This window comes from Marmota flaviventris, chromosome 18, assembly GCF_047511675.1.
Source record: "Marmota flaviventris isolate mMarFla1 chromosome 18, mMarFla1.hap1, whole genome shotgun sequence".
Taxonomy (NCBI): Eukaryota; Metazoa; Chordata; class Mammalia; order Rodentia; family Sciuridae; genus Marmota; species Marmota flaviventris.
In genome coordinates, this window is record NC_092515.1 from 45,658,207 (window position 1) to 46,110,648 (window position 452,442).

The following is a 452,442-nucleotide window of genomic DNA, read 5'->3' on the forward strand; positions in this document are numbered from 1 at the left end:
CCTCGTCCTTTGACCTCCTGAGTACCTGAATTGCAATAAGTGTACCATCACGCTTGGCTTTGGCTATTTTACATAAAACTTATGTGGAGCATTTCAAAAATCACTCTTTTGGACATATGCTTTTTTGTTTTATTTTATTTTGTTTTGTTGTTGTTTGTTATTCAGTAAAGCCCTGAGATTAGAATCCTCTGGGCCAAAACACTGAGATTGAATACAATTTGTTTTTTCTTCTTTCTCTCTCTCTTTCTTTCTTTTTTGATGGAGAGGGTACTGAGGATTTATTCCAGAGGTGCTTCACTACTTACCCCAGCCCCAATCCATTTTATATTTATTAATTTTTAAATTTGAGACTGGGTTTGCCCAAGATGCTGAGGGATTTACTAAGTTTCTAAAGCTCACCTTGAACTTGGAATCCTCCTGTGTCTGCCTCCCAAGTTGCTGGGATTATAGGCATGTGCCACTGCTCTCCCAGCTCTGGCTTGAACTTTGAAGGACAATGTCTAGCTATCTCCCAAAATCACGATATCATTTTTTATCTCATCAACCAAATATGAGGGTGATAGATGCTCCATATTCTCACCAAAACTTGCTTTTAGGGGTTCTTAAACCTGATCTCTCTCTCTCTCTCTCTCTCTCTCTCTCTCTCTCTCTCTCTCTCTCTCTCTAGATCATTACATATATGTCAGTTTTCCACCCCACCCCTCATCCCTCATATGCCCTAATTCTCTGAAGACTCTTCTTCATTTCACAGTTTTACTGTTAGTTTGGGGACCTTCACCAAGAGGTAGACAGCAACTTCCAGGTAGGAAGGAGCACTGTGTTGTCCAGTTGACATAAAGGAGCTTATAACACAGCTATGAACTGGGAGGAGCTGGAATATCTCAACTTCCACAGTCCCAGCTATAAATTTGGTCAAGAGAATACAGACAGAGAGAGCATCTGCCTGGACAGGAGCTGGGACAGTGGCTTGGACCTCAGTGTATTAGATGGAAAACTTTGAATCAACAACAGACCTTGTTCTTTAGGTAGAAGTCAAGGAGAAGCTCAGGACACAGCCATCTAGGAATATTTTCACTCCTAGGAAGTAAAGGATACCAGTAAAGACACTTGCTATCCTGGTGTGTAGGAATGAACCCAAGCTAGAGTGAAGAAGCCAAGGCCTGTTAGGAGAAGGTACTGAAGGTCATCTGAGGTGGAGCCCCACACCCCTTCCTCCAGGAAGTCAGGCAGAGCAGGCACTCCTGTCTCCTGCTGTATTCCCTATGTCCTTGCAGGATTCTAGAAGATTTGACAACTCCTGGTTATGGGCCTGTCTCCCCAGAGGCCCCAGAGGCCCAAGAGAGCCCTTCCAGGTCCACAGTGCTAGAACCAGAAAGTCCTCAGAATGTTTATCAGGTGCATAAATAACAGTAAACTCAACCTCAGAGGGAGCTGTCCTCAGGGGAAGCCACAGGGTAGGAGGAGGGACAGTGGAGGAGGGTGGGTTCTTAAGAAGTGTCACAGTTGCAGTCACCAGTGTATTTCAACAGAGCAAGCAGGACCGAATAGGGACAGGTTTACACAGACCCTCAGACCAGGACTACAAGGACCTTGGAGGGAACTCAGGAAACTATGAATGCTGAGAGGAAGAAGGACTTCCCAGTACCACGGGCACAGTCACACTGCCCAGTTTGCTCAGGCAGTCCCCTTCATCCCCCAAGGTCATCATTCTTACCTGTGGGGATCTTCATTTTGTGTCCCCTCAGAGAAGCCCTCCTGGATCCTTCAATTATGCTCACTGCTCCCTCCGCTCTTCCCAACACCCTCATGGGCCAGTGATATGGTTTAGAGAGGAGGTGTCCCCCAAAGCTCATGTGTGAGACAATACCAGAAAGTTTAGGGGTGACATGATTGGGTTATGAGAGCCTTAACCCAATCATTGAATTCATCCCCTGATGAGGATTCACTGGATGGTAACTATAGCCATGGAGGGTGGAGCTGGAGGAGGTGGGTCACTGGGGCGGGCCTTGGGGGTATGTATTTTGTCTTTGTTGAGTGGAGCTGGCTCTCTCTCTGCTTTCTGGTATGATGTCTTGAGCAGCTCTCCTCCACTACACTCTTCCACCATGATATTCAGCCTCTCCTTGAGACCTAAGCAATGGACCTGCTGTCTATGGTCTGAGCCCTCTGAAACCATGAGCCCCAAATGAACTTTTCCTTTTTATGTTTTCTTGTTTGGTCTTTTGGTCACATTGGGGCCCCCAACCTGCATGGACAGCTAAACTTAAGGTCACTTGTGTGAATTTCTTGGGACACCAAAAAAAACACAGACACATAATTTACCTTTAAATTAAGCTTCAGGACTGTTCTTCTGCTCTCAGCCTCAAGCTCCCCAAATGGGAGAGCAAGGAAAATTCACGAGAAGTTGGCAAGAGAGAGTGAGCACATTTGGAAGTGAGCTTTTATTGGGAGACCCATAGTCTTAGAAAGTTCCATCCAAAAAAGGTCAGGAGAGCAGGGTTAGGAGGACAGGTGAGTGTAATTCAACCCAAGGGGCTACAGGATGGCATGCTATGTCTGAAGACACGTCCTTTACCTTCAGGACCAGGGCAGGAAGCCCCATTTTAGCTACAAGAGTGACAGTCAGAGCCCCTCCTCTCACAGGAAGGAGAATGCGAATCATTCAGCAAGACTGCCTCCCATATATTCCCCTTTTTTCTTTGAAAAGGTAGGTAATGGGTTGCTTTTTCAAGTCCCCAAATCCTTGTTTTGAAAGCTTGCCATCTACAATTAAAATATAAGAGAGAATTAGTAGCAAGGGGAACAATACAAGAATATACCATGAAGAATGTTTAAGAATGTTTCCAGGGTTAAAGCCATTCAATTCTTTTAATATTTGATCAGCTAAAGAAGTAGGATCTGAAAAAAATCAATCTTACTCTTTTGTATATCTTGAATATGATGATGGAGCTCCAAAAGATCCAAGCTGTTATTATTATTTTGCCAAATACCCAACAAATGGTTTTTAACCTTCTCCCAATCCCATTGGGAAGCATTGTATTTGGTAGCGGTAACACACACATACTTATAGCTAGCATGATATTTAAGTCTTTCCTTGAATTTCAAAGCCGAAAGTTCATTACCAATATTTATGACAGTAGCCTCTGAGGCATTTAGCTTAGTCTCAATCCTTTTATCAATATTTATTTGATTATGAAGGGCCTTGGAAGTATTCTGAGCCAAATTATTAAGAAAAGTTGCATGTTGAATATTTTGAGATATGGCTACCAAAGCTGTGACCATTGAAGCAATAAAAGAAACCAAGGCAACAACTCCCACTATTATGAGCCCAAGAGCACGTTTAGGTCTTGCTAGCTGGGTGTGTATTTGTTGTAAGACTTGAAAATCAGCATCAGCATACCACGGCTCTGAAATATTACCTGGCAATAAGACAAAAGAGGGCCGATGGAGTATCAACATTCCTTTTCCTCTATTATATCTGGTGATACACATTAGTTAAATTACATTTATTACATGTTATAAGATATCTATCATCTTTTCTTTTGACTTTTACATTTCCAGTAATTGAAACATAAGGAGATTGAACATAGACCTGTAAGCCATAACAAGAACCTTCCTTACAGTTCTTGCTTACAAAGTCTGGTAAAGATTTGTCAGTAAAATGTAAGAATTCTGAGGCAAAAAAAAAAAAAAAGAATTCTGAGGCAGTCAGTAAGCGCCAAACATCTTTTGGAATGCCACCTTTTCTGAAGGTCAAGATATTGCTAACAAATCCTCCAGGAGTCATGGCAGTACTCTTGCACAACTGCCTTTTGTCAATTTTAGGAGACCAGTCCAAAATATACCCTCTATTTCTAGACACCTTATGTTGTATTTGAAAAGTATTTATACAATCCATGCACTTAGGGAAGGTGCTAATTTCTATTTGCAGAACAGTTAGGACAATGAGGTATTTGTGGATATTCTGCTGAGATGACTCGTTTGTTATGAGGAAGTCCCATTTTAATAACTGATCTGATATAAGGTTTTTGAGTCTCCAGTAACAGTGTTATTAGTTGGTCCAGGTCTCCCAATTGCTGTCTTTTCCTCAAATGACACTTTTAGATAGCCAGCATGTTTATCGTGGGACCAACACAAAGGTAATCGGGCACTATAGCCAGAATAATTAAATCCAGTCACATGGTTGGGAGTAATATGAGTGTCTGTAAATCCTCTCATCATATATGAGTCATTAGTAAATAGTGGGATGGATTCTACAGTTCACACTTCTGGGTGTACTACAAGTGGATCTGGAAAATATGTCCAATAAGTTTCTCCCTGATTCCCTTTTACCTGACAGTTCAATAGAGCTATTATTGAAGCAAGCATCATCATTGGAGATTCAACTTTTCCTTGCTGTCAAATCATTCATGCAGCCTGCAGCATCAATTTCTTCAGGTCCTTCCACAAGATTAGCTTCTTCATTCAGTTTCTTGGAGCCATCACTCTTCTTCTCTTCCTTTGAGATTTCTTCTTTTTGAGGGAAGTCTTCTCTGGGTCGATCTTCAGTCGTTTGAATCTTGGTTCTATGTCCTCCATGCCTGATGGCATGTTCAGGTACCCAAGTAGGATGAAAAGAACTTTCTGGAAAAATACAAGCATGTCCTCTGCCCCACATAATCACTGGTTCTGGTCCTTTCCATTGACCTGTCTGTAAGACCTTCCACCAAACTCAGCCTAAAGGGTCTGTTGCTGTGGAAGACATGTCGTTCAGCTATAGTGTGACCTTCTGAGTCACAACTTAGAAAATTTAAAACAAACAGAACATGAATGAGGTTATTTTAGGGAGTCATAGTCCTATTTCCCCCTTTTGGTTTTTGTAATTGTAGCTTAACAGATAAATGAGCTCGTTGTACAATAGCTTGACCTTGAGGGTTATAAGGAATATCTGTTTTATGGTCAATATGAAACTCTTGGCAAAATTGTTGAAAAGAAGAACTTACATAAGCCAGTGCATTATCAGTTTTAATCTGTTAAGGATATCCTAATATTGCAAAAGCAGCTAAACAATGAGAAATAACATGTTGAGTATTTTATTTTGCAAAGATAAATCTAGATAAGTATCTATAATTACATGTACATAACATTGTTTACCAAATTGAGGAATATGAATTACATCAATTTGCCATAATTGATTTGGTTTTAATGCACAGGGATGGTAAAGATGGAGTGTGTATAACACACTGGGAGCAGTGACGTACAATTTGACGAGCTTGTTCTCTAGTAATATTAAATTTTTTACATAAGCTAGAAGCATTTTGATGATGCAAAGAATATGAAGCTTGTTCACAGTCATATAAAGATATTTTCTGACAAACAGCAACTAATTTATCAATCTTATCATTACCTGGTGTTAGAGGCCCTGGAAGTTTAGTGTGGGCCCGTATGTGGCCTATAAAACATAGATGCCTTTGCATTTTTACTGTTCTTTCCAGGATAGGAAACAAACTGAATAACTCTTATGATGATGTATATCCAATAATTAAAGTTTTAATACTTTTGTAACACCAACTGCATATAAGCTGTCAGAATAAATATTGATGGGCTCATTTGTAAAACAACTTAAATCACAAATGAGAGCTTGTAGTTCTGCTCATTGGGCAGAAGCGTATGAGGTTTGTATTACCTCTGTATGAACATGACTATAAAAACCTGCTTTACCTGAACTTGAGCCATCAGTGAATACTGTTAGTGCACCATTTATTATTGGTTGTGTATGTACAATCCTTGGGAAAATGAATGGCTTTATTAATGTAAATTGAATAATTTTATCATGAGGATAATGACTATCTGATCAGGAAAATTAGCAAAGGCTACTTGCCATAAATTAGAAGTTTGAAAGAGCCAATCATTCTGTTGAGCAAAAAATTGAATGATTATAATATAAGGATCCAATCCAACTAGCTGTAAAACTCTTGTTCCGCCCTTTATGACTAATTGAGCAACAAAATCTTGAAAAGGAGTTAATGACTTTTGAGGAGAGTGGGCTAAATGAATCCACTCAATAACTCCCAATGTTTGCCATATTGCCTCCGTAGGAGCATGAGCAGTTGGAAATAACAATAACTATATAGGCTCTTGTGGATTAATTTTAGTAAGATGAGCATTTTTTTTATATAACTTTTTTTTAAGAGAGAGAGAATTTTAATATTTATTTTTAGTTTTTCGGCGGATATAACATCTTTGTCTGTATGTGGTGCTGAGGATCGAACCCGGGCCGCACGCATGCCAGGCGAGCGCGCTACCGCTTGAGCCACATCCCCAGCCCAAGATGAGCATTTTTAATAGCAATTTCAACTTTCCTCAAAGCCATTTTCACCTATGCTGTGAGCTGAGGAGAAGGAGTTGGAAAACGTTTTCTCTGTAATATCTGGAATAAAGGACTTAAATCTGAAGTAGTTAGCTTTAAAGATGGCCTCAGCCAATTAATATCTCCTAATAAGTTTTGAAAATCATTAAGGGTGTGCAGCTCCTTGACTCTAATTTGTAAGTTTTGAGGACGGATTGTATGTCCTTCAATCACACGACCTAGATATTAAAAAGGAGATGTCCTTTGTACCTTCTGAGGTGCTAAGCATAAACCCATTGTTGTGAGTGAAGTCTCTAATTGGGCAAAAATTTTTAAAAGTACATCTGAATTAGCATGAGCTAAGAGTATGTCATCCATAAAATGAATAATATATGCACCAGGGAATTTTTCCTTCACAGGTGTGATTTTTGACATAGGGTAGGACTGTTGCATATTTCCTGAGGCAGTGTTTTCCAGCAATATCTTTTAACTAGTTCTTTAAAAATTAATTGCTGGGACACTAAATGCAAACATTTTACAGTCCTCTGGGTGTAAAGGTTTAGAGAAAAACCAATCCTTTAGATCTACTTCTATCAAATTATAACCTAAAGGAATAGCTGTGGAAGAAGGAAGTCCAGATTGTAATGCTCCCATGGGCTCTATAACAAGGTTAATAGCTCTAAGGTCTTGTAATAATCTCGAATTACCAGATTTTTTTTAATTACAAAGATGGGTGTGCTCCAGGGGCTAAGCATAGACTCTAAATGACCAGTTTGAAGCTGTTCTTCAACTAATATATGAACTATTTTAAGTTTTTCCCCCGGTTAGGGGCTGCTGAATAACCCGGATTGGCTCTTTTGTGAACCAATTAATTTTCTATGTTGTTTTGGGGGTTGGGGAAAAGGTAGCACTCCTGTACCAGGCAGCTAACAGGTCAATCGGGGATTCAAATGCTTCTGAATTAATAGTTAAATGAAAATTCCCATAAAGTTTATTAGGACACCCTCTGATCTCATTGGAAAAAAGAAACAATCTCTGAATTCATTCGCATTTGTGTGGATGTTGGTCCCACACAATTACAAGGTTTCACACTTGCCTGCCGTGTCTTTAAAGTAGGTACTTCAGCCCCAATCCCAGAGATGCCATTCTCATGGGCAGTGTTTTAATTGTGATAGGACTGAGCATTTGGCGTGGGACTGCGAATCTCCGCGCAACAGAGCAGAAACCTTTCCGGGTTCGCGGGGGCAGCATTATGGAATAAAAAGCTGCATGGCTAGGGGGGATAGGAACGGATATGGTGGCGGCCATTCTGACTTCACTTCCACCTCTTTCAGGGCCAAAAAATGAAATACGAGCCTTACCCCAGGCCCGCCAAATAATCTGGGCGGAAGAGGAGTTAGATTCGAAGGCTTTGACAGCCTTCATCACAGCCGACCATGGCAGATTGTCATTATTACCAGTCAGCTCCACCCAAACAGTACTTTTACGACCAGCCATGGTAATAGATTTAACACCTCAAATGGGATCATAGCGAGTTACTACTGGAATCCGTAGGCCATTACCCCTAGGTACTATAGGCTTAATTTTGGGACAAAATAATTTTAAAGAGGGAATACAAGTAATACCACAAGTTGTTGATCCGGATTTTAGAGATGAGCTAACATTCACTGTAAAATCAGAATATGCCATTCGGCTCTTTACTAAAGACATACTGGCGCAATTAGTACTTTTACCTTGTTGCTCCACGGACAGACTGCTTAAAATCTCAACTTCTGGGTTCCCGGACTGAGTGTATTAGGCTCAATTAATCTGGCAGGAGCACCCCCTACTGGAACTTAAAATCAATCATAAAAAATTTTGAGGTCTTCCACTCCCTGTTTTATCTGATTGAAAGCTAAATTTGTTTGATCCCTGGAAGATATTTGGAGCCAGGCTCTTTTGGTACATGCAGTGATCTGATCATAAATGGCTAAATCATAATTTAATTGTCTCTCTAGGTCCAGAAATTATCTAGTTCCTGTTAACATTTATAAGGGAGCTTCAAAACCTTGTCTCCTGTTTCTCTCAGCCTGTTCAATACAATAATCAGCCCAGTGAAATCGCCAAAGGAGATAATCACCCCGAGAGAGGCAAACCTTTGCCACTGAAATCCAATCATTTGGGGGTAAAGGCTCCTGGCATAATGAATCTAGCAGGCTTTGCACAAAAGGTGAGTTAGGGCCATAGGTTCCGCAAGCACTTTTGAGCTCCTTTAGTCTTAAAGGGACCTACAGCGTGCTTGCAGACATGCGGTTTTGTTCGTTAATCTGTTCAAAGACTGGAAAAAGCTGAAAATCTGTAATGTCTTCCCCACTTCCTGCACTCTTCTAAGGCCACCATTGTAGCGGCCTAAGCATGGCGACCATCAGTTCAGAGTAATTACTGAACCCTGTTCTCCCTCCCAGAGGAGAGCAGCCGAATTCAGATGGTGGGTGCCTGCCCAGCTAAATGTAATTTAGCAAAGCCCTCCTCTAGGTCTTCCTCACCTTTGGACTGAGGCCCCTCAGATTGTGACTCTTTTTCATCTGTATATTCCTGTCCGTCTTGCTCCTCTCCATTTTGAATTTGACTCACAGAAATCCAATGGGGACTAGTCTCCTCTCTGGAACACGCCCCTTGATGCTCCTCTAAGCTGCTGAGTTTGTCTGGCTCAGGGGAGACTGAGCTTTTGATTTTAGGTCTTTCCGCAAGGCAGCTTGTCTGTGACTGGCCTTACTGCACATTGAGCGAAATTTGACTCCACTCTCAGTACTGGTGGGGTAAGAGAGAACCGCTTGGAAGCAGCCTCGGGCGGTTTCTCTTGCTTCAGACTCCCTAATTGCTCTCTGAAGCCGTTTCAATAGGTCCTCAGGGGACCAACGGTCCTGATCTAGGTCATCAAAGAGACACATTTCTAAAGCAATCCAGTCCTTTTGAACACTCTCTATTGTACTTTTAGACAGCTTAGCAGAGAGACATCCTTTATATAGTTTTCTATCTAGTCTCTCCCAACTATGTAAATTTGTTACGTCTGTTGACAAAACCATGGGCACACCTCGCTAACCCCTTTCAGGAACTAGGCTAACTGGGTCCTTTTGACTTGCTTTCCTCTCAGGTTGATTATTGTTTCCAGAATTGTTAAATACATTTCTTTATCTAAAGACATGGAATGGCCCAGGATAATTCTTTAACGTACTTGGCTCTAAAACTGTCTGCTTCCTCTTTGACCCCTCAAAAAATTATAGTCCACTAAATTTCTATAGCATGCTCTCTCAATCAACCTGGAAATTCACCACCTAGTGGTCCCTTGTTCAGGGCGCCACCTGCTGCCCGCAACCTGACGAGCATCTGAACTTAAGGTCACTCCTGTGAAGTTTCTGGGACACCAAATAAAACAGACACACATTTTACCTTTAAATCAATCTTCAAGACGGCTCCTCCGCTCTCGGCCTCAAGCTCCCCAAATGGGAGAGCAAGGAAAAGTCACGAGAGGCTGGAGAGAGAGAGAGAGAGAGCTCTTTTGGAGCTGAACTTTTATTAGGGGGAACCCTCATTTTTAGAAAGTTTTATCCAAAAAAGGTCAGGAGGGGCAGGGTTAGCAGGACAGGTAAGTATAATTCGACCCAAGCGGCTGCATAAAGGCACACCTACATCTGAAGACCTGTCCTCTACCTCCAGGACAGGGGCAATGTCCAGGTCACTACAAGAGTAACGGGCAGAGCCTCTCCACTCACAGGAAGGAGAATGAGAATCATTCAGCAAAACTGCCTGCCACATCGTATCACTGAAACAAAATTGAAGAAAAGAGCCAGTGGCTGCTAGGACAGTAAATTAGTGACTCCAGGGATGAGGAGTGTGTTCCTGAGATCTCAGAGCACCTCAGAGGGGCACAGCCCTGTCCTGCCCAGTACCCACTGGCTCTGTGACCTCTGTGGATTCAGCGTAGCTCTCCTGTAGTGCCCAGGTTTCAGGATACCATTTAGTGCTCCACCTCCTCCCTGCAATGTCCAAACTCCAACTGGGCCCAGTTCCTGCTCTGAGCTGACCTTTGAAACAGAGCAACCATAGCAGCACAGAAACAGCCCTAGGAGCCTACCATGTGGCTGCATAAACTTCATGGGTATCTGGGCACCATGGCCTGTGGGGTCCTGCTGCTCCTCCTCCAAGGCCAGGGTGAGGCTCCAGTTTGGGTTTGGGGGGAAAGTTTGAAGTCTCATCAGCCAAAGGGTGCAGAGGTAGAAACCGAGGCTGCAGGAGGGGGCAGCTGGCAAAAATGATAGAGGACAGAGGGTATGTGCAGCCACCCTGGGCTTCCCTAAATGCCCATCATGGCTTCCCTGAAGTGTAGACAGGGTCAGATTGCCTGAGGACACCACCACCAAGGAGAAGGCAGGGGATGAGGGGAGACTGAGGAACCCCAAAGAGCAGGGCCAACTTACCTGTCTCTGGACAGGGCATTCAGGACACTGAGTGCTGGCTGTGCTGGAGCTCCAGCTGCCAATGGGAAAAAACAACATCATCTTAGTGACACCTACCTGCTGCCATTTGGCTCTAGGTCATGCCTTTGGCCAGAGGGGTGACCTGACCTTCTCAAAGGGGCTCCAAGCAAGGTTACTTGTCTTAGGGGAAATACAGAAGGCCCCAGGCACTGTGTCCTAAAGGGGATCTGGGATGTCACTGGATTCCTCTCACCTTACACACCTGAACGAATAAAAGGGTATGGCATGGCCATTAGGGCAAAGGTGAAGGGGCTCTGAGCCTACTGGCAGCATCCAGGCCCTATCAGAAGTTAGGCAAGGTTGGCAGGATGCCTGGGCTGTCCTTGGCCCTTGATCCTCTCCCTAATAGGCTTCTAATGTGTGGTCCCCCTTATCTCCTGCTACTCCTCCCCACTATGCCCAGGAGGAGTCCACACTCACCTCTCCCCCATGGCACATCCACAGAGGGACTTTCCCACTTCCCTGCTGTTGACCAGGCTCCTCTCAAAAGACACTAGGACTTTCTAGACAAGGAAAACTGCCCAACATCACTGATGGCTGCCATTATAAATATTGTCTTGGCTTCACCTATCAGAAATATTCATTAACAAGTCACAGGAGAGCACAGATTTGGGTTCCATTCTCTTCTGTCCCCACCAGTCCTGGCTCCTTCACAGGAACCATCAAGGACTCAGGGTCTTACACACAATGCCCAGGACTTTATATGTGTGTGTGTGTGTGTGTGTGTGAGAGAGAGAGAGAGAGAGATTTTTTTTCTCATGCCTGGTTTCCATCTACATGACCACAACTCACCCTCTGGGGCACCGTGCTTTCCCCTTCCTAACACAGGAGTCACCTCACACTCTTGCATGGTGCAGCTTCCTCCACCATGGAGTGGAAAGGATGATGTGCTGTTGACTTAGCAAGTCTTGATCAGGGACATTTTAGCAGACTTTGTCCATTCTGTCACAACACACACCTGAGGCATCTGGGATGCTGTCTGTGTACATTACATGAAAAAAAAATATCACCCAGTAAGGAATTCTGTGTAGGCAGCATATTTACTGGGAAGTGGAGCATACTGCACTCGTTCCCTACCCACCACTTTATTGGTAATGAATGAAACCAGGGGTTGCTTTACCACTGAACCATATTCCCAGGCCTTTTCATTGTATTTTGAGTTGCTTAGGGTTTTGCTAATTTTCTGAGGCTGGCCTCAGCCTCCTGAGTCGCTGGGATTACAGACATGCAGTGCGTGAGGAGTGTGCCTATTGACTTGGAACATATCTTAGTTCCATTTGGTTTGCTCAAACAATATAATTGACCTGACATTGGATGATGTATAAAGGAAATAGATTTATTTAGCTCTCAGTTTTAGAGCCTGAAAATCTATGATCAGGTGACTCTCTCTGATTCAGGCTTGGTGAGGGATTTTCAGTTGTCATAACATAGCAATGGCATGACATCATAGGACTTCATGGGAAAGAGATCATATGGTGAGAGAGGAACCAATAGACAGGGAAGAAGCAGACTTGCTTTTTAAAAAAAAATTATTAGTTATTGATGGACCTTTATTTATTTGTTTGTTCATACGTGGTGCTGAGAATCGAACTCAGTGCCTCACACATGCTAGGCAAGCACTCTACCACTGAGCCACAACCCCAGCTCCAGACTTGCTCTTTTATAAAAACTCACACTCACCTCAAAGTAATTAATCCATTCCTGTGAGATCTAATCCACTCTGAAAGACTAGCACTAATCCCTTCACAGGGGAGTCTTTTATTATGTTTTTGTCAATTTTTATTTACATATGACAGCAGAATGCATTACAATTTTTATTACACATATCTCTCCTTGTATACATAGTATATTTACATCAATTCATGTCTTTATACCTATACTTTGGATAATAATGATCATCACATTCCATCATCATTAATAACCCCATGCCCCCTCCCCTCCCCTCCAACCCTTCTGCCCTATCTAGAGTTCGTCTATTCCTCTCATGCTCCCACTCCCTATCCCATTATGAATCAGCCTCCTTATATCAAAGAAAACATTCAGCATTTGTTTTTTTTGGGGGGATTGGCTAATTTCACTTAGCATTATCTTCTCTAAATCCATCCATTTACCTGCTAATGCCATGATTTTATTCTCTTTTATTGCTGAGTAATATTCCATTGTGTATATATGCCACTTTTTTTTATCCATTCAACTATTGAAGGGAATCTAGGTTGGTTCCACAGTTGAGCTATTGTGAATTGTGCTGCTATAAACATTGATGTGGCTGTGTCCCTATAGTATGCTGCTTTTAAGTCCCTTGGTATAGACTGAGGAAAGGAATAGCTGGGTCAAATTGTGGTTCCATTCCCAATTTTCCAAGAAATCTCCATATTGCTTTCCATATTGGCTGCACCAATTTGCAGTCCCACTAGCAGTGTATGAGTGTACCTTTTCCCCCACATCCTCACCAACATTTATTGTTGTCTGTCTTCATAATAGCTGCCATTCTGACTGGAGTGAGATGAAATCTTAGAGTGCTTTTAATTTGCATTTATCTAATTACTAGTGATGATGAACATTTTTTCATGTATTTGTTGATTGATTGTACATCATCTTCTGAGAAGTGTCTCTTCAGGTCCTTGGACCACTTATTGATTGGGTTATTTTTTTTGGTGTTTAGCTTTTTGAGTTATTTATATACCCTAGAGATTAGTGCTCTATCTGATGTGTGAGAGGTAAAAATTTGCTCCCAAGATATAGGCTCTCTATTCACCTCACAGATTGTTTCTTTTACTGAGAAGAAACTTTAGTTTGTGTCCATCCTATTTATTGATTCTTGATTTTAATTCTTGCATCACAGGAGTCTTATTAAGGAAGTTGGGGCCTAATCCCACATGATGGAGATTAGGGCCTACTTCTTCTTCTAGTAGACGCAGGGTTGTATTCCTAAGTCCTTGATCCATTTTGAGTTGAGCTTTGTGCATGGTGAGAGATAGGGGTTTAATCTCATTTTGTTGCATATGGATTTCCAGTTTTCCCAGCACCATTTTTTGAAGAGGCTATCTTTTCTCCAATGCATGTTCTTGGCAACTTTGTCTAATATAAGATAATTGTAGTTTTGTGGGTTAGTCTCTGTGTCCTCTTTCTGTACCATGATCTACCAGTCTGTTTTGGTGCCATGCTCTTTTTGTTACTATTGCTCTGTAGTATAGTTTGAGGTCTGGTATAGTGATGCTACCTTACCTGCTTCATTCTTTGTGCTAAGGATTTGCTTTAGCTATTCTGGGTCTCTTATTTTTCCAGATGAATTTCATGATTGCTTTTTCTATTTCTATGAGGAATGTCATTGGAATTTTGATTGGAACTGCATTAAATCTGTATAGTGCTTGTGGAATTATGGTCATTGTGATAATATTAATTCTGCCTATCCAAGAGCAAGATAGATCTTCCTATCTTCTAAGGTCTTCTTTGATTTCTTTCTTTGGGTTCTGTAATTTTCATTATATAGATCTTTCACCTCTTTCATTAAGTTGATTCCCAAGTATTTTTTTCTTTTGAGGCTATTGAAAATGGGGTAGTTTTCCTCATTTCCCTTTCTGAGGATTTGTCACTGATATACAGAAATGCCTGTGATTTATGGGTATTGATTTTATATCCTGATACTTTGGTGAATTCATTTACTAATTCTAAAAGTTTTCTGGTGGAACTTTTAGGGTCTTCCAGGTATAGAATCATATCATCAACAAATAGTGCCAATTTGAGTTCTTCTTTTCCTGTGTGTATCCCTTTAATTTCTTTCATCTGTCTAATTGCTCTGGCCAGTGTTTCAAGAACAATGTTAAGTAGAAGTGGTTAAAGAGGGCTTCCCTGTCTTGTTCCAGTTTTTAGAGGGAATGCCTTCAATTTTTCTTCATTTAGAATGATGTTGGCCTAGAGCTTAGCATAGATGGCCTTTAAGATGTTGAGATATGTTCTTGTTATCCCTAGTTTTTCTAGTGTTTTGAACATGGAGGGGTGCTGTATTTTGTCAAATGCTTTTTCTGTGTCTATTGAGATAATCATATGATTCTTATCTTTAAGTCTATTGATATGATGAATTACATTTATTGATTTCTATATGTTGAACCAAACTTGCATCCCTGGGATGAATCCCCTTGATCAAGGTGCATGATCTTTTGGATGTTTTTGTATTTGATTTGCCAGAATTTTATTAAGAATTTTTGCATCTATGTTCATTAGAGATATTGGTATGAAGTTTTCTTTTTTTGATGTGTCTTTGCCTGGTTTTGGAATCAGAGTGATATTGGCCTCATAGAATGAGTTTGGAAGTGCTGCCTCTTTTTCTATTTCCTGAAATAAATTGAGAGTATTTTTATTAGTTCTTCTTTAAAAGTCTTGTAGAACTTAGCTATGTATCTGTCCAGTCCTGGGCTTTTCTTGGTTGGTAGACTTTTGATGGCATCTGCTATTTCATCACTTTAAATTGATCTGTTGAAATTGTGTATGTCATCCTAATTTAATTTGGGCAAATTATATGACTCTAGAAATTTTTTGATGCGTTCAATATTTTCTATTTTATTGGAATACAAGTTTTTAAAATAATTTCTAATTATCTTCTGAATTTCTGTAGTGTCTATTTTGATATTTCCTTTTTCATCACATATGTTAGTGATTTGAGTTTTCTTTCTCCTTCTCTTTGTTAGCATGGCTAAGGGTCTGTCAATTTTATTTATTTTATACAAAGAACTAACTTTTTGTTCTGTCAACTTTTCAATTGTTTCTTTTGTTTCAGTTTCATTGATTTCAGCTCTGATTTTAATTATTTCCTTCTTCTGCTGCTTTTGGTATTGATTTGTTCTTCTTTTTATAGGGCTTTGAGATGTAATGTTAAGTCATTTATTGGTTGACTTTGTCTTCTTTTAAGGGATGAACTCCATGTGATGAACTTTCCTCTTAGAACTGCTTTCGTAGTGTCCCAGAGATTTTGACATGCTGTATCTGTGTTCTCATGCACCTCTAAAAAATTTTTAATCTCCTCCTTGATATCTTCTGTAACCCATTGTTCATTCAGTAGCATATTATTTAGTCTCCAGGTGTTGGAGTGGATTTTATTTCTTGTTTTATCATTGATTTCTAATTTCATTCCATTATGATCTGATAGAATACAGGGTAGTATTTCTACTTCTTTATATTTGCTAAGAGTTGCTTTGTGGCATAGTATATGATCTATTTTAGAGAAGGATCTATGTGGTGCTGAGAAGAAAGTATATTCTCTCATTGAAGGATGTAATATTCTATATACGTCAGTTAAGTCTAAGTTATTGATTGTATAGTTGTATATAGTTGTATATAGTTATTGATTGTATAGTTTCTTTGTTCAGCTTTTGTGTGGAAGATCTATCTGGTGATGAAAGAGGTGTGTTAAACTCACCCAAAATTATTGTGTTGTGGTCTATCTGAATCTTGAACTTGAGAAGAGTTTTTTTGATGAACATAACTGCTCCATTTTGGGGGGCATATATATTTACAATTGTTAAATCTTGTTAGTATATGGTTCCCTTGAGCAGTATGTAGTGTCCTTCTTTATCCTTTTTGGTTGACTTTAGTTTGAAGTCTACTTTATCTCATATGCTTACTTCTTCAGTCCATGTGAGTGGTATGATTTTTCCCAACCCTTAACCTTCAATCTGATAATGTCTTTTTCTATGAGATGAGTCTCTTGGATGCAGCATATTGTTGGGTCTTTTTTTTAATCCAGTCTGCTAGTCTATGTCTTTTTTTTTTTTAAGAGAGAGCGTGCGAGAGAGAGAGAGAGAGAGAAAGAGAGAGAGAGAGAGAGAATTTTTTAATTTTTATTTTTTAGTTTTCATGGATACAACATCTTTATTTTATTTTTATGTGGTGCTGAGGATTGAACCCAGCGCCCCGCACATGCCAGGCAAGCACGTTACTGCTTGAGCCACCTCCCCAGCCCTAGTCTATGTCTTTTGATTGGTGAGTTTAGGCCATTAATATTCAGGGTTCTTATTGAGACATTATTTGTATTCCCAGCCATTCTTATTTATTTTTGGTATTTAACATGACTTGATTTCTCCTTTGATAAGATTTTCCTTTAGTGTAATCCCTCCCTCTGCTGATTTTCATCATTCTTTTTCATTTCCTCTTCTTGGAAAGTTTTGCTGAGGATATTCAGTAGTGCAAGCTTTTTAGTTGTAAATTTTCTTAACTTTTGTGTATCATGGAAAGTTTTTATTTTATCATCAAATCTAAAGCTTAGTTTTGTTGGATATAAGATTCTTGGTTGGTATCCATTTTCTTTCAGAGCTTGTTATATGTTGTTTCATGATCTCCTGGCTCTGAGGGTCTAGGTTGAAAAATCTGCTGAGATTCAAATTGGTATGTGGTCTGATTCCTCTCTCTTGTGGCTTTTAAGATTCTATCCTTATTCTGAATGCTAAGCATTTTCATTATAATGTGCCTTGTTGTAGATCTGTTGTAATTTTGCACATTTGGTGTCTTGTATTTAGTTTTCCAATTCATTCTTCATGCTTGGGAAATTTTCTGAGAAGAGATTGTGCATTCTTTTGGTTTGAAACTCAGTGCCTTCTTCTATCCCAATAACTATTAGATTTGGGTTTTTGATGCTGTCCCATAATTCTTGGATGTTCTGCTCATGATTTCTTACCATCTTCACTGTGTAATCAACTTTATTTTCCAGGCTCTATACTTTGTCTTCATTATCTGATGTTTTTTCTTCCAAGTGATCTAGTCTATTGGTCATGCTTTCTATTGAGTTTTTATTTGATTTATTGAATCCTTCATTTCAAGGATTTCTGACTGGTTTTTTTCGGAGTCTCTATCTCTCTTTTAAAGTAATCTTTTGCTACTTGTATTTGCTCTCTTATCTCATTATTGGAGTGATTAATTTTTGCCTGTATTTGCTCATTTTGATCATTCTTTAATTCACAGATCATTTTAATTATGAACCTTCTGAACTCCTTCTCTGACATTTCATCAATTTCGCTGTCTATGGGTTCTGTTATTATAGAATCTTGGTTTCTTTGGGGCACTTTCCTCCCTTTTTTTTCATGTTGTCTATGTGTCTTCCTTTCTTGCAGTGTGGATCTGAGGTATTACAGTTTCTACCCTACATTCTTGTAGTACCGGTACAGATTCTCTCTACCTCACCTTGATATTGGGCTTCCAGACCCTGCTGCTATCCCTCAATGAATGCTACTGCATCCTGGGTCTGGGTCCTGTGTAAGTTGGAGTGGGTGGATCTGGGCTGCTGGGATTGACCTCCCATGGTAGTCTACTGGTCGGAAGGGATGGTGCTGCACCAGAGGCTAGGCTCTGTCTGGTGTCTGCCCCAGCAGGGGAGGGGTGAACCAGGCCTACTGAGAGCCTGGTTCCCCCGTGGGCTGGTGTGGAGGTCTGGGCTAGAACTCAGCTCCCAGTAGTCCACTGGTGGGAAGAGTTGGTCCTGCACCAGAGACTAGGCTCTGGAGAGGGTCTGCCCCGCCAGGGGAGGGGTGGATTGGGCTTGCTGTGTACCTGGGCCTGGCAGAGGCTGGTGTGGGTGGATCTGGGCCTCTAGGCTTGACCCCTCCCCAGTAGTCTGCTGGACGGAAGGGGTGGTGTTGCACAAAGACTAGGCTCTGGCGGTGTCTGCCTTGCCAGAGGAAGGGTGAACCAGGCCTGCTGAGAGCCTGGATCCCACGTGGGCTAGTGTGGGTGGTCTGGGCTGAATCTCGGCTTCCGGGGTAGTCCACTGGTCAAAAGGGGAAGCCCGTGCCAGAGGCTAGGCTCTGGCGAATGTCTACTAAACTGAAAATGGTGGACCAGGCCTGCTGTGTGCCTATGCCCCACAGAGGCCAGTATGGGTGAATCTCCAAAGGGAAGTCTTGAGCCAATAACTAGGTACTACTTCTGAAATGGACCACCACGCTGGGGACCATTCATCCATGATAGAAACCTCTGGAAGGTAAATCATATCCAAACTATGCCATTCTGCCCCTGCCCCCCCAAGTTTCATGTCTTTCTTTCAATGCAAAATGCAGTCATTCCATGCCTATAGTCTTCAAAGGCTGAATCCTTGCCAACATGACTCCAAAGTGCAAAGTTCCAAGTCCCATCTGAAACTCAAGGCAAATGACTTCCAAAGTTACACGGTTTCAGGATACAGCCTTGAAACAGGTACAGGGCAGATAGTCCTGTGGCAAAAAGGAGGAATAGCAAGTAGAAAGGGCTCCCAGACCCCCAGCAAGTCTGAAAACAACCAAAGAAGACACTAGATCTCCAGACTCCAAGTCCAGCCTTCTAGACACAGGGCAGGATACTGGTCCCCAGGGTCTTAGGCAGACCTGCCCCAGGGGTGATGCTGGTTGCAACCCACATAGCTGCTCTCTTGGGCTGCATGCCATGGCATGTGGCTTTCCTAAGCTGGCTTTGCACACTGCTAGTGGCTCTAAACTTCTGGGGTCTCAAGAGCAATGTTCCCACTCTCATGGCCTCACTAGGCATTCTGGTGAAGAATCTTTGCTGTGACTCCACTCCAACATCTGGGCCTCCAGAACTTTCCTTTGAAACCCCAGGGGAAGCTGTTGTGACAGCAGAGCCTTGGATTCTCTACACCTGCAAAATAGCTCCACTTGGGCATCACCAAGGTCTGTTGCTTGCTCCCTTTGGAGCAGCATCAGGAGTCATGCCTGGGCTTTCTTGAACCATGGTTGGACAGACCCAGAGCACTTTGCTAGAAAACAAGGAGCAGAATCCTGAAACAATGCTGGGGCCCCTTCCATGGTCTTCAGGGCTCTTGAAGCAAGGGCACCCTGGAAGATTATGTGTAGGCCTCAGGTCTTCTCTCCCGCGGTTTTGAAGCAGAGAGCCTGGCTCCTTCCCACCCATAGTAATCTCTTTCCCATCTCCTTTTATTCTCACCCAAACTCCCATTTTGCTCTTTAGGTGGGCAGATTGTGACATATCCAGTGTTTTATGGTATGCTTTCATTTGCCAAGTATCATTGTAAATCTCACTGAAAATTACCAAAAATAACCACACAACTCTTCTATATTTTGCTTAGAAATGTTGTTCTCTGAATCCTCTAGATCTTCAATCTTATATTTGACCTTCCATGATGTCTTTAGGCATGAATACAGTGCAGACAAGTGTTTGCAGTGATCAAAAGGAGCCTTTCTTCTAATTTCCACAGATGGCTCCCACTTCCTTCTGAAGCCTCCTTAGGATGGCATTTACTAAGCACATTGCTATCAGCATTCTGAATATGACCACTTAACCAGTCCCTAGGAGGCTCTAGCTCCTTCCTAGTCTCTTTGTCATCTCAACCCTCACCAGGATTATTGACAATGCTCTATTTACAACAGTACAAGACTTTTCTTTCTTTTTCATTCTTAAATTTCTTTTGTTGTTGTTATACAGGGGATTTAAACCCAGGGCACTGAAACACTGAGCCACACACCCAATCCTTTTTATTTTTTTTATTTTTTTAATATTTATTTATTTTTTATTCTAATTTGTTATGAATGAGAGCAGAATGCATTACAATTCATATGACACATATAGAGCACAATTTTTCATATCTCTGGTGGTTCCCAAAGTAGAGTCACACATTGCTTTCCTATATCAGGAAATTTTACCCATTCTCAATGCCCCTGCCCACCTGGTCACCTGGCCTGCCCAAATGGGTAAGGGTAACTCTGAGCTTAACAGGGTTCAGAGTGACCCTCACCCAACACTGCTGGAAAGGCATGTGCACAGGAACTCCAATGGTGAGGGCCTGCCTCACTGGCCACTGACCACCTGTATCTGCAGCTGGACATCCAGCCTGCTATGGACCTGGCCCTGAAGGCCTACAGATTGCAGTTTTGGACCAAGACCTTTTCTCAGAAGATCCAGGAGCTAAGGGGCTTAGGACTTTCATACAGAGCTCTAGCTCCCTGTTCAGGGAGGAAGGGATGGGCTATGTGCAGGTGGGGTCAGCCTGTGTTGTCCTTTGTTTCTCACCCAGGACCCAGGGTTGGCTCTCTCATTCACAGAGCCATTCATCTACTCTTCATTTGTCCATTCAGCCAACACTGATGAAGAACTCAGCTCATGATGGTCATTACCCAGGCTGCCATGAGTCCTCTCTCATTAGACACACTCAGTAAATCCCCCAGGAAGCTATGTATGCTAAGCCCAGTAGATGCCCACCATCCTCCACTGGGCCAGAATATACTCCCCCACTGGGCCTTAATATATTCCTTCCTTCCTCCCTTACCCTTTCCAATACTGTCTCTCTCCTTTCCTCCAACCACCTAGACACTCTTCAAAGGAGGGCTATGCTTTGACAATGTTGCCCACACCTGAATATCAAAATCCCACATCTACTTCTAAGCAAGTCCCATGTATTCTCATCTCTGACATTGGCCACTAGACAGACTAGACTAGAAAAAAATATTTACCTAAAGCCCTAGTAGCTTGATACATTCTGACTGCTATAACAAATATCACCACAAAGTGGGTACATTATAAACAACAGAAAATTATCCAGAGTTTGCAAGGTTATTTCCAAGTCAAGATGCCCAGCCTGGCATGGTGGCACACACCAGTAATCCCAGAAACTCAGGAGCTTGAGGAAGGAGGATCTCAAGTACAAGGCCAGCCTCAGCAACTTAGCAAGAAACCTCTCTGAAAGGACATTCACAAAGTCCCAGGATCACACTAAACACCGGAATCCCACATGAGAGATTTATCGTCAGTAGCATGGAGCAAACTGATAAGACTGTTCTTCCTGGGACAGCAGCAACAAGCGTGATTAGGGGTTGCATCATGGGCTGGGGTGGGGTTAACATTTTAGCAGGCACATTCAGAATCAAAGCCTGGGAGTCCCTGAATAAAATGGCTCCTAAATCAAAACTTAGGAGTCCCTAGATAAAAATGGCTCCTGACCTAAAATGGCAGATCTGATGTCAATATCTCATGCCAATAATCCTCCATATTTGTTTTCATAGATAAGGGGAGGGGGGGGTTGCAATGGTCATTCTCCTGTAGCTTCTTCCTCCTGGTTAGGGACCCAGAATCTCATTCCTGTGAAGGGAGTCAGGGAAGTTTAGGTGCCAGGCAGAGTCTCTGGAGTTGGAGCAATCAACCATGAGTCATAGGTCTCCCTCTTGGGAGTCAAGGGCTGGTAGTCTGAAGGAGAAGTAGCTGATTGACTAACTAGTTGATGAATTTGTGTATCTGATCTTGCAGGAATTTCTGTAGTCAATTTAACAGGCATGGTCCTAGTAGGAGAAACAAAAATAAATACTAGGGGTCCCGCAAGGGGGAGAAGCTAAGGCCACACTCGACTGCACATTCCCCAAGGGTACTGTGAGCCTACTTGCTCTTTCCTCTTTTCTAGCTGCTCTGTAGTTGATTGATTTGTTCTTCCTACCCCTGACTGGTGGACATAAAACAACACTCCTCCTGTAGGTATAGGCAGAGGTCTCCTTTTTCTGTTATTAATAGGAACAATCCACGGCAGTTTTGTAGGACCATAGAAGCTAAGGAGTCAAGTTGATTCTGCAGGGTTAGTATAGACTCGCTACCTGCTGGTTATCCCCTATCAACTGATTAGAGAGCTGATGTACGTGGGTAATGGATGTGGTTATTCCTGCTGTTCCTGTGGCTGGGCCTGCCGTAACCCCAGGCTGGCTTGTAGGGAAACAAATTTGTGGAATAGCCCGCTTGTGTCAAGGGCTCATATGAGTAGGGACTTACCAAGGAAATCTTTAGGTCTAAAAGACCTGTATTAAATGAGAGAATCCAATAATCTCTCGCCAGGTTTGTGAGGGCTGAGAAGTTCTTCCCATAACAAGGGTGGAGAGGACAAGGCCTTTATTTGGGAATATAAATCTTTAACATAGCCAGAGTTATCAGGAATGTAAACACAACATTCAGCTTTTTAAATTGTTTTTAACTTGTAGTTGGACACAATACCTTTATTTTATCCATTTATTTATTTTACATGGTGCTGAGGATCTAACCCAGCTCCTCGCAGGTGCTAGGCGAGTGCTCTACCACTGAGTCCCAGCCCCGGCCCAATGTTTAACTATTAATGTCACAGATGTCCATCCTCTCAAGATGTAGTTAAGCTATTTAATGTCATTTGCTTCTGTAAATATCTATTTTTGTTTCTTAGGCTGGATAATCATACTAGCAAACATCAAGCCTACATGTTTAGGTTAGGAATATCTGTAGGCCTTAAAACTAAAAACTTCTGGCTTTGGAAGTTTCTCTTGATCCTTATCAGGCATTCTTGCCTAAGAATCTCTCTTTTGTAGCCTCCAGTCTTACATATTCTTGGAGGCTAACACAAGTGTATATCTTAAGTTACATTTCACTATTATTTTCTTTCTTTTTTAATGCCCAGGAGTGGCTATATTTTAGTTTACCTGTTTTTGTTAGGTGTTTAAGATCAAGCTGGTCAAAATTGACTTTGTTTCTATCTATTGTTGATATTGAGTCAGCTGAGTTCTCAGAGGGGTCACTCCTGGGGAAACTTGAGAGCAGGTCTCAGGTCTGCTAGTGCCCTTTGTGCTAGGATGGGCCCAGGTCTTGTTGACCATGTGGCTTGCCTTAGAAACATCAGGGATGACTGCCTTCTCCAATGACCCTCCTCTTCATAGAGAGTGCACTGATTGGCTTTTCATTCTCCAGTGGTCTCATTAATCTCCCTCATCAGGAGGTTAAGTGGCCCAGAGATGCAGAGCTCTTTAGAGAAGTTCCTGTTCCCTGGATTCAGACTGACTCAGAGGGCAAGAGCCGAATATTGGTTTTCTTGGCCCTTTTAATTTAACTTTAATTTTTAAGCTTTGATCTTAATCATCCAGCAACTCAGTCTCACCAGTCTTAAATTAAGAGTACTGGGCTTTAACTTTAGTGTCTATAACTTTACCGTCATTTACCCCTTTTATTTAACTGGGGATAGTATTATCCTATCTGTCCTATAGGTGATGACTTATTATCTTAAATTAACCCAGGTTGTGTGTTCTTGAAGCAATACCTCTGCAAAACATTAACAGGCAACATTTAGACAGTTTATAGGGAAAATACAAAATAAAATCAACAAGATTAATTTTAAAATTAATTTAGTTTGTGTAATAACTATCTTGAATTTTGGCTGAGTTGTATATTATATCCCCTATTTGAGATCCTAGTAATCTTAACAACAAAAATCAAACTTATAAAAAAAAAAGATGGACACAATATCTTTATTTATTTTTTATGTGGTGCTGAGGATCAAACCCAGGGCCTCACATGTGTGAAGCAAGCTCGCTACTGCTGAGCTATAACCCCAGCCCCCCAAAATCAATCTTTTGAACATAACTTTAAATGAGCTGAAGTTTGGCCTAAATTGAAATAATTCTGATATAAAGTCAGGTGGAAGGCAGAGCCTTATCACAGGTAAGGCAGGACTCCTCATAAATCTTAGGTGCAGTGTTCTAGCTCTGAAACTGATCTTTGCCTCTTTCTTAAATATCATTTGAAAAAGTTTATATATATATGAATGCTAACACAATATGATATTACATTTTAAACACAAAGAAAGGCTAAGACATTTTAAACTTTTGTGGAAAAGTAGCAAAAAAATGCTTTTGTGTTTTACAATATTAACCTTTAAATAGATTAGGCTCTCATTAACTTAAAAATACATTTAAATTGTATCCCAGTGTAAAAAGTAACATAAAACTGTATATATCTTATTGATAACAGGTCCAGTTATAAAACAGTATGATATAAATAAATCCCCAATAAAATTGTTATCCTTATGATTCTAAAATTGCCATACAACTTTTGTTTGGAGAACACCAGCTTTTCTTTTAAACCTTCTACCTTAAAGACATATGTGGCTGGAAGATATGAACACATTTAATAGACAAAGATAGAGGAATAGCACCACAATCACATTGATGTTTTTATGTTAATGAAACAGTTGTTGTTTAACAGCTGTATAAACCTAAATTCCTTCAAGATTATTTGTTCTAAAAAGTAAAACGTTATAAGCACAGTGTTATGGGTAAATTAATATTTTAAGAACTCCTTGTCATTTTAACATGTAGATTAAACTTTGGTTTATTTCAGTACATTAATATTTGGCCTTAGGAAAAACCCTTCAATAGCTTTGACTGATAAATATATATATCTCCAACTTACACAGACCTCTTTATCACTTATTTAAACCTTCTTATTTACTTCATCACATAAAGACTTTCTTACCCAGAAACATTTTCTTTTCCTTCTATTAAATATGGTTCCATACTAGAACCTTCCAATTTCTCTTTCCCATCTGTTAACCCCTTTTTTATTCACTTTTGGAAAAATCCTTCTAAATTTCTGAATTTAGACAAATTATTCCATTTTAATGAAAAGAAATACTTTGTGTTATTTAAAATACTCTAATTGAAACAATTAAAACTTTTGGACCTCTTTGAATAGAGAATAACATTTGTTTACCATTTCATGAAAATACAATGTTCAAGTATATAGAATTTTACCTGTTGGGACCTTAAATTTTTAGTAACCTTGTTTTCAGTGGTGATGAAGCAATTTTAAACCTTTTTTAATTCATCAATTTAAGAAAACAACAATAATGTTAACTAATGGAATTTAAGGAGTTAAGAGTACTTTATGTTATATTTAACAGTTAACATTTTAACCTTATAAATTAATCAGATGTCTAATAAACACATTTGTGAATAATCCCATGTCAAATCTAATTTACTTATTTTTACCAAGATATCAGACAAGCATATTGAACAGTACTAGCCATTTCTCCATTGTTGAAAACTTGAAGAAAAGTCCTACAAACAATGGATATTAGAAATTTTATACACATCAATATTTTATTAGTTCTTTGACCACCTGGAGAGAGGTATGAGGTAAATAATTCTAAAGACATCTTTACTTTCACCTGTTTACCCAATTTAGATTGACCTTCTTAAATCATGTGAATTAAAGGTTCCATTTCTATTAATTTATGAGCACTCATTATATATCTGCCAATTTGGATATCATGTACATGATATACGGACGTACACACATATAGACATATAACACCTAACACAAATGTGCACACATAACACAATAGCAAAGGCCTTGTAGCTTTTTGTAGGCAAATCTTCATTGCAATGTTACAGATGTTTGAAAAGTTCAATAAAAATAGGACTGAGCAGAAAATCATTAACCTGGGTGTTTAGGATCAAAATCATGAGCTCCAAAAATATGGAATTGAAGAAAAAAAAAAGAGTCCTAGAAAAAAAAATGACCAGTTGGTAATTAGTTAAGTACCATACAATTTACTTTTTGGTTTAGTATAGTATGAGTTCAGGTAAAAGACACTTTTACTTTTTCTGTTTTTATTTTTTTATTTTTTCCTAGGGCCTTAGATCAGTCTCTTACTGAGCCTGCAGGATTCTTCCATTTACATTTCAGTGTAAGCCCTGACTTAGGTCTGGAAGGAGCTGGGTAAAACTGCTGTTCCATAACCCTGCTCCTAAACTACCTGCCTTCCTCAGGTAGGAGACAGTTGAATAGGATCATGGACAGTTGGATCCTATGATTGGGTTAGGCATTGGAATTCCTTAATGTACACTGACGGAAGGACCCTAGCCTCTTTTCGATTGGGAAGAGGTCACTGAGAGATAAAGGGACATGTACCTGGATAACTCCTTCAGACTCTGCTACTTCAAGAAGGGAAGCAAAAGTGTGGGCTGGGTAGAGGGGGGTGAGCAAGAACAAGTAGCAGGTGGACAGAAAGTAGGTGAGGGAGGTCCCAGAGGAGTCAGAGCAGAAGGTGGAGAATGGTAGGGAGAAGGTCCCTCAGTAGGTCAAAATCTGGGGTTTCAGGAGGGTCCTGAGGTCGACAAGAGAGGGTTTAAGAGGCAGCAGAACTTGGGCCAGACAGAGAACAGCAAGAACAGAGGGACAATTTGGAAGGAAGGAAACTTAAAGCCTGAGCACAGGGGGATCTCTTTCCATTTCCCAGAGCCCTCACAAAATTTTAAAAAATCCCTCAAAACTGTTGGGATCTAGAGTGCCATTATGTGGCCATTGGAATCATTGTCAAAGGCATAGAGGGGCCAAATTTGGTTCCAGAGACAAATTAGTTTCTGTTCCTTTAAGTCCAATGTAAGGTGGAGTGAGTCTACATTTGCTAAAAGACAACCCAAGGGGTGTCCAGGGGATGGCAGAGGTGGCTGCATCTACAGCAAGAGAGAGTTAATAGAGAGGAACAGAGGCATCCCTCTGTGTCTTCCCATTCTTAATGAGGAAGAGCTAGCCTCAGGGCAGCTGCTGGTGCTAAGGCCCATAGGGGTTCTTGTTGCCTGGCACCAGGGCTTTGAGCCCAAAGAGTAACCAAGAACCAGAGAGAGATCTTTTGCTAGGAGTGAGCCCTTCTGAGCCTATGGGCCCAGTTGATGGTAGGGACCAACCATAGCTCTGAAAGTCATGGTTGGGAGTGCCTCTGACCAAATGGGAACCCTGGGAGCGTGGGACATTACAAGGTCACTTCTCCAGACCCCCAAGTCATTTGAATTGACCAAAGGCAGAGGAATTTACCCAAATCAGCCAGTAGTGGATAAGAAAAAAGTCAAGCACTCAGTGAAATGGAACGTGAGTTCGAGGTGGGAGTGGCCTAGGACCTAGGATGGGATCCCAAGGCAGCTCAGATCCCCAAAGGGAGAGCAAGGTCAATGGGAGAGCCAATCCAAGTCAAGGCACCACTGAGAGGACACTCATGAATTCTACACAGTCCAAGGACCACCTCACACACCAGAATCCCACACCAAAGATTTATTGTCAGTAGCATGGAATAAACTGATAAGGCTGTCCTTCCTGGGACAGCAGCAACAAGCGTGATTAGGGGTTGCATCATGGGCTAGGGTGGGGTTAACCCTTTAGCAGGCACATTCAGAATCAAAGCCTGGGAGTCGCTAGATAAAATGGTTCCTAAATCAAAACTTAGGAGTCCCTAGATAAAAATGGCTCCCGATCTAAAATGGCAGATCTGATACCAATATTGATCTCATGCCCATACAGTCTCAAAATTAAAAATGAACAGAACTAGAGATATAGTTCAATAATAAAGTTTCCCTGGGTTCAATCCTCAGTACTAGGGAAAAACAAAAGAAGAAGAAAGAAAGAAAGTAAGTTGCCACCAGATTGGGAGACTGTGGAGAGCTTGCTTTGGGCTTTTACACTCATGGACGGCACCTTCTCACTGAGTCATTACATGGTATAAGGGGCAAACAATGCCTCCCATGACCTTATTGAAGCAAGAATTAAGGATAGGCAGTCAATATAGACAAGTGATAGGGTCGATGGAGAAAATGGAGGCCAGTTGGAGTCCAGGAAGTTGGAGACCACCCCTGGGAGACTGGAATGGTAATGCCTCCTGAGCACTTGGACTACCAGGATTCCCTGCCTATACTGCCCCTCCTAGAACGTGGTTCATGAAGCACCCCCTGAACAGACAGGGAGCTGCTGATTAAGGTCCCCTGGCTGCAGCTCCCATCATTCCCCATCTCTCCATCTTGGCCCTTCCAGCCCACCTGCTTCTCACCTTTAGGCCATTCCACCAGCATCTCCTGGGCCTCATCAGGAAGAAAGAGATAAGGGGGAACAGAGCAGGAAAACAAAGAAAGTCTGAAATCTCTAAAAGGTGCAGGTTGCTATCACTTCTTGGGATACCAGGATACCACCATCTATGGCCCCCTTCTTTCTCCCAGGAGAAGTCTGTATTACTACTTTTTTAATAAAACCTCCTTTATAGGCTTGCCTTGGCACTTCTCTAGTGTTCAGACTTAAACATTGGAGGAAGAAAATCTCCTCAAGTTAACCCAGTGGTATCCTATTCATCCCCTAAGGACCCTAACTCTTTTTCTTTGGTACCTGAGATTGAACTCAGGGGCACTCAACTACTGAGCCACATCCCAAGTCCTATTTTGTTTTGTTTTGGTTTGGTTTTGTTTTTGTTTTCGTTTTGTTTTTTTACTTAGAGACAGAGTTGCTTAGCACATCAACATTGCTGAGGCTGGCTTTGAATTCCCCATCTTCCATCCCCCTCTCTGAGCATCCAGAGCCACTGGGATTATAGGCATGCACCACAACGCCCAGCTAGGACCCTAACTATTAATACCATCATATTGGAGACTAGGTTTCAATGTGTGAATTGGGTGGACACAAGTTTTCAGATCCTAGCACCTACTGAGAAATGATGTGACTCCATTTTTGAAAATAAATAAATAACAGCAGCTTCTACCTCAAGGCCTGTCTTAAGGAAGGGGGCATGACCCTTGTCCTTGGAGAAACCCACAGAGCACTCCTAAGCACATACCCATCCTGCTGAGTTGTTTGTCTGTAAATAACAGGAGAGATCTGTGGCACCAGGTGTCCCTGACTCAGTTAGGCTAGGTGAGGACCAAGAGCAACCCCCTAGCAACCACCAACCAGCATGAGACAGGGAAAATAACTGGGATGCCAGATGACCCCCAGTAGTTTATGGTGGTTGATAACATGTTGGGAAACCAAGTAGTTTAGCACATACACCCCTTGTGGCTTAAACCAATCAGTTCAAAGGAACCCCCCTCTTGTACTAACCAATCACCCCTGCCCAACTTGTTCCCACCAGTGAATGTGCTAATCAATGTTAAGAGTTGTTGTTTGATTTTCCCACAGTATGGAATGATTTGCTGTGTGATGTTGTGACGCATAGAGTATCCCAAAAAAACCCATAAAATTTCACTGAACAAAAGACCAGGACTCACTCCCTGGGACAGCTGCGTCGGAAACAGTTGTGAGTCCAGGATTGAGCTTGCAATAAAGACTCTTGTGTGATTGCATCGGATTTGGCTCTTGGAGGTCTGTTGGGGTCCCACGAATCTGGCATTACACTACAACCCAAGATCTCAGCAACCAAGATTGCAAACTACTGGAAAATGTCTCTGCCTATTTAAAACAACCCACGCACCCATCTATTTCCATCCCCACCCTTGTGGGAAGCAGGACTGGGTTCTTCCATTGATTCTAAAGCATGGACCAGCTGAGTATGTCCAGGAGAGCCAGGTGGCATCCTCAGGGTCCTGTCACCTGAAGTTGGCTCTTACTCTCTGTGAATCTGCAGACACTTTGAGCCCCACACTGACAAGAGTGTAGCACATCTGAGAAGATGCTTCTCTGTGCGGTGTGTCCTGGAAAAAGCTTTGGAGGCTTAGGAGGTCCAGAGAAGAGATCCTTGTCCCTGGTTCCCTGAAAACCTCTCCATCCAGTAAGGTGTCCCTCTGCCTTGCAGAATTCCCCCTGCAGCCTCCTGACCATCCCCCACTCACTATGGCATCCACATCATTGATTTTCCTTCTCCCCTCATTGCTGTCCCTAAACTTCTCTGGCCCCTCCTATAAAAACTCTCTCATTTTTTTTCTCATTGTACAAAGGTAGCAAATAATGCTCAATGTGCCTCTGGGTTCCCTCAAATATTTTTCTCTCAGACATTAGGAGGAGGTTGGATTTCTCATCCCAAAGACCTTGAGAGCCTCCTACTCCCCAACCTCTAACTGACATGCCCTCTAGGGGCACCAGTTTTTCCAGGGGAAATGCCTCCTTGTTTCCGTTCACTATATTTAAGCCCAATCAAAGACCTTCATGAATTTCAGGCAAAATATGAAAATTCCATTTTGCCATTTGGGCCACGAGAGGACAGACAAGGTTAACATTAAGCCTGTGGGAACCCAGAACAAAAAAAGACTTTCCTTTTGGTGAAGGAAATAGCATTTACTGAGTTCCTGCAAGCATGCCTCTATGTTTCAGTTCTGCAGAAGCACACTGTATTACCCAAGGGGGTTCCCCACAATATTTTGTACATTTTTAATAGATTTTTAAATTGTTGTCATGTGGCATGTGTGTGTGTCTGTGTTTGTGTGTGTCTGTGTTGTGTGTGTGTGTGTGTGTGTGTGTGAGAGAGAGAGAGAGAGAATGGTGTTAGGGACCATACCTACCACCTTGGCCCGCTAGGCAAGCACTATACCACTGAGCTACATCCATTCACAGCCCAGTGTGGAATAACTTATATGCAATTAAATTAATCTCTTGGGTGTACAATTTACTCACTCTGAGGTAATATGTAAGATAAGCAAACACCACCACCACAAGTTTTACCAGTTTCTTTCACTTCCTAAATTTCCTCATGCCCCTTTGTAGTCCTTCCTTGCCCTGAATCCTGCTCTAAGGCAGTCACCTAATTGCTTGAGTTCTTCTACTTGGCCTTGCCCCAAATATGATGCAAATGGACACTTTTAGGAATGGCTCTGTCACTTCTCATACTATTTTTGAGATGCAAGCAGATCTCAGATTCCTTTTATTGGGGAGTGGCATTCCTTGTAGGCAAACACCACACTTTAATCATTGACCAGTTGATATACCTCTGAGGGACTTCCTTTTTTTGACCAATTCTAATATAGCTCTTAAGGACATATTCACAAATTATTTATATGGACCCATGCTGTTATTTCTGTTGAGGAAAGACCTGAGAGTAGAATTGCTGAGTCACATAGCAAGTGTGTGTGGAGCTTTTAAGGGAAATATCAAACTCCTCTCCAAAATGACTCTGTCACTTTGCATCTCTACCAGCCATTTATGAGGGTATCAGTTGCTCCATATCCTCTTCAACACTTGGTCTGATGGTCTTAGATCAAATTGTATTTAAAGGACCTGTTGGGGGATCTCATTGCAGATGTTTGTTTTGACTTTTAGACTCTGCTTCCATCTCCCATTCCCCACCCCTCATCTCTATATATGTATAAGGTATGATACATACAAACACATACACAGATACACTCATGAAACTCTTCTTCATTTCACATTATTACTATTATCTTGGTCATTGTCAAAGCCAAGGCCTGTGTAAGATGGTGCCATAAATGGCAGAGCCCCTGGGGACCTTCACCCTAGCAGACTCCAGATTAGGAAGAAGCACTTGTTGTCCAGTCGACACAAAGGAGTTTATAAAAGGACTGAGCTGGGAGGAGGCCCAAGACCATCTATGAATTAGATCAGGAGACTCAGGGCAGAGAATTGCTGAGTCATATGGCAAGTGTGTGTGGAACCTTTAAGGGAAATATCAAACTCCTCTCCAAAATGACTCTGTCACTTTGCATCTCTACCAGCCATTTATGAGGGTATCAGTTGCTCCATATCCTCTTAAACAGTTGGTCTGATGGTCTTAGATCAAATTGTATTTAAACCACGTGTTGGGGATCTCATTGCAGATGTTTGTTTTGACTTTTAGACTCAGCTTCCATCTTCCATTCTCTCTCTCTCTCTCTCTCTCTCTCTCTCTCTCTCTCTCTCTCACTTCTATAGATGTATAAGGTATAATATATACAAACCCATACATAGAGACTCCTGAGACTCTTATTTATTTCACATTATTACTATTATCTTGGTTATTGTCACAGCCAAGGCCTCTGTAAGATGGTGCCATAAATGGTGGAGCACATGGGTCCCTTTACCCTAGCAGACTCCAGATTAGGAAGGAGCACTATGTTGTCCAGTCCACACAAAGGAACATATAATAGTACTTAACTAGGAGGAGGCCCAAGCTCATCTATGAATTAGATCAGGAGAATAAGAGCAGAGAAAGTATCTGCCCAGGCAGGAGTGGGGCGATGGCTTGGAGCAGAGGACACTGGAAGGGGAACTGAATCCACAACAGCCTTGCTGATTGGGTGGAGGTCAGGGAGAAGCAGTGCTCTCAGAATGCTGGCTACTCACATCTGGATAAAGCTGATTGCTCCCCAAAGTGGCTGAGAAGGACACAACACTGGGCTGTGAGAGCCTATGGTGGGAGGGGGAAGCTAGCCAAGAATGGTTTACAGGGGAAACTCTAGGCTGCCTGAAGTTGAGCCTCACACCCCTTCATCAGGGAATTCAGGTTGAGCAGGTCTCCTAACCCACACTGACTTCCATTCACCCATGAAGGGCTCAGGCTTTTTCAGAATCTCCCAGAGGTACCTATCCCTGGGAGTTCCGTGGACCGGTAGGCACTCATTTCACATCTTTCCAGTGGATTTGTGACTATAAACTGGACCTAGGTCATGTGTTTTGGGGTATCTACAGAAATGTCTTCACAAAGACTGGTCAGAATGAGAAAGGAGAGGCCCTCAGAGGCTCTCAGAACATGGTCTATAAGAGATTAGGAACTACTGAAGGGCACCCAGTCAGCTATGAAGGTCACAGTCACACGTCCCTGCCACTGTGCAAGCAGTTCCCCTCACTCCAGCAAGGTCACCTGTATTTCTCCATCTCTGGAAATCTTCATTCTGCCCCCTCAGAGAAGCCCCCCAGGTTCCTCCAGTTACATCCAGCTCTCTGCTCCCTCCTCTCCTTCCCAACACCCTCATGGGCCTGTGACTGCAAGGACAGGGAATAAGTGACTCCATGTGTGAGGAGATGGGTCCTCGGATCTTAGAAGGCTGCAGAGACTGTGTTACACCTTGGGAGGTGCCCAAGGGAAGAAGAAGGGTAGGGCCCTGCCCGCTGCACACTGGCTCCATGATCTCTGAGATTTCAGAGTGACTCTCCTGCAGCATGCACCTTGCAGGGCACCACCCATTTCCCCCCCTCCTCACTGTCAGGTACAAATTCCCCCTGGGCAGAATGCTGCTCTGCATTTCCAGGTGAAGCCCTGGGAATACAGAAGCAGCCCTGGGAGCCGACCATGTGCCTGCATCGACTTCCTGCCTGGCTCATCCTCGTGGCCTATGGGCTCCTGATGCTCCTCATCCAGGGCCAGGGTGAGGCTGCCATGGGGAGGGTGGTAGAGACCAGGTTGGATCTGCCAAAGTGCACAGAGACAGAGCCTGAGCCTGGAGGGAAGGCACCAGGGCGGGGGAGTTGGTAGAGGAGACAGATGAAGGGGATGAGGGGCTGGAGGGTGAGCCAGAGAGGGTCAGAGCTGCCTGAGGACACCCCCATGGAGGAGTGAGCTAGTGTGAGGGGATTCTGAGGAGAAGAGTATGGGCAAGGGAGAAGCCTCCTGGCAAAGGAACAGGGATAGGGTCCTTTCCCTCCTGTGTGTGTCTGTGGCTATAGCTACTACTCACCCTTGGATAATAATAACAGCGATATAAGAGCTTGCTGGTTACATTTGGCTCTGAGTGTTTTGACCCCTTAGCTAGAGAAGTGTTGGCACCTTTTGTCGAAGTCGACAGACAAGGTTAATGGCCCTGGGGGATACAGAAGCCCCTGGTACCACTTCTCAAAGCTGATCTGAATGACTGGTGAGTTCCCTTCACTCGTGAAGCCGAGCTAGCATGGCTTGGATTGAATTCTAGACAAGGGTGATGTGCTCTGTATGTGCTAGAAGTCTCTAGGCCCTTATCAGAAGGTGTTGGCAGGAGAGTACCATGCCCAGGGAGTGTCAGCAGCCCTGGATCCCTCTCACCCCAAAGGCTCCTAGTGTGAGCATTGGACATAGACCCAACTTTCCCAGTCTAATCTGCACAGAGGAATCCAGGCTGGCCTGTCCCCTTGTACCACCACTGACAGGCTTCCTCCCTTACCAGGGTCTTTCTCAGAACTTTCTCATCAGGAAGATTTTTCTAGCTTCACAAAGATTCTGTTTTCAACAGTCTTTTTTCTTGAACTCACATCCAAAAATTAAAAAAACAAAAAACTCAGTCCTGAGAGGGTATAGAATTGAGTCCCACAGTCTTCTGCGCACCCAGTCCTGGCTCCTCCACAGGCCCATCTAGGTCTTAAATAGGGTCCAGGTCTTACACACTACTCATCTTTGTCTCTCATCTAAATGGTCACAAACCCATCTTTTCTGGTGTAACATTGTCCTCATCTGGACACGAGGACACTTCCCACCACTACATACATACATGGGTGAGATTTCTCCTGCTGTTTCATGCAGGGCTTCTCCTCAAGGAAGCAGCAACATTATGTCATCAGACTGTGAGCAGGAATATTTAGCAGGCTTTGTCCTTTGTAATTACAAATATCAGGCATTAGGGGCCAGTTACCACATGAGTTACATGGACCAAGATCCCTCTGGCATGGCATTGTGTGGAGACAGCATGTTAGTAGGGACAGGAGTGTGTCTTTGGACTTGGAGGGATACTGGCCAATTTCCTTCTCTGGTCCTGTGAGTGGATCCTGCCCTGGCCTGTCCTGTACCAGGTAGCATCAAACATGCAGATCTTAGGGGGATCTAGTGGGAGAGAGGAGGAGGTTTGGAGTTTTTAATGTTTTCTTATGAAAACCAGCTCAGATCTACCAAACTCTAGAGTGAGATCTTGAGCCTGGGGAAGGGAAGGCTCCAGTGATGTGGGAGCTGTGGAGATGTGAACAATAGCGGGAGAACTGTGGACCTGACTGCCAATTCTCTGCACCCTGAAACACAGAGAGGACTGGGACAGCCTGAGGGCTACACAGCACCCAATATAGGCCCATTCTGGGGTAGAGAGAAAGAGTTAGAACCAAGGTGCCCAACATCAATCTTTAACAATTATCGTGTATTGGACAAGGTAGATATATCTAATTGACTTTCCATTGCCTCCTTACTCTGAATCCCAGCCCCAGGCAGGACAAGAGTTTTATGATATGAACTCATAGCTCCCCTCCTACCATCCATTTCTACTTATATGAATGATGCTTCTTTAGTCATTTCTTGTCCCCTCAAGCATGAGATCCTTGAGGATGAGAAACTTAGATCAATTCCCACAGTCCTCCTAGTGCGTGACATGACCTGGCACAGTGAGTGCAATGGACACTCTTGACCCATCAGCCCAAAAGACATTCTGCTGGCATGAATGGAATGAATGGAACCTGGAACTAAGTGGGGAATGACTTGAAAGAAGGATCATGTGAGGCCAGGCATCAGTGAAAGCAGGGAGTGAGATTGTCTGGGATGGAGTCAGGACCTGAGGTCTGAATTGACCACTGCTCAGCCCCTGGAGTAACTGTATTCCATTGTCCCCAGGTGTCTGCAAAATGCAGATGCAATGAATCTAGGGCTGAAAGATCGTGACCTGGTCGAATGATAGTGGTGGTGCGCATAGGGACAGGGATGGGCAGAAAGTTTCTGAAGGGAATGTTGACAGATCAGGGTCCCTCCACAAGGTGGAGCTGATGAGGGCCAACCAGGCCACAGTGCTGTGGGCCAATACCTGATTGAGCAGACCCAAACCGGACATGCATCTCTCTGCCCACAGCTCAAGACTCAGTCAGCCCCATCCGGACCACCCACACCAGGCAGGTGCGGGGCAGTCTCATCCATGTGAAGGGCTTTGATGCAGGGGTCCACACCTTCCTGGAAATTCCCTTTGCCAAGCCACCTCTAGGACCACTGCGCTTTGCAGCCCCTGAGCCCCCTGAAGCTTGGAGTGGTGTGAGGGATGGGACCTCCCACCCGGCCATGTAAGCTTATCTGGGATCTGGGAAACCTCAAGGCTGGGGTGGGGATGGGAATCTGAGCCCTGGGCCAGGCTGCAGTGGCTCCTTCATCTACACTGCACTGCGAGGCCTGAGGCGGTAGGTCAGTGGTCTTTAGCAACCTAATACACCAGCTTTGAAACCCAGGCCCTAAGTAAACAAATATATAGAAATATATCCCTCTGCATTGGGGCAATTCCCACATTCATTTTTCCAATGCAGGAGTAACTTTGCCAGGCTCCTGCCTCAGGGTGTGTAACCCAACAGGCATTAGCCTCAGGTGCTAAACACAAAAGCAGAAACACATGTCCCTGGATTTGGCTTACTCCAGGTGTTCTCTCCCACCAGAGGAGATGTGTCTGGGAGAGGGTTGGCTTGGCTCTCTGAACCTATAAAAGACCTTGACTCTAGCAGTTGATGGTACATTCTCTGAGGAGGGCAACAGTGGTGGCTCCTTGGGGACCCCACCCACAGGGCCAAGGGAAAGGGGCATGTGCTTACAGCTTAAGACTCAGTGGAGGGGTGAGGTTTTCTGAGAGCCTCAAGTTGGACTGTGGGATGCCCCATTACCCTTCTATGAGAACTAACCTCCATCCACTCAGGCACCAGCTGTGTGGGGACACCCATGCTGTTCCAGGCCTGAATGGGGACAGGGATAAGAGGACTGTCAACACAGGCAGCCATTGTTTCCCAGTCAGGGCCCTAGAGTCAAGATTGCCCAGCCTCAGAAGGAGGTGGAATCAAGTGCTCAACAATCTTGAGGCCTTCCTGGAGGTTTGGGCTCCATCCCAGCTTCCCCAGAGCCTGTGGCCTGGAACTAAGTGGGGAATGACTTGAAAGAAGGATCATGTGAGGCAAGGCATCAGTTAAGGCAGGGAGTGAGGTTGTCTGGGATGGAGTCAGGACCTGAGGTCTGAATTGACCACTGCTCAGCCTCTGAAATAACTGTATTCCATTGTCACCAGGTGTCTGCAAAATGCAGATGCAATGAATACAGAGGCTCTCAACCTACAGAGTAAAAACTTGGCTCCCAGCCCCATGTCAGAGGACTGCCTGTACCTCAGCATCTATGCGCCTGTGCATGCCCGTCAGGGATCTAACCTGCCTGTGAGTATTAAGCCATGGTCAGTTGAAGGGTGGGAGAACAATTTTGGGGAAGATGATTAGAAGCGGGATTGGAACATGGTTCAAGGTGGAGAGCTAGCACAATGCTGTGAAGGCCCGAATGAACCCAGGAACTACATAATAAACCACCGACACTGGAAGTCACAGGTTCAGCTGGCCACCACTGTGGTGTGAACTACCATGAAAAGTTTCTCACTATCAGCTCCAAGAAGGCCTCTTATGCAGGCAGGTAGCTGACCCAGCCATGGAGTCAAAGAACCCTGGATGCTCTCAGAGACCAAATATTCTGACCCACTGATGAACTGATCATCTTGTACCCAGGAGATCCATTCAAGTGCCCAAAGGGTGCATTTGAGATCACTAAATTCCATGACCATGGATTATTTTTTGGGCCAGATATTAGATGACACTTTAAACTAATGTTCAAGTGGGGTAATCACAGAAACATCAATTTTCTTTCTTTTTTCAGAGTAGTTCTAAGAGGAATACGTCGAAGTTCTGATTCATAATTAGACCCCAAAGTATGAGAGGCCTGATCTTCCAAATTGAACTTACTCTGTCACCAGTGCCCTAGGTCATGAAGTCCTACTAGGATTCTAAGTGGGTAGCTACACAAGCCAAAGTGGTGTTCAGACTAGGGGTTCAGCCAAGACAGGATTGGGTATGGTAACTACCACATGGTATATCTCCTAATTTCCCAGGTGATGGTCTGGATCCATGGTGGTGCCTTGGTGACGGGCTCAGCTTCCATGTGTGATGGTTCTGTTCTGGCAGCCATTGAAAATGTACTGGTGGTCACTATTCGGTACCGCCTGGGAGTTCTGGGCTTCTTCAGGTGAGCCTGGGTCAGGGATGGTCAATAAGTAGACAGAGGACTACTGTCTGAGTAGACAGAAGACCATCTATTGATCATCATCCTTTCCATTTCTCAGCACTGAAGACGAGCATGCTACTGGCAACTGGGGTTACCTGGACCAAGTGGCTGCCCTACGCTGGGTCCAACAGAATATCGCCCACTTTGGAGGCAACCCTGATTGGGTCACCATTTTTGGCGAGTCTGCAGGTGGCGCTAGTGTGTCCTCACATGTGTTGTCTCCAATGTCCCAAGGACTCTTCCGTGGTGCCATCATGGAGAGTGGGGTAGCCCTGCTGCCTGACCTCATCACCAGCTCATCTAAAGATGTCTCCACAGTGAGTATCCTTTTCTACCCAAGGCCAAATCTGCTGCCTCACCCTTCAACTTCAGAGCCTCTGCCACTCTGTCTGTTCCATGGGAACAAAGACCATGCAGGTGTTTCCAGAACTGGCCACCACTCCAGGGTTTCTGAGGAGCTCAAAGGTCAGAATCCACATACCTCTGGTTGATTTTGTTCTATGTTATGCAAAGCTGCACCCTTGGGGCCTTATCCTCAGAAGACCCATGTAAGCAGGTATGATGGCTCCTCTGGCTGACACATGAGCTTGAGGGAAGGAAGAATTTCACACCTGCAATAATACACACATGGCACCCTTTGAGAATTATGGGTAACCTGCACACAGCTGAGATATTAGGCAGCAACCCCCTCCCTGTCTGGAGAGATGATTCAGCCTCTTTTTGGTGCTTTTACAGATGGTGGCCAACCTGTCTGCCTGTGGGCAAGTAGATTCAGAGGCCCTGGTGAGCTGCCTGCGGGGCAAGAGTGAACAGGAAATGCTGGCTATTACCAAGGTAGGGCTGAATGGACGTTAGTGAGGAGACAGGGGTTATGGTATGAGGGAAATACAGTCCTTTCCACTGTGGAACAACTATTTCATTTCCAAAGCTTGGTCTCCTCATATTCTCATAGCCCTGGATGGGAAATTGAGACAAAAATATGCTACACCAAGTGTAGAATCTTTGAATGTTAGTGTGAGCATCATTGGTTGAGTTAGGATGGGTTGGAGGTAACTCAGGTGTCATTAGAACAGAGACTTTCCTTCCTGTCATCATGTACCTTGAATGCCCACTTAGACTTTCACTGTCATTCCTGCTGTGGTGGATGGGGCCTTCCTACCCAGGCACCCCCAGGAGCTTCTGGCCTCTGCTGATTTTCAACCTGTTCCAAGCATCATTGGTGTCAACAATGATGAGTATGGCTGGCTCCTTCCCATGGTGAGTCCCATCTCCAAACCTTCTGGAATGTGTCAGGTGGGAGCAGCTCAAGTCTTGAGAACTCCTGGTCCATCCCACCCCCAACTCTAGACTCTCCTTTCATCACACAGGTCGCGGGCCCCCCTGAAATCCAAAAAGAAATAGACAGAGAGACCACATGAGCTGTTCTACAGAGAACAGTAGCACAGATGGTAAGATTCCTGGGGTCCTGTGCCAAGCAAGAGTGCAGCCAGACAACTTCCTTTTCAATGATCCCTAGGAACAAAGATTGATCTATGTGCATTTGTGAGTGGGGTCACCCCACAGCTTCACAGCTTTGCCCTATTCCCTGACACATCCCATATCCCATCTCCAACATAAAGTGGCTGCCTCCCCATCCCAGAAACTGCTTAACCTGAGTCTCCCTGATCACCTGGACTAGATGATGTTACCTGCCGAATGTGCTGACCTATTAATGGAGGAGTACATGGGAGACAACGAGGACCCCCACACCCTCCAACTCCAGTTCCAGGAGATGATGGCAGACTTCTTTTTTGTGATGCCTGCACTCCAAGTAGCACATTATCAGAGTGAGTGTATCTGAACCTGAATCCTGGCTTCCTAGGAGACAGCTCAGAGATATGGGTCCCAGGTGAGGTCTGGTGTCAGGTCCTGACACATGTCTTTATCCAGACCCTGGTCCCAGGCACCTAAAGGCCCTCATCTCAGTAAATTCTTATGGCTAGAGTAAGAGATAGACATCACACTCATTTTAGAGAAGAGGGGACTAAGGTAGTGGCACTCAAGGACTTGCCTGTGACCACACAGCCAGGAAGTCCAAGATATGAATTAACAAAGAGCCTTCCAACTGCCCCTGATCCATTCTGGGCTTCCCAGCCACTGTGAAGATTCAAGCCAGAGTTGGACCTAGCAATCTTGTCACCAAGAGTGACACATCGTGTCCACCCTCCAGGTTCCCATGCTCCTGTCTACTTCTATGAGTTCCAGCATCGGCCCAGCATCTTCAAGAATATCAAGCCACCACATGTGAAGGCTGACCATGGTGATGAAATCATGTTTGTGCTTGGATCCTACATCAATGGCATCAGAGGTGAGCACTCCTTGTTCCACAGGAGCATTCTTCTGCGTACATGGTGGCAATTGCTCTCATTGTACACTGAGAAACTGTAACTTAAAGAGAACATGGGATCCAGTGTCTACCATCTTACAACTCAACAGGTTTTCCAGGGTTAGACCTTTCCCACTCCAATCTATGCTCCTTCCCCCTGTTCCCACCCCAACCATGGTGTCTAGTATAGGAAAAGAGGGTGGTGATTAAAGGCATAATCATTTCTTAAATGACTTCACAGTGTCCAAAAAAAAGGAAACTTCTAGGCCAAGGAGGAGCCCAGTGTTAATTCAGTTAAAGGCTGGGAGGAGTAAAGGCAGGTTGGGCAAGCAGAGGGCCTGGCCCTGGGACTGTTGTGATAGGGAAGGGACACAAGACTGGGGAGGGGTGTTGAGTGTAGCACAGGAATGGACAGCTGGATGAGGTTGGCCAGAACCTGGACCCTTGCCTTCCTCCTCCCACAGGTGAGCTCACTAAGGAGGAGGAGCTGCTGAACAGAAGGATGATGAAGTACTGGGCCAACTTTGCTCGAAATGGGTGAGGACACCTGCACATCTCAGCCTCCCAGGGGACACGGGCCCTCTAGCTCCCCTTGTCTGAGGTGACCCCATTAGCAAATGTGTGTCCTTAATCACATCCTAGCTCCCTCCCCAACCAGAAGACCCACACTAAAAGAGGGTGCTTTGTAGGTGCAAGTTACTGGTCTCTTCACATAGTGGTCCAGAGGGTGAGCCATAGTGCTGGGCTACCATGAAAGCCAGCCTCTCACAGGGAAGGGCAACACAGGCCATATTACTCTGCCCTGTGTGGAATGACAGTAGTGAGAGGTCATTGCTTTCCTACATCAGGACACCTCTCCCCAGTCTCAACACCCCAGTCTGCCTGGCTGGCTGCCCTGTCCATAATTGGGCTGGGAGGTCAGGTCTGAGTTCAACAGAGCTCAGACTGACCCTCATCCTTCCCTGCTGGGAGGGCATGTGCACAGGAACCCCAACGGAGAGGGCCTACCCCACTGGCCACTGTTGGACAAGGACCAGCAGTACCTGCAGCTGGACATCCAGCCTGCTGTGGGCCAGGCCCTGAAGGCACACAGACTGCAGTTCTGGACCAAGACCCTGCCTCAGAAGATCCAGGAGCTAAAGGGAGCAGTGGACAAGCACAGAGAGTTCTAGCTCCCTTGTCAGGGAGAGAGGGGTGTGCTAGGTGTGATGAGGTCTTCCTGTGGTGCCCACACATGCCCACCCAAGAACCAGGGTTGACCGAATCATTCACATAGCTATTCGTCCTTACACTCCTCCATGGGTCCTCTCTTGTTAGACACACTCAGTAATTCCCAATGCATGCCCACCTTCCTCCTCACCCCACTTTGCCTGAGTCCCTCGCTTCCTTCCTCCCCTCTCCTTCCCTACAACCCCTTCTATTCCCTCCTCCCAGTTGCCACACCCTCCCATGCTGACAAAGAAGTTTGAGGAAGCAGAGCTGGTACTTTTCTGAACCCCTTGCCCATCTATCTGCAAGTACCCCATGTTCTCATACCGGTGGGACCTCTATAGAAAACCTGGACACCACAAGCCCCACTGTTTTACTCCATCAGGCTGCTGTAACAACAACAACAACAACTACAATAATAATCTAGTGAGGCACGGTGGTACATGGCCATAACCCAAGCCATTCAGGAGGCTGAGGGAGAAGAATTACATATTCAGTCTAGGCTGGCCACTTGAGGAAACCTGAGCTCAAAATAAAACAACAAGTCCTAGCAGAGCAGCTCAGTGGTAGAGTACTTTCCAAGCATGCACAAGGTCCTGCATTTGATCACAGTGCTACCACCAAAATATAAACAAATAAACTCAATAAACTGGGTAGCTCATAAACAATGCAAATGTGTTGTCTTCTGTGTTGAAGGTGACAAGTCCAGAATCAAGTGTTAGCAGATTTGTTGTCTGGGGAGGTCTTGCTTTGGTTTCCAGATGGCACCTTCCCACTATGTCCTCACCTGGCAGAAGGGGCAAACAAGTTCTCTTGAAACCATTTTACAGTCCTAAACCCAGTCCACTCCCAGTGATTCATCACTTTCAGACTGGTTTGCTTTCTTTCTTTTCAATCAAAGCCCAGGTAGTAGTAGACTGATTTTATTAGTTATGCATTGTGTGTGTGTGTGTGTGTGTGTTGTGGATTGAGCTTAGTGCATTAGAACTGAATGCACTAGAGTTTAGAGTGTGCTAGGCAAACTATTCCCAGCCCATGGAGACCCGCTTTCAATGTATGAATGTGCAGCACACAAACTTTCAGGCTAAACACTTAGATTCCCACATCTAACCCACCCAGGCTACAAACAAAACCAAAGTTCCATATCCCTGAGCCCACCTGGAGATTAAATGTCATCCATTATTAACATTTCAATCTATGGACATACTCATCTATTTCTGTCCCAAGGAGGTGACAGGCCCCATACTTATGAAAAGAAGGATTGGGCTTTTCCATTGACTTCTGGAGCCTGGGCCAGCTGGGTGCATCCTGGAGAGCCAGGTGGGGTCCTCAGGGTCCTGTCTCCTGAAGTTGCCTCTTATTCTCTGTGGCTCTGCAGACACTGTGAGCCCCACACTGACACAATCACAACACAGCTGTGAAGATGTTTCTCTGTGGGGTGTGTCCAGGAAGAGGTCTTGACATGTCAGGAGGTCCAGACACAAAGCAGAAGAGATTCTTGTCCCTGGGTCCCTGAGGACCTCTCCATCCAAAATCTTTCAGAATTCCCTCTGCAGCCTCCTGACCATCCCCCACTCACTATGGCATCCATGTGTTGACTTTCCCTCTCACCTCATTGTTGTCCCTAAACTTTTCTGACCCCTCCAATAGAAACCCTCTCATCTTTTATCTCAGTAATCAAAAGTGCCAAATGAAGCTCAATATGCCCTTTTGTTCCTCCAAAGCATTTTCTCTGTGTCATGGAAAGGCTGTGTCCCTCACTCCATGGACCTTGGGACTCCCCCTATATCCTGCCTCTCACCAACTTGCCTCCATGGGGCACCAGTTTTCCCAGGAAAGAAAGTCCCCTCTTTCACCCAGTGCTTTTAAGGCCAACCACAGGGCACCAAGGCCTTTAGGGTGGAAGATGAAAATTGCCATGTTGCCCATCTTGGACACTAGAGGGCAGACGAGGATAGCGGTAAGCCTGGGTGACTGGATCTCTGCAGAGGTGAAAAGACAGGGACTGGTGCATAATCCTTCCACTCTGTGCTGAAAACATTCATTGTGCTCCTGCTGCAAACATGCCCCTGTATGGTTTTCAGTTCTGAGCACGCACAGGATGCTTCCCAGAGTGGGTCCTCAGAGTATCTTTCAGACTTTCAGTAGTTTCAATAGCTCTTTTGAAGAGCTATTTTTGGGTGGCGGGGGGTACTAGGGATTGAACTCAGGGGCACTTGACCACTGAGCCACATTGCTAAGAGCCAAGTATATGATGCATGGCATTTTTGGTCGAAAGGTGATGCCAGCTAGCCATTGAGATGATATGATTATGTTAAGATTTGCATTCATATGGATATTGGACTCCTGCTGTTCACCTAGGCCGGCTACGGGACTCCTGGAGAGTTCCCATTGGTTGGGGAAGTACAGTAGGAGGGAGTTCCGGGGGAGGGGCGCTCTCTGCGGGTCCGGGAGGAGGCCGCGTGGGTGGATCGAAAATCTTCCCGGGCGCATACGGGACATTGGCGGCAGTTTCAAAAAATAAAGTTTGTTCCTGCTTGAGTGGCTTGTGATTTTGTGCCCAGCCAGACTGCGGCACCACATCCCTAGTCCTATTTTGTATTTTATTAGAGACAGGTCTCACTAAGTTGTTTTCCTCGCTAAATCGCTGAGGCTGGCTTTGAACTCGAGATCCTCCTACCTCCCTGAGCCACTGGGATTACAGGCATGCGACACCATGCCCAGCTTTAAGAGCTTTATTGTGGATCATTTCCATGAATTCAATTCACGCATTTGCGCTGCAAAGTTTGGTAAATTTTAGTAAATGTCGGAGATGTGTGACCAACATCACATCAGGTTTAGAATGCTTCTATAGCTTCAAAAAGTTCTCATGTGCCTATTTACAGTCCATCATCACCCTGACCTCTGCTCCCTGGCAACTGCCTAATTGTTTTCCATTGCCAAAGATTGCCTTTTCTAGAATATCATAGCAAAGGAGTCATTTGTGACTGTGTCACTTGCATAATGATTTTGAGATTCAAGTGGCATTTCTTCACTTTTATTGGGGAGTTGCCTTGCATGTACACATCTGCCACACTTTATCCAGTTGCCAGTTGTTGCACATCTGAGTGACTTCCATTTGTCCTCCTCCTCCTCCTTCTTTTTTTTTCCTTTTATTTTTTCCTTTCTTTTTTTCCTTCCTTGTTAGTGGAGACTTAACCCATGGGCACTCTAAAACTGAGGTACTTCTCCATCTCTTTTTATTTTGAGTTGGGTCTCACTAACTTGCCCAGGCTGGCCTCCAATTTCCAATCCTCCTCCTTCTACCTCCTGAGTACCTGAATTGCAATAAGTGTACCTTCAGGCCTGGCTTAGGCTATTTTACATAAAACTTGTGTGGACATTTTCAGAAATCACTTTGTGGACATGTGCTCTTCTCTTTATTTTTTTTTCCCAGTAAAGCCCTGAGATTAGAATCCTCTGGGCCAAAGCACTGAGATTGTATGCAACTTCTTTTTTCTTTTCTTTGTTTTTTTTTTTTTTTTTCCTGGGCAGGGGGGAGCTACTGAGAATTTATCCCTGGGGTGCTTCACTACGGACTACAGACCAAATCCATTTTGTATGTATTTATTTTTTATTTTGGCACTGAGTCTCCCTAAAATGCTGAGGGACTTACTAAGTTTCTAAAGCTCACCTTGAACTTGGAATCCCCCTGTCTCTGCCTCCCAAGTTGCTGGGATTATAGACATGTGCCTCTGCTCCCAGCTCTGGCTTGAACTTTGAAGGACAATGTCTAGCTAACTCCAAAATGACTATATCATTTTTCATCCCATCAAACAAATATGAAGGTGACAGATGGTCCATATTCTCACCAAAATTTGTTTTTATGGGATCTTAAACCTTAAACCTGTAGCAGCGATTTGTCATTACAGATATTTTCCTGGATTTTTACCTTCTACTTTGATCTTCTTTTCTCTCTCTCTCTCTCTCTCTCTCTCTCTCTCTCTCTCTCTCTATATATATATATATATATATATATATATATATATATATATATATATATTATTATATATATATATATATTATTATATATGTATGTAAATTTTCCACCACTACCCCCACATGCCCTAATTCTCTGAAGACTCTTCTTCATTCCACAGTTTTACTGTTAGCTTGGGGACCTTCACCAAGAGGTAGACAGCAACTTCCAGGTTAGGAAGGAGCACTGTTTTGTCCAGTTGACATAAAAGGAGCTTATAACATGACTATGAACCGAGAGGAGCTGGGAATATCTCAACCTCCACAGCACCAGCTATGAACTAGGTCAGGAGAATACAGAGAGAGCATCTGCCTGGATGGGAGCTGGGACCGTGGCTTGGACCACAGTGCATTGGACGGAAAATTTTGAATCAAGACAAGGAAAAGCCCAGGACACAGCTACATGGGAATATTATCACTCCTAGAAAGACACAGTAAAGGATACTTGCTATCCTGGCATGTAGAAATGAACCCAAGCTAGAATGAAGAAGCCAAGGCCTGTTAGGAGAAGGTACTGAAGGTCATCTGAGGTGGAGCCCACACCCCTTCCTCCAGGAAGTCAGGCAGAGCAGGCACTCCTGTCTCCTGCTGTACTCCCTATGTCCTTGCAGGATTCGAGAAGATTTGACAACTACTGGTTATGGGCCTGTCTCCCCAGCGGCCCCAGATGCCCAAGAGAGCCCTACAGGTCCACAGTGCTAGAACCAGAAAGTCCTCAGAGCATTTATCAGGTGCATAAATAACAGTAAACTCAACCTCAGAGGAAGCTGTCCTCAGGGGAAGCCACAGGGTAGGGGGAGACCAAGTGGAAGGGGTGGGTTCTTAAGAAGTGTCACAGTTGCAGTCACCAGTGTATTTCAACAGAGCAGCCAGGACCAATTAGGGACAGGTTTACACAGACCCTCAGACCAGGACTACAAGGACCTTGGAGGGAACTCAGGAAACTATGAATGCTGAGAGGAAGAAGGACTTCCCAGTACCACGGGCACAGTCACACTGCCCAGTTTGCTCAGGCAGTCCCCGTCATCCCCCAAGGTCACCATTCTCACCTGTGGGGATCTTCATTTTGTGTCCCCTCAGAGGAGCCCTCCTGGCACCTCCATTACAGCCCACTGCTCCCTCCTCTCCACCCCAACACCCTCATGGGCCAGTGTTATGGTTTAGAGAGGAGGTGACCCCAAAGCTCATATGTGAGACAATACTAGAAAGTTTAGAGGTGACATGATTGGGTTATGAGACCTTAACCCAATCATTGATTAATCCCCTGATGAGGGTTCACTGGATGGTAACTGTAGCCATGGAGGGTGGAGCTGGAGGAGGTGGGTCACTGGGGCATGCCTTGGGGTATGAATTTTGTCTTTGTTGAGTGGAGCTCACTCTCTCTCTGCTTCCTGGTATGTCTTGATATGTCTTGAGCAGCTCTCCTCCACTACACCCTTCCACCATGATATTCAGCCTCTCCTTGAGACTTAAGCAATGGACCTGCTGTCTATGGACTGAGCCCTCTGAAACCATGAGCCCCAAATGAACTTTTCCTTTTCTATGTTGTTCTTGTCAGGTCTTTGGGGCACAGCAGCAAAAAAAAAAAAAAAAACAGTAGCCTAAAAGAGCCAGTGGCTGCTAGGACCGTAAATTAATAACTCCAGGGGTGAGGAGTGGGTTCCTGGGATCTCAGAGCAGCTGCAGGGGCTGTGCAGCACTTGGAGCTAACAGAGGAGTGCAGCCCTGTCCAGCCTGGTATCCACTGCAGGTTCTGCATGCCTCTCCCACTGTGCCTAGCTTGCAGGACACCACTCATTGCTCTGCCTCCTCCCTGCCGGGTCCAAACTCCATTTGGGCCCAGTTCCTGCTCTGTGCTGACCTCTGAAGCAGAGCAACCACAGCAGCACAGAAACAGCCCTGGGAGCTGACCATGTGGCTGCACAGACTTCATGGGCAGCTGGGCATCATGGCCTGTGGGGTCCTGCTGCTCCTCCTCCAAGGCCAGGGTAAGGCTCACATAGGGGTTTGGGATGTCAGACTTTGTGTTCCCATCAGCCAAATGGTGTAGAGGAAAAGACGGAGGCTGCAGGAGGGTAGGCACCAGAGAGGGGGGAGCTGGTGGAAATGATAGAGGACAGGACAGAGAAAAATGTGCAGCCACCCTGGGCTCCCCCAAATGCCCAGGGTGGCTCCCCTGAAGTGCAGACAGGGTCAGTCAGCCTGATGTCACCAACACCAAGGAGAAGGTAGGGTATGAGGGGAGACTGAGGAACCCAGAAGAGCAGAGCCACCTTCCCTGTCTCTGGACAGGGCATTCAGGACACACTGAGTGCTGGGCTGTGCTGGAGCTCCAGCTGCCAATGGGAAAAACAGCCGCTTAGGAACACCTACCTGCTGCCATTTGGCTCTAGGTCATGCCTTTGGCCAGAGGGGTGAGCTGGCCCTCTCAAAGGGGTTCCAAGAAAGGTTACTTGTCTTAGGGGAAATACAGAAGGCCTCAGGCACTGTGTCCTAAAGGGGATCTGGGATGTCACTGGATTCCCCTCATCTTATGCACCTGATCTAGGGTATGGCTTGGCCATTAGGGCAAAGGTGAAGGGGCTCTGAACCTACAGGCAGCACCCAGGCCCTAATCAGAAGTTAGGCAAGTTTGGCAGGATGCCTGGGCTGTCCTGGGCCCTTGATACCCTCCATTAAAGCCTTCTACTGTGGGGCCCCTCTTATGTCCTGCTACTCCTCCCCACTCTGCCCAGGAGGAGTCCACACTCACCTCTCCCCCATGGCGTACTCTCAAAGGGTCTTTCCCACTTTCCTCTGTTGACCAGGCTCCTCTCAAAAGTCACTAGGACTTTCTAGACAAGGAGAGCTGCCCAATCTCACTGATGGCTGCCATTATAAATATTGTCTTGGCTTCACCCATCAGAAATAATCATTAACAAGTCACAAGCACAGATTTGGGTTCCACCCTCTTCTATCCCCACCAGTCCTGGCTCCTTCACAGGAACCATCAAGGCCTCAGGGTCTTACACACAATGCCCAGGACTTTACGTGTGTGTGTGTGTGTGTGTATGTGTGTGTGTGTGTGAGAGAGAGAGAGAGAGAGAGAGAGAGAGAGAGAAGTAGTGAGAGAGATTTTATTCTTATGCCTGGTTTCCATCTACATGACCACAACTCACCCTCTGGGGCACCATACTTTCCCCTTCCTAACACAGGCGTCACCTCACACTCTTACATGGTGCAGCTTCCTCCACCATCAAGTGGAAAGGATGATGTGCTGCTGGCTTAACAAGTCTCTGATCAGGGACATTTTAGCAGACTTTGTCCATTGCTGTTACAACACCAACCTGAGGCATCTGGGATGCTGTCTGTGTACATTACATGAAAAGAAATTTCCCCCAGTAAGGAATTCTGTGTAGGCAACATGTTACTGGGAAGAGGTGTGTACCACCCATGCCCCCTTTTTGGTACTGAAGGAAACCTAGAGTTGCTTTGCCACTGAGTCATGTCCCCCAGCCCTTTACATTGTATTTTGATACAGCATCTCACTAAGTTGCTTAGGGCCTTGCTAATTTGCTGAGGCTGGCCTCAGCCTCCTGAGTCGCTGGGATTACAGACATGCGGTGCGTGAGGAGTGTGCCTTTTGACTTGGAACATATCTTAGTTAGATTTGGTTTGCTAAAACAATATAATTGACCTGACATTGGATGATGTATAAAGGAAATAGATTTATTTAGCTCACAGTTTTAGAGCCTGAAAATCTCTGATCAGGTGACCCTCTCTGGTAGGTCTTGGTAAGGGACTCTCAGGTATGTCATAACATGGCAATGGCATGACATCATAGGACTTTGTGGGAGAGAGATCACATGATGAGAGCAGAAGCAATACACAGGGAAGAGGCAAACTTGTTCTTTTATTAAAAACTCACAGTCACCTCAAAGGAATTAACCCACTCCTGTGAGATCTAATCCACTGTGAAAAACTAGCTTTAATCCCTCCACAGGGCAGTCCTGAGCCAATCACTAGGTCCTACTTCTGAAAGGTACCACCCCACTGGTGTTCTGTCATCCATGATAGCAACCTTTGGGGGACAAACCATATCCAAACCATACCATTCTGCCCCTGCCCTCCAAGGTTCACATCCTTCTTTCAATGCAAAATGCAGTCATTCCATGCCTATAGTCCTCAAAGGCTGAAACCTTGCCAGCATGACTCCAAAGTGCAAAGTCCCAAGTCCCATCTGAAATTCAAGGGAAATGACTTCCAACAAGTTACATGGTTTCAGGATACAGCCTTGAAACAGGCACAGGGCAGATAGTCTGGTGGCAAAAAAGGAGGAATAGCAAGTAGAAAGGGCTCCCAGACCCCCAGCAAGTCTGAAAACAACCAAAGAAGACACTAGATCTCCAAGTCCAGCTCCTAGACACAGGGCAGGGTACTGGTCCCCAGGGCCTTGGCAGCCCCACCCCTGGGGTAATGCTGGTTGCAGCCCACATGGCTACTCTCCTGGGCTGCATGCCATGGCATGTGGCTTTCTAGGCTGGCACTGACACTGCCAGTGGCTCTACATTCTGAGGTCTCAAGAGCAGTGGTCCCACTCTCATGGCCTCACTAGGCATTCTGGTGAAGAATCTTTGCAGTGACTCCACTCCAACAGCAGGGCCTCCAGAACTTTCCTTTGAAACCCAGGGGAAGCTGTTGTGACAGCAGAGCCCTTGGATTCTCTGCACCTGCAAAATAGCTCCACTTGGGCATCACCAAGGTCTGTTGCTTGCTCCCTTTGGAGCGGCATCAGGAGTCATGCCTGGGCTTTCTTGAACCATGGTTGGACAGATCCAGAGCATTTTGCTAGAAAACAAGGAGCAGAATCCTGAGACAATGCTGGGGCTCCTTCCATGGTCTTTGGGGCTCTTGATGCAAGGGCACCCTGGAAGATTGTGATAGCCTCAGGCCTTCTCTCCCATGATTTTGAAGCAGAGAAAGCCTGGCTCCTTCCCACCCAGTTATCTCTTTTGCATCCTCTATATTCTTACCCAATCTCCCATTTTGCTCTTTAGGTAAGCAGATATGAAATTTCCAATGTTTTAAGGTATGCTTTCCTTTGCCAACTATCATTGCAAATCTCACTTAAAATGACCAAAAATAACCACATAGTTCCTTCAATATTTTGCTTAGAAATGTTGTTCTCTGAGGGGCTGTGGTTGTAGCTCAGTGGTAAAGTGCTTGCCTGGAACGTGTGAGGCCCCAGGTTCAATCCTTAGCACCACATAAAAATAAATAAAATAAAGGTATTGTGTGTGTCTACAACTAAAAAAAATATTTTAAAAAAAGAAAAAAGAAAAGAAATGTTATTCTCTGAATATTCTAGGTCATCAATGTTATATTTGCCCTTCTATAACATCTTTATGCATGAATACAATGTAGCCAAGTGTTTGCAGTGATCAAATGTAGCCTTTCTTCTAATTTCCGACTTGTGGTTCCCACTTCCTTCTGAATCCTCCTTAGGATTGCATTTACTAAGCACATTGCTATCAGCATTCTGAATATGACCACTTAACCAATCTCTATGAGGTTCTAGCTCCTTCCTAGTCTCTTTGTTGACTGAACTCTCACAGGATTACTGATAATTCTCCATTTACAGCAGTATAAGACTTCTCTTTCTCCTCTTCCTCCTCTTCCTCCTTTTTCCTCTTCTCCTTCTTCTTTTTTGTTCAAGGGGTATAACCCCAGGGGCACTTAACCACTGAGCCATATCCCTAGCCCTTTTTATTTTTTATTTTGATATAGCATCTCACTAAGTTGTTTAGGGCTTCACTAAGTTGCTGGTTCTGAAGCTGGCTTTGAACTTGCAATTCTCCTGCCACAGCCTCCTGAACTGCTGATATTACAACTGTGCACTATTGCACCCAGCAACACAAAACTTTTCTTGACTGCTCCTCCAAACTCCTCCAACCTCTGGCTGTTAACTAGTTCCAAAGCCACTTCCACAGTTTCAGGTATTGTTTTAGTAACAATCCCACTCTTGGTAGTAATTTTCTGTCTCAGTCTGCTTTGTGTTGCTATAACAAAATAGCCAACAGAAGGTAATTATAAATAAAATAGTTATTTTGCACACAGTTTTAGATACTGAAAATCAAGATCCGGTGGCCCTCTCTGGTCTGCCTCTGTTTTTGTTTTTGGTCTGTTGTTGTGGTTGACACAACATCACCCAAGGATGATCTGCCACCTAGCAACATCCCTAGCCCTTTTTGCTTTTCACTTTGACACAGGCTCATGCCAAGTTACTGAGCCTGGTCTCAAACGCACAAAACTCCGGTCTCAACCTCCCAAGCCTCTGGTGTTACTGGAGTGCATCACTTTGCCTGGCCCTGATCTACCTCTGGAGAGAGCCTTGAAGCTATGTCATAAAATGGCAAAGACATGATATAGCAGGAGAGTTTATGAGATGATCATATGGCAGGAGCAAAGCAAGAGACTGGAGAATGGCCAGGCTGCTCTGTTAGAACAATCCATTTTCATTTTACAGAGAACTAAAGCACTCCTGTGATATCTAACCCACTCCAAAAACACTTATCATGATCCAATCATCTTCTTTTACACCCCACCTCTTTATAGTCCCACTTCCTCAATGCTGCCACACTGGGAACCAAACTTCCAGCACATGAATCACTGGTGAACAAACCATATCCAAACCATACAAGAAAGACATTACTAGATTGTCCTCTCTGGAGCCTGCCATGCCTAGCCTCAACCACAGCAGTTGACACATACTGATGCATTAGGATCCACCCTGGGCAGGGCAGCAGGAGATCCCTGAGGCTGTTTTTTTCTAATGGAACCTGGCTCAGATCTGTCAGTTTCTGCAGAGGCAAAAGGTGAGACTGTGAAGGGAAGTTGCAAGAGAGGTAGGAGCCACTTCAGGTGGCAACAACATCAGGGGGACAGTGGCCTTACTGAACACCTCCCTGCACCCTAAGGCACAGAGCAAGATGTGGTTGCACAAAAGCTACACAGCACAGAGGGACAAGCCTCATATGAGCCAGAGAGGAAAGTTAATGAACCCAATGTGTCCATCAGCCACTTTCAACAATTATCAGGATTGGCACAACCTAGATTATCTGAAATGCACTCTGTCCTTTGCACCATTGTTTGAAAGCAACCCCAGCTATCACATCATGGGTAAATTTTTCATGAGTTCCTACTGAAAAAAAAAAAAAGAGAGAGAGCGGAAGATTGATACAAATATGTATATGGATATACACAGAGATAGGTAAATAGATAAAGGTATTTCCACAACAGTTTAAGTTTTCATCATAATTAAATATCTACTCAAATGTTCTAATTTATTAGAATGGTAATAAGTTTTATAATTTGCAAAGAGGTAGATTTTAATACCAACTTTGAAAAATAATTACTGCACCATACATTCTATCCATTCAATGACACACATAAGTGGTTTTTAGTTTACACTCAGAGTTCACCTCTTTCCCTCAATGTGAACCTAATCCTACCCTACATACCCTCAGTCTGATCTCTGTGTCTATGGATAAACTAATTCTGGCCATGTCATCAGAATAGAATCAGGAGGCAATTGTGGAGGGTCACAGTGGGACAGGTAGAAGGTTTGTGAAGCCATTGTTTGCAGATCAGAGTCCCTCCACAAGATGGAGCTAAGGAGGGCCAACCAGGTCACAGTACTATAGGCCAGCAGCTAATTAAGCAGACCAAAGTCTAAAGTGCATCTCTCTGCCCACAGGCCAGGACTCAGTCAGCCCCATCCGGACCATCCACACCGGGCAGGTGCGAGGCAGCCTCGTCCATGTGAAGGGCTTCAATGCGGGGGTCCACACCTTCCTGGGAATTCCCTTTGCCAAGCCACCTCTAGGACCACTGCGCTTTGGAGCCCCTGAGCCCCCTGAACCTTGGAGTGGTGTGAGGGATGGAACCTCCCACCCAGCCATGTAAGTTCTCCAGGGGTCTGGGAAACCTCAGGGCTGGGTGGGGGTGGGTACTCCTAGCCCTGGGCTCCTTCATCTACACTGCCCAGGCAATTTTCCTCTGCATTGGGATGATTCTCACATGCATTCTTCCAGTGAGAGTGCTAAGGCTCAGAGGGTTGAAGTTGCTAACTTCCCTAGGCTCCTCTCTTTGGCCTTGGCACCCAGAGAACATTAGTTGCGGAGATAATTTGTCCCAGCTCATGTTATGCCAGATGTTCTCTGCAACCAGGGTACGTACATGTGTCTGGGAGAGGGTCAGATTGGCTCTAAGAACCTATAAAATACCCTGACTCCAGCAGTACATACTCTAGAATCCTGAAGAGGGAAGCAGCAGTGGCTCCTTTGGGATCTGCCCCCTGCATTCTCTATGCCAACCCACAGGGCCAGGTGCCAGTGGCCAAGTAATAGATGCATGTGCTTACACCTGAAGACTCTGTAGTTCCCTGAGAGTCTAGACTTGGTCTGTGGGTTGTCCTACTATGTTCTATGGGAAACTAAACTCCATCCATTCTGGCACCACCCATTTGGGGACATCTATACTGTTCCAGACCTGAATGGGGACAGGGATAAGTGGTGAATGTTAACACAGGTAGCCAGTGTTTCCCAGACAGTCCCCTAGAGTCATGATTGCCCAGCCTCAGGAGTTGGACTCAAGTGCTTAACAACCTTGAAGCCTCCCTGGAGGTCTGGACTCCATCCCGGCTTACCCCGAGCCAGAGGCCTTGAACTCAATGGGAAGGGGCTTTAGAGAAAAAATCAAGTATGAACAGGACATCAGGTGTAACAGGGACCCTGAGGGGGTTTCTTGGAAGAAACCTGAACCCAAGTCTGCTTTTGACCACTGTTCACATGCTGGGTTGACTGTCTACCGTGGTTGATCACCAGGTGTCTGCAGGATGCCAAAGCAATGAACACACAGTCCCTGAAGCTGTTGAATCTGACCCTGCCTTCCATCCCCATGTCAGAAGACTGTCTGTATCTCAACATCTACATGCCTGCTCATGCCCATGAGGGCTCTAACCTTCCTGTGAGTGTCAGGATGTGATTGACAGGGGAGTGGGAGTACATTTGTTCTACAAGGTTAGAAGGAACAAGATCAGCTTGGGTCCTACTGCAGTATGAACAATGAGGAGAAACCTCTTACTGTCAGATCCAAGAAGGCCTCTTATGCCAGTGGGCCTTGACTTAAGCTTGTGTTCAAAGGGCCCTGGCTACTCCCAGAGGTCAGAGACCATGGCCACTGAATGGACACCATTCTCATTCAACCAAGTTGTTCCCAGGATACCCCCTTAGTACAAGGACTACACTAAGGTCACACAAAAAAATGACAGCAATGGATTGTCTTTGAGCTCTTGTGGAGAATAATTTTGATTAATGTTTCTTGGAAATTCTAAGTAGACATCCCTTTTCTTTCCAATTTGCAGAAGATTCAGGATGTAATAGATCCAGGCTTTGGTAAATGGGATGTACCATGTACCAATGGGAGACTCGGTCTTCCTGATTAAACTTGAGTCACTGGCCCATGGCCCAGGTCATGAGGTCTGCTAGAGTTTTGTCTGTGTGGGTAGCTGCACAAGTCAAAGCAGTGTTTAATCTATAAGGCAGCCCAGGAGGGGTTTGAGCTGGGTGGGAGTCATGTGGTATATCTCTTGATTTCCAAGGTGATGGTATGGATCCATGGTGGTGCACTAGTTATAGGCATGGCATCCCTGTACGATGGTTCTATTCTGGCAGCCACTGAGGATGTGGTGGTGGTCATTATCCAGTACCGCCTAGGTGTTCTGGGCTTCTTCAGGTGAGCTTGGGTCTGGATTGGTCAATGGAGGCTGAGTAGATAGAGGACCATCCAGTGATCATCATCTTTGCATTTCTCAGCACTGGAGACCAGCATGCCACTGGCAACTGGGGTTACCTGGACCAAGTGGCTGCCCTACATTGGGTCCAGCAGAACATTGCCCACTTTGGAGGCAACCCTGATAAGGTCACCATTTTTGGCGAGTCTGCAGGTGGCACTAGTGTGTCCTCACATGTGGTGTCTCCAATGTCCCAAGGACTCTTTAATGGTGCCATCATGGAGAGTGGGGTGGCCCTGCTGCCCAGCCTCATTGCCAGCTCATCTGAAGCAGTTTCCACAGTGAGTGCCCTCAACCACCAAAGCCCAGACCCACTGCCTCATCCCTCACCTTCAGAGCCACTGCTCCTCTTTCTTCACTGAAGACAACAACAGTTGAGGAACCTTGGAAAGTGCTACCTATCCAGGGTTTGCAAGGGGTTCAAGGGTCAGAATCCACAGACCTCTACCTCACAGTGGTTGAATACGTTCTATGATCTGTAAAGCTGAACCCTGAACCATGTGAGCAGGTGTGATGGCTCCTCTGGCTGACACCTGAGGTTCAGGGAGGGTAGAATAATTTCACACCTGCACCAATCCACTCTCCCTACCCTTTGAAATATTGGTGGTGCCTGCACCCAGCTGAGACCTTGGGCAACATTCCCACTCCTTGCCTGAAGGGATGATCCAGCCCTTTTTTGGTGCCTTTACAGATGGTGGCCAACCTGTCTGACTGTGGGCAGGTAGAGTCAGAGGCCCTGGTAAGCTGCCTTCGAGGCAAGAGTGAAGAGGAAATGCTGGCTATTACCAAGGTCAGGCTAAATGAGCATGGGTGTGGAAGAAGAAGGGATGATAGCTATGGGGCATAATGATTTGGGTGCCTTTCCAACTCCCTGGAACAGTTACTTCACCCAACAGTTATTTCCAGGTATTCTGGAAATGAGGCCTGGATGTAGTAAACCAGGAATAGGATTTCTGGGGGCAGTTATGAGTATCCTGGCCAGACAGGAGCGAAAAGCACTTAGAAGACATCAGAAGTTTTCTAGGTCCTGACTGTGCTTCATGACTTTGAATGCCCCCTTCAGGCCTTCAAGATCATTCCCGGTATGGTAGATGGGGCCTTCCTGCCCAGGCACCCCCAGGAGCTTCTGACTTCTGCTGATTTTCAACCTGTCCCCAGCATCATTGGGGTCAACAATGATGAATATGGCTGGGTCATTCCCTCGGTGAGACCTAGCTCCAAGTTTCTAGGTGTTTGGGGAACACATCCTAAAGTTCTAAGTCAATCTGAACTATAATGCACACCCTCCCCTTTCCACCCAGAGCATGGGCACCGCTCACCCCCAGAAGAAAATAGACAGAAGGACTGTGCAGGCTGCTCTGCAGAGAAGAGCAGCACAGATGGTGAGACTCCCAGGGTCCTGCAAAAAAAAAAAAAAAATGGAGAGTGCTGATCAAAGTGTAGTATCCCTGTAATCCCAGTGACTCAGGAAACTGAAGCAGGAGGACTCCAAGTTCAAGGCCAGCCTTCAGCAACTTGGCAAGACCCTACCTCAAAATAAAAAAATAAGAAAGGCTGGGGATGTAGTTCAGTGGTAAAGCATTCAATCACCAGTACCAAAAATATTGAGAGGATACCCCCAGATATCCTTCCCATGAGGCAACTTCCGGCAACAAAGGTTGATCTCTGGGTGCATTTGTGAGTGGGATAACCCAACAGCTTGACAGGTTTGCCTTATGCCCTGACCCATCCCAGATCCAATCTCTCCACCCTTAAGCTGCTGTGTCCCTTCCTCAGTGCCTGCCTAACAGGACTCTCCCCGATCCCTCTGGGCTAGATGTTGCCTGCTGAATTTGGTGACCTGTTGATGGAGGAGTATATGGGGGACAATGAAGACCCAGATACTCTTCAAGGCCAGTTCCAGGAAATGATGGAGGACTTAATATTTGTGATCCCTGCACTCCAAGTAGCACATTTTCAGAGTGAGTATATCTTTACCTGACTCCTGATGGCCTAGGGCAGCTCAGAGCTCTGGTGTCTGGGGAACAGGAAGATTGTGATGTCTAGGTCCTGAACTAGTCTTTATCAGGCCCCTGATGCCAAGCACTTGATAGCCCTCATCTCAGTAAATCCTGAGGGATAGTGTGACAGAAAACACCCCTATTTTATAGGCAAGGAACCTGAGTTAGTGACTTGCTCAAAATCACACAGCTAGAAAGTCCAAGGCCATGACTTATTGAAGGCCCTTTGATGGCTTCAACTCCACCTTGGGATTCCCCATTTCACTGTCCAGGTTAAAGTCAGCTTTGGACCTATGTATTTTGTCATCAAGGGTGACTCAGAAGGGAGTTCCAGGTAAGGGATCACCTTATCACCTCCTGACCACCCCCATTCCCCAGGTTCCCATGCCCCTGTCTACTTCTACGAGTTCCAGCATCGGCCTAACTTTTTTAAGGACATCAAGCCACCCCATGTGAAGGCCGACCATGGTGATGAGATTCTCTTTATCTTCAGATCCTTTTTCTGGGGCAAGCAAGGTGAGTCTTTGTTCTCCAGGAAATGTGTACCAGTGGGGTCCACACAAGGAAACTAAGGCTCAGAAAGAGGATCAGGTGTTCACCATCTCACAGCTCAAAAGATGTCCCTAAATTAGAATCTGAGCCCCACCACTCCAGCCTGTGCTCCCTCAACCTGCCCCACCCCAACCATGGTGTCCATAGTGGGTACAGAGGAAGGTACTTAAATGGCATATTTGTTTCTTAGATGACCTCACAGTTTTAGAAGGAAAAAGGGACCCTCTGGATCCAGATGGCCCAGGATCAAGTCAGCTAGAGGCTGAAATGAGTAAGGGCAAGTTGGACAAGGGGAGGGGCTATCCCCCAGGGCTATTGGGGTAGGGAAGATGTATTAGTCAAGCCTTCTATGATGAAATACCTGAGATACTCAACTTAAAGGAGAAAGATTTTATTTTGGCTCACAATTTCAATGGTTTCAGTTCATGGTCACTTGATTCCATTGATTCTGGGTCTGTGGAGAGACAGGACATCATGTCAGGGAGTTAGTAGTAGAACAGAGCTGCCCACATCATGACAGTCAGGAGGAGAAAGAATGAAATACATACAGGCACCAGGAACAAAATATACCTTTAGAGGCATGCCCCCAGTGACCCACCTCTTCAACTAGGTCACATCCATAGCTTTTACAGCACCTCCCAACAGTGCAACCAGCTGGGGGTCAAGCCTTCAACAGATGAGCCTTGGGGGACACTTCAGATCCAACTATAATGGAAGGGATCCAGGCCTTGGATCAATCCAGGCTATGGCTGGGGTTGTAAATGTGGCACAGGAGTGGACAGGGTTGGCCAGGACCTGGACCCTTGCCTTCCTCCTCCCACAGTTGAGCTCACTGAGGAGGAGGAGTTGCTGAGCAGAAGGATGATGAAGTACTGGGCCAACTTTGCTCGAAATGGGTGAGGACACCTGCACACCTCAGCCTCCCAGTGAGGCACGGGTCCTCCACTGTTCCCCTTGTCTGAGGTGACCTCATTAACACACATGTGGCCTTAAGCACATCCTAGCTCCCTCTCCAACATGAAGGCCTGCTCTGAAAGAGGTTGCTTTGTGGGTGCAGGTCACTGTTCTCTTCTCATGGTGACCGGGAGAGGAGCCATAGTGCTGGGTTACCATAAGAGCCAGCCTCTCACAAGGAACGGCCAAACAGACCAGGTTGCCCTGCCCTGTGGAGAACAACACTAGTGAGAGACCATTACTTTCCTACATCAGGAAAACTTTACCCATTCTCAAAGCCCTGGCCTGCCTGGATGCCTGGCCAGTCCTAAACAGGGATGGGAGGTCAGGTCTGAGATCAACAGAGCTCAGACTGACCCTCACCCTTCCCTGCTGGGAGGGCATGTGCACAGGAACCCCAACGGAGAGGGCCTACCCCACTGGCCACTGTTCGACCAGGACCAGCAGTACCTGCAGCTGGACATCCAGCCTGCTGTGGGCAAGGCCCTGAAGGCCCACAGGCTACAGTTCTGGACCAAGACCCTGCCTCAGAAGATCCAGGAGCTACAGGGAGATAAGGTGAAGCACACAGAGCTCTAGCTCCCTGTTCAGGGAGGGAGGGAAGGGCTATGTGCAAATGGGATCTGCCTTTAGTGCCCATACATGCCCACCCAGGAGCCAGGGCTGACCCCCTCATTCATGTAGCCATTCATCCACTCTTCATTCATCCATTCAGCCAACACTAACGAGGAATTCACCTCATGATGTTCATTGCCCAGGCTGCCATGAGTCCTCTCTTGTTAGACACACTCAGTAAATCCCCCCAGGAAGCTGTGGACGGGTAAGCCCAGTGGATGCCCACCTTCCTCCACCCCCACTGAGCTTGAGTTCCTTCCTCCCTACTCCCCTCTCTTTCTTTGTACCCTCTCTGTCCTCTCCTGCAAGTTTCCATACCCTCCCACTTTGAGAGAGATGTTTTACGAAGTGGTGCTGACCTAGGTTTCAGAAACCCTTGCCCACCTCTCAGCAAGTCCCCCATGTTCTCATATCTCAGAAAGCCTAAGAGAAAACCTATATATCAGAAGCTCCAGTGTCTTAGTCCATCAGGCTGCTGTTACAAATATACAATAATCTAGCCAGACACAGTAGCACAAACCCATAGTCCAAGCTACTCAGAAGGCTGAGGAGGAGAATTATCAAGTCCAGACTGGGAAACCTGGGGAGACCCGAGCTCAAAACAAAATAAAAAGGGCCATGGATGTAACTCAGTGGTAGAGTGTTTGCCTAACATGTCAAGGTCTTGGGTTTGATCACTGTACCACTACCAAAATATAAACAAATAAACACAATAAACTGAGTAGCTCATAAACAGTGGAAATTTATTGCTCTCTGTGTTGGAAGCTGTCAAGTTCAAATCCAGGTGTTAGCAGATTTGTTATCTGGGGATGTCTTGCTCTGGTTTTTAGATGGCACCTTCTAACTGTATCCTCACTTAGCAGAAGTGGCGAATAATCTCTCTTGGCCTCTTTTATACAGTTAGTAAGCCCAATTTATCACAATACTAATGATTTATCATATTGGAGATTGTTTTTTCAGCATATAAATTGCAGCACACAAACTTTCAAGGCATACATCTTAGCCACTGAAGTGGGCCCCTCTATTGTCCCTAGAGATTAAATGTCATTCATCATTAACATTTAAATCTACACACACACCCATCTATTTCTGTCCCAAGGAGGTGACAGGCCCCATACTTATGAGAAGCAGGACTGGGCTTTTCCATTGACTTCTGGAGCCTGGGCCAGCTGGGTGCATCCTGGAGAGCCAGGTGGGGTCCTGAAGTTGCCTCTTATTCTCTGTGGATCTGCAGACACTGTGAACCCCACACTGACACAATCACAACACAGCTGTGAAGATGTTTCCCTGTGGGGTATATCCTGGAAGAGGCCTTGACATGCCAGGAGGTCCAGACAGGTAGCAGAAGAGATTCTTGTCACTGGCTCCCTGAGGGCCTGTCCATCCAGAATCTTTCAGAATTTCATCTGCAGCCTCCTGACCATCCCCCACTGACTATGGCATCCACATGATTGACTTTCCCTCTCACCTCACTGATGTCCCTAAACTTTTTTGGCCCCTCCAACAGAAACCCTCTCATCTTTTATCTCAGTAATCAAAAGTGCCAGATGAAGTTCAATATGCCTTTTTGTTCCTCCAAAGCATTTTCTCTCTGTCATGGAAAGGCTGTGTCCCTCACTCCATGGACCCTGGGACTCTCCCTATACCCTCCATATCTCCAACTTGCCTCCATGGGGCACCAGTTTTCCCAAGAAACTAAGTTCCCTCTTTCACCCAGTGCATTTAAGCCCAACCACAGGGCACCATGCCCTTTAGGGCTCAAGATGAAGATTGCCGTGTTTCCCATCCTGGACACCAGGGGGCAGACGAGGATAGCGGTAAGCCTGGGTGACTGGATCTCTGCAGAGGTGAAAAGACCTTTTAGTTCCTTTTAGTGTACAGGGACTGGTGCATAATCCTTCCACTCTGTGCTGAAAACATTCATTGTGCTCCTGCTGCAAACATGCCCCTGTATGGTTTTCAGTTCTGAGCATGCACAGGTTGTTTCCCAGAGTGGGTCCTCAAGAGTATTTTTCAGAATTTCAGTAGTTTCAGTAGCTCTTTTTAAGAGCTTTATTGTGGATCATTTCCATGAATTAAATTCACCCATTTGAACTACAAAGTTTGGTAAATTTGAGTAAATGTAGGAGACTATAACCAACACCACATCAGGTTTAGAATGTTTCTTAAGCTCCAAAATGTTCCCACATGCCCATTCACAGTTCGTCATCACACTGACCTCTGCTCCCTGGCAACTGCCTGATCGATTTCCGTTGCCAAAGATTGCCTTTTCTAGAATATCATAGCACAGGAGTCATTTGTGACTGTGTCACTTGCATAATGACTTTGAGATTCAAGTGGCATTTCTTCCCTTTTATTGGGGAGTGGCCTTGCATGTACACATCTGCACATGTTACCAGTTAATGCACATCTGAGTGACTTCCATTTGGGGCCTCTATTTAATAAAATGATCTGGACATTTTTAGACATGACTATGTGTATACACAGGCTTCCGGGGGTTTTTTTGGGTTTTTTTTTTTTGGGGGGGGGGGTGAAGACCTGAGAGGGCCAGGTGCAGTGGTGCATACCTATAATCCTAGCAACTCAGGAGTCTGAGGCAGGAGGACAGTAAATCTGAAGCCAGTCTAGGCAACTTAGTGAGACTCTGCCTCAAAATAAAAAATAAAAAGGTCTATGGATATAACTCAGAGGTAGAGCATCCCTGGATTTATCTCCAGTACCACAAATAATAATAATAATATTTTTAAAATACCTGAAAGTAATTGCTGAGTCATATGATAAATGTGCGTTTAACTTTTGAAAAATTGTCAAACTGTCTTCCAAAATGACCATATCGTTTTTACCTCCCATCCATCCATATATGAGGGTGCCAATTGCTCCATATCCTCACCGTCAGTTTCTTTATGGGTTTTAAATCTGATTATATTGAATGGGTATATAGCAGTATCTCATTTCCCTAGACTTTTGTTTTGTTTTTTGGTTCTGGTTTGGTTTGGTTTGGTTTGCTAGTAAAGGTTGAACCCAAGGGTGTTTAACCATCAAGCTACATCCCAGTCCTTTTTATTTTTTATTTTGAGACAAGACCTCACTAAGTTGCTGAGGCTGGCTTTGAACATACAATTTTCCTGCCCCAGCCTCCTGAGCCAGTGGGATTACGCATGCACCCCTATGCCTGGCTTCCCTAGACTTTGAGACTCTGTCTCCATTTTCTCTGCCCTCTTTTCGCTCCCTCTTTCACTATATATTTGTATATTGATACACAAGTACACAAAAAAGCACACACACACATATACACAGATATACTCCTGAGATTCTTCTTCATTTCATGTTTTTACTATTATCTTGGCTACCCTCAATACCAGGGTCTCTGTAAGATGTTACCCTAAGTGGCAGAGCACATGGGGACCTTCACCCAGCCGTGGTGTACTGCAGACTCCAGATTAGAAAGAAACATTATGTTGTCTAGTAGACTGGAAGAAGCTTGTAACACACCTCTGAGTGGGAGGAGCCCCACAGCCCAGCTATGAATTAGATCAGGAGAATCAGGGCAGAGAGAGCATCTGCCCAGGCAGGGGCTGGAGTGATGGCTTGGAGCAGAGTGCACTGGAAGGAAAACTAAATCCACAGCAGGCTTGCTGATTGGGTGGGGGTCAAAGAGAAGCAGTGCTCTCAGAATGCTGGCTACTCACATCTGGATAAATGCTGATTGCTCCCCAAAGGTGCTGATAAGGAACCCAGACAGTGCTGGGCTGTGGGAGCCTATGGGAGGCAGGACTGGAATGCAGGAGCGAAAGACAGTTTTCAGGGAACATCTGAGGCTGAGCCCCTAACACTCCTTCCACCAGGAAGTCAGACTTGGCATATGCTCCTGAGCCCAGGCTGGGTTGCCTATATCCTGGCAGGTTTGGGGATAAGCAAGCACTTATTTAATGTTTGTCAAGTGAGTAGCTAAGTGTGCTTTAACTCAGTCTCCCCCATGGATTAGGTCCTCCTTTGTTTTGAGGACATGGTGCACATCTGTAATCACAGCTACTCAGAAGGCTGAGTCAGGAGGATAACAAGTCTGAGACCAGCAAAATCCTGTCTCAAAATAAAATAGAAATGCCTGAAGGTGTGACTCAGTGGCAGACACCTTGCTTAGTCTGCATGAGGCTCTGGGTTCAACTCCCAGTACCGGGGTCGAGTTGGGGGAAAGTACTGGGTTGCTCTCTACAGATTCACTGGGCAAGGCCACCTCAGGATTCCAACTATCTGATAATGTGCTTTACTACCACTGTAGCTGTAGTTTAAGTAGTGAAAGGATAAAAGAAACTGAAGTTAAAGACCAGGCATTGTAAAGCTTCTAAGCTGCAAAGCCTGAGTTAAAATGTAAAAGACCAGGTATTGTTAAGCTCCTATGCTACACTCAAAACCTGAAATTCCTGTAGCTGTTAGGACAATTCACGGGACTGCCCAGTAGATATTCCCCCTGACCGTTTAGTTGTTAAATAACCTGGGCCCTGTGCAGTTTGGCACGTAGGCATTCAGGGCCCAAACCAATCAGTTTGAATGTACCCCCCCTTCTTAGGACTGACCTATCACCCCCGCCCGACCTGTTCCCGCCAATGAATGTACTAATCATGTTCAAGAGTTGTTGTTTGATTTTCCCGAAGGTATATGGTGATTTGTTGAAGGGGACTGTGATGTATGTAAAGTCCCTGCCCTCCCTAAAAAAATGTATATAAACCCTGCTCAAGTTGGGCTCTGGGCTCTGGGCTGCTCTCCCTCCTTGAGTGAGCACAGAGCCCCAGCATGCTGGATCTTCAATAAACCCCCTTTTGCTGTTGCATGAGTCGGTCTCTTGGTGGTCTCTTCCTCCATCGTTCGCCGGTCCCTTACATTTGGTGCGTTGGCCAGGAATCCTGCAGCGCCGGACAAGGAGACCCCAACGGACTCCTCTAGGGGTAAGTAAGGCGCCTTCTTCCTTTATTCTTGTGATCGCTCAGGGCTTTCAGTTCAGTTTCGGTTTAAGGGTTGGCACAGTGGCTGTCGGTGAAGAGCGTGAGCTCTCTCCGGCCGTGGTGGACAGACGTGTCCTGAAGCCACAGGCCACGTCCCCAAGGGACGCCTTGGAGGACTCGGGATATTGGGGGAAGGAAGGGCCCTCAAGTCGGGGAATTGGGGGACGGAGGAGCCCTCAATTCAGGTGTGTTTTTGCCATTGACTCAGATTCAGTGACTCTGCTGCCAACCCATCAGGTTTTGCCGGCCACTCAGTTCTGTTAATTGTCTCGTGTTGAGTTTACTGTCTGTCTTTATTGTCCAGCTCATCAGGTTTTGCCAGTTACTCAGTTCTAATCTTTGTCTTGGACTCGTGTTAGACATTTACTGTGTGTCCTTGTCTGTGTCGCGTTTATATTGTCCCTGTCCCTGTTTGAGTAACTCCCATTATGAGACAAAGCCATTCCACACCTCTGTCCCTGAAGCCTTTCCTGGTCCCTGCCCCCACTCCAACCCCTTCCCCCACGATCCTATCACTCAAACCTTCTGCTCCTCCCCCTCTTCCCTCCATTCTCCCTGAGTCACAAGAAACGGGAGCTGCATGGTGGAACCCAAACTCCCCAGACAGTAACTAATCTCCCAATCTGGGGTCGTCAGACCCAATCTGAAGGGGATGCTCCCCCAATCCATTTGTCTGAAGGGAAGACCCCAGTTGGCTTGGGACCAGCACACACTTTCGGTTTTTTGACAATCTGAAAAGGAAGTCTATGTCTTTGTGTGTCTTTTTGTCTGTGTCTCTGTTAAGTGTGATGGCATTGTTTTACTTTGGACCGATGCAGAGTCCCAAATTCCAATCTGCCTTAGATGTGTGGAGATAACTTTAGCTAAATTTTAGCCTAAATTATCCCTAATATGCTCCTCCTGTGAGGGACCAAAATTCAATAGAACCGCCAGCTTTTCTGTTCTCACCTTTTACACCTCTTTTAGCTGTGTTTTAAAGAACTTTGATAAACTTTACTCCCCTTTGTTAAGCGGGATTAGGGAAGCAGTGTTTTCTTTTCTTCCCATAGTTGGCTTGAGCGCACCCACTGCAGAAGGAAATGCCTGGGGTCTAAGAACTTTGATATCTCGCTTTAACTTTTCTCAAAACCCTGTCCTCATTATTAAATTGGCATTAATCAGCTTTGGGGATGGGAACCAAACTTTCAGTCATAAATTTTGGCACCCCAGAGGGGACTTTAGAGGAGTCCCCACTTTGCCTTCTTGGGGAAGCCTAGCACTCGAAACAACTGCAAGCAGAGGATGAACTTTTTGGGAGCTGACTACTGAAAAGTTAGGAGATGTGGAAAATGCCTGGTGCCTGGGGTCAAACCAAACCAGAGGAACTAATCCTGTAAGTAAAAGGTGGGGCTAAGGGACTCCCAGCAGCTGCCAAAGCCATTTTGCTTTGGGGAACTCCCTCTTCCTTACCTGCACTTCAAGGATTACTCTACCTCTGTCTACTTAAAAAAAAAGGGGGACAATGAATGCAGGAATGTGTTGATATTATGGATTGTTTCTTGGGGATGACCTTGGTTAAATGTGTATCTAAAAGATGATTTTTTATTGTAACAATCTGGTATCTGAATGGGTTTCTAAAGCATTGCACAATCTTGCAGTTAAGAGTTGGGTTTAAGTAATTGTTTAGTTTGAGATTTCAGATAGTTCATGCTAGAAAACTTAAATACTTAGGATAGAAAATTAAAGAACTCTACTTCCAAGTTGGCAAGTAACTCCCAATCATTTAGTTTTATTTTTCATCAATTTTTGAACTGGGTAGACTGAAAAGATTTCACTAGGTGTACCAGTACATTAACTTGGGCAAGGATAATAAATTATGATATGATATCTGTTCCCCTCAGTGTGTAAGATTCAGGAAAAAAAAAAAAAAAAAAAAAAAAAAATATATATATATATATATATATATATATATATATATATATATATAAAATTAAAACGTTGGTCTGGCTTATTGAAATGACATTAATTAGCAACAGTCTTGGGAATTTTCAAAGCTTAATTTTAGGTATACATGGTAGAACTTCGTACTACTTTAGAACAAAGAAAGTGACTTAATGATCCTAAAAAAATTTCTTCTGATGGTAGAGATTCTATTTTCAGTTTTATGTGAGCAAGTTTTTCTAGTGTAGAAAAACGTAAAGGTATGAAATTTTATAAATTATATCTTAAACTTGTATCATAATTTTCAACATCCAAACCTAAAAATTGTGACTTATAGTTAAAATGCCTTAGGCATGAGGTTTCTGCTCAGAATTCCAGTTTTCCCAGTTCCTTCCAGACCTTAGCCAGGACTTAAGTTGATATGCAAATAGAAAAAGCCTGGGGCTCAGTAAAGGACAGATCTGAGATCCAAGGGAAAAAAAAAAAAAGAATAAAAGTGTCTTTTTACCTGAACTCAAACTAGACCAAACCAAAAAGTAAATTATATGGTATTTACTAATTACTGGCCAGTCATCTTTTTTTTTAGGACTCTTGCTTTTTCTTAGATTCTGTATTTTTTTTTTTTTTTTTTTGAGCTCATGATTTTGATCCTGCAGACGGGTTGGTGTTTTCTAATCAGTTCTATTTTTGATCAACTGTGGAGTTTTTAAACATTGCAATGGAGATTTCACCTTAAAAAAAAAAAAAAAAAAACAGCTACAAGGCCTTGTGTATGTGTGCACACTTGTGTTATGTGTTGTGTGTCTGTATGTCTGTATGTATATGTCCATATATCATACAGTGATATGACAATTGACAGATGAAGAGCCCTCATGAAAAACTTTTTTAAAAAAATGGACCCAAATATCTTTGATTCACGTGATTCAAATGGTTCACTTTAAATTTGGTAAATAGATAAAAGTAAAGATGTCTTTAAAATTAAGCTTATAAGTTTTTCTAGATGTTCAAAAAGGCCCTAATAAAATGTTGATGTCTATGAAATAATCTGCTTAAATTCAAAAATTTACAAGTATTGTTTCAAATTGTGAACAGAAGGAGGTTAACAGATGAAAAAGAAACTAGAGTGTTCTAGGTATGGATTTAATGGAGAAAAATGTGTTTCTGGATAAGAGAGTCTATGTGATTAAGTAATTAAGAGGGTTTAAGTAAGTGATAAAAAAGGTCTGTGTAAGTTGGTTATATGTGTAAGTTTTGAACAAGTAATCTTAAAGAAATTAAACAGCTGGTTAAACAAGTACTGTTTTTAGAGAATTGTGCCATGTTATTTCTTTAAAAAGCTAAACTTGGCTAATATAAAAACATCAATGTAATTGTGGTGTTATTAATGTGTTCATATCTTCCAGGTATACAAGTCTGTAAGGTAGAAGCTTCAAAAGAGCTTTATATCAAACTGGTGTTCTAAAGTTGTATGGTAATTTTAGGCTTAAAAGAAAAACATGTTGGAGATTTATTTATATCATTTGTGTTCTATAACTGGACTTGTTATCAATAAGATGTAAAGTTCTATGTTACTTTTTACACTGAGATACAATTTAAATGTATTTTTAAGTTAATGAGAGCCTAATTTGTGTGAAGGTTTTATTGCAAAACACAAAAATACTTTGCTACTTTTCTACAAAAGGTTAAAAGCTTTCAGCCTTTCTTTAATTCATGTTTTAGGTGTGATATTATATTGTGTTAGCTAATATTCATGTGAACTTGGGCAACAATTTATGTAGGCTTTGTAAAATGATGTCTAAAAAGCAAAGATCAGCTTCAGAACTATAGTATTTAAGATTTATAAAGAGCCCCGCCTTACTTGAGATAAAGCTCTATGTCCGGGGCTGGGGATGTGGCTCAAGTGGTAGCGTGCTCGCCTGTCATGCGTGCGGCCCGGGTTCGATCCTCAGCACCACATACAAACAAAGATGTTGTGTCCGCCGATAACTAAAAATAAATAAATATTTAAAAAAAAAAAAAAAAGCTCTATGTCCCCTCTCACTACATGTGAGAATGACTATGAAAGAAGTAGGCCAGATTTCAGTATATTTAAAGTTGTGTCCAAAAGTTGGTTTTTGTCACGATTACCAGGATCTCAAACAGGGGATTATAATGTATAACTCTGCCAAAATTCAAGGTAGCTATTACATAAACTAAATATGATTTTACCCTAGTTAATTTTATTCTGTAGTTTTCTTATAGATGGTCTAAGGATTGCCTGTTAATGTTTTAAAGAGGTACTTCTTTAAGAACACACAACCTGGGTTAATTTAAGATAAGGAGTTATCACCTACAGGATAGAGAGATAGACATTAAAGCCCAGTGCTCTTAATGTAAGGCTGTTAACTTATTTGCTGGATGTTTAAGATTAAGTTTTAAAATTAAAGTTAAATTAAATGGGCCAAGAAAACCAATATTTGACTCTTGCCCTCTGAGTCAGTCTGAATCAGGGAATAGGGGACTTCTCCAAAGAGCTTTGCAACTCTAGGCCACATAACCTCCTGATCAGGGAGATTAATGAGACCAGTAGAGGACAGAAAGCCAATCAGTGCATTTTCTATGAAGAGGAGGGTCATCAGAAAAGGGAGACATCCCTGATGCTTCCAAGGGAAGCCACATGGTCAAGCAAGGCCTGGACCCATCCTAGCGCAAATGGCACTAGCAGAACTGAGAAGCTGCTGTAAGTTCCCCGAGGACTCCCAGGGAAACTCGGCTGACTGTTAACAATAGATAGAAACAAAAGTCAGTTTGACTTGCTTCATCTTAAACACTTAGCAAAGACAGTCAAAGCCAAAGCACAGCTATTCCTGGGCATTTTAAATAATAATAACAGTTAAATGTAACTTCCAAAAATAAGTAAACTGGAGGCTACAAAAGAGATTCTCAGACAGGAATGCCTGATAACTATCAAAAGGAACTGCCAGAGTAGTTTTTAGTTTACGGCCCACAGATATTCCTAACCTACACAGGTAGGCTTGGTGTTTGCTAGTATGGTTATCCAGCCCTAAGTAACAGAATTAAAGATTTCTCTATTAGACACAGAGGTTATACTAGTAAAAAAATTTGCAAGATCAGATGACATTAAATTATTAGACTATATCTTAAGGGAAAGGACATCTGTAAACCTAAATGTTAATTGTTGTGTTCACATCCCTGACATTTCTGGGAATGTGGCAAATGTCCTTAAAGATTTACATGCTCAGATAAAAGCCATGTCCTCAGCAACTTTGTCATGAAAACAATATCTTAGCTCCTGGTTCTTGGTATTTCCTGGTGGAAAACATTGTTAGTCTTTGTCTTTGCCATCATACTCATTGGCATATCCCTGTGCTATGGCATTTATTACTGCATCAATATGGTTCCAGTACTAATGAATTCTTGTTTCTCTTATAGACCACCCATCACTCAAATGGCCCTCCAGCCTATTACTTTTCAATCGGACTTTTATCATGGACCACTTGATAGACCCGATTTTTAAAGGGGGACTCCAAACTGCTTGCCCCACACTGTCCCTTTTCAGCCTGAAGAAGCCAGAAAGATTTTCTTCGCCCCCCTTCCTTACAGCAGTAAGGAGTTCCCAAATTAGAGGGGGGGAATGAAGCCAGATTTAAAGTTAGGTAGTCAGTGTAGTTAGGTAAATCGGGGTCTAATACCGAGTGAAATCTAAAATGGAGGCCATGCTGAAAATGATTCCAGGAAACGCAGGACAACTCATGGTAATCAGACAGTAATATGCTCCACTGACAGAGCTGGAAAATGAGACTCCCCAGTAATTATGATTCATTACTTTTAAGATTAAAAGTAGTCAGAAAAAGAAGTGGGGAATGAAAGGATAAAAGAAACTGAAGTTAAAGACCAGGCATTGTAAAGCTTCTAAGCTGCAAAGCCTGAGTTAAAATGTAAAAGACCAGGTATTGTTAAGCTCCTATGCTACACTCAAAACCTGAAATTCCTGTAGCTGTTAGGACAATTCACGGGACTGCCCAGTAGATATTCCCCCTGACCATTTAGTTGTTAAATAACCTGGGCCCTGTGCAGTTTGGCACGTAGGCATTCAGGGCCCAAACCAATCAGTTTGAATGTACCCCCCCTTCTTAGGACTGACCTATCACCCCCGCCCGACCTGTTCCCGCCAATGAATGTACTAATCATGTTCAAGAGTTGTTGTTTGATTTTCCCGAAGGTATATGGTGATTTGTTGAAGGGGACTGTGATGTATGTAAAGTCCCTGCCCTCCCTAAAAAAATGTATATAAACCCTGCTCAAGTTGGGCTCTGGGCTCTGGGTTGCTCTCCCTCCTTGAGTGAGCACAGAGCCCCAGCATGCTGGATCTTCAATAAACCCCCTTTTGCTGTTGCATGAGTCGGTCTCTTGGTGGTCTCTTCCTCCGTCGTTCGCTGGTCCCTTACAGTAGGCCCCACAGAACTGAAGCCCTTGGCAGATCTCTGTGATGTACACGTTGCAAGTTCTACAGGCATTCAAGGTGCAAAAGTTATAGGGTCATGATAGCTTCCTTCCAGATTTCAAAGAAAAGCCTTTGAAACCAGGCAGAAGTTTGCTGCAGAGTCAGAGTCCCCGCAGGGACTCCCCAGTGGGGAAATGCCTAATGGAGCTGAGAAAGTGAAACCAAAGTGGAGACCCATAAAGGTAGCATGCCACACCAGCCTCGGAAAGCCACCGACATCAGCATGCAACTATAAGAGTAGCCATGTGGACTGGCAAAGCCATTCACTCCTGCTGTGATGAGCACAAGATCCAGACTTGGAGACTTCTTAGAATTTAATGCCTACCCTGCTGGGTTTAAGTCTTCCTATGGGCCATTTACTCCTTTCTCCTTCTCAATTCCTTCCTTTTGCTAAAAGGGACATTACATTTATCCTCTCCCTGTCTTGCCATTACATCTTGGAGGTATGTACTTGTTTTGTTTTTTGACTTTTTTTTTTAACAGGAGCTCAGAACTGAAAGAGTTTGCCTTGAATCTTAGAGGAGATTTTACACTTGGATTTTTTAGTAACAGGAACAAAGTAAGACTTTGGAACTCTTGGGGGTGGAAGGAATGTGTTTGCATTGTGAGGGCATGAACTTTTGGGCCACGGATGGAATGCTTTGGTATGAATTTTGTTTGTCCCCCCACAAAAAAAGAAGTTCACGTACTCAAAGTTTGGTCCTTAGTGTGGCAATGGGAGATGACAGACTTTAAGAGGTAGAGCTGGGTGCTTAAGAGGCTTATTCACATGCCTGTAATCCCAGCTGCTGGGGAGGCTGAAACAGGAGGATCACGAGTTCAAAGCCAGCCTCAGCGATGGCAAGGTGCTAAGCAACTCAATGAGACCCTGTCTCTAAATAAAATACAAAATAGGGCTGGGGATGTGGCTCAGTGGTCGAGTGCCCCTAAGGTCAATCCTGGGTGCCAAAAAAAAGAGAGAAAGAGAGAGCCTGGTATGAGCTCCTTAGGTTCGTTAGGGGCATGTCCTTGGAAGGAATTCCAAGATCCCAGCCTCTCTGAATTTCTGTTTTTCAAGATGTGATCTTTGCCTCTTGCATGTCCTATATATCACTAGGTCCTCATCAGAGCCAAGATAATGTGGGTGTCATGCCTCTAAACTTCCAGAACTTTGAGCCAAATAAATTTCTGTTGTTTATTTGTTTTTTGTGTATTTTTGTTTTCTTGGCAGTACTGGAGATTGAACCCAGGGCCTCATGCATACTAGGCAAGCACTCTACCATTGGGCTACCTCCCAGTGCCAAATCTCTTTTTCTTACAGGGTAAGTCTGACTCAGGGGGTTCATTATCATAACAGAAAATGAACTAAAACACATACAATGAAATTTTATTTGGCTATAACAAATACTAACACATGCTAGAACTTGGATAAACTTCAATATAAAACATTATGCTAAGTGAAAGAAGTCAGACCTAAGAGGTCATGCATCATATGATTCTTTTTATATAATATATCCAGAATAAATAAATCCATTGAAACAGAAGCAGATTAGTGATTACCTGAGGAAATAGAGAATGATTACTTATTAGCTTATAGGATATTTTGCTGGAGTGATGAGATTTTAATAATTAGAGAAGTGTGGTAGTTACATAACATTGGGAATACACTAAACAACACTGAATTGTACCATTGAACTACACCCTCAACCCTTCTTATTTTTTATTTTGAGACAGGGTCCCACTTAATTGCCCAGAACCTGTGATGTGATTCTCCTGCCTCAGCCTCCCGAGTAGCTAGGATCACAGGCATGTTCCACTGCACCCAGCTCAATTGTCAACTTTTAAAATTTCACCTAAATTTTCTAAAAAAATCAAATTAGTTTCCTCCACCTGGCATCAGAGCTCAGGCACACCTCTAGCAGAAAGAATGAATAGCAAACCCCTTACCCAGGGGCCTACTGGCCCATTCAGAGTTGCGCTCCAAATCATTGGCCACCCTTCCTTCAGGGCATCTTGAGGAGCACACAGGGTCTTGTGAGGATCACTGAAGTGGGAGAGCTGAGTTGTTTGTGTTTGTTTGTTTGTTTTTCTTAAGCAAAAAACATTTTACTTTCTCATAGCTTCTGTGGGTCAGGAATTCAGAACTGTTTAGCCTGATGGTTTAGCCTGCTCAGCGTCTCACATGTGCTTGTAGTTAGAAAGAGTTGTGGTTATCTGATGTCTTGACTGGGACTGCAGGATCCACTTGCAAGATGGCTTATTCACATGGTTGTTGGCCAGAGGCTTCGGTTCCCATGTGTATCTTCAGGGCATGACAGCTAAAATCAGTTTGAGAGGTTCTGATGGTCTGTCTACTTCATTGCTCCAGGCCTGAAGTGAGGCAAAGAATATCACGCGGAAGAACCTACAGAGGAAAGCAGCTCAGCCCATGGCAAATAGGAATTAGAGTAAGAGCTGAGATCTGAACATAGCTGGGCTATCATATTTTGTCCTCTGCAAGGGACTTTCCCAGTTCTGCCCCTGACTTAATCAGAGCATGAGACATGAAGCTGGTCACCAGCCAAGTGGGATGGACTATGGAGGTTTAAACAACATCGCCCTTTAAATATCGACGGTGTCAAAGGTCAGGGTTCCAAAGGTTTTATGTTCTGTTGCTTCTGCCCACAATCCATTGTGAGGAGCATGAGGACAGTGGTAAATTCTGGGTCCAGTGCCCTGGTATGGGTTGGCTTTCTGTTTCTGGCATTTACTACCACGGCCACTGGTAAGATACACTGAACAGCACTGGGTTTGAGAGTGAAAATATCTGGGTTGGCAGGAAGACCAAGTGAGGAGGGGAGGGAGGTGAGTAGGGATGGGGAAGAGTGGGTGGCCAGCTCAGGGAAGGGGCACAGCTTTTAGGGATGCCGAGGTGTGTGCATACAATATGGGTAGGGGCTCTGCCTTTGCTGTGTATGTGATCCCCAGAGCAGCCATGTCCAGGGACACACTTGTCCTTTGTTTTAAGGGGACTCAGGATTTATTTTAGTTGGGTATGGTAAGAAAAGCAGATGTGCAAAGGGCTGTCACAAAGAAAGAAGTTTATTCACTGTTGCCTAGAAATAGGAGATGCACCATACCCTGCAGGGCCACCCAAGGTGGCAGAGGGAATGAAAGGAAAATGTGGACATGAACCTTTATTGTTTCCTCAAGCTGGAATAGGTAAGTAGGCTTAGCAGGCTTGAGATAGGCTAGTTTGAATAATTTCAGCAGAGTCTGGAGCATAGAGGCTCTGTCCCAAGTTGTCTGGTCCCTGGCCCTGGAGTGCTCAGGGCTAGTAGATAGTGGCCAGGATTATGAAAGTCCATTGAGGAGGTGGCTGGGGTATGGCTCTGGATAAGCTCCTATTGAATAACTTGCTTCCCAACATGTTGTGTCCTCTTTAGAAACTGGCTGACCCTGGGAGAGGCAGTCCCTCCAAGGTCAACAAGGCTCCAGATGACAAACATAATATAGAAAAAAAGAATAGAATATAGAAAATAAAGACATGATTATTAGAACTTTTTTTTTTAGCAGATGAATAATCTGAGGTTCAAGTGGACAAGTGGGCCCAAGGCCCAAGGCCCCACAGCAAGTCTGGTTTGGTGTGGAGGGAAGCAATAACGATGCCAAGCCAAAAGGAGGAAGTTGGGGGTACTCAAAGGGGTAATCAGAGGGCCCAGCTTGCAGATTGCTGGGAGGTTAACTATGGTGCTGCGTGGCAGTGCTCAGCACAGAGCCTGGAGGAACAGGTGCTCAGAGAGCAAGTGTTTCCTTCACTCTGAGAGATCATCTTTCACCCCATCCTCTCATGGACCCTGCAAACTCACCCCATGGCCTCTGTGTCCTGCCCTCAGGGCCCAAAGTCACTGGTCCTGAAGTGGACACCCCACTGGGCCGTGTGCGAGGCCGGCAGATGGGTGTGAAGGGCACAGATCGCCTCGTGAATGTCTTCCTGGGCATCCCGTTTGCTCAGGCACCCCTGGGCCCTCTCCGGTTCTCAGCCCCGCTCCCAGCCCAGCCCTGGGAGGGTGTGCGGGATGCCAGCACCGATCCCCCCATGTGAGTAGCCCAGGCAGGGGTGGCCAAGCAGACAGGTTGTCAGGGGTCTGTCTTCCAGGAGTTATGGGGCTGACCAACTGGCCCTCGGGCTCATCCTTGGCCACAGGTGCCTGCAGGATGTGAAAAGAATGAACAACAGCAGATTTACACTCAATGGAAAACACCAGCTCTTCTCTGTTTCTGAGGACTGCCTGGTCCTCAACATCTACAGCCCAGCTGAGACCACTTCAGAGACCAGGAGGCCGGTATACAGCCCAGAGATCCATGTCCACCCTGCCCACCTGCCATTCTGCTCCCAGCTATTCCCAAACCACCTTGGAGGTCCTGAGAATGCCTTGGACAGCTGGGTCCCAGAAGCTGGGGGTCACTGCTCCATGGTTATTTCTGCAGGTCATGATATGGATCCATGGAGGCTCTCTGATTGTTGGTTCTGCCACCTCCCAGGATGGATCAGCACTGGCTGCCTATGGGGATGTGGTAGTAGTCACAGTCCAGTACCGCCTTGGGCTCCTTGGCTTCTTCAGGTGAGATGGATAGCCTGGAAGAAGGCATTGACTGCCCTGGAAAAGTCAACCCATGAGAAGAACTAAGGACCTAGAATAGATGTCCAGGGCCTAAATGGAGAGCCTTGCAACCCTGAGTATTGGGGCAGAGGAGGATATCTCCCTAAGGCTTTACTCTGGGGATGGGCCCAGCCAAAGCTGGAATTATACATTGAACTTGGTCCCTAGGACAAATGATATTGGCTTCCTGGGCTAGGGCCACAGTCCCAGAAGGGATTGGGGGCAAAGAGCAACAAGCCCAGGCAGCCACTTGAGAGCCAGTCCTGTCTGGCTGCCCTGCTAAGCTTGTCCACACCACATACTGGGTGTATAGGTGCCAAGCATGGCTCATAGCCAGGTGACTTTGGGAACAGAGGAAGGTTCATGATCCTGGTGGCTAATTCAAAGTAAATCTGCAATGGCCAAGGAAAATATGTCTGGGGAGTCAGTTTGAGCTAACTACTGCCCCATCCTGCCCCCTAGCACTGGGGACAAGCATGTGCCTGGCAACCAGGGCTTCCTAGATGTGGTGGCTGCTCTACAGTGGGTGCAGGAAAACATCACCCCCTTTGGGGGTGATGTCAACTGTGTTACCATCTTTGGTGGATCTGCTGGTGGTGCCATCGTCTCTGCACTCGTGAGTCATCACAGGGAGCTAGCAATTGGGGCCAGGCTGGGAGGGCTACTGTAGCCCCATACCTCTCGGCTCCTGCGCTCTTCTAATAGTCATCAGTCTTCTCCACTGCACCCAGGTCCTGTCTCCGATGGCTACAGGGCTATTCCACAGAGCCATAGCACAAAGTGGGGTCATCACTCTTCCAGGGCTCATGGAACCCAACCCATGGCCCAAAGCTCAGGTCTGCATTTTCTTTACTCTCTTACTCCATGTGTGCTGGTCCTAAGGTCTCAGAGTGAGAGATGGTCACTGATGGGGAGCTTCCTGTTGTCAGAGAGGAACAAACCAGGATGAATAACACACAGTACCTGTGGAGGCTCAAAGGAAATGACTATATTTCAGGGGCTGGGCAGTCAGGCATGGTTTCCTGGAGGAGGCCACCCCTAAATGGATCATCTCTGGCCCCCTCCCCAGGATGAGATCTTGGGGAGCACACCTCTCCCCAAGGGTGCTTGGGGAACTCTCCATTCCCAGTCACCCTGCTGCTTGAGAGATTTCCATTCAGCTTCTAGATCCCCCCCACCCCTAGACTCTCACTGACAGCCTTGCAAGGAGTTGCTAGGGGAAGCCAGAGAGTTCTCGAAGGGGAACGGCATGCACCTGCAAAGGCTGCAGGTGTGAGACAGTGAGAGGTCCTGGAAGTAGGAAGCCATCAGGTAGGGAATAGGACATGTTAGGGAACAGAGCAGGAAGTAAAGGTGCTGGAGAAGTAGGAAGCGTTGCAGAGACCTCACAGGCCGTGCAATGGACCTAGACTTGATCCAGAGGGCAGGAAGAAGCAGGGCAAAGATGAGTCTGAACTACTTGGAGTGGAAGATGGGCTGAAGGGAGCAACTCTGGAGGTCAGGAGGCCTGGGAGATGGTCAAGGAAGATCCCAGGCAAGAGAGACCATGATGAGGCAGGGCAAGGCCAGCAATAGAGACAGGGACAAGGGGAGGCTGGGTCAGTAACCTCGCCTGGCCCCAGCTCCCATCTAAGGTAGAAGAGCAGCTGAATACTTTAACCCCTGGTGCAAGATGATTCAGGAACCTCAGCAGGGCACAGTGCCTCTTAACTGGACAACAGGAGCCTCCTGTCGATGGCCTCACCATGGAGATTTTCTCCACCTCAACTTTAGGTCTTTCCCTGTCTCCCTTGAAGCTGTCCCTAACAGCCTCACTTCCTACCTGACCCCTGGCCTGCTCCAATCGTGGCACCCCCTGCATCCCCAGACTGTGGCCTGATGGAGCTCCTCCCACTCCGCACCCTACCCCGGTCCTTGTTCCCTACCCAAACTGTATTGACACAGAAAAGAACACAGTTCTCAGAGGGGCAAAGGGCACTCATTCCATCCTCCCTCAACAAGGAATGGCATTTTGATGTCACTGGGGGCCACACAGAGCAGGGATGGGCCTCTCAGGGTTGGTGGCAGGTATCTGGCCAGGCTTGGGCCTGATCTGTAACGTAACAGCCCAGTATTCTACAATACGAGAAGGAGTAGACTGGAAGGACGGAGATGGGGGGGCTGAGAGGGAGGCGTGACATGTGTTTCTCCAGAATGTAGCACGCTCCTTGGCTTGCAACTCTGACTCCCCGGCCGAACTGGTACAATGCCTTCAGCAGAAGAAAGGGCAGGAGCTGATCAACAGCCTGTCGGTATGCAGCCTCTTGGGGGATGGTGACAGACAATAGCACAGAAAAGGTCCTGTCCAGCACCTACGGGAGCAGAGGGGAAGTTACCAATCTGAGGTGAGACTTGGGGCAGCTATCATGAGAGGAAGGAGATGAGGGTCCACCCCAGCCCCAAGGGTAGGCCCTGGCTGCTAGGGAAGACATCTGTTTGGAAGCAGTAGTTGCTCCAGGTCTCCTTACTCCCCGCTGGACCCTCCATCTCCTCAAGGGTCAGTCACTCAAACATGCATCTGGGTGGCCCTTAGGATTCCCATCCTTTGAGGCTTGGTCCTGACTCAGGGACCTCCTGCCTTGTTTTCTCCTGCAGAATAATATGATCTCTTCCTACACCATTGATGGCTCCTTCTTTCCCCAAAGTCCCCAGGAGCTCATAAATGAGCGGCAATTCCACTCTGTGCCCTTCCTCCTGGGTGTCAACAATCATGAGTTTGGCTGGATCATTCCCAAGGTGAGTGTCCTCCAGCATCTATGCCCTTCAGGTCCCTTTCCAGCCAATCTGCTTCTACCCCAATGTCCTCATGACAGTCCTGTGCACTGAGCGCTCCTTTCCTCCCATTTGGTAGGTAAGAAAGCTGAGGCTCAAAAGGTTTAAGGGACTCTCTCAAGGTCACTAAGCTTCATTTTCATAAGGCATATATTTCCTTTATGGAGATCAAGCTTTTGCCCAAAGTGGTCTGGGCAATTCCGATCCACAGAACTCTCCTGTTGGGATCTTGTCTCTACATTAGACTCTGTGAGACTAGTTAGTTTGACTCTATGCCTGAGAGACTGACTACCTAAGACTCTGAGATTTCAGACAGCATCAAGTCATGGGACATGTACTTTCCAGTCCATTCTGCACACAGAACTCCCCACAAAATATCAACATTGTGCTTTCCTCCTGAGCGTCTTATTATTATCATTCTCACTTGTCTACTCACCTCTGCAGAACTCTTTTTTGTTTGTTTGTTGTGGTGCTGGAGATGGAATCAAGGGCCTTGAACGTGCTAGATAAAGCACTCTACCATTAAAGCTACACCCCCAGCCCAACAATTATTTTTAATGGCCGCAAACCTCCCACAAAGAAAGGGTCTCATCTTGTTTCTTCACTTCGGCATTTGGGCAGCTTATAGTTTTCGCTTCTGCAGCAAACAGTGCAGTGAACACCTTCATGTCCACAGCTTTTGTCCTCTAACTTATTCCTTTGCAATCAATCCCCAGGAGGGGCACTGCTAACAGCATGAAAGGTTCTTGTTCTCTTGACACTCAAGGACAAAGACTGCACAAGTTTCCAGGTCAATGTCCCAGACTCTGGCAGACAGCTTGCCGTCACACTATTGACAGGCAGCTGTGAGCACAAAAATGACAGAGTGCCAACCTGGTTGACTCCCAAGACCTGTCCAAGCTTGCCTATGCCCAGGATCTAAGCTGAGGTCGTTTCTCAGCTTCAGGGAATCTGAGGGCTGCTCCCTACATCTGGGGCAGGAGCTGATCACCCCCCGCCCCTTAGTCATCCACAGTAGCACAGTTGTAAAATTTTCAGCAAACTCGGTGTTGACTAAATATCCATGGTAAAAGCTTTAGCCATGGAAAGTAATCGATACCTCTCGTGGAAACCCCTCCACTTCTTACATAATGCCATTGGCATAGCACTTTCCAAAATTTCTACACCAATTTACCCTGCCACCAGCAACTTGAATCCACAAGTTTCCTTGCAAACTTACCAGCACTTACAGATCATCATTTTAAAAATATGAGCTTTATTGAGATATCATTTATACACCATGAAAATTCACTCCTATAAAGTCTAGTATTTTAGTATATTCAGTCTAGTTTTTAGTATATTTGCAAAGTTGATGTCACTGCTATCTTCTTTTTTAATATTTTTTAATCGTAGATGGACACAATATCTTCATATTTATTTATTTATTTATTTTATGTGGTGTTGAGGATGGAACCCAGGGCGGCACGCATACAAGGCAAGCGCTCTACCACTGAGCCACAACCCCACCCCCACCCCCACCCCCAGTCACTGTTATCTTATTCCAGAATATTTGCATCACTCTAAAGAGAAGCCCAGTTCCCATTAGCAGTCACTCCTCGTTCCCCCTCCTTCAACCTCTAGCAACCACTAATCTATTTTCTGTCTTTAATCTACTTTCTGTCAAATCTATGGATATGCCTATTCAGGACATTTCATATAAATGCACACATAAAATATGTGGCTTTTTGTGTCTGACTTCTTTCACTAACATGATGTTTTCAAGGTTCATTCATGTGATAGCATGTATCAGTACTTCATTCCTTTTTATGGCTGCAGAGTCAATTATATGGATACCATATACCACATTTTGTTTATCCATTTGTCAGTTGATAGACACTTGGGTTGTTGCCACCTTTTTGGTTATTGTGCATAATTCTGCTACACAAATTTATTCATAAATTTTTGTGCAAATATGTTGTCCATCACTATAAGGAAACACTTGAAGCTGAGTAATTTGTAAAAAGGTTTATTTAGCTCATAGTTTTGGAGGCTGAAAGTCCAAACAACATTGTGCAGATTCTGATGATGGCCCCATGGCTGGATTACTAATATCAGATTACAACACAATGGTAGGAGTGATCACATGCAAGACAGGAGAGGAGGGGCTCTTTAATAACAACTGGTTTTTACAAGAACTCACCAGGAGTCCCATGAGAACTATGTTAATCCTTCCCCACAGCCCCCATGTTCCCAATAACTAGGCCTCACCTCTTAAAGGCCCACTCTTTCCCAATATTGCCATACTGGGGACTGAACTTCCTACACATGAACCTGAGGGGCAGGGTGGAGAGACAGAGACACTCAAACCACATCTACATGATCGCATATATGTTTTAATTTCTCTTGATTATATATGTAGGAGTGGAATTGCTGGGTCATATGGCAAATATATTTGATCATTTGAAGACCTGCAAGACTGTATTCTAAAGTGACTACACCATTTTCCATTTCCTCCAGCAGTATATGAGGGTTCTAATTTGTCTACATTCTTGTCAACGCTTGTTTTGATTCTCTCATTTTTATTCCAACCACCCTAGTGGGTGTGAAGAGGGTGTGCATTTTCCTAAAGATGTTTGAGTATCCTCTCAGGTATTTATTGGCCTTTGTTTTTTAGTGGTGCTAGAGATTGAACTCAGGGCCTTATGCATGCTAGCCAAGTGCTCTACCACTGAATTCTATCCGCAGCCCTATTGGCTATTTTTATACCTTCTCTGGAGAAATATCTATTCAAATCCTTTGCCCATTTTAAAAATTGGATTATTTGTCTTTTGTTGGTGTTGTTGTTGAGTTGTAAGAGTCTTTTTTTATATATATTTTTGTCTAAAGATGGACAGAATTTCTTTATTTTGTTTATTTTTATGTGGTGCTAAGGATCGAACCCAGTGCCTCACACATGCTAAGCAAGCACTCTGCCTCTGAGCTACAGCCCCAGCCCCGAGTTGTAAGAGTCTTTTACATATTCTGGATACAAGTTCCTTATCAGACATTATTTGCAAATGTTTTCTTCCACTCTGTGCATTGTCTTTTTACCTTCTTGGTAGTATCCTTTGAAACACTCAAGTTTTTTATCTTATGAAGTTCATGTATTTTTTATTTTGTTGCTTGTGCTTTTTGTGGCATATCTAAAAAGATGGATTGCTTGATCCAAGATTACAAAGATTTAGCCCTATGTCTTCTCCTGAGAATTTTATAATTTTAGCTCTTACATATAGGTCTATGACTTATTTGAAGTTAATTTTTGAATATGGTTTTAGAGGTTTTGTTGCATATGGTTTTCCAACTGTCCTAATACCATGTTGTTAAAAAACCTTCTTTATCTACTGAATTATCTTGGCATCCCTGCTTAAAAATCAATCGCTGTGAAGGAGAATCTCTCAGGACCTCTCTCCTAGCTTCGGGTGGGTAGCCATGGTCAACCTTGGCTTGCCGTCCACCCTATCTTTACATAGTCTTCCCTCTGTACGTGTCTGCCTCTGTGTACAAATTTTTCTGTATTCAGGGATACCAATTATTTTCAATGAGATCCCACCCTAATGATTACCTCTGTAATCATCTTAATTACCCTTTTTTGGGGGGAAGGGGTGTTTGTTTTGTGGCACTGGGGACTGAACCCAGGGGTGCTCTACCACTGAGCCCCTTTTATTTTTTATTTGGAGATAGGGTCTCTCCAAGTTGACAAGTCTGTCCTCAAACTTGTGATCCTCCTGCCTCAGCCTCCTGAGTAGCTGGGACTACAGGCATGCACCATCACACCCAGCTTAATTTAAGTACTTTTGTTAAGACCCTTTTCTCCAAATAAGATCACCTTCTGATCTAACTGAGGGTTAGAAGACACTGTGTGCTCATCTGTGAATTTTTCATTCTTATTCTTACAAGATTAACAAAGAGCCTAGTAGCAATTAAATGAATTTTAATAACTAACATCTCCATAGTGCTTAATCTCTGTCCGGGCTACTGTGTACACTAACACACTCAGTCTTCATGACAGTCCTGGGAGGCAGGTGTGTTAGTCAGTTTTTTGTCACTGTGACAAAAATACTTGACAAGAACAACTTAGAGGAGAAGTTTATTTGGGGGCTGATAGTTTCAGAGGTCTTAGTCCATAGACAGCTGCTGGCTCCATCGCTCTGAGCCTGAGGTGAGGCTGATCATCATGGCAGAAGGGCATGGAGGAGGAAAGCAGAAGCTGGAAGCAGGAGGAGAGGGGCAGGGGAAAGATAAACCCTCCCAGGACCCACAATGACCTACTTCCTCCTACTAGATCCCACCTGCCAATAATCCATTCAGCTATCAATGAACTAGGAAAGGGGTTGATCCACTGATGAGGTCAGAGCCCTTATGTCCCAGTCATTACCTTAAAGCCTCACCCTAAACCTTGCTGCTTTGGGGATCATGCTTTTGACACATGAGCTTTCAGGAACACATTCTGGATCCAAACCACACTAGTAGGTTATTATGATTCTTTGTTTATGGATTAGGAAACTGAGGCACAAAGAATTTAAGTACCTTGTCCCAGGTTGTGTACCTAGTAAGTGGCAGAGCCGAGACTTGAACCCAGGGAGTCAGTCTTCAGTGTTCTAAATTATAACTTATATAAAGCTAACATTTGACATTTTTAACTTTGCCTGTAGCTCTTGCTATAGCCCCTGGAAGTCTTAATGTTATTCCATAAAAATATTGAAAAACTTTCTCTCATTTTCTGTGGTGCTACCATCAACCACTGCCTGCTGCATGTGATACTACTGTTCCCAGTCACCACTACCCCCCACACCAATTTGAGGTTTATCTTTTGAGGTCTTTGGACTTGTGGGTTTGTCCATAATGAGTGTATGGACACAGGGTTGTGAACACGCTCTTGCCCTGCCCAGAGCTGGGAATGGGGAGGGCTGTGGTCCAGCTATACTGAGAGGGCCTTGGTTGTCCCCGCAGGCCTGGGGTATTCTGGATAAGATGGAACAGATGAGCCAGGAGGACATGCTGGCCATCTTGAGACGCTTCTTGACTGATTCGGTGAGCAAGAAGCAGGGGGAGGAGGCTGGTAGGTATCTGATCCAGCACAGTCTCAGCTCCTATCCTTCGCCCTCACAGATACCCAACCTTCACCAAGCCCCTTGACCCAAATGCTGAATTTTTGTTCCACTGAAGGATCCCCTTAGGCATGAGTCAATGTGGTTCTCAAAGGAAAATCATCATCACCATCATCATCATCGTCGTCGTCACTGTCACTGCTCCTTAATAAGTAGAACATCCCGTGTGCTGGGGACTGTGCTATCCTGAGCACAAGGATAGGCATTCATGTCCTTCATTCATCCCAGCACGTCTGTGAAGTAGGGACTTTTATTATCTCCATTTTACAGATAAGGAAACTGAAACTCGTGGTAGATAAGGGGAAGAGACAGATCTTGAGTCAGCTCTGTCTAACCCCAGAGCCTAAGCTGTTGGATGCCAGATGGAATTATAGTCAGACCCCAGCCCTGGTCACTTTCCCAGTTATCCCAACCACTCCAAGTCCATGTCTACTCTTCTGTTCTGGAAACTTCACAAACCTGCCAGGCAAAGATCACCTTTCAGAGAGGCTCAATCACCCTGTCGAAAGTCACACAGCCAAACAGTGGCCACAGAACTAGGATTTGACTCCAAACCTGAGCTTATCCTACCCAGACACCATCTAGAATTTCCAGAGAAGCAGGGAGACAGGTGGCTGACCCCTGGAATATGAGCTCTGGCATTTGAGGGAACTTATTCTGGAGAGCATAGGGCTTCTTGGGAAGGTCTGTCACAGTTATGGGAACTGAGCAGGCCTGAGCATGACCTCTTGCCCCAGGATGTGCCCCCTGAGATGATGTTCACCATCATAGATGAATACATAGACAATCACTCAGATGCACAAGCCAGACGCCACAGCTTCCATGAATTGATGGGTGACATCCTTATCTACATTCCCACCTTGAATTTCTCAAGAAATCTCCAGGGTAAGCCTATCCCTGACCATCTGCCCCACCCTCCCTACTTGAGCCCAGGAGCTGGTTATCACAGGTAACATTACCCTGATGCCCTTTGTCTTACACCCTTCTGCCACTCCCAAAGCCCTCTTTCTCTGGGATGCAGCATCACAGTAGTGAGAGGTATCTCTGGCAGAATACCTTGCAAAGGAGAAAACAGAAGCTCAGAGAGGTACAGTGATTCATCAAAGGTCACCCAGAAGGGCTCTTCACAATCCTCAGGGGTTAATTCAACGTATGAATAATTTTGTCTTCTTTTCATACTTCTCCTGGGAGACATCTTGCTTCCATCAAGCCCGGCTGCCATTCCCTGACACAGTTCTAGAATAGCTCCAAGTTCTTAACTTGGTGACCTCCAGAAAGATACTGAACTATATTCTGTGCCTGGCTTTCCTCATTTGTAAAATGGGGATAATCTAATTCAAAATTGTTATGAAGATTAAATAACTGATCACACATATAGCTCATGGAGCAGGGACCCAACACCTAGCAGTAGTTCAGTAATGCTTGCTGCTAATCATGTTATCTTCATCATTTGTATGATTAAGATTGATGTTTTCACAAGTTTGTGCAGCCAAGGGCAGGCCCTGATCATGCTGTGGGCACCTAATTCCGATCCTTCCCTTTTTCTACAGATTCTGGAGGCTCCGTCTTTTTCTATGAGTTCCAGCATCCACCCAGTTCTTTTGTGAAGATCAAACCAGCCTGGGTCAAGGCTGACCATGGAGCTGAGAGTGCCTTCATGTTCGGGGGTCCTTTCCTTATGGATGAGCGTTCCCTCCTAGGTACGGGCAGACAGACAGACAGACATGCAATTCCTGGGCTGCCGTGCTCCAAGGTTCCAGAGTGGGTTTGTCGGGACAGAGGTCTCCAGCCAGCTGCAGAGACCCTTGGATTCCTTCCAGGTCCCTTCTGACCCTGATCCAGGTCTAATTCCCCCATCCCCCAGCCTTTCCAGAGGCCACAGAGGAAGAGAAGCAGCTGAGCCTCACCATGATGGCCCAGTGGACCCACTTCGCCAGAACAGGGTGAGTGAATGAGCATGACTGGCTTTGAACCTGAGATTTGGGGACTGAGACACTCAGATCTGCCCCCAAGAGGGTCAGCACAAAAGGCCTTGGTTCTCATTCATTCCTCTCTCCCAGGGACCCCAATGGCAAAGGGCTACCTGTTTGGCCCCGGTTCAGTAAGTCAGAGCAATACCTGGAGATTGGCCTGGTGCCACGAATCAGGCAAAAGCTAAAGGAGGCCCGAATGCAGTTCTGGACAGAGACGCTCCCCAGGAGGATCCAACAGTGGCACCAACAGCAGAAGAGCAGGAAAGTCTCAGAGGAGCTCTGAGGCAGGCCTGGGCCTTCTAGACTAGGACCAACCCAAAGGTTATCAAAGTTCCAGGAAGGCGGCCTCTTTTTCTGCTCCTGCCAAGACACTTTAATCTAACCTAGGCTATTCTAGGCTCATGTCCCTTAAAACAGCCTCTCCAATCAATCAGCCTCTGCAAGACTGGTGTAGCACTCTTTCGAAATGTCACCAGTCTACTTCCTGCCTCCGGGCCTTCGTACAAGTTCCTGCTTCTCCCTAATCTGTCCTGCCACTGGCTTCGTGGCAAGTTCCAGCACATTCTTCAAACTCTCTGGAGAACCACTTTCCCCAGGAAGCCTTTCCAGCCCTCCCCAAGCCATGTGGTCCTGAATAGGTGTTCATTAAACCACAGCCTGCCCTAGGTTCACACTGTCTGTGTCTGGGTCTTTGTCCCCACCAGAGAAGGTCTCTGAAATTGAGGATCAAACTGACCTTACTCTGTCGTCCATAACAGGATGAGGCAGGATCTGGACCCAGGAGATATTTGGAGGGTAAATGGCAGGCAGAGAATTTGTGAATGATGGCTGTTGGACTTGAACTCAGCCCCTCAGGGGCCACAGCCATGGTCAGTCCCCCTCAGGTGTTATCTGCCCTGGCCAGGAAGGTGGTTTTCAAAAGCATTTCAGGAGTATGGAAGTCCTGGGACACCAGGGGGATCCAACCTAGATGAGATTTTAGCCCCAGAAGCCTCCTATTAAGGTTAAGTCCCCTTCTCTCTGCCACCTGGTTTTGGCTCCTACATAACACAGAACAGAATTCAGCAGAGCAACTAGGCAAACTCACTAGATACAGTCTTCTCCAGTTACAGCCTTGACACTCAGGAGCTGGGACACAAGCTCCCAGCCCTAGTGCCTGGGTTCTTCCCTCTCTTCCCTGGGGGAAGATGAGGCTGGGAGGGTAACTCAGTGATAGTGTGTTTGGCATGTGTGAAGCCCTGGGTTCAATCCCCAGAATCATTTAAAAAACAAATCTTGATTTCTATATTCTCCCAATGTCTTCCCTTGCCCTACTACCCTATTTTACCTGTTCCAATCCCACACCTACTGTTTCTCAGCCAGAGTTCCTGGCTATTGATGGTTACATGAAAAGCATTTGCAACTAGGACTATTATGTTCTGGGAAAACCCATTTGGGGCAGGAAGGAGAGACACAATGCCAGTGGGGTTCTGAGTCATGCCACTCCCCTGCCAAAAGCTCCCTGTGACTTCTTGTCTCCCTGAGGACAAGTTCCCATGGCATTGAAGTTCTCCTGTTCTCAACACCTCCCCTCCACCAGAAAAGTTTTCCCCATGAACTGGTAGAGAGCCTGACCAGTAAACAGGCCCCATGTGTGTTTCTGGAACTCAAAAAGCTGTGAAAACACAGACATAGACCAGTCCAGACTTGGGGGACAGGGAGGAAGGAAGGACACCTAAGCAGAAACCTGAAAAATCAGAGGGCACTCAATGTGTTGGCCAGAGTAGTAGACTACAGGGGAGAAGTGTGCCTGGAAGAGGGGACAGCAGGAGCCGGGGACCAGAGGACAAGATGTGCTGAGGGAATGTAGCTCTGAATAGGTGAAAAGATAATCAAAGATCAGACTGCAAGGGGCTCATAAGCTGTGATGGGGTGTGGGCTGAAAGCAACGGGAAGGTTTTAACCAGGGACAAATTATGCAGATTTGTCATCTGGAAGACGGTGCTGGGGTGTAGAGGCTGGGACAAGAAGAGAAGAAAGGGGTCAGTGTGGGCCTGCAGGTAGATGGAGAGGCACTGGTGGCCTCTTGACTTTGAGTCTTCAGACAGTCTTAGTGACTGATGGGTCACGAAGGTAAGAGGAGGAAGATTTCCCAGGATCAACCTCCATGAAAGTCAACAGAAGCGGCACTGGGAACCAAGGATCTGATTTTGTGCAGAGTCGTCATCCTCCAGGCCTGAAGGTACAGGCTGAATGGCAGCCGTGGAGGAACCTCATCAGCTTCCATGTCACCATCACCAGCAGGCCTCTAAGTGTGTGAATCAGCCGGTGAACACTTAGACCCTGACTGCACACAGGGAGAGAGGGGATTGGCTGGCAGCACCCCCAGCATCTGGGAAAAGCACCCCTACAAAGCTGATGCTCTGGGGACTCTAATCCTTTTGTCTCTCTATTCTCTCTTCTCTGGGTCACTGTCCCTGAGGCTCACCTACTGCCCCTCTCCTGCCTCTCAGAGTATCCTTGACCAACTGATGTTCCTAACCCAAGGACCCAGCAGCCACACATAACTGAGGGGAGAAAGTCACAGAGTTAGGGCTGGGGATGTGGCTCAAGCGGTAGCACGCTCTCCTGGCATGCGTGCGGCCTGGGTTCGATCCTCAGCACTACATACAAACAAAGATGTTGTGTCTGCCGAAAACTAAAAAATAAATATTAAAATTCTCTCTCTCTCTCTCTCTCTCTCTCTCTCTCTCTCTCTCTCCCTCTCTCTTTAAAAAAAAAAGAAAGTCACAGAGTTAGACAGACATGGTCCTGCAGGGCATGGACTGGCTGGACCCAGAATGCCTCCATGTGACAGGGCCATAGGAAGGGCCATATGATGGTTGAGCACCAGGGGGCGTTGCAGCATCAGACACATTCACATGAACACAAACAGGGACATGGGCCAAGCAGATGTTCACAGTGAATGTGCACAAGCCTGTACAAACCCAAGGTTAAGCTTAGTACCGCACATCAGCAGTCTCATATATACACGCTCACTGATAGAGTTCCAATCCAGTTTGACCACTTACTGGACGTGAACATTTGGAAAAGTTCTTTATCCTCTCTGTTACTCAGTGCTCCCATCTGTAGAATGGGGATGATAGTGATTCCCTTCACACGTCTGCTGTGAGCATTTGAAAAAACATTGAACATAAAGTATCTAGCATGGTGTCTGACACCCAGAAAATGCTCCCTGGTTTAGGTATGGGCACAGACTCCAATTGCACTCGGAAAAAAAAAAATCATATGGCAACGTCAACTACCACAAAAGGTGAAAAAATGCAAGGATGTTAGGGTGTCATGACTTTCATCTCGGCTTCTTCCACCTAAAAATAACTTTTGGACTTGTGGCTGTCCAGAATAGTCATCAGGTACAGCCCTATGGCATCCTGAATGGCAGGCTGAGTGCTCTATGGGAGCCCCTGACCCTTCCTGGGGTCTCAGGACAGCCGTGGTCTAAGTCCCTCCCCACTCTGCCTATAGCCAGCCACGTTGGACTTGCCACCTCCCACCTGCATACAGGTTCCCAGCCTAGCCTGCCCAGGCTCTGGGAAGGCAGTTGCGATGACAGAAACTTGTTAGAAGATGCCATCTCTGCTGCCCGGAAATAGCAGCACCCAGTCCCACCTCTCCCCCTCTCCCTGCCCTGGACCTCAAACCTCGCTCTGATTAGCTCCAGGTCTCTCATGCCTGGGGGCATTAATGCCCACTAGAGCATATCCTCAGGTTGTGGTTGCCCCTCCCTCAGCTGGACCTCCATGATTCCAAGGGCCTTGACCAGGGCCCTAGGGCACAAAGCAATAGTTGGCTGTAGGAATGGTGTGGGGTCCAGCCACCAGAAGACCTATTGAGCTGTCCTCTGAGCCCAAGCTTACACACATCCATCCCCTAGTTCTGGGCAGTCATCCTTACAGATTATAAAACTGAGACTCAGGAGAGGGGAAGCCTTTTGCCCAAGACCTTGAAGAGAGTCAGACCTCATGCTTATGTTTGTTGACCTCCAAATGGCAAGTCTTTCCCCTTCCAGAATTTGTCCTCCTGTCTAGAGTGGACTTTCCTGGTGCTGGAGTTGGAGTCTTGGAGTTTGTGATTCTAATTAGTAGCAAGGCCAGCAAAGAAGGCCTGGTTGAGGGTGGGAGATGGCATTGTAAGGCAATGGCCTCAGACTACAGCTGCTCAGCCCACAGACTTGCCACAGACTTCTCTCACCAAGACTCTGGGGTTGGCCAGTGTGCACAAGGACCACCCCAAGCTAACTTCATGGCCTCAACCCCACTAACTGGGTGTGCCGATGTGGAAGGTGCTGCGGAATGAAGGGCTAAGTTGAGCCTCCCTCCCCAAGGAGCATCCAGGTGCCCTTCATCCTGATCTCCAGGCCCCATGCCACCCCCAGCACCATCTGAGGCTTCAAGGACTAGAACACTCTGAGCTGACCATGGTTCCACTTGGATGAGGTGAGCACAATGGAAGACAAAGGGCCTCCAGGGCCTCATAGGAGACCAGGCAACCCTCAGAATAGACCAGACCCACTGGATGCGGTGGCACACGCCTATAATCCCAGCAGCTTGAAAGGCTGAGGCAGGAGAATCATGAGTTCGAAGCCAGCCTCAACAACAGTGAGACGCTAAGCAACGCAGTGAGACTCTGTCACTAAATTTAAAAAAAAAAAAAAGAATAAAAAGGGCTGGGGATGTGGTCAATGGTTGAGTGCCCCCAAGTTCAATCCCAGGTACCCATAAAAAAAAAAGAAGAAGAAGGAGAAGGAGAAGAAGAAAGAAAGAAAGAAAGAAAGAAAGAAAGAAAGAAAGAAAGAAAGAAAGAAAGAAAGAGAGAAAAGAATAGACCAGATCCAGGGATCTCAGAGCAACAGGGCTGACTAGGTGGCCCGAGTTCCATCACCCCTGGCCTATTCCCCGAGGGCTAGAGCCCATCCTTTGTCAGGACCATCCACCAGGAAAGGAGTTGCTAGGAGTTGCTGTCCCAAGGGCTGGAAGCAGTGTGACTAGGGAAAGTCCCTATCAGACTTTGTTTCACTGTGACCCTCATAAGATGGCTAGGACCTGGCCCCTCCCAAACTTCCAGATCCTCATGCATGCCTCAATCCCCAGAATCTCCAGTGTACAGGGCTGTGGCCTGGCCTTCATGTGGCTAGCTTGAGGTTCACCTAGGTCTCTGCCTGAGCCTAGGGGGCATTTGAAAAGTGCCAGGTCAGAGTTCTGGGAAACAGACAGCATTGGCTGCAGAGTAGGAGGGCCTTGAAGGTACATGGGACTTCTGAAGCGAGGATTGGGACTACTCCTTGCTGAGATCTCCTGAAAAATACAGACATGTGGTAGAAATTCCTTGGTTATCTCCCAGTCGGACCAGACGCTCCAAAAGGGCAGGCTCAGATCTGAGCCTCTCACTTTGTACCCTTAAGCCCGGGCACCTCCAGGCTGTGGGCTAATCCCCATGTGGGAGTTGCTGGGAGCCAGGCTCTGGGCTGGGGCTCTCCATGAGTTTAGGCAGGTCCCTTCTCTCACAGAGGATTTAGGTTCCCTATTTACATAATAAGGATGGGTAAGTTGGTCTCATGCAAGAAGCTGCAGGGGTCTGGCTCTGTCCTGTAGGGATATGCATCCAGAAGGGTACCCTGGAAGGTGATAAACTTGGTTTTGGAGGATAACTAAAAGTTCACCTGTTTGACAATGTAGGGAAGGGCATTCCAGATAGCAGAAACAGCAGGAACAAAACAGCTTTGCCCCCACCCATTTCTTTGGTGCAGTCAGTGGCAAATATATTTCTGTATATATGCCCAATAGTGTACTACATGCACATTATTTGGTACAATTGCTTTTTGAATCAGTTAAGAGTATAAAAGGGAAAAAACACACTTATACTGTCTTTTGTAACTACAACTTTTCTCTTTAAACAGGAAAATAGCTACAAACTTAGGGGACTAGGGGAACATCAGTGTCTAGGACAGGCAGAATGCCCTGTAGTTCTGTCCACTATACTTAAGGGTAACTTATCTAATCCTCACAGCAACCCTCAGAATTAGCCATTGCTGGCTCCATTTTACAGATGGGACCACTGAAGCTTAGAAATGTACTCTGTGATACGTGGATGGTGAGCAACTAGTTGACTTGAAGTCTCCACCTGTCCCACTCGGAAGTTAATCTCCATTCCACATCTGGGGCTATTTTCCCTCAACTTCTACCCAGAGATTCAGGGAAGTAATATCCTGGCTTTCTTCTGAGAGCTGATTCTTACACTTAAGATAATATTGCATGAGGGACACCTGAACACCATCAAGGTATCCAGCCTATCAGAAGTATTTCCCATATGGGGCAGGTGAAAGGTCACTACTTCTGTGGGGAAGGTGTCAGGAGTGGAGGCAGCTGTTGACTATTGGTCGTTAAGGCCCACACAGAACCAGCCAAGAAACTGCACAGCTGGAACGGGGAGTCATTGTGTGACTGGCCCCCAGGCCTGGCAGGTGGACTCACAATCTTGTCTGCCTTCTCTACTACTCCCTTCCCCTGTCCACTCCATTGTTTGTCCTGTGCTTTGAGTCACATTCTCCATGGGGCTTGGTGCATACAGCTAAGCTAACTTTGTCGAGAGCCTGGGCAACAGAAGAAAGAAACCCCCCTCACCTCCTGTAGCCTGAGTTCCATACTCCTAGTAATGTGGCCACAGCCCACAGGGAACCCAGCAGAATGAGGCAGTCAAGAGAGGAAAGTAGTGAACAGAGTAGGATGTGGTCCAGGCCAGATGGAGCTACTGGTTGGCCCTAATTGCCTGGGCCTACCCTCCCTATCCTCTCATTTCTACCTCTTTACCTCCCACCCTGACTGCGAACCTCCCCACCCATGTTCATTAATGAAAAATTTTTAAATATAGAAATAATGTTTTTCAAGAATAAAAGAATATCAAGGTCACTGTTGTCCCATCAGCAATAGGCCAACCACAGATTCCATTTTGGCACCAATTCTGCTTGTCTATTGTTTTTAGACATCTCTGAAATATTTCGGTAAGTACTTTCCATGGCTAAGCTGGTCCTATCCAACACACAATTTCAGATTCTACTTTTTTCAGATTATTGAACAACATCAGCTTTTTCTCGTGGCCCTCCATATCCTCCAGTTCCAAATCCAGAGAATCAACCGAAGGTACATTAAAAATATTCTTTAAAAAATTATGTCTGTACTACACAGATACATACTTTTTTCTTGTCATTACTCCCTAAACAATACAATCTGACAACTATTTGCATAGCATTTGCATTGTATTAGATATTATAGCTGATCTAGCCATGATTTAAAGAATGTTGGGAGGATTTAAAGTATGTTGGAGTATGTGCATAGGTTTTATGCAAATACTATACCATATTATATAAAACTGGAACATCCTTGGATGTTCTACTATCCTCAGAGGTCCTGAACCCATCCCTCAGGGACAACTGTACAATTGACAACAACTAAGGCAATAGACCTCACAGAATGGGGCTGGGGATGTGGCTCAAGCGGTAGCGCGCTTGCCTGTCGTGTGTGCAGCCCGGGTTCAATCCTCAGCACCACATACAAACAAAGATGTTGTGCCCGCCGAAAACTAAAAAATAAATATTAATATTCTCTCTCTCTCTCTCTCTCTCTCTCTCTCTCTCTCTCTCTTTCTCTTTAAAAAAAAAAAAAAAAAAGACCTCACAGAAGTTTAAAGTGATTTATTTTTGTATACCCACTAAACTCTCATTACAAGCCCAGGAGATCAATACTATTCTTATGCTAATTTTTCAGTTGAGGAAAACAGATTCAGAGAAGTTGAGTGATTGGTTCCCACAGCTAAGTAAGTGAGAACACTGGGATTCAAACTCAGGCAGTCTGGCTCAGAACCACCACACCAAGCTGGCTGCTACTGTAGAAATTTGTGAAGCATGTTATTACCAGCTCTGTATCATGTTATATCCTGTAGCTGTAACACCCCTTCTTCACCTATACCCTCCAGATGTGTTGGAGTAAGACTGCTGTCAACAAGACTTTAAGACACTCATTGTGTAAACACAATTTTTTGTGTATTTTGGACAGTCTCACAGATCAAATTTCTCGGTCAAAGGATACATACCAGTTGCAGGGCTCTTGCTCCATACTGTTCAACAACTTTACGAGAGGTCAATCATTGGTACACTCGCCATGGGAAGAAGACACCTGCTCTGCCAACAGTGAGGGTATAATAAAGAGAACACACTGATGTTCCAAACTAAGACATCCCAGGACAGGACCTAGTGGATATGAAGTCTCCTAGCCTCATCAACATAGGAGATTTTCTAGAAAAAGGTCTGAGAAACATGTTCATTATTCCCAGGCCCCTTGGCCATTCTAGGTTTGAAAAGAGAGTCAGGGCAGGGGAGTACCTGTACAAAGGAGAAGGGAGCAGGGAGGCCCTTAAATTCAGAGAGGAAACATGGAAGCTGAGGGGCCAAGTGATCAGGTATCTGCTCCAATCTTAGAACCTACTGTGTGCTCAAAGTTTAACTCACACTAGCCCAAGCCCAACTTTAAACCTTTGCTTAGATAAGCAAACTGGACAAGGATTGCAGGTGGGTCAGTTTATTGAAGAGCCAAGACCATCTAATGTGACCTGTCACCCCAAGGAAGAGATAATTCTGTAGGCTGGTCAGAAGTTGCTCATAACTCCTCCCTTCCCAGGACCTACAGATGGGGTCTGAGGGAAGATATAAGTGGGACTTCCTGGCATTGGCAGCCTGCAGTCACAGCTGTTATCCTACCATCACTTCAGCCTGAGGCAGGAGCTGGCAGGAGCATGAGGTGGATTCTGGGTTTGAGTCTCACCCTGTGCCTGGTGGTACAGACAGCCCTAGGTAAGACCCTCAACCCTTCCTGAGAGTGTCCGCCAGGACAGGTCCCAGCTCAACCTTTCCTGGACAGTGGGGCGGGGGCACTTAGACAAGGTCTAAGCAGATGGAGGACGGAGTTTCAGGGCACTAATCCACCCACCCAGCAGTTGAAAGTCTAAACAAGTCCTTTGGCTTCTCTGAGCCCTAAGACTGCTCTACAAAATGAGAAGGGCATCTCCTGCCTCCCCCGCCACCTCCTTACCCCTGGACAAGTGAAGGGCCTTCCTTGTTTCCCTCCTTCCCTCCTTCCTACTTCCTTCTTCTAAGCAGGAGGCCTGCTTCTGCCTCCCTCTCCCCTACATGGACCTGCTCAATTCTCCCCAGTGTCTTTCTCTTTAAAATTACTATTGTGCTTTTTACTGTGTAAAAAAATATAGCGCATTTAGGTATATTAGGTAACTTTATTTAGGTATGAGACATATACAGCAAGGTACACATATCTTAGTTATACAATATTATATTACATATAAAATAACCACCATCCAGATCAAGAGCTAGAACATTCCCAACATCCCACGTACCCATTCCCAATCAATACCTTCAAAGTGAACAACAGTTTGACTTCTGTCATAAATTAGTTTTGTCTATATAAATGCATATTTTTTTAATTTGAAGGAAAGTTTGCTAAAACTGCTTTAAGCATTTTGCTGCCTTTTCTTTTGTCTTTTTGTTGCACATTTCTAACATAGCTGTGATATTAGCATGTATATTTTATATGCTGCCCTTTTGTTTTGTTTTGTTTTTTCACTTAAAATCTTATTGAGCTAGGCATGGTGGCACATGCCCATAATCCAAGCTTCTCAGGAAGCTGAGGCAGAAGGATTGCAAGTTCAAGGCTATTCTGGATGACTTAGAGAGATCCTGTCTCAAAACAAAAAATAAAAAGGACAGAGGTGTAGCTCAGTGGTAGAGTGTCCCTTGAGTCAATTCCCAGCAACACACACACAAAAAAAAAAAATTCAGAAGGTAGTTTATACCTTGAGTTTACAGTTATATTTACTTTACTTCATCCCCAGATATAAATGATCCTTCCATTATCCACTGGGTTCAGAGCAGTCTTTGTTATGCAGTTATGGTGTAGCAGCCTGTAATCCCAGCTACTTATGAGACTGAGGTAGGAGGATCTCAAGTTCAAAGTCAGCCTGGGCAATTTAGTGAGAACTTCTTCTCAAAGTAGTTCTCACAAAGGAGGAGGACAGAAGATGAAGCTCATAGGTAGAAAGCTCCTGGATTCAACCCCCAGTATGGTAGGGGTGGGGAACAGAACAGTCTCTGTTTTAATATTTCTGACTATTTTCAAAGCACAGGGGTCCAAAAATGAAATTACTGACTAAAAGTATGTGAACTTTTTATATATTTTACCAAATTATTTTCCCAATGCATTGTATCAATTTATTCTTCACCAACAAACAGTGTAGGTGGATGTCCTTTTCTCTGTATCTTCACCAGAACTAGGTGCCATCATTTTTTTCATTTCTCAGCTGGCAGATGAAACTCCAGGTGTTGGTTAGCACAATTCATGACTTCCAATAAGGTAGATAGTGTTTTCATAAGTGCTTCCATGTCACCTCTGAGTAGCAGAGCTGGGATCAGGGCCACTCCATGGAAGCTCTTATTTGGAGGTTAGAGTACTCAGCCCCATGGTTAGGGGGTGGGAAGTGGACAAACACCACGGGTTAGAGAACAGCTCTGATGTGAAATCTTTCTATGTGACCTTGGGCGAGTTGCTTCACTTCAGCAACTGCTTAGTACAATTTGCCTTTTAAAGCTTTGGGGAAATGAGGTGAGATATATAGTGTTGGGCTATAGGAAGGGATCCATAAAGCATAGCTATTAGCTATTCCATCATGAGTGGCCCCTGAATTCAGGGAAAATCCAGGTCATATGACAAAAACTGACCTCCTGGCTCTGACCCACAAGTCCACAGACTGGTCACTGTCCTTTTCAGGGCTTTCAGACCTCCCCAGGCTCTTCCAGGGCCAATGAGAAGCCTATTTGAAAGAGTGTTGGAAACTGTAAATGGTGGCACACATAGAGAAGAGGTGAGATGGGCCCTTGCCCTGCTGACCTGCCTCCATGTCCAAAGTGCCACCATTACAGTCACTCCCTTGTGTCCAGATATTGCTTATGTAAGATCAGAAATGGGGAGACCTCGAGACGTGGGCAGGGAAGAATATTTTGGCCACCTGCAGCTGGGAGTGTGAGAGTGTGCTCTATCACACCAATCCAAAAATCAATTGCAACAAGATTTCCTGGAGATATTTGCAAATCTAATTTCCTGATGCAATCCTGAGATTCTCATTCAGAGAGTGTGGGGCATGGCCTAGGAATCTGTATTTTTGCAACAATCCCCACATGATTCTGACACACCGTAAGGTTTAGTAATTACTTACATCAGATTTGCAGAATAAGGGATGTGAGGCCTAACCAACCCTTGGCAGTAGGAGTGGGGCAGGATGAGAGATTAGAAGAGAGTAAAGTACCCAAAGGCAGAAAGAGAGTTGGATTCAACTTGGTCTCTCTCCTATCTATTCCAAGAGCTGGCTATGGTGCCAGCATGCTTGTGTGTGTGTGTGTGTGTGTGTGTGTGCGCACGCGCACATGTGTTATATGTATGTATGTTGTGGATTGGATACACTGCAACCTATGTATAACTGTACTTGAATACCTGTGTGCATATGTGCATACAGATGTTGTAATGGAAGCTCGAAAGTATGTGTAACTTGTCCAAGGTCATGGAAAGTGTCTCACATCAGGGCTCTGCTCTAAACCTGCCGTATTGAATTTCTGCATGTTTCTTTGTGAATGAGCTGTGCTCCTGTATACCTAGTATGCACAAATTTGGACATACACATGAGTATTGATTCAAGGTTCCATATGAGTGAGAATATGTATGTTTGTGTGTGTGTATATATGTGTGTGTGTGTGTGTATGTGTGTATATGCATATATATATACATATAAATTTTTCCCTGAAACAAGACGGGCAAATATTAGTAACAAAAAAAGAGACGTTGCCGTGGCTGGGGTTGTGGCTCAGTGGTAGAGCGCTCACCTGGCATGTGCGAGGCCCTGGGTTCAATCCTCAGCACCACATAAAAGTAAATAAAATAAAGGTATTGACAACTACAACTAAAAAATAAATATTTTAAAAAAGAGAGATGTTGCCATATTAATAGCAGATAAGCAGAAATTAAAGTAAATGACATATTTATTGACATCAAATGATTCAAAGAGAAATAGACATATAAAAAAAACATGAAATTTTATGTAACTACCAACATGACTTTGAAATTTTAAATGAGAGGAAAAAAATGCTGAGAGAAGTACAAGAAAGTGAACATTGACACAATTGTTATGAATAGCTTCAAGCTTAGCTGGGTGCAGTAATACATCACTGTAATCCCAGCAATTCAGGAGGCTAAAGTAGAAGGATTACAAATTCAAGGCCAGACCCAACAGTTTAGCAAGACCCTATCAAAGAAAGAAAGTGGGGAGGAAGTAAAGAAACAAGAGAGAGACAGAGACAGAGACAGGGAGGGGGAGGGGGAGGACACAGAAAGGGAAAGGAAAAGAAGGGAAAGTGGGGGCTGGGGATTTGGCTCAGTGGTAGAGCACCCCCGGATTCAATCCTCAGTACCAAAAAGAAAAAAAGAAAAAAAAGCTTCAGACTTTTTTATTGAAATGAAAGGCAGTAGCCGGTTCCCATGGCAGAGGGGCCAGGGTTCCATCTGTGGTTGAGAGTGGCCAAGCTGGGATGACCCTTCTCCCTTCTCTTCCCAGGTGCCTTGTACACCAAGAAGCCTCTAGTGGTCACCAAATATGGGACCCTCCAAGGAAAGCAGATACTTGTGGGGAAGACGTCCCTCCATGTCTTCCTCGGAGTCCCCTTCTCCAGACCTCCTGTGGGTTCCCGTAGGTTTGCTCCTCCACAGCCCCCGAAGCCCTGGAAAGGAATCAAAGATGCCACTAACTACCCACCTGCGTAAGCCCAAGGACTGTCAGCTGGGAGGTGGGCAGAGCCTGAGGAGGGTGGTGGGTCAGGCTTTGAACAATTCACTGAGACCACAGGCAGGCCTGGGCCCATTCTAGGCCTCGGTTTCCAAATCTGTATAATATGTTGACAGGTCCAAATGGGATTTAAGGCACTGATAATTCTATTCTAGGTTTCTCACAGGAGAGCTCCAGGCAAGGGGGAGGTGGTCCCTCACTGTATCCTAGGGCCTGCTGGGAAGCTAGGGTTTTCTAAATATGTCTGAGGAGCTGTGTGCTCACTCACAGCACAGCCCTGAGTTCTCTCCTCTGGAGCTTGATATCCAAGACAAACCCACATGGCACTACCTGTCCTTGCCTGCAGAGGGAGCTTCAAGATGGGGAATGCACAGGCTCAATTTCAGTCCCTGGGTCTTGTGGCCACCTCCTGCAGGGCTCAAGGCCTGAGGAGTCACAAAGCAAGATTGGAACAATAACTGCCCTTTGAAGCAATGGACTTGGAGGTTTATTCAGAACAAGTGTATTTATTGTTTATTGTTTATTCAGAGCATTGAGAAATCTATTGCCCAGAATATTCTATGGCATTCATTAACAATGTTCAGCATCAGCTGGTCAAAGCACAAGTTTAGAAAAATGTCTGTTATGAGAACTTGGATGTCAGTTACTATAAAAAAGCTACAAATCCCATCCTGGGTGACTGGTTGTTAAGAAGAGGTTCCACTGCTAGAACAGGACCAACCAACCAATGTGGGGCAGAGGTTGTAGCATGCAAGAGGCCCTGAGTTCCATTCCCAGCACAACAAAACAAAAACATTATCACTATTACTAGAATACTGGGATATTAATTGTGTCAACACTGGCTGTCAAAGTGTGAACATTGGCATTCTAACAATGTTCACAAACATGTTTTCTAATAAACATTCTGAAACATTTGGAGCCCTGAGCATCAGGGGACAGAACATGGAATGACCATTGCTAGAATCCTGAGGACTGGGGCTTAGAGATTAGGGTGTCTATTGCCTAGATATCTAGGCATCCATTGTTGGAACACTGGCCATAAGCTGTTTGAACAAGGGCTGTTTGAAACAGAGTGTCATATGTAAGAGTCTGTGGATTGCTTAGAAACAACCTGTAGGGTGCGGGTTAAGGAAGAGCAGCCTCTCTAGGAGGCTGTTGCAGACATAGGGGTTTCTACCAGTGTAGTTACAGCCAAGGTGATAGAAAATGGTCAGATTCCACATTCATTTTAAAGGTAAAATTGATGGGATTTACCGGAAAAATTGGTTATGACTCACAAGGAAAGAAGAGAAGCCATGGATAATAACTAGTTTCTAGCCAGAGCAGCCAAGGGAATAGGAGTACCATTTCCCCAAATGGGGAAGAGTGGGGGAAGAGTAGGAGTGGGAAAACACAAGTTCATTTGGGACACGTTAAGTCTGGCATGCAGATAGATGTCCATGTGGAGATATGGAATAGATGGTTGGATGAAGGGGGCCAGAGGCAAACTGATCATCAGCATGAAAATGGCAGGAGTGTTTCAATAGAATAAAGCCCTGAGCCTGGATGAGGACAATTTGGTAAAGAACAGTCAGGAAAAAAAAAAGAGAGAGAGAGAGAGAGAACTGAGGGTTGAGGCCTAGGCACTCTTATGCTGAGACCTGGGAGAAGACGAGGAACCACCAAGGAGGTAGCAGGAAAATCAGGGGAGTGAGGTATTACAAAGATGAAACACTGTTAAAGAATGGGGGGAGGGAGCATGGTCAACCACACTGAAGGCTGCCAGGCCCAGTAAGACAACAGCAGGCATTTAGCAAGATAGAGGTCTTTGGGGACCATGTTGGGAGTGGCTTTGGTGGTAGGATGGGAACAGAAGCCTCTGCTGTTCCTAACCCAGTTCTTGGCTAGAAAGCCCCAACTTTCCTGGTGAGAGGCTGGGTGTGGTCGTTGGACACCGACATTAGCTGCTACCTGAGGAGTCAAGCAAGGAAGAGCAAAGACATTCTAAAGTGATAGAGATACATTACCTGCTGAGGACTTTAGAGAATCTGAGTGGGGCTGGGGTCAAGGGAGAAACCATTGAAAAATTCAACCTGGGGGTGGGGGGTGGGGAAGCTAAAATAGTTGCTGGGGAAGGTGAATGGGAAATGATAGGTTTAGATAAGCCAGGTGGAAGTATTGTTTGGAAGGACAGATGAAAGGGGACAGCAATGCTCTAGGGACAGGATAGGAGGAAGAGAAGGAGTAGGCAGACTGGGTTTCCTGAACTCAATCAAATAGGTCCAGCTCCACCCTAACAAGAATAGAAACCCTAGGGTTTGACCAGAAGGCAGAAAAGTTGAAGCAGCCAGACGTCCACACTCTTCAAATAGCCACACAATGCAGGACATTGGGCTGGGTGTCAGAACTCAGATAAATCCACTACTGTCCCTGCCCTCAGAGAGTACTTGGTCACTTGGGGAGAAAAACAACCAATGGAAATAACTCCAACAAGTACCACAGGGCTGGGACAAGAGCTGGCCTTAAACATGATTAGAGGTTTGGTGGGCAGGGCAGGAGACACTTGGCTGAGGGGGAAGAGGCACCAGGGCTTGAAGTTGGGAGGCAGGCAAGTGGCCATATGTATCTGGAGCCAAGGGTGGCTGGGAAGAAGGTGACTGAATGCGAAGGAGGGCCAGGGTCAGTTTGCTCAAACTTCATCTGAGGGCAGTGGGTAGCCAGGGAAGTTTGAAGAAGGGAAGTGACATGGTCAGACTTGTGGATTTTGTCAACCTTTCTGGCTAGAGTGTAGAGGACAAGGTGGAAAAGCATAAGAGACTGGGGCAATGTCCAGACCAGAGATTTGATAGCCTCGCCAATGCAACTTCCAGGGGATGGAGGGGACAGGGTATCTTCTAAAACTGTTTGGGATGCAGATGGGAAACTGAGGGGGAGTGGGGGTTGAAAAACAGACACCAAGTTTCTCTCTCCACAACACCAGCAATCTCCATCAGGAGCAAGGAGTCACTTCCATCCCAAGATGCAATGGAGAAGGATGGGCCCTGGAGTAACCCACCTATCTCCCAGGCCTGTACCCCAAGACTAGTGGAGGCCTCCAGGGACACACGCAGACACAGACACAAACACACACACACACACAGTAGTTGCCTGGATTCTTGTTTTGGTTCTATCCCCTCACTGCAGACACTGGTTGGAAACATTGTACCCGCAGGTGCCTTCAGGAGTCCTGGGGACAGATAACTTCCATGTACTTAAACACGGGGAAACAATACAAGTGGCTGCGCTTCAGCGAGGATTGCCTGTACCTGAACGTGTACGCCCCAGTTCACGCACATGGGGACCCTCTACTGCCGGTGAGCACTCGGTACTCTGCTACCCACGGTCCCACTCTGCTACCCACAGTCCCACTTTGTTACCCACGGTCCCACTCTGACTTGTTTTGTGGGACAAAACCAAGTCCCACAGAAGGAAGTGTTGAGACTTGAGACACTCAGTGAATCCAGTGCTGATACCCGGCTCAGGCCTTGGCCTTCCTCGCCCAGGTGATGGTCTGGTTCCCGGGAGGCGCCTTCCTTGTTGGATCGGCTTCCACTTACGAGGGCTCTGAATTAGCAGCCCGTGAGAAAGTGATGCTGGTGTTTCTGCAGCACAGGCTGGGCATCCTGGGCTTCCTAAGGTGAGCTGCTCCAGGCAGAGAAGGCAGAGACTAGTGGAAGGGGAAGGGCGTGGCCTGTGGGCGGGACCACCGAAGATGGTGGCGAGGATAGTGCCTAATATTTGCTGAAAGGGGCATAACTCCATACTGTCTCAAAGGGGTGATCCTTCCTCTATGGAAGCAGGTGTGGTTGCAGAATTAGGTCTCAGTGGAGAAAGAAAGCAGGGTGGGGTTCAGGTGGAAGCCCTCTGCATCCTGACCTTCGAAATTTGGGTCCCTGATCGTGAACCCCTGGCGGCCCAGCACCAGTGACAACCAGGCCCGAGGCAACTGGGCGCTGCTGGATCAGATTGAGGCTCTACGCTGGGTTCAGGAGAACATTGAGGCCTTTGGTGGAGACCCAAACAGCGTGACCTTGTTCGGGCAGTCGTCGGGGGCCATGTGCATTTCAGGACTGGTGAGCATGATGTCCTAATGAACCAGCACAAACACAGGCTCCCAGGTTCCATAATTGTAACTTCCACTGGCACGTGCACAGATCTGCATGTACATGAACATACTTGTTTCCAGATCTGCCTTCACTGCTTCCAAGGATACCACTCTTGTCAAAGGTACCACCCCTCTTAGCAAAGGGTGTCTGCTCTGTTCAGGGATAGCACTGATGACAAAACCAAGTCCCACAGAAGGGAATGTTGAGACTTGAGACTCTCAGTGAATCCAGTGCTGATACCCAGCACTTCCTGCCTACCTACTTTCTCCCAGCACTGTATTCCCTGAACAGAGCCCACTATCTGCCCTCTGAGCAGAGCTAGAGTCACAAACCAGGCCTGGAAGTTAGGGCCTGGGTTGGAGAACCAACTTTGACCCTGACTCTGGGGTCTGCTGACCTGGGGTGTGCCTGGAAGCACACAATTCTGTGAAATGAGCAGGGATCATGTAGGGCCTTGCAGGTCACCACTGTAATAATAATACTCAAACACCTGAGCACTTTCTGTGTGCCAGGGACTCTTCTAAGCAGCTTACGTATATTCCTTCATTTGAGTCCATTAATAGTTCCAAAAGAAAAGTATTGTTGTCCTTATTCTACATATAAAGAAACTGAGGCCTAGAGAAATGAAGCAACTTTATGCAAAGTGCACTGGAGAGCAGGGACAGAGTTGGATTTAGATGTGGATTTAGAGGCAGCTCAGTCTGCTGTATGGGACTGAGTTAGAAGTGGGAAAACACTTGGAAGACCAACGAGATAATGGAGGTGGGCGGGAAGGATGGAGAGTAAAGGGTGGTGGCAGAGTGAGGCACACTGTCACATAGACAGGACTTAAATAGGACTTGGGGATAAGCAGAGGAAATAGGGAAGGTCCCTATTGCTGTATGGATAGTGTGGGTGCGATGATAGTCAGCTGGAGTTTGGATGCAGCAGGTGTGGGGCATATGAATTCTGAGGACAGGATAGGAAGCCAGAAATGTGGTTGTTCTCCAGACTGGGGCAATGGAAAGACACTAAGAGCTATCAACACAGGTAACTGGGACTGTAGGAACCATAGGGTCTCTCCTTTACCCTCATTTCTAATCCTATAGCAGAGAAAGACTCTTTACCTACACTAGCAGATCCTTTCCCGCAATCTCAGATTCCTTCTGCACAAACCAGAGGCAGGAAGGCATTGGCTTTAGGTCTGTGACTCCAGCCCAGGATTCCTGGCTCCATCTCAGCTGCTTGTCCTCCTTGAGCCCTTTTGGGCTACTCAGCAAGGGCCAGATAGGCACCCAAAACAGCCTAAGTGGCCTTACTTGTGCATCTCATGGATGCCCTGCTCCTCACCTCTACAGATGTTGTCACCCCTAGCCCAGGGTCTCTTTCATCGGGCCATTTCCCAGAGTGGCACTGTGCTTTTCAAAGTCTTCATCACTCGTGATCCATTGAAGGTGGCCAAGGTGGGTATCTCTCTTCCCTCAGGGCTTGGTAATTGGGCAGAATGGGACATCCCTGAGCACCCATGCTTCTCTCTACAGGAGGTTGCTCACCTGGCTGGCTGCAACCACAACAGCACAAGGATCATAATAGAGTGTCTAAGGTCTCTATCAGGGGCCCAGATGATGCGTGTGTCCAGGAAGATGGTAGGTAAAGCATTCTAGCTGCCTGATCTGGCTGCCTGCAAGTTATAGTCACCAGGGAATCTATTTCAAGAGCACATTGAGGAGATTTCTTTAACTCTGATCCCCTCATCTCCCCCCATAGAATTTTTTCCACATGAACTTCCAGAAACAACCTCAAGAGGTAAGCAGGCCACTTTCTGCAACTTGAGTATTTATTGAGCACCTATGGTGTTCCAGGCACTCAGGATACTCAAGGAACTCTTGAAGTCAAGATCCCTCCCTTAGTGGAACTGATGTTCAGTGGGGAGAGACAATAAACCCTATAAATTAATAAATTATTCACCTCCTTAGAAGGTAATAATCAATTGGCCACAAGTGGAGAGGGCAAGGGGGTCAGGCATGGTGGGAGTGATAGAATTTTAAATACAATAGATAGTGTAGGCCTCATTGCACTTGATCATAGCCAAAAGGCAAAGAAACAATACTGCAGGCCTATGTCAATGAAGTGACATTTTGCAAAGATTTTCAAGAGATGAGGGAGTGAGCAATGTGGACATCTGGGGAAAGCATCACAAGTCTGAGTAGCCTGGTTCTGTCTGTCCTGTTCCCTTCTCACACCCACCTTCCTAGAGGTCACCATGGCCATTCCCAGTTTTTTCCCAAAGAGCCTAGGCTAGAGAAACTCCTGGAGGAGGATCTGCTGAGCTGGGCACCCAAGGTCAGAGCAACCCTGGGAAGACATGTGAGATCACTGGCTGGAAACACCCTGGCTTTGCAGATTATATGGTTCCTGAGCCCTGTGGTGGACGGTGTGGTGTTCCCAGATGACCCTGTGGTGCTTCTGACCCAGCAACAGGTTTCACCTGTACCCTATCTTCTAGGTGTCAACAATCTGGAGTTCAGTTGGCTCTTGCCTTATGTAAGTGAGTGGGGTAGCAGAGGATGCTTCTTGGAAAGTGTTGAGCACCAGGTTAGATCCCAGTAGCCTCTCTGGGGATATACAAGTATTTGGGAACCTCCTGTATTCCCTACACAGGGAGATCTGGCTAGGAATGATGGAGGAGAGGGGAAAGACTTGTGGCCTCTTAGAGGTTTTGAGGGCCCTAAATCCTCACTCAAGTCATAGGTTAGATGGATTATAATGTCCATTCCTAAGCCCCCAGACAACTATAAGTCCTGGGTCTCTCCTTTTCTCCCACATCTGGGTCAATTCCCCGGCTCAGAATGGGCCCTCCTATCCCCACTTCAGCTCTAGATCAGGTAGAAGTGACAGAAAGCAGAGCAGGACAGGATCATGGGCCTTTCCTGGGCTGTGTGCTCTGTCTGAGAATTCTCCATTCAAGATGGGCAAGATCTCAGACGTAACCCACACCTGGGTCCCTGTCTTGGGAGCAGATCATGAAATTCCCACTAAACCGGTATTCATCGAAGAAAGAAGTTCTCACTAGGCTGCTCTGGATTACCAGCACCCTGTTGGTGAGGAGCCCAGCTGGCAGGGGTGCTCAGTTTGAACAGAGCTGACACCCCTCTTTTATTCTTTCTTACCTCGTAGGTGCTCTCTGTTAAGAGCCTTCAGCCTGGGTCAGGGTCTTTCTTGGAGGGCCCAAAGGGGTTTGGAATGGGATTAGATAGTTGCCCATGGACAAGGTCCCTGGGGCATCCTCAGGGTCGTGGGAGGCAGTTCTCATGCAGCAAAAACAGGGGTAAAAACAAGCCAAGATGGAGGCCTTCCTGGGAAGCTCCCCATCCCAAAACTCCTGGGGGGCTGAGGCTGGATCCAAGTCACTGGTATGCCCACTTATGGCCTAGCTGGTACAACAGGCCTCAGGGTGGGTATGGCCTCCCCACCCAGAATGTCACTAAGGAGCAGATACCACTTGTGGTGGAGGAGTACCTGAACGACACCCCTAAGCATGACTGGAAGGTGTTCCGAAACCATGTGATAGACCTAGCTGGAGATGCCACCTTTGTGTACACCACGCTGCAAGCAGCCCGCTACTACCGAGGTATGGGAGGAGGTGTCCCCAATAGTGACCACACTGTTCCCCTCCATTTTCCAACTACACTACTTTCCAATTGAGTTCAACAACTGCTCACCTACCCTCTCTGTACTTCTGGCTGGTGTAGGACTCCAAGATGCCACAGAGAAGGCAGAGAGCCATCAACTGTACGACAGGAAGGGTTGTTCCCTTCCTTGTTCCCAGAGCAAGGACTCACCCAGCCCTAAGTAGAAAGCTAGTGTGTCTAGGAAGTCTTCCTGGCTGAGAGGACAAGCTTAGGAGCAACTTGACAGTCCTGCCTAAGTTGAATGGAGCTTAGGCATATGTGAGCGAGAGGTCAAAGGTAGGGATGGAAGACAGATAGTCACCAAAGATCCTTAAATGCCTGGAAAGAATGGGAAGTTCAGAAAAGGAAAGAGGAAGGCTTCCATGATCTTTGCCATAATCCTGTGAATTCAATTTTATTGTCCCCATTCTGCAGATGAGCAGTTGCAGCTCAGAGAGGTTGAGAGGCTTGCCCAGGGTGTTACAGCTAACAAGTAGTGCAGACAGGATTCAAATATGCTCTCTTGATTCTGAAGCTGAAGCTCTTTCTCCTTCTTGATACAGTGGGTGGGATACATGGGGTGGATGGGAATCCCAGGCTGGGCTTTTCCTGCAGCCCTCTCTGGTGTCCTCATTCACAGATGCTGGCTTCCCTGTTTACCTGTACGAGTTTGAGCACCACGCTCCCTCAGGCATAATTGTCAAACCTCGCAATGATGGGGCAGACCACGGGGACGAGATCCGCTTCATCTTTGGGAGCCCATTCTCCAAAGGTGCTAAATCCCTGCCTCGGTATTTATTCCCCCCATGTGTTTATGCAGATCTGCCCCTCCAACAGCTGGCCACAGGGAGCTAGCCAGTTCCTCGTATGGGATGCTCTCCCAAATGAAAGTCTTGTGCATAGCTGAAGGTTGGCACCCCAGCTCTGTTCCAAATACCACATCCCCTTCTGCCTCCAGGCTCATTCACAGATGGAGAGAAGGCACTCAGCCTCCGGATGATGAAATATTGGGCCAACTTTGCCCGCACTGGGTGAGTAGTTTGATCCCCTGACTCATCTGGGTCGTGCTAGACCTGAAGGCTGGCTGCTTTGGGTATTTGCCCCTGCATGTCCCAAAAGAACTGCACAATCAGCTGGACCAGGGTGCCCCTTCCCCCTCGACGTTTCCCAGTCAGTCACAAGATCCTAAATGTCTACAGGATGTGATCCTCTCTGTCACATGACAGACATTCTACACTCACTCTCTTTGTGTACCCATCCCCTGTACTGGGGAGCTGGAATTCAAGGATGTCACAGATGTGCAACCCATGCTCCTATAGTTCACGATATAAAAACAAAAATCAGGCACAATGACAGCTGTACCAGGTGGAACAGTAGGCACTTTGAGAATATCGAGGAGGTGTCTGATCCAACCTGGGTGGGCAGAGGAGGCTTCAGTTGGAGGTGACAACTATACTGAGCTTTGGCTGCCTCCTGACTATTTTTATATCTCCACATTCTCCAGCGCCTACCATGATACTAGACGGGTCTGCCTGAAATATCATTTGACCTCCTTAAAACCCTTTGTGGCTCCCAGGTGCCCCCAGTATAAAGTCCCATACCCATAGACTGCATGAAAGCCTCTCCATTAATCTTTCCTGTAGCTTGGCTTGGTGGCACACACCTGTAAACTCAGGCACTTGGAAGGCTGAGACAGGAGGATCACAAGTTCAAAGCTAGCCTCAGCAACTTAGCAAGACCCTGTCTCAAGAAAAATTAAAAATTAAAAAAAAATAAGAACTGGGGATGTAGTTTAGTGCCCCTAGGTTCAATCCCAGCACAAAAGAAAAAGAAATGTGATCCCTTTGCACTTTCCTTCACATACACCCTGTTCTCACCTAACCCTGTACTTGTGCTTCTTCTAAAGCCCTGGTCTTTCATATGTTTAATCCCTGAACATGCTATTCCGTCTGCCAGGAAGCCACACCCCTTCCAATTCTTTCTTAAATATCTGTTTAAACATCGTCTCCATAAAGTCCTCCTAATCTCCAATGCCCAAGGAGAAGATAAATGAGGGAAGGGTAAGAGGAGATGGAACAAAGGGAGGGGGAAGAATCCTCTCGCCTTTCTCCTCTGGAATAGGAACCCCAATGATGGGAAGTTGCCCTACTGGCCGCGCTATGACAAAGATGAAAAGTATCTGCAGCTGAACCTTACCACAGGAGTGGGTGTGAAGCTCAAGGACAAGAAGATGGCCTTCTGGAGGAGACTGCGCCAGTCTCAGAGACCCAAGAAGCAGAAGCAATTCTGAGAGTGACCATATGGGAGGAAGCCAAAGGGCTTGTCCTATCACCTAGGCCTCTGGGAAAATGGCCATGGGTACACCTAGGGACAAGAGTCCTGCCCACTCAATCTAGGATCTACCACAGCTCCCTACTGCCTCCAGGCCAGAGTTGGAGACTTAGCCTCTTATTTGGGGCTCTGCACCACCCTGTGCAGCCTAACATCCCATGATGCCATGACGGTGCCCCACAGCCTCAGGACAACCTCTTCTCTCCCTTCTCTAAGTACTCCCACCCTTCAAGATCTACTTGAAGCCACTTATAGGAAGTTCATGCAGACTGCCATAGCCTGTCATTGCATCCCACTTGTCACTTATCATTCATCCTGCTCAACTTCATGTCTGTTCCCACTGGTCTGGAAGCCCTAGGCAGGTTATTTGTGACACACAGCAAAGCTCTGTCGGCTTGAGATCTTCTCCCCTACCCACACTCATTTCTCCCAGGGCCCCTCCAAAACCTGCACACAAGGCTGATTCTCAATAAAGATGGGTTGACTTGAACCTACAATTTTTCCATCAGTAAAATGGTTGGGTAAAGTGCATGGTGTCTCCACTTAAGCCCTTGGAGGAACAGAGCATTACTGCCTACTCCCTCCCTGGCTGTGCCTGCTAGGGTACACTCAATCAAGGGAAGCTGCAGCAAAGTTGCCTGAGCCAAAAAAAAAAAAAAAAATACTTGGCTTGTTTCTTCATTGTCTCAAGCAAATGCCCTCAGGACATGAGGACCAGTCTCACTGTCCATTTGTTCAGGTTTTAGTGCTACAACCACACTCCTCATTCTCTGTTCTCTCCTGTAATCTGACTTGGGCATATCCAAATTTGTCCCACAGTTTTTGTTTCTTTTCTGTGAGTGTTTGTGTGTGTGTGTGTGTTTTCCTAATGGATAGAGGTTCTTGCCCTGTTGCCAAATTTGGCCTTGAATTTCTGGTCTTAAGTTATCCTCCTGCTTCAGTCTCCCCAGTAGCTGGGACTACTGGCTTTTTGTGAGTTTTGATGGTGAAAAAAACATATATATATATATATATATATATATATATATATATATATATTTTTTTTTTTTTTTTTTTTTTTACCTTTTAAAATTTTTCTTGTGGTGTTGGAGCCTGACTCACAGAGCAGGGGACATCCTGACTTTGGAAGTCCTGGAAGACTCACCCTGTGGCCTGCTGGCAGAGCTCCTAGTTTGGTCAAGGTCTTCTTCTTGGGGCTCCTCATTTTTTCCCTGGAAGACTCACCCTGTGGCCTGCTGGCAGAGCTCCTAGTTTGGTCAAGGTCTTCTTCTTGGGGCTCCTCATTTTTTCCCTGCTATGGCTTGAATATGGCTTATCTCCCTGAAACTCAGGCTAGAGTTTAATCCCCACTGTGAGATATTAAGTGGGTGGAGATTTAATCAGACTATATAGTGTTTCAAGGTGAGGCTTTTGTGAGGTGATTAGGATTTGAATCCTGGTGGCTTTTTAAGAGGGAGAATAGTCAGTCTCTCTCTCTCTCTCTCTCTCTCTCTCTCTCTCTCTCTCCCTCTCCCTCTCTCTCTCTCTCCTTCCAGTATCTTGCCCTGTACTGCTTCCGTACTTTGCCAGCAAGAAGGTCATGATCAGATGTGGCCCCTCAACCTTGTACCTCCTGAATCATGAACCAAAATAAACTTTTCTATATAATCTGACCAATCAGTTGTATTGTCATTAGCAACAGAAAACAGATCAATACATCCCCTGAAGAAGATTCACTGATTGACCAAACTCTATTCAGGCTCCCCTGCACTTTTTCAATTAGCCCTTGCTTTGGGGATTCTGTGTTCATCTCTGCATTGTCCAATTTTAGGAAGAACACTGCCAAATCAGTTTAATCAGGGGCCCCTCCCATTCAAGATCTGATCACTTTCCTTATCTAACTGGGTTCCTCATCTCCCAGATGATGTCTGAGCACCCTGGCCTGTCTTCAGCAAGAATCCTGTTAGATAGGTTTAGCCAGAACTCCTACCCCATACCCCTGAGGCTTCCTCATTAATTTTTCATCTACTGACTCTACTCTGTTTCTGACTATAATTTCCCACCTACCTACATATTTGGAGTTGACCCAGTCTCTCTGCCCCACTGCAAACCCCCATTGCAACGGTCCTTATGCCAACTTTGGTGGTCTTGAATAAAATCTGTCTTCCCCAGCTTTAACATGTGTCCTGATTTTCGTAGAGGAAGTACAACTGAGAGGGAGCCAGAGTTCATCCAGGGTCCAGTCTGACTCATAAAGGACTCTGGGAAACCTTGGGACCTTCCTTAGGAAGGAACATGGAAGAACTTCAGCAGACAGCTTGGATAGGGAGGGGGACTACCTCAGCTCCATACCCTCCCTATCCACCCAGGAAGGTACTCACTTCAGGCCAGATCTTCCCAGGGCTACACAGCAGGATGAGGGCCCAGGGAGAGCTACCTGCTGCTCTCCCTCCTCCTTAATTTCCTGTCCCCACTCAGCGCCCCCTAGTCCTGGCCACCCAGAGTCTTTTCTAAAAGCCCCACCTCGAGGTTCTGAGAAATGATTGGATCTTGACGAAGACTCCAAGACACTTCTGCAGCTTCCTATCCCCCTTTGGATTACCTCTGCCTGCCAAGGAGGGAGAGGACCAATGCCCACCCGTGCCAGGCTCGCGCGGGCACAGCGCGCACACGCACTCCAGTCGCCCTGCAGCCCACCTGGGGCTGCCTGGCTCGCAACTCCGGAAGCAGCACCCCCTCTTCTCCCCAGACACTCCCCCACCCTCCACCCACCGAGGCAGCAATTACTGGCCAAGACGGCTGGGGAAGGGCCAATTAGTGCGGGAGACGCGGCCCCTCCGCCTGGCGGGCTGACCGCAGCCCCCGCAGCGCGACAGCCGCCGCCTCCTCCTCCGGCCGCTGGCTCCCGCCGCTCGCCAGCCGCCCTCCGCAGCCCTCCCTGCCTGGCAGACTGCGCAGGCTGCCTGCGAGCCCCGGGGGACGCGCCGTCCGGCCTCCCGCCAACTGTGGTGATGGATCCGGCCGTCTGGCGCCAGGCCAGAGCCCCAGCGGACGCGAGGGCGCCGGCAGCTGAAACTCGCCGCCGTGGTGGTGGGGCGAGCAGGCCGGGCCCCCTGCGAGGACTTCTGAGCCCCGAGCCCCTGTGCCTCTGGCCCTTTCCATCACTCAATGGCAACTGGCGCGGTGGCGCGGGGAGGCCCAATCTCAGGCAGACAACTGAGGCCCTCCCAAGCAGGGTCGGCTTTTCTCAAAAGACTTCTTACCATCCCAGGCCCTCCCTCATTGCTTCTCCAAGACTGGGCAGCAGGATCCAGAGCTGTTACCTGTTAGTGGCCATGACAGGGCCAGGCTTTAGAAACTCTTGGCTGGTGCTGGTTCATGCCTCCAGTGCAGGGAGGTGGGTAGGAGGGTGAGTGGGCAGCACAGAGCCAGAGGCCCTCATTACAGACAAGTAAATGAATGCATGGGCTTCCTCCCCTGGGACGTTTCCCTGCATACCCTGCCTCATCCATAGGCTTTGGGAGACCCAAGAGGGATCAGTCCTACTCTCCAGGAGCCTACAGGCTGCAAGGTCTATGGACTTGTCCAGGATCCTACCACCACCACCACACACACAAAAGCCCAGGGGTTGGGGACGCAGCAAGAAGAAACGAGGGACTGGTAGAGAAAGCAGTGGGAGCCAGGGGCTGTCACTTTAAGTCTTCCTCTTTTCCCAGATAACCCCTTTCCAGATGAAGCTGAGCATGCAAGATCCCCAGAGTGGGAAACAAGGTGGCTCTATGCTCAGGAGGTCTTGCCTACTAAACCCTACTAGGGGAGGGTTTAGTAGGCAAGACCACAAATGGGGTTGGCCAAAGAGATCCTGCTGCACATTGTTTCCCCCATCAGTGCCATGAGGGACTGGGTTGGAGGTGCTGAGGCCCCTGACAAGTCCTAGATGCAGGCCCCTTTTCTGTGCATTTTCTCTCATCCTCCACCCCTCTCTGGTCTGGCTTCTCTGTGGGGGACGGGCTGATAGGGGCCTGCAATGCACTCTGGAAACTGAGCTATGTTGGGGGAGAGAGGATCGCTTCTCTGGAATAAAAACTCTCCTTTCCATGTGCCAAGATCATTAATGGTGTAGAGAAGAGAAAGTGCTTGTGAGAAAATTGGGAGATCGAGACTGAACAATGAAGGGGCGTAGAGATAGTGACACCACCTCAAGTACTTCATGGAATGAAGTGCAAATGCATGAAAGAATGGGGACAGGGACAGAGACAGATGAAAGGAACAAGGGAACGATTGGTCAAGAAAGTCAGGAGGTAGAGGAAAGGAAGGAGGAGGTGGTGGACACACAGGCAGACAGGCAGATGAACAGAGAACAGGGGCAGTGCTTCCCAGATGGCAGGGATGAGGAGCAGGATCTGGACCCTAAGAAGGTGGCACTGAGCAGAGATCAGTTTTTTAATCCATATTATCTGGGGCTGGGGATATCCTGGGGCTGGGGGCGGGTGGTGAGAGAAAGTGAAGGATATGGAAAACAACAACCCCCAGGGAGAAAAGAAGAACAATGGGTCCCAGGGAAAGAAGAAAAACAATGGGCTCTGGACTTTCACAATTTCTCCTTCTACAACTGCTTTCCTGACTGCCCAACTAACACATTCTGCTATGATTAGGTCTCACTGGGCCCTATAAAACTCAGACCCCTATTGTAACCAGTTGCCATTTTCTCTCTTGAAAATGTGCAACATTTTCAAGATCATTGCTGATCCATTAAAGTCTGTTTCTGTTTCTGTTTCTTTTTCTTTCATTTTGCTTTCAGAAAGAGTCAACCGGAGAGTTGTAGGTCACAGGGGAGATGACCTAACTTGGGCTGGACTGGGAGTCATGGAAGGCTTCCTGGAAGAGCATTTGTTAGGATCAGTGGGGAAAAGTGGAGAGACTGGGTCAGGGAGAGGAAGGGGAATCTGTCAGCTAAAAGAACAGCAGGAGCAAAGACCTACAGGTAGGAATTACCTTGTTTGGTTCAGCAGCAAAGTGTAAACATGGCCCACACAGAAAGGTGAAGAGAGGAATCAGGGCCCAGAGCTGGAGCACTAGGCTTATAAGCTTGGAAGGGAGCATATAGTTTACCCTAAGTCCCCAGGGAACTACAGCAGGAGCATGGCCTCATCAGATTTACCTTCCAGATGGATCTTTGAGGTTACATTAAGGAACTGGAGGAGAAGAGAGTTGAAGTGGGGAGATAAGGGAGGTGCATAGAAAGGGACAATAAATCCTTCATGGAATAAAGCAAGCATAAAACCAATGGCCAGGACTTTGGGACTAAGGAGGGAAGAGGTGGTAGGTGTTGAGGAAGTCTGTTAAATATCCTGTTTTCCCAAGAAGCTTTGGGCCAAGGCCAAAAATTACTCTGACCCCAACTTTACCCTCTCCCCACTTATGGTACGGCCCCCGGAGCACTCTGCCCCAAGCTCTGTTGGCCATCCCAGCCTGGGAACTCACATGACCCTCTCTAGACCTAGGGTACACTAGCCCCTTCCCACTGGGCCCAGAAAAATGCCCCAAGAGAAGTCTAGCACAGCGTAGAGACAGGGCCAGGTGCTGCGAGGGAAGCCTTTTTGTCCCCACCCCATGGAACTCTAGACAGCACTCTAACCTCCCACCACTGTCCCTCTATAATGGCAGTGGGGACTCCACAGCCATGAGGGTTGAGGTTTTGGTTGACTTTCCTGGGAAACCAATAGGCAGGGGAGGAGAGCCCATTTGAACCCTGAAATAACTTAGAGGCTGAAATAAGAAGGAGATGGTCACACAGAGCAGGTTTCAGTGTGCTTCCTCTAGGCAGAATTTGGGAGCTCTCTGTTCCTGTCTGGGCCTGTTCCTCTGCACAACCTCAGGTAGGTCTCTTGTTCCTCTAGCCTTCTTCTCTTCTTCTATACATTGGGAGCAGTCCTTGTGGTGGAACAGGACTCTGGCCTCAGCCCTCTTCAGTATGTTCCAGTAGTTCTATTCACTCCCAGACTTCCCAGCCATAGGAACTGATGGAGGAACCTATTGGTGACGTCACCAAAGAGCTACTGGATGATCATTATGGATCTCCACTATTAAGGAGCAAAAAATCATTTCTAGGGGGTGCCTGAAGGTGAAAGAAAAGGCCTTTCAGGAAATTAGCACTAGTGGCAGGAAAATTCATCAACAGCTGGCAGAGGCGCCTGTGGCTGATTCATGTCTCTTGCTTAAATTAAGAAGTGCTCTGTTAGTGTGGGGGAAGGGCTGGTATTGCCTCTAGGGCTCCCAGAGACCCCAGGCCCAAGACTCCAAAACTCTGGCCTGTTGCTGGTACTTTCAGCTCCTGGAAGGGGTACCATCATGGATTTGAGGGGATGCAGTACCAGGAAAGGTTGCTGGTGGGCAGGGGTCTTGGGTTTTAATATAGCTATTGCCTATGCTTTCGATCTTGGGCACTCAGTTGGCTTCTCTGATCCTCACTGCAGTGAGAAATGCTGACTTTACCTGTCCTTTAGGTGACTGACACATCCACAATATTGAGCACATCTGGGAAAAGAATACTTTCCTGAAGGATGCAAGGATGCAACTATAAAAAACAACCACTGGTAGTGGGGAGGCCTAATGTGAGAAACCAGGAGGCAGCCTGGATGTGGAACCATATATTCTAGATTCCATTCCCCATTTCCCCAGCATCCAGGTCTGGCAGACAAAATAGTTTTTACAGCACACATGTCCCAGGGGCCATCCTTACCTGTTTTACAGTCTGGATAAAGCCCTAGATGTGCCTCTTACTTGATTTGCACTCCTGGGGGAACTCACTGCACACACTGCAGAAAAGTTGGGTGATAGCTTGATCAACACCTAACCCAAAGCATGCACCTTGCTTCGACTCTGTGGTCCTGTTCAGTTCCAGCCTAAGTATGGGCTGGAACTAAGTATGGCTGCCTTTACCTCCCAGAGATGGGTCAGCCCTTTGATCAGTTAGATCATTTGATGATCATTTGGATCTAGCCATACCTGAAGGGATCCTTTGTAGTAGCCTCAGAGCCTCAGGAGTGCTGTCCAGGGCCATACCCTGGTTCTGGCACCTCCATTATCCCTGGATCATCTACAGAAGAAGGCAGGCTGCAAGCAGTTGCCCTCTGCTGTGGAAGAACATGAACTCCCCAGCCTTACTCTGTTAAGGTTCCTTTTCTAGGTCGCTGGTCAGCCCATTTTGGGTAGACCTTGTGTGAGTTCAAATTGTTATCCAGTATTTCCCTTGACTGCCAATAAATACAGCGAGTTTTATATCAAAGTATACAGGTGTTAAAATCCTAGAGTTGAAGGGTTAGAAGGAAACTTAAAGAATATCATAGTTACCCTTCATTGAGAGCTTATAATTATGCCAAACACAAACTCAGTACTTCCTGATGTTTTTTGCTGCCCAATATAGCCATTCCCATTCTCGTGACATCACCCACTCCATAGCAATTCACAGTACCCACAGTTCAGGGATGAGCAAGTAACCCAAGCTTGGGTTATTAAAGTCCATCTCAAGATTTTTGTGGGAATATCTGGAAAGGGCAGTTCTTAATGCACTGGTAGAATGGCTACCACATGCAAGTGAGTCAGTGAGTGAATGAATCTAAAAGAGAACAAGAGACTGAGAGAGAGAGAGAGAGAAAGACAAACTTCTGGTGTAGGTGCTTGAATACCTGGATCTAGCCATACACCCTGAAGTCAGTAATACACCCAGAATTTTGTTAAATCAGCTAATGTATTCTCTTTTTTTGTGTAAGTCAGGACTTTGTTTGTTTGTTTGTTTTGTTTTGCAGTACTGGAGATTGAAGCCAAAGCCACACACATGCTAGGCAAGCACTTTACCCACTATATTCAATGTATACTATATTCCCACTCCTCTAAGTTAGTTTTAATTGGGTTTCTGCCACTTGCAACCAAAAGAATCCCCACTGATATAAGTACATGCCTTTGTCCTCAAATTATTGAGGAGAAAACTAAAGAACCAGTTTGCTCTGAAATCCTACACAAGTCACTAAAGTTCTCTGTCATCAAATTGCTCTAATAAATAGTGAAGGACTAGGTTTCTTCAACTTCAAGACTCTAGCTCTCCTGAGATATCTCTCTCTCTCTAGGTCTACCTGGCTATATGTCCTTGAATGAGTCAGTTACCTCTTCTAAGTCTCATTTTCATGAGCTGCAAAAAAGAGCAGTAATTCCATCTCTTTTTACCTTGAAGAAATCTGGTAATTCAATAAAAGAGTGAGGAATTTTTGTTGTTGTTGTTCTAAAGCAAATTTATGTGGAGCTCATATTTTACTAATGAAGAATCTCAGCTCATACCAGGCAACCATTGTTGTCCTCAAATGACTACTTCTTCCAAAAAAATTTTAAAATATTTTAATAATAAAACTTAACAAGATCTTTTCTTTTTAGAACTAGAAACTGAACCCAGGTTCTTGGGCATGCTAGGCAAGTGCTCTACCACTGAACCTCTTAATGAGATCTTAAAGCACATTTATAAGGTGGCTTCCAGCATCTCATTGGAAAGAAACTTGTTCCAGTCAGATTCAGTTAAAGTACAGGAAATGGCACTACATGAGGTTCTCTTAGAAATAACTCCCTTTCACTGTCACAGGCTGAACTCTCTAGGAAGTTTCTTGAAGGATGGGAGAGGAAACAAGCAAGATTGGGTAGAGAGAGAAGTCAAGCCCAACGATAGCCTCAGTTAACACCACAGAAAGCTCTGGGGCCAACATAACCCATCAACATTGCCCTGTCAGACCTTTATAATATGACCTTGATGGGTCATTGGATGAGAACTTCTCCAGGGTAAGAGTGATGTGCAGGTAGTTCTCTGCAGTTCAAGGAATCCTGAGAGAGACTAAGAGTATTCCTGGCTGCTTGGGTGAGAAATCCTTCCCTGAAAGAATCTGGGGGCATATCTCTCTGTGCATCTAAGTTACCAATACTACTTAAGGTTCGCTAGGAGGGGACTTGGGCAGAAAGGAGCAAGATGAAGTTAGCATAAAGTAAGGCTAGGGAAACAATTGAGACTGTGGGATGTCTCTGAGGAGGTTGAGTTCTGTCTCCAGGGCAGGCAATGGTGACGGGATGCTTTGGGGCTGCCATTCTGCCCAGTATAGTTGAGAAAGTCTTCTCTGAGGCCTCTGAATCACACTTAATAAAAGAGTATGAATCTTCCCAGCCAATAAGGGGAAGGGAATCAAGCAAGACAGAGAAAGTTAGCCAGGGCAAGATCAAACCAGAGCTGACCTCCTTGCCCATTTGCTTGAAAGTGTCCTCTTGAGGAAGACAGCTGTTGTCTGCTTTATTAATTGTTCCTCATATGTTCCTAGAAGGGAGGCAGGCTGGTGAGGTGGCCATGGGCTGGTAATTCTTTCTGCTGATTTACAAGGGAATATTATTTATTTTCCCTTATTTATGGGAAACCGTGTCATCCTGGATGGTTTAGAGCCTGGGAAACTTGGGAAAGAATCCAATAACAGGGAAGAGTGTCAAGGTGTTATCATCAGGGGTGCAAAAAGATAGAAGGTAAAAGAGGATGCATTTGGATTCCAGAGTCGATAATGAGCCAGAAGTGAGTGTTAAATTATTCAACCTCCTTTATTGATCAATTGATCTCTATCTGCAGGTCTTGGTTTATTCTTGGTTGGCATTTCCTGTTCTGAGACACTGAGAAGAGAAAATGGAGGAGGGAACAGATTTTTAAGACTCAAAAAGAGAAAAGAACCAGCATCAAAGTGGAATTTGGCAACATACCAGGAAACTTAAAATGCCCATATCTTTTGACCTAGTGGTTCTACTTCTGGAAATTAATACTAAAAACACTATCCAGAACTTTTAAGAAAAAGTATGTGCACCACCATGTTTATAGCAGCTGTATTTGTAACAATGGATAATAGAAAACAACCTAAATGTCCAACAACAGGGGAACTATAAGTCACCATCAGGAATTTTAAGTGATAACATGGGAGAATACTTATGCCATTGGGTTAGAGTTAAAACCCTAATAGAGCATTCAAGTCTGTGTTTTAAAATTCTAAATAGAGGATATCATAACTATGTCAAGTAAGTCCAGGACATGGTCAAAGGAAATATACTAAAATGTTAGCAAAGGATGTTTTTGTTGTTATTTTTCCTTCCCCCCCCCCTTTCATTATTTAATGATGTGGTCTTGCTATGTTGTCCAGCCTGGTCTTGAACTCCTGGGCTTGAGTGATCCTCCTGCCTCAGCCTCCTGAGTAGCTAGAATTACAGATACACATCGACATGCTCAGCTAGCAAAGATAGTTTTAAAGTGGTGGGACTCCTTTATTCTTTCCCTGTATTTCTTTAAAAAAACAACAACAACAACAACAAAAAAAAAAACTCAAGGGTACAGGAAGAGACCTTCAAAGTGAAGGCTTTGCAGTAGCTGAATGAATACAAAGGGGAGGCAAATTCTCCCAGAACCTGAAGAGCGGCTGTGTCATGGGTGGGCTGACCATATCCTTGGCACAGAGCTAAATGCTAGAATGAGTGGGTGCTGGGGGGCAGTCATTCTCTAGAAGACAATTAGAGGCCCCCAAATACATATTTTAAAAGGAAGTATGAATTTTCCCAGCAGAGAAAGGGAAGAAGACATGCCAGATACATGTGGGAAACTTGAGCAGGCCAGTGTGGCTGGACTGAGGGTTCCACGGGAAGAAATGATGAGACCGGATTGGAAAAGGAAAGTAAGGATCCTCTGGGGTTCAGGAATGCTAGGCTAAGGGCCTTTGTCTTTCTGCCTCAGGCAAACGGGAAATGTGAGGGAGGGGTCTTAAGCTGGAGGGGAGTGTGGTTTGAGCTCTCCAGCTGCCATTCCCCAGCCTCCTGTCCAGTCTGATTGCTAACACTTCCCAGAAGTTAAGAGAGTAGGGAGGGGAGGGAGGGGCATCCCAAGTAGCCCTCTAAGACGGTCAGCCAGGCCTCTTGGCCCCAGCCTGGCCTTCTTCCCACCACACCAGGCTTTATCCCCATCCCCAGGCACCCAGACAAACCCCTCTACTCCTCAAGACAAAGAGGCTCATTTGGAGCCTGGGCAAGATTTGCAAACGTCAAACTTGTAATTATAAGGATGAAATCATCTGGTTCCTTTTAAGCAAACGGGTTTATTGATCCCAACATTGAAGAAATGCTATTCTGGGGAAACTTGTTCCTCTCTTCTTTCTTTTCCCTATGGCATGGCTGAGCTAGGTGGGGGAGGATGGCAGGAGAGCTAAAAAGGGGAAGAACCCCCTGAGAGGGAGGGGACATTCTTCAGAGCCCAAGGGTGAATTTTATGGTACACGAATTATATCTCAAAAAGAAAAATTCTTCAGGGCTCAGGAAATGGCCACACTAAGGCAGATGACACCCCCATCCTGGATTTAGGTCCATCTCCTTCCAAAAACTAGAAGTGGGTGGAGCTAGGGCTTTAGGCCTGGTGCCAACCACTAATTCCCCTTCTTTCCCAACCCCCTCAAGTCTCATCTGTGGCTCCAGATCCTATTTCAGCTCTAAGATGGTACAATATTTCTTTAGTAACTGAAGGAAAAAATGACTAGAAGCTCAGAGATCTGGGGGACTCCACTCCCTTTGAAAGGAAAGACAGATGCGGGTGGCTGTTGACACCAGATCTGGATAAAGCCATCCATTCAGCTGACCTGGAAAGGCAGGACATCCAGGCCTTGACCTTCCAAACCAAAGAGGGACAAAGAGTTGGGTTCTGGGGCAGAAATGAACAATCCTCAAAGGAACAGCCATATCCTACCACAACAACTACAGTAGGACCCCTTTATTCAACCTGTTGAAGAGTCTTTTGCAACATAATTGGTGCTTCAGGAGGAAAGACTACAGCCACAGCTCTCCATGTGGTGCCAGTTCAGTGAGGGAGACAGGCAGGACTTTTGGCATCTTCAGCAGCAAAGTAGAATGGTTAAGACTACAACCCTGGGAACACTCAATCCCTCTGAGCCTCAGTTTCCTCATCTGTAGAATAAAGTCAATAATACCAAACCTGCAGGGTTGTGGTGAGGAGTAGATGAAGATGATTTACCCCAATGCTTAGCCAATTTGTTATTTCTGATGAGTCAGGGTCTTGTCACTGTCTTATGCCATTGGGTTAGAGTTAAAACCTACTTACCTTTCCAGAGGTTCTATTTCCTCATCTGTCTGAGGGGAACAGAAAGGCCTGATTTATAAGGTGGCTGAGTGAATCAACTGAGATAGGGACATAAAAGTACCCAGCTTCATAGTCGGGCTAGACAACTGAGGGTTCCCCATCCCCTGTTCAACTTTATTGTGTATTGTCTACTCATCCATTCAAGATCAGCTTGAGAGTCCTGCAGGAGCAGCCACTCATCTAACAAAGTAAGGAGATGGTCCAAGGGGCCCATGGGCTAGACGTACGCTTGGAAAGAAAGGTTCAGGTAGCAAAGCATCAGAGAATTTAGTGAGATTTGGGGGTGGTGGGTGCCGGAGGTTTCTAGGCAGTGAAGAGACATCCCAGGCTTCTATCTGAGGGCCTTAGTAGAGCTGGTTTTTAGTAAGCTCCTCCACAGGGTGGGGTCTGGATCAATCCTTACTCAACTGGTAATCAGCCAGTACTGTTAGGAACATGGCCCTAAGTATGCCTGACATAAGTGAAACTTTCCTTTATAAGTTTCTTTTAATCCTATGTTTAAAATAAATTATAAATTTTTAAATTTTATTTTGAGACAAGGTCTCCCTAAGTTGCCCAGGCTGGCCTTGAATTTGCCATTCTCCTGCCTCAGCCTCCTGAGTATCTGTGGTTTACAGGCCTGCAGGACTGTGCCTGGCCTGAAAAAACATTTAAGCAACAATACAGACATACAGAGGTCAGCTGAGGAGTGTTCCACTCCTTCATCCTGTGGCTTATTTCCTGGCACCCCTGCTGGTTGTATGTCAGACAGTGTTGAGCGTGGCTTACCCTGTGGCCTGGGATTGCCAAAGGTAGCTGCTGATCTGAGTCGGCTTGGCAGGCTTTGCCATTCCTTTCCCTTAGATTTCCCCACCTCCATTCAACTGACAATTAGAGCACCAAGGCCTGCTCTGCACTCCCACCCATCCAGGTCCAGTTCCCCTGATTTTGACCTTTTACTTGTCAAATCTCAGGATAAGTAAAATTCTCTCCCCACCCCATTCTTCCTTTTTCTCTTCTACCATGAGGGACAAATGCAAAAACTCCAGCAGTGAGCCTCTCTGGTTTTCACTGTTGACTGGGAGCAAAGTCATCATCTTCTCATCATCTTCTCATTTACACAATGGTCATGTTGTCCTAATGCCCAAAGATTTTTCTTTTCTTTTCTTTCTTTCTTTCTTTTCTTTTTTAACAAGGATTGAAGCCAGTGGGGCTTCACCACTGATCCACACCTCTGGCCCTTTTTATATTTTATTTTGAGACAGGGTCTTGCTAAGTTGCTTAGAGCCTTGCTGAGTTGCTGAGGCTGGATTTGAACTTTTGATCCTCCTGCCTCAGCTTCCTGAGCCACTGGGCCAAAGCTTTTCTTAACTGGACTAGAAGAGGCAGTTAATGCATGAAAACTTCTATTCCTTGTAAAAGATTTAATTGTGCCTTGGTGTCCTGGGGTAGAGACTGCCTCACTGACCTCCCAACTTAAGTTGCAGATATTCAATTCTGGTTTTGTCTGCATTTTGCCTGTGCTAATTTGGAATTTTCCAACCAATTTGATCAAAACATTTATGTGGCAAGTAAAAATGGCATCCTTTGGGCTGAGGATGTAGCTCAGGGGTAGAGAGCTTGCTTAGCATAGTTGAGGCTCTAGGTTCAATCCCCAGTACCAGAAAAAAAAAAAAAAGAAAGAAAGAAAGAAAAGTCATTCTTTGCTAGATATACCCGAGATAAACTATTCAGTGGCCCTGTAATGCATTCCCACTCACTATTTCCTTTTGGGGAAACAGCTTATCTCCTTTCAATCATCAGATTCTCTTTGAGGCTGCCAACCATAGGCCCCCAATCCTTGATGGGAAGGCATATGATCTAAGCTGCCAGTCATATCACCACATCTTTCTGGACTTAATGATTTGGTAGAGGGGAAAATGAATGACCCTGGATGAGCAATCAAAGTCCTTCCCGATAATTTTATGAGACCCTGGAGGAGTGGCTGTTTCCATCATTTGCCAGGAAATGAATGTGATCCAAGAGAACCTGAGAGAATTAAACAGTGAGGAGAAATGAAGAAATGGAAAAGAAAAGATGGTGTTTACCTGTCTCCTTCCCTCTGATTTACTGAAATAAAATATATCCTTTTAGTTTTACTTTTGTAATTGTAACTGTGCTTCTGTCCCTTGCAGTTGAAAGAGAACTGAGGGAAAATTCTAAGACAGATAAAGATCCATTAGTTGTTGGCATCCATGTCTATACTCTTTCTATTCATGTCCAATCATTTACATAGACTTGGTGTGGGCTGGGAAATACTCCTTAAAAGGAGCTAATTCTTTTTTCTTTTTTCTAGGTTCAATTCCCAGTACCAGGTGTTGGAGGGGTACTGGGGACTGAACCCAGAGATGCTTTACCTAATACTGAGCTACATCTCCAGCCCTATTTATTTATTTATTTATTTATTTATTTGAGGGCGGGTACTGGGAATTGAACTCAGGGGCATTCAATCACTGAGCCACAACCCCAGCCCTATTTTGTATTTTATTTAGAGACAGGATCTCAAGCCTTGTTTTTGCTGACACTGGCTTTGAACTCTTAATGCACCTGTCTCAGCCTCCCAGGCCACTGGGATTACAGGCATGAACCACCATGCCTGGCTTATTTTTATTTTAAAACAGGGTCTAAGTTGCTTAGAGCCTTGTTTAGTTGCCCATGCTGGCCTCATACTTGCAATCCTCATGCTGCAGCATCCTGAGTCATTAAGATTATAGATGTGTGCCACAGTGTCTGTCTATTAAGGAGCTGATTCTGTGTTTGCTATTCAGGAATGTGTCTGTTGAAACAACCAGACTACAGAGTTTTTTGTTTTTTTTCATTTTCCCCGCTTTCATCCCCTTCTTCCTCTTGAGCTCAAGTAATCCTCTTGCCTCAGCCTTCCAAATAGCTGGGGCTACAAGTGCATGCCACCACATCTGACCATCTTACAAATTTGACTTTGCTAAAAGACGTCGACCTTAGGCAATCACTGTTCTTATGGGCAATCACTCTTCAGACCTAAGGGTGAAAAACAATTCTGGTTTATTAGGTGATGAGTGGTTTCCTGGGGAACATAAGACTTTCATTACTAAAACCAGGACAATCCCTGGCAAACCAGGACAGTTGGTTATCCTAGCTGAGTTACATACCTGTAAAAATGAGATTGGACTGGACAAATACAAGAAATTCTGCCATGGGGCTGGGGATGTGGCTCAAGCAGTAGCGCACTCGCCTGGCATGCGTGAGGCCCGGGTTCGATCCTCAGCACCACATACAAACAAAGATGTTGTGTCCGTCGAAAACTAAAAAATAAATATTAAAAATTCTCTCTCTCTCTCTCTCTCTCTCTCTCTCTTTAAAAAAAAAGAAAGAAATTCTGCCAAATCCTGCCCTCAGGCAGATTGCCAATTGACCATGGCACTAATTTCTGTGAGTTTGGGTGCATCCTCACATTCCTTTGAAATCTGGTCAGCTACTGGCCTTCAGAGTTGGCATCTAGTTTCTATATTGGACTTATTTTTTGACAAACTAGAACTTTAAGGATCAGGATTAATTGAGGATCAATTTTGAATCAAGTTATGCCATAAACTTGATGTCAGACTTTCTCCAGCTTGGGTTAAACCACATTCCTAGAACTTGTAGATCTTGTTTCTTGGATCTGATTGCATGTTTGGGTGAATGTATGAATTGGCAATTATATGTATATATATTTATTTATAATGGCTTGTACTTTAGAAACAAATTTATTGAACACGCATCATGTGATCTTATACTAGGCTTACATAAAGGTTCTCATGCTAACACAATGAGCTTATGAGTGTCTGTATTTTGGAAAATAGGAATCTGAGACCTAGCAGTTCAATACTTGTCTAAGGCCCAGCTAGCGGGCAGGAGAGTCATGAAGGATTCCATCTAAGGCACGTCCAGACTCCAAAAACCTGGATCTGTCCACCACGATTCAGTTGGCTTTCTGCTTCCACCTTTATCTTAGATGTGCATAGACTACACTCTTCCCCGTCAGTTTGGGGATGAAAAGTGTCCAGGGACTTAGGTTTCCTAACGTTCAAGTGGCAATCACAGTTTCTTCGCATGACTGGAGACTCCAGAAGTTCCAGATGGTCAAGTAAGGGCATAAAGTAAGGCCCGCGGGAGCCGCTGTCGCTTGCCAAAGGCCAGCTGGGCAGCTACACACCCAGTGGCCTGCGGACAGGCAAGGGGAAGGAGGCCGCCCTGCGGGAGGAGTCCAGGTTCCCTGCAGTCCAGCCGCCGCACAAGCTACAGGGTGGCGCATGCGCGGCGCGGACCGCGGAGTTGTGAATGGTGCGTCTTGTTTGCAGGAGTTTGAGGCGGGCGGGCGCGAGGAGGAGGGGTGGGGCCGGCGGGGGCGGGGGCGGGGCGGCCGAGCGAGCGAGGTGGGCGGCGAGAGGAAGTGGCGGCGGCGGCGACGGCGGCGGCCGGGGGCGGCAGGCAACGGCTGAGGCGACGGCGGCGTGGGTTGGGCTCGAGCGGGCGGTGGCACCTCAGACTCCCCGGAGCGGGAGCCCACACGGGCGGGCGCCTGAAACAAAGGGGAGCGGGAGAAGGGGCGCCGCGGGTGGGCGGTCATTCGGTCAGCGCGGAGCCGGCCAGCGGGTGCCCGCGCTTCCCCGTAGCCCGGCCGGCCGGCACGGCCTCAGGGCGGGAAGATGCCGCGCGTCGTGCCCGACCAGAGAAGCAAGTTCGAGAATGAAGAATTCTTCAGAAAGCTGAGCCGCGAGTGTGAGGTAAGGCGGGCGGGCGGCGCGGAGGCCGCGACGCGCCCCGAGTGGGCCCGGGCAGAGAAAAGTTTGAGCGGCGCGGTCCCCGGGAAGCCCGGGTCGGCGCGCCCGCGGAGGGGCAATCTCGCCCGGGCGGCCGTCTGCCCACAGGCTCTGCTTGCCCTTATCGGCGTTGCGCGGGGCGGGAAGGCGCGCGGGCGGCGCCGCAGATTTCGCTCCTGATTTCGGCCGTCTCTGCCTTACAGATTAAGTACACCGGCTTCAGGGACCGGCCCCACGAGGAGCGCCAGGCGCGCTTCCAGAACGCCTGCCGCGACGGCCGCTCGGAGATCGTAAGTCGGCGGGGCCCCGGCGCGCGCGGGTCACTTGTTGCGCGGGGACCGCGCGGCCCAGGCGGGTTCCGGACGGCGCCGCGGATGCCGCGGCTCCCGGAACTGAGCGGGCGCCTTCTCACTTCCTACTCGGGATTCAGAAGGCGAAACCAGACGCTGCAGGCCCGCTCCTCGCGGGGACACGCTTTCCCCGTAGCCCGCCGCGGTGGCTCGTGTTTCCCAGAGCCGGCCTGGCGCACAGTTCACCGCGAGTGGAGCTCCAGCCCGAGCCAAAGTAAATAAGCAAAGGTCCTTATATAGGCTGTGACACCGATGGGGGTGGGGGGGTCTTCGGGGTATGTGCGGGAAGAAAACACCCACTCGGGAAAAGGACTGGAGCTTCATTCGAGGTCAGCGATAGTTTGTTTCCTAGACGCTGGATTTGTTGGTAGATTTATATGTGAAGCTCTTTCGCTCCCAGAATGAGAATAAATCTTTACTCCAGTTATCTATTGTCCTGATAGAAAAGGGAGGTTTAAAAGAAAAAGGGCCTACAGGACGTTTAATTTTTTTTTCCTGGAATATAATGCTTCAAGAGAATCGGGGGAAAAAAACTATCAGTTGTTCCCCCCCCCCCAAAAACATATCCTGTTTAGTGTTGCAGTACCTAAAGAACCGCATATGGCTCTGCAAAAACCACCGTTGATCTCCTGGAGGCCCGTTTGGGTGTGATAGACTTGATGCCTCACCTCCATCAAACCTAGGGTTGAAAAAAAAAACAAGTGTCCTCCATTCATCGCCTTTTGTCCAATTGGAGGTATAATGAGGCAACGATGGGAAGAAACTATAGAAAAAGAGATTGATTATTTGTTTAAAAAATGTTGAAGCACTGTATAATGGACTCTTTTTATCTTGCATTATGACTTGAGCCCATTGCTTTGGCAGAGACTTGAAGCTAAGGTGCTATTTGAACAGAGGTTAACAGTAGGAAGGCATGTTGGAAAATTTATTCCTCCCCTTTTACAATCAATTATTTGTTTTTATTGAGGTGTAATTCATATACTATAAAATTCTCCTGTTTCTTCACAAAAATCAGATTTATTTTTAAACAGTATTTAATATTTAAACAATGTTTTTGGAATTATATAACTGATAGATGATAAATTTTTGAGGAGCTTTTAAAATATTTGATCATTAATGTATATTATGAGAGAACTCCAGTTTTAAGTCCACCTCCAAGTTTATTGATAATTGTAATATTTGTGTACAAAACAAATACTTGGGGCTGGGGATGTGGCTCAAGTGGTAGCGCGCTTGTCTGGCATGCGTGCGGACCGGGTTCCATCCTCAGCACCACATACAAGCAAAGATGTTGTGTCTGCCAAAAACTAAAAAAATAAATATTAAAATTCTCTCTCTCTCTCTCTCTTAAAAACAAACAAATACTTTTTGATTTTGGCACTGAGTGATAGAAGGAAAGAATCATTCATTAGTTGGTCCAGTGACTGTCATTCTTTGCCTGGGTTTTCTTTTGCAAAAGGTGGATGGATAATAGTTTCCGTAATTAAAGGATTTCCCGGAGGTAAATGATGAGATACAAAATGCTATCACATTTTTAAAGCTGAGATTTTTTTCTGAAAACCAGTGAAGCATAGCCTGTAGGGTGCTTTTAGTTGTATCATACTTTGCTGCATGTAATTGTGAACTGAGGGTATAATTTAGCCTATAGTATATCTGAAGAGTTATATTTTAATATTGTTAAAATATAGCAGTGTTATATAGGTTGTTATATTTGTCATAAATTTCTTTCCAGGGTGAATTAGGCCTTCTCCCCTTCCAAATAACTGATCTTACAAATTTTAATAAGTTTTGTTTAATTTGTTTTCTGAGAAATATTAAAGGTTGAAGGATGTAGATTGATTTCTATAAGATTTGCACTTAAGATGGCACTGGCACATGTTGTTTGTTGAGTAATGTAATATTTGGGGAGGAATTTCACTTTTTTCTTTTTCTTTTTTCCCCTCTCTTCCTTGTTTTTCCCTTTTAAATCATTGTTGCCCAGTTTAAATTACAGGATCCTGCCTGGGCACAGTGACACACATCTGTAATCCCAGCTGCTCTGGAAACTAAAATAGGAGGATTGCAAGTTTGAGGCGATCCTCAGCTACTTAGTGAGGCCCTCAGCACAAGACCTTGTCTCAAAATAAAAAATAAAAAGGGCTGGGTATGTAGCTCAGTGATAAAACTCCCCAGGTTCAATACCCAGTATTTAATTAATTAATTTACAGGATCTTTAGCTCCTAGAGGTTGGAGACTGTACTAAGCCTGAATAAACCCCTCTAAAAACAGGTGCTTTGCAAAAGGCCCTTTGTATTAGAGGTACTGATTATTTGAATTTAGAGGCTACATAATTTAAGGCCTGAAATTTATCTTATGACTTATGAACAGGTTGGTTTCTACCTATTTAGTAGTAGAAAAGGCATTATTTTCTATTTGACAGTGGTCATATATGGTAAAGATAAACATAGTTCTCAATTCCCCAATTATTCCATTTTCCCTGTTGCTGATTTTTTTTCCCCCTCATTTTTAACATCTTGTGTACCAGGGAGATTAGTAAAGAATTTATTTTACATTTAGAGGTGAAAGAAATTAAGGGATGTAATACTTCCCTTTCACTACAAAACTTATCAGACTCTTTTTTTTTTTTTTTAATTTTTTAGTTGTAGATGGACACAGTACCTTTATTTTATTTGTTTGTTTACTTTTTTAAAGTGGTGCCAAGGATCAAGCCCAGTGCCTCACGCATGGTAGGCATACGCTCTACCTCTGAGCCACAACCCCAGCCCCTGTTCAGACTTTTTAGCACATAATGAAATAATAGTGATTGTGGGTGAGAGCTAGAATTTATTTTGGTGAAATTTGATTTATTCCTCTTTTGAATTGTTGTTGTAGTAAGGATATTGGAGATGTCTTCAACACGAATAATTAAAAAAATGCTTACAGGTGTATGTTGACTCTACTATGGGGAAGGTAAAAACTGATATATATTTTTAATCCTGAAGATTCAATGGTTAAAAGTATATTGGATTGGCATAAGGTGTGCCATTTTTTAAATTTGTGAAAACTATAAAATACAGTCAAGACAACTTGGAAGTCTTGCATACTGACATTTTCCCACTGTAATATTTTAATATTTTCAAACAGAATTTCCTGACTCTTATGTGTAGGTATTCTATTTAAAAAGGGATCCCACTGTAGCTCAGTGGTAGAGTGTTTGCCTAACATTGGTAAGGCCCTGGATTCCATCCTCAGCACCTCAAAAAAAAAAAAAAAGTTATTGGGTAAAGTAAATTTGGAAAACACTATTCTAGAATGATTAATTTTTAGTTTTTACCACTTTTTCTCTCAGGGAGGGATCTTGGTGAGAAAGTGGTAAAGCAGGAAATCTCTTCTGAGTTTTGCATTCAAACAGGAGATGAAGTAATAAGATCTTCAGAGTGTCTTAGCACTATGCTGGTTTGGAAGTAGAAGGGTTTGCTGCTGGATAAACTAAGTACTGAAGAAATGTGATTCAGAGGTTTTGACACAGGACATTCATTCATGGGTTTAATCTCTTATCTACTACCATTCTGTTCTGGGAGAATTTCATTATCTGAAGCTAAAAGTTGCCACTTTTATTAATCTCAAAGTTATTTCTCTTAAGCAGGGTGCATTGGGGCACACCTATAGTCCCAGCTACTTGGGGAGGCTGAGGCAGGAGGACGGCTGTGCTCACAAATTGGAAGCCAGCTTGAACAATAACAGACAACCTTCCTCCCCTATCTCAGACAGACAAAGGTTATATTTTTCAGAAAACATTTATATGGTGTTTACTTGGTACTGTTCTAAGCATTGTGCAAATATTAATTTGTGAGGAAACTGAAGTATGCCTCAGGTCATACTGCCTAGGCAGTTTTTCTTCTAGAATCTGCTTTTCATTTGACTAATGGTTGTGCTATTATGGATAAAACTTATTCTGATAGTGCATGGAAAGATTTTTTTAAAAAAAATTACTATTGTAATATTGATGTTAGTTTATTTCAGTTTCTAGTCATAGAAAATAATTACCACAAGAAAAGGGCATCCCAGTTGATGAAAGAAATGCCATCAAAGATGTCTAGAGATTTAGCAGTTGAGTTGACAAAGTACCTACAGTACCAGTAATAGAAATAGGAAGTATAATTTTTACCTTTAAAAACAGAATAAACTGTTAACCAGTAGGGGAACTAGTGGATAGTTATATCAGCTAATGGTTTTAAACAAATGGTTCAAAATGTGAAGCCCTTGCTTTCAGATGAAGACTGTGTTTCAAGTGATGATGCTTCAGAATGTAATCAGTAAAATAAACCAAACAAAACTTTCTGGTTTCAGCAAAGAAGAGTTTACATTTAGACAATGAAAATGTATTTAAAAAAAAAAAAAACCTGCTTGTTATTTCTTTCAGAAAGAAATAGGAGGAATAATGTTATTTCTGTTTTTTACATGGGAGAAATATAGAGTTAAATTGCTCAGGGGCTACATGGAATGACACTTAATGAAATGGTTTTAGACTCTTCTGTCTGAGCTGAACCATCCAAATCTTCTATAAATATTAGATGAACACTCAGTACTTTTAGTTGTAGTTAGAGCTACTTCTTCTATAGTAAAATTTTAGAAAAGTGCATGTTTTTTTAAATCATCTAACGTTTTAGAAAGAAGTACTGTCACATTACATGCTAATGTATGGTTTATAACAAGAAAAGCAATCCCTAGTGCATTTTTTTCTTTCTTTCTTTCTTTTTTTTTTTTTTTTTTGGTACTGGTGATTGAACCCAGGGGTGCTTCGCCACATCCCCAGTCCATTTTTACTTTTTGAGACAGGGTCTCACTAAGTTGCTGAGACTGATTTTGAACTTGTGATCCTCCTACCTCAGAGGCCTCCTGAGCTGTTGGGATTATGGGCATGCACCACTACATCCAGCTCCTAGTACATTTTTTAACATGGGTTTTAAAAATCCATTTAAAAATGCTCTTCTGGTTTTTATTTTTTATTTTTTTAGTACCTGTGATTGAACTCAGGGGCACTCGACCACTGAGCCACACTCCTAGCCCTATTTTGTATTTTATTTAGAGACAGGGTTTCACTGAGTTGCTTAGTGAATCACTTTTGCTGAGTCTGGCTTTGAACTCGCGATCCTCCTGCCTCAGCTTGCGGAGCCACTGGGATTATAGGCCTGTGCTACCACGCCTGGCAAAAATGTACTTACTGCATTTTTTTTTTTTTTGGTATCACACACCATTCAGTGTTTCCTTGAGCGAAGGAAATCAAGAAAGATTAAATGTATCATATAACTTTAAATTGTGATATGCTTTTAAATTCAAAATCTTTAGTTCACTAGTGGTTTTCACATTTAAAAATATTTAAAAGTTTTAAAATGCAAGGACAGTGGTTTCTGGTTAGACATTAGCAATGTAAGATCCTAACGTCAGCAAAAAATGACCTGAAAGAAAGTATTGATTCCATGTCTGATTTTATATTTAAGCAGCCAATGGCAAATGTCCTCAAAATGGAATCAGATGTTTGTAACTTAATACTTAAGAAAAATGATGAGTGCATGTTTTTTACTTTTAAGTATTCTCAGTGCCGCCTGGCTTAAGACATAAACTGATGTAAAAATAAATGACTGCCTGCATAATTTATGTAATGTCCTGCTCCTGATCCTGTTTGTATTGATTTTTCTAAAAGGCTTTTGTGGCCACAGGAACCAATCTGTCTCTCCAGTTTTTTCCGGCCAGCTGGCAGGGAGAACAGCGACAAACACCTAGCCGGGAGTATGTCGACTTAGAAAGAGAAGCAGGCAAGGTAGGAAACATTTCTTTTCAATTGGTGAGTTGTTTTCATTAAAGGTTTTCTGATGATATACATTATTAGCAATCGTGGGTTACCCAGGTATATGATCAGATTTGCTTTCATTCCGTATTATAAAGATGTAATACAGTGTTTTTAAAATCTCTGTTATACTATATCACACATTACTAATTTCACGAATATAATATTCATCGAAGAAAGTTGTAGCCCATAAGGAAAGCAGTGAACTTTCCTACAATAACACTTAAAACCTAATTCTTTTAAAAGTGTTGACAAGAACTTTTTGTGTTTACTAAAATATGTGTGACTACAGTGTTGTAAAAAAAATGAAATTAAGAGAAAAATGGGAAGGCTCTATAGGCTTACAAATTCACAGTATTTAGAAGTAGTTCATGGGTACCTTTCTAATTCTATTGTAGCAAAATTAATTTTGAGAAAAACTTTTAAAACTTCAACTTGGAAAAAATTGTTTTGAAAAAGTTTCTGGGAAAACAGATTTCTTACAATTTTTATTTTAGAAGTTTAGGCAAAAGGAGGTTGGGCTGTGGCTCAGTGATAGAGTGCTTGCCTAGCACAGGGAGGCACCAGGTTTGATCCCTAGCACCACATTTTAAAAAAAAATTAAAATAATTAAATAAACAAAATAAAGGTATTTTTTTAAAAAAAGAAGTAGTTTAGGCTAAAGATTTTTTTAAAGGTAGAAATATTTATACTGAGAGCCCTGTTAAAATCTAAGTAAAAGGTACAGGACTTTGTGGTGAAATTTTAATGAATAATAACTTGGATTGGTTGATCATTAACTAAGAAGTCAAGGAGCTGACTTCTTGAAATAAAAATTTTAAAAAGAATTTTGGGGATCCATATTATCTTCCGTCTTTCTTGTTTCCTTTACAGAGTGTTTCCATACCTATTTCTGTGTGTTTGAAAATTACTTTTCAATGTGTCATCATGAATGGCATAATCTATCATTTTATTTGCCAAATGTAAGAAATATCTAAATATTAATGAAGGTATTTTGTATCAGAAAAGGATTTCTATTTTTTTATATATGCAATTAAGAATTTTTTGTTTTATGAAATTAAGTTTGATCTTGTACATGTAACTAACTAATCTTTGGATTTAGGAGAGGGAAAATAGATGACAGGATTTTAAAAAATGAGTAATATTTGCTTTCCTGTGTATTAGCTTGTTTAATTAGAAAGTTAAAAGCAAATGTTGCATATTTTACTATTTTGTAATTCTTAACATATAAGGGGAAACTTGAAAAATCATTGTAGGATTATTGGTCTTTGTCTGTTTTGGTGCATGTATGTGTGACTAGATGAAGAAAAAAAATTTTCTTGTTTAAGACATTTCCTCAGAACCAGCTGTTGAATCTAGTTCTAGCCCAAGTGTTCTAGCACTTGTTAGGCTGAGGCAGGAGGATCACTTGAGCCAAGGAGTTTGCGGCTAGCCTGGGTAACATAGTGAGGCTTTGTCAAAAAAAGAAAACACTAGATAGATCAGTTTCTTAAAGGCATATATCAAAAAAAAAAAGTTGCCTTCCCCTTAGTTTTAATGCTAAATTACTTAACACTTGAAGATTGGCATGTCAATGCTACTGGGAGGTGGCGTTTTACTTGAATTAGATAATGATATCTGGTCACTAGTTTGAAGACTACATTATTCTTGGATTTAAAGCTTTTGATGTGTTTTCAGTTATAGGACTAACAATATCAAAAATGTCAGATGGGGCCAGGCATGGTGGTGCATGCATGCCTATAATCCCAGTGGCTCTGGAGCTGAGGCAGGAGGATCATGAGTTCAAAGCCAGCCTCAGCAGAAGCAAGGCACTAAGCAACTCAGTGAGACCCTGTCTCTAAATAAAATACAAAACAGGACTGGGGATATGGCTTAGTGGCTGACTGCCCCTGAGTTCAATCCCCACCTCCCCGCAAGCCAAAAAAAAAAAAAAAAAAGTTTGAAGGTTTATTCTAGTATTTAGAAGATTTTCAAATCTATCAGGAATTTATATTTTATAATTGATTTTAGAAATTTCCTTTCTGAGGGCTGGGATATACTCAGTTGGTAGAGTGCTTGCCTTGCATGAATAAAGCCCTGGGTTCAATCCCCAGCACCATAAAACAAAAAAAAAAAAAAAAGAAAGAAAGAGAAAAAGAAATTTTCTTTCTGTAAAGGGAAAAATAGTAAATATTTTCAGTTTTGCAGGCTAATGGTCTCTGTTGCTGCTGTTCACCTGTGCTGTTACAGTGTGAAAGAAGCCAGAGACAATATGTGAACAAATAAGTGTGACTCTGTTCAAGAATGGTTACACTGGCAGAAATCAGTATCTTTCCCTTGGATGGAAATTTGTGTTTATGTATAGATCATGTTTTTCTCAACTATAGCTTTGCCAACATCTGTACTATACCAGCAGGATCTAGAAGAATAAAACGTTTTAAGGAAAAACAAAAACCCTCCTAGTATGCTATGGGATAAATTACTCCAGTGAATTTAGAGAAAAAATTCTGTCTTGGATTTTTTCATACATGGAGCTAAGATTATTTCTCCCTTTCTTTTTATGTTCTCTTTAACCATTATATTTTGATTCTGTACCTATATGACTAGGACTAGAAGCAAAGAAAATTGAAGGAACTTCCTCAAATGTAATAATTTGCCTCTTCTCCTATATCAGATCCCAAATCAGTGTCATCCTCCTTATTCTCTCAACCTCACTTACTGTGTTAGTCAATGTTTCATCACTATGACAAAATACCTGATAAAACTACTTAAAGGAGGAAAGATTTATTTTTGGCTCAGTTTCATGGGTTTCATTGTATGGACAGTTGGTTCCTTTGTTTCTGGACTTGTGGTGAGGCAGTAGTACATCATGGCAAAAGGGTATAGTAAATCAGAACTGCTTATCCTTATGGCTGGCAGAGAGAAAGGAGCCAGGGGCAAGACAAAGTCTTCAGAGGCATGCCCTTGAAAACCTACTCACTTTATCTAGGTCCCACCTTCCAGTTTCTTCCACTTCCCAGTAGTATGTTCAGCTATGAATCTTATCAGTGAATTAATCCATTAATGAGGTTAGAGCCCTTATGATCTAATCACTTCCCCCAAAGCCCTACCTCTAAAAATTGTTGCACTGGGGACCAAGTCTTCAACATATGAGTCTTTATGGGATTTTCTGAATTCAAACCATAATACTTCCTGAAGCAGCTTATTTCTCTTTACTAATCAGCTGGATATTTTTATTCTAAGCAGGATATTTACAGTTTTAAATAGGATAGTCTGGGTAAAGAAGTTCATATCTGAGCAGAGGCCTGAAAGGAGGTTAGGGAATGATGAGCCCTGTAGGTATATGGGGGAAAAGATGTTCCAGATAGAGGAAACAGCCACTATGAAGGCCACAGGGTGTGAGCATGTTATTATGTATATTTGATAAACAAAAACCAATCCAATGTGAGTAGAGTAGGCTAAAAAAGGAGGAGAGAAGATGAGATCAGGGCTTTAACAAGGAGCCAGTTCCCCTGGCTATTGTAACAACATGGATTTTTATTCTGAGTGAAATAGGGAGTGGTTTCATGTTTTTGAGCAGGTAAATGATATGGTCTGGGTTAGGTTTTGACTAACCTAACTTTCGGGTTGATTGATAATAGACCATAGGGGGCAAGATTGAAATAGGGAGACCTGCTTGGCTATTTCAGCAATCTTTGCTAGAGAACAGGGTGATAACAGTGGACAGAATGAGAGACGGATGTGTTTTGAGAAAAAGCCAAGAAGATTTGCTTATGGATTGGATGAGAAAAAAAGGAGTAATGACTTTGTTTTTTTGGCTAGAGCAACTGGAAATATGGGATTGCCATTATCTGAGATGGGAAAGGCTATAGACAGAGCAAGGAGCAGGTTTGGTCAGTTTAGGGCATGTGAGTTTGTAATAATAACTTGTTATTGCAGCTTCTGTTTCCTAACCACCCTTAACTCTTAAAGCCAAGACATTGCTTTTTCATAAATGATTCTGCGTCGCTTATTTTGAGTTCATTTACCTTTTAAAAATAACAATTTTATTGAAGTATATTTTCCATTCAATAAAATACGTCCAGTATAATTATATAATTTTTTTAACATTCTCACTCCATTATTTATTTATTTATTTATTTATTTATTTTCTGTTGTGCTGGATTTTGTACCCAGAGCCTCGTACTTGCTAGGCAAGCCCTCTTACCACTGAGTTACATCCCCAGCACAATTGTATAATTTGAGTTTTAACAAATGTATGGACACATGTAAATGCCATTACAGACAAAGGCAGTGTTTCTGTCATCCCCAAAGTTTTCTTATTTCCCTTTACAAGAATCAGGGAATTGTGTGGCTGGGTGGTCCCGCATGAGGTTGCAGTCCAGATGTTGGCTGGGAATAGACAGTCTCTGAAAACTAGACTAAAGCTAAAGGTTCCTTTTCAAGCTCACTCATGTGACTTCAGTTCCTAGGCATGTGTGCACCTCTTTATAGAAAAAGAATGAAGTCACCATGCTTTTTATGACCTGTTCTTTAAGTCATTGTGTCTTATTTTATTCATTGCAAACTAGTCACTAAGTCTAGTCCACACTAAACAGGAAGGGTGATTCTATATGGGTGTGAATACCAGGAAGCTGGAATCACTGGGGTCATCCTGGAGGCTAGCTATCATTGATATAAATTTAGTGAATTAAAAAAAAAAAAACTTAGAATGCTGAGAAAGAAGACAAAAATCTCCATATCCTTTTATTAAAAATAATGATTTTATGATTTATGGCTCATATAAACCAGTGCCTTTTATTCATTCTTTCGCTTATGTGGTTGCAGGAATATTTTCAAACCAAGAATCTTCAATAAAAAAGGTTTGTTAATTATTAACTACACAAATAGGAACTTTATGTAAGATCAAGTCACCACATAATTTTCTCTTTTTGAATTTTTTTTTGTACCAAGGTGTCTAGTGACCCATCTACATTGGTTCTTTTTTTTTTTTTAATCTATACCTTTATTTTATTTATTTATTTATTTATATATTTATTTATTCATTTTTATATGAGGCTGAGGATTGAACTCAGTTCCTCACATGTGCTAGGCAAGTGCTCTACCACAGAGTCCCAGCCCCTCCCATTGGTTCTTTCTCAGGAAAGATTTAAAATAATCTAGTAGAACTCTAGAGTAAAGTCAAAGGTAATCATAAATATTTTCCTCATCTATAAATGATAATCCGAATATCTGTTCTGTTCATATACTTCATGTGAGGATTAAATGAGGTACTAAAACATGTGAAAATGTATTTTAAATTGTAAACCCCTATCCAAAGTTAGGTTATTTGATGGTTTTCTAAGGTGAGATTATAAGTAACTGAATGTTAGTTAGTACAACTATGTACCTTAGGTAAGCTTCATTTTAGGTGGCTATACAATGTTGGAATACTATGTCTTTCCCAAGTGGTGTGTTAGCTTTTTGTTGCTATGACAAAAATACCTGACAAGAGCAACTCAGAGGAGGAAAAATTTATTTTGGGCTCAGTTTCATAAGTTCATTTCAAGGTCAGCTAACTGTATCACTCTGGGCCTAAGAAGGCAGAAAAGCATCAAGGCAGAAGGATGTGGTGGGGGAAAGCTGTTCAGCTTGTGGCATCCAAGAAGCAGAGAGGAGCCAAGGACAAGATATAGTCTAAGGGTACAACCTCAGTGACCTTTTTCTCCAGCCAGTCCTCATCTGCTTACACTTAACCTGGTTATGTTGACCAGGATGACCCCAGTGATCCCAGCTTCCTGATATTCACATCCCATATGGAAGCCATTCAGATTATTAATCCAACAAATGGATTAGTCCACTAGTTAGTTATTAGTCCATTAGTTATAGCTCCCATAATCCAGTGATTTCATCTGTGAACATTTTTGCATTGCCTAATGCTTGAGTTTTTCAGGGGATATTAAATATCCAAACTATAACAGTTATAAATCTTAGCAGCCAAAATGTTCTTAATTCTTCTTTAAATTGCTTCCCTCTAATTTTGCTGTCAGAAAACAAGGAAAAGCAACTTATCAGTATTTAAATCATTCCTAAGTTAAAATTTTATAGACCTAGCAACTCTTTAATTCCTTTGATCTTTCCTCTTAGGACCTATTTCCAATTCCTTTTTATTTCAAACAAACGCACATGAGTATGGTTAACCAAAAATTTTTAATCTTGGGTGATCAGATTAATGTTTTTATCACATAAACTGTATTTCTTAGAGTTTTGTTGGGATTTTGAATAAAACATTTATGTTTACTTTTGTGATCCCAGTTTATGAGTACAAAGTTGAAGGGTATGGTATGAAAAATATTTCATAAGTTTAAAAAAATGAACTTTTTAAAAGTGCTACTGTTCGACCATTTTTTCTATGGAAATAGAGCATCCTGCTAGTTTTACTACCTTGGCCTCAGAAATAAAGAGGTTAAACTTTGTATGGTTGGTGTATTTCTGTTTATAGTTTATGATTTTAATTTATAGTCAAACAGCATGAATATCAGACATTGAGAAGTAGTTATAAATCATGTCATTAGAGTGAGTGCTCTTTAAATTTTTGGTAAGTTGTGTTTATTTTTTCCTTTTTCCAAGTTCTGAACTTTGCATACTTAAGACAAAAAGACAAATCTTTTTAGCACTCATTTTTATTAGCTAAAATAGCAAAGAAAAAATTCACAGCATTTGGTTTAATGAATGAAAATAGAATCTTATTTTAAATGGCCTTCTCCAACAGTCAGTGGTTCTGCTGCTTCTGCAGCCTTTTGCTTACTTGCCTGCAAGCTCTTTGTCCCAAAATAAATATTGTCTGTTTATATACTATCCAAAATTTGGCAGGGTTTACAGGACTCCTTGATGTTAGTTTTGGGAAATTCTTATTCATGCTCAACAAGTTTCTTCTCTTTTCTACATAGCCTAGTCTTTCCAAATAAAATATTTCTGTGATAAAGCTTTGGAATATAATTTTCCCCCAAGAGAAATTGAGACAATTTTACAACTAGCTTCTCATATCTAGAGTTCAAGTATTTATATTCAACTAAAATTTGAAATGTGTCTTCTAGTACTTAGTTATTGTGTATTAAAATAAGTAATTTGGTGGTTATTATTATTATTTTTTTTTTGGTGGTACTAGGAATTGAACCCAAGACAAGCATTCTACCACTGAGCTATATCTCCAGCCCTTTTGAGAGTCTAAATTGCCCAGTCTGGCCTCAAACTTGAGATCCTCCTGCCTTAGTACCTGGAATTTCAGGCAGGTGCCATCATGCCCAGCAAAGATAACATTTTAAGTATGCTATACTTAAATATATGTTCTAAGAATACTAATACTTATAAGAACTGAATCATAAAATTTAGAATTGGATGTTACCAGTATAAGCTATGGGCTTATATATTTTTTTAAACTTTTTTTTTTAGTTGTAGATGGACACAATAATAATAAATAAAATGAAGTCCACCATCAACTAAAAAAATACTTAACAAAAAAAATGTGCCTCGGGCTGGGGTTGTGGCTCAGTGGTAGGGCACTTGCCTATCATGCATGAGGCACTGGGTTCGATCCCCAGCACCACATAAAAATTAACAAATAAAATAAAGGTATTGTGTCCATCCAAAAAAAATTTTTTTAAAAATGTGCTTCTTAATGTATTGCTGTACTTTCAAGACTCTGAGACAGTGCTGTACTGCGTGTCCTGAGAACAGGCTGAGTCTGGGAATGATTGGCAGGTTATTTTTGTGTATAAAAGCTTTTTTCCCACATATACAATCAGTACAAAAGCCCTTTTGTGTTTTAAAACTTCATATATAAAGGCAGATTAAACTCCAGATTAAAATAAAATGATGATCTAGAAATATGTGATTCCATTTTCATTAGGAGAATTTAGATGTTTCAAACACATATTTTTGCCTGTATTGTAGATATTCAAAATGTGTTCTCGTGTTCTCTATTTAAAAAAAATGATAATTTCTTTTTTTTTTTTTTTTGGTACTGTAGATTGAACTCAGGGGCACTCGACCACTGAGCCACATCCCCAGCCCTTTTTTGAATTTTAATTAGATACAGGGTGTCACTGAGTTGCTTAGTGCCTCGCCATTGCTAAGGCTGGCTTTGAACCCACAATCCTCCTGTCTTAGCCTCCAAGCCGCTGGGATTACAGGCATGCACCACCACGCCTGGCAAAAAAATAATGATTATTTCTAATAAGAGTCTGGCTTTATTTGTAGAATATTATTTGGAATAATGACCCTTTGGAAGAACTAGTTTTTGAGGGTATTGCTTAGTCATGCCAGCTGGATCCCTTTGCTATCTAGAATGTTCCTGGACCCTTTTTCCCTTCTCCCCCATTTGTGTCTTTTGTGTACTAGGTATTGAACTTAGGGCCTTATACATGCTAACTGTAAGCTTTATCAATGAGCTATACCTCTAGCCTTTTTGGACTGTTTTTTAAAATTGAAATAAAATTCACCATCTTTATTCGCCAATTACACAACTGAGTGGTTTTTAATATATCACAGTGTACACCCATTACCATTATCTGATTCTAGAGCATTTGCAGAATTCTGGGCCATTGTGAATCCAGTTTGACAACTATAAGCCAGTTTTTACTATACTAACCACCACCAGGCACTGGTTTACCTCATCACTAATTCTATTAAACCTGAACTATATATAGTGAAGTCTTTGATTTGATTTTAAAACACATCTGGTGTTTGCTTGATTTTACAGCTGAAGAAACTAAGGCCGGAGAGACTAAATTTTCAGAAATCATGAAGTCCCTTTCTTAAAAAGAGCCAGGATTCAGGCCCAGGTCTTTTTTACCCTAGTTTTTGTTCTTTGCGGTGTATCATACTACTGCTAATGTATATTATTAGAGAAAGTGTCACAAACTGTACCATCTTCAAAGCCTTTTATAAAGTTATTTTGGTCCAAATTATTCTTCCCACTTGAATGAGTAACCATTGATATTTTAGTGTGATCTTTTAAACAGACACAAAGAATTTTATAATTTAATTTTTATGCTTTTCTTTTGAAGTTGTATATACTAGGTCAGTGTATTTCAGGACTTCCCTAAACATATATTGTTTGCTTTGCATCTTGAAATAAAGGTAGCCAAACTAGTAAGTCATCTTTTTCGGTAAGGGGATGGAGGGTGGAGTAGTCTGTATACTTTAAAATTATGTAAAGGGCTCAATATACATATTTATTGTTCTAGATGCTATGAATTTAACCATTGAAGTTGACTAACAAGTCTCTCTTTTTTAGGGAGATGCTCTATTTTAGCATTCCCTGACATACTTGGAAATACTAAAAATACTCCTCATAAGTGTATCTGTGGTTGAGGTAAATTTCGAGAGTTAGGAGTTCTGGATGTGGTTTTTACTGCTTACTAGTTGTATGACCTGTAAGTGAATTATTTAATCCCTCACAGTTTTAATTTCTTCATCTTTTATATTTCTTTCTATTGGATGGTTGTAAATGTCAGATGGGACTTGGAGGTTTTTTAAAGCTGAAGAGCTTATATAAACTTAAAAGTGGTAATGCTGTTATACCTGAGAGAAAAAGTGTCAGGAAGAGAAAGTTAAAAAAAAAAAGAGAGAGAGAGAGAGAGCCATTTTGGAGTTGGGTAGGGGCTTCTTTAAGCAAAATGAATTCAAAGTAAAGATATGAGAGGCATGGAGATGGAGACAGACTAAAAATAACATTTGAGAGCACAACAGTGTTCAAGCTTACGATAGATTGTGATGTGTAGGCTAACACCTTTTTATGTAGTGAGAGAAAGCCAGTAGGCATTTTAAATATACCTTCAGGAATAAAAAATTTACAAAAAAATATAAATCATTGCAAATTTTCAGATTAGACTAAAAGTATTTTCAGCTTAAAACCATGTGTAAGTACAGGTATGATTGGTGCAAAAGCATCTTCTCAGGTGGCTCACAAAAGGAATGGCTCTTCAACTAATAAATGGACCAGGAGTGTTTCTAGGTAGAGTACAAATTCCATGGCTATGTATGTAAATAATTTGACATTACAAATATTATTGTAATGTCACTTTCAAATGAAACTCCTGGGAAAGGATAAACTGAACAGAATCTCAGGGTTAAGTCTAGATCCAACTTCCATGGGGAAGAAAAATATATGTGTATATACATACACACACACACACATATATATATATATATGTATGTGTGTGTCGAGGGTGAAGTTGGAGATCAAATCCAGGACCTCAGACATGCTTGGGAGGCATTTTACCGCCAAATTACAAACTCCCAGGCTCTCTGACATATTATTTTGTTTAGTTGTAGATGGACACAATACTGTTGTTTTATTATTTTTTTAATGTGGTGCTGAGGATTGAGCCCAGTGCCTTCCACATGTGAGGCAAGTACTCTACCACTGAGCTACAACCCCACCCCCCCACCCCTGCAAATTTTTAAGAGCCACTTTGGGGAGTTTTGTGAGCAGAATCATGAGTGTGTTATAGGAAAACTGACTTGCTGAGCATGGTGGTACACGCCTTTAATCCTAGTAATTTGGGAAGCTGAGGCGGGAGGATTGCAAATTCAAGATCAGTTTTAGCAATTAGCAAGGCCCTAAGCAACTAAGTGATACCTTGTCTCAAAATAAAAAAGGACTGGGGATGTGGCTCAGTGGTTAGGCACCCCTGGGTTCAATTCCTTGTACACCCCCCCCCCCAAAAAAAAAATTTAAAAAAAAAGGAAAAACAAACTATGGCTTATACTCTCTGGCACAAGTGTGAACCACTGTTCACAGTGTACTGGATATCTAGAGAGGAATTATGGTCAGAGGGAGTGAGCTGCTCTGTATTTTCTGCTAGGTTTACCACAACCTACCAGGCTTATGTGAGCATTCTGCCCTCCGAGGATCTTAGTGATGACCATCCTCAGAAAGTCTGTCTTTTGAATCCAGATTTTTTTTCTACATTAAAAGCTCTGCTGGGGCTGGGGCTAGGATTGGGGCTCAGTGATAGCCCACTTGCCTAGCATGTGTAAGGCACTGGGTTTGATTCTCAGCCCACATATAAATTAAAAAAAAAAAATCAATAGACAAATAAAAAATTAAAATTATTAAAAAAAAACAACTCTGCTATGATATAGGATCTCCATTAATCCTGTGTTGTGATGGGCCTCCCCATTTTTTGTTTCCTTCTTTTGCTTGTGTGGGAGGTTGTGTACTGCGGATTGAACCCAGGGCCTCATGCATATTAGGTAAGCACTCTGCCACTGACCACTGAGCCACATCCCTAGCCCTACTTTTTTTTTTTAATTTCATATCTATTTCTTGGTAATTTTGTGAATAACTTACTTGGGGGCGGTGCATGGAACCAAAAATTTCTGAAATTTTTTGCCTGTTTGAAGTATCTTTATTCTACTTGTATACTTTGCCATAAATATTTGATGTCTTCTAGAGTTTGAGATTGGAGATTGTTTTCATTCAGATGACCTCATTACATTGTCATACTTCCATTATTGCTGTTGAGAATCTGAAATCAGCTAGGCGCGGAGGTACACACCTGTAATCCCAGTGGTTCAGCAGGCTGAGGCAGGAGGATCACAAGTTCAAAGCTGGTTTTAGCAATTTAGCAAGGCCCTAAGCAATTTAGCGAGACCATGTCTAAATAAAATATAAAAATGGGCTAAAGATGTGGCTTAGTAGTTAAGCATCTCAGGTTTCAATCCCTGGTACCAAAAGAGAGAGAGAATTTGAAGTCATTGTTTCTAGTCAATTTTCCCCTCTTCACAAGTTTGTAAAGTTGTCTTTGTCTCTGTTTTAAAAGTCATCTATGATATAACCAAGTGTGGATCCACATTCCTTTGTTGTGTGGGTATTTGGTAGTCCCTCCCTCCCTCCCTTTATTTTATTTAAATGGGCCTTTATTTTGTTCATTTATTTATACGCGGTGCTGAGAATCAAACCCAGTGCCTCACACATGCCAGGCAAGCGCTCTACCACTGAGCCACAACCCCAGCTCCTTGGTGGTCCTTTTCAATATGGCAGCATATGTCCTTCCAGAAGGAAATTTTCTGGTATTTCCTTATGTTTTCTTTGTTCTATTTCTGGAACACCTACTATTTGGATGTTGGACCTCTAGGAATGATCCTGTTGATTATCTTGTTTTCTAATTTCTTAAAGCTCTTTGTGTTCCACATCCTGTTCTTGTTTATTGAATGCATTGTTTTTTATCTGCAGATGAAACTGCTAAGTTTTGCCCCTTATTATAGACCTTCATAGGAAACAAGCAGGCTGTGGCGGAAGCATAAAAGTCTCAATTTATTTGGGCTCAGATTTCCACTTAGGAAAAGAAAAATATAGTGGAACCAAATTAAAATAAATATGTGGAGAGCACATTAGAGGCATGTATGTTAATACATATTTATAAATTTGCAGCAAAGTTTGCATATATTCTTTCTTTTGTTTTTTAATACCAATTTACACTTCCAGTCTTTTATTTTTTATTTTGAGAGAGGGTCTTGCTAAGTTGTTTAGGTCCTTACTAAGTCACTAAAGTGAGGCTGACCTTGAACTTAGAATACTTTTGCCTCAGCCTCCTAAGCTGCTGGGATTACAGGCATGCAGCACCATGCCCTGCTTGATCTCATGTATTCTTGACCAAAGTCTGGTTTGGTTAACATATCCATTTATTGAGTACATGTTTGTTTATCCATTTATTGAATATGTGTGTTTTTTTTAAATTTTTTAGTTAAACACTTGAACACAATATCTTTGTTTATTTTTACATGGTGCTGAGGATTGAACCTAGTGCCTCATATGTGCAAGGCAAGCGCTCTGCCACTGAGCCCTAGCCCCAGCCCTGAATATGTGTTTATATGTATACACACACATTAAGTTTTAGACACATTCTCTAGTTCTCCATTTTAGGGTTTCAATTATAAATAGTATGTTGGTAAGTTACATTAAAACATTATAAAGGAAACTATTTTTACACCTAAGTGCAATCTAATTATGATTTAGAGATAAGTGAGATTGAATGACTGCATTCAGTAATTATCTGGCAGCCATGTAGCTGACTGTGCGTTTATGAACAGGGAGAAGCATGTGGCTAAAGGCAGATGAGTCAAAACCAAGTATCTTCTAAAGGAATCTGTTAAATAGTCTACAGAAATGATTACAACTAAACATTAGGGTACATAACTTCTTCCGTGGAAGATCTTGTTTTCCTGGGTGCATATGTCATCCCTGTATTACTGCTTGTCTGATGATTCATTGTTTGTGGGTAGGAACAACTATTCATCGTCTGGGGAAAAAATTACATCTTTACCTTTGAAAAAAATTCTATTAAAGCGTTGGTGGCAATGTATGTGCAAGTAATCATTGTTTCTCTGTTTCATAAGTTTTTTGTACATTGATTTAATTTTTGCCTTCACTTGTGAAGAAGGTATTCTTAAGCCCTGATTTAAATGTAAGGAATCTGAGGCTTATAAGCAAAAGTAACTATCTGGGCATGGTGGTGCATGCCTATAAGCTCTGTGTCTAGGGAGGCTGAAGCAGGAAGATCGCAAGTTTGAAGTCAGCCTCAGCAACTTAGTAAGGCCCTAAGCAACAAGTGAGGCCCTGTCTCAAAATAAAAAATAAAAAGGGTGAGCACGACTGGGTTGAATCCCTGGGTCCCAGGAGGAAAATAAAAGATAAGAAGTTTGTCACACTTGATACTTGATAGAGACAAGTATCTATCAAGACACACTTGATAGAGCTGGAATTTAAACCCAAGTTTTTCTGATTGCAAAGTTTATTTTGTTTCCACTCTTTCCATGCTCTTGTGTTAAACTTAATGATGATATTCCTTTAAAAAATAATTACATATTTTTGGAATGTTAGTTAATCACTTTGGAAGTATTGATTTTGGAGTTGTAAAGAAATTTTAGTGAGTAGATGTGAATTCACAGATAGGTAATCTGGCCATTTGTGGACCCATGGAGAGTAGCAAAAAATGTCGCTTTCTAAGCATATTCCCAGTTGAAGTCACACAAAGACAATGCTCTGCCTTTTTGTAGCAGCTCTCATGGTGTAAAAGTATTCTTTTTGAGGTTTACTTAGTGCCATGTTTTTCATATTTTGTGTTTTTTGTTGGTGATTTTGCTATTTAAAGTGATGGCCCTGAGGCTGGGCTGGGGCTCAGTAGTAGAGCACTTACTTGCCTAGGAAGTGTGAGGTACTGGGTTCAATTCTCAGTACCACATATAAATAAATGAATAAAATATAGATCTATCAACATCTAAAAATTTTTTAAAAAAATAAAGTGGTGGCCCCAAATGTAGTGTTGAAGTAATGTCTAGGGTTCATAAGCGCAAGATGTGCCCAATTTAGAAAATATGTATATTAGATAAGCTGCCTTCAGGCATGAATTATGTTACAACAAATCCCATCATTATGTACAGCTAAAATGCACTAATGAAAGGGGGAGAAAGTGAACATCTTTCTTTATAACAAATATTTTGTGTACATCTTTGATTAAGTTTTAAGAGGCATTTATAGACATGGCGTTGCTGGATTGGAAAAGTATGCACACTCATTCCCCCAAAATGTCTTCCAAGAATCATTAGTCAGTTTACATTTTATCTGGCAATGTAATATAACCTGCTTTGCCTCCCAATAGACATTATTAAAATGTTTTTCAATTTATTTTTATATGTGTTTAAATATAGTTATCTTGTTTGAATTTAATATGCTTGATTATTATTGTGAATACTTCTGAATAACTTTTGGCTGTTTGTTTATTTTTGTGGTGCTAAGGATTGAACCCAGGGGCACTCTCTCTACCTTTAATCTACTTCCCAGTCCTATTTATTTATTTATTTATTTGTTTATTTATTTATTTATTTTGAGACAGAGTTTTAACTGGCCTGGAACTTGTGATCCTCCTACTCAGCCTCCAGAGTTGCTGGGATTACAGGCATATACCTGTAAGGTAGTCTTAAAAAGAGGTGGCAAGGCTACTAAATTCAGCTTTTTAAAATTTTCCTATCAGTTGTTTTTTCCATAACCTTAAGAGTTAAGTGAGTCCTACTAAAATTTAATAGGTGAATTCAGTTTAATTCTTACAGTTCTTTTTTTAATATATTCAGTTCTTCCTCATTAAAAGCTTTTTAAAGTTAATGATCAGTGCTATGGTGGTACTGGGTGGGTGATATCATATTCCCCACTGCCCTGTAAGCATACCCTTCATGTAGTTGACAGGAGTAGATAGTTGTTGAATAGGTAGATTTTTTCAAAGAGAAATTATTATAGGGAAGATACAAGGAAAAAATTCTAAATCCTACCTGTTTTCTGCTCTTCAAATATATAAATGTTTATTGAGAACCTAAGGGGTAATGATTATTCCTTCTTAGTGTTTTCCCAGTTTCTCAATTTACAGACTAGAGTTGAAAGTGTTTAAACTCTTAACAGTTTATTACAGAGAAGTGAAATATCCTTTCCAATTGAAAGGGATTTTTTGAAAGTGAAATCTTTTCTTCTTGCTTTTGTCAATAGCTTTGACTGTTGGTTTCTGTGCATATTGATTTTGTGATTCAATACTAATGTGTATGAGGGTCTTGTTTCCAGATCTACAGTTATTCTGTATTAATTACCTTTAAATTATGTTCTTTTGAATCACTCAATAGGAACTCTTTCTGCCATCTCTTTGTACCTTCTGATTCTCTCAGATCAGCTACCTAGAAGCCAGAAATCCTGTTCTTTTCTATAAATATATATTTGTAGAGGAAAAGACAGTTGAGGTTGCCACTACTTATTCCATATTTAGATATTCTTTGAACAAGATTTCAAAGAAGGAACTGTTGGGTGAATAAATGAGAAGTTGAGTAGTTTTTCTCATACCCTTCCTTTTCAAAACAGGGTTACTAATTTTTAGCTCTTAAAATAGTTTGGATGGGCTGAGGCTGTAGCTCAGTAGTAGAGTGCTTGCCTAGTATGTGTGAGACTTGAGTTTGATCCTTAACACCACATAAAAATAAATAAAAAGAATAAAGGTGTTGTAAAAAAAATCTTTAAAAAAAAAGTTTGGAGGCTGTAGCCCACTGCTTGGGAGGTTGAGGCAGGAAGATTATAAGTTTGAGGCTAGGTTGGGCAATTTAGCGAGACCCTGCTTCAAAATTAAAAAAAAAATTAAAAGGCTGGTGGTGTAAGTTAGTGATCAGGTGTCCCCTGGGTTCAGTCCCTGAGGTTTGTGTATAAGAGTGGAAGGTGAGTTTGTTCCATTTACTAAATTAAGGTTATTTATCATCCATCAAGCCCTGTACTAGAAAGATCTTTGTGTTTGTCTATGAGGGGAGGGAAAGAATTGAGTTTTTACTATAATGATTGGATTATTTTTGCTTTGCACACCTGTATAAGAATAATGAAACCAGTAGTCTTCCTTAGAAAAATGTACGTAGACTCAACATACATTTTTACACAGAATTTTGAGAGAAGTTGAGTGATCCAAGATCCTGTAACATACTTAAGATATCTGATTCAGCCAACAAAGGGGAAGTTTTTTACTTGGGGATCTATAACTTAACCTTTAGCCACTGGGCTCCTGACCTGTTTTCTTTTAACCCCCCTGTCTGTTCATAGCTCCATCTACAGGATTCTTTTTTTCTACCTAACATCAAAAAGTTGGACTTTTCTGCAGGTTCTTTCTGGGTCCTTCTCTTTGTTTTTTTTTTTTTTTTTTTTTTTTCCCCCATTTACTCCTGGGGGAATCTCTTCTTCCTTCTCTTCAGTTTCAAATATACAATATTGTTGGTGGCTGCTAGATTTATAATATCATCTGAGATTTCTCAAAGTGCTAAAATCCCATATGCTACTGCCTACTTGGAATCTCCTTTTGATATCTCATATGTCACTTACATAACAGATAAAAATTGTTACAAACATTTATTATGACAACTTCATTGAGATATCCACATACCATAAGGTTCAGTCTAAAAGTATACAGCTCAGTGGTTTTTAGTATATTCAGAGATGTGCAGCTATCATAACTAATTCCAGAATATTTTCATCACCCACAAAAGAATTCTCATACACATTAGCAGTCATTCCTAGCTCCCCTCTCTCCTCAGCCCCTAGCAACCACTAATTTCCTTTCTGTCTCTATATCTGCCTGTTCTGGACATTTCATAAAATGTGTCCTTTTCCTGGCCTCTTGAACTTAATATGATGTTTTTAAGGTTTCTTTATGATAGTAAGCATTAATACTTGTTTCCTTTTTTTAACCAAATGTTTCATTATATCAGTACTAGAGTTGATGGTACAAACATGTTTTTGATGACCCTGTACTGCTTGAGTGATAGGGAATTTGAAGATACAAAATATGAAAATCAAATGATAGCATATATAATTTAGGTAGAATATCACAAAACTGATAATTTAGATCTTGAATGTATTAATTTTGTTTAACATTTACCTTTTCTTAAAAAAAATACACAATGTGAAGCTATAATTAGTTTTAACCTGTGAAATCTCACACACATTCTGTGATATTTAACTTTTGGAAAGATAAGCTATTTTGTTATTTTCTTGAGATTAGCTGCATCTATTTACCCATTTTAAAATAGCTTTATAAAATCCATTTTGTAGGAAAAAATATTTAATTGTTCTAGAATAATGGATTTAATTCATGGGTCATATTTAATATTTTTTTCTGAAGTTTTGAATGAAATAAGGCATCATCATTTTAAGTGTAAAATGTCTTTGTGTTTAAATAACATTATTGAATTATGTTACAAAATATCAAACTATTAAGAGTCAGAATTATATGTTCTTCATACTTTGAGGCTTGGTATTCATGAATGTATAAAAGCACCATTTACTTTGAAGATTTACATATAAGACTGTATTTATTTGAATATGAACATCTAAATAAATCACCAGGATCATCTAAATGTTCTTTTTAATTAGGATTTTAGAAACTAGTCTTTATTAAGAAATGTAGCCATTTTCTAAAGCCATTTAGGAATTTCTCAAAACAAATCAGTGGTTTTCTTTGTCATGAGAGAACATTTATAAAGAAGTAATAAATGGGTTTTTAAAAAATTTAGTATTTTTATAAGGAAAATATGTTTGTGAAAATTAATATGAATAAGCTAAGAGATTATGGCATTTTGAGTTCTGAAAGATGTAAACCATTTTTCAAGAATATAAAATCTTGATTAAAGTGGTATTAAAGATGACTTAGCTATTAGATGAATTCTTTTCATGATTCGTATAAAACTTTAAAATAGGTGCTCACTTATAGGTGAGATGTTCTACTCTCCACTATGTGCCATTTAAGGGTAGGAGGAAATCTTCATTTCAGATGTGGTGAGTTGAGTTATATTGATGTGAAGAATAGTAGGATAATTTTGTGAGGTATTAAACATAGGTCAGTCAGCATAGTTACTCATATGACTAGATGCACATAGATGAAGTTTTAAATTCACAGTGTGGAAGGGCATGAACACTTATCAGAACAAGAAGGAAATATGTGGTTAAACGGTTTCAGCTCTTAACTGTAGACTATTTCCCTTCATCCAATTGAGAGGAGAAATGGAACCTTAGGTTTGATGAGGTTTTTTTCCTATTACAAGTTGAAATTGGTTCATCATGGTTTCTTGAAACCCTTAACAAAAATGGTTGTGTTTAGCAGTGTAGGGAAGCGACATAAATGTATATGTAGTAGGAGTCCTATAGATTTTATATTACAGATGTCCCAGGAACAAATTTTCTAGCATATTTGTAATTATTGGAAGTCAGTTCTTATTGAGCATCTTTCAAAACAAGAAGGATGCAAGAATCTTTGTGAAGAAAACTGCTAAGTAATCTCAGTGACTCAGGAGACTGAGGCAGGAAGATCGTGAGTTCAGAGCCAGCCTCAGCAGCTTAGTTTAGGCAATAAGCAACTCAGTGAGACCCTGTCTCTAAAAAAACATAAAAAGGGCTGGGATGTGGTTCATTGGTTAAGTACCCCTGGGTTCAATCCCTAGTACCAAAACAAAACAGAACAAAAACCCTGCTGAATTAAGTAAAGAACAAAATTATGCTTCCAACCTTTTTTTCCCCCCAAAATGAGAAACTGTCTTACCAATTTTCTGTACTCATAGTAGCTTGCAGAGCACTGAAATTATCCAGAGAAAGTACATTTGGATAAGTGAACTTATCCATAGGTAATAAAAAAAACTTTGTTTCTAAAGATGTATTTGATTACCTGGAGTTTTGAGTATCATTTAGGTACTGCTTCTTCTGCATTTAAAATATCTTAGCAAGGCAGTAAATGATTAAAATCTATGCTAATTTTCATTCAGAAGCCCATATTAAATAAGGTAGTGAGGATCTAAAATGATGTTTTTAAAAAAATAACTGTTAAAGTGTATTGTTAGGGTAGAGGAGATTGTAGGAAGTGTAATAATTCTCTTAAAGTTCTTATCTGTATCATAGTAAAATATTCACTTCAAGGTAGCATTAGCACCATCCTAATTACCCTTTTTTTTTTTTTTTTGATATGAGATCTTTTTCTGTTGGCTAGACTGGTCTCCAATTTCTAAGCTTAAGTGATTTTCCTTGCTTTAGTCTCCCAAGTAGCTGAGACTATAGGTGGGGTACCACCATGCCTGACAGGAATGAGTCAGTATGAAAGTTAATTTGGTGATTGAAAATAATATGAATTTGGAAGTCTTAAAGTGAGTTTTACTCTAGGAATGGTGAAGAACTTGGTTATTTTTTGAAGAAGAAAGCTTAAAACTTTAAAACTTCAATTAATTCCAAAGCTTAAGGATATAGGAGTTTTCTGATAAAGTTTAATGTTTATCACAGTATTCCCACTTATTGAGAATTCAGAATGTTTGGTTTTTTATTCTTAAGTTTTTATTATGTTTTAATTTATTGATGGATAGTGCATAATAATTTTAACAGTGAGTTGAAATAACTAGATTTTGGGTTAATTTATTGATTTCTGGGAAAATTATTGATTTTACATTAGTTCACAGCTGTGACCTAATACATTTCCTGGTGTATTTTAATGATTGTTAAACAGTTTAAATTAAATTCCTTTGAAGAGATAATACCTTGCAAGAGAAAAACAGGATTAATTATCAGGAAGCTGTGCAGTAACTTATAAAACTGAAGGAAATATGAAGAGTTGAACCGTGCCTGGCTACAGGTATCGAAGTTGAAGGAAGCAGTACATGCTCTAATCAGAGGATAGTGAGTTCCAGTTGTTTTCCCTCTTTATATCTTTCTATGCAAAATCAGAAGAACATCAGGACAAAGAATCTGGTGTCCTAGCCTTAACTGGAAGAGTAAAGAAACATTCTTCAAGCATCACCTTATTACAAACAGTTTTTACAAATCCTATATAATTTTCTTTTTAAAATAATCTGGAAAATTGTGACTAGAAATAAAATCCTATGTCTGAGGATATAACTTAATGGTAGAGCACTTGCCTATCATTGAGTTTGATCCCCAGCACTATGAAAGGAAGAAAGGGGAAAGAAAAGGAAAAGGAAGAAGTAGGTAGAGAGGGAGGAAGGGGGAAAAGGAAGGAAATAAAATCCTAGTAGGGCAGATTAATTTATAGAATATGTCAGAGACTGTGGTGTGTGTATTTTTTAAAGAAAACTATGGATTGTTATAAATAAGCTTAAACTTTTAATGTTCACACATCTGATAGTTTTTTAGTGGTTTTCATTCTTCTTTTCTATGTCTTAGGTGTATTTGAAGGCTCCCATGATTCTGAATGGAGTCTGTGTTATCTGGAAAGGCTGGATTGATCTTCAGAGACTGGATGGTATGGGATGCCTGGAGTTTGATGAGGAGCGAGCCCAGGTAGGGTGACGTCAGGCCTTTCTGAACATTCATCTTTTATTTAGCCCCTAATCTTGCTCTTGTCTAGGGACCTATTTTACCTAATCTTTAAAAGTAAATATAGAGCCAGGTGCGTTAGTGCATGCCTATGATCCCAGCCACTGTGGAAGCTGAGGCAGGAGCATTGCAAATTCAGAGCCAGCCTCAGCAACTTAGTGAGGCCCTAAGGAATTTAGTAAGCCCATATCTCAAAATCTCAAATGAAAAATGAAAATGGGGATGTGGCTCAGTGGTTAAGCACCCCTGGGTTTAATCCCTGGTACCAAAAAAAAAAAAACATAAAATCTAGACAATAATAAAAAGTAAATCAAGAAAATAATACATTCTAGTAATATTGAGGAATTCTGAAAATGTTGAAGCCCACATCTGGTCTCAATTTGGGTAAAGTGTTTTTTTCAGTGGTTCCAGACTTTCATTGGATTAGTCCTGTCTGCTTGGTGGGAACTTAAAAGTTCAGTAAATGGTTCTATTTAGTATTTGTTAGTGAACCTTAGAACATTATAAGGGGGATAAAATCATTCAAAATAAAATGTAGAAACAGACTAGGTGTAGTGGTGCACTCCTATAATCCCCACAACTCCAGAGATTGAAGCAGGAACGTCATAGATTTGAGACTAGCCTCAGAAACTTCAGGGGACCCTGTCTCAAAATAAATAAAAAAGGGATGGGGATGTAGCTCAATGGTAGAATGTACACAAGGCCCTGGTCAATCCTAGTACTAGAAAGAAGAAAAAAAAGTGGAATCTGTGACATTGTAGTCAGGAGCTGCTGCCATCCCTTTCCCACCTCTGAGGTCCCTCAGGTTCTATCCTGCATAGCAGGGTAAGCCACAAGGACTGGTAGCTCTGTTGTAGGGAGGGAGGAAGGGAAAAAAAGGAAGGAAATAAAATCCTAGTAGGGCAGATTAATTTATATGGTCAGAGAGAACATAGACCAGATCTTGGAGAAGATCCATGTCCAGGATATTGTTGAAAACAATAGATGACTTATTAGCAATCTGGCAGTTATTGTTTTAAGAAGCAATAAGAAGGCCAACCAGCCAGAGCTTTATCAGGGAAATCCAGGGACATATATAGCTAGAGTAGCCCTACTAAGATCACACTTTTGTGGACTGGAAATTTACATGTGTGTGCCAAGCTATACCTGCTTTAGAGAGAAGACAAAGGGGCCTTTGTAAGCTGCTAGACCCTGGCAAAACACATAGTAAACTGGTAAACTCACTAAATTTAGCATTTCCCCAAACCTCACATAGATCTTATGGCAAAGAACAGAAGCCTATTGGCTTAGATAATTTAAGCAAAACCTCTGACCTATAACTGGCTGACAGCTAAGCTATGCTGACCAGTAGGTAGCCTTCCAGAAAACAAGACTTAAAAAGATCACACAAAACAAAAAACTGAGCAGTGGCATCAGTGGCTACACACTGCTAGGCAAAGCAGACTATAGGATTATTCAATTCGAGTCAGTGAACAAACAAAAAGAGCCAACAACAAGCTAGAAGCAGGATCAGAATTCAGAGTTGCTACACCATGTTATCTAAAATTTCAGTTTTCAACCAAAAAATCATGAAATACACAAATAAGCCTGAAAAAAAGAAAAAGAAGAATGCAATAGAAACCTTCAAGGGGTTCCAAAATATTGGTTCTTAGAGGCGTGAATTTCAAAGTAGTTATTTAGTTCAAAGAACTAAAGGAAAATTCTTTTTTTTTTTTTTTAAATTCTTTGCTTTAAAGATTAAAATTTCTGAGCACATGCCTGTAATCCCAGCTACTTAATTTGAAACCAATATGGTAATTTAATGAGACTGCCTCAAAATAAAATAAAAATGGCAGGAAATACAGGCCAGAGGTAGAATGCTCCTGGGTTTGATCCCTAGCATAAAAAATAAATGAATTTTTTTTAAAAGATAAAATTCTGATTACGGTGACTTTCCAAATATATAAAATCAATAAAGAGGTCTAAATTATAAAATAGAATCATGTGGATGTGGTGGCATGCACCAGTAATCCCAGCAGCTCTGACAGCTGAGAAGGGAAGATTGCAAGTTTGAGACCCACAAATAAAAAATAAAGGAAAAGAAAATATTAACAATGTAGCTCAGTGACAAAAGTGCCCCTGGGTTCAAACCCCAGTGGCCCCCCCCCCCAAAAAAAGGCTCACATATAAGGAAGCCACAATAAAATAAATAACTGGCCTATTTTTGTTGTTGTTGTTGTTATTTAAATGTTTTGTTGTTCTGGAGGCTAAAGAGTAGTAAGATGGCATGTGCAAAATGCTGGAAGAAAAGGTAAAGCACATTACCAGATGTTAATGTCACTTAATTTTTTGGTATTAAATTTGTTAGTAGAGTTGAAATGATAATGACAAGAAAAAAAACAAGTTTCATTATTTCTTTGTTCTCTCTTCCCGTATTCTCCATTTATGGAAATGTGAGAATTTCTAATCCAAGAGATCAAAAAATGAAACCTTCCTTGTAAAAAAATATTCAAAGTTTAAATTCTTAAGAAAGAATCCCTGCTACCCTGATTTCCACAGTGGTAGGAGTCCCAGTTCTTTCAGGAAAATGATATTTTCCAGGCCTCAGAGTTCTCTTTCATAAAACAGGGGAAATGCTACCCACAAAATTATTGGTAGCCTACCATAATACCTGGCATACAATAGTTTCTAAATGAAGATTCTTGATTTTTGTTAATTTGCACTTGAGCATTTTATACTTACAGTTTCCACTATTAAGGGATCCTAATCTGTCTCTTATATTAATATGTTATTTTGAAAGGAATGAATTTCAGCCTTCGGTCATTGGATATGTTTATGCTAGAACAGGGAGTAAACCTGGCCAGTAGCCCCACTTCTGTGTCCCAACACAATTTTTGTTTATCTCTGCTGATCCACAGACAGAAGTAACTTTTCTAAATTGACCAAAAAGTTGTTTGAAAATTCACCTCAATTCTTGGTTGGTGTTACATCAGTAATGATATAGTATTCATTTGGCCCTCCACATCCCGGGGTTCTACACCCATCCATTCAACCAACTGGATCAAAAATATATATTTTTAAAAATTATTTGCATTAGATATATTTTTCTTGTGATTCTTCCCTAAACAATTATATTAGGTATGATTAGCAATCTAGAAATGTTTTAAAGAATACAGGAGGATGCATATAGGTTATATTCAAATACTACTTTTTTGATTTGTTTTATTTTGCTTTGTGGTGCTGGACTTTAAACCCAGGGCTTGGTGCATGCTAGGCAAGCATTCCCCACTTAGCTACATCCCTGACTCCCAATTTCATTTTAGCTAAGGATATTGCATGCACTTATTTTGTATGGATACCAAGGGATAACTGTAATTTGATGTAGAATTAAAAGAGTGATCACTTGTCATTTCTGATACATTCCTGAAAATAAAAGATGTCATTTAAAATAACTAAAATCATATAACATTTTGACCCACAAAATATTTTATTGCTACTAGTCTTAGAAAAGTAATGGTTGGGCATGGTGGTACATTCCTGAAGTCCCAGCTACTTGGAAATCTGAGACAGAAGGGTCATAAGCTCAAGGCCAGCCTGGTCAACTTAGGTGAGATTCTATATCAAAGTAAAACTAAAAGGGCTAGAGATGTAGCTCACAGGAAGAAAGAGTTTACCTAGCATGTGTGGGGCCTTAGGTTTAATCCCCAATACCGCAAAAAAAGAAAATTCTACGCAAAACTATTTTCAGAAGCAAGTTTTTCTTAAAAAATTAACTTATCTTTGTACATTATAGCAAAATGAAAAATTTATCTTTATGTTAATTAGTCTATAAGAATAAATATTTTTAAAAATTTTAAGGGTCTCATACATGCTAGCCCAGTGCTCCACTACTGAGCTATCTACACCCAGTCCCTTTTATTTATTGTTTTGAAACAGGGTCTCACTACTTTGCTGAGGCAGCCTTCAAACTTGCAATCTTCCTGCCTCCTACCTCCTAAGTAGTTGAGATTATAAGCACATGTCACCATGTCAACTTAATGTCTTACTTCATTTTTTAAAATAAAGGTGCCTATAATGTTTTAATTAATAAATTTGGACCCTTGACATCTTTGGCTATTCCCTGAGCTGTATAAAAAATTGACAACAAGCTTAGCATAGTGGTACATGCTTGTAATCCTAGCAATTTGGGGTCTGAGGCAGGAGATTGCACATTTGAGGCCAGCTTCAGCAAAAGCACAGTGCAAAGCAACTCAGTGAGACCCTGTCTCTGAATAAAATATTTAAAAAGTGCTAGGGATGTGGCTCAATTGGTCAAGTGCCCCTGAGTTCAATCCCTGGTACCAAAAAAAAAAAAAAGTGCTGTATGAAAAGGTTCTTCCCAAAAAGAATAGATATGAGAATTGAAGAGGAAGACTTAAAGCTTTTATCTTTATTTGCAAAATATACATGTACCTAGTATATCCAAAACAATCTGTAAACCATTAGAAAAATTAATATGGATGTTACAAGGTGTTGGATATAATACAACGTCAGTACACAATCAGTTATATTTCTGTATATTAACAAACAAACAAAAAAAAAGACAAATACAGGGATGGGGTTATAGCTCAGTGATAGAGTGCTTGCCTAACACCTGAGGCACTGGATTTGATCCTTAGCACCACATAAAGATAAATAAAGTATTGTGTCCATCTACAACCAAAAAATATATATATTTCTTTAAAAATAAACAAACATGAAAGTGACTGCAGTGCAACCTCCTGTTCCATTCCAGTTAATTAAAACCACACCTCCTTGCGTGTGCACAGAGTACATAACAGTACTCACTTTTTTTTTTTTTTTTTTTCCCCTTTGTACCATGGATTGAACCCAAGGGCACTTAACCACCATTGAGCCACATCCCCAGCTCTCTTAATTTTTTATTTAGAAATGGTCTCTCTGAGTTGCTTAGGGCCTTGCTAAGTTGGTAAGCCTGATTTTTAAACTCTCAATCCTCCTGCCTCACTCAGCCTCCCGCATACTCATGTTTAACAGCAATTAGTTTTGTCCATTTATATAGATGGCTTCATAAAATATTCACTGTTTTCTAACCCTCAATATATTTGTGAAATTAATCTGTGTTAGTATGTTGTAGTTTTTCATTCTCCTTGTATTTCTTTGTATGATCATGCACTTTACAAATTTTACTGTTAATGGTCATTTGGGCTATTACATTATCAAATATCCTCTCCTCTGGAGAGGTCTGTATATTTATTACTATTGTATACATGCCTGGCATAGAACTGCTAGATCATATGTGCAACCTTTATTTTTCTTTTTTTCCCCATATTTTTTAATTGGTACACTATAGTTCTGCATACTGATGGGATTTGTTGTTACATTTGTACATACACACAATATAACAATAAATTTGGCCAATATCACTCCTCAGCACATCTTCCCTTTCTCCCTACCTCCCCTGGTCCCTTTCCTCTACTAATCTCCTTTTGATTTTCATGAGATCCCCATCCTCCCTCTTAATACCTTTATTTACCTTTTTCCTCTCTAGCTTCCACATGAGAGAAAACATACAACCCTTGGCCTTTTGATTCTGGCTTTTTTCACTTAACATAATGGTCTCTAGTTCCATTTTCCTGCAAATGACATAATTTCATTTTTCTTTATGGTTGAATAAAACTCCATTGTGTATATACCACATTTTTTAATTCATTTATTCATTGAAGGACACTAGCCTGGTGTGAATTGTGCAGCTATAACCATGGGTATGCATGTATCACTGTAGTATGATGACTTTTAATTCTTCAAGATAAATACCAAGTGAGCGGAGTGGTGCATGCTTGTAATCCTAGCAATTTAGGGGCACTGCTACTTTTAATTCTTTAGGATAAATACCCAGCATCTGGGTCATACGGTGGTTCCATGCCTAGTCTTTTGAGGAAACTCCATACCGATTTCCATAGTGGTAACCTTAATATTAACTGCCATTTTTTCTGAACTTTGTGCCAGTGTTACCTAACCAGCACATCTTTTACTGCTCTACATCCTTACCAGCGTTTGGTAATATCGGTCTTTTTCATTTTAATCATTCTGATGGATGTATGCTAGTATCTTCTTATGGTTTCAATAATCATTTCTCTGATGATTTAATAAAGTTGAGTATCCTTCATTTGTATAGCCTCATTTGTAAAGTACTGGCTAAAAGTCTTTTGTCTCTTTTGGTTTGTTGTTATTGTTGTAGTATTGGGGATTAAACCTAGGGGCATTTTACTACTAGCTACAAACCCTGCCCCCGCCCCTTTTTTATTTTATGTTGAGAGGAGATCTTGCTAAGTTACCCAGGCTGGCCATGAACTTGTGATACTCCTGCTTTAGTCTCCCAAGTGGCTGGGATTACAGGCATTTACCATTGTGCCAGCCTTTTGTCTATTTTTATATTGGGTTGTTTTCTACAATAAAAGTATTTTCTCACTGAAATGTGGTTCCTTACATATTTTGAATAGGTCCTTTGTCAGAAAGTTCTCTCACAAATTAAGATGCTTCTGAATATAAGTATAGAAACTCAAAACTGTTTAATGATTGCATTTTGGTATTTTAATTTTAGTTATTTTAATTTTAATTATTTTGTAGATATAAATGTCAGTATGTTTTTTATTTACATGCTTGGTTTCCAATAATGCAATTCTCTAAAAATGTAAAAAACAGAAAATTTTTGTACATCACCAGTAAATATTCCTCCACACATCCCCCCCACAAGAAAAAAATAAAAAATCATTGCCATTGTAGAAACTACATTGGTTTCAGAATGGTTCTTTAAAGACTCAAATTTTCCAGAATAGAATAGACATTATGATTGCTGTATGTATATAAGTGACTCTATGACCAATGGGATTCTGCAATCTGTACAATCAGAAAAATGAGAAATTATACCCCAATTGATTCAAATGTATGAATTGCCAAGATCATTGTAATGTCATGTGTCGCTAAAAAAAAAAAAAAGACTCAAATTTTCTAAAAATCCAAAGATAATGTGTACTGTCATGCAAGTTTTTTTTTTTTTTTTTTTTTTAATGCCAGGGATCTAATCCAGGGCCTTGCACATGCCAAGTGCTCTACCACTGAGTTTACATCCCCAGTGCTCATGATGAGGTCTTTGTTGTTTTTGTTCTTTAGCATCAGCTTTGTTACAACACTTCTGTAGTTCAGTTACTTTTATTACTTGTAAATTCTAAAACTATAAAGTACAAATGTCAGCAGAGTGTCTCATTTCTTTGGATGCAGTGATGAATTACATGTGTATCAAAACAAGTTCCTAGTAAATTTCTATTTTGTGGTTTTTTTTTAATTCACTGAAAATGTTATTTTCCTATAGGTCTACCAACCTTCATATTTATATTATCAACATAGGAGCCAATAATCTCACCTTCATTATTATACTTTTTAAATGGTTTTACTTTCATAATCACAAACTTTGAAAAAATTTTTGTTTTCTCCCCATGATTGGGTTAGAAAAAATAAATCCATTATTGGAATTAACAGACTTTCTGTTTCAAACACCAGATGACACTAATGCAAAACTGGTGTCCTTGAGCTATAAGATTTTCCTATTAAGCCAACATATGAACAGCTTTGCTTTTTTTGTATGTGTACAAGAATGTGGATAAAATTAACTTGGAAGAGTCATTTGATTTAAATGAAGTTATGTTCTGCAGAATGATTGATTAAATGTACCATTTGCAGCTGCATATGTTAAATTGTTGCCTTTAAAGTAGATACTGATGCTTCTTCAGCAGATTTATTTCTTCTGGTTTTCACCTGAGAAGTGATATCATTCTGTCCCCCACAGCATATCACATATATATAGGTTTATCAACTTTCTTGGAAACAAATGTGATTAATTTTTCATTAAATGTGAAATTCCATTTTTTAAGTTCTTTGCTGCAGAAAGGTGTTACCAAATTGTAAATAAATACATTTGTAGATTTAGATAATACAATAAAGGTAAAATCACTGTAGCAAAAGTGGTCAGAATATTCTATATGTGCTCTATAACAGAAAGGCTGAATTTTTACTTCCCATATGAATTTTACAGATACCCAGCTTTATTTTATGTTTACTCCACCTGGCTACTCTGTGCAGGTTGTGGTATAAATCATGGAATAACTGGCTTTAAAACAGGAAGCTGGTGGGGACTTGAATACTGGAAACCCCTCCCAGCATCACCTGAAGCTAGATAAAGTTAGTTGTTCATAGCCATTAGTTTACTTCATAAGGGAGCAGGTAGTTTTATCAGCAAGGGCTATCCTTGAAAGGGAGTTGTTTCTTGTACAAGATCAGGATGACACTGGTAATTGCCTATCTTTCTGATTTTACCATTTGTTAAAATGTGGATTCTGTTCACTTCCCATACATCTCACTTGTCACTAATCAGACCAAAACAGATTAGAACTAGAAAATAGAGGGCTACTAAATCTCTCCTAGCTTTATGTTTGTTATTGTTGTTCTAATTAGTTATACTTGACAGTAGAATGCATTTTGACACATCATACATAAATGGAGTAAAATTTCTCATTTTCTGGTTGTACATGATATAGAGTTACTCAAGTCATGTAATCATATGTGCACATAGGGTAATGATGTCCAATTCGTTCTACTATCCTTCCTTAGCTGGCTTTTTTACTGCAAAAATTAGTAATACTTTTTATTCTTTTAACAACAACAAAAAAAATCCATGACCATTGCTAGAATACATTAATGGCTAATAACTTTTTTAGGGACTCAAATCACATATCATGTTATATACTCATTTTATCCTCTAATTTTCCTCTACTGCACTTATTGCAGTTGATAATTTTATATTGAATTGCTAATTTAATTTTATTTTCCACCTGCCCCACTGGATCAGAAGCTGCATGAAGAGCTTGTTCTCTTACATTATATCCAAAGCACCAAGCATAGTGAGTTGGGCATAATAAAGGCTCAAAAAATATTTGTAGAATAAATGAAAAAATGAACAAGTAAATGCACAGAACAGAAGGATCATCAGCAAATATGTTCAGTTGATGCCTAACTAAATAATAAAAAGCCTTCAGGGAACTGGGACAGCATTCTTTTGCAAGTACCTCTGGCTTGTATAGTACATTCTGAGCGTACAATAGGTATGTGTAATGTTTAATAAAATGTGTGAATTTTACATACATTAATGTTTATAAAATAATTCTAACAATGCTGTCAGATAATTGCTTAGGCACTTATGTGTTATCTAATCTTTACAAAAGCATTGTTGTACAATATTTCTCTGCTCACTTTACATATGAATTTACGGTAGAAAATACCTTGTCCTGGGTCCTAAAGATAGTAAGAGCATCATAACATTTTTTATTCAGTCCTGGAGATATAACCCAGGGCTTCTTGCATGCTAGGCAGTGCTCTACCACTGAGCTGTATTCTCAGTTCCAAGAATGGGAATTTGATCACATTTCTTCAATTCTGTTTAAGTTAATAGGTAGACATTGTGTCATTGAAAATTATAAGTTTTTTTTTTTTTTTTTTTTTTAAAAAAAACCCTGCTAACAATGACAAAGGATGTAGAGAAAGGTATCCAGAAGGGCTCAGTCCAGGTCTGGTATGGCACTTATACTATCAGAGGCCCCAGAGTCTTTTCATCTTCCTTCTCTATTGTGCCCAGCAAGTGACTACATCCTCTTTATTATGTTTGCACAGGTAGCTGCTGCATCTGTGAGAATTACATCAATTCCCAAGAAGGGATGGTGAAATGTCTCCTAAATAACTTGCTTGGAAGCCACATTGGGTGACTTGTGCTTATGATCTCATTGACTAGAAACAAAATACATGGCCACCCCTCGTTGCAAAGATTCTAGGAAAGTCAATATTGATGTCTTTTGATGTTGTTTTGGTTCTTTTAGTTTCTTCAAGTTTACCATTGAAAATCCTAATACATCTTCAAAAGTATATGAGTACAAGGTTGAAAATCCTGTGCTGTATGTACAGTGAGGGATTTTGTTTGTTTGTTAAGTTAGAAGGTATTGTGTGGTTAGGTTGTGCCTTAGAAAACGTGCACTTGTGTCTGTGGTGAGTGGTTGGAGTAACAGAATAGAAACAGAATAGATCATTTAGAATACCTTTGCAGTAATACAGCTAAGGGCTTTTAGTTTCCCAAACTAGGGAAATGTTTGTAAGAATAGAAAGGAGATTCAGGCTGGAGTTGTGGCTCAGTGGTAGAGCACTTGCCTAGTATGTGTGAGACACTGGGTTCGATTCTCAGCACTGCAAATAAATAAATGAATAAAATAAAGGTCCATCAACATTTTTAAAAAATTCTTTTAATAATAGAAAGGAAATTAAAGATTCCAAAAATGTAGGACTCAGTGGTGATGGTTAATTGTCTCTGTGGAAACTAGAAGAGGGTGAAGAATTAAAGATGGCTCAGATTCCTAGTTGAATTGAATGAATGGTACTACCAGCTGAGACTAAAGAAGAATAAAGGAGAAGATTTATAAAGTGCCTTTTTATGACAAAATGAGTTTGAAATATCTGGATTTTTTTTCATGCGTCGATCTTTAGTCACTGGGAAAAAAATTAGGATGCTATATTATATGTTATTTTTTTATTGATAATTTTCCTTAGGAATATATTTGGTTTTTGTTTTCTAGAAGTTTCTGGCATTTTATAGTCAGATTTTATATATATATATATATATATATATATATATATATATATATATATGTTTCTGGCTTTTGTGTCATAGTTAGGGCCTTATTTCAAATGAGAAATATTTATCTCTTTTTTTTTTTTCCTTGTACTTCTATGGTTTAAATATTGACAGGAATTTCATTTTGAAGAGTAAGAAAAATGAAGGGAAAAAAAGGGAAGGGGTTTTCAATTGTTTGAATACAATTAAACATGACTACTATTTCCAGCATGTATTACAAAACATGAAAATATACTATACTGATTTTTTCTCTTAAAAGTACCCCCAAAATTTATTTATTTATTTATTTTGGTGTTGATATCTTGAGAAGTACTTTACTTTTTGTTTCCTTCAAAAAATAAAACATCCCCAAATTTTAAAAATTTATTATAAATTAAAATAGTTATTTCACATATATTCTGACAGCAGGAGGATGCATTAGCACAACAGGCCTTTGAAGAGGCTCGGAGAAGGACACGTGAATTTGAAGATAGAGACAGGTCACATCGGGAGGAAATGGAGGTGAGAGTTTCACAGCTGCTGGCAGTAACTGGTTAGTACTTTCCCCAAAACTCTCAGGCTGTTTGTGATATATGTGCATAATATTTTTTAATGCTTTAATTTTGACTTTCATTTTAAAAATTGTACTTGCTTATTCTATTTGTTAAATGAAATTGCTATAAAGAAACATATTCTAATTTTAAGGTTGTATGTGAATTCCTCATTTATTGTTTTTCATAAAAATTATTTATTACAATAAAGTATATTTTCCTCTTAATTCATCAATCTAAATATTTTTGAGATTATTTGTAAAAATTACCAATGTTAACATAGAACACTATTATTTTGGGGTTACTGGGGATTTAACCCTACAGCACTTTACCATGGAGCTATATTCCCCAGCCCTTTTATTTTTTATATTGAGACGGGGTCTCACTATGTTGCCTAGGGCCTCAATAAGTTGCTGAGGCTGGCCTTGAACTTGTAATTCTCTTGTCTCTACCTCTGAAGTTATTGGGATTATAGGTATATGCCACCATGCCCAGCAAATTTAATAATTTTCAAACTACTCAAAGAATAGAATTAAGAAACTACTTCTCAACATTTGTTTATTACAGAATAAAATACAGGAAAGTGTGTTATGCAGTTTTAAAGTTTGGTATCTTTGTTGGCATGGACATATATATTTTTTCCTATATAAAATTGGAGCCTGCTTTAAGCAGATCTTAATTATAAGAATTAAAAGAATACATAAATGGTTGAGTACTAAAAATTCTTTAAAAATATATTTGAACAAAATAAAAATAAGAACTAGTGTGTTTTAAAAATGTTCTCGGAGGTTAATATTAATATCTGTCATTCTTCCAGTTTATAAACTTAGTATCAACATGAACATTTCCTACAAGAAGAAATAGAGTTAGCATGGACACAATACCTTTATTTTATTTATTTTGTAGTGCTGAGGATCAAACCCAGTGCCCCAGCCCAGCATGTGTTCATTTTTAATTAGGTCTATTAAAGCATTCATTTTATCAAATATGGTAATCTCTTTATTAAAATTTAATTATAGTATATCAACTAAATAGAATAATTTCCAGCCATGAAAAACAAATGTTTTGTACCTAAGGGAATCAAATTTATAATTACAGAAGGTAAATGGTGGTTACCAGGAGAAATGGGGAATGACTATTAAATGGGTATAGAGTTTCAGTTTTGTAAGATCAATCTGTTCTAGAGATGAAACATACTACAGTGTCACTAGTGAACTGAGTGCTCAAAAATGGTTAAGATGGTAAATTTTGTGTTATGCATTTTTACCACAGTTTTTAAAGTTTTAAAATCATTGTTACATAATACAGAAAATTTATAGGTTTTTTTCCCAAGCGCAAAATTATATATACAATATCATTTAATGTAAAAGTGTGTATGTGCGCATGCACACATATGTGCATGTTTACAAAGATAGTGTTAAGAGCCTAGACTGGAGCCAAACTGAGTTCTGAATCTAGTGGTACCACTTACTTTGTCACATTGGACTAATAACTTCACCTTTCTGTGACTGTGTTACTCATATATAAAACAGGGTTATAATGAGCCTGTCTTCTAGGGTCATTGTGAAGATTAAATAAGTAAATACATGGGAAAGCACTTGTAGAGCATGTGGCACTGATTAGATGTCAGCAGCTGTTATTGTTACTATGTCCTTTTGTGTGGTATTACAATATATCCGCTTAGAATAAATTTAAAATAAAACCTATTCAGTGGTTAGTGTATTAAATAGATTCAGCATCTTTTAACGATTGATAGTCCTTTGTAAATGAATTTATTTGTCTAATGAACTGATAACAACTAGGGATGTTCCCAAGAATACCTTTTTTTAGCTCGGAAAAGAAAACAGGAAGGATATATGTGACATACTTGTTTTCTCTTAAGATTTTACAAACTCCCATGCTACCTTTTTTATTTTTTATTTGTAAAATTAAGTTTTTAATGTATGATATGTATTTGTTGTCTTACACTTACCCTTTTTGCTTATGCTATTTGCAACTAGATGTAGAATATACTTGTCTACCATTTATCAAAGCGCAGCTTAAATGTTATATATGACTGTTCTTATTCATCTTCCAGTTTGTAGTTAGTGGAAACCATAGCACTGCTTATTTCTGTTAGTATTCTTATGGATAGTATGTTGAAACAATTATAAATATGTCTGACCTCCACTTAATTGAGATCCCATAGATAGAGCCCCTAATTTTTGTGTTCCTCACATTTATTCACCACAGTGTTTTTACATTGTGTTTAGTTGTTAAATGAACATCTTCAGAAAAGTCCTATCCTGCCTGAGAACTAGAATTGTAGGATAGTTTGTGGGATAAAGTATATGATACATATTAATGATGCAAATATTTTAAATATTTACAATTTGTTGGTTTATATAAATTAGTTAAATAAGTAATAAAGTAATGAGCCCCAACTGTGTTGTGCTGGATTCTGCATTAGGAACTGGAAATACATAGATTAAAAATGCAGGGCTTCTGTCCTTGAGTATCATTCTTGTGGGAAAAATTAGTGTGTAAACAGATAATTGTGTCCTTTAGCAGCCTGCATATATAATGGTGGGTTCAAAGGGGACTGCAACAGTGTAAAGGAAGGAGGAACATTTAAGTTGGCTTTTGCTTGAAAGATTCAACGGAGAATACACTTGCAGGGATTTAAAGGAAGAGTTTGGGTTTGCCAGGTAGACAGACTGGGGAAAGCTTTCCAAACAGGAGGAGCACTAACTGCAAAGGCATGAAGGAATAAGGGAGCTTACTAAGTCAGAGCATGGTCAGTCTTTCTGGAACCAGCTACCATGACCTTAAATTAATGTATTTGAAGAATAACTGTTTGATAATTAAAAAAACAATTATTTTGGAAGTTTTTAACTTGTTTGGTTTTTCTAATTTATAATATTGTTACTTGAAAAAATGTTTGATTCTCTTCTTGGAGCTTATCTGTGTCTGTGAACAAAAACTGTTAACAGAGGAGCCAAGTAATTTGTTGCTGAGATTGTTTTTATTAATTTTTTTTTTTTTTTTTTGGTCAGTGACGGTGAGCATAGGCTTTGTAGTCAGACCTCATTTACATTTCTGCTCCATCACTTGCCAGTCTCTCTTAAGGCCCAGTTTTCTCATAGAAATTGTTGTGAGAATTAAATGAAAAATGCTTGTAAAGCACTTAGTGTGGTTCTTGGTATGTGTATGCCTATAGTAAATAATAGCTCTAAAGTACTTCTTCAGTGCTAAAAGCTCTACCACAGTGCTGGTTCCAGTTAATTGAATTATCTGGCTAGCAAGAACATCCTTTTAGTTCTCTCAAGTGTTTCAGGGCACTTTCTCTGCATTATGACTAGAGCATAGAGAAAACAGTTAAATTTTCATCAATGATTTAGATCTTATAGTTCCTTACAGCAGTAATGTGAAACATCAGTTCTTGTAGAGAGCTGTCATCTAGGAGATTGGGCTGGAATCTGTCTCCAGAGTATGCACTGTAGGGAGGTTTGAGGTTTGCATGCCTTTTGGTACTTTGTATGTATATGTTTTCTTCATTTCTTTCTTTCTTGCTATTTTACCCATAAACTTTTTTTTTTTTTTTTTTTTTTTTTGATGGTGCTGGGGATTGTACTGAGAGCCTCGTACATACTTGGCAAGCATTCCGCCACTGAGCCCCATCCCTAGCCCCTCATAAACACTTTTATTAATTTTTTTTTTAGTCGTTGACAGACCTTTATTTTTATTTATTTACATTTGGTGCTGATAATTGAACCCAGAGCCTCACACATGCCAGGCAAGTGCTCTACCACTGAGCCCCAGCCCCAGTCCCTCATAAACATTTCTTAAGGTCAGCTTATATTCTTGCAGTTTATTTTCTTTTTCCTAAAAGAACAGTGGAGAAAAATGTTTTTCTCCTGTAATTAAACATCTTTAGGGATTGAAGTATCACCTTATCTATAATTTATGAAAGCAAGACTCTCAGAAAAATTAATTGACTTGCTCTCTTTCAAATAGTTGGTTAGTAGAAGAAAATGTGAGGACTTAAACCATAGTTTTCTAACTAGGAGGTCTCCACAAATACAGCCTAGCAGTGGGAAATTAATTTCCACACCACCCATAAAGATGATTAGGCTGAAAAAGCAAAATCTTCCAGGAGAGGTTAAAAACCATTTTGCCTGAAATAGAAAAGGCTGAGGCAGAAAAGAATAATATTGGTTCTAGTGGGTGGTCCTAATGGCTGACTGGAGACAAGGACCAGAGAACACTGGTAACTCCTGGGTGGCAGTAACCCAGTAAATGGTCTTTGGAAGCCTAATATTCTGGCAACACAGAGGTTTAAGGATGTCTGCCATTGTTTGAATAACTTCTGAGACCTACAGCTCTGTCATGTTAAACTTGTAATGGTGCAGCTCATGAGCATAATGTATGTATAAAGTTAAGGTTTTAAGAGTGCGAAGCAGAACTCCAAGTGGTTGGTGGTTCAGGGGTTTGGATTTCCACCAGTGTCTTTTAACCTAAAAATCAGTTATTAAATTCCATTGGCATGTTTCAGAACTTTACAGATGATAAAATGGAAAGTTTTCTAATCACCATTCCTGGTGGAATTAGCATTTTCTTTTTCTAGGTTTTAAGGAAAAGATTATTTCAGTAGTATAGTATCTTCTTCACCTTTCAGAGGGCAGATTATTATTAATTTGGATGATGAAAGACTATAGTGAAATGAAGAAACATATTTTAGTAACCTTGCCTAAATCACAGGTGTGCAATAAAATGATGTGCAAAAGATACAACATACTGCATATAATATCTTACCCTGTGGATATTTTTAAAAGGAATATATTTGTTTGAATATGCATAGTTGTACTGTAGTCGGATACATAAGACAGTGATACTGTAGCCAGGCATGGTGCACACACATAATCCTGCTTCAGGAGGATTATAAGTTCAAAACCATTTAGAAGGTCCTAAACAACTTAGCAAGACCCTGTCTGAAAATCAAAAAAATGCTGAGGATGTGACTCAGTGGTTAAGCCCCCCTGCATTTAATCCCTGGTATAGAAAGAAAGAGACAGACAAACTTGTACACTGTGGAGGGTGGAACCAGGTATCTGAGGGCAAAAGTGTGAGGGTTATCACTTTTCATTATATATTCTTTGTACTTTATAAATTTTATATCATGTGCATCTATTGGCTGTTTACAGAAAAAAAAAAAACATTTGTTCTTAGTATTAACACATAATAATGAAAAACAGAAGATTCTTAAATATTCTGTCTATAAACTGGCATATAGGCTATTTTTTTTAATGTGAAACCATTCTGTTTTGTTGATGTTGTTGTTGTCCTGAACCAGGTATTGAACTCAGAGGCACTCAACCACTGAGCCACATCCCTAGCTCTTTTGCATTTTATTTAGAGATAGGATGTCACTGAGTTGCTTAGGGCCTTACTGAGTTGCTAAGGCTGGGTTTCAACATGTTGTCCTCCTGCCTCGGCCTCTCGAGCTGCTGGGATTACAGGTGTGTGCCACTGTGCCCAGCCTGTGTATATTTTTAAAAGGAATATATGTGAAATTTTATACAGAGTCCCATTTTATTAAATAGATAAAAGGGTCATAACTCTGGATGAAGCAGAGGTAAGGGTTATTCTGATCTTCCTTTGGGGTTCCTGGAGTTTTTTAAGGAACCCTGTAGGTGGCAGAGGTAACTTGAGGGCCTTTGATGTGGTAGAATAAACATAAGGTTTGTAATGGGTTGCTAACTTTACTATTTTGCCATGTGACTGACATTGGGAAAGTTGCTATTCCTTCAGCCTCATTTATGAAACCTACCTCAACAATTGTTGCTAGCTCAGTACCTGGTGCTTAGAATGGAGGCTTAGTGAAAGGTAGTGTCTTCACCCACCTTTCTATCCTTATGTCTGCAAACATATCTTCAGTAGCAGTAAAAGTAGGCATATCCTAACTTCAGACTATGAGACTCAAAGATATCATTTTGCCAAGCTGTTTTGATACTCATGGTTGTTTTGGTTTGGTTTGGTTGGTCAGTGAGTTTGTTTTTTGAAACAACCAAAAATTTTAATTTTTTCTTGGTTCTTTGGGGGACTGAGTTAGCTGTTACTCCAGGGTTGAGCAGTGACTAGGAAAAGATACCTTCTGGAAACATACAGTTCGGGTTTTGTTTGTTTGTTTTATGGTACTAGGGATCAAACCCAAGGCCTTATGCATGCAAGGCAAGCACTCTACCAACTGAGCTATATCCCCAGCACCATAGTTGGGGTTTTAAAAAAAATTTTGTTCTAATTAGTAGAATACATTTGACACATCATACGTAAATGGAGTATAACTTCTCATTGTACATGATGGAGAATCACACCAGTCGTGTAATCATATATGCACATGGGGTGATAATGTCCAATTCATTCTACTGTCCTTACTATCCCCATACCCCCTCCCTTCACTCTCTCCTTCCTAATCCAAAGTAACTATTTTTTCCTAGCCACTACCCCACACCCTATAGTTCTTGATCTGGGTGTTAGTTATGTGGGCCATGTTCACTTTTCAAATTCATTGTTATATACTTAATTTGTCATTTTCTGTACTTTATTAAAGACAATTTAAAAGGAAAAATAACCTTAGACATTACTATTCTTTAGTGTTCCCCATTGGTGTCTATATATAGAAGTAGCCCAGTGCCTTTTCTTTTTTTGGTTTTTGTGAAGGAAGAAAAAGGTTAATAGTACTGTGACAAACCTAGTGCTTTAATCATAGATGAATTAGATGCCTCACTTGTCTGTTTGATGGCAGCTTGTATACTGTTTCGAGAGACTACCTTCAGCTTGATTGAACTCTTGACCTAAAATGTTATGTTGCACTGTTGGCAGTTGATTAGCTCCAAGGTGACAAGGTGCTGAAAGAGATTTTTTTTTATCATTACCTAGAAAATGCTTTCATTGGGTTAAATTATAAAGTGTTAGCAAATAAATGGTTGTTTTTAATGTCAGAGAATGGGTAAATAATTATGTTCTATAAGGAGTTTTAATACAACTCAGCAAATCATTGGATAATTTTATTTGCAGACTATTTGGAAATAGAAAAACGTAAAACACTTTATGTGGGTTTTGTATTTGTGTTTTGCATGTTTTCGAAGCCTTCGATTCTGTGTGGTCCAAGAAAAAAATTTTTCAGCCTTTATTTACTTTAAATTCCCAAGACTTTGCTTTTCAAATCATTTAACTCTACACATACTCACTCTTATGTAAGAAAAACATCAACATTAGAACATATCTATACTGGGCTTTCTTGGGACATGTGTTGGGAAAATGCAAATGAGCGTGAACTGGGAATAAGAAAGACTGAGAATGAGAGGTGGAAGAAGATAATTGAGGTAGGAAGAAGGAAGAGGTGTGTTCTTCTAGTTTCGATTTGCTTTTATCATAGAAAGGATAAATGTTTTCTTTTACAACTTAGTTTATAAAAATTACTCTATCTGCAGGATGTGCTTGTTGTTCTAAGCATTTAGAATGTTATTTTAAAAGTTCACATAGGTAAATTGGGAAGTGATGAGCAATTTTAACAGTGACAGCACAGGTGCATACTGTGTGCTAGGTGCTATACATTTTAATTTTTGCTGTACACTTGATTCTTTTTATTTTTACCCCTCCATACTGGGATTTGAACTTATTGGTGCTTTATGACTGAGCTACATCCCTATCCCTATTTGGTATTTTTTGTTGTTGTTTATATTTTTTTAGTTATACATGGACACAATATCTTTATTTTTTTATTTATTTTTTTGATGTGCTGAGGATTGAATGTAGTGCCTCACAAGCACTGTGCCACTGAGCCCCAACCCCCAGCTACCTATTTTCTTTTTCTTTTTCTTTTATTTTTTTAAAGAGAGAGAGAGAGAATTTTTTACCATTTATTTTTCAGTTTTCGGTGGACACAACATCTTTATTTTATTTTTATGTGGTGCTGAGGATCGAACCCAGCACCCCACGCATGCCAGGCGAGCATGTTACCACTTGAGCCACATCCCCAGCCCCTTTCTTTTTATTTTAAGAAAGGGTCTCACTAAGTTGCTGAGTCTGGCCTTGAACTTGTGAACCTCTTGTCTGGGCCTCCTGAGCTGCTGGGATTACAGGTGTGGTCCATTGCACCTGAGTGAATCTCTGTTTTTGAAGAACTGAGGCTAAGAAATGTGAGAATAGAAATGAAGAGAGGATAAGAAATATGCCTAAGGTCACGTTTTTATAAAAAATATGATAATGTAAATATATATATATATATATATATATATATATATATATATATATGGCTATTTCTGTGTAGCCATGACCAGTAGAGAAACCTCTAACTGCTGGGGACTATTCCTTGTCGCTCGTTTGGAGTCATCCAATTATTATTAATATAATTTGAAAATTACTCTTACCCAAGACAAAAGCTGAACTGTTCTTTTCCCAAAGTATTATTGGTAGGTTAGTAGTGATTTATAAATACGTAATTAGGATTGATTTTTCTCGGTGTTTCTTCATTGCTCAGCCCCTTTCTAACCTTCATTGACTGAAACCAGATGCTTATATCACCGTCTCTGATTCTGCAGAATTGATCTGTCCTTATACATAGCATTGATTCTGTATGGAACATAATTGGTTTTTTTGAGACATATGCATCCATAGCTCTTTTAGTCCGGGATTGTGCTCCATAACTTTAAGTATTTAATTGAAAAGAATGTGCTAATATTTAGTCATTGTGTGTCTGCTAACAAAAAATAGTTAAAATCTGCTAGAGGAATACATCAAATTTTAAGGAAAATCAAAGATGTGAGTGTTGGATTTTGTTCGAAAGTAAATAAGGAGGCTGTCATTTTTGTTTAAATAACAAAACCCTCTTAAAAGATGACACAGCTGGAGCTTCTGACAAAACTTGATCTCAGAGCTGGGGGTATAGCTCAGTGGTAGATGCATGCTCAGCATACACAAGGCTCTGGGTTCAGTTCCCAGTGCCTAAAAATGAAAGCAACAAACTTGATCTTACACAAATGTGATTTGTTGAGATCTTGTTTTGAAGGTCAAAGATGTTTCTTCTCTAATAAAATAACTGTTTTAGATCTTAAGAATTTGATTTCTGGTAGTTTTCAAAAATGACACAGACAATGGAGAATTAGTTGGTATACAGTTCCATTTAGGTAAAGATATTATACAGGTAGTTGCAGATAGCCTCTGCTGCTGGATTAGTTTATAACAGTTGTCTGAGAAAAAAATTATCTGGGTGAAACATGATGGTGGCTTTGACTAGGGTGAGAATGTTAAAGAGAGTCAGAAGTGGTTAGGTTATGGATATTTTTAAAGGTAGAGCCATCACAATACACTTTTGGGGCCTACCATAGTGACACATGCTGAGGCTGAGGCAGGAAGATCACAAATTAAAGGCCAACTTCAGTAGGTTAGTGAGAATCTCTCAAAAAAAATTTATAAAATGACTGAGGATATATGTAGCTCTGTAGTAGAATGCCCCTGGTTTCAGTCCCCAGTATTTAGAAAACAAACAAAAAAGAATTCACTCTTGGGTATGAAAGAAAGACATGTTAGGAGTTTAACAGTAAAATGGTGTTGCCATTATCTACCATAGGAAAACTTGTGTTGGAGGGACCAACTTCTGTATACAAATAGATATTTGTACTTGGCCAGCATTTGGAAGCACTCAAGAAAGCTTGTAGAAAAACTCCCATTAGAATTTGTGAAAGAGACTGAAATAAACTGTTGCATGTAGATAAAAGGAGCACTATGTTATATATTACAGAGTGTGTCATGCATAGTGACATTTATAAATGTTCTCTATTAGGCAGTTTGCCATAGATGGTTTAAATAGGGTGTTCATTCATTCTGCAGTGAACCTTAAAATCCTCAGTGTTTATAATTGTCAAGCCTCTTGATTGTTAAATATTTTATAAAGATACTTCTGGGTATTATAAGCATACCAGATTTTCATTTTTACTTATGAGACAAATTTTATTCATAGTAATTCTGAATTTTATTTCTTAAGGTAGAGATCTCTAAAATTTACTTCAGAGATGGGATTGTTATATTTTACAGTTGTATAATCAATAGACCATTTACTTTACTGTGACTCCATTTCTTTATCTGTGAAATGAGGGAAAATAATAGCACATATATCTTACCATTGACAGGAGGGATTAAATTAGTTCTTTCATGGAGAATACTCAACAGGGCCTCGCATATATAGTTAGTGCTCAATAAATGTCAACTATTGCTAAAAGGAAAAGTTTGTTTCTAAGGTTATTGGCTATGCTGATATGTTAGTTAAACCCTCTAGTTCCTGAACTGAAACAGATTCTTTATTCTTTTATTCATAGTACATATTTATGATAATGCTCTTTGGAAAATAAAATGGTCTTTACTCTTGACTTTTAAAGAAATTTAGCAAAATATGTTGTATGTAATTTTAATTGTTCTTTTGCCAGATACTGATTGAAAAGTTTTTTGGGAAATTATCTTATATGTAACTGGCTTATATTTTATATGTCATATTTTATATATCTGGCATTTTGATTTTAAACCACTTTCTAACCCCAAATTACAATTTTGTCATTTCAGGCAAGAAGACAACAAGACCCTAGTCCTGGTTCCAATTTAGGTGGTGGTGATGATCTCAAACTTCGTTAATAGTAGCACAGCAAATGTGCTGCCCATCTTTACAAACACATTGCTTCTAGTTGGCAGAAATAATTCATTATAAGACCAGAAACTGTGATAACTGGAGGTACTACGGTCTATTTCTCAAACCTAAGGCAGTAAAAGACATCACAAACTGCCATGGTTTTGCACTATGATTATAATACCTACATTTCTAATTTTTAAAGCATGTAGCCAGTAATAATTTCAAATTTTTTTCTATGCAAGCTTACCTTGTTGGCATTATTTTAATTCAGTTGAAACTATCAATTTGTAAAGCTCTTTTTTCCTCCATTCTAATTTAAAGTTCATGTCATTTTAAAACAAATTTAAGTTTTTAATCCAGAGGGCTTTCTTTAATCAGTTGCTTTTTTTTTTATATACTTTTAGATGTGTTGGTTACAGTTTCTTTTTAAATAGGCAGTCTTGGTTTGTTTGTTGTTTTTTTTTTTCCTGCATTTCCTTTTGTTTTTATTGTCTATTGCATTTAAAAATTGTTGATACGTTTGCATTATTTACAAGCTAAAAACCTAGTAGCATAGAACTGTCTGCCACAGCCTTCTACCACAAAGTTTACAGTTGTTAAAGTTGCAGTATCCTTTTAAATGCTAATAATGAGCACCCTTTCTTTCCTTTTTAAACATAAAAAATTTAAATTTTTATTAACTCTGTAATCTGCCCCAGGTGTGTTTTAGATTCTGCTTTGTAATCATGAGTTTGGGTGGAGATATTCTCCATAGATGATAACATTCTACTGAAATGCCTAAAGAAGTCACAGGCTGGCTTCTGTTTTATTCAGGGATTTTTTTTTTAAATCAATCAAAAGGGATACTGGAGCTTCTTTATGTATGTAACAACATATTAAACTGGAGACAGTGATGAATCAGCTACAAAGGTAATATTGTATTAAAATCATGTTTAAGATAGCTGCTTTTATGTGTTTTATAGTGCATGCTTTTATAAAAACAATACTGGGTAATGAAAGATTAGTCTTAGAAAATGTTCATCTGTGCAGAGGATACATTTTCTTTATTCTGGGGGAAAACATTCACAATTATATATGGTATTTTGCAAAAGGACTATTATTAGCACCTTTTGAGATGAATAGTTAAGAATATTTTTTAAATAGGCTTACTGTCAAATTGGGTGCAACTTTTTTTTTTTAATACAAGACTGGAAGAAAGTGCTGAGTCATTTGGCACAAACTTACAAATACTTTTCATGGTCATGTTCATTAAATGTTAATACATTTCTGAATTTTTGCAAAAATGTATTTTATCATAACAAAATGGCATTATTTTGAAGAGTAGAAAAACTGACACACAATTCAGAAAATGAAATCTGAATAAGGTCATTGCATTTAAAAAGCATATAAATATACTTGATTGATGAAGGAGGTGTGATTTTCAATGTATATAGGTCTTTTAATTCATAAACAGATATCCTGTATCAGAATAAAAAATATTTGTTATATATTTGAAGTCATGCATGGTAAGGAGTGTGTTTAAATTGTTATAAACAATAATACATCATAAAAAACCATGCTGATCTTGTGTAACTAAGTACTATGAATGAATTTGGTTGGTATTTGGTGTTGTGCAGCTCACATGTTTACACACTCAGTGCCCTAATTTCCCCTGAGGGAATCGCCTTTTAAGTGATCCTTACAGTGGTGTTTTAAGGTTACTTTATCACAGAGCTCCTTGGTTTTTGACTTCTGCACTTAATATTTTTTTAATAACATGATGATGGTACATTTTTCTCTATTGCTTCCAGCTAAGGGCTTTTAGTCCACCAGTATAAGATCAAATGTTAATAAGTAGATGTTCCTGTTGCCATTCTTCTGTAAATACTGGATTTCCCTGTGTCGTTTAGTACTGTGTTGCTTCTGTCTGTCTTAATGCTGGCATTAAGATTATAAGCCCTTTTTCTCCAGTAGTTCAGGCCTTGAAAACTACTTTTTTTAAGTTATTGATGCAATTTGATATGTTTTCATAATCCATATTTAAGCAAAATTACATCATTGTATCAGCTTTTCTAAATTCATCTCCATCAAAACTTGCCTTAAGCTACCAGATTGCTTATGCCACCATTAGCCATTCTGTGTGTTACATGTTTTACTTTCACAATAAACTTATGTGTAGTGAAAAATAGGTCTTGGCTCTTTATTGACATAATCTGATCATTTCTATCCCAGAGTTAGTTATGACATGAAAATTGATTCTATTGTTTGATCCTGCTTTTTGACTTATTAATTAAAAAAAAGCAACAGTGACATCTAGTGGTCATTTCTTCTAATTCCAAAGAATATTTCCCCACCAACTCCCTTTTTCCCCTCTGTGCCAGAAATAACAGCTTTTAAATTGTAGAGGTAAGGCTGGGTGTGGTGGCACACACCTGTAAACCCAGCACCTTGGGAGACTGAGGCAGGAGGATCTCAAGTACAAGACCAGCCTGGGCAACCAACCATACTGTCTCAAAATAAATAAAAAGTGCTGGGATGTAGCTCAACACTAGAGCACTCCTGGGTTCATTCTTCAATATTGCAAAACATAAAATAAAAATAAATGAAGTGATTTCAAATGAAATGTATATCATGGTTTTGCCCTTCCTATGAGGTATAACTATAAAGCAGTGACCCTTGAGGGGAATATTAAAAATAATACACACAGGGGCTGGGGTTGTGGCTCAAGCAGTAGCGGGCTCGCCTGGCATGTGTGCAGCCTGGGTTCGATCCTCAGCACCACATACAAAAACAAAAGATGTTGTGTCCGCCAATAACTAAAAAATAAATATTAAAATAATAGTAATAATACACACAGATTAGTACTATCTTGCTAGTTTTAGGAATGTACGCTAATTTTTATTGTGTTGGCATTATATCATACATTCTTAGGACTTGTATTTTCTTAAACTATAAAAATAAGCCTTTTGCTTTAGAAATGTGACTTCCACTTGATCAATAATAAACACATTTACTTATTTATCAGATTTACTGCAAATAACCAAAGTACCTTTAAATGCTGAATCAAAACATTAAGGAAATTCCAACAAATAGGATTCATATTCTGAGGCTTAATTAAAAAACTGAGTAGTAACACCATGATTTTAGTTAGTATATCACTTGTAGAAACAGATATTAGGATATGCTTATTTTGGGTTGCTTTGTGACAAATACCTTACTTAATTTATGCTTCATTTGGCAATGGGGAGCTTTTCAAACTATAAGCTTTAATCCATTGCTGCATGTGAATATGAATAACACATTACCCCAAAATTTGGCAGATGAAAGCAAATATTGATTATCTCAGTTTTGCAGGTCAGCGATCTAGAAGTAGCTAAGTTCAGTAATTCTGGTTTTGGGTCTCAGGTTAGAGTTAACCCAGGCCACAGTCATCTGAATACTTAACTAGTTAAAAAATCCTCTTCCATCCCTACTGATGTGGTAATTGATTGCCCTCAGTTTCTGGCAGTCTGTTAGACAAATAATTTGGTTCCTTACTAAGAGTTAAGACAGAAACCTTCAATTCCTTGCCATGTGAGTCTCTCCATGGCGCAGCTCATATATGGCAATAGACTTCCCCTAGGGCAAATGAACCAAGACATCATTTGTCCAATATGAAAAACACAGTCTTCTAAATAACTTAATCTTAGACTTCCCTAGGTTCTCATTAAAATTGAGTCACTATATCTGGCCCACACTCAAAGGGGAGGAGCATTAAGCATCTCCTGAAGGGAGAGATGTCAAAGAATTTGTGGACATGTTTTTTAAACCACCATAGCCATATTACCATACACATATATATACACACACACACACAAGTATTTACAAGTATTTAATCTTCAAAACATTTTTTAAATGTAATGTTATAATCTTTTAGAGGTAGATTTCAGAGAATGATTTCCCTTAGATACCATCAGCTCCTATTCTTGCATCACCACCATCATTCATGGCATTTCAAAAATGTTCCAAAGTTCAAATGTTGGATGGGATCAATGATGGGAATTGCAGCTTTGTATGTTTACATATAGGATACTTCAAAACAAGTGACTCAGTTATTATTGTCCTTAGCAATCCCAGTGGTTCAGGATACTGAGGCAGGAGAATGGCGAGTTCAAAGTCAGCTTCAGCAACTTAGTGAGGTCCTGTCTCAAAATATAAAATGGCCTGGGGATGTGGCTCAGTGGTTAAGTACGCCAGGGTTCAATTCCCAGTTAAAAAATATATATATGCGCCTTATTCGGGTTTCAGAAAGTTTAGGGAAATATGAGTAATATAAAGAGGAAAAATTTTGATTATAGGAGATAATATATATCCACACTTCTGGTATGGTACTGTGGCTATTGAGCACATGAAATATATCTAATACAATTGAAGAACTGAATTTATTGTTTGTTAAACTTTAATGTAAAAATTGAGGTGGTGGGCTGGGGTTCTTGGCTCAGTGGTAGAGCACTTGCCTATCACATGCAAGGCACTGGGTTTGATCCTTAGTACCACATAAAAATAAATAAATAAAAGTATTGTGTCCAATTATAACTAAAAATATATTAAAAAATAATAAAGATGTCCATCTATAATTAATAAGAAAGTATTTTTCTGTTAAAACTTATTGTTTTAGGGAAACTACATTTCACTTCAACCTTTGCAAATTTAGTGCCCAAGTTGTGATGTACTGTTAGTATAAAATATCAGATATCAAAGACTTAGTATATAGAAGAGAAAATAATCTCACTAGTTTTTTCACTAGTTTTTAATTTTGACTACATATTAAAATTATTTTTAATGTACTGGGTAATATTGGTATTTGATACATTGAGTTAAATACATTATTTAAATTTTTTTCATTTTAATGTGACTACTAGATAATCCTAAAGAAAATCTTATAAGTGGGTAAGTACATGGATCATTAAAATGGAAGGAAAAATTTATAATGGAAAATGTTGAGGCTCAATTGTTGTTAAAAAAAAATTAAAACAAAATATGAATTTTTATCTCCTAGGATCATTTAAGGGAATTAATACATATCCATTGCCCAAAATAAACACGATTGATGCTCCTCAGAGAAGCTACAGTCTGGCCCCAAAATTGATCCAAAGCAGTAGGAACCTTTTAAGTTATATTGGAAGTGTCGCCTGTTAGAGTATATCTATGATGGTCTGGGTGGGGGTGGGTGGGGAGGGAATGCTTTCCTGAGGAAATATGTGAGATCTGAAGGGTGGCAGACACAACAGCTGGGAAAGTTGACACAAGAATTATAGGAAACCAGCCAGTTTGAGAAACAGCATCAGAATATGATCACAACATGGAATTTGAAGGGGTTGCAGTAGTGAAATGAATCCAAAAAGGTTAGCAGAGACCAGGGTAGAAGTCACAAGTAGTGCTGAACTGGCTTTGCTAGCCATATGAAAACATTGGGATCATCGCTAAGGGTGAACCAGAAGCCACAGAGGGGTTGTAAGCTTGATGGAATGGGCAATTGAGAAAATCCATTTTGGTTGATTAAAGAGAAGGCTAGAAGCAGTAACTTTGTTGCACCTGACCATAAGGTGACCTGGTAGGGAGATTTAAGGTTAGCCTAGTGGTCTTGGAGACATTTCAGAGCTGAGAGGAAAAGTATAGGGAACAGAATTTTTAGATTTCTTCATTTCTCTTATAGTCAGAACAGGCTGGTTGTATTGCCTTAAAACACAAAAAATATTTTTAATTGATTTAAAAGATTTATCCTTTATGTGCTGGGCTCAGTGGCACACATCTGTAATCCCAGCAGCTTGGGAGACTGAATCAGGAGGATTGCAAATTCAAAGCCAGCCTTGACAACTTATCGAGTTCCTAAGCTACCCTGTCTCAAAAATAAGTGCTGGGGATGTGGCTCAAAGGTTAAGTACCCCTGGGTTCAATCCCTAGTACCAAAAAAAAAAAAAAAAAGAAAAGAATTATCCTTTATGTGATGAATTAAATCAGTCGTTCACCTAGGCTGACAGCAGTACTGGAACATGGACAGCCATTGTGAGAGAACCAAGAAAATAGTGTCATGAAAGAGGTACTGGTTTTGGAAACTCACCTGAAATTGACACATGTCCTCTGTTTTCAATGGACCAAGCTAGACACAACCACACCCAGCTTAAGCTCTGCATGGAACTGCAGGCCTACTTTTTGCCCAGAAGGGAGTCAATATTTATGAATAACTAATAGTTACCATGAATTCCTATTTCAATGATTAAGTATTTGGGGCTGGGGATGTAGTTCAATAGTAGAGTACTTGCCCAGCACGTTCAAGAGTCTAGATTCAATCCCTAGCAGTGACAGGGTTGAAGGAACACAGGACCTTACTCTTTTCAAGAAAAATATATTTATGAGAGACAAGTCCCCAGTAGTCACACATTGAATAGAATTCTAGAATCTCATTATATGCCTTCTACCAAGCTAATATACAGGAGCTAATATATAGCGGGAGAATAAGGACAGGAAAAATGCAGGATACACTTCAAAAAGAGAAAAAAGTGGGGCAAGGTATTGTGTCCAACTACAACTAAAAAAAAAAAAATTAAAAAGAAAAAAGTGACTGGTCTGTTAACTATGAAACATCATGGGGAGACCATTCAAGGATCCTGTACCCTGAGAGGGGTGTGTTCTTGGTAAGGCTTTCAAGCTTGTTACATTTTTTTAAAAAGTTTTTTTAGTTGTTGATGGACCTTTATTTCATTTATTTACTTATATTTGGTGCTGAGAATTGAACCCAGTGCCTCACACATGCTAGGCAAGTACTCTACCACTGAGCCACAACCCCGGCTCACGCTTGCTACATTTCTTGCCTTCAAATTATCACATTTGACTGTTGTACTATGTACTAAAAGGAGTGGCATCCTTGCAGCCTCTCCCCCAGCCACTTTTCCCCAGCTCCCCCAAGCCACTTTTCTGAGCAACACCACTACCCATCTCGCTACTCAAACTGGAAAACTATATCTTGACTCTTGACTCACATTCTCCCTCATCTTCCATACCCAATCTGTAAAATTCTGCCAATAGATTCCATCAAGTCTTTTTTTTTTAATTTTCAGTTACACACAAAGCATTTACCTGTAAGCACTTTTATAAGAGCAGATCTAACAAATCTCTGAGGGTAGGTATGATAATTTTACAGATAACGAAACCTAAGGCATGGAGAAGTAATTTGGCTAAGACACAGAATTATTAAGTGACAGAACTGGGATTCCGTTTTTCAGTCCATGAGCTGTTAATTACTGTGCTGTGTCCTGAGGCTGTCCCTGTAAGTCTGGTTTGAACTGCTGCTATGATCACCTGTCTTCCTGAATACATTCTTCATCAGCCACTTCAATATTTCTGAACATCCCCACCCTTAGTTTGAGAGAATAGCCATTAGAAACATTCTGAGTTGGCCTACTTACCTGAAGCATCTGCTTCTACTTGATGTATTGGGCTCTGGATTATGGCTTCCTGGTACCATCATCCCAAAGCTGTCAGACTCACCTTACAAAAACCTGGTGCATCCCACTTAAATAAGCAAAGATAAACTTGTTATTGGCTAATGTTCACATAAACCTACCTCCCTATTATCCCAACAGGGGATTTCTTAGGGGCTTCCTCTACTTTGTTTTTCCTGTTATTTGGTTTACCAAACTGAAAAATAATTCTCATTTTGTTATGTAGAGGCTTGTGACTTTCTCTTTGTCTTGTATATATAAGGCTACCTGGCCTACCCCATCCCAATTCAGAACCTACTCCCCCCCCCTTTTTTTTTTCACTAGAAATAAGACCTTTTAAGTGTTTTTAAATTTATTTTAAAACTTTTGCAGTACCAGGGACTAAACCCAGTGGTACTCTACCACTGAGCTACATCCCCAGCTCTTTTTATCTTTTACTTTGAGGTGGTATTGCTAAGTTGCCCAGGCTGACCCCAAACTTGCAATCCTCCTGCCTCAGCCTCCTAAGTAGTTAGGATTACAGACTTGTGGCACTGCACCTAGCCCTCCTAGAGTTTTAAATAGATCTACTATTTCCAATCTGGTTGGATTTAAGTTCAATTCAGATACTTTTTTAATTGACTAAGACTATTCTTTGCCATTGTTTTTCCAGGTCCTCTTCTCAAGCTATTTAGCCCAGCTGCCCAACTAACCTTTCCTAGACATGTGTTATTAAAACTTGCCGTGGTGAGTGTAAATAAGGATCCCCTGATCCCCGTTTCCTGTTCTCATATTGGCATTGACAATTTTTTGAAATGTTTGTTTGAAAACAATTTCCAGAAATGTTCTTCCTTATTGACATAGCTAATGTTTCTTTTGTTTTTACAGAGAAAATATGTTTTTTTTTTCTCTTGGAATTCCTTCCACATCAATTAATAGAGTATTTCACTTTTTAAAAGTATCTTATTGTACTCATCTGGGTTTATTTAGCCAATTCCCTCCTGGACATCCCAGTGATCCAGTTCTGTTGTTATGGCATATGATGCTGCATTGGACATTCTACTCTGTTTTAATGCCAGTACCAGTGACTTCAAGTATTTATGGGATCTCCCCTGTTACACTTTGCTGCCAATGTTTAATGGTCTTGATCAAATCCTTGGCATTCTCTGTGCCTCAGTTTCCTCAACTATGAATGAGGAAGGAATTCCTCCAGCAGGTTCAGCCTGAACTTTTGGGCTGCATACACTTGAGCATCCTAAAATGAAAACATAGCCAAGGCTGTTTCTGAGGTCAGTCCTTTGCTGCCACTTTGTAATCGCACATCCACCCTGGGATGAGAGATTATACCCTATTTTACAGCTAAATGAATGAGGTGCAAAGCCTTATTCAAGGCTCTTTGTTCCGTAGCCACCAGAACCCAAGTTCTTTCCATTACATCTGCCCCTCAAGGAAGAAGGTTTTTAAACAGGGGAGACAGTGACATGTGGCCTCCTTTGGATCCCGCCCAGGGGTGACTCTGTACTTCTGGATGTGGTTCTAAAGGAGGCTTGGCCCAGGGCCCCTTCTTTTCTACCTAGTCGTCTTCACCAGCCAACCGGCCCCCACTTCCCACGCATTCTAGCATACTCTAAACTTCTTCAGGTTGACGCTAGCTCAGGGGTGACTGGATGGGGGAATCCATCCCCCGACCAACAGCAGCAGCCCCCGTCAGTCCTGGCCCAACGAGAGATGGGGCACTCGCGGGCCGTGGGGCTCTGGGACTCGACGTCCTTTCTCCTGTTGGGTCTCAGACCGTGTGACCTTATGCGCCCAGTGAATGCTAGCGAGACGCGTGTAGACGGAAGATGAATGTTGTGTAGCTATGTGACGTGTGTATTGCGTGGTGTACTCTCCCTAGTGCAGACATGTGAAACGTGTGTGAGGTGGTGTGCAGATGTGGGGGCTCACGACCTCTGGGGCTCTTGGCTTTTAGAATTCCCAGTAGTAAAGTCCTGCCTTAACCTTCCCGGGGACTGTCAGGGCCACTTGATCCGGAGCTTGCGCATGCGCGACCCCGCCTCAGGTTCTTCCCCTGTTGCTGGAACTCCGCCTTTGCCCCGCCCCCGCCGCACTTTACGGCTGGGCACTCTGCTTTTGCTGCAGTTGCTCCAGCCGTCGCTGCCGCCGCTGCCGCTACCGTGCTTGTGCTACTGTGGCTGCTGCCAGTGAAGTGAAGTGAGGTGAGGTGTGGTGTTGGGCCGGTGCCGCTGCTGCCGCCCCGGAACGGGATGGAAAGCTGGGCTGTCACGGGCTGGCGAGGGTAGCGAGTCAGTCGCGGCGTTGTCTCCTTAGGTCCGGACCTGTCTGCGCTACTGCAGGGAGGCCGCCCGGGCCCGGGGAGCCGAACCAATGCTGGATCTAGAGGTGGTCCCTGAACGCTCTCTGGGGAACGAGCAATGGGAATTCACGCTGGGTAAGTGTGGGACCTTCTGTCAGGACCCACTCTCTTTGGGCCCTTGAGCTTCTAGTCTCTGCCTCTGAGTCGGTGGCTGCTCGCCTTTTTGTCCCCTCCGTTCTTTGGGCTCCAGGCATTAGATTCCCACTCGGACCCGACAGATCAGTCTGTCAGTCGCCTTACAGGGTAATGACGCCCTCTCCTTGGGCCTCAGCAGGATCCCTCCTGAGGCAGTGGGACTCTAGCTGTAGTAATAATAATAACAACCGAGTCTGTGAATCGGTACTATTGTCATTTCCTTTCCTATTTTTACTCACTAAATAATAACTAAGAGGTGGCTGACACCCCTAATCACCACTATGATCTCTCTCCCTTTGCTTTGGGGGTTATGTGTTTCCTTTTTCAGAAGGGAGAATCTGAGCTCCGATGTTTGCATTCCTTCACCCTAGTGTGTTTACTTTGATGTCCCAGTACTATGAAAAGGGGGTGGTGGAAGTAGGTGTTCCTGCTGCTTGTTTGTGCAGGCCTGAACTTTTGTCACTCTAATGTGGGCTACTGAGGTGAGTCAGCTGCTCATTAGATTATGGCTTATCCTTGATACACAGCATATTGGAGAAACCAGTAGAATTTTGATATATCCCATTTGATGATGCTCAATTGCTCTATACCTCCTGTCAGTAGTAGGAGCCAGTTTTGTTGAAGGGTCCTAGCCAATATCTCTCTTAATTTAAACCACTCCTCAAAATTTTGCCAGTATGAAATGCTGCCTTGGGAGGCTAGTGTTATCATGTAATTCTGTTTGACTTGTAGTTTATGTCTTTCCTCACCTTGACAGCTTCTACCCACACCAAGACCTTCAGGACTGGGTAAAGAACTACACCATAACTTCAAACTGACTAGTTTGTGGATCTCTTTGTGGTACAGCATTTAGAGTCCCTTGGTCAAATGTAGTGCAGGCTAGACTTGGTGGCGCATGCCTCTAATCCCAGCAACTCAGGAGACTAAGACAAGAATTGTAAATTCCAGGCCAGCCTCCCAGCAACTTAGAGAGACCCTGTCTCAAAGAAAAAAGTTAAAAAGAGGCTAAGGGTGTAGCTTGGTGGTATAGTGCCCCTGTGATCAATCCCCAGTATGGCAAAAAAGAAAAGAAAATACTGACTTTGATATTGAAATTTTTAGAAAACTGAGTGGGAGAGCAACACTTCCTCTGGCAACTGGTGTTTTGACTACCTAAGCCCAAGTCCTAATTGCCAGTTTCCAAGAATCAAGTGTTTGGGTAGTTCTTTCAAACTCTCTTAAGCTATCAAAAATAGAAGAACATTTGCAATACGTTGGGTCCAGAATTGAACTTTGGGGGAAGCTCAGAAAGACCTAAGCCTTGATGATTCCTAAGCCTTAATGATTCTTAAAGTCTGCATTTTTAAATAGTTTAAGTTATTTTTACCTTCTCGATCTTCTCCCTCAACCCTAAGGTGATGATAGGTATGGGAAATGAATCTGTGCTCTAGAATTATATTCCTAGAATAGAGAACTAGAGCAGTGTTTACCTCATGACACCACAACACTAAGTTAGATATTGTTCTGTCCTTTTGCCAGGTAAGAAATAGGTCAAAGAAGTAGGTAGAAATGAGAAACAAGTACCTGAACAGGGATTTCCTGCTTCCTACTGCTTTGCTCTTTTGAGGATGAACTAGGCCTTGTCACCAAGTTTCTTAGTAGAATTTGTGCAAATGCAGATGTATCTGGTCCTGTCAGTCATCTGCCTGGCATCACAATGTGGAACTGCATCCAGCATATTGGCAGCCTTCCTAGCCTTTGTATAATTTTCAGAGATTAGAGAAATTTAACAGCATAGAGATAAGAAAACCTAAGCCAAGAGGAATCTAAATGCTATTGATGGTTTAACCATGGTGGAATAAAGGTAGTACAAATTTGAAATATTTTCAGTCAGACTTGCAGAATGTATTGATTTGGAGGCATGTCTCTGAATTTATTTTTGAAATTAGTCTTTAAAATGCCTAAGAAGCAGGGCATGATGGCACATGCTTGTAATCCCAGTGGCTCACCTGTAATCCCCAGCAGCTCTGGAGACTGAGGCAGGAAGATCACAAGTTCAAATCCAGCCTTAGCAACTTAGCAAGACTCTGTCTCAAAATAAAAAATAAAAAGAATTGGGAATGTGGTTTAGTGATTAAGAACTTCTGGGTTCAGTCTCTGGTACCAGAATAAAATAAAATAAAATGCCCAAAGAAGACATTTGAAAGGTCACTGGATAAACTAGCATTCTGAGATGACCTTGTTACACAGAGATTGAGGACTTACTTCGTTGACAGTAGCATGTACCTCTGTGGGCTCTACTCAAACATTGGAAATTGAATAAGAAGAGAAATAATCTTATGCTAGGGGTAGGGAAGGATTATAGAAATAATTTGTTTTATTATAATGTGGTAGAAGATGTGTAATTTGCTGTGGAGAGGGAGAAGGGAATTGACCTGACCTGGGGATTTAGGAAAGGCTTCTTATTGGCCCACAGGAGTTGTAACCCTTTCAGTCAAGTTGGGAGGAAAACAAATAGATGGTGTATGCAGGGAAATATATAAACAATTTGGCATTATAATTAGAGCATGATGAGTAGGTGAGGTGGCACATGCCCATAATCCCAGCTACTCAGGAGTCTGAGGCAGAAAGATCATAAGTTCAAGGCCAACCTGGGCAGCTTTATGAGACCCTGTCTCAAAAAAAAAAAAAAAAAAGGTCTATAGATGTGTGAGGTCTTGGATTCAATCTCCAGTACTACAGTAATAGCATGATATGCTGGTAAATGAAAAAAATTTCCCAAAGTCCTGGTTCTGTTGTGTTGTAGCTGCTCAGGATACTATGGAGGAGACTGTGGGTTTAGTAGAAAAAAAAATGACTCTGTTAATAAAGTCTGTAATAGGCCTTGGTTTAGAAAGAACATTTTGGAAACTGGATTCAGAAAGATAGGAAAGAAAGGAATTTAGAAGTTTCTGATGTGAGACACTGGGTAGATGTTGGAAAAATTAAGTGAGATATAGGATACAGAGATTTATTTTATTTTTTTAATGTAATGCTGAGGATCAAATCCAGTGCCTCATATATTCTAAGCAAGTGCTCTACCACTGATCTACAACTATAGTTAGTCATTGTTGGGCCAATACCTTTTATTTTATCTATTTGTTTTTATGTGGTGCTGAGGATTGAACCCAGTGCCTCACATGTGCTAGGCAAGCACTCTGCCTATGAGCTACAACCCCAGCCCCCTAGCCCAAGATTTTTAAAAAGTCATTTTTATTCTGTTGACTTTTATTTGCCTTTAGTTGTATACAAAAAACAGTTTGAGATGTGGGTCAGAAACTGGGTGGTTGGTTAAATGAGAAAATGAGACATAGGCAGAAGAATTTATAACCTATCTATAGAGACCTGGAAAAGTTAGAGGAATATCAGGAAAAAATGGTATTGGTAGAGAGATTATGAAAATTTTCAAAGGGAAACAGTCATTACCAGAACCCATGGTTTAGGACCTGTGTGTTCTACCTCATTTGTTTTGTTCTACAGATGTGTATGACCACTTACAGTTATGCCAGTGATTGGGTGCCAGAGATATGGTGATAAACAAGACAAACAAGGTACCTACCCTTTAGAAGGATATAGGGGAGAATAAAAGATAAAATAGTTGGGTGGAGATCTTGCCAAATAAGAGTTGTGGACTAAGGTGTGAGCCAAAACCTGAAATGTGAGAAAACAACTGTTGAAAGAACATTTTAGCAGCATTAAGAGTCTAGTACAAAGGCCTAAGGCAGAAAAGCTTAACATGTGTTAGTAACAAGGGGGAGTCATCGTGAACAACGGAAAGAAAGATGGAGATGGGCAATGTCCAGATATTCAAAGTCTTTAGGTGACAACATGAAAAGCAGTTTTCCCTGTAATGGGAAGCCATTAAAAGGTTATAAACAGGTAAGTGATGAGATCTACAGGATAGATTTATACAGTTTAGAAAGTTAACCATTTTGTTAGAGCTAAGACATGCCCCCCCACCTTTTCTTTGCCATTCATATAGTTAGTTCCCATTAAAAGTGTTTTGTAGCTCTTCTTACCAGTAGCTGTGTGATGACTGATCATCATGGCTGCTGCATCTTCCTGATGGGTTTCTCTCTAAGTACTCAAGATCCTAAGATATTGAGACCAGGACTTTTAATAAAAGATAAAATAGTCCCCTGAAGAAACTGGCATTTGCACATGAATTTGAGAAGACGTGTGGCTTTTCCTTTTTTGGCAACTGAGCTTACCTGTCTACTTCACACAGTTGTTTGTCCATTCTCTCTGGAAGTAGCATAGGTGCTCCTCCATTTGAGGAATGGTAAGGCTGAATGATGCATCCAGCCTGTTCATATTCCCACCCAATATTTATTAAGCTTATATTGTGTGCCAGGCCCTATGCTATAGAAGGCTAAAAAATACTTGAATTCAACTCAGCTTTCTAATTCCATTCAGCTTTCTTCAAACTGCATGCTCTCAAATAAGAATGTTTAAATACATATGGACCACAAGCTTTGACTTGTTTTAAATATTTTTTTAGTTGTAAATGGACACAGTACCTTTATTTATTTGTTTGTTTGTTTGTTTATTATGTGGTGCTGAGGATCAAACCCAGGGCCTCATACAACACCAGGCCAGTGTGCTACCACTGAGCCACAACTCCAGCCCTAAGCTTTGACTTTTCAATTCTTCATTTGTATGCTCTTTTCTGCACATCACATCCTCTTGATCAGGCAGTCAACCCAGCTTGAATGTAATCCCCCCATGCTGCCCTAGGATTATATGATGATTCCTGCCCTTTCTCTGTTATTCACTCTATAATCCTACTCCCACTGATAAATACTCTACAACTATTATGTAGGTGATCAGCTTTGAGCAAGGAGCTATCCTTGCACTATCCTTGCATTCATGAAATTATATATGTCTTTGTTTTTAGATTATTCCAGGTCTATTTCTTCTATTTCAGAGTCCTATAATGGGCTCTGAAAACAAATTTTAGTGATTTCTGTGAGTCCCTGGAATGTTTTGAGACATCATTGGGATTTGGATTACTTAAACTGGATGTATATGTAAATTTCCTTTTAATAAGCCATGAGGTTTTTGTTTTGTTTTGCTTTTTATGTATTAAGAGATGTTTGTGAGGGCTGGGGGTGTAGCTCAGTGGTAGAGCACCCCCCTCTCACGTGTGTGAGGCACTGGATTCGATCCTCAGCACCACATAAAAATAAATAAAGATATAGTATCTAACTACAACTAAAAGAAAAAAGGTTTTTTTTTTTTTTTAAGAGGTGTTAGTGAGTTTTTTGTTTTTTTGTTTTGGCACTGGGCATTGAACTTAAGGGAGCTTTACCACTGAGCTACATCCCTAGCCCTTTTTATTTTTTATTTTGAGACAGGGTCTCGCTAAGTTGCTGAGGCTGGCCTTAAACTTGTGATCCTCTGCCTCGGCCTCCCAAGTTGCTTGGATTACAGGGTTTGTGGGGGTTTAAGGAAGAGTCCAGTGAAATGCTTGATAATTTGATTTTTTTTCTTTAATATATTTTTTAGTCATTAATAGACCTTTATTTTATTTATTTACATGTAGTGTTGAGAATCTAACACAGTGCCTCACTCGCGCCAGGCAAATGTGCTACATACAGCTGAGCCATAGCCCCAGTCCCGATAAGTTGATTCTGATACATGTATGATTTTAAAATTTTTTAAATGAGCCCTTATAAATTAATGTTTTTGTTTCTGTTTTGTGATGATGCTGGGTTTTTTTGTTTGTTTGTTTTGTTTTTTGCTACTGAGATTGAATCTCAGGGTACTTAACCACTGAGCCACATCCATAGCCCTTTTTATTTTTTATTTTGAAACAGAGTCTCTCTAAGTTGCTTAGGGACTCACTAAGTTGCTAAGACTGGTTTTTGTTTTTGTTTTTGGTTTTTTTCAAACTTGTTATTTATGCATCTTTATTGTGTTTCATTTTAAATTTATTTTATTTTTTCTGAACACTTTTATTTGTTCTTTTTAGTTATACATGAAAGTAGAATGTATTTGACATCATACATACATGGAGTATAACTTCTTATTTTTGTGATTGTACATGATGTGGAGTTGCACTGCAAAGTTATGTCTGATTCATTCTATTGTCTTTCCCATTCCCATCCCTTCTCCCTCACCCCCAGATAGGATACCCTGTCCCATCTGGTGAACTCCCCCGCCCCACCCTTCTGCCTGTTGTGAGTCAGCATCCGCATATCAGAGATATCATTCTGCCTTTGGTTTTTTGGGATTGGCTTATTTTACTTAACCTGATAGCTGAGACTGGCTTTGAACTTGTCATTCTCCTGCGTCAACCTCCTGAGCTGCTGCGATTACAGGTGTGCACCACTGCACCTGACTACTAAACCAGTGTGTTTTAACAGACCTTCATTTGAGAGATTCTGAGACAGATGCTAAAGAGGAGAAGGGACCTGCCCTTGGTCATAGGTGACAGTCCACAGCAGTGAGGACTAGAACTTTAGTTTCCAGAGACATGAAATCAGTGCTTTTCTCACTATGGCCTTTTGTTCATGTTGACTTCTCTGAGCCCTTTGCCTGCTTCAGATCAGAGAGGAAGCCCCTATTACCAGGAAGGATTTTTTGTTTTGTTTTGGTGAGTCCAGGGTCTCTTAACCACTGAGCCACATCCCTAGCCCCGCCCCCTTTGAGACAGGGTCTCACTAAGTTTCTTAGAGCTTCACAAAATTGCTGAGGCTGACTTTGAACTTGCGATCCTCCTGCCTCAGCCTCCCAAGCGACTGGGATTGCAGGTGTGCAGCACTACACCTGGCTCAGAAAGTTTTTTTTTTATATTCATTGCCTCTCCTTGGATTATTTGAGTATTCCCTTAGTGCTTGCTGGTTATCTTTATTCTAGCTCTTACTGTTTAGTGAACTTTATTTGCTCTTATATCTGTAGACTTTAGTAGCCCCACTTGTCTGTAGGCTTCAGGGATCAGTGCCTAGCCCAAGTAGTCATACAGGTGTCCTTGTTTTATTTCAGGAATGCCTCTATCTCAGGCAGTATCCATTCTTCAGAAGCACTGTCGCATCATCAAAAATGTCCAGGTTCTCTACAGTGAGCAGGTAAGTGGTGGCTTATTTGTTTATGAAGTAGCACTCCTATTCAGTGAGTCAGCTCCATAGGAGATGCTCTAGAAGAAGCTGACTGGTAGAAATTGCTGTTTTCCAATGGGAGGATCTCTAGCACTAGTCAGTTATTAAGTATATTGGCTTGATTCTGAAATTTGGGGTCTTTTTTTTTTTTTAACTTTATTTTATTATTTGTTTGTTTGTTTGTGGTGCTGAGGATCAAACCCAGTGCCTTGCACGTGCAGGGTGAGTGCTCTACCACTGAGCCATAACCCCAGCCCCTTGGGTCTTGATTATCTATGCTGCCAACTCTAGAAGAACAATAAAAATTAAACCTGTTTTCTCTCTGTACTCAACTTACCTACTGGAGCACTCACCTAGCACATGTAGGACGCTGGGTTTGATCCTCAGCACCACATAAAAATTAAATAGATAAATAAAATAAAAACGTATTGTGTCCAACTACAACTAGAAAAAAAAAAAAACACGGAAGGCCTTCTACTTCAGGCTATTTCTGGATTTCTGTCCACTTTTGTGTTTAAAATTATCTTTTCTGCTAGGCATGGTGGCACATGCCTGTAATCCCAACAGCTTGGAAGGCTGAAGAGGATCTCAGGTTCAAGGCTATCCTCAGCAATTTAGTGAGGTCATCAGCAACTTAGTGATACCCTATCTCAAAATGAAAAAGGGCTGGGGATGTTACTCAGTGGTAAAGCACCCCTAGTTCAATGCCCAGTATACCCAATAAATAAATAGTCTTTTCCGATTTATTGGTTGGCTTATATTCAGATGTTGCTGTGTAGATCTCTAACTAGCAGAGCATACCTTACTTGAAAGGAAGTAGATATAGCTTATACCTTCATCCTTGAAAGGGCAGTCTCCTGTGCACTGAGCTCTGAAATCTGAAGTTTTTCTATGACACAGACCATGTGCTGCTGTGTGGAACAGTTTTTGGGTAAAATGGTATATTATTAATAGAAAAATCTTGATAAGAATCAAAAGATGATGATCTTTCAACTCTGTTGTGATGCTTTTTAAACATGGATCTTATCCTTTCCTTGCTTTCTTCCCTTTCTTTTCCATGTCTCTTCTTCTCTTCAAGTGCAAAAAAAAACATTTTTTCCCCTATTAAAAGTTTCAGAAATTCTTGTCTCTATGCAAATCATACCTTGGAAATTAGAAGTGCATAGCAAGTAGATTCCATCTTTCTTAAGAAGGAAAAGATATTAACAACTACTAGCAGATAGTTTTACTGACCTCTTTCTTATGTTGGACAGCTGGAATACTGTAAGGGCCTGCTTAAATACCACATATTTGTATTTTTTTTCCAGGGATATAAATATTAAAAACATTGATTGTGGAAGTGATTTGCTGCTTTTGAAAATTGCTCAGTCTGAATTGTAACAATGCCAGGATAAGGCATAATCAGGTCTTGAGAGTACTGGAAAATACAGATTCTCCCAGCATTCCTTCTCTAAGCAAGATTCCTGAAAGAACTAAAATGTTTCTTCATCCTGCTTATTTTCATGGAGTGGCCCTCTCCAAAATGGAACTTTGTGTTCTGGGTTATAGTAACCCAAGGTCAGGGTTCACTGCTCCATTATCTTGGTTGATACCTAATAGTTTAGACATTCATCTAGACCTACTGGAAAATTATAATATTCTTCTAGTTTTTGCCAAGTATGATGGTGCCAGCTGGGTCTGCTACTTTGATGATCAAAGAGGTGGAGGGCAGCAGATAGTCTGAGCAAATCCAAGAAGACTTTTAAGAGAAAATTTCCCCAGTGAGGCTCATTAGCATCTAGCCGATGTTACTGTCTCTGACAGCCACACCTCTGTTGTTTCAAGAAGCTCTATAAAGCCAGGTGTGGTGGTGCATGCCTGTAATCCCAGCTACTCTGGGAATCTAAGGCAGAAGAAATGCAAGTTCAAAGCCAGCCTCAACAACTTTTAGACCCTGTCTCAAAATAAAATATAAAAAGGGTGGGGATGTAGCTCAGTGGTTAAGCACCCCTGGATTCAATCCCCAGTACAAAAAAAAAAAGCTCTCTAAAAACTTTTCTAAATTTTTTGAGCAACTGTATACTAGTTTCAAGTAGGGTAGGGTTTTGAATGGTGGTGTTTTCCCTTCTACTTCTGGGCAGCCTGAGTCTGGGCTATGAGAGGCCTCAGACATTGAGTCCTTCAATTGATTGTTTTGGACCAAAAGAAGGCAAATTGCAGGGGGGGGGGGGGGGAATAAGAGGGAAAGGTCTGTTGTCAGCCTTGTACTTGGTGCTTTCTGACCTACTGTCTGTCCTCAGAACAACCCTGGAGGGAATGGATAAAGGTATTCCTTTGTAGAAATCAGAGCTCAGAAGAGGCAAATGTAGAAATGTGAGTCTTTTGATTTTAGAGTTGGGTTTTTCAGAAAGAAGCACATATAATCTGGAACACCCCTGCAATTCCAGTTACTCAAGAGGCTGAGACAAGAGGATCACAAATTCAAAGTCAGCTTTAGCAACTTAGTCAGATCCTGCTTCAAAATAAATATTAAAAAAGAACTGGGGATGCAGCTCAATAGTAGAGCGCCCCTGAGTTCAATCCCCAGTGCTACCAAAACAAATAGGAAAAAGCCCAGGTGATATGGAATGGGGGAGAGAAAAAAAAAGTAAGAATGCCATCTATGTGTATTCAGATCACAAGTTATTTTTTGCTCCTAGGATTTGGCTTAAGATATTTGAAGAATAAATGTGTCCCCTCAAGATGGTACAGAAAGCCCAGATGTGGGCTTAGGTTCAACTGATACGTATAAGCAATATCTAATGAATTTGGATACTGGGCCATTTTACCTGTCTTTTATTCCTAACTTGACTGCTCTTTTGGTTTGATGGCATTAAACTGATACGACAAATGTAGATGCTGGAGCCTGAAAAGAAAATCACCTATATGTTCACAGATTTTGTCCCTTTCTCCCAGGTATTTGTATCAAACCTGGAAGGGGGAGGCTATTTTCAGCCAATATTATGAATCAGGAGCTGCAGGATGGAAGTAGAAGACACAGTTTTTTTTTCCTGGTTTCCAAACCTCATTAGTTGGGACTGCCTGCTCTTGGGTATCCCCCTGTGCATTGCATTTATATCATAGGCTTTCATTAGGTGCTGGTGAATAAATAATTTGGTCAGAGTGTGCTATTTTTTTTGTTTTGTAGTGTCCTCTGAGCCATGACCTCATCCTTAACCTGACTCAGGACGGGATCAAACTACTGTTTGATGCTTTCAATCAGAGACTTAAGGTAAGTATAAATGACAACTATAGCTTTATGTCCTGCTGAGCCAGTCTTTCCAGGCTAATTTGTATGTACTGTTGTGAGATTTTTAGAAACTCACAGGCGAAGATGGACTTTTTTGATTAAGTGATCATCATCAAGTAGGGGACTGTTCTCCTAAAAGGAAGGACATTGGGAGTGAGTTGGAATAAAGGTTAAAAAGAAGCTAGAAAGGGCTGCTTTCCCTGGCTTTAAAGGGGAGTATAATGTTGAAAATTCGGGGAACATGCTATGAGGGAAGGGAAAGAGATTTGAAAATTTGGGGAACTTGCTCTAGGGGAGGGGAGAATGTCAAAGACTTTAGAAACGTGCTGTGGGGAATGGGCTTTCACATTGATTAGGAAAACAAAAGAAAAGCTAAATAGCTAGGTGCAGTGGTACATACCTGTAATTCCAGCCACTTGTGAGGCTAAAACAGGAAGATCACAAGTTTGAGAATAGCCTTGGCAATGTAGAGAGACCCTATCTCATAATAAAAAAGGATTGGGGATATATAGCTCAGTGGAGAGTCCCCCTGGTTTCAATTCCCAGTGCAGCCAAAAAAAAAGGAGAGCTAAGTGTTTGGCATAGTTTGCTCTGAGTCAGTATTTTTATTTAAAGTTATCAAGAATGGGGCCAACTATAGAATAGGACCAAATGACTTTTGTCATGTTTGTGTATTTTGTTATGTTTTACTTCATTGTTGTATCAAACTGTGACTTAGAAGATGAAAATGGATACTGTTCTAATGTCTTGCTGGAGCTTGGGGATTAATCCCACCTGCAGTGGGTTGATTCTTAAACCCCATGGTAGAAATGTAAACAATTTGCTGGTATGTAGAGTGTCTTAATTGGCATTAGAGTACAATTTGCTAAGACCTGTTTTAGTCCAGGATGTTTTTAATATACTCTGTTTTCAAATGCTAGGCCTCACAGGTTAGTCACATGACACCAGAGTCATGTCTCACAGTCATGAGATGGAATGTGAGTTCCAGGCAGTGTCATACCAGAACCCTTTTCCTAGTAAGGTTATGGAGTAGCCTGTCTAAAAGACTTGAGTACTTCCCAGTCCTCTTCATCTCATCACAAATGAGCTACTGAGAGAAAACAACTTGGAAAGGCTTCCATTGGAAGAAACCATCCTTTTGGGGGGTCACTAGCCAGTTGTAGGGGTACCCCTCAGAGAGATAGAGTACCTGTGCCTCCTACAAGCAGAGCTTCTGGCTGAAAAAGGAGGCTCTCATCTATTCCCCTTTTTCTATAGCTCCCCCCAGCTCCACTTGTAATGCTCTCAAGCTTCATATTACCCTAAATAGCTTCATACTAGAAAGGCTTGCTTGACATGTATTAAGCCCCTTCCTTGTACAAATTAATGAGTCTGACTTCAAGGGGCTTAACTTTGGGATCAGTGAACAGCTTATACAAATATGAGAGTATGGAGGAAAGGGTTCATTCAAGTGCTGTGAGTGGTCCAGCAGTAGAAGCAATTCTTTGTAGTAGGTAAGATCAAAATAGCTGCACATTAGTTGAGAGGTATTCAACTTGGTTCAGTGATAAGCTGTCTAAACAAAAATCTGGACAGAGTCTATAGCCAAAAGTGAACTACTTTTGAACGTGAATGTGTCAGTTTCTATGGCAGTGCCAGATGCTCCTACATAATACACTATACAGCCTCTTGCACAGTTGGACTCAGATTGGTGGAATAGACAGACATTTAGCTAGCTTGCAACGGCCTCTTGGATAAAGGCCAGGCCTCCCAGTTGGAGGACAGTAGATGGTCCTTCAGGCACCAGTCAGCCATGCTGCTGACAGCCAAGCCTTGACACCATAGCATGGAGAACTCTGTAGTACTTATTACTTGGCAACATTAATAACTGTGTTCAGGTTCTTTCCTTTGTCTCTGCTCTGAGTTCTTAGCATTTCATCTGAGGCTGAACAAAGCAAATTTAATAAGGATCCAGAGGTTCTTCAGGTTCAACCAGATTCTCTTTACTCTGACACTTGTCCTGAGCTAATGTGTTGTAGTATGTTTTTTCGCAAGATAGACTTCCCCTTTTATCTTTTTGTTTTGTAAATAAAGTAAGTAATAAGTTGGGTTTTTTCTTTTTTGTGGTACTGGAGATTGAACTCAGGTATGCTCTATCACTGAGCTATATTCCTTTTTTTGAGTTTTTATAATTCATCAAAGTATGAAATGGAAGGAAGGGTGCTTAGTACCCAACACATAGCCATAACAAGGTACATGAATTATTATTTATTTTTAGGCAGGTCTTGCTGTGTTGCCCAGGCTGGTCAAATTCATGGGCTTTAAGTGATCCCCCTGCCTTAGCCTCCCAAAGTATCTGGGACTACAGGTGTACGCCACCATTCCTGGCTTTTTCTTCCTACCAATTTTAAAATGAAAACAAAAGATAATGTGCAGTACTTCAAGAAAAAAAATGTTGGTGCTGGGGACCAAATACATGCTAAGGACCTCAAGCATGCTAAGCATACACTTTACCAACAAGCGACATGCCCATCTCCTATCAATGTATTTTAAATCTTCTTCAATGTGTCATTGTATCAACTTGAGAGGATTAACTATTCCTAAACATTTGAATTTTTTTTTTATTTAGGTAATTGAAGTATATGACTTGACTAAAGTAAAGTTAAAATATTGGTAAGTTTTCTTCCCCACTGGTATGTGTCATACTTGATACAAACAGGCTTTATCTATTACCTTCATTAAATTATTAAAGGATTCCATTGGCAGAAGTTCAGGGATTACAGCCTGGTGCTGTGATTTCTGAGGCAACAACTTTCTGGCCTACTCAGTTTCCTAGTGAAGTAAACCTCATTAAGAACATGCTGTATGTTAAATACTTCACATATGTGTTATCTAATTTAACACCCAGCAAAGTAGGAACTCAGCTTAGAGGTGATATGACAGTCCACTGAGTCTTAAACTGTCCTCTCCAGCATAGCCTCTCTCTCCCCTTTTCAAAACAGAGGTAAAACCAACCAGATAATTCTGACTCCAAGGCCAGTCTTACAGAGACCACCATTTGAGAACCTAATCTTTTTAGAATAAAAATAGGAATGACCTGTACCATCCACAGATTCTTGAGTAGCAATGTGCTGTGCTTGCATATAGAATATTCCTTCCAATCAGCCTTCTCAACAGGCTTTCCTTTACAAGGTATAACAAGGGTATACAAGGGTATAACAAGGACCTGATTCCTAGGACAAGCTCAGGTACTTTTTGCTGATAGAGAAGTGGACAAGCAAATGTGTAATAATTCTGGCTCCTGCAGGTTGTAGTTATCATGAGTCTTCCTAGAACCTTAATACCTTAAGTTCTGGTTTCTTCTCTTTCTTCCTCTTCAGAGTCACTGATGTCTTAGAAAGGCCTGGAGAATCAACTCTGTATATCTACTTCTCAAGAACTAACTTCAAATGCTAGGGATGTAGTTTAGTGGTAGAGCCCCCCAGGGCTCAATCCCCAGTACCACAAAAATAATTAATTAATTTAATTAAAATCTTATTTTTATATAATTGTAGACTTATACATTTATATTTTAAGACTAACTCTTCCAGAGAAAAGAACTCAGTGGTAGAGTGCTTGCCTACCAAGTACATGGCCCTGTATTCAATCAATCCCCAATACCACATTTAAAAAACATAATTTTCAGCCACCATTTCTCATAATCTGTGGACCCATCTTGGAAAGCTTAGTATTAAAAAAGAATTTTTGTTTTTCAGTGGAGTACATTTCAACTCTCAGGCCATAGCTCCTACCATTGAGCAGATTGACCAGTCTTTTGGCGCAACCCATCCGGGAGGTAAGCCAAGTCGTCTGATTCCTCTGGTCATTAATGGCAGCCCTTAGTGATAAACCTATCAGTGTCACCATCCTATCTGACTTCAGGATTTAAGGTTGGTACTTGGGTATGAAAGAAAACTCCTGCCTCTTGCTTTCAACCTAATAGATCAATTCAGAAACAAGACAAGGAAAGTGTTGCCAGTCATTGCTTTTCCGGGCTGGTTTAAGTTAGTGACTTCAAATGCCACTCAACTGTATCATTTTCTTTCCCCCCCACCCCCACCCTTACAGTGTACAACTCTGCTGAACAGCTCTTCCACCTCAACTTCAGAGGCCTGTCTTTCTCTTTTCAGTTAGATTCATGGACTGAGGCTCCCAAGTACGAGGTTAGCTCTTCCTGTCCCTTGGTATTTGTTGCTTGTTGCCTGTGTTATATGGGTCAGTAATCTGTCTGTCATGGTGAAGGGAGGATGGGATAGGCAGCTTTTCTTTTGTTTCCTTATTGAGTTTTTTAAGGGCCAAGTTGGGTAGAATGGATGGAATTCACAAGAAGCACAAGGCCCAGGTCAGCATTCCCAACCCTCTTCAGAGGGTGTTCAGACTCACTTTTCAGAGATGAATCCAGTCATGCCTTAAATTTTTCCTAATCACTGAAATTTTCTAAGCGACCAAGGGTTAGGAGATTTTATCCTCTGATTTTCAGTTACCTATTGCTTTAAAGATGAACTTGCATGGTTAGGGTGAGTTCATATTAACCCAGGGGCAGGTTTGACCATGTGCTTTGACATAACCAGTTCTTAAAGACCCTGAGAGCCAAGGAGGATCAGAACCTGAGTCACATGACCTATGGTGTACCTTTAGTAAGACTCTTATCCTATGTTTGTAGCCCAATTTTGCCCACGGTCTAGCTTCTCTCCAGATACCCCACGGAGCAACTGTAAAACGAATGTATATCTACAGTGGAAATAGCCTACAGGATACCAAGTAAGTGTGAGGAGCATAAATTTCATGCTAAAGCCATGGGCTCCTGGTGAGGGAAGACCAAGCTTCTACTCATTATGTACCTACCCATAGGGCTCCTGTGATGCCCCTGAGCTGTTTCCTGGGCAATGTGTATGCTGAGAGTATAGATGTTCTTCGAGATGGAACTGGACCCTCAGGTTTACGACTTCGCCTACTTGCTGCAGGTCAGTTTCTGGCTTTGAGTTGTCTAGATTCCTTATTATACCTATGTAGAGACAATCTAAAATCCCAGATTCTTACAGATACATCTTATTCCTTTTGGGCTACAATAATAAAATACCATAAACTGGGTGGCTTATAAATGACAGAAGTTTATTTCTGACAGCTCTGAAGGTTGGGAACTCCAAGATCAAGGCATTGGCAGATTGGTATCTGGTGAGAGCCTACATCTGGTTTGCAGATATTTCACTGTATTTTCATTTATTGGAAGGGACTCACTAGCTCTCTGGGGCCTTTTTTTTTTTTTTTTTAATATTTCTGTCTTAGTTTTAGGTGGACACAGTACTTTTATTTTACATTTATGTGGTGCTGAGGATTGAACTCAGTGCCTCATGCATGCTAGGTGAGCGCTGTGCCACTGAGCCACAACGCCAGCCCTCTGGGTCCTTTTTTGTAAGGACACTAATCCCAGTGTTAACACCTCCCAAAGGCTCCATCTCTCCTAATACCATCACTTTGGATTTTAACATATGGGATTTAGGGGCACACAAATGTTTAATGCATTGTCAAATGGTTGATAGGTGAAAAACGATGTGATATTCATGTTTAAAGCTTTTGTTCGTCAAGAGACAAAACAGCACATCTTGATAAATGACAATGATGATGCTTCTCCCAGCATGTACATAATCCTGCTATGTGCTTGTGTATCTTTGCAGGTATTTCCAGATTATTCTTAGAGGTAGAGCCTATGGGCTACAATGTTGTCTGCTTTCCCGTTTTCTACCTTTAATGGCAATTTTTTTATGTAGACAGGCAGGATGGACTTGGTGAATTGTGGTTCTGCTGATTATGAACAACAACAACAAAAAAAGGCAGGGGGGGAACTTCTACCTTCAGTAATTCAGTATTTAGTCTCTCCAGGTTCCAGTTTTATCTCTTACTCATACCTGACCAATGTCAGCTGCTTTGGGCCTTACATCATGCTTAATAGGACTGGGATCTCCCTTGTAGAGTTTATCCCCATAAAGACAGCCTAAAATGATCCAAGGGAGGGGCTGTGTCTTCATAGAGCATTTGTTCATATATCAGAGTCTTGCATCAGTCCCTGGGGCATTGGTTCTTAACTGTTAAAAATCTGGTATATATGGGCTGGGGCTATAGCTCAGTGGCAACACTTGCCTAGCATGTGTGAGGCACTGGGCTCAATCCTTAGCACCGCATAAAAAACTAAAAGCATGCTGTCCGTCTACAACTATAAAATTTTTTTTTAATCTGGTATATAAACTGTGAGCTCACACCTCTGAGCAATCAGTCTACAACCTCCAGGTTGAGTTGTTTGTCATTTTGGAGAAAATTAATAAGTGATAGCAAGATCAGATGATTTCATATCTATCTTCTCAGGAGGATTGTTGCCTGAAACAGCAAGATAGTTAAGGATCTAGAAGAACATTTTGTCATCGGTGACAGTAGGAGGAGCCTATTGAGTGTAGAAAGTCTCAGCCATCTTTTAAGTGAGACATTTTATGAGAAATCTAACCTAGGTTTTCAAAACAGTTTTTGACTTATTGTTTACATCTTGGCTCTCTATATATTAGTATAAAGATTCATACAAAAGTCACAAAATGTTAGTCAGTATTAGTATTAACAATTAATTGAGTAAAATTTGAGATTTAGTTCCCGCTTTTGTTCTTAAGTATATTCCAAAACTTGAAGGTTTAAAGTTATCTGAAGAGAGTATGACTTTGATGATGGTTTTTTTGTTTGTCTTTGCTTTTTGTACTAGGAATTGAACCCCCAAGGGCACTTTACCACTGATCTACATTGCCAGCCCTTTTTTTATTCTGAGACAGGGTCTTGCTAAGTTACTTAGGGCCTTGCCAAGTTGCTGAGACTGTACTTGAACTTGGAGTCCTCCTGCCTTAGCCTCTCAAGTCACCAGGATTTCCAGCATGAGCTACCATGCCCAGCTTCAGTGATGTTTTTGTTTTGTTTTGTTTTGTTTTGGGTACCAAGGATTGAACCCAGGGATGCTTAACCACTGAGCTACATCCCCAGCCCTTTTTTATGTTTTATTTAGAGACAGGGGCTCCCCGAGTTACTTAGGGCCTTGATAAGTTGCTGAGGCTGGCCTTGAACTCACTATCCTCCTGCCTCAGCCTCCCGAGCTGCTGGGATTACAGATGTGTGCCACCATGTCTGGTGCTTCGATGATGTTGTAACATAGAAAGTCAGGACAGCTATAATGTTTTGGAAGACATACTCCAAGGAATCAAGAACTTAAGTAGTTTCCTAAAAGTGAGGGTATTCTTATCTGGTTAGGCTTCATGCAGAGTGAGACAACCGAGAAAACTAGCTGTGAAGGGCCCCTTCTCTGCAAACTCATATAGATATTCACAAGTATCTGGTAGATGGAGGAATATATTAGACCACCGGAGACCTTTGGGCCTACATTGACAGGACTTTTTTTGCACAGTGTTGGGGATTGAACCCCAGTGACACTCTGCCCCTGAGCTATGTCCCCAATCCTTTTTTATTTTTTGTTTTGAGACAGGGTCTCAGTAAATTGCCTAAACTTGGCAATCCACCTGCCTGAGCCTCCCAAGTAGCTGGAATTATGGGTGTATGCCTTGCTTTGACAGTACTTTTAGTATGTTCTGTAGGTCACCCAGGCTTGTTAAGTTTACAGGATTTATGGCAAAGGTTAAAAAGGATCCTGCTTTTCCCAAGATCTAGTTAATTTTAACACTACTTTTATATGCCACTTGGTATGCGTGTGCTGAGAATAGACTTGTGGGTTAATCAGAAAACTCAATATCTAATTATTTTATGTCATTTTTTAAAAATTATCCCACATATCAAATTGATTGTTACACAGGAAAGAAATTTGACTACTGTAACACTTTGAGCAAAGTAAGGTGATATCATTTTATCATGGTACCAGGAATTGCAATTCTCTAATTCTTGGCTTCCATCTTACCATTATCTTCCATGTCTCCCTATCCCCACAATAGGGAGCTCTTACTGTTAGTATGTCTCATTTTTATTTTGCAGTAGCCTAAATTGCTGAGGCTACCCTTGGACTTGCAATCCTTTTGCCTCAGCCTCTTGAGTTGCTGGGATTATAGGTGTACAGCACCTAGTGTGTCTCTATCATTTGTGCCATAAGCACCTCTGCATCTGTGTGGTGTGTCATTTACAGGAACCATTTCTGCAAGGTATTAAAGAAAGTCAGGATTAAAAGATTGTTTCCAAAGTATAAACTTTTGGCAAATTAGAAGGCTTTTTTATTCCACTTTTCTGATCTGTCTCTTGAGTGATGATGGTTATTATCTGGGGTGGAGGACTCTGTCGGGTATTTGTCTAACATTAAGTATGAGGTGTGTGCTTCACTATAGGGTTGTTTGGCTTTTGGTTTGGGTTTTTTTTGTTTTGTTTTGTTTTGTTTTTTTGGTACTGGGGATTGAACTTAGGGGCATTCGACCACTGAGCCACATCTCCAGTCCTGTTTTGTATTTTATTTAGAGACAGGATCTCACTGAGTTGTTTAGCGCCTTGCTGTTCTGAGGCTGGCTTTGAACTCTCGATCTTCCTACCTCAGCCTCCCAAGTTGCTGGGGTTATAGGCATGCATCACCACTCCTGGTTCACTGTAGCTGTTTTGTAGAGTTATATTGTAGGTTGAGTCTCTGATTGGCTGTCTGGGGTTACCACCTTTTGCTTAATATGGTTATATGTATAAACGTGGCTGTAAAACCAATGTGATACTGCAATCTGTACACATGGAAAAAAAAGAATTCATACCCCACTTGAATCAAATGTATGCTATGTCAAGATCATTGTAATGTTTTGAGCAACTAATAAAAAAAAAAAAAAAGAAATACCTTTTGCTGGGCACAGTAGTACATCCTTGTAATCCCAGCTATTTGGGAAACTGAGACAGGAAGATTGCAAGTTCAAAGCCAGCCTCCACAATTTAGCAAGACCCTGTCTCAAAAATAACAAAATTATTAAAGGTCTGGTGATGTAGCTCAGTGTAAAGCACCCCTGGGTTCAATTCTCAGCACTGTAAATTAATTAGTTACAGTTCTTTTTTTTTTTTTTTTTTTGTGGTGCTGGGGATTGAATCCAGGGCTTTGTGCATGTAAGGCGTGCATTCTTAACAACTGAGCTATATCCCCGGCCCCCTAGTTTTTTTAAAAAAAGAAAAAGAAATAGCTCTTGCTGTACACAGTGATGCATGCCTATAACCCCAGCTATTCGGAAGGCTGAATAAAGCAGGAAGCTAAAGCAAGTTTAAAACCAGATTGGGCAACTTAGCAAGACCCTATCTCAAAATAAATAAAAAGGGCTGGGGATATAATTCAGTTATACTGGGTTCAGTCCCAAGTATTAGGCGGGGGGGAGAAATAACTCTTAACACAGTCCTTTTGTCTTGTCAATACCTGCTGCTGATGACTTACCACAGCTGTATGATGATCAGGTTGCATCTTCTCCACTATGTCACAAGCTCCAGTGATAAAGCTTATGGACAGGATGTAGTATTATGGACAGGTTCTCCAGTATTTCCTCAGCATCTAATAGCATCTTAGCCCATGGTAGACAGTAGAGAAATACTTAGTACCTGATTGAAGTCTCTAGAACTTCCATGTGAATTTGGGGGTCTTGAATGAATCCCTGGCAATATTTTTTAGTAGATAGTGATTTCTCATAGAGTTTTACTTAAGCCTTGGTGACCTGGTATTTCTGTTTGCATTACAGTCTTGCCACTTGACTAGACCTGATAATGCAGCATGCAACTGGTAACATCTCTCTGGGACTCCTAAATCTTTGGGCTACAGTGTCTCTAGCCCTGAGCAGAACCTGACATCTATCTTCTCCTTTGTTCTCTGCAGGTTGTGGGCCTGGCCTATTAGCAGACGCCAAGATGCGGGTATTTGAACGCTCAGTATATTTTGGTGATTCCTGCCAAGATGTTCTTAGCATGCTTGGCTCTCCACACAAGGTCTTCTATAAGTCAGAAGACAAGGTAGGAAAGATGTGTTTATATAGTGAATAGTCTCTTTCTTTCTTTGTATCTCTCATTTTAGTCATTAGTAGTTTGAACAAATATAAATTGTGCTATTTTCCCACAGAAACTGTTCTACTTAAAGTTGATGGTGAAGTAAATTTAAATCTTTTTTCTGGCCCTTGTTGGTCAAATGACCCTTCCTGTGTCACTGTCCATAATGCCTATGTTTTCTTAAAGACCTAGGCCTAGTCGATAGTCAACCATCTCTGGCCCCTTTCCTTCTGGACTCACCAGCAGTTGAGATTTCCCATACTCTCATTTACCCAACAGCTTAATGTTAAACAGGGAACACAATTTATTCACTTTCCTTAACCAAGAACTATTTAAAGGGTTATATTTTAATTTATTATTTTTTTTCCTATAGATGAAAATTCATTCTCCTTCCCCTCATAAGCAAGTTCCATCCAAGTGCAATGACTACTTTTTTAACTACTTCACTCTTGGGGTGGTAAGTTGTGATGCCTTAGGAAAGTATTTTGTTTCTTTTGGGATGGGCATTACACCTTTGCACACCTGACTGTGCACATGCAGCTTTAACCGTGCCTAGGCATCCTAGCCCCAGCTAACTTTGCCAAGTGTTATTTCACATAGGCTCTGGTACTCCAAAGTAGACCTTTCCTACCCCAAAATGCCAAAATACACCCAGTTCTCTGGTATGTCTTGACTTATTTTCTGAAGAAGTCTGAACAGATGGAGACTGTGATAGTCATTCATTTTAAACTGTTTTTGGAGCTACTTTTGTAGAGCATAGAATTTCTAGAGTCACAAACCAGGAGTGTGCTTTTTATTTTTAAAGGACCATCCCAGAGGCATTGTTACAACACTGTACTCTGGACCTAAGGAACTGGATGTAGCTGGTTGCTGCCATCAGTGCTGATAGTCCAGCTGGTGGGTAGGGTGGGTAGGATGCATGTATGAGAAATGGTTGTATAAATAGTGTGCCTGCAGAAAATATCTCAGGGCAGAACTGACCTAACCATAGGTCTTCTAAGTTAGCTTTGAGCCTTCTGTAATCTGAGACAGCAAAGGATAGCTTCCTAAGAGGGAGAAAGGAGGAAGGTCTGCTTATATGGTAAAGACCAAACATAACCAAGGGTCAGTTGGGGCAGTGGGGGTGGGAGCCACTGTAGGTCATAAACTCCTGAGGGTAGAATAAAGGAGGGAATGGTGATGTTACAGCTTGACCCCTGAGTTCAAGAGCCAGTGAAAATAGCTAGCAGAGAAAATTCCAAGAAGGGACAGCTTTGGTAGGACTTTGTTGGCTACTGGTACAGAGTAGATTCAGAGGTGACCTTGGGGTCCCAGACCTGAGCAGCTGTCAGAAGCTTGGATGGGTAGCTTTGTGTTTCAATGTGTTGTATCAAATTCAGGTCCAACTCCTGGTGAAACATGGACTTTAGTTCTAGGGATTGCCATAGAGAGCATAAAAGAAGCCTGGAAAGTCTGGCAGGTCATAGCATTCATTATAGCCAGGAGGGCTAGGAATATAGCTCAGCTGGTAGAGTGCTTACCTCACATGCACAAGGCCTTGGGTTCGATCCCCAGTATCACCAAAAAAAAAAAAAGAATCACAACATTATATCCAGGTGCCTTTGAGACCCTCTACTGTTAATTGGTCCCTGAATCTTCTTGATAGTCTTTGAGTCAAAGTCTGCACTCAGATTTTTCATTAGGCGCTTTTGTAGAAAAGGTCTCCCTTATGTGTTTTTCTCCTTAGGAAGTATAGTTGTAACCCCTGTGCCTGCCAAGCCTGCAGCTATTTGCCCTCCTTCCTCCACTGAAAATCCCTGGTTAAGGTTGCTTGGCCTTAGCTGTCCCCTTGACTATTGTTTGGAAGAGAGCGGATGCCTGCAAGCATCCCTTTGGTGGAATGGAAATCTCCAAGATGGACATGTCTTTAGAAATTGTTCCTGCACTACCTCAATAATAGAAATAATAAAAAACCCTTTTCTATCCCAGGACATCCTCTTCGATGCAAATACCCACAAAGTGAAGAAATTTGTCCTACACACCAATTACCCTGGGCATTATAATTTTAACATGTAAGTACAATTACACATATCTGCCCCTTTTGTAAGTGAGCTTTGGGCTGGGGAGAAAACAAAACAAACAAAAAGAAAAAAAAATAAAACAGGAAAAAGAATTTGTGACTTTGAGCATTCTCTAATTTATCTCTACCTGAGTTCTTTCATTTTTACTTGTACATGCTATGCAAGTGCTCTACCACTGACCTACATCTCCAACCCTCTGCCTGAATTCTTGCTGTTTTACAGGAGGTGGACATTTACTGAGTGCCTGCTGTGTCCCTGCCACAATGTCCAATGTTTTACATTCTCTCCATATGTGCCCATTTTCCAAATAGAGAAAAAGGATCAGAAGCCTCAATACCTTATCCAAGGTGTTAGGCTCTTTAGACCTTAAGGCCATGCCCTATTCTATTCGTCTTCAGTACCTAATCTGGCCTCTCCCCATGAATGCTGTGTCAGGGATCCAGAGCCATGGCATTGGGGAGGTGTCTTTGATTCTGGTTTTTGGGGGGTACAGTATTGGGATGTAGGAGTGGTCAGGGCTTCCAAGATTGCCCAGCCTTTATCCTCATCTACCTTTTCTGTAGTTATCACCGCTGTGAATTCAAGATCCCACTAGCCATAAAGAAAGGTGAGTAGTGTCCCCTCGGGGTAAGGAAGAGGTTCGGGAGTCACTTTTCCATTCTGAGATGCGAGAAGAGCCAAATAGAGAGGGTGGTAGTAGTTAGATTAGTGAAGCCTTTGCCTGCCTGCTTCTGCTGGTAATCTCAGCTCCTCTGGGATAGGTCCCTTATTCTGGGAGCTGCATTGTTCTTGATCTAGAATCTCCTGGAGGCCTTCAAGGATTTTTCCTCTGACTATGGGATTGCTGGCCTCTGAAGGGGAAATTTTCCTATCTACAGATGATTATCCAGTGCCCCGAACCCATCCTTAGTGCCTATCTCATGCTACTAGTTGGTAGCTCATACCTGGCTAACCTTCCTTCTCCTCTCCATCCTCTTCAATCCTGGAGCTCCAAAATTCTCCATCCTGCCTATGCTTCCCGTGTACTCTAACCCTGGGGCAAAAGGTAGCTAGATCTGAATTCTGCCTACTGCTGAGGACACAGGTGGCCTAGGCCAGTTACCAGCCTGCCTATTGTGTTCTCTTTTCAGAAAATGCAGATGGTCAAACAGAAACATGTACAACCTACAGCAAGGTGAGTTCCTATTTTCCTACCTGATGCAACTTTAGAAAGACTTGAGCATGCGCCTGCTGGCAGTTTAGGTCATGTTCTCCAGGCCTGTCATTAGTCACAGGTGTGTTTAAGTCCCTACTAACCCTTGCTGCTCCCCATCCATCTTGCAGTGGGACAATATCCAGGAACTCCTGGGCCACCCTGTGGAGAAGCCCGTTGTCCTACACAGGTGAGTCAGCATTTGCTGTCTCTGATCATTCCATCTGCTTCTTGAAGCCCAAAAGGCTCAAGGAAAGTCTGCCAGTGGGTATTGCTTTAGAAATTATAGAAGTTTCTGATGTTGCCAAAACATACTTCCTGCTCCATCCTGCACATTAGGACTGAGCCAATTGGTCTTGTTGTTTGCCCCCTACCATACTTCTAAGTATGGAGGCCCTCTCATCACCAATTATTCAAAATGAGAGGTGGTCTTGACCAATTGTCCCAGGCTCTTCTTTCCTATCAAAGCCACTACCTACTATAACCTAAAGACCCTTCCTTGCTGCTATGCTGCCTACAGCTTCTTCTCAGGCTCAAGGCTCCACTTGAAAGAACCATTCTGACTTTTTACCACCCCTGTCCAGTTCCACCGTAACTTTTTGAGCCCTCTTTGATTATCTAGAATTCTGAATTGAGTCAGGCCATTCCTACCCCTAGAACCTAAAGGGCCTCTATGGAGACAGAAGTACACTCAAAGCCACAAGAGATAATTAGCTGGTGGCCCACATCCCAAAAGGGTATGCCTTGCTGACCTTGTTCAGACCTTTGTCTGCTCCTCTAATTCTGCTTTCTCTGGCCTCAGGTCCTCCTCCCCAAACAACACTAACCCATTTGGTTCCACATTCTGCTTTGGTCTTCAGCGGATGATCTTTGAGGTAAGTCCTGGAGTTTATAGAAATAAGCTGCTGAGGCATTGGTGGTCATGGCAAGGACAAGCAAGTGATTGAGGAAAATTGGGAAGGGCCTAAGTGCCAGGGTGGGTAGATTAATTTTTCCTCAGCAACCCTGTCCATGTACTTGGCCTACCCACACTTAATAGTAAGGGCTCAGAAATGATTTGGGGTAAGCTGGGGATGTAGTTCAGTGGTAGAATATTTGCCTAGCATGCACAAGGACCTGGGTTCCATCCCCAGGACCACAAAGTAGGGGAAAAGTTGAAGAAATTTGGAATTATGGAGGCTGAAGCAGTCTGTTTTCAACAAAATGAGAAGGATTACAGGGATCTCTGTACTGAAACCAGGTACTCAGGGAAAGGGGCAGTGGGGACAAACCCTGGGCATGTTAGGAACCTTTGTGAATGAATGTACTGTAGGCAAATGGCTCTGGAGGCCCCACTGGCTTGGGAGAAGAATAGATAGCCTTTTTTTCTTTTTCTTTCTTTCTTTTTTTTTTTTTTTTTCTTGGAAGCTATACTTTTAGCAGGCCCTTAGCAGTTCCAGAAGAACTAGACAAGTAGGTGTGGTAAAGGTCAAGTACCCCAAGAGGAACAGCAGAGGATCTGCACCCTAGTGTAAACTGTGAGGAGTTGAGGGGTCAAGAAGCCTTGGCTTTGTGTATATGACCTCTAGCCAACCCCTCTGCCACACAGGATCTGCCTTTATTCCTTCTCCCCTGTCCCTTGATCCACTGTCCTCTTCTTATACCAGGTCATGCAGAACAACCACATTGCCTCGGTGACCCTGTATGGGCCCCCCCGGCCTGGTGCCCACCTGAGAACAGGAGAGCTACCCTAGAGACATCACCACCCCTGCCCCTCTACCCATGGAACTGTGCGTTGCATCCTGCTCAGTGGGTCTCTATACCACCTGTGGGTATTCTTGGACACCTTGCCAGTGTTGAAGGGCTCTTGGAATGTTATGAGGTGGAACGCAGGCTGGGTGCTTTGCCATGAGACAAAGGGCCCAGATATTCTCTGTCCATCCTAAGCCTGCTGCTGCCAGCAGGAAACACAGACTGCAAAGAGAAGCACAAACTTTGATCCTTGATATCTGGACTCAGAAGCTCTCTACTAACATGTAAGGAGGCAGGACATGTCAGCCCCTGTCCCACACACATTGGGAAAACTTGGGGCTCTTTCTGTGGCCGAGGACATGGGTCCTTGCTTTTTGGCTCCACATTGCCATGTGACCCTTGTGGCAGGAAGGTAGCGTGTCCATAGTACTTGGTAGCAACATTTGCACTACATCCACTTTTGTTACTTGATGAGCTGGCTGTGGCCAAGGTGGCCTACCTGCCCTTCCTGGTTCCTTTCTGGCACCCATTGCCCACCAGTCCTAGGAAGCACACCAACTGGTTGAAACACAGCTTTCTACCATCCAGGTATGTGTTCAGGCCTGGTTCCCACCACTCTTGGAGCCAGCTTTCAAGGTTGCCTGTGCCCCTGCTCTGCCCAGCCTGGCTGGCAGGGCTGCATGTTTCCATCCTGTTTGCCTCTTTTATTTAATGCCAAAGTTTTAGCCAAAGACATCTTCCTCTTTCATTGTGTTTTAGGATTCTGTTCTGCACTGTGGGCCAGCTCCCTGCCTCAAACCTGGGCATTGTCCTCAAACCAGGCCATTCATGGCTCAAGGCTGGGGGGCTCCAGGGAGGTTGGGCTGCTTGGTCTCTTCATGGGTCTGGCTAATGGAAAGTAGCATATATATGCTTTAAAAACATTAATCTTTTTGGAAAGAATTAAGAGAAATGTATAATTTTAATCCCATTTTTAATATTTTGGTCTAGCAACTTGTGATACATAGATGACAATTTTGTGAGTTTTTCAAATGTGTGTACAGATTTTTGTAAATATGAAACTTTTGTAATTAACTCATGTACAGCCTCATCCTGTATAGTTCATGATGAATGTGCAGGGGATCTGCTCCACGTGCCTGTATGGTTCCTAGTCCTATAGTCAGGCTTATGTGGCACTCCCATGACTTTGATTTTGTAACTGACTAATGTCTTCCCATTTGGACAGTGGTCTGGCCAGAGACCCTGCACATTTTACTGTCAGGGGTAGCCAGGACTGTTCCCATCCTCTTGGAATGAGGGACCTATCCTCATCCCCTGCCCACATCCCTTCTCCAATAAAGCACCTGTGCCCTCAGCAGCAGCTTGCCATGGGCTGTTGCTGAGATATTTGTACTGAAATAAGTGTGGAAGTATTTATTTCTTAGGAAGGGGGTGGTTGAAGAATATGAGAAATTTTATAGTAGAAGAGTCTGAGGAGACAGCCATGGCTCCTCTGAAGGGGACGGGACAGCTTTTAACAATGGCATAGTGTATGGGTATAGGAGATGGGGAAAGACTTTGGGAACATGACATAGTTGTCCTTGATATGGCTCTATCCATGGTATACCAGGCAGACCTGGATCCTATTGGAGTTGGCCCAGGAAAGCAGACCTGAGAGGGGAAAGATCTAAAGATGTAGACAGGGCTGGGAATCCAATTGAAGAAGCAGGTGGCAAGCAACATGTCTACTTTAGACTGAGTTATGACAGAATGCCTGCCAGGTCCATGAAGGCTGTGGGACCTGGCCTTGAGGAGCTGCATGTGTCTGCATCATCCTAGGAGTTCAAAACCAAGCCTCCACCTGAACACACACCTATGTGCTACTAGGATGACTAAATATGTCCATTGCTCTGGGGCCTGCTGGGCAAGACATGGTCTTCCTCCACTTCAGCCATAGCTCTACTTGTGGTCACCAATACATTGTTTTTTAGACCTCCTCTGTGTAGTATGAGCCAACAGGAAATGCCAAACTCAGTTTCCATACCCTGGGATTCTGAGGAGGCAGACACAGGTAATCTAGGAAAGAGTAACCCACACCTTAATAATCCACACAGGAATCTCCTTCAGGCTCTCTTCTGTTCCATCCTGGGGCTAAGAGAAGCTTGGCACTGTGATGGGTGGCTAAGAGCCCCACTGGAAGGGGCCTGCAGCAACGGGCTGCCTATGTGCACAGACTGGCCCATGTGACCCATGCAGCAGGCGCCACATAAGCCAGATGTCAGCAGCTGAGAGCCCATGTACTACAACCAATTCGCGGTAGAAGCAGGGGTCGAAGGTGCTCAGGTGTGGTGCTGCAGAAGGCTGGGAAATGCCAAAGGTACGGAAAGCTGGGTGAGGCTCAGGTGTGAGCCGGAGGCGCTGCAGACACATGCCTAGAAAGACATCATCAATGGGAAAGAGCTCAACCTGTGCACAGGCACTTGCCAAGCGGCGCAGCGTAGCTCCAGAAAGAACAAAACCACCACCACCTGCGTAGGCTGGGTAGGCAGGCAGGCCATACACAGCCTCTGGGATGTAGTACTTACTGGCCCTAGCACGGATTGGCCTCGCCTGCACTATTACGTCACCTGCAAGCAAGTCCTGCGCAGGATCCCTCGATGCTAGGAACTCCAGCAGGTTCCCCACGTGTACAAATACATCAGCATCACCTTTAAAAACAAAGCGCACGTTGGGGCAAAAGGCTGAGGCCCAGGCCAGAAAGTGGATCTCCTTAAGTGTTAAGTTGAAAAAAGTGTCCTCGAAGGCCCAGAGCAAGATGTCCGAATATGCATGGCTCTCAGCATGCAGCAGTGCACGCCAGTGTGTCTGTGTGCCCACCCCCTTTGGGTCAGCCTTATTGGTGCCTGCACTCCTGGGCACCCCCAGCAAGAACACACGGCGTACAAGTGCCCCCTGCACGCGACCCTCGGCACCCCACGTCTGGCGCACGGCTTGTCGCCTCTCGAAGTCAGCTGCCACCGACTTGACAGCTATGAGCAGGTCAGGTCGGCCACCAGGTGCATCATCACCACGGCACTTGTGAGGCTGGTTAATGAGGAGTGAAAAGCGCCGCTGGTCCTTGGCGCGCAAGTAGCGGCGGAAATCAAAGGAGCCGGTGGGAGTGGGCGATGGCGGTGTGTCCCCTTCGTAGGCCGGTGGGGCTGCGCCAGAGTCCAGTACCTGGAATGCTCGGGGACCTGGGGTGGGTCTCTGTGCCTCCCGCCCTCGCGCTTGCGGCGTGCTAGTAGTGGGGGTCGCGCCGTCGCGCTGCGCGTACAGTAAGAGGCCAAGGGCGGCGCTGAGGAGCAGCGTGAGTGACGCGTCCCGGCGTAGGCGCAGCCGCCTCCTCATGACCGCGTGGCCGACGCCCGCCCTCTCTTCGAAGGGTCGCCCGCAGAGCCTCTGGAAGCAAGGACGGGTGGCGGTTGGGGGTCAGAGGCTCCAAGCCCCGCCTCCCGGAGAGGAGGGTGCGGGAGACCACACCCTGGGGGGGGGGGGGTCTTAAACTACCGGCAGTTCATTCCCCTCCGTTGCACCTCCTCCTCGCACCCCTGGGACTAGCAGCCTGAAGGGACAAGATGTTCCCCCTTGTAGCGAACTTCCATCCCCTGGACTCCAGCCCGGGACGGTGCCCAAGAGGCGAAAGCAGGGCAGAAAGGCCCTTTCTCAGCCCTACTTTTTCCCACCCCTCACGCTAAGACCGAATCCCTTCTACCTTTCTCCTCCCCGCCCCAACCTCTGTCTCTGGGATCCCGACACTCACTCTGGGAGCGGCGTGGCCCCCCGACGCTGGAGCCTCGGGCTCAGCGCAGGGTCCTAAGGGCGGCCATGGACGGGGCCTGGGCCAAATGCAGCGTTGGCAGGAAGGGGACCGAGGCCGTGCCACGTGACCCTCCAGCTGTGCGCGCCCGGACATCTGGAGCTCAGCTCCGCCCCGGCGCCGCGCCGGGAACTCCGAGTGAGGATAAATCCCTGAGAGGATTCCTTAGGGGCAATTCTTGCTGGGAAGGCCTGTTCTTGGTGCTAGCTCAGACTCCCCAAGACCGCGTTTCTGAGGCCCGGTAAGTATCGGTGTCTCTGGTTACCCCCACTCTCACGGAATGCCCCCCGCCTGCCACCCAGTAAACTGCCGAGTGAGGACGGTTTGCACACACAAAACTGCTTCTCCAATTCTTACAACAGTTCTCATTACTTAGGCCCAGATGGGGACGCTGCTTCTTAGGCCCAGGAGGATCATACAGGCAGAAAGTACTGTCCCAAATCTTTTGGAATTCAGTCCAGGAATCCTCTGTGCTTCCCCCATCCCACCTCTCCTTTGTCCCCATTGGGATACAAGACAGCAGGTCAACCCTGTCTGCATTAACTTCCCAGGCAAGCACTGCAGCCCTGTCTTCCAGGAGCTTATAAGCCTGAGTCCAGTCCCAGATTCAGTTTTGAGTCTCCTGCTCCCCCGCAGAGCCTCCTGCACATAGAAATGTCTTGTGTCTGTGCCACTGCTGACCAGACTGGGTTAGCAGGGATTGGTAAAGCTCCTGGAAGAGGTCACTCAGCAAAGGCTTTGACCTGAGATCAAGGTGAGCAGAGTGGCACCCTGGAGCCTGAGAGCCCAGTCCTTGCCTAACTCTGCTGCCAGCTTTCAACTATCTTCCTGGAACTCAGGGTCTCCAGACCTCAGCCTATGTGGTAGAGCTTGGAGTAGAAAACCCCCAGCAAAGGTGTGCATCACTGCTTCACTTCCCACTCCTTTCCATGGTACCTCCACCCAGAATCTCCATGTTATTAACTGAATACACCTCAGTCTCAACTGATCTGTCAGCTGGCTTTCTTACCACAGTATTCCCTGACCCCCAAACCCCTGGTTTTCCTCTTTATTCTTGGGGTTACACTTTTCCAGTAAGTGTCCTTCAGTCCCACTATCTGTCCATTCATGAATCTTTACCTGTGACCCAACTCCTAAACCCAGAACTATATACCCAGCAGCCTTCACACTCCCTCACTGGATGTCCTACAGGAACACCATTTCCCATGAACAGAGCAAACAGGGCAACCCCAAGCCTCCATCCCACTGGCAAAGGAAGAAACTTTGGGTCCTCTTTACCCCATTCCAATCCAGGGTTACCAAGGCCCATTCTTCTTCCTGAAGATCTCCTAGTGTTCATCTCTTTTCCTCCATTGCTGCAGCCACTGCCCCAGTATCTGTCTCCTTCTTGCTGCTTTTTCTTGCATTTTCTCCCTCTCTCCCTCCCCCTCTCTCCATGTGCGCCCCTCCTTCCCCCCCCCCATCCTCACCAGCCTCCCAGTCTTAATTCCCAAACCCTTCAAAGGCTTCTCACTGGCCTCATTATTAAATCCAAATTCTGTAAAATGGCTCACCAGACTCCATGTTCTCCTTCACTGATGGGTCATTCAGCAACCCCCTCCAGCCACTCTACACTTCTCTTCCCTATTCCCTTCCTCAAGACCCCAGGGTGTTGCTATGCCCAGAGCACTGCCTTTCTCTCAACTCCCCACCTCACCCTTCCCACCAGCTCATCTCTTCAGGAGCCTAACACCAGGCTGGGGTAGGCCTCTGTGTTCCCACAATTCCCTGAGTGAAAGTTACATTTTATTACCATTGCTAAGTACTTGGGTCTCACACTGAGTGAGCTGGGGCAAGCGGGATTTGGGTATTTGGCTCACTACAGTATTTGCAGCACCCAGGGTGGTGCCTAGGACAAGGAAATTCCAGGTGCTTATGGAGTCACTGTTCAAGGAGTGAAGGGGGTGAGGGCTAGCCAGAAGATTCTCTTTTGGGGATAGGGGAGGATGGGAACGACATTCATACTGTCTCCATCAAAGAATCTAGAGCAGAATCCCCAGTGGTATGTCCCAGGAGCTCAGCAGGTGTTCCTATGGATCCTGGAGAAGGCACTCAACTCTGCTGCAGCAGCTCAGTGAAGTAGAGGTTTTAAATGTAGGGTTCCAGTGGATTTGGAAGGAGGGTCAGCAATAGTAACAGTAGTAGCAGAAGGGACTCTAGAACCATCCAGATGCTCCAAACGCTGCTGGGCTCGTGGTGGACTGCTGCATCCTTGGAACCGGGTCTAGGCCAGGCCTCCATCAGGACCTGCCAGGCCCAGCAGGTCCTCTGCCAGACTGGTGAGCTCATTCTCCTCTAGCGCCTCTACTAGGCGCTGCAGTGTGGCTCGGCGGCCCTCCGCCTGCACGAAACGACGCAGCAGTTGGAAGGCCTGCTCGTACAGCCCATCACGCTCGTATTCATAGGCCAGTGAGTCCAACGCTGGGTCGCGCAATGCCCGACAGCTGCGCTGCAGTGAGCGTCCCACCCTACGCCACTTGAGGCCCACTGAACGTGCGAACGTCTGTTGGTCCTGCAGGCTCAGTGGCCGATTCACTGTGGAGGGAGTTGGGGAGGCAGATGGGTGGGAGGGACCCAAGAGCCGGCCCCCACCTGTGCCCAGCCACTGACGTACAGCCTAACCATCACCCCTGCCCAAACTCCAACCTCCCGGGGACCCCACCTTTGCGCCTGCACCTCACCTACTGGCCGACCCTGGAACAGAAACGTCTGTCCAGACAAGGGCGGTGGCTTTTCCTCTGGCGGAGAGGGGACCAGGGACTGCGAGGGGGCTGGGACGACATCAACATCCACATCCACATTATCACCCTGGCCCTCCAAACCACACGTTAGATTGCAGAGCGCATCTTCCAGCTCAGCTAGTTCCTCATCCCGGAGCCGGTCGGGCTAGGGAAGGGAGTACGAGGTCAGAGGGGCTTTTATCCGTGAATCCCCACCCTACCCCATGCGGACCCCATCCTGCCGCACCTTCTGGGCTAAGATGCAATTCAAACAATGCTCCTCGTCCGTCAGCCAAGCATCTAGCCTCTCGGCACCAGCGCGCAGCTCCAGCTGCAGCGGTACAGAGCGTTGGGCCAGCGCTGCTGCCAAGCAACTTTGCAGCTTGGCGCGCAGAGTTCCCTCCCGGTAGACGTGGAGGAAGCGGCTACAGGGCTGTCTCCCACAGAAACGCAACTGCACAATCAGCTGCGGGTCGCTGCGGTGGATCTTGAGTATCTGCAGCACGTCTGGGCTCTCGGCGCTCTCTGCGGAGGTGAGCAGTCAGGCTCCAGGTGGTCCCCAAGTGGGGCGTTCTCCAAGCCGGAGGTGGGGCAAAGCCCATGGTCAAACCCCGTCCCCATTCTCTGACCTGGGATACTAGATTATCCAGAGTACCCAGCTGGGAAACAAAAAAGGGAATGCAAACAGCAACAACCCAGAAAGCAGGCCAGGACCAATCATAGAGTACATTCCAAGATAAGAGTGGGTGCCACCTAGCCCTATCTCTTAAATCCCAAATGGAAGAGAGGGGCTTTGCAACACAGAAATGGGGCATATGCCCTGGGCCACCAGGCTATGTGCATAGGCAGGCAGGGGAAGGGCAGGAGGTCTCAGGTCTTTGGCTTCCACCTAGTGTGGTTCCCTTTCCCCTGGAAAGAGAGGGGTTCTTGATTTTCTAAGGTTGGAGCTGGATGCCCCAACCAGCTTCAGCCTCCTGTGGCTTCTACCCTGAGATGAGAAAGAAGAACCTGGAATGGTAAGTAGTGGGGAAGGGTCTTGGGCAAGGAGTACTGTAGTGAGAGAGGAAAAGAGAAGAGAGAAACTTGTGATTACTAGAAAGGAGTGAGCTGGCTGCTCCAGAGTGGGGGGCATAGAGTAGCGGGACATTAGTGCAGAAATAGGTAGATGTACAATCATGGATAAACATGATTATGCTCAAGGACACACATGCAGTAAGCAGAGAAGACAAATCCTACACAGCCAGTTTTCTCTACCTTACACTTACCCTCCCTCACCAATTCTTTTCCTGAAAGTGGCTATAAGCCCAGGCCCACCAAATCCAGGAGGTGGGGTATTACCCCTGCCCCACCCACAAAAGAGCCTAGCCCACCTCTTCTTCTCCCATTCCTACCCATTTACCCACCTGTCAATGATGTCTGTAGAGCCCTGTATACTGCCACCTTCTTCTGGGGGTGTGCATAGGCATCAGACAGAACCACCTTGTCCAGTAAGGATTCCAAAAACAGGTATGCACTGCCCACCCACTCTTCGTGCCCATTTGGCCCAGCTGCCATCTTGCCTCCTAGAGACAGACAGGCATCTGGGTTATCCTAGCCTTGGAGACAACCGTCCAGTCCCATGTGCAGCTCCAAAACACTGCGAACATTTGTTTGTCCTGCAGGCTCAGTGGCCGATTCAACTGGCACACTTGAGGTAAAGAGTTCACCGTCTTACAGGTGGCACCCTGTGCCTCTGGCTCTAAACAGAGCCCCTCCTAGCCCAGACTTAGTGAATATTGTCCTTCCATTATCTTCCAGAAAAAATCCAGGATCATGGTGGCAGAAAAGTGGAGGTGGACCCTGCAGTGGAAGCAGAGAAGCTCTGCCTCCTCCTCAGGTCAGTGTCTTTTTTTTTTTTTTTTAATATATTTTTAAAATTTTTTTGTTTTAGTTGGACACAATACCTTTATTTCATTTATTTATTTTTATGTGGTGCTGAGGCTCCAACCCAGGGCCTCGCATGTGCTAGGTGAGCGTTCTACTAGGTGAGCGCTCTACCACTAAGCCACAACCCTAGCTCAGGCCAGTGTCTTTTTTTACCAAAACTGACGAGACTATTCTGGATAGTGCCAATGCCCCAAGGCCAACCAGACCCAGGTCCTGGCCTTGCCTTCAGCTTAAACTTGGGTCCCCAGGGTCCCTGTGGGTCCACAGCCCCTACCCTTAGGTTATTTCATCTACCTTCCCACTACTACACCTGGCTTCACTTCAAAAGAAACCTGAAGTTTAATCCCACCCAGATTCCTTCTCCCAATCCCAAGACACCTCTAAGAACTTTATTCCTTTGTTTTCTCAATCTCTGTCCAGGTCTGGTCATATGAAGCAAGTCTGACCAAACTGCATATTCCACTCACTATTCTAGTTTGGGTTTGGGGAATAGGGCTCAAGTTGGACCAGTGAGAATCAACCCTGCAACTCTGCCTGGATCAATAGGAAAGATGTACTAATTTCCTTTCCCCTGGGGCTAAACTGAAGGAAGGGGCGGTCTGTTTTGCCATTGCTTGGGAAGTGCCTGGTTGAGAATGAAACCAACACAGAAGGAAACAAAGCCAAGAGATGGAGAAGGGAACTTCTAACCACACTATGGCCCTGGATCCAGCTGTCCCTGAAGCTTTTACAGCCTGGACTGTTCAGGTATGTAAGAAAACCCATCCCTCTTTGTTATAAGTCCTTGGAATTGGGCTCTTCTCCAACTCAGATTATTCTATTGTAGGTTCATTCCTATCCAGATAGTCAGAGCTCCTTAGTAGTAACATCTTCTCCAGTCATCTTCTATCAAAGTCTGGCAGGAAGCAAAATTCCCAGCCAGGCAACCAATGCATTGACCCTCTGTTCAGTGGCCTCCCAGCTATTGGCCCAGGAAGAGGCAAGTCCGCCAGCTCACCTGAGGGGATACCCCCTCTTTCTAGAAATGAACTCAATTCCCCAGCTCCTTATCCCATAAGTCACATTCCTTTACTTTCTGTCAGCATTTACAGATAGTGGGTTCAGAAGGGTGCTGAGCCCAAGCTCTGGGCAGGACAGAAAGAGGAGTCCCAGCTGTCTTCTATTTATAGACAGGGAGCCTCAGGGGAGGGGGGTCCCAGGAGGAGCCAACCTTGAACTTCCTTGAGGAGAAAGTAAGAATCTTGAGGTTAAGGCAGAGAGCAGAGGCTGCATTTCAGACCTTCCCCAGGCTCTAACCTGAGGGCCAAAGCTAGAACACTATTTAGGCCCTCCAGCATTACCCACCCTGGCAAGAGAAATGAAAACTGGCAATGGCCCTACCCTGGGTCTGAGCACAGGGGACACACTTTTTGGAGTCCCCACTCCATACAAGTCATTACATAATTAAAACATTAATACTGTGTATTTACCCAAAACAATAGTCTGAAAATTAACAGATCAGGATGGGGGGAGTGGCTGAGGTAATTTTTGTTTCATTTTATTCAGCAATATCTTCTACTTTATGTAAGATAGAAACATTTGGGGCTGGTACTATAGCTCAGTGGTAGAGTGCTTGCCTGGCATGTTCAAGCCTTGGCTTCAATTCCCACCACCAAAAATAAAATAAAGACACATTTCCTTTGTGTTAAAAAAAAAAAAAAGCAAAGTAAATGTCTTTATTAAAAGGGATGGGGGGCCAGGCGTAGTGGTGCAGGCTTGTAATCCCAGCAGCTCAGGGGCTGAGACAAGAAGATGTGGGTTCAAAGCCATCCTCAGCAACAGGGAGGTACTAAGCAACTCAGTGAGACCTCATCACTAAATAAAATACAAAATAGGGCTGGGAATGTGTCTCAGTGGTCAAGGCCCCTGAATTCAATCCCTGGTACCAAAAAAAAAAAAAAAAAAAAAAACCAGAAAAAAATAGGACTGGGGGGGGGGCTGGAGTTGTGGCTCAACGGTAGAGCACTTGCCTGTGTGAAGCACTGGGTTCAATTCTCAGCATCACATATAAATAAATAAAATAGGGCTGGGGATGTGGCTCAGTGGTTGAGTGCCCTGAGTTCAATCCCCAGTACCCCAAAAAAGGTGGTGAGAATGTACCTCAGTGATAAATCCCTAGTGACAAAAAAAAAAAAGAAGAAGAAAAGAAAGAAAGAAAAACAACAGGATGAAACTCAAAACTCTGCAGATGACAAGTAGGGCCAACAGAGGTTGGGAGCAAGCCAAAGAGGCAAAACAAGTGGGAAGCCCTGGATAAGTGGCCTAGGGGACCCTGGAAATGTTTCCACTTTCATATCTTCCTAGCCCCCTGACTTGGAAGTAAATGCTGACCTGATGACCTCAGAGAATATAAGTAGGGACAAAATGGAACAGATCAGGCCTGCTAGGTAAGCACTGGAAACCTGGAGATGGGGCGATGCCCAACATACTAGTACTAGGCACGTGGGGGAAGTCAGCTCAGCTGGAGCTGGAGCTCGAGATTTTCCTTTTGGGAATCATCCTTCCTGCGTGTCCTTCCACAGAAAACCCCTCTTCGGGAATCCCCGAGCCTCACCCACCGAGAGTCCGCCCCTACTCCGTCTGGGCCAAGGCTTCCAGGCTGGCCCTGTAACATTTATCTGGATGACATTATATGGATATTTGAGTACCAAAAAGTGCGCCAACTACAAGAGGCCAACCAGGCATCGCACCCTAACACAAAACATGTGTTCTCATGCAGCCCTACCTCTGGCTGATCGGCAGGGACAGCCCTCAAGAGTGGCCCAAGGACTGAAAGCCTGCAATTCTGGGCGACCAGCCAGGAGCGCCCCCTACTCATCTGCTGCCCCCGTTTGGGAGCTCTTTAGCTGTTTCAGGCCTCTTTACAGGAGCTTCCCCGGTTCCCACTAGTCCACCTTCATTCTGCACGTGCCCGGGGGTCGCGGCTCACAGAACTGTTCAGACCAGCCCTGCCCTTCCTTCACCCTCACGTTCAGGGCCCTGCCACCCGGCAAAAGCCCTTGGTTGGGGCAAGGAACCTGCAAGGGTCAAATTCCGTACTCCCCACCGCCTCCCATTGAAAGAGCCCAAGAGGCCGCCGCAGTAGCTGGCCAAAGCAGCAGCGGTAACAACCGCGCGATGCCCACGCTTGAGAGCCAGGATCAGCCTCTGCTCCTGCCACACCAGCAAGCCCACCCATTAACTGCACTAACCTGCCCGCCTTGGCCGGGCCTGGGTTCCCACGCCCGCCAGGCTCCGCTGCACCGAGCCGCTTCCGGGTGTGCGCCGAGGCGCTGGGGCGGTGCCCCTGTTCGAGCCGCCCCGTTCGTCCTCGTGTCCCGCCTTCCAGGCAGCTCCTTCCCACCCTGCTGTTCTCTGCTGCCAGTCCACTGTCTCTGGGCAAAGCCCATCTGGTCCGCTGAGCAGGTAAGATTACCAGCGCCCGAGGTTGGATGGCAGGAAGAATTGCCCGCAGGTCGTGACTTTGGGGGCTTGCAGTTTTTACGAGGGGGGAGGGCTACAGTGTAAGAGCTGCCAGACTTTCATCTGTTCCTGGTGGATCAACAAGAAGGCGCCCCCTGGTGATCAGAATTTTCTAGTGCCCCCTGGGGATCTAGTTTGACAATCTGATCTCTACTAAACACACTAAAAACCCTGTGCCATGGGTCCCAGGTACAAACCTGGCCTAGGTATCCAATCCCCAGCGTACACGTCACACATATTCCAGAAGAGACCTCTACCTTGGAAGATACGGGGGGAAATACTAGTAAGTGATGTGAAATGTGCACAGAACACTTCAGGCACCTTGAAACAAAACTGGCAACTTCATAGGTCAGGCGCGGTGGTGCACGAATGTAATTCCAGCTACTCAGGTAACTGAGGCAGGAAGATCCCAAGTTAAAGGTCAGCCTGGGCATTTTAGCAAGGCAGTCTCAAAAAATAAAAATGACTGGGGTTAGTGGTAGGTTCAGTCTTTCTCTCTCTCTCTCTCTCTCTCTCTCTCTCTCTCTCTCACACACACACACACAAAAAAAAAAAAAAAAAAAAGGAGGACGCACATTTTCCCTCTAAAAGCTGCGCTCTGGGGTGGCTCTAGGGAGTTCCAAATTACTAATCAGGATCCAAATTTGAACTACAGCTCCTCAGAGGCAAGAACCGTCTGTCCCCAGATCTCATGCTTTTCCTTGCAGGTCTTGCCGGTTTTAGAAAGCACCCGGGACACTCCGGGGCTAGACCCCCGCTGCAAAGACGTTTCCCCTCTCTGGGTGGATCCCGCCGGGCTCCGCCCATGCCACTGCTCTCTGATTGGCTCGTTGTCCCTGACAAAACTCTTTATAAATTCTTCCGTCTCCTTAATCCTAGTCACTCTCTAGTGGCTGGCGGGATTGGACAAGGTTTCTCAACTTGGAACCTGTGTAGTCACCTGGTGACTACACAATTGAAAAAACAGTTTAAAGAGCCAGAAACGCTTTGACACCCAGGGCCGACATTATGAACCTGAAACCTGCGCAGTGGGGCAGAGCCCCCACATTTTGCAACGTATTTATTTATTTATTTATGGTGCTGGAGCTCGAAACTAGGGCATATTAGGAGAGTGCTCTACCTCTGAGCTATATCCCTAGTTCTTTTATTTTGAGACAGGTTCTCCCTAAATTGCTATTTGCCTTAAACTTGTGATCCTCCTGCCTCAGTCTCCAGAATAGCTGGGATTGCAGGTGTACACCACCGCTCCCAGCTCTGAAATTCTTAACGTTGTGAATAGGAATCCCATATCTTCATTTTGTACTGGGTTCTGCAAATTATGTAACGGCTTTCGGTCCACAAATATTTCTACACCCAGGCTCAGCTGTTTCCTGGGCCCAGGGATGACCCTGTCTCTCTCTCCAGTCCGAAGCTGTTGGAAGTGGTGAAGTCCCCCGACCCAGAGCCACACCATGGTGGAGCCAGGAGAACAACTGCCCCAGGAGGTACTTGCTCTCATCTTCCGCCACCTGTCTCTCAGGGATCCTACTGCTGTCGCTGGGGTCTGCAGGGCCTGGGCAGCTGCTGCCACCAGCAGTGCAGTGTGGCACGACACAAACATCAGGTGAGAGGGCTTTTCTGTCCCCTGCCATTCCTCATTTTTATACTTTCCCTGTGAAGTCAGGGATTAGGGAGATTCATTGACTTCCCGCAAAAACAACAAAAACCTAACATTTATTAACTGCCTACTACATACCAATACATATTAACAATACATAAGATTCATATATTAACCCATTTAATCCTCATGAAAACCTGGTGTGACAGTATTATTATTGAACTGATAGGAAACAGAGGCAAAGAAAATCACTTCCCGCTGGCCACTCATCCATAGAGTGGCAGAGGTGAAATTTGAACCTGGCAGTTCAAGGTGCCCACGTGCTTCCTTAGGACAGCTATAGTTCCTGAAATATTGGCTGTCTATGCCAGGGTTTCAGCTGCTGCCGTGAGGCAAAGGCATGGTGCAGAGGGAGAGGTGTGTGCATTGGGAACAGGAAGTGGGGAGGGCAGCTGGCACCCAAATTGAGAGGTTGGTGGAGGGTTCTCCCCTGTCGTTATGAGGCTGCCAACGCCTTTTCTTCACTGTTCTAACCCAAGTTGTGACAGTGAATGGGAAGGCATACTCCCGCCATTTCTGTCTGTCTGCCTGGACCACATTCACAACTTACAGCTGGAATTTGAGCCGTCGAGGAAGCCGAGTCGCCAGGCAGCCACCAAGCTGCTGATTGCACTGGCAGACCGTGCCCCTGGTCTTCGAGGTTTGAGCCTGGAGTGCCACGGAGACAAACCGCTCTTTGACGCAGGCCGAGACATCCTGGATGCTGTGCATGCCCTCTGTGGGACCGCCAGCGAGCTGCGCCACCTTGACCTGCGGCGCTTGCCCTTCACACTGGATGACACGCTGGTGCTGCAGGTAGCCTGTGGCTGTCCAGAACTCCGCAGCCTTTTCCTAGATAACCATACGCTGGTGGACAGCGTGGGGCCAGGCTCAGTACTCAAGCTACTGGCTGCCTGCCCGCGCCTGCGCACCCTTGGCCTGCACTTGGCCAGCTTGTCCCACGCTGTCCTCGATGCGCTGGCTGAGCCAGATCGCGCGCCTTTTGCACTCCTGGCCCTGCGGTGCGCGAGCCCTGAAGATGCACGCGCGTCCCCACTGCCCGATCAAGCCTGGGCAGCATTGCACTGCCGCCACCCTGGGCTGACTGTGGAGCTGGAGCTGGAGCCTGCACTGCCAGCTGAAAGCGTGATGCGAGTCCTGCAACCTGCAGTACCCGTGGCTACACTGCGTCTCAACCTCTCGGGTGACACTATAGGTCCGCTGCGTTTTGCCGCGTGCCACTACGCCACAACCTTGCGCGCACTTGAGGTGCGCGCCTCCGCCTCATCAGAGCTGGACACCGCGCTAGAGGAGCTGGCGGCGCGGTGCGCGGGCCTGCGTGAAATACACTGCTTCTGCGTCGTGAGGACATCGGTGTTGGACGCCTTCCGCGCGCACTGCCCGCGTCTGCGCAGCTACACGCTCAAACTAAAGCGTGAGCCACATCCTTGGCGGCCCACGTTCGTGCGGTGATTGGACAAACCCTCCCTCCCCTCTGCAAATCTGAGGCCTCGGAGAAGCTGGAAGGAATTTCCCAAGCACACTCAAACTGCCAGTTCTTTCCTTGGGAATTCCATGTCTCTTGTGCCTCTTGGGACCCGTGGCACGGTGTCGGTTCGGTACAGCACAGGTGCCCTGAGTCCACTCAACTTCTGCAGACGCCAGCTCTGTCCCGGCCGCACTGGGGTCCCCCAGCTCTTCTGCATGCTCCATGCCAGCTCTGCGGTCCGGCATGGGGGGAGGGCAGGCACCGGTGTGGGCCCGGCCTTAGGGGTGAGCGTGAAATAAACAAATCCTACAGTATCTCTGCATCCGGTGAAAGGCGGGCTAGGTTCTGAAGGGGAGGATGAGGAACGCGCAGAGCCGTCTGGGCAGAGGTGCAAGATGGGGCTGCGGGTGCGGGAGTCAGGGGCGGGGCACTTCGCCCTTTTGGATTGACAATGCCCCCGCGTTCGGCGGGAAAGGTCTAGCTTCCTCACTATCTTATCGGCCCGCTCTATCTGGGGCTTCACTAGGACTTTCCCAGTTTATCGTAAAAAGGCCACACACGGGCGATTTTTCCCAAATAAAGGAAATAGAGAGACTAAGATGAGATTCGAACCCAGGTCTCCCTTCTCACCCCATCCCTCCACACACATCCGATTCAGCCAGCCTTTCTGTCTGCTGGTGCCCCGGCCGCTGTCCGAGCCCCGCCCCGCGGGTTCGCACGTGGCCCCCGCCTGACCCGGCGCCCGGAGGCGGAGTAGGGCGGGGCGGGAGGCAAACGCAGCACTTTCACGGCTTTGACAAGCCCGCAGCGGCCGGGCCGCAGCGCTGAGCCGGGCCGACACTGCGCCATGCAGGAAGCGCCAGCCGCGCTGCCCACGGAGCCAGGCCCCAGCCCTGTACCTGCCTTCCTCGGCAAGTTATGGGCGCTGGTGGGCGACCCCGGCACCGACCACCTGATCCGCTGGAGCCCGGTGAGGGCTGGGGCCCCTCGACTCTCCCAGTGGTCCCCGGGGTCCCTCCACGTCGGTGAACACCCACGCCCACTCAACCCCCGCCGGGGACTGGGCTGTGGGTCACTCCGATTCAGCCGTCCAGGGTAGTTCACCTTGGAGGGGATGTGTGAGATGAAGATGAGGCGACTTCCTCGGGGGCGGAGGAAGGGTTAGGAACCTCCTGGAGACCTGGAGCCAGAGGCATCTCCTAGGTCATTTAATGAGAATGAAATGACCCCACCCCATAGACAGATCGGAAAACAGACCGAGAGAAGGGAGGGCTGGCACTGGCTCAATCAGGGTCACATCGTGGCTCTGGCTCTGGCTCGGGTCTGGGACGGGTCCGAGGTGGAACCAGGGTTGGCCTCTGCTACTCCTCTTTGAGAACCGAGTCTCGGTTACGCTAGGGGTAGGGATTCACTGTGGTCGTCCGGAGCCAGGCCTCAGGTGGTTCTGGCCCGGCCTTTCCATATTCCCATGAGCGGCACTGACCCCTGAGTGAATGAGTGTGTGCGCGCGCGCTAGAGCGCCGGCCTGATGGTGGGCGGGCGCCACTCACCAAGTTTGGTCTCTACCCGCACCACGGGTGGGCGGCATTCTCGGTAGAGTGGGACCAGCTTCCTTGTAAGCGATCAGAGCCGCTTCGCCAAAGAAGTGCTGCCCCAGTATTTCAAGCACAGCAACATGGCGAGCTTTGTGCGTCAACTCAACATGTGTGAGTCCCTCAGGCCGGGTGGGGACAGGGTGTGGGTGATTTGGTGCCAAAGATGGAACGACTCACCCCCGCCCCCCACGCCCCACTCTCCAGATGGTTTTCGGAAGGTAGTGAGCATCGAGCAGGGTGGCCTGCTTAGGCCGGAGCGCGACCACGTCGAGTTCCAGCACCCGAGCTTCGTGCGTGGCAGGGAGCAGCTACTGGAGCGCGTGCGGCGCAAGGTAGGGACAGCCAGCAGAAATGAGTAAACCCGCGTGGGGTGTTAGAACTGCTGGCCCTGTTCTACGAGATTCTGCCTCTGCGGTGTACCTTCTGCAGGTGCCCGCGCTGCGCAGCGATGACGGTCGCTGGCGCCCTGAAGACCTTGGTCGGCTGCTGGGCGAGGTGCAGGCTTTGCGGGGAGTGCAGGAGAACACTGAGGCGCGGCTTCGGGAGCTCAGGCAGTGCGGGGGAGGGGCGGCCCTGGTGGGAGGTTCTGGGTGAGAGGATGCTGGCCACCAGAGGGTTCTGGGCAGCCCCTTCAGCTTTTGGGTCTCAGCAACTCCTTCCAGACAAATGGGCCCAGTTGTGGAACTCTAGACTCTCCATAAGGTGGATGATTATTGGGGTAGTGACCCAGGTCCCTTCCCTGCTGTGCCATTCTATGTGTGTGTGTGTGTGTGTGTGTGTGTGTGTGTGTTTGGGAGGGAGAGTGTCTGAGAGAACTCAGATGCCTCAGCACCCTCCCACCCCTGCCCCTAGGCAGAACGAGATCTTGTGGCGGGAAGTGGTGACACTTCGGCAGAGCCATGGTCAGCAGCACCGGGTCATTGGCAAGGTGTTCCTCTTCTTCTACCTCCCTCTCCCTCTCACTCCTGGGCACCCCTCCACACCCAGTCCTCTAGCATCCAAATTAGCCCCTTTCTCAAACCCACCTGGAACTGCCTGTTAGGGTGAGGGGAGTGTCCAAAATAGGAATAAGCCCTTCTCTTCCTCTTCAGCTGATCCAGTGCCTCTTTGGACCGCTTCAGGCTGGGCCCAGTAGTGCAGGAACAAAGAGAAAGCTGTGAGTGAGAGCCAAGGATGCTCACCCCCAATTCTCCACTTTCAGGACCTTCTCTCTGCCTAAGACCCCTGGCAGGGACCCCTTCTCTTCCAGAAACTCCTTCAGGCAGAACCCTCAATCCTACTCCTGGCTGCACATCAGCTTCCTCAACTCATCTGGAACTTTTCCCCCTCCCCCAACACCACAATCTGGTACTCCCACTCCCAGGACCTTACCTCCAAATTCCCACACCAGCAATCCCTTCCCCTCCCCCCAAAACATCCCAACCGCAGAGCTTGGGGCTCAAACCATGCTCCCTCCCTCTCCTCTACCCCCAAAGGGCCCCCATCTCTGGGGGGGAGCCCCTTCCACTCTAGCATGTGACTGATGCCCTGGCAACAGGCCTCAGCTCTGCTGACTTGGCTGCTGGGGCCTGAGGGAGGGAGGGAGGGAGGGAGGGAAGTGTAGGCTGAGGGGCATGGGGACTGACCCTGCCCCTACCCTGAGGGACCCTGGTCATCCTGTATAGGTCCCTGATGCTGGATGAAGGGAACTCATGCCCAACACCTGCCAAATTCAATGCCTGCTCCCTGCCTGGTGCCCTCCTGCAGGACCCCTACTTTATCCAGTCGGTAGGTTTCTTTTTCCCCTTTCTCTAAAGCACAGCTGTTTCTTCTCCCGATTTCCCCCCAAAGAAGATGGAAGCCAACCTTCCCACCAAACAGACCCAGGTTCCCCAGCATGGACTGAGCCTTCCCCCTCACACCCTGCCCCTTAGGCCCTATAGTCCAGATGGGTGCTGTTTGGGTTCTAGCTTTCCCAGTGGTAGAGGTCAAGGACTGGGTCTAGTTTTCTATTTACAGCCCCTCCCAGAGACTACCTTGGGTCTCAGCCCTCACAGGGCCAGGGGCCCCATCATCTCTGATATCCCAGAAGACTCTCCATCCCCTGAAGGGCCCAGGCTTTCTCCCTCCAGTGGTGGCAGGAGGTAAGGAGGACAGGGGCTGCCCTCTGGGGAGCCTGTCTGGGAGGGCCTGGCAGCCCAGATGGCTGTAGGGGTGGGGGAGAGGTCAGTGCCAGGGTCTGGTTGAAGCTTTTCTCTGGTACAGGGAGAAGGGCCTGGCACTGCTCAAAGAAGAGCCGGCCAGTCCAGGGGGGGATGGCGAGGCCGGGCTGGCCCTGGCCCCAAACGAGTGTGACTTCTGCGTGACAGCCCCCCCACCGCTGCCTGTGGCTGTGGTACAGGCCATCCTGGAAGGGAAAGGGAGCTTCAGCCCTGAGGGGCCCAGGAGTGTCCAACAGCCTGAACCAAGGGGCCCCAGGGAGGTACCTGACAGGTAAGCAGAGCCCATTCTTGAGGTGAGTCTTGCAGGCCACTTTTGCAGATAGAGCAACACTCTGGCCCATGAAACTTCCCTACTTTGTCTGCCCCTTGGTGGCTGAGGAGGATATTGGGCACTTATGATTTTTCAGAATATGCTCCAAGGAGCACCTACATACAAATCCTAAACAAAGTAGGAACTCCTAGTCAGATCACCCAGCTCCTCTGTGGTAGGACTGAGGAATCTGCATTTTTAAATGAGTTCAATGGGATGATTATAATATACACAGTAGTTTAAGAGCCCCTTGTATTTATACTTGCATAGAGAGAGGATCTGTCCTAAGACTTCAAGTCTTAGAGGAAGCAGGGACATTCTGTGTCCATTTATGAGGAAAGGAGAGTGGCATTTTCTAGATGTTGGGGGATTTAAATCCTCTTGCATCCAGGTTCTTTGGGAACTTAATAGGGGGTGAGCACTGCAGGCCAACAGCAGATTTTTGTGCACAGGGGACCTCTGGGCCTGGAGCAGGGTAACAGGAGCCCAGAGAGTCTGCTGCCTTCGATGCTGCTTCGGCCTCCCCCTGAAAGTGTGGAGCCTGCAGCACCCCTAGATGTGAGTACTTCTGGCATAGAAGCACATGCACTTCTGGTTCCTGCTGTCTGCATAGCCTGAGAGGCAAGCACTAACCCAGAACTTTTCCCAGGTGTTGGGCCCCAGCCTTCCAGGGCGAGAATGGACCCTGATGGACTTGGACATGGAGCTGTCCCTGGTAAAATGGAGCTGGGGAGGGCCACACCCTTTGGTCCATAGCTGTTCTCAGAGAGCCAAAGCCATGTCTGAGAATTGCCCAAGTGAGTCCCCAGGTTTCTTCCTCAGCTATTGGGCTCCCTCCCCAACTCCTTCCTGGGGTTCTCCCATGCAGATGCAGCCCTTGGTTCCAGAGAGAGGTGAAGCTGAGCTGGCAGTCAAGGGATTGAGTTCTCCAGGTCCAGGTAATGGTTGTGGGGACTCAGGATGTAGGAGGGAGGCCATGACTGCTGAACTGCTATGATTGGTGGAGTAGGCCGCTTGAGTTTTACAAAGAGATTCCCTGAGTTCAGGCTGCCCTGTAGATCCTTCAGAAGCTCCCCTTCCCTTCACCATTGGGTGAGAATGGGAAGGTTAAGAATGATGTTTCATCCTGACTTGACCAGAAGTCAGGGGGCAGGGCTCTCCTCCCCTAGGAAAGAAGGGGGAACACTCCTTCCTGCTGAACACAGCCTCGCTCTTTCTAGGAAAGGATTCCACGCTTGGGGGCCCACTCCTGCTGGACGTCCAGGCAGATCTGGGAGGCCCAGCCCTGGCTGTGCCCGGGGCTTTGACCATTTACAGCACCCCTGAGAACCGGACCTCCTACCTGGACCCAAGGGCCAGTCCCTCCCCCTGAGACCCATGAGCCTCTGAAGGGATCTTTTGATGTCCCCTGGGGACAGGGGTGAGCCTATCCCCCACTACTTAGCGGCCTCTCTCCATTTACCCCCATCAGAGCCGTGCACATAAACTGCATCTTTTTCTGTGTTTCTGGTGTCTTTTCTTTATCGTTGAGGGAGCCCAAGACTCAGGGGGTGGGATGAGCAGCTTTGCAGAGATCCCAGAAGGCTTTAATAGAGAACCTTTGGAGAGCCGTGGTGCTGGGGAGCCAGCCCCTAACTCCTCAGGGCTTGAGCCTGGCCACTGCAACCTCCTGGAAGCGGGGACTTCGGGTCGCATCCAGCTCCACAGTGCACTTTCTATATGACCCTGGACAAGTCGGGCCCCTTCTCTGAACCCCATCTGTGACAGGCAGAGAGCAGGGGTTGATGAGAAGATAGACGGAAAGCTCCTGGGAATGGGCAAGCCTAGTGTGGGTACAGGATATTTGGGATCGCGGCCGAACTGTCTCCTCCCTGGCTAGTGTCCAGTGCGCCCGGGATGGGGAGGGAAAGCGGACTATGAGAACGTGCCCAGCCAGGGCGCCACCTCGCAGTCAGACTCTCAGCAGCGGGGAAGAACGCCCCCCCCCCCCCCATTCCCGGCAGCCCCGTCCGCCCCGCCCCCGTAGCAGCTGCTGCACCGGTCCCCACCCCTCCCGGCCCTTTCTGCACTGTCATCTCCTGCCCCGCGGAGGCTCGACCCGGGAGCGGGCCGCCCGAAACGGGCCGAACCGCGAGCCCCACTCCACCGGGCAGAGGAAGCACGGGAATCTCAGATTGGGCCGACTTCGAGCCTCACCACCCGCAGCGGCGCTCGCAGGTCTGTGGGCCCCGCCCTTCCGCAGGACTCTAGCTTGGGACTGGGTGGAGGGGAGGTCAGGGTACCCTACGGTCGCGCATGCGCAACGGCTTCCGCAGTTTCCACGACCCTCGGAGCTCGGCTGCAACTGAACCCTCACCGCCAGCTGGGGATTGGGGGCCTCACCCAAATCCACGCTTCGCTACCTGGAGCTCCGGGAAACATCTGGGCCTGTCACTTGAGAGAACTAGCGGCGACATAACTTCGATGTTCACCTTCGAGCTATGAAAGTTTCAAAGGGAGGGTCCAGAACAGCCGGGGTCTCTGCTCCCCAGGCAGGACTAAAGTCAGGGCTTGGGTTAACAGGAGGAGGCGACTAACGTAAAACAACCTAGGAAGCCGGAGGGAGAAGGAGGGGCCAGTCAGGTCTATAGCCTTTCTCTCTGTCTGGCTAGAGTAGGTGCTGGCCCCCTCTGTCTTCCGTGCCCTGCAAAGGGGGACAGTCTTTGGAAGCCTCAGTCCAGGAGAACAGAGGATCTCTGTGTACACGTGCAGTGATGTCAGTTAATGAAGTAGTGAGGCGAGATGCTGATCACTGGAGTGCACAGAAGGAACCATCTGCCCTTGAACACTCTGGCATTGGGGTGGACAAGAGAATATTTGAGTGTTGGAGGATGGGTCCATGAGTGGAGGGAGGGAATGGTATTTCAGGCCTAGGGAGCAGCATCAGCAAAGACTCAGAGATACCAGGAACATAGTGAGTTTTCCCAGAACAGAGTGGTGGGGAGAAGTAGAGAAGAGCCTCACTGTTCTGAGTGGTGAGTGGTAGCTAGAATAACCAGACCAGATAGCTAAGCTAAGATAAGCAGTAGGGGCAGGAATAAGGGGTAAAGCCTGACATTCTGCTTGACAGGAGACCTTGGTATAGTTCAGATTGGAGCAAGTCAGAATCTAATTCTATTTTGCTTCTCTGAGTCTATCTCCTCAGCTGTAAAATTGGAACAATAAATCCTACCCCAGAGAGTTGTCAAAGTCACTATGCTGAGGGATGGTGGAATTAAAATGAGAAGTACTCAGAGGGACTGTTACAGGAGATGAAGTGAATGGTGGGGTTGACAGGCAGGAGCTGATGGAAACACTGAGATACACTTGTCACAGATTAGACATGAAGGGAGATGGAGGGTCAAGGGTAGTTCTGATCTGTGCTTGAATCTGGGGGATAGGCTGACAATTTGATAAGAGGGGAGGGAGAGGAGCTGGGGATATAGCTCACTTGGTAGAGTGCTTGCCTCACATACACAAAGCCCTGGGTTCAATCCCCAGCACCACACACACACACACACACACAAGAGTGGAGGGAGAGGTGGCTGGAATGTGAAGTGACCAAAGGAAGCACATCTTGACACTAAGGGGTTCTGAAAGAGACCTGGGAGGCAAAATGGGGACGAAGACTCTATAGACCAGGAAAGGAGGGAAAAGAGGAACACTCCATGGGAAGAAGAGACCAGGAAGGATGCTGTGTAAATAAAGCCAAGGCAGGGAAAGGGGCAGAGGGTGGGAGGGGTCCAGGGCCTGACCCCTTTATCTAATGTCAGGGGCCTTGCTAAGGCTGGCAAAGAGATGGGCTGTTGTCCTTGCTTGGTAATAAATAGACAAAGCAGATTGATTTCTACCTAGTCCCTACAGTTTGGTAGAGACAGTCTCAAAATGGGAAAAAAAAGTTTAGCAACCTTTCATGAGCTGGGCCCTCAGTATTTCAAGATCAAACAAGAGATGACTGTGAGTCATTCCCAGGCCAGCAGGGAGTCAACTGGGTCTTGGGTGATGTTAGGAGATCTTGGTCAGAGGTAGGATTCAGGAAGATTCAGGTATCGCTGTTAGGTACCTGGGAACCAAGAAGGGCCATGAGATCATGTTGGGGTTAGAACTGGGTGGTGATGGTGAGGGTAGAGGAGGAGGGCCTGTCCCGGCAAGTTGAAAGAGGAGCAGGGCAGGCTCTCAACAGTTTGTGCAGAGGGTACTGGAGGACAGATTGTGTAAACAAGGAATCCTGATCCAGGGGTTCTGCAGGGTCCAGGCAGGAGGTAAAAGACTAGACTCAGAAGTGAGAATGGCAAGAGAAATATTTGTCAGACTGGAAAGGACTTGACTGCAAGCTGTAACCTTGGGTCTATCCTAGGTTTTTCTCCTATTGAGATGGAGAAGCAGATTGGAGAAAGACCAAGAAGTGGTGGCAAATGCCTGAAATCCCAGCAACTAAAGGCTAAGGCAGAAGGATTCCAAATTCGAGGCCAGATTCAGCAATTTAGTAAGGGTCTTAGGAGACCTTGTTTCAAACTAAAAAGAGCTAAGGATGAAGCTCAGTGGTAAAGCACCCCAGGGCTCAACCCCCAATACGGGGACGGGGGCGGCGACGGACGTTTGTTTGGATAAACTGGGTCTTACGGTCGGATCTGCAGGAGGCTGGGGCTCAGGAGGGAGGCCCTGATTGGGAGAGCCTACAACTGACGTTTAGAGAGGGGAGGAGCCTTAGAAGACTGGAGAGAAGCTGCAGGCAAGAGGCGGGAGAAGAGTTCAGTACTGTGGTGCCCGAGTCCTGTGCTGCGGAGCCATCTGGCCGCTGAGGTCAAGGTGAATTTAGACCACAGCCAGGGATGTTCACTGGGATCCTGGAAGAGAGGTCAGGAATGGAGGACCCCCGGTGCCCACTACTTCTCTCCCCCTCTCTGTACAGCCCGGACCATGGGCAACTCGCAGGAGCGGCCTTCGGAGACCATTGACCGTGAGCGCAAACGCCTGGTGGAAACGCTGCAGGCGGACTCGGGACTACTGCTGGACGCGCTGGTAGCACGGGGAGTGCTCACCGGGCCGGAGTATGAGGCACTGGATGCACTGCCTGATGCTGAGCGCAGGGTGCGCCGCCTGCTGCTGGTGGTGCAGAGCAAGGGCGAGGCCGCCTGCCAGGAGCTGCTGCGTTGCGCCCAGCAAACCTTGCGCGCGCCAGACCCAGCCTGGGACTGGCAGCACGTGGGCCCTGGTGAGCGCACGTAGACTAGGGGCGTGGCTTGGGAGCCAAGCAAAGGCTAACAGAGGGTTGGAATCGTGGTATCCCCCAAAAGTAGGTGTGTGTGTGTACTAAGGATTGCAGAAAGATAACTTGAGCCTGAAAGACCTCCCACTTCTGCCCCAGGCTACCGGGACCGCAGCTATGACCCTCCATGCCCAGGCCACTGGACGCCCGAGGCACCCAGTTCGGGGACAGTGTGTCCCGGGCTGCCCAGAGTTTCAGATCACTATGAGGCAGGAGGTCCTGAGGGCTCTGAAGCAGTGCAATCCGGAACTCCAGAGGAGCCAGAGCCAGAGCAGGAAGCTGAGGCCTCTGAAGGGGCGGAGCCAGAACCAGAACCCCAAATGGATCCAGAACCAGAGCCGGAGGCAGATCCAGAACCAGAGCCTGAGCCTGACTTTGAGGAGGGGGATGAGTCTGAAGGTGTGAGGCCTTGCAAACTCTGTAGTGGTTTAGCAGAGGGCATAGCTCAGGAAGTTGACTATTGTCTCTTCCTTTCTAGATTCCTGAAGGCCAGAATACTGACCTGACATTTCCTGCCCAAGCCCAAGTAAGATAGAACCTGGGATTATGCTGGAGCTGGATCCAGTGCCACCAAAGCTCCATCATCTTATGTCTTATTGGAAGTGAATAAACTCCAAATAACCTAGGCATTTTTTTATTTTTTTTTTAGGGTGGTTTATGTCTCTAAGAACCTGAACATTCTGGTGCCCCCACAACACTCCAACATCTAGTTCACAATCCCATTCCACACAAAACAGCCCATGCTGTAGGTGATCTCAGAGCTAGACCCATATAGTAGGATGACCTGAAACCTGTTCTTTTCCCTTCGTGAGCCATTTGGGGAACTTTTTAGACACTAGCCCCATTCTATGGAAGAAACTGGGCTTGGGGCAGGAAGCAAGGGAAGAGGACTCTGACTATCTAGGGATAGATAGTCAGAGCCCTCTAGGGAGAGCTCAAGAGTTCACAGCCTTTGAAATTGAGATTAGAGGGGAATTAGAAGGACCTTAAGTAGACAGAGGCCACACGTGTAATTTTAATTGCCATTTTAATTGTCTGGCTTCCCTCTGAACTGGGAGTTCAGTGAGAATTTTAACCAGTAACTGGCACAAGGTGCTCTATACATATGTGTTGACTAAATGAATAAGAACTCTCCAGCTGTGTTTCCAAGTTTTATAGATGGGAAAACTAAGGCCTGGGATAGGAATGGGACTGGGTCAACCTCACGTAGTAGCTGAGTCTAAGCAACAATCAGCTGTGTATTTCTCCTGGCCCAGGACAATAAACCTAATGGGCCTGCGGGTGGCTGCTCCCAGGCTATGCCAACTCTTGCCTAAGACCAACTGGGAAAGTGTGGGAAAAGACAGGAAGAGCAGAGGCCAGTGCAAGGGTCAGGTGAGCTTTTGGGCTCGATGCACAAGACCTGAAGCCCAGCATGTATGTGTCCATGTGTGTATAATGAAGGTAAAGTAGGAACAATTGATACCTTCCAGTAGTGTCCTGTCCCTCCACTGTTACCTCCAAGCTCCAGGCAGTAGAACACAAAAGTATTGAATAAACACATGACCAGTGAAAGAGGCAAAAATGCTGGAAAGCAAACCCCAGCCCAGCTGGGTCTATACCATCAGGACCCCTGCCCTTTGAGCCTGTGTGAAAGCCAAGACCCCAGGCGCAGGCAATCACCCCAGAAGAAGGGATCCCAATCCCCACCAGGACCCAGTAAGAGGTAGACAGCAGGAATGCTGAAGGAGCACCAAGGGGCAAGGTGGGGGAAGGGACAGACTGGAATATTGGACACCCAAAGCATCTCATGCAAAAACAAGTTTCTACTCCCAAACCACCCCTTATTCCCATTAACACTCAACACCCCCCCTCCTGTCCCCAGGACTCCCCTCTGCTCAACAATTTGCCAGAAATGCTGCCTGGTCCACAGGCACCAGGAAGACTATCAAGGGACAAAAACCTCTGATGCTGCTGCCTGTCCTTCCAGAATGCTCCTGGCCTCCCAATGCCCCCAAGAAACACCCAGGCTGTAGAAGCACAGAGCAATCAGCTTCTTATTCTGGGGGCTGATCTGGAGGCCTCTGCATATGACTTCTGCTGATAGCCCTCAATAAACATCAATCAGGCAGCAGGCGGCCCAGCTCTGCTTCATCCAGGCGATTGGTTGCCATGATGTGCTCCAGCTGCTGCCGATAGCGTTCCAAGTCCTGCATGAAGTGGGGCACTCGGGTATTATCCAGCACCCCATGGGGCCGTAGGTGATCCACATCCTCATAGGAGACCTGCAGGGAGGAAGCTGAGCTTCAGAGCTAGACAGAGCTCCTGGCTTTTAGACAGGTGGTCCGAGCTCTGCTGATGGCTCATGGCCATTTGCTCCCAGGGCTCCTTCTTCCCATCAACCCACCACACCCACAGTCCCATGCCCATGCTATGTACCTCTAAGCTCAGACCTGGGTCTCTGTTCTTTCTCTCAACATTTTCTTTTATTCTCCTATCTTCTGATATAGGTATCCAAATGCCTCCTGAACACTTTCCCCTGAATATCTAGCTCTAAGGCACCTCCTCATAGTCAACATCTGGGTACCAGCCCAACTCTTCAGTCACCCAGGTCAGGTTCCAGGGAGGATGCTTGGACTCTCACCCTCCCACTCAGGGCAGCCACTGAGATAAAGGAATATCCACTTTCCAAAGAGCTCTCCAGCTTGACCCTTCCTCTCTAAATACATGATCATGCCTGGTAAGGCCATCATCATCAATCTGTAAGAGTGACAAGACAGCCTCTTCTTCTTGCCAGCGTACTCTCTTCCCTAGGACTCTCTTTTCAGTTCCCCTGCCATATAACTCCAGAGGGAGCCTTCGAAAGCAAATATCTGCACCATACTTTCTGCTTAAAGCTCTTCCAGCTCCCCACTGCTTCAAATGAGATCCACTCTTCTCTGCCTGGCACAGAGACCCGAGACTTGGTGGTCCCTGGCCATTTGTCCAGCCTCCTTCCCCAGGCCTTCCTAATTATTCCCTTAGCCTGGAATGCTCACCTCCTTTGAAATGCTGCACCTACACAACCCTATAAGCTGGGTCAAGTACCTACTTTTGATTGAATTGAAATGAAATGAAATGACTAGAAAGTCATTTCATCTCCTCTGCTCAACCCCATCCATGCTTCCCGCACCAGAGAGGTCAGACACTCGGATCTCAGTCCAGCAAGAATCAGAGGTGCAAGGAATATTGCAGAAAGTGGGAGGGCAGACCGGAAACCCAGTCAGTCACCTTGCCCAGCGAGGTCAGCAGTGGGAAATCAATGGTTTGGCGGTGCCGCAGAATACGCACGATGCCGTCCAGGTACACTTGGTCCTTGCTGAAGCAGCCTGTGAGTGCAGGAGCCAGTGAGTTCTTGAGGTGGAGCCCCAACCCTCGCCTCCGCCCAGGTCAATACCCTGCGTCCTGCCCACCAGGCTTGGAAGTGTCGGTCTGGCCACGCTTGGCGCGCACGCAGTACTCCCAGCGAACGTCAGCGTCCTGCACGTAGCGCGCCAGGTCCTGGAAGAGCTGGCGGAAGGACATGCGCGCAGCGCGATGGATGGTGTAGTAGAGCAGAGCTGCGCGCCACAAAAATGGCTGCTTGCGAAACAGCACGCTGTGCAAGCTGGCCAGACCCTCCTCCGTGGGATTGGCTGGCCGCAGCCCATACTGCAACCGGCCCTCGGCGCTGTGCCACGGTTGCCGTGCATTGTTCACGCCCCGCAGGTAGTGAGTGCCTGCGGAGAGGGCGAGGGGGAAGCTGCGCTGGGCGCCGGGGTGTCTGGAGAATCCACCCTGCGGACCTCTAGTGGCGACTCTAGTATCTTCACGTCCCCAAACTCAGGCTGCCCCAGCCCCAGACAAACATACTCACCAAACCCCAAGCTGCGTGAAGACCCTCCAAAGAAGAACCTGCACCCAAGGGCTCATACAGACTCAGACTCATGCATGAATATTCCTCCACCCATCTCAGTATATTCTCTTATTCTCTCTCTCCCCGTCCCTATGTCCCTATCCCAACTCATATTGTCCCTCCACTCCCACCCCACCCCTGCTTCCTCCAGCTTTCCTAGAGAGAAGGAACACACACACACCACCCAGCCCCAATATCTTGCATGCCCTCATCAATCACTAGATAATCACATTGATTCCCCCAGCAAAACCACTTCTTGCCCAGGACAATAGGATTCTTTATGAGGAAGGAAAGACAGAAAGGAATAGTGATTAGTGTCCTGTGCCCTCCTTCCCAGCCTGGTCTGCCTGCTCCTAAATTATACTCTGTGTGACCTCAAACAATTCTATTTCTAGGATCTGGCCTACCACCCACCCTAGAGGGCCTGCCAGTTGGCTGGGCTGGTGGGACCCTCAGGGTTCTCCCTCTGGCCTGTCAGAGCCTCAGCAGCCTTGCCCCACTGTCAAAGGAAATCAGAGAGAGAAAAAGACATCCCCCAAAGGAACAAGAGATTAGGGTAAATCCGGAGAGTGGGCAGGTGTGTTCTGGCCTACCTCTGTGAGCCAGAGGGAGGAGACAGCTGTTCAGGAAGGGCAAGGGCCTGTCCTCCTCCAGAGGGAAGAGGGAGAAACAAAGGAGGGGGTTACTGGGGCCCCTCACTGCCCACTCCCCAGATTTCAGCCCTTTCTCATCTCCACCCCTCTACCCCCCTACCCATGACCCCCAGCCTGACCTATCTCATGGCGAAGCATGCCCTCCAACCAGTATTGGCGAGCTCCAGTCAGGTTGATGGCCAGTGTGGGTCGGCTGTTCTCCACCATCATCACAGCCTGAGACAGCAGGTCCTCACTCAGCTGCACCACAACCTGCAGATGGCAGTGTACTGAGCCATGGTTACTAGCCTTGGGGTCGCTGTGTAGGTGGACCCATCAATGCCAAGGTCAGCCAAGCTAGACACTGTTCAGGGCACTCACCCTTTACCACTTCTACTCAGAGCTACCTCCCACCTCCCTGAGGCAAGAACAGGATTTGTCTCGGATCACCTGCTGGCCAGGTGTGAAGCTGGGCCTGGGACCACCTGCCAGACAGACTGATTTGGGGCATGTTAGGGGCTGTGTAGGCAGGAAAGCTCACCTCTCCAACGCATCCCTCTTTCTGCATGTATTTGCGCACAATGGACCAAATCTGGCACTTAGTCAGCAGCTGGCCCCCGGTGGCAGCCTCAAAGTGTTCATAGGTGCCAAACTTCTCCAGAACAGCCTCAATGATTCCAACTGCCTGCACACAGGCCACAGTAGCTTGTCAGGCTAGGTCCCTTGAGTTGTCAGGGACAGGGTAAGGTGGGCAGGGTGGACTGACCTGATGGATGAACTGTCCAGAGGCCTCACAGTACTTCTCCAGCACAGTGGTGGGCATGGGCTCCTGGTACTCGAACTGTGGGTTGTAGGTGTAATGGGACTGGAAGAACTTGTCCCTCTCACGGTCCATATTGGTTGGCCTCAGTGCCACCAACATACAGGGGCTCTTGGTACCACCACCTGCATCCCTTCGAGTCTTAGCAATGTGAGGCAGAGAGGCTGCAGCCCGCAGGGTACCCCTACCTGCACCCCGTCCCTGTCCAGGAGGGGCTGGTCCCCGGGTGCCACGCCCTCGACAGCCAGCACTGTTTACAGTGTAGGTGCTCTCACTCCTTCGCATGTGGCCACGGCCCAAATGCAGTTTTGAGAAGGGCTGCTGCTCAGGCTGGGGCTGTAGCCCTGAGGGGACTGCCAGAGCCAGAGGCACAGCCAGGGACTGAGGCCAGGGGTACAGGGGTGGCCCATCTCGGTCTGGGCTCTTTAGCCTATGGTGCAGGGACTGGGGACTGGCAGGCAGACTGGGGGGTGCCTGCTCATACACCTGAGCCCCCGAGTCCAGCACCATTCTGTCCTGAAGGTCACATCCAGCTGGGTCTCTCCAACTTCCCACACTGTTGACCTCTGGGGACACAGAAGGATGTGGAAATCAGCATGAGTGGGTGTGGTCAGAGGAGCTGAAGGCCCTATAGGCTCCACACTGGCCTTGCTGGGCTGTTGGTGGGCCCAAGGTCTGCTGCCAAGGGTATGGGTAGTTGTTCTCCTACCCCCATTCCAGTGTCCTTTCCCTCTAGCAAGCTCATGCAAGTAACATGGGCTGGAACAAAGCAAGAGAGACAGTTTTACATACCCACCTAGATGGTGCTTACTATAATTCCCTCAGCCTGTGAGCAAAGGGCAAGGACTGGGTCCCTACTCATGATTCTAATCTCTGTGCTCAGCGCTCACCCAGAGTAGACAGAGAGCAGCCTCAGCTGCCTGGATGAACCATAGATAAGAGGGCTCTCAGGGGATGCCTTCTATTTACTGCATCTTCTTGGTACCACTCTCCTACATGGCTTCACCTACACATTCGTTCCCACCTGTCCTCTGTCAATTTGAATGCCTGAGTGCCTCTTATGCCAGTATCTACTGTATTGCCCTCTCTTCTGGGCCATCTATTCATATCCAAATTAGAATCTGCTTTTGGGAAGCAGAGGGAGACTTCAAATCCAAGCCAATCTCTGGCCTGTATCCTACCTGATGCATCTTCCCAGTGGTCATCCAAAGCCAATATCAGGGCACTCACCCCTGACTCTGTGCCAGGGCTCAGTCCAATCCAGTTTCTCCCAAAGACTGACTAGAGACTGCAGACTCTTGAGCACCCTTGCCTGTTCAGGGACTCAATTCCAGCCTTTCTTTTTTCTCCTACATCACCAATCTCTTCCTCTCCACTGAATTCTTTCCATCAGCATAGGTACATGTTGTAATTTATCCATCTTAAAAAACAAAGCAAAACCTGCATTTGAATCCACACTTCTCCAACTACAGCACCACTGCATTTCCCTCCAGCTGCTCCTTGTTGCAGCACAACACCCAAAGTCATCTCTACCCAGTCTCCAATTCCTTATTTCCTATTATTTAAAGTTCACTTCACTTAGGCACATGTCCCCCACTCTCCATCAAAATTGACCTAATCAAGGTGATCGACAGTCTTCATATTGATCATCAGCACTTCACACAGTTAATCCCTTCATCTTGGAAACTTGCTGTCCATTTCACTTTCCAAATACACTGGAACTTAGTTCTTTTTCCATCTCACTGGCAGTTCTTTCTTGGTCTTCCTTGCTGATCATCCTTATCTCCCCAAACTCTCAACACTATAATGGCCCAGGACTTGACTATGGGAACTACTCCCTTCTTCATTTATGCTCATTCCCTAAGTAACCTCACCCACTCTCATATTTTTTTTTGTTTTATTTTGCCTTGGTGCTGGAGATCAAACTGAGGGCTAAGCATGCCCTGTACCACCAAACTATACCCCCAGCCCTCATTCTCAGCCCTCAATATGAGTCATCAGCTCAAATTTCTTGCATAAACTTTAGACAGGTATTGCCAGTTTTCATACAACATCTTTGTTTAAAAGGCATCTCAAACTGCATATGTCCTTTGTCTAGAAAGCCCCCTTAATATAATGACACTAATAGAAAGTGACTTCCCTAAAATCTCTGCACAAATATCAAGATCTTAGAAAAGGTACTCTAGCCAGGTGTAATCCCAGTCACACACAAGTTCAAGGCCAGCCTCAAAAACTTAATAAGATCCTTTCTCAAAAAATAAAAAAGGCTGGGGATGTATATCAATGGTAAAGTATTCCTGGGTTCAATCTCCAGTACTAGAAAAAAAATCACCTTAATGCACCTCTATAAAATAATAAACTTCCTCCCCCATCTTCACCACAATCCACCCCCAGCCAGGAATTATTGTTTTCCATAGCACTATCATCACCTAAAGTGTACTGCTGTAAGCTTTATATTTTTATGATACATCTGACAATTACCTGTTTTCACCTTTCTAGCATTCACAGCTGTGTCCCTAAAACCCAGTGCCTGACCCAGAGCTCAATGAATGAACTCAAGAGCCCTTCTCAGAATTAGAATAACCAGCACTTTGCTTCCTCATTTAGACCTATCTTCCCCCTCCTCACTCTCCTCCACCCAGTCCAGTGACCAGCTGCTTGAAGATTATTTCAGGTCTCAGGTTTCATTCCCCTAAACTAACTGAATAGTTTCCTGGACTCCACACTGGTCTTCAGGCTGCTACCTGGACAATTCCCTTCCATTTCCCCTTCTTTCATTAGACCTACCTCCTGGCAATTACCAGAATACGCCTGTTTCTTTCACGTTTCAGGTCCTTCCGCCAAGAATGCCCCCGCAATGTCTCCCTGGAACAAACTCTTAACCATTTTCAGGGCTCCGTTTGGGCCTCACCTCCTCCGGGAAGCCTTCTGGGCGTCTACAGGGTCCCAATGCCTCAATGGTTTCTTTACCGCCCTAGGCAGTCACTGTTAGAGCTTGGGTCCCTGTCCTCCTACCATCCCTCGAACTCCCGGTGGGTAGGGACCCGTCTGATTCGCCCTCATGTCTCAAGCACCCAACACCAGATGCAGAATGAATGGCTGGATTGGGGAGGAGCCCTTGACTACTGAAGGCGTGGTCTGGTTCCAGATGAGGGGTGTGGCCAGCGCCTAGAGGTTTACGTTGAAAAGCCAATGGGAACCAAGAGATCCAGGAGGGGCGTGACCTGCAGCCAATAAGCGGTAGGGGGATGGGAGAAGGGCGTGCCCAATGGAGGGCGGGGCCAAAAGACAATGGAGCGGGGATGGGGGTGGTTCTCTGATAAATCAAAAGGGTCGACCGCGCGCCTAGTCTCGGCCTTGGGGTTTGGGTAGGGGGTTCGGTCCGCGTGCCGCGCCCCCACCTGTTTGTTCCTCTGCTTGCCGCCTGCGGTTCTCGCTCCGCAAAGCGGGTCGCTCGTCGCCCAGCCCGCGGGAGCTGACGCCGATGACGCACCGCTCTCCGGCGCGCGCACGCTCTCACGAAATCGGGAGGAACCTGTCAATCTGTGGCGACGTGCACCAAGAGAGTCTGAGAGGGCTGAGTCCAGCACCACGCCATGCCACTGGGCGGGGTGTAGTTGTCGACCCGTCCCCTTGAAGAGTTTCCAGGCCCCGGCTGGGGGCAGGACTCAGGGAGGTGGAAGTACTAGTCATTGCCTGGGGGTGAATACGTGGGGCGCAATCTGTGTACCCGACCGGAGCTCGAGTACTCCGGAACGTAGTCCACAGAGAGGAAAATGTCTGGATAGGTGAGGCGCTGCCCATATTGCCAGGACTGCAGCCAGGATACCTTAGGCGTGTGCATGAACCCCCTAAATTTCACAGAAATTTTTATTTCATCCCTCTCCTTTCCCAACACATAGAGATTCAGGCGTACGTGGCTCATATTTTATTCTGCATGCACGGGAGCTTCAAGAGCAGGGCCCCGAGGGAAGACAGGAGGAGAAGGAGGGCGTAGGCGCTGGCACCAGGCTGAAGAGTGCACGGTGGCCCGTGAGGGGCGAAGGCGGCGAGCTGTCCTGCAAGGAGATGAGTGCAGCCTGACGCTGCTCTCGGGACACGTCCCCACGCAGGTCCAAAAGGGCAGAGACATGGTCCTCGCTGTAGTGACACCAGAGGTGCATCGGCCCTGCACTTCCCTTCCCTGGCTCCTCCCCCTTCCCCGCTCCACCGTCCCCTCACCTCACGTCGGGAAATTGTTGCCTCAGGCCTGCCACCTCAAGGCCAAGCAGCGTGGGGTCCCGCAGGTTCAGCAACTCCCTCAAGGCGAGCAGCACCGGGGCACAATGCGAGTTCTCCTCCAGACCCTGGGCACATTGGAATGGGGTTTCAGATCGCCCTAGGCTCCCACCCAATCACTGAGACTCTTGCCCGTCTGCCCTCCCAACGAGCTCTCACCAAACGGAGGAAAAGCTCCTTCAGCTGGGCAGCATCGTGCCGCAGACGCTCGGCAGCCTGGGTCCGTTCGTCTGCATCCCGGCACACTAGGCGGCCTTGCATCAGCGCTCGTAGATACTGCAATACCACGGTGCGCTCTGCCTCTGCCAACAGCAGCTGCAGGGCAGGTGATCAGAGGGATTATATCGCCTCTCCCATCCGACTGCCCCCTCCCAGTCCTTTCCACTGGACGCACTTTAACCGCGGGGCTCCTCACGCGCCAGAAATCCCGGCAGAAGCGCGACGTCTGATCGCACACACAGTCCAGCAACTCAGAGCTCGACAGCCACCGGCGCGAGGGCACAGACTCAAACAGAGGCTGAGGAAAGAATGAGAGGAACTGGAGCTGGAGATATGAGCCTATCTGGCAGTCCCTGCAGAGAATCCCAAAGGTACACCTTATCTCTCCCATCCTTATTCCGATGGGAAGGAAGCCTCACCTGGAGCTCCAACTGCAGTGCCTCCAATACTAGACGGCAGATCCTCCTCTGCAACTCGTCCAGCGCGGCTTCTATCGGAGCCAAGATCCCTGAAGCCACTCCGTCAGGTTGCAGGCTGGACACTGAGGAGCTGGACCAAAAACACGACTTCAGGACCAAGGCCAAGGCCTGAACGGGCCTCGGTGGTTCAGCCACTCCGACGCCACCTTGTGGCGCAAGTGTGTGGCGGGAGGGGGTTCCTTGCCCTCTGAAGGTCTCAGGTACTGACCAAGCTAGGAGGGGTATTCTCAGAAGCTAGAAGAAGCACACAGCCCAGCGGGACCTGCCTCTAATTCACGATGTGACCTTGAGAAAGTCAGTTTTTTGGTTTCTGCTTCCTCGTTTATAAGAGAAGGGAGCTAATCCCAATCAGGAGGAGCACAACTCAATCATTAATTTGTCTGTTCTCCCTACCCCCATCACAAAGAACACAACACTCAAGAGGAAGGTAATTTTTCTTATTTCTGTCCACAAATGTAACCTCAGACATAACTGGGCACAGAATATAGCCTTGATAAATATTTGCTGAAGGGATGAATAATGGCCCTATGTGCCAGGCACTGTGGTAGATATTATACATCTAATATCTCATGTGATTCTGAGACCATTCCATTATTACCCACAGGATACTAATGAGTATTGATTAATGAGAAAATCAATACTCAAGAGATATTAGGTTACTTGGTCATGTAGATATTAAATAACAAAACTAGGATTGGAACCCCTGAGTTATATGGGCTCAAAGTTCTGAATGGCCTAGTGTGGGCCTGGTTGGTACCTAATAGAAACTCAGCAGCAGGTGGGTGAAGGTAGTTTTTCTTGGGGGCCTTCTAGTACCTCAATGCTGTTTGGTGGTTGAAGGCGGCCAGGAGGTAGGGCACATAGTGAGGGGCCATGGCTTCCCCTCTGAGGTGATCTCTGGAGAATCGGATCAGAGCATCACTGAAGCTGCAACAGAAAGATGTGGCTGGACTTTCTGCTACTGTGGTGCACCCACAAACCCAGCCCTGGTACTCCTGCCCGACTTCCAAATCCTGTGTGAAGGATCCCTTTCCCATTGGTGTATACTATTCACTCAAATCCCCTTTAGGCTGTCCTGGGAGCAGGGTGGGGATTGGGAATGGGTCCGTGCTTGGCAGACCTCCTCAAGAACGCTCCCAGTTCTGACAGTGCCATGCCATGCATCCGCTGCTGTAGCGACTCACTGACCAGGCTGGTCACACGAATGTTCTCAGCCAGGATCTATAGGCAAAAATAGGCAACCATCAGCAGAGCCCTGAGCTCTGCCCTCCTCTCTGGCCATTCTCACCCACCTGCAGTACGATGGCTGGCATTGGTGAGTGGTAGAAGCCAGATGGGTCTGTGTTGGGCTCCTGCTCCCGGCCCCACTCAGCTATTTCCCCATCCAGTGCCTTCTGCAGCCACTGGGCCACACTTGCCTAGGAGAAAGAGCAAATGGCAGCAGGGTGGCAGGATGTAGCAGGGTAGTGACCCTGCCAAAGACAGGAAGGCTCTGAACTCTACAGATAAAGGCCACAGCTGATGGGCAGAGTGTCTCTTCCCTAACTACTTACCTGGACTTTGGCCACAAATGTTGCCTCCAGCTGTTCAATGTTCTCCAAGGTCAGGAGGGGCTCCAGCTGGGAAACATCAGCCTCAGGCCCCAACTCCAGGCTCCCCATCATTTCCTGCCTGGAGATGGGTGGCCCTGTGTCACACTGAGTTCTCCCCCACCTCTAATCCTCCCACTTCTTGCCAAGGACACTGACCCCAAGTACACGTGAAGTGCCCAATGCAACAAGGCGAAGGCATCAGCAGCTCCCAGCTCAGGCCCTGCAAGGAGTTGCTGCAGGCTGCGGCGCAGGCCATTGTGCAGGGTATGGGCCCAGAGCTGCACCACTTTGTAGTGTGGTGGGCAACAGGGTGCTACTAGTGCCTCTGCTGTGGCCAACTCAGCAGGCAGGGCCACTTGCAGAGCCTCCAGCCACCTTGCTAGGGCTCCTGGTTCAGGAAGTGTGGTTGTTGAAAAGTGGACTTGCTCCAGGCCTCTCTGTAGTGCACGCAGACAGAGTTGCCGCCAGTCTCGGGGAGCCTGCCCCACAGGAGTTGTGCGCCCAGCCTCCACTTCTGCCACACGAATAGCAGCCACCAGCAGGGCTGGATCTTCCCGTGCCAGCTTCCTGGCAGCCATTGCAGCTGTCTCCACAGCCTGGCTCAGTGCCTCAGCCAGAAGGCCCAGGCCCTGGAATACTGGCAACTCAAGGCCCCCCAAAGGTGCCCATGTCTCTTCTTGCAGCTGCTCCAATTCCCGCAGGCTCACATATGCCTCCAAGAGCCTCTGGGCATCAATCAGGGTCTGCGTGTGGGCCATTGCAGCTGGCACTGATGGGGGAGAGAAGACAGATTTGGGTCTCAGCCTTCCCCCCTGTGCAATGGATACAGCAAGGGATACTGAGGCCCTGAGACTGGAGTGTTATATAAAATGTTTAATAATCAGTACAGTCTTGACCAATTTGAAAGGATCCAGGCAAAATCCTAGCAGCCTGGTGGGTCATATGCAAACACTTGAGCTAAAAGAACAAGAGGAAAGCCATTCACCTCCAAATAGATACACCTCATTAGAGAATTATTTCAATATGTTAGCAGTATATTAGTTCAGGCTAGCCACAGCCACTTGACTGGATTATCCTCATTCAAACATCCCATTCATGGGAAACCCAGGATGAGCTGATTTCACATGCTGCTTCATATGCCATTTGTGTGTTGTTGTTTTTTTGTGGGGGAGGGGTACCAGGGATTGAACTCAGGGGCACTCAACCACTGAGCCACATCCCCAGCCCTATTTTGTATTTTATTTAGAGACAGGGTCTCACTGAGTTACTTAGCACCTCGCCTTTGCTGAGGTTGTCTTTGAACTCGTGATCTTCCTGCCTCAGTCTTCCAAGCCACCAGGATTACAGGTGTGCATGATCATGCCCAGCCATGCCATTTGTTTTTGTTTTTGAAATTTTATTTATTTTTGTGATGTTGGGGATTGAACCCAGGGTTGAGCACATGCTAGGCAAGTACTTTACACAGAGCTATACTTCCAGCCCCTTATATGCCATTTGAAGCCTGGTTTATTCTCTGGCTGGTTCCTAGTGCAGTCCCCCCACCAGAGCTCCAGCCCTTGATCAATGGTGGGCATTTGTGGACTCATTATTGGAAGCTGAGGCCCAGAGTCCTTGCACACTCACCTGCCTGCAGCCGGGGCAGCAACTGAGACAGGGCCTGTAGTTGCTTGTGTTGGGAAACCTGCTCCCGAAGGGGCTTTAGGCTCTGTGAAGCCTGGGCCATACTCTTGAGCAACTCGTGGGCCTGGCTCAGGGCTTCACGGGTTCCCTGCACAGCCTCAAGGGCACGGGCCAGCTGCCACACACCAGTCTGCACACCTTCCAGATATGACTGCACCACTGACTGTGAAGAGAAGAGCCAGTGAGTCGTGGGCAGCCCTAAAGCCCACTCCTAGTTCTGCTGTTCCTTGTCCTATGCCTACCTTAATACGTGCTTCTAGGGAGCAAGTACGCTGCACCTCGCGACTGCGGTACTGGCCCAGCCTGGTCAGCTGTTCTGGCCGGTAGAAGATGCCTGAGGCCCACTTGAGTGCTGCACCCCTGGCCAGCTGCTCTGCCCTCTCCTGCTCTGGCCACTCAGGCCCTGAGCAAGAAAAGCCTGGGCAACCATGTCAGTCAGGGAGGGCCTGTGGCTGCCAAACATGCTGCCCTTCCTGTTCCCCAGTCCATTCCCAGGACAATCCACTCCTCTTTGTCCTGTAGAGATCCAGGCAGACCTGGCAGGGAGGACCAAACCCCACATTCCCATATTTCTTGCCATCAACCCTCCCCCAACCCACCCACCAGGGCTCATACCACAGGGAAGTGCAGGCTTCATTTTGTCCTTGGCCGCTGAGTCCATCACGGGTCTGGAGGAGTCGGAAATGAAGTGGGAGCAAGGATGAGGATCTGGGTTAGAGAAGACAGAGTGGATGCTCCTTGTCTCCTTTAGGCTGTTGCCTCTGTTTAGGCTCCGCTGAAGAGAAGGGAGGTTCTTGCCCAGCCCCCTCAGGAAATGAGAGGGAGGCCAGTGTGATGGGGGAGGCACCTGGGAGGACTTCACTTGTTGGGTTGGTGGGATGTGCCCCTGCCGATGCCAAGTGAGGCAGGGTGGAAACAGGCCTCACTTGGCATCTGAAAGACCCTGTTCCTTCTCTGAGATGGCCAGGACAGTTTGGTACAAAACTTACCAGACTTGACCAGATGTCCAGTTCTCCCTCCTCCACAAACAGCCTTGACCTTGAGAATGACCCTCTAGCCCAGGCAGAACTGGGCACGCCCTTCACTGTTCACGGGGCCTGGGTGACTCCAACCACTCTGGCACACAACAGCAGAATTCCTCTCCCCAAGGAAGCCTCTCTTCCACTTCCCAGGCCAGAAGCCCCTCCCTCCCCAAGGCAGAAAGGAAGGAAGCTGAGTCTCTGGCATTTTATTCCCAACAGGAAAGAGCATCTGTAGTGAGGTGGGGAGTGCTGGGCGCCACTTCCCGAGGGGCGGGGGTGGGGGGATGGCTCTACTCCCTGTGATCATCAAGTCTTGACAAGCCCTCTTAGTGAGCAGAGCAAAGACATGAAGTAGATTCAGCCTCAACCTGGGATGAAGGGTAAAGTGTACCCTGGGAGGAGGCTGTGTACCTCTGCACAGCAGAGGTCATAAACTGTAGTGAAGAGGGAGCACAGTGAGTGATGGCAGGATAGAGGTCTGATGGCTGTGTTAATTCTGTGAGTAATAAGAGCCATGGAAGGGACTACAGGATAGCGATAATTTAGTGGATATTTGGTGCAACACCCAAATCCATCCTTCAGGGCAGAGGCCCTCATTCCCCAGCTGCCCATAGTGTAATCTGCTGAGGTTTCACAGCTACCAAGTGTAAGGCTCTGAATCAATACTAGGGTACAAAGGCTGGGTACCTGAACTGAAAATGTAACTCAGTGGTAGAGTGCTAGCTTAGCACAGATGAGGCCTTGGGTTTGATCTCTAGAACTGCAATAACAACAACAACAACAAAGACTGGAACACTTGAGAAGGTCTACCCTAATTTCAGAGCTAGTGGGCTGTGCTGAGGCCTCTATTATAATTGCATCTTACTCATAATTCCGCTTGTCTTACTCCCTTACCAAGGTGGATCCTCAATAGACTTGATGCCAGCAAATCCTTGTTTCAAAGTCTGTTTCCCAGAAAACTTGACCTAAAATAACAACAATAATAAGTAATAACCATGTTAAAAATAACAAAAAGTCAGGTTCCATGGCACTCTCCCATAATCCCAACTAATTCAGCTGAGGCAGGAGGATGGAAAGTTCCGTCTCAAAAATAAAAAAATAAAATAAAAAGGGCTGGGACTCAGTGGTAAAATGCCCCTGGGTTCAATCTCCATTATCACAAATAAACAAAACATACCAGCAAAAACATAATTCTTACAACATGCCAGGAAGTGCTCTGAGGTCTTACTTGTATTCTTACAAAGGTAAACAGCTTTGTATTGGCAGAGAAGTTGTTGTAAAAGAGTTCCACGACCTCTGAGCACTGTAGTGTGGACAGAAAAGAAGATGACCCTGGGACCATGGAAGGAGGGCAGGGATAAAGAGAAGTGGTCAAGCTAGATGTAGTTAGCGCTTGCTGCTTGGCAGGAAGTAAGGGGCAGAAAGAGGGTTGGTGACCCCAAATCAGTGAGGCAGCCTTTTCCAACAGTTTTTGGGGAGCAGGCTAGACTTATCAGACAGTGTAGTCTCTCCTGAAAGGGCTGGGCAGATGGTTTGGGGCCAGGTTGGCAAGGAAGATTCCGACGGCTTCCTATTCTCTACTGTCGGGGCTGCTCGCTGACTTCCTCCACATCCCTCCCCCACTTGTCAGGGCTTGTTTTCGTCTTCTTCGGCACTTGAATATTTACGGATGTTCCCCGAAGTTTTACGCCCTTGTTTGCAGACAGGAATTGCGCCAGTTCCCTGGGAGGACACGAGGCGGAAGCGGAAGTAGCGACGGTGGCTCCGGCGGCAAGGAACGGAAGCGGAAGTGGCGGCGGCGCCGGCCTGGCCTGGCCTGGCTGAGGGGAGGCGGCGGGCGGGCGCGATGGCGGAGGCCGGGCCACAGGCGCCGCCGCCCCCGGGCACTCCAAGCCGGCATGAGAAGAGCCTGGGACTTCTCACCACGAAGTTCGTGTCACTTCTGCAGGAGGCCAAGGACGGCGTGCTTGACCTCAAGCTGGTGCGGCACGGGCTTAGGGGCAACAGGGGGAGCAGGATGGTGGGCCAGGCCTGCGCCGGTAGCGGGAACCCTTGGACGTCCCCGCTGAGTCTTCTGAGAGCTGGCCGCCATCCGTGTGCTTTCTCGCAGGAGAGAGGCCGGGGGCTATTTCATTCATTCGGCCGAGGCCATTGAGCTTCACCTGTGTGCCAGGCTCCAGGCTGCAGGTGCTAGCCCTCGTGCCCTCCCTGACAGATGAGGGGTAAAGAGCATCAAAACATCCCAGTTCAGAGCTGTGCCAGGTCTCCCCACCCCGGGGTCCCGAGCTCCTGAAGTGCCTAGAGGCACTACAGCGGGTTGGAACCCAGGCTACATCCTTCCCAGACCACCCAAACCAAATCTCAAGGTAGCTGGGGTACATCTGAGAGTGAGGCTGAGCACTCTACTCTCTTCTGCCCGCCAGGCAGCTGACACCTTAGCTGTGCGCCAGAAGAGGCGGATTTATGACATTACCAACGTGTTGGAAGGTATTGGGCTGATCGAGAAAAAATCCAAGAACAGCATCCAGTGGAAGTGAGTGGGGATATCTGGGAAAGCAGTGTGGTCACCTACCCAGAAGTGTCAGGGTCACGGGGTGGAGGGTGCCATTGAGAGCAGGGGCCATGGGACTTGGAGTTCCTGGCAGTCCCTCTCAGTCTCATTCCCCCACTCAGGGGTGTGGGGCCTGGCTGCAACACTCGAGAGATTGCCGACAAGCTAATTGAGCTCAAGGCAGAAATTGAGGAGCTGCAGCAGCGGGAGCAAGAACTTGACCAGCACAAGGTGTGGGTGCAACAAAGCATCCGGAATGTCACAGAGGACGTGCAGAACAGCTGATATCCTCCTGGCGGTCCCTGCTTTGGGGGAGGGGGCAAAGGGCCCCTGGTTCAGCTGGGTTTGTTCCTTGGTGTCCTGGGCCCTGTCCCTCCTGGGAGGATGGAGCCTCATAGCCAGGTCCTAGCTTCAGGCTCCTTTCTCAGAGCCCCTCCCCTTCCATTCCTAGCCTACGATCTCCCCACAGGGACCCAGGCCCCAGAACTTCCCCTGAGGGTGTGTGTGTGTCACACCTTTGCTAAAGTGTTGGGTCTCCTTTGTGGTCTGACATCTGACATCACAGGTAGGGCATCAGCGGTTCTCCTTAACCCTCACACCTTGGCCTACGTGACTCATGAGGACATCTGCAGATGCTTTGCTGGTGAGCAGAGCCTGGGTAGGGGGAGATGGGGTAGGGCTAGGCTGAGCCACAGCCCTGAGTATCAGACTCAGTCCCCAAGGAGAGTTCCATTTCTTAAGATAGTCCCTGGGGCCTGCCCAAGGAGGAAGCAGGCAGGGTAAGTCCTCCATTTGAGGGTCACTGGGACTCCATTAGGCCTGCTATATGAGTGAACTCAAGAATTCTGGGGTGGGTCCCTGGGTTTGCCCCCATCAACATTGACTTCTGGGTTTGTCTTGACAGTAGCACAAGGAAGAGAGTGTATATGTGTTTGTGGGTGACATATGCAGGGGACAGTGGTCCCCACTTCCACCCTGTAGTTAATTCAATTGCATTGTGGATACAGGAGCTATTACCCTGTATCCATTTTGTATTCCTCAGATTGGTTCTGGGAAAGGAACATAAGCCTTGGCCAAAACACCATTCCTAGGGAACAGGATTGTTACTTGAAAAGTGAGATGCCCATGGCCAATGATCTTTCACTCCACAAATGTGTTTGAACCCATATTTCCTGGTTACTGACCTGGACTATTAGAGAGAGAAGCACTTTAGCTCTGCCCAGTCACTGTGGGTATGGTGGAGGTCTGTTTAGTTCCTTAGAGACTGATCTCCTACCTTGCTCCAAGGGACAGGCACCTCCATTCTCAGCTCACCCATTCTCATTCTAGGAGACACCCTCCTGGCCATCCGTGCCCCATCAGGCACCAGCCTAGAGGTGCCCATCCCAGAGGTGGGTACTCAGCCCAGTCAGGCGGTGTCAACTGAGGGCGGGTGCTGGCTGTGGAGTCTGATAAGTCAAGGGTGGGGTAGGTAAGGGGAGGCCTGGGGTTTGGGGTTATCTAGGAGGATGGGCAGCCTGGTTGTGAGGACACTGTTGCCCTGACCCAGGGTCAAGCAGGAGCCGTGCCTGCTTGTAATTCTACCTGTCCCTACCATCCACCTCTAGGGTCTCAATGGGCAGAAGAAGTACCAGATTCACCTGAAGAGTATGAGTGGCCCCATTGAAGTGCTGCTTGTGAATAAAGAGGCATTGAGTTCGCCACCTGTGGCTGTGCCTGTGCCACCACCTGAGGATCTGCTTCAGAGCCCACCTGCTATTCCTACCCCTCCACCTCTGCCCAAGCCTACCTTAGCTCAGCCCCAGGAAACTTCACGTCCAAGTAGTCCCCAGCTTACCACTCCCATCCATGTTCCTGGCAACACAGAAGTCCCAGGGGTAACGGGTCCAGCAGCTGAAATCACAGGTGAGGCCTAATGGGCAGCTGGTATCGGGGTTATCTTCTGGGGCCTGAGAAGCAATACCTCTGTTGCGGGGTGCCATACTCAAGAATTGGATTAGACTGTCAGGGTTGGTCTTTCCCTGGTCCCCACCTAACCCCCCTTGCCATGGCAGTGAATAAGCTTTTTTAAACAGGGAAGATCTGACAGTGTCTGACCTACTTTGGCAACCCCTCTTGGACCCATGTTGTCCAGGAGTCTTCCTCCTTATAGGACTTGTGTCTCTGTCTCCTTCAATGACTTGTTTCCAGGTTAACTCCTCTGGAGTGACTGGCAGTGTCTAATTCTTGGAAACCAGTCTGGAAGCCAGAACTGTGGTCTTTCTGGCCATGGATTCTACCTAGCCAATTTCAATGACCCACTTTCTGCCCCCTGTGTGACTGGGTTTGGGAAATGTTGTTTCAGTGAGTGGTGGCTCTGGAACTGACAGCAAGGACAATGGTGAGCTCGGCTCACTCCCTCTAGGCCCAACAGCACTGGACACCCGGCCACTGCAGTCTTCTGCCCTGCTGGACAGCAGTAGTAGTAGCAGCAGCAGCACTAGCAGTTCATCCGGACCCAACCCTTCTACCTCCTTTGACCCCATCAAGGTGGAACCGACAGGTGGTGAGTACTTGTCCCTTCTATACCCACCCCACCAGCAGGGAGAGTCTACACTTAGCCCAGTACAGGTTTGCTGCAGAATTGGGGCTGAAACCCAGCCCTGCTTTGAACCCCTGTCTGATATCACCACTCTTTGCCAAAAGCAGTATCTGGCCTCTGAGTCAGTGCCAGTGCCCTTTTGCCTCCCTCTTGGGCTAACATGGAACTCCCTGGCCTTCTCTTAAGCCCTGCCTGTCACCTCTAAAAGCACCACTGAGTCTCTTACCCCACTGATTGACACTTGCTCCTCCATGTCACCATCTCATCTTCCTTGTCTCTTCTCTATGTGGACCCCTGGAAAAAGTAATCCCTAGTCTCCTCCTTATCTCGATCATCGTCAGTTGACAGCCAGCAGGGTCCCTGCCCCAGCTGTAGTAGTGCTGCTCTTAATGTGGTCCTGAACCCAGCAGGTTTCTGTAAGGCTGGACTCTGGTGTTCTCTGCTGATGTTATCCCTCTTTGGCTTTAATTATGCCAGTCCTTGCATCTTTCTGTGTATCCCAGTTGCTCTGTTCTGTTTCACACTGTGGAAGGCTCCGGATGTAGGTATAAGAATTCTCTAGCCTCCTCTTAGTGTACAACTTTTGCCTGACCTCCACACCTCTGTGGCACTGACTGTCCTCTTCATCTCCAGTGAACGCTTCATTTCCACATGTCCTCAATTTAACTCATTTTCCTCCTGAAATTTGCTTTTCCATCTCCATGGGCACTCTACCACTGGCCCTAGTCACTCAGGCTGACTTGACACGTGGGTGTTACGCCAGTTCTTTCTCTGCTGCCCAACCCACATTGCCTAGTGAGGTCTGTCTTGAGACATCCTTTTTGCATTCTCAGCACTCAGGGTGACTACTAGCCACCTTAATTCCAAACTTGTTAGCATCCTTCTCTTAATCCTTACTGACAGAATGATTTTTCTGAAATATAAACCTGACTTTGGCATTTCTCTTTTTATAAAAGTACCTTCATGGCTGGGAATACACTTCAGTGGTAGTATGCAGGAGTCCCTGTTCAATCCCCAGCACCAAAATGAAAAAAAGTATCTTCAATGGTTCCCTAAAATGGAAAAAAAAAAAAAAAAAATCCAAATTCCTAAACCTGGTTTATGGCATCCTTTTTGGTTCTCTCCAGTATTATTTTCTTCCCATGTGTATCCTTCCCATATGTAGTACGGGTCATCACCCTGTAGTATTGTCCCTTGTCAAAGTGTCTACCTCCTCCAGGTGACCCCACCTAGGGTATAGCCTTTGAGGCCAGCATAGAGCAGGTGCTCAAAAGGATGGGAGTGAATGGGGTATGGCATCCTCCACCAGACAGGGTGTGCACACTGAACCCAAAAAGGGACAAAAGTCTGTTACCCTCTTCAGAGCCTCTGAATTAGAAAAGCTATACCAGTCATCTGCAATGGGTCTGGTACCCTGGGCTCAGCACTGAGAAATTCAGATGTAGCAGAAGAGATCAGAAAATAATACCAGCTTGGCCTGGGTTGGATCCTTAGCTATGTGGAGCCCTGGGTAGGTGAAGTAGGATCTGAGGAACATGGGGCCTCTATTGTGACCAGGCTGGATCTCTACCTTGAACATGGCTTTTTTATTTTTATTTTTTGGTACCAGGGATTGAACCTGGGGCACTTAATCACTGAGCCAAATTCCCAGCCCCTTTTTTTTTTATTATTATTATTATTTTTTGGTTATATGTTTTATTTAGAGCTAGGGTCTCACTGATTGCTTAAGGCCTCGATAAGTTGCTGAGGTTGGCTTTGAACTTGCCATCCTCCTGCCTCAGCCTCCTGAGCCGCTAGAATTACAGGTGTGCACCACGGTGCCCAGCTCAACTGTGACTTTCTTGTCTTTCAGTTTTGGAACTCCCCAAAGAGCTGTCAGAAATCTTTGACCCGACACGAGGTAGGCTGCATTCCTTCTGGTGTTGGGGATAAGGAATGTGATTCATTGCATGTCACAGCTGTTGTTTGTCCCTTTTGAGGACCTTTTGGTTGTGGTTGGTACTCAGGACAAAGGGTAAAATCTCCTGATTGGGGTTTAGGGGAATCTGTTTCATGGATTTTGATGAGTGAAGTGGTATAGCTAGAATGTCACTGTGTTCTCTCTATTTTCAGAGTGTATGAGCTCAGAGCTGCTGGAGGAACTGATGTCCTCAGAAGGTGGGTGGTATGGAGAGGTGGGGCCTCAGAAAGTGGATGGCTGTGGGCAGGAGCTTGGGTGGCTATTGGATGGGGCTTTGGCACAGGGCTTTATCCTAGTGCTCTCTGCAGTGTTTGCCCCCCTACTTCGTCTCTCTCCACCCCCTGGAGACCACGATTACATCTACAACCTGGACGAGAGTGAAGGTGTCTGTGATCTCTTTGACGTGCCTGTTCTCAACCTCTGACAGGGATATACGCCGAATGGCTGGAACCCAGACTGTCTGAGTTGGGGGCTGCCTGGGGACTTTCCCCCACCCTGCCCTTAAAAGGCTTGAGAGCCACAGACTCCTGGCTTCCCCAGCCTTCCCACACTGCAGTTCTGGCCACACCTCTTGCACTGGCGCTTGTACTGTGCTAGTAGAGCAAGGGAAAGGGGCTCAGCCCTCTCCATCATGGAGCCAAAGTGTTTGCCTCTTCTTTTCTGGAGCCTCCCCCATTCCAGGCTCAGCTGCTACCCAGTGGCACTGACCTGTCATTGTCCCCATAGGGCACCTTGTCCAGCACACTGCCCTGCTCCTGCCAGCCCCTCTCCCCAAAAAGAGGGAAAGGCAGGATGGAGCTGGGTACTTGCCAGCCAATACTCTAGCTTCCTTAATCACCCACTTACCCCAAGCTTCTCCTGGACCTCTCATGTGCCCCCCACTTCTGCTGGGCCCTGAGCCCTGGGAACCTGCAGGTGGCAGTGGTGGGTGGGGGGTGCTAACAAGAAGGAACTGAGGTCTTTAGCTAGAAATCCCTGCAGGTCAGTCCCTGAGGCCTGATACCCCGTAGCTCCCCTTCATTTCCATTTATTCATTTACCCTCATTTAGAGCCATTTGCAGAGATTTAGAAAGATTTACAGTAACGAATGGATTCCTATATAAAGATTATTTTTATACTTTTTGCAGCAAAAGGAAATTGTAATATTTGTACAGTGTCCAAATAAATAAAGACCATGCCTAAGGCTATCTCTGATCTGATTTTTTGGGGCCCCTCTCTGGGACTACTTTGGATTGGTGGCAGGATTGGGTTGGGTCACTTTGCTGGAATGGGAAGTGGAGCAGCAGCAGGCAGCCTGCCCTCCCCACCCCCACCTGCCACACCTTGGCGCGGGGCGGGGCTGTCTTGCTGGGGCAGGCGGGCTGGGCGGGCGCTGGCCTACCCTCCTGCCCCCGGACTCCAACCCGGAACTAGCCTTGGCTCCCTTGGGAAGGCCGCGGCTTCTGGCCAGGAGTGGGGGCCTTGTCGGTGAGTGCGTGCCACCGGAGCCAGGTCGCGGACAGAGGAACGCCCTACTCGTCCTCAGGGACTCCGGGGCAGGTGCGCCCTCAGCAGGAGGTGGCACATTTCGTGGAAAGTGCAGGCACCCACGGCTGGGTTGGACCATGGCGCCCCCACGGAATGTGGTGAAGATTGCTGTCCAGATGCGTGACGCCATCCCACAGCTCATCCAACTGGACCAGGTCATCCGGCCTCCTGCCCACTGCCCACCTCTGGGGTCACCCGTTTCCCTCGGGTCAGCTCAGCCCTCCTTATTCAGCCCCCCATCCCCCAACTCTTCCCCACTCCCGCCACGTGAATGACAGCTCCACTTGCAGGCAAAACCCCTGGCCGCTGTGTTGAAGGAGGTGTGCGACGCGTGAGTCCGGTGGGCCGGCAAGGGGTGGGGGAGGGGCAAGTGGGAGGAAGCCTCCTACCTGCCTCCCTGAGCTCTGTGACCCGCAGGTGGAGCCTGACTCACTCGGAGCGGTACGCCCTGCAGTTTGCTGATGGGCACAGGAGATACATCACTGAGAATGTTAGTCCCCCTGTTCTCCAGCCCCCATGCTCCACCCTATGACCTCTCTAACCCACCTGGCCCTGATTCTGCAGACTCATCCTCCCCCTCTCCTAAAGTGAATTTCACTGATCCCCTAATCCTGACAACCCAGTTGATCACCCTCAGAACTCTCCTTGACTGTGTTTCCCCTTTCTGCTGTTTTCTGCAGAACCGCGGAGAGATCAAGAATGGCAGCATCCTGTGCCTCAGCACTGCCCCAGTAATGCCCCTCTTGGCCCCATCTTCTCTTGCCTGCCTCTCTACTGCACTCCTTTAAAGTGCCTGGTGGCCTCTGCCCTAGGTCTGGCCCCAGCTCAGCAGTGCCCCACCTAGTGGAAATCTGGGTTCCTACTCTTCCAGTCCTTAATTTTCCAAACTCCACCTGTGCTCTCTTCCCACTCCTGCCAGGACCTTGAGGCTGAGAAGCTGTTGGGTGGGCTGCAGAGTCCAAGTCGAGAAGTGCGCCAGGAAGCCCTGAGGCACCTGGTTCTGCTGGCCACAGACATGACCTTTGCCCAGGAGGTCATCAGCCGTGATGGGCTTCAGAGACTAGGCACCATCATTGAGGATGGGGACGAGTGAGCACAGGGCTGTGGAGGGATGGAGACATGGTAGGGCTTGGGGGGCCTGGTCTGGTCCTGCTCAGCCCCAAATGTGCCCCCCACCCCAGCCTAGGAGAGGTGCTAGCCCTCGGGCTGAAGGCCTTCCTGGAGCTTATGGAGCACGGTGTGGTGTCCTGGGAGACGCTCAGCATCCCTTTTGTCAGGAAGGTGGGTGGGCTTTTCTAGGGGATGTGGGTAGGGCAGTTGGGCAGTGCCAGGGTCTGCCCCTTGTGGTGGTCAGGTGGCAACAATACCCTACCCCTCTTACAGGTGGTATGCTATGTGAACATGAACCTGATGGATGCTTCTGTGCAGCCCCTGGCCCTTCGGCTGCTGGAGAGTGTGACCTTGAGCAGCCCTGCCCTGGGCCAGCTGGTCAAGAGTGAGGTGCCACTGGATAGGCTACTGGTGCACCTGCAGGTGTAAGCTCTGGGGTGAGGTATAGATGGGGGAGCATGATGAGATCCTGGGTGTTAAGCTGAGCCCACCCCTCCTCTGCTATAGGATGAACCAGCAGCTGCAAACCAAGGCAATGGCCCTGCTTACAGCCTTGCTGCAGGGGGCCAACCCTACAGAAAGGAAGGTATCTATCTATATGGTAGCTGCTTGGAGGGATCAGCTGGTGGGCATTGTGCTCCACCCCAGTATTAAATCATTTAATTCCCCTTCCCATCCGCCTCAGCACATGCTTGACTACCTGTGGCAGAGAAACCTTCGCCAGTTCATCTACAAGGTAGGAAACTAGGGAAACCCCTCCCACGCCTCTTCTCCCAGTAAGCCCACCTCAAACCCTTTGTCTGTCTGTCTTTCCTCCAGAACATCATCCATAGTGCAACACCACTGGGTGATGAGATGGCCCATCATTTGTATGTGCTGCAGGCCCTTACACTGGGGCTACTGGAGCCACGCATGCGGACACCACTTGACCCCTATAGCCAGGTGTGTCTTGGAGGTGGGTGGGGCACAGCTTGAAGCTTGGGATAGCTTGAAGCTTGACCTTAAATCTATGATATTGTTTCCCCCAATAATGACCCCAGGAGCAGAGGGAACAGCTGCAGGCCCTGCGCCAGGCTGCCTTTGAACTGGAAGGGGAGTCCTTGAGCACGGGGCTGAGTGCTGACCGTCGACGTTCACTCTGTGCCCGAGAATTCCGCAAATTGGGCTTCTCTGTGAGTGACCCCTACCCCAAGTCCCCACCTTGGCCTCCATTCAGGCTATGACTATACCAGAGGCTATGGCCCTTTCTGAGTGCAAGTAATCCCACCCATAGAACAGCAACCCTGCGCAGGACCTGGAACGTGTGCCCCCAGGCTTGCTGGCCCTGGACAACATGCTGTACTTCTCCAGACATGCACCCAGTGCATACAGCCGGGTCAGTTACCGGGTAGGGGAGTGGGGATGGCAGTAGCCTCACCTTGGCAGGATCCCTGTGGGCTTAGCCAAGACTGTCCCATTCTCTGCTCCCACTACCCCAGTTCGTGTTGGAAAACAGCAGCCGGGAGGACAAACATGAGTGTCCCTTTGCCCGGAGCAGCATCCAGCTGACTGTGCTACTGTGTGAGCTGCTCCGTGTTGGGGAACCTTGTGAGTGGAGCTGGGCAGTGTATCTGGGGACAGGGGACGGAAGGGCAGAGAGGGCCAGGGGCTGCACACACCTTCTCCCTGAGCCCCTCCTGCCCCCCCGCTCCAGGCTCCGAGACAGCCCAGGACTTCTCGCCCATGTTCTTCGGACAGGACCAGAGTTTTCATGAGTTTTTCTGTGTGGCCATCCAGCTGCTAAATAAGACCTGGAAAGAGATGAGGGCAACACAGGAAGATTTTGACAAGGTCAGTGGGGTGGGGTGGGAGGACTGGGAGGTCAAGGAAGGAGGTTGCTCTGAGGAGGGCCCCAGAGCTCAGGTCCCAAGCTGAGCTTAGGGTGGCCCCAGGTTATGCAGGTGGTACGGGAACAGCTGGCTCGTACACTGGCCCTGAAGCCTACGTCCCTGGAGCTCTTCCGAACCAAGGTGAACGCGCTCACCTACGGGGAGGTGCTGCGGCTGAGGCAGACAGAGCGACTGCACCAGGAGGGCACACTGGCCCCTCCCATACTGTGAGTTGGTAGAATGGCTTTCCAGTGCCAGCTCCCACCTATTAAGGTGCCCCAGGTCAGTCCTGATCTGTGACTCCCCACTTCCCACCCAGAGAGCTGAGGGAGAAGCTGAAGCCAGAGCTCATGAGCTTGATCCGCCAGCAGCGTTTGCTCCGCCTCTGCGAGGGGACTCTCTTCCGCAAGATCAGCAGCAGGAGGCGCCAGGGTCTCTGAGTGTGCTGAGGAGAGGCAGAGGGTAGCTGGGTTGGTCCCAGGGCCCCCTCTCATCATTCCTTCCTTCCCTCTTCCTTGTTCTCTGCACAGACAAGCTGTGGTTCTGCTGCTTGTCCCCAAACCACAAGGTGCTGCAGTATGGGGATGTAGAGGAAGGTACCAACCCACCCACCCCAGAGAGCCTGCCCGAGCAGAGTAAGCAGCCAGGGGTCTAATACCTGCTCTCTCCAGATGCCCCATGCCCTAGGGCTGTCCGGGGCCCCAGTGATCAGCCCAGTATTTCTTCTTGCAGTCCCTGTTGTTGACATCAGGGCACTCCTGACAGGCAAGGACTGCCCCCATGTCCGGGAGAAGGGCTCCGGGAAGCAGAACAAGGTATATATAGTGGGACCAGCGGCTTCCTTTTGCCTGCCTGCACTAGTCCATGCTCAATGTCCCTGCTTTCTGCTTCCCTAGGATCTTTATGAGTTGGCTTTCTCCATCAGCTATGACCACGGGGAGGAGGAGGCATACCTCAACTTCATTGCCCCCTCCAAACGTGATGTGAGTGTCTGGGTGAGGCTGAGTGGAGCAGATGGGTAGGGGAGCAGATTGAACAGTCTCTCATGAAGCTGGCCCCATCGTCCCCAGTACTATCTGTGGACAGATGGGCTGAATGCCCTGCTAGGCAGCCCTATGGGCAGTGAGCAGACCCGGCTGGACCTGGAGCAGCTGTTGACAATGGAGACCAAGCTGCGATTGTTGGAGCTAGAGAATGTGCCCATCCCCGAGCAGCCACCACCTGTGCCCCCACCCCCCACCAACTTCAATTTCTGCTATGACTGCAGCATTATTGAATCTTGACAAGCTGGCCAGGGGCCACAGCTGCCACCCCTATGCCAGCCACAAGGGGTGGAGGCTAGAGAAGCATGGGAAAAAATAAAGTCAGCTTGGCTCTTAGGTGTGTGTCAAGCTAGCTGTGAACCTTGTAGGCCAAGCCACGAGAGTCATCCTCTGACTTCAAATTTAGTGAATGAGATACGACAACAAGGTAGGACTGCAAACTTGAGCAGCTACATTTGGGGGGCTTGCGCTCTAAGTTGGATTGGGATAGGTTGGGGCTGTTGCCCTTCTTCCAGATGAGTTCTTATCTGAACTAGCTGAGAGAAGTAGCAGGCCAGGAGACAATGCCCTAAATGGATGTTTCCTGGGAAGCATTAATAGGTCCATAGTCTAGAAGCTCTGCTTCCAGAAAGCTCCTGACAATCTTACCTCAGTCTTCATCCCTGCTTGGCTCTGGCCCATGTTCTTTGTGGCACTTGGAGGCCTCTGGTGACAGGTAGTAAAGGGACAGATGTAAAACTGGGCCTGCTTTCTGCTGAAGGACAAGCTCAGATTCCAAAGGGCATCCCCAGGCTTGAGGGAGTATATGGGCTGATCTGGACAAGAGGGAACTCTGTGCAGGAAGCACTGCACAGTTCTGATGAAAACCTAACTTAGGAGCATGAATGACATGGGGGCTGTATATAGGTGAGAGGTGTTGGGCAGATGAGGCAAAGTGTGTTGGGCCCAGCTGGAGGCTGTGGCCACAGCCTCCAAGCCACTGAGGCAGAGTAGAGCACAGCAGCCCATGGGACCCACAGGGCAGGCTGAAAGCTACCACCATCCTGATTTCCTTCTCCATGCCACTCATTATTTCTCCTTCCCAGTGTCTCCTCAAAGATTGTGTTGAACAGTGTTAACCATCAGTGTTTCACCTTGAAAGCAGATGAAATGGCATCTCCTATGGAGAACATGCTGGGGGAGCATTTGCCCCCCTAAGTTACACTTTTGATCCTTGGGCAGCCAGGATGCCCATGCCTAGATTCAGAGATTTCCACCATGCTTAAAACAGTTTGCTCTTGAATTCAAGTTGGAAATGGGAGGACAGGGATTCCAGATGCAGTTAGTCTTCCAATACTGCCAATTCTTCTTTCTCAATGTTTCTACTCCCTTGTCCATGCCACCATCAGGCAATAACCTACTGACTACCAGCCTCTAGTCTTGTTCTTTCAGTCATCTCAATACCTGCTACTACAGATGTTTTCTTGAATCAGATTTGAACACACACACACACACACACACAAGTGCACACACTTTATATTCTTCAGTGTTTCTCTATTATTCATGGGCTAATAGTCAAGAGTTACCATGAGTGGGCACTAACTTGAGCCACAAGGATAGCAGATATGTAGTTTTTAGCCCTTCCAACTGAATGCCTGTGGCCTGCAGGGTTCTCAGAGCTTGGTCCAAGCTGACATTCTCCCTGAACACCATCAGGGCCTATGTGTACTCTCTGTCATTGTGGAACCTCAAAGTCCCTTCTGCCCATTTCTGTCTTGATTCTTTCCTTGACCCTCCAGGTCAAGTTCATTGCTTCCCTAGGCTTGTGGTCCCAGGTGCTTCTTTCTCTGTTCATACATACCTTGTACACTGGACTGTCCATGTTGGCTTTTTGCCTCCCTAAGGCCTGGGCACTGGGAGAGTTTTGGCATCTCTGAAAACCCACATGAAGCACAATGCCTGTAGGCATTTGCCTGTAGGCATTTGAAGAGCATTTGCCAGCTGCTCCTAGAACTGATAAGAAGATAGATGGACAAAGTATGGGGACACATGGAGGGTCAGCTTGACAGATGTTTTTCAGAGCTGCTGTTGAGAAGTCACTGGTACTATTTAGGTGGTTAAACTAGATGACCTTTAATGACCCTCTATTCAGAGATGCTGTCCTATTTCTTTCCTTTCTTTCCACCACTTATCAAGATGGCCTCACTGAATCAGGCATCATCATCAATTGCTCCAAGGGCTTGGCTTGGCACAGTGCGTTTGCTTTAAGGCACACCCAAGAAGGTTGTGCTGGGAAAAGCCTTTAGGCCTCTGGACTTTCCTACCAGGTAGGGAAGAAGCTAGGACCTGGTTGAGTTCAGCCAGTATGGATCAGCCTTGAGGTCACTAAAAGGGTGTCTGTAAGGCTTTGGGTCAACTGAGTAGGGAGGGAAAGGGCCCTTTCATCTGAAAACTTCAGGCAAGAAGTAAAATCTTAAATTTTTAATCTTGTTTGGATTTACAGCAAAGTTGGTGGCTTGGCTGCTGCAGTGCTTATAGGTTCTGGAAGAATATGCCTAGGGAGCAGGTGGAGCACATGCTCTAGGTCTGAGAAATCGGGGAGGGAGCAGAAGGTACACATGCACCCTCTGTCCTTGTGGAACCTCAAAATCCCTTCTGCCTGTGGGGAGCTGCTCCCCAGCTCCATGCTCAGTCTGCCTGTGGGCTGGCCTCCTGGCAGGGACAACAGAACCCTGTGGCAGCAACATGTAGCTGGCATTCCCATGGGCCCAAGGCAGTGAAATGTAGTTGGAAAGCCACTGCTGCTTGACTGTGGGGCAGGAAGTCTCTTGGGATGCCCTGGGTTGGTCCCATCACCATACCTAGATAGGAGGTCTATAGCAAAAGGAGGTAAGAGGCACTGGGGCATAATCGAGGTCCAGGAGCCCAGGTTAGGACTATGGGGATGAAGAAGGCTGTGTTACAGGGATGGTTACTGACCTGGCCTCAGAGTGTTAGGGTCAGGTCAGCCCCTCCCACGAAGCGGGACTGGACACAAGTCACCTGAGGCAGCTGAGCTTGGAAGCGCCTGACAGCTGCCACGTTGATACCCGGGCACATGGCCACGTCCAATACCCGGATCTGCTTGCATGCTTGCCTAATGGTATCCAGAGTTCTGTGGGGAGACTACCAGATGAGTGCTTGATGCAGCATGGGGTCCCAGCCCAGCCACTGCACCTGGCTCCATCTGCTCAGCATCATAATACACACTCACTGCTCTGTGAGTTGACTGCAGCTGGACAGGTTGAGGTGCTGCAGCCTTGGCCAGGACCCTGCTGCCTGGGCCCAGCCCTCGTCGCTGATGTGGCTGCAATGACTCAGCACCAAGTGTTCCAAGCTGGGGCAGCCTCTGGCCACTGCCACCAAGCCCATGTCTGTGAGTGCTGGCAATAGGCTCAGTGACAACTGCCTCAGCTGGGGGAATTGCAGTACCTGCAAGGATAGGGTAGATGGAGCATGATACTGGAGCCCAGAAACCTTCCAGTTTCTCTGCCTTTAGTAAAGGGAGTAGCCAGAAGCCTAGGAGAAAGGAACTCCAAGGAACTTTTTTTCCAAAATGTGAGTTGGCCCAGTTCCCTGCCTCCAGCCCCAGGATCCCCAGCCTATCCACACCTTGGCCAAACTGGCATCAGTCAGCTTGCTGCAGGCTGTCGGGTCCAACTCCTGCAGGGCCTGCAGTATGAGCAGGGATGAACTCTGTGGCTTGGGAGAAGCATCCTCAGGACCTGAGGCCTGATACTCCAGCTCTGGGCATAGCTGTGAGGAGAAATCTCTGCTTCTCAGGTTCTTCCTGAGTTTGCCCTTAAATAATCTTAGAGGGAGAGGCAGGAAAGTAGCTGAGTTCACAGACCATCCCACCCTTCCTGACTTTGAGGGCCTCATACCTGGGGACACAGTGCAGGCTTTTCACTTGATTCTTCCAGCCCCAGAAGCCCCCAATCACAGAGCTCCTTGCACCAAGCCAGGCGCAGAACAGAGAGGTGGGTGTGGTAGGTGCAGATGGCCTGCAGGGTCCGATTGGAGAGGGCCATACAGGAGGACAAGTCTAGCACTCTAAGGCTTGGGCCCAGTGCTGGGATCAGAGAAAGCACTGAGGCATCCTAGGAGGAAGTGAGGTAGGGAGGAGAGCACAGAGGAGCAGCTTGTTCCTGTGCCACCAGGCGTGGTGGGGTCATCAGCAAGGGCCTGCCCTAGGTTCTTACCCACTAGCAACAGGGAGCTGCCAGAAGGTCCAAGGAAAGAAGTAACATGGTTCCTATGTTGGATTGAAAGTTTGGAAATGGACAGGGTAGATTGTCGGGGTGGGAGATTTAGAGGGGGTTGCTAAAGGACAAAAGTCTATGATTGGGGCAGGAAGGAAGCAGATGGAAATTTCTAAGGCAGCTGCCCAGTTTGTTCTCCCTGCCCTTTCTGAAGGGGTGAGCTGAGACAGCACTCTAACCATAGCTCATTGGGTCAGGGGTGGACAGCTGACCCTCCCTGAGCCAATCAGATATGCTACCGCTAGAATTTGAACCAGAACTGTGGGGTTGAAGTGGGGGATAGAGTGTCACCTGCCAGAAGTCCAGTGGCATGTGAGATGATGGGCCACATCATGGGCCAGATCACTTGTGGTGTCTTGGACCTCACTCTGCCTGGGCCCCAAATGGGCTCTGGGGAGGCATGCCAGCAGCACTGTCCACTTAGGTTCTTGTCTTCTTGCAGACTATGACCCAAATTCAACTTGAACTACTCCTCTTTGGACATAAATACTGGGTAGTTCCTCCCTGGGGCCAGAGACCCAGCTCCCCAAGCCCCACCCTAGGAGGAAGGGGGGCATGGTATGCTCACCTTCAGCGAAGAGCAGTATGCCAGCCTGAGGGAGGTCAGTGGGGGTGGAGCTCCACTCACTAAGCCCAGGGCCTGGGCCAGTTCCCGCCCGCTCACCAGGCAGCACTCAGCCATATCCAGGCTCTGCAACTCTCGCAGGCCCCCTAGGGCTGTACACCCTGCATCTGTCAGCCGTTGCAGCTTTCCCAGGCTGAGGTGCTGCAGGTGCTGCAGGCCACGGCTCACGGCCAAGAGTGCCCCATCAGTCAGTTCTGAGCAGCCACTGAGGTCCAGGGAGGTAAGACCTGGTTGCTGGCGGCACAGGGTGGCCACAGCCTCTGTGGAAAGGTCCCGGCAGCTGTGCAGGCTCAGCTCCTGCAGCTGCAGCCCAGCTACCTGGCCCAGGGAATGTAGGGCCTCAGGTGGTAAGCCAGTGCCACTCGGATCTAGGGCCCGCAATTTGCCAGCTCGCTCTTTCACAAATCGCAGCAGGTTATGGAAGGAGAGTTGGGAGGGAGAGTCGTCCTGGGGGTTGATGGAACCCTGAGCTGGGCTCAGCTCAAAATTGAGGTGGCAATAGGCCAAGGAGAGGCGCTCCAGGCTGGGGACACAGCTGCTGAGCTGGTTGAAGCTGAGATCGGACAGGTTCCGCAGGCAAGCCAGCTTGAGCTCGCGCAGGCCACTCAATGCCTGCCGGACACGCTGGGCCATCTCTGGCTGAGCCAATAGTGTGCCTGATGTGAAGAGGCTGTTGCAGCCACTGAGGTCAAGGGTGCGCAGAGCTGGGCATCCCAGGATCAGGGCCACAAAGGAAGCCTCTGTGGGACTGCCCCCACCCAGGCACAAGCTCTGCAGGTGTGGGCCTAGGTGGTAGGCAACAGACTGCAGCACCAGGTGCGAGGTTGGTGAGCCATCCAGGTTGGTCAGGCTGATGCAGGAGATGCCCCTGAGGCCCAAACTCTTGATGGCCAAAAGGGAGGCAGAAGACACTGGGATGTTGTACCGCACATTTGTCTAAAGGGCAGAAGCAGGCCTGGGGTTAGCCCTCTGACCAGAAGTTGATGACAGGTCAGGAAGGGCCTTTCCACAGTGAGGACCTACCATGGTATAGGGTCATGTGTGGCTGAGGGGAGTGTGGGTGGGGAGTGTGGGTAGGAAGTGGGAGCTGGGAAGGCATGTCCTGCTGGGGTTTGGAGATGACCACCAAGGGCAGGCCTGAAAAGCTGGTGAAGGACAGGGCTAGATGCTGAGGGAGGGGAAGGAACAGAATGGGGAATTTGCATGCTGAGCACAGGAGGGCTGTGATATGACCTGGAAGGAAGCCCAGTGAAACTACACAGGGTAGAAGAACAAAATATGCTGGTCCCTAACCTTTGGTACCTCAGAAGGAAGCCCTGAGAAGGAAGCCCTGAGATTCATGGACTCAGCCTCCTACTCCAAGAACTGTATTAGCTAAGCAACCAGCTTCCCCATGACCCCTTTTTAGAGACCATATAAAGAGCCTCAAGAACAGCTGAAGATAGGAAGAAGTGAAGAAAAAAAAAAAGAGAAAAAAAAAAAAAGGAAGAAGTGAAGTGGGCACTACTCACCACAACTCTCTGTGGCCCATGTGCCAGAGGTCTAGGGCAGGCAGTGTCTCAGGCACATGAATGTTTGTATAATTATTATTTTTTAGTACTGGGGATTGAACTCAGGGCCTCATGCATGCTAGGCAAGCACTCCACCACTGAACTACTACACCCCTAGTTCCCCTCCCACTTTTATTTGAGTAATAGGGATGATCTACCACTAAGCTACATTCCCAGTTCTTTTCATTTTTTAATTTTGAATCCAGATCTCACTAAGTTGCCAAGGCTAGTCTCAAACTTGCAAACCTCCTGTGTCAGCCTCCCAAAGTGTTGGGATTACAGGAATATGCCATTGCACCCAGCTTTAAAAAAAAAATTTGAATTGAACCCAAGAGTGCTGAGTCATATCCCCAGCCCTTTTTTTATTTTTATTTTTAGAGGGTCTATTTATTTAAGAGCTAAATTGCTTAGGGCCTCCCTAAGTTCTTGAGTCTGGCCTTGAATTTGTGATCCTCCTGCCTCAAGCTCCAGGATTATAGGTGTGCGCCACCATGCCCGTCCCAGCTAATATTTTGAAACAGGGTTTAAGTTGTCCAAGCTGGTCTCAAACCTTCAATCCTCCTGCCTAAGTCTCCAACTAGCTGATATTACAGGTATGCATTTCTACCACCCAACAACAACAACAAAAAGGGTTTTTGTGTGTGTGTGTGTGTCTGTGTATGTGCACGCACACATACACACACACACACAGGCACAAACTAACATAGGTAAGGTTGCCTGGAATTGGGCCCTGAAGAATCTCTGTGGCACAACTCTGGAACACACATCTATCTCTCCAGGTGAGGAAGGATAAGCCTCCCATTTTGTGGGGGCTGGATTTAATAATTTAACAAGTCTCAGAGGTACCAACGAAGTTGAGTTGGCTCTGCCACAGAGAAGCAGGGAAGAGAGAATGGGGAGTGCATAGTTGGACTAGGGTGGGACCCAAGACATGAGCTCAGGCTAAGTGGTAAGAATAAGTTGGCTTGAATAGGAGTTTGGGAGCCTCTGGCTAAGGGAGAGTCTTTCATGAACCTTCCCTGACCTTGTGCCAGAGGGAGCCAAGGGGAAGTCAGTACAATTTGTGTGGAATAGGTCTGTGGAGAAGAGAGGGAGGGGAAGGAACAGAGTGGGGAATTGGCTTAGCTTTTAAAATTCTAGCCCTGTTCCTCTACCTCTTGCCCAGGTTTCAGGCACACAGAACTCAAAGAAGGCTCTTGTTTTAGCATCAACAAGGTCCTAATACAGGAGAGCTAGCTCCTCAAAATACCTACCTTTTCAGTAACTATAAAAACAAGCCTTTGTCCCCTGATTGTACCCCACAAAACAGCACCAAAGGAAATGAGAAAGGCAGAATTGACACTGGATGGGCTCTTGCAAAACCTTATTGATAGGACTCTCCCAGGAAGCATGGAACCCATTCCTAAGTGGGTTCTGCCCCAGGTGGAGGCAGCTGCCCAAGGCTACAGTGGTAGGAAGGAACATGCATAGAGATGGGTACTAGTTCCTGGTTTCTCTCACAGTAGATTGGCTAGGTTCTCCTTCCAGACCACACTTCCAAATCATGGTCCTTCCTAGTGAAAGGGGCACTCACCACAGATCCCCTTATGGTGGGGGGATAGTGGGGACTCCCAAGGGCCTGGGTCTCTTTTTCAGATTTAAGGAGAACTGGAGAAGATTCCAGTGTGTGAGGCTAGGGAAGGAGATGAAAAGATCATAGAGAGAAGTTTGTAGAAAAGAAAGGAAAATTATGCCTCCAGCCACTGCCTAACCCTACATGAGATGAGTCAGTCTGAGGCTGAATAAACTAGGGCTAGGGGAGCTGGGAGCAGCTAGGTGGCTCAGCCAGCACCTGCCCCCACCACTCACATATGACTGAGAAGCCCAGATCCCTGCAGGCCCCCAGAAGACACAAGTGCTCAGCCTCTTTCCCCCTCCTCAGAGCCTGAGTAGTCAGTAATGTTTCCTTTCCCACTACCTCCCTATGAACAAGGTGGACAAGCAGCCAAGGAAGGGCACTGGCAGTCATCCCAGGGCTAGGCCACACCTGCTGCTGGCAGCAAAAACCCACCCCCAAAATGGGCAGGGCATGGCCTGAGGACTTCCAGTTATTAGGAAGGAGGCTTATGACTAACTGTGGTCCCATACTGTTTTCATTGGTAGGGTGGGGGCAGCCTCTAAGCCTTCACCCAGAGGCCTATCCTGCTCCTGAGTTTAGCTGGACTTTAAGTGTAGAAGCCCAGGAAGAGCCTTTTAGGGAAATTTATCTCTTTGGGGAGTATGGCAGCATGTGAAAACAAGGCTCCTGGGATCTGAACTTTAGCTCTTCCTTTGCCCAGGAAGATGCTTCTAGAGGTCAGAGGGGAGACTGCAAGGTCACCTGCTCCAGCTTCAGCCACCCCTCACACAGAGGCCAACTGGGGCAGGAAAGGACAGTGGAAGGCAGAAGCTGAGCTGTTTTTCATTCTTGCTCCACAGTGATCAATTCAGTAGCAGCAATCAGGGTTCCCCAGGGCATGGGCAAGGCCTGGGTGTGTGGGGGCTGCTAAGCTTGCCTGCAGTGAGACAAACTGGAAGTAAGTGAACAGTGGATCAGGTCAAGGGGAATAAGAAGTCACTAAATTCAGCATTCTATCCTGGCCTGGTAGGACACAGGCCCTGGCCTGGCCTTGGTAGGCCAGTGTCTTCCACAACACAGTAGCTGGGGCACTGCCTTCTCATCAACCTGCCTACACCTGGGCTCTGAAAGATGATTCCTGTCCACGGGGTTATGCAGATTGTTTTCTGGAATATGGTAGTGCTGAGGTGTGGGCAGGGCCCTGGATGCCTAGGTGCCTGTGGCCTGGCCTCCCAGTGCCCCCAGCCCAGTGGGACTGAGCTTTGCAGGGGTATCAAATAAATCTTTTTGTGGTGCGGGGTGCCAGGGCACTCTATCACTGACCCACACCCCCAGCCCTATTTTGTTTTTTATTAAGAGACAGGGTCTCACTGAGTTGCTTAGTGCCTCACTTTTGCTGAGGCTGGCTTTGAACTCACGATTCTGCTGCCTCAGCCTCCAGAGCCACTGAGATTACAGGCGTGCACCACTGCATTTGGCCCAAATAAATCTTAATCAACATTTTGGAGGTTCTGGTTAGCTGGAGCAGCCCTGTGCTATATTGGTGGACTCCAGGATTCCAGCTGCTGACCCTAGCTTCCTTCTCTCTTCCTCCCTGCTCCTCCTCCACTTCATCTACACCCAGGGGCTTGACTGCCCCCTCTGCCTCCTCTGCCCTTTTCTCCTTTACTGGCCTCTATGAGTCTTACCCCTCCACTGCTCCTCTTCAGGGCTTACCGCTTGCCTCCCTCACACTGCTGAGCTTGCTCTCCTTGCCTGGCCACAGATGATGAGGCCAACTGCCTCTTTGGAGTCTAATAGACTGGGGATACAGAATGCTACAGAGAAAGCCAGGGTATTCCCTCTTTCCTACACCCCCAGCATAAGCCTCCTCCATCCTGCCTCCTTTCCTGTCCCCACAAGAGTTCTCCCCAAGTCCACCATCTTCATCTCTGAGCCTCCTGCAGGAGACCCCCCCTCACTGAACCTTCTCAGAGATGACCTGTTCTGCTTTAAAAAGAAACCAAAGCCATCAGTTGCAAGGTTTCTCCCCTTTCCCTGTCATGTCCACCAACTGCCTCCTGGCAGAACCCCTTCCTTCCCTCTACTGTCCTTTGGGTTGTAGTCAACCCCCTTCTTTTGGTCTGCTAAGCTATTCCCACCTTCACTTCTGGGAAGCTTGCCATTTCTGCCTTTCTACTGCTCCTTCCTCAGAACCCACAAATAACAACAGTCTTAAATCACACAAGCTCCCTTTATCCTCTCCTCACTTCTATTTCTCCGTTTGTAGTCAAGCCCTTGGAGGCACAAGGGCCCACCCACATCTGTATCTGGCCATCTAGTTCTCCCTTGCCTCATTCATTCACTCTTTACCACAGCCCCCACACAGTCACCCATTCCTGGCAACAGCTTCCCTCCAGCAAGATCACCAACAATCCTGGAGTTCCCTTCTCAGTGTCCTCTCTGCCATGCCATCTGCTATGGATGGTCAGGAGCCATTCCCTTTGACACTACTTCCTAGTGGGGGTTCTGAGACTGCCTTCCTGGCTCTCCTGTAACTTTCCAGCCTGCTTCTGCTTTGGGAGTCTCTTCTCACCAAAGAAGAGAGACCCAGTCCAGTCCATATCCATATCACCCTGAATATGCCTGATCTTGGACGTTAGTTAGTACCTGGATGGCAGACCCAGTCCACAGATTAGTGAGTTCCTTCTGGTTTGTCTCACCTGATAGCATGCATGTGTCATAGACATGCAAGTGTATCAGTGGCACTTGTATGTCAGAGGATACACAATCTTTGTCCTCTTCTGTGTGCCCCTGAGCATAATATACTTCACCCCATGGGGCAATCTTTCTAACTACTTTCTTTCTGATCTGCATCATTTTCCTGAATCCCAGGCCCTAGGAGCCAACTGCTTCGTGGACTTCGCTCTAGATAACCCCAGAGTTACCTAAGCTACATCCCCAGTTCTTTTTTATTTTGAAACAGGGTCTTGCTAAGTTGCTGAGGGTCTAGCTAAGTTGCTGGGGCTGGCCTCTAGAGTCACTGGGATTATAAGTGTGTGCCACTGTGTCAGGCTATTTTTTTCAAATTATTATTATTTTGTTATTGTTGATATTATTATTACTACTATTATTATTGGTATTGGGTATTGAACCCTGGAGTGCTTTACCGCTGAGCTATATCCCCAGTCCTTTTTTTAACAACTTGAGACAGGATCTTGCTAAGCTGCTGTGACTGACCTCAAACTTGTGATCCTCCTTTCTCAGCCTCCCCAGTTGCCAGGATTACAGGTATGAGCTACTGCTATTCCTCCTCCTAAATTGTTACCTCCCTGTACTAAGGTACCCTCACCTCTCACATCCATAATGATTAAAGTCTCTTCCATTCCATTTATTTGATATATTGAGGTATGTTTTTCTGCTCCAACCTCACTGCTTCTGCCTTAGTTCGGGTTCCCTTATTGTCTGTTAGGAATATGTCACAGAAGCTTTCTTCTCACCACAATTCTAGCCTCTAGTGTCTCTGACTCTAAAACCATCTTTGATCTTTTCACCAAGATGACCCCTACCAAAAAGCAAATCTGACTGTGCTCTTCAAACCTTCTGCCAGGTCCCCCCATCCACAGGAGAGGCTAAGCTTCCTAGCTGTCATTCAAACCCTTCTGTATCAGAAGGCAGCCTAACTCAGCCCACCTCTCCGCATGTCCACTCTCCTTTTCTCCTAGCCAGCTCTGGGAATTCCCACTTCTGACCACCGTCTTACCCTGCCATGCTTCCAGTCAGCTACTTTGTGTTTTGATGGGTCTCACCCCTCACCTACTCCTATTTGTCTATTTGGAAAATATTTATTCCTCTTTCTCTCTCTTTTTGTGGTGCTGGGAGTTGAATTCAGGTCATCCCAGGTGCCAGGCAAGCACTCTATACCCCCAGCTCTATCCCCACCTTGAGTTCCAGGCTGAGTGTCTTCTTCTCCATGAATTCTTTTCTGGATCTTTTCTCTGCATCCCCCATTTGCCTTGCACAGACTCCAAATGCAACACCCTAGTCCCTTTTTGCTTGTGTTTTTCTCCCCCTCCCAAACTCCAGAGCACCACATCTTCCTCACTTCTGCCTCCTCAGTGACCAGCACAGTGCTTGACACTAACAGAAACATGTGAGTGAGTCTCTGATAATTTTCAGTCTTCCTTTTGCCCTGTGACTATTCTAAAGTCCTCTGATGAGGCCCTGGCCTCTATCTCTCTTTTCACGATCTTATGACAATTTGGCCCCCAAAATCATCAATCCAAGTGGCCACTAAGGAACTAGATGCTTCTGAGGAACTTCCTCCACAGATAGTTCCATGTTTCCATCCCCATGGCTCTGCTTCCTCAGGAAGGGGTGGCATCTCTGCCTCTTAAGCAAGACCAAGCCTAGTGCACTAAGCCTATCCCTGCTACCACGTCAGGTGGCACCCACTATTCCTAATCTCTCTTCTGCCTACATACATCCCTCCTCTATGGACTTTCTCCCTCATTTGACACATTTGAGATTTCTCCTAATCAAAATTACTTTGTCAAGTCCACCTCAACCTCTTGTTTCTGCCCAATTTATTTCCTTTCTTCCAAGGGGAAGTTTCTTACAAATGAGGTCACTCTCTATCTACACTTCCTTTCTTTTCTCATTCATTCTTCAGCTTGCCTGGCTTTTCCTCCCCACTAGATACTAAATATTGCTGAAATCACTGGTAGTCCCTTGGTTATCAAATGTTATGGACACTATTTTTAAAAAATTTTCTGAACTCTTTATGGCATTTGACACCATTAATCATCCACCTGATCCTTTAAAGCTCTCCTATCTTGGACTCTATGCCCTCCTCTTTGGAATCTCCTCAGTCACTTCAATAGAGATGTCTCTTCCTTGCTGTGCCTTGGACTGGCATCCTCCCTCTGGAGCATTTGCTATGACCTGCCTGCTGTTCTCTGGCTCTTCATGTTTTCCCTGGGGGAGGTTACTCAGATCTATGGCTTCATTTCTATCCATTTAAAAATTTTCGTTTTGCTGAAAATAGAACCCAGGATCTCATAAATACTAAGTAAGTGTGTTCCACCACTGAGCTACACCCCCAGATCCATACATTCTTTTTTTTTTTTTTTTTTTTTTGTACCGGGGATTGAACCCTGGGGTGCCTTACCACTGAGCCACATCCCCAGCCCTTTTTATTTTTTATTTTGAGACAGGGTCTCTTTAAGTTGCTTAGGGCCTTGCTAAGTTGCTGAGGCTGGCCTTAAACTAATGATCTTCCACGCCTCTCAAGTCACTGGAATTACAGACATGAGCCACTACACCCGGCCCCTAGCCAATTCTTTAATGACACCCAATTCTATACTCATTACCCAGACCTTTCTCTTAAATTCCTCACTCAGAACTACTAACTGGATTGCACTATCTAAATATCTCACACTTCAATTTTTCAGTAAGTCGAAAGTCAGATACCCTCAGATACTAAAATCACTGACACTGGATAGAAAATTTGACAACAGACCCTACTTAATACATACGTTTTGTTATGTGACAGGTGAGGGTTCCAACCTAAGAAGGGGAAGATGGTGTTGGGGCTAATCAGTTTAGCTTCTTATAACATAAATGAAAATAAATTTTACCAATAAGTATTCAAATCATAAAAAAGAAGAAATAATCTGCTGTCAACATAAAACTGCTCTAAGAAATAATGTCTATTTTGAGAAAAAGAAGAAAAATGAGGGCATATTTATCAGATCTCAGAGGAGGCAAGGGATCTTTACGTTTAAACAACAATGGAAGAAATAAAAAGAAAAGCAATGTTGAGAAACAACAACACAGAAACTTATTTCTGCATCTCTTAAATAAAAACACATATCTACCAATCAAAATAAAAGGCAAACATATTAGAAATATATTTCAATAAATATATAAGGAATTAATCTCTTTAATGTATAAGAAGTTCATACAAATGGGTAAGAAAAATACTAAGACCCTAGCAGTTAAAAGGATGAAGAACATGAATAAACAAACAAACAAAAAAAAAAAAGAGGGAAATACAAATGGTAAGCTAATGAGAAAAACTGTTGAACCTCACTGATCATAAAAGAAATCAGTTCCAAGAGCTATTATTGTTTGCCTTTCAAACTAGTAAGAGGTCTGCATTTACCTCCTGGCGAGGCTGCCTCCCTACTTTCAAGCTTGCCCTCTCCAGTCCAACTGTACTGCAGAGCTTCTAACATACAGTCACAAACTGTCACTTGCTTGCCTTAACATTCCTTAAAGGGCCCAAGATGATAATCAGGAGAAAACCCAACTCTGCTGTCTGGCACATCTGTCAGCTTACAGTCTGCCTCCGTTTTAGTCTCATCTCCCATACGTATCTCACATGGAACTTGTGTGGTCATTTCCAGGACTATTCAACATCTTGGTGTCTCTATCTGTGCTGTTATCGGTCTGGGAAAATCAACCTTCATCTTCACCCTGTTCCTCAAGGAGGCCTTCCCTGGAATTACTGGTCAACCTTATTTGCATATCCTTCTTCAGGTCCCTGTTGCACCCTTCCATGCCAGGGCCACAACACTGTGCACATGATATCATGATCATTTATGCTACTTGTCTTTCTCCTGCATGGGACTATGAGCTCCTTAGAAAACTATCTTATTCATCTGTATAACCCCAGCCCTAAGCCCAGTATGCATGGACGTGTGAGTACATCAGAATGGATGGATGGATGGATGGATGACATATGAACAGGACTGTGAGCAAGCTGAAGTGACAGACAACTGAGAATGGGTCAGGTGGGTGGGTACCTTACCTCCCGAAGGGCATTCTGGGCTGCACAGTACCAAGCCCGACTCACGAGAGAGGCCTCTTTCTGATCTGACAGAGGAAGGAAGCTCAGAATATACGTGAGCATCTGAGGGAAAAAGACAGGGCATTGGGGCTGTTAGAGCTGGGGGTCCTTTGGAACCTACTCCAGCTGATAGCACAGTGGATTCATTTTGGATCTGAAGTTTCACAGAGTATTCACTTCCCCTCTCCAACTTCCAGGCATCTTCACTGTGAGTAAACCTTTCCTGAGCCCTCTCTGGATGCACACTTATACTAACTGGTAAAAATCAAACTTCCTGCCCAGTTTAATAGAAAAAGCCTGGGGTATTGGGGCCATATAAACCTAGTTTCAAATCCCTAATCTGTTAATGATCTCTCTGATCCTTTGTTTTCTTTATCTATAAAATGGCAATGTAATGAGACTTAAATGGGTTTCTGTGAGAATTAAGTAACAGCACAGTGTCTTGCATAGATCTGGAACATGGTAAGTCAAATATCTTCCTTTGATTCTCTGAAGCCCCACTTCCTCCTCCTGCCCTCACAAGTTCAGCTCTGGGACCCTCACTCTTTCCAAATTCTCCAATGCCAACTTGCCTTCTTAACTGGCTATTAAGAAATGATCCCGGCAAGACCCACCCTGGGAGCCTCTGGCTCTCTTCCATCTATACTCTATGAGGCTGGGGTGGTAAGGTTGGATGCTCTAAAGGGGACTGGAAATGGGTCACTTGTGAGGCTAAGAACAATTTATTAGCATTTTTTTCCTTCTCAAATCTTCCTTTCTTGAGACCTGTAACATTGTTTTCTAGGCCTTAGCCCAGCATTCTTTTTGGCCTGCTTCTGGATTCTTCTGTGACTCCCAGGCCTCATACTTGGATCTTTTGATCTTCAGTTTATTCATACATAAACAACCAGCAAGAGCCTCATATTGTCCTACGTACTAAGTGCAAGTGCAGTATTGCCAACTATCTTCCCAAATGACTCACCATCACCTTGATATTTTGCCTTCAGTCCAACTTTCCCCTTTAATGCCAATAGTGCACCCCATCTGAAGGTCCTGGTAACACTTTGGACTCATGTTCTTCTATCCCTTATTTCAAAATACAAGTATAAAATAGAGACTTTAGGAAACACTAACCAAGACTCATTCAAATCCCAGCTCCATTACTTCCTAGCTGTGTCTCTTCAGGCAGTGTACTTGACCTCTCTGAACTTCAGTTTCTGTATGTATGAAATAGACATTTTAAAAAATCTAGATCATAGTCTTATAGGGACTAGATGATCCATAAATGGTTGCTGGATTACTGTTACTAATATTTCTACCTTTACAACTTTACCACTATAGCAGCTAAGATCTTCATCACCCCAGACCTGGATTCCTTCCACAATCTTGACCTTACCTTCAAGTTCAACTTAGCTAATCCCTTCTGTACTGTCACAAGGTTAACTGTCCTAAACAAAACAAAACAAAACCTGTTTCCTGTTTCAGCATACTCCTGATGGAAACCTTCAGGGTTATTCAATCCTCTCAGGAAAAAAATCTCCACTCCTGAGGCAGAACTGCCAGGTCTCCATGCCTGATCTGGTCCACTGGTCCCAGAGCTTCCCTGATCCATCCTTTCTACTGCCCCCAGCATGTCTTGTGGGCCTCTTTCTTGGGTTGTCATTCCTTAAGCTTGATTTCACTACTCCACTCTGATTTCTCCTTCCCTTCTCAGATGCTGAACATATATGAGATGCTCTGTCAATACTTACAGGATTATAGTAAGGATAGGCAGTCCTCTACCTCTATTTTCACCAAAGATTTGCTCAGGGAAGGGATAGGGAGATAAAGCAGATGATTACTGAGAGGAGAATGACTTTGAAGTACAGCCTGGGTTAGGGAGGGGAAGCATGGGGAAGAGAGTACTGACAGGGACTGGGAATGACCAAGCTCCTATCCTTAGAGGGAAGCAGGGAAGCTGCTGAGCTAAGATAGTGGCCATCCTGTCTCCTAAGCTAAACAGCTAGCAGCTAACTCCAGGAGCAAAGGGAGGGGGAAAAATTGATCATGGGAGTGGAGGACATGATTAATTAAACTTAGAAAGGTGGTCTTTATAGAGAGACTAGAGAATGGGATGAATCCCATCCCAAGGGGCTACTAGACATACCAAGCAGCTTCTAGAGATACAACGGAAAATCCACGGGATCTATGGGCAAAAATGGATATCCTCTGGGGCCAAGGAAGAAATGGATACAGTTGCAGAATACTCATTGAACTGGGAGCAGGCCTATTTTTGCTGAGAGGGAGCACTCCAGCAGTGATGGGAAAGAGTAGCCAGTTTCCTATGGGTGGTGGGAGGGGGATGCAATCTTCAGGGCAAAAGGGATGGAGAGGCCATTCCAAGATACCACTGGCACTGGAGACAAAACCTGTTATCTTCTGGCCCAGGAAGGCAGAAGGCAGAGTGGTCTTGCCCCTGGCTAAGAAGAAGCAAACAGCCCATGGGGTGAAAGAGGTAGGGGCGCCATCACTATGGGACTAGGGGCTGGGTAGCAGGCCTGTCTTTGCTAAAGAACCTCAGCGACCATTCCCAGAATTGATGGGGAGGGAATAGTCTGTTTCCCACTGCCCGGGAGAGCGGACGAAGGAAGTGGTGTGAGCAACCCAAGGGGCCAACGGGGATAAGATCGGTTACCCTTCAGGGACGATGGAATGGAGCAGACATCTTCCAGAACTGAGGGGGAGGGGACGGCAATCTGAAACGAAGGGGATGGGCAGAAATCTGTCCTCGCTAAGGTGACAGAGCAGGCATCTCCTGGGGCCGATTGGGAAGGAGAGGACGGTTCCCCAAGCTAAGGGGATAGAGTGGCCCAAAAGTGGGGCCGTTACCCAGAGCTTGCAGGTCCTGGGATCCACCGGGCGGGTCGTTTCCGCCAGGCGGAAGGCGCAAGGCGAGCTTACTGACAGTCCCTCCCCAAAGCTCGGGACCCCAAGGGCGGGGCCTGTCCGGAGCTAGGCCGGAGGGCGGCTTCTTCTCACCTCCAGGGGCAGCGACTCCGCCATCGCATCCCTGCCGCCTCCGCCCCCGCGCAAGACTTTCTGGGAAATGTAGTTCCGTTAGTTCTGGGGGCGGGACTTGGGAAAGGAAGTGAGTCCCACTTCCGTCCATGATCTGACGATTTTGGTCTGCACCGGAAGTGCAAGCGTTGCCGATGTGGTACCCACCGTCTGGTTTGGTTCGCTCGCCCTTGTTTCCCTGCCTTGGTATTTGCGTCGCACCATGGCGGTAAGGAGAACGGGAAGGGCGGGGTCCACATGGGCAAATCTCTCCCGCGGCCTGGAGAATGAAAGTAGAGGCACATCAAGGAATGCGGGACGGGCCAGAGGGGGGCGCTATCCAATGAGTGGACTATACTAGTGTGAGCGGGGTGTTGAAGGGAGACTGAGATGGCGGCGCAGGACCACACCAAAACTAGTACCAGAGGGGGTGTGTTATTGCCGTTATTTTCACATCTGCAATCCAGTAGAAGTCCGAGAGAGGTACCATATAACCCCACTCAAGAGTGCCCTCGAGGTGCTGTCAGCCCAAAGCTGGGCCTTGCTGGGGGAGCTGGAGAAGGCATAAGCCTAGCGTTCGATTGTTCAGGACCAGCAGGAAGCAATCGAAGCTGGAGATGCTGTAAAGATGGTGTCAGCTCTAGACAGTATGGACTAGAGAAGGAGTGGACATCTCAGGGACTGTGGGGACCTGGCTGAGATGCAGATGGGACAGTGTAGCTAACCAGGGTGGTAGAGGAAGTGAGGGGCTGAGAAGAGCTCTGACGGCATCTCATATTTCCTCTGCAGCCTAAGGGCAAAGTGGGCACCAGAGGGAAGAAGCAGATATTTGAAGAGAACAGAGAGACCCTAAAGTTCTATCTGAGGATCATACTGGGGGCCAACGTAAGTATCTGCCTTTCTTCTCTTACCACTCGTAGCTCCGCAGTATTCAGCTCTGGTGAGGAGTGGTGGTGACAGCTAAGGCTCCAAAGAAGTACATTCAAAAAGAAATGAGAGGGGACTGGTGAGTGTAGCTCAGTGGTACAATCTTTGTCTAGCCATGAACATAATCCTGGGTTTTATCTCCAGCACCAGGCATGTGGGACACTGGCAAACAGAAATTAATGAGAAAGGATTCAGGAATAAGGTTCTGGGCTAATAAAGCAAAACACAAACAAATAATAATGAAGTGAGTCCCAGCTAGACTTCACTGCCTTCCCCATTGTAGATACATAAGGGCTTCTTTCTTGGGCTGGCTTGGGTTTCAGAAGACAGTCTTGGTACTTAGCATCAGGAAGCAAGGCCTTTCTCCCAACCCTATAGGAACAATCTGGCTCTGCCCATAGCCTGACCTAGTTCTTAGGTACAGTTGTGGGAGTCCCATGGTTTGAAGCATTTTTTGACCCCAGCCTGATCCTGTTTGCTTGTAGGCCATTTACTGCCTTGTGACCTTGGTTGTCTTCTACGCATCTGCCTCATTTTGGGCCTGGGTAAGTATCTTCATCCTGGAAAGTGGATGAGTGCATAGGTCCAGTGGTTGGTTTTGATATCCCTATTCTCGCTCTGCAGATGGCCCTTGGCTTTAGTTTGGCAGTATATGGGGCCAGCTACCACTCTATGAGCTCGATGGCTCGGGCAGCCTTCTCTGAAGATGGGGCCTTGATGGATGGTGGCATGGACCTCAACATGGAACAGGGCATGGCAGAGTGAGTGTCCCCCACCGCAAGCCCAGGTGAGCGGCCCCAGGGCTGGGGCACTGGGGCCCAGAGAACCTAAGGCTCACAGCTATCTGCAACTTGAAGAAAGTGGAAGGAAAACAAAATGGGGCCCATTTACTGTCTTTGGCAACCTCCCTTCTATCCACAGGCACCTTAAGGATGTGATCCTGCTGACAGCTATTGTGCAGGTTCTGAGCTGCTTCTCCCTCTATATCTGGTCCTTTTGGCTTCTGGTATGTGGGCTTGAGGGTTTCCTTAAAAAAGGCATCTAACCCTCCCTATCCTTCATTTTTTGCACCCAACTTCAAGTTATCTTTTCTCTTAGGCTCCAGGCCGGGCCCTTTATCTCTTATGGGTGAATGTGCTGGGACCCTGGTTCACAGCAGACAGTGGCACCCCAGCACCGGAGCACAACGAGAAACGGCAGCGCCGACAGGAGCGGCGGCAGATGAAGCGGCTATAGCCATTGAAATTGTGGCCATAGGCTCCTGGGCACTGGGTTGCATGGCCTCAGTGCCTGGAGCAATGAGAGCCTAGTCCAGGCCAAAAGCAGCCTGAGGTATAGAATTGTTGAATAAATGTCTTAGAATGTGGCTAATGGGTGTGTGTGTGAGTTAATAAGGGACAAAGCAGGAAGAACTAGTCGTATGGTATTTCCCTCTTGCTACAGGCTCAGCTTGGGGAGACATTGAAAGGAAAAAGGCTCTGGAATTAGCTACGAAAACTTTATTTTGCGGCAAGTAGGGAGGTCACACGAGCCCATGCGTGCACGCGCGTACACACACACACACACACACACCTAATACTGCTTAAGGTACTGGTCAGTCCCTGGACACTGGGTTCTGGGACCAGAATTTTGCTTTGGGTTCTCCTTGCTCTGTAGTCTCTTATGCTGCAGGCTGGGATCCAGCTAAATTTCCTGAGGCAGCACCTTCACACTTCCAGGCCAGGAGTCTTGCTCAGACCCAGCGCCTGTACCAGGTCATCTCCAAGTCCACTCTTCAGTGTTCGTCTCACTGTAGGGACAGAGTAGGGTTGGAGGGGGATGATGGGGTTCGGGAAAGCAGTGGGCTTATGGTGGGTACTCACAAGATTTACGGTTGCCACGGGAACGCTTCCTTTCTCGAGCTGTAGCTGCTCGGGGATTGCTCTTGGTCACTGATTGCACTAGCAAGTCCATGATTTCATCTGATGTGTCACTGGGTAAACTGGAGCCTGGGGATTCTTCAGAGGGTGCAGTGGAAGGTCCCACTGCTGGCGGCATGACTGGGGAGCTGCTCTGGACCATACCTGTGGGAGACCAGATAGGGAGGTCAGGTCAAGGTGGCCTTATTACCCATTCCCCACAGCAGCTATAGGTCTACCTCTGCTGCGACGGCTATGTGTGGTGTCCTCCGGCCTGCTGGTCAACAGACTTTTCATACTGGCATGACTGTCAGCATCACCCTGTCCTGGTCCACTCCCCACAGCCACTGGGACAGGTGGATTGCTGGGGGTTTCCCCTGCCACACCTGAGAACTTCTCTGTCTGAGGATGGGAAAAGGATGAGCTGAGAGTAGGGGAAAGAAACCAAGGGGTGGCAGTCAAGACTCAGAAGGGTAACTACCTCAGTGATCATGCGTCCTCGGGTCTTGTTGCGCTCACGGTAAGTGGCTCGCTTCTGCTGCTGCTGCAGTACTCGTTCACGGCAAGTCCTATATTCCAGGGCAAATTCCCGCAGCGTGTGGCAGAATTGCATGATGCGCACTTCACGGGCTGCTTGTGCAGTGTAGCCCAGGTAGAGCAGGAAGGCATGAAACCTAGGCAGGTTGGAGTGGGGGAGGGATGGGCAGTCCTGCTTGCCCTTTGAGAGATGGTGGTGGCAGTCTTGCTTCTTTGGGGCCCATACCCCTACCTGTTGTAAACACGGCGGTGCACTACCCTCAGTGTGGCAACACGGCGGGCACAGTGGGCCAAAAAGTGGGTGAGACGAGCACGCAGGGCTGGAGCCAGTTCATGTTTAGCCAAGCTCCTCAGGTTTTCCTCAGCTGCCCAGCTCCGGCGCTCCAGCTGTCCCAGGTTCTCAGTCAGTTGCTCAAAGTCCACCTGGAAAAGCAAGTGGGTACATGAGCTGTCACCCCAAAGGTAACAGGTTGCCTGAGGCTGCCTCTGCCAGACTGGCCATTGTGGGCCTAGGGACACAACTAACATTTGGCTTCTGCTCTCCAAAAGTTCAATCTAATATGCGAGACAAGTCCATTTGATGCAACAGAGACAGAAGGCTTCTTGGAGGAAGTGGCAGCTGAACTGAGACTCAAAAGACTGAGTAGGTGTGTCCTGGCCAAGAGAGGCAGAGCATAGTTCACACACCTGTAGCTGGAGCACACCCTAGCACAGCCCAAATAGGGAAAAGTGGGAGGAGCCAACCCAAGGAAGAAATGCTCGCTTGTGCCCCAGCCCATTTTAACTGAATCTTTTGCTGGTGCTAACCTTGGCACAGCGGGTCAGGGCAGGGATTTCTGAGTAGAGATCGGAGGAATCAGGTAGGGTCTGGAGCACCAGGGAGCAGAGATGGTACAGCAGCGACTGCCGGCGCACCGTGTCCTTCACCTCAGACACCTTCTCCAGGTAGCTCAGCTCAAAACCACTGCTCTGAAAGACTCCATTTGAGCCAGGGCCTGGCTGGCTCCAGAGCCCTGACCTCTAATCCTCATGTGCTCTCACTTACCTGGGAACCATTGAGGAAGTTGCCCACAGCCAGCAGGGTAGCCAGGATGCAGTGGAAAGTGGCATTCTGCACCAGCTGTTCCATTCCCATTTTCAGGTCAAATAATGGCTCTGCGATTTCCTGGTGTAGGAGAACCAAGGGCTTTAGACTCATGTTCATCATGCTTACCTGTCCCCACTACCTGTCCCACTTTATGACCCAGATACCCGTTCCATGCTGTCATAGTCCAGCTTGAAGGCCCAAAGTTGTAGGCGGGCAGCCAGGCCCCCAATAGAGGCAAGAGTCATTAGGAAATTCTCAGCTGGGCCCAGGGGTATATCAGGGTTGGCCAGCTGGGCCTCTTCAATCTTCTGCCTCTCCTCCTCCGTGGGCATCATGGTCAGTAGCTTCTGAGGATGCAACCACCGCCCCACAGTGTTAGCTTGAGGCCTCATGCTCCTTTAGTCATCTCTCACTCCTCCTTTAGTCATTTCCCAGGGTCTGGCAAATGCCCTGCAGATATGTTAAGCCCATCCCTACCACCAGAGGGAGTGGAAATGTCAGTAAGATGTCCAGATCTCCCACCTCCCTTTCACATCCATTGGGTATCCCCACCTCAATGCCATCCTTGCTGACAGCAAACTCATCAAAATTGAGCAGGGCAGCCTTAATGACATGCACAGGTGGCAAAGTAGTTAGGCCAATGTTGATAGCGTTGCTGCGCTTGGGGTCCAGCACTGTGGTCATTGTCCGGCGGCCCTCACCAGCTTTCTATAAGATGGGGGGAAGAACAGTGAAAGATTGGGGAAAGGACTAGCTGGGGCAGCAATCTTGAGAGCACTCCAAGGTATTCCTCTGAATGGCTTAATGATCCTACAAATGGGAACCCAGGACACATAAAACATTGGGATAAGCTGAGATTCTAGTTAGGGCTCTGTCAATACTTTATTAAGAGAGCCCAAGTCAAGTCCTTCTCTCTTTATCCTGGTTTCCCCATGTGGGAGATGAGGGACTATTTCACCCCCTTGAACTCTGATTTTCCCCATCTCTGGTGTATTTACCTTGGAAGGAAGTATATCCTTGGCTCGGGATTCAAACAAGTGTTCCAACCGGGCTGTGTCCACTGTGACAGGCTCCAGGGAGGCCCACAGGGTGGTGCAGGGCCCAAAGCGGCTTCCAGACTTCCCGTGATCCCCAGCCAGCTTTAGCTCCCGCCAGAAGAGTTTTACAGTCTTCCTCTTGGTGGGGAGGGCTGGGCCATCGGGTGCTGAGCGGGGAAGTGGTGGGCAGGAGGATGGAGGTGGGGGAGGAGGATGTGGGGGGCCTCCAGAGTGCAGGGGAAGTGGAGGGGGAGGAGGTGGGGAGCCTCCAGAGTGCAGGGGAAGTGGGGGAGGTGGGGGTGGAGCCCCTTTCCCGGCCTCCACAGATTCTACATTTAATATGTCCTGGTCTTCATCCTCCCCCAGATCTGAGAAGTCCAGGTCCCCAATGCAGAGCTTTGGTGTACGGGTTGGGAACTCCTGGATGGGCTCAGCCTTGGGGCTTGGTGGCACCAGTGGTTCCTTAGGCTCCAGCTCAAGGCTCCGATGGGCCTGGAGCAGGACTCGAGGGACAGGGCTCTGGGGGGGTCTGGGTACAGGGGTTGGCTCTGAGGAGTCCCATAGTTCCCGGATGCCTAGAAAAAGAGAAGCGGCTATTGGCATCTTGCCCTCTATGCACAATAAGGGTGGGATTCTGGACTCTGCCCACCTGTCTACTCACCTGGGGGTCCATCAGCCTCATCTGGTGTGGCCCCAGCCAGTGTTTCTGCCCGGCCCTGGGCCAATGCAGCCTGCTTCTCTGTTTCTGCTGCTGCCACACCTTCCAGGAACCGGGCTCTGAGGGGAGATACTTGTCAGTGATGGTGTCTGACACAAGTCCATCCCAGGGTGGTACACATGCCTTGCTGAGCTCCTGGACACTGCCCCCAATTGCAGGCACACACAGGCACAGGGAATAGTCCATGCGCTGAGCAGACCCCTGTCCCCTCGAGGCAAGCCCCTTTTCAACTCTCCACATCTGGGGAGTTAGTAGCACCAACCCAACATTCCTATGTCAAAGTACAGGGAAAAGCTCTACTTAACATCTAACTTGCAACTTTCTTGTTCACTATCCTGACTTTATAAGGAACTTCTGAGCAGAAGGGAATGGCTATCCCTCCTTTGGCCTGTCTGGCAGCTTCTGAGCCCTACAGCCTGCCTGCCTGCAGAAAGGGTAGGCACTTAAGTTTATGCTATCCAATGTTTCCTTTCTGGCCCCTCCAGCCTCTGTTGGTCCCTGTCACTGCCCTTCCCACAGTGTTAGGTTGCTCCACTACCCACATACCACACAGCACCCTAGATGCCCTCCTTGCCCTGTTCCTGAGCTGGGTATCCCTATCCCCATTTCTGGTCTAAGCTGTTAAAGTTTCACTATTGAAGCACAGGGACTACTCTGACCCCAGTGAACTGCTTTCCCACTGCTTGCTCTTTGGGTTACTATGGAGGCATTAATCTGGTGGCAGGAGCAGGGTCTGAGAATCCCCCAGTTCTGGCTGCTAGGGGGCATGTGGAACCCCTGCTGGGGAAGCAATGCTGAAGCCCTGAGCACATGGCAGACCTGGCAGGTTGGCCTCTGTACTTACTCCAGCCTGGCCTGCCCAGTAGGGGACTGGGGGACGGGTGGGCTCTCAGGGGCCCTGGGTAGGGGGATGAGAGGAAGAAATGGTAATTGTGGTGCTGGTTCCACCTCAAGGCCCATTTGCTGGCACTTACACAGAGGTTGGGCAGTGATATTGGGAGGAAGAGGAAGGAGTGGAGGAGGTAGGACATGAGGACACTGAAAGGGGAGGGGAAAGAATGACATGAAGCAGGACAGGGTGCAGGAGAGTCAAAGAGCCGAACAAGACTGACAGAGAAACAGAAAGAAAGGGAGTAGGGAGACAAAACAAGAGGCAAAAACAGGTGGAATGTCGGAAGGAGATAAAGGGAAGCCACAGGAGGAGGTCCAGACAGAGCCGAACCCCACACCCAGCAGTCACTTACCAAACGGGAGCAGTTTGGTGAAGTCTGGAAAGAAAGAGAGAAAGCACGCGTTTGGGCAGAGGAGGCTGAGGGCCCGTGGAGGGGCACAAAGTGGAGGGACAGTTGGAGATAGGGCTCTGGGAGCCACCTCTATCTTCCTACTTACTTGTAGATGCTCCTCTCACAGGAGTTGCCGGCTGAGGGCGCCACGGAAATGGCAGGAAAAAGGTTCACCAAGGTACCAAGCCCAGAGGTAAGGCCCACAGGGCTGGAGGCAGGGCTTGTCAGCTGGGCAGGACTGGTGGTAGAGGCGGAGCCTATCGGCGAGGCGGAGCCTATCGGCGAGGCGGAGCCTATCGGCGAGGCGGAGCCTGTGGAGCTTCAGGTCGGGCCTGTCACCAGATTGGGTCACGCCTGGCAGACTCACCCCTCCCCAGCTACCAAGGCTCGTACTTACCCAGGTTCTGGGGCGCGCACAGGACAGCCTCCCCCTTCCAGAGATCGGCGGCTCCTCTTGCCCTCCTCTGAAGAGGGCTTTCGCCGCTCCCGCCGACCACCAGCAGCTGCAGTGGCTGCTGCTTCCTCCAAGTCTCCATCTTCCAATCGTAGGGCGCTCTAGCAGAGGTAGGCCAGGGAGTGAGCCTGTGGTTGAGGCCCCGTAGGCATGCTGGGGAACTGCACCTCTCCCTCCCATTTTCCTACTCTGGGCTCACCTCATAGAGCATAAGCTGAGTGCGCAGGTCGACATCAGTGCCCGCAGTGCCCAAGTGGCGCTGTACCAGTGCCTCCATGCCCTGCTGCTCCAGTGCATCTGTCACGTCGTAGAAGGAGTCCTGATCTGGGAGCGCAGCCAGTGTCTGGAGAATAGGGATAGAAAGCCAAGGCAGAGGCTGGTGGGGACTACAGGTCAGCAGCCCCAGGGCCCCATAGTTAGCACCTGATCCCCACCCACACCTTATTGATGAGGGTGACAGTATACACCAACAGCTCAGGATCGGCACCATTCTTCTCTTCCAGGATAGTCACCAGATTAGCCCAGGGAAGAGCACCTGCCACACAGAAAGGGGAGTAGTCATGGGGGGTGGGGAGCAGGCAGGAGAGAGGGCTCAGAGTAGAGGCAGAGGAAGGGACAGACTCTGACCGGTGGCGCTGGCCACAGAGTTGACTGCCTGGATGAAAAGCGGTGCGTTGTTTTCAGAGTATTCCACAAACACCAGCAGCAGCTTCAGGGCCGTCTTCACCACCAAGCGAGACTATGGGAAGATGTCACTACAAGTGAGTGGGGTTTGGGACAGACCTCTGCTAGCTCCTATAGGAAGGGGGAAGGGGGAAGGGCTCCGGGGGTTAGACCTAGAAAGAATAGTCTAGGCTGAAAGACCTGGCTCCAGGGCTAGGCCCAAAAAAGCCTTCTAGGCTTAGAGGAGCCCCAGACTTGCTCCATTTCAGTCCACTTTGCAGAAGAGGAAATTGAGGCTCAGATAAGCAATGGGAGAAGGGTTCATGACTGGGTAAAGGGTCACTTACCAGGCTGGCACACAGTGTATACAGCCATTGCACTGTCTCACTGTGGGCTACCACCCCCAGCATCCCGTCCACAAAAAGCATCAGCTGGCCCAGTGCTGCAGACACAGGGATGGAAGAGGTCAGCAGAGGTGGGGGTCGTGGGGGCAGAAGTCATGGGGAAGGAGTGGGGCTGACCTCGAAGGATGTAGCTCTGGTAGTTGTGGTCGGCAGCAGCACCCACACGAATCAGGCAACTCAGTCCCTCTGAGTGCACAAATTCAGGCACCAGGTCCTTGTCTTCCTGGTAGCACCACAGGGGATTTTAGGGAGGTTTGGGCTGGCCACCCACCCACCCCCAGCCCACCTCTGAGCCTCACCTGGAAGATCTGCTTCAGTGAGAAGAGGGAACGGCGGAGCTCAGGGCCACTGGACCCATATAGTTTTTCTGCAAGGGGTAGGTAGGCATGAAACCCTTAAGGTGACAGTCTTCCTCCTCTAGAACACAACCACAACCTCCCACCAAAGAAGATTCTAGTATTCTCTAGTCCCTGACTCTGGGTACCTCCCACTACTGCCACCACCGTAGTCTAGTTGTGGCATTAGTCCTGGCCCTGGGAGGAGAGGTCAGGGGAGGGCAAGAGGGGGCACATTCAGTCTCCAATCTACTCTGTCCAGTCTTGCACAGGCCTGAAAGAAACTGGACCAACTGGGCTATGAGGGTGGGGATATTGGGAGACTGCTGGACACACTCACCCAAGATAGCGTTGACTCTCACTGAGAGCTGGGTTCGCAGAATCAAAGTGGGCTTCCGCCCTTTGCTGGAATCAAGCAGCCTAGTCAGCAGCTCCCAGCCCATTCCTCAGGGTCCCACCCCCTGAACTAATGCAGCAAAAGTCTTCCACATGCCAATCCCTGGCCCAGTTCCTTCCTTCCCAACCACTACTCCAAGGGCCCAAGGCTTAGCCAGACAGGAGGGTTTGTGTAAACACAGGTATTTTAGGTATGTGGGAGAGCTCCTGCATTCATCTTAGGCAGCAAGTAACACTGGCCAAGCTTTGGGATTCCCCTGGCATAGTTCCCTGGGGTGGCAGGAGGTGACCTCTGGCCCGGGCTATAGATCAAGTGTCTCAGCTGCTGACACCTGAGCCAGCCCCTGGTGGGGACAAGGGTGGGGACTTGGACCAGACCCATGCTAGCTCCTGTGGAGGATGGGGAAGGGCTCCTTGCTTCCCTGGCTCTATCAGTTCTAACCTGATCTCTTCATAGAAGCCCTCCAGCATCTCCCGCTGCTCTTCCAGGGACAGTTCGGAGTCCAGGTAGTACCCAGAGGGAGACACTTGCAGGGCACAATCCTCCAGCTGAGGATAGAAGAATAGCTGTAAGGCTGGTGCTATAGTTTAGATGTTGAATGTCCCCTGAAGTCCATGTGTTAAGGGTTTGGTCCTCAGGGTGGGGCTATTGAGAAGTGATGAGTTGCTCACCTTTGTAAGGCTCTTAAGATGCCTTCAGAGAGATTATGAGACCCCAGCCAATCCAGTATTTCTCTTTACTTTCTGGTCCATGAGATGTGAGCAATTTGCTTTGCTAAGTACTCTTGCCATGATATGCCACCCTCACCATGGGGGCCATCCATTTTGGATTCAAACCTTCAGAATCATAGGCCAAAAATAGCTTTTTATCTTTTTATAAGTTAATTGCCATGGTATTTCATTATAGTAACACAAAATTGACTAATGCAGCTGGGGAAGAGGTGGCAAAGATATGTATAAAGACCCTATGCCTGATGACCTGCCAACACAGTAGCACATGCCTATAATCCTAGAGACTTGAGAAGCAGGATGATCACAAGTTGGAAGTCAACCTTAGCAACTTAGCAACAACCTGTCTCAAAATAAAAATAAAAAGAGCTGGGGATATAGCTTAGTGGAAAAGTGCCCCTGGGTTCAATCCCCAGCACCAAACAAACAAACAAAACCTCCTATAACCTTTTACTTTCCACCTGAGGTGTGGTCGAGAGGCACACAAGCATCTTCACTGTAGCTGAACATTCCTTCAGCAACTGTTTCTCAAGTACTTTCTAGGTACTGAGCCCTTCTGTCTCAGGTGCCAGGCTTTCTTGCCCTTTGTATGTGCCATCTCCTCTCCTGGTTAGTACCTATTTTTTTTTTGGGGGGGGGACGGTACCAGGGATTCAACTCAGGGGCACTTGTCCACTGAGCCACATCTCCAGCCCTGTTTTGTATGTTATTTAGAGACAGGGTCTCACTGAGTTGCTTAGCGCCTCGCCATTGCTAAGGTTGGCTTTGGACTCATGATCCAAAGATAACGCTTTTGGAAAGCCTTCCTGAATTGTCCAGCCAATGTTAGGCAATCCACCCAACTCCATATATACACTCCTTGCTGAGGCATCCCACATAATCTTATCATATCCTTGACATGACACTAGTTTTCCTCCCCACTGACTAGGTTCAGGCACTTTGCCTGTGTTGCTCCCTGCTATACCTGCAGAGTTTAGCACAGTACTTGGCACATAGTAAGTGCTCTCTGAATACTTGTTGAACTAATGAACACAAATGAACAAGGGGCATGGAGAGAAGATGGGAAGAAGTTCTTGCCTTCAAGGAAGCTCACAAGCATGTGGGGTGATAAGCTGTAGCTACAAAGCATTGAAGCCCAGGGAGAAAGTGTTAAGCATGCAGTGAGGTGCAAACCCAGCTGACAGAGCTGGGAACATCTCTGCAAGTAAGATATTGAGGAACAGGGGATGATACATAGACTCTCCAGACCCTTTAGGCCTTAGTTGCTTTATTTTTCTCCCAAGGGGGCTACAGTTATAATGGTCCTAGTTAGACCTCAGATTTTAGGGTTTGACTCAGTCAGTCTACACAGGGCCCTGAAATAGGCATTTGTAACAGGAAAACATGTGCTCCATCCATGTATCCACTTTCCATGTTTCTCTCCCCCAAGCCTGGCTTCCCTCCACCACCACCACATGGCACTTAGCCCCTTCAGAAACACCTTATAGAGGCCAGAATGAGGAGACTCCAGACACTCTGAGAGCAGCATTGTGCCTTGTTGTGGACACCTCCCCCACAGTACAGTGCTGGCATGCAAGACTATGCAAAGTCCCCTTTATTGAGTGACTCTGGCCCTTGAAGTGCTATGGCCCAAGAAGAGCCTGCTTCTGGAAAGCCAGGAGGTCTTATGGTCTCCATTTCACTGAACAAGTCAAATCCAACATTTGTCCTGCTGTTTGGCCTGCCCTGCCCTGCCCTGCTCTGGACCCCACCCAAGGATTCCAGCTGCCCTTGGTCCTTTGGAGGAAAGGGAATCCAGCTCTAGCTTCTGTCTTTGCTTTGCACCCCTACTCCTGCCTCAGAATATGATCTGGCTCCTTCCTGGCAGTTTACCCCTATAGGGCCCTTGGGTGACACCCTCCCCCCTTGCTTGGGACATGGGACATAGGACAAACACTCCAGCCTGTTCTCTGACCCACTTCCTGCCTGGCTGCCTGCCCTTCCCAGGGCGCCTTGGGCGGGCCTGGCCTCTGTCCCTTCCCTGGGAGCAGAGTCATTCTCTCCAGGTCCTACTGAGAATAGGCCTGAGAGGGTGTATCAAGACACTAAGGCTAGAGTATCTCACCCAGGGCCAGCTCAGTTAAGGCCACCTTCACATTCCTCATGATCCCTCTTCCCACCCAGCGACACAGCAGCTTACCCCCAAACTCCAGCCCAGCCTAGCCCCATCTCCTTGCACCTTGGACTGGAGTATTCTGGGATCTTAGAGAAACATACATACCCCAGAGCCACAACCCCTGCTCCTAGTCATTCCAAATCACACACATTCATGAACCTGGCTGTTTTAGGTTCAGAAGACACAGCAGGAACCAGACAGTGCCTCTCTCTCGGCCTTCCCATCCTTCCAACCCAGCAGGGAAGACAGTCAGGCCTGACTCAGAAAAAGCTCACAATAAATGTCGAATCACAACTTCCATGAGTGCTAAGAAAGGGGAGGAGCAGATGTGGTAACACTGGAGGTTGATCATATTAGCCATGGTAACCACTCACACACCCAGGTATATGGTCAGGCATGTCTGTGCACAGGCTAAAGTAGCACATCCCCAGAGGTTAAGCCCACAATGCTGTCCTCTCCTCCTGCACTAACTCTTATGTGTTCCCATCCCAAGTGAGCAAGAAATGGCCCTTTCCTCCAGAATACCTGTTGGGGCTAAGTGGTCCATCTCCTCTAGCTTCCTCAGGCAAGTTAACCCTTTCCTCTATGATAAGAAACTAGGCCTCTTCAGCCACTTCACCTGTCCAGTCCTGCCAGGGTTCCATTCCTGGGAGGAGGTCCAGGAGTAATACCTAGCCTAATGCATCCAAGACAGTGTTCCCCAAACCCCAGCTATCTGTCCTGGTGGAGGTGGGGGATGGCAGGCTAGAGTCAGGCAGGCAGCAAAAAGGGGAGACTTCCTGCCACCAGGGTGGTACTTATCCTTCACACCCCTGGCTCCTTCCTAGGGTCACCATTCTGAAAGCCCAAGCCTCTGGACCTTGTTTCTAACACCCTGGGGCTAGGCCAGGCTTGAGCAAGTCCAAACCTAGTCCCTGCTGACAATGATTAGGGTCAGCATACTCTATGGGCCCATATTCTCAGCTCCATTCTGGATCTTGTCTTCCTCACTTCTCTGGTATCTGTCTTTTGATGGAGTCCCTCCCCCATTCCAGGCTTAGCCCCTCACTTCAGCCTTCAGCCCACTTTTCTATTTACTCTCCAGACTCAAGCTTTTTTGGCAGCCCAAACCCATTGACTACATATGGTTTTTTTTTTTTTAATTTTAAATTTTAATTTTTTATTTTTTGCAATACGGGGTATCAAACCCAGGGACTTGCATGCACTAGACAAGTGCCCTACCACTTAGCTACACTCCAAGTCTCCTTATACATGGTTTTATATACAGGATAAAGCTTAGGGGAAGATGGTGTCTGTCCTCCCCCCATTTTTGATACTGGGGATTGAACCCAGGGATTAACTACTGAGCTACATTTTGGGGTTTTGGTGGGGTGTTTTTGTTTCTAATTTTGGGATTGGGTTTCACCAAGTTGCTGAGGCTGGCCTTGAACTTGTCTTGCTTGGTCTCCTGAGTTGCTGGGATTACAGACATGCACCAAATAGAACTAGCTTTAGCTCCCCAATACTTTTTATAAAAGTATAATCGGGTGAGAATGAATATGCAGGAATAGAGTGCAAGGAAGATGGAGGAAGGGCAGAATTACATGCTGAAGAATTTTTGTTTTAGGAAATAATTGGCCTATTACTTATTTTGACTCCTTTTCTATAAACACAGGACCCTGTGCTCTGAAGACCCTCCTTTCCTTTTATCTTGTGTCTCTAGTTAGACTGAGACTTCCTGGATGACATGGATGTCATGGATGTGCTTTGGGGAGAGAAATCCACATTTGTTTTGCCTCCACTGTGTGGATGCCTAGTTCATTTGATTATCCTGATAATCTTTTTACAAGTGAGGAAACCAAGGCTCAGAAAGAAGATGAATTGCTCTTGAATGGACCAAGGCTAATTGACTCAGATCTTGGGTGGATGGGACTTAAAAGTGCTCCAGGGAACTCTGAAAGGAAAGTGGGAGTGTGGGCTGAGGCCTGCAGGATTGCCAAGGGCTGGATTCTGCCCCCTCAGCTTCCTGGATTCTGTAAATATCCCAAACTGGTCCTCCCAGTTCTAGCAAGGAAACACAAATGAACACACACACACACACACACACACACACACACACACACTATGTTGCTAGTCACTGAGGTCACAAAATCTACTTCTGAAAGGATCTAGGTACTATAATTCAGCTTCTCTAGCCCAGAAAGACCAGGAGATGGAACATGTCACAGGAAAGCCTGGCAGGTCACCACTCATGCTCACATCCCAATTTTCTTTAATCTTCAAAGTGACTCCCATATTAGGGAATGAAAGAGCTCAGTTCATCATCAGAGCACTCTACAGTCCCCTTAAGAATTCTCAGGGACCCCTTCAGTTAGAGCCTAACCTAGAAGGTCAGTTTCATACCTGAGCCCCCTTGCCATAATGGGTCCTGAGAGGTAAACAGGGCTGGAGTGGGTTGGAGTAGGGTCAGGACATATTTTGGCACCAAGCCACCCCCGTCCTACTCTAATCTTCAGTCATATCTGTCTGGGGGAACAAAATTATTGGTAATGACCAGCTATCCTTGCTGCCAGGAAGAGGAGACTCCTCTAGCCCTTGCAACAAGGTCAGAGAAACACCTCAGGTCCTCTGCCCAATGCCCAGGAAGAAGGTAGTGGTATCCGAGATGTGACAAAGCCTTTGAGGCTCAGAGGAGCCTTTCTAGAAGAGAAGACAAAACTGAGTAGCTCTGGATTAAGAGATAAGACACCAAAGAGCCAATTCTCCCTGGGGTGGGGGCAAGTCCTTGGGCTGGGACAGCCTTTTACATATATGCAAGAAAGGCACTCCTGAGGGCCCCCTGACCTGGGAACTTTTAGCCTGGCCCAAGGCACTGTCAGGCTCCCCCCACCAACCAGGGCCAGGAGATGAGTCAGAGGCTGAGGACAGGAGCTTCCTCCTAGACTTGGAGGAAATGAGCAAGGCTTTCTCAGACCTGCAAGCTCTGAAATGGTTTAAAAAGGGAGTCCCCAGGGAACTCTAGGTTCAGTAGGTTGTTGGGGGCAGAGTCCCTGTGAGAGTGGGCCCTCTTCTATACACAACCAGGGAGGGTGCAGGGTGTGCAGGGATGATGGACCAGTGTTCCAGAATGGGAGGGCAGAGGTCACTTGGCTGTGTCCTGTCCTCTGCTTGACAACTGTACACAGGAAACAGCAGTGGGTAAGCAACCTCTCCCTCTTATTTCTGCCCTATAGCCTGGGACAGTGATGCCTGGGTTTTGGGCCATCTCTCCCTTTTGGAAGGCTAGCAAGGTAGGCCTGAGTTATGTCTGGGCTTCTGGTGCACCAGCTTAAAGTACTAGGGGAGGAACCAGTTGTTGACATTTCCTGTGAGGAGGAGCCTTGCTCCCCCCTTCCTCAGCTCTCTGATGTTCCTGCCCCATCCTATTCACAGTCCCTCTTCCTCCAGCCTTCTATTCTGGGTCTGTGGTCACAGTTTATATTTGGGACAAGCACATCACAGTGCATCTGACCATTCCTGGAAAAGCTGCCAGCTCCAGGGAGTCCTGGTTCCAGACACTGTGGTAACTTAGCTTGAAGGTTCCCAAAGGCTCTTAGTGGGGGACGGGACAGTCTTCAGTACTCCAGGTGGAGATCCTGAAAGGGGACAGACCAGGAAGCAGAGTTGCATGTGAGGGACTTAACATTCTTCCATGCAACTCATGTCCTTAGCTAAGGAAAAGAGAAAAGGTCAGGGCACCTGGTAGGTTGGGAACTTGGTCTTATTTTTTCCTTTTTCTGTGGTGATAGAGATCAAACCCAGATTCCTATTGTATGCTAAACACATGCAGGAGATCAGGTATCTAAATGAAGGGGGAGAAGGGATGGTTCTGAACCTCTTTCCTGCAGCTGACCTCCCAGGCCTAACCCTGGTTGTGAAGAGGAGTGTCAGAGCTAGGTCCTGCTCCAGAATGGGAGAATGGTAAGAATACTATACTCTAGTAGTCCAGCCTTGTTTCTGAAGTAGTTCCAGGATGAAGAACCACCTCATTTCTGTACCCCTTTTTCCCTATCCCACCTACTGAATGGCAGGTGGGCTCTGGCTGGACATACTTCTAGGCCCACTTCAGTCTGCTCCTGTGAATAGGGCAGGACAAGATGGGGATGCATGAAAACTCCGGAGGTGGGCAGTATGCTGCATCCTTCCAGCTGTGGCCTTGAAGCTGGGCTCCGCAGGGACACGTGCCACTCCCCAGACGATAGTCTCCCCACCCCTCCCGCGGCCGCTGGGAGGCGGGGCTGGCCGAGGCTCCAGGAATGCAGGCCTGGGGGCCTGGCGCCCAGGGCACATTCCAGGGAAGACCCCGGGCCCAGGGGGCATGTTTGCGCAACTCGGTGTCCTGCTGAGGCACCCCACCAACTCCCACGGGCGTTTCCTAACTACTCAGAACCGATCCACTGGCGGGGAACCCCAGGGGATGAAAGGGCGCCTCCCGGAGTCTTGGCCCGGAAACAGCGCGCCGGAAGGGCTGCCTGAGGGGGTCTGTGGGCTGCGAGCCCGAGTGCGGGGAGGTCTGGCCGGCCATCTGGAAAAGGGCCTCTCCAGTACTGTGCAAAGTCGGCCTTGGGGCCGGTGCAAACTAGGGCAGGACGGAGGTTTAAAATTAGCCGGGACCGCCCCCTCCCTTCCAGGCGCGGGCCACAAGCCGCGGGTGTACGCGGGGGTGGGGAGGCGGTGACTCAAAGGGCTTTTCCACTTTGTGCAGCCTCCCGCGTTCCGCGTAACCCGGGCCTGGTCGCTTCCCGTGGACTCCTCTCACCCGGCAGTCTCTTCTTGGCCAGTACACCCAGCCTCCAGATACCACTTCACCTCTAGTGGCCCGCCCTGGATCCGTCCCTCCTCCTGATACACCGCACCCCTCTCACCTGAAGCAGGTGGAAGCTGGTCCCTCCCTAGCTCCGCCTCCTGGGTCTGTTACAGCCCTAACAATTACTGACACTCAGCCCAGGACAGCCACCCTGGCAGACCCGCAGCAAAAGGGCACCGTGCACCTCTTTAGGTGGGCCTCACTTCGAGGGGAAGCCAAGACAATGCAGACCACAAGCTGATAGTCTCCGCCGCCCGCAGGCGTGAACCCTGGGATCCCAGTTCAAGTTTTTTCCTGAGTACACGCTCCAGCCTCTTCTTGAGAGGCACCTCCCATCGGGTTTCAGGGCGCGGACTCTGAACTCCCTATCGCCCCAACTTTTCTCCGCGCCCCTCTCACCTTGAGTGGCGCCCCTAGCAGCCGGTGCAGCGCAGGTATTTGAGCACCCAGGGGCAAGGCCCCGTCCAGGCTGCAGGTAGGGGCCCGTCGTGGCTCCGGGAAGTTGGCACATGCAAAGGGGTCGGTGTCTTCCAGGTACTGCACCCTCACGGTCACCACTGATACTGGCTCCCCGTCCCCGCGGTCTTCCCCGCCTGCCATGGTTCTGCCACGGGCTCGCACCGCGCGCGCGCCTCGGTGTTTCTGACCCGCAGCAGCTTCCACTCGTCTAGCCCTGCTGCTTGGGCTGGGCCGGACCGGACGCGGTGGGGGGCGGAGCCAGACGGAGGCGGGGCCGAGGAGGGGGTGGGACTAAGACTAGGCCCCAAATGCGCGCAGGGGGTAACCACTGCCAGGGGCGGGGCTTGCACCAACCACTCAAAAAACCCGATAGTGATCCCGTTAGTTCCCTGACTCTGAGGGCGGGAAAACCCGAGCTGGCGCCCCGCCTTGGAGAGCGCAGAGGCTGGGAAGGCTTTCTTTGGGCTTGGGGTAGGTGAGGCTGCTCTTCTTTGCGGGATGCTAGGGCAGGTGGGGCAAAAGTTCCTTCACATAGTGGCCGACCAGGTCTCCCTAAGTTTAGGGATGAGATGGCCCTGATTCCTTCAGTTTGAGTGTTACTATTTCCATCACTTGGCGAAAAAGCAGTTGAGAAGGGTTTCTTTCAGTTTGGAGCAAGAAGTAAAAATAGATTTCGGCTATTTGAAGGAAGAAGTGGAATCGGTTCCCTTTAGTTGTGGGAAGAAGAAGGACGAGTGCCCTTTCTCTAAAAAAGAATGGGATGAGTCAGTTTGAGGAGGCAGGTAGCACATCTTCCTCTCAGTTTGGAGGGAGAACTGGGATGGGTGTCCCTCAGCTTGAAAAGTGGAGTCAACTTTCCTCTGTAGCGAGATGAGCTGAATTACCTAAAGTTGGGTAGATCCCTCTGAGTTTAAAGGGAATACCATAGGTTCCTTTGGTTTCATGGAAAAGGTGAGTGGAGTTCCCTCTAGTTTAGGGAAAAGGGACGGTCGATATCTCTCATCTGGGAGATGAGATGTGAGAAACAGCTTCCTTCTCAGCCTGGAGTGAGTTGGGCCTAGTCCGGGGCTTAGGGTGACTGGGGACGTTGGGGACTGCGTAGTCCATCACCGCTTTGTGGAAGCGCCCTGTGCGCGTGCGCAGCTCTGGTCCGGGCGGGGGCCTTAAGTGGGTCTCAGGTTTGGGGGAGCAGCGCGGAAGGCAGCAGCGTACTGCCCCCTGCGGTCTGCACAGGGCGGCGGCTTAGTGCGCGGCCTGGGCACTTGGGGCTGGCTGCTTGCGGCCGGGCGGCAGTCGCCACGGGACCCTCCGCCCCTCCCGCAACAGGCTGTCTCTGGAGGACGGTGGTCGCTCACCACTCCAAATCCGGGTGATGGGAGGTTTTCGGGGGCGGACTCGAAGGAGTAGATTTGGGGACTGAGGGAAGGGCTGCTTTGGGTAATTTCCGGAGCTGGGATTAGTCTAGAGGGGATGGAGGAGAGGATTCCGACTATGGTCGTCCGGGGCAGGGTCTCCGAGTCCAGATCTGGCCCGAGGTATCGGAACCGGGATTGGGGGGAGCAGGCCCCACGTGCTTGTGACGCGGGGGAGCCCGGTAGGCGGCGGCGGCGGCGACGCTGGGCCGGCGGCCGTTTGGTGCCGGGAGGGCGGCGAGGTAGGCTGCAGGATGCTGCGCGCTGCACTGGCCCTGCTCGGGCTGCCCCTGGCGGGGGCAGGGGCGGCCGAAGAGCCCACCCAGGAGCCGGGGTCGCGGGGCGAACCTCCCCCAGGCTTGGCGCTCTTCCGCTGGCAGTGGCACGAGGTGGAGGCGCCTTACCTGGTGGCCCTGTGGATTCTGGTGGCCAGCTTGGCCAAAATCGGTGAGTGTGTGTGTGTGAGTGCGTGCGCCAGGCCAGCGGTTGGCAGCAGATCCGCCCCCAACCCCCGGGTCCCTGGATCCCCTCAGCTTCTTCCACATTGTCCTGACTTAGGTTCGGTTTCCAAAAAATCCCGGTTCGCACCCAGTCCCTGCGCCTTCTCCTGTGGGTCTCTCTCCTCTCCGTTCTCCGTGGAAGCGCCAAGCATTTTCCCTTCCTGAAGGACTGCCCCTGCTCTCTTTGGGTTCTTTTACCCTCTTTGCTCTCCTCTTCCCCTTGCAATGAGTCCCCCTCAGTCCAGCCTCTCCCCACCAATGCCCAGCTTCCCAGAAATCTCCTTCAGCGGTGAAGTGAGGATGTGTGGGGACGTTCAGGGGATGGTATTCTCCGAGGAACACAGACATCCTGGTCTTAAGGAAGCCGACTTCCCTGGAGACGACGCCAAGTATCCATTCTCTTGGGGATGCTAAACCACCACTTTTCCTCTAGCTCACCTCTGCACCCCACATAAAAATAACACATTCTTGCTCCTAGGTATCCTCTGTCCCACGCACTCCCATTCAAATTCACATTCCTCCCACTTCGGGGTATAAGAAACTTCCGTTTATTGGGGCTTTGCTGTGTGCTGCCTACCCTAGTTGCTTTTATACTTCAACCTCCTTCAGTCCTCAAAACAGTGAAGGGTGTTTCAGACTATTTTCCTTGAATAGAGCTGCTTTTCCTTGCCTCTGCCCCTTCCTTCCTCCTCCCTTTTGTGCAGCTAGTGGTCCCTCCTCCCCCCAGAGACCCTCCTCCTTCTCCCTGTTGTGCAGGCTCTTCTGTGGGGGTGACTAATTATAGCTGAGCGTTGCTACTCACTCCCCATCTATGCTGGCACAGCCTGTACTCCGGCTTACCAATGCAGCCTTCATGTAGGAATCTCACAGCCTCGTATTTGCCCCAGGGACATTGCTTATCCCCCAGGGACATTGCTTGGTCGTGGTGGTGGTGGTGGTGGTGCAGGCCTAGACAGAAAGGGAACTCTGTACTTTGCCTTGGCAGCTGGGGATTAATAATGGAAAGTGGTACTCAAAATGCCTTCAGCGAGCCTGATTCTGCCAGAGAACTGGCTTTGTGATGGGTCTTGGGTTGCAGTGCTGGGTCTGGTGCATGCTGAGGAGATGAGAATGAAGTAAGGTTTCTGAAGGAGAGGAAAGAGGTACTCAAGGCAGGGATGAATGTGGGGAGTTCTATTGACTAAGCTCACACTAGAGATCCAGCAGCAGTGAGAGCAAGCTAGGTGCAGCTCAGATTTGGAGCGAAGAATTGTGTTTACTGAGAAGTCTGTGAGTTATGGGAGAGTTCTTGTCTTAAGGTTTATAGCAACAACTGTGGTTTCCACCGTTTGGGGGAAAAAGAGAAAAAACAATTCTCATAGAAGAGGAGAAATATAGAATGTTCAGGAATACCTCCCAGTTTCATTGCTAGGTCCCCACCACACACATCTTTTATTCAACACATATTTATGTAAAGCCCACTGTGTTCCAGGCATTATCTTAGGCCCTTTGAGTACAGCTTCCAAAGGGCATTGTCTTGGCATAGGTTTTCACACCTGTGTCAGGAAGAGTACAGGGAGGCCTCCTCTGCCAGCACCCTCAGGATTGTGTGGGGAAAAATGTGTTCACTTATAGTCTGAGGGCCCAAGGGAGATCCATATTCTAGGGGACAAAAGTATAAGTCTCAGTAGTGCTAGAAACCCTTTTCTTACTTTCCTCTCTTTTCCTAGAAACAGATCTCTTTATTATTTCCTCCCTGAGTCATATTAACATTTGTTGAACCTACTATGGTCTAGGCCTCACACTAGGCACATTTGCACACTTTATATAATTTTATCCTCATACTTTGTGATTGGTATTTTTCCCATGTTACAAGAGAAGAAATTGAAGTTCAGGTAGATTTAATAATAATCACAGTGATAAATCCAAAAAAAGACATGGAGATCTGGCTGCTAAACCTAAAACTTTTTATTTTTTTGTCAGGGTGGGGGGTACCAGGGATTGAACCCCAGGAGTGCTTAACCATTGAGCCACATCCACAGCCCTTTTTGAGACAGGGTTTCACTAGGTTTCTTAGGGCCTCATTAAGTTGCTTGAGGCTGGCTTTGAACCTGCAATCTTCCTGCCTTAGCCCCCTGAGCTGCTGGGATTACAGACATGTGCCACCACGCCCAGCTAAAACCCAAAACTTTTAAAGTACTGAGTCCTTGCTGAGCCCAGACAATGAAAAATATGTTGGGCTAGAAGGTCTACAAAGCTCCTAGGAGGTGTAGTATGCATTATAGTTGGGAAACCCTAACTATAATATGATAACATAATAACATTTATCATAATAATATGTAACATTTATTGAGCTCTTACTATAAGCAGTGTGCTAAGGGCTCTTAAGTGGATTATTTATTTTATCCCCACAACAATCCTATGAGACTATTATTGTTTTGTTTTTTGTGGTACTGGGGGTGTAACTCAGAGACACTCTACCATAGAGCTGCATCCCCATTTTTTAAATTTTATTTATTTATTGGTACCTGGGATAAAACTCAGGCACATGACCACTGAACCACATCCTCAGTCCTATTTTGTATTTTATTTAGAGACAGGGTCTCACTGAGTTGTTAAGTGCTTTACTTTTTGCTGAGGCTGGCTTTGAATTCGCGATCCTCAATCCTCCTGTCTCAGCCTCTCCAGCCACTGGGATTACAGGTGTGCGCCACCACGCCCAGCTTATTTATTTTATAATTTTTTTTTAGTTGTATATGGACACAATACCTTTATTTTATTTATTTTTATGTGGTGCTGAGGGTTGAACCCAGTGCCTCACATGTGCTAGGCAAGCAACATTCTACCACTGAGCCACAACCCCAGCCCTTATTTATTTTAATTTGAGACAGGGTTTTACTAAGGCTGTCCTTAAACTTCAAATCCTCCTGCCTCAGTCTCCTATCTGGGATTATAGACATGTTACTGTACCTAGCTGATTGCTATTGTTTTTACTTCCTCCTTGCTGATGAGAAAACTGAGGGTCAGAGAGGTGAAGTTATTTTCCTAGATCAGAGAACTAGTAAATGGGGGACTTAGACCTTGAACCCAAGCAGCCCGGGAAGCCCGGATTTCTACAGCTGTGTTATGCATAAAAAGGATTTGCTTAGGTTCAAATAATAGCTGTGGAAAGGAGGTCAGAGAAAGATGAGGTCCCCTGAAGATGAGAGAGGAGGGAGCATTTCCAGGAATGGAAAAAGCAAGCAAAAGCCTTGCTGCAGTGAAGGGTTTGTAGCCCTGGAGGTTAGAGATTCTAGAAATTTTGCATTTTGATTTTCTTCCCTTGGTTCCAGGGTCAGGGCTTCTAAGACTGGGAGGTTATAGGCTGGTGTGTGGAAGGTGTTCCATAAGCTCATACCTGCTACCCTCTTCTTGCATTGTAGTGTTTCACCTGTCTCGGAAGGTAACATCTCTGGTCCCTGAGAGCTGCCTGCTGATTTTGCTGGGCCTGGTACTAGGGGGCATTGTCTTGGCTGTGGCCAAGAAAGCTGAGTACCAGTTGGAGCCGGGTACCTTCTTCCTCTTCCTGCTGCCTCCTATTGTGCTGGACTCAGGCTATTTCATGCCTAGTCGGCTGTTCTTTGACAACTTGGGTGCCATCCTCACCTATGCTGTGGTGGGCACACTCTGGAATGCCTTCACAACAGGCGCTGCTCTCTGGGGCCTGCAGCAGGCTGGACTTGTGGGTGAGTGATCCTGAAGACCTGGGCTGACAGGCAGAGGTTTTTGTCAGACCCATCACCTCTCTTCTTTCTCCTCCAGTTCTGAAGGTTCCATGCTGGCAAGAGCCATGCTATAAAAGATCCATCTCAGGCCCCTCCCACCTGAAGTATAAGGCAACTCTCCAGATGGGCTTCAACCCTCATTTACTTCCCTTCTAGTCAAGTCTGCACTTCTGCTGCATGACAACTGAGTGGGGACCTGGCTCCCAGTGTGTGCGCTGCTGAGCTGGAGGAGCCTGCATTACCACTCTGTTTTCTCCTGCCCTGTGTTACCACACTGCCACTTGCCAGCCCTACTTTCTTGAGACACAACTCACCATTTCTGTCCTGGCTCTACTCAGGCCATGTCAGTGTGGTTTCCTGTTTTTATTATTTTTACTAAATATATATATATATATATAAATGCTAAGCACTATGCTGGGCATTCTCTCCTTACTTATCCTATTGACTCTTCATAACAAACCTGTTGGGGTATAATTTGTCCCATTTAATGGATGAGAAAGTAGAGTCCCTAAAATTCATTTGCTATCAGATCCAAGATTACCAGAAGTCCAAGATTAGCCTCCATTTTATTGAGGTGTTTTTCCTTTAGCCCCTCCCCTGTTCCCCTCTTTATTTCCTTATCAAAGAAATCCATTCAATCCTGATGTTGATAATTCAGACTTCTTCCAAAGTAAAAGGAGATGTTTATAGTTCCCAGCTGGGGACTTCAACCTGGTTTTCCTAATAAGATAATGAGCTATTTGGGACAGGAAGGGAAGAGTGGACATTAGATCCTAGTCTTAGTAGTAATTTTAATAATAGTAATAGCTATTGGATGCTTACTATGTATCAGGCTCTGGCTAAATAAAGGACTTTTGTTTTAAACTTTAAAAAATTATAAATAATTGAGTACATTATAATTATGTATATTTGTGGGATTCATTATTACATACATACACAATAAATAAAGAACTTTTTAGGTGCATATTGTTATTTCCAATTTGTCCATGGGAAAAGTGAGGCTCACAGAGATTATTTGACATGTTCAAATACCACCTGTAGGACTTTTTTGGCTGTCTTCTTGCTGAGAACCGTGAGTGTCACATCTCTTTGGCTGAGAACTGCAGGAGTGGGAGAAAGCTCTCTCCTGTTATCCTCCCTAATAAAGCCAGTCGACAGCCAATTCCCACCTGCTGGGAGCTACTATTATGATTGCTACAGTTTTCATTACCAGTACCATCTTAGTTTTTCAGTTTACATAGAGCTTTTTTAGCAATATCCTGAGTTGGTTTTTGCAGCCATTTTGTGAGATGGGCAGATGAGGAAGCATGGTTAACAGAAGTCATGTTACAGTGACATCACCCATATCACACAGCTGATGAGTGGCAAAGCCAGGCTTTGGGAATAGGCAGCTTGCCTCAAGTCTCCTGACCTGCAGGCCAATGCCCTCCTCACCTTCCCAAGTACTTTTTGGGCTTCCTGTTTTATCAGTGAGGGTAGCATCTGGTCTGTTCCAGTGAGTGCCACATGAGTTGGGGACATCTTCACCAATTACTGGTCTGTCTTCTGTCTCTCCCTTGCTAGCCCCCAGAGTGCAGGCTGGCCTGCTGGACTTCCTGCTGTTCGGGAGCCTCATCTCAGCAGTGGACCCTGTGGCTGTACTGGCTGTCTTTGAGGAGGTGCACGTCAATGAGACTCTCTTTATCATCGTTTTTGGGGAGTCCCTGCTCAATGATGCAGTCACTGTGGTGAGTGCTCAGCAGGCTGACATCCCTTGACCTCAGGCTACCACATTCTGACTAGTTGGGCATCTGAGCAGGCTCAGACCCTTTCTTCTGGTCCCCTGGGGAAGAAATAGGTCTCAGCTTTTCCCCTCTCCCAGTGGCCTTGGTTGCTATCTCCCCCTCACTTGCTCCTGAATTTCCTCTTTTCACTTAGGTGCTGTACAAGGTCTGCAACTCCTTTGTGGAGATGGGCTCTGCCAACGTGCAGGCCACTGACTACCTGAAGGGAGTCGGTCAGTATTTCCCCCTCTTTGTCTCCCCCAGGTTGCTGAGTCCCACCTTCCTGGCAACATGACAGCAGAGGCTATTCGGGTTGCCTCATTTCTTACTCTCCTCTATGGAGAAATGGGGTCTGGGCAAAGCTTGCCCTGGGATCCTGAGCCCTGGGGAGTGTGGTGGGTATCTTCCACCACTTCCTACCAGGCAGCACTCTTGTCAGCCTTGGGAGGGTCTGGACCAGGGGTCATGCTGATAACCCACTCCTCCCCCAGCCTCCCTGTTTGTGGTCAGTCTGGGCGGGGCAGCTGTGGGCTTAGTCTTTGCCTTCCTCCTGGCCCTGACCACACGCTTCACCAAGCGGGTCCGCATCATCGAGCCGCTGCTGGTCTTCCTCCTCGCCTATGCAGCCTACCTCACTGCTGAAATGGCCTCACTCTCTGCCATTCTTGCGTGAGTTCTGGGAGCCTTGCAGGCCGGCAGCTGGGAGGGGGCACTGGAGATGGTTGCCTCTCACATGGACAGAAGTGGGACCCTGAGGAGTTTGTAGGTTTTCTTGAGCCCTTGTGTACTGGTTCCTCAGTCTCCCTTGGAGAGACAATAAACCTCAGGTAATCTTCCAAAACTGGGCACCCAGAACTGGGTACTCCAGGGCCCAGTCTTCCTCTGACTTAAAAACCTGGGACCACTGGCTGTGGTAACTAAGTGCTTCAAAAGATGCCTCAGAGTCTGCTAGTTGGAGCATGTTTCTCGTCATTTTCCCTCCTGGAGGCACTGAGTGGAAGCCTAGAGATCTGGATTCCCAGGGCCACTCCCCTGACTTGCAGTGTCCATGCATTCCTAGTTTTTGTCCTTGCCTTCCTAATTTTTGCCTCTGAGAGTCTGACACCCTGTGTTGGGCAATGCCCACTCTTGCAGCATGCTCAAACCCTGGAGGCTGAGCCCCCTGGAACACCTTCTCACTTAATTCTGTCTCTCCATTCTTCTCCCAGGGTGACCATGTGTGGCCTGGGCTGTAAGAAGTATGTGGAGGCCAACATCTCCCATAAATCACGCACAGCTGTCAAATATACAATGAAGACTCTAGCCAGTTGTGCTGAGACTGTCATCTTCATGCTGCTTGGCATCTCGGCTGTGGACTCTTCTAAGTGGGCCTGGGACTCTGGGCTGGTGCTGGGCACCCTCTTCTTCATCCTGTTCTTCCGAGCCCTCGGTATTGCTGGCACCCTCTGTTTCCCCACTCTCCTCCTTGTCTCCCCTCCCCCTGCAGGCTCATTCCCCAATCTGAGTCCACATCCTTGTCAATTCCTATGCCTCCCCCTAGTGCTCAATTCTCCCAGTCCTTACCAGACCTTAGCTCAGACACTTGGTGCCACCCACACCCAGTGTCTTCCACTCCCAACACCTTGCTCCTGCTGACCTTCCTCCTGCTGTAGGCGTAGTCCTGCAGACGTGGATGCTGAATCAGTTCCGGTTGGTCCCTTTGGACAAGATTGACCAGGTGGTGATGTCCTATGGGGGCCTGCGGGGGGCTGTGGCCTTTGCTCTCGTCATCCTGCTGGATAAGACCAAGGTCCCTGCCAAGGACTACTTTGTGGCCACCACTATTGTGGTGGTCTTCTTCACAGTCATTGTGCAGGTGGGAGTGCCCATGAGGCTGGTGGGGAAAGGGTCCAGTAGGCCCTGGGGAAAGACTTGCAACCTATGGAACAGGCATTCCTCCTCCTGTTCGGAGAAGCAGGAACTTAACTTCCAAGACCTTGAGTGCACTGGGGTAGGGGGACAGAGCTGAGGCCTAATGATGGGGGAGAGAAAGACAGCAGGGAACTGATTAGGGAAGGGCTCACCTCCTGCCTGTCCATAGGGCTTGACCATCAAACCACTGGTCAAGTGGCTGAAGGTGAAGAGGAGTGAACATCACAAACCCACCTTGAACCAGGAGCTGCATGAGCACGTGGGTACCAGAACCCCAACCCTCCACCTGTCCCTTTCTCCCTTCTCCTATTTTGGCAGAGTCCTGATCCAGTCCCCCTACCCACCCCCTTCTAGACTTTTGACCACATTCTGGCTGCAGTGGAGGACGTTGTGGGGCACCATGGCTACCACTACTGGAGGGACAGGTGAGGGAGCTGCCCCGAGGCTCCTTCAACAGCAGCAGCCCCACCAGACAGGGCAGCATGGGGGATGTGCCACCCTTCTAAGAAGGGACACAACCAGGTTCAGGCTGGGTGACCTCTGTCTGGAGCCTTAGAGAAGCATTACTGTGCTCAGGATAAGACAAGGCTCCCTAGTGTGGCCTGCCTGGCCCTGCATGATCTGGCATTTTACCAGATTCCAGCCCCATCATGCTCTGCTATGTCTTGGATGGTCTTCCTGCTAATTAGTTGGACCCCATTAGAGCCTTAGGATCCACCAAGATCCCTGGGCCTGGCCACTGGGACCATTGCACATGTTCTCTCTACTAGAACATTCCCTTGCCTCATCTTACTGTAACTTTTGTTCATCCTTCAGATCTCACCACAAGCATAAATTCCTTAGGGAGGGCTTCCCTGGCCTCCCTGAGAAGGACAAATCCCTATCATATTCTACAATTATCCTTGTTAGTTCTTGTCATGGTTGCAATTTTACAGTTATTTGCAATAACTTTAATTAATGTCAGAGTTTCCCCCAACACTGTAAATTTTACAGAGCAGGAACTAGCCTTGAGATTCTCCCGGCTGAGACCCATTCCAAGAAAGCCAGGCCAGTGCTGGTGGTGTCCCTGTCCTATCTGAGGAAGGGCCAGCCAGCCAGGCCTTGGGGATGGTACTCAGGGCTGGGCCTGGCATCCTCTATAGGTGGGAGCAGTTTGACAAGAAGTACCTGAGTCAGCTGCTGATGCGGCGGTCAGCCTACCGCATCCGGGACCAGATCTGGGATGTATACTACAGACTCAATATCCGGGATGCCATCAGCTTCGTGGACCAGGTAGGGCATATGGCCGAGAAAGCAGGATAGAAAGGAGCAACAGGCAGGCAGGCAGCCTTATTAGGAGAGAGTTGGGAGTTCCCAGCTGTACTCATGGTCTGATGAAGTAGCAGAATTAAGCTTGACCTAGTGCTGACATTCAGAATCTGGCAAGCAGTATAGAAAGGTGGGAAACATCTGGACCCTTGAGTCAACAGATGTAGTTCAACTATTATCACAGGTGTGTGATTTTTGGAAGCCACTTATATGTCTGAGCCTGTTTCCTCAGTCATAAGAAAGCAGAAATAAGAACAAGAGTACCTATGTCAGGTTTTATGGATTTAATATATAAAATGTTACTACAGTATCTAGCACATCAAAACAGCAAAAGAAGTATTAACTATTGTTCTCTTTATTATTCTCTTGATGCTGTGGGCCACCTTCCATCTGATTGCTGTCTGACTTTGGTCTTGACCCCTACAGGGAGGCCATGTCTTGTCCTCCACAGGCCTCACTCTGCCCTCTATGCCCAGTCGCAATTCTGTGGCAGAGACCTCTGTCACCAACCTGCTGTGAGTCCATTGAAGCCTCTTCCCCTTCCCCAAGCTCCTCTCCACTGGGCCCTCTCTCCAAATCCCTTCTGGGGAAGATTTTTCAGCACCTTTATTTCTATTCTTCCCCTGGCCTGTGCCTCCTGCCCCCTCCCTAGCACACATGTCCCTGCCTCCTGCAGGAGGGAGAGTGGCAGTGGAGCGTGTCTGGATCTGCAGGTGATTGACACAGTACGCAGCGGCCGGGACCGTGAGGATGCTGTGATGCATCATCTGCTCTGTGGAGGCCTCTACAAGCCACGCCGCAGGGTGAGAGCAGGCAGGACATAAGAGGTCCAAGGGTTATGGGGGCTGATCTGGGGAGGTATGATCGAAGCTCAAGAGGCAATTGGTGCCAGATTGTGGTAAGCTGTAAATGCTCAGTTGGAGAGTGCTGCCAACAGGGTTTCATCCTGTTGGCAATAAAAAACCTTGACTTGTTGTTGTTTTGGAGAAAGGACTGACCTTCTCTGGTAGCACAGAGGGCGCAAATTGAGAGCAGGAGAACCAGTAGGGATGTTGGAGGGAAATACTTCAGATTCAAGCTAGGTGGTGGGAGGAAGAGGACCACAAGGACCTGGGGATTGGCCATGAGAGGAGAGGAGGAAATGGCTAAGGGGCCTTGAGGGTCACTAGAGAATAAAAGTCACAGGAGCAGGGATGCTGAGGAAGCTTTTGGGATCAGCATGGGGGAGGCAGACATGTTTTAGGAAATAGTGAGTTAGTTCAACACAGACCAGTAGGAAATCTGTTGCAACCCCACAAGGGGGCAGCAAGCCATATTTTAAACCTAAAATGAGAAGCTAGCTGCTACTATCCCTGGCAGTTGTGCTTTTTTGGGGGGTGGGGTGGGGTGGGAGTGGTACTGGGAGTTGAACTCAGGGGCACGCGACCACTGAGCCACATCTCCAGCCCTATTTTATATTTTATTTAGAGACAGGGTCTCACTGAGTTGCTTAGCAACCTCACTGTTGCTGAGGCTGGCTTTGAACTTATGATCCTGCTGCCTCAGCCTCCCGAGCCTCTGGGATTATAGGCATGCGCCACCGTGCCTGACCCCTGGAAGTTTTAACAGGCAAGGTTTTTTAGATCATTGAGACAGAATTGACTTTCTTTTAACTTGCACCACATCCTGATTTGACTAAGTATCTGCAGAATAAGCTTCAAAGGTCTCAAGACAGCTCTCTCCATATAGGCTCTCCTGCCCTCAAGCCATCATCTCCTACATCTGGTGTGTCTGCTCCGGTAATGAGAAAGGGAGCTCAGAATGGAAGGTGCTACTCTGTGATTGGCTATGGCAATGCTGAGGGCTTTCTCACCTTTCTAGTTTTGAAACTTGCCATGGTCTTTCTACAGTCCATGATCCTGCAGGCTTTGGTTCACGAGCTGGGGGGCCCTATGTTGTCCTCACAATCTGCCAGACTCCAGGCCCCTGTCTCTTCCTTAGTTAATGGCTGGCAAACACTGTCTCATCTAACCAGTGGGGTTTATATTCTTCTTTTTTTGCAGAGGGTACTCAGGATTGAGCCAAGGGACATTTTAGCACTAAGGTTCATCTCCAGTCCTTTTTATATTTTATTTCGAGACAGGGTTTTGCTATTCTAAGAGTTTCACTAAGTCACTGTTGCTGGCCTTGAACTTGCAATCTTCTTACCTCAGCCTCCCTAATAGCTGGAATTATAGGGTGTGCCACTGCACCCAACAAGTTTATATTCTTTTAACTATTTTTTTTTGTGCAAAATTTCAGCAGAAATAAGAATTCTCATTTATCCATTACCCAGCTCTAATAATTACAGATACATAATACATTTTGTTACATTCTGTAGCCCCATACACCCTGCCCACACTTTTTTCTTTTATTAGTGCATAATAGTTGGGATAATTTTGACAAGATCATACATACATGGAATTTTTTTTTTCATTCATGGAATTTAATTTACTCCATTCAGTCCTCCATGTTTCCCCATTGTTCCTCCCTCCCCCTAGTCACATGCCTCTTTTCTACTGGTCTTCCTTTCACTCATTTATTTTTGATCGATGCTTTATAGATATGGTATAGATAAGGTAGAATTGACTGTGGTATATTTTTAAACATGCATATAGTTTAATTTTGTTAAAATCATTTTGCTTTTCCTCCTTTTTCCATCCTTTCTCCCTCTCTTTTGATCTCCTTTTTATATTCCACTGATCTTCCCTATATCTTTATGATATTGGATCCCCATTCCTTTTCCCCCTTATTTTGCTCTAGCTTCTGCACATAAGAGAAAAATTCGACCCTTGATTTTCTAAATCTGGCTTATTTCATGTAGTATGAGAGTCTCCATTTTATTCACTTACTGCCAAATGCCATAATTTCATTCTTTTTTATAGCTAAGTAAACTCCATTGTGTATATATACCACATTTCCTTAATACACTCGTCTATTAATGGGCATCTGGACTGACTGGTTCCATAACTTGACTATTGTGGATTGTATTGATATAAACATTGATGTGACTTTTATCACTGTAGTATGCTGATTTCTTTTAGACAAATACCAAGGAGTGGGATAGCTGGAGCATGTGGTGGTTCCATCATAGTTTTGGGGGGGAATTGCCATACTGCTTTCCTTCCATACTAATTTCTTGCCCACACTTTTATCTTTGGGGATGTTGGTTTACCGGGCATTGAACCCAGGGGCGCTTCACCACTGAGCCACATCCCCAGCCCTTTCAAAAACGTTTTCTTATTTTGAGACAGGGTCTCATCAAATTGCTGAGGCTGGCCTTAAACTTGTGCTACTCCTACCTCAGCCTCTTGAGTCACTGGGATTATAGGCATATGCCAGTGTACCCAGCAATATTTTTATCTTAAAACTTATCATATCACATAATCTCTAAATATTTCAGTTTGTATCTCTAGTTGGCAAGAAATATTAAAAAAAATAAATCATAGTACTATTATCACAAAAATGACAATAATTCCTTCTCATATCAAACATTCAGTGTTCAATAGATAATCTTTTTCCAGATTGTTTTTTCAAATCAGAGTCCAAATAAAGTCCACATTTTGTACTGGGGAAATATGTCTCTTCATTAAAAACAACAACAACAACAACAACTATAATAGTTCCTTGTCCCTCTTTTTTCTCCCATGGTATTTATTTACTGAAGAAACTGGATACTTTATCTTAGAGAATTTTCTAGATTTTGTTGATTGAATTCCAGTGGTGATAGTTAACATGTTCCTTCATCCCCTTGGTCATTAAATCTTGAGCCCTGATGAGATTCAAAGACATTCAGTTGGTATGCTATATACTTCTTATTGTATTATATCAGGAGTATACAATTTATACATAACTTTGTGTGTGTATGTGTGTATGTGTATGTGTGTGTGTGTGTGTGTGTGTGTCTAGACTGACCAATGGGTTCAGTCTAATTAGTTCTCATGTAGTCAACTTTAAAAAGAAGGAATAAATGTGTGCTTATCCTGTTAAATGTCATCTTATTTAATTTAGCCCATCATTCCATCATTTGGATCCCATGTCTCCTCAGATTCATATCATCTGAAAATTTGCTAAGCCTGTTAATTTGTATTCATCCAAGTCAACATAAAAATGTTGAACAGGATAGAGCTGAGACAGAGTCCTGTGGCATGCTACTAAAGACTTTCCTCCAGACTGACATGGATCAAGCATTTTTTGGGTATGGTTACTCAACCAGTTCGGAATCTACTTAGTTGTAACACAACACAACCTATAATTCCTCATGTTCTTTCTAGAAATATCATTAGAGAGAAACAGAAGCATCTAATATGCAGCTAGAAAGATAACATTATCATTGAAGAGAGAGATAAGGACTGGAGAGAAAGATTTGGTAGCAATCTATATCAGAAGTTTCTTTGGTTATATCAGAATCCTCTGAGAAGCTTGCTCAACTATTCCTGGCTTCATTTCCTGGAGATTCTGATTCTGTAGTATTGAGTGGGATTAAGAGTCTGTGTCCTTAACAAGTGATTCAAACGCAGCTGGTCTTAAGGCTGGTGTTCGGGAACTACAGACATATCAATGGGATAGTCAAAGCCGGGAGAACAGATAAGTTCTCTGGGGAGAGAGTTTGGAGTCAAGAGAAGAGGACCAAGGATGCACTTGAAAGAAAGGAATAGGGAGCCAATGAGGGAGAAGGAACCCTTGGAGAAGCAGTAGCAGATATGTCTCAGGCCTAGGGGCAATGAGGCCTGGCTGGTGTCTAGGCAGAATGAGGGAAAGTGTCAGAATCAAACTATAAGAGTTTGGCAATAAAGGCTTTATTCAAGGAGGCAGGCTCAGGAGCTTTCCCAAAAGCAGAGAGGAAGTGACCAGTGACAAGGGAAGAAGCAAAAATGCAGGAGTGGAGAAACTGTAGTGATTACTGATGGAGGCAAGAAGGAGTGAAATGAGCAAAGCCAAGGCCAGGGCTGGGGAGTGACAGACCCCTTCATCTCCAGGAGAGAGGCATCTCTGTGTGCATAGGTCAAAGAGGGCAGATGAGAGACTTAAAGGAAGCTCTTAGAACAGGTTCAGGGAATCAGAAAATAAGAGTGATGGGAAAGGGACCAGACTTGGGGTTTGAGGCAAGATGAGTGATTTGGAACACTTTGCAGTACTTTGGGGGAATTACCTACCATGAGATAATGGAAATGTGGCTAAGTTCCTGAAGATAGAGACAGAGACAGGCTGGGTGAGTGCACAGTAGGCTTGATCTTTTTTGAGTTTTAAAAAGATAAGATGAAGGGGATGGCTCTGAAGTAGGTAGATAGGTACTGGGATTGAAAGGGTCTAGGGATCAGGGGAGATAGTTATGAAGGCCTCAAGTGCAGTCTGGGTCTAATGATGGTTGTTGTGGAAATAGCTGGAAAGTTCAGCTGGAGAAAGGATCCTGGGTACTTAGAAGGGGCCAGGATGGCCACAGGGATATGAACCACATGCCAATAAATGGAGATGCAAAGAAGGAAATGGCCCCCATAGACTTATAGTAGTCCCAGGGAATAAGACATGATAACTTGCCTTCAGTCACTTCAAGTCAAAAAGAACTGGGAAAAGGAACAGCAAAGGATGGGGAAAAACAGATTTGGAGGAATCAATTCTAGGGTGAAGGGAAGTTTTTCTACAGTGAACTAGAATACAGTTTCTGGATGGGTTCCTATGATACCGTTTTGTTTTAATCCATGGCTAGTTCTGGAAAAGTTGGGCTGGCAGAACCTGCGGTGAACATGTTGGGGCTGTGGCCTGGGGTTCCTGTGGGAAGCCAAAGCATCCAGCCTCATGGCAGGGTGGGGCTGTCATTGCCAGTACAAAGCCAGCTGCAGCCGCCACTTCATCTCTGAGGATGCGCAGGAACGGCAAGACAAGGAGATCTTCCAGCAGAACATGAAGCGGCGTCTGGAGTCCTTTAAGTCCACCAAGCACAACATCTGCTTCACCAAGAACAAGCCACGAACCCGCAAAGCCGGCCGCAAGAAGGCATGTCCTTTCTCTGAGAGTCCTCTTTGGATCTGGGCACACAGTTTTGAGTCCTTATGTGTTACAATCTAGCATTAGGGAACCCCTAGTTGAATCATCATCAGGGATTTGGTAACTAGCAGTTTGAGTTCCCTTTTAGATCCTCCTGGGCCTCCAGAAGAGTAAGGGGAGGTGTTCAGGGGGAAAGCAGGCTCTTGGTTATGTAGTCACTTGCTACTAGAGAGATATAATAACAGGGGAGGAGCAACTCCAGGAGCCACTCAGTCAGCCCAAGCAGATGCACCCAGATTCCCTGCTGGGGTACAGGTGACTCAAACTCCACATGCCTCTGGCTGGCTGAAGAATGGTTAGATGGTAGAACCACTGACATACAAAATTTCCTCCCCTGCTGGGTTAGGAAGACTTGTCCTCTGTTGACCCTACCAGAAGGCAGGGTTGGGGTGCAGAGCCAGGGCCAGAAGCTCAGGGTTTCTCTCTTGGTCCTCAGAAGGATGGTGTGGCTAATGCTGAGGCTACAAATGGGAAACCTCCTCGAGACCTGGGCTTTCAGGATACAGGCAAGCAGGGAGCAGGGGTGGCTGGGCTTAAGGATGGAAGGGAGTTGGGGAAGGGCAGGACCCATCTGCCAGAGTCCTGGAGGACCTTCTCTGGGTGCATTTAGCATATTAACTGGGTTTCACCCGTCAGGGACTAGAGGGGCACTCTTGCTTTCAATGTTGAAAATATTCAAAGCAGTAATATAATGTGTGACAGGAGGTACCTGATTGCTAACTGGTTTACAGGCCCTGAGGACTTGGAAACGGTCATAGAGAAGGGAAACTTGCCTGGGCCTTGAAGGATGGGTAAACCCTGGGGCTTAGTGTCCCATGTGCAAAACTATTTCCCTGTGAACATAGTGTTAATGGACCTTCCAGCCCTCCCAGTGCTCATGTTGATGGTGAGGTCTGGGGCTGACAAGAGGATAGAGGAGCTAGAAGGTGTGATCATTACAGCCTCCTCCAAGGGCTTAGCTCCTTTGGTTGCCTCCTCAGGCTCTGCAGTCTCCCTTCCCTTCCTCTCAAGCCCTCTTCCTACTAGAGACAGAGGAAAAAGGCACCTCTGTCAATATGGGCTGTGCTTGGGGGAACAGGAGCTGGCTTGGGGTTGCTGGGCTGCTCCCCCCACCCCAACTCAGCTCTTGTGCCTATCCAGCTGCTGTGATACTAACTGTGGAGTCTGAGGAGGAAGATGAGAGCGACAGTTCAGAGACAGAGAAGGAGGACGACGAGGGGATCATCTTTGTGGCTCGGGCCACCAGTGAGGTTCTCCAAGAGGGCAAGTTCTCAGGTAATGGCTTCCTCACTGCCTCCCTCCCCTTTGGAGCAAGGATTTTCTTCTCTGCTCCTATGGCCTCTGCTCCAGATAACTTTCTTTTCCTATTCACCATTTTAATCACTAACCAGCTTTTACTGAGCATCTCCTTTCTAACAGAAAGCTGACATACATGATCTGGTTCAACCCTCACAACAACCAAGATGGAGAAACTAAGCTCATAGATCCTAAAGGACTTGTCAGTTGTCCAGTGTCACATGGCAGAACCAGAATTAGAACCTGATCTGTGTGACTACAAAGCCTAATGCCTCTCACTGCTATTTCTCCATGAGGAGCATGAGATGACAGCAAACCTAAAAGCAGGCTCTGCTGTATCCAGGCTTATCATACCTGCCCTCATGTAGAGCCCCAAGTGAGGGTGGTACCTGACCTGGGGTAGGAATCTGAATTAATAAAAATGGAATTATAGATAAGATGATACATGCATGTTTTCTGCATGTGGAAACCAAATTCAATCATAATACTAGGTATCACTGGTGGTTGGCTCAAGAATTCTCAGGTGACTTTTTAGACAGATTTATTGAAGAAAATTTCAAAATACATAATGATAGAACAGGAAAATAAACTCTTATTTATTCTTTACCCAGCTTCAATGATGACCTATTCATACCACTCTTATTTCACCTTTACCCTCACCTATGACCCTTGCTCTTATGAAAAAAATCTCAAGTATCATACCACTTTATCAATAAATATTAAGCATAAAAAGAGGGATTATTTTTAAAAACTATAACCACACTGCCATTACTTTATGTAAAAATCTTTGTCATCAAAGATTCTAGTCCATGTTTAGATTTTCCTAGTGGTCTTAATATTTTTTATAACAGCTTTGTGCAAATAGAAATCCAGGTAAGACCCACACATTACATTTGGTAGATAAGTCTCTTTTATCTTTTAATAGTGGTTCTCAAGGGATGGGATGTGAAGAGATTTGGCATCCCTGAGGATAACCAAGTTTTGGAGACATGTTTGATGTCACATCTTGGGATAGTACCCTTGCACTGAGTGGGTACAGAAAGCCAGGAATGCTGCTAAACATCTTACAAAGCACAGGACAGCCCTATGACAAAGTGGCTACCTCAAAATGTCAACCCTCACAACAACCAAGATGGTTGTCAAGTTTGGAAAACTCTGAGTGAGCCTTGCTACTTTTTTCCCCTTGCAACATATCTATTGAAGAAACCAGGTTATTTGCCCTGTAGCCCTTCCCTGTCTGGATTTTGCTGATTGCATCTCCAAGTGTCATTTAATATATTTTCTGTCTATTATATTTCTTTTAAATCTAGATCATCTCCTTCTTTCCTTCCTTCCTTTCTTTCTTGGCAGTAGTGGAGATTGAACCCAAGGCTTTATACATGCTAGGAAAGCACTACCACTGAGCTATATCCCTAGCCCTAGCTCTTAAAAGATTTTTTTTAAATTTTTAATTTTTTTTTTAACTTTTGGAGACAGTATCTCACTGAATTGCCCAGGCTGGCCTTGAACTTGCAGTTTTCTTGCAGCAGCCTCCCACATAGCTGGGATTATAGGCATATGCCACTGTACCTGGCTCTGTTCTCTTTTCATTAGGCTAACTTTGATCCCTGGATTCAGATATTGTTCATTTTCAAGTTACTCATTCACCTTTTTTTTTTTTTTTTTTGGTACCAGGGATTAAACCCAGGGGTACTTTATCACTGAGCTCCATCCCTAGCCCTTTTTATTTTGAGACAGGGTCTCACTAAATTGCTGAAGGTCTCAGTAAGTTGCAGAGACTGACTTCACACTTGCCATCCTCCTGCCTTATCTGGGATTACCAGAGTGTGCCACCATGCCCAGTTTATTCATTTGCCTTTCATTAATTGGTCTTGGCAGCTATTCATCACTACCAGATACAACAATTCATTAAGGGTCATATAATGGTGATACTCTGTATCTTTTTAAGTATGGGGGATTGAAGCTGGGGATACTCTATATGGAGCTATATCCTCAACCCTTTGTATTCTTTTGAGACAGGGTCTCACTAAATTACTAAAGCTGGCCTTAAACTTGTGATCCTCCTGCCTCAGCTTCCCAAGTAGTGAGGATTAAAGACATGGACCACCATAATTAGCTCCTATTTTTCATCTTCATTTGTTAGCAGGAATTCTGTAAAAACTTTCCCTAATCAATTATTTGGTTACTTTGAGGAACAAACAGAAAATAATGGATAAGTGCTTGATCTTTCCTTTTATGTCAGTCTTCAGACCAAGAAGTTAGTTCCCTAGCATCCTCTAAAGGTGAACATTGATGGTTTTTGTTGTTGAGTGATGGGAAATGAGACTTTTTGTTACTAAATTTTAATATTCTAGGTCTTTCAAGAGATAATTTCACTTCTAATTATAGCATCAATATTTTATTTTACTTTCTTAGTACCAGGGATTGAACTAAGGACACTAGACCACTAAGCCACATCCCCAGCCCTATTTTGTATTTTATTTAGGAACAGAGTCTCACTGAGTTTCTTAACACCTTGAAGCTGGCTTTGAACTTGTGATCCTCCTGCCTTAGCCTCCCTAGCTGCTGGGATTACAGGCATGTGTGCTACCATGCCTGGCAATCATCAATATATTTTATAACATAATCAAGAAGGTTTTGGGGGCCCTGGAAGTACAGCTCCATGTAAAGCACTTACCTACCATGTGTGAGGGCCCTGGATTTGATCTACAGCATGAGGGAAAAAAGGAAAGTTTATTAAACTCTTTGGGACTTTATCAATGAATAGTTACGTGCAACACATTGTACTTGACATTGGAGAGCTCAGCTTTCCTGTTTAGAACCTCACAATTCCTGTAATTCAGCAGCCTGCACTTCTAGGATTCTCAGCTCCCATTCCCTATCTTGCCATCCCAGCAACTTCAGCCTGCTGTTAGGTTTGTATGAGCTCATGCTCTGGTCTTAAATAAAGGGCTGTGGTGGGTGCTCAGGCAGTGTGCCAAGCAACAAAGCCTCTGGCCTAGAGCCTCAGGGTCTTCCTCTCCCTGGCTTCCTGTCTCTCTCTTGCTGGCTGGTTGGTATGGAGCTTGGCAGAGTGCAGTTCCTGAGACTGGTGCTGCAGGTTTGGTTAAGGTGATAGGAGATGAGACTTTTTTCCTACCTGGCTCCTGCTTCTTCTGCTGCAGCTACTTCCATTTGTTCAGTAGGTATCTCTTGAGCAACTGCTTTTTGCCCAGCCCTGTGGTAGGTGCTGGAAACACAATGGAGAGCAAGACATTCACTGAATAATTGTACAAAGGATGTAATATGGCAACTGTGGAATGAATTTACTTATAAGAACGTGCTTATACTTGAGGATTTCACTACATTGGTAATGAGCTCACATGTACTCTCTGTTCCTAGGAAACCTTGAGATATGCCCTAGCCCACGCATCATTCCTCCCTCTCCAACCTGTGCAGAGAAGGAACTACCCTGGAAGAGTGGGCAAGGGGACCTGGCAGTGTATGTGTCTTCAGAGACCACCAAGATTGTTCCTGTGGACATGCAGACAGGCTGGAACCAGAGCATGTCATCCCTGGAGAGCCTGGCATCCCCTCCTTGTACCCAGGCCCCCACTCTAACCCGCCTGCCCCCACACCCACTGGGTACTGAAGAGTCCCAGGCGCCTCTTGAGCTGTCCTCTGATCCCCGTCCTAGCTTTGCCTTTCCCCCAAGCCTGGCCAAGGCTGGCCGATCTCGAAGTGAGAGCAGTGCTGATATCTCCCAGCAGCAGGAGCTGCAGCCCCTCATGGGCCATAAAGGCCACACCCATCTTAGCCCTGGCACTGCTAATTCCCATTGGTGCATTCAATTCAACAGAGGAGGGCGGCTGTAGCCCAGCGTCTGGGGAAGAATAGGTGACAGAACCCTTGTGGGAAGTATTCCCTGAGCAATGGGCAGAGGAGCTCACTCAGCCTGACATGGGGCCAGAAGAGTCTGGACTGAAGCAGAACTAGGTTTCCTTGGGGATGGTCAAAAGGGTCTCCTGGGCTGGTCCTCACAGAGACTCTTCTCATCCCTGCTCCTAACCCCTTCCATTTCCATTTCAGTAATGGCTCAGGACCCAGTCCAAAGTTCTAGGGGCTGGGCCCAGAGATTTGGGTAGCTGATGTCCCTTCCCTAGGGAGTCTTCCTAGGCTCACTGTAGACAGCTAGCTGTTCCTGCCCCTAAAATAAGGACATCATTCCTTCCCTGCCCTTTACCCTGTCCCTAGTACTAGGTCAGGGACAGTGCCCTAACAGTGAGGCTCAGCAAGAGGCTGGTCCTCAGAAGCACTGGAGTGGGAGAGGGAGTGGGCCTCACCCTTGGTCTCTGGTGCCCTATTGGGTCAGTTGGTTTTTTTGTTTTGTTAGGGTAGTGGGCATCTTTGTCTCTAATCCTTGCTTTAGCTCTTTCCCTTTGCTGCCAGGTATTGGGGTAATGGTTCTTCCTTTTCCAGGACCAGGGCCCTGGGCCAGGCTTCAGTTAAAACTGCTTCTTAGCCAGAGTCCCTCTGGGGATCTGATACTATGGGCCCAAATCTGGGACTCTCTGATGCTTGAATCTGGGTTTTCTGAGGAGGGGACACAGTAGCCTCTGGGCTCCCATGTCACCATCTCAACATTCCTCAGAGAAGGAACCAGGTATCCCAGGGCTACTGCTCCATTGCTCCAGGGGCTGAGATGCCTAGCTGCAGTGATAGCAGGGGCTGAGTGACAAGTGGCTTTCCTGAGGTTAGCCCCTGCCTTGTGTTTTGTACCTTAGACCCAAGATATATTAAAAATCTCTCAGATGGATGGTGTCTTCTCTCCATGTGTCTGGGGATTCTAGGGGTAGGGACAGTGGGGGTTTGCCTGTCCAGGGATTCTGGGGTAGAGAATGGAGGGGGATCCTAGGTAGGACTCTTAGTTCTGCTGGTCTTCCCCATACCTCTCTCATACTTTTCTAACATTGTCTGCTTCTAGCAGGGGGCTGGAGTGGCATTCTAGGGGAACACTGTATGTGCTTGGGGTTGCAGAACTGGGAATCTACAAAATAGGAAAGACTAGCAGGAAGAGACACCCCAGAGGTCAGGGGCCAAGTGTCCCAAAATGCAGCAGCCACACCTGGGGACAACAGAAGCATTTCTGGAAAACCTAGAGGCAGATGTGGGACAAATGAACAGAAGTGTCCTTTTATACATGGCAAGTGAGAAGGCAATCTCAAGATGGTTACTGTGCATGTTTATGATACAAATCAGATTAGCGTGCGTCCAGAAAACCCTAGATAACAACACTCCCTAATCTAATTCCCACTGTGTCAGAAGGATTTTTTTAAGTATCTTTATTGAGATTAAATGCACATGCCATAAAAATTCACCTATATAAAATGTACAGTTCAGAGTTTTTAATATATTCATAGAACTGTGCAACCCTCACCACAATGTAAGTATAGAACACTTTCATCATCCCCCAAAGAAGCCCTGAACCCATGTATTATTCCTCACACCCCAACCTTTATAGCCCTAGGTAATTACTAGCCCAGGACTAGCTGCAGGACTCAGTGTACCAAAAAGGTTAAAAAATCAGTAAACTAACATTTACTTTTTCTGCACTGTGCATGGGGAAAACATGAGGAGAAGGAAGGGCAACTTTGCTTTGCCTTCAAGTTGTTTACTACTAACAATGACAAGGCCTTGTAGTTAACTAATAGTTAACAATCAGTCCCAGCTGTTTCTCACCAGCTATGGCATCTTGGGCATGTTACAAAATCTCTCTAAGCCTCAGTTTCCTCATCTCTAAAATGGAATAAAATCATACTTCAGAAGGTTGCTGCCAGGACTAAATGATAAAATAGGGAAGAATCTGTTCCAGGCCTGGCCCATGGTAAGGGATCATAAGCATTTGTCATCATCCATCTTATACTGCAAGGCAAAGGTATGTGGAAAGTGCTATGGGTCCTTGAGCAGATATGTACAGGCTTCTTAGAGGAGACGGAGTATATGTGTATGTTTGGGGCTGGTACCAGGTGGGAGTTGTGTGGAAGCCAAGATGGAGGGTGGATTAGTAGAAAGAAAGGCCAGAGATGGAAGACCTTTTGTGAGACTGCTCCAGAAGTCCAAGGGACGTAAAGAGGCTGGTACTGGTAGCTGTTCCCAGACTATAATGTCAGGATCACTGGGAAGCAGGTTCCTGGGCCTACCCCAAAGTTCTGATTCAGCTGGTCTATGAAGGTCCAGAAAACAGGTAAGCAAATTTTGGGGGTTGGGGAGGTGGGCAAATGTCTGCTACGTAGGAAAGGGAACAAGTCACAAGCTCATTCATTGGGTGCCAAGCCTGACTGGGCTGGCACCAGCTAGGTAGGACTTCTGGGAGAAGGTGCTTTACTTAGGCCTTGAAGGAGGAAGCATTTTGATCAGGGGAGATGGGAGAGGGCCTTGTAAGTAAAGGAGACAGTATGAGACAACATTTGTAATCAGATGTTTCCCAGGCCAATCTGGGTGCTGGGAAGAAAGGCTATGATGCCTCTGGATGGCCTTGAATGCCACACCGAATGGAGTTTGGAGTTTATTTACGCCAAAGGTTAGAGATGTCTAGAAGGTTTGGGGTATTAGCTGCCATTACTATTGGGGCAGTGCTGAAGAAGGGTATGCAAGGTGGAGCAAGGGAAATGACTATGAGTCTCTTATTATTAAGCCCACTGAGGCCCAGAGCTCACATTTTATTTCTGACTGACCCATGTTGGCAAGGAATGGAAAAGCTGAGGGAGGGTTGTGGAAGGGGCAAGGAGGGAAGCCCATCCACATTTTATGATCTCAGTGGAAAAGGCTGGTGTGAGTAGATTCTTCTGCCAGTGGAGCCACAGAGATGGGCTCCATGAGTCACTGCTCAGTCCTGCAAGCTCAGCCCACAGAGCCTGCTGTGGTCAGCCGCCCCAGGCTGGCTCCAGGCCCAGCCCCTCAATGTTCCCCACTAGGCCTCAGTCTGTCCCTGTTTCTCTACCATCTCTGTACCTTTGCTATCCAGGGTTGTGCATCCTGCAGCTCTCTGCTTCTTCTCTGTTTCCCTTTCAGACTGAGCCTCTGAATCTCCATCTGTGATTGGTTTCCATGCAACTCACAGATGGGAGCCTCAGGAGGGCAGGGGCAATGTGACCAGTCTCAGATACCCCTAGACATTTGTTCTGTGCCAGGCCCAGTGCTGGATAATGAAAATACAGAAGAGGACAACATACAGACTGCTTACAATGCACATTCTATGTGGAATGGGGAAACCAGGGGCTAGCCCTGCCTCTTTCTCAGCATGTCTTTATCCCCCTTACTGATTGCTATGCCCAGAGTGCCAGGGTCAGCTAGGGCCTGTGGCTTGGGCCTCTTCTTTGCCTCTGGCACTGGGAAGGTATGTGTGCCTGCCAGCAGGTCATCCCAGTTATTAGGGATCCTGAGGTGCTATTGGGTGGGAGTGGGCAGTAGAGGGAGAAAGGGGGAGCAGGAGGCAGTGACTCAGTGGGAGCGGCCTTGGAACAGAGCTAGGGAGGGAGCCAAAGTTGGACCCAATGTTCACTGAAGCTAGAGGAGGGAGGGAAAAGAGATCTGACTGGGGACTGTGGATAGAGCAGAACAACTCCAAGGCCAGCCCTGCTCCTTGCTTGGTATATGCCTGGGAGTCTGAACTCTGGGTGCTGAATGGGTGTGGGGAGGATTCTGTGTTTCCCACTGTGCCTGCTGCTGATGTCCAGGTTCATGAAGGAGGCATCTGCCTTAGGGCCAGGGAAGGCATTATGTTCACTACCCTCTCCTCTAAGGGATCAAGGGCCTGGGTATGCTAACAGGGCCTGGTCATGCTGTGGGGTTTGCTGCCTTTTCTGGCCACACAGTTGACCTCCCAACAATCTTCACACAAATTTTGAGGAAACTGTCAGGCCAGGCTCACAAGCCCCAAAGGGACCCAAGCCTCAGAGCTGGGAAATCTCAAGTGTCTTTCATCAGTTCAGTATTCCCTAAGGGTGTAATGAGGGGGTGGAGCAGGGCACAAATGTAGCCCCAGAAAGCAGTATTTGACTTATTGGGTCCTTCCTAGTCCTTCCGGAAATCCCAGGACAAAAGAGTAACTTTCTTGTTTCACAGGTCAGGCACAAAGAGAAGAGAGTCCCTGGAGCTCCTCCCAAAGGTGAGTGGAGAAGCCAGGTCCGGGCTAGGTCCAGGTCCAGGACCCAAACATCAGCACCAGCCTCCTTAGCTGGACTTTTATGGGAAAGGGTTAAAAAGAGGTGCCAAGGAAGCAAGAGGGTGGAGGGTCTTTGGGCCTGATGCATTCTGGCAGGCCTGGGTCAGCTCCCACTCCAGAGGCTGCTCTGTCTCCTCCACCTTGCAGCCCAGAGGGGTATTCCATCCTGTTGCAGGATACCACAACCTCTTTATCTCAATGACAAATTTTTTGTTGTTGTTTTTACGGTACTGAGGATGAAATTCAGGGCCTCCCACATGCCACGCAAGCCCTCCATCACAGAACTACACCGGCAGCCCACACACACTCTCTCTCGGTGTGTGGACCTGGGCACTTGAAGGCAGAAGGGGTCTTAGGTGGAGGGGCCCCACACTCCCAGCCTCCTCGAAGATATCTCTACTGGCTCCCAGTAGCTGCTGTGGGGTTAGGGAGTCTCTTCCTAGGAGCCTCTCGGAAACCCGAATTCACATTTGTCTTCTTCGGACCAGATTTGCTAGGGGAGCTGGGAAGGTCTTCCAGGACCCTGCTGGCTTGCAAGGCGGCGTCCCCTCCGCTACACCCAAGGACTTCCCCCAGGCGCGAGCTGGGGCAGCCGACCCGCAAGCCCCCTCCCCAGCCCCCAGCGGGGCGCCGCTCACTCACGCTTCCGGCGCGTCGGCAGGCAGCGCGGTGGGCTCGGTGGAACTGCCGTTGGACGCCGCCTCGACTCGCGCACTGAGACGCCGGGGGCGGGGCACTCAAGTCCGGGAGCGCCGTCAGACCCGTGGGTAAGGGGCGCTGTGCGGGCCCACGCCTCCGCGCTTTCCCGCCGCCCGGCGGTTTGCCGTCGGGACCTGCAGGGTGGGCTGTGGCTTCGTCCTCCGGCCCCCAGGGGGCGGCGCGGCGCTGCGTCTCCAGTGGCCCTACTTTCCATCCCCGCCGCCAGGAGGCGGCGCCATTGCACGCCGGGCGGCCAGGCTGTTCCCGCCGTCGAGGCTCAGGGGTGTTCGAAGGCTCGGCTGCGCGGCTCCCGGGCTTCGCGGTTCCCAGCGGCGCTCCCAGGAACGTGAGTGTAGGTGGCGGACGACTGAGTCGCGCGCCAGTCTCCCGAGTTGGGCTGGCGGGGAGCGTAAGCACGAGGCAGCCTCACGGGTAGTCCTGCAAAGCCTGGTGTGAGGCGAAGTCCGAGGGTGGAGTTGGGTGGGACCTACCAGGCAAAGGCTCATGGGAGCACGACTAGGGCCCTGGTCAGGAAGGAGACCCCTGACTTTCTTTCCCTTTCCCCAGGCCTTCAACTATACAGTAGCAGCAGCACTTCCTGTGTCTGGGCACCTCCTTTGGCCTAGTGCGCTCTGCCTGGCATTGCTCCTGGCACCTCCTTTGGCACCTCCTTTGGCCTAGTGCGCTCTGCCTGCGTTGCTCGTGGACCCTGTGGGACCATCTTCAACACAGTTCCTGGATGAGCCTAGGCCTCTTTTCACACGAGTCGTAGCCCCTGCCCACTTGCCCTGAGCAGGACCACCCTTAGTAGGGGGTGATGGAAAGGTCCCTGGAGGGTGGGGATGAGTCCCCAGACTCCCAGGGGCACGCCACCGACTGGAGGTTTGCTGTATGCAGTTTCAGGGATGCCTGGGAGGAGGAGGACTCTGCTTCCCAGATTAAGGACCCTAGTCCTCCACGACCACCTGCCCAGGGCGAAGGGCTTCGGGGCAGCCCCTTGTCCAGGGACCTACAATTACCTTCAGAACTACAGGCTATAGATGGGTCGGGGGATGGCCAGAAGAGCACATTAGGAGGCTCCTCCATCCAGTCAGAGGAGCCATTCCCCTCTGGAGTGGAGAGCCTCTTGTGCCCCATGTCCTCCCACCTCAGCCTGGCACAGGGTGAAAGTGACAACCCAAGGGGAGGTTTGGTAGGGGACCCAGGTCCAGGAGTGGCATTGCCAGCAGTCTTAGGCCCTGGGGGGTTGGACAGCAGCCCTGTGGATCTTGGAGACCCTTTATCAGACACATCATCAAAACCGATGGTGACAGGTAAGGGAGGCTGAGCTAGGGAAGTCTGGGAAGGGAATGGGGATACCTAGAGGTGGGTATTAAAATTTGGGAAGGTCTCTGACCCTACTCAGGCTGAAGCCCTGATCTGTAGAGGGGTCTTTAAGTAGGTGGCTCCATGGAGACCCAAGCCATTTCTCTTCCAAGACTCTAGGAGATCCAGCCTTCCCAAGTCTGCCGACTGCCTCCTGGCCCAAAACCTCACCTGGGAACTGCTGGCCAGTGGCATGGCTGCCTTGCCAGGTAGCTAAGAGGGCCTAGAGGCAGTGGAGGTGGGGTGGCCTAATTGGATGAATGTTCAATGCCACCTCCCCCACAGGAACTCGTGATGTAGAAGGCCGAGCTGTGCTACTGCTGTGTGCCCACAGCCCAGCCTGGCTTCACCCCAAGTGCAGCAGCCATGAACTCATCTGCCTCCTACTCTACTTGCGAGGCATCCCCAGGTTTGGGGGAGATGGTTGGGGGACTGGGCTTGAGCTGGGAGATGTCAGGACCTGGGAATCAGATACTAAATTGAAACATATCCCTTTAGGCCTGAAGTCCAGGCCCTGGGACTTACCATACTAGTTGATGCCCGGATTTGTTCCCCAAGCTCTTCCCTCTTGTGGGGGCTATGCCAACTACAAGTGAGTACAGAATTGCATCTCCCCTCCATTCCTATTGTGTAGATCTGGGTACAGGGCTGAGCTCTGATTCCTTGCAGGAAGCAGCTCCGGGGTCAGTGCACCAGGTGCTGCTAATGGGAAAAATGCCTGAGGAGGTACCTTCAGGGCTTCAGGTACTGAGCCAGGTTGGCTGGGGGTTGGAGGTGGGGTCTTCTACACCAGCTTAGATCACAACACATTCTTCTCCTATAGCTGGAGCAGCTTCCCTCTCATCAGAGCCTGTTGACCCACATCCCTACTGCAGGGTTGCCTACTTCATTAGGAGGATGCCTGCCTTACTGCCACCAGACTTGGCTGGATTTCCGAATGGTCAGTGCTCTGGGTAGGTGGGTGGGTGGGGTTATTTAGGTAACCTGAACCTGTGGAGGAATCTGTCCTGGGTTGGCTACAGTAGGACAAAGCTGGCTGCAGTGGCCTGAAATTCAGGAAGCCTGGGATCAGCACTGCATTCTGGTTATTCTTGCTCCTGATCACAGCGACTAGAAGCCCTCCTGCAGAGCTGCCAGGCGGTTTGTGCCCTGCTCCAGGGGGCCATCAAGAATGTGAAGGCTGTACCTCAGCCTATGGAGTTTGGGGTAGGTGTCCCCTCGTGATACCTCCTTGAATGTTCTGACTCCCTCCTCTCCCATGTCACCACCACCTGTTGCCCTCAATCACAGGAAGTTGGTCAGGTGCTACAGCAGGCACAGGTCCTGATGCAGCAGGTGCTGGACTCACCACAGCTGGCATGGCTACAATGCCAGGGGAGCTTAGAACTAGCATGGCTGAAGCAAGAGGTCCGAGAGGTGACCCTGAGCCCAGACTACAGGTAAGTATGAGCCCAGCTTCCAGATCTTATCCCAACACAGCCCACCATATCCATGTCAAAGACTCAGGATTAGTGGGATTAAGGTCTCAGTACAAGGTAGAACGGAGCAAGGGGACCAGTAAGGTGCATGGTCTTACTGTGTACTCTGTACTAGGCCAGCAGTAGACAAGGCTAATGAACTATATGGCCGTGTAGATGGACTGCTGCATCAGCTGACCCTGCAGAGCAACCAGCGAGTGCAGGCACTAGAGCTGCTCCAAACACTGGAGACCCAGGAGGGCAGGCTGCACCAGGTGGGAACTCTTTGACCAAAGTGGACCCCACCCCTGGTCTTAAGTGTGAACCCAATGCACACAGTCCCCAGGTCTATACAAAAGCAGCTCTTCTTGCCTCTTCCTGCTTGTGCTTATCCAGATTGAAGTATGGCTACAGCAGGTTGGCTGGCCAGCACTGGAGGAGTCAGGGGAGCCCTCACTGGACATGCTGCTTCAGGCTGTAGGCCCTTTCCGGGAGCTGGACCAGGTTGCCCAGGTATATTTAGTCACTTGTTCACTTCTATGGGTATAGGTTACTTTGCCAGTGACTAGAATTGCAGAAGTAAATGGAAATAAGTCAATCCCTTGCTCTCCTGGTATATACTGTCCATCAGAGTATGTCAGTTATAATCAAAAGTTTGCAGACAAATATGTGTGTGCAAAACTGAGACTAAAATTCTACTTGAGTATGTAACAAAGATCTGACCTCTCAGGGTTGTTGGGCAAGCTTTCTTAGGGTGATTTTTGAGCTGAGAGCTGAAGGGTAAGTTGGGGGTCAATCAGGCCAAAGAGGGTTAGGGATAGAGGAACTTCTAGGCTGGGAGAATATGATGTGCTTGAGGAGCCATAAGGCCAATGAGGTTGGAATGTGGAGCAGAAGAGGGAGAGCAGAATGAGATGAGGCTGGAAGATCAGTCATTGGCCAGATCCTGTCACAGTGATACGTTTAAGAAAGAAAGTATAATCAAAACTGTATTCTAGGAAGAAGATCTAAGTTTCTAGGTAGTGATTTGGAGGATGGAAATGGAAAATACAGTGAAGTGGCAATTCATGCTTTTGAGATGGCTATGAGTGAATGATAGTAAGGCCCTTAGGCATTGTGTCTGAAGCTCAAATGAGAGGTCTGCCTGGAGAGGGTCACTTGGTGGGTGTAGTGTGTGGTCACACCGGATTGTCTAGGGGACAGAGCGCACTATCTTCAGGAGCCTAGATGAGAGAAAGGGAGAAGGAGGAAGAACCACTGATAAGCACAAGGAGAGTCAGGAGAGAGGGAGGAATTGGAGTCCAGGAGAGAGAGGGCTGAATGCTGCTGAGAGCTGTATTTGGAAGGCTTGAGAGAGTGGGAAAGTGGATACTGGGGGTGGGTGGAGGAAAGGCCTTCTACCTCAAGAGATTTAAAGACATGTAAATGTCAGTGGAAATGATCTGGGTTCAGGCCTGGACCATCAGATTTGGGCCAGCTGAGCCCATTCTTTTTGTCCAGGAGCAGGTCAGGAGAGGGGAGAAGTTTCTACAGCCACTGGCTGGCTGGGAGGCAGCTGAACTGGGTCCCCCTGGGGTGCGCTTTCTGACCCTGCGAGCCCAGCTGATAGAATTCTCTAGGGCTTTAGCCCAGCGGCGCCAGAGGCTGGCAGATGCTGAGAGACTGTTTCAGTTCTTCAAGCAGGTGGGTGAGAAGTCCTGTCTCTGGCTTTATGCTCAGAGGGACCAAAAATAGCTGCTGCAGCTTCACCTCAGCCTGAGTGCTTTCTGTTCATCCTGTTTTCTTCCCTTGTCTTTAATCTGACCCTGAAATCCATCCACTTGGGACTTGGTGTGGGGCTAGCCTTCTGAAGGGTGGATCAGTAGAGGAACAGAAAACTTGCTGGGGTTCCCCTTTCATGCCCATCTGGTCTTGGTGTTGCAGGCCTCAACATGGGCTGAGGATGGGCAGCGAGTACTGGCAGAGCTGGAGCAGGAGCACCCAGGGGTTGTGCTACAGCGGCTACAGCTGCACTGGACCCAGCACCCTGACTTGCCTCCTGCGCACTTCCGAAAAATGTGGGCTCTGGCCACAGGGCTGGGTTCAGAGCGCATCCGCCAGGAATGCCGCTGGGCCTGGGCACAGTGTCAGGATACCTGGTTGGCCCTAGACCAGAAGCTAGAGGCTGCACTGAAGCCACCACTGACAGGCAGCACAGCTAGCCTGCGTGTCAGCCAGGTTCCTGCAGTACCTGCTACTCCTCCCTTGAGGAAGGCCTACAGCTTTGATCAGAATCTGGGGCAGAGTCTCAAAGAGTCTGCCCACCACTTCCATCATGCTGCCATTGTCACTGCCTGCCACAAACCAGAGGCTGGAGGAGGTACCCGTCCCAGGTCATACTCTACTTTGCCTCTACCAGGCAAAGACCTCAAGAGCCCCAATAGGTACAGGCAGTGGGCAGGAGAGGGAGGGCAGTGGAGGGTAGATCCTTGGAGAACTCAAGGGTTCCTATTCATTCTTCCTGGTAGGCCACAGTTGGTGTTGGCAGAGATGGTGGCCACTGAGCGAGAGTATGTCCGGGCCCTTGACTACACCATGGAGAACTATTTCCCTGAGCTGGATCGCCCCGATGTGCCACAAGGTCTCCGTGGCCAGCGAGCTCACCTTTTTGGTAACCTGGAGAAGCTGCGGGACTTCCATTGCCATTTCTTCTTGCGTGAGCTGGAGGCTTGCACCCGGCACCCACCCCGAGTGGCCTATGCCTTCCTACGCCACGTAAGCCCCACAGGCCATATGGCCCCAGCTGATTCTGTCACACTCCAAAGAGCTGTTACGCTCTTTTCTAGGAACAGCTGTGAGTGAGACCCATAAGTTCTCTGCATATCAGGGTGTTTTTAGTTCAGGAGGAGAACCTTACAAATGAAAAAGGTAATTCCAGATCATAGCTGGGATTGGGAGGAAAATAAACAGGACAAATGCATGTTACTATTGGGACAGGGTTCTCACTTTAGAGAGAGCAGTGAGATGTACCTTTTGAGCTGCAGATATTTGAGCTGAGGCCAGACAGGGAGAGAGTTCCACCCCAGGAAAGAGCAAGTGCAAGGGCTGTGGCAGGAAAGAGGCCTGGTCAGAATGAGCATAACTAAATGTAGTTAGCAAGAGAATGAGTTCAAGGTGAGGTGAGACCAGAGAGATTCTTAGAGCTATGGGAGGGGCAGAGCTGAACATAGAGATTCAGTCTGAGGAAATGGGGTTTCCTCCCCACAGGGCCTGAAAAGCCCCTTCTGCATGGAACCTATTCCTACCAGATCACCCCTCATTCAAAGCAGGCTGTAGGGGAAGGCCCAGTGAGGGGTGTTGGCATTTTAGTTCTCTTGAATTGAGAAAATGATTTCTCTGGGGTGGGGGCAGCCTTTGGGAGCTGGGCTTTTTATAACTGTGCTGAGTGGCATGTCCTTATAGAGGGTGCAGTTTGGGATGTATGCACTCTACAGCAAGAATAAACCTCGCTCTGATGCCCTGATGACCAGCTATGGTCACGCTTTCTTCAAGGTAGGAGACCCTGAAACTGGGAGGAGTAGGATAGAGGGTGGTGTACCTTGAAACCACTCAGTGGTCTCCCACCCACCTTGCAGGACAAGCAGCAAGCACTGGGAGATCATCTGGACTTGGCCTCCTACCTGCTAAAGCCCATCCAGCGCATGAGCAAGTATGCACTGCTATTGCAGGAGTTGGCACGTGCCTGTGGGGGACCTGCACAAGAGCTGAATGCCCTGCAGGAGGCCCAGAGCCTTGTACACTTCCAGCTACGACATGGCAATGACCTGCTAGCCATGGATGCCATCCAGGGCTGTGATGTGAGTCATCTTGGGCTATAATGTTCAGGTGCCCTGGGTATGGAAGGAGAGGTATGCCCTGGGTACCCACCAGGCCCTGATTTTGCAGGTTAACCTCAAGGAGCAGGGGCAGCTAGTGCGACAAGATGAGTTCACAGTGCGCACTGGGCGTCACAAGTCCCTTCGTCGTGTTTTCCTCTTTGAGGAATTGCTACTCTTCAGCAAACCTCGCCGTGGGCCTGCGGGTGTTGACACATTTACCTATAAGCGTTCCTTCAAGGTGGGCCCACCTGCCCCTGACCCCTGCCCCTTCCCCTTCCCCTGGCTTATGCCTCACCAAGCTCCCCACGCCTTGCTACACAGATGGCAGACCTTGGCCTCACTGAGTCTTGTGGGGATAGCAAACTGCGCTTTGAGATCTGGTTCCGTCGTCGCAAGGCCAGGGACACCTTTGTGCTACAGGCCTCTAGCTTGGCCACCAAGCAGGCCTGGACAGCTGACATCTCCTGCCTGCTTTGGAGGCAGGCTGTCCATAACAAGGGTGGGTCTCTGCCCCTTAGTTCATTCCATGCTCCCCTCCCCAGAGTATGGGTACCCCAGGAGCCCAGGGAGGATCAAGGGACCTAGAAATTTGGGAAGGGGAGGTAGCCCATCAGCAGCAACCAGTGTAAGGGAAACAACTTCAAAGTCACTGTCTGTGACTTTGGACACAGTATTAACCTTTGAGTGTCAAGGTTCTCTATTACGGGAATTATGATACCTGCCCCATTGGGAGGAAAGAATTTGGTACCAGAAAGACTCAGTGTACAGGATCGTTAATCTGTGGGATATGGGTGAAGAGGAAAAACTTATCAGATAGAGCCCAGTGGGGCCTCACTTGTGATTACTCTACTCAGAGATTCGTTTGGCTGAGATGGTGTCCATGGGTGTGGGGAACAAGGCCTTCCGGGACATCGCACCCAGTGAGGAAGCTATCAACGACCGCAATATCAACTGTGTCCTAAAGTGCCGAGGTAGCACGCAGACTTTGGGGGTAGGGCTGATAAAAGCTGTGCAGAGAGCATTGTGGACTACTGTCAGCCCTGACTTCTGACCTGTCCCAACCTGATCCTCTCTTATGCAGAAGTTCGCTCTCGGGCTTCTATTGCTGTGGCCCCATTTGACTATGACAGCCCCTACCTGGGGTCCTCAAGCTCCCTTCCTGGAGACCCTGCCTCTTGCTCTGTTCTGGAGTCCCTCAACTTGCACCTGTACAGAGACCCGGCTCTTCTGGGTGTCCGCTGGCCCCTGTATCCTCCCAACTTCCCAGAGGAAGCAGCATTGGAAGCTGAGGCAGAACTGGGCAGCCAGCCCTCTTTGAGTATGTCTGGGGTTAGCCAGAGGCAGGCTATGGTCTGGGCCTCTCCTGCTGACAACTCACCCAGTCTCCTTCCCTAGCTCCTGAGGACTCTGAAGTCTCATCCCAGTGCCCATCAGCCAGTGGCTCCAGTGGCTCTGACAGCAGTTGTGTGTCAGGGCAGGTCTTGGGGAGGGTCCTTGAGGACTTGTCCTATGTGAGTGGCATCTTGCCTTATTCTATCAGCCTCCCCAACCCAGCTTTTACTTCCTGGGGGTGGGTGGGCCATAACGATTCCCAAGGGACCCCTGGACCCAGAACCAGGGAAGCAGGCATTCATGCCTAGCCTGTCTCCACAGGTCTGACCTCAGTGGTGATAAGTGGATCTAGAAGCCAGTATCTCCAAGAAACATCACTTCTCTGGATCTTCTGGTGCCTGTTCCACCTCACTGTTTTCTGTGGCCACTGACTACCCTGGAGCCTCTGGCTGCACAGCCTGGGAAAGAACCTTGATCCCAGGTTTCTGGCTCCATGTGTCCTTCTCCTGTCCCTACTCCCAACTTTAGGTTCAGAATAGGCTAGGGCAAGCATTTACATGCTCTAGGGGGTACCATTTGGCTTTGGGCAGTGACTGGGCTGCACCCAGCCCTTGGGAGAAACATAGTGAAGCTGCTCACTGGCTTTAATGATGAGCTCCCCAAACACAGGAGCCAGCCTACCCCTAGTGGGCCCACCCTTGCCTGCCCTGGCTCCCCAGGCCCATCCTCTGCTTTTGGGCCAGTTTGGTTATTTTGATGTGATTCCTTTTGAATAGCTTTCAATTAGAGTTTGTTATTATCTCACAGGTCCCCTTAGTCCTTTGTCACTGAAGTCCTTTGTGTCTCAGAGAAGGAGTCTAGACCTTTGACTTGTGATCTACTGTTTTATTTGTTTAATTACAAAAGAATAGACTAATTTGGATGGGCACATGCATGGGATGGAGGCTGCAGGGCAGCGTCTCTGGGCACCCTAGCCCTCTTGTAAGTACTTGCTCAAAACAGAGTAAGAGACAGATCTAGACAGGCCTCTCTGGATGAGCAGGTCCACGCAGCGGCCATATTTTCTGGCAAAAGGCAGTGTGAGCTGCAAGGAAAGGTCTGTCTTACCCCTGATTGTCCAAGTGGGTGGATGGAGATAGGGACAGGGTAAGCCTCACCGTTGGGGTTTTGGGGAACTACCAGGCAAACTACCAGGCAAATGAGAAAAATTGAGGTCAGAAGTGTTTCCTATCCTTTATTTATTTTTATGTGGTTCTGAGGATCAAACCCAGCACCTCGCATGTAGAAATCATTTTAAGGAATCATTCCTTTGCCCAACATTTATGGTAATGTTTTGGCTACAAGGTAAAGTTGGAAAGGCCTAACTTCTGTGTGCACAAGCTTGGGTTTATGGGACATGCTTTCCCAAGTGTGGCTGGGGTTGTTGGGAGAAAAAACTATAAAAATCAATGTTCTGACTACTCTGGATCAGTTAATTTCACTTACTATTTCTCGAGACCAGAGGCCAGTCGTCTAGCTGCCTCTGATCTAGCCTTCTAGACAGTACTGCCTAGTAAGACAGTACCCATATGAGGCATCCACAGGGTTGCTGTTCCCAGTGTGGTGCAGGTAGGCTCACCTCCACCCAGCTGTACAGGCGCTCCTGAGTGTGCCGGTCATCCTTGAAACCAGCGATGGCCAGCAAATCCACCACAAACTGCTTGGGGCTGATGTGCAGAGTCTGCCAGGAGAGCCCACAGTCAGGCAGGACCATGGGAAGCTCCTAATCCCTCAGTATGGGCTTCCTGGGCCTATAGGAGCCACAAGGGTCTGAGACAGGCACTCCATATCTACCTTGCGGCCAAGAGTAGGTCCAGATGAAACTGCCCTGCCTTCTTGTCCCTGCCCTGACTTCCCCTTACCCCTTATTGAAGGGAAGCATGACAGGACAGATGGAGAAGGTATAGCCTAATACCTAACACACATACCCACAACCGGTTGGCCAGAGAGACCACCTTGGCCGTGATGGCTTTAGGATCCTTTTGCCTGATGGAATCCAGGATAATGTCCGTCAGGAATCGGTGACATTTCTGTGCATAAAACATCTCTTCCCAGGACAGAGAGAAACTAAGAAAAGTCACCTCTGTGGAGGAAGGAAAGAGTAGATATCATATCTCCCCACAGCCAGATAACCTTAGAGATTGCCAACGGGTATAGGGTTCCTAAGGAACACTTTCCCTCAAGTACCTCAGGCATCTCCAAAGAAGTACAGGGCTAGGCATGACTCCAAAGTCTCACCTCGGGGCTGGGGGCTGGCTGTAAGTGGCGTATGTCTGAGGTTATCCATCTGTGTGGTATAAATGATGCTGTCCTCAAAGAACATACAGGAGCCATCACTACCCACAACAGGCGGGTGAGTCACTTTAAGGATGACCCCTGGGTTGTCTATCCCACTGGCATTAGGCAGAGGCTGCTCAGGTGCAGGGCTTTCTGTGAAAACAAGAAGGGCAAAGAAAAGCTTTCAAGCCTAAGAAGAGCCCTAAGCTAAGAGCCCAATAAAGGAAAGGGGACCTCTGGTGATAGACCAGTAACCCCACCCTTCCAGAAGCCTCCAGCTTCTTAGAAATGGCACCCTTTCTTCTCTTTACTGCCCTGGCATCATTGCAAGCCAAATTTTGAATTTCAGAACTCCAAGGAACTCTCCAAATCCCTCTGTTGATGTAGCACTAGTATCAAATAGGGCCAATAAAATAATCATTGAAGGACTGGGAATGTATAAAACTGTAAAATGAGAAGAGCTTTATGGGTGAGATTTTCATATGTGCCCACTCTGGAAGAGTGGATGTTTGTCTGCCTGAATATTGATAGATCAAATTAGGGCTCATAGGTAGAGTCCAACAAGGTCCTTCCAAGCAGGGCCTGAGTCACTAGAAGGTAAGGTGACAGTACTGTAGGAAGATCTTTTGAAGGAGCAAAGAAAACAGCCTGGCATGGCAGTTCTCGGCACACTTCCCTGGGCCACCTCCCCACTACCAGCCATACGTGAACTCTCTGCATCCTAGTATCCATAGGCCCTCTTGTCTCCTCGACTTCACCTGTGTGTTCCCTGGCATTCCACATGCTTTGTGTGCTCTTCTACAAGATCTACTTTCTCTTGTCCTCCCCACCTTGGTAGGTGGCCCACCTCCTAGTATGCTCATTCTTTCACCCAGCCTAGAAAGAACTTCTGCTTCTGACACACCCCATCCTGCTGCTGCGCTTCCTTTACCCCTGAGGCAAGGTTTCTGAGATGCCTACCTGACCACATGCTCCCAAATTCTTCAGGGGCTGCCTGCTCCTCAAGGTCAGAACAGCACCACATCCTGAACTTGGCCCACAAGACCTGCCTTCAGCCTCATTTGCATGGCTTCTGCATAGGAAGAAGCCAGTCCACCATCTAGACCAAAGGTCTGTGCTTTCCACAAACTACTACTCTGGATCAGTTAATTTCACTTACTATGTCCTATGTGAAATTAACTGTTTTCCTTTCTGCCCTGCCCCCTAGGCTCCCTGTGCTCCTACTACTTAGATTCTCCCTTTCCACAGTACTAATCACTTCACCTTATATGGTCTCTTAGCTCCCCAAGCTATGCTAACATACCAGTAATTTCTGTGACTGCTGCCTGGCTCAGAGCTGGCATTGGAGGGCAGGCTCTAGTCTCTCTTTTTCACTAACTAGCTCTGTGGTCTCAGCCAAAGGATTTGTCTTTTCTGTTGTAAATGAGACTTTGGTCAAGAATGGGGTAGGACTCACCTCTCTCCTTTGGTCTCTGCTTGCCCCAGTCCTTCAGGGAAATAGCTCTTTTTGTGGGGAAGTATGGCTTAAAGGTTGGCTCTGGCCCCTTGTCTTTTGCTCCAGCTCCAGCCCCTGCTGGTAGACCTGAATCCTTCTCTGACGCTATGGAATGGGCTTTCCAAGTAGCGGAGGTGCTGGACTGGGAAGCAGTCTCACTTCCCGAGGGGAGATGCAGGGCACCCTCCTCCAAGGAGTTGTTCCGGGAGGCTGTCATTGGTTGGAATTCCCACTGTTTGCAATTGACCATGTCCCATTCCCTCACCAGGGAGATAAGCTTTTGCATGGGGGTGACAGGGGGATCTTTAGTTTCAGATTTCTGTGTGAGGTTGATTGTGGTACACTTCTTTTTGGGGGGACTCTCAGAGTGGCCTCCCCAGTGTCTGGGGTTAGCACATAAGCTAGAGCAGTGTGAGTATGCACTGGGATTGCCTGCCCTCTTGGTATTTCGGCACAGGGAGACCTGGATAGTCCGAGTATACTGTTCAGGCTCTTCCATTTGACTGGATCTGGCCAGATTCCCCTTGGCTTTGTTCCATGGAGTCCTGTCATTGCAGTCTTGGAAGTCCATAGGCATGCAGGCTGTGGTCTGGGAAAGGAGGGACATAGTAGCTCTGGGCATGTTATACATTGTCATCGAACCCTTGCCCAGGCTGAATCTCTACGACTTCACTGTTCACCCAGAACAATCCTATCCCTGACATGGGTCACCCATTTTAGCTTTGTTTGATCTGAATGGGGGTGGTGCCAGCCCAGGAGCTTCTCACTCCAACCAGATAGATTATTGGTGTCTCAGGGGACAAGTGGTCAGCATGTCCCTGTGCCTCCTTCAAGGTTCAGAAATCAGTTCCTGTACTAGGAACCAGTGTAGGTCCTGCTCTTTCATTACCGTATTCTTTAGTACCTGGGCCTACCCCAGCCTACCCCAGGACTTGTAGCATTTTTTAAAAATATGTTTTAGTTGTAGATGGACACAATACCTTTATTTTATTTATTTAATTTTATGTGGTACTGAGGATCAAACCCAGTGCCTCACACATGTTAGGTGAGCACTTTACCACTGAGCCACACTCCCAGCCTTGTGGTGGCATTCTTTGAGAAGAGTGCCAACCAAGTAAGATTGGGCCTTACTTCTTTGGCATCTCTACTGAATTCTACAAGTGACCCTGGTCCTTCTGTCACCACGTGCAGCTTCCTGATGGGAAAAGCTTCTTCATTTTCAGATTCTTTCTCCTGAGTCCATGACCTGCAAAGACCAAGAGGGGTTGGTTAGTGAGTGAAAACTTCCATCAGCTCATCAGCTGGTTGGTCAGGGATAGACAGTGGAGGAAAGGAGTTCCAATTAGATCCCTGGCTAATCCTGAGCCTGTTATTGCTTTCACCCCAGAAAGACCAGGTCCCACTAGTAGTTGAGACTTAGCATTTCCAAGAGGAATATAAAAGTCCAAACATGGAATCCTGAGTGAAGTTTTCTTACTTGTATGCCTCACATTGTGCAAGGGCTTCTGAGAGGGATGGAATGTGGTATTCCTCCACCTCCTGGCAGAAGAGAGGCCATTCCCTGCAAATGACAAGGAGATGTCAGACTGGGCAGTTGGGGTGGGAGTTGCATAAGCCTTCAGAGAAGCTCCCTTGATCAACAATGCCAACGTTGGAAATAACAACAACCTCCCCACTGAAGTCTGTAAACCTTTCTTTTGTTGAAGAAGGGGTAAACCTCAGTGATTTCATCATTGATTACTTGCTTTGCTTACTTAAATTCAGATGGTAAAAAGAGTTTTCCAAGTCTCAGGAAGTTGAGAATATGTCGGAACATTTGGCCATCCCCATGGATAAGTAGGGTCTGTCCGTATGTGATCCAGTATACTCTCTGAGAGTTGGACAGCAGTTCTGGATACTGGAGGGGGATAGATAGCAGAATCAGTTAGTCCCCAGGGCTAGGTCTTTAGTGAGGGATAGGTCAGTTACCTCTCAATTTTCCCTGACCACACTAGAGCAGATGTTTTGGGATTTCTGTCTCCCTGTCTTACAGGCACAATTGGGAGCAGAACACCCTGGGAGATGCACATCATCTCTGCGATCCCCCCTCTCCAAGACATTTGGAACACCATCCTACCTCCTCCTCAGGCCATGCCCCTCAGACCAGCCTCCTCCCTACCCACACTGCTGAGTCCTTTCCAGCATGCTGCTCATTCCATTTCTTGCCATAAGGAAAGAGGGCTCTAGGCAGTGGAGTTGGGAGAAGTCCTTGTTCTAAGCAGGTGCTGGAGGCTGTGTGAAGGTTAGTTGACAAGTCCCAAAGCAGCTCAGGCAGGGAAGTCAAAGTGGAAAAGGGAAGCTGGGGTTAGCAGTACCTTCAGCAGGGTCTGCAGGGTGGTTGCATACCAATGGCTTCCAACATAAACTTTGATAATCTGTTGTGGGGAATACACAGTAATCTCTGCTGTCCACTCATCTATGGAAACCAATGAGAGGGAACACATCATACGGACAGAAGGAAAATTATGTATTGCATGTTAAGGCTCCCTGTATTCATCATTAATAAGATGTGGCCTATTCTGAGAAGCAGCAGCAATCCTGACATACCAGCCTTTCCTGGTCCTCACCACACAGCTTCCAGGGAGGTGAGGTGGCTTAGAACAACAGTTTTCAGGGTCAGTTGGCAACTCTGGGGTGGGAAGCCCTCTGGAATTCCAATCCCAAGGGCACTGTTCCTTCTCCTGACCCACCTCCCTCAAGAAAGCTCAGATGATGATTCCATCTACATTGCCACCTGCCTTGGGTTTCTGGCTGGCTGTGTCATAGTGTGGCCACTTTTGTGGCCATTCATTCATACTGGAGCTAGAAGTCTAGGTTTCTGCTTGAGATTTAGCAGATGTCATGGAGCCAGCTTTCAACAAATTACTGTCACTTTTCTAGAGACCAAGCCTCTAGGTATGTCACAGGGCTCTGTGCTGGAAAGATGAATCCATGACCCTTTTTGGTGGGGAATGACTATATTTAGGTGTTATTTTGATGTTTGAGAACCATTTTCTTATGAGTATTGGGATGAGTGCAGGGTGTAAAACTAGATTATATGACCAAGAGGCAGGAAGCACAGAATTAAACTAAGAACACCTGAAAACATGGACTGAGTCTGTGTGACTCACTTTTCTACTTCCAGTATGTATCCCTGTCCTGGTACATTGTTGGTGCTCAATAAATATTGAATACTGCTGAATGATAGCACTATAGCTTAAACCTACCCTAAAAAACCAAGAGGTTATTAACTGTTTAAACATCACTTCACTGACTTTGGACTCAGATTCAAACCCCAGTCATGTAATTTGAGCAAGTTTCCCCTTGAGTCTCTGCTTCATCTGTTAAATGGACCCAGGAACCATTCCTCTTTGCCTGATTATAAGAAACAACTGAGCACATCATGTTGGTTCCTGGGGCCGTGCAGTCCCAGACTGGGTAGCAGCCCTGTTTGTACTCCTGGGACAAACTGTGGACTTGGACATGAGGATGGGGATCTTAACATGAAGTTTACATTTAGAAAATCCACAAATGTTGGTCTGATTTTCCCCTTCTCTTCCATCTACAGTTCCTGGTCCTTGCCTGCATCATCTTTCTTTCCTTATCTTTCTAGGATCCCCTAGATATCCCACCACCCCCATGTTAAATTCAAACCCAGTAACTCCTCATTTACTCAGCACATCCATGGGTGGCAAACTCCTTGGTTCCAGATGCGTCTTCAGAGCCACTTTCATTGGCTCATAGGTGATGTCCCTCTTGTCCAGGAAGGCACAGAGTTCATACACTTCGGAAATGGTCTCAGTCAGGGGAAGCCGGCAAGTCCCCAGCCAGTTCCTGCCCAGAGGAAAGCCTGTCATGAAGCGCCTCAGCACTGTGCCCCACAAGAATGTAGTCTATAAACTTTCCTTGCCTAGAATACATGCACCAACACTGGCTCAAACCTGGCACCACTAGCATTATTTCCTTTGTTTAACTGGATATCTGGTGGTATCTTCAAAGAAAGTAAGCCTGGACACAACTTTTTAGAACTGAGCTTAACCTGTTTCAGCAAATCCTGCTAAATTGACTCATTTCAAGTCTCCAGGCCCTCTCTCAAGTTCAGAAGTCAGGCCAGGGTCCAATCACTTGCTTCCTGCCCCCATAACTATCTGCCTAAGGTGTCTCAGTCAAGGTGTAGCAGAGAAATTTCTAACACCCTGTGTGTCCATAAAAGAGGCTGACATCAACCCCCATTTCCCCTATCCTTGCAAAAGCACTTGTTTTTACCTTCTGTGACATTAGGAGTGGACATGTCTGGGACAGATGGTAAATGGGCCAAAAGAGTTTCAACCCATAGGATTGGGGGTAAGACAGTGTTGTGAGTCAGCTGATGCTCTCCCCAGGCACTTAGGGAAACCCACTCCTACCTTTAGTTTTGGTACTATGGATTTTGCCACCCTAACAGAGTTGCTCCACTGTTCCTAACTTCAGTTTGCCTTTCCATAATGCAGGATTGGAATCCATGCCCCAGACTTACAGGGATATTCTGAGCTCATCCATCAAGGCAAGGGCCTTGTATCACCACCACCTTGGGGAAATCTGCCCTGCCTTGCTTCTTAGAAGCTCACTCTAGGCTCAGGCCTCTCTATGTGTCTAGTGAGCCTCCCAAGGATACAGAGAACCTTGCATAAGGGTATTTTTGGGTGGGGTGCCCAACTACTCTGAAGGTATGACTGTGGCCAGATTACCTCAGACCCAGCACAAGGAAATGGATGGTAGAGAAAAGAAATATGAATAGCTTAAAGCCCTTGAGCTCTGGGGACCCTTTTACCTTGTCTCCTCAGAGGCTCTAACCCAGTAGTGGTGGTGGAGAGTAAAATGATAGGTTGACCCTGAGGACACACTCTCCCCCTGGTTTCTGGGGGAAGGCCTCAGGCTATTCCAAGAGAAGGGCAAAACCCAACCTGATGGGATTGAGCAGCTCCCCAAGGAAGGCCTTACTTGACATGCTGGAAGAGGACTCCGTTCCCTGTGATATACAGTCTGCTTCCATCCAGCGTGCTCTCAATGCGGAGCTGTCCTAGCGCAGAGTCTGGGTACTTGACCAGCAGACCAAGGGCCATCATGTACAGTGGCTTCACAGACTCCAGACCGGCTGCACGTACCCCCTTTCCAGGGCTTGGGGGAGGACAGGAGGTCCGGGAACAGCCACCTGTGCCAGGGATAAAGGTGTGACTACTAGATCCTTCTTAGGCATAGGTGAATTGGAGGCTATGGGTCTTAATTCCTCTAGCTGCCCCCAAGTAATACTTAAGTGGCTTAGAAGGAGGACATATCCTTGCATAGACCAAATGTGGATTTTTTCAACTTTAGTATAATTTTTTGTACACTCAGTCAGGTTTAGAGGTCAAAATTATTTGTTGGGGGCTGGGGTTGTGTCTCTGCAGTAGAGCACTCACCTAGCAAGTACAAGGCCCTGGGTTCAATCCTCGGCACCACATAAAAATAAATAAATAAAACAAAGGTATTGTGTCCAAATACAACTAAAAAACAAATATTTAAAAAAAATATTTATTGGTTGGTATGGCAGGGTGGGGATTTATTTGCTCTATCATTAACATCTGAATTTCAGAAATCTCAGTTAGAGCATTTGGCCTCAGCCTCTGCAGGAAGCTCCATTAGTTCCAAACTTTTCTAACTATTCAAGGGAAGAAATATCAGAGCCAAATGAGAGATACAGGCTTCTAGGATTCACACAGTCCCTACTGTCTCCTTGGGTCTCCTGGGCAGAATTTTCCTCAGAGACATACTATGTAGAGCTACTTTTAGGTATTTGGGTGGCTCATGGGTGGGATCTTGTTCTTCTGCAGCCAGCACACAAGGTATAATCCACAGAACATAGTTGTCATAGCCTATAAAAGCCTGCAATAGTGGGACAATGAGCAACCTGCCAGGGAATTTTCATGTATTATCTCCAATCCTCAGATCAACCCTGTGAGAGATTTAGTGCTATCATCTTTTCACAGATATATTGTGCCCTGAGGGGTTAACTAAGTACCCGCCCCTTGCCCAGTTTTTCAGTTTAGGGCAAGGTACTCAGTACAAGTAACTGCAGAGCTAGGCAAGGCAGGGCTGGGTTTTTAAAAACATTTTTAGTTATAAATGGACACAATAACTTTACGTATTATTTAAGTGGTGCTGAGGCTCAAACCCAGTGCCTCACATGTGCTAGGCAAATGCTTTACCACTGAGCCACAACCCTAGGACTGGGGTTTTGAGGTCAGCTGTCCCTCTTTAGGGCTACTAGAGTTGTCTCCCTTTTAGGATGCTTTATTAAAGGCTAACCCTGTGATTTATATTGGAGGAGAGGCTGTCTACAAACACAAATCCATCTTTACATTTCTTGTGTGGAGCAGGTACTACTTTGCCCAACTCATAGTGATCCAAGTTCTCTGAGGATCAGAAGTTCTTGAGGGAGGGGGCTGAACTTATACTCTCAAGAGGGTTGTAGGGCCCTGGTACAGGCTCCTGAGACCTGCTGCAGAATGCAGCATAGGATGGGACTCCATTTGCCTGGAAAGAGGCTGGATCTGAAGACAGGGAATGGCCTCATTCCCATGGAACAAATGCCTGATGATGGCCAGACCAAACTGCATATGTGCAAGTCAGTCATTTTTTTTTCAGCTTTGTTATTTGAGAAGGTTTTACATATTCTCAGAAGGCCAGCTGAGGTCTCCAGAGGTAGCTAGCTTCTAAAACATGCACAGTAGCTTCCATGGATGAACAGGAATTGGGAAATGGGATGATGAAAAGCAAATCAAAACCATGAGATGAGGAGCAGCTGGAATGAAGCAGGGCTAGGAGCTTCATTCTGGCCTGAACAGAAGACAGGAAATACCAGGAATAGACAGAAACAGGCATAGCAGCCAATAGTTGTGAGAAATAGGGAGAAGGGAATTTGGGGTCTAGTGGGATGACTGAGGCATTGGTGGGAAGTTTGCCCAAGTATTTCCCATGCTCTCCAGCTGTGCCTGGAAGAGAAGGTGGGGAGTAGGAGATGGATGTCACAAGTTTCAGTTGCCTAGGATTTCCACATTTGAAGCCCTTGTATCAACTTGAGTGTTTACTGCCTTCTCTGGGCAGTAAACAGGATAGGTAGCTCCTGCTGCTAGAAGCTTGCCTTAGGCCCTTCTCTCTCCCCAGGACATTCCAGCCTGGTTCCTTCATCCAGTCTGGGTTCTTCCTGCTCCATGCTGGGTAAGGATTCCTTTGGCCCTGGTAGTTGCCCCCTAACTCCATCAGTGGGACACTGAGCAGACAGGGCAGGCAGGATTTCAGGCAAAATTCCTGTTCTTGGATTCTAAGTTAGAGCATCCACTTCACTCACCACCACCCCAAAGCCCACAATGGTAATGGGAGGGAAAACGTTCTTGGCTTCTCTAGTTCAAGTCCACCCAGACCCAGAATGTCAAAGGAAGGTGAGGGTTCCCAGGTGACATACCCATGTTCATCCGGTACAACCGTACAGCTTCCGTGAGCTCAGGAATTTCTAGAATTTCCACTTCAGCTTCTAACACATCTATGTTGGAGAAATTATCTGGTAGCAAAATCTTGTGTGAACGGAGAAAATTCACTTGAAAAACAAAGGGAAACAACATGAGTTAACAAGGCTACTTCTGATTTCACTGGAGGTACAGGTTCTGGCAGGTTTTTGGTTTTTCAACTTATCCTAGGTTCTCCTCCTTCTGGAACAATTTCTAAACATACCTGATTAGCTTTGATTCAGTGGCTTTCAAGGCGAAAGACCCCAAATTACTTTGCTTTCCTGTGTTTGGAATCCTGTGTTAGAATCCCAAGCCAGGCCTTTATGGTGAGCATACTGACTCTGAGACTTATCCTGTGAGTTTGACCCCAGAGCGGTCATTCCAAAAGAGGGAGTTGTCTTGCTGCTTAGAGAGAAGGGGCCTGGCCAAGCCTGGGCTGGCAAGTGGCACTTGGAGTTTGTCCCTGCCTGGATTGCAGTGTGAGAGGCAGAGATAGAGCCATCTCTAATGTCCTGTGTGAATTAACCTGGAGATTCAGAAGCATATCACAGACAACTTCCTAGTGACTTGAATCTGAATGGCTGTGGTTCCAGACATTTGAGCCCTTGCATCAACTTGAGTGTTTACTGCCTTCTCTGGGCAGTAGAAGCTGCTGACTGCAGCTTGGAATCAGGGAGCTATTCCCTGATTCTGCTAGCTATCCCTAGCAGAGCTGGTCCTGAGGCAGTGGGGAGAGGGAGCTCTTTCCCATGCAAGGTTGGAGATCTCATCCCTCCTTAGGTCACAAGCTCACACTGACCATTCTGCATGATTCTGGGGAAACTGTCACCATTCACCCTTCTTCCCTTGTATTCTGAGCAGGTAGGAACATCCCTTGAAACAATTCTATTTCCTCATTCTATGGTAAGAGGCACTTAGGCCTGGAACCCAGTTGGAGATATTAGGGCAGAGAAAGAGTTCAGCTGAACACTCTGACCTTTACACTGACTTCTGAGGCCTCTGACATCACCTCAGGGAGCTTCAGGGCCTCTTTACAGTCAGGCCATCCCCAAAGAAATAGGAACTAAAATAACTCTGATCCAAGTGAGAGTCTGTGCTGCAATGTGCTTGCCTCCAGAAAGATTGTGGTCCTTTTGCACCTCTGCCCAAGGAAACTCTGAGGCTCTATGCACCACACTGGGCCTCTGAGGAGTATGGGATGTGAGGTGGGGAATGGTGGGTGGCCCCATCAGCCTGCTCCACCCATGGACAGAGCAATCACCAATGAAGCGGAACTCGCTGCACTCGCACTCGATCAGGACCACAGTCTCAGCCAGCCATAGCAGGTTGTCTTCAGTCACTAGGCTTGGATACTTGGCCACCAGGTCTAAGGGCAGGAAGCAGTAGTGCACTTCCTCTTCTGTGTCTAAAAGTGGTGTGTCCATGAGCCCCAAAGGTGCCTTGTCATGTAGGCCTGGAGGAGAACACACAGGAGGCATCACCTGAGACCAGGACTCTCATTATCCAGGGTTCCCAGAAGAAGCTGGAAAGACTACCCAGGAGAGTGCCTGCCACACACCTCCTTTCCCTCTCTCTTTTCAGATATAGCCCTAAGGTTCAGAAGGAGTGAGGTGGGGACTAGAACATGGAAATCTGTTTTTTCTATAGACATTGAAGGACAGTGGGATACATTGTAACATTTTGGCTTATGTACCCAAAGTCACTAAATTTATTTGTATATTTAGTTCTTTTTAATGGACCAAACCAACCACTGTGACTTACAGATAAAACATGATTTTGACTCTCCTGGAAGTTTAAAAACCCATCAATAATCATGAATGCCTTGTTCTGGTATCCCAGATTGGCTGACCTATGCTGCAAGGCACTCATCAGACAGAGATCACTTGGAGACATTCTTTGGTGGCTGGAGGTAACTTGAAAGGATGGTGAAGTTCCTGACTTCTGAGTGGGAGTGGAATGCATCCTAGCTTTGCCTAAGTGAAACCAGTGTGTAGAGGAAACAGCATGCAGGAGGATGCTGAGCAGCAGTGAGCAAGCAGCCATGGAGAGGGTATGTGATAGAGTACTAGGTCAAAAGAGATGACCAAGAGGTAGAGAAATCATCCAGAATGAACTCAAAGAGATGGGACTATTGGGACTATGGAACTATTCTCTGGATGGCAGTCCCTTCTGTTAAGGTGAGGTGAGGGGAAGCTGGTGTGGTCTTCAGAGGGGCCAGCCTATCTATGATTGTACCTGTGAAGGCTGGGCTTTTTATTGGAAATTCTGAAGGTTTGCTGATACACTTCCAGGTTCTCCAGTAGTTCAAAGATGCTCTCTCAGCAACAGGTATATCTGCAGGCCGCACACGGAGGTGGTGTTTCCCTTCCTTCAGATTATCTAGAGTCTATGAGATAAAGAATATTGCTGCCTTGAAAATATGAACCTGGTAACTATCTATCAGTTTTAGAATGAATATCAGGAAAAACAGTATGTGACTCACTTTGGTAAAGTATTTTTAAATAAATCAACTCAATCATAAAAAAGTAAAAATTTAGGACTATAAGATGAAATACTAATATTCAAAATCCCAATGACTGTATCTCTCTTTTTAAAGTGTTGTAAATTGACAGAATGCCTTTATTTTGTTTGTTTATTTTTATGTAGTGCTAAGGATAGAACCCAATGCCTCACACATGCTAAGCAAGCACTCTGTCACTGAGTTATACCCCTAGCCCTCTCTGATTCTTTTTTAAAATTTACAAGTAAAAGTTTAGCCAGGAGTGGTGGTGTATGCCTATAATCCCAGGCTCCTGGCTCAGGAGGCTGAGGCAGGAGGATTGCAAAGTTCAAGGCCAGCCTCAGCAGCTTAGTGAGACCTTATCTCAAAATAAAAAATAAAAAAAGGCTAGGGATGTGGCTCAGTGGTTAAGCACCCTGGGTTAATACCTGTTACCTAAATAAATAAATAAAAAGGTTTATTTGGCTCATAGTTCTGAAAGCTGGGAAGTTCAAGATTGTGAGGCTATCTGGTGAGAGGCTTCTTGTTGGTGGGATTCTGCAGAATCTCAAGGCAGAGTGGGGCATCACACAGTGCGACAGAAAATCTATCTCTTCTCATTCTTTAAACAATTTTTTGGTCTTATAATTTTATGTTGTATGTTGCAAAATCTAGGGAGTTAATTTATATTTAAACATTTAAAATTTGATTTTTTTTTGCTATAATTTTTCTTTGATAGTTGAAAAACCTTTCCAATCTGTTCTCTTTGTGATTTGGTCATGGTGTTTATCCTAATTCTGGGAGGTGAACTAAGTAATGAGGCCAAGGTGTAATGTCACAGGGTTTCTCATTTTTCAAGTCACTCTCTCACACATTTGCTCATTTACCCTGATACAACTCTGTGAGACAGATGTAGTGTTTTACTGATGAGATAGTTGAGGTCAAAGGCTTTGAGGCTTGCCCAAGAGGCCTCCCAAATCTAGAGCAGCTTGGCTTAAAGGAGTCAGTGACCAGGGGTGGATGAGGCTGAAGTAGAGTACTACAACTAGGCAGGGCTAAAGCCCAGAGGAGAAGGTGGGCTGAGAGTCTTCATGCTGTACTAACCCAGGGAGGGACCTTTTCCTCCTTAATAATCCTGTAGGAAGTAGATTATCATAATATCAAGCTGATTTTTTTTCTGACCCTACTCTAGAAAAAAATAATATTTTCCTAATAAAATTTTAGAAGCAGAAGGGTGACCTTTTTTTTTAAACCTCTATTTATTTATTTTTATGTGGTGCTGAGGATTGAACCCAGTGCCTCACATGTCTTAGGCAAGCGCTCTACTAAGCTACAACCCCAGCCCTGGGATACGGGACCCTTTAAAGGCACCATGACCAACTTTATCCTCTAAGAAATGGGCACATTGCCTCAGATTCAATATTAACAAAATATTAATAAAACCTGCTTCTAATTCCTAGCTATACAGCTGGGAAGCCCTTGTGAGGTTGCTCTTGGAAATCCTGTATGTTGAGAAGAGCCCCCTGGTGGCCACAGAAATAAACGGGCTTTACATAAGTGCTTAAGGTCTGCAAGAAGAAATGGACCAAAGTGGGAGAATCTTCCACATTTTGATAACTGGATTATTTGTGGGAGACCTGGGCAGTTGTGGAGTTGTGGGAAGTGTTTTCCTGGGACACTCAGCTATAGAGGACATTCAGCACATGCATGGAACACTGGGAGTCCGTCACTCTTCTATTTGAGAAGTATTCATTGTGCATTGCCAGGGCCACAGTCAGATATTGTGATTGGACTCAAAGAGCTGTCAGCTTGGGTAAAGAAAGACACGAAGACCAACAATTTACATATGCTGAGATAAGCTCTAGCATGAGTTTGAAGTTTCTGGACCTCCAGGAACCCTAGAAATTCTTTTTACGGCATTAGAAGGGGATACCAGCTTTCTGGTCCCTCAGGCCTGGGACTGCACACTGCTTTAGCTTCTGTGTCAATTTGTCAGCTATCCTGTGGAGGGAAATTGGAAAAATAGGGGTTTCTGTTATGAGTGAGTAGTTGGCCTCCAGCCAAGAGGAATTATGGGTACTGGGGATGTATCTCAGTCGGTGATATAGCAGTTGCCTAACATGTGAGAGGTCGGGTTTGGTTCCCACCACTGAAAAAAAAAGTCTCACAGATGCTAGTAAGGCCAGAAGAGATTCTGCATCCATGGGTCAGCAAGAATACTGAGTTAAAATGAAGGATGACAACTTGGCAGAATTTGTGGTGAGAACTGAGACAAAAAGGAAAATGGTGACTGTACCTAGGAGGGACAAGGCAGGGCAGGGGGGGTGGTGGGTGGAGATGTACACCCAGCTACTTGTGTCTGTGCCTTGAATGTGGCATTGTTGAGGTGCACAGAGATTGAAGCAATGAAGAAGATTAATTGAAAGCAGTAAATAAGAACCAGAGAGCCCTGAAAGCTGGCTGAGGGGATTTCAAACAAGAGCAGAGATCTCTGGAAGCTGGCTGAGGGGATCTGATTTGTCCCTTGGTTAAGAGAAACCATTTAAAGGTTTCTTGACATCATCCAGTCAGTTAGCAAGTCCTATGACTCCATTTTTCTCCTTCTCCGTTTTCCCCTCGTCTTAGTCTTTTGGTCCCCAGGCCCTCTCCATACTTGAAAGAGCCCAAATAACACTGTTTTCTTCCTTCCTTCCCCTTTCCTTCCTTCCTCCCTTCCATCCTTGCTCCCCTCCCCTCTCTGTCTCTCTCTGTCTGGCTAGGCAAGCATTATCCCTAAGCTACATCTCCAGCCTGTCAACCACTGTTCTTAACCAGCTATCTACCACTGTCACTCAATCTCACCAAGCTTCAAGTTCCTGACATGCAAAGTAGAGATAGTCAAATCTGGAAGGTACTATTGTAAGGATTAAAGGAAATAATATATTAATTTTCTTCCTCTTGGTATTTGGATTCCAATTTACCTTTTTAGTCTCATCTCCCACATTATTTCTGTTTTCACTGCATAATCAGTGACACCAAATTCCACCAAACTCCAAAAACACTTCATGCTCTTTGATTCCTCCTCAGATTTATGAATGTTAATCCCTCTACCAGAAAATTCCTCTTTCCATTTCTCTGCCTGGAGAGCCTGGTACCTCCCCCAGCCAGAGGAGGTTATCCTCTGCCTTTGTTGCCAGACACCTGCAAGCTTTTTTTTTGCAGGTGTCTGGGTTAGATTCAGGCCAGACCTTCTCCCTATCCAGAGGTACCTTGGGGAGGGACTGGGTGATGTATCCCACCTTCTAGTCTAGAACCTAGCATGTACAAAGTGCCTTTAATGTTGTGTTACATGAAAGAATTCATGAAAGTGAAGGGCCTGAGGCTGAGTTCTCTAGACAGACACAGGGGAGCCCCAAAAAAAAAGCTGGCAGGGAGATAGACTGTACTCATAAAACTAAGATCCCAAGTATCCAAAACCATAGGAAAAGCCAGCACAGGATTATAATAGGCAGAGCCCACAGAATTCAGAGAGAAGTGAAGACAGCAATTCCAACCTGGAAGCCAGAAAGAAGACCCTGAAGAATATGAAGAGATAAAGGACAACAGGGAAAGAGAACAGCAGGAAGAAAGGGCTCCACTTGGGTCTGACTGGTGGTGGACAAATAGATGATATGTGAAGTAGAGAAAAGAGTGGAAGTAGGAAGGTCCTAAAAGAGGCATCACCCCAACCCCATGCTAAACAGACCACATCACAGGAACTTGAAACTGCCACTTACTTTACCTTCAGGTTCAAACCTCAAGATACCATCTCAGAGGGAAAACAGTAGTGTCTTTGAACAACTCTAAATTGACCACATGGGGAGGGGCCAGGTGGAGGAAAAGGAAATATCTGTTCAAGACAATAATCTGTATGAAGATGGCCCAGGATTCCCTATTTGGAGATGTGTGTAGTACCATGTGTATGCTCTGAGGTTGGTCAGTAATAACAGTCCAATAGGCTTGAGAGGAGATGTGCTAGTTGAGGGAAAAATGATCTATTTTATAGAATTGACATTTCCATTTTCTGCTATTTTCACTAGTGTAAGTGGGAGCAACACCATTTTTTCCAAGAAAGGAATGTGCGACAAAACTTAAAAAGAGAATAAATAAAGCAAATAAATTAATAAAGATTGCAATCACTATCAGTGTGGTCATGATGCATGTTGGATCCAAGGTGTCAGTATTGTTGGAGGCTCAGAACCCTTAACAAGGCTGTTTTCTGGATGCTCTCAGCCAATCCTTGCTCTGACTTCAGATATATAAGTCCTCTACTCACAGGAAGTCATTTGGGTGCTGTGAGAACCGACAGAAAGCATTCCCTCGCTCCTCACCTGCTTATTTGTGATTTGCAAGTCTCCTCTAACAGATTTAACTTTCCCAAGGTTTCAATGACTGTTTTGTTCTCTACTGTATTCACATCACCCAGAGCAGTGCCTGTGGTGTCTCAATGCATTTTTTGTTGAAAGAATCAATGAAGAACACTCCAGAAAGTCTGAGTTTCTAGCTGCCCTTTGGCTTTGATGACTGAAGTTGTCACAGAGCATATCACTGCTGGTCTGTGGGCTGACTTCAAGTGCACTTTCAGCTACCTGCATGTTACTTCTAGGAATTTTACTCTTCATATGTTATGACCTGGAAAGTTATTGGAGGGAAATTCAGACCTGAATTCAGATGGCTAATTGCTAGCAGAAGGATGATTGATGTTGCCTTTGGCCTAGATAGTGAAAAAATATGCCAATCAGAAGCAACATAAAACTGATGGTGCGGGTGTGTGTGTATTTTGCCAAAAGAGGGCTGACAAATGCATCCTGCTGGCAGAGCCTTGGGACTTAACAGAGGCTTTTCAAAGCAGCAGTAGTTCTTGGAAATGCCTTATGCTCTGATGTGGGATGCTGGAAGGAACGTGATGGTAAAGGAGCTTAAGTGGCTTGCAAATCCCTAGCTGCCTTATAAAGACAAGAAGAGTGTCAGCACTGCTTTGAAGCTCAAGGAAAGCAGGGCTGGTAAAGCAATAGGATGTGCAAAGAACAGCTGCTATCAGCCAAGGAAGCCAAATAAGACACAACTCTCAGCAAGTCAAACCTGCTCCTCTACTGCTCGTTGCAGTCTCTCAGTCTGCAGAGATAGGTTCAGCCTTCTTCATCTCTCAGCAGATGCTAGTAAACATTTCCAAATACTAGGTACTGTGAAAGAAGCTAGGAATACAAACATGAAAAGAATGTAGTCCAGCCATGGAGAAAGACAATGAATCCACGATCCCAACAAAATTAACACTGATATAACAGGGGAACTGACTTGTTTCCAAGAACAAAAAGACAAAAACTGCCTGGAAATGTCAGGCAAGGCTTCCTATGGGCCACATTTAGGTCAAATCTTTAAGACTTCTAGGAAGCATTCTAGGAAAAAGCAAACAGAAAGTGAAAAGGTATAGGAAGTAAGCATGTGGACTACTTAGGGATGAGCTAAACTTCAGATTGTGGTGTACATGCACACGTGTGTGTGTGTGTGTGTGTGGTCATAAATGCACATATGTGTGTATGTGTTAGGATACGAACCAGGACAAGCAGATGGGAACATCTGTGAGGACACTGATGCCATGCCCAGGGGTTTACACTTGAATTGTCCACTTACCCATACCATAGACTGCTGGAATGAATATCTGCTGTTTATGTAATAACATCCTTCCTTTCCAAAATTACAGTAGTAATCTGTCCTCACAACACGAATGATAGGAAATATGAGAATGTCACTGGTCTATTAAAAGCATCATTTGTGTGAGCAATATAAAAACTCCCCGGCTCCCTTGAGCACAAGAAATTCAGGCATATTTGGGTTGCTTGCTGGTAGGAGATTGTCTACAAGTGGAACATTTTAAGGTTAAAAATTAGAAGTTCCCAGAAAGTGGAGCTAGGAATATAGCTCAGTTGGTAGAGTACTTACCTTGCATGCACAAGACCCTGGGTCAATCCCCAGCACCACAAAAAACAACAACAAAAAGACACCACAGAAGTTCCCAGAAAGTGTAAAAATGGAAACATAAGGCTAGGAGTGTAGCTCAGTGGTAGAGGATGTGCTCAGTATGTGCAAGGCCCTGGGTTCAATCCCCAACACACACACACACACACACACACACACAAAAGAATAAAAGAAACATAAGTGGGATATATTGTCAACATACTATGTCCTCAGTGGGATTTAAGGGGCCAATAAAAGGAAACTAATAGTCTGCAATGAACCTTGAACTCTTGTGTGTGACATTGCAGTAGCAGCCTCGACTACCAATGAGATGAGACTGATGGCATGTGAAGACTGAGAATAGTTTATATTTAGGCAAAAAGGACTTCCCAAATTATATAGAATATACTGGGAAGCCTGCAATGTTAACATAGAACTGCAATGACTACTTTATATTTTCCCTATAGACAATAGACAACATTCCAAAACCTTCACGTTCATAGATTTACATATCATTGATGACTCCAAATTTATATCTTTAGACCCAATTGTTTCCATAAATTCCAGATCTGTACATACAGTGACTCCTCACTATTTCCACATGGAAATACATTGCTTTTTCAGTGATTCCCAAACTTAACATATTCAAATCCTAATTTTCTTATTTTCCCCCTGCATATTCCTCAGACTCTACCATTCACCTTGTTGCTCAGGACAGAAACAAAGGAGCTGACCATTCTCTCATATCATAAATCTCATTCATCAGCAAACTTTGTGAGTTCTAAAATCAAGACATATCCGGGGGCTAGAGTTGTGGCTCAGTGGTAGGATGCTTGCCTAGTATACATGAGGCACTGGGTTTGATCCCCAGCACCATATAATTAATTAATTAATAAATAAATAAATAAATAAATAAATAAAATAAAGGTATTAAAAAAATAACACCATGTTTAAAAAAAAGACATATCCATAATTTGCTTCTAACTCCACTATTACCACATTAGACCAAACCATCATAATTTTTTATATATTTATTTTTTAATTGCAGTTGGACACAATACCTTTGTTTTATTTGTTTATTTTTATGTGGTGCTGAGGATCGAACCCAGGGCCTTGCACGTGGTAGGCAAGCGCTCTACCACCTGAGCCACAACCCCAGCTCCAAACCATCATTATTTTTTTATCTGGATACTTAGGAAACTCAACTGGTCTTCCTGCTTCCTCCTTTGCCACTATAGGGGGTTAACACATTTTTTTTTCTATGATAGACCAGGTACTAAATATTTTAGGCTTCACTAGCTACATGGTCTGTCAACTCAAATACTCAGCTCCATGTTGTTGTAGCTCAAGAGTAGCCACAGACAATTCATAAACAAATGAGTATGGCTATATTCTAATAAAACTCTATCAACAGACACTGAAATTTAAATTTTACATAATTTTTACATGACACAAAAGAGTATTTTTCTTTTTTTTTTTTTTAAATGGTTTCTTTTTTTTTTAAAGAGAGAGAGAGAGAATTTTATTATTTATTTTTTAGTTTTCGGCGGACACAACATCTTTGTTTGTATGTGGTGCTGAGGATCGAACCCGGGTCGCACGCATGCCAGGCAAGCGCGCTACTGCTTGAGCCACATCCCCAGCCCAAAAGAGTATTTTTCTTTTGAGTTTTTCCAACCATGTGAAAATGTAAAAATCATTCTTAGCTCATGGGCTGTACAAAAATGGTGTGTGCTGGATTTGGTCTATAGGCTATAGTTTAAAGATTCTCAATCTAATATCAAAGCAGCAGCCAATGATCTTTTTTTTACAACATTATTTCACAGAGTATAAAACATACTTATTTAAAGTGTACCATTTATTGTTTTGTTGTTGTTTTTTGGTACTGTGGATTTAACCTATGGGTGCTTAACACTAAAGCCACATCCCCAGCCCTTTTTATTTTTTGAGACAGGGTCTCACTAAGTTGCTTAGGGCCTCCTAATTTGCTGAGGCTAGCTTTGAACTTGTGATCCTCCTGTTTCAGCCTCCTGTGTGGCTGGAATTACAGCCGTGCACTACTATACTCCACTAGTTTATTGTTTTTAGTATATTCTAAATATTTAGTATATTCTCAGAGTTGTGCAACCATCACCACAATCTATACAATATCCCCCTCAAAAACCTGTACCCTTAACGTCATTGCCCATTCTCTTCACCCGACCTTCCCTAGGACTGAACTTCAGCCCTAAGCACCACTAATTTACTTTCTGCCAATATAATTTGCCTATTCTGCATATTTTATATAAATACAATCATACAATATGGGTCCTTTGTGTCTATTTTATATAGATAGAATGAAAATAATATTTGGCTTCTTTCATTTAGCACAATATTTCACTGTTCTGTTCTTCAGTCTTTTATCTCTACCTGACCTTGTGTGGTTATATGGGATACTCCTGTATCTCCAGAGTTTGAGTATGGTTGTTACTCAATACACAGTGTTATAATCAGAATCAAGTCAATAATATTCTTTGAGTGAAACTTTTGGAAGCAAAGTTACAGGATAGGAATAGGGGTAGTGGTGGCAGATAGAGTGGAGAAAGGGAAATAAAAAGGGGATGTGAGGGTATGGGCTGGGGTTATAGAGTAGGGCTGTAGTGTGAGCCCAGGCACCTGTCCTCCAGAATCTGCTTGTGGGCTCATTTTATGTTCCTTTCAACAAGGCCTACCATATTACAGATAATCCTGAATAAAATATGCCACTTGTTGAATGCATGGAAACTTCAGTTAGCAGGAGGCAAAGTCCTATTTCTATTGTCAGGAGCTACATTTCAGATATATTCCGTGCAGTATAGTAGCAACTGGTCACATGTGGCTATTAACTCCCTTTAACTATGGTAGTCTGAATCTGAGATGTATTGTAAATATAAAACATACATTAGATTTTTTTGGAGAAAACAGAAAATGAAGTTTTATTGCTTTGCTAGCAAGGGAAAAAAACAGGGGACTCCTGTCCCAGAGGCTATTATTCTGCCCATCAGCAGGGTCAGAGGGCTTTTAAAGAGGTGATTCGAAGAGTTACATTCCACAGGATCTCTGTTGGAAGTTGTAATTCACTCATTATTGGATGATAGTAACATTAGATTTTGAAAACAGTGCAAAAACAGAGTATAAAATAGCTCAATGTTAAATACTGATTACATGTTGAAATAATATTTTGAAAATATTGGGTTAAATATATTTGCAGGGGGTATTGGGGATTGAACCCAGAGGCAATTAACCACTGAGCCACATCCCCAGAACTTTTTTATATTTTATTTAGAGATAGGGTCTTGCTGAGTTGCTTAGAGCCTCACCAAGTTGCTAAGGCTGGCTTTGAACTCATGATCCTCCTGCCTCAGCCTCCTGAGATGCTGGAGTTATAGGCTGCACCCCTGCACCTGCCTTGGATTAAATTTAATATCATTAATTTCCATTCACATTCAGGGTTATTATGCACAAAACTCAACTCAAAGTGGATCAAGGACCTAGGAATTAGAGAAAAAAAGTAAGCCCAAATCTTCATCATGTTGGATTAGGCCCTGACTTCCTTAACAAGACTCCTAAAGTGCAAGAAATAAAATCAAGAATTAACAAATGGGATGAACTCAAACTAAAAAGCTTCTTCTCAGCAAAAGAAACAATCAATGATGTAAAGAAAGTGTCTACATTTTGGAAGCAAATTTTTGCCACACACATATTAGATAGAGCACTAACCTCCAGGATATATAAAGAACTCAAACAACTTAACACCAAAAAAACCAAACAGCCCAATCAATAAATGGGCTAAGGAGCTGAACATACACTTCTCAAAAGGAGACATACATTCAATCAACAAATATATGAAAAAATGTTCAACATCTCTAGTAATTAGAGAAATGCAAATCAAAAGTATTGTAAAAATAATATATCACACCAGTCAGAATGGCCGTTATCAAGAATACGGACAATAATAAATGTTGGTGAGGATGTGGGGGAAAAGGCACACTTATACATTGCTGGTGGGACTGTAAATTGGTGCAACCAACCTGGAAAGCAGTATGGAGATTCCTTGGAAAACTTGGAATGGAACCACCATTTGACCCAGCTATTCCATTCCTTAGTCTGTGCCCAAAGGACTTAAAATCAGCATACTATAGTGACATAGCCACATGAATGTTTATAGCAGCTCAATTCACAATTGCTAAACTGTGGAAGCAACCTAGATGCTCTTCAATAGATGAATGGATAAAGAAACTGTGGTGTATATACACAATGGAATATTACTCAGAATTAAAAGAGAATAAAATTATGGCATTTGCAGGTAAATGGATGGAGTTGGGGAATATCCTGTTAAGTGAAGTAAGCCAATTCCAAAAAACCAAAGGCTGAATGTTCTCTCTGATAAGCTGATGCCAATCCATAATGGGGGGGCATGGGAAAAATGGAGGAACTTTGATGGGGCAAAGGGAAGGGAGGGGGTGGGGAGGAGGTATCGGGGCAAGAAAGATACTAGAATGAGATGGACATCATTACCCTAGGTACATGTATGACTGCACACATGGTGGGATGCTACATCATGTACAACCAGAGAAATGAAAAAATTGTGCTGCAACTGTGCACAGTGAATCAAAATGCATCTGCTGCCATATATACCTAATTAAAATAAATTAGTAAAAATTCTCCTGTGTCTTTTTACTTTTTAAAATATGGTTATTAGAAAATTTTAAATAACACATGAAACTGGGTACAGTGATGCATGCCTATAATCCCAGCTTCTTAGAAGGATGAGTCAGGAAGATCACTTGAGTCTAGGAGTTCCAAGTCTGCATAGGTGACATAATGAGACCTTATCACTTAAAAAAAAAAATATGTGGCACTTACGTACATGGCTCACATTATATTTTTATTGTATCATCCCTTGTTTTTCTTAAAGCCCATATGAATAATGCCTGGAACCCAGAATGTTCTTCATAAATCCTGGCGGAATGCATTAAGTGGGGCTGGCTGACAAGGGTCTTCAGACTAAGGATTGGCAAAATCCATTTTCTCCAAGCAAAGTGTTTGTTCAATTGGGCAAAAATCTGAGTATCTGGATAGGCTTTAGCATGGGGAAAGTAGTGGAAATGTGTGAGGTTGTTGACTTACTTGAGGCATCTGTTGGTTCCCAGCTGTATTTACACTATGCTTCAGTGAATAAATATCACTTCAGCTTGGTCGCCCAAATGTTTATTTCTTTGAAAACACCATTTTCAAGCATAAGCACTTGTTTCACAGACTGTTTTAAGAAGCAGATCCATACAATTCTTCAAATTCTACTGTTCTCACATCTTGGAACTTAGGAATCTGTTCAACTTATTGGCCTCTGAGTTGTTGCTTCCCATTTAGAAGCTGTTTTCCAAATTTATTTTATTTCAATTTGTGAAGTGAGGACAACAAAGGAGTTGAAGGAGTTAACTATTTGGGCTTGGTGGGCACATACCTGCAATCCCAACTACCTAGGACACTGAAGCAGAAGAATCACAAGTTTGAGGCCAGCCCGAAACTTATCACAAGTTTAGTGAGACCCTACCTCAGAGAAATATAAAGGTCTGGGGATGTAACTCAGAGCACTTGCCTAGAATGTGCTGGGTCTGAACTGGATCCCCAGCAAACAAACACCAATTTGCATAATATGCTTGCATTAAAAGAAAAGAAAATCGTTCTTTCAAAAAAAATTGTCTTAATTGCTTTGATTTTCTACAATGAACAAGTTTACTCCTTCCTTTTCCCCACAAAATGGTACACTGGCATAGGGCCATTAATGATCCTGACATATCAGGCCATTTAAGTGCCTTTGAACTGACTTGCAAGCAATTTTAATTCTCAATTTCTGAAGCAATTGAAAAAAAATTAAACATAACTGGGTAGCTTGAAAAAAATCAAAAGAAAGAAATCATATTACAACCTGCTCTGGAGTAAGTTAAAGTCCTTCTCCTTCTCCTTCTCCTTCTCCTTCTTCTTCTTGATATTCAAATTTTAATTCTTTTTTTTTTTTAGGTCAGGATACATCCAATTTTAATTCTTTAGGGACAGCTCAAAGAAATGGAACTATACCTTCACCAGAATATTAAAATTAAAAAAGTTCAAACTGGCTCACCTCTTCCTGAATGTACTGTACAAGGAAGGGAGATGATCTTAAATTATCCATTGGAATATTAAAAGAAACCTGAATTTCTTTCTGGTAAAAATCCATAGTAATGAGGCGGGTTACACCAGCTTTGTACATGTTGGAAGCCAATAATTTAGAGATGATGGAGCCTTTTCCTCATCTCCTACTGTTTGAGACAGTCTGGATGATGAAAACATCTTTCCCCCTCACAACTCCTGAATCTGTACTCTTGTTTCTTGGCTAGTTTCCTGGTAAACCTGCACTTTGCCTATCACCAACCCCAGCTGTTCAGAAAGTTTCTTTGAAAGCTCCATACAGAATGAGTTAGAATTTGCTGAAAACTTCACCAGAACTCCTTTGGTGATGTTCATCTTAGTTTCTAATTTGGGTTCACACAAAACATCAAAACCTTTTGGTTTTCCAATTCTTGGAGCAAGAAAGGTGGAGCTGAAGAGCTCAGTGTTTCACTGTTTGCTGCTTCAAGTCAATTATGGATAACCTCCTTTTATTCTGTGACAACAAAATTCCTCTCTCCACCCTTGAAGGAAGAAATGGCGGGCTCTCCAAGGGGTGTCTCTGAGAGCAAAATGGCGGATCTATCCACAAGAACTGCATGTGCAGTGACTCATTAAAGGTTTTTGATTTCCAGATGTATAACAACTTTTTAAAAAATCTTTTTTTAGTTGTAGATGGACACAATATCTTTATTTTATTTTTATTTATTTTTGAATGGTGCTGAGGATCGAACCCAGTACCTCACGCATGCAAGGCAAGTGCTCTACCACTGAGCCACAACCCCAATCCTGTATAATAACTTTTGAGATAAAACACTGAATTATTTAGGAAGAAGCATCCATAAACAAATGAACTATGAAATGTTTGCATTCTTCTATGACCCAGACAATGCATGGTCTGTCTCAATTTTCTTCTAAGCCATGTTAGGGAGGCCTCATTGGCAGTGCACAGAGTTGTACTGCAGCTTGTTGTGTTAGCACTTGTGGAGATGCAGTAAACAACACTATTCTTCAGACAGTGTGATTAATCCGGAGTATGGCCAATGGGCCTTCTTAGTCATAATATTTAGTTCTTCCAGGTTAAAAGAAAATATTCTGGTTCCAAAACTACAGAATAAACTACTGAAGATCAGTCACAGAAATGATTTCTGTGGTTTGAAGAAAACTTAAAAAAGAAGATAATGTTTTTATTAATACTTTAATGGTTTATAAGTAAAGGTATTTAAAGCTCTTAAAATAAGAGAAGTTGTTTCTTAGAAAACAGAAAGTGAAGGCAAAGGAAAAATTCTGTGTTTGAAGAACTTTTTACTTTGCCTGTGTACTTAGAAGGCACAGTAGGATGTAATATTCTTTTTCTTTTCTTCCCTCCACCCCACACCACACCCCTGCCTTCCTTCCTTTCTTTCTTTATTTCTCTCTCTCTCTCTCTCTCTCTTTCTTTCTTTTTTTGAGATGAGTTAGTGCTATGTTGCCCAGGCTGGTCTCAAAACTTGTGTGCTCAAGTGATCCTCCAGCTTCAGCCTCCCAAGTAGCTGGAACTATAGGTGTGTGCCACTACACCCAATGAGAAGTAATATCTTTTTCTTTTTATTCTTCTTCTTTTTTTTTTTTTTTTGGTACTAGGGATTTAACCCAGGGGTGCTTTACCAATAAGCTACATTTGCAGCCCTTTCTATTTTTAATTTTGAGATAACTTATCTTGCAAAGTTGCTTAGGGCCTCACTAATTTGCTAAGGCTGGCCTCAAACTTGTGCTCCTTCTGTCTCAGCCTTCCGAATCAATGGGATTACAGACATGTGCCCCCATACCTGACAAGAAGTAATATTCTTGATGAATCTTTTAGATTTTAAATCTCAGATATGGTGTATAGAGCAAGTTGTTCAATTTCTAAAGTTTTCTCCTTTTAAAAGTCAACAACAAAAACAAGCAGATTGACAGGATTTTTGAGAGCCAAAGGCATCCTCTCAGTAAATAGTAAATCCTATCCTGGGTCCATGGCAGCTGCTGGTATAGATAAGGCAGAGTCAGGATGATCTTATTTGTTAAAATCATGATATTTTATGGATGTGATGATGCACACTCATAATCCCCAATTAAGGCAGGAGGATCACAAATTCAAAGCCAGTCTGGGCATCTTAGACCATGTATCAACATAAAAAAAGGCTGGGGCTGTAGCTCAATGGTAGAATGCTTCCCTAGCATGTGGGAGGCCCTGGGTTCAATCCCAGGTACTATGCCAAAAACAAAGCAACAACAAAATCAGGCAATTTTATTGTATTGTTCATTCCTTTAACTCACAATGTGGGTCATCTCAGCAACCAATATCTAAAAGGACACACACTTAATAATAGTGATGCCTATGTTACTAATCACCGCTCTTTGAAAAGAACATCTTACCTGCAGCAAAGGCATCAGCTGCAAACCCAGTGCTTGCTCATAGAGCAAGTTCAGTTCTGCACAACTGGAGAAGGAGAGCTTGGAGGTGTAGAGGTAATAGTGTACATGCCTAAATGTGGAACCATCTCTGTCGATGAAAAGCCTCTGGTTTTCTGAAGAGGTCAAGGCTGAAGCCTCTTTCCACAGCAAGGAGTCTGGAAACTGAGAGAGTTTGCTTCTGGGGACTGAGAAATGCCATCCTCCGACACTGAAATGAAACAAATCTTCTGCGGATTCATGAGACATGCCAGTCTCCTCCTAAAGGAAGAATGAAAATACAGCTATGAAAGAAAAAATAAAAATAAAAAAGCATCCTGATTGGAAAGGAAGGAATTATACTATTTCTTTCTTTCTTTTCTTTTTCTTTTTTCTTTTTTTTTCTTTTTTTGTAGTTATAGATGGACAGCATGCCTTTCTTTTGCTTATTTTTATGTGGTGCTGAGGATTGAACCCAGTGTCTCACACATGCAAGGCAAGTGCTCTGCCACTGAGCTACAGCTACAGCCCGAATTAAACTATTTCTCTTTGCTGATCTTACATATAGAAAATCCTAAAGAATTGAGTAAAAAACTATTATGAGCCTAGGAAGGTTGAAGGATATAGATCAATATTATAAAAAGTCAATTATATTTTTATACCATAGCAATGAACAATTCAAAGATTAAATTAAAAAAATTAATTACATTACAACACCATCCACAAGAACAAAATATTTAGGAGTTTAACAAAATAAGTATAATACTGGTAACTTGAAAACATTTAAAAATTGTTGAAATTTTAAACAACCTACATAAGTAGTCTTGTTTATGGATTCAAAGATTCAATGTTGTTAAGATAGTAATACTATCCCCATTGATCTGGGCAGTATCCTTACTAAACAATCCCTATGAAAACCCCAACTATCTTTTTTACAAAACGTGACAAGCTGACATTAAATTCATGTAGAAATACAAGGGACCCAGAATAACCAAAACAATCTTGAAAAAGAAAAACCAAGTTTGAGGATTCCTACTTCCACTTTTAAAATTTAATATAAATGTAGAGTAACCAAAACTGTACGACCGATATAAGAATATCCATACAGGTATATGGAATAGAATTGGTAGTCCAGAAATAAACCTTTATGTTTATGATCAGTTGAATTTGTTCATCAATTGATGAAGGTTCTATAACCATACAATAGACCATTGTTGTTAATTCAAAGAAATAAAGTACTGATACATGTTACAATATGCATGAATCTTGAAACATTATGCTCAGTGAAAGAAGCCAAATACAAAAGATCACATATTATATGATTCCATTTCATGCAATGTGAAGAAGAGTCAAATTTATAAAGAAGGAAAGTAGATTAGTGGTTGCCTAGGGCTGGGGAGGTTGGGGTTGGGGATATGGGAAATGGTATGTGACTACTGTGTATGAGCATATATATATGTAAGGACTCCAGATTTTGCTTTCTGTTCTTAAAGGTGACTAACTGGTTGAGAGCTCAATGAAGGTACTTAAGAGTCTGCAGAATGTGGATACTAAAGAAAACCTGCTCCTTGAAGGTAAGCTCCAGTTCTGGACTCAGCTCCTCTTTTTTTTATTAAGGATAGGATATGACAAGAGGGTCTTTGCCCAAGAGTTTGTTTCCTTAAACACATCCCATTCACAGCAAGGCTCCCAAGAAGTGCCCCCTAGTGCGAGGGTAGACGCTAAGGGTGTGGTGGTTCTTTCCAGAGCATTCTTCCCCAAAGTCTGCTAAGGGGTTGGTGTGCCCTCAGTCACAGGTAAGCCTGGGGAGCCTGTGGCTCTTGAAGGACAAATGGATTCTTCCCAGACTGTTTGCAGGAAACGGGGCAGCCTTAAAATAGTAATCCCCATACACCCCGAGGAGCATACGGATCCCTCTCCCACAAAGGAGCTCTTTTTAAACCAAGTTCTAGAGCTGAAACCATCTCATTCTCTAAAGACAGGACCTGAACTCCCTCAGAGCCAAGTCTCCCAACTTTCCATCTCCCCATCATGCCTCAGAAGTCTGTCCCTGCTCCCCCAGTCCTTCAGATCTGGACCCCCGCATTCACACCCAACGGCGCCTGGCTCCAAGGGTCAGCACTGCGGGGGCTGAAATATTAAGACCTGCACCCCTACGAAGAGGCACATTCCCATCCCCTCAGAACTGAAATCCCCCAGATCCTGAGATCTAGAACATTTCATCCCTCAAGGCAGCGCACCCTTCCAATTCCTCAGAGCTAGTTCCCCCAAAATCTTTCAAAGCCCGGACCACCCTCGAATCCCAGCGTCCCAGATCTAATCTGGGCCCCAGCTTCTCCCATTCGCCAGTTTAGTGGTTTTGGCGCCCCCGCCAGGATGGGCTCCGTACCATGGTCAGGACTCCTCGAGAGGGCGGACGGCCGCGTGACCCAGGCACTAACGGCCCCCGGGAGAGCCGCATCACGCGCGGGGGGCGGGGCCGGGAGGTGGTCGGGGCAGCTCGAGGGGCGGGGTCTGGCGTGGGCGGGCGGCGGCAGGTGAGCGGCAGGCGGGAATGGCGGAGCAGTGGGATCTGGATGAGGAGAGTATCCGCCGCCTGGGGGCGTTGACCCTGGAGCAGCCGGGTAGGGTTAGGCTGGGAGGGCGCGGACCGGGAGCGTGTGGTCAGTGGCTGGGAGGAGAAAACTGAGGCCGGGCCCCCTCGGAGCCTGGGGCAGCAAAAAGGGAACCGCCGAGGAGCAGTCTCTGAGGCGCAGAGAGGGAAATTGAGGCAGAAAGGGATTTCATTGAGGCGGAATTGGAGGAACTGAAGTAGCAGAGTAATCTGAGGCCAAGGACGAGAATTTGAGGAGAGAAAGGGAATGTGAGGTAGAGAAGAAGCGAGATTAACAGGTGGGGACCCTGTGACACAAGTGACTCACTTGGACAGAGGAAGGAAGTCTGAACTAAGTGGAAGGAAACCCCCAGAGGGACATCGATGGGAGAAGGGAAGTGCTGAGATGGTCAGTTGATGTGATGATGTTGAGGTGGCACAAGGGGCTTTTGTTTTTTGTTTCGTTCTTTTTTGGGGGGGGGGGGTACTGGGGATTAAACCCAGGGTGCTTTACTATTGATCTCATCCCCAGCCCTTTTTATTTTTTATTTTGAGACAGGGCTGGCAAAGTTTCTGAGACTGGTCTTGAACTTGCTACCCTCCTGCCTCAGTCTTTGGGCTGGGCCACCGCGCCGAGCAAGGGGCGTTAATTTTTGGCAGTTGGGGAACTTCCTACCCAGGTTTTCCCCTGGTTGCCAGTGAAAAGAAAAAGGAACCCTCCGATTGTCCATCCTCTAGAACTTCAAGAGTTTGCCCTTTCATCCATCTGGATGTGTAGCTCCCTTTTCAGAGACACTCAGACCAGCGCTTGGTGTGAAAGGAATAGCAGCTGATCTCTCTGGTCCTTAGGTCAGTGACCCAGCCCTGCCTTCATCTTAGTGACTAGAGACCCCACTTTTGACCTCACATAAACTGCTTTCTGAGTGTTTAAGAAAGTTGGAAAAATTAGCATTTCTAACTCAACCGTTGCCCTCCCTAAACTCACCCTATCATTTTCTCCAGGTCCTGTGTTCAGGGCACATTCTATCAGACAGATAGATGCTGTTATGATTCCCAATTTACAGATCAGTAAAACTAGATTTAGACTCTTACCCAAAGTCACACAGCTGGTAAAGTGGTGCAGTAAGGTTTTTTGTTTTTTTAACTCAGAGCTCTGATTCTAGAACCTGTGCTGTCACTGTAATAAAAAGTTGCCTTTCTTCCTTCTCTACTTTTCATTTGTGGAATATGAAATAACTTGGTTTTATTAATAATTTTATTTAAATATTAGTTATTACTTTAAATTATAAAAATTAATGTATACTAATAACAGTCAAACATTTCATGGATGGATAAAGAGGGTACTAATCTTTTTTAAAAAACTTTAAAAAAATTTTTTAGTCGTAGATGGACACAATACCTTTATTTTATTTACTTATTTTTATGTGGTGCTGAGGATCAAACCCCAGTGCCTCACACATGTGAGGCAAGCACTCTGCCACTGAGCCACAATCCCAGCCCCTAATCTTTGTTTTAACAATAATTCTTTATTTGTATTAACTTTTTTGTAGTTGTAGATAGACAGCATGCTTTTATTTTATTTGTGTCATTTTTACATGGTGCGAAGGATTGAACCCAGTGCCTCACACATGCTAGACAAGTGCTCTACCACTGAGCCACAGCCTCAATCCCCCTAATCTTTTTTTAAAAATTTTTTTTTAGTTGTGGATGGACCTTTATTTTATTTATTTATATATAGTGCTTCGAATCTAACCTAGTGCCTCACACATGCTAATTAAGCACTCTACAACTGAGCTACAACCCCAGCCCAAGAGGTTACTAGTCCTTTTCTCCTTTTTGTAACCTTCCCCAGAGCTGATAACCAAAGATGTGTATTTAGATTAATATTTGTAGATATTTCAGTTATATATTATTTTCCAAACTTCTTTGAACCCCGTATTTTACAAGTCAGCTAGGAAAAGCTTTATTTTAATACTCTGTGTGTGTGTGTGTGTGTGTGTGTGTGTGTGTATGGTGCTGGGAACCCATGGCCTTGTGCATGCAAGGCAAGCACTCTATCAACCGAGCTATATCCCCAGCCCCAAAAGCCTTATTTTAAATATTTTTTTCAGTTGTAGACAGACATAATATCTTTATTTATTTATTTATTTTTATGTGGTGCTGAGGTTGGAACCCAGTGCCTCACACATGCTAGGCAAGCGCTCTAACACTGAGCTACAACCCCAGCCCCTAAGAAAGGCTTTATTGCCTTGAAACACTCTGTGCCTTCCCTACCCTTTTTTTTTCCCCCTCAGATATTGATTTGTTTTGATATTTGGTCTGGGGCAAAGCCAGGCATGGTGGCACATTTTATTGGCTCAGTTACCAGGAAGGCTGAGGTATGAGGTAGGAGAGTTTGAGACCACCTTGGGCAACATAGTGAGGAGGGGGTAGTAGTGGATGGATGATATGAAGTAATGATATTGGGAGTGCCATATACACCTTCCTTTATCAGTTAAAACAGTATATGGCAGAATTTTTGTTTTGCTTGACTTTGTATTCATTTGTTTGTTTTTATTTCAAGCATTTAAATAACAAATTATTTGTATTCATTTTGACAATTCACACAATTCCAAAGTGTCTAAAGTAAAATAAAATATTCTTCTGTCTCCCTCCTTCCATACCTTTTCTATTGTTTATACTTTATCTTTTTCTAAAAATTCAGGTACTTTTTAAAAAGAAGCAATGGCATATATATCATTTCTCAATCTGCTTTTTAAACTTTTCAATAAGACACAGGTATTTATTCAATTAAATGAATGTACTAGTGTATGCATTATACAATCATTCTTGTTTTTTTATATCTCAGTATTAAAAATTTCAATAAAGTATTTACATTGTCCTTTGTCATATAGAAAAATTTTAAGTCCGGGGTTGGGGTTGTGATCAACGGTAGATCGCTTTGCCTAGCACATGCAGGGTCCTGAGTTCGATCCTCAGCACCACATATAAATCAATAAAATAAAGATATTTTTTCTAACTACAACTAAAAAATAAATATTTAAAAAATTTAAGTCCTTTTAAAATAAATTGTGCTTTTTGTGTCTTATTGATGAGATCTTTCCCTATACCAATGTAATAGGCTCCTTCCCCCCCCCCCCCCTAGTACTGAGATTAAACCCAGGGACACCTAACCACTGTAATACATCCCCAACCCTTTTTATTGTTTATTTTGAAACAAGGTCTCAATAAGTTGCCAAAGCTAGTCTTGAATTTTAGATCCTCCTGTCTCAGCATCCCAAGTTGCTGGGATTACAGGCATGTGCCACTATGCCCAGCAAAATCTCCTTTATCTTTTTCTAAAAATTCTGTAGTTTTGCTTTTCGCATCAAATCTACTCTATGGGGAGTTTATTTTTATATATGCTGTGTGATATGGATATAATTGTAGTTTTTCTCATGTCTTTTTTTTTTTGTCAAACCCAAAGCCTTCTGCGTAAAAGGCAAGTGCTCTACCACTGAGCTATACCTTCAGTTCAACATAAATCTTGATAACCTGCAAATTCAATGCTCTTTCTAGTTTTACCAACTTTCTTTCTTCACAATAGTCAGGGATAATATCATCCCTTTATTCGCTCATTAGAATTTTAGAATAAGCTTGTGACCCAGTCTAATACCTATTTTAAAAATATGATTCTCAGCTATTAGAAGCCTGGTGCAATCAATAGTCTAGGTAAGAGACAATGAATGGGTAATTTGAATTTAGAAGATGATAGTAGAAATAAAAAGAAATGGATGGAGACAAAGCATATTTGGGAGTCAAATGGATAATATTTATAAAAGGATTGGATGTGAGGATAAGGAAAATGTAACACTCAAAGATAACACTTAGACTTGGCTTAAGTTATTGCTAGGTGGAGGGTGGTGCCATTTATTGAAAGATAGTGGGTTGACTATGAGGGGGGAGGGTTTGAGGAAGGGGAATCAAGAGATCTTTTTTGAACATTTTAAATTAAAATGCTAATAGGTATCAAAGTGGGAGAAACTTAGTAGGCAATTGGATATAGAGTCTAGATCTCAGAACAGAGGTCAGAGATATAGATGTCAATTTTAAAGACTTAGCAAATAGTGTGTATTGGGCTAGGGTTGTGGCTCAGCGGTAGAGCACTCATCTAGCATGTGCGAGGTCCTGGGTTCAATCCTCAGCACCACATAAAAATAAATAAATAAAATAAAGGTATTGTGTCCAACTGCAACTAAAAAATTAAATATATTTTTAAACCTATGAGTCTAAGTGAACATAGCTAGGGATTGTGGATGAAAAAGAGAAGAAAGGTTAAGATTATACCTTGTGAGTATTTCAATGTTTAAAGGTTAAGAGGAATGTGGTGTCTTGGAATTTAAGAAAGGGTAGTATATCATGAAAATAATGCTCAACTGTGCCAAGTACTGTGGATAGACTGAGCAGTTTAATGCAGAAAAGTCTTAGATTTGATGACATGGAACTCACTGGGGACCTTGATGAGGGGAGTTTCAGAATAGTGGGAAGGGAAACTAGATTGGAGTGGAGTGAAAAGGGAATGATATGTGAAACAGTGGAGATAGTGAAAATGAGAACTTTTGGCTATAAAGGAGAATACAGAAGTGGAATGGTACCTGAAGGATGGGGTCAATAACAGGTTTTAAAAACCATGCTAGGGGGGCTGGGGATGTGGCTCAAGCGGTAGCGCGCTTGCCTGGCATGCGTGCGGCCCGGATTCGATCCTCAGCACCACATACCAACAAAGATGTTGTGTCCACCGAGAACTAAAAAAATAAATATTAAAAAAAAATTCTCTCTCTCTCTCTCTCTCTCTCTCTCTCAAAAAAATATTAAAAAAAGAACCATGCTAGGGCATGTTTTAGGTTGATGACAATTATTTGTAGAGAGGGTAAAATATAATTATTAATTTTTTGGCTATTAAAATAATTAATTCTTGGCCTGGGTTGTAGCTCATTGGAAGAGCACTTGCCTAGCATGTGTGAGACACTGGGTTGGATCCTCAGCACCACATAAAAATAATAAATTTAAAGAAAGATATTGTGTTCATCTACAACTTAAAAAAAATAAATAAATAAGGATCCAAGATGGCAGGCCAGAGGGAGGCAGCATTCTCTGTCGCTCCGTGACCAGGAATTCAAGTAGTGAGAATACTGCTTCTCTGAGCAATATTCCTGCTCCAGACATTTGCCGTCCAGGGCTCCCCGCCTCAGAATGAGAGTAGGTCTCCAAACTATTCACCAACGCAGGACTACCAGGTGCACGAGGTTTGCCGAGGCAGCACCTTCAGCCACCACCCGGGCAGAAATCATGGACACCACTACCACGCAGGATACCTGGAAGCTTTCCACAAGTAGGAACTCTGGCTGCCACTCCCATGTGGATCCCCATCTACCAACGTGGGGCTCTCCCAATTGCTGCCATGTTAAGATTCTACAGTAGAGAAGATAGTCTCCAATTCACAGTGGCCTGCTTGCACCCGAGAACCTCACACAGGCTCAGAAGTCAGCCAGTAGTCACACACTGCAAGCCACAGAGCTCATCTCTGTACTCATTGTCCAACACCATCGCTTAGTTTCCCCCACCTGACCCGACACCCTATGGCTGAAAGCAGGCACCTTCATCTTGGGCCACCTTCATCACCATCTTCAGCAGGGGCAACTCCCAGTTTGGAACTCCAGCTGACCAGGTACCCAGTTTCTAACTACCTCCCTCTCCCCAGCAGCTGCTACCCTGGCATAATGACACCCTGGTTACCCTCTCCATCCTGAGGGCAGAGATACCAGCTAACAACAGATGACCCCATCTATTGGATGAAAAGGAAAGCAGGAAAGATACTGATCTCCAACCAAAACAATACCTGTTTCTTCCTTCAAGATTTTTTTTTTCTTCTCCCTCTCTATTCTCCCACCCTCACATCCCTAACATATGTGAAACCAAGTGCTTTGCATGAATTAGGATTTTGAAGACTAGGAGTCTAAATAGTATTACAGTTGTGTTGTATATTCTTTCTTTTTCACCAATTTCTATTATGTTAACATTTTTGTATTTTTCTTTATATATATATCTGTGTTTATTTATGTACTCTACTGTGTTCCCACTTAACTTGTCTACCCAAAGACAACTACTGCTTCTCTCTTCTCCTGCTACAAATCTTCCTCTTTAGATTTCTCTTTCACACTTCCTAACATATATAACTCTATATCCTCACCTCCTACCTCAGCATACCATTCTACTCCTCACCCCAGTTCTTGTCCACCATCAGAAACTGTCAGCCCTTTTACAAACCTACTGTGTATATTCAATTCATCATTTCTGAACATTGTGATCAAACTGTAATTGTCTTAATAGCAAACATTTGGTTTTTTAGGGTGTATATTGTTTATATGGGATCTGTTAACATTGTATTAGATCCCTACAGGTACACCATAAGCCTATAGGGTAAAAACAGTAATGCCTCAGAACCACAGTGCTATAAAGGATGATACACAAGCAATATGAAAATATAAAGGAAGAAAGTGCCCCAAACAAATCAAGATACCACATTATTAGAATTCCATAGCCAGCACAGCAGAAAAAATTACCGAGAAGGAGTTCAGGATGTACATAATTAAAATGTTCTGTGAATTAAAGGATGATATAAGCTACATAAACAAATACAGAAAGCAGAAGATTACTTCAATAGCGATAGAGGTTCTAAAAAAAAACAAAAAACAAATCCTTGAAATGAAAGAAACAGTAAACCAAATTAAAAGTTCAGTTGAAAGCATCACCAACAGATTAGACCACTTGGAAGACAGGACCTCAGACAATGAAGACAAAATATATAATCTTGAAAAGAATGTAGACCAGACAGTGAAAATGGTAAAAAAAAAAAAAATCACATTCAAGATATATGGGAAAGCATGAAAAGACCAAATTTAAGAGTTACTGGCATATAGGAAGGCATAGAGTTCCAAACCAATGGAGTGAGCAATCTATTCAATGAAATAGTATCAGAAAATTTTTCAAACATGAAGATTGAATTGGAAAACCAAATTCAGGAGGCTTACAGGATGCCAAATATACAAAATCACAACAGATCCACACCAAGGCACATTATAATGAAAATGCCTAACATACAGAATAAGAAGAGAATATTAAAAGCCATGAGAAAAATGAATCAGATTACATAAAGGGGAAACCAGTTAGATTATGTGCAGATTTTTCAACCCAGACCCTGAAAGCTAGATGATCCTGGAACAACATATATCAAACTCTGAAAGAAAATGGATGCCAACCAAGAATCTTTTTTATTTTTCATTAGCTCTATTTTTAATTAATTTTTATGTGGTGCTGAGGATCAAACCCAGCATCTCACACATGCTAGGCAATCACTCTACCACTGAACTACAACCCCAGCCCCCCAACCAAGAATCTTATATCCAACAAAATTAAGCTTTATATTTGATAATGAAATAAAAATCTTCCATGATAAACAAAAGTTAAAAGAATTTACAACTTGAAAGTCTGCACTACAGAGCATCCTTGGCAGAATATTCCATGAAGAGGAATTAAAAAACAACAAGGAAAATCAGCAAAGGGGGGCTGGGATTATGGCTCAGTGGTAAAGCACTTGCCTAGCATACGTGGGGCCCTGGGTTCTCTCCTCAGCACCACATAAAAATAAATGAATGGAAAAAAGGCATTGTGTCCAACTACAATTAAAAAAATATTTTTTTAAAAAAGAAAATCAGAAAAGGGAGGTATTACAATAAAGGAAAAACTAATAAAAGGGGGAAACAAGTCAAGTTAAATACCAAAAATAAACAAAATAGCTGGAAAAATAAATCATGACTCAATAATAACCCTGAATGTTAATGGCCTAAACTCACCAATCAAAAGACATAGACAAGCAGACTGGATTAGAAAAAAAAAAAAGACCCAACAATATGCTGCCTCCAAGAGACTCATCTAATAGGAAAAGATAGCCACAGACTAAAGGTGAAAGGTTGGGAAAAATCATACCACTCACATGGCCTGTGGAAGCAAGCAGGATTTTCCACCCTCATATCAAATAAAGTAGACTTCAAGCCAAAGTTAATCAAAAGGGATAAAGAAGGATATTTCATACTGCTTAAGAGAACCATTTGTCAAAAAGACATAACAATAATAAATTTATATGCCCCAAACAATGAAGCATCTATGTTCACCAAACAAACTTTTCTCAAGTTCAAGAGTCAAATAGACCACAACGCAATGATTCTGGGTGACTTTAACACACTCCTTTCATCACTAGATAGATTGTTCAAACAAAAGCTGAACAAAATGGGAATAGTAAGGATGGTGGAAGGAGATGGTCATCATTATACAAAATACATACATGAAGATGTCTAAGGTATGTGTCAACATACCTTATATACAGATATGATAAATTGTGTTATAAAGGAATATTAAGAATTGTAATGCAAAAAGAGAGAGAGAGAGAGCTCATGTATAATGGCATAATTTGGCATAAACATACTATATATACAGAGTTACGAAAAATTGTGCTGTGAATGGATAATTATGAATGTAATGCATTCCACTATTGTCATGTATGTAATAAATAAATAAATAGAGAGGGCTGGGGATGTGGCTCAAGCGGTAGCGCGCTCGCCTGGCATGCGTGCGGCCCGGGTTCGATCCTCAGCACCACATACAAAGATGTTGTGTCCGCCGAAAACTAAAAAATAAATATTAAAAAATTCTCTCTCTCTCTCTCTCTCTCTCTCTCTCTCTCTCTCTCTCTCTCTAAAATAAATAAATAAATAGAGAAAAAAAGCTGAACAAAGAAACTATAACTCAATAATATAATCAATAACTTAGACTTAACTGCCAAGCCCTAGGTTCAATCCCCAGCCCAGTGCTGCCAAATAAATAAATAACCAAATAAAATTTTTCATTTTTTAAAAAATCAGGATCTATATAATAGCCATATATGCAACTGTTTGATATATGTCTTCAATCTTATTTTATCTATAAATTTTCAATTTTTTCCCTTGCATTTTCAATTATTTGAATAAACTGGGTCATTTGTCAACAAAAGTTCAGTGTAATCTGTATTTTGTTTACTATATTTCTAAGATGTTTAACGTTTTCCTTTATTTCCTGTATTTAATATGAATTGGTAGTTAGATGAACTTTAATCAGATTCAGGTTTGAGAGGTGTGTGTGTGTCTGTGTGTGTGTGTGTGTCTGTGTGGAAACATGCGTGGGCGCATTTCCTTTTTGGCCAAGACTACCTTCTGGATAATGTTGTGTAATCCTATTGTGCAGTATATAATGCCTGGTATTCTTTCTTTTTGTGATGTCCATTGAATATGATTGCCTATGTCCATTAATTCATTAAGGATTACAAAATGGTAATTTTCTAATTCTATCTTCCATTCCTCTTCTTTAAGTGTAAAAATTTTATAAATGACAAATTCTTCATATCATCTATTTGATTATCCTGAGGTTCAATTTGTATAGGAAAGACAGGATAAAAGCTTGATTTAAAAAACCACAACTTTATTTGCCACTTTTCGGAGTGAGTTGTTTTCTTGGCATCCTTTAAAAGTGACTAATGAGGGCTGTTTCATTTTCTAAGTATAAATTCATTGATTCACATATCTTTGGAGCCAGACATGGTGGTACCTGCTGTAATCCCCATGATTTGGGAGGCTGAGGTGGGAGGATCACAAGTTCAAGGCCATCATCAACAACTTAGCAAGACCCTATCTCAAAATGAAAAATAAGATAATAATAATTTAAAAGGACCTGGGTATTTGATTCAGTGATTGAAATATTCCTGGATTCAATCCCAGGTACCAAAAATAAGGTAACTTCCATCTATTGCTACTCTAAAAAAAATTAGATGTAGATGGACAGAACACCTTTATTTTATTTGTTTATTTTTATGTGGTACTGAAAATGGAACCTAGTATGTCACACATGCTAAACAAGTGCTCTGCCACTGAGCTACAGCTCCAACCCTTGTTACTCAATTTTCAAAATATTTTTTATTTGTTAATGGACCTTTGTTTTATTTATTTATTTTTATGAGGTGCTGAGAATTGAACCCAGGGTCTCACACATGATAGGCAAGCGTTCTACCACTGAACTACAACCCCAGCCCAATTGTTACTCAATTTATCCCGACTTTGGCTAGTGAGAAATCTTTCAAGTTGATTTCTGAGGCCTTTTTAAAATTTTTTATTTATTTGAAGTTCTTTCATTGTTATTATAAACAAGTTTTATTAAATGTTATTAATTTGATGTCAAAATGACCTGTAAATGGCTTCCTATAGAGAAATTACTTGATTTATTGTTTTCATTAATAAAATAAGTTTTTGCCCATAGGGTTATATAGCCCCTATTTTCATATTGGGAGATTTTTGTCTTTTCTGTTTGATGTGGTTTGTTTTTTGTTTGTTTTCCTACAGTGTTGGGGATTGAACCCATTTTTCACATGCTAGGCAAGTCTCTACTACTGAGCTACATAACCCCAATCCCTATTCTATTGTTCTTGATGTCTATGATATACAATTTTTTTTTTTACTTTTTAATAATGTGGCTACTAGAAATTTTAAATTATGCCTGTAGCTTACATTATATTTTTATTGGATAGTGCTGGGACCCATCCAGAAGGCTAGAAGATAACACCCCAAAAGCATTTTCTGGGGTCTGTTGCATGCTCAAAGATATGAGGAGCCAGTGCAGATGCTCAACTTTTCAGCCCAGCTCTAAGGCCACCCACCCACATTTGAACATCCCCCTATTGAACTTTCTGAGGGCAGGTCCATTTCTTTTTTTTCTTTAAACATGCCCATTATCACAGGTCTCCAGAAAATATATTAACTTTCCAAAACTGGCAAGTTTTACTTACATTTTGAGGCTCTGGGAAATTAGGCTGGGAATGGAAGAAAAAAAAATATAGGCCCAAGAGAGGGGCTGGCTTGGTGAGGGTCAAGGCAGGTGGAAAGGGAATATAATATTTGATTTGCTCTCTGGCCTGCACTTCATGTGAATCATAAAAGAATGTCTGTCTTTGTAGCAGTTTATCATTTGAATAATAATTCTGATTCCCTTGAAAAATGTTCAGTCTGCTCTTCAAATTAGTCTGCAGTGAAAATCATGAGAAATGCTGAGGTAACTGATGGAATTCTATTTGTCCTTAGCTTTTCTACAATAACAGACTCTCAGAATATTAAATTTTTGTATACCACAGAACTACCAATATATTGCAGTCACTCCTCATTTTACACTTTTTTCAGCCCCTGGCAACAACTAATCTGCTTTCTGTCTCTATGAATTTGTGTCTTAATATGAGATTTCATGTGAGTGGAATAATACAATATTCTGGCCTTTTATGTCTGGCCTCTTTGACTTAGCATGAGATTTTGAAAGTTCATTCATATTTTAGCATGTATCAATAATTCATTCCTTTTTATTAATAGACTTTAGTTTTTAGAGCTCTTTGAGGCTTACAGAAAAATTGCACATAAAATAGAGAATTCCTGAATACCCTTTGCTCCCTTGCATTTCACCCCGTTTCCCACCCTTATAGTTTCCCCTATTACTAATAATTTTACATTAGTGTGGTTCATTTATTACAATTGATGAACCAATATTGATGCATTATTATTAAAGCCCATGTTTATATTAAGTTTTGCAGTTCTGTGGGGTTTCACAAATATCAATATACAGTATCAAATAGAATAGTTTCACTGCCCTAAAAATTCCCTGTGCTCCATCTATTCATCCCGCCTTCCCCAGCAATCCCCTTATAATCACTGATCTTTTTACCATTGCCTTTTTCAGAATGTCATAAAACTGGAATAACATAGTATGTAAATTTTTTAGGTTTTTTTCCACACAGCAAAATATATTTAAGGTTCCTCAATTTTTTCCCATGATTAATAGCATATTTCCTCTTATTGCTGAATAAGATACTACTGTGTGACTGTACCATAGTTTGTTTAGCCATTTACCTATGAAGGACATCTTGGTTGCTTACAAGATTTGGCAATTATGAACATTTGTGTTTGTTTATTTATTTATTTATTTGGTCCTGGGGATTGAACCCAGGGCGCTTTACCAATGAGCTACATCCCCAGTTCTTTTTATTTTTTTATTTTTGAGATGGCCTCAATAAGTTTCTGAGGCCTCAAACTTGTGATTCTTCTGCCTCAGCGTCCCAAGTTGCTGGAATTATAGGCACATGCCAACCTACCTGGCTTTGTGTTGGTTTTGTGAGGACATAAAGTTATAATTCACTTGAGTAAATTACAGAGGTACAGCGCTAGATCATATGTTAAGATATGTTGAGCTTTGAAAAGGTGGTGTATTTATACACAATGGAATGTTACTCAGCCATAAAAAAATGATTATGACTTTTACCTGTAAATGGTTGGATCTAGAGACTGTCATGCTAAGTGAAATAGCCAATCCCCCAAAACTAAAGGTTTGATATTCTCTCTAATGTGCAATGCTAACACGAAACAGGGGTTGGGAGAGGGAAGAATGGAAGTTAAGTGGATTAGACAAAGGGGAATAAAGGGAAAGGGGAGATGGGACTAGGAAAGACAATAGAACAAATTATGAATTAGACATAACTTTCCCATGTTCATGTATGAACACACCACCAGTGAAACTCCATATCATGTATAACCACAAGAATGGGATCCTAATTAGAATACTCCATGTATGTATAATATATCAGAATGCACTCTATTGTCATATATATCTCAAAAGAACAACAAAAAAGATGTGTTGAGCTTTGTATAAATCCGTCATACTGTCTTCTAAGATAGCTGAACCATTTTGCATTCCATCCAGCAATACGAACCATTCCTTCCCCCAACAATCCCACAAACATTCATCATTGTCAGTATTTTAGGTTTGGGCAATTCTGATAAGTGTGTAGTGATATCTTCTTGTTTTTAATTTTATATTTCCTTATGATTTGTGTTGCTAAGAATTTTTGAGTTCACCACCTATGCTGTATGTATGTATTTATTTATTTTCTATTTTAAAACATTTTTGGTGAAGTGGATTTTCAGGTCTTTTCCATTTTTAAATTGGATTGTTTATTCTCTTATTGTTGAGGTTTAAGAGTTCTTTGGGGCCTGCGGTTGTAACTCAGTAGCAGAGCGCTTGCCTAGCATCATGTGTGAGAAACTGGGTTTGAGCCTCACCACTACATAAAAATCAATCAATAAATAAAGGGATTGTATAAATCTACAACTTAAAAAAATTAAAAAGAGTTCTTTGTATATTTTGAATATTATCCTTTATCAGAAAACATTTTTCCAGCATTTTATCTTGGTGTGTTAGCTTTCCATTGCTGTAACAAATACCTAAGACAAATCAACTTATAAAGAAGAAAGGTTTATTTTTGGTTCATGATTCTGTCCATCTACATGATCACATGACCCTTTGCTTTTGGGCCCACGCAAGGCCATACATCATGGTGGGACACATGGTAGAAAAGGCTGCTTACTTTGAGGTAGCCAGGAAACAAAAAGATAAAGGGGCCAGAGTCCCAATATCCCCTTCAAAGGCACACCCTAATGACCTAACTTTCTTCCCCTAAGATTCCCCTAATAAAGGTTCCATCATCTCCCAGTACCACCATGAGCTGGAGACTAAACCTTCAACACATGGCATTTGGGGGACATTTAGCTGAACAATATTTTTCCTTTTGTGTCTGGCTTATTTCACTTAGCAAACTATAAAAGCCTAGCTGTGGCTTGTTTTTTAATTCTCTTAGCAGTGTCTTTTATGGAGCAGAATATTTAAATTTAATGAAGTCCCATTTCTCAAGTTTTTCCTTTATGGATCATGCATTTGGTGTATTAAAAACTCATCACCAAACTGGATGGGGGGTACATGCCTGTAATCCCAGCTATTCAGTAGGCTGAGGTAGGAGGATCATAAGTTCAAGGCCAGCCTAAACAACTGAATAAGACCCTGCCTCAAAATAAAATTATAAAGGGCCAGGATGTTACTCAGTGGTAGAACGCTTGCCTAATATGTTCAAGGCCCTGGATTTAATCACCAGTACTGCAAACAAACAACAACAATAAAAAATACTTCATCACTAAAACCAAGTCTGCTTAGATTTTTCTGTTATCTTCTAGAAATTTTACAGCTTTATGTTTTATGTTTAGATCTGTGATTTATTGTATTTATTTTTGTGAAAATATAAAGTCTGTGTGTCTGAGTCCCTTTTTTTCTATGTGTGTCTAGTTGTTCTATCATCCCTTATTAAAAGATTATCTTTTTTTCCATTGAATTATCTTTGCTCACTTGTTTAAGATCAGTTTATCTTAACTTAACCTTCCACAGGGGCTACTCTACATTCTCTCCAGCAACATATGAAGATTTCAATTTCTCTATATCCATATCAATGCAAAAAATCTCTTATTTTAAAATTATAGCCACCATAGTGAGTATCTTGTGGTTTTGACTTGTATTGCCCTAACAATGTTGTCAATCAACAGATGAATGGATAAATTAAACGTGATGTATCTACATGATGAAATATGACTCAGCCATAAAAAGAAATGATGTACCAGCCATTTATTTAGTTTATAGATATCACCAAACTTATTAAGTTTATACAGAAAGGCAGAAGACCTAGAATATCAGACATAACACTGAAGAAGAAAAGGTCAAAGAACTGTCATTTCCTGACTTCAAAGTAGAAACCTATAGAAATCAAGACAGTGAGTTGTTAGCCAAGAAACAAAAACAAAAGTCAAAAAAAAAAAATCCAAACAATGTCCAGTTTAGTGGCATTAATTACATTCACATTGTTTGTTGGTTTGTTTTTTGGTACCAGGGACTGAACCCAGAGGTGCTCAAGCACTGTTTTTTGTTGTTGTTATTGTTTGTTTGTTGTTTTTTGAGACAGGGTTTTACGAAGTTGTTTAGGGCTTCGAAAAGATGCTGAGGCTGACTGAATTTGTAATCCTCCTGCCTCAACCTTCTGAGCCACTGGGATTACAGGCATGTTGCCACTGTGCCTAGCTTCATTTGCATTGTTTTGCAACCATTACTGCCATCTCTCTCCAGAAGTTTTTCATCTTCCCATTAAACAATAACTGAAACCCTGTACCCATTAAACAATAACTCACCATTCACTTTGCACTCAGCCCCTGGCAACATCACTGTACTTTCTGTTTCTATGAATTTGACTGTTCTAGTATCTTGTATAAATGGAATCATACAATATTTTTCCTTTTGTGTCTGGCTTATTTAACTTAGCAAAACGTCCTCAAAGTTTAAACATGTTGAGAATATGTATATATTAGAATTTCTTTCTTTTTTTTAGGACTGAATAAGACCTCATTTTATATCTATCCCATATTTTACTTATGTATACATTGATGAACATTTGGATATTTTCTACTTTGGGGCTATTATGAATAATGCTGCTGCAAACATTGGTGTAAAAGTATCTATTTCAATCCTTGCTTTCAATTCTTTTGGATATAAAGTATAGACAGAAGTGGAATTGTTCTATGTTTTTATTTGTTCTTGTTTTTTGTTTTTGTTTTTGTTTTTGGTACTGGGGATTGAACCAGGAGTGCTTTATTACTGAGCTCCATCCCCAGACCTTTTTATTTTTTATTTTGAGACAGTGTCTCACTAAGTTGCTAAGTTGCTTAGAGCCTCACTAAATTTCTGAGCCTCCTGAACTGCTGGGATTATAGGCATGTACCATTTAACCTCATTTCTGAAATTATTTTTTTAAACTTTATTTTTATTATTGCTTTTCATTTCTTTCTTTCTTTCTTTCTTTCTTTTTTTTTTTTTTTTGTACCAGGGTTTGAACTCTGGGCACTTGATCACAGAGCCATATCCCCAGCTCTATTTTGTATTTTATTTAGAGTCAGGGTCTCACAGAGTTGCTTAGGGCATCGCCAAATTGCTGAGGCTGGCTTTGAACTGGGATCCTCCTGTCTCAGCCTCTGGAGCCCCTTGGATTACATATTTTTATTATTTCTTGAGTTTGTTCTTCTCTATTTTCAAATCTTCCTTTTCTTTCCAATCATCTTTCTGAATTTTCCTAATTCCAACTTACATTTTTCAGTAATTTTCAATTTTTTTTGTCTCAAGATTCCTTTACACTATTAAAAATTATTGAGGACCTCACAGAGTTTTAATTATCTACTAGTATTTACCATATAGAAATTAAAACTGAGCCGGGTGCAGTGGCACATACCTGTGATCCCAGCAGCTCAGGAGGCTGAGGCAGGAGGATCCTGAGTTCAAAGCCACCCTCAGCAAAAGCAAGGTACTAAACACCTCAGTGAGGCCCTGTCTCTAAATAAAAGTAGGGCTGGGGATGTCGCTCAGTGGCTGAGTGCCCCTGAATTCAATCCATGGTACCCCCCTCCAAAAAAAAAAAGAAATTAAAACTGAGAAAAAATTTTAAAAATTTATTGAGTCATTAAAAGATAGATATAATATACCCATTATATGGTTACCTACTATATTTATGAACAATAGATATATTTTCCAAAATAAAAAATAGAATATCGATTTGTATTCTTACAAATCTCTTTAATGTCTGTTTTAATACAAGATAGCCAGATTCTTATATCTACTTCTGTCTTAAATCTATTGTGATATATTGTTTTGTTTGAAACACATGGGGAAAAAATCTGATCTTACACAGATAAGTAGTTGGAAAAGGGAACAATGTTTCAATAGCCTATTATGGAAATTCTTCTTTGATAAGGCATAAACACTGGGAAAATGGTATTTTCTTAAAATTTAGTTGTATATGAAATCTGAAACATATCACTGAGCTTTTTGTATTGTTACAGTAAAATCCATTGGTATGCCCTGCTGTTGAATGACTCTTTTAACAAAGCATGGTTTTATAACATTATTCATTGGTAATTTAAAAAATATTGACTCACTGAGCTATATATATCTTCTAAATGTTGACAAGTTTCATTATGTAACATCTAAAATTATATTGCTGTCAATCTCATTAAAAAAATAAGGAAGCATTAGGAAGCTATCAAGTTCATGGTGTCAGATACAAGTTTTCCAAAAGAAAATAAAATGTTAGTGGTGCTGGGGATCAAGCTCAGGGCCTGTTACATGCTTAGCATTACTCTACCACTGAGCTGTATCCCTAGCCCTCCAAATTTTATTTTTTCTTAGAAGCTAGACTGTTATAATGGATAATAATTACTATCATTTGTTTTCCTGAAGTGACAGACTCACTTTGCTTATTTTTAAGAAAATGTCTGCTAAAAATTCAAGTCAGAAAAACCATAGTTTTTCAGGTTGCTTTTCTCTGAGTAAATATGTTTCATTTAAAAAGAGCCTAGTTTTGGGCTGGGGTTGTGGCTCAGCGGTAGAGCACTTGCCTAGCACGTTCAAGGTCCTGGATTCAATCCTCAGCACCACATAAGAATAAACAAAATAAAAAAAAAAATTTTAAAAAGTGCCTAGTTAAGTGCCTAGTTGTGACTCAGTGGTAGAGCACTCCCCTAACATGTATGAGGCACTGGAATTGATTCTCAGCACCACATAAAAAAAGTAAATAAACAAAATAAAAGTATATGTCCATCTACAACTAAAAAAGAAATCTTTTTTTTTTTTTTTTTTAAGTGCCTAGTTCTGGGCTGGGGATGTGGCTCAAGCGGTAGTGCGCTCGCCTGGCACGCGTGCTGCCCGGGTTCGATCCTCAGCACCACATACAAACAAAGATGTTGTGTCTGCTGAAAACTAAAAAATAAAATATTAAAAATTCTCTCTCTCTCTCTCAAAAAAAAAAAGTGCCTAGTCCAGCTTGTAACTCAGTCACATAAAAGTGTTTTTCTACAAGGCATTCACCATTCTTCAATATGTAGCAGAAATAATTCATGAATACTTTCCATTTAGTTATGATGCAAAAGAAGATATATACTCAAAGGTCAAGATTTAAACAATTAGGGCTGGGATATAGCTCAATGAGAGTACTTACCTAACATGCTTAAGACCCTGGGTTCACTTCCCAGAAACACACACACGGACACAAAGATTTAATAAAATGAATCATTGTTATTACTTTTTTAAGATAATTTTTTTTTCTTTTGGTACCAAGGGATTGAAGATTGAACCTAGGGGTGGTTAACCACTGAGCCATATCCCCAGCCCTTTTTACTTTTTTGAGACAGAGTCTCATTAAATTGCTGAGGCTGATCTTGAATTTATAATCCTCCTGCCTCAGCCTCCTGAATCTCTGGGATTTCAGGCATGTGCTACTGCACCTAGTGTATTAAGGGAATTCTTTCCTTTGTTGTTGTTGTTGTTGTTGTTACTCAGGGGCCCTTAAACACTGAGTTCCATCTCCAGTCCTTTTTATATTTTATTTAGAGACAGGGTCTCACTGAGTTCCTCGATAAGTTGCTGAGTCTGGCTTTGAACTTATGATCCTCCTGCCTCAACCTCCAGGCCACTAGGATTATAGGCATGTGTCATTGAGCCCAGCTATTAAGGGAAATCTTAAATGAAATTTAAAGAACTGCAAACATTGCCAGGTGTGGTGGTGCAGCCTGTAGTCCCAATGACTGGGTAGGCTGAAGCGGGAAGATTGCAGGTTCAAAGTCAGCCTCAGCAAAGTCGAGGCACTAAGCAATTCAGTGAGACCCTGTCTCTAAATAAAATGCAAAATAGGGCTGGGGATTTGTCTCAGTGGTTGAATACCCCTGAGCTCAATCCCCAGGAGCCCCCCCCCCAAAAAAAAAGAACTTCAAACATACAGTAGTAAAGAAAGCATTAACCACTGGTGAAATGTGATGCCATTGTCTTGATTCATCCTACCAGCCCAGTGAGTTTTGCTTTTGTATCTTAAGTGCAAATGTCAATATAGTACCGGTTCATATTATTATGAAAATAATTTAAAAAAATAGTTTGTGTATCCCTGTACATATCTTCGGAACCTCAAGTGGTCTGGGAATCACTTTGAGAATTGCTGCATTGCTATGATATCTTCATTTGCTCTGTGGGCACATCCTTCTGGAATACTTTTATTTCCTATGAATATTATTCTGCTCCTTTTTCTTATAATAACCCTCATATAAGCTTTGACTCTAATCCTTTTCTGTCTGTGTATTTAAGTGAAGTAAGTTCTTCTGTACTTTTAAGATAGGAAGGGTGAGCTCCAGTGTAAGCCCCCAACCCCATAGTTTTCTATTTCAAGGATCTGGAGCTCCCTCTTCTGTTGTGTTCACAAAGTACTGGAAAACATGAACTGTTTCCTGAGATCTGCTATTTTTGCTTCCCTTCCCCACTTGTGTCTAGACCTTATCATTATTGTTCCTATCATCCCTGTTCCATCTAGTATAAATTCTGTTCCCACTAATTTCTCCAGGATATAGGTCTTTTCTTTAGCTTATGAAAAGCTTATAAGGCCTATATTGTTCTAGCACCTCAAGATTTTATTTCAATGTAGTTCTCTCCTGAGTCATTGGGATTACAGGCCTGCGCCACAGGGCTCTGTTATACTGCTGATTTAAAAAAGAAGATGTGATCTTAGAATCCTTGGATATAGGGCCTTTCACAGATGGGTTATGGGAAGAAGGAAGGCCTACTTTCATTGACTCTACTTTTATATAAGTGGAGATCATAATATATATACTGATGATCTCTTTTCAGAACTGGTGGAGTCTCTTTCATTACAGGGATCTTATGCTGGAAAAATTCATTCCATTGGTGATGCTTTCAGAAATTTTAAAAATCTCCGATCCTTAGATTTATCAAGGAATTTGATCACTAGCCTAAAGGTAAGTTCTATATTCTATGACAAGCCAGATAGCCCAGTTTGCTTTTTGATGAGCAAAAGAGAGAAATAATGTTAGCCTGGGGAGTATTAAATCTTCTTTTTAAATGCTTCCCAGCTAAATTTTATTATTCTCTATAAAATTCTTTCAACTCACTTTGTTCTATGTTTAAGATAATTTCTTATAAAATATTGGGTAAATTCCTTTTGTACTATATTAACTATATTAAGCACTCATTGCCTAGGGAAATAACTCAAATTTCAATATGTACAAAAAATCATGAAGAAGTTAGGTCTGGTGGCACATGCTAGTGATCCCAATGACTTTGGAGGCTGAGGCAGGAGGATCACAAGTTGAAGGCCAGCCTGAGCAACTTAGCTAAATCCTGTATCAAAACTAAAAAAAATAAAAAGATCTGGGGATGTTGCTTAATGGTAGAGTGCCCCTGGGTTCAATCCCCAGTGTCACCAAAAAAAAAAAAAAAAAATCATGAAGAGCACTTATAAAAGTACAGATTCTTAATCTCTGCTCTGAGAGACACCCTGGGTATGGGTGGGCTCAGGACGCACCCAGGGCATTCTGATAATAGTAGTACAGGAAGCACACAGAGAAACACTGGGTTACATTGCTATAGTGGGTTTTTTCTACGAAGATCAGGAAATGGTGGTCTCAAAAAAGAAAAGAATGTCTATGTCGAGGCATGGTGGAACACAGAGCAGTACAGGAAAGTAGGAGCAGACTTGAAGAGCATATGGAAGGATTAGAAAACAAAGAGCTCTGCAAAGAAGTACATACAGCACATACATGGAAGTTTTGTTTTCTTTATGATAGATCCTCAAATTGTGCTTCTTCTACATGTTCCCATTTTGCCCCAGCTAATTGGCAAAGTCCTTCTATAGAAGACTGGAGATGACAAAGACTCTCCTGGATTATTCTGCCAATTTTGCACTTCTTAGGGGAGTCCATACCGTTCAAACCATACCATTCAGACCCAATCTGAAGGTATAACTTGCCTTAAAATAGCAAGCCCAACTGGATGATCCCGTAATCCCCGAAGCTCAGGAAGCTGAGGCAGAAGGATCACAAGTTTCAGGCCAGCGTCAAAAATTTAGCGAGGGCGTAAGCAACTCAGTGAGACCCTGTCTCAAAATTTTTCAAGAAGGGCTGGGGGTGTAGCTCTGTGGTTAAGTGCCCATGGGTTTGATCCCTGGTACCAAAAAAAAAAAAAAAAAAAAGCCCAAACAAGATCAAATTTCCAACTAAGACTAAAAATAGCAACTCCAAGTTGAACTTGAACTAGTATTTAGACTATTTTTAGCAGTCATTTATATTTGGTCCATCAATTTCAGAAAGGATTACTTCAGAGTTCTTAAGTCTCCCGTTTTCATATGTACATTTGCTTATTTGTCCTTTTGTGCTAAAAAATTAAGTGAATATTTCTGTAATTTGTTTTTATGCTCCATTTCTTTATACTTATATAAATTGAGTGAAAAACTGCTGTGAAAGTTAATGAAATTAACATGTAATCAAACAACATATATAAAACTCCTAGTACAGTATTTGGCATATAGGAAGCACTTGGTAAATGTTAATTTTCTACATTTTTGCATGTATTATTTATCTGCTTATATTCATTTCCAGTAGGTCTGAATTACTTTTCTCAATTTTCCCAGAGAGAAAATGTCTTGTGGCTTTTTTCTAATGCAATGTTAGGGAATACATTAAATCATGCCAACTGGGAAAAGTGAGAGGAGGATAGAAATGATTTCCTTGATTTTATACTGAAAGACATTAAAAGGTTGCTTGAATGTGTGCACCACCTGGCATGGTGGTGCACACATTAATCCCAGCTACTCAGGAGGCTAAGATAGGAAGATTATAAATTTGAGGACATCCTCAGCAATTTAGCAAGACCCTGTCTCAAAATAAAGAAAAAAACAAAGAGATGGGAATGTAGCTCAGAGGTAAAGCATCCTTAGGTTAAGCCCTAGTATAAAACAAAGGAAAAAGAAAAAGAAGATTGTTTGAGCTGGTGCATTAGACACGTTAAAGACAGTCCTAATTAGAGGAAAGAGATGGGAGCAGAAGGAGGAGAAGAGGGAAAAGGGAAATACTGGGTAATGATATTGCCCAAATTATATTGTTATATCATGTACATAAACAAATATATAACAATGAATCCCCCAGTATGTATAATTATAATGCACCAATAAAAATACGGAAGAAAGAAAATATGAAAAAAATACAGTCCTAATGGTATACTGCCCTGAGAGTAAAACCAAAGGCACTGATAACAGTTGCTAATCACTGACTCTTTAAAAGTGTAAAAGTTAATAAAATTTTAAAAACAGAGAGAAATGCATCAAAATAAATAGGGTTCTACTCTGGAATGTTTTGTATACATATTTTGAGTTTTCTGAATTTCCTGAAATAAGAAAATGATTTTAAATGAGAGAAGAATAAAAACATTATTTTATAAATACATAATGGAAAATAATTTCACCTTTCTGAAATAATCCTCAATGGCAGTTATTCTTATGACAAGCATTTTAACTATTGCAATTAGGTGATTACAAATATATGTATATGTTTTGAAATATCCTGAAATTTAGTGTTGGGCAAAAGCAGCTAACAAGCTAAATATATGCAAATTAAATAATTCTTTTCAATAGCAGATTTCAGCAGAACAGGAAAATTGTGGCTTTTCCCAGTCCTGATTATATTGTTGCCAGTTAAGTAAAGGACTGGGTTTGCTAAATCTGCAGTATGAGAACAGAATGGAAGAACATTTCTACAAAGAGAAATGACTGATTAGAAGACGGGGAGCGTTCATGTTGGCAGTAACTCTGAAGAGGGAAACAAGGACAAGAAGGGTCCTAGACAGGTCCCCCAGGGAAGACTTGGAGAAAGTGTTGTTTTGTTTCACCGAATAATACATTGAAACTCAAAGTGAGGCATTGATACACGAGGATACCATCACATTATTATTACTACTACTACTACTACTTCTATTACCACCACCATGTCCTCCTACCCCAGAAGCAACTCTACCTGCCTTCCTTTTGTAAATTGAAGTTCATAGGGAGTAAGGAGAATGGTTGAGGCAAAGGTGAGAAAGCCAAAGTGATTTGGACTGGCTACCACTAGGAAGGATTGAATTAGGAAAATGATTTGGGAGCCAACAGATATAGGGAATATCTGATGATATATGAATGTCATGTTTTATAAAGATGTATGTGAACTTTTTAACACATAGAACACTCTGAGCCCAGGGGCTGCAGTAGTCTTATTCTCAGGTAACTGAATAGGAGTTCTAACCCTGTCTTTCTTGTGGGTGGTTTGGGTAATGCGTTTAAGAATTGAAAGTAGTAGATACGTTTCCTACAATGTGCAGTTTCCTAATGTGGTCTTTTCCTTGCAGGGCATCCAGTATTTATGCTCACTCCAAGACCTGAATTTATATTATAACAACATCCCTTCATTAGTGGAGGTGTCCCGCCTACAGCCTTTACCCTTCCTCAAAGAATTAGATTTGAGACTCAATCCTGTTGTAAGGAAAGATACAGATTATAGGCTCTTTGCTGTGTACACACTACAAACTCTGGAGAAATTGGGTGAGACCCTCCTCCTCTGCTCCTTCCCCAGAATCTTACTTGAAATCAGCTGCCTCTTAACCTTTTGGATGTTGGCCCAGAGTGTGCACTAGCAAGGGACGTTTATTTATTAGTCAATATTTATGTAACTCTTTGTGTTGGCAGGATGTATGACGAGTCCGTTTATTGTTTATTGAATGACCACCTATGATTTTATCAGTCACTTCCAGCTTTAGTTTTCTTCAGTTGATGGTTTCACCACTACTTCCTTCTCAACATAAAATTTCCAGGTTGATACTTGTTTTTCCAGGTGCCCTAACTTTTCAACTGTATTAGCAGTAGAAAACTAATAATTCTTTGAGACTCAGTTGGCAAGGAATAAGAAATATCCCTTTGAATGAGCTGGTTTGCATTTTCTTATAATTTTATTATTAAGTTTACATTTCTTATTGATGTAAAATTTGATTTTACATGTTCCTGGGAAAATCATTGTAGGGAAACTAAGTGAACTCTTTCAGAAAATGGTCTAACTTTCAGTCTTAACATGAGATTGTTTGCTGTGTAAGCTCCACTTTTCTGAAGGGGTAGTTACCCTATGTGGCAGTTGTTGCTATGGCATCCCTGTAGTCTCCCTGAGTTACTGCTTTCTCCAGTGACAACACAATAGTATTTGTTGTGACCTGTCTCTAACACACAAATATGAGGCTGGTCTTTAGTTTTTCCTATGTAAATAAGGTTTTCTGACCCACTACTCTTTACTCCAAAAAATAAACATGCTCAGACCACGGTTTTTGCCTCCAGATGATCGTACTGTTCGTGACAGTGAGAGGAAAGCTGCCAAGCTGCATTTTAGTCAGTTGGGGAACAGTGAAAATTTCCTCTTAGAGGTGGAAAAAAGGTAAGAAAATTCTCTATAAAAACAAACAAACAACATTCTAGTTTGCTTCTGGACATAGGTCATAGTGAATTTCAATTTTCTTTATTTTCCAGCAGAAATCTCCCACAAGTTGTAACTACTTAGATCTGGAATCAAAGTCTTTTCAGCATCCTGATATTTATCTGATGAGACTTGCCCTAGTGGGTTCATTCCTGCTTTCTTGAATTGCTAGGTGTGCTTTGGATATACTTTTAAAATCTCCAGTGTTGTTGTTCACAGCTTATAGATAGGAACACTATGAGATGACTTCTCTCCATAAATGCTTAGCAACTCTTTTTCTTGATAGAATTATCAAGAAGCACATGGTATTTTTCTATTGAATAAGGAGATTTAAATTACCATGGGCAAGACTGCTAGAGAAAAAAAATGTCAAAAGAAGAAAAGGAAAGTATTTCTTCACAAAACAAAAAATAAACAGACCTTGAGGCTGTCTCTGAATGGTAGATATTTTCATTTATTGCTACTAAAATTCCATAAAAAGAAGGTACCATATCTTCTATCTCAAAACCCATTCTTTAAAAAGTTAGCTTTATAATTTTAAGTGAAAATTAAATAAATAATTACAATTTAAATAACACCTACAGGTATACTGGAAAAATCACTATATCCTACCACTGAGAGTTAACTATTATTAATATTTTGTGTACATGTAGGCATATTTGTTTTAGTCATCTGTGTACTATAGATACATGTAGTTGTAAATATTAGTATTTTTTCTGATGACAAAAGTAATACATGCTTATTTTTGAGAATTTGGAAAGTACAGGAAAAACCTATGAGAAACAAAAATAAGTAACTCATAATCCCATCATCCAGAAATAAGACTATTATATAAATATCCTTTTACTCGGGTATATATGTGTATGTGTTCTGTGCATATAAATATATATGCATTTATTTTATAGTAATTTGCTTCCTATACATACCATTTTTAATTTAACAAGATATTGTGAATGTATCTCAACATTATTCTTCCATTCTTCTCCAGAATAAGTTTTTTGTTTATTTTTTTTAATTGTATTTACCCCTTAATAGAACATATGCTTCATGAGCCTGAGGACTTGTTGGTCACATTTATTGAAGTGTCTGTGGTGCCTATGACAGTGCCTAGCACATAGAATGTGCTAAGAAATCATTTATTGAATGATGAATGAATGAAGTCAAGGCCTGTTGGCCTACCATCATCTTTTTTAGTCACTTTGCCTATTTCTGCTCTGATCTATATGTTTTATAGTGTAACCCTCAAAGAACATCCTTAGTTTCCTATCTTTCCTTTGTTCCCTATTTTTAAAAAAATCAGGTTTATTGAGGTTAATTTACATAAAGAAAATTTACTTTGCTGTAGACAGAAATAGAATGTTTCTAAAAATTATTTGTATAGATATAGTTTGTATACTGATTCCTATTTTAAATGCACTGGGAAAACAGAGATGAATTAATGTATAATTGAATAAACTTTCTAGTAAGACAAATATTAATCTCATCATTTATCTGTTTAGGTACCATATAGGTAATTGCTACACCAGATGTAAAATGTTACTCTATGCTCAGTGTTAATATCATACAAGCTCTTCAATCTTGGGTGAAGTCTTTTTAAGACTCTCTGAATATCTATTCCCCCACCTATAAAATGGGGTTAATACTAGTAGGTAGGATTTTATGATTGAATGAGATAGTGAGTTTAAAGAGCCTGGCACATAGTCTAGGCTTCCTGTGCTTCCACTTCCCAAGGTATCTACCTCAATCAAGTGCAAACATTTGCCTTTTTTATCTGTTTTTCTAACTAATGGCTATAGTTGTCTCCACTATAATTCTTAGCAGCAGAATCTTCCTTAATGTGTCTTAACTATAAGTGTTTTAAATAATTAAAAAGGAAACATCCTACTCTCTCATTCAGACTTAAGTTTCTGTCAAGAGAACAAAGTAAGTTCTAAATTTTCTGAATGATAGTGTCTTTCTCTCTCATCATTCCCAGTATAAATATTATGACTTTTTAAAAATTATGACTTTTAAAAAATCATGACTTTAACTCTGAGATATTTGTAAAGAATAATCCTACAGCATCTGGGGAAAAAAATCTGACCACCATGAACTAATGTTTTCTAAATAGCATGGACTGGTGATCTTAAAAGCTTTCTTTTGAGTTTCAAATAAATTCTTCTATGTGACAGCTCTAGGGAGAAGACAATAAAAAACTGTGTGACAGATGAGGGCTCTGCATCAAAAGTCAATACTGATGTTGACACAAGAATTGAAACAGGTAAACTTTCTCTCTGTGATCATAAAATGATTAGGATATTAGTTTTTTCAGCTGTCATAGCCAATCTTGAATTGGAAGAAGACAAAGTAGTTGAGAGAGCATAGATCTGAAACAAACACAAGATTTATTGACTGTATTTTTCCTTCTTCCTTTCAATTCCAGAAAGACTCTGTTGAGTAGATGTAACCCAAAACCCTTCAAAGCACAAGCTGTAGTAAAAGAGTTCAATTTCATTTATATATTTTACATCATTAGAACACCCTAAAATTATGTTGCCCATCCCCATGCCAAGGTGATCGATTTCATTAGTCAGATTTGTGACTCATCTGTGTCTGTGCAAGTGATACCCTGGGCCTCCTGGGCTCCCCAACCAAGAACCTTCCCAGCTGCAGAATCTCTTGTGTTCATGCTATATATCTGTAAGCACTATTGGTAATCCAATGTGATTAAAGTTGTTATGCCACATTAATGGTCCTGCCATAGGCAAGGAGAAGGCTTTCCAACAGATAAATTGTATTCAGTGCATCCTTGTGAATTAACCTGGCTTCCTCATCAGTTAAGTAAGATAACCTTTAACTTTCTTCTGTCTCAGGTCTTTGTCCTTTTGAAAGATCTATTGAATTATATATAAAGTCTAAAACCCAGTAGATTTTCTAAAATCTCAGCAATAATTTAATAAATTGGCTCTGTAGTCTAGATATTAATAGTTTTCAATTCACAACCTACAATATTTTATTTTCCTGACTTATTTATCCATGTAGACATTTATTGGTAAGTCATTTTTACAGTATTTTATAGTGAAATAAACTATATTGAAGTATGATTTTTACCTTTTCTTTCTTGGCTGTTTCAGTGTATATGATTGATGGAACTATAGGTTGCTTTATTTCTTTTTAAATAGCATTTTTATTTAAAAATGGATGCAATTTTTAAAAATAATTTTGACAAATACTGAAGTGTCTGAGAACAACACTTTAATTACTCATAAGCCTATTTCTTTTTTTTTTCCTTAAGCCTACTTCTAATGAGAATCCCAGTTTTACTTTGTTATATAGATTTCCCCATTATCAGCATTTGGTGTACAGCTTAGTACTTTTTCTGGGTACTTTTTCTACCATTTATAGATCCATTTCTAGACAGAAAAATACTTTGAAACATAATTTTACTATCCCTTTTAATATTCAGTATGAGCTGAATTAGACTCCATTTTTGTCATTTTGTGTCATTAGCACAGACTCATTCTGTGAGCTAAAATGTCTTAAAGTGCACAATCTCTACTAATAACAACTGCTTTACTAGATAGCCTATTTCTGAAGGTTCTTGAAAGTACCAGCTGTTGCCTGGATTTTTTTGATATAAACTTGTTTTCTTACTTTGAGGCATTAAATAGCTTTGTTTTCCACTGCAAATTGTATTTGTACTAGATCCCTGGGGAAGGTGGCCTGAGAGCACTGTTGGTAATCCAATATGATTAAAGTGGTTATGCCATGTTGATGGTCATGCCACAGGCTAAGAGAAAGCTCTCCTGGAAAACAGCTCCCACTGACTCTCTTGTTCAAAACAGTGTTCTTCTAACAAGCATTTTGAAAGGGCAGAGAACGCCTACTATCTTGGATCTTCCTCCTGTTCTCCTTACCACATAAACTTTGACTCTTTCAAAGTCTCCTCTCTTTCCACATCCCAAAAATAAGCATACCTGGGCTATGTCTTCAGCTCTCCTGCTCTTTCTCTACTCTTTGTCCGTATTGATCAAATCTATTTTCAGAAGTTGATTTATAAGTAAATAAATTTTTATTTATATTTTCTCATATTTAAAATACTAGTCTAACTACTCATCAGTATTTATCTTGAAGAATTAAAGTCATCTTACTACAGTGATACACACATACCCAAGTTTATAACAATACAATTCACAATAGCTAAACTATGGAATCAGCCCTAGGTGTCTGTCCTTCAATGGATGAATGGATAAAGAAAATGTGGCATATTTCAATAGATTGAAATAACTTTTTAAAATGGAGCTTTTACCCCTTTAAATTTTATTATTAATTTCATTTTATTACCTTGTGTTTGGAAATAAACTTCTCTTACTTTTTCTACTTTCTGTAATTTGCTGGGTATTTTTATTGATTTCATAGATATTTTAATATTCTGTCTCTCCTTTCTGTATTTTGAGTTTCATAAATAATGTTCAGATCCACAGTATTTATCTTTTCTTCATCTGTGTTTTTTTTTTAGTAATAACTTTTGGCTACTTGATCTGTCATATACTGAGATGGAAGAATTTAGTTTTCCTCTTAGGATGGTAGATTGTTTTACTTTTGTCAATTTACATTATGAATGTTGATATTGTGTTATTCCATGCACAAGCCTTTAAAGATAGTGGATGTATTTTCCATTATAAAGTTGATCTCCTCTAACAACTTGTCTGTTGAGAATTGCAGCACTTAGGCTCTTTTTCTTTGAATTTTCTTGATATATATTTGTCATTTTTTTACTTTAAGCTTTCAGAATCTTTTTTAAAATATATACTTGCATACAGAATATAATTAAATTTTATTTGTAATCCAACCTGGCATCTTTTCAATTAGTAAGATTAACTTATTTACAGATATTCATATGATAGTTAGGGTCTTAGTTCTGCCATCTCAACTTTTGTATTATTATATTTTAAAAAATATATTACCCTTTTATCAAAAAAAGAAATGTAGTATATATACCCAATGGAAAATTTTATTCATCCAAAAATAAATATTAAATTATGGTATTTGTAGGAAAGTAGATAGAACTAGAGATCATCATGTTAAGTGAATTAAGTTAAATTCAGAAGGTCAAGGATCATATGTTTTCTCTCATATGCAGAGGCTAGAGAGGAAAAAGAAAGATCCCCTAAAATCAAAGGGTGATAAGGAAAGAGCCTAAGGGGTGGAAGTGTAGAGGGAGGGGAGAAGTACTGGGAAGTGATATTGGCCAAATTATATAGTTACATTGTATGCATGTACAAATATGTAACAAGAAATCCCATCCATATGTACAACTATAACACACCAATAAATAAATGTGGGAAAAAAGATTTTTTATATGATTTTTAAAAAATAGTTTAGCTTTGTACCATTCTGTCATCTCTGTTGATCAATGAGTAACATACACTTGGAATTCCCATCTATAACTTTTCAGCCCCTCAAGCTAAATATGTACCCTTAAAAAGACAAAAGACAAATGAACCTCTCTCCCCATCCTTAACAGCTCCTCTACTACTATACTATAGCTCTGAATTATGTTGGGGTTTGTTTGTTTGGTTGCTTTTCTGTTCTTTCTTTCTTTCTTTATTTATTTATTTGTGTGTGTGTGTGTGTGTGTGTGTGTGTGTGTGTGTGTGGTTCTGGGGATTGACCCCAGGAAAGTGCTCTACCATGCCACGCAAGGGCTGTACCACTGAAGTCCATGCCTATATATATATATATATATATATATAGAGAGAGAGAGAGAGAGAGAGAGAGAGGACACAATACCTTTATTTTATTTATTTATTTATTTAATTTTATGTGGTGCTGAGGATTGAACCCAGCACCCTGCATATGCTGGGCAAGTGCTCTACTGCTAAGCCACAACCCCAGCCCCCATGCCTGGTCCATTTTAAAATTTGATTTTGATACATGATTTTGCTAAATTGCTAAGGCTGACCTCAAACTTGCAATCCTTCTGCCTCAGAGTCCCAAGTACCTGAGATTACAGGCAAACATCACTATGCCTGGCTTATATTGATGTTTGATGTTGTTGTTCCTCTACAGCCCCAGGGAATATTTATACCTTTCAGTATCCTTAATTGTTATCATTCACTGAAAGTAAAACTCTGGCCCAGGTACTGTCCATGATCTCATTTAATCCTTCCAACCTTAAAGGTGGTTTGAAAGGTTTGACAGAGGATCTGAGATAACTTTTCTAGTAATACACTAACTGGCAGAGCTGAGATACCAACTCCCATCCATGTACCATCAAAATCCTCCCAGTCTCCTTTTTCCTTCTATTCATTTTATATATTGCTGCCAGATTAATTCTCTTAAAATACACCTGTGATAATTAATTATACTTACCTAGTCAAAAACCTCAGTGGTTCCCACTCAACTACCACATTAAGTCTAAACCATTTAGCCTGGCATACAAAGTTTCCCTAAACTCTGAATTTATTTCTTCTCCTAACCTAAAATATCATCTCCTATTTCTCTATTACAATGTCCAATTCTCTAATGAAACCATACCACTCCCTCCTCCCACATATTCCCTCCTTTCTCCCTCCTCTCACCCTAAGTTAATGCCATCTTTCTGGAAGGCTTTAATCTAATCCTACCCTTTCTTTGTGACTCAGCTCAAAGTCTTTTCATTTTAGTGAAATTTTTTTATTCCTCAACTAAAAGATATTTCCTATTTTTATAAAATTATAACTTATTTTCTGAAACATATACTTTGAAAATAGAAAAAGAAATATTTCTTGAAGCATTTGTAACATCATTAGAAAAAATGAAACATGAAAGAGCTAAGTAACAATTATGGGTGTATATATGAAAATGTCAAATAAATGGTATAGATCCTTACACTCAGGACCATGGACCCCTAGTCTAGAGATACATCTCAGAAGACCCCTCAATTTTTGTGTTTTATTTGATAATTATGAAAGAATTGAAAAGGTGTTAAGTCAAAAAAGTTCTTTTACAGTAATACACTGCTATTTTCAAAATAGACCTTATTTTTAAGTTTAAATTCATAGAAAAATTGAGGAGAGGATTGAGTTTCCATATACCACCCTCCACATGCATAAAGTCCTCCATCATTAACATCCTGTACTAAGTTAGTACATTTATTACAATTAGATGAACCTACTCAAAACATTATGGTTCACTCTTGCTGTTGTGCATTCTGTTGGTTTTAACAAGTGTCAAATGACATATATCCACCATTGTAGTATTATACAGTTGGTATTTCACTGCCCTAAGAATCCAGTGTGTTCACCTGTTCATCCCTTCCTCCCCTAACCGGACAACCACTCATTTTTTTACTATCTCCATCATTTTGCCTTTTCCAGAATGTCATATACTTAGAATCATATGGCATGTAACCTTTTCAGATCGGCTTCTTTCATTCAGCAATAAATGTTCTTGTTTTTCCTGTGTCTTTTCATGGGTTGAGCTATTTCTTTAGTGCTGAATAGTAGCTCACTGTCTGAACGTGTCACAGTTTACTTATCCAACTTGGTTGCTTCCAAGTTTTGGCAATTATGAATAAATGTGCTATAAGCATCTTTTGTAGATTTTTGTGTGGATATAAGTTTTCAGTTTATTTGGATAACTACCAAAGAACAAAATTGCTGGATTTTGTGGTAAGAGCTTTGTAAAAAAAAATGTCCAAATGCCTTCCTATATAGTCCATAAGATGTCATTATATACTGAGATTAGTTTCTTACATTGCAGTTTCTCAAACTGGATTCTTAGCCAGGTACAATGGTGCACGCCTATAATCCCAGCAACTTGGGAGCCTGAAGCAGGAGGATCCCAAGTTCAAGGCCAGTCCAGGCAATTTATTTATTTATTTATTTATTATATTTATTTTTTAGTTTTAGGTGGACACAACATCTTTATTTTTATGAGGTGCTGAGAACCGAACTCAGTGCCTCACGCATGCTAGGTGAGCCCGTTACCACTTGAGCCACATCCCCAGCCCCAAGTCCGGGCAATTTAGGAAGAATCTGTTTCAAAATAAATTTTTTTAAAGGGGCTGGAGATAGCTTAGTAAGCACCCCTGGATTCAATCCCCAATACCTCAAAAAATTTTGAGCTTGAGAAACAAAGTTATGGATGATGACATGCTGTAGAAACTCAAATGTGCTGGGACAGTGGGGAAAGACTTTGGGGCAGTTGTGGACACAATGGCATCAGAACTTAAAAACTGTGGAGTTGTGGGATGGCCTGAAGGGAGAAGGAGTAGCCCATTCTGGTTAGTAGGAGTGGCGTGAACAGCTGCATGAATATGATAATGAAGGTCATGAAGAAGTTGGTGATGGTGTGGTTGGGGTAGAGGGTTTGTATTGGGTAGAAGATCAGATTATGGAAAATAAAGAATGCTTTAGTAAAGATAATGTACATCTATCCCATAGATATAGGTATATACCACACATGGACTCTGGGAATTGAAAGGGAATCTACTTATTTTGTAAGCAATCTTTTCACCTTCAATTAAAATCACCTGAGGGTATATAGCTCAGAAATAGAGCGCCTACTTAGAATGCAAGAAGCCTGGGTTCAATCCCCCAGCACCTCAATAAATAAATTAAGTCACATCTAAAGTATACCGATTTCATGAATCTCTTATTTTAAAAAAGCAAAGAAAATTTCACTACAATACCCCAATGGTTCATTCCTAGGCCTAGCAGATGTGTCTTTACTGTAATCCAGTTCACCCTGTTGATTCTCATCATCTCGGTTTAGTTATGACAGAGTTTTAGCTAGATAAAAGTCAACTTGGATCTGCAGAGACCTCCCAAAATAGTGGGTTAAACAAGAAAGAAGTTCATTTCTCTCTCAAATTTGAATCAGATGTTGGCAGTCTAGAACTGTTATAGGGAGGGTAGTGTTTCTATGAGGGAGGTAGTGAATGGTGGGGGGGGTGGATGTCGCGTTCCCAGTGACAAAAACACTCAGGATCACTCCAGGGGAAATGGGCTGCACAAAATAATCACACAAGAGACAGATATACCTTTTTCTTTGGAAGTCCTGTGACAGCTCCTCCAACCTTAAAGGTCTGCAGAAAGAGGGAAAGAGCGCGAGTTCGTGCTGACCCCTTTTATTGAGAAGTCATTCAAATGAGGCAAGAGGTCAGGTTTCAAGGAGCTGAGTCTAACTTCATGATGTCTGCTGCAGCAGGTTGACTGACATCTAGGAAGGCCACACCCAAAGGCAGAGTAAGAGAAGGGGACACACAAAGGGTGTTTCCATGGAACATTTTATCCCAAACAGGGCAAAGGGTTAATATCACCTTTAGGAATAGGGGAGCGTAGCTCCACCCATGGGGCTTCAAGAAGGCATGCCTATGCATGAAGACACTTTTGATACATTTTTACTACTCTCAAGATTGGGGCTACCGTCTACAGCCACTTGAAAGTGGCCAGATCACTGGAAGTGACCGACAGTGCCTCAACCAATCAATCAGGAGAGGAAGAATGCGGGTCACATGACATGGCGGCCTCCCACAGGTGGATAGTCTCTACCCTAGTGGAAAGGAGAGCAATTTAGCAAAGAAGTGTATATTTACTGCAAAAAATACTGTTAGGAGGTTGGCAGATAAGGAAATGACACAATAGTGTCAAATCTTCATATACTCCAATACAGAGCAATTTATCACAGCTAATTAGGTCACAAATCAGACTGAGACAGCAGCAGACACAGAGCTGTGTGAAAGAGGCAACGGCAGTTAGTACTGACTGGGGGCCTGAGAAAAGGCTTCCCAAGAGGGGAGACACTTAAGTTAGGCACTCAGTGGACATAATTGAGGGGAAAGGGCAGTCAATGTAGAGAAAAGAATTATCAAATCCAGGCATACATATTAAGAAATTGACTCACCTTGTGGCTGGTGCTAAGGCCAAGTTGCAAAAAGCCCCTGTACTAATCATGTTCATTTTGCTCCCTTGAAAATGGGTAGCAATTAAAGATGTTTTAGAGAGGAAGCATGATGTGTGAAGTAAAAATATAGCTCAAGCTAAATTCAGTCAGATGGGCAGGAATTAGAGTCAGCAGTCCAAGTAGGCGACAAGAAGGACCTGTCCTGAGTGGTGCAGTAGTAGTGGAACTGCAAATGAGGAAGCACAGGTTGGTTAAATCCTTGAGAATATAAAAAGAAAGCCTGGAGACAAAACATTAAATATTTTTACTTACTCTGTTTTGCTAGAGTCCAGCTTCAGAAAAATTGAATTTCTGAATAAAAAATATAACAGTTATTTAAGGAGGAAAAACACAAAATTATTGAGGTTAGTGTTCATGGAAGTCTGTTCATGGTGGTAAAAATACTAATTTCCTTTTGTGGTTATCATATCTTCAACAGTTATTACATATAATATTTTAAAAGTTGAGGATTACATTTTTATTGGTTATTAGCTGTTCAAAGGAAGTGGCTCAGGTTTCATTTACTTTAGAAATTAGTGAAAGACAAGTTATTTCTGCTCTTAAAAATTCATCTCAGTTGAATCCAGGGCACAAGATATTCTTTTCAGATCAACACTAAGAAGAAGGGGAATCAAGAGGGTTGAGAAGAAAGAAAGCTCTGAAATAAAAACTGTCCCTCTGAATGTCCCCTACCAGGCTTAAATGACTGAGCCTTTGTATCCTGCCTAGCTTTGTCACGGAAAGTGGACTCTTTGTGAAAGGGCATGACATCAGGAGGCGATTCTCTGGAGCTGGCATAGACCCTGAACAGCAAATAGCTGAAGTGCCCTCCCAGAGCTAGGAAACAAGTCCTTCCCTGATGGTGATCTGGGCAGTGCATTTCTGTTTCTACTTCCCGTGGATTGCTATGTCTTTGGTCAAATGTGAAGCAGAGCCTTGCCCAGCTGTGATTACTGGTAGTTGAAGTAGCCAACTATTAGTTCTTTGCCCATATATCAGCATTAACAAGCCAATATGATCCTGTCACCTTGATTATATGGGTGTAAAAACCTGGGCTGCATAATAATGTCATAATTACATGTGCCTTGGAATTAAGTGCTGGACATAGCTTATGTCTGAAAAAAAGAAAATGTACTGGAGTATAAGACAAGAAAAAAAATTACCTAAGTGTACAAATTGCTTTTTTTTCTTGATTGCTGTATATGACATACTTAGTCATAATGGTGACATAGTACCAGATTTTCTATTTTCAAGAGTGATCTATATCTTGGCTATGACACCCCAAACCCAAACAAATAAAAAACAAAAACAGATAAGTTAGATTTCAAAATTAAAAATTTGCATATCAAAAGATACTACCAAGAAAGTGGAAAGACAACTCACAAAGTAGGAAGAAATATTTGCAAATTGTACATCTGGCAAGGGTCTAGTATTTATTTAAAAATTTTTTTTGCAATACTAGATATTGAACCCAGGGGTGCTCTACACTGAACTACACCCCCAACCCCTTTTATTTTTTATTTTGAAACAGGGTTTCACTAAGTTGCTGAGGCTGGCCTTGTGATCTTCCTGCCTCAGCCTCCCAAGTCACTGGGATTGCCATATGCCTGGCCTACGTGAAGAAATTTTAGGACTCAATAACGAAAAGTCAAGCAACTTAATTAAAATGCAGGCAAAAGATTGGAATAGACATTTCTCCAGAGAAGATATGCAACTGTCCAACAAGCACATGAAATATTCAACACCACTAGCCATCAGGGAAATACAAATCAAAACCACAATAAGATTTCACTTCACACACACTAGGATGACTATAATCAAAAGGAGAAAACTGAAAGCAAGGATGTGGAGGGATCAGAGCCTTCATACATTGCTGATGGGAATGTAAAATTGTACAGCTGCTTTGGAAAACAGTTTCAGTTTCTCAAAAAGTTAAACACAGTTACCATTTGACCCAGCAATTCTACTACTTCTTTCTATTTCACATACTCATGTGAAATAGAAACCTATGTCTATACAAACATTTGTACAAGAATGAAAACAGCATTATTCATAATAGCAAAAAGTCCATTGACTAGTGAAGGGGTAAACAAAATGTGGTATACCATATAAGGAATATTATTCAACCATGAGAAGGAATGAAGTACTAATACATGATATAAAGTGTATCTTGAAAACATCATGCTGGTGCTAGGATTGTGGCTCAGTGGTAGAGGGCTCGCCTAACATGTGCAAGGCCCTGGGTTCGATCCTCAGCACCACATACAAATAAAGATGTTGTGTGCGCCGAAAACTAAAAACTAAATTTAAAAAAAAAAGGAAACATCATGTTAAGTGAAAGAAGCCAGACACAAAAAAGGCCATATTTGTATGATTCCATTTATATGAAATATCTAGAATAGGCCAATACATAGAGATGGGAAGTATATTGATAGTTTCCAGAAGATGGCAAGGATAGGAGAACTGGCAGTGATAGCCATGGGATTTCTCCTGGGGGTGATGAAATGTTCTAAAATGAGATGATGGTGGTACAATTTTGTGAATACACTAAGACCCCCTGAATTTTTAGTTGTAGATGGACACAATACCTTTATATATATATTTTAGTTGTTGATCTTTATTTTATTTTATTTATTTATACGTGGTGCTGAGAATCGAACCCAGTGCCTCATACATTCTGGGCAAGTGCGCTACCACTGAACCCCAGCCTCAGCCCCTTATTTACTTATTTATATGTGGTGCTGAGGATCAAATCCAGTACCTCATTTGTGTGAGACAAGCATTTTACCACTGGGCCACAATCCCAGCTCCTGAATTGTTCTCTTTAAAAGGGTAAAACTGGGGCTGGGAAGGTAGTTCAATGCTTACCTAGCATGCACAAGACCCTGAGTTTGATCCCTAGTTCTGCCAAAAATAAAAAATAAATAAAATGAAAGGAATGATATTTCAATTGTATTTCAATTAAAATAAAGCTCCCCCCATGAAAAAGATTCATCTATAGATCTTGATAATTGATTGAAATTTCAACTGAGAGTTCCAGAATAAGATTTTTTTATTTTTAAAATTTATTTATTTATTTTAATTAGGTATATATGACAGCAGAGTGCATTTTGTACACAATTGCAGCACAACTTTTCATTTCTCTGATTGTACATGATGTAGCATCACACTATATGTACAGTCATACATGTACCTAGGGTAATAATGTCCATCACATTCCACCATCTTTCCTGCCCCCATACCCCTCCCCTCCCCTTCCAACTCTTTGTCCATTGAAAGTTCCTTCATTTTCCCCATGCCCTCCCCCATTATGGATCAGTATCCACTTATCACAGAGAACATTCAGCCTTTGGTTTTTTGGAATTGGCTTACTTCACTTATACATGATATTCTCCAACTCCATTCATTTACCTGCAAATGTCATAATTTTATTGTCTTTTAATGCTGAGTAATATTCCATTGTGTATATGTACCACAGTTTCTTTATCCCTTCATCTATTGAGGGGCATTTAGGTTGCTTCCACAGTTTAGCAATTGTGAATTGAGCTGCTACAATCATTGATGTGGCTGCATTACTATAGTATGCTATACTATATTCTTTGGGTACAGACCAAGGAATGGGATAGCTGGGTCAAATGGTGATTCCATTCCAAGTTTTCTAAGGAACCTCCATAATGCTTTCCAGATTGGTTGTACCAGTTCGCAGTCCCACCAGCAATGTATGAGTATGCCTTTTCCCCCACATCCTCACCAACACTTGTTATTTCAGAATAAGTTTCTGTCTTGAGGGATTCAGTAAGAATGCCAATGCCAAAGATTGGGAAGGCAACAGAAGGAATATTTGGGGGAAAAAGACAGTGAGTTTGGTTCAGAAAATACTGAATTTGTATTTGTGCCTCTGTGGGGCACTCTTTGGGACTAATCAATAAATGTAGATATGGACATCAAAAGAGACATCAGAGTTAAGAAATTTCAATCTAGGGTCATCCGGATTTAGGTGACAGCTAAAACACAGGAAAAGGTGTAGTGGTAGCACTTACCAAAGAGTTTGGACTGTCGGGGATTTGGTTGAACCAAGAAATATGTTGAAGGAAAAAAAAAGAACCTGTGAATATGGACAGGAACACAAGTGTTGGAGGAAGAAGAGAAGGGTGGAGCAGGGCCTTGGACACCTTTGGAGGCTTGTGAAAGGAGCCTGAACCCAAATTACAGCCTACTGACCACATTTGCCTTTTCTGCAGGGATTCAGGTTACAACCAGCAGCTTTTATTCACCTTTTTTTTTTTTTTTTGGTTTGTTTTTTTTCTGCAGTATTACTGCAATAGGGACCAGCAAACAAAGTTTAAGAGCTTTTGTTATTTTGAGAACAGTTCTGTAAAGTCCAATGGTGGAAGAGTATTTTGTGCTTACAATAGGACATTTCAGTTCAAGGCAACGCAGAAATAGGAAGCATCTTAGAGCCCCAAAGGGACCCAATGGCTGGTTCCCAGGAGGCTAGCTTTATTCATGCTGTTGCTCACTCACATTCACTTTTCTTAGTAGCTTTCTGTTGCCAGAGATTGAGAACAGAAAGTAGCAGAACAGCACATTGTTTGAAGGAGACACAAGCCTTTGAAACTATCTTAATTCTTGCACAATATTGCCAGAGAGAATTTCCCTAAACAAATGCAAAACATTTTTTTTCATCCAAGTTCCCCCATAAAACCCCAGATCCCAGAATCCTACAACTAAAAGTATTGATTAAGGATGTGCAAAAAACTGGGCTGGGGTTGTGGCTCAGTGGTAGAGCACTTGCCTAGCATGTGTGAGACACTGGTTTCAATTCTCAGTACATATAAATAAATAGAAGTCCATCAACAACTAAAAAAAATATTTAAAAATAAGGATATGCAAAAAGTCTCTAGACATGGTGGTATAAGCCTGTAATCCCAGCAACTCAGGAGGCTGTGAGTGTAGGATCACAAGTTTGAGGCCAGCCTCAGCAACTTAGTAACATCCTGTCTCAAAAAAAGAAAAAGTGTATCTCAGTGGTTAAGCACCCCTGGGGTCAATCCCTGGTACAAAAAAAAAGAGGGGGGATATGAAAAACACTTTTGTACAAATGTTACAACCTAACAGAATTCCTAATTGATTATTCTTAATATCAGTTTCCAGGTGCCATGAATAGGATTGAGTTTTGGGTTTCTTTTTATTTTTAAAGTTATTTCCCTAATCATGGTTTAAAAAAACATTGGATGACCTCAAGATTTAGAAATACTCTCCATGAAATAGATCCTGATTAGGTGTTCTCTTTTTACAAATGAGGAAATCAAGGCAGAAGGAGGCTGGTTTGAAATGGTGAATCAGTGCAGACTACTGATTAGAATGCTGTGAAGTGTAATCCCAAAGTCTGTTCCCAGCATCTCTTCCTGTAGCTGGAGATTGTTGAATTGGTGTTCAAGTGTTGACAACAGAACTAGCACTTACCCTTCCTCCAGTATCTTTCTATAGGACATCCTCGCCTTTAAAGTCCAGTCAGAGCTTCATTGTATTCTTTTTCTTTTAACACAGACTCAAACAAAGGACTTTTTATTCCCTTTCCCAACCGGGAAATAAAGGATTCCCTAACCAGCACTTCTGCAACCCAGGGCAATGGTATACCAGGTCAGAAATCAGACACTTTCCCACTGGGGCCACAGGTAATGTATTCACTCCCCTACTGATCAGTTGACTAGCCAATGATTAATACTAGTAATTCAGTGGACTCTCACTGAGTTATTTATGAAGGCCTAAGAGGCCTTGTTTGAAAAAAGGCACTTTTGGATCCTCTAAAAGAGAATGGCAAGACAGGGTGTAGAATACTTTTCTCTATTAATTTCAATCTCCATTTTCTTTATTCTCACTAACCTGTTATCAAATGTTATATATTTATGTATGAAACTTTAGTACATTTTATTCCAGGTATTTTAGTTCTCAAACAGGATGCAACTGTTATATCTTTAGGCTGGTCATAAAATTTCTCCTCTCTATCCAATTTCTCCATCTCCTGTTCTGGTTGCCTCTTAACATTTTCTACCTTTACCTTTTAATTATAGAGTCTTCCATTTCAGGAGTGGCTTTCCCAGAGCTGCTTCTTCCATGTAACAGGAAAAAAAAAAAAGAAAGAAAAGTTAAGGGGTGAAGACGGCACAGGAGTGATGGACAATGGGAAGGATGAAATAATGCAAAACTTGGGAAGAATTAAAAATAACAAGTTTTTAGTGAAAATTTTGACGAGAAAAAGTCATGCAACCATTATATAAGATTTATTGTGGGAGTGAATATGATACAAAGAGCAGAATTGACTACTGTATGTTCAACTTCTCCCTTTGCCTTTTCTTTGATAAATTTGTATGAGCAATGAAATTGTAGAAAATAACCAGAGGGAAAAGAAGCAAAGACTCTGAATCATGTACAATTTGGATGATCAAGACTGTACTATTAAAATTAGTAAGATTTTTTTTCAGTTTGAGTATACAATATTTTATTTTAAAAAGAAATAATAATTATGATTAAAATTATTATTATATTATTGTTATTATTAAATAATAATTTTAAATAAAGCACTTAATTGATTTCCTTGTTCTTAAAGATTCTACTTGGGTGACATAGAAAAAAATCACTCTTACCATTTTTAAAAATATAAGGAAATGGAGAAAAGGATACTCCAATCTACATTTAAAGTTAGAACTTCTTAGATTAAAAAAAAAAAAAAAAAAAAAAAAAAAAAAAAAAAAACTCTTCTTCTTGGAGAGGAAAAGGAAATTGCTGTAATCCTTTTAGTTTAACAAACAAGGAAGTGGAACTTCTTTCTCTGCCTGGTTACCAAAAAGACACTAAATATACTTCAAGAACCTTTTTTTGAAACCAAACCTTAGGTGTCTTCTTTTTTTTGCTTTAGCCCTTACCTAGTTATGCTTAAGATTAATTTCCAGTCTGTTAAAACTTCTATTAGTTCCTGTGGTTGATACTCAGCTTTACCAAAAGGTAAAATAAATATGGGAATCCTTTAAATAGAGGGGAAAAAAAGAAAAAGTGGCCTCATCTAATTTCTATGCTGAGTTATCTGAAGCAGAGAAAATATAGTATTTCACCTTTTGGAATGTCCTTTATCTTCTAAGATATTTTATATTTTCAAGGAGTCTCCTTACCTGCTTCAAAGAAACTCTGGCATCTCCTGTATTCTGACTGTTTTTAAAATAGGCTTGACCTTTGCTTGAAGGATGGTTTCTCTGCTTCCATGGATGAACATCCTTGCTAATAGGAAAGTACTCTGAACCCCTCGTCTAATGAGCTTATGTCTGAATGCTGGTATATGTCCTTCTTTCTAAACTTTCAAACTTCTTTTAGATGCAGGAAGTGACAAGAAGGGAGATGCCAAGTGACAGCCACCAGAATGATGGTAAATATTTTGCTTGTTGAGTATTTTTCCCCACACAGATGAAATTTAAGAAATGATGATATCACAGTCCTGAGGCCCTGTTTAGTCAACTAACTCTTTTCTGCTTTTCTGAGGATTGCCTTGAATGTTTAGTGACGTGAGGTTTTGATTTTTTGCTTGAAGAGTGGATATTCTGGCCTCCTTTATTCTTTTTATATTGGCTAACTATTTTGTTACTTTTTTCTTGCATTCTTCTGGATTTGTTATTATTCTATTCATTCACCACCACTACCACCATTAGTTTATAAGTTACACACAGTTTCTATACTTTTAATACTATTCCCAAAACAACAATATGTGTTCTTAACTTTTACAATTTTAAAATTAATCAATATCTTAAGTCTTCTCCTGGATAATTTATAGACCCTAAAGTCATTTTTTCCATTTACCCTCCTGATATATGTTATTCTTATGGATTTTAATTCTTGAAGGGTGATTTTGTTGAGTATAGACTTCTAGATTGTCAGTTGTTTCTTTCAGAATATTGAAGAATAGTTGAGAAGTTAGCTGGAAATCTATCACTCCTGCAAAGATAATCTTTTTTTTTTTAAACCTCTGGTTGCTTTTAGAATTTTCAGTTGTCTTTAGTTTTCTGAAATTTCATTGTGATGTCTGAATTTTTTTTTTTTTTTTGAACCTGGGATTGGACCTAGGGGTACTTAACCACTGAGCCATATCCCATGCCCCCTTTTTTATAATTTTTATTTTGAGATGGTCTCACTAAGTTGCTTAGAGCCTCACTAAGTTGCTGAGGCTGGCTTTGAACAGCCTCCCTGGGATTACAGGCAGGTACCACCACACCCAGCTTGGGGTTTTGTTTATTTCTTCTGTTTGGTATTTATTATACTTCTCATATCTGTGAATTGTGTCTCATTATTTCTGTAAAGCACTTTGAATACTGTTTGTGCCCCCATTCTTTTGTGTCTTTTATCTTTCTGGAATTCTTAGTTAAATAAATATATGTCAGAGATTTTCATTTTGTCTTCTTTGTGTCATTATATTTTTCATCTTTTTTTGACTGGTCTACACTCTGTTTAATTCCTTCTGACCAATCTTACATTCTCTTCAACTATATCTAATCTACTATTAAACCTGTCTGCTGAATTCTTCATTCCAATTTTGTTGTTGTTGTTCTATATGCTTTTTCAAGTCCTAAGAAGAAAATCCAGACTTTTTTTTAGATGTACATGACAGTAGAGTGAAGACTTCTTTTATATTTCTTTAGACATGACAAGCATGACTGTTTTATAGGCTATAACTGCTTTTTATAATGTTTGATTTGGGGGAGGTCTGTGTTTGTTTGTTTCTACTGGTTTTTACTCATATTGTCTTGCCTCCTCTTTGTTTGTTTTGGCTCTTTGTTGGTTATTTTAATAATTATTTTAAACTAACAATTAATTATTAGTCTTAAATGAGTGTATCTTTGCTAGAACAGATTTTCATTTGCTTCTACCAGGCACCCAAAACACTATCAGTCACCTTGATTCCAGCTTAAGCTTTGAGGTTCTCTGAACTACCAGATGATGCAAACTTGTATTACCAGTCATTACAAGAGCTAGTTTATTTCCAGTTTACTTTTATTCTGGATATTGTATCCTCCCCAGAGTTCTTTTTTAGAGTGTTGTGTGTATGCATGTGCATGTGCTTGTGTGCATGGGTGTGTGCATGGGTGTGTGTGTGTTTTGCAGATAGGGTGTTATTAAATACCCCACTTTGAGTGGACCTTAGTCTTGTACTTCTGTCCCTTTTATCTTAAAAAGGGGCTTTCCATGCTAGACTTACCAAGGAGTTCCTGTTGTTCCTAGATGTTCCTACCTTCTTAGCTTTTAGAAGCTTTTAAGCATATGTATCATTCTACTTCTTTAAATTCTTAAATGGAATGATAGTCTGAATTAGCTAATTTGTTATTACTTGAAACAGAAGTCCCTTGTTCCTATATATATTTTTTAAACAGAGAGAGAGAGAGAGAGAGAGAGAGAGAGAGAGAGAGAATTTTAATATTTATTGTTTAGTTTTCGGCGGACACAACATCTTTATTTGTATGTGGTGCTGAGGATCGAACCCGGGCCGCACGCATGCCAGGCGAGCGCGCTATGGCTTGAGCCACATCCCCAGCCCCCTTGTTCCTATATTCTTTTTGACACTTAATGATATTGTTCTATGACCTTTTCCATACTGTGTGTGTTGACCCTTGGTAAAACATTGATGTTCTTATAGGTACTTAAGAACATCAGAGTTGGAAGAGTTACTGTGACTAACTCAGATACAGTATTTTTTTTGTTTTGTAAGGAATCACTTTAATCACATGAAGCTCTTAAAACAGCAAAGAGCACAAGGCTTTCTCTCTTTTTTTTTTTTTTGGATGTTCTACCTGCCCCCTACGACTTTTGGAGATGACATATATACCTATCTGAGAGAAATATACCTGCGTTAGTACCTAAATCAGAGATTTTCATAGGTTTTGTATTCCCTGCCATTTAATTGGATAGTGGTCCCCAAGAATTAACCCAGTACATCTGGATGGAGTTTGGGAATAAGAGTTGGCTTAGCTTTATTGCAAGGAGTCTATGAAATCATAGACTAATTATTATCTGAAGACTCAATACATAAAATCACAATTATTATCATGTAGTGGTACATAAAAATTTTTATGTGAAATTACTGTTTAGAAAACTCTGATCTGATAGTTTTAGGAGGAAATTCCTAGGGGATTTGATTGATGTGAAATTTATCTCCTGAATGTTCATATATTCTTTACTGGTTTCATAAAAATTCCCACATTTTTTGTTGTCCATGTGGAAATTCTCTTGTAACTTTATGCTACCATTTATCAAAATTATTAACCACCTTGTCCAAAAATTTTTTCTGGCTCAATGAACAGAGGCACCCCATGAAGGATTCTCATTGTGTGTGTTTTTTCCCCTCTTGGTGGTAATTAGAATTCAGACACTACTCGCCTCATCAGTCTACAGTCCAATCCCCAGAGAAGATGACTAGAGATGGGTACCGAATATCTTTTTTGGACAATAAATCTTCAAGTTCTTCTCCAGAAAAGGACTTGACAACAAAACCTGATACTTATCAGCTTTCTCATGATGCCTCATTGGGTAAACGCCTGGATGTGGGTGATTCTAGCCAGATCCATCCCTATCAGATACCTTCTGATGTTGGTCTGGAAAATTATGATGGTCATTATTCTCAAACTCGACCCCTGCATGGAAGTCTTGGTAAAAGGCCTCAGAGAAACAAGAACTACCGAGAATATAGCACAAACTTTCCAAATGACATAAAGGCCACCGTATCCCATTCCTGTGGAGATTTACTGACTTCTCTGTCAAACCCCGACTCCAGCACCGAAAGACTTTTGAAGCTTAGTTCAGGTAATAGCTTCCTGTCAGTTTACAGATCTTTTTCATAGGCATGAAGGTAGAAAGTATAACTGGAAATTTTGGAATTAATGTTTCTTAAATTGCATTAGCATTTCTTTCTTTTCTTTTCCTTTTTGACACCGGGGATTGAACTCAGGGGCACCTAACTACTGAGCCACATCCCCAGCCCTTTTTTTGTATTTTATTTAGAGACAGGGTCTCACTGAGTTACTTAGGATCTCACTAAATTACTGAGGCTGGCTTTGAACTTGCAATCCTCCTGCGTCAGCCTCTGAAGCTGCTGGGATTACAGGTGTGAGCCACAACACCTGACACATTAACATTTCTTAAATTGTATTTCAGGGCCTCCAGTGGTCCATGGAACTTCCAGAAATCTACAGGGTAGAGTTTAACATAACAGATATGTTAGAGAAAATTTGTAGGAATGTAAGCTTCACAGCTACATATTATTTTAGTTAAGTAGCATTCCAGGATGTATTTGTAGCTGCATATAATATTCTCTGACCACAATCACTAATATTATGAGTTACCTTCAGAAGAAACTAGTTTCAGAGTAATTGATGGAGACTATTCTTTAATTATATGTCAATTTATTCAACTGTATACATATTATATGCCAGACACTATAAGCAAAATCAAATTCCATAATTTTTTAAAAAGTCCCTACTTTCATGTAAGCTCTATAATAAAAGCAGACAATAAATCATAAACTTATAAACATGTGTCAATTTATGATAAGTGCTGTGATGAAAAATACAAGGATGAGAGCCAGGCACTGTGGTGCACTCCTGTAATCCCAGTGGCTTGGGAGGCTGAGACAGGAAGATCACAAGTTCAAAGCCAACCTCAGCAAAAAGCAAGGCACTAAGCAACTCAGTGAGACCCTGTCTCTAAATAAAATACAAAATAGGACTGGGGATGTGGCTCAGTGGTAGAGTGCCCCTGAGTTCAATCCCCAGGACCTCCCTAAAATAAATAAGTAAATAAAGACTTGAATGAAGTAAGAGTGTAAGCCATATAGATAAGTGAGAGGAGAACTTTCTAGTGAGACTACTACGTGCAAAGTTCCCAAGTCTGGAACATGCTTGGCATGTTCAAGAAACAACAAGGAGCCCATGTGGCTATAGTAGAGTTAAGTGAAGTGTATGGATGAAGTCAGAGAGATGGCCAAACTTTTATTCTGAGTAAGGTTAGAAGTAGTTGAAGGGCTAGGCGCAGTGGCACATGCTTGTAATCCCAGCATCTTGGGAAGCTGAGGCAGGAGGATCACAAGTTCAAATCCAGCTGCAGCAACTTGAAGAGGCCCTAAGCAACTTAGCAAGATCCTGTCTCAAAATAAAACATAAAATAGGGTTGGGGACGATGGGGTTGTGGCTCAGTGGTAGAGTGCTTGGCTAGCATATGTGAGGCACTGGGTTCAAATCTCAGCACCATGTATAAATAAATAAATAAATAAATAAATAAATAAAGGTCAATCAATAACTAATTTAAAAAAAAAAGGTTGGGGAAAACATAAAAAGTGGTTCAGTGATTAAGTAGTTTAATACCCAGTAGCAAATAAAAGAAGAAGAAGAAGTTGTTGAATGGTTTGTAGCAAGGAAATTATGTGATCTAACTGAATAATTACTCTAGCTGGAAAATAAAAATAAAAGAATTACTCTGGGGTTGGGATTGTGGCTCAGTGGGAGAGTGCTCGCCTAGCATGCACTGGGTTTGATCCTCAGAACCACATAAATGTAAAATAAAGATATTGTGTCCACTTAAACCTAAAAAATGAATGTTAAAAAAAAAAAGAATTACTCTGTCTGGGCAGGTGGAAGACACCTACAATCCCAGCTACTCCAAAGGTTAGGCAAATTTGAGGGCAGGTTAGGCCACATAGCAAGACCCTGTCCCAAAATAAAAATTTTTAAAGGGCTGGAGATGTAACTCGGTGGCATAGCATTTGCCTAGCATGTGTGAGACCCTGAGTTAAATTTCTAGTACCGAAAAAAGAAAAGAATGACTCTGGAGGCTGTATAGAGAATAGACTGTGGGAGGGGGGCAAGGATGAAAATTCTTTTAACCATTTAAAAGGTTATGGTCCAGATAAGAGTTGGTGGTGGCCTTGGATAGACAGAGTGGTTAAGGTGGTGAGAAGTAACAGGATGTTTTGGAAGAATGGAGTTATCATTTACTAAGATGGAAAAGAGTGGGAAAAGCAGGTTTTCAGATAAATATCAAGAGTTTGGTTTTAGATGTCTTAAGTTTGAGATGTCTACCAAAAGATCCCAGAGATGCCAACTTGACAATTGGACTTATTAGTCTGGAATTCAGGGGAAAAGATATGGCTATAAATATGAATTAGAAGGGCTGGGGATGTGGCTCAAGTGGTGACACGCTCGCCTAGCATGCGTGAGGCACTGGGTTCGTTTCTCAGCACCACATAGAAACAAAAAAAAGATATTGTGTTCGCCTAAAAAACTAAAAAATTAAATATTTTTTAAAAATATGAATTAGGGAATTATAAGTGTTTTGGTGGCATTAAAACTGTGAAACTAGATGAGAAACTAGATGCAAGAGAGAAGGGGGACAATTACAAGTAGAAAATGCTTGGGTAGTCAAGAAGAAATAGGATCTAGTTTACCAATAGAAAGGTTGGCTTTAAATGAAGCACAGACAGTTCATCTATTGTAATAAGAAGGAGGCAGAGAATTTATGGACACAAATACAAATAAGAGTTGGTAGATTTAGTGGTGGGATCACATGGACATTTTCTTTGATTATCTCTATTTTTTCTGTGTAGATCATCACCTGAGAGAAAGGAGAGAGGATGATGGAAGTTTGAGGAAGACAAGAAATGTGAAATGATCCTCTCAGAGTATAGAAAAGTAAATTTGCCAGGGTAATATATATGAGAGCCGGACAGAACTAAGAGCCTATACAAGATAGTGATCAGGAATAAAGTATGGAAGCTCAGATGCATTTTATTCTCCAACCACATTCCACTGCTGTGGTGTAGGCTTTTGGAGCATGTGGGTTATTGGATTTAATCAGAGTTAAGATTTTACCAGGTGAAGGGAGATAGAAAGGGTCCAGAGTGTTGAGGGTATTTGCTAGGGAGTGATTATTATGATCTTTGGACATAAGAGAGTTGAAGGGCAGGTTCATCTTCCAGCCTGTTTCCTCCACAGAGCTATATGCCACCACCCATTTCAACAGTGACCCTGCTTTGCTGGTCAATGTAGAGCAACAATTATCCAGCAACCTCAGTGATTTAACACCAGCACATGGCTCTTTCCCAAACAACTCGGCCCTGGGAAACTCTCTGCGAATGCTGCTGTTACCTCCTGGGACTTCAGAAGACCGAGAGATTCTGACCAAGAGGTCATTAAGCCCATCCAAGAGAGGATTCAAACGGAAGGACAATATCCTTGTCAACCTGAGTGCAAAGCATGGTTTCCGTGATGCTACAGGCAGTGAGGCAAGTGTTGGCTTGTTTGTGTGTGTGCAAGAAACACATCCAGTTCAAGACTAGAATGGGGTTCTGGTGGGGATGGTGTTGGTTCTGGCCAATAGTGCTAGAAGTTCAAAAGAATTTTCAGAAACTAGGCTAACGCTCTCAGGCTAAAGCCTGTGATTCTTCTATCCTTGGGAAAGTCATTTTCCCACTGCCACCATTTTCTCCTTTCTATCACAGGGGAACTATCCCTGATCTACTTCCAGAGCAAAAAAATATGGTAGGAAAATACTTTAAGAAGTGGTCAACAAGAGTTTACTAACAGGAAGGAATTCAAACAGTTCAGGGCCTCTGGGTTAGCTGAAGATCTTTATAGCATTAATTTTTATAATCTCATCATGCTTACTCATTTTTTTTCAGCCACAAATGATTTACTTGAAATAGTTTTTATAAAAAGCTTTGTTTTCACTTTTCTACCTACAAATTCATATAATTCTAAATTTTTGCCAAAGTAGCAGCAAGAAGATAAATTAGGGCTGGGGTTGTGGCTCAGAGGTAGAACACTCGGCTAGCATGCATGAGGCACTGGGTTTGATCCTCAGCGCCACATAAAGTAAAATAAAGACATTGTGTCCAACTATAACTAAAAAATAAAATTAAAAAAGAAGATAAATTAGATTATCCAAGGGATTTTTAGCTAAAAATGGGCTCAGAAAATGAATGAAAAATCAAGAACATTCCCACATATGCAATATAGTTCATCTTTACAAAATCAAAATGTAATAGTATATATAATAAAACTTCAACACTTACTAAGAAGTTTGGCCCTGCAAGCTCATCCCACATTCATTCCTCACAGAAAATGCCCTCCACTCCCCTCTCTTCTCTGTTTGAATGCTAACTTTTCTCCAGATCTTAACTGATAATCATGAAGACTTCTCTCTTTAGTTATAGGAACCACAATCCTTAGGATCCTCTCTGAACATTTGTCAGTTAATCATTTACTGTCCTATAAGGGAACAAAATATTTGATCAAGAACTGCTATTTCTAGTCATTTGTATTTTCAATTGTTGGAAATCTTTTTTTACATATTTGGGATGAGTTTATGAGAGTTTTTTGGTCGTTTTTTGTTTGGTTGGATTTTTTTTTTTTTTTTTTTTTACTCTTCCCATTCAGTTTACAGAACTTTGGAGGTGATTATAATTTTTGTGTACCAAAGGGGGCAGTCTTGTAATACTTTTTTTAAGCTTATGCTAGCCCTTCCCCTCCCTCCCTCCCTCCCTCCCCCCCCCCCCCCTCTCTCTCTCTCTCTCCTCTCTCCTTCCCCATTCTCTGCCACCAATGCCCATTTTATCAGACAAAACACTGAGAGTTAATGTATTTAGGGTAAAGGCACAGTATCACTTAGGATATTTGGGATGCCACATTAGTAAGAAGTTTTAGGAAAAAAATTCACCTCTACTTTATATTACATTGTTAAACTCTCAATGCAGGGCTGGGATTGTGGCTCAGTGGTAGAGCACTCCTCTAGCAAGTGTGGGGCTCTGGGTTCCATCCTCAGCACCACATAAAAATAAATAAATAAAGGTATTGTGTCCAACTACAACTAAAAAATAAATATTAAAAAAAATCTCAATGCACTTTTCTGGACTACAAACTCCCTTTCCTGTCAGACATTAGGTGTTTTTTATTTTTTAATATGCAAAGTTTTCAAATTGCTGCTTGAATATAAATATAAAGCCAGACCTTTTTTTTTTAAGGTGCCGGGGATGAAATCCAGGGCCTTACACATACCAGGCAAATGCCCTACCATTGAGTCTTAGCTCCATCCCCTGAATATAAATATAAAAGAAATATGCTGTTCCATTTTTATAAGCTGTTAAGTCAGAAAATTTCCAAAAAGAAAAGAGCATTAAATTTTAAAGATATAAAAAACAATCTTATGTTGCTCAGTTCTATACATGATTTTGTAATTAGAAAATTTATTTTTGACCAACTGACTTTAGAGGCACAAATTGTAAAAATTAAGGTAGATAATACTTTAAAAATCCATAAGGTATATAAAGCATAACTTGTTGAAAATTAAATGACACATAAAAAGTAACAAAATTATCTCATAGTTCATAAAAATTATCCCCAAATCTCCCCAGATTATCATAAATAAAAGTGCTAAAAGGCATATATATTTCCAAGTTGCTTCATGATGTACACACAAAAGTACAATCCACCAAAAATGAATGACAGTAAATATTCATTATTGACAAATTCCTATAAAGAGTAGCCCTGTGGTGTGAACAGACTTTCTTGACTTTTTTCCCCAATCAGGTTGTTAACGTCTTAAAGGACCCCATCTTTCACCTCTTCATGTATCCATAGTCTTTATTGAGTTACTAGTCCAGTACTCTCAAGACACATGATCAGTGGTCAGTACAGATCTGTTGAACAAATGTTTATCCCATTTGTATTGCCTTTCCCTACCATCATAGGCAACACATGTGAATTAAGCTATAAATATCACTGTCTTTAGTGTTGTTTCATTAACTAATTAATCATTCATAATTTTTTACATCAAAGATTGAGAAATAATTTGGCTGTTTTTAATTATATCAGTCTCATTACAGCCCATGAGACTCTACAGAAAAGATTGGTTGATTTGTACAGTAAAATTCACAATTACATAAATTACATAAATGTCAGATCACAATGAATAAAAACAATTGTGGCCAGGTGTAATGGCACCTGCCTATAATCCCAGGAGACTAAGTCAGGAGCATCTTAAATTCAAGGCCAGCGTCAGCAACCTAGCAAGACCCCATTTCAAAGTAAAATTTGAAAAAAACTGAGAATATAGCTCAGTGGCAAGCACCCCTGAGTTCAATCCCTGAACCACACACACAAAAAAAATGTGAATTTTACTATACAGATCTATCTATATAAGTTGTGTATATAGCTCTTACTGAATAAAAAATATCTTTAGTACTAGATCCAACAGTAACTTCTTTGGGGGAGGGATACTGGGGATTGAACTCAACTACTGAGCCACATCCCCAGCCCAATTTTGTACCTTTTATTTAGAGGGTCTCACTGTGTTGCTTAGTGCCTTGTCATTGCTGAAGCTGGCTTTGAACTTGAGATTCTCCTGTTTCAGCTTCCCAAGCAGGATTACAAGTGTGTATCACCATGCCCAGTGTAACTTTTTTTTTAATGGTACTGGGTATTGAACCCAGGGGCACTCTACCACACTGAGCTATATCCCTATCCTTTTTTAGTTTTTATTTTGAGATAGGGTCTTGCTAAATTGCCCAGGCTTGCCTTGAACTTGCAGTCCTCCTGCCTCCTTAGTCTCTGGAATTATGGGTGTACACTATCACACCTGGAACCAGCAATAACATATAACATTAAAAATGTTATAGGACATTTATGCTTATTATACATTAAACTTGAATGAGTAAATGACCTGGATCCTTCTGAGGGATTCTTTTTAAGAAATATATACATTAATATATTAAGTAGAAGCTCATTATGAGTTATAATTTCTTATTAATTATTCCCAGTTTTACTTTTTAAAATATTCTACATTTTAATCTTTTTCTATTACATAATATATCAAATCATAGATGTAGGTGTCAAGCAACACATTTTTATTATTAATATATTCTGAAAATCCACTTAGAAAATTATGTTAGAAAATACTCTTACCTTTGATATTATCCTTGAATTTTGTACGTGTTTGCCTTGGGCATAAATAACATGTTATTCCAATCCACACTGAAAGTTGAAACCATCTCTTTTTACTTTTTACTTTTTACCCTTTTTAAAAATATTAGTGCTTTAAATGTCTGGATTCTTACTTTCCATGTTGTGTAAGAATGACAAATGGTTGGGGGGATTTGTGTTTTTTTTCTTGAGCCTCTCTCTAGTGACCTGGGCAGTTTGCATGGTTTGCCAGGAAACCACAGTCCCCCGATCTCTGCCAGAACCCCCCATGTGGCCACTGTCCTCAGACAGCTCCTGGAGCTTGTGGATAAGCACTGGAGTGGCTCTGGCTCCCTCCTCCTCAACAAGAAGTTTCTCGGTGAGTTAGTGCATTTGCAGTTCCTGGAGGAGAACTGCATCTTACTTCTGCTCTGTTCTGCTAAGTCACTTAGACCCTTAATTTGCAAGGAAAATTGTTCTTATATATAAAACATCTCAAAAATACCATAGTTAACAAATATGCATTTTTCTTACATTTGTCTTCCCCACATATTAAAAATCAAGCACTCTTTCCAGTTGTTTTGTAGCAACTGTTTTGTTCCTCCTGTGATGTCTGTGTGTGAGTGTGTATGTGTGTGCACACACATGCTCACACATGTAGGCTTTAGTAATATATAGAATGACCAGATATGTAAATTGAGAATGGTCATGCTAATAATTGCAAAAATATTTTATGATCCTTGGGAAAGTGCCAGTAATGAATTCAACAGAAATTAGGTTTGATCATCAGAATCCTGAGATGACTGTTTAAATTTTATGGTTTGAAAAACTTGAATGAGTAAATGACCTGGATCCTTCTGAGGGATTCTTTTTAAGAAATAGGGGGAAAGCAGTTTTGCAAATTTTGACTTCATGCATTTGTTGTTTAATGAAAGAAGAATTCAAGGAAATTTGGGTGTTAATAAAAGTTGAAGTGAAAACTAGAAACTTGAAATTTGTTTAGGTTGGAAAAACTTTTTTTTCTTAAATTTCTAAGGGCTGGGATGTAACTCAGTGGCAGAGTGTTTGCCTAGTTTACATGAGACCCTAGGTTCAATCCCCAGCACTGAATTTTTTTTTTTTTCCTAAAGGGACACGTGGGAGAAGAAACCCTAGCCCAATCATTTTCCTTCCCAAGTTGACCCATTGTTCTCATATGGTAGGAAATCATGCCCTGGAGCCATGAATCACTGACTTGAGAGTAGTGCACTCAGGAAGGAAGGGTTGTTGCTGTTCCTCCACAGAGGACATGGGATTTAATATTTTAGCCTTCACAAAACACCTCTTACAACTACTTAACCAAATTATTGTAAAAAGGAGATAGTTACATTACAAAGCTGGGGGTTATGACTAGAAATTCTGTGCTTTAGCCTTTAAGATTGGCCCATGTACCCAACCTGAATTTTTGCAGGTCCTGCTCGAGATCTGCTTCTGTCTTTGGTAGTCCCAGCTCCCCCTCCTCAACAGTGGTGTCGCTCACATCCTGAAGACCCATCCTCAAAAGCCTTCCGCAGGAGGGACAATGAACTGAAGGAGGCTGGGCTACTCGTCCCTAATGATATGGTATGGCTCTCTTGTATTTCTACCTCCTCTTCCTTAACTAAAAAAGAATTGAGCAGCAGGATTAGAATGGCTCTAAGACCCAAAGATTATCATCATTAGGAACACCTAAACACTGTGCAGCCAATATAGAAAAGTCAGGCTGGATGACAAATCAGAAACACAAATCTTTCCATAGGGACAACTTGAAAGTTCTCCAAGAATGACTTTCTCATCCTGGCCCTAATAAAAAAATTTTGAAGAAATACTTGAAATGGGAAGGGGGAGTGAACAAAAACCCTAGAGTGAAAATATTTAGGATCATGATCTTAAAGTTTATGGCTTGAGCAAAATGAAGGAAGGCAAATGTCTCTCTTTCCTCCCTTCTGATAGAGCTGAGAGCATAGAACCAGGGTTCATGCTAGAGCATCAGGTTGCTGACTCTGGGAGAGGAAGAAGAAACTCACATCCCCAAGCCTTTATCTCTATTCTTAACATTAGAGGATTTTCAGGCACCAAGTTCAGTTCTAGAAACTTTAGATGACTCAGAATGCTAGCCACTTGTCAAAATGATCACTTGTTTAGCAAGAGTGGTGGGTAAATCATAGGAAAGATCAGGACTCCATGTGATTGATTTGTTTGCTGCACGTCAGCTATGTTTGCCAATGAATTAAATTAGTGATAAAGTCATACAGATGCTGACCTTCATTCATTTTATCACTAAAGGAAAAGATTCTTTCAATCCTCTAAAATCACTACTCAGGATATCAGATTCTTAATATGTTGGTATTCTGTTTTCTGATCAAAAGGAAAGTTTGAAGCAAAAACTGGTCAGAGTGCTAGAGGAAAACCTCATTCTGACAGAAAAAATTCAGCAGTTGGAGGAAGGTGCTGCCACTTCAATTGTGAGTGGACACCAGTCTCATACTTATGGTAAGTCATGTGTGGGACTTCTCAAGCCAACTGCTATAGATGACCCATTTAATAAGCTTCACCAGCCAAAGTTCATGTGGCTGCCTTTGACTTACTTGGTCATTGCTTTTCTTGGGAGTTAGTGGAAACATCCTGATTCAGAGAGGTGTATTACAAGGGGCTTGGGCTAACAGATAAAGCTCTTCGTCAGTGCAAAGCATGCACAAATGTTATTATTGCTGTTATTTTTGACAATGCTACTTGCTTTTGTGATTATAGAAGTATAATGTGTTTTCTACAGAAAGTTTGGAAAATACAAGGAGAGTATAACCCTGTGACCTAGCAATAATTATCACTGGTGTTTTGTTAATTTACCTCTATACATGTATGTTTAATTAGGAACTTTAAATTGTGTTCTGATATCTTAAAGAATAATTTACAGGGTGTGGTTTAGTGATAGAGCACTGGCATGTACAAGGCCCTAGGTTCAACCCCCAACACTGCAAAAAGTTTTTTTGTTAATTTACATCCAACAAAACACACATTTTTTTAAACTAGGTATTGAACCCAGGGGCTCTTTACCACTAAGCTACATCCCCATCCCTTTTTATTTTTTTTTAAGACAAGATCTTGATAAACTACTGAGAGGGAGGTTCCCTAACTTGCCATGACTGGCCTCAAACTTTCAGTCCTACTATGTCAGCCTCCTGAGTCACTGGGATTATAGGCATGCACCACTGTGCCCAACAAAATGCACACATTTTAAGTTTGATCCTACTCATATCACAGAACATATCACAGAAAGTTCCCTCATGCCCCTTGTACAGTTTCCCACATTCTCTACCCCAAGAAATCACAGACCTGGTTTTTATACACTAATGTTACTAATTTAATGGCATAGGTAGTTCCTATGGTATCACATGAATATACTGTATTTATCTACCTAATCCTTTGTATAGTTGTTTCCGATGTTTGTTGTTGTTATAAATATAGCTGCCATTACTTATAATAATAGTTATATAAATAATATACAGAGAATATAAGTAATTCTGAAGTGTTTCCAAACATTCAGAAGAAAGAACTAAAGTGGAAGAAGTAATCCTAGAATGAAAATGTTTCTTCGCAATCATCTTTCTTCCCTTCTGATGGAGTTAAGAGACCTAATATTTATACATTCATAACTAATGCTGCTATTCATGTATAATATACACAAATCTTTGTGTACATTTATTTTCTTACAATATTTTCCTAGGGGCTGGGGTTGTGGCTCAGTGGTAGAGCGCTTGCTTCACACATGTGAGGCGCTGGGTTCGATCTTCAGCATGACATAAAAATGAATAAACAAAATAAAGATATTAAAAAAAGAATATTTTCCTAGAAGTAAAATTAGTGGGTCAAAAGATGTGGACATTTCTTGAGACTTTTATTACATATTGCCAAAAAAGGTGCTTTCAGTTTACACGTGCATCAGCAGTGTGCTCCAATGCTCTTTTATTCCATCTTTGCAAACACTGAGCATGTTTTTAGCTTTGTATTGTTACACGTGAAAAATAATATCCCATTTAAGTCTTGATTATATTACTTTATTACTAGCATATTTTAAGCCAGTTTTTTTGTTTTACTTTTTTTTTCTTCTTTTTTTGGTGTGTGTGTGTGTGTGTGTGTGTGTGTGTGTGTGTGTGTGATACTGGGGATTGAACCCAGGGCACTCTAGTGCTGAGCTTTATTCCAGCCTTTTTAATTTTTTTTTCCCAAGAAGGTTTTGCTAAATTTCTGGTTTTCAATTTGAAATTCTCCTGCCCCAGCCTCCCAAATTGCTGGGATTACAGGCATGCACCACTGTCAGCTAGGCCAATATTTTAGATAAAGTGTGCCCTCCACTTTAAACCTCCAGTTCAGCTTCCCTAAGCAAATTAGAGCCATTCAGACTGTCATGAAGAACTTTATTTGGAAGCACTGAATTTCCATTGTTAAATCCCAGCACAGTCTGATACTCAGAAGCCTGAATAATTGAAACATAACCCCATTTATCTACTCTGAAAATGTAAGTAGGTATTTGTCCACAGGTCTTTACTTTCAATCAGCTAGGGGGCCTGTTTCAGTATTTTGGCTAATTCTGGTGATGAGCACAGTTGCTGTAGTCCTGTTTTCTACCTTCCAGAACTGTCCTATCTCAAATTGTGATCCACATTTGTATTACCTGGCAGCTTATTATGCCATATATTGGGCCTCTTCTCAGACCTACTGAATCAGAATCTATTTTTATTCTCAAGCATATGAACATTAAGAAGTATTGTTCTAGAAACTGGCCTCAGTTCCTGAGCTTTTGCCTACTTCGTTATTATAGGCAGTCATACAATTTAGGGAGGTAGAGATGAGTGTCTCAGCTACAATTCCATTTCTGCAAACATTCATTGAATCATTACTATGTGTCTGACAGTTCTAGATGTTTTCACAAATTACATGTGGAGTAGAGGTCATACAAATGGAGAATATAATACTTATTGACTGCTTAGGTGAAGTGAGGACAGGTGTCTCACTGAATCCTTAAAGTGGTGCTGTAGGGCAGGGTTATTTCCTCTAGTGAAGCTCAGAAAGATGAATTAACATGTTCAAAATTAAGTAGTTAAATGTTAATTCAGATCTGTTGCCAAACTCCATGTTCTTCACACCATAACTCCTGTGTGAATGGAATATGGAGGTGAGTGCCATGGGGCACTCAATTGTCAAAATGACCATTTGAATATGTAAACTCTTATCAAAGGTAAGTAGCTTGGAATCCTGCTCACCCGGCTACTGTACTCTTTGTAGATGATCTTGTGCGCAAAAACCAACAGTTGACTATGCAAGTGGCTTGCTTGAACCAGGAGCTTGCCCAACTGAAAAAGCTGGAGGAGACCGTTGCCCTTCTTCATGAAAGTCAGAGGTAGGCGAGTTTCCGTCTAGTGGTTTCTGGAAGCAGATGTTTACTTCTCTTTATCTCCTTTGCTTTGTTTTTAATGATAATATCTATGAAATTTACAAATTAACTCTAGTGTTTGTGTAAACCTCTTGTTCCTGGCCAGTTAGCTCAGGGATCAAAGTACTGCTTTTGGTGCTGTTTTACACCAGGGACTAAAGATCTTTGCTGACATTGGTAGGTTGCAGCATCCCAATAATTAATTTCTTACTGGTTTTAACAGGGTTAACTTCTTTGGGGTCAGCTAACTTTCTTCACTATACCCCCTAAAATCAGTCATCTGGCTCCTCTGGAAAATGCCTTCCTGCTATTGGTCACAAAAGATGCATCAAGAGCACTCAGTAGAGAGTGATAGGGAAAGAATCCAAAGTATGTGTCTTCTTCAGAAGCACTCAAAAGCGTCAGCATCTTCACAGAAGAGTACCCTTGGATGCAGACCAAGAAACACCTGAGAAGACCTCAAGGCCACTGCCTTGGCAGCTCTAGGGAAGCCCTTGAAGTCTTTATTTACCAGTCTACCTCTACTAGGACTTTGAATGACATTTAAATACAAGCACCCCACTCCCAAATCTTCAGCTCCAAGCTTTATCACTCTTTTGTTGAAATAGCTTCATATCCAGAGGATTAACCCCCCACTTCTCGGTGGATTTTTTTCATTATATGCATTTATATGTGGGTTGGAAACCAAGAATATGCATTTCCAGTAAGTTTTCAGGTGATACTATTGCTGCTGATCTGGGAACTACATTTTGAGAGCATAGGGTATCTCATTTGGGTATGTATAGTCAAAATAGTGTATTTTAAATTAACTTGAAACAATTTTTCTGTGTATTGGTCCCATTAACTCAGTGTACAAGTTCACTTATTTCATTTTGGTTTTGATTCTTAGGGATTTTTTTTAATTTAATCTTATTTGCATAATTATGTAAAATATTTCTATGTGGCCCCAAAAATCAAATATAAAATAATATAAATTCAGAAAAATCTAGACACTTTTTTCTGTCTCCTCTATCCTTTCCTTTCCTCCCACTGGCATTTTATTGTGGATGGTAGCATTTGTATTCCCCCTTAATTATATAAAAAGAAGCATAATATTGCTTTAACATTTTTATCTTAGAAATAAGTTCACATTAGTCTATGGAGCTCGTTTTCATTCCTTTGTATAGCTGCATAGTACTCTAGTGTGTGGTTGTAGTTTATTTGACTGTCATCTAGTAATGTCTGTGGATATTTTGGTTAGCCATGTTTGGCTGTTAAAAAATAGTACCATCGGGGCTGGAGGTATGGATCAGTGGTGGAATGTGTACTTAGTTATTTGAGGCCCTGTGTTCAACTCCCAGCACCAAAAATAAAAACAAACAAAATAGTACTATAATGAACAGCTTTGTGTATATACCTTTTTTTTTTATTTGCCAGTGTGTGGATGACTTTCAACATTACTTGATAATACAGGGTTCAGAAATACAGGATGGCATCATTGTTGGTTGCAGAGGCAGGACAGAATAGAAAAAGAAGTTATGATTTGGAGAGTGCGTAGAAATTGAGGCCTGATCAGGAGCCAGTGTCCTACTTACCTCATCAGGAAAGTTGTTTTGAAAACAGTATAACAGACACTCTATAAAATGTGAAATATATTATTGCTTTAATCAGTCTGGAACACAATCAGAATTGTAATGAAGAAACTGTACATTTGCTTTTAAAATAACCCACTTACAAATTTGACGATTCTGTTGAAAGATGATACTTCATTTTACATTTATCTTTAGCACACATTTCAGACCCAAATGGCATCTACTTTGCTTTTGTGATTTCATGACTGTCTTTCCCCCTCTGGGTCTCAGATCCCTGGTGGTAACTAATGAGTATCTGCTGCAACAGCTGAATAAAGAGCAAAAAGGTTATTCCGGGAAAGCACTCCTGCCTTCTGAAAAAAGTCATCATCTGGGGACATCATCGCCCTTTGGGAAAAGCACATTGTCTTCTTCCTCACCAGTGGCACATGACACGGGTCAGTATCTAACACAAAGCATCTCAGAAACTGTCCCAGATCCTAATTTGTGGAGCTAGCACTGAACACCTTCACTGTCTACTCTCACATATCGATGGAGGGCTTGCAATGTCTTTGCCACCAGCAAAATATTAAAAAAAAAAAAAAAGCTTATTCTGATTACATTGTATTGTCCCTTCTTTTTATTTCTCTATGTCCTCCCCTTGAATCATTTTTTTTTCCTTCTGCCCACAGAAATTGCATCATGTCACACAGAGGCATTTGACTGAAAATGTCAAAAAGGAAAAAACACTGGACACTTCCCCCAGTGTCATTTGATATTGTGTAGTAGAAAGTCATAAAAGAACATCCATCAAATATATTTTGTGCTAAAAGAAATTTTAGAGACTCTATATTTATGGATTCACCAAACACATTTGGAGTTTGTTGGCCCTGGAGTAGCCCATGATTTGTTTAATCAGGAATAAAGCACAAACTCATGCTGGTCTGGGGACAGCATTAAGGTATTATCTTTTTGGTAATGCATAGTCAAAGTTATGTATTTTAAATTAACTTGAAACAATTCTGGAACTTGAAGCTTTGAATTAGGACCAAACAGGTCTATACAAAAACCATGAAGAGGGCTGGGGATGTGGCTTGCGCGCTCGCCTGGCATGCGTGCGGCCTGGGTTCGATCCACAGCACCACATACAAACAAAGGTGCTGTGTCTGCCGAAAAAACTAAAAAATAAATATTAAAACTCTCTCTCTCAAAAAAAAAAATTAAAAAAAAAAAAACCCTGAAGAGAAAGATGCCCCAGAGAAAGAGAGTAAGGAATCCCAGCATGGGGAAGGCCACGGCCAGGATTAGTGTGTGAGTGGGAGCTGACAGAAGAGTAGGAGGGGAGCAGAATGAAGGGATGCAGCGCCTCAGGAGTGCAGAGTCTGGAGCACTCAGAGGGATTCTGGGGCAGGGTCCGAGGTGGGACATGATTCCATGAGAGTGTAAGAGTGGCAATGAGTCATAGCCTAGGAAATGTAATGTTAGGAATATGTCCCCAGAGGACATTCAACTGAGACCTCAGAATAAGTAAGAGGTACCTGGGAATAAGTAAGAAGTTACTAGACTAGGCAAAGCATAGGCCAAGAGCAAAAGCAATGAGAGAAGCTGCAGAGAAGTAATACATACACAGGCCTTGAAGGAAAGGGGTAAGAAGAAGGTAGCAGGAGTGAGGTCATGTGGCTCCTGGAAGATTTTAGATTAGAGAGGCCCAGGAGTAGGGGCTTGAGTGAGGCTTTCTCTGTGAGAAGAATGGATTGGCAATGATGTGGCACAAGGAAGAACCCCAGAGGAACTAGATAACAGAGACACAGCTGCTGAGTGTGCCAGCGTGGGCTCAGTGTCCATTTCACATACAAGTATACTGTATTTCTTTAATTCTGATCCATTAGGCATTTAAAACCTCAATGGGGAAAATGGTTCAAGTTATATTTCTGCTTCAGACTTCTCCCAAGTAGCTTATGTTTTCAGAGAGGGTATAGGGTGAATGACTGTCAACTTAATGCCATGTTATACTTCTCTTCACCTTCAGGGCCACATCAGAGAAAGAGGTGGGTGGAAGGATTAGATAATCTTTTGTGCTTGGACTCTGGTGCTGTGCAGGGAAGGAGGCTTATTGCCATACTAATGAGACATAAAGATCCCACATTTCCTAGTTGTAAATAAAATCTACAGATCTCCAGATTGTACATGGCTTCCCAAGAGGCAGCTGTACAGAGGAGCTGTACATATCTTTGACCTGTGTGCTCCAAGGGAACTAGTGTGAGTTTGTGCTCTGTGGAAATGACAAAAGAGCCTCTTTTCCCCACCCTGCCACTTTTCTGGGCCTGTCCTTGTCCCATTGAGAAACTATCAAAGAGCCTAAGCTGGGGCTGGGGATGTGGCTCAAGCAGTAGCGTGCTCGCCTGGCATGCGTGCGGCCCGGGTTCGATCCTCAGCACCACATACAAACAAAGATGTTGTGTCCGCCGAAAACTAAAAAAGAATAAATATTTAAAAAAAAAAAAAAAAAGAGCCTAAGCCTTGCCCAGGAAGGAGAGCATTGTCTATTGACTTCACAGCCCTGTGTTGTCACATTTCAGGGACTTAGGCCAGGCATAGGCCAACCTGCTAGTCAGACCCTTAGAGGAGAAATAATACACTTCTTTCTACTGCCCCGGGCTTTCCTGCATCTGGATGAGCATCTGATAATGGCAGACTCAGAATCTACTCAGGGCACCTCTAAAGAGAAGCAAAGAGCCTAATCCAAACTAAATCACCTTCTACATCATTACCCTTTGTCACAGAAAGTAGCTGGCTCTGACACAAGCTGGCACCTCTTCTGGCTGCTGACTGCTCCTGGGGAATTTATTTCTGGTTCTGATTTTCCCTGTGTGGTACAGTCCTGAGGGCAGGGGTAAAGACTGGGCTGTCAAGAGAAGGGCCAAGGAATTGTTGCCCTGTGGGGCTAACTGAAGCCAACATTCAGCCCTGCTTTTAAAAATCAGTATTGGGGCCTGATGTGTTAAAAGGCATGAGGCATGAAGAGAGTGAAAATCAAGAGTTTACCACCCAAGTCCTCTGGAGAGAGGCACAGCCACCCCAACAGGCCTACACTACCCCTAGCTATACAGAAGCATTATTTTTTTTTTTAATTTGCAATACTGGGGATTGAACTCAGTGGTGCTTCTACCATTGAGATATGTCCCCAGCCCTTTCTAACTTTTATGTTGAGGCGGGGTCTCACTAAATTGCCAAGGCTGGTCTCAAACTTGCAATCCTCCTGCCTCAGCCTTCTGAATCTCTAGGATTACAAGCATGTGCCACAAAGCCCAGCTCAGAAAGATTTTAACTCTCCATCCTATAGAACCTCCCCTCCCTTCCTTGTATGCCTAGCCTTGCTATAAGGGTACCCAAGGCTTTCCACCATAAGGAGGCTATGAGGGGGAAGAACACAATGCCAGGGCAGCAGTGGTATTGTTCACCAATGGCTGCCCTGCACCAGATTCTGTGAGCCCCATTTGGTTTTTAAGGATCTTCCTGGCCCTGAGTGGCCTTGATCTCTCCCAGGCTCCATGAAGCTTTTCAAGAAGCACAAGGGCTTTACTCCAAGGTAGAGTTTGGGGGCTCAGCCAGTTCTCTCTGGGTTCCTCCAAGCCAGTCATAGTAATGGACAGGTTGCTTCTCCCCTCCATACGGGCTGGTTCAAGTAGCTGGGAGGGTGACTCAGTTTGAATACAGGTAAATTCAGGTTGCTATGAGAGTATTTTGGTAAGTTAAAGCCAGAAGGGGTTGGGTTCCCTGCTGTTAACGCTCACTGTGGTAAAACTTCCAATTCAGATTTCCCAAGGCTAGAAGGGATCACTCCTCTACTGCTTGCCAGCGGGAAAGGTAGAGGGAGGGAAGGTGGACAGCCCAGTGAGGAGGAGCCTGCTGCTTACTGCTGGCTGGGAGACAAGGCTCTGCAGAGGTCAGGTGTCAATTCGTGCCCTCAGCTTCCCACTTGAACTCCAGCTTCTCTGTCTGAGACACACTATTTCTCTGCACCCCATCCCCAAGTAGTTGGGCTTTAGGGATTTCAGTGCCACCTAAAGCAGGAACTGTGGGATGAGGGAATAAATAATTGCACCGTTTTCATTGTACCAGAAATAGGGCATGTGCTCATGAACATGTGCATTTCAAGCCTTTTCTAGAACCCTTGGGATCTGCCCTCTCCTAGGTAGGCCCTAGGTACCATCAGTCCTCTTGTCACAGCCGAAAAGAAGAGAGTTGGTGCCAAAGCCGTGGGCTTAGGAATAGTTCTGGCCCAACACCCAGAACTTCATGATCTGGAAACATCCAAGAGCCCTCAGAACCAGAGGCCCTACCCATTCGGCCAGAATGGTGAATACATGGGAGGGAATCAACAAGAAAAGGCCCCTTCACTGTGGGACACCCTCTCTCTACCTCCTACCTCTGCCGCAGAGCCAGGCTCTGTTACTAGCCATTCAGCCCTACTTTTAAAAATCAGTATTGGGGCCTGATGTGTTGAAAGGCATGAGGCAAAAGGCATGGTTGGGCCTCATCTGCAGAAACACTTTCCTTCTCTGGGCCTCAGTTTTCCTGGCTATAAAATGAGGAAGTTAAATTATGTACTCTCTAAGGTTCCTCCTGGCTCTGGATTATCTGAGATTTTCATATGGATCCCCAAATAATTTGCCTTGGTAGCCCCCAGTTGGTAGGCTTAGAGCCGAGGCCTGGTCCCAGGGTTTCTGCCAAGACTTGGCCTAGGCCAAGTCTGCTATCTCATCCCTCCTCAGGCTGTGCAAGTGGAGAGGGGCCAAGTCTGCATACTAGGCAACTGCAGGGAGGCAAGCTTTGAGGTCAGGACTCAGGGTCAGGGCCCAGTTAAAAGGCTTTGCATTTCCCTGAGGGACATCTCTGGTAGTCTGGCTCTTTGGAAGGGGACTCCTGTGTCTCTCTCTTTCTGGGTAGGCTGCCAGTGAATGGAGGGAGACCCCATAGGATGTGTATGCAGCAGAATGATGATACTGAGGGCAGTACTTGGGTGTGAATGTCATCATGTACCCAACCAGGCCAATTGGTACAAAAAGTGTCTTTATTGAGGTCTGGGTAAGAATTAGGCACTTGGCCAGAGCAGCAGCTTAAATATGAGGCAAGCAGGCAGAAGTCAGCCATGCCTAGGACCAGGTTGGGGTGGTGAGGCTATAGGCACAGGATTCCTTAGAAGTTGGAGAGGCAAGAGGAGGAGGAAGAGGGACACAGAGTAGTCTGGGTCAGAGGGCTGGTAGGCTGGCCTCATGGGGCTGGGCAGGAAGCTCTGGGTGGCAGGTCCAGCAGGAAAGGGACCGGGCTTCTTTGCTCCATGTGCCCCTTATGCCCAGGCCTGAGCCTCTGGCAGGGGCAGGTGCAGTGGGCGCCTTCCCTGGCCTCACTTCTTCACCTTGGCATCATAGGTGCCTGCATTCTTGTAGGCACTCACATAGCCACTGTCATCCAGGATGTCTTGCCGTCCAGCAATGCCCTTGCCCTTGCCACTCTCATCGAAGCGCTCTTTGTGGGAACCTGTGTACTTGCTGGTATCCGTCAGCCGGTCCACAGCACCCCCTGTTTTTGCTTTCTGTTTGAACAAAATTTCCAGGCAGGCAGAAGTCAGCCATGCGCAGCCATGCCCTAGTGAAAGAGGCTTCTCCCTTCCCACCCCCAGCCAAGAGTCCCCCATCTCCCTCAGTGGCCTCCAGAGACCAGCAGAGCACTTACAGTGACACCCAAGTTGGCTGGTTCCTTGCCTGCCACCAACTGGCAGATGGCATCGAAAGCCTCCTCCTTGCTCTTCCCCTTGAACCGCTTGGTTGCCAGCTCTTCCAAGGCCTTTTTGAATTCCTCATAGTTGATAACCCGAGCAGACTTTCCCCTGTCATGCACATACGCACCATTAGTTTTCCCCTTCTCAATGTCCTCCCTGGTTCCAGCCCCCAATTCTCCACCTTCTGGGAACAGAAGAAGCAGGGGCTGCAGAGGGCTCACTTGACTTTGGAGAAGACGATGTCGACGTCAGTCCCTGTCACGGCCTTTCCATCAGCCACCTTGCAGTCCTTGCACAGCTTGGCCCAGTTCTTGCCATTCATCTCTTGCCCGCTGGCCTTGGGGTCACCATGGATGGCGAACTTGCGGAAGCTCTCCTCCAGCCCAGCTACATCTGTGCTTGCTGCCATGCCACCCTGTGGGGACCCACCTCAATCACCTCCCAGCCATGTTGCCCCTCCCCCTCCCAAGACCCAGGATATCACTGCCTCTAAGTCAAAAAACCCTCAAGGTCTGAATTGGCACCACTTCTGCCACAGACCCTGAGTTGGGACTGGGGAGAGGGACCAGTACTCAGTGTCTGCCTGGAGCCCAGAGGGCAGAGCCCAGAGGAAGAGCCCTAAGAAGAAAGGTCCTGTCCTTTAGTGCCAGTCCTGGCTCTGAGCTTAGAAGATGAAATCATGATGCCCACAACAAGCTGGGAACAGAGTGGTACTGTCCAGAAAGACTGTGAGGATAGCAGCTGGGGCCATGGCTCTGTCTGGCCCTGGCACAAGGCCTGCCTGGGTGGAAGTGAGAATGGCAGAGCAGGGCCCCTCTCCCAGGAAGCTCCATGCCAAGGTGGGTCAGGGACAGGACAGGCTACTGGTTGGGCAGGTATTTAGTAATGACAATATCTCTGTAAGGGTCATGAAGACCTAGTAAGACCCAGCCCAGGCCTGAGAAGGGAGCCAGAACATGCCGTAGGCAGGGGTGCAGCTGGCCCAGCCGGAGCCTTGTTACTATTTGCTGTTAAACAAAAACATGAGGGGAACGGGAGCTTGGGGCTGGCCTGGCCACAGTTTGTGAAGCCTGGAGACAGTTGCTAAGGGAGGGTGGTGCTGCTTGGAGAATGTTGCTAAGGGCAGGATGGTGTCAGGGCAGCTCAGGGAGAAGCTCCCAGTGCTCGGCTGGGCTGGGCTGGGCTGGGCTGGGCCGGGCTGGGCTGGGGAGCTGAGGCCCACGGGTGGGGCACGCCAGCACTCCCTGCGCCTAGGGCACAACCATGGCTTCCTGGCCCCATGCCACCCACTAGGGCTGAAACCTCCCAGTCTGTGGAATTTAGGAGAAGCATGAGATCGGGGACCAGTTTAAGTGGGATTGTAGAATAACTAGAAGAAATAAGCATGCTGGCAAGTAGGACCATGGCCTTGTACTGTGACCCTCCACTGAAGCACATGTCCCTTACTATACCTCAGCCCTCCATTGAGGTCTCCTTGCCACACCCTTGAACAACCACATCAGTCCATATTCCCACAGCCCATATGCACTCCACTGGCCCTCCACACCCTAGGTCTTATACCCCTGACCACACCCACAGCTCTGCATTGCGGCCTCTTCCAGCCACACCCACTGCCCTGGAATTGAGACCTGACCCTTCCCCCAGCTTTCATCCCCCCTACATATGCTAGACCTGCACTGAGACCCCCCTAGAAATACCCTTATCTGCCCTTCACACCCATAGCCCTCCACTCTAATCCCCTGGCCACACCCTCAGCCTTGCACTGAAACTCCCTTCACTGAACACAGCCCTGAACTGAAGCCTCCCTGACCATACCTGTACTGCACATGCAGCATCCCCACACACACCCTGCAGCCCTGAGACCTCCCTAACCAAAGACTCAGCAACCCAACCCCTCACATACCCACAATTCTTATCAAGGCCCCCTGACCACACCCTTGGCACCCCACTTTGTTCACACATCCAAAGTACTGAACTGAAACCCACCAGTGTCCATCTCACACATTAGAATTTCCAGATTTCCAGGCACTATGTTGAGACCACCCCCTGACCACACTCTCAGTCTTGGCTACCATCTTTAACTCTCTGCCTCTTATACAAAAGGTGATCACCGCCTGGGTTTCTGCCCAGCTCCCTTGTCTTCCACCACCACTAGCCTTGACACTGACCACTGCTTCCTGGTGACCCCACCATCTCTAAATTGCAGTCTCTGGCACTGTGAGCACCCAGAGATCCTACACCTCTGGGAACCTCTGGGAAGACATCCCCAGTCAGCGCTGCACTCCCCCTCCCTCTCCCTGGGTACCATCTCCCAGAAGGGGCCTACAGCTCTGCATTTGTTTTACCAAGGGTAAAACAAATGTCCAAGAGAGTTTGGGTGCCACATAATGCTTGTCCTAAAGAACTGGGAGGAGCCTGCATACAGTGCTCACTCCTGTCTGTGGGAAAATGCATTTTGGGTGATCTCAGGGCTGTGGAGCACAGTCACAGGCAGCGTCCAGAGGGGTCTGCAGGCCATGGATGGAGTAGCCACGCCCCTGAATTGAGGCCACCATCCGCTCCGCTCCTGCTGGGACAGCTGGAGTCATCAATCAGCCTAGCAAGGAGGTTGGGACTGGCGGGTGGAACGCTTGGGGCCTGGGTAGGGCAGCTCAGCTGGTTTACTGGGCTCTATATCATCCGGGTTTGGGACTCCTTCCAGGTCGCTCCCACCCACCCCTCTATGTGCAGGATACTGATTAAGGTGGTCGGCGTCCGGGGATCCTACCGGCTTCTATCTCGTGGCTGCTCCTGCAGCGCTTCAGATGGTCAGGATACAGGAATGGACCGACTGATGCGGGAAACCAGGCGCTCCGCAGCTCCGCTCCCTGCCGGCTCCCTGGCGGGACTGCAGCCCGGGCGGCTCCGCAGTATTATCCCCTGTTTCTCGGTCTCCATAGAGACGGCGAGTCCCACCCCCGAGACTGTCTCGGCGGGAGAGTGACCAAGGTCATGCTGGCTCCGCCCACCAGACCCCGCCCTATCCGCTCTCCAGGCTGGGCGCAGGCACAGCTCCCCATACAGCCCTCTCCCTCCCCTCCCCCACAGCTCCGCGGTCTTCGCGAGCCGAGAGCAGTCATCTGTACTTCTGGACGTCCTCCAATAGTCCCCATAATAGGAAAACAGCCCCCTATCCTGAGCTCCGCCCAAAATTCAAACAGGCCCCCAACATCCATTGAAGATCCAGCTCTGCAGAGCGACAACTGGAGGCCATTTGGGAGCTGAAGCAGGGTGGGGCAAACAATAGGAAGTTCCCCTACCCTCGGTGACAGGAGTCTACTGCTGACTCAAGATCACAGCTATTCACTTAACGTGTGGCATCCCTGTCACAACTCCGTCTTCTCCCGGGTAGGGTCCAGTTTACGGAGCACCGAGGAATAATGAGCGGATCACGTTTGCCCTGCCCTAGAATGCCATGCTCGGCCCACGATCCGGCCACGGGGAGAAAGCTCTTGGTTCTCCGGAGTCGGCCGCCTCCTTTCACTCACATCTTGCCATGGTCTTGGCCTCGCAGCCTCTACTCCAGCTGCTACTTCTGGAGCCCAAAGGCTGCTTACCCAGGTCTCCCACGTGCAAAACAGAACGTCGTTCTGGCAGCCTTCCAGGGCCTCTCCTAATCTTAATCCCTGAACTGAGCGCCTTGGGTCCTCGCGCGCCTCCATTTGGCAATCTAGACAAACCATCCTCTGCCTCCAAGCAGTGGCAATGGTCCGACTCCCAGAAGGCCCATGGCTCTGGTCATTGGGAAAGTAAGCACTTAGTCCGCAAAAGCATAAAAAAGTTTATTGGCGCATCGGGGCCGGTGGGACTAATATTGCTGAGTCGCAGGGAGCAAGGCCGATCCCGCCGGCCGTCGGGGCCCCTAAAGTGCACTCGGTGCGGCGAAAATGTGGTGTTGCATAGAGAGTTGGGCCGGCCGCTCCTCCTCGGCCCTCCTACCTTTAGGTGAGGCTAATTCAGGCCTCCCTCCCGGCCTCCCGGTGTCCCGGGCTCGCCGCTGCTTAGGCTCACGAAAACCGCCGGTGCACGAGCCTGAAGCGCCAGCCCTGTTTCTCGGCCCCTGCCCGCCGGGGCCGCCAGGGCGGCGCTGCCCAGGCGCGTCTGAGCCACTGGAATCTCGTCCATAGACTCTGCTGACGCCGAGTGGTAGGCGCCTGCAGGACCGGCGGCGTGCACCGGGCTGGCACTGGAAGAATCAGTCGATGAGCTGGAGCGGCGGCCTGGGCCCCGGAGCCCTGCACAATGGAGAGGAGCGTGAGACTAGGGGCTGCTGCTCCCGGCTCAGCCCTTCCTTCCCTCGGAGCCCGGTCCCCACAGCAGCAGAACCCGGACAGGGTGGGGCACTCACCCCGAAGCCTGGACAGCTGGGACTCCCGGTCCAAGATCCCAGACCTCGGCACCTTATACATGCACCGCTTCCTCTTTTTCTGCAGAGACAGGGAAATTTGAGGACTGTATCCCCAGACCCCCACATTGCCAAAGGCAGCAGAAGCTGCAGTATGGTGGAGGCTTCTTTTTCTTGTCCTTCCACTTGGGCAGAGTGCCAAGCCCAGTGTCTCCTACCTGGGGTCGGATCCTGGGAGGCAGGGCCAGCGTGTCTGAGGAGGAGGGATGAGGAGGTTCCACTGGGCCTCCCGTGGCAAGAAACCTGGAGGGACTGAGGGAAAGTGGAAGGGCAAGTTCTGGGAGCTATTTCTGAAATCCCTCCCAGGTAGAGGTCCCTTCCCAGCAAAGGGAAGAGAAGGGCACCGATCCATCCTAGGCCATGCTGGACTAGAAACACAACTATGCCTTGGCCTACCCCTTTCTCCCACCTCTGATGGCCCTGCCATACAAACGGGAGATGCCCAGGTGGCACTCACTTTGCATCTATTGCAGCAGGCCTGGCCTGGCCAGGGGGCTCTGGGCGTACATGGCTGAAGGTCCTCAGGTAGAACTCCATCTCCTGGGGAAGGTGGATGTTAGGAAGACTGGATCCAGGGACTCCAAAAACATGAGCCCACACAGTCCCCAAAGCAGAAGCCCTCATTGGCCTCTGTGAAGAGTCCCTGGCCTCATCCCCAGGAATCTAGGGCTGTTTTTCAGGGTCCCAGATGTGCTGTGAAAACCCCGCTGCAGGGTGAGGCTTAAAACACCCCTTTCTGGATCTTATCCAGGTGTCATTTCATCTAGTCAAACTGCACCTTCTCCAGGAAGGTTCCAGTCTCACGGGTCCAATACACCCAGGCTAGAACTGCTCAGCCAAGGGACTTGTAGGCAAGAGGTGCTCAGAGCTGCCCCCTCCTGTTCCTGGCCCCACCCAGAACTCCAGCCTCTGAGCCGATTCTTTCCCTGGATGAGAGACCATGCAGCTGTTCACAGGCCGCAGTGTGCACCGAGGTCGTGTGCGCGACCCGCCAGCTTCCTCGCAGCGGAGTCCTGCGGAGGACGCCCCTCTTGCACAGAGTTCCAGCCAAAATCCCGTAATTCCGGCTGCTGGCAAGAGGGCTTGTGAGCGCGCGTTCTCCAAGGCCGCTACCCGGAGAGGGAAATGGAATAGGTGTTGTACGGTGCCGCAGCCCCCATCCGGCGCCAGTTGTGGTCCTCACAACTACTCTGGGGTGGAAGACGCAACCTCCAAAATCGAAGAGGCCTTGAGGTTACTAGAGCCGCCAGACCCGCACCCCAGCACGCGGCACGCCCCCAAGTTACGTCCGCAAGGACTGCAGGTAAGGAAACAAAAGCCAGCCCAGGAAGGGCGTGGTGTGAAGAGTGAAGGGGAGGGGGGCACGGCCGCCAGCAGAAGAGCACCGGGACAGCTGTCACTGGATCGCAGCCGTTTCCACGGATACCGAGGCGTCCTGACTAATGCAGAGACACTGTAACTCTGTCTCTAAAACAAGCCTATGTTTAGGGGCAACGGCTCCAGAGAGGAGCCCCTCCCGCATTCCTGCTGGTTGGGGGTGGGAAGACTGCCTGCAGGAGCCCTGGCAGATCTGGGGGACAGAGGACAGAGCCCAGTCAGCAGCGGCTGGCTGCACAGGTGCAAAGACAGAGGCCCCAGGCAAGTGCTGCACCCAACTGCTGACGGGCTGACCCTTTAGGGAGAGGTGCGGAGGTGCCTGACTAATCAAAGGAGCCCTGGGTAAGGGGTCAGAGGCCAGTAACAGGGACTGGGGCCTTAAGGTAGCCTTCTCCAATTTTTTTGGTATCTTGAGAGGGGTCTTCCCAAGTTGCCCAGGCTGACCTGGAACGATCACTCTTCCTGCTTTAGCCCCCAGGGTAACTGGGATTATAATTGTGTGCTGCCTCATCCCATTTCCTGCACATATTTCCCCTCCCCCAGTGCGGACTCAGCCCCCCTCCAGCGTCCAGCAGAAAGGGGCAAAGCCTGCCCTAGGACCCCTGGGATGGGATGGGAGAGGATCCAGGGCATACCCACTCTAATCTCCCTTTCTTAGAGCTGTCCCTCAGGATGCTCTCTCAGAAACCCTGAAACATTTGCATATTCCCAAATAGTATCATAACACCTCAGTTCTCTTTTGTAAGAGGGGACATCACCCAGCTCCTATTGGGTAGGCCTCCCTCAACTCCTTTGTAGATGAAAAGAATAGAAATTATGTGTCCACTGCTGCCACATTTGGGCCCAAAGCCTAAGCAGGGTGAGGGTAAAGGGCCCTGGATTCTGAGCACCCCAGGACCAGCACTCCCTCAATGGGCAGAGCCACAAGCTTTGAGAAAGTCTCTTGCTGGCTTCTCTGAGCCTCAGTCTCTTCTGTGATGTGGGGATGGGGATGATGCCCACTCCTCAGAATGGCTGCCGCTGTGTTTACCCAGCACCAGGGCAAGCATACAGTGATATGCAGGGGTTCTCCACCAACTGCCAGCACTTCCCCATCCTGGCCCACAGGCAGAGTTCAGCCCCAGCAATGAGAACAAGGGAGGTGGGTCCCAAGTGATCTTCCAACCCGCCCACCAGCCTGTGTTTGTGTCCAGTTGCCATGAGAATTGGGGATCTAGGGCTCAGCCTTCCCAGTAAAGCCTGCCTGGGCCCCCTTCCTCCCCAGTCCCTCAGGGCTCTGAGGATTGGACCACCTCCACCCCCAAGTTGCTGACCTCAGGAAACCATGGGCGTGGGAATGGTGATAGGCTCATCAGCAGCTGGGCTGGCTGGGCGGGCCAGACTAGAGCCTAGGCTGGAGGGTTCCTGCTTCAGTGTACAGAGGCCTTAAATCTTCCCAGCCCCAGCTTCTGTTTAACTTTTCTAGGCCTAAATGTGCTCATTTGCACCAAAGGTTGGTGACAGTTCAAAGGATAAAAATGGGCTGTTCAAAGGATGAAATAGAGTAACAGGTATAAGGGCTCAAAATCACAGATGGAGAGAACTGAGGATCCACCCTGGCCACCCAGCTGCTGAACCAGTCATTGGTCCATCCCTCTCTCTCTTCTGTAGCCCTGACCTGCCTGCATCTAGGCTCCACATTCTGCTCTCTGCAGCACATGCCTGGAGCCTGGACAGGTACACACAAGGGGCCACAGACATGCAGGGTTTCCTCTGGCTGTACTGGTGGCATGTTTGTACCTAGTACAAGATGTGCCCTTCTGCCCCAGCATCCCATATTCTGACTGTTGTTCCAGGCTTGCAGAATTGCCTTGCCCTGTATACTCATTGGCTTTCACTGCACAGTCCAGCCCCCACTCACCCAGGCCCATCTCTGACCCCTTCAGCAGGCCAGCTATATACCTGAATTGGTCGCATCTTGGGGTGACATGATTCAAGCTTCCTGTGGGCCCCTTTTGCCTCCTGTGGTGGGCGGTGCTGCACGATGTACTCATAGGTGGTGAGTTTGTGCCACACTGGAGAGAAGAGGGTTCAGCAGTGGAAAGGAGACCCTGGAGCTCATAAATGGGGAGGGAAGGCACCTAGTCCCCCACTGAAACCTCTGTCCCCATATAGCCTAAGCCATGGATAGGAGAGCCAGCACTGGTGAGGGGCATGATTTCAGGGCCCTGTAGTCTAGGCAGGTGGTGGGGAGATAAGTAAGACAGCACTTACTGAGGTAAATGTGGAAGCAGAGCAGGTGGCCAAGCAGGGCTGTGGACAGCAGGCCAAGAAGGATGAGTAGGGCAGCCAGGGCCAGAATGGCAGGAGCCTGGGTCTCCACAGGAGCAGCAGGCAAGAACACAAACCACACATCGGTGTGATTCTTCAGGACTGCAAGGCACAGGCATACTGTGCTCAGCCAGGTCTGAAACCAGTAACCAGAAAAGACCCTGGGGATGGTGGGGGTGTGAGCCTGGAACCCAAACTGACCTTCAAAGTGTTGGTTGGTACGCAGCCGCATGGGGTTGACAAAGAACTCCACAAAAACATAAGTGGCCACCAGCACCAGGAGCAGGACACCCAGTAAAGCAGATGCCACACTGTGTAGAAAGAGCCTGGCCCAGCCATGGGCAGCTGTCAGCACCCCAGAGCTCCAGCTTAGTAAGGGCCAAGAGTTCAGAAGGGCCCAGGCTGACATGGGAGCCTGGCCCCTGACCTCACAGCCCCAACTACTCAGAAGCCAAAATACAGGACAAAGCTGAAGATGAGTAGCCTCTTTTCAGGCTTCCCACCTTTAACCAGGCCAGCAAGGTGGAAGACCCCAAGCCCATCCTTACATGTTCCAGCCACACCCCAGGAGCACCACTCTCAAAGAGGAGCCCAGGTCCCCCTCTCCCACCCCTTCTTACAAGCAGGCTACAAGGCCAGAGGCTCACACCGACAGGGGTACCCCCATGTCCAGGGTGTCTCACCGGTAGTTCCTCTCGCCAACGCAGTTGTTGAGCCACTTGCAGTGGTGATCAAAACCACACACGCATTTGTTGCAAGCACTGCAGTGCTTAGAGCGTGCACTCCTGCGGGTGGAAGGCACCGCGTGGTTTACCGACCCCCCAAGGGCGGGCCCTTCGTGGCCCACTCAAGAGCAGTGGGTGTAATGACCCCCAGCACCAGCCTGGAGCCCAATTACCCGCCTGGCAGAGGAGCATGCGCGCCCCCTTGTGGAACTGCAGGGTGAGACTTCTAGAGGCGACGCTGAGGGACCAGGAAGAAGGAAGGAGGGGCTCCATATGGGATCCTGCTCAGGGAAGGCTCACCAGGCCAGAAGATGCAGGTGTGAGGTCCAGAACAGCAGTGAGCAGGCTGCTAGGCCTAGGGCCTGCACTTCTCTTCATTAAAATGCCATTTTTGGATCCCTTTCCCTGACACTGCAGGAGGGGCTTTATACGGGCATTCTTCTAGAAAACCTCAGTCTGTGTGGACTAATAGAAAGGGAGCCAAAAGAAGAGGAGCAAGTTGCCAGCTGTGTGGGCATTAAGGGAGCTCATGGCAGGAGTGAGAGGAGGAGAGGCTACATTAGGATGCAAGTGGGAGTGTCCCATCCCCAGCAGGCACCAGCAAAAGGCCAAAGGGAATGTGGAAGAGTCAGCCCTTAAAATGGAAGAGCATCAGAGCGACTTCTTAGTGGCTTATGCCGACTGGTTGGTAAGGAATGACAGGATGGCTTAGTGCCCAAGTCCTCAGTACCTTCATGTTGTGGGCTTTCTGGTTCCCGTGGACAGACCACTTTTAATAGGCTGTCTAGGTCTTCAGATTTCAAATGTGAAGCTTGCTGTGGATAATACCCCATCCTTCATCCCCCATCTAAGGCTGGGAGACTAGAAAGACCCAGAAGGGGAGGAGAGTGATGGGCCCTAGAGGGTGAATGGGTACTCCACATTCTGACCCCTCTCCTCACTAGCCGTGTGACTTGGAGCAAGTTTCTTGGAATCTTTGGGTTATTCCTCATGAGTAACCAAGGGTTAACAGAATCTGCTCAGGGGCCAGGCAACCAGGGTTGTAATCCTGGCTCTGTTGTTCAGTAGCTATGTGACTTCAGAGCAACCTCCCAGCTTTCTGACTGATAGGTTCTTTTTGCCTCTGTGAAGGGAGAAAGCTGCTGCATACTTGGTAGGGGGCCTCTACACAGCGCATGGCCCAGCGCACTCAAGCATTGACTTTCCTCCTGCCCCTTCCGGGTACTTATAAAGCAGGGGATTTAACTGGCAAAGTCAGTCATTTGTGGCAGTAGCAGTGCCGAATGTTTCCTACTTGAACCGTCAGAAATTCTATAACTCATTTATTCAATCACCTCTTCTCACTTTCCCACCAGTTCTCGGTCATTCCATCAAGAATTTTGTCTATGAGAAAAATGAGGGTGCTGAGGCATGAGATTGAATGTGAAGGCCTCGCATGTCCCTCTCCATCCAGTACCCCACTGGCAGGCCCCCAGGCACACTTGTGGTCCACACACTCACATCCACACACATGAACTCACACGTCCACGTCGCACAGGTTGCAGTGCAGATCTTCAATGACATGTGCATGTTGGCTGCGGTTGAAGATGGGCAGGGGTCCTGCATAGCTTTTGTCCCGTACATTGGCATCTGCTGGATCGATGGAGACTGCAGTCAGGTGCACCACGAGGTGACCAGCAAAGATGACACCCATGCACTGGCCCAACAGGTTAAAGACTCACTCCACACTCTGCTGGCTGGAAGCCCTGCCCACATCCTGTAGCCAGAAAACTTCTCTCCCCCGCCCCATATTAAATACCTTTATGCAGAGAGCTCCTGTGACACCTCCTGCCTCCAGCTCTCTAGGAACCTCCTCGTCAGCCCTCTTCAGTGGACCCATGGGCCCCAAATGGAGGAGAGGGACCACTGCTTCCTGCTGCCACCCAGGGCCTAACCTAGGGGCCTTAACACTCCAGGCCCTGGTAGGTCCTGACTGGTCTGAACTCAGGCCAGTTTCTTTCTAGTTTCAGATTCCAGATGATGAAGTGAGATGAAAGAAGGTCTGAGGGTCCAGGGACCGAAAGTTCAAGTTCTGCCAGGCACAGTGGCATATGCCTGTAATCCCAGAAGCTCAGGAGGCTTAGGCAGGAGGATCTCAAGTCTAAAGCCAACCTCAACAACTTAATGAGGCCTGAAGCAACTTAACAAGACCCTGTCTCTAAATGAAATATAAAAAGGGCTGGGATGTGGCTCAGTGGTTAAGTGCCCCTGAGTTCAATCCCTGGGACCAAAAAACAAACAAGCAAGCAAATAAATAAAGTTTAAGTTCTGAACTTGTTTATCTTGCTTTCACAGGGAGTCAGCTCCAAGACAGAAGCAGCCATTCCCTTTCAGCAGTCGGACCAGGTGGAGAACCACTTGCAGATAGGGGGACCAGGCTCTTGGAGACTTGGGATGAGTGTTTGGGATGGCCTGACATGTTCAGGGCCTGCCCAGGGACAGAATGGCTAACTCCTGGAGCTGAAACATATTTGTCCCAGGGCCTATCTACTTAGTAACTGAGAGAAATTCAGGAGATGAGTATGCTGTCAACTTGTCTAACTGTAAAAATTAACCAATAAGATTCCACTCATATAGTCATCTACCTACCCTTCCTTCTTCCATCTCCTCACCTATGAACCTCTATCCATTCTCTTGGTGACCAGATATCATCCCTCCATCATATAGATTCATCATAATTCTCCTCCATCTTTCACTATCAGCTGTCCAAATTCCTTTCCTCTCCCTCCCAGTAGCCAAATGCCAAGCTCCACCCTAATGTGCTATACCATAGCTGAGGCAACTCATGGCTACCACTGACCTCTATCCCTATGGTCACTGCCACGGTCAGGTTTTTACCACTTGCCTGGGTCACTCAAGAGCCTCCTGACTCTGCCCCTCCTGTCTGTGTTCCCTTGAGAGTTCCCTTCACATGGTCACAGTGAACTTTTAAAAGCTTAAACCTTAGGCCCTCATGCTCTCAAGGGCTCTCCAGATGAAGTTCATGCCTCAGCTCAGGGCAAAGGTCCCTTTTGCTCTGGCTCCTCCCAAACCTCTCCAGTACCACCAACCACAGCATCTCACTACATGAGCCTCTTTTAAACACTCAATTCATGGTCAAACATTAAACTTCCTGCCTGCTGTAGCACTTCTGCTGCCCACCCTCTGGTTCATTCATTCAACTGTTTACTGAGATCTTTATGCCAGGCACTGAGGAATATGACAGGGGCTAAACAGACTTGGTTCCCAGCCCCGAGGAGCCTACAATCTGGTGGGAAATGCAGATATTAATCAAATAACAGGCTAATTAAATGAAGAAAGTTCACAGGAGTGTGTGTTTGTAACTGAGAGGCCCCATCTAGTCTGAAAGATTCTGGAAGGCTTCCCCAAGGAAGTATGGTCTCAGTTGAGACATGGAGAAGAATGGACAACAGGGCCCTTGATGGTGAGGTAAGGTAAGGAGGAAAGGGGGCCTGCTGGGTACTGAGGCTGCTGGGAACATGCAAGGTGTCATTGAGAGGGGTGGCTGATATGTGGTCCCAGTTCAGAGCTGCCACACAAGAAGGAGGGTCTGTGTTGCCAAATTCTGGCTTTTCAAAAGGAACTAGAAATCTGGGGTTTTATGTGAGATCTCTCAATATTTAAATGTTAAAGAAATAAATAATTTTCAAAATACACCTGTGAATAAGAGCTGAGTATTTCGTGTGTTAATTATCCCTCAGTTTTTACAAAATCAGATTGGCCATAGGCTACTAATTCTTGACCTCTGACTCAGCTGAGTGCTGGGGGGTAGGCAAAGAGGCAAGGGGTCTTCCAGTGTTGTCAAAACAGAGAACAGGGGGAATAATATAAGAAGAAGCCAGGGGGACAGGCAGAGTCCAGAGATGGAGAGGCTTGAAGGCTATATAAAGATCTTGAACCTCATTTCTTAGATAGGAAAAAACCACTAGAGGTTTTTGAAATGGAATTGTTACCATTTTTTTTTAAGAACACTATGGCTACAGGAGTGAGGGCATGCAGGAGGCATTGCTTGGAAAGAAAATAGGCCAGAGAGGAAGACAGATGGAAGTGAGGAGAAAGGATAAGTTTGATAGCTATTAAGGAGATGAAATCTCATATATGAATACATGACCAGTTTAACTCCACGTCATGTACGACCACAAGAATGAGAAGCAACACTCCATGTATGTATAATATTATCAAAATACATTGTACTGTCTTGTATAACTAAAAACAACACATTTTTTAAAAAGAAGATGAAATCAATAGGACTTGGTGACTGATGATATCAGTATCAGAGGAAGGGGGAGGAGCCCAAAGCATATTGGGAGAGGCTATATATGGGAAGGGGGAGCAGTAAGTGTGTTTCTAGATGTGTGAAGCCAGTATAGGTGCCCTCCTTCTGCTTCCACAGTCTGCTTTCTGAGATCCTACCCCATATTTACAGTATGGTGTGACCACCATGTCCAACCTACTAGCCTTTCCTCCAGTTGGCAGCTGAGCACTCAGTGCTCATCTTTGCATTTCTTGGGTTCAGGCCAGTTCCAGGCCCACAGTGGGTCCTTGATACACACCACTACCCTACCTCATTCCTCAGGGCCTTGAGAAAGTCTGCAAAAGAAGGAGGCTTTTGATGGAAGCCCTGGTCAGGGTGCCTAACCAGGTGACTTTGGGAACCGCTACATAACCCAAAGTGGATGGACAGTGAATGTGGTAAGACCAAACCCTCAAATGATCCCACTTCCTCAGTCAGACTGCCGAGCAGCCCTTCTGGCCTCACTGGATACCAGTTACCTCAGGAAGTCACTTATTCTCTCTGAGCCCCAGTTCTTCATTAGTAAAATGGAGAGAATACCTTCCTTACAGGATTATTATGAGGAATAAGATGACCCATATAAAACGGCTGACAGTACCTGGCACCTATAATTGCTCAATAAATTTTAGTTACTTTTTTGTTTACTGTTATTTTCTGATTCTGCTCACTCCAAACCATGGTTATTCATCTGGTTTCCTAGGTACCTTATGGCAGAAAGCCAGGTAAACCTGAGTGGGGGATGTATCCACTCTAGACCTTAGGAGGAATGTCCCACAAAGCATTCCACCTAACTGCACTAAGGCCTGTTGATCACCTCAAGGAAAGGTTAGCTTTCCATTCATATAGCTGACAACTTTGCACTCTAGTGAACCAGGGAGACCCCAATGACACTGCTGGTGTCTGAGGATGACAATCTTTTCTAGAGTCCTTCACTCACCTGCCCTTGAACCTTGTCACGCACCAGCCTAGGGCTTTGCAGTCTCCCAAGAGCGCATGCTCTCCTTATGGTTCATGCCTTCCGGTGCTCACACCCATCCTAATGTGCTCCTCGTCCCCACCCACCTGCAGGAAGCAAGGATCACCCTTCCTACAAGTCAGAGGAGGCTGAGACCCAAAGCTAGAGAAGCTGAGAAGCTGCTCAGTCATGTGCAGACCTGAAGGGGTTAAGCTGGGACCATACTTGGCCATTGAGTATGCTCCAGGCTCTCAAGTTTGCTCTGGTCTTCTTCTCCCAGGATTCTTTGTTCTAGCACACAGCAAGACATTCCCCTAGGAACTCCCAACAGGGCACATAGAGGCCCTCAGCCTTACAACTCCTGGGTGTTGTGGCCAGGGCTGGGGCAGTCACATTAGGCCCAGTCAAGTACATGTTTGTCACTATTCCTAAGAGCTTTTAGGGTATCTCTATGCCACCTCTTGTCACATTTACTCTCATCCTAAAAAGGGTCTGATTTACAAAATCAGTGAGTTTGTAAAAAAATTCTGGGAACAACATAATAATCTGTCCGTAAATAAAACCACATTTTAAATATACTAGGAAACTTACAATGTAAAAGAATTCTACCATGCTACCATGACAAACTCTTTGAGAAATAGAATAATTACTCCCCAATATGCTATCTGTTTAGCTCTGGGCACAATCAACCTGAAGAAGCTCTAATGCTCTCTCCTCTGATGGCTCCTGTGACACTGCAGGTATAAGACCCTTCTGTTAAGGGGTTTCAATGCTCTAAGGTACTTTATATCTACCCACTTGCCCTATCAGAGGAGGAATTGGTGTGGGCTGGAGATCAGGCTGGGAAGCAGCTGGGCCTGCCCTGCTCTGCCCCAGCTTCAAGCCTCTGTTTTCCATCCATCCAATGTCCCTACTCTTCCATGCACTAGCCTCACACTTTCCTAAGGATACAGCGTAGCCAGCAGGCACCCAGTGGTGAGGCAGGAGAGGAACAAGGACCCCAAAGCCGATCACAGCAAAGAAGAGGTACAGCAACCAGGCCACAATCTGAAGTGGGTGAGGAGGCCAACTCCACCCATTCCGACGGGACCGCTGGCCTTGCAGCTCTGGGGAAGGTCCGCTGGCCTGTGCAGGTGCTGTCCACACACTCTTCTCAGGGGCTGTCTTGTTGGAAGGCTTGTTGCAGATGTTCATCTCCAGAGGGAGAAAGAGTACAGCATTAGCCAGAGGAGGTCCAGGTGGGAGCCCAGGGTCTCATGCCTGCAGCCAGGTTTAGCAGGGAAAACAGGCAGGGATGTAAAGCACACACTGCAGGGAACCTGGGATCCCAGCCCAACAAAGAGAGGCAGTGCAGAGAGGGTGGTAGTAGAGGGCTATCCCAGAGCCCCAAAGCAGGCTCTGGTCCCAGTCTGACCAAGATAAGGTAGGAAGGCCCAGGGTTTATTCAGGACACAATGTGGCTGCCTGTTACTCAAAGTGCTCTGTCTCCACAGCCATCAAAGTGAAACCCAATAAGACATGTTCTCATCTGGTAATATCAGTCTGGGGCCAGAGCCATGAGAACACATGCTGATTCTGTTAGGATTAGTCATCTCCATCCTGAAGTCCAAATGCAAGTTTCAGAGAGGGCCCCCTTAGCCTTTTCTAAGGGAAAGAGGGAGTGGGTGCTCAGATGGGGGTGTGGCCTCTGCCCCTCAACAGACATATAATCCCTTCAGGACTAGAAACTCAGGACCTCTTTCCTGTGCCTCAGAAGGGCTGCCTAGGGTTTCTTAGGAAGAAGAGCCAGGACACAAGAGGGGAAAATTCCTCTTTGGTTTCTTCCAGCAGCAGAAATGACCATGTTTCTCTAGGTAAATCTGCTCCTGGGGTAGATTTACACAGAAAGGTGGGCTAATATTCTTTGACTCACTTCAGGGAGCTCTGGAAAAGACCAGGCATTGGCCACAGCCAGACCACCAGGTGGCAGCAATCCCCCACCCCTGCTCTGCTTCCCTGAGCCCAATAGCTGGCCTGGTGTCCAAAGATGACATGAAGGACAGGAAGGGATGGTCTTGACCTTACAGAAGGGTCCCACCCCCCAGTATCTTCTGGGCCCAAGATGGGACTCCAGCAGAAGCAGGCAGCACTGCATCTGGGAAGAGAGGCTAGCTCTGAGTTCGTGGTGGTAAGGCCAGGAGCCAGGGACAAAATCCTGGCAGCCAGACTCTCCTTTCAGGAGCCCCTGCCCATTGGCCCAGAATCTGACTATGCAAAAAAATACGGCAGACCCCATCTCAGCACATCTGCCTGAAACACCTCTTACTCTTCAGCTCAAGAAAATATGACTTGATTTTCAGATCCCACTGCAAGCATCCCCTCATCCAGGAAGCAGGGTCAGGGCCATTATGCTCAGTCCTTACTGGAACTGTCACTAGGCCATTTGGAACGCTTTGCCATCCCCATATATCTGCCCCTAATACACAAGCTTCCCTCAAAGGCAGTTAACATGCTGTGATTGATTTATTCACCTTTGTCCCCCCACATCTCTTCCCCCAAATACCCGGAACTGTACCTTGGACGTAGCAGATGCTCAGTAAATGTTCGCTGATTTGAAAACATCTGAAATAAAAGGAAATGTGGGAATGATAAATGGTATGAAATCCTGCCCCACCCAAAGCCATCTGGTCCACACTGTCCTGCCTTCGATACTTCTACTGCAATCCATTCCATAGGGCCGCTTCAGCCCACCCAAGGTGCACAGCATCATGCAGGCCAAGCTTGACAGTATTTGAAGTCACCTCAGAGGAGTCATACCTCAAAGCTAAATGGAATGACCTAAGGTTTCTCTCAGGGACTTAAGTACAGTCTTCTGGTCACTTATTCTATCTTCAATAAGAAGCCACACAAGGAAAAAAGAGCCCTGGCTTTGAAGAAACATATCTAGGTTGGCTCCTGACTCTGCATCCACTAACTGAAAGAACTGTTTCCTCATCTGAAAAATGGGCATGGGGTATGGATACTCCCTAGAGTGGTATATAGACCAATGACACTGTAAGCAAATTCCTGACATAGAAATGCTCACTAAATGGTAGACATTATAATTACCCTCAAATAGCTCTCTGGTTTGTCTTTCTGTCTCTAGACTGTGGCTGACAGTCTACAAGGTTTATGTCCAAGATTTATGATGTGGTTGATTGAGGTTGCTTTCTTAAGTCAGTGGCCCCAAGGAACACACTGTCATAAGAAGTAGTATACTGGATTCATTCTAATCTTGTCACCTGCAATCAAAGGTGACAAAGGTGATCAAAGAGCTGGCATTCTAAATAAAAGCAAATCTTTGCAAGGTAATCAGGTCAAGACCTATGAATATAGTTGAGTTGGGTGGTTCCCTTCTGGGGCAAATCTCTCTGGCTTGCACATTGACTTTCCAGGGACACCATCACCAGGGCAACTACTTTGAAAGGAACCTATGAATTTACATCCCAAGCCTGGCTTTCCCTTTATCATCCCAACACCAGAATAGCCCTGTACCCTGAGGAGTTCCCAGAAGGAAAAACAGGAATGTGGCTGATATGTCCCCACTGCTCAGCAGCGGCTGTAGGTACCTCTCAACTAGCTAAATCCCAAACTTGTGAGACAGAAGGGGTCACAATCTGAGGCCAGGGGCTTGCTATATACATCCCTGGGCTAGGCTTTGACTCCAAATCAGGGTACTATTGGCCCAGAGAGGTACCATTTGTCTGAGACTTCATATGAGGGATGCTGCTGTAGGGCAGAATTCCCTCAAAGCTGCAGCAGCACTCCGGAATAGACACCCAAGCTGACCAAGAAGCATGCTGCCTGCCCTGAAAGTCCAGGCAGCCAACTCTTAGCTGACATTTTTTCTCAGAGTTAGTTGGTGGCTACAAATTCTTTTGGCCCAAAAGATTTTGATTAGTTGGATATGGTAGCGCTCACCTATAATCCCAGCTTCTCACCCTGTCTTAAAACAACAAAAGAAAAGTGCTGGGGGTGTAGCTCATTGGTAAAGCACTTGCCTAGCATGCATGAGGCCCCAGCAACGCCCCCCCACACACACACACACAAGCTGGGCATGGCCAAGCTTGGTGATGCCCACCTGTAATCCCAGAGACTCTCTGGTGATAGAAAAAGGAGGATTAGAAATTCGAGGCCAGCCTCAGAAACGTAGTAAGACCCTGTCTCAAGATAAAATAAAAAGGACCAGAGATATAGCTCTGTAGTAAAGTATCCCTGGGTTCAATTTCCAGTACCAAAAAACAAATTTTTAAAAAGTGGGTGTGGTGGAGCACACCTGTAATCTCAGCAACTCAGGAAGCAGAGGCAGGAGAATCACAAGTTTGAGGTTAGCCTCAGTAATTTAGCAAGACTCTGTTTCAGAAAAAAAAAAAGTAAAAGTAAAAAAAAAAGTAAAAGGGCTGGGGATGTAGCTCAGTGGTAGAGTGCTCCTTGGTTCAATACCCAGTAACACACATACACACTTTGATTAATTTGAGAGGGGTGGATTACAGGTGTGCATCACAGCACCCAACAAGACTTTGATTATACTTTTTTTTGTTTTTGTACCCGGGATTGAACTCAGGGGTGCTTAACCACTAAGTTATATCCCCATCCCTTTTTTTGAGACAGGGTCTCGCTAAATTGATTAAGGCCTTGTTAAGTTGCTGAGGCTGGCTTTGAACTTGAGATCCTCCTGCCTCAGCCTCCTGAGCTGCTGGGATTACACTTATGTGCCACCACTCCCAGCTTAAATTTTTGATTAAAAGAGCTGGCCATCCAGCTAACACAGTGAGACCCTGCCTCTCTCTCTCTCTCTCTCTCTCTCTCTCTCTGTCTCTCTCTCTCTCTCTCTCTCTCTCTCACACACACACACACACACACACACACACAAAAAGAAATGTTGTTCTTGTTTTTCTGAAATTTATGTATTGTCCAAACAAACAAATTAAAGTACAAAGTCTCAGCCCTGGATTTCTGCAATGTCTGAGGACTTCAGAATCAACTTAACTACTAAAAAGGGTTATCGGAAAGTCCAAAGAACTGAGACGGTAGGGTACTGGGGTCAGAAAAGAAAGTGACAGGGGCTGAGGGTGTGGCTCAAGCGGTAGCGCGCTCGCCTGGCATGCGTGCTGCCCAGGTTCAATCCTCAGTACCCCATACAAAGATCTTGTGTCCGCCAAAAACTAAAAAATAAATAAAAATTCTCTCTCTCTCTCTCTCTCTCTCTCTCTCTCTCTCTCTCTCTCTCAAAAAAAAAAAAAAAAAAAAAAAAAAAGTGACAGGACTGAAGTGGAAGCTTGGAGGGTCCAGGGATCTGAGCTACCAATGGGGAGACACAGGTTGGATTCAGGGAAGAGGGCTAGGCCTGGAGATAGAAACTTTATCTGTTTCTTACACTGCTGCTCACAGATAGAGGAACTGAATAAATCATGAATCTATATCTCTTTGGGTCTCTTCTTTACTCATTTTTCAAAAAAGGTAGCTAGAAGGCAATTTGGCATTGTCTACCAAAATGGAGAACACATACCCTTTAGCCCAGACATTCCATGTCTAGGTATTTATCTTATATATACACTTGCAAAAGACACAAAGATTCATTTCAAAGTTGTTTATAATAAAGGACAAAAACAAGTATAAAATACTATGGCACATCCCCACAAAGAAATGCTATACAACATCAAAAGCAAAGGACAAAATTATCTTTGATATACAGTTAAGTAAACAAGCAAGATGTTCAGTTGTAGAGTGAGATACCAAATGAATAGAAACCAAGGGGGGAAAAGACATTTATATTTCTATATGTTCAAATTCTCTTAGGGAGGAAATAAGAAATGAAATACAGGACGGCCTTTGGAAAGATCTAGCAGCCCAAGGGCTGGGGCTGAGAGAGAGATTTGCTTTTTTTTTTTGTTTTCAATATATATTTGATTTTTAGTTGCAGATGGACACAATGCCTTTATTTTATTTATTTATTTTTATGTGGTGCTGAGGATCAAACCCAGTGTCTCACACATGCTAGGTAAGCACTCTACTACTGAGATACAACTCCAGCCCCAGAGATTTGTCTTTATCTTGATACTGTTTGAAATTTTTTTATCATGAGCATTTAACTGCTTTAAAAAATAAAAAAGTGAGTTGGGCTGTGTTGTTTAGTGGTAGAGTGCATGATTAACATATGCAAAGCCCTGAGTTTGATCCCCAGTAACCCAGACACACATAATTATTATTTCAAATTATCATTATTATGTCAAATAATAAATAATTAAGAGATGTCACCTCTTCCCCTCCTGGCTCCACTGGGTTGTCATGTTGACCAAATGCATTAGTATCAGGCCAAACAAACCAGGAATTCCTGCCTAACAACTGTGTAATAAGAGTGCTTGTTTGAGTTAAGTACTTTTTTACTTTTTTTGGGGGGGATGTTGCTGGGGTTTGAGGGGTGCAAGGCAACCACTCTATCAACTAAGTTACATCCCCAGCCTGCTTTCTTACTCTTGAGAGCAATTCTGAGTTGCTCAGCTGCAGAACTGTGCGGAAGAGCCACAGAACTTCCTAGCACTGTCAGATGTCTGGTTAAAGCTGGAATCAGACCCTAGACAACACAACTAAGTGGCTATGCAGGACCATGTTCTAGTTGTCAGCCAAAGGCCAGTTCAACCTCACTTGACCTCCATAACCCAGAGGGAAGCTATGCTCTACAGTAAAGTTTTGTCCCCAAGCATCTTTTCTTTCTCCTAAAGACTTCATGGTTTTTAAGTGAGATATTTTTCTGCAGGTATTTCTAAACAAGTTTTCACTTTTTTCTCAGGATTCACTTTTGAGATAATTTTCACCAAGATCTAATAGCTGCTCATTTAAAAACTGTATTATACAGACGCCCAATTTTAACCCATAAAGGGAAGCTGGAAAGAAAATGTTTCATGATGCTCATTGTTTTACAGTGAAAAAAGTTGTTATACAAAAGACTTTTAGGGGCAAGTACTTTGCTTATTAAAATTCCCCACAGGTGCCAGAAAAATCTCTGGCCTCAAAATTCTGAGAAATATCGAAATATCAATAGTTTGACTAAGGGATGCATATCACATAATTCCCAGAAAATAGACTGTAACTTCTATCTGTTCTCAAAGACCTCTCCAGTCATTGCTCTCAGATGTGGCTGGGCCCTTTCTTTCTCTCTCATAAACAATATGCTGAAGTTGGTTGCTATGGCAAGAAAAGCTTGAAATCTCAATCATTTCTGAGTTGACATGGTGTACAAACATTTCTGTGCCCTTCTCCTGCAGCAACCACTACAAACTGTTTGGGATCCAAGTTAAGTGAAGGAAACGGGACAAGAAGGAGGGAGCAACAGGGAACAGAAACAAGGTCATTGAAGAGAGGCAAGGGTTGTTGATTTTAACCAGGAAATCAACTCATATGATTGTAGTAGAAGCCAGGCCTGGGGGAACACCCACCAAGATCAAGTCACTAAGAACAAAGTTGCGACAGGACAAAGTAAGAAAAACAAAAACAAAAGGGGGAAAAAACTGGGTAACTAAGTAAGCCCCACTGTTGTGTTTTATTGCATCTTTCTGATTATCTGTTTACAGACCAGGTCTCCCACAGTGAACCACCAGTTCCACAAAAGTAGGGACCACCCCTCATCTATGCCTGAATCCAGCCCTCCTTCAGTAAGGAAGTGAAGCCACTTCTTACCCTCTCTGCTGCCATCATCCTAATCCAAGCCTCCATCATTGCTCTCCTACAGTGTTTCAATGATAATAATAGCCATCAGGAACATTTAGAGACACTTATTCTGGGCCAGTTTTAAGTGCTTCAATGGAATTCACTTAATTCAGTCCTCAAAACACTCTGAGGTAGATCCTATCATTTCAAATTGTTCTCAAAGATCTCTCTACTCTTTGGTCTCAGACCTGGATGCCCTCACTTTCTCTCCCATGAACAATATGCAAAACAATGTCCCCTTACATGGAGATCCAGAGAGTTCTAGAAGGCACAACTAGATTGGCAGAACTAGGATAGCCATACTGAGCTTTTCAAAATTCGAGCTTTTCAAAATTCTTCAGCGATTTCCTCCAACTGCTAGAATAAAATTGAAACCCCTACCACGGGAGTTCAGGACTCTTCTTGTCCTTTCTGTTCCATATCAGTACTCTGCTGCCTCCAGACCTTTGTATTTGCTTTTCCCTCTTCCAGAAACATCCTTCCCCTGTTCACATTGCTGGCTCCTTTCCAACCTCCAGTTCTTTACTTAAAAGTCACCTTTTAAGATAGACCCTCCCTGGCCACCCCCTCCATTTCATATCCAGAGCACTTAACTCGATCCAAAGTCACTTTAGTCATGTGTCTGGCGCCTGCTCCCCACCCCCTCCTTAATACTCTGCGGGTTCTGGAAACAGGCTGCGTCTATTCTGAGCCTCCCGTGGCCCCGCTCCTGGCACAGAGCCTGGCACACAGTGAGCGCTCAATGCTGATCCGCAGACCTGATGGATGCTGGAAGCCCAACGTTCTGCTGGGTCCATGGATCCCAGGCCACGGGCTCCAGGTCGAGGTGAGCTCAGGGCCCTGCCAGGCAGCAGCAGCCGCGCGACACCGTGGCTCAGGCCAGGCTCCAAAGTGAGAGACGCGGCGGCTGCTCCTCACCTGCGCGTGGCGGCAGCGGTGCCAGATCCGCCCGGCCAAGGTCAGGCCAGTGGTTCGGCCCCGCACCTGGCTGTCCGCCCTCCCCAGGGGCGGCCGGGCCTCAAACCGTCGCGGCAGATGCGGTCCCCTGGACCGGGAGGCAACGCGCCCCCGCGCGGGGCCCCATCCCGGATGGAGGTTGGGCCTGCAACTCCTCCAGTTCCAGGCCGGGGAGGCTAGCTGTAGAGCCCGGGCAGGACACGGCGGGCTGGACCTCTCTCGTCCAGTGCTAGGCCCGTTCCCCGGGCAACAGAGCGGGCTACGGCGCCCCATAGTGGCCAAACCGCGCTGCGTCACTTAGCGCCGGTACCCCGGTTCGGGGCGGGGCTTGCCAGGGACCCCCTGCCTCCCCAGCCGGCCCATTTCCCGTTTTTCTCCCCCACCCCAACCTTTCTTCGGAGGAAACCCTTTACCACCACCACCACCATCCATCCACAACTTGTCTATCTGATTTGTCCCAAACGCGTCCCCTTTTCAATTTCTTATCTTCAGACCACCACTTTCAGGAAGACCCCAGGCAACCTCTAATTAAAGTACGTGCTAGGCACTGGCCATATCGTGGGGAAAACCCACAAGATTCCTGGCCCTTCAGGAGATTACTGGTTGAGGGGCAGACAGATCTAGACAAATAAATTGCACTACTTAAAGTGAAGGCACCTCATAATACAAAGTGTGAAGTATAAGAATTTAGCATAAATAATGCAAAATATCTCATTTCCTTATTGCCCCCAAACAAATCATAAATCCTTCTGGGAGACCCCATCTTCCAAGTTGATGGGAAATTCAATTTTGGTCTCCATTGGACTCCACTTTCCCAGTGCATTCCAAGGGGCTCTTCTATACCAAAAATCCTCCAGTCATGAGTCCTCTCTGATACTAAGGACATCACCATGGCTTTAGTCCTTGAGGATTTTCAAGTCTGGCCTCTGCCAGGGAACAGACACCAGGGTCTGAGACTTGCTTCCCTCTCCTTGCTGAGCTGGGCTGCCTGAAAGCTCTCCCTCTC

General features: G+C 44.7%; 23 protein-coding genes and 1 pseudogene across 51 annotated transcripts; 15 read left to right on the forward strand and 9 right to left on the reverse strand.

Annotated features, from left to right (window-relative positions):
• Positions 1–33,562: 33,562 nt before the first annotated feature.
• LOC114106808 (cocaine esterase-like) lies at positions 33,563–41,842 on the forward strand (annotated as a pseudogene).
• Positions 41,843–47,808: 5,966 nt separating this feature from the next.
• On the forward strand, positions 47,809–59,813 carry LOC114106777 (cocaine esterase-like). 2 transcript variants are annotated; one of them, XM_027953909.2, is made up of 12 exons: positions 47,809–47,884; positions 53,632–53,836; positions 54,761–54,902; positions 55,537–55,670; positions 55,751–56,009; positions 56,420–56,518; positions 56,792–56,959; positions 57,057–57,110; positions 57,545–57,689; positions 58,107–58,244; positions 59,104–59,176; positions 59,627–59,813. In XM_027953909.2, exons 1-12 carry the CDS (start codon positions 47,809–47,811, stop codon positions 59,811–59,813), a joined length of 1,680 nt encoding a protein of 559 aa, XP_027809710.2. The 2 variants fall into 2 exon arrangements, with proteins under 2 accessions (XP_027809710.2, XP_027809709.2); XM_027953908.2 differs by having other exon boundaries at positions 56,792–56,932; positions 57,030–57,110.
• A 1,780-nt stretch (positions 59,814–61,593) lies between these two features.
• Ces3 (carboxylesterase 3) lies at positions 61,594–86,218 on the forward strand. Its single transcript, XM_027953956.2, has 13 exons — positions 61,594–61,666; positions 75,128–75,332; positions 75,439–75,577; positions 75,723–75,856; positions 76,358–76,511; positions 76,627–76,731; positions 78,088–78,186; positions 78,530–78,670; positions 83,675–83,755; positions 84,570–84,717; positions 85,383–85,532; positions 85,697–85,775; positions 85,893–86,218. The coding sequence occupies exons 1-13, from the start codon at positions 61,594–61,596 to the stop codon at positions 86,086–86,088; spliced, it is 1,704 nt and encodes a 567-aa protein (XP_027809757.1). The 3' UTR covers positions 86,089–86,218.
• An 8,410-nt stretch (positions 86,219–94,628) lies between these two features.
• Ces4a (carboxylesterase 4A) lies at positions 94,629–108,796 on the forward strand. 3 transcript variants are annotated; one of them, XM_027953996.2, is made up of 14 exons: positions 94,629–94,686; positions 98,505–98,706; positions 101,923–102,064; positions 102,254–102,387; positions 102,670–102,823; positions 104,194–104,298; positions 104,377–104,481; positions 104,603–104,641; positions 105,239–105,379; positions 105,856–105,936; positions 106,313–106,466; positions 107,147–107,278; positions 107,465–107,537; positions 108,628–108,796. In XM_027953996.2, exons 1-14 carry the CDS (start codon positions 94,629–94,631, stop codon positions 108,794–108,796), a joined length of 1,689 nt encoding a protein of 562 aa, XP_027809797.2. The 3 variants fall into 3 exon arrangements, with proteins under 3 accessions (XP_027809797.2, XP_027809795.2, XP_027809796.2); XM_027953994.2 differs by lacking the exons at positions 107,147–107,278; positions 107,465–107,537 and having other exon boundaries at positions 108,628–108,695; XM_027953995.2 differs by lacking the exons at positions 94,629–94,686; positions 98,505–98,706; positions 107,147–107,278; positions 107,465–107,537 and adding an exon at positions 102,463–102,477 and having other exon boundaries at positions 101,957–102,064; positions 108,628–108,695.
• Positions 108,797–125,456: 16,660 nt separating this feature from the next.
• On the forward strand, positions 125,457–176,901 carry Cbfb (core-binding factor subunit beta). Of its 2 annotated transcripts, none has more exons than XM_027953961.2 (6): positions 125,457–125,775; positions 126,015–126,101; positions 131,845–131,961; positions 152,684–152,800; positions 163,950–164,076; positions 174,671–176,901. In XM_027953961.2, the coding sequence occupies exons 1-6, from the start codon at positions 125,698–125,700 to the stop codon at positions 174,691–174,693; spliced, it is 549 nt and encodes a 182-aa protein (XP_027809762.1). In that variant the 5' UTR covers positions 125,457–125,697; the 3' UTR covers positions 174,694–176,901. The 2 variants fall into 2 exon arrangements, with proteins under 2 accessions (XP_027809762.1, XP_027809760.1); XM_027953959.2 differs by having other exon boundaries at positions 163,950–164,045.
• Positions 176,902–184,311: 7,410 nt separating this feature from the next.
• Phaf1 (phagophore assembly factor 1) lies at positions 184,312–211,490 on the forward strand. Of its 3 annotated transcripts, none has more exons than XM_027953935.2 (17): positions 184,312–184,392; positions 184,505–184,625; positions 191,691–191,773; positions 194,970–195,053; positions 197,680–197,723; positions 198,806–198,885; positions 199,158–199,252; positions 199,753–199,850; positions 199,941–200,053; positions 204,940–205,073; positions 205,480–205,563; positions 207,075–207,157; positions 207,730–207,773; positions 208,297–208,340; positions 208,490–208,548; positions 209,161–209,233; positions 210,005–211,490. In XM_027953935.2, the coding sequence occupies exons 2-17, from the start codon at positions 184,562–184,564 to the stop codon at positions 210,089–210,091; spliced, it is 1,269 nt and encodes a 422-aa protein (XP_027809736.1). In that variant the 5' UTR covers positions 184,312–184,392; positions 184,505–184,561; the 3' UTR covers positions 210,092–211,490. The 3 variants fall into 3 exon arrangements, with proteins under 3 accessions (XP_027809736.1, XP_071461282.1, XP_027809737.1); XM_071605181.1 differs by lacking the exon at positions 184,312–184,392 and adding an exon at positions 188,184–188,254 and having other exon boundaries at positions 184,552–184,625; XM_027953936.2 differs by lacking the exons at positions 184,312–184,392; positions 184,505–184,625; positions 197,680–197,723.
• Positions 211,046–213,957, reverse strand: B3gnt9 (UDP-GlcNAc:betaGal beta-1,3-N-acetylglucosaminyltransferase 9). 3 transcript variants are annotated; one of them, XM_071605183.1, is made up of 3 exons: positions 213,871–213,957; positions 212,696–213,509; positions 211,046–212,500 (listed from the first exon to the last, which is right to left on the reverse strand). In XM_071605183.1, exons 2-3 carry the CDS (start codon positions 213,456–213,458, stop codon positions 212,250–212,252), a joined length of 1,014 nt encoding a protein of 337 aa, XP_071461284.1. In that variant the 5' UTR covers positions 213,459–213,509; positions 213,871–213,957; the 3' UTR covers positions 211,046–212,249. The 3 variants fall into 3 exon arrangements, with proteins under 3 accessions (XP_071461284.1, XP_071461283.1, XP_027809738.2); XM_071605182.1 differs by having other exon boundaries at positions 212,654–213,509; XM_027953937.3 differs by having other exon boundaries at positions 211,046–213,509.
• Positions 213,958–215,695: 1,738 nt separating this feature from the next.
• Tradd (TNFRSF1A associated via death domain) lies at positions 215,696–221,947 on the reverse strand. The gene is made up of 5 exons (XM_027953934.2): positions 221,843–221,947; positions 218,090–218,248; positions 216,934–217,211; positions 216,648–216,852; positions 215,696–216,501 (listed from the first exon to the last, which is right to left on the reverse strand). The coding sequence occupies exons 2-5, from the start codon at positions 218,238–218,240 to the stop codon at positions 216,191–216,193; spliced, it is 945 nt and encodes a 314-aa protein (XP_027809735.1). The 5' UTR covers positions 218,241–218,248; positions 221,843–221,947; the 3' UTR covers positions 215,696–216,190.
• An 18-nt stretch (positions 221,948–221,965) lies between these two features.
• Positions 221,966–225,552, forward strand: Fbxl8 (F-box and leucine rich repeat protein 8). 2 transcript variants are annotated; one of them, XM_027953932.2, is made up of 3 exons: positions 221,966–222,056; positions 223,518–223,716; positions 224,250–225,552. In XM_027953932.2, exons 2-3 carry the CDS (start codon positions 223,565–223,567, stop codon positions 225,220–225,222), a joined length of 1,125 nt encoding a protein of 374 aa, XP_027809733.2. In that variant the 5' UTR covers positions 221,966–222,056; positions 223,518–223,564; the 3' UTR covers positions 225,223–225,552. The 2 variants fall into 2 exon arrangements, with proteins under 2 accessions (XP_027809733.2, XP_027809734.2); XM_027953933.2 differs by having other exon boundaries at positions 221,978–222,056; positions 223,471–223,716.
• Positions 225,553–226,006: 454 nt separating this feature from the next.
• On the forward strand, positions 226,007–230,847 carry Hsf4 (heat shock transcription factor 4). 2 transcript variants are annotated; one of them, XM_027953925.2, is made up of 13 exons: positions 226,007–226,208; positions 226,836–226,944; positions 227,038–227,165; positions 227,263–227,387; positions 227,686–227,761; positions 227,925–227,989; positions 228,498–228,600; positions 228,818–228,956; positions 229,182–229,305; positions 229,797–229,902; positions 229,994–230,059; positions 230,213–230,282; positions 230,565–230,847. In XM_027953925.2, exons 1-13 carry the CDS (start codon positions 226,086–226,088, stop codon positions 230,714–230,716), a joined length of 1,386 nt encoding a protein of 461 aa, XP_027809726.1. In that variant the 5' UTR covers positions 226,007–226,085; the 3' UTR covers positions 230,717–230,847. The 2 variants fall into 2 exon arrangements, with proteins under 2 accessions (XP_027809726.1, XP_027809725.1); XM_027953924.3 differs by having other exon boundaries at positions 228,832–228,956; positions 229,078–229,305.
• A 542-nt stretch (positions 230,848–231,389) lies between these two features.
• Positions 231,390–235,256, forward strand: Nol3 (nucleolar protein 3). Of its 2 annotated transcripts, XM_071604252.1 has the most exons (5): positions 231,390–231,561; positions 234,000–234,171; positions 234,275–234,577; positions 234,731–235,030; positions 235,110–235,256. In XM_071604252.1, the coding sequence occupies exons 3-5, from the start codon at positions 234,283–234,285 to the stop codon at positions 235,115–235,117; spliced, it is 603 nt and encodes a 200-aa protein (XP_071460353.1). In that variant the 5' UTR covers positions 231,390–231,561; positions 234,000–234,171; positions 234,275–234,282; the 3' UTR covers positions 235,118–235,256. The 2 variants fall into 2 exon arrangements, with proteins under 2 accessions (XP_071460353.1, XP_027809770.1); XM_027953969.2 differs by lacking the exon at positions 234,000–234,171.
• On the reverse strand, positions 235,250–243,450 carry Matcap1 (microtubule associated tyrosine carboxypeptidase 1). Of its 2 annotated transcripts, none has more exons than XM_071604251.1 (7): positions 243,398–243,450; positions 239,943–240,562; positions 239,718–239,861; positions 239,317–239,449; positions 238,063–238,368; positions 237,941–237,978; positions 235,250–236,895 (listed from the first exon to the last, which is right to left on the reverse strand). In XM_071604251.1, the coding sequence occupies exons 2-7, from the start codon at positions 240,504–240,506 to the stop codon at positions 236,731–236,733; spliced, it is 1,350 nt and encodes a 449-aa protein (XP_071460352.1). In that variant the 5' UTR covers positions 240,507–240,562; positions 243,398–243,450; the 3' UTR covers positions 235,250–236,730. The 2 variants fall into 2 exon arrangements, with proteins under 2 accessions (XP_071460352.1, XP_071460351.1); XM_071604250.1 differs by having other exon boundaries at positions 235,642–236,895; positions 237,881–237,978.
• Positions 243,451–243,909: 459 nt separating this feature from the next.
• Positions 243,910–250,938, reverse strand: Exoc3l1 (exocyst complex component 3 like 1). 6 transcript variants are annotated; one of them, XM_071604821.1, is made up of 15 exons: positions 250,444–250,938; positions 250,161–250,231; positions 248,860–248,952; positions 248,487–248,662; positions 248,188–248,407; positions 246,721–247,333; positions 246,526–246,643; positions 246,265–246,390; positions 246,093–246,193; positions 245,789–245,899; positions 244,913–245,042; positions 244,669–244,791; positions 244,434–244,589; positions 244,218–244,342; positions 243,910–244,136 (listed from the first exon to the last, which is right to left on the reverse strand). In XM_071604821.1, the coding sequence occupies exons 3-15, from the start codon at positions 248,903–248,905 to the stop codon at positions 243,947–243,949; spliced, it is 2,235 nt and encodes a 744-aa protein (XP_071460922.1). In that variant the 5' UTR covers positions 248,906–248,952; positions 250,161–250,231; positions 250,444–250,938; the 3' UTR covers positions 243,910–243,946. The 6 variants fall into 6 exon arrangements, with proteins under 6 accessions (XP_071460922.1, XP_027809781.1, XP_071460924.1 ...); XM_027953980.3 differs by lacking the exon at positions 250,444–250,938 and having other exon boundaries at positions 248,860–248,912; positions 250,161–250,179; XM_071604823.1 differs by lacking the exons at positions 250,161–250,231; positions 250,444–250,938 and adding an exon at positions 249,234–250,131 and having other exon boundaries at positions 244,434–244,550.
• A 136-nt stretch (positions 250,939–251,074) lies between these two features.
• Positions 251,075–257,545, forward strand: E2f4 (E2F transcription factor 4). Of its 2 annotated transcripts, none has more exons than XM_071604825.1 (10): positions 251,075–251,247; positions 251,690–251,799; positions 251,940–252,101; positions 252,417–252,460; positions 253,147–253,208; positions 253,425–253,722; positions 254,222–254,362; positions 256,251–256,298; positions 256,511–256,555; positions 256,667–257,545. In XM_071604825.1, exons 1-10 carry the CDS (start codon positions 251,113–251,115, stop codon positions 256,780–256,782), a joined length of 1,161 nt encoding a protein of 386 aa, XP_071460926.1. In that variant the 5' UTR covers positions 251,075–251,112; the 3' UTR covers positions 256,783–257,545. The 2 variants fall into 2 exon arrangements, with proteins under 2 accessions (XP_071460926.1, XP_027809722.1); XM_027953921.2 differs by having other exon boundaries at positions 251,077–251,247; positions 254,162–254,362.
• A 352-nt stretch (positions 257,546–257,897) lies between these two features.
• Positions 257,898–262,242, forward strand: Elmo3 (engulfment and cell motility 3). 5 transcript variants are annotated; one of them, XM_027953916.3, is made up of 20 exons: positions 257,898–258,040; positions 258,176–258,216; positions 258,303–258,375; positions 258,566–258,616; positions 258,805–258,974; positions 259,067–259,166; positions 259,269–259,420; positions 259,503–259,581; positions 259,681–259,731; positions 259,815–259,937; positions 260,036–260,167; positions 260,269–260,370; positions 260,474–260,582; positions 260,689–260,825; positions 260,927–261,090; positions 261,183–261,295; positions 261,394–261,498; positions 261,596–261,678; positions 261,760–261,846; positions 261,934–262,242. In XM_027953916.3, exons 1-20 carry the CDS (start codon positions 257,963–257,965, stop codon positions 262,144–262,146), a joined length of 2,163 nt encoding a protein of 720 aa, XP_027809717.1. In that variant the 5' UTR covers positions 257,898–257,962; the 3' UTR covers positions 262,147–262,242. The 5 variants fall into 5 exon arrangements, with proteins under 5 accessions (XP_027809717.1, XP_027809718.1, XP_027809719.1 ...); XM_027953917.3 differs by having other exon boundaries at positions 260,287–260,370; XM_027953919.2 differs by lacking the exon at positions 257,898–258,040 and adding an exon at positions 258,057–258,093.
• Positions 262,243–264,230: 1,988 nt separating this feature from the next.
• Positions 264,231–279,825, reverse strand: LOC114106774 (Leucine-rich repeat-containing protein 29). 2 transcript variants are annotated; one of them, XM_034636119.2, is made up of 8 exons: positions 279,788–279,825; positions 276,752–276,853; positions 266,755–267,747; positions 265,809–266,024; positions 265,537–265,680; positions 265,139–265,356; positions 264,865–265,039; positions 264,231–264,759 (listed from the first exon to the last, which is right to left on the reverse strand). In XM_034636119.2, the coding sequence occupies exons 1-7, from the start codon at positions 279,809–279,811 to the stop codon at positions 264,871–264,873; spliced, it is 1,866 nt and encodes a 621-aa protein (XP_034492010.2). In that variant the 5' UTR covers positions 279,812–279,825; the 3' UTR covers positions 264,231–264,759; positions 264,865–264,870. The 2 variants fall into 2 exon arrangements, with proteins under 2 accessions (XP_034492010.2, XP_034492009.2); XM_034636118.2 differs by having other exon boundaries at positions 264,231–265,039.
• A 102-nt stretch (positions 279,826–279,927) lies between these two features.
• On the forward strand, positions 279,928–282,098 carry Tmem208 (transmembrane protein 208). Its single transcript, XM_027953927.2, has 6 exons — positions 279,928–280,034; positions 280,595–280,690; positions 281,218–281,277; positions 281,357–281,493; positions 281,654–281,738; positions 281,831–282,098. Exons 1-6 carry the CDS (start codon positions 280,029–280,031, stop codon positions 281,966–281,968), a joined length of 522 nt encoding a protein of 173 aa, XP_027809728.1. The 5' UTR covers positions 279,928–280,028; the 3' UTR covers positions 281,969–282,098.
• A 118-nt stretch (positions 282,099–282,216) lies between these two features.
• Fhod1 (formin homology 2 domain containing 1) lies at positions 282,217–297,944 on the reverse strand. Of its 3 annotated transcripts, none has more exons than XM_027953898.3 (22): positions 297,653–297,944; positions 289,987–290,093; positions 289,489–289,553; positions 289,113–289,180; positions 288,931–289,036; positions 288,757–288,851; positions 288,374–288,485; positions 288,187–288,281; positions 287,946–288,089; positions 287,690–287,847; positions 287,399–287,611; positions 285,953–286,068; positions 285,253–285,866; positions 284,807–284,962; positions 284,419–284,601; positions 284,213–284,332; positions 283,975–284,136; positions 283,400–283,590; positions 283,112–283,304; positions 282,870–283,032; positions 282,595–282,795; positions 282,217–282,521 (listed from the first exon to the last, which is right to left on the reverse strand). In XM_027953898.3, exons 1-22 carry the CDS (start codon positions 297,851–297,853, stop codon positions 282,439–282,441), a joined length of 3,546 nt encoding a protein of 1,181 aa, XP_027809699.2. In that variant the 5' UTR covers positions 297,854–297,944; the 3' UTR covers positions 282,217–282,438. The 3 variants fall into 3 exon arrangements, with proteins under 3 accessions (XP_027809699.2, XP_071460775.1, XP_071460776.1); XM_071604674.1 differs by lacking the exon at positions 297,653–297,944 and adding an exon at positions 290,217–290,373; XM_071604675.1 differs by lacking the exons at positions 289,489–289,553; positions 297,653–297,944 and adding an exon at positions 290,217–290,372.
• Positions 297,945–299,378: 1,434 nt separating this feature from the next.
• Positions 299,379–320,503, forward strand: Slc9a5 (solute carrier family 9 member A5). Of its 3 annotated transcripts, none has more exons than XM_027953899.3 (16): positions 299,379–299,571; positions 303,026–303,328; positions 304,931–305,094; positions 305,285–305,363; positions 305,622–305,799; positions 306,339–306,559; positions 306,783–306,985; positions 307,211–307,300; positions 307,396–307,466; positions 308,184–308,313; positions 308,776–308,864; positions 309,026–309,152; positions 314,191–314,361; positions 314,849–314,918; positions 315,553–315,687; positions 319,090–320,503. In XM_027953899.3, the coding sequence occupies exons 1-16, from the start codon at positions 299,379–299,381 to the stop codon at positions 319,560–319,562; spliced, it is 2,697 nt and encodes an 898-aa protein (XP_027809700.2). In that variant the 3' UTR covers positions 319,563–320,503. The 3 variants fall into 3 exon arrangements, with proteins under 3 accessions (XP_027809700.2, XP_071460777.1, XP_071460778.1); XM_071604676.1 differs by having other exon boundaries at positions 314,852–314,918; XM_071604677.1 differs by lacking the exons at positions 314,191–314,361; positions 314,849–314,918; positions 315,553–315,687 and having other exon boundaries at positions 319,090–319,403.
• Positions 320,504–325,427: 4,924 nt separating this feature from the next.
• On the forward strand, positions 325,428–334,043 carry Plekhg4 (pleckstrin homology and RhoGEF domain containing G4). The gene is made up of 21 exons (XM_027953930.2): positions 325,428–325,923; positions 326,089–326,184; positions 326,261–326,384; positions 326,474–326,567; positions 326,645–326,719; positions 326,799–326,915; positions 327,083–327,181; positions 327,266–327,414; positions 327,569–327,707; positions 327,829–327,945; positions 328,933–329,115; positions 329,356–329,855; positions 329,940–330,186; positions 330,874–330,963; positions 331,047–331,268; positions 331,357–331,527; positions 331,611–331,788; positions 332,144–332,260; positions 332,371–332,607; positions 332,685–332,800; positions 332,943–334,043. Exons 1-21 carry the CDS (start codon positions 325,428–325,430, stop codon positions 332,946–332,948), a joined length of 3,573 nt encoding a protein of 1,190 aa, XP_027809731.1. The 3' UTR covers positions 332,949–334,043.
• Kctd19 (potassium channel tetramerization domain containing 19) lies at positions 333,592–363,463 on the reverse strand. The gene is made up of 16 exons (XM_027953931.2): positions 363,392–363,463; positions 360,988–361,284; positions 346,209–346,359; positions 345,235–345,426; positions 343,931–344,062; positions 341,431–341,641; positions 340,124–340,284; positions 338,787–338,887; positions 338,187–338,329; positions 337,910–337,993; positions 337,564–337,678; positions 336,394–337,021; positions 334,899–335,090; positions 334,589–334,743; positions 334,240–334,341; positions 333,592–333,705 (listed from the first exon to the last, which is right to left on the reverse strand). Exons 1-16 carry the CDS (start codon positions 363,461–363,463, stop codon positions 333,592–333,594), a joined length of 2,850 nt encoding a protein of 949 aa, XP_027809732.2.
• A 93-nt stretch (positions 363,464–363,556) lies between these two features.
• On the forward strand, positions 363,557–423,458 carry Lrrc36 (leucine rich repeat containing 36). The gene is made up of 14 exons (XM_027953963.2): positions 363,557–363,626; positions 383,282–383,409; positions 386,828–387,020; positions 387,801–387,897; positions 390,108–390,196; positions 403,396–403,523; positions 405,214–405,265; positions 408,244–408,684; positions 411,867–412,156; positions 416,043–416,208; positions 417,280–417,431; positions 418,217–418,340; positions 421,131–421,245; positions 423,120–423,458. Exons 1-14 carry the CDS (start codon positions 363,557–363,559, stop codon positions 423,343–423,345), a joined length of 2,271 nt encoding a protein of 756 aa, XP_027809764.1. The 3' UTR covers positions 423,346–423,458.
• Positions 423,459–427,884: 4,426 nt separating this feature from the next.
• Tppp3 (tubulin polymerization promoting protein family member 3) lies at positions 427,885–431,533 on the reverse strand. Its single transcript, XM_027953958.3, has 4 exons — positions 431,378–431,533; positions 428,832–429,025; positions 428,565–428,718; positions 427,885–428,424 (listed from the first exon to the last, which is right to left on the reverse strand). Exons 2-4 carry the CDS (start codon positions 429,017–429,019, stop codon positions 428,236–428,238), a joined length of 531 nt encoding a protein of 176 aa, XP_027809759.1. The 5' UTR covers positions 429,020–429,025; positions 431,378–431,533; the 3' UTR covers positions 427,885–428,235.
• An 882-nt stretch (positions 431,534–432,415) lies between these two features.
• On the reverse strand, positions 432,416–451,668 carry Zdhhc1 (zinc finger DHHC-type containing 1). Of its 2 annotated transcripts, none has more exons than XM_071605199.1 (12): positions 451,398–451,668; positions 445,309–445,355; positions 443,706–443,948; positions 438,987–439,162; positions 437,425–437,526; positions 436,943–437,067; positions 436,685–436,843; positions 436,373–436,485; positions 433,512–433,594; positions 433,213–433,306; positions 432,998–433,076; positions 432,416–432,884 (listed from the first exon to the last, which is right to left on the reverse strand). In XM_071605199.1, exons 3-12 carry the CDS (start codon positions 443,946–443,948, stop codon positions 432,601–432,603), a joined length of 1,458 nt encoding a protein of 485 aa, XP_071461300.1. In that variant the 5' UTR covers positions 445,309–445,355; positions 451,398–451,668; the 3' UTR covers positions 432,416–432,600. The 2 variants fall into 2 exon arrangements, with proteins under 2 accessions (XP_071461300.1, XP_027809701.1); XM_027953900.2 differs by having other exon boundaries at positions 436,943–437,109.
• Between the last annotated feature and the right edge of the window lie 774 nt (positions 451,669–452,442).

Coding starts and splice junctions, on each gene's coding strand:
- Tppp3 (XM_027953958.3), bottom strand. CDS start 429,019: ATGGCAGCAAGCACAGATGTAGCTGGGCTGGAGGAGAGCTTCCGCAAG. Junction 428,719..428,831: donor ATCGTCTTCTCCAAAGTCAA/GTGAGCCCTCTG, acceptor TGTGCATGACAG/GGGAAAGTCTGCTCGGGTTA. Junction 428,425..428,564: donor CAGCCAACTTGGGTGTCACT/GTAAGTGCTCTG, acceptor TTGTTCAAACAG/AAAGCAAAAACAGGGGGTGC.
- Exoc3l1 (XM_071604821.1), bottom strand. CDS start 248,905: ATGGACTCAGCGGCCAAGGACAAAATGAAGCCTGCACTTCCCTGTG. Junction 245,043..245,788: donor AACCACCAAACAGCATTGAG/GTACTAGAAGGC, acceptor TTTTTGGTCCAG/CTCCTCAGTGTCCAGCCTGC. Junction 244,590..244,668: donor TGAGGAGCCCCGCGGTTAAA/GTGCGTCCAGTG, acceptor CCTGCCCTGCAG/CTGCTGTTGGCAGAGGCAGA.
- Tradd (XM_027953934.2), bottom strand. CDS start 218,240: ATGGCAGCTGGGCCAAATGGGCACGAAGAGTGGGTGGGCAGTGCATAC. Junction 217,212..218,089: donor TCTACAGACATCATTGACAG/GTGGGTAAATGG, acceptor TCACCTCCGCAG/AGAGCGCCGAGAGCCCAGAC. Junction 216,853..216,933: donor ATTGCATCTTAGCCCAGAAG/GTGCGGCAGGAT, acceptor TCCCTTCCCTAG/CCCGACCGGCTCCGGGATGA.
- Tmem208 (XM_027953927.2), top strand. Junction 281,278..281,356: donor CTGCCTCATTTTGGGCCTGG/GTAAGTATCTTC, acceptor CTCGCTCTGCAG/ATGGCCCTTGGCTTTAGTTT. Junction 281,494..281,653: donor ATGGAACAGGGCATGGCAGA/GTGAGTGTCCCC, acceptor TTCTATCCACAG/GCACCTTAAGGATGTGATCC.
- Hsf4 (XM_027953924.3), top strand. CDS start 226,086: ATGCAGGAAGCGCCAGCCGCGCTGCCCACGGAGCCAGGCCCCAGCCCT. Junction 230,060..230,212: donor TGGACATGGAGCTGTCCCTG/GTAAAATGGAGC, acceptor TCTCCCATGCAG/ATGCAGCCCTTGGTTCCAGA. Junction 230,283..230,564: donor ATTGAGTTCTCCAGGTCCAG/GTAATGGTTGTG, acceptor CGCTCTTTCTAG/GAAAGGATTCCACGCTTGGG.
- Elmo3 (XM_027953916.3), top strand. CDS start 257,963: ATGGCGCCCCCACGGAATGTGGTGAAGATTGCTGTCCAGATGCGTGAC. Junction 259,421..259,502: donor CTACTGGTGCACCTGCAGGT/GTAAGCTCTGGG, acceptor CCTCTGCTATAG/GATGAACCAGCAGCTGCAAA. Junction 261,296..261,393: donor CAGCAGCAGGAGGCGCCAGG/GTCTCTGAGTGT, acceptor TTCTCTGCACAG/ACAAGCTGTGGTTCTGCTGC.
- B3gnt9 (XM_027953937.3), bottom strand. CDS start 213,458: ATGAGGAGGCGGCTGCGCCTACGCCGGGACGCGTCACTCACGCTGCTC.
- LOC114106777 (XM_027953909.2), top strand. CDS start 47,809: ATGTGGCTGCACAGACTTCATGGGCAGCTGGGCATCATGGCCTGTGGG. Junction 53,837..54,760: donor GGAACCTCCCACCCAGCCAT/GTAAGTTCTCCA, acceptor GTTGATCACCAG/GTGTCTGCAGGATGCCAAAG. Junction 56,960..57,056: donor CTAGCTCCAAGTTTCTAGGT/GTTTGGGGAACA, acceptor CACCCCCAGAAG/AAAATAGACAGAAGGACTGT.
- Ces4a (XM_027953996.2), top strand. CDS start 94,629: ATGAGGTGGATTCTGGGTTTGAGTCTCACCCTGTGCCTGGTGGTACAG. Junction 102,388..102,669: donor GGCATCCTGGGCTTCCTAAG/GTGAGCTGCTCC, acceptor CTGGCGGCCCAG/CACCAGTGACAACCAGGCCC. Junction 105,380..105,855: donor TCAGTTGGCTCTTGCCTTAT/GTAAGTGAGTGG, acceptor TCTTGGGAGCAG/ATCATGAAATTCCCACTAAA.
- Zdhhc1 (XM_027953900.2), bottom strand. CDS start 443,948: ATGAACATCTGCAACAAGCCTTCCAACAAGACAGCCCCTGAGAAGAGT. Junction 437,527..438,986: donor AACCTGTGCGACGTGGACGT/GTGAGTTCATGT, acceptor TTCCACCCGCAG/GAGTGCACGCTCTAAGCACT. Junction 436,844..436,942: donor TACCAACCAACACTTTGAAG/GTCAGTTTGGGT, acceptor TGTGCCTTGCAG/TCCTGAAGAATCACACCGAT.
- Nol3 (XM_071604252.1), top strand. CDS start 234,283: ATGGGCAACTCGCAGGAGCGGCCTTCGGAGACCATTGACCGTGAGCGC. Junction 234,578..234,730: donor CTGGCAGCACGTGGGCCCTG/GTGAGCGCACGT, acceptor CTTCTGCCCCAG/GCTACCGGGACCGCAGCTAT.
- Ces3 (XM_027953956.2), top strand. CDS start 61,594: ATGCCCTTTAGGGCTCAAGATGAAGATTGCCGTGTTTCCCATCCTGGA. Junction 75,578..75,722: donor CTTCAGAGACCAGGAGGCCG/GTATACAGCCCA, acceptor TTATTTCTGCAG/GTCATGATATGGATCCATGG. Junction 78,671..83,674: donor TTGGCTGGATCATTCCCAAG/GTGAGTGTCCTC, acceptor TTGTCCCCGCAG/GCCTGGGGTATTCTGGATAA.
- Phaf1 (XM_027953935.2), top strand. CDS start 184,562: ATGCTGGATCTAGAGGTGGTCCCTGAACGCTCTCTGGGGAACGAGCAA. Junction 199,253..199,752: donor CTGAGGCTCCCAAGTACGAG/GTTAGCTCTTCC, acceptor CTATGTTTGTAG/CCCAATTTTGCCCACGGTCT. Junction 208,549..209,160: donor AAGCCCGTTGTCCTACACAG/GTGAGTCAGCAT, acceptor CTCTGGCCTCAG/GTCCTCCTCCCCAAACAACA.
- Plekhg4 (XM_027953930.2), top strand. CDS start 325,428: ATGGAAAGGTCCCTGGAGGGTGGGGATGAGTCCCCAGACTCCCAGGGG. Junction 326,185..326,260: donor TGGCATGGCTGCCTTGCCAG/GTAGCTAAGAGG, acceptor CCTCCCCCACAG/GAACTCGTGATGTAGAAGGC. Junction 326,568..326,644: donor GGGGGCTATGCCAACTACAA/GTGAGTACAGAA, acceptor GATTCCTTGCAG/GAAGCAGCTCCGGGGTCAGT.
- Cbfb (XM_027953959.2), top strand. CDS start 125,698: ATGCCGCGCGTCGTGCCCGACCAGAGAAGCAAGTTCGAGAATGAAGAA. Junction 152,801..163,949: donor TTGATGAGGAGCGAGCCCAG/GTAGGGTGACGT, acceptor ATATTCTGACAG/CAGGAGGATGCATTAGCACA. Junction 164,046..174,670: donor CACATCGGGAGGAAATGGAG/GTGAGAGTTTCA, acceptor TTGTCATTTCAG/GCAAGAAGACAACAAGACCC.
- Matcap1 (XM_071604250.1), bottom strand. CDS start 240,506: ATGGTGCTGGACTCGGGGGCTCAGGTGTATGAGCAGGCACCCCCCAGT. Junction 239,862..239,942: donor CTGGACAGTTCATCCATCAG/GTCAGTCCACCC, acceptor GCCTGTGTGCAG/GCAGTTGGAATCATTGAGGC. Junction 237,979..238,062: donor GACCGACACTTCCAAGCCTG/GTGGGCAGGACG, acceptor CTGCACTCACAG/GCTGCTTCAGCAAGGACCAA.
- E2f4 (XM_027953921.2), top strand. CDS start 251,113: ATGGCGGAGGCCGGGCCACAGGCGCCGCCGCCCCCGGGCACTCCAAGC. Junction 252,102..252,416: donor GAGGACGTGCAGAACAGCTG/ATATCCTCCTGG, acceptor TAACCCTCACAC/CTTGGCCTACGTGACTCATG. Junction 252,461..253,146: donor CATCTGCAGATGCTTTGCTG/GTGAGCAGAGCC, acceptor TTCTCATTCTAG/GAGACACCCTCCTGGCCATC.
- Kctd19 (XM_027953931.2), bottom strand. CDS start 363,463: ATGCGGCTCTCCCGGGGGCCGTTAGTGCCTGGGTCACGCGGCCGTCCG. Junction 341,642..343,930: donor GTTGTACCGGATGAACATGG/GTATGTCACCTG, acceptor TCCCTGGCACAG/GTGGCTGTTCCCGGACCTCC. Junction 337,679..337,909: donor GCACAATGTGAGGCATACAA/GTAAGAAAACTT, acceptor TGGTCTTTGCAG/GTCATGGACTCAGGAGAAAG.
- Fbxl8 (XM_027953932.2), top strand. CDS start 223,565: ATGGTGGAGCCAGGAGAACAACTGCCCCAGGAGGTACTTGCTCTCATC. Junction 223,717..224,249: donor TGGCACGACACAAACATCAG/GTGAGAGGGCTT, acceptor TTCTAACCCAAG/TTGTGACAGTGAATGGGAAG.
- Lrrc36 (XM_027953963.2), top strand. CDS start 363,557: ATGGCGGAGCAGTGGGATCTGGATGAGGAGAGTATCCGCCGCCTGGGG. Junction 408,685..411,866: donor ACTTTTGAAGCTTAGTTCAG/GTAATAGCTTCC, acceptor TTTCCTCCACAG/AGCTATATGCCACCACCCAT. Junction 412,157..416,042: donor GTGATGCTACAGGCAGTGAG/GCAAGTGTTGGC, acceptor TTTTTTCTTGAG/CCTCTCTCTAGTGACCTGGG.
- Fhod1 (XM_027953898.3), bottom strand. CDS start 297,853: ATGGCAGGCGGGGAAGACCGCGGGGACGGGGAGCCAGTATCAGTGGTG. Junction 287,848..287,945: donor CTCAGCTTATGCTCTATGAG/GTGAGCCCAGAG, acceptor TACCTCTGCTAG/AGCGCCCTACGATTGGAAGA. Junction 286,069..287,398: donor TGTGAGAGGAGCATCTACAA/GTAAGTAGGAAG, acceptor ATCTCCCCTCAG/AGCCCGGTTCCTGGAAGGTG.
- LOC114106774 (XM_034636119.2), bottom strand. CDS start 279,811: ATGGCGGAGTCGCTGCCCCTGGAG. Junction 276,854..279,787: donor CGGAGTCGCTGCCCCTGGAG/GTGAGAAGAAGC, acceptor TTTTTCCCTCAG/ATGCTCACGTATATTCTGAG. Junction 265,040..265,138: donor TGCAGTCAACTCACAGAGCA/GTGAGTGTGTAT, acceptor GTCTCCCCACAG/AACTCTGGATACCATTAGGC.
- Slc9a5 (XM_027953899.3), top strand. CDS start 299,379: ATGCTGCGCGCTGCACTGGCCCTGCTCGGGCTGCCCCTGGCGGGGGCA. Junction 308,865..309,025: donor ACCTCTGTCACCAACCTGCT/GTGAGTCCATTG, acceptor TGCCTCCTGCAG/GAGGGAGAGTGGCAGTGGAG. Junction 314,919..315,552: donor CCTGGGCTTTCAGGATACAG/GCAAGCAGGGAG, acceptor GTGCCTATCCAG/CTGCTGTGATACTAACTGTG.